At 39.8% G+C, this 451,476-nt stretch overlaps 1 protein-coding gene across 1 annotated transcript; it reads left to right on the top strand.

Moving 5' to 3' along the window:
• Positions 1–90,694: 90,694 nt before the first annotated feature.
• FBN1 (fibrillin 1) lies at positions 90,695–345,620 on the top strand (the record flags this gene model as incomplete). Its single annotated transcript, XM_079700378.1, has 65 exons — positions 90,695–90,858; positions 126,375–126,457; positions 128,673–128,771; positions 138,435–138,530; positions 141,921–142,016; positions 205,453–205,650; positions 209,053–209,178; positions 217,802–217,927; positions 223,218–223,376; positions 227,428–227,607; positions 228,245–228,385; positions 230,094–230,213; positions 233,476–233,601; positions 235,260–235,382; positions 238,623–238,745; positions 239,839–239,991; positions 243,614–243,667; positions 245,263–245,388; positions 247,994–248,119; positions 248,683–248,802; positions 249,025–249,162; positions 250,003–250,053; positions 251,699–251,824; positions 253,610–253,837; positions 255,534–255,659; positions 255,779–255,907; positions 256,725–256,850; positions 256,954–257,079; positions 258,268–258,390; positions 259,658–259,783; positions 261,776–261,901; positions 269,857–269,979; positions 270,133–270,255; positions 271,703–271,828; positions 273,628–273,750; positions 275,499–275,621; positions 275,917–276,081; positions 278,459–278,527; positions 278,613–278,738; positions 279,965–280,087; positions 280,742–280,900; positions 283,920–283,991; positions 287,675–287,800; positions 290,637–290,759; positions 294,398–294,523; positions 296,493–296,609; positions 297,432–297,560; positions 298,145–298,264; positions 300,858–300,983; positions 305,004–305,153; positions 305,499–305,564; positions 305,836–305,952; positions 307,696–307,815; positions 309,835–309,957; positions 311,248–311,379; positions 313,304–313,429; positions 314,003–314,209; positions 316,033–316,158; positions 316,415–316,537; positions 327,615–327,731; positions 327,991–328,119; positions 328,886–329,005; positions 340,552–340,783; positions 343,326–343,500; positions 345,231–345,620. 65 exons carry the CDS (start codon positions 90,695–90,697, stop codon positions 345,618–345,620), a joined length of 8,616 nt encoding a protein of 2,871 aa, XP_079556504.1.
• Between the last annotated feature and the right edge of the window lie 105,856 nt (positions 345,621–451,476).

A 451,476-nucleotide genomic window follows, 5' to 3' on the forward strand; every position in this document is an offset into this window, starting at 1 on the left:
CATTATTTCATTTTTCTTTTTGTCATTTTTATTTTCAGTTGTCCTTGCTATTTTTTCTCTTTTCTGTTTACTCTTATGTTTCTTTTCTTTCTGTGTTATCCTTCTTGCCCTTTTATTCCTTTCCTTTCCTTTTCCCTCTTCTTTTTCCTTCTATCATTCATGTAAGTTTTCACCAAAGGCCAAAGAATGATTCTTGGTTTAACACAGAATAATACTTTAATAGTCTCTTTTTAGAAAATTAGCTTACCCATCACTAATTAGGACAAAGTTTCTATGTCATTGGAATGAGATCAAATTTAAGTGCCTTTCAAATTTATCGTAAGTGCTCAATAAATGTTTGTTTTTGAATAAAACTTTATTAAAAGTTCCAAGTCTACTATGGTAAGCACATTGTGAAATCAAAATATGGCCAAGTAGACTGTACCTGTGACTCAGTCAAGCCTAACTCAAACTGACAGAGAAATCAATGGAATGTTAATTGATAGCAGCTGGATGACTGGCATGAGTGCAGCCACAGCAAAGGGCCAAGGATCTCTCAGGGAGTATAAAATTTACATTTATCAGAGACCCCAGGGGCTTTTTAATGAGAATGACCTCTGGTTTAAATTAGAGTAAAAGGGAAATAAAGACTGTAATTTGGAGACTTTTGGTTTTAACATATTTTCCACTTAATAGCCACTTAGAAAATGAAACCATGGAAGTCTCATAATAGTAATGGCCTGGCCTTAATGATCTCAAACATCCCATTAGGTGGGTTCACGACTTGTTGGTTAGCAACACTGGAAAATATATTTACTAAGTGGAGAAAACAGGGATAAGTCCCAAATTTTAAGTACTCTTATCAGTGTCTTGGCTGGTAGAAAACAGGCTGTGGTGATTGACTTTGCCTCTTAGAGTAGCCTGAGAGGAATTGCTTACTCACTGAAATTGAAAGATAATCTAGATGGGTTTGAAGTTAATACGACTGGAGTTTTCGTGGATTACTAGCTGGCTGTGTAACTGTAAAGACCTCCCACTATACAAAAAGTCCTAAGTTGATACTGGAATAAAGTCACAAGGCTAAACCTTACTGCAGGTTCTAAGATATGTTTTTGTTGGGGGACTTGAACAGTCTCCTTTTGGGGACTTGGGATTGTCCTAAGAAAAATTAGTAGTCAACCTGTCCACTAAATGAGGCCTCCGTTTTGTGAATATAAAGCTGGCTGATGCAACTAGATTGGAATACACTAGTTTGACTTTGGGTATGTTTGAAATATTGAAGTATAATTAGTGTTTAACTGTATACTGGTGGGTTGTTTATCTATTTTTTCCTTCGTCAATAAACACCTTTATTTTCTGGAGCATTATAAAGCAAATTCCTTACATTGTAGTATTTTATCCATAAGTAATTTAGAATCCTGGCTACTGCTGAGAAGGGTCAAGGTTATACCCAGCTGGTCCAATAGATAGAGGAAGCCCCAAGACCTGAACCTGGCACATGATACTTCCTCCTCACCTGCTGATGCTAAAATTTGTGTAGCGATTTCTATGCATATGTCAGGAACATTTTAAGTGCTTTACATTTGTTAGCCTATTTAACACCCTTGATAAACTTGGAGGGAGTTGATTTACTTAGGGCCCCATAGGCTATCAAACCAACTCTACCACCACCTCCGCCATCAGCACATGTCCCACTTCTGTAAGAAGTGCTGGGAACTGTGACAATTTGGACCATTCTTGCCTAGGGTTTCTCCTTTTTTCTTTCTCTCTGAGCCTCAGGAAGGTGGAGCTGACTTTACTGCTTGCTGATGTTTTACCTATATGTAAAAAATCTATTTCTCTGACTAAAAGACCATTCAAGAGAGAAAGATCTGTTTTCATTCTTGGAACTTGAAAGGTATTCCTTCATCAAACTAGTACTCGACGTCATCTTTACATTTTTACCTTTAAATAGTGTTTATTTCTGTATGGGTTCTGCGTCTTTATAATGATTATGAAGAAATGGAAGAAGGTATACTGAACAGATAGACTTAGTCTGGAATTAACCAGCTTACTTTCCCTCAGAAGGTACAGGGAAAATAGGTAAATCAATAGCATATAATACTATATCCATCTGCTATAAATTATTATCTACTATGGTGATTGTTCAGGTTGGAATATTTTAGCTTGGAAAAGGGAGTCTTTTCCAACTCTAACTCAAGGAAGGCTGATCATTTGCATTTTAACTCAAAAAATAAAATTTGAGAGTTACTTGGATATTTTAAAGGGAACAAATGAAGAAATTGTATAATATTTTATTTCATAGTTTAAAAATTATGAATATAAAGTTTTGTCTCTGAGAATTCAGGTATTTAAAAGAAGAATTTTTCACCAGAGAAAAGCCCTGGGTAGGGATCATCCTCCAAGATTATGTAACTATTTTCATATATAACTATTTCTATATGTGTGTGTGTGTGTGTGTGTGTGTGTGTGTATCCTTGTAGCACTCTTATGGGTTCAGGTTTACATTTAATATTTAGTCCTCGGAAATATTTTTGGTCAGTATTACATATTTCTAAGTAGTCAGATAGTGGTCACAATGCTTTATATTGAATAATCCATTCTTTCTTCAAATGTATAAAATCCCACTTGGTTCCCAGAGTAATTTCTTAAATATAAGTGTTTCTGACCTTTTATCCTGTTCCATTAGTGTCCATAGTTCTGGCACCAATATTATACACTGTTGAAATTCAGCTAACTTTAAAATAAACTTTCATATCATATAAGGGAATTCTTCTGCATCAGAATTCCCTAGAAATTTTTGAAAAATTCTGATTCCCAGACACATTCCAGACCTACTTAATCAGGCTCTAAGGAGAAGAAGTCCGAGAATACGTCTTTTTAGAAACCTCCCCTTCAACCAGTTAATATAGAGCTATATCACAATATTTAATGGCTGTATAATATCTATTCTATGTGTATATATTTTATTGCTATTACAAACAATATTATAACAAATATTACTGACCCATAGGCATTTGTCCAACTATTTACTTAAAATCAATGCCTAGAAATAAATTTTCTGAGTCAGAGTGTGCATATTGTTATGAATTTTGATGCCTAATGCCTATTGGCCCTCTAGAAAAATTTAACACTCCCCTTTGTTATTGTATGAGAATACCAAGTACCTACTTCCTTCCCAATTCTGGGCATTCTATTTAATCTTTGCTCATTGTATAAATAAAGACTATTATACTGTAGTTTTTTAAATTTAATTTAATTTATTTTTTTATACAGCAGGTTCTTATTGGTCATCCATTTTATACATATCAGTGTACACATGTCAATCCCAATCTCCCAATTCATCACACCACCACCACCCCGCTGCTTTCCCCCCTTGGTGTCCATACATTTGTTCTTTACATCTGTGTCTCAATTTCTGCACTGCAAACCGGTTCTTCTGTAACCGGTTCTTCTTTTTCTAGGTTCAACATATATGTGTTAATATACGATATTTGTTTTTCTCTTTCTGACCTACTTCACCCTGTATGACAGTCTCTAGGTCCATCCACAACTCGACAAATGACCCAATTTTGTTCCTTTTTATGACTGAGTAACATCCATTGTATATATGTACCACATCTTCTTTATCCGTTCGTCTGTCAATGGACATTTAGATTGCTTCCATGACCTGGCTATTGTAAATACTGCTGCAATGAACAGTGGGATGCATGTGTCTTTTTGAATTATGGTTTTCTCTGGGGATATGCCCAGTAGTGGGATTGCTGGATCATATGGTAATTCTGTTTTTAGTTTTTTAAGGAACGTCCATACTGATCACCATAGTGGCTGTATCAATTTACATGCCCACCAACAGTGCAAGAGGGTTCCCTTTTCTCCACACCCTCTCCAGCATTTGTTGTTTGTAGATTTTCTGATGATGCCTATTCTAACTGGTGTGAGGTGATACCTCATTGTAGTTTTGATTTGCATTTCTCTAATAATTAGTGATGTTGAGCAGCTTTTCATGTGCTTCTTGGCCATCTGTATGTCTTCTTTGGAGAAATGTCTATTTAGGTCTTCTGCCCATTGTTGGATTGGGTTGTTTGTTTCTTTAATATTGAGCTGAATGAGCTGTTTATATATTTTGGAGATTAATCCTTTGTCCGTTCATTCGTTTGCAAATATTTTCTCCCATTCTGAGCGTTGTCTTTTCGTCTTGTTTATGGTTTCCTTTGCTGTGCAAAAGCTTTGAAGTTTCATTAGGTCCCATTTGTTTATTTTTGTTTTTATTTCCATTACTCTGGGAGGTGGATCAAAAAAAAATCTTGCTGTGATTTATGCCAAAGAGTGTTCTTCCCATGTTTTCCTCTAAGAGTTTTATAGTGCCCAGTCTTACATTTAGGTCTCTAATCCATATTGAGTTTATTTTTTGTATATCGTGTTAGGGAGTGTTCTAATTTCATTCTTTTACATATAGCTGTCCAGTTTTCCCAGCACCACTTATTGAAGAGACTGTTTTTTTCTCCATTGTATATCTTTGCCTCCTTTGTCATTGATTAGTAGACCATAGGTCCGTGGATTTATCTCTGGGCTTTGTATCCTGTTCCATTGATCTATATTTCTGTTTTTGTGCCAGTTCCAAAATGTCTTGATTACTGTGGCTTTGTAGTATAGTCTGAAGTCAGGGAATCTCTTTCCTGCAGCTCTGTTTTTTCCCCTCAAGACTGCTTTGACTATTCGGGGTCTTTTGTGTCTCCATACAAATTTTAAGATTTTTTGTTCTAGTTCATAAAAAATTCCATTGGTAATTTGATAGGGATTGCATTGAATCTGTAGATTGCTTTGGGTAGTATAGTCATTTTCACAATATTGATTCTTCCAATCCAAGAACATGGTTTATCTCTCCATCTGTTGGTATCATCTTTAATTTCTTTCATCAGTGTCTTATACTTTTCTGCATACAGATCTTTTGTCTCCCTAGGTAGGTTTATTCCTAGATATTTTATTCTTTTTGTTGCAGTGGTAAATGGGAGTGTTTCCATAATTTCTCTTTCAGATTTTTCATCATTAATATATAGGAATGCAGGAGATTTCTGTGCATTAGTTTTGTATCCTGCAACTTTACCAAATTCATAGATTAGCACTAGTAGTTTTCTGGTGGCATCTTTAGGATTGTCTATGTATAGTATCATGTCATCTGCAAATAGTGACAGTTTTACTTCTTCTTTTCCAATTCGTATTCCTTTTATTTCTTTTTCTTCTCTGATTGCCATAGCTAGCACTTCCAAAACTATGTTGAATAATAGTGGTGAACGTGGACATCCTTGTCTTGTTCCTGATCTTAGAGGAAATGCTTTCAGATTTTCACCATTGAGAATGATGTTTGTTGTGGGTTTGTCATATATGGCCATTATTATGTTGAGGTAGGTTCCCTCTATGCCCACTTTCTGGAGAGTTTTTATCATAAATCAGTATTGAATTTTATCAGTAGCTTTTTCAGCATCTATTGAGTTGATCATATGGTTATTATCGTTCAATTTGTTAATATGGTGTATCACATTGATTGATTTGCATATATTGAAGAATCCTTGCATCCCTGGGATAAATCCCACTTGATCATGGTGCATGATCCTTTTAATGTGTTGTTGGATTCTGTTAGCTAGTATTTTGTTGAGGATTTTTGCATCTATATTCATCAGTAATATTGGTCTCTAATTTTCTTTTTTGGTAGTATCTTTGTCTGGTTTTGGTATCAGGGTGATGATACATTCATAGAATGCGTTTGGGAGTGCTCCTTCCTCTACAATTTCTGGAAGAGTTTGAGAAGGATGGGTGTTAGCTGTTCTCTAAATGTTTGATAGAATTCACCTGTGAAGCCATCTGGTCCTGGACTTTTGTTTGTTGGAAGATTTTTAATCTCAGTTTCAATTTCATTTCTTGTGATTGGTCTGTTCATATTTTCTATTTCTTCCTGGTTCAATCTTGGAAGGTTATACCTGTCTAAGAGTTTGTCCATTTCTTCCAGGTTGTCCATTTCATTGGCACAGAGTTGCTTGTAGTAATCTCTTAGGATGCTTTATATTTCTGTGGTGTCTGTTGTAACTTCTTTTTCATTTCTAATTTTATTGATTTGAGTCTTCTCCCCCTTTTCCTTGATGAGTCTGGCTAATGGTTTATCACTTTTGTTTATCTTCTCAAAGAAAAAGCTTTTAGTTTTATTGATCTTTACTATTGTTTTCCTTGTTTCTATTTCATTTATTTCTGCTCTGATCTTTATGATTTCTTTCCTTCTGCTAACTTTGGGTCTTGTTTCTTCTTCTTCCTCTAATGCCTTTAGGTGTAGGTTAGGTTGGTATTTCAGATTTTTCTTGTTTCTTGAGGTAGGACTGTATGGCTATAAACTTCCCTCTTAGAACTGCTTTTGCTGCATCCCATAGGTTTTGGATCATCATGTTTTCATTGTCATTTGTCTCTAAGTATTTTTGATTTCCTCTTTGATTTCTTCAGTGATCTCTTGATTGTTTAGTAATGTATTGTTTAGCCTCCATGTGTTTGTGTTTTTTTATGTTGTTTTCCCTGTAATTGATTTCTAATGTCATAGCGTTGTGGTCAGAAAAGATTCTTGATATGATTTCAGTTTTCTTAAATTTACTGAGGCTTGATTTGTGACCCAAGATGTGATCTATCCTGGAGAATGTTCCGTGCGCACTTGAGAAGAAAGTGTAATCTGATGTTTTTGTATGGAATGTCCTATAAATATCAATTAAATCTATCTGGTCTATTGTGACATTTAGAGCTTGTGTTTCCTTATTAATTTTCTGTTTGGATAATCTGTCCACTGGTGTAAGTGAGGTGTTAAAGTCCCCCATTATTATTGCATTACGGTCGATTTCCTCTTTTATAGCTGTTACAAGTTGCCTAATGTGTTGAGGTGCTCCTATGTTGGGTGCATATATATTTATAATTGTTATATCTTCTTCTTGGATTGATCCCTTGATCATTATGTAGTGTGCTTCGTTGTCTCTTGTAACATTCTTTATTTTAAAGTCTATTTTATCTGATATGAGTATTGCTACTGCAGCTTTCTTTTGATTTCCATTTGCATGGAAAATCTTTTTCCATCCTCTCCCTTTCCGTCTGTATGAGTCCCTAGGTCTGAAGTGGGTGTCTTGTAGACAGCATGTATATGGGTCTTGTTTTTGTATCCATTCAGCCTGCCTGTTTCTTTGGTTGGAGCATTTAATCCATTCACATTTAAGGTAGTTATCGATATGTATGTTCCTATGACCATTTTCTTAATTGTTTTGGGTTTATTTTTGTAGTTCCTTTTCTTCCCTTGTGTTTCCCACTTTGAGAATTTCCTTTAGTATTTGTTGTAGAGCTGGTTTGGTGGTGCTGAATTCTGTTAGCTTTTGCTTGTCTGTAAGGTTTTGATTTCTCCATCGAATCTGGATGAGATCCTTGCCAGGTAGAGTAATCTTGGTTGTAGCTTCTTCCCTTTCATCCCATTAAGTATATCATGCCACTCCCTTCTGGCTTGTAGAGTTTCTGCCAAGCAATCAGCTGTTAACCTTAGGGGAGTTCCCTTGTATATTATTTGTCATTTTTCCCTTACTGTTTTCAATAATTTTTCTTTGTCTTTAATTTTTGCCAATTTGATTACTGTGTGTCTCAGCATGTTTCTCCTTGGGTTTATCCTGTATGGGACTCTCTATGCTTCCTGGACTTGGGTGCCTATTTCCTTTCCCATGTTAGGGAAGTTTTCGACTATAATCTCTTCAAATATTTTCTTGGGTCCTTTTTTCTCTCTTCTCCTTCTGGGACCCCTGTAATGCCAATGTTGTGTTTAATGTTTTCCCAGAGGTCTCTTAGGCTGTCTTCATTTCTTTTCATTCTTTTTTCTTTATTCTATTCCACAGCAGTGAATTCCACCATTTTGTCTTCCAGGTCACTTATCTGTTCTTCTGCTTCAGTTATTCTGCTATTGATTCCTTCTAGTGTATTTTTCATTTCAGTTATTGTATTGTTCATCTCTGTTTTTTTGTTCTTTAATTCTTCTTGATCTTTGTTAAACATTTCTTACATCTTCTCGATTTTTGCCTCCATTCTTTTTCCCAGGTCCTGGATTATCTTCACTTTCATTATTATTCTGAATTCTTTTTCTGGAAGGTTGCCTATCTCCACCTCATTTAGTTATTTTTCTGAGGTTTTATCTTCTTCCTTCATCCAGTACATAGCCGCCTCTCTTTTCATCTTGTCTTTCTTTCTGTGATTGTGTTTTTTATTCCACAGGCTGCAGGATTGTAGTTCTTCTTGCTTCTGCTGTCTGCCCTCTGGTGGATGAGGCTCTCTAAGAGGCTTGTGCAAGTTTCCTGATGGGAGGGACGGGTGGTGGGTAGAGCTGACTGTTGCTCTGGTGAGCAGAGCTCAGTAAACCTTTAATCTGCTTGTCTGCTGATGGGTGGGGCTGGGTTCCCTCCCCCTTGGTTATTTGGCCTGAGGTGACCCAACACTGGAGTCTACCCAGGCTCTTTGGCGGGGCTAATGGCACACTCTGCGAGGGCTCACGCCAAGGAGCACTTCCCAGAACATCTGTTGCCAGTGTCCTTGTCCTCATGGTGAGACACAGCCACCCCCCTCCTCTGCGGGAGACAGTCCAACACTAACCCATAAGTCTGGTTCAGTCTCCTATGTGGTCACTGATCCTTCCCTTGGGTCCCGATGCACACACTACTTTGTGTGTGCCTTCCAAGAGTGGAGTCTCTGTTTCCCCCAGCCCTGTCAAAGTCCTGCAATCAAATTCCACTAGCCTTCAAATTCTGACCTTCTAGGAATTCCTCCTCCCATTTCCAGACCCCCAGGTTGGGAAGCCTGACGTGGGGCTCAGAACCTTCACCCCAGTGGGTGGGCTTCTGTGGTATAAGTGTTCTGCAGTTTGTGAGTTACCCACCCACCAGTTATGGGATTTGATTTTATTGTGATTGTGTCCCTCCTACCATCTCATTGTGGCTTCTCCTTTGTCTTTGCATGAGTTTTGTCTTTGGTGACTTCCAGTGTCTTCTTGTTAATGATTATTCAGCAGTTAGTTGTGATTTCAGTGTTCTTGCAAGAGGGAGTGAGAGCACGTCCTTCTACTCCACCATCTTGAACCAATCTCCATACTGTAGCTTTAATTTGCATTTAAAAAATATATTTATATGTGCATGGACACCATTTTTAGATTGAATGCTTTGAAAATTATTTCTTTTTGGGAGAAGTGTATCTGTGTGTGAGTTGAGACTGGAGGGCCTCAGGAAGAATGAGGAGGATGAAGCATAACTTGAACTCACATTGGTGGAGAGTTCACTCTGGGGGAGATGGGATTTGGAGCAATGATACTGTTATACTGTTTTCCTAAATCCTTCCTTGTAGGGGTATAGTACTTCTAGAAATTACTGAAGCCTAGCAGTTATTATCCTGGGGTGGGGTGGGGCTGAGGGTGGAGATTTGTATATAAGAGGTGGAATTTTCTATAAACACGTGGACATCAGGCAGTTGTTCTGAAATGGGAGAGGCCATCTAGGAGAAAACACAGGTGGGAGTTTGGAGTGGAGTTTGCAAGCAACCATGCAAAAGAGTAAGTCTCGATATTTCAAGAAATATCAAATAGGAGACTAGATTTCTTACAATTACCCAAGATGGAGGTTTGAATTATTTTATTTATACTTTTTTTATATCTCATGTATTCTCCCTGTGTTATAGATATCGCAAATATTTTCCTCCATTTATTGTATCCTTTTTTAATGTTTATGGTGGCTTTTGTTTTTTGATGTATAGGCATATTTTTTTCTTTTATGATTTTCATCTTTAGTGCCTGGCTGTTATTCACATTTTTCCAGGTGAAATTTTTAATCATTTGGCTACATTTTTTAAATGGCAGTGAAATTCTGTGAATTTGATTAATTTAGGTAAAATTGACATTTTTGTGGTGTTGAATTTTTCAATTTGAGACATATTACATCTGTCCTTTTTTAATTATTTTGTTAAATTTTATATTGGACTATAGGTGATTTACAATGTTGTGTTAGTTTCAGCTGTACAGCAAGGTGATTCAGTTATATATATACTTATATCTATTCTTTTTCTAATTCTTTTCCCCTTTAGGTTACTACAGAATATTGAGCAGAGTTCCTTGTGGTATACAATCAGTCCTTGTTGGTTATCTATTTGAAATAAAGCACATCTGTCCTTTTAATTTTTTATGTTTTTCAGAAAATTGTTCTACTTGTATTGCCTTTGCTTTCTTTATGCAAGTCCTTCATATTCCTTAAGTTTATTCCTAGATATTTTATATTTTTTGTTGCTTTGTTTTGTGATTTCTAATGGACTAATATTGAAATGTAAGGAAACTATTGATTTTTAAGTATTAATTAGTAAAAAGCTAGTTTCTTACTAGTTTTAATAGTCTTTCCAATTGTTTTTCCTGTTGGTCTAGGATGGCAAACATCAGCAGTAAATAATAATGATTTTGCCTTTTCCTTTTCAAAAAATAAATATCCCTTGTTTTGTTAGCTTCTCTGCTTGTGTTGGTTAGCACTTCTAGAATGATTTTAAATCACAGTGGTAACAGGATCCATTCTTGCCTTATATCTACTTGAAAAGAGAATGTCTTTGTAGCACTGGTTCTCAAAGTCCCATCTCATATTCTTTAAAAAAAGAGTTCAGTAGTCATATATATTTTGGAGACAAATATTAATATGTTTAGGGCTCTGAAATATCTGTAGTAAATATACTTGTTTAAATTTGTTTAATATATGCTTGCCACTTTCTAATAGTATTTAATAATGAACTATAAACTCCTCATCTCTTATTTTTTTAACACAAGAACTATAGTCTTATTCAACTAGTGCTCTGCATGTTAAGTGTGTTACTGGATTTGGTTTTAAACAATTTTAAGCCTACTTTACATAATTCCTTTGATTCCTATTTTACTAGTAATTGAATGATAACTCTTACAAAATACATTTTAGTATTTACTTAAGATGATTTAAATGCATTTTCCTTTGATCAGTGTGATAATTCTTATTAATAGATTTTTTATATTAAACTATCTTTGAATTCCAAAAATGAGCCATTCCATGACCATGGGGTTTCCTATCTTTGGTATTCTTCTTGTTTGCTAATATTTTATTTAACATTTCTGGATTTACTCTCACAAATGGTATTGATCTCTGGTTTTCTTTAACATGTTGTTATCAGCCTTAAGCCAGGTTTATAAAATGAATTTCTCTGTACCCCAGACCAGTATTGTAGCATAAAAATTCTCTGTTTCTCAAATATTTGAAAGAACTTGCTGGTGGAGCACATAGGGTCTGATACATATTTTGGAAGTAGTTCTTTGACAACCCTTTCAGTGTCTTTCATGGTATATCCAGATTTGCTCTTTGGTCAGTTTTTGTGGCAGGTTGAGTGCATCAAAGGACCCAATTAGTGATATCCTTGTATCCATGTTCCTTGAAGTGTGGCTTTGCAGCTCTTCTATCAAAATGTGAATTTCCTTTCTCAGCACCTTAAATCTTGGCTGATCTTGTACCCTGCTTTAGTCAGTAAAATCTAATAGAAGTGACAATGTTTCATTTCCAAGCTTGGGCCTCAAGTAGCCTTGTGTAATTCTGCTGTTGCTCTTGGAACCCTGCCACCTCTATGTGAATAAACCCAAACTAGCCTGCTGGAGAATGAGAGAGCACATGGAGGAAACTGCAGTGTCCCATCCAAGACCATCCTAGACCGCCTGAAGACAGTCATCTGCTGAACATGTGCAAGATCCCAGGAAGATTAGCAGAGCTGCCTAATCAATCTGCAGCTGACTGCAAACTAATGAGTGAGCCCGACAAGATCAGAAGAACCGCACAGCTGACACACAGACTCATGAGCAGTAATAAATGCTTATTGTCTTAAAATACTGACTTTATTATGCAGCTATTGTTAACTAATAGTTATATTTCCTTAGAAAATTATCCTTTATGATGATAGTTTTAAAATTATTGCAATAGTTTTATATGGCTTTCTCTTATGAATTTTCTGTATTTCCTTCATATTTGTAGTAATACCTTCTTTCTTTATGTTTTTACTCATTTCCTTTTGTGTGTAACTATGTCTTTAGTTTTGCCAACGTTCTATTTTATTGGTCTTTTCAAATAATACACTTCTAAAATATACTTAACTGTAATATGCTCCAGTATATAATTCTCTTATTTCTTCTCATATTTTCTTTTTTATATTTTCCTGGAATTTATTCTGTTCCTGTTTTTTTCTAAATTTTTTCAGTTAAATTCTGATTTCATTTTTGTTATTTTTTATTTAATAAAAATGCATTAAGTCTATGAATTTTCCTCTCAATTCTGCTTTGGCAGAATCTCGTGTTTTAAGGTACAACATTGTCATCTTTTTTATGTCTTATTATGTATAAATTATAATTATAATCACTTTTATTTCTTGTTTCACTATAAAGTTATATAGAAAATGAATTTTTGGTTTTTAAGTGTCTTTGAAGTTTTCTACTTATCCTTTAGTTATAAACTCCCAATTTTATGGCACTATGATCAGAAAATATGGTCATTACAATTTTGAGAACATGAGAATTTGTGGGTGGCTTGGGAGAGTGTTACTTTCTGAAAATAAACCCTTCAATTTTCAACCAAAACAAACCCCTTGATTTTGCTTATTAGTAAAGGGTGAGACTCTTTATAGGTCGGGTGTTCAATAATATATTGGGTAGTTAATATAATATTATAGAAGAGAATTATAAAACAAACAAGAAGGAGGTAATAGGAAATGGGCACAAAAAATGTTGATGGAATTGCCAGGATAAGCAGAAAGGGAAAAGAAATTCTTGTTGGCACTGGTCTTGTTTGATAATGTTGCCTTACTGTTTTAGTTTAGTTAAGGATTGTGTAAGTCAAGACACCCTGAATGTTGTCCCATCCCCCATCCTACACCCACTCATCCTAGTCCATGGGAATATAACTTTTATCACTTGGGGAAAAACAGCAGTTTTGCCAGCAGATACCAATAGGTATAACAGTCATGGTGTGGACCTGCATGTAGGTTCTGCCACCTACCCTGCCCTGGGGAGAAAGCTATGGGGTGCCCCACCTGGGTGGCTAACTGGGAAGACATGGTTCTTAATGAGAACAGCCAGGCAGTAATGGTCTAGGATGCCTAGATACAAGAAACCCACCAACACTTGCAAATGAATTTTACCAACAATAAATAAGATATCCATATCTAAATTCAAACTTCTATGTTATATACAAGCTATATTCTTAATATATATTGATATGATCCCAGGTGATAATTGTGCTGCTATTCACATCTTTGTCAATGAAAGACTGGATATAAATTTTTACCAGAAAATCAAAAGGAATTTCAGATCTCTTCACTATAAAAAATACAATACTTTCTTCTTTTTATCTCTGACATTTAAAAAAAATACAATTTTATCCAGTTTTGTTAGTTTTTAATATTAAAGAATAGGAGAAGAGAAGGGAATTAGTTATGGCTTGTTAATCAGCTGGGTCAAACCATGCTTGTCAAATGGATGATTTGAAGGAGGTAAATAAAGTACTTTGAAAGAAATAAATATTGTGTAACAGTAAATCTTGACTAGACTCTGAAATAGATAAACAGAGAGTAAAATTATTCAATCTTTTTTTAGGGGAAGAAATGCTTCTTTGCACATCAGGAAGGAAACCACCAGGGGGCCTAGTAGTGTACAGACTTGGTAAGTTGAAGTTTGAGGTTAATATGGCTGCATCCTTCTACCCTGTGTTAAGTTGCTAAGAGCCCTTAACAACTGCAGATATCAGGGATTATTTCTGTTTTTCTTTTTTCTTGCTAGATGTTTATGAAAATGAAAAAAAAAACCCAACACATTTAAACAAAATTCTATACCTGAGATAGAAAATCTAAAGTCCAAAGGGCTGAATCTAGGCCTTTGCTTAATAATTATTCCATGTATGAGGACAATTCTGAAAACAAGTCTATTTTATCAGTAGTTGCAGGTTCAACTTCAGTAGCATTTTTAGTGGGGGTAATTATAACCTACATGACAATGAATATAAATGAGTAAGCAGTAACTTGTGACTTTGTTGCTGATTGTATCTGTCAGGGTTTGGGACAAGTTTTAGAAATCACCCTATAGAGGACTCTGTCCTCCATGTACCTCCTAGGTCCTTGTTTAATGTTTCTTTGTGTCATTCCCCCAGCTTCTATAGGCCTTTGCTTTTAGCCACCCACACCCCTCCGAGGACTGACCTTGTGTCCCTGGAGTCACTTTCTCTGCAAGCACAGTGTGTCCCCCTGCACCCACAGTGTGGCCCATAGCCAGTGACAGATGGTGTGAGTGTCTGAAAGCCCAGCTAGCTACCTTGCCTCAACTTAGGTCAACCTCTGAGATATAATTTATCACCAGAGCACTTCTGTGAGATCTGGCTGAGACTGGAACTATGCCTACAATTTTACCCTCACTTGGCTTCTTCCCTTTCCCAGTCCCGCTCCCCCAACCCCTTAATGGTTCCTCCTAGAAGCACTTCATTAATAAATTACTTGTGTACAAATGCTCATCTCAGACCTGCTTCTGGAAAATGTGACCCGAGACACAGCTTAAGTATTTTAAGAAGGGATTTAATACAGGGAAGTAGGTGCTTTCAAAATCATTGAAAGAGAGAAGAAATCAGAGGCCACCCTTAATTTTAAGAATATACTGCCACAGGGGACTTCCCTGGAGGTCCATTTGTTAAGAATCTGCTCTTCCAATACAGGGGACGCCAGTTTGATCCCTGGTTGGGGAACTAAGATTTCACATGCAAGCTGCATGTCGTGGCCAATCAATCAATCAATAAAACAAAAATAAAATAAAAGAATATACTGCCATAGTTATAATCCAAGGGAAGCTACTGCCACCATGAGCACAACCACTTCTCAGCAGCTAAAGCTGGTGACTAGACATCAGAATACTGTGCCTGGCTACTGTCATGTAGACAGGGTCTTTAAGACCCTTTAGACCATGTCTAAAGACATGGGTCTTTAAGATGTTGCTTCCAGCTGGAATTATCTAAAATCTAGAGCACATTGGGTCTGACTCAGTTCCAACTTCCTGCTCATGATACTGCAGCTAACTTGCAGAGCCTATTTTAAATGTAGAACCTAGCTGCAAGGGAGTCTGGGAAATGTATTTTTTACTTCTTAGTTTCCGCAGTACAGGAAGACACCCTAAAAGTAAGTAGAAACAGTAACTGGTGGCTAATTGATCATAATCACAACACTAGGGATGACAGGAAATGAACCAACATGCATTAACTTCAGGGACCTTGTGTGTAATGTGTTTTGCCTGGGACATGTGTCTGCTACTCTCAATTCCTACTCTACCCCAGAGCTGGCTAATTGGTACTCATCTTTAATGTTTGCTTTACATCAGCGTTTTTCAAACTGCAAGTTATCACTAATTAAAGGGTCATAAAATTACTATAGTAGGTGTAGTAGGTATTTTTTAGCAAGAGAAAAAGTATAGAATTAAATGAAATAGAATAGAAAAATTGTATTGTTTCATGAGATGTTTCATGTCTGTTTTGGTTTTGTGTGAATAAGTGGGTTGCACTCTAGATTATATTTCTTAGTGTGGATCATGGTCAAAAGGCTTGAAAAACAGTCCCTTAAATGTAACTCCCTCAATTCCATGGTATTTTAAGTCTGCGTGTGGTACCTCTCCTGTGTATTGCAGGGAACTCTGATTCACTCATGACAGTTCTTATTACACACACACACACAAACACACACACACACACTCCCAGAGGAGAGGTCAGATACTGTATTTGTCTTGCTTTCTGTTACCTTGGCATGAGGTCTGTCACATAGTAGCTTTTTACATCTGTTGAATGAATAAAGGAAAAAGGAATTGTTTTGGACCCTTGTACCATTTAGCTACTCCTAGGATTCGTAAGCAGACTCAAGACTCAGAGAAGACTTTGAAGAAGTACATAAGCTAGAAATAAGATTAGTAACAGGAGAACTGAAAGGATATCCCAGCACAGATCAACCAGTAATATAGAGCAAAAGCATCATGGTTCCTCTTCACAGAGGAGAAACTCTGACCAGATCAGCACAGAGACTCCTCCTCTAGCCTCACTGAAAAAGCTGGTCACCAGGTCCTTAGTGCAGGGGAATAGGAAGCATGCGAAAAACACATTGCAAATGGGTTTGTGTAATTTATTGACTAAAGTTCTCATCTGAGTGTGGGTTCCATTATTCTCAAAACGTCTTTATGTATTCCCTAGGAAGTCTTGAATCAACGAACCCTTAATGGAATGATATGTAGATCATATCATTCCATTAAGGGTTAGGTATTCCTACCTAACCACAGAGTGAAGATTCTTGTGAGTAAAGCCAGTAAACAGTCTCTTACCCCTTGGAGAATTCTTCTGGAGGGTGGGTATGTGCAACTGCCATGTCACCTAATGAAATGTACTGATGGTGAGTTGAGTCATAGTACAACAATATATTAAAAATAATAAATTAATAAAGTCAGCATATATTAAATGTTTATTATGTGCCAGTGACTGTGCTAAGAATGTTATGTCATGTAATTCTTACAACTCTGGAAGGTTTTAGCCATATTTTACAGGTCAGAAAACTCAGATTCAGAGAGAGTAACTAACTTGCTCAAGGTGGTGGAGCTAAGGCCTGGCAGTGGGGACTCAAACCCAGATCCATCTCACTCCTGCGCCTATGCTCTCAACCACACTGGCAAATCAAGTGGTGACTAATTGTCTAATCCCTTTTCTAGCCCTTAAGTATTGCCTTCTGCTTCTTTGTGGCCCAAGATCTATTTTAATTTTTCCTGTGGTTGATGACCCATGATATAAGATTCCACATTCATATACTATAATTGCAAAAAGCTTATGTGGATGGCCAAGAAAAACTTCCCCTTCAGATTGCAATCACTTGGAAACACTTGCCTTTACTCTCTAAGCTTGGATTTACGGTTGGAATGCATAAGCATTCCGAGTTATTCTGCTTGTTCATTTATTTAAAAACAAATTTGTTGAGTACTTACTATGTGTCAGGCAGAATTCTAGACATTGGAGATACTGACCAAGTCCCTTCTCTGACAAAGTTTACATTCTCATATCGACATTATCTTACTGGAGGAGATAGATAATTAAATTTCAATTTGATGTCTATAATATAAAAGGTGGTAGGGGGAGGGGCAATACAGTGGTAGGGGATTAAGTGATATAAACTAAATATTATGTATAAAATAAGCTACAAGGATATATTGTACAACACAGGGAATACAGCCAATATTTTATAATAACTCTAAATGGACTATAACATTTAAAACTTGTGAATCACTATATTGTACACCTGTAACTTATATAATATCGTACATCAACTATACTTCATTTAAAAAAGTGGTAATAAGTACTAATAAAACCAGTATTGAGAGATAGTGGCAGCTGTATATGTGTGTGAGTGTGTAATATATGTTTTCTGGAATGGTCAGGGTAGGCTTTTGTGATAAGATGACATTTGAGAAAGGATATAAAAAAATGAGAGAGTCCTGTGGATATGTGGGGTAGCATTTTCAAGGCAGAGGACCAACCAGGGTAAAGGCCCTGGGGTAGAAGTGCATTTGGCTAGTCTGAGAAATAGCAAGGAGGCAGATTTCACTGTAGTTAAGTGAGGAGGAAATGGTAGAGATAAATGTAAGATAATATTTGGTCTTATAGAGTCTGGTCAGGACTCTGGAGTTACTCACAGTGAGACATTATAGAACATTTATCAGGGGAGTAGCATGATCTGAGTTACTTTTCCGAAGGATCACTCCTGTTGATGGAGGGAGGCAATAATAAAGGGAGGCAATGATGGAGGCTGAAAGCCAGCCAAAAGAGGAGACTATGGGAGTACCCCAGGTGTAACAAGGATTGGATTCACACGGCAGTGGTGGAGCTGGAAGAAAGAGGTGAGAACCTGGATATAATCTGAAGAGAAACTTATAGGATACAGAGTTCAGGTGAGTGCACGGGGCTGGAGATATTTCAGGGGAGTTGTCAGCATAGAGATGGGACTGAATGAGACATTTGAAGAAGGAAGGTAGAGAGAGGGAAGAAGAGGTCTTAGGACTGAACTCTGGGACACCAGTGTTCAGAGGTCAGAAAGATAAGGAGGGGCTGACCAAAATGGCTGAGAAGGAGTGGACAGTGATGGACAAGGGAAACCAAAAAGTGTGGCATTCTGGCCAGAGCCAAGTAAAGAAAGTGGTTCATGAAGTGAGGGATAAACTACATCAGATGCTGCTGAGAGGTTGAGTAGGACGGGTTTTAGATGATTGAGGATTTCCCGTTAGATTCGACAACATTGAAACTGTAGACAATTTTGATAAGAGCTGTTTAGGGGAGTAGTGTCATAGAACAAATGAGAAGAGGGTGTTGAGATAGCAGGAGAGATTCAATGAACTTGAAGAGATGGCAAAAAAAAAATTCTCCAACTAAATGCAGAGGAAAAAGAATAATAAATTAAAAAAACCAAACAAACTGGGCTTCCCTGGTGGCGCAGTGGTTGAGAGTTCGCCTGCCGATGCAGGGGACACGGGTTCCTGCCCCGGTCTGGGAAGATGCCACATGCCATGCAGCGGCTGGGCCCGTGAGCCATGGCCTCCAAGCCTGCGCCCCCGGAGCCTGTGCTCCACAACGGGAGAGGCCACAACAGTGAGAGGCCTGTGTACCACACACACACACACACACACACACACACACACAAAACCCAATCAGAACAGAATGTCCAAAACCTGCAGGATAATTTCAAAAGGCATAATATACATGTAACTACAATACCAGAAATAAAGCAGAAGAAATATTTGAAGTAATAATGACCAGGATTTTTCCAAAATTAATTACAGACACCAAGTCACAGAATCAGAAACCCAGATAACAACAGGCAGGATAAGTACAAAAAGACTACCCTTACACACATTATATTCAAACTGCAGACAAAGAGAAGATTTTGAAAGAAACCAGAGGAAAAGAACTCTTACCTATAGAGGAACAAGGATAAGAATTACAACAGAACTTCCCTGGTGGTCCAGTGGTTAAGACTTCATGCTTCCACTGCAGGAGGTGCAGGTTTGATCCCTCGTTGGGGAAGTTCTGTGTGCTGTGGTGCAGCCTAAAGAAAGAAAGAAAGAAAGAATAACAACAGACTCCTCATCATGTAAGAAGGAAGCAAAGTACTTAAAGTGATGAAAGGAAAAAAAAACCCTACCAACTTAGATTCTGTATCCAATGAAGTTATCCTTCAAAGTGAAGGAAAAATAAGATTTTTCTCAGGGAGATAAAACAGAAAATTCATTGCCAAAAGACCTGTCCTGCAAGAAATATTAAAAGAAGTTCTTTAGGGAGAAGGGAATTCATATTGTTAGAAACTTGGATCTATATAAAGCAGGGAGAAGCATCAGAGAAGAAATAAATGATGATGTATAAAATCATTTATTTTTCTTATTCTTAATTGTTCCAAAAGATAGCTGTTTGTTTTAATTAATGATAATAGCAATGCATTGGGTGATAATGTCATACAGATAAGTGAAGTGAAGGGCAGTGATGTCATAAGGCACAGGGAGATGAAGGGGGCTACTCAGTTATGAGGTGCTTGCACTGCATGCGAAGTGGAACAGTGTCATTTGAAGGTGGACTTAGATTAATTATAAATGTGTATTGCCAACTCTAAGTCAACCATTCAAATTTCTTTTAAAAGAAGTATCATTGATAAGATAGAAAATGGAATTATATAAAATGTTCAATTAATACCAGAGAAGGCAAAAAAGAAAAAGAAAAAAAGAAACAAGGAATAAATGCAATGAATAGAAAACAGTTACAAAGATGGTAAATAAGTTTACATTACATATCTTTGCATATACCATTGCTTGTTTTAAAGGACTTTTTCATTACCCTCCATCTCTCAGTTCCAAACAGATCAGGTGTGAGGGTACCCGCTGCATTTGTGGGAACAGTTCTCACAGTTCCCACATCTGTGAGAACACAGAACAACAGTGCCCTCAGTTTGGGTTCCTTTGCCTATTCCTGGGCCTCTTTTGCCTTTGCCACCTCCTTTGTGCAGTTGACTTGAATGGAACCCGGGGAGTCTTAGACCAGAGGGAAAACCCTTGACCAATGTTGGGGAAGAATTGTTTATGCCAAAGGGAGATGCTGACTGTTCCGCTCATTTCTCTGCCCCACAGAGCCCTCAGGAAAGATGTCTCACTCAGAATTTTCTGATAAGCTAATGTGGGTAGGAATGACAATAAACCCTTGGGGAAATAACCATACAATTCATATCCTGGAATTCCATGACACCATCGACCCATGAGAATAATAAGCAAGTTCTGGCTCTGTGCTTCCCCCACTGGAATAGTCTAATTTCCAGGTGCATTTATCAAATGTTAGTTTTGCTATAAGTCATATACCATAAAGCTTCAAGAGTTGATATTGATCCAATGAGTAATCATTCAATAAATATTGTCAATTGACGTAATGTTCAATTTTTGGATTCATATGGAGTAAGTAAAAGGGCTCTTGCCAGTGCAGGACCTTCAGAAATATTTCCATGTTTTTTCTCCTCAAAGATCTCCTTCCCATGGTGCCTTTCTACCTGTTATTCCTCTATTAAAATTCTATTTTTAATCTTTATTTTTACTGTAGAATTAACATAGGCTCATTTTGTTGCAGTAAAAAATATGCAAGTGATTCACTGTCATATTTATTTGTCACTGAATTGAGTCCATTCTTCATATCCTATATAGAATTAACATTTAACTTGATCATGATAAATGTGTTTTCAAGTACTGAGAAACAATTGCCTAGAGTTATGACATTCTGGAGTGACAAAAGATCCAGTTCTCACTCTTCGGTTTTTCCTAGGGATTCCAAGAATGTCTGTTAGGAAAAAAATAGAATCTGCCTTTATTTTCCATACTCAACAAATACTGGTCAGTTTATTTGCCTTCAGAGGTCCATCAAATATTAATCATTGTAAATTATCATTGTAAATTACTACAGCTTCAAGTTCCCAAGAGGGCATTTAAAATGTTTCCCATATTTTAATGCATTCAGATGCTTTAAAATAATTAGATCAAAATTTCCTAAATTGATGTTCCACGGATGTTAATAGCTTGCCACAAAAGTTTTTGCTGAAATATTTTTGAGAAATTGTACTAAAATAACTTTAAAAGTATAATATACTGAACCGGAGGAAGATGGCGGAAGAGTAAGACGCGGAGATCACCTTCCTCCCCACAGATACATCAGAAATTCATCTACACGTGGAACAACTCCAACAGAACACCTACTGAACGCTGACAGAAGACCTCAGACCCCCCAAAAGGCAAGAAACTCCCCACATACCTGGGTAGGTCAAAAGAAAAAAAGAATAAACAGAGACAATAGGATATGGACGGGACCTGCACCAGTGGGAGGGAGCCGTGAAGGAGGGAAGGTTCCTACACACTACAAGCCCCTTCGCGGGCGGAGACTGCAGGTGGCGGAGGGGGAAAGCTTCGGAGTAGCGGAGGAGAGCACAGCAACAGGGGTGCGGAGGGCAAAGAGGAGAGATTTTGGCGCAGAGGATCGGTGCCCTCAGGCACACACCAGCCCGAGAGGCTTGTCTGCTCGGCCACCGGGGCGGGCGGGGCTGGGAGCTGAGGCTCGGGTATCGGCTTTCAGTCGGAGCGCAGGGAGAGGACTGGGGCAGGCGGCAGGAAGAGAGCCTGAAGGGGTTAGTGCTAGCCCGGAGGGAGTCCGGGGAAAGGGTCTGGAGCTACCGGAGAGGCAAGAGACTTTTTCCCTTTTGTTGCCTGGTGCGCGAGGAGAGGGCATTCCCCTCCCTCCCCTCTGCCTGAGTGAGCCAGAGCCCCCGAATCAGCGGCTCCTTTAAACCCGTCCTGTCTGAGCGGAAGAACGGACGCCCTCTGGCGACCTATGCGCAGAGGCGGGGCCAGGTCCAAGGCTGAGACCCGGGAGCTGTGAGAGTAGAGACAGGGAAATCTCTCTGGGCAGCCTCGGAGGCAGTGGATTAAAGCTCCACGGTCCATTTGATGTGCCCTGCGTCTGTGGAGTGTATGAATGGACAGCGAATCATCCCAAATTGAGGAAGTGGACTTTGAGGACAAGATTTAAGACTTTCCCCCCTTTTTACAACGAATTATCCCAAATTAAGGAGGTGGACTTAGCAAGATTTCAGACTTCTCGCCCTTTTCCTCTTTTTACAACGAATTATCCCAAATCGAGGAGGTGGACTTGGAGAGCAAGATTTTTGATTTTTCCCCCTGCTCTCTTTTTGTAAATGTGTATGTGTAATCTTCTGTGTAAGATTCTCTCTGTATAGCTTTGCTTCCACCATATGTCCCAGGGTTCTATCGGTCCGTGTTTTTTTTTTCAATAATTACTTTTTAATTTTAATAACGCTACTATATTTCATACTTTATTCTATTTTACTTTACCTGCTCTTTCTTTTTTTCCTACCTTCCCTTCCTCCCTCCCTCCCTCCGCTCCTCCTTTCCTTCTTTCTTTTTCTTTCCTCCCTCCCTCCCTCCCACCCTTCTTCTTTCCACTTTCTTTTTCTTTCCTTCCTCCCTCCCTCCTGTCTTTCTTTCTTTCTTTCCTTCCTCCCTCCCTCCCTTCTTCCATTCACTCTTCCTTTTGCTTTCATTCCTCCCTCCCTCCCTCCTTTCTTTCCTTCTTTCTTTCCATCCTTCCTCCCTCCCTCCCTCCCCCCTTTCTTTCTTTCTTCCTTCCTTCCTTTCTTCCCTTCTTCCTTTCTTTCCCTCTCTCTTTCTTTCTTCTACTAATTCTTTCTTTCTACTTTTTCTCACTGTTATTCTGAGCCGGGTGGATGAAAGGCTCTTGGTGCTGCAGCCAGGAGTCAGTGCTGTGCCTCTGAAGTGGGAGAGCCAACCTCAGGACACGGGTCCACAAGAGACCTCCCAGCTCCACATAATATCAAGCAGCGAAAATCTCCCAGGGATCTCCATCTCAACACCAGCACCCAGCTTCAGTCAACGACCAGCAAGCTACAGTGCTGGTCACCCTATGCCAAGCAACTAGCAAGGCAGGAACACAACCCCACCCATTAGCAGAGAGGCTACCTAAAAACATAATAAGGCCACAGGCACCCCAAAACACACCACCAGACGTGGACCTGTCCACCAGAAAGACAAGATCGAGCCTCAACCACCAGAACACAGGCATTAATCCCCCCCACCAGGAAGCCTACACAACCTACTGAAACAACCTTAGCCACGGGGGACAGATACCAAAAACAACGGGAACTACGAATCTGCAGCCTGCAAAAAGGAGACCCCAAACACAGTAACATAAGCAAAATGAGAAAGCAGAAAAACACACAGCAGGTGAAGGAGCAAGATAAAAACCTACCAGACCTAACAAATGAAGAGGTAATAGGCAGTCTATCTGAAAAAGAATTCAGAATAATGATAGTAAAGATGATCCAAAATCTTGGAAATAGGATAGACAAAATGCAAGAAACAGTTAACAAGGACCTAGAAGAACTAAAGATGAATCAAGCATCGATTAAAAACACAATAAATGAAATGAAAAATACTCTAGATGGGATCAATAGCAGAATAACTGAGGCAGAAGAACGGATAAGTGAGGTGGAAGATAAAATAGTGGAAATAACTGATGCAGAGCAAAATAAAGAAAAAAGAATGAAAAGAACAGAGGACAGTCTCAGAGACCTCTGGGACAACATTAAACGCACCAACATTCGAATTATAGGGGTTCCAGAAAAAGAAGAGAAAAAGAAAGGGACTGAGAAAATATTTGAAGAGATTATAGTTGAAAACTTCCCTAATATGGGAAAGGAAATAGTTAATCAAGTCCAGGAGGCACAGAGAGTCCCATACAGAATAAATCCAAGGAGAAATATGCCAAGACACATATTAATCAAACTGTCAAAAATTAAACACAAAGAAATCATATTAAAAGCAGCAAGGGAAAAACAACAAATAACACACAAGGGAATCCCCATCAGGTTAACAGCTGATCTCTCAGCAGAAACTCTACAAGCCAGAAGGGAGTGGCAGGACATAATTAAAGTGATGAAGGAGAGAAACCTGCAACCAAGATTACTCTACCCAGCAAGGATCTCATTCAGATTTGATGGAGAAATTAAAATGTTTACAGACAAGCAAAAGCTGAGAGAGTTCAGCACCACCAAACCAGCTTTACAACAAATGCTAAAGGAACTTCTCTAGGCAGGAAACACAACAGAAGGAATATACCTACAATAACGAACCCAAAGCAATTAAGGAAATGGGAATAGAAACATACATATCAATAATTACCTTAAATGTAAATGGACTAAATGCTCCCACCAAAAGACACAGAGTGGCTGAATGGATACAAAAACAAGACCCATATATATGCTGTCTACAAGAGACCCACTTCAGACCTAGAGACACATACAGATTGAAAGTAAGGGGATGGAAAAAGATATTCCATGCAAATGGAAATCAAAAGAAAGCTGGAGTAGCAATTCTTATATCAGACAAAATAGACTTTAAAATAAAGACTATTAGAAGAGACAAAGAAGGACACTACATAACGATAAAGGGATCGATCCAAGAAGAAGATATAACAATTGTAAATATTTATGCACCCAACATAGGAGCACCTCAATACATAAGGCAAATACTAACAGCCATAAAAGGGGAAATCGACAGTAACACAATCATAGTAGGGGACTTTAACACCCCACTTTCACCAATGGACGGATCATCCAAAATGAAAATAAATAAGGAAATACAAGCTTTAAATGATACATTAAACAAGATGGACTTAGTTGATATTTATAGGACATTCCATCCAAAAACAACAGAATACACATTTTTCTCAAGTGCTCATGGAACATTCTCCAGGATAGATCATATCTTGGGTCACAAATCAAGCCTTGGTAAATTTAAGAAAATTGAAATTGTATCAAGTATCTTTTCCGACCACAATGCTATGAGACTAGACATCAATTACAGGAAAAGATCTGTAAAAAATACAAACACATGGAGGCTAAACAATACACTACTCAATAACGAAGTGATCACTGAAGAAATCAAAGAGGAAATTAAAAAATACCTAGAAACAAATGACAATGGAGACACAACGACCCAAAACCTATGGGACGCAGCAAAAGCAGTTCTAAGGGGGAAGTTTATAGCAATACAATCCCACCTTAAGAAACAGGAAACAACTCGAGTAAACAACCTGACCCTGCACCTAAAGCAATTAGAGAAAGAAGATCAAAAAAACCCCAAAGTTAGCAGAAGGAAAGAAATCATAAAGATCAGATCAGAAATAAATGAAAAAGAGATGAAGGAAACAATAGCAAAGATCAACCAAACTAAAAGCTGGTTCTTTGAGAAGATAAACAAAATTGACAAACCATTAGCCAGACTCATCAAGAAAAGAAGGGAGAAGACTCAAATCAATAGAATTAGAAATGAAAAAGGAGAAGTAACAACTGACACTGCAGAAATACAAAAGATCATGAGAGATTACTACAAGCAACTCTATGCCAATAAAATGGACAACCTGGAAGAAATGGACAAATTCTTAGAAATGCACAACCTACCAAGACTGACTCAGGAAGAAATAGAAAATATGAATAGACCAATCACAAGCACTGAAATTGAAACTGTGATTAAAAATCTTCCATCAAACAAAAGCCCAGGACCAGATGGCTTCACAGGCGAATTCTATCAAACATTTAGAGAAGAGCTAACATCCATCCTTCTCAAACTCTTCCAAACAATATCAGAGGAAGGAACACTCCCAAGCTCATTCTACGAGGCCACCATCACCTTGATACCAAAACCAGGCAAGGATGTCACAAAGAAAGAAAACTACAGGCCAATATCACTGATGAACATAGATGCAAAAATCCTCAACAAAATACTAGCAAACAGAATCCAACAGCACATTAAAAGGATCATACACCATGATCAAGTGGGGTTTATTCCAGGAATGCAAGGATTCTTCAATATACGCAAATCAATCAATGTGATACACCATATTAACAAGTTGAAGGAGAAAAACCATATGATCATCTCAATAGATGCAGAGAAAGCTTTCGACAAAATTCAACACCCATTTATGATAAAAACCCTGCAGAAAGTAGGCATAGAGGGAACTTTCCTCAACATAATAAAGGCCATATATGACAAACCCACAGCCAACATTGTCCTCAATGGTGAAAAACTGAAACCATTTCCACTAAGATCAGGAACAAGACAAGGCTGCCCACTCTCACCACTCTTATTCAACCTAGTTTTGGAAGTTTTAGCCACAGCAATCAGAGAAGAAAAGGAAATAAAAGGAATCCAAATTGGAAAAGAAGAAGTAAAGCTGTCACTGTTTGCAGATGACATGACACTATACATAGAGAATCCTAAAGATGCTACCGAAAAACTACTAGAGCTAATCAATGAATTTGGTAAAGTAGCAGGATACAAAATTAATGCACAGAAATCTCTGGCATTCCTGTACACTAATGATGAAAAATCTGAAAATGAAATCAAGAAAACACTCCCATTTACCATTGCAACAAAAAGAATAAAATATCTAGGAATAAACCTACCTAAGGAGACAAAAGACCTGTATGCAGAAAATTATAAGACACTGATGAAAGAAATTAAAGAGGATACAAATAGATGGAGAGATATACCATGCTCCTGGATTGGAAGAATCAATATTGTGAAAATGACTCTACTACCCAAAGCAATCTACAGATTCAATGCAATCCCTATCAAACTACCACTGGCATTTTTCACAGAACTAGAACAAAAAATTTCAAAATTTGTTTGGAAAAACAAAAGACCCCGAATAGCCAAAGCAATCTTGAGAACGAAAAATGGAGCTGGAGGAATCAGGCTCCCTGACTTCAGACTATACTACAAAGCTACAGTAATTAAGACAGTGTGGTACTGGCATAAAAACAGAAAGATAGATCAGTGGATCAGGATAGAAAGCCCAGAGATAAACCCACGCACATATGGCCAACTTATCTTTGATAAAGGAGGCAGGAATGTACAGTGGAGAAAGGACAGCCTCTTCAATAAGTGGTGCTGGGAAAACTGGACAGGGACATGTAAAAGTATGAGATTAGATCATTCCCTAACACCATACACAAAAATAAGCTCAAAATGGATTAAAGACCTAAATGTAAGGCCAGAAACTATCAAACTCTTAGAGGAAAACATAGGTAGAACACTCTATGACATAAATCACAGCAAGATCCTTTTGGACCCACCTCCTAGAGAAATGGAACTAAAAACAAAGATAAACAAATGGGACCTAATGAAACTTCAAAGTTTTTGCACAGCAAAGGAAACCATAAACAAGACCAAAAGACAACCCTCAGAATGGGAGAAAATATTTGCAAATGAAGCAACTGACAAAGGATTAATCTCCAAAATTTATAAACGGCTCATGCAGCTCAATAGCAAAAAAACAAACAACCCAATCCAAAAATGGGCAGAAGACTTAAATAGGCATTTCTCCAAAGAAGATATACAGACTGCCAACAAACACATGAAAGAATGCTCAACATCATTAATCATTAGAGAAATGCAAATCAAAACTACAATGAGATATCATCTCACACCAGTCAGAATGGCCATCATCAAGAAATCTAGAAACAATAAATGCTGGAGAGGGTGTGGAGAAAAGGGAACACTCTTGCACTGCTGGTGGGAATGTGAATTGGTACAGCCACTATGGAGAACAGTATGGAGGTTCCTTAAAAAACTAAAAATAGAACTACCATATGACCCAGCAATCCCACTACTAGGCATATACCCTGAGAAAACCATAATTCAAAAAGAGACATGTACCAAAATGTTCATTGCAGCTCTATTCACAATAGCCCGGAGCTGGAAACAACCTAAGTGTCCATCATCGGATGAATGGATAAAGAAGATGTGGCACATATATACAATGGAATATTACTCAGCCATAAAAAGAAACGAAACTGAGCTATTTGTAATGAGGTGGATAGACCTAGAGTCTGTCATACAGAGTGAAGTAAGTCAGAAAGAGAAAGACAAATACCGTATGCTAACACATATATATGGAATTAAAAAAAAAAATGTCATGAAGAACCTAGGGGTAAAACGGGAATAAAGACACAGACCTACTTGAGAACGGACTTGAGGATATGGGGAGGGTGAAGGGTAAGCTGTGACAAAGCGAAAGAGAGGCATGGACATATATACACTACCAAACGTAAGGTAGATAGATAGTGGGAAGCAGCCGCAGAGCACAGGGAGATCAGCTCTGTGCTTTGTGACCGCCTGGAGGGGTGGGATAGGGAGGGTGGGAAGGAGGGAGACGCAATAGGGAAGGGATGTGGGAACAGATGTGTATGTATGACTGATTCACTTTGTTATAAAGCAGAAAGTAATAAAAAATAAATAAATTAAAAAAAAAGTATAATATACTAATATACATAATAAATTTCTAGAAAGGGGTGTTTTGTTAAATACTTGGACAGTGTCTAATAGTTTTTAGAAGTTTTTAGAAGTCCCTGCATGATGAGTTATCAGTTAACAGGCAGTTTTATTATTAATTTTTAGTAAACATTTTCAAGGGAAACTATGGTAATATATTAAAATTCAAGAAGTCTGAACTCACAAAATACCTTAGTAACCCTGTTTGTGTTGTGTTTGTTTTTGTGCATGAGGCAATCACTAATCATGTAGCGACTTGGCTTGAGTATAAGATGATAAAGTTTATGATAGAACCAATATTCTGGCTGATTAGAAAAGATGAAAAGATTCTTAGGACAGATCAAATACTTAGAGAAGGAAGCTGGAGGTGGGGATAGGTGGGGGGAGATTCTTGATAAAGAACTTGGAAGTTGGAAATAGGTCAAGGGGTTGGTGAAAGGAAGAAAAGAAGAAATGAACTGACTTCCCCAAAGCGATACAAAAGATCAGATCTTTTGTATCTGATCTGGATCTGTGTACTGGATCTGTAGCTGGATCTGTAGAGAGAACATCCAGAAATGAAGCAGTAGCATCCACTTCTTGCTCCAGAATATTAAGGAGCCTTCTCAGTTTTTGGCAGTTTATGGAATCCTATTATCCTAACCTGAGGAAGAAGAGACATATCCATGGCAGTTGGTATAGACTCCTTGCTGAGAAGAATGGAGGTGGCCAGAGAGAGCTCATACATGGTGAATAGGGAAGAATGCATTTCTCCTGGATTATATTTCCAAAACAAGATGGCCTGTGCTAACCCAAGTTGCTGCTATGTCCTTTTGCAGGTTAACATAGAATGAATTACGTTGCCTCAGGAGACACAGACTGTTTATCAAGTGGTTGCACTCCGCAGAAGGGAGCTGAAGGGCATGTAGCAGAAAATAGTGAGTTTGGAGTAAAAAAGTCTGGGTCCCAATGTAGGCTGTCGCTCACAAGTAGTGTGATTTGGGACAAGTTACTTAACCTTCTTAAATCTGTGGGTTTTTTTTTTTTTTTCATTTCTAAAATGGGGATGGTGTCTGCTTATTCAGAACATACTAAGATGTCTAGAATAGAATTTTGCACGTAGAAGTCACTTATATGAATACACTTTAAAAGCTCCAAATATCTTTAATTAAGCTCTGATTAAAACTAAAACAAGAGGCCCACAAGTTATTTCAAGTCAGAAACTTTAGAGACTAAGAAGCAACATGGTTTTAAAACATCAAAACATGATATTTTGGAAAAGAGAAAACTATGGAGCTTCATTCTCTTAGTTCATAGTCCCAGTGCTCACTTTCCCTGCCTGTCTCCCTCGTCCCTACCACGCTTTTTTTTTTTAGGAATGGTTTCTGGCTCTGGGGGATTCCACACCAACATGGTTCAGGTCCTTATATTCTGAGTAGACACAAAGCTTCACTCAGGAGAATGAATCAGCCTATGCCCAGAAGGGAACACATGTTGCAGCAGCCCTGATGCTGGAGCCTGGCCACAATACAAGGAGTGTGATGGCAGCACAGCAGCAGGCGGCCTGATGGGCAATATGGATATTCTCACTGTCCACATCCTCTCAGCACCCTGTCCAGGGAGCTTTAGGCAGGACTACTTCCTTTCTTAAGGCAAGTCCATTGACTAACAATCAAACTTAGGCTCAAATTTGACCAGTGCTTTAAAATATAGTGATTAATAGAAAATTTGGGATCTATTAAGACCAACATATCAGGAAGCAATTGCCATTGGAAAGATGGTTTATTATTCACAGTTCCCAAGAGGACGGGGTAAGCCATGCCATGGCAAGGGTGCGGTTGTGGGGACACATGGGAAAGTACCAGGGTGTTTAAAAGGCAGAGGGAAAGGGAGAAACTGTTGGCAAGAGACTTTATTGTGGTTTCTGCAGCGATGGGATTTATAATTTGCATCAAAAGCGTTGTCATACCCTCCATCTAACTGGATAATTTGTATTATATTCTCATTCCATCATTGGTTTCTTGATGCACCATAATATTAAAAATAATGTAAACTATTCTAATTAAAATAGAATTATCTGCAAACCCAGAGGCAAAGGAAGCTTTTATGTCCAGGTAGGATGGTTTTGACCATTCAGAATTTGCACAGTGGCTGACTATGAGGAGAATTCTGAGCTTTCTGTGTGGTTACAAAGCAGGTAACTCAGAGACTAAAGAGACTAAAGATGGTAGACTTGACAATTTTGTGGTCCCCAGAGAGTAGGCTATATGTGAATGGAGTGTGAACTAAATAAACTCTATACCTATCCAACTATAGGGACCATAAGATAACAGATGGAGCAGCTCAAGGAGAGACCAGGCCAGCTTGATCCCCAGTTCAAGTTTTGGTTTTCAAGAATACCAGACCACAAAGAACTAGGCACCACTTCTGGTCACAATAGAACCAGAACACTTTCTGTGTCTCCATAGAGATAAGTTGCTGCTGACAACCCCAACATTCCTTAAACAAGGTGGCCAAAGGCTCCCTGGACAGGGCTGGCTGGGAAACTGTATGTGGAGTGAGCCATACTAGGAAGTGAGCGGAGGCAATCTTGTAATGGAACAGGGGATCCTGAAACAACGGAGAAGATCGTCATGTTGGTGCACCTAACCTAGGACAGTTCCCCGTGGTTCTCTGGTATTTATGTTACTGCTTATTTTTCTGTAGCACTGACTAATAAATTGAGGGCTGAATGGGGTGGGGAGTACCAGTCTAGCGCCCACAGGGATGACTTCTTCTGACTTCGTGAGTCCTTGCTTTGGATCCTTGTCAGTTTTGTCTTCCTCTGCTACCTCCTAATCCCTCCCAGTTCACATATTTCCCTAATGATATCTGACTCACAGCTGGCCCTCTAGAGAGTCTGAGGAATATTTTATACTAAGTGCCTGCATTGTTCACCTGTGTGAAATCAGTTGGGGACTTTGCACTATTGGATCATTTGTTTTTATGTTGGGCCCACCTAAGAGGGCATTGGCTATACTGCTATCTAAGTTTTTCCTTTCCCCTGTGGTGTCTGGCTCCAACCTTCTGGTGATACCTCAGGGTATATCCCCTTTACATTTGTTTTGATCACCCAACTGCCAGCTAGAACTGACTTAGATGTCCTGGGTGGTAAGATTTAATGAGTAGATTTTATTAATTCCTACATAATAGAATTTAAAAATAAGTCTTGAGAAGCATTTAAAAATGTGTCATGTATTATTTTAGGCATGTGAACTATGAAATAATGGCAATAATGATGTGTTTAAACCCATTAAATCATGTAGCTAGCTGAAAATGTTCCATAAAATAGAGCGGGAGTAATAACTGTAGGTCAAATTGAGTTCTGAAAGATGACCACACAGGGACTCGGCAGGCTCAACAACATGAATATACTCTGAGGCAGAAATCATTTTAGTGGAATTTCCTGAGGTCCACAGAGACCATATATAGTTTATAAGACAAGGATAGTGTGAAGGTCCAGACATTCAATAACTGATGCAGAGGTCAAGTAGGATGGCCTGCTGGGATAGTTCTGCCATGTATCAGTCAGTGTTGGGCAAGTTCTGTGTGTAAAGGAATCTGCAAGGCACTGAGGAATTCACAGCTGATTGACTCTGAGGTGCTTTTATGCATCCCATTCAGTTCTCTCATGAATCCTAGTATGGTGGACAGAGCAAATAGTTGTCTCCCCATCTTACAGATAAAGAAATTGAACCTGTGGCACCTTTAAAATTTTAATGCACATAAGAAGCAACTGGAGCTTCTGTTAAAATGCAGATTCTGCTACTGTAGGTCTAGAGTAGAGCCTGAAATTTTGCATTTCTAACAAGTTTCCTGATGATACTGATGCTGGTGTGTGTGGTAAGATCTCACAGGGCATGAATGATTCCATTTGGTCTGGCCAGGAAAAGTCAGAAAGTTTCAAGGCAAAGTGGAGAAATCAATGGACATCATATGTTTGCTTGAGTAAGTTTTACCCTGATGCTACTGGCTAATAGTTAAAGTATTTAGTGCAGACCTGCATAATAGAACTTACCATGATGAATTGTATCTTACTGAAGACTGAGCTGCTTCCTCTAGCAACCTGTAGGTTCCTTGAAGAGAAGTAATAGCAGTGGTGTTGGTGTTGATGTTAAGAGGGTGAGGTGGTAATAAGTAACGACGTAGATGTCAATCCTGAGAATAATAGCTAAAATTTATTCATTACTTACCTTGTGTCAGGCATTGTACTAAGTCCTTCATATTGCTGCCCTTAATCGTTACCACAGTCTTTACCATGGGATAAGTACTATCACATCCCTAACCGAAAAAGAGGTATTTAAGGGCTAGAGAAGATGAGTAGCTTAGAGCTGATCTTTGAACCCAGGTCTGTCTAGGCCATATCTTACTGTTCTTTGTCTTTTGACAGCTGGCACAGAACTGGAGAGGGGAGGCTCTCCAGTTCTTTGGGACCAAGATGAGGTTGGGCTTCCTCATAACTGTCACAGCAATAGAATAGGCTGCCCTGATGGAGTGAATACCCTGACTCTATGGATTCTTGAACAAGGTGGTCAATTGGACTAACTTGATGGTTTTCCAACTGTGTTTTTCAGAGCTGCTTCAGAGGTGACCTAAATGGAGTCTAAAGTATAGGCTTAAAGGGCAAGCTCTGAACCCTCCTCTTCTTTTACCAGAGTTAGCACTGTTTTATCTGATTTGTATATTTGGGTCGGTGTAAGCTTGTGTTTGAATAAGGGTTTCTGATGCTATACATATATTCAAAATCTTCAGACCAGTTGATCTCTAAGATCTTGTCTAAAATTAACATTGTATAATTTGGCCAAGGTCTTATGCCCATGAGTGGGCAGAGCTTGGATTAGAATTCAGGTCAACTGGCCCTTTCTTCTAACCCATGCTATCCTGATGCCCAGACCTAGTATCCCCTTCCTCACACAATTCACTGACAAAGTTACTGCTCCGAGGCCCAGTAGTCTGCAGAAAAGAACTGAAGGTTGAGTAACAAAACCTGACTCCTCCACTAATTAGCTGTGGAACTTTGAGCAATTGTGTATTTATCCATCAAATATTTATTCTACCTCACTGTGGACCAGGCACTGTTTTGTGCACTGGGAATATACTGGTGAACAAGGCAGACAGAGTCCCTGCTCTCATTGAAAGGGTGATACAGAGCGTAAAAAGTAGATAGATAAACAAGGTAATTTCTACCAATAAGGACCACCACACACACAAAAAGAAAATAAAATGAGTAAAATCAGACTGGAAGTGAGAAGCCTCGAATGAGGATTTACCTTGGGTTATAGCAGAGGCTCATGAATAGCTCTTTACCCTTTCACCTTCCAACAGGATGAAAAATTCTCTAGAAAAAGAAATTTTAAAAAACCCCAAGGATATCCACAGCTCTTCACAGTTGGATCCATCCTTTTGGTGTTGGCTGACCGTACTCAGTGGGAAGGAACAGACATGCTCAGATCTTCTGAGACCCCATCCTCAGAAGACCTTCCCTGGGACCCTGAACAGATGCTCAGGTAGGGACAAGAAAGCCCCGGATGTGGCTCTGAAATATTCTGGTCTCCCTCCCCCTTGCTTCTCACAACCAGCCTAAGCTGTGAGCAAATGTCATAAGAAGCAAACATGGGCTTCCACGCGATTATGCTGTTTCCTCCTTCTGCCTTGCCTTGGCAGGCGGTTTGCTTTTGTAAAAAGAACACTTCACTAGGAGACCTGAGCTCCAGTTAGAGATTTGTCACTAACTAGTTGACTGGCTTTGGAGAGTCCTAAAATTTTAGAGCACAAAAAGATCTTAGGGAAATTCTTTATTTTACAGAGAAGGAAATGCGATTCCAAGAGGCCGACCTTAATTCAAGGTCATTTGGTGCGTGCAGTCAGGCCTAGACCCTCAGGTCTCATGATTTCCAGAGTGCTGTTCTTTCTATCATAAAATGTTTTTGCCCCTTATCTGGGCCTCAGGTACCTCATCTGTAAAAGGAAGGGACTGACTTGACTCATGGGCCTGAACAGTGCACAGTTGTGCTTTATCCAGCCAGCATGGGGTTATAAAAGTCCTTCAACGGGAGTCCTCGGGGTAGGTCATCGAGTCTCCAGTTTGACACAGACCCGGTGACTCCCTTTCACCATTCTCTCATCTGCCCAGCCCTCGTTTGCAAGACGTTAGGACCCTGGACCAGAGGATCCCTAAGATCCCTTCTAACCTTGAATGTGTCTGATCCCGAGTCTTCTCCCTTCACGTTTTTAGACAGCAGACAGGATTTCTGATGGGATAAGAGAATCCTTTGGACTGACTTTGTCCCTTTCTGGCAAAAATACCACCCATCAAATCAGAGAGGAGTGAGAAATTACAAAAGTTTAGTCATCTCAACCCAGGGAGGCCAAAATCTGACTAAAGACAGCCTCAACTTATTAAGTTTAACTTGTAGAAAACCACCGGGCAAGATCAAGGGGGCGAGCTCCTTTGGGCTTAGGAATAAAGGGCCCCTTATAGCTAAAACTCCACCCTTTCAGGGAGACCCCTGCATCACACATGCAGAAAGTATGTGAGGCTGGAACACCATGTTTTCTGGGATGGCAGCGTCCCAGTGGATCCAATCTGAAGTTTAGTGCTGGGAGGAGTGATGTTGGCTGCAGACATTGGCTTTGAATGAAACAATGACTATGCATGCTTCAGGGAATTTTACTATGAGATCACCCCGGCTGTGCTGGGCTTTCTTCACACAGCCTGTTATCTATAACAGCAGAGTTAGAAAAGGCAGTGAGCCTTTCCCCTGCCCCACAAAGTGAAACTCCTTCTCCACCCCTGCTGTATCCCTACCCACAGAACACTGGCCTCAGATTTAAGGGGGATTTTACCTCACATCTCTCTGCAGTCAAAATGCAAATTGCTGCGTGGCTTGCTCCCCCAAAGGACCCGTGTAGCCTGAGTGACACAACGTCAATTCCATTTTACCTCATCTTCCTGATCTCTTTATCCGTTCATTTACTCATTTATTCAATAATTAATGCCTGCTATGAGTGCTTACTAGGTACCAGACATGATTCTAGTTCTTGGGATACATGAGTGAACTAATCAAGAAAAAAATTCTTGTGCTTACATTCGATCTGTGCAATAAGTAGTTATTCTGTATGTATCCTAAAAAGGTCTAGAGTTTTTATGGGTATCTTTTTTGGCTACCCAACAGTCTCTTTGATGGCATTTTAAGGGATACGAAGGGTCTAACACACGTTCTATTCACTCACTTTTCTCCTTATACCCACAGTGACTGTGGGGAAGCAAAAATATGATTTCCCAGATTCTATGCCTCCTTTTCTTCCTCCAATTTTATAACCAGTAGAAAGCCTCAAGGCTTAATTATCATAGCCTCAACTCCCTCCCTAGCCTTCTGAATGCCCAAAAGGGGCTTTTTAAGCCCCCTGGTTTATACCTAGAGTTTAAAGGCACTTCTCCAATGTCCATGTGAAAACTCAAGCTGCCTGTAAATGAACTGGTCTCTCCACAACCAGGTATCCATCCTGGTTTTGATATCTCTGTCATCAACACCAGTTTTTGTTTTTGTTTTCCCCCTCTCATTTTCCAGGTTTGTAACCTTGTCTTCAGTCACTTCTGATATCTCTCATACTCAATCAGCTGATCTACTGCCTGCCTTCATCTTGTTGCTTGTGTCTGTTCCTCTCTCTTTGTTGTCACTGCCTCCCCCAGCTCTTCTCCAGCTCATTCTTGGATCAGAACATCAGCCTCGCAGGGAACCTCCCTGACTTCAGCCCCCCACCCCATCCCCACTCCAGTCTGTCCTGCACGTGGACCCCAGACGACTGTTCCTTAAACATTGCTTTCATCTCACCATTCCCTACCCCTATCAAATGTAAATCCCTTGCCAGGTTTCTGAGGCCCTTCATGGTCTGACTCCCCTTTACCGATCCAATAGCTTTTTCCATTTTCCTCTATACATGCTCTCTGCTCTTAGTCAGGTGGGTCTCTTAATGTTCCTCAAACACACAAAACTCATTCCTTTTATGTTCATGCTTTTTCTCCCCAGCCTGGGCAGCCTCCTCTTCTTCCTTTAGCCTAAACAGATCACATACTTATCGTTTGGAGTATAACTCCAGTGTCACCTCCTCCATGAAGCCTTCGTTGACCAACTCAGAACTCCCTTCCTCTGAGCTTCCACAGGTCTGCAAGTTCAACCAGTGTTTAGCGATCGTTTGCATCAGTCTTTAATGGTTTGTCCATTGTTTCACATATTAATCACATCTCCCCAAATGAGTCCAAGCTCTTTGGCCAGGAACACTGCACTACACCATACTATACAATTCCATACCTAAGTTTTTGAGTCTAAGCGCTTTGGTTGATTGTATTTAGGTAGACTCTGTCCCAATCCACATTTCCCCATGAAATAGAACACTATTGCACGTCATCGTCCACTCATAACTCCACCATGTCAGAGATAAATACAAGTTTATTTTTATTAAGAAAAAAGCATATATAACTAGCCATGTTTATCCCATCTTTTAGAATCCTTATTTATGCACACAGATACATTATGAATTTTCAGGCACATGGTTTATTCTGGTGTTCTTGGTCATATCTTTTTAAATTTGTTTGAAAATACTAATCAAATAAGAATTAATTTAACCCCTCACTTTTTTTAAACCTTCTAGTCACCTGATACCAAAGGAGGAAAATAATTCTAAAAGACTATTAGAGAGGTTCACGCATCTTCAATATGGGTGTTTTCTTGTCAGAGGGCTAAGGTTTTACAATCATTTACATCGAAGAAAAATCACTTTATGCCTGTCAACGTGAAAAATAATTTGCTTAGAAGAAACGGGAATATGGTTGTTTATCCTTTGGCAATATATGCAACTTCAAGTGAGCTAAAAATCTGTTCCTTTCAGAATATAAATTGACTGTCAGGAATCTGTGTACCAAATGATTATGTGCTGCATATTTCTCTCTTAATTCATGCACAACATGTATTGTATAACATTACCTCATATGCCGTAATCATCACGTGTCACATGCAAGATACATAAAATATATCATGAATGTCTCACCAGATATCAAAGCCATCCAAGTATAATTAACTTATTTACAGACTGTTTCTTGTTCTTACCCCAGAATATATAAAACATCAGATATCAGAAGTCAGTCTAAATGTTTGAATATCCTATTGTAGTAAGTTGTAATATCTTAAGTTTGCCACTCTTCGGTTATCTGTACGTTTAGTCTGGATTTCTTTCAAGTGTACTTCTTGTTTTTTAATACTTTGGAGCAGTTTAAAAGATGACACAAACAGAAACTCCTTTTCATATTGAATAGGCTCATGAACTGTGAATTATTGCCTGCGGGTCGGTCACCATTTTAATGCACCGTAGGTTTTTCCAGAGTTAAAAGGCTCTATCTTGATTCGTTGCAGAGCAAAACTTATACTCCTTTTAATTCAGGAGAGTCCATAGGGGATAGAAAAATCTGCAGAAGAGAATGGAGCTGATTTTCTTCACAAATCTAATGGACATGTTGAGGTTTCTAGCAATTTGGGATCTGTACTACCTCAGTGGAAGATAACACCCAGAACTTGGAGGCCACAGAAGGAAAATGCATGGTGTGGCTTGGCCTCCATTGTCTTTTCAGTGCAGGGTGATTGTGTCCACAGAGCTCCAGCATAGAGAATATGAGCTCTGGTCCATGACTTTGTGCACGTCCCTTACTCACCAAAGGCACAAACCTTATAAACATACTCCTCCATCCCCACTCCATTCCCCTCTTCTTCTGACAGCTGCCTCATGTACCCTCTATTTTTCCCATGTGCATCAGTGTCTGGAACAACATAGGGGTAACACAGGCCATGCAGGTTGGGGAGACTCTGTGTCAAGAACAGTTATTTGCTCCCCTCACCACACACTGGTTAGAATGGCCATCATCAAAAAGTCTACAAATAATAAATGCTGGAGAGGGTGTGGAGAAAAGGGAACCCACCTACACTGTTGGTGGGAATGTAAATTGGTACAGCCGCTATGGAGAACAGTATGGAGGTTCCTTCAAAAACTAAAAATAGAACTACCATATGACCCAGCGATCCCACTCCTGGGCATATATCTGGAGAAAACCATAATTCAAGAAGATACATGTACCCCAATGTTCATTGCAGCACTATTTACAATAGCCATGACATGGAAGCAACCTAAATGTCCATTGACAGAGGAGTGGATAAAGGAGATGTGATACATATATACAATGGATTATTACTCCACTATAAAAAAGAATGAAATGCCATTTTCAGTGACATAGATCGTCCTAGATATTGTCATACCGAGTGAAGAAAGTCAGACAGAGAAAGACAAATATCATATGATATCGCTTATATGCAGAATCAAAAAAATGGTACAAATGAGCCTATTTACAAAACAGAAATAAGAGTCACAGACGTAGAAAACAATCTTATGGTTACCAGGGGGGAAAAGGGGGGAGGGATAAATTGGGAGATAGAGATTGACATATACACACGACTATATATAAAATAGATAACTGGTAAGAACCTATTGTATAGCACCAGGAGCTCTACTCAGTACTCTGTAATGACCTATATGGGAACAGAATCTAACAAAGAGTGGATGTATGTATATGTATAACTGATTCACTTTGCTGTATAGCAGCAACTAACACAACATTGTAAATCAGGTATACTCCAATAAAAGTTAATTAAAAAATAAATAAGGAACAAGAAAAAAAAAACAGTTATGTGCTCCTTGCCTTGGAAGAAATAGAAATTCTTCCTCTCTAGAAAACTTGCTGCTTTTAAACAAAAAGAATTAAGAAAAAGAAGCAATCCTTACTCCTTAGAAGCCCTCACCCATTCCTACTTTAAAAAGCAGGACCTTGTGCCTCTTGAAACAAAACCCTCAGGCCAAGGGTTAAAATGTCTGAAGTTCCAAAGCATACTCAGACACTTGCTGCCAGTCAAGAATCAGTGGCTGAGTATCAGGGTTCACCAACCATCTACCCTGAGGCAGCTGGCTGTCTCCACGTTCATCCTGGTAAGTCTGCTAGGAAGAACCCCAATCTCAGGGTGGAGGAAGCCCGCGCTTTCCCAGAAGACCGCAAAGGAAAGGAAAACTCTAAGAAATCTTGCCAGCTTGGATTGTAATTTCAGCACTTTTATGACAAATTCTTGTAACGTTTACTCATTTTTCCAATTTTTTTTCCCAGAAAAGGGTGCATCTCTGCCTCCCAGGGTTTTACAAGTAATGCTGACACATTTTTGTAGCAGCTGTCATTGAACGATACTTACTTTTCTCCTAGTTTTCATTATGATGTTAGAATTCATTGATGTGGGACATATGAAGTATTTTTTTTCTGTGGTTTGAGACCATCTTGAGGCAGCAGCAATAAAGGAAATGGGTGGAGAATGGTTACTGACTCTATTGAACTTGAGTTCTCACAAATTGAACACATTATCTTTCTATAAATTTATTCTGAGCTCCCTAAATACCAAATTCCTTTCTTTTGCTCATTCCAACTTTATCTCTTCTCTTTTATACTAATCTGAAATGTGAATTATTTTTCCTAGTGAATGACATAGAATAACTATGTGGAACAGGGATTTACAAATAATAAGTAGTCAATAAATTGTTCCAGAATGAAAGAAATTCAACTGTGGTTTTAACTGTCATGCTTAGGAGAGGTGAATTCCAACAAATCATTCTTTTCCCGCCCTTTAAAATAATGTTGACTTCTTTCTAATGCATATTTATAGTAAATTATATATAGTATAAATGAGATAGTGAAAAATCACCCATAATTGCCTCATTACAATGATAATATTTTGATGTGTATTTTTTGTATTTTATATATATAAACTACATACATACACACACATACATACAAAGAGAGATTTTATTGAGGTAACATTTGTTTATAACATTATATAAGTTTCATGTGTACAACATTAAATTTCTGCCTGTGTACCCTACAGCATGCTAACCACCAAAAATTTAGTTTCCATCCATTACCATACTGTTGATCCCCTTTACCTATTTCATTCTCCCCAAACCCTTCTCCTCTGGGAACCACTACTCTCTTCTCTATATCTATGTGTTTATTTTTGTTTGGTTTGGTTTGTTCATTTATTTTGTTTGTTTTCTATATTCCACATATGAGTGAAATCATATAGTATTTGTTTTTCTTTGTCTGACTTATTTCACTTAACATAATACCCTCCAGGTCCATCCATGTTGTCGTAAATGGCAAGATTTCATCTTTTTCACTTTTTTAGGCTGAGTAGTATTCCATTGTGTGTATACACACACACACATATTGTGTATATATATGTGTATATATACATTGTGTGTATGTCTGTGTATCTCTCTATATATATGTATATATAGACACACACACATATGTATACATACACATATATATAAGCATACATACCATGGCTTCTTTATGCATTCAACTGTTGATGGACACTTAGGTTGTTTCTGTATCTTGGCAATTGTAAATAATGCCGTGATGACTATAGGGTTACATATATCTGTTTGAATTACTGTTTTTGTTTTCTTTGGGTAAATACCCAGAAGTGGGATTGCTGGATCATATGGTAGTTCTAGTCCTAATTTTTGGAGGAACTTCCATACTGGTTTCCATAGTGGCTGCACCAATTTACATTCCCACCAACAGTGTATGAGGGTTCCCTTTTCTCCACATCCTCACAACACTTGTTTATTTCTTAACTATTTGATTTCCTATTTTTAAAATTTTCCATTATATTGTGAGCATTTTCCCAAATCATTAATGGCATGATTTTTAATAGGAATGTCATGTAATATCATGTCATATTCATATGAATATATCATAATATATTTAACTATCACCCTTTTGTTAGTCAACAAGATTATTTCTAATATTTCAGTCTTATAAATATTGAAATAAGTATGCTGTGACCAACCTTATACAAAAATCTGTTTTTATTTATTTTTTTAACATCTTTATTGTAGTATAATTTCTTTACAATGCTGTGTTAGTTTCTGTTTTATAACAAAGTGAATCAGCTATACATATACATATATACCCATATCTCCTCCTTCTTGCATCTCCCTCCCACCCTCCCTATCAAAAATCTGTTTTTAGGGCTTCCCTGGTGGTGCAGTGGTTGAGAGTCCGCCTGCCGATGCAGGGGACACGGGTTCGTTCTCCGGTCTGGGAGGATCCCACATGCCGCGGAGCGGCTGGGTCCGTGCGCCATGGCCGCTGAGCCTGCGCATCCGGAGCCTGTGCTCCGCAACGGGAGAGGCCACAGCAGTGAGAAGCCCGCGTACCGCAAAAAAAAAAAAAAAAAAAAAAAAAAAAAATCTGTTTTTAGTTCTGAGTGTTTCCTTAGAGTTGATTTATGGAATTGAAATTACTAGGTAAATATGTATTGACATTTTAAGACATATTTATTATATACAGTTTAAAGCATAAAGAAAATGAAAGAAGAATAAAGTGAAACCCATGTACCCATCACTCAGCCTCAACAATGATCAACTTACAAACAATCTCGCTTCTTCATCACTACCCACACTCCCACCCACACCCACACCCACACCCACAACCCTGGGAGTTTTGAAGCAGATAATACCTTCTAGTTCTATCCATGTTTTGCAAATGGCAAGATTTCATTCTTTTTTTTTTTTTTTTTTTTTGCGGTAGACGGGCCTCCCACTGTTGTGGCCTCTCCCGTCGCGGAGCACAGGCTCCGGACGCACAGGCTCAGCGGCCATGGCTCACGGGCCCAGCCTCTCCGCGGCATGTGGGATCTTCCCGGACCGGGGCACGAACCCGTGTGCCCTGCATCGGCAGGCGGACTCTCAACCACTGCACCACCAGGGAAGCCCTCATTCTTTTTTTTAAATGGCTGAATAATATTCCATTCTGTATATGTACCACATCTTCTTAATTCTCATCTATTGATGGACACTTAGGTTGCTTCAGTATTTTGGCTATTGTAAACAATGCTGAACATAGAGGTGCATGTACCTTTTCAAATTATTGTTTTTGTTTTCTTTGGAAAAATACTCAAAAGTGGAATTACCGAATAATATGGTAGTTCTATTTTTAATTTTTTGAAGAACCTCCATACTGTTTTCCGTAGTGGCTGCACCAATTTGTATTCTCACCAATAGTACCTAAGGCTTCCCTTTTCTCCACATCCTTGCCAACACTTGATTTTTGATGTCTATTTTTTTTTTTTTTTTTTTTTTTTTTTTTTTTTTTGTGGTACGCGGGCCTCTCACTGTTGTGGCCTCTCCCGCTGCGGAGAACGGGCTCCGGACACGCAGGCCCAGCGGCCATGGCCCACGGGCCCAGCCGCCCCGCGGCACGCGGGATCCTCCCGGACCGGGGCACGAACCCGTGTCCCCTGCATCGGCAGGCGGACTCTCAACCACTGCACCACCAGGGAAGCCCTGATGTCTATTTAATAATAGCCATTCTGACAGGTGTGAGGTGATATCTCATTGTGGTTTTGATTTGCATTTCCCTGATGATTACTGATGTTAAGCATCTTTTCATATGTCTTTTGGCCATGTTGTTGAAAAAAATGTCTATTCAGGTCCTCTTCCATTTTTGAATTGAATTGTTTATTTTTTAAATACTGAGCTGTGTGAGTTCTTTATATATTTTGGATATTGACCCTGTGTCAAATATTTGCAAATATCTTCTCCTATTCAGTAGGTTGCCTTTTCATTTTGTTGATGGTTTCCTTTGCTGTACAAAACATTTTAGTTTGATGTAGTCCCATTTGTTTATTTTTGCTTTTGTTGCCCTTGCTTGCAGAGACATATCTAAAAAAGTATTGCTAAGACCAATGTCAAAGAGCATACTGCCTATGTTTTCTTCTAGGTGTTTTATGGTTTCAGGTCTTTGATTTAACTCTTGAATCCATTTTGGGGTTTTTTTTGTATAAGGTGTAAGAAAGTGGTCCAGTTTGATTCTTTTGCATGTAGCTATCCAGTTATCCCAACACCATTTATTGAAGGGACTGTCTTTTCCCCATTGTATATTTTTGCCTCTTTTATTGTAGATTAATTTTATTATAGATTAATTATTAATTTATTATAGATTAATTGACCATATAAGTGTGAGTTTGTTTCTGAGCTCTCTTTTTGTTCCATTGATCTATGTATCTGTTTTTGTGCCAGGACGATATATAGTTTTGATTATTATAGCTTTGTAGTGTGGTTTGAAATCAAGGAGCTTAACACCTCCAGCTTTGTTCTTTCTTGTGATTGCTTTGGCTATTTGTGATCTTTTGTGGTTCCATACAAATTTTAGGATTATTTGTTCCAGTTCTGCAAAAAATGCCTTTGATATTTTGATAGGGATTGCAATTGAATCTGCAGATTGTTTTGGGTAGTATGGACATTTTAACAATATTAACTCTTTTAATTCATGAGTGTGGTATGTTTTGTCCACTTATTTGTGTCATCTTCAACTTCTTTCATCAGTGTATTAGAGTTTTCAGAGTACAGGTCTTTCACACCCTTGGTTAAATTTATTCATAAGTGTTTTATTCTTTTTGATACAATTGTACTTTTTCTTCATTTCTCCTTCTGATGATTCATTGTTACTTTATAGATACACAACATATTTCTGAGTACTAATTTTGTATCCTGCAACCAATTCATTTATTAGTTCTAATTTTTTTTTTTTTTTTTTTTTTTTTTTTTTGCTGTACGCAGGCCTCTCACTGTTGTGGCCTCTCCCATTGTGGAGCACAGGCTCTGGATGCGCAGGCTCAGCGGCCATGGCTCACGGGCCCAGCCGCTCCATGGCATGTGGGATCCTCCCGGACCGGGGCATGAACCCGTGTTCCCTAGCATCAGCAGGCGGACTCTCAACCACTGCGCCACCAGGGAAGCCCAGTTCTAATAGTTTTTTGGTAGTGTCTTTAGAATTTTCTATATATAGTATCATGTCATCTGTAAACAGTAAGAGTTTTAATCTTTCCTTTCCAATTGGGATGTATTTCTTCTCTTTTTCTTGTCTGATTGCTGTGGCTAGGACTTCCAAAACTATGTTGAATAAAAGTAGCAAGAGTGGGCTTCCCTGGTGGCACAGTAGTTAAGAATCCACCTGCCAATGCAGGGGACATGGGTTCAAGCCCTGGTCCAGGAAGATCCCACATGCTGTGGAACAACTAAGCCCATGTACCCCAACTACTGAGCCTGTGCTCTGGAGCCCATCAGCCACAACTACTGAAGCCCGTGTGCCTGGAGCCTGTGCTCCGCAACAAGAGAAGCCACTGCAATGAGAAACCTGCACACTGCAACGAAGAGTAGCCCATGCTCTCAGCAAGTAGAGAAAAGCCTGCGTGTGGTAACAAAGACCCAATGCAGCCAAAAAATTAATAAATAAAATAAATAAATTTATTTTTTATAAAAAGAGTAGCAAGAGTGGGCATCCTTGTCTTGCTCCTGATCTTAGAGGAAAAGTTTTCAGCTTCTCACTGTTGAGTATTACGTTAGCTGTAAGTTTGTCATATATGACCTTTATTATATTGAGGTATGTTCCCTCTATACCCACTATGTTGAGAGTTTTTTTTTTATCGTAAATGGGTTTTAAATTTTGTCAAATGCTTTTTCTCCATCTATTGAGATAATCATGTGACTTTTATTCTTTGTTTTGTTAATGTGGTACATTACCTCGACTGATTTGTAGATATTGAACTGTCCTTGCATCCTGGAATAAATTCCACTTGATCATGCTGTGTGTGCCTTTTATTGTATTCTTAAATTGCTTTTGCTAATATTTTGTTGAGGGTTTTTGCATGTATGTTAATCAGTGATATTGGCCTGTAATTTTCTTTTTTTGTGGTATCTTTGTCTGTTTTTGGTATCAGGGTGATACTGTCCTTGTAGAATGAGTTCAGAAGTGTTCCTTCCTTTTCAGATTTTTGGGATAGTTTGAGAAGGATAGGTGTTAATTCTTCTTTAAATGTTTGGTAGAAACACCTGTGAAACTGTCTGGTCCTGGACTTCTGTTTGTTAGGAATTTAAAAAAATTTCTCATTCATTTTATTACTGGTAGCTGATCTGTTTATATTTTGTATTTCTTTCTGATTTAGTGCTGGGAGATTGTATGGATCTAGGAATTTATCCAATTCTTCCAAGTTGTCTATTTTATTTTATTGGTGTATAATTGTTCTTAGTAATCTCTGAATGGTCCTTTTTACTTCTGTGGTGGTGTTTGTAACTTCTCCTCTTTTGTTTTTGATTTTATTTATTTGGACCCACTCTGGATGAATCTGGCTAAAGATTTATCAATTTTGCTGTCTTTTCAAGGAAACTGCTCTTAGTTTCATTGATCTTTTCTATTGCATTTTAAGCCTCTATTTCACTTATTTCTGCTCTGATCTTTATTATATCCTTTCTTCTACTAATTTTGGGCTTTGATTTTTCTTTTTCTAGTTCCTTTAATTGTAAGGTTAGAGCATTTATTTGAGATTTTTCTTGTTTTTTGAGATAGGTCTATATTGCTGTAAACTTCCCTCTTAGAACTGCTTTTGCTTCATCCCATAGATTTTGGGATGTTGTGTTTCCATTTTCATTCATCTCAAGGTATTCTTTGTTATACTCTTTATTTGTTGGCTCATTGGTTTGTTTAGTAGCATGTTGTTTAGACTCCATATGTTTTTGTTTTTTCCTATTTTCTTATAATTGATTTCTAGTTTCATATGGTTGTGGTAGGAAAAGATACTTGATATGATTTCAAGTCTTAAATTTATTGAGACTTGTTTTGTGGCCTATCATGTGATCTATGCTGGAGAGTCTTCCATGTGCACTTGAGAAGAATGTGTAATCTGCTTCTTTTGGATGGAATGTTCTTTATTTATATCTATTAAGTTCATCTTATCTAATGTCTCATTTAAATCCAATGTTTCCTTTTTGATTTTCTATCTGGATGATTTATCCATTGATGTAAGTGGGGTGTTAAATTTCCCTACTATTATTGTATTACTGTCAATAATTCCTTTTATATCTGTTAATATTTGCTTTATGTATTTGGGTGCTTCTACGTTGGGTGCATAGATATTTATATGTGTTATATCCTCTTGCTGGATTGATCCCTTTATTATTATGTAATGCCCTTCTTTGTCTCTTGTTACAGTCTTTGTTTTAAAGTCTGCTTTGTCTGATGTAGGTATTGCTACCCCAGCTTTCTTTTCATTTCCATTTGCATGGAATATCTTTTTCCATCCCTACACTATTAGTGTGTGTTTTAGATCTAAAGCGAGTCTCTTGTAGGTGCATATGTATGGGTCTTGTTTTTTTTAATCCATTCAGCCACACTGTCTTTTTATTGGAGCATTTGGTCCATTTACATTTAAACTGATTATTGATAGGTATGTACTTATTGCCATTTTGTTCATTGTTTTCTGGTTGTTTTGTATTTCTTACCTGTTCCTTCCTTCTTCTCTTGTTGTCTCCTTTGATTTGATGACTTTCTTTAGTGTTACTTTTGTATTCCTTATTTATGTGTAAGTGTTAGGGATTTATGTGTAAGTGTTTTGTGGTTAGCATGAAGTTCATATATAACAACCTATGCATATAGCAGTTTATTTAACTTGATGGTCACTTAAGATTGAGCACATTCTAAGAGTGTTACATTTCTATGAAACCCCCCCATGTTATGTTTTTGATGTCATATTTTACATCTTTTATTTTGTGTATCACTTAACTAATTATTTTATATATAGATGATTTTGCTATTTTTTTGCTTTTAATCTTCATATTAGCTTTATAAGTGGTTGATCTACTACCTTTACTGTATGTTTGCCTTTACCAGTGAGTTTTTTTCCTCCATAATTTTCTTGTTTCTAGTTATGTCCTTTTCTTTTTCATTTAAAGAAGTCCCTTTAACATTTCTTGTAGGGCCAGTTTAGCATTGATGAACTCTTTTAGCTTTTGCTTATCTTGGAAACTCTTTATCTCTCCTTCAGTTCTGAGTGATAACCTTGCTGGATACAGTATTCTTGACTGTAAGTTTTTTCCTTTCATTCCTTTGAATATATCATACCAGTCACTCCTGGCCTGTAAAGTTTTTGCTAAAAAATCAGCTTATAGTCTTATGGGAGTTCCCTTGTACATACTAGTTGTTTTTATTTTGCTGCTTTAAGATTATCTCTGACTCAAAAAAATATATTTATTGATTGAGTGATTTGATTTTTGGCTGCATCGGGCCTTAGTTGCAGCATGCAGGATCTTCGTTGCGGTGTGTGGGCTCTTCGTTGCACCACATGGGCTCTCTAGTAGTGGCGTGCGGGCTCCAGAGTGTGTGGGCTCTGTAGTCACAGCACGTGGGCTCTCTAGTTGTGGCTCGCATGCTCAGTAGTTGCGGTGCACGGGCTTAGTTTCCTCACAGCATGTGCGATCCTAGTTCCCCGACCAGGGATCAAATCTGCATCCCCTGCATCAAAAGGTAGATTCTTAACCACCGGACCACCAGGGAAGTCCCTCTCTTTAACTTTTGACATTATAATTATAACGTATCTTGATGTGGGTCTCTTTGGGTTCATTTCATTTGAGACTTTCTGTGCTTCTTGGACTTGGATGATGTCTGTTTCCTTCACTAGGTTAGGGAAGTTTTCAGCCATTATTTTTTCAAATAGGTTTTCTGTTCCTTTCTCTGTCTTGTCTCCTTTGGTACCCCTATAATGCAAATATTAGTATGATTGATGTTGCCCTGGAGGTCCCTTAAACTATCCTCATTTTTATTTTTTATTTCATTTTATTTTATTTTATTTTTTATTTATTTTTGGCTGCATTGGGCCTTTGTTGCTGCATGTAGGCTTTCTCTAGTTGCAGCAAGTGGGGGCTACTCTTCGTAGTGGCACACAGGCTTCTCATTGCAGTGGCTTCTCTTGTTGCAGAGCATGGGCTCTAGGCATGTGGACTTCAGTAGTTGTGGCTCGCAGGCTCTAGAGCACAGGCTCAGTAGCTGTGGTGCACGGGCTTAGTTGCACCGCAGCATGTGGGATTTTCCCCAATCAGGGCTCGAACATGTGTCGCCTGCATTGGCAGGCGGATTCTCAACCACTGTGCCACCAGGGAAGCCCCTATCCTCATTTTTAAATATTCTTTTTTATTTTTTGCTTTGCTGTTTTGATTGAGTGATTTCCATTACCTTGTTTTTCAGTTTGCCGATGGTTCTACTGCATCCCCTAATCTATTGTTGATTCTGTCTAGTGTATTTTTTATTTCGGTTATTAAGTTCTGATTGGCTTCTTTTTATATTTTCTATCTCTTTGTTGAAGTTCTCACAGAGTTCATCCATTCTTCTCCTGAGTTCAGTGAGCATCTTTCTGACAACACTTTGAACTTTTTATATGGTAAATTGCTTATCTCCACTTCATTTAGTTCTTTTTTCTGAGGTTTTGTCTTGTTCTTTAATTTGGAATGTATTCATCTGTCTCCTTATTATTCCTAACTCTCTGTGTTTGTTTCTATGTATTAGAAACATCAGCTACATCTCCCAGTCTTGAAAGCGTGGCCTTATGTAGAATGTGGCCTGTGTGGCCTGGTGGGGCAATCCCCCTCATCACCAGAGCTGGGTGCTCCAGGGGTATCCCATGTGTGGGCTGCATGTGCCCTCCTGTTGTTGTTGGGCCACAGTTGCTATGGAAGCACTAGTATGTGTGGTTGGCCCCCAGGCCAGCTAGCTGGGAGTCCTGGCAGCAACTGCTACAGTTGTCTGGTGGATGGGGCTGACCCCCACCCTGACTGGCTGAGATGTTTGGCTGCAACTGCTATGGGTGTCATGATGTGCAGGGCTGGCCCCCTGGAGAGGAAGCTGCTTTGGAGGAGTTCTGATGCCAGCTAGGGGTGCCCACCAAGTGGGGCAGGGTGGGAGCTTCTTTGGAGTGGGGGGGCAGTTCTGGCCCAGGCAGGTAGGTTGGGCAAGGCTGGTCCTCAGAAGAACACTGGGGCAGGGAGCATGGTATTCGCTATGTTGATTCATAGTGACAGAAATGACACCCTCCAGCACTGGGCCAGTTAGATGGAAGGAGAGTAAACAGGATATGGTGCTTGTCAGTGCTTCCATCTCCAGAGAAATTCCCACCAGATCTCTGCCTCTCCATCACACAATCTGAAAATTAGTCAATGAATCTATCTCTTATATGACCCAGGTACTTTTCAAGCTCCTGCCTCTGCACTCTGATTTGGAGAAAGTGAGTCTGTACATGAAGTTGATTTCCCATAGCCCTCCAGCTCTCCTGGACATAAGCCCTGTTGATTTTGAAAGAAACACGTTATGGGATCTTATCTTCCCAATGCAGGTCTCGTGGTCTGGGAGCCTGAAGTAGGGCTCAGACCCCTCGCTCCTTAGGGGGAAAACTCTGAGACCGTGACATCCCTCCTGCTTGTGGGTCACGGTACCCAGGGTGTAGGTTCTGACCAGACTGTGTCTCTGCCCCTCCTCCCCATCTTGATGTGTCTTTTTCTTTATAATTTTAGTGGTAGAAAATCTGTTCTGCTAGTCTTTAGGTGATCCTCTGAGGTAGTTGTTCTATATGTAGTTGTAGTTTTGGTGTGTTTGAAGGAGGAGGTGAAATCAAGATCTTCCTAACTTCGACCATCTTGATCAAGAGCCTCAGGCAGCTCTTATGAAATACTTCTGATCTCTTTGTCTCACCAGTCTGTTTGGCAACCAGCTCTATGCAGAGTTCTTCCAGCTTCATTCAAGTGCAATGGTATAGGCACTTCCTCAAGATGGCCCCATGGCTACTTCACATGCCTCTCACCTTCTGCACACACATACTTCCCAGGAAAGCCTACTCTAAGCCCATGCTTGGAAGAATTTCAGAGTTAATGCCTTGTGGGGTAAAACATAAATGGATAAATGTTACTTCTTTTCTTTGCCTGGATACAGTTCTATGAAGCATTTTGTAGTGCTCTTTGTCCACTTGCTAACACATCTTGTACTGACTCTCCATCTTTCCCTGTGCTGTGCCCACCCCCCCTCCTGTAGTAGGCAGTCTCTAAATGGCCCCCAGTGTACTACCTCATGACATTTATGCCCTTGGGTAATCCTCTCTCCTTGGGTGTGGGCTGGACCTAGTGATTCTTCTAAAAACAGAATATGACAACAGTGAGAGGATGTCACTTCTGAGATGAAGTTGTATAAAGACAGTGACTTCCATCTCGTTTGCCCTCTCTTGCTCTCTCTCTTCCTCTTGGAACTCAGCTTTTGGGGAAGGCCACCTGCCATGTTGTGAGCCTTGTGTAGAGGCCCATATGGCAGGGAACAGATATCATCGACCAACAGCCAGCGAGCATGTAAAGGCTGCCAACCCCCACCTGAGTGAGTTGGGAGCAGATCCTACACCATTCCAGCCTTGAGGTGACCACAGCCCCAGCAGATGCCTTAATTGCAGCCTTGTGAAAGACCCTGAGTGACAGGCACTCACTTAAGTTTTTCCTGGATTTCTGACCCACAGAAACTATGAGATAATAAAGGCATTGTTTTAAACAGCTGTGTTTTGGGGAATGCATTTGTAACACAGCAATAGATAATGAAAGCATCCTACACCCTATATCACCCCTATCCTTCATTCCTGCTCCCTGGGATCACACTCCACAGTAAAGTGCTCACATATAGGTTTTGTCTCGTGCTGTGCTTTCTGAGGAAACTTGGCTAAGACATATTTTCTTCATGCTCTCTGGTGTTTATTTGTTCTTTAGCTCATTCTTTATGTTCCATGCAAACCTATTTATTTATTTATTTGTTTGTTTGTTTATTTATTTACCCTAGAATAAGGTAAATCCTTTTGATCTGCTCTCTCCTCTCTTTTCTCAGCTCAGGATAGTTTTCCTCAGGATAGTGGTGTTTTGGCTGTTGTTTCTGTACCGGGTTTTCTCATTTCTCCCTTGGGAACGCTTATAAGTTTTTGCCATGTATCTTCCTTCCCTTACTATTATTCATTCTCTCTCTCTCTGTCACTTTTCCTTTGCATCCTGAAGTACATTCTCATGTTGGTTTTTCACATTTCTGATTCAGTTTTCAGCTAAGTTAGTTATTTTCATTACCAGCTCCAAATGATAGTGACTTATAGAATTGATAAAGATACCTTTTATGAAAACCCCTTAGATATTTCTAATTAAGTTTTACATCGCCCTTTATTTGGTTGATAATATTTTTGCAATATAAAATGTTATGGTAAAAAGCCTAGTACCCTGGGGAATTCAGGAGAGGGGCAAATCAGTACAGGACCAGGTGGCAGTGACTTGAGGACAATGTAGAGAGAGTGAAGGGTGTGCTATTAGCTTGCTTTAACAACAAGCACAACTGTATTATGATCAGCCGACATTTCCCATGAGATTTCACCATAAGAAGTGCAGGCCGCACAGTGTCATCCTCTTATGTGTTCCCCTAAGACTGCAGGTAGCCTTTCTGTGATTTCTTGTCTCCTTCAAAGCTACACTTGATATGCATTTGAATTAGGTTTCATTTATGTCAGAATATTTAGGGTGGGACCATACGACTGTGGTTTATTCCAGGTTCCACCCTCTCCCAGGAATGGCCTTGGCAGTAAGCAAGTAGTGTCTTTATTTCACAGCTGGGAAAAACTGGTTCATAGAGAAGTTAAATAATTTATCCAAGATCAGAAATTGAGGGGAATGGCAGAGAACTTTATAACATTCTCCTATATGCAGAAATTATTCATTTTGACAATTATACTGTTTTGAAATAAGTATATTTGAAAGTTTTTTTTTAAATTTAAATTGGGGATGACTTTTGGTGAAGTCCTCAAAATTTGTCTTCAGTATGTCCAGTTTTCCATTTCTTTTCCTCCTTCCCTCTTTTTCCTATCTCTGCCTACATGTGATGTTTCAACAAATGATCCTTTATCAAAACATGGTCTAGGCAAAAGAGTTGAATCTGTACCCTCGTATAAGAGAATTATTTATTAGTGTTTAAGTTACTACTTATCCCTAAGAATTATAAATAAGTGAGTCTCTAATTGTGGAATATGGGAACTCCAAAAGCTGGGATAGAGAATTGGTGAACTGAGGTGAAGAGTAGGGAAAGAAGTTTGGAAAAAATTTCTTTTCTTGGTTCTTGGAGCTTACCATGTAAGTTCCACTTACTTCTGTGTTTGGAATATGCCTTGCAGTGACAAGCAGGATGCCGCTAGGAGACTACATCAGGAATAGTTATCCTACTTGGCTCAGGCTTTCACATTAAAAAAAATAGACTATATTTTAAAAATCAGTTTTAGGTTCACAACAAAAATGAAGAGAAAGTACACAGAGTTTCCAAGTATCCCCTGACTGTCCCCACCCGCAGCCTCTTCCACTGTCAACATCTTGCACCGGAGTGGGACATTTGTTACAACTGATGAACCTACACTGATACATCACCATTACCTGAACTCCAGTAGTATACATTAAGGTTCATTCTTGGTCTTATAGGTAATATGCATCTGGGCAAATATATAATGACATGTGTCCACCATTATAGTATCATGCAGAATAGTTCTACTGTCCTAAAAATCCTCTGTGTTCTGTCTATTAACCTCTCCCTCCACCAATCCCTGGCATTCACTGATCTTTTAACTGTCTCTGTAGTTTTGCCTTCTCCCGAATGTAATATAGTTGGAATCATACAGTACGTAACCTTTCAGATTGGCTTCCCTCACTTGGTAATAATAAGGTTCTTCCATATCTTTTCGCAGCTTGATAGCCCATTCCTTTTTAGTGATGAATAATATTCCATTGTCAAGAGGTATCACAGTTTATTCATCTAGTTTACCTACTGAAGGACATTGGCTCCTTCCAAGTTTTGGCAATTATGAGTAAAGCTGCTGTAAACATCCAGGTGCAGGATTTTTTTTTTAAGTAGGAGGCCATCAGCATTATTTTTTCTACGTGTATGTATGTTATACAAAATTAATACATACCTATGTATGCTTAGTATACAAAATTAATAAAGAAAAAGCAAACATTTCAGTGTTCATTGTATTTTTTAACAGCTTTATTGAGGATTAATTGACATTCAAAAAAGTGCAGTGTTATTTATTTTTTATACAGAAGGTTCTTATTAGTTATCTATTTTATACATATTAGTGTATATATGTCAATCCTAATCTCCCAGTTCATCCCACCACCGCCCCACCACCACTTTCCCCACTTGGTGTCCATACGTTTGTTCTCTACATCTGTGTCTCGATTTCTGCCCTGCAAACTAGTTCTTCTGTACTGTTTTTCTAGATTCCACATATATGCGTTAATATACGATATTTGTTTTTCTCTTTTTTTTTTATTTTTTATTTTTTTATTTTTATTTTTTTATTAGTTTCTGCTTTATAACAAAGTGAATCAGTCATACATATACATCTGTTCCCACATCCCTTCCCTCATGCATCTCCCTCCCTCCCACCCTCCCCATCCCACCCCTCCAGGCGGTCACAAAGCACAGAGCTGATCTCCCTGTGCTCTGCGGCTGCTTCCCACTATCTATCTACCTTACGTTTGGTAGTGTATATATGTCCATGCCTCTCTTTCGCTTTGTCACAGCTTACCCTTCCCACTCCCCATATCCTCAAGTCCATTCTCAAGTAGGTCTGTGTCTTTATTCCCGTTTTACCCCTAGGTTCTTCATGACATTTTTTTTTAATTCCATATATATGTGTTAGCATATGGTGTTTGTCTTTCTCTTTCTGACTTACCTCACTCTGTATGACAATCTCTAAGTTCATCCACGACTCTACAAATGACCCAATTCCGTTCCTTTTTATGGCTGAGTAATATTCCATTGTATATATGTACCACATCTTCTTTATCCATTCATCTGTTGATGGGCATTTAGGTTGATTTCATGACCTGGCTATTGTAAATAGTGCTGCAATGAACATTGGGGTACATGTGTCTTTTTGAATTATGGTTTTCTCTGGGTATATGCCCAGTAGTGGGATTGCTGGGTCATATGGTAATTCTATTTTTAGTTTTTTAAGGAACCTCCATACTGTTCACCATAGTGGCTGTATCAATTTACATTCCCACCAACAGCACAAGAGGGTTCCCTTTTCTCCACACCCTCCCCAGCATTTATTGTTTGTAGATTTTCTGATGATGCCCATTCTAACTGGTGTGAGGCGATACCTCATTGTAGTTTTGATTTGCATTTCTCTAATAATTAGTGATGTTGAGCAGCTTTTCATGTGCCGCTTGGCCATCTGTATGTCTTCTTTGGAGAAATGCCTCTTTAGGTCTTCTGCCCATTTTTGATTGGGTTGTTTGTTTTTTAATATTGAGGTGCATGGGCTGTTTATATATTTTGGAGATGATTCCTTTGTCCATTCATTCATTTGCAAATATTTTCTCCCATTCTGAGGGTTGTGTTTTCTTCATGTTCATAGTTTCCTTTGCTGTGCAAAAGCTTTTAAGTTTCACTAGGTCGCATTTGTTTATCTTTGTTTTTATTTCCAATACTCTAGGACATGGGTCAAAAAAGATCTTGCTGTGATTTATGTCAAAGAGTGTTCTTCCTATGTTTTCCTCTAAGAGTTTTATAGTGTCTGGTCTTACATTTAGGTCTCCAATCCATTTTGAGTTTATTTTTGTGTATGGTGTTTGAGAGCGTTCTAATTTCATTCTTTTACATGTAGCTGTCCACTTTTCCCAGCACCACTTATAGAAGAGGCTGTCTTCTCCATTATATATCCTTGCCTCCTTTGTCATAGATTAATTGACCATAGGTGCGTGGGTTTATCCCTGGGCTTTCTATCCTGTTCCATTGATCTGTATTTCTGTTTTTGGCCAGTACCATAGTCTTGATGACTGTAGCTTTGTAGTATAGTGTGAGGTCAGGGAGTCCGATCCATTTTTTGTTTTTCTTTTTTTTCTCAAGATTTCTTTGACTGTTCAGAGTCTTTTGTGCCTCCATACAAATTTTAAGATCTTTTGTTCAAGTTCTGTGAAAAATGCCATTGGTAATTTGTTAGGGACTGCATTGAATCTATAGATTGCTTTGGGTAGTATAGCCATGTTCACAATATTGATTCTTCCAGTCCAAGAACATGGTATATCTCTCCTTCTGTTTGTGTCATCTTTGATTTCTTTCATCAGTGTCTTATAGTTTTCTGAGTACAGGTCTTTTACCTCCTTAGGTAGGTTTATTCCTAGGTATTTTATTCTTTTTGTTGCAGTGGTGAATGTGATTGTTCCCTTAATTTATCTTTCTGATCTTTTGTTGTTTGTATATAGGAATACAAGAGATTTCTGTGCATTAATTTTGTATCCTGCAACTTTAACAGATTTATTTATTAGCTCTAGTTGTTTTCTGATGGCATCTTTAGGATTATCTATGTATAGTATCATGCCATCTGCAAACAGTGACAGTTTTACTTCTTCTTTTCCAATTTGTATTCCTTTTATTTCTTTTTCTTCTCTGATTGCCATGGCTAGGACTTCCAAAACTATGTTGAATAATAGTGGTGAGAGTGGATATCCTTGTCTTGTTCCTGATCTTAGAGGAAATGCTTTCAGTTTTTCACCATTGAGAATGATGCTTGTTGTGGGTTTGTCATATATGTTGAGGTAGGTTCCCTCTGTGCCCACTTTCTGAAGAGTTTTTATCATATATCTCTGTTGAATTTTATCAAAAGCTTTTTCTTCGTCTATTGAGATTATCATATGGTTTTTATCCTTTAATTTGTTAATATGGTGTATCACATTGATTGATTTGTGTATACTGAAGAATCCTTGCATCCCTGGGATAAATCCCACTTGATCATGGTGTATGATCATTTTAATGTGCTGTTGGATTGTTTGCTAGTACTTTGTTGAGGATTTTTACATCTATATTCATTAGTGATATTGGTCTGTAATTTTCTCTTTTTTTCTTGTATCTTTGTATGGTCTTGGTATCAGGGTGATGATGGCCTTGTAGAATGAGTTTGGGAGTGTTCCTGCCTTTGCAATTTTTTGGAAGAGTTTGAGAAGGATGGGTGTTAGCTCTTCTCTAAATGTTTGATAGTGTTCACCTGTGAACCCATCTGGTCCTGGACTTTTGTTTGTTGGAAGATTTTTAATCTCAGTTTCAATTTGATTACTTGCGATTCGTCTGTTTATATTTTCTATTTCTTCCTGCTTCAGTCTTGGAAGCTTTTACCTTTCTAAGAATTTGTCTGTTTCTTCCAGGTTGTCCATTTTATTGGCATAGATTTGCTTGTAGTAGTCTCTTATGATGCTTTGTATTTCTGCAGTATCTGTTGTAACTTCTCCTTTTTCATTTCGAATTTTATGGATTTGAGTCCTCTCTCTTTTTCTTCATGAGTCTGGCTAAAGGTTTATCAATTTTGTTTATCTTCTCAAAGAACTAGCTTTTAGTTTTATTGATCTTTGCTATTGTTTCTTTGTTTGTATCTCATTTATTTTTGCTCTGATCTTTATGATTTCTTTCCTGCTACTACCTTTGGGCTTTGTTTGTTTTTCTGTCTCTAGTTCCTTTAGGTGTAAGGTTAGATGGTTATATGAGATTTTTCTTGTTTCTTGAGGTAGGATTGTATTGCTATAAACTTCCCCCTTAGAACTGCTTTTGCTACATCCCATAGGTTTCGGATCATTGTGTTTTCCTTGTCATTGGTCTCTAGGTGTTTTTTAATTTCCTCTTTGATTGCTTCAGTGATCTCTTGGTTATTTGGTAATGTATTGTTTAGCCTCCTTGTGTTTGTGTTTTTACATTTCTTTCCCTGTAATTTATTTCTAATATCATAGTGTTGTGGTCAGAAAAGATGCTTGATATGATTTCAGTTTTCTTAAATTTACTGAGGCTTGATTTGTGACCCAAGATGTGATCTATCCTAGAGAATGTTCCATGTGCACTTGAGAAGAAAGTGCAATCTGCTGTTTTAAGATGGAATGTCCTATAAATATCAATTAAGTCTATCTGATCTGTTGTGTCATTTAAAGCTTTTGGTTCCTTATTAATTTTTTGTCTGGATGATCTGCCCATTGGTGTAAGTGAGGTGTTAAAGTCCCCCACTATTATTATGTTACCGTCGATTTCCTCTCTTATAGTTGTTAGCATTTGCCTTATGTATTGAGGTGCTCTTATGTGTGGGTGCATATATATTTGTAATTGTTATATCTTCTTCTTGGATTGATCCCTTGATCATTGTGTAGTGTCCTTCCTTGTCTCTTGTAACATTCTTTATTTTAAAGTCTATTTTATCTGATATGAGTCTTGCTACTCCAGCTGTCATTTGATTTCCATTTGCATGGAATATCTTTTTCCATCCCCTCACTTTCAGTCTGTATGTGTCCCTAGGTCTGCAGTGGGTCTCTTTTAGACAGCATATATACGGGTCTTGTTTTTGTATCCATTCAGCGAGCCTGTGTCTTTTGCTTGGAGCATTTAATCCATTCACATTTAAGGTAATTATCAATAGGTATATTCCTGTTACCATTTTCTTAATTGTTTTGGGTTTGTTTTTGTAGAACCTTTTCTTCTCTTGTGTTTCCCACTCAGAGAAGTTCCTTTAGCATTTGTTGTAGAGCTGGTTTGGTGGTGCTGAATTCTCTTAGCTTTTGCTTGTCTGTAAAGCTTTTGATTTTTTCATCAAATCTGAATGAGATCCTTGCTCGTTTGACTAATCTTGGTTGTAGGTTCTTCCATTTCATCACTTTAAATATATCATGCCACTCCCTTCAGGCTTGTAGAGTTTCTGCTGAGAAGTCAGCTGTAAACCTTAGGGGAGTTCCCTTCTATGTTATTTGTCATTTTTCTCTTGTTGCTTTTAATAATTTTTCTTTGTCTTTAATTTTTCTCCATTTGATTACTATGTGTTTTGGTATGTTTCTCCTTGGGTTTATCCTGCCTGTGACTCTCTGTGCTTCCTGAACTTGGATGGCTATTTCCTTTCCCATGTTAGGGAAGTTTTTGACTATAATCTCTTCAAATATTTTCTTCGGTCCTTTTTTCTCTCTTCTCCTTCTGGCACCCCTCTAATGAGAATGTTGGTGAGCTTAATGTTGTCCCAGATGTCTCTTAAGCTGTCTTCATTTCTTTTCATTCTTTTTTCTTTATTCTGTTCCATGGCAGTGCATTCCGCCATTCTGTCTTCCAGGTCACTTATGTGTTCTTCTGCCTCAGTTATTCTGGTATTGATTCCTTCTAGTGTATTTGTCATTTCAGTGGTTGTATTGTTCATCTCTGCTTGTTTGTTCTTAATTTCTTCTAGTTATTTGTTCTCTAATTATTGTAGGTCTTTGTTAAACATTTCTTGCATCATCTCGATCTTTGCCTCCATTCTTTTTCCGAGGTCCTGGATCATCTTCACTATCATTATTCTGAATTCTTTTTCTGGAAGGTTGCCTATCTCTACTTCATTTAGTTGTTTTTCTAGGGTTTTATTTTGTTTCTTAATCTGGTACATAGTCCTCTGCCTTTTCATTTTGTCTGTCTTTCTGAGACTGTGGTTTTCATTCCACAGGCTGCAGGATTGTAGTTCTTGCTTTTGCTGTCTGCCCTATGGTGGATGAGGCTGTCTAAGAGCCAGGTGTAGGTTTTTATGTGTAATAAGTTTTAAGGATAGTGTGATTGTTGGATTGTATGGTAAGAGTATGTTTAATTTTGTGAGAAACTGCTAAAATGTCTTCCAAAGTAGCTGTACAATTTTGCACTCCCACCAGCAGAAAATGAGAGTTTCTGTTGCTCTACTTTCTTGTCAGCATTTGGTGTTGTCAGTATATTGGATTTTGGCCATTTTAATAGGTGTATAGTGGTATCTCATTGTTGTTTTACCTTATAATTCCTTAATTACATATGATGTCGAGCATCTTTCCAGATGCTCATTAGCCACCTGTATATCTTCTTTGGTGGGATATCTGTTCAGGACTTTTGCCCATTTTTAAAATGTGGAGTACATTGTCTTACTGTGAAGTTTTAAGAGTTCGTTGTATATTTTGAATAACAACTCTTTATCAGCTATGTCTTCTGCAAATATTTTCTCCCAATCTGAAGCTTGTGTTTTCATTCTCTTGAGACTCACATTTCTATACATGAAAAATACTTTCTTTTTCATGTTCATTTACTGCCTGGTTCCTGAGAAGCAGCCAAATGAACTGAGGTGAAACGAAAAGGGCATTATGTTCTCGTACCCATGGGGTATGGAGAACCTAAAATGCACAATTTATTTCTTGTATCTTCTCAGCTGCTGAATTATATACATCTCATAACTAGCACCTTATATAGAGGGACCAAGGAATGGGGTATGTGGCTTCTGGGATTGAAGTTACTCTTAGGGATTTCTGCTATATTCCTTGGAACCTCAGGACCTTGTTGTCTTGGAAGTTTCAGATTATAAATATGTGTTTCTTTACCATATTGACTGCAGGACCAGCCCTGTCTCACAGACCTACTTATCAATGAAATGAATTAATTCCTCCATTGTGTATTGATATCATTGTGGTTTTAATTTGCATTTCTCTGATAACTAATGATATCGAACATCTCATTATATACTATTTGCATATCTTCTTTTGTGAAATTTAAATATTTTGAACATTTAAAAATGCATTGCCTTCTTATTATTGAATTGTAAGAGTTCATTATATATTCTAATATAAGTCCTATGTCAGATATATATATAATATATATATGAAACATAAATAAGATAGATAGGTCTGAAACAACCATTTCTCCTTTTGCCTTTGTATTTTCTTAACAGTATCTTTGATAAGCAAAAGGTTTTAATTTTGATGAAGTTCAATTTATTAATTTTTTCCTTTTATGATTAGTGTTTTTGTTTTTCCTGTGTAAAAAATCTTTGCCTACCCAAAGTTCACCAAGATATTATGCCCTATATTTTTATCTAAAAATTAAAAATTTTTATTTTTCACATAAATCTTTTCTGAGTTAAGTTTTTTGTATTGTGTGAGATAAAGCTCAAGGCTCATTTTATCCATGTGACTCTCAGTTTTCCAGCATCATTTATTAACAAGACTATCCTTTCTTCAATGACTTACCTTGGCACTTGTATAAAAATTAATGGATCAAAAAGTAGAAGGGAGACCTTCAATATGGTGGAGGAGTAAGATGTGGAGATCATCCTCCTCCCACACATACATCAGAAATACATCTACATGTGAAACAAGTCCTACAGAATACCTACTGAACGCTGGCAGAAGACCTCAAACTTCGCAAAAGGCAAGAAACTCCGCACGTACCTGAGTAGGACAAAAGAAAAAAGGAAAAACAGAGTCAAAAGAATAGGGACGGGACCTGCACCTCAGGGAGGGAGCTGTGAAGGAGGAAAAGTTTCCACACACTAGGAAGCCCCTTCACTGGCGGAGATGGGAGCTGGGTGGCAGGGGGAAGCTTCAGAGCCATGGAGGAGAGTGAAGCAACAAGGGTAGAGAGGGAAAAGCAGAGGGATTCCCGCACAGAGGATCAGTGCTGAGCAGCACTCACCAGCCCAAGAGGGTTGGCTCCTTACCTGCTGGGACAGGTGGGGCTGGGAGCTGAGGCTCTGGCTTCGGAGGTCAGGTCCCAGGTAGAGGACTGGGGTTGGCTACGTGAACACAGCCTGAAGGGGGCTAGTGCACCACAGCTAGCCGGGAAGGAGTCGGCAAAAACTCTGGACCTGCCTAAGAGGCAAGAGACCATCGTTTCAGGGTCCGCAAGGAGAGGGGATTCAGAACACTGCCTAAACGAGCTCTGGAGATGGGTGCGAGCTGCGGCTATCAGCGCAGACACCAGAGATGGACATGAAACTCTAAGGCTGCTGCTGCAGCAACCAAGAAGCCTGTGTGCAAGAACAGGTCACTATCCACACATCCCCTCCCAGGAGCCTGTGTATCCCGACACTGCCAGGGTCACGTGATCCAGGGACAACTTCCCCAGGGGAACACATGGCATGCCTGAGGCTGTTGCAACTTCATGCCAGCCTCTGAGGATGCAGACTCACCCTGCATTCCATACCCCTCCTTCACCCTGGCTTCGGTGAGCCAGAGCTCCCTAATCAGCTGCTACTTTAACCCCATCCTGTTGGAGTGAAGAACAAATGCCCTCAGGCGACCTACACTCAGAGGCGGAGCCAGATCCAAATCTGAACACTAGGAGCTGTGTAAACAAAGACAACAAAGGGAAATTTCTCCCAGCAACCTCATGAGCTGTGGATTATATCTCCACAATCAACTCCAAGGAGAAACAAGACACATGTTAATCAAACTATCAAAAATTAAATACAAAAAAATATTAAAAGCAGAAAGGGAAAAACAACAAATAACATACAAGGGAACTCCCATAAGGTTAACAACTGATCTTTCAGCAGAAACTCTGCAAGCCAGAAGGGAGTGGCAGGACATATTTAAAGTGATGAAAGGGAAAAACCTACAACCAAGATTACTCTACCCAGCAAGGATCTCATTCAGATTCGATGGAGAAATTAAAACCATTACAGACAAGAAAAGTTAAGAGAATGCAGCACCACCAAACCAGCTTTACAACAAATGCTAAAGAAACTTCTCTAGGCAGGAAACACAAGAGAAGGAAAAGACCTACAATAACAAACCCAAAACAATTAAGAAAATGGTCATAGGAACATACATATGGATTACTACCTTAAATGTAAGTGTATTAAATGATCCAACCAAAAGACATAGACTGGCTGAATGGATACAAGAACAAGACCTGTATATATGCTGTCTACAGGGGACCCACTTCAGACCTAGGGACACCTACAGACTGAAAGTGAGGGAATGAGAAAAGATATTCCATGCAAATGGAAATCAAAAGAAAGCTAGAGCAGCAAGTCTCGTGTCAGACAAAATAGACTTTAAAATAAAGACTATTACAAGAGATAAAGAAGGACACTAGATAATGATCAAGGGATCAATCCAAGAAGAAGATATAACAATTGTAAATATTTATGCACCCAACATAGGAGCACCTCAATACATAAGGCAAATGCTGACAGCCATAAAACAGGAAATCGACAGTAACCCAGTCATAGTAGGGGACTTTAACACCCCACTTTCACCAATGGACAGATCATCCAAATTGAACATAAATAAGGAAACACAAGCTTTAAATGATACATTAAACAAGATGGACTTAATTGATATATATAGGACATTCCATCCAAAAACAACAGAATACACTTTCTTCTCAAGTACTCATGGAACATTCTCCAGGATAAATTATATCTTGGGCTACAAATTAAGCCTTGGTATATTTAAGAAAATTGAACTCATATCAAGTACGTTTTCCAACCACAACGCTATGAGACTAGATAACAGTTACAGGAAAAAATCTGTAAAAAATGCAAACACATGGAGGCTAAACAATACACTACTAAATAACCAAGAGATCAATTAAGGAATCAAAGAGGAAATAAAAAAATACCTAGAAACAAATAACAATGAAAACACAACGACCCAAAACCGATGGGATGCAGCAAAAGCAGTTCTAAGTGGGAAGTTTATAGCAATACAATCCTACCTCAGGAAACAAGAGACATCTCAAATAAACAACCTAACTTACACCTAAAGCAATTAGAGCAAGAAGAGCAAAAAAACCCAAAAGTTAGCAGAAGGAAAGAAATCATAAATATCAGATCAGAAATAAATGGAAAAGAAAAGAAGGAAACAATTGCAAAGATCAATAAAACTAAAAGCTGCTTCTTTGAGAAGAGAAATAAAATAGATAAACCATTAGCCAGACTCATCAAGAAAAAAAGGGAGAAGACTCAACAGAATTAGAAATGAAAAAGGAGAAGTTACAACTGACTGCAGAAATACAAAGGATCATGAGAGATTACTACAAGCAACTATATGCCAATAAAATGGACAACCTGGAGAAATGGACAAATTCTTAGAAAAGCACAACCTTCCGAGGGTGAATCAAGAAGAAATAGAAAATATAAACAGACCAATCACAAGCTCTGAAATTGAGACTGTGATTAAAAATCTTCCAACAAACAAAAGCCCAGGACCAGATGGCTTCACAGCAGAATTCTATCAAACATTTAGAGAAGAGCTAACACCTATCCTTCTCAAACTCTTCCAAAATATAGCAGAGGGAGGAACACTCCCACGCTCATTCTACAAGGCCAACATCACCCTGATACCAAAACCAAAGATGTCACAAAGACAGAAAACTACAGGCCAATATCACTGATGAACATAGATGCAAAAATCCTCAACAAAATACTAGCAAACAGAATCCAACAGCACATTAAAAGGATCATACACCATGATCAAGTGTGGTTTATCCGAGGAATGTAAGGATTCTTCAGTATACGGAAATCAATCAATGTGATACACCATATTAACAAACTGAAGGAGAGAAACCATATGATAATCTCAATAGATGCAGAAAAACCTTTTGACAAAATTCAACACCCATTTATGATAAAAACCCTCCAGAAAGTAGGCATAGAGGGAACTAACCTCAACAGAATAAAGGCCATATATGACAAACCCACAGGCACATGGTGAAAAACTGAAAGTATTTCCTCTAAGATCAGGAAGAAGACAAGGTTGTCCACTCTCACCACTATTATTCAACATAGTTTTGGAAGTTTTAGCCACAGCAAACAGAGAAGAAAAAGAAATAAAAGGAATCCAAATCGGAAAAGATGAAGTAAAGCTGTCACTGTTGACAGATGACATGATACTATACATAGAGAATCCTAAAGATGCTACCAGAAAACTACTAGAGCTAATCAATGAATTTGGTAAAGTAGCAGGATAGAAAATTAATGCACAGAAATCTCTTGCATTCCTGTACACTAATGAGGAAAAATCTGAAAGAGAATTTAAGGAAACAGTCCCATTTACCATTGCAACAAAAAGAATAAAATGCCTAGAATAAACCTACCTGAGGAGACAAAAGACCTGTATGCAGGAAAGTATAAGACACGGGATCAACACTGTGAAAATGACTATCTACCCAAAGCAGTCTACAGAGTCAGTGCAATCCCTATCAAAAAATCTATGGTATTTTTCACAGAACTAGAAGGAAAAAATTCATAATTTGTATGGAAACACAAAAGACCCTGAATAGCCCAAGCAATCTTGAGAAAGAAAAACAGAGCTGGAGGTTCAGGCTCCCAGACTTCAGACCATACTATAAAGCTACAGTAATGAAGACAACATGGTACTGGCTCAAAAACAGAAATATAGATCAATGGAGCAGGATAGAAATCCCAGAGAGAAACCCACACACATATGGTCACCTTATTTTTGATAAAGGAGGCAAGAATATACAATGGAGAAAAGACAGTCTCTTCAATAAGTAGTGCTGGGAAAAGTGGACAGCTGGCTACATGTAAAAGAATGAAATTAGAACATCCCTAACACCATACACAAAAATAAACTCAAAATGGATTAAAGACCTAAATGTAAAGCCAGACACTATAAAACTCTTAGAGGAAAACATAGGCAGGACACTCTATGACATAAATCACAGCAAGGTCCTTTTTGACCCACCTCCCAGAGAAATGGAAATAAAAACAAAAATAAACAAATGGGACCTAATGAAACAAAAGCTTTTGCACAGCAAAGGAAAACATAAACAAGACAAGAAGACCACCCTCAGAATGGGAGAAAATATTTGCATATGAAGCAACTGACAAAGGATTAACCTCCAAGGTTTACAAGCAGCTCATGCAGCTCAATATCAAAAAAACAAGCAACCCAATCCAAAAATGGGCAGAACACCTAAATAGATATTTCTCCAAGAAGATATACAGATTGCCAACAAACACATGAAAGGATGCTCAACATCACTAATCATTAGAGAAATGCAAATCAAATACCATGAGGTATCACCTCACACCAGTCAAAATGTCTCTCACTAAAAATTCTGCAAAGAATAAATGCTGGAGAGGGTGTGGAGAAAAGGGAAGTCTCTTGCACTGGTGGTGGGGATGTAAATTGATACAGCCACTATGGAGAACAGTATGGAGGTTCCTTAAAAAAGTAAAAATAGAACTACCATACGACCCAGCAATCTCACTACTGAGCATATACCCTGAGAAAACTATAATTCAAAAAGAGTCATGTACCAAAATGTTCATTGCATCTCTATTTACAGTAGACAGGACATGGAAGCAACCTAAGTGTCCACCAACAGATGAATGGATAAAGAAGATGTGGCACATATATACAATGGAATATTACTGAGCCATAAAAAGAAATGAAATTGAGTTACTTGTAGTGAGGTGGATGGACCTAGAGTCTGTCACACAGAGTGATGTAAGTCAGAAAGAGAAAAACAAATACCATATGCTAACACATATATATGGAATCTAATAAATAAATAAATAAATAAAAATTGTTCTGAAGAACCTAGGGGCAGGACAAGAATAAAGACGCAGACGTAGAGAAATGACTTGATGACACAGGGAGTGAGAAGTGTAAGCTGGGATGAAGTGAGAGAGTGGCATGGACATATATACACTACCAAATGTCAAATAGCTAGTGGGAAGCAGCCGCATAGCACAGGGAGATCAGCTCCGTGCTTTGTGACCACCTAGAGGGATGGGATAGGGAAAGTGGGAGGGAGACACAAGAGGGAGGAGATATGGGGATATATGTATATGCATAGCTGATTCACTTTGTTATAAAGCAGAAACTGACACACCATTGTAAAGAAATTATACTCCAGTAAATATGTTAAAAAAAAATCAATGGCTCATACACATGTGCATCTACTTCTGGACTCTCTTGTTTATTCCATTTATCTATGGAATATCCTTTCACCATTACCACACTGTTTTGATTACTCATTTGATTACTTAATCATAGGGTAAGTCCTCTAACTTTGAGGTTTATATTTCCAAATTATTGGGGGAAATTCTGGTTCACCCAAGATTGCACAGCCCTATCCCTTTCAGCTTCTTCTCCTTACAACTGGGAGTTCCTAGACAAAACACAATTATGAGCATAGGAAGTCTCTGAAAGGTGGAAAAAAGAAGAATGTCTGCCTAGAGATTTCACGACTTAAGGAAGAATAGGTGGTGAGTTTCTGAGTTTCCCTATAACCTCTTATATATCTTGAACAGGGAGCTGCAGAAACCTCTAAGTTAGAAGCACCAGCAGGCACAGACAAACTGTTCCCCCAAATCTCCCAAACAAATAAAAAATAACTCTCTTCCTCCTTGTCAAAGAATGGGGAAAAGGGTGGCCTAACAACAAAAAGCATTTTTGGCCATACCTGCCCTACTACATCCAAACACCAATGGAAAAACCACAGCCCCCTCTCCAACCCCACAAAAACAGACTGTGTGCTCCAGTCCCCCAGCCTGTCATCAGGGCTGAGTGGGAAGCTGATCTTCCATTCCCTGCTCTGATTTTCACATCAGGGTAGTGTCTGCAGAGTCCAGTGGTAAGCTGAGAGTCCATGCCCACTGAACAGCAACAAGAATTAAGGAGGCAGTGCTAGTCACCAGTAGGTTGAAAGGAGAGATAGATGAATCCACAATTATAGTTGGGGACCTCAATACCCCATTCTTAGCAATTGATAGAATTACTAAGCAGAAAACTGCTTTGGCTATTTTAGATCCTTTGTATTTTCCCTATAAATTTTGAATCAGTCTTTCAATCTGCATAAAAACCTACTGGGATTTTATTTGGAATTATGTTTATCTATAGGTTGTAGATCTATAGATCAATTTAGGAAGAATTTGCTTCTTAGTATTGAGTCTTTCGATCTGTAAACTGTTATATCTTTCCATTTATTTAGGTCTTTAAATTCTTTTTGCAATATTTCATAATTTTAAGTGTACAAGTCTTGCACATATTAAGTTTATTTTCTATTTTTGATTATATTTTAAATAATATTTTTTAAAAATAAAAATGTCTTTAGCCTTCAAGATATTTTTGCTAGATATAGAATTTGGGACTAACATTTTATTTTGTTTTGTTTCAATTCTGAAGGCATTGTTCCATATTTTTCTTTCCTCCATAGTTTCTGATGAGCAGTCAATATTCATTTTTGTCATTGTTCCCCTGAATATAATATGTAATTTCATTGTCTCCTTTCAGGATTTTCTCTTTCTCTTTGATTTACAGCAGTATCAGCATAGTTTTCTTCATGTTTATTCTTCTTGGGGTTTGCTGAGCACCTTCAATATATAAATATAATTTTCTCCAAAATAGGAAAATTTTGGGTCACTATTACTCAAAAGTTTTTATGCTCTCTGCTCTCTCTCTCTTTCTCTCTCCTCTCCTTCTATAATGTCAAATACATGCATGTTTGACCCTACTGTGTTCCAATAAGTCCTTGAGATTCCATTAATTTTTTCTCAGTCTTTTATTCCTGTGTTCTTCATATTGGATACTTTCTTTTGATTGATATTCAAGTTCTCTGACTCTTTTCTCTATCATCTCAATTCTATTGTTAAGCTCATCCAGTATATATATATGTGTATATATATATATATACATATATATATATACATATATATATTTTTTTTTTTTGCAGTACGCGGGCCTCTCACTGTTGTGGCCTCTCCCGCTGTGGAGCACAGGCCCCGGATGCGCAGGCCCAGTGGCCATCGCTCACAGGCCCAGCCGCTCCACAGCATGTGGGATCTTCCCGGACCGGGGCACGAACCCGTGTTCCCTGCATCGGCAGGCGGACTCTCAACCACTGCGCCACCAGGGAAGCCCCATCCAGTATATTTTTAATTTCAGATATTTATCAATTCTGGAATTTCCCTTTTGTTCTTTTTTTCTCATTTCTATTTCTCTACCTTTTCATTCATTATGGGCATATTTTCCATTACTTCATTGGTCAGAATTATAATACCTGCCTTAAAAATTCTTGTCTGCTAATTCCAACAACTGGATCACTTTAGGGTTTGTCTCCATTAATTGTCTTTTCTCCTGAAAATTACTTGCATTTTTCTGTTTCTTTGTATGTTGAGTGTTTTGGATTGTATCCTAGACATTGTGAATTTAAGTTGTATAGACTTTTGATTTTGTTGTATTGCTCCAAAGAGCGTTGTGATTCTGTTTTCTTAGGAGACAAGTAACTTGTTGGGCTCAAACTATGAACTCAGTCTCTTTGGCAATAGTTCAAATTACAGTTCACTTCTCATATCCTTAAATGGGTTTGTTGCAGTCTGTCTACCTATACAAATTTAAGGGTTAGGCAGATATTTGGGATGAATGTATACACAAAATTTGTGGCTCCCCCTCTCTGGTGTTCTCCTTTTTGGGGTTACACCCTCACTTTCCAGCAGCTATGTTGCCCCAAACTTCGTACTCTGTTTCTTTGGTCCAGAAAGTCTGTGGATTGTCTCTCAAGTTTTAGTCACCCTGCAGAGTGCTGGTTGCAGCCTGTCATCAGACTTAATGCCATAAAAACGGGATACGCGCCGTACCCTGTGCCGTATGCTTCCTTTAGGTGTGAACTCCTCTCCGTAATCTGACTGCTTTTCTTCACACTGCAGTCTTTTAAATAATTTTGTGGTGGTTGTTGTTATTTTTGTTGTTATGTTTTTTATATTTTTTCCAGGATTTATTGTTAGTATCTGTGGAAGGGTCAGGCTAGTCGGAGCCTATTCAGCCAAACTAAAAGTAGACTACCCAATGGTAGTGTTTAAAAGTTTTAAAAAATCCATTTTACATTATTTTTTATGCTAGCAAATAGAATTATAATGGACTTCTATAAAGATCTGTGTGCTCTATCCTTGCTGAATTTATAGTTCTAGTCACATTTTTGTAGATTCTTAGTGTGTTCTATATACACCATCATTCTAAATTTTGAACATACCATCATACTATTCCTTAACTTTTTTTTTTTTTTTTTTTTTTTTTGCAGTACGCGGGCCTCTCACTGTTGTGGCCTCTCCCGTTACGGAGCATAGGCTCCGGATGCGCAGGCTCAGCGGCCATGGCTCACGGGCCTCGCCGCTCCGTGGCATGTGGGATCTTCCCGGACCGGGTCGCGAACCCATGTCCCCTGCATCGGCAGGCGGACTCTCAACCACTGCGCCACCAGGGAAGCCCTCCTTAACCTTTTAATGTCTAGAATTTTTAATAATGCCCTCTTTTTTATATTCCTGATGATGGTAATTTGTATCTTCTCTCACTTTATCTTGAAGAGTGCTGAACTTATATTATCCATAACAAGCTTTTAGGAATGTTGAAAATATTAGACCGTACCCTAGGAGGTGTCACCTTGGGCTAGGCAGTTCCCTGTGGCCAAGGGCAGTGTTCTGTTAGGGACACAGCTGTGAGCTGTTAGCAGTTAACATTCCCAGCAACTGGGGGATGGGCACATTGGTCCAGAAGAAGAGATCTTGGCAGAGAACAGTATATTATCCACTTTGGAAGAGAAAACACATTTTGAGTGTGAGATAACTTTGAGCAAAAGCAGGGTGTTAAATAGCAAGATATTTGCAGAGACAATATTAAATTTGGATTGGTGAAGGCCAAGGGGCAGAGAGGTAAATGTGGAAAGGGCCCAAAACAATGCCCAGAAACTTGGGTTCCCTGGGCCCCTAGGGACAAAGGAAATTAGTAATGTCTAACCTAGACACAATGATAAGTCTGCCCAACTATCAACTTTGCTTTCTAATGCTCATGGTTAATCTGTGCTGCAGGGCACCTAGACTAATGGAAATGGATATCTATTTTTACTCAGTACATTATAAAATATTTCAAAACATGGGTCTTCAGTGAAAAATTAATAAAGGGAGCCTTTGGTGGTAAAAAGTTGGAGGTCTTTGGCCTGGAGCATCAGGTGAAAGCCTTTTGGCTTAAAATCTGCTGCAGGAATATACTTCTCGGTTTCTGACCAAGAGGGTAATTCTAACGTACTCTCAAATCTTAAGTAAATTTGTTTTTGCATATTGTAGACAGGTTTTAAACAAAGAATTCTCTTCTCTTAAAAGAATAAAACATATCTGTAAAGTTTTCTTTAATTGATATCATTTGAGTATCTACATGCAATTATAATATTTATCATTCACTGGTCATCCAGAAGTGAGTGTGATACATGAATGTAGTTTCCTAACCATCTCCCCAAATTCCAACCACTGCTCCAAATGGAGGTGTGTAGTTCTTTTTTATCCTGGTGTTTCTTAGGAGCAGAGTTCGTTTCTGATGTCCCACCTTTCCTCTTTAATTACTCAAAATTATTACCCTGCTTGCCTTCAGAATCTCTTCCTAAGAATATGTCTGAAACTCAAAGAACAAATGCTGGTTAGCAAGAGGGTTCGAGATTAGTTTGCAGGTTTATCAGGAATCAAAAGTCTAAACTCTAGGAGAATGCAATTTTAATTAGCTGATGAATGTGATTTCTTACAGATGCTTAAAAATCTAAACCCCAAATCTCTCCAAAGCAGCCCTCTGCATCTCCTTGCCTATTGGCTACTCCACCTTGGTTGAGCTGCCTTCAGAATTGCCACGTAAAAAAAGAATCAAACTCACCCTCTTCTCCCTTCTGCATTCCCAATTTCTCTCCTCCTCCACTTCTCAATTTTGTTCATCCCCCATCCAACCGTCTTCAAGTCTCAGTGTCATCTGGCTTTCCTTCTGCATTGCTTTTCATATTCAGTCATTCACCCAGCCATGATGGTTCTACCAAAATCACATAGTCAGTTTTCTATTCTGTTTCATGTGTGCTCCCACCTCCCTGGAGCACACTCTCATCACCAAGACCAAGAGGCTGCATTAGCCTCCTGACCTCCTTTCTTAAAGATTTCTGTTCTTCAGTCCTTCCAGCATGGTGACAAAATATTAATTTTCTAAGTCATGTCACTCCCATGCTTTAAGTTCTTTAATAAGGTGTAATTTCCTTACAGTCCTCAGTCTTCTGCCTGCAACAAACTTTCTAATCTTGTCTCTCACCCTCCTTCCGCTTTATACAGCCCACCTAGTTTTGTCCACCTTCTACACAGGTTGTATACTTCCCTGTTTTGTTTGGCCTTCCCTTGTACAAGAATTCCCCCTCCCATATGAGGGGAGGGCTACACTGCTCTCCTGCAAAAGATTTTTCCAGTTTTCAACCCCTGGCTAATCTCCTCTTTTCTCCACGGCCTCTCTGGTTCTACTCTCTCTCTCCTCTGAACATCTAGGATTCCGATTCTCTGTCTACTTAGTATTTAAGTATATATTACTTAATTTTGTTAGTTCCACTTTCTTAGTGTACAGGGTTTAAAATATTATATTAGACATAACTGTGAACCTGTGTCTCCCTTCAACTGAAGGTGGATCCCAGGCTGATCCTTTGCTTTTGTGGAACACATAGGAGACGCTGAGAAAGGGAAAAACTCTGCCTACCCAAGGTTTGTGGGCTGGGAGGGTAGGTTGCAGAATCCTAGGAAAGAGGGTCGGAGAGGAGAGGAAGAGAACCGGGGTGAGGACAGGTGGAATTGTTGATCTGAGAGATTTGGTGAGAGTGAAATAGGGTTTGAGGGAGGGTTTTGGCAATAAAGTCTTGCTGTGTGCAGCGTGGAACAAAATTCCCTTTACACCTCCTCAAGAGACCTTCAGTAAAGACTTACAGTACTTTTTACTGAAGATTGTATCAGATGTTTTCTCATGAAGTCAGATTCTGTTTCTTTTTTATGTGTGCTATGGACTGAATATGTCCTCCTCAAATTCATTATGTTGAAGCCCTAATCTCCAGTGTGATTATTTAGAGATGGGGTCCTTGGGAAGTAATTAGGGTTAGGTGAGGTCATGAGGGTACAGCACCCATGTTGTGATTAGTGGCTTTATAAGAAGAGGAAGAGTGAGAGATTGCTCGCTCTCTGCCTTGTGAGGACTCAGAGAGAAGACTGTCATTTGCAAACCAGGAAGATGGCCCTTACTAGGAACTGAATCAGCCAACACTTTGATCTTGGACTTCTGGCCACAAAAACTATGAGAAACACAACTGTCTGTTGTGTAAGCCACCCAGTCTGTGGTATTTTGTTAAGGCAGCATGAACAGACTAATAAAATGTGACACTGTGCTGTGATAGGCTTTCAGGTGAGGACAAGAAGGGCTAACTCTGTACACACACACACACACGCACACACACACACACACATTCTCATCCAGTTTGTAAGTTCTTTTGGAACAATATCTTTTATTTCTCAATATCTCATACAATGCCAAGAAATACCGTGACTATAAGAATCCCACTTGCTACCCTGACTTGTTGGTTTGTCTTTGGTAATCCTGGACCTTTGTGCCCCTCTTCACCCAGTTCCAATAGATCTGTCATGGTCTTCATGGGGTCTCCCAATGAAGTGCATGGGTCCCAGTGACTATGCAAGGAGACACATCAGGGTTTGGGAAGAAAAGAAAATGAAAACACATACATATGTGCACACACACAAAACCATCCTTTAGAATTTTAATTTTTGGTATATTTTATAATGTATATGCAAAGCAGAATAGGCATATAATGAAAACTTCTTGGTAGTTACAGTATTAGACTTGAAATCTCCTTTGAGAGGATGTAGTGCAGGATTCCCATTCCTGGATTTACTTCAGGGAGCTGGTCACTTTAGAAATACAGATGCCTATGGCACATCTCAGTCCTACTGCCTCAGCCTGGGGTAAGTGTTAGGAACAGGAATATGAAATTTAATAAACTCTCTAGTTCATCCCGAAGCAACCCCCTCTTGGCTCTGTTTCCCACAGAAATCTAACACCCTCATTTTCCTGAAGAGAAAAGTGATTCTTGAAGAAATAAAATGACTTGCTGAGGACACAGCAGATTAGTAGCAGAGTCTAGACCCATGTCTTCTGTCTTCTAATCCTGTGCTTGTTCCATCTCACATAAAATGTGGTTCATTTTCAAGCTATAGGCATAGTTTCCTAGCATTTCCCAGACTCTCCCTTCTCCCATTCTATCACTCTGGATACTTCCCAGGGGTTTATTATTTGTGGAAAGATATCCAGAGTGATGTCATTAATATCATTGCTCGCAGACTCATGCACAAACCGAGCAAGTTCAAGCTGAAGCATGTTATGTTACACAAATGACTTAGTTTCCAGATGGAACTCACAGGGGGCAAATTTTAAACCTACTAAGTCATGTTGATTGGGATTAGAAAATATAAAAGCATGTGAGCTTTTGTAGAAGTAAGAAACACAAAGGGAGGACCTCTAGCAAACCTATTGTCAGCATAGGGGGACTAGATACATAGTAGTCCTAGCAGTTAAATAGAGAATTTAGAGGAAGGAACAGGTTTGGGGAGTTTGCTGATACATTAGTTATCTATTTCCATAGAACAAATTACCTCAAAATTTAGTGGCTTTAAACACCACACATTTTATTATCTCATAGTTTCTGTGGGTCACCAGTTGGGCACTGCTTAGCTAAGTGCCTCAGACTCAGTGTCTCTTACAGCTGCTAGCAAGGTGATGGCTGGGGGTGCAGTCTCCGCTGAAGACTTCCAAACTCACCCATGTGAGTGTTAGCAGAATTTAGTTCATCCAGGGCTGCTGGACTGAGGGCCTTAGGTCCTTAATGACTATTGACCTGAGACCTCCGTCAGGTGCTTGCCACGAGGCCTCTCATAGGGCAGCTCAGAACATGGAGGCTGGCTTCCAGCAGCTGGAGCAAGCTGGAGAGCCAGAAAGGGTAAATAAGATGGAATCCAGAGTCTTTTTGTAATTTAATATTGGAAATTATGTCCCATAAGCCCCACTCAGTAGGTCCAGCCCACACTCAAGGGGAGGGGATCAACCAAGGGTGTGAGTACCAAGAGGTGGGGCTCATTGGGGGCCATCTTGAAGGCTGCCCACCACGCCTGTGGGAGGACTAGGTGGAGATCCCCAGCAGGAACATGGACATCTGAATTTGAAGCTCTAGGGAGATATCTGGGCTGCAGATACAGATCTGGGAGTTAGAAGCATTTTATGAGCAGGAGGTGAAATCATGGGAATAGATAAAGTCAGCCAAGAAGAACATTTTTTTAAGGTATCCAGTAATTACTAGTATCCACAAATTGTTAACTTCTTAGAGAAATTTCATACTGAAAGTAAAAACAAAAACATGTAGGAAAAGATAAATGTCACTACCAAAGCTACTTGTCACTCCTAATGTGATTAAAACTTTCAGATTGGCCATGAAAATGTGGGTTAGGGCATTTGGCATTTCCTGTTAGGATTAGAATATTATTAAGATTCTGAGGAAAGGTCATTCCCCACAAAAATTCCATAACATAGGTGACTAAATGAAACCTGGAAAGTCTCCTGATGAAGAAAAATAGTCTAGCTTGTTCTCCATCAGTTTTAAACTACAGATCTGATGGATCTCAGAGTTTCCAAGTTTGGGGTGGTGAATATTATAAATATTCATATGATTAATTGTAGTCGTTTAAAGGCCTACTCCCACACTCCCACGATACACCTCCTGTTCATAAACACCCAGCCCAGGGCGTGTCAGAGAAGCCTTGGAGAGCTAGAACTATGTCATAGTGCAGGATGGGCAAACACCTCATATGACCCTTTTGGCCCTTGATCTTTCTTCCCTCTGTGCCTTTGCCTCATGCTCATCGCTTCCTCCTGGAATGTTCTACCCAGACTGTTCTATGCAGCCAAATCCTACTCTCCCTTCAAGGCTCTACTCAAATTCCATCTCTCTTTTTTTTTTTTAATTAGTTTCTGCTTTATAATAAAGTGAATCAGTTATACATATACATCTGTTCCCATATCCCTTCCCTCTTGCGTCTCCCTCCCTCCCACCCTCCCTATCCTACCCCTCCAGGCGGTCACAAAGCACAGAGCTGATCTCCCTGTGCTATGCGGCTGCTTCCCACTAGCTATCTACCTTTCGTTTGGTAGTGTATATATGTCCATGCCTCTCTTTCGCTTTGTCACAGCTTACCCTTCACCCTCCCCAATGGACCCCTCAAGTCCATTCTCAAGTAGATCTGTGTCTTTATTCCTGTTTTACCCCTAGGTTCTTCATGACATTTTTTTTTTCTTAAATTCCTTATATATGTGTTAACATACGGTATTTGTCTTTCTCTTTCTGAGTTACTTCACTCTGTATGACAGACTCTAGGTCTATCCACCTCATTACAAATAGCTCAATTTCGTTTCTTTTTATGGCTGAGTAATATTCCATTGTATATATGTGCCACATCTTCTTTATCCTTTCATCGGATGATGGACACTTAGGTTGTTTCCATCTCCGGGCTATTGTAAATAGAGCTGCAATGAACATTTTGGTACATGTCTCCTTTTGAATTATGGTTTTCTCAGGGTATATGCCCAGTAGTGGGATTGCTGGGTCATATGTAGTTCCATTTGTAGTTTCAAATTCCATCTCTTCCATTAAGGCTTCCTGACTGGACCACCCCACGTCCCTCCTCTCTGGACTCCTGTTTTGGTGCCACTCATTTTTGGATACTAATGGCCGGGGACATTTTCTGTGCTTGCTTTTTATCATATTCATCAGGGGTTGGCAAACTATGGCCTGTGCAGCAAATCTGCCCCCACTGTTTTTATGCGGCCTACAGGCTAAGAATGGTTATTGCATTTTCAAATTGTTGAAAAAACTTGAAGAATAGTAATATTTTGTTACATGTGAAAATTATATGAAATTCAAATTCAATGTCCGTAAAGTTTTATTTTGGTCAATAAAATGCTTGCAGAAATTTGCTTTCTTTTGCCTCTCAGCCCACAAAACCTAAAATATTTAGTCTCTGTCACTTTATAGGAAGTTTGCTGACCCCTGCTACAGGCACTCAGTTCCTGCCTCCTGAGAGAGGGTGTTGCCCTTCAGGGAGGTCACCATTCTGACACTTTCTGGTTGCTTCTGCGGGGTCTACCATGGTCTGGAGCACAGAGCTGGTGTTTGGTAAATGCTGTTGAATGGAGCTGAGAGGGAATGTGTTTTTAATTTGCGTTGGATACAATGTTATGTCCTTTCTTGCTATCCAGGCCTTTTCTTTACTCCCCTCTGCTGTTGGGTTGGTATCTGTTATGTCTGGTAGAAAAAAATGACAGGGAATACCAGGGTGGGTCACAGAACTCATGGAAAACACAAATGAAGTGAGGTCTGGGAACCAGAGCTTTTGTTTTGGGTGGAGAGGAACTGTTTGCTTTGGGGGATTGAGGTAATGAAAGTTATTTCAATAACATAATTTAACAGTTGTACATGCTTTCTGCCAGAAGTACAGCTAGGCAAACCTCGCCCAGGGACCCCAACTGCAAAATGCAAAGGTTAAACACTGAATGAGTTCCCCTAACTGTTCAGAAGAACACAAAACTATACACACACCTTGGTTAGACTATGTAAAATATACCATATGGTCAAAGACTGCAGGGGAACTGAAAAAATACGAATCGTTGTGTTAGGGTGGTAGGATTATGGAAAAATACTTTTAAAAAACTTTTCTTTAGTCGCTAAAATATTTCTATAATAAACAAATCTTCTGAAAATGATTAAAATGAAAAAAATTCTTTAAAAAATTTATTCTTTTTTTATTGAAGCATAGTTGATTTACAAATTATGTTAGTTTCAGGTATACAATTAAAATGAAAAATTCTATTCCTTCTCTGCATGTAAAAATTTTTACCTGTTTCTTTTTTTCTCTTTTTCACCTTTCCCCCTCACAAAAACAGAATTTTGCAGTGAAGTGGGAATTTCTTAGGATCCTGAGCATGAATACAGACACAAACATGTACAAATTTTCCCTAAAAGAAATATGTATTTATGTCATTTTAGACTGTTCTCCATTAAACCTTAATCCCACTAAAACATTAAATGGGAAGAACATTACTAACCTCTCACTTAACACAGTACCTGCACAACCAAGGCTTAATCAATGGTAATTGTAACTGGAAGGCCCTCTTCCAATGCCCTAGACCTTGTGATTCTTCTAGGCAGAAATGGAATCTCCTTCATGGTTGAATTCTGAGTTTCTGACACAGTGTCTGGCACATAGTGCCTGGCTTTCAATTAAAATGGTTAAGTGAATAAAGAAACTAAGCAATAATTTTTAAAAAGGGAGGGAACATATGTGGAGGTACTCTGCTAGCAAGAAGGCAACTTAATTCTTTTTTTTTAATTAATTATTTTTTATTGAAGTATAGTTGATTTCCAATGTTGTGTTAATTACTGCTGTATAGCAAAGTGACTCAGTTATACATATATATATATATATATATACATTCTTTTTTCATATTCTGTTTTTTACATCTATGTACTGTTTATATAGATTATGTCTTCATTGTATTTAATATCTTTTTTCTTTTTGCTTTTTTTTTTCTTCTTTTTTTTAAACATATTTATTGGAGTATAATTGCTTTACAATGGTGTGTTAGTTTTTGCTTTATAACAAAGTGAATCAGCTATACATATACATATATCCCCATATCTCCTCCCTCCTGCGCCTCCCTCCATCCTCCCTATCCCACCCATCTAGGCGGTCACAAAGCACCGAGCTGATCTCCCTGTGCTATGGGGCTGCTTCCCACTAGCTAGCTATTTTACATTTGGTGGTGTATATATGTCCATGCCACTCTCTCACTTCATCCCAGCTTACCCTTCCCCCTCCCTATGTCCTCAAGTTCATTCTCTACGTCTGCATCATTATTCCTGTCCTGCCTCTAGGTTCTTCAGGACCTTTTTTTTTTTTTTTTTTAGATTCCATATGTATGTGTTAACATACAGTATTTGTTTTTCCCTTTCTGACTTACTTCACTCTGTATGACAGACTCTAGGTCCATCCACCTCACTACAAATAACTCAATTTCATTTCATTTTATGGCTGAGTAATATTCCATTGTATATATGTGCCACATCTTCTTTATCCATTCATCTGTTCTTGGACACTTAGTTTGCTTCCATGTCCTGTCTATTGTAAATAGAGCTGCAATGAACATTGTGGTACATGATTCCTTTTGAATTATGGTTTTCTCAGGGTGTATGCCAGGTAATGGGATTGCTGGGTTGTATGGTAGTTCTATTTTTAGTTTTTTAAGGAACCTCCATACTGTTCTCCCTAGTGGCTGTATCAATTTACATTCCCACCAACAGTGGAAGAGGGTTTCCTTTTTCTCCACACCCTCTTCAGCATTTATTCTTTGTAGATTTTTTTATGATGGCCATTCTAACTGGTGTGAGGTGATATCTCATGGTAGTTTTGATTTGCATTTCTCTAATGATTAGTGATGTTGAGCAGCTTTTCATGGGTTTGTTGGCAATCTGTATATCTTCTTTGGAGAAATGTCTATTTACATCTTCTGCCCATTTTTGGATTGGGTTGTTTGTTTTGATATTAAGCTGCATGAGCTGCTTGTGAATTTTGGAGGTTAATCATTTAGTTGCTTCGTTTGCAAACATTTTCTCCCATTCTGAGGGTTGTCTTTTCGTCTTGTTTATGTTTTCCTTTGCAGTGAAAAAGCTTTTTTTTCATTAGGTCCCATTTGTTTATTTTTGTTTTTATTTCCATTTCTCTGAGATGTGGGTCAAAAAGGACCTTGCTGTGATTTATGTCATAGAATGTCCTGCCTATGTTTTCCTCTAAGAGTTTTATACTGTCTGGCTTTACATTTAGGTCTTTAATCCATTTTGAGTTTATTTTTGCATATGGTGTTAGGGAGTGTTCTAATTTCATTCTTTTACATGTAGCTGTCCAATTTTCCCAGCACCACTTATTGAAGACACTGTCTTTTATCCACTGTATATTCTTGCCTCTTTTATCAGAAATAAGAGGACCATATGTGTGTGGATTTATTTCTGGGATTTCTATCCTGTTCCATTGATCTATATTTCTGTTTCTGTGCCAGTACCATACTGTCTTGATTACTGTAGCTTTGTAGTATAGAAGTCAGGGAGCCTGATTCCTCCAGCTCCATTTTTCTTTCTCAAGATTGCTTTGGCTATTCAGGATCTTCTGTGTCTCCATATGAATTGTGAAATTTTTTGTTCTAGTTCTGTGAAAAATGCCATTGGTAGTTTGATAGAGATTGCACTGAATCTGTAGATTGCTTTGGGTAGTATAGTCATTTTCACAATGTTGATTCTTCCAATCCAAGAACATGGTATATCGCTCCATCTTTTTGTATCATCTTTAATTTCTTTCATCAGTGTCTTATAGTTTTCTGCATACATGTGTTTTGTCTCCTTAAGTAGGTTTATTCCTAGGTATTTTATTCTTTCTGCTGCAATGGTAAATGGGAGTGTTTCCTTAATTTGTCTTTCAGATTTTCATTATTAGCGCATAGGAATGCAAGAGATTTCTGTGCATTAATTTTGTATCCTGCTACTTTACCAAATTCATGGATTAGCTCTAGTAGTTTTCTGGTAGCATCATTAGGATTCTCTATGTATAGTATCATGTCATCTGCCAACAGTGACAGCTTTACTTCTTCTTTTCCGATTTGGATTCCTTTTATTTCCTTTTCTTCTCTGATTGCTGTGGCTAAAACTTCCAAAACTATGTTGAATAATAGTGGTGAGAGTGGACAACCCTGTCTTTTTCCTGATCTTAGTGGAAATGGTTTCAGTTTTTCACCATTGAGAATGATGTTGGCTGTGGGTTTGTCACATATGGCCTTTATTATGTTGAGGTAGGTTCCCTCTATGCCCACTTTCTGGAGAGTTTTTATCATAAATGGGTGTTGAATTTTGTCAAAAGCTTTTTCTGCATCTATTGAGATGATCATATGGTTTTTATCCTTCAATTTGTTAATATGGTGTATCGCGTTGATTGATTTGCGTATATTGAAGAATCCTTGCATTCCTGGAATAAACCCCACTTGATCATGGTGTATGATCCTTTTAATGTGCTGTTGGATTCTGTTTGCTAGTATTTTGTTGAGGATTTTTGCATCTAAGTTCATAAGTGATATTGGCCTGTAGTTTTCACTCTTTGTGACATCTTTGTCTGGTTTTAGTATCAGGGTGATGGTGGCCTCGTAGAATGAGTTTGGGAGTGTTCCTCCCTCTGCTATATTTTGGAAGAGTTTGAGAAGGATAGGTGTTAGCTCTTCTCTAAATGTTTGATAGAATTCGCCTGTGAAGCCATCTGGTCTTTGGCTTTTGTTTGTTGGAAGACTTTTAATCACAGTCTCAATCTCAGTGCTTGTGATTGGTCTGTTTATATTTTCTATTTCTTCCTGGTTCAGTCTCAGAAGGTTGTGCTCTTCTAAGAATTTGTCCATTTCTTCCAGGTTGTGCATTTTATTGGCGTATAGTTGCTTGTAGTAATCTCTAATGGTCCTTTGTATTTCTGAAGTGTCAGTTGTAACTTCTACTTTTTCATTTCTAATTCTATTGCTTTGAGTCTTCTCCCTTTTTTTTCTTGATGAGTCTGGCTAATGGTTTATCAATTTTGTTATCTTCTCAAAGAAGCAGCTTTTAGTTTTATTGATCTTTGCAATTGTTTCCTTCTTTTCTTTTTCATTTATTTCTGATCTGATCTTTATGATTTCTTTCCTTCTGCTAACTTTCGGGTTTTTTTGTTCTTGTTTCTCTAATTGCTTTAGGTGTAAGCCTATGTTGTTTATTTGAGATGTTTCTTGTTTATTGAGGTAGGATTGTATTCCTATAAACTTCCCTCTTAAAACTGCTTTTGCTGCATCCCATAGGTTTTGGGTTGTTGTGTTTTCATTGTTATTTGTTTCAAGGTATTTTTTGATTTCCTTTTTGATTCCTTAAGTGAGCTCTTGGTTATTTAGTAGTGTATTGTTTAACCTCCACGTGTTTGTATTTTTTACAGACTTTTTTCCTGTAATTGATATCTATTCTCATAGCATTGTCGTCGGAAAAGATACTTGATACAATTTCAGTTTTCTTAAATATACCAAGGCTTGATTTGTGACCCGAGATATGATCTATACTGGAGAATGTTCCATGAGTACTTGAGAAGAAAGTGTATTCTGTTGTCTTTAGATGGAATGTCCTATAAATATCAATTAAGTCCATCTTGTTTAATGTATCATTTAAAGCTTGTGTTTTCTTATTTATTTTCATTTTGGATGATCTGTCCATTGGTGAAAGTGGGCTGTTAAAGTCCCCTAGTATGATTGGGTTACTGTTGATTTCCCCTTTTATGGCTGTTAGCATTTGCCTTATGTATTGAGATGCTCCTATGTTGCGTACATAAATGTTTACAACTTATATGCCTTCTTCTTGGATTGATCCCTTGATCATTATGCAGTGTCCTTCTTTGCCTCTTGTAATGGTCTTTATTTTAAAGTCTGTTTTGTCTGATATGAAAATTGCTACTCCAGCTTTCTTTTCATTACCATTTCCATGGAATATCTTTTCCATCCCCTCACTTTCAGTCTGTATGTGTCCCGAGGTCTGAAGTGGGTCTCTTATAGACAGCATATATATGGGTCTTGTTTTTGTATCCATTCAGCTAGTCTAAGTCTTGGTTGGAGCATTTAATCCATTTATATTTAAGGTAGTTATTGATATGTATGTTCCTATTACCATTTTCTTAACTGTTTTGGGTTTGTTATTATAGGTCTTTTCCTTCTCTTGTGTTTCCTGCCTAGAGAAGTTTCTTTAGCATTTGTTGTAAAGCTGGTTTTGTGGTGCTGAATTCTCTTAGCTTTTGCTTGTCTGTAATGGTTTTAATTTCTCCATCGAATCTGAATGAGATCCTTGCTGGGTAGAGTAATCTTGGTTGTAGGTTTTTCCTTTTCATCACTTTAAATATGTCCTGCCACTCCCTTCTGGCTTGCAGAGTTTCTGCTGAAAGATCGGTTGTTAACCTTATGGGGATTCCCTTGTATGTTATTTGTTGTTTTTCCCTTTCTGCTTTTAATATATTTTTTTGGAATTTAATTTTTGATAGTTTGATTAACATGTGTCTTGGCGTGTTTCTCCTTGGATTTATCCTGTATGGGACTCTCTGCACTTCCTGGACTTGATTGACTATTTCCTTTCCCATATTAGGGAAGTTTTCAACTATAATCTCTTCAAATATTTTCTCAGTCCCTTTCTTTTTCTCTTCTTCTTCTGGGACCCCTATAATTCGAATGTTGGTGTGTTTAATGTTGTCCCAGAGGTCTCTGAGACTGTCCTCAATTCTTTTCATTCTTTTTTATTTATTCTGCTCTGCAGTAGTTATTTCCACTATTTTATCTTCCAGTTCACTTCTCCGTTCTTTTGCCTCAGTTATTCTGCTATTGATTCCTTCTAGAGAATTTTAATTTCATTTATTGTGTTGTTCATCATTGTTTGTTTGCTCTTCAGTTCTTCCAGGTCCTTGTTAAATATTTCTTGTATTTTCTCCATTCTATTTCCAAGATTTTGGATGATCTTTACTATCATTACTCTGAATTGTTTTTCAGGTAGACTGCCTATTTCCTCTTCATTTGTTTGGTCTGGTGGGTTTTTACCTTGCTCTTTCATCTGCTGTGTGTTTCTCTGTCTTCTCTGTTTCCTTTACTTACTGTGCTTGGGGTCTTCTTTTCGCAGGCTGCAAGTTCATAGTTCCCATTGTTTTTGATGTCTGCCCCCATTGGCTAAGGTTGTTTCAGTGGGTTGTGTAAACTTCCTGGTGGAGGGGACTGGTGCCTGTCTTCTGGTGGATGAGGCTGGATCTTGTCTTTCTCGTGGGCCAGACCATGTCTGGTGGTGTGTTTTTCAGGTGTCTGTGACCTTACTCTGATTTTAGGCAGCCTCTCTGCTAATGGGTGGGGTTTTGTGTCTGTCTTGCTACTTTTTTGGCATAGGGTGTCCAGCACTGTAGCTTGCTGGTCGTTGAGTGGAGCTGGGTCTTAGCATTGAGATGGAGATCTCTGGGAGAGCCTTTGCTGTTTGATATTACATGGAGCCGCTAGGTCTCTGGTGGACCAATGTCCTGAACTCAGCTCTCCCACCTCAGAGGCACAGGCCTGACACTGGCCGGAGCATGAAAACCCTGTCAGCCATGCAGCTCAGAAGAAAAGGGAGAAAAAAAAAGAAAGAAAGAAAAATAATAAAAATAAAATATTGTTATTAAAATTAAAAAGTATTAAAAATAAAAAAAATCCAATAGTAATTTGAAGAAAGAAAGAAAGAAAAAAAGAAAGAAGAGAGCAACCAAACCAAAAAACAAACCCACAAATGATAAGAAGCACTAAAATAAATACTAAAAAAAGTAAAAAAACAAAAAAACCTAACAAAACAAAACGTACAGGCAGAACCCTAGGAGAAATGGTAAAAGCAAAGCTATACAGACAAAATCATGCAAAGAAGCATACAGATACACACTCACAAAAAGAGGAAAAGGAAACAAATATATATCTATATTAAAAAAAGAAAAGGAAGAGAGCAACCAAGTCAATAAACAAATCTACCAATGATAATAACCTCTAAATACTAAACTAAGATAAACAAAAAACAGAAACAAATTAGATGCAGAAAGAAAACCCCAAGTCTACAGTTGCTCCCAAAGTCTACCGCCTCAATTTTGGGATGATTCATTGTCTATTCAGGTATTCCAGAGATGCAGGGCACGTCAAGTTGGTTGTGGAGATTTAATCTGCTGCTCCTGAGGCTGCATGGAGAGATTTCCCTTTCTCTTCTTGGTTTGCACAGCTCCTGGGGTTCAGCTTTGGATTTGGCCCCGCCTCTTCATGTACTTCTCCTGAGGGTGCTGTTCCCTTTTGGGAAGCCTGAGGTCTTCTGCCAGTGTTCAGTGGGTGTTCTGTAGGAGTTGTTCCACATGTAGATGTATTTCTGACGTATTTGTGGGGAGAACGGTGATCTTCACGTCTTACTCCTCTGCCATCTTGAAGGTCTCTCCATATTCTTTTCCTTTATGGTTTCACAGGATATTGAATATAGTTCCCTGTGCTATACAGTGGGACCTTGTTGTTTATCCATTCTATGTATGCCAGTTTGCATCTGCTAATCCCAAACTCCCATTCCATCCCTCTCCCACCCCCTCCCCCTTGGCATCCACCAGTCTATTCTCTATGTCTGTGATTCTAGTTTTGTTTCATAGATAGGAGAAGGCAACTTAATTCTACCTTTAGTTCTTTTTCAAAGCCAAGTCCCATTCATTCATATCATATCCCAAGAGGGAGTGATGGACACAGAAGCACAACCAGGCAATGTAATACACTAGGGCTCTGTCTGTGGCTAGAGAGGTTTAGGTCTTTCCTTAACACACAGAGTGATAAGGAAGACTGGGATGAGGTTTTAGAGTTGCCATCATATCACCATCTTGAAAGGAATTTAATGCATTTATCTGTTCATTCAACAAATATTCTTTGAGCTCCTGTTATTCACAAGGAATTCTTCTATGTGTTGGGGATGTGAGAGGGGCTAGAAACTGAAGCAGAGAGGCAGAGAAGTTGACTACAGCAGCTTTTATGATCGCTTTGTTTCCTGGGAGATCTTAGTGACTGCAGCATGGAATAAATGGAGCTCTCAAATAGGATGCAATGTAGGTTTGGACTGCAATGAAACTCCAGGGGTGAAACCTTAGCTTCCCAGAAGGCACCAGGGAAGTGTTATGGATACAGGGAATGGCTCCAGTGTACTGCAAACCAAGATCTTGAGTGAGATTTTATGGCAGATAGATGAGGTGATGAAATGAAAAGTACTTTTAACTTGTTGTCAAAAGCATGGTTTTGAATCCAGCCCTGACTCCAGTTCTAGTTCTATGAATTTAAGCAAGTTTCTCAGTGTTTCTGAATGTGAGTTTATTCATCTATAAAACTGAGACAGAAATATTTTCCCTTATAAGTTTGTATTAGTTATCTATCCCTGTGTAATAGACTATCCTAATAATTAAGTGGCTTAAAACTATAGCGATACTGTATATTTATTCTGTGAATTCACTGGGCAATTTTTCTGCTGATCTGCTAGGATCACACATGTGGCTGCATTTAGTTGGTGGCTTGGTGAGGGTCTCAGATTAGCTGGAACATACTTTTTCATCCAGAACTTCTGCAAGCCATGGCCATTTCAGGGCAGCATCTAAGAGGGTAAAGGAGGAAGCTGCAAGGTCTCTTAAGGCCTAGCCTTGGAAGTCATACAGTGTCACTTCTATCATATTTCTATTGGTCACAGGAAGCCACAAGACCAGCTCAGATTCAAAAGGTTGGGAAGTAGACTCCAGTTCTTGATGAAAGATGATAAGAAATACTGTGGCCTTATTTTTCAACCTCCTATAAAGTGCTGGTGAGGATTAAATGAGATTATCTATGTGAGGGTATTGTTTTTCTGCTATACGTATGTATGGTTTTTGGTAGCGTCATATATGCATTATACTTTTATAACTGCAAAATTCTACAACACTCAGTCAAAAGCTAGTTTTTGATGATATAGCTGGTTGTATTATAAATGATCTATTTACCACCATCAATGGATCAATGGAGGGAATTAGGACTACATGAGAGTCCATTTAACTCATTTCGTAAAGAAATGTTTTAGTTTGTAGTGAATGGCTTTGTATCTGATTTTAGAGTATGCTTCTTATGCTCTTGGAAATTGTTTATCTCAATAAATTATAAATATCCTCAAAAGTTCTTGAGATGGTATAGGGAACACATGGACATTTTTTTTTGTATGTGTGTATCTGACAAACATATATGCTCCCGGTTTTTGGTAATAGTATTTCAGTCATTCTTTATAGAGTAACCCCTTTCCCATGACATGCATTCTTATTGGGACCATCCATCAGGATGCTCCATCATTGTCTGGCCAGGACTGGGGGCAGCTTCCTTATGCTACCTAGGCCAGTTGGACCCTAGCTTTTGAATCTGAACCCTGAGTGGGGTGGCAGAAGGACCAAATGATTGGAATCAATTCACCCAAATAGTATCACCCTGAAGAAGGTCTCCATTTGTTTCTGCTGCCTCTACCCAGACCTGCCTGCACTGGTCCCCATATAATTCCAACGTCAGGGTCAATGAGCCCTCTTATAACCTGATAATACTTGAAGCAGTTTTTTTGCTTAAATTGTCCAGAGTTAGTTTTCTAGCTTGTAGATAGAGAACCCTGCTGACACATGTATTTATTCAGGGGATATAAAGTGATGAGAATGGTCTTGAAGCTAAAATATCAGAAGATTCCAACTGATAAAACAACAGCCAATGAACTAGTTATGTTTTGTAACAGTTTTTAGGACACTGTACACATTTCCTTGAATAAGGAATGTGACCTTGGCCTTAAGGATCCATAATCCATCTAGGAAGAATAAGTACAGTGATTAAAAAAATAGTTTAGCACAACAATAAATATGCCAATTATCAGTGCCCAGCATAATGCTTGGCACATAGTAAGCAATTATGTAATACAATTATGTATTACAATTAATAAATTATTAAATGAATGATTCAGGTAATAAGTACAATGAAGTTTGAACAAGAGAGAGATATCATGAGCAAAAAGCCCTCATGAACAAGGAGGGATCTGAGCAGATTCTCTTAGGATGGGTGGAGTTTTTTGAAATGAAGAGGAGAAACAAGGGAATTCTAGCCCCATGGACTTATTTTGCAAGGAGTATGATAAGTTTAAAGAGAGGTGGCTCCTGAATCACCTGACATCAAGAAAATCTTATTGCAAATACATAATTTTCTTTATTTGCTACTGAATTTTGGTACTGGTAGCACACTGCTCTAATATATGTCAATTGCCTAGATAATGGGTGTATTTCTTACATATTTGAAAGAAATCTCTTTCAGTAGTTATGTTTTCTCCCCCTTCTCACTCCAACACTATAGTTAAACCATGAGACTTATTGCCTAAAGAGGGGAATATATGGCCTAGGACTCCCACTCAATAGGAAGAGGAACTAGAAGGTCTCTCCTCTACTTGAGGAAGGGGTCAAGGAGAAAAAAAGAGAAAAAAAAGGGCCAAGGCCTGAAGCAAGCATTTAATCTAAATCTCCTTTAGAGGCGAAACCCTGGAAGGCAGTTTAGGGTAAGGTTAGAAGGTAATAGAGATGTTCAGAAATGTTGGAAGGGGGGACTTGCAGGGCACCAGTGTTCACTCTTTGCTTCGTGGGCAAAATCCTTAGAAAAGCCCTATGTTCGGCTGCTGCTGTCCAACCCGTCACTGAGGGAGGACTCTTAAGAGAGAGTACAGAGTGTCTCACATGCTGCTGGAGTGTAGAGAAAGCAGGCAGTTTCCGGATTCCCCAGAGGGTACAGAACAGTCCAGAAAACTGGTGGGCAGGGCAAGGCCTTTGTGGATCTCCAACAAAGCCCTGCTTCTCCTGAGCCATGGTCCCTCTGCCCAGATTCTTCTCCCAGTCTGAACACCACCCTTACCTCTCCCTACCTGGGGAGCTTTTAAAAATGCCTGTGTCAAGGCTCCACTCGAGACTATTTAAATCAGAACCTCCAGGGATTGAGTCCTGGTGTCAGATTTTTTTTTCAAGTTCCCAGGTCATTCTACTGTATAGCCCGGGTTGAGAACCACTGCCCTAGGTAAAGTCTAGTCATGTGTTTGGATTTAAGTTAAACATCACTTCCTCAGGAAAGCCTTCCCTGGTCAGCCAAAACCTAGGTCAAGTACTCCGTTATATATCCTCCAAGCAAACAACCAGGACTTCTTCTTGGCATTTAAAATTTGAGTCATCATTTGTCTCAAGTCTGCCTTTCCCTGTAGACTATTATGTGAGGGAAGAAACATTTCTGCCTTGCTCACCCAGTAGCTTGGTTCAACCACACACCAACTGGTACACAGTTTGTGCTCAGTAAATGCCTCTTGAACAAAGGCTCGCCTTTACTCAGCCATGGGTGTGTGATCAAGGCTCCAATTCATGAATCTGGTAAGAGAATTTTTGCAGGTGAGGACTCAAACTAGACCACATACTTATAGGGCTGTGACTTTAAGTGGGCTCATATTTTTGACAGTTTCACTGTTTTTATCTTCGAGATCATGGTGTCATAACAGTTCAGCAGGCTCATCATCACCATTGCAACCCTGTGTGGTCATTACTATTCCTGTCTTGCAATTGGAAAGAAGTTAAATAACTTGCCCAGGTCCCTATACCCTATTGTCTGGGCACAAATAATCACAAATAAGGAAAACCCCTTTCAACAGGGTTCCTGTTTGTGCTGTGCTCTTATTTCTGGCTTGACAGCTGGTGGCTACTACAGGGGGATTTTCTGGGGGTCTCCAGTACAAGTGCCTAGGGCCCAGAGTGTGATTTCCTGACCATCTACACCATTATAGGGTGCAGGCAACATGGGGCCTTATCTATATAAGGATACCATAAATACTATATTCTTCGAAGTCACTGTACCCTGCTTGTCCTGGAGAGGCAGCCTTGTGTGTGTGTGTGTGTGTGAGAGAGAGAGAGAGAGAGAGAGACAGAGAGAGACAGAGAGAGACAGAGAGAGACAGAGAGAGAGAGAAGGAGAGAGAGAGGGAGAGAGAGGGAGAGAGAGAGAGAAAGGGAGGGAGGGAGGGAGAGAGAGAGAGAGAATATGAAAGTTTGGGGAGGTGAAATAGGGTCTAGGGTCTAGGGTCGTCCAGGAGAAGCCCAATCTTAGCTGTGGGCTGGGGAAAAGGACCGCCCCTTCACTGCCTCCATCCCAAATCCCAGGTTCCAACATTCACAGGCCTCTGGGTCAGAATCCCACTCAGACTCTTGGAGCATCTTGGGTTCAGCCTGGGTGACTTGAACCAAGGCTCAGAACCGCGCCTCGAGTGGGCTCTCGACGCCGGTGGCAGCGGCGGAGCCCCCTCCCCCGCTCGCACAGCAGCCCTGGCCGCCGTCGCGCCCCCGCCGCGCCCTGCCCCGGCCTCCGGGCCTCCGGCCTCCGCTCTGTACCCAGCCCGAGAGACGCAGTGAGGCGGCGCCGGGGAGACGCGGGCAACCGGGACGCGTCTCCTCTCTCGCCGGGGCCGCTGGGGACTCCGAGCCGCCGTATCCAGCGCGCGTCTAGGTACAGGTGGCACAGCCTTCCGCGCCCGCAGGGCTTCCCAGATCGCGGGGGAGGCTAATCTCGGGTCTAGACCTCCCAGCCGCACTGCGGGTGAAACCGCTACTCGACTTCTTCCCATTCCCTCAACTCCTCACCCTAAAACGCGAAATCCCAGGCCGGGCAGGACCCGATCACCTCTGCCTCCTCCCACTGCGCTAATCCTGCGAGCGAGGGAGGCCCCCGCGCCGAGGCGGTGGCTGGCAAAGGGGAGTGGAAAGGGAGGATGGATGGGGCCGAGGGGTGGGGTGGTGATGAGGGGGATGTAGGAGGGGGTGTCATTTTCTTTTTCTTTCTTTTTTTAAAAAAAGTATTTCTCTCGCGAGAAACCGCTGCGCAGACGATACTTGAAGAGGTGGGGAAAGGAGGGGGCCGCGGGAGCCGCGGCAGAGACTGTGGGTGCCGCAGGCGGACAGGCGGCCACAGCTGGGACAGCTGCGAGCAGAGCGGGGCAGCGGCTGCCGCGGCCAGGACCGAGGAACAGCTGCCGCCGCCTCGGGAGCCGGAGCCGCCACTTCTCCAGTGGGTGCAGCCGGGGTCCCGACAGGGGTCGGGCGGCCACCGGGGCTGGAGCTTCAGCCACGGAGGCTTTTGCGTTTGCGCCGCGCTGAGGGCAGGGACAGGGACTGGGGTGAGGGGCTGTCCCGGAACGTCCAGAGCTGGCGCTGGCCCTCCCCTGCCTGACAGCTTCCTGGCCCGGGGCTCCCGGTGCCGGGTTCGGCGTCAGATGCTCGGGGGGCTGTGGCAGTGCCCGGAGCCGGCCGGGGACGGCGCGGCGGGCTTCCAGCCCAGCGGCTTGGCGGAGAGGACAGGCTGGGGAGCTGGGGTGTCAGAGCGCGCGTTGCGCGCAATTCGTGCTAGTAAAAAATAAACCCAGCGAGCTTGCCCCAGGGTTTAGAACTGTTCGGGACATGGGTACTTTGCGGCGCTTTTTTCAGGCGGCGCCCGGGAGGCCGAGGGGCTGGCTAGAGCCGCTGCCGCCGGGGGCCTGGGCTTTTCAGCCAGCTGTGGACCAAACGGTCTTCACTTACCCAAAGTAACTGCGCCACGCGCAGGCGGCGCGCGGGTTGGGCTCGGGAATGGGGACCCCGAGGCTTCAGCATCCCGAAGCCCTGAATGTCTCCCCCGCTTCGGCGATTTGTCTGTTGCAGCTGGCAGGGGCCGCCTGAAGTGGGAGCAGCGCCTGGAGAAGGCGGGAGGAGCCCGGCCCGGGGGACGGGCGGCGGGAGAGCGGGACCCCGGCGGCGCGGCGCGCTCCAGGGCGCAGCGGCGGCCCCGGACCGAGCCCGGGGCGCGGCGAGAGGCGGCGGGAGCCGGCGGCCGCTCGACATCATGCGGCGAGGGGGGCTGCTGGAGGTCGCCCTGGGATTTACCGTGCTCTTAGCTTCCTACACGAGCCATGGGGCGGACGCCAATTTGGAGGCTGGGAACGTGAAGGAAACCAGAGCCAGCCGGGCCAAGAGAAGAGGCGGTGGAGGACACGACGCGCTTAAAGGGTAATGGAACGGGCCAGCTCCTTTGGTGTGGGTGTCCCCTCCCTCTTCTCCTGAGTATCAAGATCCAGAGGAACTGACAGGGTCGATTCTCGACAGTAGAAGGATCCTTGACGAGACCTCCTGGGGGCACCTTAGAGATGCAAGGGTTATCCAGTTCTCGCCGCGTTTGTGGCTAAACCACCTTGCCTCTACGCTTTAAGGATTTCTGCCCCCAGGAGAGGTCATGGCTAAAAGGAATCTTGGGCCATTGTCGAGGCTGATTTTGGGAGGCGAGAAGGGTTCTTTGAGGAAGAAGGGGAGGAGCTGCGACTGAGAAGAGGAGCAGCCCATCCTTTCTCTTCATACCAATTCCGGTTGTGTTTAGGGAAAGTACTTGCCTTGTGGGCATCTTTGTAGATGCTCTGTTTGTAAGGGAGCAAGGAAAGAAAGGGATTTCAGGGACAGACAGTCAGAGAAGACAAATAGTTAATGGTTGGTTCTCCTCTAAGTTATGCTTATTAAAATTAGGGACTGAATTTTCCTTTCAGATGTCTACACTGGAAGCAGAGCAGGGCAAATGTTTCTGAGAAGTTGTTTTGCGGTTGTTAGAAGCTCTTTATTTCATCCGGGCAGTAATGCTGCTGTGGCTGGCCTTGAAGGAGTGTTTTTAACCTGTCGTGTGTGTTACTCAGATGCAACTGAGCATTTCACCACCTTCTTATGCCCCTATTACAGAAAATGTTTCAGCAGAAAATATTTAAATCAGGCAGGTTGACTTTATAAGGATTGCCAGTTCCCTGAATTGAAGAAGGGTGGGAGTACACTTCCCTTAAAATTGTTCAAACTGAAAATGAAGTATCTCTTTCTGAGAGTGTTTAAGTTCAAGCCTCCGGAGAAGCAGCAGGATGGATTGTAAATGATCCATTTTGTCTCCTTGGAGGATCCTGTAATGAGCCTAGACAGTAAATACACAGAGGTTTCTATTAAGTTCTTATGATTCTCATTGCTGCTCTTTTTTGAGTAGTTGTGTAGTTTGATTATATGACCCTGAGTGACCAAGTGATGGTGTCCATTTGGATATGTGGCTGGACATTTCACATATTCTTTTTTGTTATGGGCTGTTTTTATTATATATATGTGGTGAAATTTGTGTTTGTATGGCCCAGGTATGGGAAGGAAAAAGTACAGTAAACTGAACGGACCAGTTTTTGAGTCCTGCTCTAGATCTGGGACGACATGATTGTCAGAGCCAAGCACTTAGGCCGTGGTGAAATATGCATGATTTTCTGACCCTAGGAAATAGTTATGATTAACTTAGTTCCATCTTGGCCTTTGTGGAAAATAAATCACGGATTCCAACAGTGCTGGAAAGGAAATTTGCTTATCATGTTAAGCCTGATACTGATCAGGCAGCAGACATGTCTTGCCCTGTGTGCACGGCCCATGGCCAGTTCAGTAGATGGACTGAAACTGATTTTCACCCGTTCTCAAAAGGACCTGATTTAGCCTAGCATTTTAACTTCAAAAAATATATTTCTGCCATATATATTATATTAATAGCTAAGCCTGATGGCATTGCTCCCATAGAGAGAGAGAGAGAGGAAGTAGGGGTTTAATTCTGTGGATGAAGGTCTGCAGGGAGACATTAGGCCTAGCCAGACATTTGTCTCGTCTCTATGTGCTATCACCAACCAGCGTGTTTCCTCGGGAGGCCCTAACTCAATGTGAAAACAGAAACTAAGCCTTACTTTGTTGCTTAACAGGCTGTCCATGCTTTTACTCACACCAGCACTTAGTTCTTCTGGGTTTTACATTTTTGTAAGATTATAAAGAAACACTTCTCTGTGTTATAGTACTTGGTCACTAACGTGGACGTTACCTTATTGCAAACTCTTCATAAAGCCTTCCCCCAAACATGGTATTAATAGATCAGTAATTATGAGTGTTCCTAATTCTCATGTTATCTATGAGATTTTGCATACATATGAAAAGTTTAACAAATAATTATAATTAACCTTTATATCATAACAATATATATTAATATGCTATAATAATGAACTATTATATAGTTCTTATGTTATCTAAAATGTTATATGTATGTAATATATGTATTATATACATATACTTGGGGTAAAAAATAAAAATTTTAAAGGATATACAATTAAAAATATTTAATTGTAAATACCTCTCAGACACCATTGTCTTATGTATTTTTCTAGAAATAGTATAATACATATCCAAATATATATATATATATAATATATATGTATATACACACACACAGATAGATATGTGTGTGTATCCTTTTTAATGCATGGAATATACCATACATACTGTTCAAACCTTGCTTACTTTTATATATCTTTAGTGCATCCATCTATCAACTCATAGGGATCTACTTCGTGCATTCTCTTGGCATATAGAATCCCATAATGTGGCTGGAACATTTCCCTAATGATGGCTCTTTAGTTTATATGAAATTTTTTGCTGTTACCAACATTCTTCTACTTGCATGTTTGTGTACATGTGAATATTTATATGTAATATAAATTAATAAAGGAAAATAGAATTGCTGGATCAAAGGTTTACCCATAAGTTTTAAACAAATGCCAACTTTGATCTTAAATTTGAATAGCATTTGAGATGTATTCTCTCTGCTTATTGCTATTACAGTCTCACATGAATAAGTCTTTTAACCACACCGTGCTGTATAAATCATCAGGAAGAGCAGCTGTGTGTTCCATTTTTCCAGTTATTGCTTAAAACTTCTATTTTTGCGAGTTAAAATATTACCAGCTTCAGAACTAACCTCTCTGACTACAGTAAAACCTGTTTACCATTTTGATGCACAGTTTATGAAGTGAAAGTGATTTGTAACCCCTAAGTCCGCCTGATGCCCAGTTGGTGGCAGCAACTTTCAGCACCTCACTAATATTTCCTCTAGGTAAAAGGTGCTTTAAACTCATCAGTGTCTTCCATGCGTTGGTCTGGGCTCTCCTACAAATTACTGCCTTCTTCTCTTCTTCTGATGTGACAGGTGACCACAGAATTTGCCTGGGTATTCTTCTTGGGATATGTATCCCTTTCCTGTCAGCTCCTTTGCATCCCAGACAGGGACCTGCGTGGTTTTTCCCTCTTTGGGTGTGTAGTCCTAGCCTGTCTTGCTCTCCTCCCATCCTGTTGCAGGTGTTCTTTTTTTTTTCCCTTCTCACTGGGCAGCAGAAGTTGTTCCACAGTGGAAATTTAAGCATCCTCAAGTTTCTTCCCAGCTTTCGCTGTGTTTTCTTAGAGTAAAACGCCAATTTCTGTTTTTACAGGAAATCCTTTTTTTAATGGAATGAGTGTGGTCCCCAGTCACTCTGAAAAAATTGCATTTCTCTGTATTTTGAAATGAGAGTTTTGCAAGTTTCAAAAACGTTTTCAAGTAATAAATGTATAGTAGTTTTTGTTTGCCTGGGCACTGCTTAACATGTGTGAAATGACTTTATGAGAAATAATAAAATCCTAGCTTTATTGTTTGAATTTTAGTTCAGAAGAATTTTTCTCAGCTAAATTCTTAACTTCTGTGATTAGGCAAAAAGTGTGGGAGACAATCTAATTTTATAAAAACACATAACTCTACTTGAATAGCAGTACTTATGCACCATTTATTTATGTTTGCCTTATTGCTTTAGCTCCCAAATAAGGAAATATTACAGTTTCCCATCAAAGGGAAAAATTCTTTAGAGTGAAACCTCCTTTTCCCAAATCTCTGATAAGATGGACTGAGAACTTCTATGCTTATTGCCTGGCTTATAAGTGTATGAGACTGTTTGTATTTCACACAATTTGTCCCCTTGTGCATGATTCCTTTTGGTCTTTGTTTATTTGTTTATTTTTTTCCAGGGGTCTTGTTACCAGAAAAATACACATGGAACAGTTCATACACAGGATAGATTATGTGATGACAAACTCAGAGGGATTAATTACACAGACGTCTGTTATTAAAATAAAGAACTTTAGCAGGGCACACAGAAAAAGTTCTGTAGACTTCATAAAGTCCATTTTACTTTATAAAGAAGACTTTAAGACTTCATCCAAAGTCAGATAGGCTAATAATTAAATATGGGGAAAAACTCCTGCAGTGGTATGGTTTGTCATTTCATTTACTAAATAGATTAAGCTAAAATATTGCGACAGCATTAAAAAAAGATATTCTTAAATAAAAGGTTTCAGCAATTCCACATTTTAAACAAGAAGATGGAGACAAAATATTATTTATGGGATTTATTTTGTAACATTTAAGACATAGAGATTATTTATAAAAATGCATAAGTTGTTGGTATCACAAATTAATTTAAACATATTGATACATCAAGTTATAGTGAAATGAGGTTAGGGATGATGGAAATGGCAGGACAGACATCCCTACAAGCTTATTTGGAATTTTTTTAAAAAATAGTGAAATATTCCTCCGTCTTCTTGTATAGCAGGTACTTTAAAAGATTATAGTATTATGCTACTGACTCTAATCAAGCCAAATGCTGGACAAATTATTAGGATACTCACACATAATTTGTTTGCTTTCTCCTGCAATAAATCAAACAGTAAGCCTAACAAATTTCTGAATTTTAGCCTTAATTTTCAAGGTAAAAATAAGATTTAAAAAACATTTTCTTGAAAGAGAAATAAACTGTATTAACAATTTCTTTGTGTCTAGAAACTAACCCAACAAATAGGCCTATTCTAGAAACTTAGAATTTTGTTCCATGAAATTTTTAAAGAAATCTGAAATCAGTAACATATCAGGCCTGAGTTATATGGCAGGCATATGAGAGTTTAATATTTCAAGTTTGTTAAGCTTGATTTTCCCATTAGATTGTAAAATCATCAAAAGCAAGAATCCTGTCATAAGCATTTTAACACTAACTTGTGGAAGCTGGGATTCAAAGAATTCATTAATTCAAGAAGCCTTGATTGAATGCTACCTTGAATTTAGCTTTGTGGATTGCCAGAGACATAGCACCCACAGCCTGAAGAGGCTTAATATTTGGTAGGAGAATCAGATGCATTACAAAAAATCAGGAGGCAGCAGAAAGGTAGGAAAGGGCATGGGGTATAGGAGTAAGTAAAAAATAAATAATAATAACATTTGTAGTAGCTGTAGATGACGATTAGATGGCATTTAGGTACCAGGCACTCGTCTCAGTGTTTTACATATTATAGCTCGTTCTATGCTCATAACATCTCTATAGGGTGAGTCCTTTTATTACCTTCCCTTTACAGCTGTGAGAGCTGAGGTACGCAAAGGTTAAGTTTTAAAGACAAATTCTTAATATTACATTTTCTTTCTCCATTAATTTTAGTTAGGGTTTTGGTTTTCATTCCTCTGGACAAAAATGCAGTACTAAGACTTTGGTAAAATTCCACTTAAAATTCCTAATATTCCTTCATGCTAGTTCACAAATCCCAGGTATAGTTAATAATGTAGTAATATAATATTTTGTCAAACAAGAAACTTTGATATTTCTGCAAAGACACTAATAAAACACAGAAGGACTTACAGAATGTCTGAGCTGTGGGGTCTTTGGGTAGCACGTGTATTTTTGTATTATATCTTAAACTTTTATTGAGTGTGGTAGGTAACCATCGCAGGCACCCTCCGTCTGCATTGCCCATGGTTCTGAGCTGGAGACGTTCCTCATTATGTCATTCAGAATCTCTTGCTCTCATGTTCCACGTGAGGAACTTCTTTCAGAATAGAGTTGCAAGAGATGTTTCTCTTTCCAGGGGAAACTGGTATGTGTCTTATGTTCTCATCAATATGATGAGCTATTTAATTCTTTCTGTGTCATTTTTCGCCTTGGTTGTATCCTATGGGAAAGAATAGCAAGCTCTGGTATATCACTCAGTATTGCACTGTACATATATTATTCATTTAATACACAGCTTCTTTATGAGGAAGATTCTACCTACTTGCCCATTTAACAGATGAGGAAACTGAGGGATGCAATTTTTCAGTAATTTTAGTTATTCCTCCAGGGACATAAACTAGTAAGAGATAGAGTTGGGGAATCTGGCTTCCTAGTGAGTGCTCTTAACCAATATATTTTAATGATTCTCAATTACAATAAATCCTATATGTGGTAACTTTCTTTCTTCCACATTCCTGATACCTTCATTTCACCAGAATCTTCTACCATTGCTGTGGAGAGAGACTCAATGTTTATTGAAGGCAGATGCAGTCCTATGACTAGGGACACATCATTGTGGGAATGGGATTTTTCAGAAAAGACTTCACAGTGAAAGTCTGTCAGGGGTCAGCAAACCGTGGACCAGACTGCCTGTTTTGTAAATAAAATTGTATTGAAACAAAGCCATGCCCATTTGTTTACACTTTATCCATGTCTGCTTTCACACATAGTGGCAGAGTGAGAGTAGTTGTGACAGACAGTAGGGCACCGCAAAACTGAATTGTTTGCTGCTTGGCCCTTTACAGAAAAGGTTTGCTAATCTCTGGTCTATGTGATAAATAAATGACTGTTTAGTAGTACTGAGAACTTCTTGAAGGCTCAGTTTTTGTTTGTTTTATCACTAGGTTTACCTAGGAACTGGGCACATGGTAAGAATTCAGTAGACAATTTTTGAATGTCTGACCAATTTGATTGATTGGGTAAGGTAAATTATATATATATTAGAGCTTGGAGGAAGTATAGGAGAGAAATAAGGAAAAATTTGAGTGAAAAAGGCATGAAACAAAAAGGATATAAGGTGTTTGGGATTGAGGGACATTGAGTATGATGGGCAGGGTTTGCACTGCATGGCTTCGGGGGGCACGGTTCATAGTGTAGCCTATGCAAGTAGTGCCCCCTGAAGGTGTGCAGCATGCAACCGTGTGTGTCTGTCCATAGGTTGGGGTGGGAGAGGGACTAAAGGGCACATGATGCTACTATCTGATTGTTGTGAAAGCTGAGGATGGTGAGCTAGTAAAGGATTCTAAGATGGGAACATGATCCGATCTCTGCCACTCTGGCCAAAGTGTCAAAGGTATATGGTTTAGTGAGTAGGGAGACGAGAGGCAGGGAGATTTGGGAGGCTAATATAGGAGTCGAGTCATGGTGAGAGTGGGTGATGGCCAGAGCAGCAGCAGTGGAGGGGGTGAAGAGGAGGTTCTAGTGGCAGCATGAGCAGTACTTGACCACTTACTTGGTTGTGAGAGGCAAAGGCGAGGAGGCACCTAGGGTGCTCCCACGTCCATCTACATTGAAACTTATTATATGTAAAAACACTATAGCATCATTAATGAGAAACTAAAGAGAGACAAAGTCATTCCTAGTCCCTCTACCACAAGGAAACAAGCTATTTTTGTTTGTGAGTGTTTTGGTTATCTTATTGCTATGTAACAAATTACCCCAAATTTAGTGGCTTAAAGCAGCAATAATTTTATTATTTCTTATGATTCTGGAGGGCAGGAATTTGGACAGGACACAGTGGGGAATCTTGTCTCTGCTTCCCACAATGTCTGTTGGGTCTAGAATGAGTAAGATGACTTCTCCACGTGTGTTTCTGGTTCTGTGATCATGGACTGGCACCTGCAGCCCTGTTTACTTTGGTGTGGTTGATCCAAATGGATGGACAGAGGAAGGGACTAAAGGAAGCAAAGAGCCACTCGTCTGGCTCTGCTGGGGGCCTTACAGGTTTTAAAGCTATCTCCTATGTGATCTCCTGCCTAGGCCTGCCCCTGGGGATGGGGCCACTGAGTGTGTTTTTGCAAATGGGGAAACTGAGCCCCAGGTGCAGCTACCAGGCCTTGTTCAGGGTAAGTGTCTGTTGGGGCTGGATCTTGAACAATAGCCTCTTCATCTCTGGTCACGTGTTTTAACCCCATATGTTGTCCACAGACTGAGTTGAATGGCTAAAAGCTGGCTGGAAGGGCTTAAGTGGGTTCATATGTTACCAGGGTTGGCTGGGTTTCTTGGTTCTCCTGCATATAGTCTCAGATTGTCTCCCTTTCCATATGGACCATCCAGCAGCATAGCCAGACTTTTTACAAGGCAGCTCAGGATACCAAGAAAACAAAAGTGGAAGCTACCAGACTTTCTTCAGACAGCCTGGTCCGAAATTCCATGCAAGTCACAGACCTTGCTCAGATTCAAGGGCATGGACTAATGAGCTGTGCCTCTTGATGCAGGTGAGGAGAAGCCTATGTCTGCAGGGAAGGGAGGAATTGGGGGCAGCCTCTTTGGAGATTAGCTACCACAGTGAGGCAGCGGGTGTTTGAGAAGGATAATCAGATGTTTCAATTCTAACTTGATCGAGCCTGATTGACTTAGTTTCCCATTGAAGATGCTTCATTGTATTTTGCTTACTGCAACCTCAGAACGCAAAACACTACATGAATAATGTATCTCTGTGATCTTTTAGATAAATGTTAAGGGCATTGTTCTTAGTTTGCATTTAAAGAACCCACAAACCCCAGGAATAAAATCATAGTTCCTAAAAAATCTGGCAAATTTTGTTTTTCCAAATGAAAGAATTATAAAACTCCTAACTTTCCGCCCATTTCCCTTAGCTTCTAAGAAACTCAGGGACAAATTTAATGCACTTAATTTTATTAATTTAGGTATCTGATATGTTTTACATTCCTTCTACATGGGATTTTACTTTCAATTTCTATTAATAGCCCCATTTCTATATATGTGTTGGTATAATATACCTCAGAAACATTTTTTTTCTGGAATCAGGGATTATAATTAGTAAATAAAGATAGATGTGTAATTGTCAATAGAATTGGTATTGTAGTGAGCTGAACTAGATTATTTTTTGCGTAAATGGAGTAGCCACATTGTTAATAGAAAAAAATTGGGTTAGGAATACAGTCATTTGGATTGTAGACCCAAAGCTCTATTATATCAAATCCTAGTTTTAAGTTCTTGTGACTTACCACTTTCTCAAGTGGCTTTTTTTTTGTTGAAGTTATCATTGAGTCTATTTATTCAGCCTCCTCAGAGCGGAAGGGAGAGAGGAAAATTCGCTATCTCCACCATTCCCAGCCAAAGATGTATTCCAGACGGCAAGCAGGCTCAGAGCGGGGGAACTGTGCCGTTAGACAAGTGATTTGGTTCAGTGTTTTGAAGGGTTGTGAATTCCTAGACCATCAGTCATACTTACATTCAAATATAAGTATCCAAACACATCTAAGTCCAAATATAGTACAACCATTCTATGATGTTGGTGTTGGGAGGCAAGATTTATGTCGGCTCTATGGATGCATTATGTCTGCTATTAAGTTCGTGGTTTTGAACTGAAGTGTAGTAAAATCTCTGTTAATAGAGAGATGTATTCCAGAGACAGGCTTTTGTTTTATTTTGTTTTGTTTTTCTGTTTCTTCTCCTTTTCCTTCGTCCTCTTCCTCTTTTTCTTCTTCTTTCTCGTTGCCATTTTCTCCTCCTTTTTCTTTTTCTTTTTCATCATTGTCATCTCATTTTTTCTTCTTCTTCTTTAACTTCCTAAGCTGAGCTACAAATAAAATAGGGATAATAAGAATATCAAATAAGGGTTAAACATTAAGAAAAAGAAATTCTAAATAAAATGTTCATTTTTACTTGGGGGTCTTGGGGTGTTCAAAAAGAAAACCAGAGGTAAGGTTTTTTGTTAGGGGAGGGAAGGAGAAAGATTGAGGGAGGCAGGAGGAGAGAGTTTGGAGAAAGTTCTAGAGTGGAGTCCCATCAGCCAGTGGACCTGGGCTGGACAGAGAAGATGCTGGTGTCTGACAGATACTGATGACAACCATCTCATTCCTGGCCACATTGGTACCAGGCTCTTCAGGAGACCAAGGGCTTATGGAGGAGAGGCAGGACATGAAAGAAAGATGCTTGGATGTCAGAAAAGATTCCTGTAAAAACATTTAGAGGAATATAATGGAAAAGCAGGTTAATCCATCATTTATTATGAACCTGTGTATAAGGTGCCATGTTGTTGGGTGCATCCCCTCTCCTCATGGATAATGGTTTTTTGCCTAACATTTCCCCTGCCCATTTGGTGCCAATTTATGAGATCGTGTAATCAGACCCTAATAGGTTGGTGCCTTTGATGAGTAACTTTTAAAGACTCTTCTTATTTGTAGATGTTGTTTTTTCATGACTCCAATCTTCCTCCATAGTCAGGCCATCCATCTTTATAAAAATATTACAAAATGGTTATACTGGCAAAGATTTTAGAAATTTATAGATGCTGAAACTGAGGCCCAGAGAAAGTTTGTTAGGAAGTGCTCAGGGTTCTTATTTTCTTCTCAACTTCATAGGTGTGGAAGCTGAGCCACACGGTGGCAAAGGCGGATTTAAGTAGAAGTGTGTTCTTGGGTAGGAGATTATGCCTCCTATTTGTCTTTTTATCCTAGAAAGGGTGACTGATATCTGCAAGTCCTCAGCTGTGCTGAAAATAAGCAAACTTCCTACATCATGTGGGCATGAACATTTTTCTTGTTCTTGTTCATCAGGCCTTAGGCGGTGCGATCAGTCTCTCAGTGGGCAACCCTGATGGCAGGCTGCGCACTGGAGTTTTAGCTCCACAGTTCTACCTTGCTGTCAGTGGAAGCCTCCAGATTAGGTGGGGTTGAGTGGGATGGGGCTTTTTAAGGGAGGTGATTGCTAGGGAGGGGAGGTAGGGAGGGGGTGGGAGAAAGAGAAGTGGGAGTCTTCTCTGGGAGTCTTATGGGTAACTCCCTCCATCCCCACACTCACACTAATAATTAGCAATTAAAGCATCAGATGTCCTAGGATGAACCATGGCAGTTCTAGGTCTGTAAGCTCAGACTCTTATCTTATAACTTGCTGACTCAGCTATCTACACTACTAATTTATAAATTTAGATTCCAAGCAAGAAGCATGCCAGTGAAGAAAAAAAATCTTAAATTCTTGTCTTCTGTATCATCTATCCCACCAATTTTACAGAACACTTGCCTACTCCAAGTGAAAACTATTTATTGAGCATCAGCTATGTTTGAATTGGACCTAATGCTGAATTCTCAGAATGAACACCCTGTCTCAAGTCTGTTGATATTATTATCTTCTTCCAGTGATTCTAGGCAGAACTACATGTGGGCTCTCTTTCTCTCCCTTTACTGATGGGGTTAATGTCTGAGCTGATGTGAACAAGTGCTTTTCAGGGAAGGATTTGATATACAGCCTTCAAGTCGGCACCTAGTTTTTAGTCTTTCATGGACTGCTGCTGCTTCACACCCCAGAGTTTAGGCCACTGACCTCAAGTTTGCAAATTTTATATCCCATTACCACCCTGTGAGCTCTGTATCCCCCAGGGCCACATAGTTGATGTTTTAGCTGGAATCTGAGAAAGTGTCTGCACATTTCCTGAAGAGTTGGCTAGGAGTGATTTGGCAGTTCAGTCATAAAAACCCAGAGCTAGTGGCTGGGGTATATGTTATAATTACCTCACACTGTTTCCTATTTGAGCCTGGTTGTGGGTAGCTGGGTAGAGTGGTATTGCTTGTGGGATTATATTTGAAAGGACGAAGGAGTCATTTTCAGTGAACACTAATAACCATTGGCTGTGTTTTCAGGGAGGCTTGGAAGTGTGGATACAGACATGCCTGGGGTCAAATCCTGGCTCCACCACCTACTAGGAAGGAATCTCAGACAAGTGCCTTGACCTATCTGAGCCTCAGTTTCCTCACTTGTAAAATGAGATTATAATACTCACCTTTCTGAGTTGTCCCAAGATTTAATGAGATAATACATTTCAAGTTCCTAGTACAGGGCCTGATGCATTTACCTAAGTTAGATGATCATTAATATCTGGATACCACAGTCTCCACTTTCTCATCTTGGAGCTAATTACTTTCAGAAATATAGGAAGCACACTTGAACTTCAAACAATTTTAAATTATAATCTTAATGGAAACTTACTTTGTCTGTGGAGATCTGGTTATACATACCTAAAGGCGACGTATGGATAAGGTTTTTATTTTTTCAATTTCCCCTTCCCCCAAATTATTCCTTATTAATATTGCCCCCCCACTGCCCCACCAATGTGCTCAAAGAAGTTTGCATTTTTTTACTGGCAGATCTGGCAAACGGTCTTGTCTCCTTCCAGATGAACACTTTTTTTTCAAGAACCTTTGTGAAAGGAATTTAGATTTTAGGAAATGGAAGCACTGGCCTGAAAACCACTTTCTTTGGCAGTATTGCAAAGAGATGCCCTGAGAGTTGGGACTGTTTTGTGGTCACATGGTTGGCCATTTTGGAAATATACTTTAATTGCCTTATCAGAGTAAAGATTTGGTTATGATTGGGTAGACAAGATGACCACTGGTAATTCCAAGTCATACTACCTTTCAGCTTATGATCTCAGAGGTAAAGAGAGAAACTCTTTCCCAGCGTTCACACATCAGATCTCACTGAGAACTCTGGCACTGCTCCTGTCACGTGCCCACCACTGTGACCAAAGAAATTGGACACTTGGGCTGTCCAGGACTGAGGGATGTGGAATGGGTTCCTCTTAGGAAAGAGGAATTCAGGTAGCAAAAAAGAGGAAGGATGCTGAGTGGGAAACACAACACATCTGCCTCTGGACCAAGAAAGCTCCCTTTTCCACAGACCCAGTACTCCATCTCGCTCCGTCGTTGCTGTTCTCTCTAGGCGCCTTGTGGACAGGCCTTGCTTGTGTGATTTGGGGCCAGGCTGACTCAGATTAGCCGCCCCTGAGAAGAGCCATGGCCTTCACTTTCCAACTGAGCATTCCCTTCCTTTGGCTTCATGCCTTGTAGCAACGTAATGCTCAGTCAGTACAAAGGGATTCTTATTTGTTGTTTTTCTTCTGTGCCCTATTTCTTTTGAGAAATTGAAAATCTTTTTAGTTTTTTCATTTTCTTTTAATGATTCCCATTTTGATTTTAATGAGAGTTGGCTTTGAAGAGATCTTAAACTATTGAACATCTGGGAAAGTGGACCAAAACATACATTATCTTAATTTAGACAAAGCTTTGATAGAATTCCTATACCCTGCACCCTTATACACCAACCTCTGTTTAACTGATTGGCAATAAACTCTAAGAAGTTGCAGTTGCTTCATATTTATTCACAGCCTATAAAAATAAGACTGCTTTAAATAAGGAATAGTTTAAACAGATAATAGTTATTTTTCTGCTTGTCATTAAAAATGTTCAAATTACCTAATATCTCTCATTCCCTTGGGGTAAATCACACAACCACCAATACCATCGAAGTTTATAAAAAAGCAAAAATATAGATACAAACAAACAAACAAATACCAGGTACTTTCTCTACTCTGCCAACTTCCCAGGAAATAAATAAACCTCAAATAGCAAAACAAACTTTTCTTTTTAAACTTTTGAAAACCTTTTAAGAATTTTACAAGAATATGCACGCCAGGTTTTCCTACTTCTTCTTCTTTTCTTTTTTTGTCAGCAATTCCGACTTATTATATTGTTGAACATTTGGCAGAATTCTAGACAACATGTCTAATTTGACCTTGGATTGACCCAACTGCTCATATGCATTTGGGCCCCTCCTTGAAAATAAGTTGACACATTGTCACATATCGAAGAATCAGAAAACATAACAGGCTTCCTTGCTAAATTATTTCCTCCTTTTGTTTCCTATTTCCCATGACTATAAGAATTCTTGCATTTGTGAACATGTCAGCCCTTTTATGGACCGGATACAAATCAGTACCTTTCCCCTCAAACTCTTTTATTAACTGATAGATTTATGTTTGTCATAAAGAAAGATATGGTGTCCTTATGAAAATGAGTCATGTCAGAAAGTAGTTCAATGCCCAAGGGAACCCATTCCCTGGGCTGATATGCTTAATTATTTGCACAAAGGTGATTAATTCATTTGTTCTTGGATACCTTCTCTAATGAACATTAACCTTATTTGAGTAGCCGCATATGTGAGACTCACAGAAGCATTTTGGTTAGTTCTTGCCACTTGCTTAAGATGGTAAACATGGTGGGATTGGACTGTTATTATATCTAAATGGGGATCCCCATCCTGCTCAAGAATGTTGAGTTGCATAACAGATAGAAATGGTTGTTATATGAATGAAAAAAAAAGCAGAAGTGTGGTGTCATGATATGTAGGAGTGTATGGCTATAGGATGAACTAGGCCAGATGCTGCTGCAAAGTTGTTGTTTTCTAACTTTTTAATATGGAAAATTTCAAAGATATACAAAACTAGAGGGAGTACTACAATGAAGCTCCAACTTCAGCAGTTATCAATGAATGGTCAGTCTTATTTTATCTACTTCTCTTCCCTGCCACAGATTATTTTAAAGTAAATCCCTGAAAAATAATTTAATTAGCGAATATTTCATTATGCATCTGTAAATGGCAAGGACTCTTTAAGAAACAAACACAATGATAACTAATAAGAACCAGCTGTATAAAAAATAAATAAAATAAAATTCAAAAAAAAAAAGAAACAGGGCTTCCCTGGTGATGCAGTGGTTGAGAGTCCACCTGCCGATACGGGGGACACGGGTTCGTGCCCCGGTCTGGGAAGATCCCACATACCGCGGAGCGGCTGGGCCCGTGAGCCATGGCCGCTGACCCTGTGTGTCCGGAGCCTGTGCTCTGCAACGGGAGAGGCCACAACAGTGAGAGGCCCGCGTACCACAAAAAAAAAAAAAAAAAAGAAACACAATACTATCACATTTAAAATTAGCATTACTTTAAAAAATATCAAATACCTAGTGAGTATTTGATAATATTATTTTGATATTTTCTAATATATACATTTGATTAGTATCAAATTTCCCTGATTAGGTTATAAATTTTATTTTTTTTATAGTTCATTCAAATCAGGATCCAAATTAAGTCCATATTTTGTAATTGGTTGATAAATCTCTTAAATATTTTAAAATATATGGATTGTCCCTCTCATTTTTTTCCTTGTAATTTATTTATTGAAGAAATTGGTTCATGCTGTATATCACTTCTATGCGGAATGTAAAAATGCTGAACTTAGAAACAAAGAGTAGATTAGGGTGGTGGTTTCCAGGGGCTGGAGGGTGGGGGAAATGGGGAGAGATTGGTCAGAGGGTTACAAACTGCTAGTTATAAGATGAAAAGCTTTGAGCACCTAAGGTGCAGCATGTTGAGTATAGCTAGCAATATTGTATTAAATACTTGCAAGTTGCTAAAAGAGGAGATCTTAAATGTTCTCACCACACACACACACACACACACACACACACACACACACACGTAATTATGTAACCAAGTGCAGGTGTTAGCTAATGCTTTGGTGGTAATCATTTTGCAATATATAAATGTATCAAATTGTCATGTTGTATACTTTAAACTTATACAATATTATGTGTCAATTATATCTAATAAAGCTGGGGAAAAAATAAAAAGAAATTGGTTCATGACCTGTAGAGCAGTGTTACTTAAAATGCCAGTCCATTAGATGCTTGTTTTCAGTCTGTGATGAGATGAGAAGCATGTGCCAGAATATAAATGCAGTATGTCAGTAAGCACACTATTTAGCTGAGCTGATATTTTTTCATAGCAACACTTTCTAGATGAAGGAAGCAGTGAGATGACTTACATTCAAGCTTAAGCTCCTTATCTCATTATAGATCAGTAATATATAGTGTGTGGACCAGCACTGGCCAGTCCTTGGACCACACTTGGAGTACACAGCTGCAGGGTTCCTTACAGTCTGTTGATAACTGCATCCCAGTGGTGGTGGTGCTTATTGTGTTCCTCTGTTCCCTGTATTTTCTGTGACTTGCTAACTAGAGCTAGAAGCTTGATTCAACTCAGAATCAACTTTTTGGCAAGAAGACTTTATAAGTGGTGTTTGTACTTCCATTCGGAGGCATATCATGTCTGCTAGTCTCTCTTTTTGTGATGTTAGCAGCCATTGATGATCATTGTCAAGGTCCATTAATTTATTAGGGTAGCAGAATGGGAATATTTGAATTCTGTCATTTCTTATTGGTTTATTAGTACTGGAAAGTTTTACATCTAGTTTTAAACTTATGCTCAATGCCTCACAGCCAGCAATGTCTGCAATGCTGCCAGACATGCTTTTTCTGCACTTGTCTAAACTGACCCGTGACTTTGACAGTTGTGGAAGGATTATTCAGTATCTAATGCTAGGCATAGCAATTATGAGGTGTAACACTGTGGAAAATTTACACAGAAGGAGCCAGGCACTTGAGAGGGCAGACAAGGAAGGATATAATTCTGCAAGGCTTCATTCCTCTCCTGTCAGCCCATGATCTTTTGTGCGAGTCAAGGCGGAGACACTCAATGCATTGAGTAGGAGTTTCAGGCAAGGGGTTATAAAAAGTTGGTGAGATTTTGGACCATGAGTGGAACGAAGATGTTTGCAGATATTTTAACATTCAGAAGGGAATGTTTGTACCCTCTTTTCAGCATTGCTTTCTCAGGAACGCTCTTTTTATTTAAGAAATAGGAGCTTTTAACTATACTTATTGTGGTAATCATTTTATAATATATGTAAGTTAGATAATTATACTATATACTTTAAGCTTATGCAGTGCCGTATGTCAATTATATCTCAGTAAAACTGGAAAAAAACAATCAAAAAGAGATAGGAACTAATACTAATAAGCTTTAGTGATTCAAATGAAAGATTCTGAAAAACACTGGTATATCCAGATCCCCTTGGGAAAGGTATAAAGGGATTAGAGCTGCTCCAGTAGCTTCACTCTGAGTGTTTGTGGGGGATAGTGTGTGTGTGTGTGTGTGTGTGTGTGTGTGTGTACGCACACATGCACATGCTCGCACTAGCATAAAAGCTGCACTTCCTGTGTGTTTCATGTCAGTGAAAGATGTATGCCATTCTTTGGGGCCTGACATATTTCTGCTACCTGGTGTCAAACTCCCTGGGAAACTGATTTTAAAACAGAAGCTTTGTCTTTGGGAGCTGCTATAGAGAAGATCTAGAAACCTTTTAGGTATGTTAGGAGGTAGAATGGGGTGGATGTGCCAGCAGCAGCTCCTTCTCAGAGGTTGTCACTATGTGCAAGTGTTGGCTAGTATTTAGCACCCACTCTGCTTGATGATGAGACACCAATACTGTCACACCTTCTCCAGAGCCCAGAAGGTATTGAGAAGACACTGCTGGCATCACTCAGGCTGAGAGGGATATCTTTTAGATTGGATTTCAGGGAAGAGCTGTGCTGGTGTTTGGGATGAGAGTTGCCACTTTCTCCATATAATGGACAGCATGCCAGCAGCCTCTGAATTAAGTCATAGAGACGTGAATCTGGAGAGTTTTTTAGAACGTCATCTGGGTCACCCTGGCCTTGTGCAGCTTATTGTCTTCCTAAGCCAGGTCAGATAGTGCCTGCATGACCTGATGGTTTTGCTTGAAGCTACTTTTCAAAAGACAAGATGTACCTGTGTTCAAGTGTGTACACAGAACACATTCCAGTAGCAGCTGTGAGGAGGTGTTGAATTATCCACATTCTGAATCTCTACATTGCTCCCCATCTGTCACTCCCCCAAACACTGAACATGTTAAGAGCTGAGAGATATTTTTTACCAGAGGGAACAGGGCAGGATATTCACCATGTAGAAACTTTCAGAAACAGAAGTACCAGTCTGTAGGAGTGAATGTTCCTAAAAATGTATTCCTTTTACCATTGCTTTCCTTTTCCAATATACTTTGTGAGATCTGCTTAAAAATTTTGTTTTTGCAGACCTAAGAAAAGAAAACCAGAGCACAAAAAATTATGCACAAATGAGTTTATATAAAGGAACACATTCTCTTTGGGGTATTTATGGAAACATCTTTTCCAATCTCTAATCTAAAAATCTTTAGTACTAGCCTTGGAATGTTTTATTAATAAATTCTTTTGGTTTTTAATTAGTGATTTATGACATGTTTCCATTGTGTAGCCTTTGAATAATTACTTCACTTCCCTGACTTTCAGGTTCCTCATCTGAAAATTAGCACAGCAATGCGTATTCTTGATAGGATTTTGGGGAAGAGTCACACAATCATTTTGTAAATTATAAAGCGCTCTAAACATTGCTAATTATTATTTTTATTCTACATGGTGATTTCGTATGGACTAGATAAATTCCTGATTCAGTCAGATTCCCTCAAATTTAAATTAGACTGTTTTTATTAAAACTGTTCCAATATCCAAAAGTTTAGAAATAAATGCTTACAACCTTACCTCAATTGCAAAGCTTAAAAAAACAACTTCATCAAGTTCTTAATTCCTAATATTGTGAATTGTTAATTTCTATGAAATAATCTCAACTACCGCATGCCATTAACTAGCTTCCTCTGCCTTTTTAGAAACTTAAACTCTATCAATGATTTATTTCCCTTTTTTTTTGTTCCTTAGCAACAATGTTGCCTCTGTTCTGATGATAAGGTTTCCTAGAGAAATGGTTTTAAAAGACCCATTGCCTGTTGACACTTGTGAAATAAGATTTTGAGATACAAGATCTCCAAAGCTTTTGAAGCTGTAAAATATTTCTAAATGATCCATCAGAAACATGGAAAAATTTTCCTGTCATACCCCATGAATTCCATTTATGTGTGTCTTTTGTTATGTATTTGAATTTTCATTTTAATTTTTTAAACTTAAAAACGTGGATGAAATGACATTGATTTCTTATTAGAAATTATCTTTTTCATCCCTTTATTTTATTATTTAATTTCTTATAAGCATATTTATCTTTTTGTTAAATGAAATCCTCACCACTCTGACAGAATTCTCTCTAACTTACGTTGTCTTAATTGGAAGTACATTTGAAATCCTAAACCTTCATTTACCATTTAAGATGCAGGTATTGTGTGAGGTGCTGGGCTTGTAAAGATAAATCTGAATTTTCTGTCTTTAAAGAGCTCACATTCTAAAAGAGAGAGTGGGTAATTACTCAGTTCCAGGGGATCTGAAACGCTCAAATAACTTGAATACAAGAGTGAAGCCACTAAATACAGTTCAAAACTGACCTGCTCCCTTGCTTCATTTGGAAGCCACTCTTTTTGGAAATGGCTCATTGAACCTTTTGGTCTGTGAACTAGTCCTGGGTCCTGATTTTATATCATAGTTGCTGGTGAGGTAGGATCTTCTGGTTTGTAAAATAATTCAGGTACTTTGAGGATTAGAATATCCAATTACTCCCCATTTTTTAAGTTCCTGATTTATGGACTTAGGGCTATCCCATATTGGCCCTAATGGGCTCCTGCTGGGGGTGGGGGATGGCACTGGGCCTGGGGCTGGGAAGGCTTCCATTCTGGCTGCCCTCTCAGGACTGTGTGGAGTGGCCTGAGTTGAAGGTGGTTGGTTCTCACAGCTCACCAGGCAGCTTGCTGTAGCTGCAGGGACCATGGGTTTGAGTGGCCAATTTTTCCTCTGGTTGCCTGCCGTGGAATGTGTTTTCCCATAAAAACAGCATTTTAAGTCTGTGGTCAGGTTCCCAGACCAGTCTACAATAGCCTATTTAGCTGATAATGTAGCTGAGAGGCTGCTATTTGGCTAGACTGGGGACCAAACCACCATCTATTAACATTGTTTCTATTGGAAAAGCCATTCCAAGTTCTAAATACCAATATAGAAGTGACATTTTGGAGCCCTACCTGTTTGTCAGTTGGGAGCTGCCAGTACTTGGAACTGGAGTGTTGAATCACCCTGCACTCCTGACTCCTGAAGGATGCCATTCTTTTGCCTAAGCCTGACCCCATTGGCCGGTTTTCCTGTCTTTTCCTGGGGCTGCCAGTACATTCAGAAGATATTATCTCCCTGGACAGAGCTCTTGGTCTGAGAACTTCTGGGAAGTGGTGAGAGTCATAGTTTCAATCCCCTGTTTCTTCTGTGGGTGGTAAAGAGGTGGAAAGGGACCAGTTGGAGCTTGGGAGCAGTGAATTCCATAGACACCATCCTGGGCCTGCCTGTTCTGGATCACCTGCTTACTTTACTTGTTTGTATTTCAATCATCTCTAGAATTTTGCCCACCCTTTACAAAAGTACAGTATAGCTTTGACTTGAGTAAATGGAGCAAATATCCCAGTCTAAGACAATACCATGCTAGTCTTGAACTCCTAGGTAAATCCAAGGGATTGCAGAGTTCTGGGAAGCAGTTCTTTAGAGGCATCACATGTTTATGTGATACCACTGGTTAAATCCTCGTAGAGGCTGGAGAGATGCAATTTTGAGACACACTTTTTTTTTTGTCTGTTTTGAGGAAATCCCTCCTCATCCTTATAGACTCAAATAGTAAAGTTTCAACTTCATAAACAAATACACCTCTCCCCATGTTTAGATGGGAGTCCCTTTTGTACACCCAACTAGGGGTGTGATGCCAGCGGGCCAGACAAAGATCCCTTGCTTTAGAGAGAAGTAGGTCTAGTGCAGGTTTACTACGACAGCGAGTTAGTCAAACCATTGCCTTTAGAAGCTTACGAGGCTGCACAGGTGATTTAGTAGTCTGTGCAGACTTTTGTGTTCTCAGTATGGTGCAATCCACAGTACCAGAGGCGGAAAGTGCCCCATGTATCAGTGGGATTAGGACTTGCTGCACACATCCATGCACTTCTGGTCTTCATGGTTCAATCTCTAGTTTCCTGTTCCAGGGCACCCTGTGGCTTTAAATTCTTCCTTTTTTATTTCAAAGAAAAGCACACATATGCACATGTTCCAGTCACCTATAAAAGATTCCAACAGGATTTAAGTTGGCCGCCACTCCAAAATGACCTTCCGAATTTGGGGAACTGCCTTGGCAGCTCTCTGTTTCCTTAGCTAAGAAGGGCTGAGGGTGTGTGTGTGTGTGTGTGTGTGTGTGTGTGTGTGTGTGTGTATGCGTGTGTCCTCGATATGGTGACCTAAATTCTTTGGCTCTTAAGTTCTTGAGCTGTTGCTTCTGATCAACACAAAATTCCCACAAAAACACAACTTAGGGTATACAGCAAATGAAACTGTGGGGGCCACACCCTCTGTGCTGTCCGGTGCTGAGTTACCCTGATCACTGTGGGAAAAGCCTCCGTTCAAGCAGCACATCTGGAGGAGCCTCTCAAGGCTGCCTGGTGAGCTTTGTGATGGTTGTCTTTTGGAATTGGCCACACATCACATTCTGGCTCCATCGATGACTTTGATCAGTCACAACAACCTGCCCTAAGAAAATACACTTAAAACTTTTGTTGAGTTGAGTTGCCTTCGGGATTTTTGATTTTCTTTTGCTAAATAAATAAGTAGAGTCGGATATTTATATATGAGTGTTTTCTCTACATTGGTTTTGTATTTTCTCGAAGGAAATATATTGATCCCTGAGTTATAAACATTGATAACTTCACTGATTAAAATAAATTAATGATCAGAATATCAGCAAAATAATCAAGACATGAAACCATTATGCATTACTGTTGAACTGTCTATAACCTTTCAAATAAGCATGAAATATTCTTCCCTTAAATAGGTTCGTTTATAACAAATAGTTCTCACTATTAGTTCTCCATGTTGGTGGCATTTACAGATGGCCTATTTATGACACCAAAGTTCATCTTTGTTAATTGTGCTTTGTACTTACTAAGGCATTTAGTCAGTGTTATCTTGTGTGCTTCTAAATGGACTCCAAGATATTCTAGGCATAACAAGCATGGTTTCTCTGCTTGGAAAACTATTAGACTGGGATCAGAGGGGCTGGGGGCAGGTTTCACAGATGAGACTCTAGACATAAAATTATTTAAAGTATATAATTGTCATGTAGCATGTGTAGGTTTATGAGAAGTGTGTCTGGATTGTGTTGGTAGGTTGAAACATGGTGGGATTAATCAGGGAGGAGGGATTAACACTCTGTGGGGGGAGGGGGGATGGAATTATACATTAAAAGGGAAAGATAGAAGAGCTAGTATAAAGATGGAAGAAGAGTTTAGATTTAGTGTGCGTGTGTTGGAGGAGGGGGCTTGTGCCTGACAGACCACTGAGTCGGTGAAGAGAAGGAGCAGGGCTGGAGGGTGGAAGTTGATGGTGATGAGAGTGGGCAGGTAAGACAGGCCTCCCTGGTGGGGATCTGAAGCTAACAGTGAGATGTTTAACATTTTACAGAGAGTAAAGATCCATCTCTGGGTCAGAGGAGAGCAGAATTAAGCATGGTGAACATGAAAACATGCTTAGCTCCATTGTCCTAACGGAGTAGAGAGGAACTAGGAAGCCAGGAAAAACAGAATGTAGTATTAGTCCACCAGTGAAACACCAGGATTTGGACAAGGGATTTACTTATGGAGTTAGAGAATTTAAGAGTAGTTTTAGCAGTGGGATGAAATAAAACTAGTGGCCCCTCTTAGCAACTGGGAAACATCAAGCTATAATTCAGAGAGTCTCCTTCCATGCTTACCCTGGATGATGAGGCTAAACACCCTTGTTCTGGGCTCCGTAAGCTCCCCAGGCAGACCTTGATGTCAGTGTTTTACCTGTCATGTTGACAGGCTTTGCATACGGGTCCATCTTCTTTCGAGAGCAAAGACTATGTCTTAGTCAATTTGGGGGGAATGTAACAGTTTATTTATAATTGCATGGTAAAAATATTATTGTTATTTTACTTTTTAATAAACTTTTAATTTTAGAACAGTTTTAGATTTACAGAAAAATCACGAGGATAATACAGAGAGTTCCCATATATCCTGGATACAGATTCCTCTGCTGTTAGCCTCTTATACTAGTTTGATACATTTATTACAGTTAATGAACCAATATTGATATATTTTTGTTAACTAAAGTCCATTCTTTATTCAGCTTAACTGATTTTTTAACTGAATGTCCTTTTTTATGTTCAGAATCCCATCCAGGATACCACATTATATTTAGTTATCATATCTTCTTAGGCTATGACAGTTTCTCAGACTTACCCTATCTGTGATGACCTTGACAGTTTTGAGGACTGTTGGTCAGGAATTTTGTAGATTATCCCTTAATTGGGATTCTTTTGGAAGGAAGTCACTATGCACAGCTCACACTTAAGGCGTAGGGAGTTATGCATCACCTTCTTGAAGGCAGAGTATCTACATAAATTATTTGGAATTTGTCAGCACAAGAGATTTCTCTCTTTTCTACCATTTATTTATTTATTCAATTATTTATTTATCAGTCTGGACTCATGGACATTTATTTTATACTTTAGATTATAATCCAATACTACTTTTGTTATTTTGTTACTTAAATGGTTCTAGCTTTGGCCACTGGGAGCTCTTGATTTGGCTCCTGTATCCCTGACATGTCCCCATCATTGTGGGTATTTGTTTCTTTGTTTGGCACTTTCTTATTTTCTTTACTTTCTGTCGCCACAAGATGCTCCACACTCACCTTGTACATTTCTTGCCCAGTCCTGGAGTCAGCCATGTTTCCCAGGAGCCCTGGTTCCTTTTATTGGAGAATGATATTAGAAACCAAGTGTTAGGTCTGGGTGTTAGGTATACTTGTCTTAGTCACTTTTATTTATCTAACACACTGCCTAACACATAATAGATTCTCACTAAATATTGTTGAGCGGCTTTGTGTTGTTGGACAAGATGATTATTCATGTGCCCTGTTGTGTGCTCAGCAGTGAACTTACTGACTACACAGGAAGATAAGTTATGTGATCTTGGATGCCTTGAGTTTGAGGTAGTAACAGAACATTTGATTCTAGATGTCCTGATAGTAGGAACTGAAGAGAGAAAGAGAGGGGGAGGAAGAAAGGGAAGGAAGGAGGGAAGAGAAGAGGAGGGAGGGAGGGAAGGAAGTCTTGAGAAACAGACAGACATTGACTTTGGAGGAAGGGATAATGGAGTCACCAATCTACCAGAGATGGGAGAGAGCAAGAAGGGGATAAAGCTCCTGCAAACCAGAATACGAATGGTTCTTCTTCTTGTTCCTTTTGAGATCATTTTAATTAAGAAAAACTGCATGAGGTAGGTTAGAGAGGTTGGCTGGCTGGCTTGAGTCTTTAAAGGAGAAAACCAGGATTGTCTGTGTTCCAGCCAGTGTTGACTCAGACAATCCAGAAATGAGTCCCTGGGTCTGGAGAGCCCCGGCTGAAGCTTGAGGAGGACATGGAAGCTGTCTTCACTACCGGGGTTTGAAGTTTCCTTACTCGACTTGTTGTGACTGGCAGATGGGCTGGAACAGTCACATGTGATATTCAGATCACTGCTGGGAGATGTGACCTCTGCCTTTGGCTGTGAAGAGGGCCAGAATACAGGAGATAAAATAAGGGGGTAGTGTTTGCAAAGTTTATTGAAGCAGTGGATCCCTTTATCAGATAGCACTCATGGTTTTTCTTTTTACCTGATAAAATTTGTCAAAGAACTAATAACGATGTGTGGTTCACAATATATGTAGCTCATTTGTGTTTTATAGTTTTTTCATTATGTATCTCATTTTTGACCGTGAAATTTATGATTATTTTTAAACTCTGGAACAGTGGGATATTAGGATGTTTACCTTGAGACATGTTACATGGGTATTTGGGCACCCATCATTATGTGGGAGGCATATGTTTTCTGATACCCCTCCACGCTTATACTCAAGAGGGCTAAATCATAACTTTTCTGCCTAAAGGTCAAAAAAGCAGGCAAGGGCTTCCCTGGTGGCGCAGTGGTTGAGAGTCCGCCTGCCGATGCAGGGGACACGGGTTCGTGCCCGGGTCTGGGAAGATCCCACATGCCGCGGAGCGGCTGGGCCCGTGAGCCGTGGCTGCTGAGCCTGCGCGTCCAGAGCCTGTGCTCCGCAACGGGAGAGGTCACAACAGTGAGAGGCCCGCGTACCGCAAAAAAAAAAAAAAAAGAAAAAAGCAGGCAACTCACAGAGCAGGGTCCACCTCATTAACCTTCACCTAATTCTTATTATTCTCCTTGCCCAAGGTTTTATCGCTTCACAAGCTGAGAAATTCATGCATATGAAATAAGAGCCCCTTGAATTTGTCTTTATTACCCCGGTCGTGTCTGAAAAGGAGTTTGCACTTGGGATAGGAAGCAGAAAGGCTCTCTTGCTGAAAGACAGGCCAGACTCGCAGAAGTGGGTTGGCTAAGGAATGTGGACACACTGCAGACATCTTGCACTGAGGCTAATTCTTGCAATGATGTGGTCATACGTGGTAGAGCCCAGCTGTTTGCTCCATTGAGAGGGGCTTTAGCTAGCCCACACAATCTCTGAGTACTGTGTCTGAACTGGATCCAAATATCCAGCCTGCTGAGGCTCACCCAGCCCCCAGAGTGATTGGAGTTGGCTTATTGCAGAGCACAGCATTCGAAGCAACTGGTAAGAAAAGTTACAGACAAAGACTTAGTAATTGAGAAAAATGTAATGTATAGCAGTAAAGTGGAATCTAAACATATTTTCCCCCTCCCCCATAAACTATTAAGATACAGATAAAAACTGTTTATGCTTAATCTTTGGTCAGTTGATGGACATTTTGTGATTTTTGTTATCCATGCCACCAGGAATGCTACTGGGTGAATATCATCTTCTCCCCTAAATAAATCTTTGCCTTAACATAGGGATTAAGACAGTGTACTCCAGAATAAGACTTCCTGAGTTCAAACTCCATTCTCTACTTCCAAGCTATGAGACCTTGGCTAGTTTGTTAAACCTTACTGTTAAAAAGGTAATAATAAGGTTTAGCTCAAAGAGTTTCTATGAAGATGAAATAACGTATCTTTAGCACTTAGTATATCTTTTCCCTTTGAATTTTACCTTTAACTTGAAGAATGCCACTGCCACTTGCATGGAACTTTATCTCTGACTTTTTTTTTTGGTGGTGGGTTGGTAGGTATGGCTGATGAGTGAAAAGGAAGAAGAAGAGATATGATTGCTACACTTTGATTTACACAAAAAAGTAACTCCATTAATAATTTGTCTTCTTTGTTAATGATTTTCATGCTGAAACCTTAGAGTAAAATCTTTTAGAATGGAAATCATCCAACTCGTCTACTTTAGACTTTACATATCTTAGACTTTCCAACTTAAATAAGATATTCATTTATTTCTCGAATTAAAGTTGTTTTTTTCTGTGTGTAAGTAGAACAAATGCCACCCAGCTTGTTTGAACATGTTCTGTTAGTTTGCAGTTCTCAAAACCAAAGTCAGCAGAGGAGAAATCTTACATCTTTCTAATACTTTGCATTAAGCAACAAGACGTAGTAGTATTTAGTGTTGTTGAAGAATGAATGGTAACGAGATTAAAGCAATTGTCATTTAACGATGTTGGTTGAAATTAAATAATATATTAGGCTTTCCCTGATGGCGCAGTGGTTAAGAATCCACCTGCCAATGCAGGGGACACGGGTTCGAGCCCTGGTCCAGGAAGATCCCACATGCCTCAGAGCAACTAAGCCCTTGCGCCACAACTACTGAGCCTGCACTCTAGAGCCCACGACCCACAACTACGGAAGCCCGTGTGCCAGAAGCCCGTGCTCCGCAACAGGAGAAGCCACCTCAATGAGAACCCTGTGCACTGCAGTGAAGAGCAGCCCCCGCTCACTGCAACTGGAGAAAACCCTCACACAGCAACGAAGACTCAATGCAGCCAAAAATAAGACTAATTAATTAAAAAATATATATATATTATTTATTAAAAAGGGCAAAGTTATTAAACTCAAAAAAGTCAGAGCATGCAAACAAAATAAATCATAATTCAACATTATATAGAATTTTAAGAAATGCAGTGAAATGAAAATGTGATAACTAATGAAAGGGAGCTGTGAATGCCTCATTCTAATGAAGCGGAAAGCACCTGTTTATGAGATAAGAAGTTCATACTTTTAAAGTAAAATTGTTGCTTTAAATAAAAGATGATGATTCATTCAATGAATGAATCCAGAATCTACTGTGTATCAGGAGACAAGAGATATAAAAATAAAATGCCTGCTCCCAAAGCACTAAAAATCTGCAGGAAAGTTAACTAAAAATTACAGTGTACTATGAAAAGTGATGATAGAGGGTGTTTTAGAAACTCAGAAGAGGAGCTCCCAAAGGTGAAGGTAAGATTGGAAAACCTTCCTAGAAAAGAAGGTGCAAGGATTAGGAACCAAGATGGCAGAGTAGAAGGACGTGCTCTCACTCTCTCTTGCGAGAATACCAGAATCACAACTAGCTGCTGGACAGTCATCGACAGGAAGACACTGGAAGTCACCTGGAAAGACACCCCACATCCAAAGACAAAGGAGAAGCCACAGTGAGACGGTAGGAGGGGTGCAATCACAGTAAAAGCAAATCCCATAACTGCTGGGTGGGTGACTCACAGACTGGAGAACACTTATACCACAGAAGTCTACCCACTGGAGTGAAGGTTCTGAGCCCCACATCAGGTTCCCAACCTGGGGGTCTGGCAATGGGAGGAGGAAATCCTAGAGAATCAGACTTTGAAGACTAGTGGGATTTGATTGCAGGACTTCGACAGGACTGGAGGAAACAGAGACTCCAATCTTGGAGGGCACACACAAAGTAGTGTGCGCTTCGGGACCCGGGGGAAGGAGCAGTGACCCCAGGGGAGACTGAACCAGACCTACACGCTAGTGTTGGAGGGTCTCCTGCAGAGGCAGGTGGTGGCTGTGGCTCACCATGGGGACAGGAACACTGGCGGCAGAAGTTCTGGGAAGTACTCCTTGGCGTGAGCCCTCCCAGAGTCCACCATTAGCCCCACCAAAGAGCCCAGGTAGGGTCCAGTGTTGGGTTGCCTCAGGCCAAACAACCAACAGGGAGGGACCCAGCCCCACCCATCAGCAGTCAAGCAGATTAAAGTTTTACTGAGCTCTGCCCACCAGAGCAAGAGCCAGCTCTACCCAGCACCAGTCCCTCCCATCAGGAAACTTGCACAAGCCTCTTAGATAGCCTCATCCACCAGAGGGCAGAAAACAGAAGCAAGAAAAACTACAGTCCTGCAACCTGTGGAACAAAAAACACTTTCACAGAAAGATAGACAAGATGAAAAGGCAGAGGGCTATGTACCAGATGAAGGAACGAGATAAAACCCCAGAAAAACAACTAAATGAAGTGCAGATAGGCAACCTTCCAGAAAAAGAATTCAGAATAATGATAGTGAAGATGATCTAGGACCTCGGAAAAGAATGGAGGCAAAGATCGAGAAGAAGTAAGAAATGTTTAACAAAGACCTAGAAGAATTAAAGAACAAACAAACAGAGATGAACAATACAATAACTGAAGTGAAGACTATGCTAGAAGGAATAAATAGCAGAATAACTGAGGCAGAAGAAGGGATAAGTGACCTGGAAGACAGAATGGTGGAATTCACTGCTGTGGAACAGACTAAAGAAAAAGGAATGAAAAGAAATGAAGACAGCCTAAGAGACCTCTGGGACAACATTAAATGCAACAACATTCGCATTATAGGCGTCTCAGAAGGAGAAGAGAGAGAAGGACCCGAGAAAATATTTGAAGAGATTATAGTCGAAAACTTCCCTAACATGGGAAAGGAAATAGCCACTCAAGTCCAGGAAATGCAGAGAGTCCCATACAGGATAAAACCAAAGAGAAACACGCCGAGACACATAGTAATCAAACTGGCAAAAATTAAAGACACAGAAAAATTATTGAAAGCAACAAGGGAAAAGCAACAAATAACATACAAGGGAACTCCCATAAGGTCAACAGCTGATTTCTCAGCAGAAACTACAAGCCAGAAGGGAGTGGCATGATATACTTAAAGTGATGAAAGGGAAGAACCTACAACCAAGATTACTCTACCTGGCAAGGATCTCATTCAGATTCGATGGAGAAATCAAAAGCTTTACAGACAAGCAAAAGCTAAGAGAATTCAGCACCACCAAATCAGCTCTACAACAAATGCTAAAGGAACTTCTCTAAGTGGGAAACACAAGAGAAGATAAGGACCTACAAAACCAAACCCAAAACAATTTTAAAAATGGTCATTGGAACATACATATCGATAATTACCTTAAACATGAATGGATTAAAATGCTCAAACCAAAAGACACAGGCTTGCAGAATGGATACAAACACAAGACCCATCTATATGCTGTCTACAAGAGACCCACTTCAGACCTAGGGACACATACAGACTGAAAATGAGGGAATGGAAAAAGATATTCCATGCAAATGGAAATCAAAGGAAAGCTGGAGTAGCAATACTCATATCAGATAAAATAGACTTTAAAGTAAAGAATGTTACAAGACACAAGGAAGGACACTACATAATGATCAAGGGATCAATCCAAGAAAAAGATATGACAATTATATATGTACCCAACATAGGAGCACCTCAATACATAAGGCAACTGCTAACAGCTATAAAAGAGGAAATCGACAGTAACACAATAATAGTGGGGGACTTTAACACCTCACTTACACCAATGGACAGATCATCCAAAATGAAAATAAATAAGAAAACACAAGCTTTAAATGACACAATAGACCAGATAGATTTAATTGATATTTATAGTACATTCCATCCAAAAACAGCAGATTGCACTTCTCAAGTGTGCATGGAACATTCTCCAGGATAGATCATATCTTGGGTCACAACTCAAGCCACAGTAAATTTAAGAAAATTGAAATCATATCAAGAATCTTTTCTGACCACAACGCTATGAGATTAGAAATGAATTACAGGGGAAAAAACCATAAAAAACGCAAACACATGGAGGCTAAACAATACATTAATAAATAACCAAGAGATCACTGAAGAAATCAAAGAGGAAATCAAAAGATACCTAGAGACAAATGACAATGAAAACACGACGATCCAAAACCTATGGGATGCAGCAAAAGCAGTTCTAAGAGGGAAGTTTATAGCTATACAAGCCTACCTCAAGAAACAAGAAAAATCTCAAAGAATCTAACCTTACAGCTAAAGGAATTAGAGAAAGAAGAACAAACAAAACCCAAAGTTAGCAGAAGGAAAGAAATCATAAAGATCAGATCAGAAATAAATGAAATAGAAACAAAGAAAACAATAGCAAAGATCAATAAAACTAAAAGCTGGTTCTTTGAGAAGATAAACAAAATTGATAAACCATTAGCCAGACTCATCAACAAAAAGAGGGAGAGGACTGAAATCAATAAAATTAGAAGTGAAAAAGGAGAAGTTACAACAGACACTGCAGAATACAAAGCATCCTAAGAGACTACTACAAGCAACTCTATGCCAATAAAATGGACAACCTGGAAGAAATGGACAGATTCTTAGAAAGGTATAAACTTCCAAGACTGAACCAGGAAGAAATAGAAAATATGAACAGACCAATCACAAGTAATGAAATTGAAACTGTGATTAAAAATCTTCCAGCAAACAAAATTCCAGGACCAGATGGCTTCACAGGTGAATTCTATCAAACATTTAGAGAACAGCTAACACCCATCCTTCTCAAACTCTTCCAAAAAATTGCAGAGGAAGGAACACTCCCAAACTCATTCTATGAGGCCACAATCACCCTGATACCAAAACTAGACAAAGATACTACAAAAAAAGAAAATTACAGACCAATAATCACTGATGAATATAGATGCAAAAATCCTCAACAAAATATTAGCAAACAGAATCCAACAACACATTAAAAGGATCATACACCATGATCAAGTGGGATTTTATCCCAGGGATGCAAGGATTCTTTAATATACGTTAATCAACCAATGTGATTAACCATATTAACAAATTGAAGAATAAAAACCATATGATCATCTCAATAGATGCAGAAAAAGCTTTTGACAAAATTCAACACCCATTTATGATAAAAACTCTCCAGAAAGTGGGCATAGAGGGAACCTACCTCAACATAATAAAGGCCATATGTGACAAACCCACAGCAAACATCATTCTCAATGGTGAAAAACTGAAAGCATTTCCTCTAAGATCAGGAATGAGACAAAGATGTCCACTCTCACCACTATTATTCAACACAGTTTTGGAAGTCCTAGCCACGGCAAGCAGAGAAGAAAAAGAAATAAAGGGAATACAAATTGGAAAAGAAGAAGTAAAACTGTCACTGTTTGCAGATGACATGATACTATACATAGAGAATCCTAAAGATGCCACCAGAAAACTACTAGAGCTAATCAATGAATTTGGTAAAGTTGCAGGATATAAAATTAATGCACAGAAATCTCTTGCATTCCTATACACTAATGATGAAAAATCTGAAAGAGGAATTAAGGAAACACTCCCACTTACCATTGCAACAAAAAGAATAAAATACCTAGGAATAAACCTACCTAGGGAGACAAAAGACCTTTATGCAGAAAACTATAAGACACTGATGAAAGAAATTAAAGATGATACCAACAGATGGAGAGATATACCATGTTCTTGGATTGGAGGAATCAAGATTGTGAAAATGACTGTACTACCCAAAGCAATCTACAGATTCAATGTAATCCCTATCAAATTACCAATGGCATTTTTTATGGAACTAAAACAAAAAATCTTAAAATTTGTATGGAGACACAAAGACGCCGAATAGCCAAAGCAGTCTTGAGGGAAAAAAACGGAGCTGGAGGAATCAGACTCCCTGACTTCAGACTATACTACAAAGCTACAGTAATCAACACAATATGGTACTGGCACAAAAACAGAAATATAGATCAATGGAACAAGATAGAAAGCCCAGAGATAAACCCACGGACCTATAGTCAACTGATCTACGACAGAGGAGGCAAGGATATACAATGGAGAAAAGACATTCTCTTCAATAAGTGGTGCTGGGAACACTGGACAGCTACATGTAAAAGAATGAAATTAGAACACTCCCTAACACCGTACACAAAAATAAGCTCAAGATGGATTCGAGACCTAAATGTAAGACCGGACACTATAAAACTCTTAGAGGAAAACATAGGAAGAGCGCTCTTTGACATAAATCACAACAAGATCCTTTTTCATCCACCTCCTAGAGTAATGGAAATAAAAACAAAAATAAACAAATGGGACCTAATGAAACTTCAAAGCTCTTGCACAGCAAAGGAAACCATACACAAGATGAAAAGACAACACTCAGAATGGGAGAAAATATTTGCAAATGAATCAACGGACAAAGGATTAATCTCCAAAATATAAAAACAGCTCGTGCAGCTCAATATTAAAAGAACAAACAACCCAGTCCAAAACTGGGCAGAAGACCTAAATGGACATTTCAACAAAGAAGACATACAGATGACCAAGAAGCACATGAAAAGCTGCTCAACATCACTAATTATTAGAGAAATGCGAATCAAAACTACAATGAGGTATCACCTCACACCAGTCAGAATGGGCATCATCAGAAAATCTACAAACAGCAAATGTTGGAGAGGGCGTGGAGAAAAGGGAGCCCTCTTGCACTGTTGGTGGGAATGTAAATTGATACAGCCACTATGGAGAACAGTATGGAGGTTCCTTTTAAAACTAAAAATAGAATTAGCATATGACCTAGCAATCCCACTACTCGGCATATACCCAGAGAAAACCATAATTCAAAAAGACACGTGCACCCGAATGTTCATTGCAGTACTATTTACAATAGCTAGGACACGGAAGCAACCTAAATGCGCATCGACAGACAAATGGATAAAGAAGATGTGGTACATGATATACAATGGAATATTACTCAGCCATAAAAAGGAATGAAATTTGGTCATTTGTAGAGACGTGGGTGGATCTAGAGACTGTCATACAGAGTGAAGTTAAGTCAGAAAGAGGAAAACGAATATCGTATATTAACACATACATGTGGAACCTAGAAAAATGGTACAGATGAACCAGTTTGCAGGGCAGAACTTGAGACACAGATGTAGAGAACAAACGTATGGACACCAAGGGGGGAAAACCGCGGTGGGGTGGGGATGGTGGTTTGCTGCATTGGGCGATTGGGATTGACATGTATACACTGATGTGTATAAAATTGAGGACTAATAAGTATCTCCCGTATCAAAAAAAAGGGAAAATACAATTTAAGAAAAAAAAGGATGATTATCAAAGTATAACTGCATGTATTTAAGAAATTAACAGTTATAGATGGTCATTAATTGAGAAAGCAAAAGAACTCTCTACTTCCCCATATCCTCATCTCTTAAGGCAAACAGTTTTAACCATTTCTGTTTTTAGTTCTTCTCACATTTATCCCCGTGACACCGTGTTCTGTGTTTGTGCTTCTATGTCTAGATTTCAATAGTACCTATTGGCTTCTTGCCATGAAAGATGGGGACATAGCTCACTTAGATCTATACCTTTTACTCTCTCTTCTCCTTCCCATTTTTAAAATAATTATAGAATGACTTTTAGCCATTCTATAATTATTTGGTATTTATAAACATTTGGTATTTATAATCATTTGGTACTTATAAACATTATATATCTAAACCTCTATTTCTTGGATCAATTGCTTTATTTCTCTCCACACCTTTCTTTCCAACTCGTTTCTTGATTTATGATACATAAAGGTTTAAAACATTTACATTTTGTTTTGTAATCATTGTAAATTGTAACATCTTTCATGTTTTGTCTGTAGGTTGATTCTAAAGGTTCAGGAAACAATAAAGAATGTCTATATTATTGTGATTTTTCACGTACCTTGGAAAATCTTTTGAATATCTTGCTTTGCAGGACTGATAGGACTGATCCTGGACTCTTTTTTTCTTAGCTTTTTTACCCTGTTATATGTGTTGTTACTCCATAAATACACTCCTTGTCAGACAATATGTCCTGATTTTTGTCTGAAAAACATAGTTACTCCAACAGCAGACACCCTACAAAGGCTTAGGGATCCTCTGAAGTTATTCCAGGGTTTGATTTGGGGTTGGACTGAATCCAGTGGAGTTGTTGTAATGGGCTGTTGGTGGGGAAGGTTTGAGGTGGTTGACTTTGGCCTGGATTGTCATTTTAGATTGAGGGAACTTTTATGAAGCTTGGGTGTCCTCCTGCCCCAGCCTTCTACCCTATCTTTTCCTCTCACTCCCCTTTCTAAGACTCTGAGTTGCCCTAGGAAGTTCTGGGCACTCTGAACTGAAGCTTGGGGCACTACTTTGTCACAGGAGGGAAAAAGAATTGAGAGCCTTTGGCTTAGAATTCCTAATAAAGTCTTTCTTTCTTCCTTAATCTCTTATGGTTCCTTTGGCTGAGTAGCTAATTTAGGTCAGAAGGTGATTCCACCATGCTGCTGCTGTGTGTTTTCATTGTCCTTTTCATATGTTAGCTTTTCATGTTCATTATTTCATCTGATACACACACACACACACACACACACACACACACAATATGGACAAGGCAGGCATTTCATTATCCCAGTTGTAGAGAGATAAAATAAGGCTCAGAGAGGTCCTAACGTCATGCACATATTAAGCCTCTATCCAATCATTTTCTGTCTAGCCTTGGAGAAGCCTTGGGCTGTTGGGTATGGATTTGGGGCCCTCTCCCTGGCTCCTCCATCCTTCTTCCTATTTCTTTTTCTGACCTCAGCATCAGTTGGTCTGAAGTGTGCATTTTTCCATGCAGAGTATTCCAGGTTTTCTGGGGCTGTTAAGGGAGTACAGGACAGGGCAAAGACTTTACCTCACTTCCCAATCCTGCATTTGGTTAAAGTAGTGAGTTCAGAGGAAATGCAAGAGGGTTCTGTGCATATACAGGTATGCATTTTAGCTCTGCAGTTGTTCTTAAAGGCTTATACTTATGGGACTATAGTATTTATACCAGCAAGCCTTGGAATAGCTCCTAGTTTGTGAAATGGATTGCAAAACCTTTGACCTGCCTTATTAGCACCTGAACTCGAGGAACTGGCATCAAGGTTTAGGCCCTCAGACGTGGCAAAATGAAATGAATGAATGGTTTCTTTTGGGTCTCTGTGTGTTATACCCTCTGTCTTAGTTTCCAGTGTAAAATTCGTTAGATCTTTACCCAGTTGCTCCCTTAAATTGTTAAATAGGATCATTTGGATCCTGAATGTATCCTGAATGGAGGCTTTGCTCCAAGACATGTGATGAACTGTAAACAAGGAAGCCAGAGTGACATTGGCTTTATTTCCCTGTAACTGCTGGTATCAACTATGTTTCCAGATTTTGGCTAAAGAAATATTTACATGTTTTGGCTTCTTTTTTTTTTTCTGACTAATGTCAGAGTGTGCATTCCTGTATTCTGGTGAAAGGAAGAATGTGGTCACATTTTACAGGTTAGCTGGGCCATAGGAAAAAATATACACAACTTCAATGAGTAGAAATATAAAACCTTACATTCAGTAGATTTTATGATGACTTTTCTTAACTAGATTGGTAAATTTATTGTTTAAACTAGTCTCATATGGCTCCATAAATTTTTATATCTGTGCATTGTGATAGAAAGCACTGCATTTTGTTCCTGTGGTTTTTATTTTCCTGATATGCTGTATGCATAGGTGATATTAAGCATATCCGTATTGGTATCATTGTGTTAAAAAGTCCCAAACTACTAAGCCAGCATTGAGTCCCATGAGTTTACTTTTCTTGTCTGCAAAGATTCATACTGTTCTAATAACTCAGGAATTTTTTCCTTTTATTTGGTCATATATTCTCTCTTTTTTTTTAAAGTATGAAATTCTCGTGAGTGAATTTTTTTTTGTTTTTGTTTCAGACCTAATGTCTGTGGATCACGTTATAATGCTTACTGTTGCCCTGGATGGAAGACCTTACCTGGTGGAAATCAGTGTATTGTCCGTAAGTAAATAGTCTGTCATTTTTCATGTTCTTGTTTTGTTGTTTTGGTTGCATGGTGATTCTTAGTATTCGGTCTTTTGTAACTGCATACCATTAATATGTTTATAGCAGAGCCTTCCAGCTCTAAGATTTTCCTACTTTCTCTGAATCCAGCTTGGGAAATATATTAACTTGGTCAAACCACTGTTATACTTTAATTCAATGACTTCCTTTAGAATGTTTCTGAGATAGAGGGAATAGAGCCACAGGGATACTTTGATCAAGGTTTCATGTCATGGCATACCTTGTGCCTGGCTGCATAGACTATGTGATCACTTTGATGGGGTTTTGAAAAACAGTTTATCATTGCTCCTTTCCTTACTGTAATTTCTAACTGTGTTGGCCACCCACAAGCCCACCCAAACCTTGTCTGTTGAATTTCGGTGATCGAGGCTAAAAGCAGATCTAACTCTTAGACAAAGGGGAGAGGAAGCAGATAGAGCATCATATGAGGATGAGTGAAAAGACTAGGGGAAGAACTCAGATGGTACCAGAGATTCCTCTACCGACTCTGTTTCTATGGCAAAGCCCCAGATTCTCATCATACCCCACACATGCTGAGCGACAAATCACATGCAAGACAAGGTGCTATTTAATGGCGATACTAAGTCAAGTTAGTTATGGCATCTGTCCTCCGTGAACTTTTACAGTCACCGTACCTGTGAAATGATTTTTGTTTTCAGAAAACTCCATTTGTATAATGGGAAATTTAGAGCTGAAAGGACACTAAGGAATTACTTCACCCCCCTTCTTATTTGGCCAAGAGTGGTCTGTGGAGAAGAAGAGATTATCTCAACCAGCATTCTCTTGGTGGCATGAAAAAGTTAATCCCTTTTCCAATTCTTGATTTTAACTAAAAGCAATTTATTCATTTGGCACATTGTGGTTTACTTCAAGATCAAAACTGACTCACTCCGCCTGCCGATGCAGGGGACACGGGTTCCTGCCCTGGTCCGGGAAGATCCCACATGCCGCGGAGCGGCTAGGCCCGTGAGCCATGGCCGCTGAGCCTGCACGTCCAGAGCCTGTGCTCCGCAACGGGAAAGGCCACAACAGTGAGAGGCCTGCGTACCGCAAAAAAAAAAAAAAAAAAAACCGACTCACTAAGAGAGGGATATAATGGTATTTGGAGTTTTCTAAATGAACTTGACAACAAAACCCTCTCCCTAGTGTTCTGTAGAATCTCTGAGAAATGCTGACTTCAGGTATTAAATAAATGTTTGTAGGATCCTTTGACAGCTTATTTCTTAATAGTTTTCAACCTCCATCCTAGGCTCTTCTGATGTTTCAGTGCACTATCAAGGGTATTATTTTTGGCCTTGTACATTTCATTTGCCCTTGCAAGTTTGTTCAGGAGTTTGAAGGAAAGGATCAAGCCTATGAGTATAAAAAGTAGTGACCAAATCTTGGTCTTCTGTTAAATATAAATCATTTACCATTTGAACTTATTCTTTAGTCCAATAGCAGAGCATTTGGTACAAGTATGATATTAGTCTCTGGGTGGCATGAAAATGTTAATAATCCTCTAAAAGATGAATGGCTTCCTGACTGTAGGATCAGTACTACTGAAGTGGATTCACACGTCTTCTCTCAGACTTTGGATGTAATTCACAACAGGACTAAATGTAGGATACAAGTTGCTCCATAGATCATATGTTCTCGACTGGCAGGGTCTTAACTAGGGAAGTAGTCTTAGCAGGGCACAGTATTTTTATAAAAATTAGTAAACTTTAAGCATTTATAATAAAATAGACTCCCAAGAATACTGCTACAATTTTTATATTATTACATCTTAAAGTTAGTATAAAAACAATGTGTGTATGTGTGTGTGTATACACACACACACACACACACACACAGGATTTTTGTTTATTTTATTTTCCCTTTATAGGATATCCTGGGCTTTTTGACAGATTGAGAGCTGTGGAATAAGCAAAGAGAGGATGGAGAACCACTGATATGGATAAGGGAGTTGCCGAATCTTATAGCCAGAGTTTATTTAGTCCAACAGATTTGTTTTATAAATGAATAAATCTGAAGCCTAAGGTCACATAGGTCATGATGGCAAAGTTAACAAGAAACCTGATAGGCCAGGTTTCCTCACTTGAGGATTGGGGCCCTGTAAATCACCATGCTCTGAAGCCATGTGCTAACAGACCTCTGGTTTTGTTCACAGCCATTTGCCGGCATTCCTGTGGGGATGGATTTTGTTCTAGGCCAAATATGTGCACTTGCCCATCTGGTCAGATAGCTCCTTCCTGTGGTTCCAGATCCAGTGAGTATAACATGTCATTATATATAATATTATTTTATGTGGTTATGCCCTATTTTCTCCTAAATTTGCTTTTGGCTTTTCTCTTGCCTGCAATACATTTTTTTTCACTAGAACATCTGCCTTCTCTGTTCTGCCCAAAATACTTGGAATGGCTTTCCTCAATCTGGGCTCTCATTTCCCTTCTTCACTTTTTATAGGGAAATTACCTATGGGAAATAGTTACTATGAATAATATAAAGATTATGGCTTCCTTCTGTGTAGTTGTCACCTTATTCATTTTTGTATCTCCAATGTAAACACCATAAAAGATGCTCAATGAAATGATTGTTTAATGAACATTTTTTGGCTCAAGAAAACTAAGCATTCTTCCTTGTGGTACTGAAATGTGAATCTGATTAAACACTTTTTACAACTTGAGACCCCTGCTTTTGCAAGAAGAAAATGTAAGGAGTCATCATGGCAGTTTATTGGGGATGATTTATCATGAAGAACAAACATATTTTCCCTTTCAGAATTTTACCACTTTGTTCATTCTGTTCATTATTTAGAGACCTTGCTTGCTTGTTCTATTGGTTTTTATTTTGAAATGCAGGGTGCTTAGCAGTGAATTAGGGGAAATGTGGGGCTTGGGAAGGAGGTGAGTCATTGGTTGTTAAAAAAGTTGAAGTTCATGTCTATATAAATAGCCCCTCAACACCTTGACCATCACCAAGGCAAAAACTTAGGTTCCTTTTCCATTTCCCATTTCTGATGGGAAAATACACTCCTCTTACAGTGTGCTCTGGTTTTGACAAGGTTTTAAGGAGAGTATTGTGGAATAAGCGCATTCTCTTTCATCGATTGCAAGTAGAGACTTCCGCGGGCTCAAGATTCATTACCTGTTAAGAGTCCTCACATTTAACCGTGGCTCTCATGAACCAGTTAACAGGATGGGGCAAGTAGTGCAGGGTAGCAGACCCCCTTGGTGCCCACTCACATACCTTGGCATTCATGGGTGACACAAGTGACTCTGCCTGGGAGCTCTGTAACATTTTTCTAGCCACGGAGCATGTAGGACAAGCTGGAAGGCTGAGGGGATTAATTAGAAGCACCTTTTCACCAGTGACAAATGGAGAGTGTTGGATAAGTGCCCATGCTTCCTTTCCTCTCCTCTTGCATAACTGCAAAGTGTGTTATGCACTGTCTTCTGAAGTTCCCTAGTGGGACTGAGCCCTAGTTGCCCACAGTAGGAATAGGCTTGATAATGTACTTTATAGGCTTTCTTTCACTTTCCCAGTCTCTTACCAGTGTTTCCTGAAATTACTTCTAAAATAAACTACTCACATTTGAATTATTGTCTCAGAATTTGCTTCTGGTGGAAACCAAACAGAGATAGTCTAGCACTAAATACAGACAGTTGTAGGTTGGGATAGAAACTCCCCCTTGGGCTGGGACTCATTTACTTATTGCAGTGGGTGTAGCATGTTCTTGCTTGATCTCAGCTTGGTTTTAAATGTGTGTCCTCCAAGCAAGGGTAGGTTAGTTCTACATATCAGGAGCACTTGAGCTGGAGGAATAGCAAGAGGTAGAGAGCTCAGCTGGCACCACATTGGGGAACATGTCGGATGTCTCCATCTCCATCAGGATGACCTCCGGGCTGCCTCCGAGGAGTGAGAGCCTCGGGGTGGGGAAGGAGTCTACATATCAAGTTGGGAATAGAACCATCTCTCAGATTGGTTCTTGAACCAACCAACAACACTGCACTCCACTGGGGAAAGAAAATATTGCCAGATGGCAAAACTGGGTATCCAGCTGGAAAGGTCTTCAATGATAGTGTGAGCTGCTAATGATTTAATCAAGTAAAAATCATGAGATGTGGAGAAAGAATGTTAACAAGATCAGAGGGAAAAGCTGTGGTCCTAGTAGACTTTAAGCTAGCAGTGAGGTGGGAGGAATATAGTGGTAAGGTCTTGTGGGCCAGGTTAGGGTAGAGGCTGAAGTTCAAGACCTGTGGGTAGTGCTCTCTGAGATGGTTTGGGTTCATCTATGGTACTTGGACATTGGACAAAGCCCCCAGGTAGCTGGTGGATGAGAGTGGTGTGAGAGGGAAGATATGGTTTCATCAGGGTTTTTGAGGCATTTGGAGCCTTTAAAATCGTTGGCTTGGACTCTACCTGAACTAATAATGTCCAGACAGCTTGCACAACTAAAGATGGCAGAATGTTTTAAATGAAGGGTAGCTGGGGATGATCAGAATTCATTTCTGATATTTTTAAGTGATGTTCTAGGGAACAGCTCTGCTGCCCTATAGAACTTCCTGCCTGTGGTGTGGTAGACAAATTTGGATAGATCACTTTGCTAACTGCCCTGCTAACAGAAGAATAATCCAACTCAGTGAAATGTTTGCATTCACTACCTGTGGTTCTGCTAAGAGGGAGTCAATATCATTTTATCAGTATTTCCTATAAGAAACTTTATACTTGTTATGTGATGGAGTCAAGGAGGTCTAGGCAAGTTGTAGGACCTCTGAGGCCATAGCCTTCTCATTTGAAAATATAAAGAATGAAAGGAGAGTTTTTCTTTCAGGTTATTTTCAACTTGTGTCCTGTGACTTTTAAAATAGGAAATGATCTCTTAGTGGCCTGAATGAGAGATCGCAATTCCAGAAAGTCCAAATTGCCAGCCAGCAATTCCTTTGGACACCAGGAAGTCGTGGCTTCCCTTAACCTATCGGGAGTCTTGCTGCCAGTCATTGAGGCACCAGGGCAAAAAGAGGATTGGCTAGACAGGGTCACAGCGGGTTTTCTAGACTTTAACTCCAGGTCTATTAGGACTGCTCTCTACTCTCTCAGCCCCTGAGGCCAGAGATGGATCCTGAGCAACCCTAATTCTCATAAAGACCTGTCATGGGTGATCCATGAATTCACTCATACTCTCCTTAAATATATAGAAATATAAAATAGATTATCTTCTTAAATAATATACAGTATGTTGTTATAAAAGGTGCTCCCTAAATTTCACATTTTAGACTTTGGAGATCAATTTTATGCTCATCCTGTTTTATTCTTTATGTTTTTAAAAAGGATTTAAAAATTAAACTTACTATTTTGAGATAATTGTAGATTCACATTCAATCGTAAGAAGTGCTGGGTAGAGATCCTGGGTACCTTCTATCCAGTTGTCCCCATGTTAACATCTTGTGAGACTATCGTGCAATATCACAGCCAGGGTATTGACACGGATACAGTCAAGATACAGAACATTTCCATCACCACCATATCCTTCATGTTACTCTCATATTCATTTCCTCCTACATTCTCCTTAATCCTGACCACCACTAACCTGTTGTCTATTTCTATAATTTTGTCATTTCAAGAATTTTATATAAATGGAATCACACAGCATGTAACCTTTTGGGACTGGCTTTTTTCACTCAGCATAATTCTCTGGAAATTCATCCTATTGTTGTTGTATATATCAGTAGTTTGTTCCCTTTTATTGCTGAGTAGTATTACACACTATGGATGTAACACAGTTTGTTTAGCCACTCACCCATTGAAAGACATATGGGCTCTTTCTAGTTTTTTTGATTTTCAAACAAAGCTGCTATGAGCATTTTTGTACAGATCTTTGTGTGAACATAAGTCTTTATTTCTCTGGGATAAACGTCCAGAACCGCAATTGCTGGGTTGTATTGTAGCTGCATATTTAGCTTTTCTAGAAACTGCCAGCTGTTTTGGGAGTGGCTGTACCATTTTACATTCTCACCAGCAATACATGAATGACCCAGTTTCTCTGCATTTTTACCAGCTTTGGGGGTTGCCACTATTTTAAATTTTAGCTATTCTGATAGGTATGTAGTAATTACATCATTGTAGTTTTAATTTGCATTTTTCTACCGACTTATGATGTTTAACATCTTCTCCTGTGTTTATTTGTCACCTGTATATATCTTCTTTTTTTGTTGTTTTGAATTTTATTTTATTTATTTTTTTATACAGCAGGTTCTTATTCGTTATCTATTTTATACATATTAGTGTATACATGTCAATCCCAATCTCCCAATTCATCCCACCACCACCACTACCCCTGCCACTTTCCCCCCTTGGTGTCCATACGTTTGTTCTCCACATCTGTGTCTCTATTTCTGCCCTGGAAACCAGTTCATCTGTACCATTTTTTCACCTGTATATATCTTCTTAAGTGAAATGTCTCTTCACATCTTTTGCCTAATTGGATTCTTAACTATTTTACTGTTTATATAATTTAAATACTAGCTCTTTGTCATATATGTGATTCGCAAACATTTTCTCCCACTCTGTAGCTTGCCTTTTCATCTTCTAACAGAGCAAAACTTTTAAAATTTAAGTCCAATTTATCAATTTTTCCTTTAATGGAAAAAAATCACGCTTTTGGTTTCAAGTCTAGGAACTCTTTGCCTAGCCCTAGATCCTGAACATTTTCTCCATTTTTTTCTAAAAGTTATAGGGTTTTACATTTTACATTTACATCTGTGATCCATGTTGAGATACTTTTTGTATGAGGTATGAGGTTGAGGTCTAGGTGTAGTTGATACCTGTGGATGTCTAATTGCTCCAACACCATTTATTTCTGAAAAGGCTATCCTTTGTCCATTGAATTACTTCTGCATTTTTGTCAAAAATCAGTTGGGCATATTTGTGTAGATCTACTTCTGGGTTCTCTGTTCTATTCCATTGATCCATTTGTCTGTCCCTTCTCCTATACCATACAGTCTTGATTACTGCAGCTATGTGGTAAGTTTTGAAAATTGAGTAGACTAATTTCCTCCCACTTTATTCTTCTTTTTCAAAATTGTGATTCTAGTTCCTTTGCCTTTCCATATAAATTTTAGATTCATCTTGTCTATATCTACAAAAAAAATCTTTCTAGGATTTCGACAGGAATTGCTTTAAACCTGTGTGTCAGTTTGGTGAGTATTGGCATCTTTACAATTTGGAACCCCTTTTAGTTGGATAAAATTTTATCATTTTTAATTCACTTCAGTTTAGTTAGAATTTGGGGTGCTGGTACTCCCAACATGAATCCAAGCTCTAAGGGTGTAAGAAGGCCAGGGTAATAATTGTAGAGCAGTGTGTTAGTGAGTTTGAGTGAGTGTGCTGCAACCACATGCTGAAAGTGTAAGAACACTCAAAGGATGGGAAGGTGGTACTGTAGCTAGTCTGGAAGAAGTGACCTTGGAAAGATTTTTCAGGGCCGTGTGGGATTTATATGAACAGGAAGAAGAGGAATGGGTGGAATCTGCTTAGATTTGTCCATAGAAACAGTTGAGCTCTTTGCTTTCTAGTTAGCCCTCTATGGAAGTGCCTTTATCACTGCTGTCATATAACTTGTCTTTCTCTGGACCATTTGCAGCTCTGCTAGGTTTTTTGTTTTGTTTTGAGACACTTTAGTGAAGTTGCTCTTCTAAGGCACCATAGATTATTTATGCACTTAAAGAAAATGTCATTGCTCTTATCTCTCCCAGTGAAAATTATTTCTGTCCTGCAGTGACTCTGGTTGCCCCTATGGACTGTTGTCTCAGGTGTCAAGTCCAGAAGTTAGTCTAGCTGTTTAATTTGCCTTGTACTTTTCCTAGTGCCTACATTACAATCACATGTTGCCATACAGATACTTATTTGCCAATTGCTCCCAGTGTTCTTTCTGTCCCTTGTGCCTGCCAAGATAATGGAAGTTTTTAGAATCAGTCCCAAGCTAATGCATCCCAAAGAAAATCATTACCTGAGAGGTATTTAGACCCAAGTGCCAGCCCTGCATCTCTCTTGTTCCAGTAGCGTGTTTACCTCGCTCTCTTTTGGTTGGTTATTTTAAGAATTAACTTGTGCTGGGCTATAATCTAAAGAAAGTTTCTTCTACTCTTTCTGATACCTGGCAAATGGAGGGCATTCAGTAAATATTTGTTGAATGATTGAAATGACTGACTGACATCTTCTGGAATGAACATAAAATTTGTTTGGGACTCTATGTGGATACAGGTTAATGGCAACATTTTCTGTTAGTTCTAGGATGTTGAGCCTTCCTTGAAACCCTTTGAGGCTGTCTGCCCATCTTGGAGGGGAAGTTCTTCTCAGGGCCAACTGCACGTAGCAGCATAGACCTGTACACTGACACTTAAATTCCCCTAGTATTTTCAGTTTCTGGTAAAGTCTTAACACAGATTGAGTTTAGGAATCTATTCTAACGTGAGGTATTTAGAGCATCATATGGGTTCAAGTGAAGCCCTTATTTTTCAGTTGGCTTTTTCTAGCGACATAGAACATGGTCTCCTAATTGCCAGACATCTGGAATTCTTTGTCACATCAGAGTAAATTTAGAATATGCATCAATGACAGGACTCAATCAAAAATAAAACCAGTTTGTATATATATACTTTCTAAACTGTTTCTGCTGTGTAGTGAAGCTACAGATCTAGTTCCTTTATTTCCCCACAGAAATCCTGAATGATCACTCCCACCTTTAAGGAAATACTTTTTCCCCTGAAGATCTAAGACTCACAAAGAATGCGAATTTGGTAAACATGTTCGTGGCAAAGAAGGAGTTTAAGATGCTGTTATCTGTTGTTGAGCTTGCCCCTCTTGCCCAAGGAGACATGGTTCATTGGTTTATTTCGACCACTGGACTAACCATGCCTTATTGTTTCACAAGTCTGACCAAGTGCTTTTATTTTTTAAAGGAGAAAGAATATTTTATGCTGGAAAAAGTTCACCTGAAAGACAGAGTAGGAAAAAGTATAAAAGCATATCAGGGAGGTTTTTATGATATTACATTTAAATGTAAGCTTGCCATTCTTCCCAGAAAGAAGAATTCATTCTCTTTTTCAATTTGAACAAATAATGTAAAGTCACTATTTAAACTACTGTTAGCTTTTTTATCTCAAAGTAGCTAAATGGCTTTGTTGCTCATGTGGGAATGGAAATTAGCTCTTGGCATGAACCACTTTAATTGAAATCAGTTTGTGGGTTGAGTTCCTATGCTGCTTGACAGATGACATCATTTCCTGTGCTTTTCCCAACCCTCACTGTTTTGCTAAGATAGGATGAAGCTAAGTTTAACTTCAGATTTTAAAGCAACTATACACCTTTTCCTGACCTACTTAGAGTATTATCCAAATTTTTCATCAAATCATTTCTTTTGTATACTTGTAAATAGTTTTTTAGTTAAAAAAGCATTTTGGCTGAGATGTTTTAATAGAAATCGTAGGAGCCTAAAATAACTGTTTTAAGCAGTTTTCTGGGTTGGTTGATTTCTATAACAATGCTCCAATAAAGGAGTTATTTCTGCTTTTATATATGGGGAAACAAAGATAAAAATATTTTTAATAGGGGCTTCCCTGGTGGCGCAGTGGTTGGGAGTCCGCCTGCTGATGCAGGGGACACGGGTTCGTGCCCTGGTCGGGGAAGATCCCACATGCCGTGGAGCGTCTGGGCCCGTGAGCCGTGGCCGCTGAGCCTGCGCGTCCGGAGCCTGTGCTCCGCAACGGGAGAGGCCACAGCAGTGAGAGGCCCGCGTACCGCAAAAAAAAAAAAAAAAAAAAAAATATATATATATATATATATATATATAATTTTTTTTTAAATAGCAACCTATTGAGTGCTGTATAAGTGCTTAGGCAACTACACAGTCTCAGTGTTTGAGCATAGCTTTTGGTGTCATTATCATGGAGCATGAATTAAGTAAACAAATTAATTTAGCAAAGTTTTATACAGCACCTGTATACAGGCAAGGGATGCTCTGAGCACTTATGGGGATATAATTAATAATCATGATTCTTCCCACTCCCCACTCTCATGATGCCTTTAGACAAATGTGCTGGGGATAGGAGAAATAACTTTTAAAAAAAAAGTTTGATTATATAACATATATTTCCAGAGAGAATTATTAAGTACTCTGGAGTCAGAACAAAGAGGGCTAGTATCTAGTGGGGGAGGGAGGAGAGAAAAGAAATCAGAAAATATCAAAGGAAAGAACAGACATTTGCAGTGGGTCTAGGAGATAGGTAGGATTTCAGTATTTGGTGAGAACTCTGTGTGTGTTATATGTTAGGGGTTGGGGCAAAGGGGCAAAGTGACAGGTTAAAGAGGAGATTCCGTGAAGAGACTAGCACAAAGTGCCAGGCATTTGGTACGGCACTCAGAAATATTTGTTGAGTGAGTGAGTGACTGATAAAGTACATTGGGGACTGAGTCATAGAATGTATTAGGAGTAGGCAAAGCAGCCCTGATAGGCTCACGGGAGGGCTTTGAATGCTGAGATGGAGGGGTTCTTAATAGAGCGGACATAGGGAGTCTTTGATGGTGTTTCAGGAGGTATGCAACATGTTTTCGAAAAGGTGCCTCACTTTCAACTTGACTTAGCTGTTCAGTACTGTCTGAGGGCATAGTAGGTATTGAGTTCTGGCACCTTCCTTTTCCCTGTTGTCATGCTGAGATTTGTGTAGCACTTAACGAAAATGGCCCTTTCTCCTGAAGTCAGCAGCCTCTTTGGGATTCTGAACTGAGCATCCTAACAAGGGGTACTGAAGAAGGTGGCTGCTGGGAGGAGTCTCCTCTCTGCGCTTAGGAGAAGATTTGGACCCTGTGCTCCAAGAAGGCTTTGCATAAGAGCAAGCATAAGCAGCTGATTTCTGCTCTTACACAGAAGAAAGGCTTTTCATCCCCTGATGTGAAATTGTTGAGCCTTTTTCTCTAGGGATTTACTCCCACAGCTTGGAGGACAGGGCACAGTGAGCCAAATTTCCATGCCCAGTCCTGGCCTCCTGCTATAGGGATGTGTCAACAATGATTAATTCGATCAAGCCTTTAGTCTTCTCCAAGTAAGGTAGTTGACTGTTTCTAGAGGACTAAGGAACAGCCTGGGATTTTGAGAGTGCCTAAATTACTGAAGCAGAGGCAGCCAGAGCCCTGGAGGAGCCAGAACCCACACCATGCTGTCATTCTTTCACTCCAGCTCCTTCTAGCGCCTCATCATCTCAGTCTAAGTCAGCCCGCCTGCCTGTGGTCTTCCTGCTCTGGGTGCTGAAGCTCTCCCACTTCTGTAGGTGACAGTGTGATAAAGAGTGGGTTTCAAACACTGTGGGTCTTAGTTGGTTTAAGGTTACAGTTTAAACCAGCGGCTCTTTCCGAGCCGAGTCCAGCTGTCTCCGTTATCAAGCAGTCTTGTTATTAAATGCCGTTGTAGGTATTTTTTCCCTTCTTTTTGCTGCCTCCACAATTTCTTTTACCAACATTTCTTGGAATTTGTCACCCTGAATGTTTTCCTGCCCACCTACCTGGGACTCTGCATCTTTTAACAAGAAAATTATTGCCGTCGTAATCTTGTCTCGTCTGGTCTCTCAAGGCACTATTTTCTTGTTGGTGTAAATTACAGAAATGACATTGAGTGGTAAGTTCTGCTAAATTAGAGAAGTCATTGAGCATTATTAGAGTAAGTATCGAAGAAACAATTACATTGCATTGTAAATGATTTTATGCACACACAATGACATGTTTAGCATTGTCAATTAGGTTATTTCTGCATAAATATATGAATCTTGATAAACCATTTTATTTTCTCTTCAAATCACTGCAGATCAACTCATGTGAACTGTTGCTGTCTATGTGCTTAAATTGCAAAAACAAATCAGGCTTTTTTTTTTTCCTTTTCAAGTCCAACACTGTAACATTCGCTGCATGAATGGAGGTAGCTGCAGTGATGATCACTGTCTGTGCCAGAAAGGATACATAGGGACTCACTGTGGACAACGTAAGTAAACCATAGTTATAAGTATTCTAGATGTTAATCTATAGAGACAAAGAGAATACAGAGATAAGTGCTGGTGGATTTTCTTTGATTTCCTGGGACATGGCATTTTTAGAGATGTCCAGTGACTCTTACAGATGAACAGATCCCTTACCCAACACACATAGTACCAAATTTCTGACTGGAACCTTGGAAATGGGTTGTTTGATTCATTTTTCTTTCATTTACCTCCACTACCCTGCTTACCTCATCTCTGATTTACACCCAAGGTGCGGAATTCTTGTTCACTCCAGATGTATGCCTTCCGTTTGATTGCTCAACATCTCCACCATCTCTTGGATTCTCAATAAGCATCTCCAATAAAGTATTTCAAAACTCAACTTCATCTTTCTCCCCAAACATGTTCTTTTTTCTTGACTGTTGATGTCTGTATCTCTCTAGTTCCCCAATCTAGATTCTGCTCTTATAGTATTTATCACACTGCTGGCCAGTGTGTTTGTTCATTCATGGACACTGTTTATTGTGTGTCTACTCTGTATCAGCCCCTGTGCTTTGCAGAGATGAAAATTCCTCTAAAAGAGCTCACTTTTTATTACACTAAGAAGAATATATATACCCTCCAGAAAATTTAGAAAAGTTTAAAAATATAAAAAATAAAATTTTCTACAATCCCACCATTCCAGATATTACCTTTTAGTCTTTTAATGCATATTTGGTACGTGAGATCCATTGTATACATAATTTTTCATATAACTTTTTTACTTAATATTTTATTAGAAGTATATTTCATTTTTTTGAACATTTAAAAATACATTTTAATAGTTGTATAATACCCCATTATATATAGGTTTTACTGTTTATTTAGTGAATTGTTAATGATGAGCATTTATTCATGTTGTTTCCAATTTTTGCCATTGTACATGTATTTGCTATGATGAATGATGCTATTATAAGTAAATCAAAGTTTATGTACCCTCCTGACTGTCTACACACTGCAATATAGTAAGAATGACGATTGAGTTTTTGGCAGCCCATAGCAGTAGCATGGAGGGAGGAGAGGTAGGACAACCTCCCCAATGTGGGAGACCCTTGAGCTGAGTCTTAAGGGGTGGGTAGGAGTTCCCTTGTCAGATGATGGGAGGTGGGCCTTCTAAGCAGCCGGCACAGCATAAGCCAAAGCAGCAGAGCATGACATAGCATGGGAGGTCAGGCTTTGGCGTTGCTAGGACTTAAGTGCTGAGGGAAGTGATGGGAAGGAAGCTAAGGTCAGAATGGAAGTCATGGGCCATTGGAGTGCCTTTATGCATACCGTTTTTTCACCCAAAGTAGAGCCAGAGAAGGAGAGTGAGAAGACAATGACCAACAACATTCATCTGTTGAGTTATTTACTCTGTTTACTATATGCTAGGCACGTGTTCAAACTCTTTACACATATTAACTCATAACTCATAACAACAGCCCTTTGAGGTAGAGGCCTTTTTTACCTTCTACGAAATGAAAAACCTGGGGCAGTAACTTGTCTAAGGCTGTACAGGGAGTAATCAGCAGAGTTGGGATTTGAACCCAAGCAGTCTAACTTCACAGCCCATGCATTTAATGCTGTGAAATACTGGCCTATACACTTCACTTACAGTGGTTTACAATGAGAAAGATCACTGTGGCCAGAGTAGAGTGGGAAGAAACAGAAGCAGGAAGAATAGTACTAAGGCTATGGCTAAAGAGATGGTGGGATGGGGATGGATTCAAAGGCATTTTCAGAAGGGGAATCAGAAGGAGCTGCTGTGCATCTTCTGTTTCCTTTGATGCTCCCAGAGGGAGTAGAGCTCAAAGCCCAGTGCACGACAGGCACTCAGGTAACACCCGTAGAATTAGAAAACCTTTCCTAGACTTCAGTTTCCTAATCTGTAAAATGGGAGGGTTGGCTTAGGCAATCTCAAAATTTCTTTTCTGCTTAAACTTCTTCATTCTCTCCTAACTCTAAATTAAGAAGCAAATTAGAACAATGAATATACGTACACTTCTCTAATTTTGTGATGATCAATGGACTACTGCTATAATTTTTGGCTATAAGGGGTTGTCTTAGTTCAAGTGCACTGATCCCAGTGCATGCTGAGACAGAATTACATGCACAAGAGATATATTGGGGGAAAAGCCTATGAAGAATCAAAGGGAAAGAAAGCAGGAGCCAGGACAGAGGACCTTCAGACCATGATGCAGGTCACACCCCTGGGCAAGGAGAGAGGGAAGGAAAGACTATCACAATTGTATAGAAGGAGCCTCAGACTATAGTGCAACGTCATGAAAGCCTTGGTCAGGCTGATAGGGAGCCCAGAATAAAGATTGCCCATCAGAATAGTTTCATGATGGGCAGAAATGTCCAGTCTCCACCATGCTTAGTCATTGGGTGGTAGCAGCCAGGAGAGTGTGCCCTTGGCATGAACATAGTAGCGGATCTGAAGGTGTAGCAGCTTCAGGCTGCCGGCCAACTAACCTCCTCACAGTAGGTTTTCTTGGAGGGAGATCTGAATGGCTCAACTCCATGACTGCCACAGGGGTACAGGAAAAATGTGTGGGAAATATATGAAGGAGGAATTAATTTAAATGGAGGTGTTAGGGAAGCCTCATGGAGGAGTGAGGTTTGAGCTGGGCTTTGAAGAGTGGGAGGGACTGGCAAATTTGGCAGGGGCAGCCTACCACCTGTGGATTAAGATGCCTAGAAAGAGGCCATGCATAAGTGAGTTGCAGGAAGTTGTACGGAGAAGAGTTGTTCAGGGCATGAGCTTTCAGATTTTATTTTAATGCCTTTCTTGACAAGTAAAATGTCCCTCCCTCAAGGATCTCTGGACTTATCTTACCAATATTTTCCAGAGATTCTCTTATAACATTCAATTGGGTCTTTATTATGGTGCATAAATTACTGAATGTCAGTATTCATGTTTTGTCGTTAGCAATTAATAGAGTGATTTAACATGCTGCATTTCTGTAAGGATGACAGTAGAGAGGCCAATGTTTTCCCTCATGAGAACCCTCTGGAAATTAAACATAAATCATAAGAAAAGAGTCAGGTTGCTAAAATGCAGTTCTCATCAGGGGTATCTCTTATAAACCACCATTTTATGTGCAGAACTGAAAGCATTGCTCACATGCTTCCCAGGATGAAACTGTCAGCATTAACACAGGTACATACTCACCTGTTCCAGGTAGTTTTACCTGAGTTGACTGAGGAACATCCGGGGAGCTGGAACTGTACAGTAACTGTTTAAAACAAATACCAGGGTGATTATTTAGTGTTTTTATTGTTGTCCTTTCAGGGGACAGTAAGTGTTACTTTATTAGCATCTACTATCAGATGAAGCCCATCAGCCTCTCAGCTCCTGTCTCCTTATTTTACAGCTGTCTGTGAAAGTGGCTGTCTCAACGGAGGCAGGTGCGTGGCCCCAAATCGATGTGCGTGCACTTACGGCTTTACTGGACCCCAGTGTGAAAGAGGTAATTTTTTTTAATGTAGCGGTGTAAAGATGTTCTAGTGGCTAAAACTATGATTGATTTCAACATGCATTGGGTTCTTGCGGCTGCTTCGTGAATTTTGCTGAGCTTTGAGGGGGTTTCTGAATTGTCACTGGGAAGGTTCCTAGGATGACAAGACAATGGTCCTAAGTCTATGAATGTTATTCAGTAATTCTTGCCAGTGGACTGCAGGACTCAATAGTGAGCCTATGCATAAGTACTAGTTGGCATCAAGATAAAAAGAGGAAAATTTTCCATAGAGTAAGGATTGAGCTCATTATTATCCTAGTAAATTAGGGAGGTGGCTCCAAATAAAACATCTGTATGGCAAGGGGAAAAACCCAGAATGAAACAAAAATTGCACCTAAAGATCTATTAAGACCTATTGGCTGTAGTGGTATACAAGCTCGGCATTCAAAGTTCACTAGAAATACTGATGGCTGAGAAACTGTGCTTTCACACCTGTAGTTTATTGAGTACCCACTGCGGCCCACTGACATGTGTGTAATCATCATCACTTTTCCGTCTGAGAAGATCAAGGCTCAGGGAGGTCAAGGGGGCTGCCTAAGGTCACACACGTAATAAGCAGCTTTAATTTGAATGTGGGTTTTCAGTTTTCAAGTCTAATGTATACTGCTGCTCTTAATTAAAAGAGATTTCTACCTGATTTGCCTATGCATACAAATAGGATATTGAGATGTATATAAATGTGCAGTAGTCTTAAATACCCACCGCCCTGACCTTTGCTTTGTTGATCATCTTGTCTTTATATTCATAGCCATGTTTTCATTGTTCCTAGTTTTATAGTGAAGATTTTATCATGAAGATTTAGGAGGTTCCTTTAATACAAAACTGCAAAAACACTCATGAAAAATACCCATTGAAAAATATTCATGAACTTTTTAAACTGCAGTCATCACCTTTATCCAAAGTTGTATATAGATCATTTTATTCTAAGATGGAAAGTAAAGATTCAGTAGCAAGTGTTGAATATATGTTATTTAAAAGCAAAGAGCACAGAGTGGTATGTGAGAAATTGTCTTCTGTTTGTAGTTTTATGAGTTCGTCTAAATTCAGTTCTTTGCTGATAAAGCCACAATACCTATTTTAGCAAGTAACTCTATTATTACTGGATAGATTATATTGTATCTCTGTTCACAAGGGCACTGCATGTTATGGATATGTGATGCCTCATGGGCTCTTGGCCTTTACATTGTACTTGGCATCGTTTTGGAGTCCCTCTTTAAAACTGTTTCTCCTTACAACTTGATGTATTTTTATGGACTTGGAGCTAATGTATATCTGATGGTCTCAAGAGACAACTGTTTTGATTAGGTAGTATCATTCTGTGGCCTTATTATTTACTCCTTGATGATGATATAGGATTTAAATTGTTGAGGTTAAATTTGTTAACATGTAACTTGAACAGTGTGAAAATAATTCTGGAAGTGATAATAGTGGGCTTAATTTGTTTTAGAAAAATCACTAATAGAATGAAGTTACAGAGCATTTTACCTCTAAGAATCTGGTTAATAATTTGCTGCAAAGAATATTGATACCCATAGTTACAGATATTGATAAAACAGTCTAAAATAAAGAGGGCATGATATTTAACCATTCCACACTTATTTCTTCAAAGACTTGATCTTTGACCAAGATTAAGAAATGATGTGAATGGGTTAAGTTACTAAACTGCAAATCAAAGCTGGCATGTTACTTAGGGATTTCTCCAAATTTTGGAGTGTCTTTAACTGCTTTCCTCCCTGATAAGGGTATCCTAAAATTTGCACTTAGGTGTAAATATATTTTGACCCAGTAGAATCTTCACAGTAGTGATTATCTAAATAAAATTCATCCCTAAATGGCAGATTTTCAGGCATTTGTGGTTGTGGAGAGTCGGGAGGAGGCAGGCTCTCTTTAATCATTGCCCTTTGCCTCTTCTGCCTGGGAATACAGTCCCAGACCTTCAGTGGGAGAAGGGAAACATGAGTGCGATTTCTCTCACCACATGGGAGAGGGGAGGCTCTTTGATTCCAGGATTGTATTTTCATTTTTAGTCTTCACTGTTTTCTGCTCTTGTGGAAGTCATCTGCTTACCTCTTTAAAGAATTAGAGGCAAGATATCCTATTACTCAGACGAATGCTTGTGATTTCAAGAGTGATTAATAAAAATATAGGACTGAGTCAGCACAAATCCATCCTGAAGCATAGGGAAGTATTCAGTGTCACTTCTGATGGTGGGTTAGTATACTTACTAAGTTGTTCAGCTATGTAGGCCAGTTGCATTATGTTTTAAATGGAATGTGACTTTTTATTTATTTGTTTATTTTAAATAAATTTATTTATTTTTGGCTCCGTTGGGTCTTCATTGCTGCGTGCAGGCTTTCTCTAGTTGTGGCGAGTGGGGGCTACTCTTCGTTGTGGTGCACAGTCTTCTCATTGAGGTGGCTTCTCTTGTTGTGGAGCGTGGGCTCTAGGCACGTGGGCTTCAGTAGTTGTGGCTCACGGGCTCAGTAGTTGTGGTATGCAGGCTCAGTAGTTGTGGCTCACGGGCTTAGTTGCTCCGTGGCATGTGGGATCTTCCCAGACCAGGGATTGAACCCATGTCCCCTGCATTGGCAGATAGATTCTTAACCACTGCGCCACCAGGGAAGCCCTGGCTTTTTATTTTTAAAAATGAACTTCCAGGAAGTCTTTACTAATTTTCTTTCCTTCTTCTAGGAGGCTGAGCCCAGGGCCTCTTCTGCATTCTCTCTGAGCACTTTCTCCACATATCTTTTGATAGCACCTACCACATTGTATTGAAATAGCAGGTTTCCATGTCCATCTCCCCCATTAGAGTGTAAGCTCTTCAGCAGCAACTGTGGTTTCATCATCATTTAAATTCCTAAGCCAAGCTTAATGCGTGATGCACAGCGTATGGCCAATAAATGTTGAACTGAATTTATTTTGAAGCACCAGAAAATCTTGAGATATGATTATCAGATGATGAAAAAGTATCTCCTGGAAGTAACTGCTGCTTGCCTACTTGTGGACAATTCTGGATATTTCTCATTGGTTTCATTTTAAACAGAGCTTGCAGTGTTGAGTCCTAATTGAATTTGGCCCCATCTTTCAGGGCCACATGACTGTCATTTTCAGTTGGCAAGGATGCAGAAAAGAAGGTATGTTTTGACCTAAGCCAGGTGGCAATAAACAAACAAACAAACAACTTCCTATCATGGTATAATACACATGGAAGGGGACATTTCAAATGTGTTACAAGTACCTCTCAGGATAATCATCTTTGTCCCTGAGAGGTCTTGCAACTATATGTCTGCAGCTACATCAGAGAGCCAGTACAAGTGTAGACTATCCTTTGGGGGGTGATACTGGCAGGATTTGGATCCCTTTAAGCTAGTAAGTGAATCTTAATAACCCATGAACATAGTGTTTTGGTTTGTGATGGAGACAAGCAGTGGATCCATGCTTGAATTATGAATAATAACATTCATTCAACAAATGCAGTCAGACTATGAAGCAAATCTGTCTCACTTGTAGCTTTTAGCCTGTAAAATATGTTTTAAAAAAATTTTTGGCTAGTCAGCCTCATTGGGCAGGTGACAATGATACTATTGCCTGCTACGCTCAGAGGAAGAAAAGAAGAGGCCTGTGACTTGTTTGGCCTGTAATGTTTACTTTTTAAAAACTGAATGTGAGTACCTTTAGTTATAGTCTCTAGCTTGCCACAATCCTTACCACTCCCTATTGTCTTACATCCTGCTCCCTTTATTCATTTAGCTTACTTTTTAGCCCCTGTGGGCACTTGAGTTTGCCACCTCCTGCTACATTCTGTATCAAAGATTGCATCTCTTTGCGTTTTGTTTCACATGCCAAGTTTCTTTCATTATTCTTCCTCTTATATATTTTTTTTTCTGTAAATTTACATTTATGGTTTTCCTGATTGCCCCCTCCCCCTCACTTTTGCATTCTCTCTGCTTGGGTCTTGAGCAACCAATAAAACTTATCATTGCCTAAGCTCAGTGGTATGGTATGTTCGCATTTGTTATTAGAATATTGAAATGAGGTCAGTGCCTGTTTTGGCAATGACAACATAAGCTAGTTGTGTATTGCCATAGTTACTGCCAACAAGACTATTGGAAGCACACTTTCTCTTGCCATCTTGCCTCAGAATGCAGACTATTTAAAATCTTGTTAAATGCTCTTATATTAAACACAGTGAATCATGTGAGTGGATGAGACTTCTCAAGGTAATGAAAAAAGAGAGAAGAATGATGGAGATAGACCTGAACTTGGAGACGGGGTGGGGTTACTGATGAACAGGCCTGAGGAAGAAGAGAACAAAAGATAGACACTGAGAAAACATGGAGAGAGGCAAGAGAACTAGGGGAGCACTGAGCCAAAGAAACTAAAAGCAAGAAGGACTTCAAGAAATAGCTTGGCAGTTGTTAGACTCTTCAAGGATCAAGAAAGAATGAGAATAGCAAAAGGCCCTTTGATGTGATAACAGGTGACATGGACTGGGTACTTAGAGGGGGCAAGACAGTATGCGGAACACTTGACTTTGGTGATTTGCAACAACCTTATGAGAAAAGTCCTATAATGAGTCCCATTTTATAGAGGAGCAAACAGAGGCAAAGAGAGGTCAAAGAGCTTGCCCAAGGTCAGATAGCTTGTAAGTGGTACAATCAACAACTGAACCCAGCCGGTCTGGCTCATAAGCCTGTGTACATGACCACTGTGCCATACTTGGGTTTCACTCAGAAAGAGGTCATTAGTAACTATAGAAAAATTTCTGAGAAATTATAAGAAGAAATCTAGAACTAAGAGTTTTAGAGTGAAAGTTATAGATTGGGGGAAAAAAGCCTTTCAAGAAATTTGGCAAGGTAGGTAGTTTTCCTCTCTGGAGGAAGAGTTGAGCTAAGTTGCTTTTAAATCATTTTAAAAGCCAAGAGAAAGAAGTCTTGAGTATTGCTTGGGTGTATGTAATGCAGGGTTTGGGGATATTTCTCTGTTTGATTGATTCTGATATTTTAAATATAATAATCCATTCTTGGAGAGAGGATGATTCCTATCTGTTTGCAGTACATATAAATTGACTCCAAATGACTGAACCAACATTCTAAAATGTAGCCATAGAAAATGAATATTGTCGTTTAGTGCAGTTACCATGGAAGGTTATATAGTTTTCCTACAATATTACAACTCTTCGAGCCATATTTGGAAACTCTTTTTTGTAATTACCTTTACAGAGTCAGCAATTCATTCAAGTGAGCATGTGACCATTTTTTTCCCTTTATGGGAGTCATTTGAGTTTTTAGAAACAGCCTAAAATAGTGTCAGTTCTAGTGACAACAGTCAATAATCAAACACATTAGTCATTTGGGGTCGAAAATTGACTTAGATTAAAAAGCAGTGAAAAGAATTCTCTTGCATGGTTCTTAAAACACATGGAATTAGATTAATATTTTAATGTCAAACTTTATGTGAGCCAGAGTATGAAGCCTTTTGGAAGCATAAGTGCTAATAACAAGAAGTTTTCTATCATTACTCCATCTGGAGGTCTTCATTATGTACCGTCTGAATGTAAGCATGGACACGGATTCTTCGAAATCCTGAATCATTTGTTCAATGTTAAATTCCTACCCAAGTCTAAACTGTGAAGACAATACTTGGATTTTTCCCAAATCAAGAAAGTCTGTTGGCTGTTCTGCTGGCTATTAGTAGAAAAAGTATAGGGGAAAGCATTACTGAACTGATAACTTTAAGAAAAAGGAACAATGCGGGGCAAATATGGAATAGAATAAAAATCAAAGAACGGCAATAATTCATAGTCCATCAAAGAAGCATGACAATGAAGGTGAACTAAGTCTGGTCATCATACTTGCCCTCTTAAGGGATTCCAGTATTAATGGAGCTGGAAAAGGCATTTAGTTTTTTGTTTTTGTTTTTCTCCAGTAATTGAAGAATAGAACAGAGGACAGGTAGGTTGGTTGTAATTCTCCTTCATTCTCTTATGTGCAGTTGATATATGAGCAACTCTGTTATCTTCATAACTTAGCTTCTCTGTTGATTCACAAATGATGGTTTTGCACGGGGATCTTTTCTTTCTCTTTTTCTTTCTTTTTTTTTTTTTTTTTTTTTTTTTGCGGTACGCGGGCCTCTCACTGCTGTGGCCTCTCCCGTTGCGGAGCACAGGCTCCGGACGCGCAGGCTCAGCGGCCATGGCTCACGGGCCCAGCCGCTCCGCGGCACGTGGGATCTTCCTGGACCGGGGCACAAACCCGTGTCCCCTGCATCGGCAGGCGGACTCTCAACCACTGCGCCACCAGGGAAGCCCAGGGATCTTTTTTAATGATTTCATAGAAGAGAGTTCAAAAAGCTATCCTGAAAGCAGTTGATAAGCATTTATTTTGTAAAGCCAAAAAAGCAGTGTCTGCATTGTGTCTAATGAATGGAAAAGACTAACATATAATGATCCAAATATATAAATAACCAGGTGGTGCATTTCAGATACATTTGCCTCATTAAAAGAAAGTAGAATCATGGCCTACTCTCAAAGGGCTGTCTAGAAACCTTCATGGAATCAAGTGCCGATTTTCTTGTGCTTTTTTCCTTGCAGTTTTTCTGGAAGGTGTTAATGAAATGTTTGGAAGTAAATTTTACAGTGCTGCATTTATGACACTAATTTAACATAATTTTATACTTTAGGCAGCTATTATTAAAGTTCCCAGAGTAAATGCCATAGGCTAACTCCCATTCTCACAGTGTCTTTGGAAGGCAGAGCTCTGAGAACTCTGCTTATTTTCTTTTCTCTAAAAAGGTAACAAGCAATAAACTGTTGTTTCTAAAAAAAATGTTGAAGCCCTCTGTGAGCCTAGCTTTTGGTATTTAGTCTAAATGGAAAGTAAATACTAATGTGTAGAGAGCAGAGGCAGAACGCCTTAAGTGTTACTATGCATCTAAAGTGGTATTGCAACATTTCTCAGTTGGTGTCTCATTGAGTAAACTTGATTTTCCTAAAATAGTTCCAGGAAATATATCTGTTGACATAGACGTTCAGTTTCTGTGGTTGAGGAGCTGTATGCAAGTAGGGAATGTATGCTACCATACCATGCACACGCCTGGTATGACCAGCAGGACTGGTGGGATGCAATCATAAAGCAGTTTAATTTTTGTCTCCCACTCACTGTCTCTCTCAGTCCACTCAGTGGGCTACTTTTTCCCCTGCTGGGGGATGAAATTTTCTGGTCCTTTTCAGACTTTCTCCCGTGTGGGTCTCTCACATGAGCAAAGGCATCTATAGTTGACTTACAATGTTGTGTTAATTTCTTCTGTACAGCAAAGTGATTCAGTTTATATATATATATATATATATATATATATATATATATATATATATATATATATATATTTATTTATTTATTTATATATATACTTTTTCATATTCTTTTCCATTATGGTTTGTCACAGGATTTTTTTTTTTTTTTTTTTTTTGTGATACGAGGGCCTCTCACTGTTGTGGCCTCTCCCGTTGCGGAGCACAGGCTCCAGACGCGCAGGCTCAGTGGCCATGGCTCACGGGCCCAGCCGCTCCGCGGCATGTGGGATCCTCCAGGACCGGGGCACGAACCTGTGTCCCCTGCATAGGCAGGCGGACTCTCAACCACTGCGCCACCAGGGAAGCCCTGTCACAGGATATTGAATATAATTCCCTATGCTATACAGTAGGACCTTGTTGTTTATCCATCCTACATGTAACAGTTTGCATCTGCTAATCCCAAACTCCCATTCCTTCCCTCTCCTCCCCTCCCTCCCACAAGTCTGTTCTCTATATCTGTGAGTCTGTTTTTGTTTCATAAATATGTTGATTTGTATCATATTTCAGATTCCACATATGGCATCTATGTTCTTATTGGTTGCTTACATTTCCTTCCTCAACCCGGGGTGACCCCTGGTACCTCCAGCCATCTGAGGCCTCTGCTGCTCTAGGAGCCCTCTGAGAAAGGATCTAAGCTCACTCCACATCAGCTTTCTCCTACAGTGGCCCACAACTAGTTAGCAGGAAACACTCATGCATTTTTTTTTGTCACAATAAATTGACAGAGTGCAAACCAACTTTGACATGGTAACAGCCTCTCCCATGAACCATGTCTGAGCATCTGGCCAGCCAGTTTCCAAGCGTTAGGCAGTCTGCAGTCCACAGCGTCCTCCAACCTGTTGCGGATACATAACACACATCGTGCGGTCTGAGCATTCTCCCTGAAGCCCCTTTCATGACTTGTCATCATAATGTGGTCTTCCACCAGTTTCCTAGAGAGAGCTAGTGACAGTTCAGCCCTCTCCCAAGTAACTCCCGTCCCATCTCTTATTACCTTGGATGTTTTGATATTCTTGATATTCATGAGTGTTTAAGAGCCCTGTGACCAGATTGTCATCACATCCTTCGCAAATTCTGCATCATAGTGTCACACTTGACTTAGAATGTGGCATCTGTTGTCTTGTGCTCCAGTTCAAATATCCATTTTAACATCCTCTAGTATTATCAAAGTGAATAATTTAATAAGCTATTAAATTTGGTGTTAAATTTGGTATCATGGTTTAATCTTCAGGGACAGTTTTTTAACTTTATTGGTTTTTTTTCTTTTCTTTTCTTTTAGCTCTTATGAACTTTAAAAGAAGATGAAACTAGTTTTTATCAGTAGCCACATTTAATATTTGGACCACTTTTCCATTTTTGGATACTCAGAACACTAGAGCAGCACTGACTAATAGAAATATAATGTGAGCCACATATGTAATTTTAACTTTTCTAGTAGCCACATGAAAAAGTAAAGGGAAACAGGTAAAATTAATTTTAATAATATATCTTATTTAACCCAGTATATCCAAAAGTTTTATTTTAATAGGTACCCAACATTAAAAATTACTGAGATAGTTTGCATTCTTTTTTCCATACTAAGTCTTTGAATTCTAATGCCTATATTATGCCACATCTCAATTTAGGCCAGCTAATAGCCACGTGTGGCTAGTGGCTACCATATTGGATAGCACAGTTCTAGAGCTTTGTTTCTAGTCACATCATCACTCACCTAAGGTCTCTGTCAGGTCTCTAATTTTCTTTCTTCCTGCTGCTGTTTATTTAACTTTTAAGAAAGCAGCATCTTAGAGAATCATAGCCTATGTTGCTATGTAAAAGTAAACCAATTCAAAAAAAAAACACAGAGTTAGGGACCTCAGATTAGAGTCTAATTTCTCGGGATATTTGTCTAAGTGGAGTTTTGTTCAAATATAAGTGATAAATGAAATCTCTTGTATTCATGTCAATTAGATATAACAACTGTAGCAAATATTTCATACAGGCTCAGCCCTAAGCTAGGCACTAAGATGGAATCAGAGGGGAGTATATAGTTCTTGTCATCAGGGACTTAAAATTCTTTTTTGGAAAGATAGAAATACATCTATGAAGGAGTTAAAAAAGCAGGGCAAAGATTTATTTAGTTAGGCAGAGTAGATGAGGGAAAGTGCTACAGATGAAGGGAAGAGACAGTACAAAGATGCAGAGGCTGGAATTGACCAGGGGAAAAGGGAGGAAACAGTCACCCTTAGGAAGTCCCTGCTATACCAGACTCTCAGTGTTTGGAGACCTCCTAGGAGAAAAGAGGAGGGGGGCATGATGTCAACTTGCTTAACTCCAAAGAAGGAAAGGCCTATTTCAAGTCTCTCTGTGTTGCCCTTCTATTCTACTGAACTGTGCTTCTGCACAATTTCTATATGAGGCATGGTATTGGGATTTTAAAATATTTTCCTTTGTATATATAACTTAGTGGGTGGACTGGTCTATTTCTGAAACTGTTTTAGCTTAACCCTATGGATAGGAGGCTGGAGACCCTACCAGTTTTATATGCTCAATTGAGAGTCCTATGCTTAGTGTTTACGTTCCTTAGCAGTTATGGCCTCTAGAGAATCTGTGCTGTTTTTGGTTTATAAATGTATATTGAACAAATATATGGGACTTTGTAGTCCAGATGATGTGCCAAAGTACTTTTTGCAGAACATTAGTCCCATGGGGGTTCTATGAAATGAAGTTTCCATGGTCAGAAGGATTTTGGAAACTCTATACCATGTCCTCTTCTTGAAGAGGCACTGGATGTGTTAGCATATTAGCTCTTGGGAGTCCTGCAAGAAGGTAACTCTTTTTACATAGCATAACTCTTTAACCCAGCACTTTCAAATCTATTAATTTTAGAATTAATTAATTAAATTTATAAATTAAATGTAATCCCTGGGGTTTGGTTCTTAAATATTCTAAAGTATGATGATGAATGGATAAGATGTGGTATATAAATACAATGGAATATTACTCAGCCATAAAAGAATGAAATTCTGCCATTTGCAACAACAGGGATGGACCTAGAGAGTATCATGCCCAGTGAAATAAGTCAGACAGAGAAAGACAAATACTCTATGTTATCACTTATAGGTGAAATCTAAAAAATAAAGTAAATAAATGTATATAACAAAACAGAAACAGACTCACAGATATAGAGAACAAATGAGTGGTTATCACTGGGGAGAGGGAAGGGGGTGAGGGATGAGATCGGGGTGTGGGATTAAGAGATACAAACTACTATGTATAAAAGAGTTAAGCAACAAGGATATATATCATACAGCACAGGGGAATATAACTGTTATTTTATAATAACTTTAAATGGAGTATAATCTATAAAAGTATTGAATCACTATGTTGTACACCTGAAACTAATATAATATTGTAAATCAACTATACTTCAATTAAAAAAAAATACAGTATGACTTAGGCAAAGTGAACTCTTCCATTAAATAGTGATAAGTTCCTGGTCCTGAAAGGTTTGATGTGGTTGGCATGCATGCCATCTGGTTCTTTTCAATCTTTGGGGGTACTACTTACCAGAACTAGCAGTATCAGATATGCTTGGAGCTAGAGCTTCCTTTTATAGATTGGTTAAATTCTCTTCTTTCAAAGTCAAGATTAAGATGTATTCCTTCCCCAATCCTTTCCTGACCATAGGGAACTCCACCACCAACCCCATCTATGTCGTTGCAACTTGACTGACATCACCACCTCTGTCTGACTGGACCCCATTCACATTTCTATTTGATAGTTAATGCATGTATTAAACTTTTGGTATTTGTCATGCACTTTAAGCCAAATCAGCCATGTTAGTATTTTTACTTCTCTAATTAATTCTTGTTCTTCTTGCATTTTATTACATTTTAAAATAATTGGGTGACCTAACCTTATCTTTGGGGATATATACTGATGGGTTTCAATGTTGTTCACTAAGAGGTGAGGAATGAGTGTATTCATCTTGTCAAAAAACTTTTTTCTGTGACATTGATTTTTGTGTTGAAATACTTACATCAGCATAAAAATATCTAGAATCCTATTTCATGGCTTTTAAGAAGCCTTATAAGCAAGTTAAAAATATTTTCTTCACTAAATGAAACACAAATGACATTAACTTAAAATATAGAAATATGTATATACAGAAATATAAATATATGTGAATATTTTATATATATTCAGTATTTTCTTTAAAAGTTAAATTCAGCCTATTAGACCCCACAATTTGGGAATTACAAAATTTGCTAATCTAGATCTAGTTTGGGAGCTAATAATATGCTGATTTATATATAGTCTTCCAGCCAGGCTATGATCCCTCCCATAGACCAAAGAACAAAAACTGTATCTGATACTTCTTGCTGCCTCACTGAGTACCAAACCCAGTGCTATGAAGAGAGTAGGTGTTAATTTACTTAATTTAACTGTGGGATCTCAAGGTTGATGAGAGAGAGTATTTAAATGTGAAATATACTTTAATACAATTTTATATCTGCTTAATACACATTTTTTTAAAAAAGTACTCTGAAAACAGTACCTACAAATACATGTGTATCCTATGGAAATATTAGTATAGCTATTGATAATTGAAGTATGTTGGAAGTGAATTCTATGGGACACATGAAAGGAAATGTTCTCCAACTTTCCTACCATATACCCTCTGCAGCAATCCCTTTCCTCTGAACTGTTTCAGAAGAGCTTTATAAGTAAACAGGAGGTTGGAATATTTATTTCCTCCAGAAATAAAGAACGTTCTAAAGGTGCACTTCATAAAAGAGGCCCTCTCTTTCTATCTCTCTCCCTGGAGAGCCCTTATCCTCCTGCCTGCCTTCTCTTAGGAGACATTGTTGACCTTCACCGTTGGACACTCAACCAGGTGAAAAGAGAAGACTTGCTGGTTTGGGGGCAGATTTTATCTACATTGAAAATGTTCTTTTAAATATGTATTAGCTCTTAGGGATCATTTCTTTCCTAACATCCCAATGGAAAAGCTTATATTCTGTTAGGGATTCTGGTGAAGTAGTCTTTAAATGAAAACTAGTGAACTTTAAAAGACAAAGGCAAAGGCATGACCCTCCAGAAACAAATTTTGATTCATTCTCTGTATAATGGTTTGTAAGCTTCACTTGCAGAGTGGGGAATATTTTAGAACTTACTTGTTGCTCTGAGAAACATAAAAAAGCAGAGGCATACATCCATCTTAATAATATAAAGCTAGCTTTGGAAAGCAGTGTGTAATAGAAGTTAGAATTGCCCTCTTTGAGGAAAACAACCCTTAAATACTGTAGAATAGTCTCTAATTTAAAAAAATAGCATTATGTGGAATTGGATAGAGCTATTTCTTTTCAGACCTTATTTAGTATTTACTTCTTTCTACAGTTTTCCACAGCGCCAAACAGAACGAGCTATCACAAAACCAAACAGAAGGTGATGACTCTGAGAAGTCATTGCAGCCCTTTACTGAGTCAACCTGAAGTGTGCACAGGCCTCCTCTGTTCTCTTGCCTCCTGAGTTGTAATTCTTTTTTTTTTTCCTGAATAAGAGGAAATGATAGGGAAATTGTTTTCAAAACTAAATTTTATTCCAAAGGAGTCCTCATTCCAACTTGTCAATATCACATGACAATAATTTTTAATGTCTTTAAGATACCTAATCAGGAGACATTGTGCTTTATAAATTACCTCACCATTCCTGGAAAACTGGTTAAGAACTCAGAGTCTGAAGAAAATCCTGCCATTTCTTGGCTGTGAAGTCTTGTCTCTCAGCCATGGTTTCCTAATCTGCATCATGGGAATAATAATAGTACCTATCTTGTGAGATTGTTAGGAAGATTAAATGAGATAATATACAAAGTACTTAGCATGGGGCCTGGCATATACTTAATACATGTTTAGTAGGTATTTACTATTAACATTCTCGGTCTCATGAAAGTGAGAGTAATCTTTGTTGAAAATGTTGTTTCAGAAAAGGTATCATGAAACTTTCAGCTGCTACTACAGTTAACCTAAATGTAGAGGCCCCAATGTAACTATGTTTTCCACTTAGAAGTTTTGTTTTCTTACTGGAACAGCATGTTTTTTGGATCTTCTATACAGGTGAAGCCCAACATTCTTATTTTGATATCATATCAACCATATGCTTTTTGTCGTAGCAAAGGCTAAGACCCCAATTGTTGCAGTTCTAGCAAAGGCTAAGACCCCAATAGTGCAAATATTAACAAAGGGAGGAGAAAGCCAAGTGGTGAGTGGCAACCATTTCCATGAAATGTAATGGTGACTGCAGCCCTGAAAAATATCAGTTTTCACAACAAGGGTTACTAAAGGGTTACTAAAAGCTTTTGCTTACTTATATGCACAGATACAGAAGGAGAATGAACTTGTCTCTTTGTAAAAGGCCAGCCGTGAAATATAAGAGATACTTAGCTATTTTAGAAACGTGGCGTTGTAAAGTCAGTGAGAGGTAATAGAAAATTATCCATCACCAAATAAACTGAACACGTATGTAAAGTATATATTCATCTCTATCTTTCTTCTTTCTAGATAGATATGAGAACTTGAGTCTATAAATATGGCATAGTCAGTTTAAGTGTGTGGTGAGGTGCTTTTACTTGTAGAATCCACATGCCATTCTTCTTTATTTGCAGATGACTAAAAGAGTTAGTCCCAGAGGACTAAAGCTAGAAAAGCCAAAACACTGGGATATTTTAAACCTATAAATTTCAAACCTCACTCATTAGAGTTCAGTTTTGTCAAATGTATCCATAAAAAGATATGATAGTAATCTAAAAAGAAAATGTTCTAAGAAGAAGAGATGTGAGTTTATTCATCATGTAGCAATTATATCCCAGGCACTATGCTAATGGCTGGAGATGTATAATAGTACATGAAACACACTTACCCCTGTCCTCTGGAGTTACATTCAGGTGGAGGAAGCAGAGATTAAACAAACACAGAAACACCTAAGTATCAGTGTGGCGAAGGCCATGCAGGAATATAGAGGGGATGAGAGCAGAGAATAGTGACACATGTGGACTGGTGGTCAGGGAGGCCTCTCTGAAGGATGAGAAGTCTCCAGCCATGTGCAGAGTGAAGGGAAACCTTCTAGATAGAAGGAAGAATATGTGTAAAGGTCCTAAGATGGCAAACATCTGTGTGTTTGAGGAGGTGAAAGAAAGCTTTATGGACAGAGTCCAGACAGTGAGAGTGAGTGATGGGAGATGAGATGGGAGCAGTGGTCAGGGGAACGTGGTAGGCGAGCACTACACACAGCGCATTAAGACAAGTGCAGTGGTGCTGTGACACCATGCTCAGGAATAATAAGAGCACTGTAGACTTTTCTACAGACACTAGAAGCCTGATGTTCAGTTTGTCCATGAGAATCTGCCCTAAAGAGCCCCCCAGTACTGACTCAGGGCTGGGAGAGTTCTTGTAGATTTCCTATGCCTTTCAAGAGAGAGGGATCTTGAGTTTTGTGTTACTTGTATTGCTTTTCCTATTAACCTTGTGCTTTTATAGGGACTCTGACCCCTAGCTTTCCCCCCAGGAATGTAATTAAACTGGAACTCAGATGCCCTTAAAATACATGAAACAAGTACATCATGAAAACGGCTTGTTCAGGCATCAAGTATTTTGAGATAATGCATGCTTTTGAGTGGACGCATGCAGACTTGTCCCCAGGGTATGCCTTTGGATGTCATAATAGCAATTCTGGTATCAATAAATCATTCACTATTTGGACAAGTCATGGCCACCACCTCAGTCACTAGATACATTTGTAATGGTTTCTGTGAACAATAACAACAGCCACCTAGCAACATACTGTTTTGGTCATGTCATTTTTATATGACTTGTGGGCTTTGGATGGATAAACTGTGTCTAATATATCTTGAAAATTGAACACCAAATATTGGTGGAGGCCCACTGTGCACAATATATGAAATCATGCTGCATGGTGTGTGACTTTATATAAGAATGACATGTGGGTGTTTTTTGCTAGTTTTTTAGTACTTTTCTGTTCCATGAGGGAAGGGCTGTATCTATCTTGTTTACCATTTTATCTCTAATTTTGGTCACCTAGTAGCTTGATAAGTATTTGTTGAATAGATGAATGGATAAGTGAATAGTTTTTAGGAAAAGTTTATTTCTTGAATTCCTTAGAACTCAAGTTAAGAAATGAGTGATCTAACATCTCTGCTTTTAATGGATGGTTTTCCCCTTGCCATTTTTAAGCCACGAGGAGTGTCAAATATAGCCAAGTGAATTCTGCAAAGAGTTAATATTTCAGAGAAGCCAAAGTTAGGTGATTCCTTACATCTATGCTGTGCTTTATAGATGTACATACAACCTTATTTGGTCCTTGGAGCAATCTTGCAAGACTGTTCATATTGTACAGTAAAGGAAAGACATTGTGTCTCGTCTAAGGCAGGTGTGTAGGAATGAGAGCTCTGTTTTCTAACTCAGCCCATACTGTGTGCATCCATATTCTCCAACAAATATTTGCCTGGCTCTTAGACCTACAATAATCTCTAGGATTGCTTTTAGCTATCATTAATTTTCTTTTTATCTTAGCTCTATCTTTCTTCTTTCCTCTCCATTTCATGCACCTCTTTGTTTTTTAGTTTATTTTATTATTTTTTTTATTGAGGTACAGTTGACTTACAATATTATATTAGTTTCAGGTGTACAGCATAGTGATATGAAATTTTTATAGACTATATTTCATTTATAGTTAATATAAAATATTGGCTATATTCCCTGTGCTGTACAGTATATCCTTGACATAGTAGTTTGTACCTCTTAATCTCCTATCCCTATCTTGCCCGTTCCCTCTTCCCTCTCCCTACTGGTAACCACTTGTTTGTTCTCTATATCTGTGAGTCTGTTTCTATTTTTTATATTCCTGAGTTTGTTTTATTTTTTAGATTCCACATATAAGTGATAACATAGAGTATTTGTCTTTCTCTGGTATATTTTACTAAGCATAATCCCCTCCAGGTCCATCCATATTGTTGCAAATGGCAAAATTTCATTATTTTTTATGGCTGAGTAGTATTCTATTTGTGTGTGTGTGTGTGTGTGTGTGTGTGTGTGTGTGTATCACATCTTCTTTATCCATTCATCTGTCGATAGACAGTTAAATTGCTTCCATATCTTGGCTATTGTACAAATTGCTACTATGAACATTGGGGTGCATGTATCTTTTTGAATTAGTGTTTTCATTTTCTTTGGATATATACCCAAGAGTGGAATTGCTGGATCATATGGTAGTTCTATTTTTTGTTTTTTGAGCAATCTTCATACCGTTTTCCACAGTGGCTACACCAATTTACATTCCTACCAACAGTGTACAAAGGCTTCCTGTTCTTCACATTCTCACCAGAATTTGTTATTTGTGGTCTTTTTTTGTGTGTGTGTGGTACGTGGGCCTCTCACTGTTGTGGCCTCTCCCGTTGCAGAGCACAGGCTCCGGACGCGCAGGCTCAGGGGCCATGGCTCATGGGCCTAGCCACTCCACGGCATGTGGGATCTTCCCGGACTGGGGCACGAACCCATGTCCCCTGCATTGGCAGGCGGACTCTCAACCACTGCGCCACCAGAGAAGCCCTGTGGTCTTTTTGATGGTAGCCATTCTGACACGTGTTAGGTCATATCTCATTGTGGTTTTGATTTGCATTTCTCTTTCGATTAGCGATGTTGAGCATCTTTTCATGTGCCTGTTGGCCTTCTGTATGTCTTCTTTGGAAAAATGTCTATTCACGTCTTCTACCCATTTTTAAATTTGGTTGTTTGTTTTCTGGATATTGAGTTGTATGAGCAGTTTATACAATTTGGATATTAACCCGTTATTGGTCATATTATTTGCAAGTATTTTCTCCCATTTGGTAGGGTTTCTTTTTTTTTCATTTTTTCGTTGGTTTCCTTTGCTGTACAAAAGCTTTTAAGTTTAATTAGGTCCCGTTTGTTTATTTCCACTTTTATTTCCTGGTCTTAGTAGACAGAGCCAAAACAATATTGCTACGATTTATGTCAAAGAATGTTCTGCCTGTGTTTTCTTCTAGGAGTTTTAGGGTTTACAGTCTTATGTTTAGGTCTTTAATCCATTTTGAGTTAATTTTTGTATATGGTGTGAGAAAATGTTCTAATTTCATTCTTTTACATGTAGCTGTCCAGTTTTCCCAGCACCACTCATTGAAGAGACAGTAGTTTTTCCGTTGTATATTCTTGCTTCCTTTGTTGTAGATTAATTGACCATAAGTGCATGGGTTTATTTCTGGGCTCTCTATTCTGTTCCATTGATCTTTGTGTCTGTTTTTATGTCAGTACCATGCTGTTTTGATTACCGTAGCTTTATAGTACAGTCTGAAGTCAGGGAGCATGATACCTCCAGCTTTGTTCTTTATTCTCAAGATTATTTTTGCTATTTAAGGTCTTTTGTCACACACCTCTTTGGGTTGCTGATACTTGGTTATTGCCATTCTCTCAGTCTCTAGACGAAGTTTTAAAATAATTTTAGGTGATTAGGCAAGTCTCTTGGATTGAATTGGTTGGGAAGAGCTTGGTTTTAATGTAAGTAGATGTTGTATGATGAAAACACTTTTCCCTAGGCAAAAGACAAATATAGTGATGGATGTGGGAGTTTAGCTGAAATTGAACTATGAATAGAATAAGAGAATGTAGTCCCAGTGGAACCTGAATACACACAGACATGGAGAGTCTAGCTGTATGAATGAATGTACTGCTGCTGTGTCACTCTGCTCTGGTATAATTTCCATAAACATGAAGTTAGACCAGCTATATTGGAGTCTGTGTTCAGTGAAGGGCTTGGTTTCTTTATATGATGAGTTTGTTTACTTGATGCACATGCCAGGAGGTTTGCAGTTTTGTTCTTATAAAAACGAGTGGGAATTTAGAGTAGCAGAATAGTCTCATCTAGAGCACGAGTTCCATGAGAACAGGGATTTTTGCCTGTTTTGTCACAGCATCTAGAATAATGCCTAATGCATAGTAGATACTCAGTAAGTATTGAATAAAAGAATGGACCTGACATACACCCAGCCTGTCACTTTTAGCAACAGGACTGGGTTCAGAGTGGACCAAATAATTTGTGTGACTATAATGATGTGACTATAATGATGCGTGTGACTATAATATGTATGAGCTAACTCTGCCTCACTTACTCAAAGACAGTCAGCTCAGGCCGAGTTGGAGTGGTGTTTGATTCTTGTCTGCCCCTCTGTACCAGTGCGTGCAGTTCTATTCACTGTTTCAATGGGTAGCTTCCTACCCCTCTGACTTACTCTACTTGATTATGAAGTTATAATTAGCTTTAATTTAACCCTGTGGGACAGAATAGTAACTATAGCTAATCTGTGGCTGAAAATAGGGGGATATGAATGAAAAGAATTAAAATTAATTGCTTTGAGTAGCCTGAAGTGACAAGGATTAATATGCTATCAATTTTCTTCTCCTGAGAAACATGTGATCACAAGGAGATCTTTCTTTCAGAGGACATTCAAATTTGGGTGTGTGGCTTTTGGTATAGTCTAGCACCACTGGAATGGTTGAAGTAGATTTTGTTTCTTTTTTTCCATGCCCTTACCATGGTTGCTCAAAAAGACCCAATCAAATCTCTTGACTGTAAAGTTATCTGTCATCTATAAGCTGAGCATTATCTTGCCAAGTCCCACTGAAAAGCCAATTTATGAAGTGTACTTGGGGCAGTATATAATACTATGTGAAGCATCTCAGAAAGCCTAAAAAGGTAATATCAGGGGGGATATAATGTGGAATTTCCAAGGAGAGGCTGAGAGAGAAAGAGACCAATTGATTGATTGATTGATTGATTGATCTCCAAAGGGCAGGGAATATATTTCATATTTCGTAGTGCTAGGAAACTGAAGATTTTTAACAGATGCTTTTTAATTGCCCCAAGAAATACAAATGTCACGTTTGTTAGATTTTCAGGAACTAATGGTCCAAAAGACCCTGTGTTTTCTTTTAGCCATGGTGTGTGCATAGTGGTCGTATGTTCTTTGATAGTGTCACGGTCTGGGTAGGTACGAAGATCTGTCAGCTGAAAAGCAACTGGGAAAACTGGAGAGGAAGAAAAAGAAAATTAAAATAAGATGTTGGATTGAGAAATAACAAGGGCGGATATTTCAGGCTTTCTTTTTTAACTTCAGTAACTGCAAAAAAAAAAAAAGAAACACAAATGTTTTAATCTATCCCTTCACTTTCAACATTTACATTTTGTAGCTATCCACTGACTCCTATTTCTTCTTTAAACTCTAATTATACAATATTAAACGTACTTCAGAAACTTCTTCACTAAATAAGTATAAAATGTTAACATGAGGTTATGCTATCACAGCAAGTATTCTCATCCAAAATATTTCAAAGAAACTACAGGGAAGGCCAATTACTGTCTTGAGAAACAAGGAAGAACTTGTTCCTTTATCCATCACAAATTTATTCTTAGACTCATTGTTTGGGCTCTTTTCCCATATTATCTTTCATTAATTTGTTCCATCTTAAAATAACATTCGTATTAATATAGGATTAACTGATTTTAGAATAAATAAGTTGTTTAATGGATTCCCTTTCTAACTTCAGGAAGTTAATACTAATGATAACTCTCTTCGTCCTAATGGTTGCTGAAAAGGATATGCGCCCTACCACATTTAGGGGAATTTGGACAAATCGAATCTAAGCATGCCTGGGTTTGATTAAATATGGAAGAGGTATTTGCATTTCCTAGGACATGACGCCTGAAAGTCCCTGATTTATAACTTAATTTTTCTTTCCTTAACACTTTGTGAAGGGATAAGACATAGAATTCTCTTTTCTTACGTAGTTCTTCTCTGGATCAATGTGGACTGAGGTGAGACTTATAGTTCAAAGAACTCCATCTCTAAGTTGGAAGATTGCTCCAAGTTTTCTCCTCATTGTTCTTCAGAGTCCTGAGCTATTCCAAACATCCATAGGTTTCAGAAGGTTAGCTTCTGGAAAGTTGAGACTTTATAGAAGATAAAAAATGAAAGTAACAATTCTCTTCCTTCCCTGCTTTTTTGAGAGGGTGGTAGAGATATATGTTCAACTGTATGTAGTTGAAACCACGTTGCAAAAAGAAAAAAGAAGGTCCATTATCAAAACTAAGCCACAGACATACCAGTACTCATGTAATTATTTCGTTTCATACTGAAATTAGTCCTAAATTCAATTAGTACATTTTTTTTTTTTTTTTTTTTTTTTTTTTGTGGTATGCGGGCCTCTCACTGTTGTGGCCTCTCCCGTTGCGGAGCGCAGGCTCAGCGGCCATGGCTCACGGGCCCAGCCGCTCCGTGGCATATGGGATCTTCCCGGACCAGGGCACGAACCCGCGTTCCCTGCATCGGCAGGCGGACTCTCAACCACTGTGCCACCAGGGAAGCCCCAATTAGTACATTTTTAAGAATCGATTTTTGCCAGGGAATTATCCATTACAAGCACATAAAGAATAACTTCTTATCATTCTCTACGATAATTGCTACATTCATACATTTATCATGACATCCCATAAGATGTTTCATTGCTCCTGGTGGCATCTCTGGTCCTCACATTGCATTTGCACTGCCTGCCCTCCTTTCAAAGCTGTATTCACCACTTGGGTATATGGTCACTGAAAGTGTCTACGAGCTTCACCAAGTTGGAGATGTGTTTTTCAGGCTGACGTTTTTTACTTAAAAATTAATCACAGGGTGCACTTCGGAGAGCACGGGTCTAGAAATGGAACATTAACAGAGCATAGTCAAACCACAAACATGTCTAGTCAGTCGAGTTCACAGTGTTGCCACACAGACTGAAAAACTAACATTATCACCAGCAAAAGTATTGTCTTGTCTATAACATTCAATCAGTATCCCTGCGAACATACTTTTTGAACATACATGTGGAGGGAGGTACCCTGTGCTTCTTACCTTGGAGATTTGAATCCTCTTCCTTATGTTTCTCTTTAAGTGAATGAGCTAAAAATGAATCTGAACCATTTGCCAACTTTATTTTTTTTCTTCTCAAATATTTGAACAAAAATACATGTTCAAATCTTCAACTTCTTGTGGACAGCCTATTCCAAGATTGTTTGTTGGTATAAAAAGCAACATTATTTTAGCAACAGTAAGTAATAACAGCTTAATTTCTTTTTTTTTTTTTTTTTTGTGGTACGCGGGCCTCTCGCTGTTTTGGCCTCTCCAGTTGGGGAGCACAGGCTCTGGACGCACAGGCTCAGTGGCCATGGCTCATGGGCCCAGCCGCTCCACGGCATGTGGGATCTTCCCGGATCGGGGCATGAACCCGTGTCCCCTGCATCGGCAGGCGGACTCTCAACCACTGCACCACCAGGGAAGCCTGCTTAATTTCTTTTTGAATTGAATTGTTAAGCTGCACAAAGCAATCATTTTTTGGTGCCAACTGAAGATTGCTTTTACAACAAAATATATATCGTAAATATGTTAATCTTAATTTGTATGCCATCTCAGACCTTATGGGGCGGGGTTGCAAATAGGATGATCATGTTCTGTTGGCTAGCTCACTTCCTAACTTTCACTAATTAATTCATGCATTATGGAGAATCACCAACACACGAAATAGAAAAGTAAAAATGACACTGTTGAGTAATCACAAGCTGTTGACTATAGAATCTTCAGGGAAGGAGAGGCAGTGAGCATTCTTTGGACAACTTAATTCCAGAACGAATGGGCTTTGTTTATGTAAGAGGCTCATTTGTCTGTTTCCTGATTGCATTCTTATTGTGCAAATGCCAGAGTGTATTACAATGGATAAAATGGGGAAAAAATAAAGTATAATTTAAGTGGGCCAGGAAAGAGTGGTAGTAGATGTTTGAATGTTCCCTTGGAGTTAATCAGTGGTTCAAAAACCTGAAATACTTTATCTCGAGAACTGAGTTTCTGACTCAAGATACATAGGAGAAAATATCAGTTGGCTTGAGAAAGGAAGAACCTTGGTTCACGTAAATTTATACACAGATTCCTTTATCATGGGAGAATTGTAATTAGGGATTGAGAATCTTGAGAACATGATTGTGACCTAGTTATTCCTGTACTGCAAATGCTCATAGGAGGTACTGGCTAGACCTGCAAATAATGAATTAAGAGATTCCAGCTGGGATATGATGAAAGCATTTTTGGGAATCTCTGTATCTTGGCTGGACCACATGGGTTATAACTTGGAGAGGCCTAAACTAGTAGTAGTATATGACAGATTTATTGCCCAATTGATGCTGGGCATCAGAAAAAAAGGCTGAGGTTAAAAAAAAAATGACTGGAGAATTACGAGCTTTAAAAGAATTGCCATTGGAAGGGAGGCTGAAGAAGGAAAGCATGAGTTCCTTATATGAAGGGAAATAAAAATAATAAAGATTGATGGTGAGACATTGAATGGGAAGCATAGTAGTTTGTTTTTCACAGCATCCCTCTCCTCTAAGACGCCTTATCCACCTCTGTGCTTCGTAGCTCTCCCTGCCACGTCTTCCACCTAACACACTGTATAGCTTATTGATGAGCTAGCTCTTCCACTACATTATTCAGCTTTCTGAGGACAGGGGTTACGTTTCTGACCACCACCCTCAGCTACTTCTCTGTATCCTCACTGCCAGAGTAGTGTTTGACACATAGTTGGCTCTCAATGAAAGTTTGCTGAATGAATGAAAGAATGAGCCAGAAATTCATTTGAGTCTGTCTTTCTTCTTGATCCCTTCCTCCCTCCCTCCTTCCCTTCCTTCCTCTAGCAAGTACTTGCCAGGATATACCAGGCCACAAAGGCCAATAAAATAAGATTCCTGTACTCCTGGAGCTTGCAGTCTGTTGGGCCAAATCTAATCATGTAAATGAGGGAGTCCAGGGCTGGGTGATAGTGCTGGGACAGACATGTGCGCAAGGAGCCATGGGAATCTAGACACAAAAACATTTTTTTTTTTTTTTTTTTTGCGGTACGCAGGCCTCTCACTGTTGTGGCCTCTCCCGTTGCGGAGCACAGGCTCCGGACGTGCAGGCTCAGCGGCCATGGCTCACGGGCCCAGCCGCTCCACGGCATGTGGGATCCTCCTGGACCGGGGCACGAACCCGTGTCCCTTGCATCGGCAGGCAGACTCTCAACCACTGCACCACCAGGGAAGCCCACAAAAGCATTTAAATCAGACTGACAGGTCAAGGAAGATTTTTCTTGGAGGAATGGAAAATTAAGGGTTTATGGAACCTAGAAGGATTTGTATGAGCTGACGAAGAAAAAGACCTGGCCTGGAAGAACAAAACAGCATTATCAGGGAAACTGTAGGTAACTCATTGTGAATGGAGAGATGCCAGAGCAAATGGAGTTTGTAGATAAGCAAAATGGAGAGTAATTTAAAAATCATTGACTTTACAAGGTGTTTCAGTGTTTTCATTGGGTGAGTCAAATATACTAAGACTCCATAATGCCTTAGACAAATAGGCAAGACCGCTCACTATGATCATCCTACCCTTTCATTTCCCAGCTCCCTATTTGCTGATTCCCAGCTTGATATCCTAGGCTAAGGCTTAAGCAGAGCTCTAAAGCAGGGTTGCCGTTTCCCTGCCACCACATTATTTGGAATGTGGAGACGTTCGTTTTAGCTTATGATAACTGAGTGCAAGGCTGTAGAGGCTATGTTAGGACGACAGTCCTTTCAGCCTAATTTTGTCATCTGTGACTGTGGGCAGTGGTTATCTCTGAGAGGATACTCTTGCCTTCCATGTTATTTGCACATGAACTGTTTCCAATCTGTAATCTGCAAATATTCTCTTCTGGACCCTGTTTTTATGTTTAGCCTCTAAGAATGCCCAGCTGTTGGGTAAAGTGGTAGTTCTGTGTTAATTGGATCTAATATAACCTCCAAATTTTAGTATGATTATCTTTTTATATGATGGATTTGTCATCCATATTTGTTCATTTAAATTGATATTTAAAATTAAATGGGAAAAGAGTTTGAAAAAGAATAGATACATGTATATGTATAACTGAATCACTTTGCTGAACATCTGTCACTAACACAACATTGTTAACTGTACTCCAATATGAAATAAAAATTTAAAAAAATAAAATAGCATCCCATCTCCAACCAAAAAAAAATTAAATTAAATTAAAGGAACAAAGCAACAGTGATTTTCATAAAATTGGGTGCTGTTTTGCGTCTTGAGTTTCCAAACGAGAGACTCCTAGCTGTCCTGATCTCATGTCATCTGCAAGCCACTGCATACTCTTGACCTTTCCCATGTTTTTGATCATTTTAACAGTTCTTGGATTCTTTTCTGGCTCATTAAATTTATATTTTTCTTTTTTATAATGATAAGAAGAATGGGAGGTGTTTAGGGTATGGATGTATCTGTACATGATGCCTGCACAAAGTAGTTGCTTAGTACGTATTTGTTGAATGGGAGGATATGAGTTTTGTTTTGTTTTTTGTTTTTTTTGCGGTATGCGGGCCTCTCACTGTTGTGGCCTCTCCCGTTGTGGAGCACAGGCTCCGGACGCGCAGGCTCAGTGGCCATGGCTCACGGGCCCAGCTGCTCCGTGGCATGTGGGATCTTCCCGGACCGGGGCACGAACCCGTGTCCCTTGCATCGGCAGGCAGACTCTCAACCACTGCCCCACCAGGGAAGCCCAATATGAGATTTTTTTAAAACATACACCTGATTCATCTGTACCATTTTTCTAGATTCCACACATATGCATTAATATACGATATTTGTTTTTCTCTTTCTGACTTACTTCACTCTGTATGACAGCAAAAACTAACACAACATTGCAAAGCAATTATACTCCAGTTAAAAAAAAATTTTGGTGCCTATAATTCCATTTATTTTTAGAAAAATTCCCCAAACCAAATCCTAGAGTCTTAATGCCTATCATGTAGATAGTGCTTGAGCCCTACAGGTTTATAATGGCTAAGCAAACAAAAACAAAACAAACAAACAAAAAACATACACTTGAGCATTAGCAGCTTCTCACTGTCTTTAGGAAAAAGTCCAGACTCCTTTGCAAGAGCCACCAGACCATTTGCAGTCTGAAACTTATAAACCTTTCTGTTCTTGTCTCTTGCTTTCACAACCAACAATTCACATTCTGCAATACATGTTCACAGCTCCATGCTTTTACCCTTCTGTCTGGCAAATTCTTACTGACCTGCCAGATGTGAAAGCTTCTTCCCCTTAGCCCTACTACAGAAGAATGACTTCTTCACTATTTCTAAAACATCTTGTATGTACATCCATGATACTGTTAGCCCATCTCATCATTTTACTTTATGTACCTATCTCCTCATCTAGGTTGTACACCCAAGACAGAGGTTCTGTCTTATTTACCTTTGTGTGTTAGGGTCTGATACTGTGCTTCTGACCAGAGCTAGGACTCAGCAATGTGTTTTGAATGAATAAATGAAGTGAATAGGCCAGTGCCAGGGCCTGAAGATCACCCAGTCTTATGGCCCCTGCTCTATGTCATAAGGACAGGAGCCCTAAACTCAGGACAAGCAGACAGGATGAGCAGGCCAGAGATGCCAGGGCATCTGCAGGGAGGAGTGACCATGGCCAGCTTCTAGAAATCCATGGGGACCTGGCCTGTCTGCCCAGCTGGCCCTCTTCAGAGAAGAGTCCTTGAATGGTGCTGCCCTTGGTTTCTTGCCAACAAAGTCTGTCCCGAGAGATCAGGCTCAGTCCGAGGCCTGAAGTCTCATTTGCAGCGTTTCTTTAGTTGTTTGCCAGGCATCTGGTTAAAGGAAATATGACAGACTTCAAGGGACTGATGAGAATCCGAGGTCTCCTTGCCGGGCCACAAATTGTAATTGAGAGCCATGTTTTAGGAGCGTAATAGAGATTATTTTCCTTAGAACTATGATTTTATGTTTGCTGAAGCTTATTTAATACCCAACTGCCCATCCAGTTAGCTTTGTAAAAGCTTATTATTTTATAATAATAGGCATTGTGCTTTATAGTTTTATTACATAATAAGCCACATTGTTTAATTCATGATTTATTAGATTCTGTTAGGGTATAATGAGTAGTGGTGGTGTTTAGTACAGCAGTGTGATTAGATGTCATTCACTGTGCCATGTGAGATAAATGTGCTTCATCACACGAGCTACAGATATGCCAGTTCCAACGTATAATTTGAATTTTGTGTTGTGTATTCTGGGCCATTATTGTCACATAATTCAGACTACATAGATATAAATATATGTGCAAAAATACAAACTTTCAAAAATTATTTGAGACAATTCCAAAAGATGGATCTCAAAGAAAGATTTCTTTCCTAATTGAAATGCTTTATTACCTTCCTATTTTCAGATAATGTTCAAACTCCTAAGCTTGGCAAACAAGACCTCTTATGATCTGGTCCTTGCCTACCTCCCCAGCTCCTCCTCCAGGGCTCCCTGCCAGCAGGTACCTTTCATTTGTCTGAGGAACCACACCCACTTCTTCTTTTTGTTCTGCTGTCTCACACTTACAGGTTTTTCCCAGCACTGGTTGGCTTTGTCTATTTTCAATGCCCTTTGCCTATTGTTTAAAAAAATTTTTTGAAACATAGAAAAATACAGAGAATAATAAGACAGCTGTATGTAAACTTTCCACCTGGGATTAACAGATGTTAGCATTTTATGTATTTGCCTCTATGTGAAATAAACAAACCATAACATGTCCAAAAAAAGCTGGTGTATTTCCCTTTTTTTTTCCTTCCTAGTTCCTTTGCCTTTTTCTCTCCTGAGGCAACTATTTCTTTTTTACAGAAATCATATTATCTTTTCAGGAACTTGGTAGTTGTAGCAGTGAGAACCTTTCATTTATAATGTTCAGAATTTTTTCTTGAAGCCCTTTTAAAATTTCAGATTTTTACTTGAAAAATATCCTGGGCTTCCCTGGTGGCGCAGTGGTTGAGAGTCCGCCTGCCGATGCAGGGGACACGGGTTCGTGCCCCGGTCCGGGAAGATCCCACATGCCGCGGAGTGGAGCGGCTGGGCCCGTGAGCCATGGCCACTGAGCCTGCGCGTCCGGAGCCTGTGCTCCGCAACGGGAGAGGCCACAACAGTGAGAGGCCCGCGTACCGCAAAAAAAAAAAAAAAAAAAAAAAAGAAAAATATCCTGATATCAAAGTAATACATGTTTATAATAGACAATGTGAAAAGTATTTTTAAAAAGTCAGAAAAGTGCAAAGAAGTTGGAAGAAATGCTCACAGGCTCCTGGACAACTACTATTAATATTTAATATGTTCATTTGAGACAATTTGGAAAAGGAGCAAAAACTACCTAACATACTACTATAATCACAGTTAATATTTCCTTGACTTTATTTACTTTTAGTTTTTATTTATCTTTACATAGTCATTTACTTTGCAATCAGGACATAAATGTAGTTTGTATTATATGTTTATCCACACATACACGTTTAAAAATATTACATAACCCCGTGTTCCCATTTTGTTGCACATTTGGGCTGTACCTTTAGTTTTTATTTTTTCCTGTTATATCACCATATATGTGTAACATCTATGTACATAGAGCTTTTTCTATATTCACAATAAAGTGAAATTATCAGGGCACGACTATGGGCACCTTAAAGCTCGTGATACATACTGCCAGTGTGGCTATATGTGCTTCTGAGTGTCTGAGTCTTGGTTTCCTCTTTGTTACCAACATATGAATTTTTTAAGTAATCAGAAGAAAATAAATCTTTGCTCATTCCTATTAATAGCCATCAGCTCTTTACAGAATTAAGTTCTTAAATCTTTATCTTATTAACTTCAAATATTTTTTCAAGATGTTTTTGTTTTTATTGGTATATAGATATTTTTGTTAATGTTACATATGCATCTTTTCCTTATGATTTCATCTATGGCTTTTGAGATTTGAAGAGTTCTCCTGCTTCCAAAGATTTGACAATTATTTTGATTTATCTTCTTTCAGATTTTTTTTTGTGGTTTGATTTTTAAATATATTTGATGCTTTAGTCCAATTTGAATTTGTTGTGGTCTTGAGACAGTACTAAAGTACCATTGTTTTGCCACACCTAGTTTAAACCAGTGATGTATATGGTGGTGGGTAGATAAATTCCAGGATTTATCTTACATTTCTTTGTACCTGGCTTGTATACGAAGTGTTATTTAAATCAGACGGATGGATGTTACTAAAATGTTGGGCTAACCTAGGACTTCCCATACTCATGACGCCCCTCTGTGGCTCAGTGGGAATCTGACATTTGTCCCTGAAGGGTGTATTGCTGTTGTTTTCTGGTTGTCCTCCAGCTAATTCATGCTGGTCTTTGGCCTTTCTCTTGGAATTATGATCTCTGCCTTCCAGCAGACAATTCACACTCAGCATTAGTCAACAAACCCATTTTCCTTAGGCTCTGGAGGGTCTAAAACACAGGGTCGTTCATCTGCAGGCAGGATGCCTTCCAATCACCTTTCCTCTGGGACCTGCTTACCCATCTCCTGCGGCCTGGCCAGCAGAGGCCAGTTCGCCTGGCTTGGCCAGCACATCCAGGCCAGCTCTCCCTCCTTAGCTGGCTGAAAGCCTTTTTTTCCTAGCTCCCCTGCTCCAGAATAAACAAAAATTCTGTTTATAGCAACAACATTGTTTTTCTGTTTTAAAGGAATAAGTATGGGGCAAGTGATTCAATAACTGATCAAGAATTGACTTTAAAATAAGCAAGACTTTGTAGTTAAAACAGCTTTTAGAACTACCCAGTTTAAATGTAGTGAGCTCCCTTTCACCCAAAGCATTCAACAGAGATGGGAAAACATTTTAAGAAATGGTGTACAGGGGAGTCATTTCATGAGGATAACCTCTTCACTCTAAGGTTCTAACGTTATATGAACCTCTCACTTCCTACCTCCTTTGTTTTTCTCAAAGTTGTTCCAACATTTATAGTAGCAGAGGTCCCAAACAAATTTTTAACTTCTAGGGTCGGTTTGGAAAAAATGAATTCTAAAAAATATAGGAAAAATACGATTGGAAAATGGGTTAGTTATCTGCCCCAGGTAGTTAGAAATACAAAGCTTACTCATCCAATGAGTGAAACACACAAAACAAAAAGAGTAGTAAGTCTTTGTAGCTAAGATAGAACTAGGATGTCTAACTTCAGACTTGTAGGGTTTAGTGTATGGCTCTAAGAATTGATGAGCCAATTGATTTTTTAAGACAGATTTATGGAAGTTTAATTTGTATACCATAAAATTGGCCCATTCTTAGTGTACAATTCAATACTTTTTAGTAATTTTAGAGTTTTGCACCATTGCCATAATCCAGTTTTAAAACCCCCCAAAAGATCCCTTGTGCCTATTTGCAAACAGTCCCTGCCCCCATCCCCAGCCCAGCAACCACTAAACTACTTTATGTCTCTATAGATTTGCCTTTTCTGGACCTTTCATGCAAATGGAATCTTATAATATATAGTCTTGTATCTGGCTTCTTTATTTTGCATAACATTGTAGTATGTGTACTATGTATCAGTAGTTTGTTCCTTTTTATTGCTGAATAATATTCCATTGTATGAATATATCACATTTTGTTCAACCATTCACCAGTTGATAGACATTTGGATTGTTCCAGTTTGGGGCTAATAACCCTGCTGTGAACATTCATGTACAAATCTTTGGCGATATGTATTAATTTCTCCTGGGTAGATACCTAGGTATGGAATTGCTGGATTATATGCTAAATTTATGTTTAACTTTTTAAGAAACTGCCAAATTGTTTTCCAAGGTAGTTGTACCATTTTACACTCCCCATAGCAGTGTGAGGATTCTAGTTTCTCCATATCCTCACCACCACTTGTCTGTCATTCACATTGTAGCCATTCTAGGGGGTGTGAAATGGTGTCTCATGGTTTTAATTTATATTCTCCTCATGACTGAGGATGTTGAGCATCTTTTCACTTGCTTTTCAATATACCCTATTTGGTAAAATGCCTATTCAGATCTTTTGCCACTTTTTAAATTGGGTTATTTTTCTTCTTATTGAGTTACAAGAGTTCCTTATGGTTTTTGATGCAAGTTCTTTATCAGATATTGCAAATATTTTCTCCCAGTTTGTTACCTGTCTTTATTTTTTAATGGTGTCTTTTGAAGTATAAAAGCTTTTGATTTTGACTATGTCCAGTTTATGTCTTTTTTTAAATGAATTATGCTTTTTGGAATTGTACCTAAGAACTCCTTGCCTAACGCAAGGTCTTATAAATTTCTCTTTTATGTTTTCTTCTAGGAGTTGTATAGTTTTAGATTTTGTATAAGTCTATGATCCATTTTGAATTAATTTTTGTCAAGGGGGTGAAGTAAGGGTCATTTTTCTTTTTTTGCATGTGGATATCCATATTTTTTTGGTACAATTTGTTGAAAAAAAACTCTTGTTGAATTTCCTGGACAATTTTATTGAAATTAACTGGCCATGATTGGAAGGGTTTATTTCTGGCCTCTCTATTATGTTCCATATATCTATATCTCTCCCCCTACTCCAGTACCATAGTCTATTGATCACTGTAGCTTTATAGTAAGTTTTGAAGTCTTCCAGCTTCTTTTACAAATTGTTTTGGCTATTCTGGGTCCTTTGTATTTCCATATACATTTTAGCTTCAGCTCGTCAATTTCTTCAAAAAATCCCACTGGGACTTCAATAGTTGCATTGAATCTACAGATCAGCCTGTTGGGGAATGTTATATCAACAATATGGAGTTTTCCATTCCATGGACATGGAATGTCTCTCCAGTTACTTAGTTTCTTCAGTTTTCTCAGAAATGTTTTGTAGTTTTCAGTGTGCAGATTTTACACTTATGTTGTTAAATTTATTCTTATTAATTTTACTCTTTTTGATGTACTTGTGAATGGAATTGCTTTTTAAGCTTCATTTTCAGAGTGTTCATTTGTTAGTATATAGAAATATGATTGATCTTTATATACTGATATTATATTCTATGACCTTGTTGAACTTTTTTATTAGTTATAGTCATTTTTTTGTAGATTCCTTAGGATTTCCTATGTACAAGATTGTGTTGTCTGTGAATAAAGATAGTTTTATTTCTTTCTTTCCAGAGTGTATGCTTTTAATTTCTCTCCTTTGCGTTATTGCACTGGCTAGAACCCCCGATACAATGTTCAAGGGAAGAGGCAAGAGCAGACATCCTTGCCTTGTTTCTAATCTTTTTTTTTAAACATCTTTATTGGAGTATAATTGCTTTACAATGGTGTGTTAGTTTCTGCTTTATAACAAAGTGAATCAGTTATACATATACATATGTTCCCATATCTCTTCCCTCTTGTGTCTCCCTCCCTTCCACCCTCCCTATCCCACCCTTCTAGGTGGTCACAAAGCACCAAGCTGATCTCCCTGTGTTATGCGGCTGCTTCCCACTAGCTATCTTTTTTTTTTTTTTTTTTTTTTTTTGTGGTACGCGGGCCTCTCACTGTTGTGGCCTCTCCCGTTGCGGAGCACAGGCTCCAGACGCGCAGGCTCAGTGGCCATGGCTCACGGGCCCAGCCGCTCCATGGCATGTGGGATCTTCCCGGACCGGGGCACGAACCCGCATCCCCTGCCTTGGCAGGCGGACTCTCAACCACTGCGCCACCAGGGAAGCCCTAGCTATCTATTTTACGTTTGTTAGTGTATATATGTCCATGCCACTCTCTCACTTTGTCACAGCTTACCCTTCCCCCTCCCCATATCCTCAAGTCCATTCTCTAGTAGGTCTGTGTCTTTATTCCGGTCTTACCCCTAGGTTCTTCATGACCTTTTTTTTTTTTTCTTAGATTCCATATATATGTGTTAGCATACGGTATTTTTTTTCTCTTTCTGACTTACTTCACTCTGTATGACGGACTCTAGGTCCATCCACCTCACTACAAATAACTCAATTTCGTTTCTTTTTATGGCTGAGTAATATTCCATTGTATATATGTGCCACATCTTCTTTATCCATTCATCCAATGATGGATACTTAGGTTGCTTCCATGTCCTGGCTATTGTAAATAGAGCTGCTATGAACATTTTGGTACATGACTCTTTTTGAATTATGGTTTTCTCAGGGTATATGCCCAGTAGTGGGATTGCTGGGTCGTATGGTAGTTCTATTTTTAGTTTTTTAAGGAACCTCCATACTGTTCTCCATAGTGGTTGTATCAATTTACATTCCCACCAACAGTGCAAGAGTGTTCCCTTTTCTCCACACCCTCTCCAGCATTTATTGTTTCTAGATTTTTTGATGATGGCCATTCTGACCAGTGTGAGATGATATCTCATTGTAGTTTTGATTTGCATTTCTCTAATGATTAATGATGTTGAGCATTCTTTCATGTGTTTGTTGGCAATCTGTATATCTTCTTTGGAGAAATGTCTATTTAGGTCTTCTGCCCATTTTTGGATTGGGTTGTTTGTTTTTTTGTTATTGAGCTGCATGAGCTTGTTTCTAATCTTGGAAAGAAAGTATTTATTATTTCACTATTATTTTTGATGTTGGCTATAGGTTGAGGAAGTTCATTTATGCTTATATTTTGTTGAGAGTTTTATCATGAATGGGTGTAGAATTTTGTCACATGCTTTTCCTGAATTTATTGAGATGATCATGTGGTTTTTGTCCTTGATTTTACTAGTATGGGGTACTATATTCGTTGATTTTCAGATGTTAAGCCAACTTTGCATTCCTGGGATAAATCCTACTTGGTCATGGTGGATAATCTTTTTTATATGATGTTGGATTCAGTTTTCTAGTATTGTGTTGAAGGTTTTTGTGTCTCTGTTCATAAGCGATGTTGGTCTGTAGTGTTCTTTTCTTGTGATTTTTTTGTCTGGCTTTGGTATCAGGTTAATACTGGTTCATGGAATAAGTTGAGAAGAGAGCCAATTGATTTTTTTTTCAATTAATAGAGGAGGGAAGCATGTTGTAGAACAGTGTTTCTTTATCTATGGTGAAATTCCATTTAAAACTCATTTTTAATCTATTGTAAACAATAAATCAGTAGAAAAATTATACAAAAATATACAAATACAAGCTTCATTTATAAAATAGATTCACTTATATAAAATTACTCTGTCAAATTAATACAAAAGTTTCTAGAGGCTTATTACTCTTTTAAAAATTGTGATACAGTTGGCATAAGATTATATTAGTTTCAAGTGTACTACATAATGATTGGTGTTTGTATATATTGTGAAATGATCACCATAATAAGTCTAGTTAACGTCCCTCCCTAAACACAGTTCCAACTTTTTTTTTCTTGTGATGAGAACTTTTAAAATTTACTCTCTTAGCAGCTTTTGAAAGGCTTATCACTCTTAGTCTCTGTACTTACCTCATCAGAGACTGGATACAAACAGTCCTCACAGATCTTCATGAGAACCAACTTTGAGTAGTGCTGGCGTAGACTCATGCTTCTCAACCTTTAGGGTGCATAGAAATCACCTGGGGATTCTGTTCAAATGGATTTTGATTTAGTAAGTCTGGGGAGCTTCCCTGGTGGTGCAGTGGTTGAGTCCTCCTGCCGATGTAGGGAACACGGGTTCGTGCCCCGGTCCGGGAAGATCCCACATGCCGCGGAGCAGCTAGGCCTGTGAGCCATGGCCGCTGAGCCTGTGCATCCGGAGCCTTGCTCCGCAACAGGAGAGGCCACAACAGTGAGAGGCCCGCATACAGCACAATAAACAAAACACAAAAACAAAAAAACTCTGGGACAGGGCTTGAGGTTCTGCATTTCTGTCAAGCTCCTGGGTAATGCTGATGATGCTGGTCCACAGACCATACTTTGAGTACTAAGACTATGAAATATAATGCAGATAATAAAATAAATGTGATATTTTTTATAACCCTGTCATAAATTGCTTTGGGACATATTTTGGTTTTTCATAGATTGTTGGGTTGTTGCTCAACAGTCACGATTGTCTAGATACCAGTTGTTTTTCTTGGCCTCCAACCTTCCTGGGCCTCCAACTGCTCATCCATAAACAGAGGGCGCTGGACTAGGAGATCTCTGAAGTCTCTTCCAGATCTCACAGTCTGTGATTTTAAGCATCCGTGTCAAAGGAGAATTACGGCTACATCTGCATTTTCTTTTTATATAAACCTAAGAAAACAAGAACCCAAAGTCTGTGTTACAACAGTTCTTAACAAGATGTTAAAAATTAACAATAAACACGCTTTACTAAGTTTTGGATGATACAGAAAGATTAATATCAACATTCAAGGATTTTTCCATGTTGAAGTCTTAAAAAAGTGGGTGGGCGTCTTGTTTAAACTTATAGTTGGAAATCTAATTAAAAAATAATTGACTTGCCTAAACTGCGGAGAGACAAGTAAAATAGGTGTTTATATTATGATATTCAAGCTGACACAAAATAGCTGAAAGGCTTTCATTTCAGCCAAGTTGAAATGATCTCATTTTCCTTTATATTTCATTTTATTTACTGAGATACTTAAAACGTTTTCCCCCGTTACTTAAAACGTTTTCCCCCGTTGCTTAAAAGCAAATGAAAAGGGTGGTAAATCAGTGGTAGAAATATGTTGTCAAAACCTCCAGGGGCCATATCCTCAATCTTCAGTGTATATTAGCATGATTCTGCTGTTCTTACTACAGATGATTACAGCACACCCTGCAATGCAGGGTGGAGGCCGTTGGTTAGCCTCCAAAGAAAGTGACTAATAATTGACCTAATGTACAGAGCACATGAATAACATATTCTCTGGGTAAGAAAAAATATGGTTTACAGGGTGTGTGAGAGTTCATATCCCTCTTTTCCGTTCTTCCAGAAGATTTAAGGTAGTCAGCTGCTTTATTAAATTTTTAATTCTTCAGTCTCAAATTCAGATCATGCATTAGATGCCACTATGCAATTCAAGACCAGACTCCTGCTTCCAGGATTTTCTTAAATGAATTGTTTAGAATTTTGAAGAGAAATAGTATCAGTTTTGTTACATTTACATTTGCAGTGGCCTCACACAGTAAAACAACTTTATTTTAGTTTTATATATCGTTAAGCAATTGTTTCCCTTGGTGAAGAAATTTGAAGTCTCCAAAATATATATGAGTTTTAATTTGCTGAGGAGATTAATGGAAAGTTAGAATTGTCTTTTTCTTTTTTCATTTAATGCATCGAACATCACTTGAATTATACACTTACTGTATTTCTGTTATTCTTGGCTCTTCTGCAAGGTATTTGGTGGATTTCCTTTTATTCATTTAGTAATAATGGGGTCAGCTCGGCAGACCTTTTATTTTTAATTGACTAACTCTTTATTATGTTATGTGCTAAGACACATCCATTAATGTTAGGAAGGACATGGATCAAAACATTTTACAGTGGTTCTTTCTGGGTGAGATTACAGTTGAACTTTATTTTCCGCTTTGTAATTTTTTTGTATTTTTTGAATATTCTATAAAGGCCATGTTTTTATTTTTTTAATTAAAACAGCCACAACTATAAAAATTAACAAAATCTAGGAATTTCTAACTTTATTTCTGTAGAAAGAGAACTTTCCATGTATGTATTTAACATATATGATGCACCTACTATATGCCAGGCATTTTGGTGGGTCTGGGGTGATTAAGGCAGGTTAGACTCAGCTGTTATCCTGGATGAGCTCAGCCTCTAGTGATCATCTCACCAAAGTATGGTCAGTGGGGACCAATAAATGGTACCCCCAATGAATTATTATTACCTGTGAACTGATAATTTCATGCCTCTGCCATGGGGGGTTAAAGAGGATTAATTGAGATTGTGTATGAAAAGTGCTTGGTCTAATAGTTGACATATAGGAAACTTTGTTCATTATTATTGTGCTTTGAACATTCATAGTGATGGGGAAGTTATTACCTCCAGAGGCAGCCCAATCTAGGCCTGGCCAGCTCTGGGAGAGAGTGAGACCATATTCCCCAGGGGATCTAGGTCTCTGAGGCACCTCCCTCATTCCTGCGGTTGCTGTTGCACACGGCATCCCTTTAAATACCACTCCTAGCACTCTGGGCTATTACCTTAGTTCCTCCTAAGCCAAGTTGCAGTCGGGATTTTTCTGAGAATTCATCCTTATTTGCATCAGGAGGGATAGTGATGCATTCCTATTTGCATCAAGAGGGATAGTGATGCTGTAGATTGATGAGGGCCACCTGGGGTTTTGGCCTTGTAATTAACTAAATTGGTTTTATATTATTAACAGAAAATAAGCATTTGAGAAGACAAAGATATAACAAGGAGAAAATATGTGCTGGGTCATCTAAAGCAGTTCAGATGAAGACACTGAGTCCAGGAACTTCAATTCAATTCCCTCCAAAATGTCTTTTCTCTGACCTCACAGCAAAGCACACATAAAACCCCACTGGCTTTGTATCACAGAAATGCTTCCCTGTCCCAGCAGATGATTCTAATACATATGCTTTATTGATCTGGTTGCAGGGGGCACTGTCCAACAAATAATCCTATACAATCAAAAGCCTTCTTGGGGGATCATTTCCTAGTCAGGGTGATGTTGGTGTCTGTGTGATGACGAGGACAATGGGTGAGCAAAGGTCAGCTAATCACAGGTTTATTGTTGTACAGTTAAGCTGCCACAGCGTCACTCTCGAGCTTTCCGAATGCCTGCCTCCCATACCAAGCATTACAGCCTTCCCCTAAAGTTTCCAGACCACCCACTGTAACAATATAGTATATAAAAGGATCCAGATGCTCGGAAAGAGAACGGGTGAAGTGCAGAGCACGCGTGATACCTTCTCATTTGTCCTTCTCGATTTTGAGCACGGTTTTTACATAGCTGGCTCACTAGAGAGGTCAAACTTCATCTCCAAGTCTCCTTTCCAGAATGTTTAAAAATGTATACCAGGATTAAATTTACCACCAAATATATGCATTTTAAGACTGTACTTGATTCAGGGGTCTCTTTGCCTTTCCAACTTTGCACCTCTCTTCACTATTCCCTAGAGAACAGGAGAAACAGATTGTGGGATGTGCACACACACTGAGCTCTAAAGATAGATTGGACATGCAGAGTGGAGAGTATGCGTAAGAGAGTGATAACCATGAGAAAAGAGTACCAGATACGTGTGGGGTATCCATTTGCAAAATGGGAGAAGAGAACTGGCTAAATACAGATGACTTATTATAGTTTAATGCCTAATTGCTTGCAAGTTTTAAAAATGCTTCATTTTATACACATTTTGGGAATGAGTGTATATTTGGATCTTAGGCCACTTGGCAGCTTTGCGGTGTTTCGACTTGTGGTCTATGGCTTTGCAATAGTTTGTTCAAAGTAGATTTAATGGATGTGACCCCTCCCAAACACTCCATTCAGGGCAGGTGATTATAAGAAGGAATCTTTTCCTATGAGAACCATTAATTAATTTACTTATACTAACCCCTGTATTTTATCTCATCATCCAAATGTTTCCCCAGTCCCTGTTTATCATGTTACTATATTAAAAAAATTTTTTACCTAAAATGATATCTCACCCTCTAGAGAGTCAGCATCAGGAAAGCAGGAGCTGGCTGCCTGTTTTCTGCTATGTCTTCAGTGCCTAAAACGGTGCCTGGCATACAGTAGATTTTCAATACGTATTGATGATAAAACTTGGTCCTTCAAGGAACACCAGCCAGGATTATGAGGAAAACGTCTTCTTGGTTCGTTTGTTCACTTATTCGTTCTTTCATTCATTCCTCAAACATTTATTGAGGACTTGGTATTTGCCAAGGACTGTAGTGCTAGTTACTAGGTAAATCTTGCTCTAAAGGAACTTATAAATAGATACAAACACATCTAACTATTATGCAGTACAGCCTCTTCATTAGAGAAAGGACAGAGTAATGAACACTGGGTTTAAAATGTTTCATTAAAAGTTTTAGTCTTTCAAAATATTTATTAAAACAACAACAAAATTTTCCCCTCTAACTTAAAGGCTGTGGTCAAACAGATTATGAGCAAAGGGTTTGTGTGGGCTGCTCTCTTTGCCTGATTTAGACTGAGGGCCCACACTTATAGGGAAGGTGCTTTCCCCATACCATGGGCAGAGCTTTTCTGCCTGTTTGCAAGTCAGCATGTCCGTGTTTGAGTGGTGATCCACCAGTGGGCCATCACTAAGTGCTATCTCTAAAAATAGCAGAGCTTTATCCTTGAAAATGAAAATGCTTTGGTTTTAAAAATATGTTTCTGTTTCTAATGAATCCAAGGCTTGGATTTGTTTAAAGGCATGCATATTTCCCTTTGCTGATGGCAGAAAACAAAACTTTCATGCCCATGCATGAAGGGCTGTTCCATTTACAGTCTCCTGACATTGACTCAATTCCCCACTTGTAATACACAACCTGGCCACCATTTGGCAAAAAAAAAAAAAAAGTTTATGAAAGCAAAGAAAAACCATAAGTTACTATGTTGTTTTAGAATATGTAAAGCTTCTCTGAAGTAGACACATCATAGTAACCCATGGTCTCTTTGGAGCCTACTGTGCATCAAAGTTGTCGAAGATGTCACAGCATCACAGCATGGACCTCTGGAGAGGAACCTTACAGCCATCTGGCCCAGTCTCTGCCTTTTTTTTTTTTTTTTTGCGGTACGCGGGCCTCTCATTGTTGTGGCCTCTCCCGTTGCGGAGCACAGGCTCCGGGCATGCAGGCTAAGCGGCCATGGCTCACGGGCCCAGCCGCTCCGCGGCATGTGGGATCCTCCCGGACCAGGGCACAAACCCGTGTCCCCCGCATCGGCAGGCGGACTCTCAACCACTGCGCCACCAGGGAAGCCTGAGTCTCTGCCTTTTTTAGAGGATGCTATGAAGATCCAGTGAACTGAAGTTACTAACCAGGGATCACAGAGCTAATTGATGGAGTCCCGACTCGAATCCATTCTCCTAACTTCCAGGCTGATGTCTCCTAAAATGTGGTCTGTCAACCACTTGCATCCTAATTGCCAAGGCTGCTCAGTAAAAATATGATTCCTATTCCTCACAAGAATCAGAACTGTTGGGAGTCCAGTCTAGAAATTTGCATTTTAATAAGCCCCTCAGTTATTCTTATGTACATATTACTCTAGTCTGAGAGGTAAAACCCCTAGTTGAGAGAGAGATTATTTTTCCATAGTGTAACAGTAGGAAATTTTTCATTTGAAGGTTGTTGATTCATTGGCTTAACTGGAAATTGTTGATGAAGTCTGAAAAGATAAGTGTGATTCTTTAAAAGTTTGAACTGAGTCTAATGAAGCTTGAGTTGGCATTTAATATATTCACATCTGCTTGTGTTTTCATAAATACTTTTATGGATGAATGTTAAGGGCACTAATAAAGTGGTTACCTGTTTGCTGAGAGGAACTGGGCAGAGGGTAAATGAAGGGGGAAGAGATTTTTCAGTGAATACTTTCTATGCTTCTTGAGTTTTGAACCCTGTGAGTGTATTGCCCATGCTGAATTTTAGAATCATATAAAGGTTTAAAGTGTTGACATTTACTATAGGACCTTAGCAGGTGATTGCTCTGCCTCTGCCCAGACTACATGAACACATGCTCTGGAATCTACATCTCTCTGTAGCAGAAGGCAATGAACATTTCCAAAGGTCAAGGCCAGGAAGGGAAAGATTGCCGATTCAGTTAGTTTTAAGGAAATCAGTAATTGGCTTGAAAAGATAAGTCACTGTGATTGTGCACATACACCCATGATCTTAAAGCCCTCCCTGACAGACCACTGGTCACTGGGAGTTCAGGTGACCTTGGGCAAATCACTCAACCCTCTTGAGACGTAGTTTTCTAGTCTGTAATAATAATGATGAAAGCTCACTCCTTTTCAATTTGCCATTATTTTATTTAACCTTCACAATAACCCTGAGGGGGCGAATAGTATGGTACCATCTCTATTGTTCAGGTGAGGAAGTTATGGCCCAGAGAGGTTAGTCTGTTTAGGAAGGGTCACATAGGTGTGGGGCGTCTAACTTCCACAACCACATTCTTTCCACTGTGACACAAAGTGGCATGGATTGGACGATTTCCAAGGCTCCTTCCAGAATTAAAGTCCTTGAGTGTATGAGCTATTCAGCACTCAGTCAACTTTTGTTAGTCTTTGGAGAAGTCCAAAAGAAATTGAAGCCACGGGTCCTTAATTTTAGGAGCTCGCATTGTCATTATAGTATCAGAACATGCGAATATGAAGAAGACCAAGGAGAACGTACAAGTTCAGTACATTCCAAATGCACATTATAAATATACTAGAAGTTCTTGTATTGCATAGCACAAACTATGCACCTAACTACCAAGAGGGTGGGGAATTCCAATTCCCAGCAAATAACATTCTCCTCCATAAATACTAATAGGAACTCTCTTTGAGCACCCACTGGGGTAAGCACTTGTTATGTATTATCTCATTTAAACCTCACCACACCCCTCTGAGAAAAATACTATCCCGCTTTTATAGATAAGGAAAAGGAAGCTTAGAGATCAAGTGATTTGAATAATTGTATTGTAGGTGGTGGAGCCAGGTTACTAACCAGAATCCAATACTGGTTTTCGATGTGTGAGCTTCACCACAGGCCTGTTTTGTCTTCATGTTTGAGAATGCATAGGATGGTTTTAGATAAGGGTGTGTTGTCGAGAAAATTTAACCAATCCCTGCCAACATCAAGGGCAAGTTTGGTTTCAATTTAAGTCACCTTTACTGTGTTCATTTGTAAAAGATGGGCCTGTGAATTCTGCATTCGTGCCTCAAAACTGTTTATTCTATCAGCCTGGCTTCTCCTGTGTCACCTCATTTTGTAATCCGTTACCTCATTTTGCCATCCGTTACCTCATTTTGCCTCCCTCATATATGAAGTAGAAATAGACAAACCCCCCCTTGCAGATAACTGACGACTGACAGCAAATGATGGGCGCACTCAACAATTTGACAGGCTTTGTCTCTGTGAAAAAAGGGTTTTGCAGATGAAGTACTTTTAGTCTTTCTCTTCAGTATAATTTGTTCATTGCTTTTCTGCTACCAGATAGGAAAACTTTCCTCTATCACCCTCATCTTTTTATATGCCATCATCTCTTTCAATCTTTTCCCCACTGCCAGAGTGAATCCGTCCTGCAATTGAACGCTGCGGAAACCTCTTGACAGTTCAAAGTCTTAGCGTTTACCCAGTCATTCTGGGAATTGAGGACAGTTTACATTGTTTCCTTAGTTCACATGGACACAGGCAAGGTTCATAGCTTGCCTGGGTTGGCAGACAGTTTTTGAGGATTGTAAAAACTGTGCTTTGCTCGGGTCCCTGGCTCCTTGCAGAGGTCTGCCTGCCTATCCTTGGTCTGTGTCCTCGGCAGGCCTTTTGCTTGAGTCAGACACCTCTAATGAGAGAGTTCTTGGGTTTCAGTCTGGGGGAACCCAGCCTCCACCCGCCAGACTTCCTGGAGAGCTCTCTGCCGATGCTGAAAGTGCCTGGAGCCTTGAGGATTGGATCGAGCTGCCTTTCGAAGGGGTCTCAAAATTCCTTAGACATAATATATTTGTGGCTACAATTTGTTAAGAAAGGAACCAGGCTGTTCTAGCCAATAAATTGTCGAAGGAACACATACCTAAGATAGAGAAAATGGTTTGCAGTGCACAGTCCTCTTACTCCCTTTTCTGGTGTTCTGCATTCAATATTTCCAGTAACTTTAAGTAAAGCTTATTTCTAAGCAGACCCCTGGTTTCTTCTCTTTGCATTTACCAAAACCCTTGGGGCATATGTTGAGTGAGGGCAGGGCTTTTTATTCACCTGCTTCCTAGTCTGAATAATAGCACTTCTTGTTCCCCGTGTGAATTCCAAGGGCTCTGAAACAGCTTTCTTTGTGGAAAATCAGGTAAGCAGGGCTCCCCTATAAGGATGTGTATATGACTGTATATGCAGTGCTCCATAGCTCCCTGAGTAAGCTCTAACAAGAAAGTTGGAGCTATATAGCACCTATAGCTACTCTTACATGACTTCAGAGATCACGTGGCTTTATAAAAATTAGCTATCAGGAAAACAGACCCAGCCGTATCACCCCAAAGAGGCTTTGCTTCTTTGGAAACACATTTGATGTCCCTTCCCACTTAATTTTCTCTCTGAATCTGAGCTCTCTGCTCTTCATTTATCTCTGTTTTTGTATTAGTACATACTGTAGCCAGATATTTTATATGATTTTTTGGGCCTTTTCATAATTCTGCCCAACTTCATATGTATAGAATTTCCAAAGCTAGTTGTCAATGTGCCAAAATGACCTTTACTTTAGCAAAATAACTTCATGCTTTTCTTGACTGGGCTATAAGATGACTTAGATAATTTATGCTTCTCTTTACCACACTTTAGGGAGTACCTGCTTAGAAAGGGTTTTATATCCTGGCTTGGAATAGCTCTAATAATTTAAACCCTCCCTTCTGAAATTACCAAGATATCAAAAAACTAAGCCTCATGGTAATAATGTTGAAATGTTGTTCAAAATGATACCCAAGTATTTATAATTCTTTATATCCTGAACTACACTACTTAAACTGGGGGAAGGTATTCTGGGATGGGGAATAGTTGAAGGAAACAAATGTATATGCATAGAAATATATAAAATTTGTTATAGGATCAAATATTGAGCAGTTTAGATGGAGTAAAGAGAATTCATATAGGGAGATGGAAAATGGGGTTGGGTGGTAGCTTGGCTTGACTAAGAGGACGTGGGGTGTGAATTATTATTTATGACCAGCCTGTGTGGGTTGTTCTTTTACAGGAAAACATATTTGAGTGGAGAATAAAGCCACTCTAACTTGTGACTTAGCCAACAAAGGGAAGCCTAGTTATTCAGACCTCAAAGCCTTAATCCCAGCAAATTCATCTCCTGGTGGTACCTTAATTATATTTTAGGCATAGTGTTTAAGGTGAGTGTTAAGTTTGTTTGTTTATTTATTTATTTATTTATTTATTTATTTATGTGAAGTGTAGTTGATTTACAATGTTGTGTTAAGTGAGAACCTTGCAAATGCAAACGTATCAAGTGATGGCCAATGTCATAGGTACCCTCCGCAAACAGCTAAGTATGCTCAGAGCAGCCCCAGTGGAGGAAAGATGCCACAGAGAAAAACCCAGTAGTTGCCTAGTACCTTTCCTGAAACCTTCACCTCATCCCTTTCTTTTCCCTTCCCCAACCTGGACCCATCTTGCCTAGCCTTCTCAATGAATACTTGGCTTGAACTTAGTTCACTCAACTCTGTCGCTGACACACCCATCGTACTGATGGAATCCTGGCTTAAATGGAGCTTGCTCAGCTGTGCTTTAGACAAACCCTTCTGGCTGACCTGGTTTAAACCTGGCTTTCTTGACGCCATCTCTGGCATGTTCCAAGGTTAAAAAGGACTCTGCTGCCCCTTCCCTCACTCCCCTGGAGGGGAAACCAATTGCCACTTGGAACCGGAGTTTATCAGGCTCACATCCAGAGTAGTAACATGATTTAGTGAGAATAGTACTGGACTAGGAGGCAGGAAACAAGTTCTAGTGCTGGCTCTGATTTTCAATAGCCATGTGACCTTGGGCAAGTCATTTCTCTGCCCTCATCAGTTTTTTCATCTGTAATGAAAAGTTAGGACCTTTTTGATCCTAGAAGCCAGGGATTCACATAATGTTAACAAACTCTTGAATAAATGGAGATTTTGACTCTAAGTGCTCATCTTTCCACCTGCCACACTGCTTCTTTCCACAAAGCACAGACTCTTTCTGTTGTAGTTTTGTAGTGTGCGCTCAACACTCCTCTTAGTCTTGAGCTGGGGAACTTCAGATCCCTTCCTTCACCGATACAGTCTGCCACAAAGAAGGGCATCCTAAAAATCTGTGAGTTGGGGCAGGTGATTCTGCTTATTAAAGTATCTTTAAGAAGCTTTTTCTTAAGTTAAATCACTGTGTTATCAGCCCCTTTCTGGGTGATGATTTCAAAAGTATTACTAATAAAAACTATGTATGTGGGACCCTTCTAGGTATTTGACATATAATATTTCACCTAAACCTTAACAACCATATAAGGAGCTGTCCTTATCTCCACTTGATGCATGAAGGAATTGAGTGGCACAGTGGGCATGGCTGGAATTCGAATCAGACTCCTTGTGTGGACAGCCACTATCTTCTCCTATGAGATGTACCTGCCATTGACATAAAAAGTACTACCTGGCATTTTGTGCAAGAAATTGCAGGGAGACTCTCTTGTTAAGGTCTCAAAGAAAATGATTGTTAACTGCATTTCAGATGCTTGGAATTTATGCTGTGCCAAGCACTTTTCCACTTAATTTTAAATCCATGGGTATTTCAAGGGGAATTTAACCCATATGTTTCTGATTCACTTGTACTTAACTCATCAGAGAGGATTGTTTTGTAAACCCTACCCTCTTCTTATGAGCACTTTCAAGCTCATATTTGGTTGGCATTGGCTGGATTTAGAATCTGCCATGGTTGAAGCTTGATTTTAAATCTTTCTTTCCAACCCCTATTTCATGGTGGTTTTATTCCGTGAGTGGATGGAAATTGAAGGTGAGTCATAAAGACTCTTCCAAAACTGTGCCAAGATTCCACTGATACAGAAAGAGAGCCACTAACCTTTGAGGTTTGTTGTACTCACCTAAAACCTTACCCCCATTAAGCTGTTAACCTACGCATGGTTATAATCTATGAGGGTAAAAATTAAATTCATAGATGTTGCATTTTCTCCTGAAATGATGTAGAGCAAAATTGTCTTTGAGAGATAAGGTATTTGTGGTGATTAGGTACATTACTACCTTTAAAAAACCCTTCCGCTTAAATCCTCTATTTGGGAGAGACTTGAGTTATACAGCTCGTGGAAAGATTCTTTCAGAGATCACCATTAGAAATTTAGCAGGCAAAAACTTGTTTATTATCTTAGCATGTAGATGAGTTGGGTACATTCAGTTCTGATAACCTGCTGAGTTGGAGAATTAATTAACTTCACATGAGCTCATCTAAGGAATGTGTATAATTGCTAGTAGTTGTGCATGACCCAAAGGAAAGCAAGAACAATTTTTGTATCCGGTTAACAGCTTGGTTCAACAAACATATATATTAAGCATCTTCTGTTCCTGGCATTTGGGGATAGAGGATGAGAAGGCAGAGACACACAAGAGACTATCCCTCCTCCTAGGGAATTTACCATGCAGTAGGCTATACCTGTATGCTTCTATCTATGCCACAAGGCCAAATGGTGTGAGTGCCAAATAGGCAGTGTAAAGGCAATGCACCAGGGGAGCTCAGAAGATGAAGATGTTCATTTCGATTGAAACAGGGATTGTGTGTGTTCCTTGGGCTTCCCCCAAAATGAAATGTTTAAGTTTAGGCTTGAAAGATGAGAAGGCTTTTGAAGGGCGGAAGGGCATTCTGGGATGAGACAACCAGACATGTTCTTGGATAATACAGACCATGCCAAATAGTTTTCCCAGATCTCTGCGCTGTGTGTAGACATGGGGTGGGGTGAGTCTGCACAGGTGGATCAGAGCTCTGAAGCTCAAGCTGGGTTAACAGGTACTGTGTACTTTCCTCAGTAACGAGCAGCTGGGATCAGCCTGACAGCCTTTAACTGGGCACAGATTTTCAGTGCTGGGAACCTTTAGTCTTGGGTCAAGGAGAACAAGGAAGGGAACAAGACACAAAGGAACAGTGTGTGAAATTTACATAAATATGGACATACATAACATATATAGATGAAATTAACATACATTATACATAGTCTTATGTTTGAATAGTGCACAAATGAGGGTCAGTTCTATCTGATGCAGAAGAAACCTATCTAAAGATGCATCTTATGTGAAAAAGAAACCAATCAAATTAGGCATCACAGTATCATTGTCATAGAATAAAAAGAGCTACTACTATACAAGATTAATTATTTTACATCCTTTAACTCATATTATTCTTACAAGCACACTGGCTATTGTTATCCTTATTTATAATTAAGAAAAGTGAAGATGAGAGAGTAAATAATTTGCCCAGGGTCACATAGCTGTATTAGTCACTTACACCTCAGTTTGCAGATACAATGTGTATGTGGCTTAACCTTCTCTCTTTCTAATACTTTTTCAATGCAACATATGACACATTTAAAAATATATGTCACATATATGTTAGTTACAAAGCTAATAAAAGAATATACACCACCCAACATAAGCAGTAGAACAATGCCAATACCTATTTGAGCTTCCCCATCCCATTGATGGCTTCATTCCACAGAGATAACTACCTCTGTTATCAATTTTAATGCATATATTTTTCAACTGACACCAAAATTGCTTCTGTGCTATCATGGTTTAAGGTGAAAATGTTAATAAAAACAAAATTGGAATAATTTGCATTTCATGCAAACACCTCAACACCACCCTGAGGGTTTAAATATAACTCAGAATTTAAGAGTATGGGAAGTGGGATACAGACACTGATACAAACACTGCTTTAATCTCAAGCGTTGTGATTTAATCCTGGGGTACATGAAGACAAAAAAAAAATGAGACCTAAGAGGAGGTATGAAGTAACAGACAGGGCCTGATCTAAGATATGAGAGATCGAAGTTCTAATTCCATCTGCCATCAATTTATTTTATGACATTGAAAAATTACTTCACCTCTCTGAGTTTTAATTTACCCTTGTATAAATTATATGATCTTTTTGAGAAAGGCAAAGTAGTATAGTGAGAAAAGCACGGATTTTAGAATCAGAAATACCAACATTAGAATTTTCATTCTGCCACTTAACATTTTTATAGCCTTGGGCAATTTTCTTTACTCTGAGCCTCAGTTTCCTCTTCTATAAAATGGGGCGGGAATCTCTTTCAGAGACTTGTGAGAATTGGGTGAGACCGCAGGTAAAAGTAGCCAGCACAATGCTCTGTAAATGTTTGATTTCTTTTCCTTCTTCTATACGTTTCTTTCCAATTCTAAAATGAGAGGTTCCAGTACTCATCTTATACATAAATTTTTGAAGCACACCAGCTCATAATTATGGAATTTCCTGTGTTAAAGGGCTAAGCATTTCTCTCAAATCAGACTTGTCATTAGGAAGTTTTCCAAGGTCTGGATGAATCTTTTCAAATTAACAACCGGGATTAAGAACAAACAAACAAACAAACAGACAAAAACCAGTTCCACTCACACAGGAATGAGGGGAGGAGAGTGGAAAAGGAAGTGTGATAAAAGTTTATGTACCACCCTTTCCCTTCCCCTACTCTGAGACAAAACAACAGATTATGAAGCTAAGAATTCATTTTTATTGGTTGTATAGACCATCTGTGTCTGCATAAAGTATTAGCACTGTTACCCTATTTCAAGGCTAATTCCCCCTGTTAATGCAAAGGCAATAACTACCTTCCAGCCTCTCCGGACCCACCAACCTCCTCGGCATTTACATAGTTCTTTGCTTTCTGTTCAGTACATTCTTATTGACATATAGTTTGAAATTGCCACTGTTTGGGAATAGCTCCAGAATTCCATTAGTTCCAGATGTCCACTGTATTTGTTTATGATTGTTATGGTAACAAATTGAACACATATATCAATTGGGAACCTGGGGGAGGGGATAGTGGTCCTTATTTTCAGTTAAGGGATGTATATGGGGGACATCACTTTAAAAATACCTCAGCAGGGCTTCCCTGGTGGCGCAGTGGTTGAGAGTCCGCCTGCCGTTGCAGGGGATACGGGTTCATGCCCCGGTCTGGGAAGATCCCACATGCCGCGGAGCGGCTGGGCCCGTGAGCCGTGGCCGCTGAGCCTGCGCGTCCGGAGCCTGTGCTCCGCAACGGGAGAGGCCACAGCAGTGAGAGGCCCGCGTACCGCAAAAACAAACAAACAAAAAAACCCTCAACTGTTAGGAAAATAGGATAGAGAATCATGGTCTTTTCAAACAGAGGTATCAGTGAGCTTATATAAAAAAAAATGGAATGTATTTTACCAATGAGAGTTGGCAGTAACTCTTGTGATGGTGATGATGCATATGACCATTTCTCTGTTGATTAATTTAAAATGTGTGTACATCAGAGAGCAGAGTATTAAGGCAGGTTAGCAGAGGCTACTCATGTCCCAATGCTAGACACCTTATCCAGTTGCCAGGAAGGAAAATTAAGTTGATTTTTAGAATATGAGTTCATGAAGGAATAATATCTGGAATTCTCTTTTGAATTTGGGTGAAATTTATTTACGCACTTGACCTGCTTTGCTTAGTCTTTTTTGCTCTCAATCTTTAAAATACATGCTACATAAAAATTCGAAGAATGCAATATCTATTCTTGGATCATTCGCTTATATATATGTTGAATGACAACAAAATCTATGTACTTGGTGTCTCAGTGAGAAATGAGTTTGTATGAAGTAATAGAAAACCTAACCAAGGTGGCTTAAACAAATTAGGGGTTAATTTTTCTTATGTCACAAATGGATTTGGAGGTATCAAAAATGTCATCAAATGCTCTTTTTTTCTTTCTGCTTTACCTCCCTTAGTGTATGGACTTTTGTCCTCATGATTGCAAGCTGGCTCATGGACTTACAGCATCACATCTTTCTAAAAGGGTGAAAAGGATAAGGGACAAGGGGGCAGTCCAGATGAGTGTGTCTCATTTTATCAGAGAATGAAAAGCTTTCTTTGACTCTCCACCCTGTAGGCCTCCTCTTGCATCTTCTTGACCAGACCTGGGCACATGTCCACTACTAGCTGGAAGGTGGCTAAGGAGAAAGTGATTGTGGATGGGGCTGGATCAGCTGTCCACCTGTGCCTTTTAACATGCACTGGGCAGGGCTTCACGAATCCAGGCTTGGACCTGATCTGCACGTCAGCCTTTCCTTTTGCTCTATTTTGCAAATCCCAGCAATTGTTCAAGAGAGGGGGCCAAGCAAGAGAGTAGAGATGACTTAAAACAAATCTATCAGCTCTTCAAAACAGAAACAGATTAAAAGGTATATGTCCTGTCATCTGTGCATCAGCGGCATTATTATTTTTTTTTTTTGGCGGTATGCGGGCCTCTCACTGTTGTGGCCTCTCCCGTTGTGGAGCACAGGCTCCGGACGCGCAGGCTCAGTGGCCATGGCTCACGGGCCTAGCCACTCCGCAGCATGTGGGATCTTCCTAGACCGGGGCACGAACCTGTGTCCCGTGCATCGGCAGGCAGACTCTCAACCACCCTGCCACCAGGGAAGCCCGCATTATCTGTTTTTAAGAGTAGCTGAAGAGATCAGCAGTTTGTAACCATGTTCTGTGTGGGAGAAAGGGAAAAGTAGAAGAACTAGGACCTCTGGTAGGTATTTTGTGTACATGGTTTGATTTATTACTCATGCAAGCCCAGGCCATAGAAGAAACTGATTTAAAGGGTAATGGCTCACTGTCACATTGATAATTTGAGACTTAGGGTGCAAATCAAATGTGATAGATTCAGGGAATCACGCGTAGCAAATTATAGCTTGGGCAAAGGGGATGAAAGTGTAAATGATTATGGATTCAGAATAACTTGGAAGATATGGAATTTTCCATATTTATCCATTTAAAAGTACTCGCATGCTTGTTACGGACCCAGAAACTAGTCTAGGCCCTGGGGATACAAAGTTTAATGAGATAAAATATTTGTCCTTAAGGCTCACAGTCTGATAAGAGGTAGTTATATAAGTCAGCAATTACTATGGAGTTTAATTGGTGCCACAGAGGGAGGAAGAGGAGAGTGGTCAGGGAAGACTTCCGGAAGGGCAGTTAGCTGGAAAAATAGGGGAGGCAGGGCATTCCAGGCAGAGGGAACAGCATTTGCAAAGGCATATGTATTGGAAACAGCACCATGAGTTGAGGAACTACATTTCGCTCAGTGTCACTAGAGAGGGACTGCACATAGGGGTGTGGCAAGAGACAAAACTGGGTAGGGCCCGTTTTGCAAAGCACCTTAGGTTCCAACTTCAGTTAAGTTCACTCCTGCAGGTTAGAAGAAAAGGGGATCTAGAGCAAGGCAATGACAGCTGAGCTACAGAGGAGGGGCAAATTAAGAAGCTGTTGGGATGGTAAAGTCTGCAGGGTTTGTGGGGATGGTTGAGTATGGGGTATGAGGGCTTCTGTGACACCCCCCCACACAGGTTTGTGGACTGGGTAATCTGGGCTATGATGACACCCTTCACCAAAATAACAAGTATAGGAGGAGCAAGTCTGGTAGAAGAAGGAGTTCCTGTCAGACACATCTTTCTACTCAACACTCTGCCCTTCCTTGGGTGATGGAAACAATCTTCCCTCCCCAACCTGGTTGCTGCTGTCCGGACTCAGGCCAGCTGAAAGGCCACCAGGGCATCTGAATGGTCCATGGCTCAGCCACTTGAAGTCCATCAGACAGGTGGAGTGTCTGATTCAAGATCCACAGGAAGTTAGTTGCTGAGCTGAGACTGAAAGGCAGGCCTCCTGACTGTTGAGGCTTACTCCCTTTTCAGTTCTACCCCCGTGTTGTAGTCTGCCTAAACAGGTGAGATAAAATCATCAACAGTTGCCTGCTGCCGTTTGGGGATAATCAGCTAGAGCTTTGTGTGTTATGAGGAGTTAGCTACCGATTTATGTAGGTCTGTGATAATTTTCCTGCAAGTTGATCTGTTTCTCTGTCGCCCCCCTCTTGAGGTACAATTGAGACAAGAGGACAGCTTGCTGAAGTGGTTTTGGTTTGGGCTTGTGTTGGGAGGGGTTTTATATTTTCACTTTTCTTTGAGAATGTAAAGTTATATATTTTATAAAACTCAGATAAATCTGGACAAGTTATCAAAGTAGTGGCACACTCTTATGAATGCCTTTTTATTAAATAGTGCAGAGGCTTATTACCTTTTTTGATACTTTTAAGAATCTGATGAAAAAGGTACAGATGCACACACTGTATTGGGTGAAGTCGGTTGGTGAAGCAACAAAACTAGCTTACGATGCAGAAAGGGAGATTTGTTATGAGGAACCAGGGTGTCCCAGGAACTCAAGGGCAGTGGTGCAGCAGGGCTTTTCTGAGGGCTGGGAGCAGGGGCCAAATCCTCTCTCACCTCTCCCTGGGGCCAGGTGATCTCTGTCCTTGGTCCTCTCTGCAGACCTGGTCCCTACTCCATGTAAATGGTCTGCTCTGTGCTGCTTCCAGTACATACTGGCCCACAGCTCTCGAGTAGCATCACCTGAGGTTCCAGCCACTGTAAAGATTAAGACCAGTGCTCCTCCATCCCATTTCCAAATTTCTGGAAGAGAACATATGATTGGCCTGCTTGGACCTGGCCCTCAGATACCAGGTTCACTTTGCCATGTCTCCAGGTCTACCATGTTGCTACGTGTGATTTACATACAATTTCAGGGCACCTTTGGGTCTCCTGAGTCCCAAGTGTGATCTTCAAGTTAAGAACCCCAGACTAAGGAAATTTGAATGCTAACAACCCAGCAGCACTACGTTTTAGCTGTAAAACTATTGTCGGAAATGGAACATGCATTTGAGTAGAAGGTATTTGCACGGGCATAGAGCTTAAGAGCACTTGCTGTGTGCAGGAGTTGTGAATTTTGAATATCAGTAGTTAAATCCCAGGATGGTGAATATGATGTAGATTGAATTATAACACTCTCCAAGGTCGTGGATATTATATCCCTAACTTTTACCCTGAAAGGTTTGGAAATTCAATTTTAATTATTGTTAACATGCTTCGTAAATATCCAAGGGAATACAATATAGACCTGTTCATACATCCAGAGAGCCAAAATCTGGCTCAAGTTGTTTTTTCTTCCACAGTTGGAGAAAATTGTGGTGTTCGGCTTGCCTCTTGGGGCATGTTAAACCACTTTTAATGCTGTCTCTTATTATTTTCTAACCATATGCACTTTCCACACGTATCTAACTAGCAGCCTCAGATGAAACCCCAATGTCTGGCCAAGCTGATGTAAATCTTTAGTAAGTGGTAAGAAAGAGCAGAGTAACACAGTGCCTCTTTAGTGTTCAGACAGGACACGATTGAATAGTTGTAGACTTCGTAGTCTCAGGCACAACTTTAGATTTTTTTTACCAGTTCTATAGAGTGGAAATTTCTGAGCCATACAGCATTCTCCCACTGGCTGCACTAGGCAAAACTTAGCTACAACTAGATTGGCCTATCTGCCTATATATTATAGTATTAATATTTAGCTCTTCAGATCATTAACCTGGGATGTCTGGGACATAATTATTATAATACTTCCATAGAGCATGATGCATATTTGTAGAATTGCTATCCTGTGCTGTAAAAACAGTTATCACATACAAACATATAAATGTCCCAGAACATCAAAACTTGTATGTTACCAGTGAAGCTGCCAAGAGGCCATCATGATCGTCCAGTTAGTGACACATTCTCAGTCCGTGGGATAGATCTTAAAAATGGATGACTGTAAAATAACAGCAAAAATGCAGTTCTGAGGCTCTAATGCTTTTAAGTCTTTGGTCTCTGCCATATTTTGATATGTGAGCACGCACAGATTTTTGTCAGGAATCTCCTTTTGTTGATTAATTAAACCTACTGATTGGGTTTTGGTACTGCGGCCTCACCCATTCTCTCAGCTTCAGTGCCTGTCTTCTACACGGTTCACTCACGTGTTCTGAGTAATGCTTGTTCTTTCTTCCAACTTGTCTGTCTTCAGTTGAGTTCAGCGCCAGACCCCGAGCTGGAAACAGTCTCAGGAATTTTTCATTCATCAGACATTTTCTTCCAAAGAAAAATTCTGAGAATAGGAGGGTCACCTTGAGAACTACTTGATAGTATTGTATATTAGCATAGTTCATTGTTGTGTGTGTGTGTGTGTGTGTGTGAGTGTAGGGGTGGGAGAGGGAGAGAAGCAACCTATGTATCACATACCCATAAGCAAATGAACATTTGGTAAAAAGCCAATTTAGAAATAACACTTCCCAACCAGTATATCTAAACTATCTCACTGTCGTTTATCTGTCTTGGTATTACAGAAAGCCCATATTTATATGAGGCACTTCTCAGTTGTGGTTAAGTGGCTGAACTTTTGTCCTTGCTTTAAGTTTTTCACCAGATCTCTGAGAATTGATAATATCACTGGAATGTGGTATGTATCTGTTTCCTGTAGAATGAACTTAGGGCTGGCAGCTAGAATGCTAGTGGTCTTGGATTCCCTTGCCCTGTCATTTCATAGAAGCAGCAGTGAAGTTCCCCTGGAGGAAATCCCACCCACCACGCCAGGATTCCGTCACATATTGTTGGTCTGAGCCGTGTGTACTTTACACTCAGGTTTCTGTGAGACTTGGCCAAACGTGTTCGAAGTATGAATTTCAACCATAAAATTTATATATGTAACTATCTGAATGTGATACGACTAAATGCTTGCTCACAAAGAGGAAGAAAAGGATGAGAAATTTCACGAAAAAGCTAAAACACACAGACCAAGACATAATTTCATTATACATAGGTTTTGTTTTGATAGCATTAAGATTGACAGAGAATACAGTTTTATGCAGAGCCAGCCTCATCGATTCAAATCACCTGTCCTTCACCGGGGATTTGATTGTGAAAATGTGAAGAACTTTTATACTAGTTATTGGTAGTTAGAGCCTAGTCTTCCCTCAGATTCTCCATTTCAGTAAGTGACTGGCCGTATATCCAGCTACTGAAGCCAGAAACCCAGGAGACGTCCTTGTCTTTTCAGTTTCCCTCACCCTTCACATCCAATCCATCTTTCAGTTCTGTTGGTCCTGCCCCCGCCTCCCCCCCGCCACCCCCGCGGGGTGACTAAAGGACATCCCCCACCTGTCGGCTTCTCTCCATTTCTACACCACCACCTTCCTTTAGTCACTACTACGTTTCTTCTCATTTCCGCTCTTGAAACTTCTAATCAGAGTTCTTTAAAACTAACACATTGTGTTTTCAGTGGCTTCCTGTTGAATTTAGAGCCAAATCCAAACTCTTACCGTGGCCTAGACTGTGCTGTGTAATCCAGTCCCTGCCTAATGTTCCAGTTTCACCGTGTGCCCCATTCCCCTTCCTCCCTCAGCTCTGTTCACAGCGGCCTTCTCTCGTTACTAGAGAAGCCAGGCTACCTCCCAGCTGTCTCTGAAACCTGGAAAGCGCTTACTCTCATTTTCACAGCTGGTCTGCTCTCAGCCTTTAGGCCTCAGTTTAAATGTCACCTCCTCCAAGAAGTCTTCCCTGATAACCCTTACCAAGTCAGGTATCCGCAATTACTTTTTATCACGGCAGCATGCTTATTTCATTTGTAGACTAAATCACAACCTCAAATCTATAATTCTTTTTAATGTATTTACCTGTGTTTGTTGACTACCTCCCCCAACCAGGTTTTTTTTTTTTTTTTTTGCGGTACGCGGGCCTCTCACTATTGTGGCCTCTCCCGTTGCGGAGCACAGGCTCCAGACGTGCAGGCTCAGCGGCCATGGCTCACGGGCCCAGCTGCTCCGCGGCATGTGCAATCTTCCCGGACTGGGGCACGAACCCGTGTCCCCTGCATCGGCAGGCGGACTCTCAACCACTGAGCCACCAGGGAAGCCCCCCCAACCAGGTTTTAAACTCCATGTGGTCAGGGACTTTATCCCATGCTGCCCACTGATATAGCACAATTAATATTTGTTGAATGAATAAAGGATCCCTGATTACATTTTACAGTTGTAAACTTTACTCACTGAACCTGATCATTGAACTCAGAATGTCTGATTTTATTTTATGCAGTGGGATTTTTTTTTATGGTGGTGAAATACATATACATAAAGTTTGCTCTTTTAGCCATTTTTAGGTGTGCGGTTCAGCGGCATTTTAAGTACACTCACATTGTGTGTAGCCATCACCACCATCCATCTCCAGAACATTTTCATCTTCCCAAAGTGAAACTCTGAACCCATTAAACAATAACTCCTCACTCTTACCTCCTCGAGCCCCTGGCAACCACCATTCTACTTTTTCTCTATGAATTTGACTATTCTAGGTACTTCATATAAATGGAACTTGCAGTGGAATATTTCTAATCAATTTGTTTTTATTATCCCTGTACTAACATAGGCCTTTACCTTCCAAATATGAAAATCTCATTTATCATAAAAATCTTCCAATTTTAATGATAAAACATTCTATTAGGATACTTTGGAAATTTAATCCATTGTTCGTAGAACTTATATTTGGAACTTAAGCAGTATTACAGGGCACTTTTGAGATATATGAGTTGATCTAAGAATATGTTGGTCCTGGAAATTTTTGTATTGAATATCATTGATCATAGGGCCCTTTACTCTTATGTTGTTAATCTTGCTTTTGGATGGTAGAGAATGTTTTCTACTTCGTGGCTTTGAAGAAAATATAAAAGAACAAATAAATCAAATTGTTATATAATACTATTGTTTTTGTCTTGCTGTTCAATAGCTGATGCTCTGTGGTGAAACTGCAGTTTGGTTTAATGTGGCACTCATACAAGCCATTTTAAAAGTGAATAAATCAGAGCCAGCTGGTTCTTTCAAGTTGAATTTGCAGACCATTAAAAATGAAGACACTCTCTGTGATTTTATTATCTTGATGGTAAATATATCACCTAAACCAGAATGTGACTTTTATCCACCCCCTAACTATTTTGTTTTTTTCTAGTAAAAGTAGTTTAGAGATAATTCTGGGGGGAAATGGCAATCAGTAATGACTTGTAGGATGTACAGTGAGGGGATGAATAATGTCAGGTAAGTGATTATTTGGAAATGAGATATTCTCTTCCGTGAACAAGATTGCTTACTGTTTTCTTCATCATGGAGCAGAATAAAATGTGGTAATAATTTTCTGTAGTTGAATTGCTGACACACAAAATCGGGTCCGCAGAACTATGGCTTGGATTTTGGTGAATTGCTTAGTCTATGTGTTAGATTAAATGCTATACAACAAATTACCTTGTTTCTGCAGTTTTTTTTTAATTAATTAATTTATTTATTTTTGGCTGCATTGTGTCTTCATTGCCACGTGCAGGCTTTCTCTAGTTACAGTGAGCGGGGTCCACTCTTCGTTGTGATGTGTGGGCTTCTCATTGCGGTGGCTTCTCTTGTGGAGCACCAGCTCTAGGCACGCGGGCTTCAGTGGTTGTGGCACGTAGGCTCTAGAGTGTAGGCTCAGTAGTTGTGGCTCATGGGCTTAGTTGCCCTGCAGCATGTGGGATCTTCCCCGACCAGGGCTAGAACCCATGTCCCCTGCATTGGTAGGCGGATTCTTAACTACCGTGCCACCAGGGAAGTCCTTGTTTCTGCAGTTTTGAATGATATTTATATTAAAGTTTGTATGGCAATACTTTTAACTTATGAATTAAAGAAGTTGAAAGACAGAGGAAAACATTAACACAGAAATAGTGTTGTGCTTATTCCTATGCTTTATTTCTAAAGTGCTTTAAAAAAATTAGTTATATACAATTAAGCTGTACCACAGATACAGTTGCTTAAAGTAAACATTTTGCATAGTGTAGTTTAGAAAAATTTGCCAAAAGGTCATATTCTTCAAATAACATTGTGTAGACCATGTTTAACAGGCAGTCTTGCATGCAGTATTTTATAGAAACATATGGATTGGAAATTAGATTCAAAATTTATTGTGTCATTAAAAAAAAAAACAGCTTGAATGAAATAGGAGGTGCACTATTGCATAGTAAAAGTAGCCCTGAAAGGAATTCCTATCCCTCCCCAAGAACTTTTACTACGAAAAATTTCAAACCTACATTAAAGTTGAAATAATAATATAAAGTATACCCATATACCTTCTACGTATGCTAAATATTTAACATTTTCCCACTTTTATACACATAATACTCCATATGTATATATGTGTATATACATATATTTGTGTATAATATACTAATATATGTATATATTATATGTCTAGTTATCTACATGTTATATATTATATATAATTTATGTATATTTAATTTGTATATGTTTAATATACATTATATATTTAATTATATATAATATATAATGTACAATATAATTTATAATACATATTACATAAGTATGTATTATTATATATGTATGATAATTATATATTGTGTATATATTTGTGTATATATATTTATGGTCTGTTTCGCTAAATGATTTGAAAATTAAATTGCATACATCATGGCACTTCACCTCTAAACAGTAAGGGTATCTCATATATAACTGTAATACCATGATCATGTCTAAGAGAACAGTAATTCCACAATATCGTCTAATATCCAGCCCATATAAAATTTCCCCAGTTGTCTCTTTTTGAAAGTGTCCAACTGAGTTTTGGTTATTATATCTTTTTAATCTAAAAGTATAACTCTACCTTCTTTTTTTGTGTATGAGGGGTCATTTACTTTTGGAAAAGTTCAGCCCAGTTGCCTTTGAAAATCACACAGGCTGAGTTTTCTGATTGCTTCCTTGTGGTGTTATTTATCTTGTTCTTCTATCCCTGTATGCCCTCTTGACTGGAAGCTTGGTCAGGAAGCTTGATTTAAGGTTTGACTATTTTTGGCCTAAACTTCTTAGATAATGTTTAGTACTGTGTATTTCATCATATCAGCGGCTGTGTGGAAAGATTTCAACGTGGTTTGCAGTAGTGCAATTCTGGAGGAAATTAAGAGTTAACTTTTGGTGTTACTGATGGTAAGCTTGATCAATGTCTTTGGATCCTGCTTGGAGAATCCCCCTGGAATTTTACTCAAGTACCAGCTCCCACACTGGACAGGGAAGCTGGAAATGGGAGATCATGGTAGTGGAGTGATGCCATGTATGTAAATGTGCTTTGTGACACTGGGAAGGGAGAGCTTGGAAATGTGGATTCCGTTGACTATTAGGACAGCGGAGTAGTTGGTGTTTAGCCTTCTTAAATTTTGATTCGTTGTTTGGTTTAGTGAGCTTGTGGTCAAAATAATTAATAAAGAACATGATAAAGTGCCTCATAGTCAATCAATACTATGGAAATGAATACTACTTTGTTGTGATTAGAATGTCTATCCTGGTTGAAAGATACTGAGTTATGTTGAGTGGCAGTGATCCCAGCTTATGGGCTGTCTCACATTTCTAAGGTTAGACTTTCAGGTGAGCAGTCAGCTATCTTGCAAACACTTTGCAAACTCACTTTGGGGGCTTTTACAAAATATGGATGCCCAGCCACCATGCCACATCTACTGAACCACATTCCAAGAGGGAGGCATATGGGAGGACAGGGGTGAGACCCAGGCATCAGTATTTTGCAAAACATCCCTAGGTGATTTGGTTATGTCCTAAGGGTAAGAATGATTGGAGTAAGAAGAAACAGCAGCAATTATGAGGCTGATTACAATCATGGAACTTCTTTGCTTTCATTTAGCTCAGACTGGAAGTTCTCTGACCTCCTTCCTCAAAAGGTTGTATTGAAATTCCACACGTTAGGAGCTTAATGTGTCCCAGGCTAAACTACCTGGAAGGAAGAAGCATGCTGTGACCCTCTCTATCATGGATAAATTGATATCTCATTGTTTTGTGTGTAATTCTTATGAAAAGATGGATTTAAAATAATTGGAGCCTAGTGCCCAAAATTATATCCTTGTGCCTTCCCTGCAGTTTGTGGTTTAGTGACTGGGTAGGAGTGACAAGAATTCATTGTACTACAGTTCTTTTTCTGTGAATGATGCATTTGCTTCAGGGGGAAGTCTGATTGCAAATGAAAGTGAAGTAACGCCACAGGTCACAGCATTCTGAGCTGCAGGGCTGGGAAGGAGCTGAGGATTAGAGGCTGCAGATATACGTTGGTTAGATCCCAAGCCTTGAGGCCAAATCTGTTGGGACTGGGGAACAATCCTTGAGCCTAACCACTCATAATGGGAACATGTAGATGCAGAATTTCCCATGAACCAGCCACACTAGAGTAAGCCAGTTAAAAACAATTAAAATTGCATTTTAATGTTAGAAAGGCTTGGCCTATTGCCCTAGTTCATGGAGGTCTTATAAGGAAGTGATTGTAGAGCAACTTGTGAACAAAAAGTGTTTTTAATACGATATTTTATTTGCATGAGGAATAATGATTTACGTTGAGGGAATGAGTCAGATATTATCCAAGCATTGAATTAGGCACATTCCCTGTCTAGAGCTGGGACTGTCTGAAAAAGAGTATGTAAATTTAGCCTAGTATCACGTAAGTGCTATGGGAATAATTGTAAATAATTGGATTATTAGTAAGGAATTGGGAGTGTGGGCAGATTTTTTTTGTGGTTGGAGTATTGGACTAAAAACAGCATAACTTTGGCAATCTAAATGAAGCACAGGACAAAAAGCACATGCTGCCAAATCGGAATGACATTTGAAAACCACGTTAATACAGCATTTACCTTCCAAAACATTTTTAGATCCAATTCTGTTTCATCCAGATTATGCCTCTCCCTCTACAATCAGCCATTTTTGTTGAAAATTTGACTCTACAAATCTACTTATGTCCACTTACTAAGCTGCATGGTCAAATGAGCTGGTTCTTCTCTTTGTCTGTAGTGATAAGGATCTAGTGTGGAAATGTGTTAAGTCCATAGATTCTGTTACACATACTCAAACTATTTGCCAGATATTTAGTGTGTTTAGTAAAGATGGATCCCTATGGGCTCTAGAGATGCCTAATGAATATTGTCAGAATTAACAAGTGCTGTTTCTATTCCATGTGTTTCATATTGAAATGAGGGCAAAAAGTTGTTGACCCTGGAAAAGTCTTAAAGGTTATTTTTTCTTCTGATGCAAACCTTCCGATGAGGAATTTATGTCTGAAGTCATGAACCAGTGTTAGATAGGACTGACTCAGATTTTCCTAGCGTTTTCTAGTGGACCTTGATTTTGCTGGTGTCACTCACAAAACACTGTATTTGCATGTACCCGGAATCTTTGCAATCCTTGTATGTAAGATAATTCCATAGAGTATCTTGGCAAAATGAAGAGGAAAAACAAATCCAAGCAGTGTTGAAAACTGCAAACTAAAATTCATGTTCCATTATGTTTTTTAAAGATTGAAAAATGGCATACCAACAAGAGTCTATTTGATTAAAGTATTTGCATTTGTCTCAGTAAGTCAAGAGGAAAATAGGAAATAAACCTAAATTTCCTTCCTCGTTACCTAACATGGAAGGTTTTATTTATTTTTTGAATAAAAGATTATGTTGCTGTGATCTTTCTAGTCTCAAATATAAGATATATGTAGTCATAAAAATCTTGATGGCTGTTGCATGAGATTAAATGATTTAATAATTTATGATATAACTTGATGGAAAACTATGCAGCAATTAAAGCCACGTGTTAGAATAGTATTTACATGGGAAAATGCTTTCAGCAATGTTAAGTAAAGAAACAGCAGGATTCAAAATTGAATATTTGATATAAATCCCATTTAGTGATTAAAAAATAAAACACACATGTAAAATTATGTAGGATAATATAACTGATATGTTATCAGGCTTTCTTTAGGTGCAATTACATGTGATTTTTATTTTCTTATTTATATGTTACTGCCTTTTCCTAATTGTCTGAAATAGTTATTTTCCAATCAGAGATAGGGGTGGGATAGGGAGGGTGGGAGGGAGACACAAGAGGGAGGAGATATGGGGATATATGTATAGGTATAGCTGATTCACTTTGTTTTAAAGCAGAAACTAACACACCATTGTAAAGCAATTATACTCTGATAAAGATGTTAAAAAAATTATAATATGAAAGAGACCATCTATCAGCTAAGTATTTAATAAATGCCCCTAAGTACTATTTGGAAGAGCTGAGCCAAAGAAAGAATGATGACTACAGCATTTGAGTTTGTCCAGGCAGTTACTGTGTTTAGGAGCGACTTAGTTGCACACCACCGTGGTGCTGAGTGACTTTTTCTTTATTGACAGGATGAAATGAGGGCAGAGATTTTACTCAACAGCTCAAGCATTTAATTTTTGTATTCTTGTTTGAATACAGTAACTATGGAAGACAATAGCAGATTTTGAATAGATCTGGCATATTATGAATAATATTAAAATACACTTAGAATTTGATAATATAAAAGTAAAATGCAATCAGGGTAAAAAAATGCAAAAACAAAGTAAAAAGATAATAATAAACTAAAAAAGTATCAGGAGATAGGGCTGGAAAGTTGGGCCAGAGAATGTAGAGACACCAGGAGAGCAAAGGTCTAAGGTTGGTTTTCTGGAAAGATAATGCTGGTGGTGTTTCTGTACCGGTTACACAATTTTTGGCCTATTTGCATATTCTGTACTAGTATTTACTTAATATTTTTCTTTAAATTGAATTAAAAGGTTTTTTTAATTCATTCTCATCATAGCAAACATATCTATGAAATTATGAGTCTGGTAGGTTTGTACTTTTTAATAATAATTCAAATTAAAATTAATATATGACTATTAAAACAAGACAATCTAAGGTCGTCTTGCATCCCATCATAGCACACTTTGGTAAGCCCTGGCATGGAGAGAGGGAGATGTGGAGATGAGGACTTGACGTTTTGACCATTGTGTCCATCTCTCAAGTGCTGCCGTAATTTGGGCCTAATCCTCTTGCTGTGCTTGACTGGGTGAAGCTTTGTTTTTGGAATTTCTTGGAAGGCTCATCTTCCAGCACAGGCATTAGGGCAGTGCCATTGGCCATAGGTGGCTGGCTCATTCCAGCAAGGAAGAAGGGAGAGTGAGGAAGAACATTTAGTGATGGGGAGCAGATGGGATTGTAACTGCAACAGAGAGACAGGAGGAGGGAATACACAGGATAGAGGGACACAAGCTGGGAAGAGTCAGCTATTGCCCAAATGTTGTCATGGTTCAGCCTGTTCACTCTTGTGGGTACTGTGATAAAGAGTTGTCCTTAGCGAATTGCATATCATGACTCATGAGCTACTTGGAGAAAGACAGAAGAACATCAAAATGAAAGTATAGCCCGGTGGTTTCATTAGCACACCCAGTGATTTTCATAAACCTGTAGAATCAGTGGTGAAAGGAACTTACCGGGGTCATTTAGTCCATCCCTAGACTCATAGGAAGCACTCTATCTGTGCACTTGCAGAAATGATACGAGGAAGCATGCGGTGCTAGTGGTGGATAGGAGCCCACGAGTCTTGCCACGGCCCAGTCTCCCTTATCGGCCAAGGCCGCTGTAGAACAGAAAGGGTTATTATGGCCCAGATTTCTCCCACGGCGGGGCTGGGGACAGCCTGGCTTTGGTCCTCACTACATCTTAATCTTTCTTGTTTGCTGGCTGCCGAATCCAGATTGACTTTCTCCCTTTTCAAAAAAAAAAAAAAAAAAAAAAGGAGACAGATTTTGTACTGGTGAGACTACTTGGAAATGGAACTTCTCCTGTGGTCTTGGCTTATCCCTGTTTGCTTTAAGATGATCCTTTTGCCCAAGGGATACAGTGATTTCAGATCAGTGCCCTCACTCTTTAAATACCTGATGTCTTTTGCATATCTAACTTTTCTGCTTGTTGTTTTTTGTTTTGAATGGGTTTTTTTTTTTTGGTTTGCTTGTTTTTTTGTATTTGAAATAAGGTGGACCCAATCCAAAAGAAACAAGTAACCATTTCCCTTTTTCAAGAAACTCCAGAGAAGAAGGTGCCATGACTTTCCTCGTTGCAAGTTTTGAAATTCTTTGCTTTCTCCAACCTAAATAATAATAGACTGTAAACTCTATGAGGGCAGGGATTTGGGATCTTTGAATCACTGAAGCACCTGTATCAAGCATAGGGGCTGATTCATAATAGTCACTGATACAGTTACTTAAGTGAATGAATGTGTAGATAATATTATTATGTCATGTTTGGATAGCATGTCACGGTTGTAAAGTATTTTCCATTAGCTCATCTGATCCTCACAACAGTGTCTTCAAAGTGGATAGGAACTAGTGTTTTTATCCTCATTTCGTAGGTGAGGTAAATGGGGCTCAGAGGTGGAATGGTCTGCCCAAGGCTTCACACGGAGTCAGTGATGTGCAGTTCTATTCCTGAAGACCATTTCGCAACTTGGAGTCCAGGAAGACAGGCCCAGCTGTTCTTCCGCATGATAGTTCCTGCTTTTCTGGACTTTCATGGAATTCTCCTTCTTTATTTTCAGATTACAGGACAGGCCCGTGTTTTACTGTGATCAGCAACCAGATGTGCCAGGGACAGCTCAGCGGGATTGTCTGTACAAAAACACTCTGCTGTGCCACGGTCGGCCGCGCCTGGGGCCACCCCTGTGAGATGTGCCCAGCCCAGCCCCACCCCTGTCGCCGCGGCTTCATTCCAAATATCCGCACAGGAGCTTGTCAAGGTAAACCCCGGGCCGATGGAGTTATTAATGGATTCATCTTATTTGCTCTGGAGAGCCATTCTCCAGTGAAGTTGGAGAGAATGGAAAAGCAGTGTCAGAGGCATAACTTCACGATTTCGCTGACGGCATGATATCCAACTTAGGCATTAGGAGCGTGGCTCCAGAGACAGCAACTGGTCCCCCTGGATTTTTCCTTGCCAGTGGTTCCCCCCTCCGACCCCAAACATGTTTCCCGGGGGTGGTATGATTCTGTTTAGAGCAATGCTATATATTAGAGCAATGCTGTGTATAAACACAAAGCAAAATTTGTGAATAAGGTAGTTTGTTTTTCTTAATTTTTTCCCCCTTCATTTGAAATTGCTGGAGTTCCTCTGTCTCATGGATTGTACTTAGTTGACCTGAGGAAAATTGTTCCTCTCTCCATTTTACATGCTACATTATGGGTGTTTTTTTTTTGTTTTTTGGGTTTTTTTTTTTTACAAGTCAGAAATAAATTAGGATTTGTTTCACAGTTTTAAATATCCCCAGATGTTGCCTGCTTGCTTCTTCTCCTGCCTCCCATGGAAGCCCTTACTCTGTTTTTGGCTTTTAGTCCTGTTCTTCCAGCTGTACAAATTCTTTTATTGTCTGGATGTCTGGCAGGAAATAGGAGGAAGTGAACAGAGGCAGCTCCGCACTAAACTGATGGGACTGAAAACTCCCAGGCTGTATCTGTTTCCTTTAGACATCTTCAGTGCTTTTTTAGCAAGTTGCAGTGCTTAGAGAAAATTCAAGGTATGCTTTTCTGAGGCAAATAGATACTAGTTCGATTTTGTTCTGTATGTTAATTCTAAGGATAATATGCAATAAAGCAGAACTTGAGCTTAATCACACAGTTCTGTGGATCTCCATTAAATTATACTTCAATAAATTTCATTTCTGATAAACACGGTTGATCCTGGTCCCTGGCTTCTATGTACAACATGCAGCTCTTTTGTATGCCCTTGAATGTATCTTTTTGAATGTTAGGAGCAGCAAGAAGTCACTTTGAAATCCTAGAATTACAAAAGGGTAAATGGTACAATTTCATAAAATAAAGAGTAAGTTTTGTCCCCCTTTTTCTTTGGTGCCTTCTTATTTTTCTCATCCTTGGGAAGTCTCAAGGAGTTTTGAAAAAATTCTTGGCCATGGTGTTTGAAGTCAGCTAATACCCATGAACTCACAGAGAGTGACCAGAAAGCCAGATTTTGAGTACTCCACTACCACCCATGAGTCCTAGTCAGAGTCTGAGGTGCTGAGAGAATTCAGGGGAAGAGATGAAGAGGGAGAGAGGGAAGAACTGCTTCTCTTTAGCTTTGATATTCATTTCATACAACCTGGACTTTTCCAGCATTTTCTTCCTGTTCCTTCCTGACTCTTCAACATCCAATAGAAAAAAGAGTTTTTTTATAAGAAGAAAATTTGTGAAAACCCATGGAATCAAAGTGGCAGTTATATTGCCACTGTGAGAATGAAATTCTTCATGTTTGGTTGGTTTTTTTCAGAGAAGGTCTGTTATCAGCTTGGGGTGCCCTTTCCTTGCTTGTGTTTTTAGTCTTTCGGCCACATGTGAGGGGCTGTGAGCAATGGGTTCAAAAAGGAACTTATTCTGTCTCCAGCCTTGGAATGTATGACCAGTGGAGAAGTGCCCTCGTGTATATTTCCTGTTGGCCAAAATTCATGATCAGCAAGACTGTCTAGTTTTGCTTCTATGTCCAATTGTAATTTCAAATAACATTTTAATAAACATATTGAACATAGCAAGAATGGAAAATTCTGGTGTAAGACAAAATAGAGATCAGCTGTAAAACATAATCTAATTATACTCACATATTGTCGTTCATCTGTGAGCCAGGACATTTTATGTAAAACAGTAAGTGATACTTTTGTACCAAAGTATCAAAAGTGATACTTTTTGTTGTTAAGTTAGTACCCCCTCTCCTGCATGGCAACTTGTTTCAAAAACACAGATTATTAGAGATTTTACAGTTGGCAATTGCTCTCTCACTTCACACTGAAGAGTAAAACTAAAGGGTATGATTTCTAAAAAAAAATACCCAGAGGAAGAAAAGTTAGACTGCCTCCCTGGGGTTTCTTATTAAACCAGAATTTTGTGTGTTATGGATGAAGAGATGGAGAGAACACATGTACTTTTATAAACATCTTTCTAATGAGCCTGGAATGATTACTTTTGTTCCTGGAAGGTTAATATTTGGGGTTCCATGTAGGACCATAGTTATTTCCTAGGTGCTGGGGATTCAGCAGTGAACAAAACAGACAAAGAACCTGCTCCCTGGAATCTTGTATTGAAAACATTTGATTTATAGAACAAAGCAAAGCAAACAGATATTTATTAGGTCAGCTAGTGATTGGTCCTATGGGGCAAAATAAGCAGAGTAAGGAAGGGTGGTGAGTGATGGGGGGCGAGGTGGGTGTTGCTATTAGACTGGCATTGGGAGGGTCCCCTGCTGCAGTGGAGCAGAGATCTGAGGGGTAGGACAGTGTGAACCATAAGCTCTACAGAGAGTAGTCCAGGCAGGGGGCCATCGCTGCAAAACCCTGAGGCAGGAGCGACCTTGTTGTATTTGAGGAATGGCAAGGAAGCTATTGTGGATGGAGAGGAGTGAGAGAGGGCGGAGGATAGATGAGTTCAGAGAGTAGAGGGGTCAGGTAGACTCCTCTAGGACTTAGCATGGCCTTAAGTATTAAGCTGAGCTGGAACAGGATCCGACTTACCTTTAAGAAGGTTCCCTCTGGCAGCTGCTCTGCTCTCACTTCTTGGCCTAATTTCCTGTGTTGTTTAATTTTTATTGTGCAAGACAACTCTCCAGAATCTATGGTGAACATTTTCCATCTCATTTGTATAAAAGCATTAGCTGTCTCGTGTAGTCTGAGTGATCTCATTCAAATAAATTCTGTTTGAACTGAATCACTCCATACAACTCTTAAAGACAGTGTTATTATAGAAATGTGTTACATTTTGATTGTCAGCATTTCTTGAATACCTCTAGTTATTACTGTCAATCTTTTTATCATAGTATGCTTGTACTTTGCAGCATGCATAATAAAACTCACAAAAGTTAGTACCAACATCCTCCTCTGCATGAGGGAAGATGGAAGGTAGGAAAATAAAGAATACTTGTGACTTCCAATAGAACACTATTGACCAAGTTATGTTACTCAAATAATTTATTTCGCATAATGTAATTGTGAGAAACAGTGTCTCTCATCATGTTCCAAATATTGTGATGGACAAATAGCTCATTGATATAAATGTGATAATATAATTGTGGGCAAACTATCATGTTTTCTTCTGCAACGAATTTTATATGAATCTCTCCTCCCCCACCCCCTGCCCCATCCCTTGCTTCTAAAATCTAACAGATGTGGATGAATGCCAGGCCATCCCTGGGCTCTGTCAAGGAGGAAATTGCATTAATACTGTTGGGTCTTTTGAGTGCAAATGCCCTGCTGGACACAAATTTAATGAAGTGTCACAAAAATGTGAAGGTAAGAAATATCATGCTTTGCAGTTAAGGGGTGGAGGGGCGGGCAAAACCCAAATCAGTGACAAGCTTTTTTGCAAATTGTTCCTAAATCCTTCTGTCTTTGTCATTCCTGTGAATGTGTACAGATAATATCCTTACCGGGAATAATATGCTTTTCTGCTATTGAACCAGAAAAAGCCTGCAGCTTTTTCCATTTTTATAGACCCAAAATAAGAGATCCATCTGAATCAAATTAAATATTAAAACATGAAATATTTTTGAACCAATATTTGGGTTAAAATGTTCAAGATACATGTTTTTGTATAGTTCTAGACACATGAATTTAAATTTGATCATTACATGTCATTCAGAATGACATATCTTCTGTTGTTTTTCTAGTCAAAATGTATGTTTGATTTTTTTTTCCCTTTGGAGAGATCTATTAACCCTTATATTTATGCTCCTAGTACAAGTTTAGGATTTCCTTTTCTGTCTATCAAATGGAAACCTTTTAATGTTAATCAAACAGAAAAATAACTTGAGGTAAATTTATATATTTGCATTTAGTTTATAGATTGAGCTTCTAAAAATGTGTGTACAGAGAATGTGTTCATATTCACCACTTTTGCTATTTGCCTAAAAGAGCCCTGGCTTCTAAATGTAATAAATATTGTTTTCACGAGAGGGAAACATCCAGGAAGTAACTAGGCAGCACTGAATTCTTTCCTTTAGTGAGTTCATGTACCTTATATATGTAATGTCTGAAAATAATGTAACAGCATTCTTAAGGTAACATCTCTCATCAAGCTTAGCAGAGAAAACTTTTTCCTTCATTCTCAACTCATTGTCTTTGGGGTGATATAAGATTTCATTTAGATGCAAGCACTTTTGTTGAAAGCAGTTGCTGTTGTATCTATATTCCTAAACCCTAGCACTGAGGAATACTTCATTCTAAGTCATTTGTCAGGAATTGGATCATTAATCTTCTTTGTTGATCTCCAGGGTATATCATACATGCAAAAGGCAGCTTTAAATCTGAATTACATTTAAGAAGTTTAACATCTACTTGCCCTGAAACTGAATAACTGTGTTAAAATTATCTTTATGGGTTAGAGTTGTTTTTAAGTTATTAATCATCCTATAATTTATAATGATATGTTCTTGAACATGTTATAAACAGTTGAGGTAGCTGTGAAAAATACTTAAGCTCTTTCTAAGGATGTAGGGCTTCTTAAGTTTCAACGAACAATAAAGTTGACTCTCTATAGGCCAATGTAATTTAGAAGTTATACTGTGCATTAAGTTAGAAGTAGAGAATGTTGATACTGAAAGGGCAAAGAACTTACCTGGTTTCACCCTTTTCTGTTATGTATTAAGGAACTGTCTTGGGTGTGTTAAGCGCCCTGACTGAGGTCATCAGACAGTGCTAAAATTTACTTCTTTTTTTTTAAATTAATTTTTATTGGAGTATAGTTGATTTACAATATTGTGTTAGTTTCTGCTGTACAGCAAAGTGAATCAGTTATACATATACATACATCCACTCTTTTTAAGATTCTTTTCCCGTAGAGGTCATTACAGAGTATTGAGTAGAGTTCCCTGTGCTATACAGTAGGTCCCTATTAGTTATCTATTTTATATATAGTAGTGAGTGTATGTCAATCCCAATCTCCCAATTTATCCCTCCCCCTTCCCCCTTGGTAATCATATTTGTTTTCTGCATCTGTGACTCTATTTCCATTTTGTAAATAAGTTCATTTGTATCCTTTTTTTAGGTTCCACTTGTAAGCAATATCATATGACATAAAATTTACTTCTTTTGATTCACACTCTGGTGCTTGTTGTACCATATTATATTGTCTGTTTCCCTGGATGCAAGCCATTACCTCTACTTTAATAACTCTATTTCCTAATATTTTGAAATATTTAAAATATTATGGTATAGATTTCCAGGTATTATCATACATATCTTTTATGACATTAATAAGCTCTTAAGGTTTATTGCATGTAAAATCCACATCAACAATAGGTCATTTTTAGGCTTTCTCAGCTTACTATATTCAGTTTCAAGAGATGTAGTCAGCTTCAAGATTTAGGGCAATATACTTCCTATGGCTTGTCCAGTCTGTGTTTTGTTTTCTGGAATTATGATAGCTTCCAGTTTCAACTAGAGTTGTTTTCCTGTGACACTTTCTTTCACTCAGACCAGTCAATTAACATCAGTCAGGATTGTTCAACTTCTGTCGTTGTGAACTAGATAGAAGATGCACAGAATTAATACTCAGACTGAAAGAAAAGTTATTCAGAATCCTTTTATTAGTGCTAAGAAACCAATTATAGTAGTGTGACCAATGGGCCAGAAATTCAGGCTGAAAATTACTTAATCCTTTTCCACAATTTTTTTTTTTTCTGGCTACATATTGAAGTCAGTAACAAGATAAAAACAGAATACTTTTGGCTAGACCTTTTTTTTTTTTCCTCTTTCCCATCTCCTGTTACATTAAATTCAGATGATGGGTTTTTCCCCTTCCCTTTAATTTTTCTATGCAAAATTGATATTGGAAGAGAATGTCTTGTTAGTACTGCATTTATTCTGGCCTAGAGACTGGTTTGGGCACTGTTGCCCTGCCTTACTCTGGTAGGAAAGCAGTCGGAAAGTCCTCTGAGAATGCTTGGTGAGTGGGTCCCCTCCTTCGACTTCCTGGCTCTTCTCCAGTTCCACCACTGCACCATGGGAATGGCATGACTTTGGGCCTGGGGTGATCTCCAGGCGGTCAATAGAAGGAATTCCAGAAAATCTGACCCCCACCACAGAGAAGATCAAGAGCCCATATATGCCCTAGGAAGATGGTCAGGCCACGGTGGGGTTCTGTGCCCTTGTGAAAGTGGTTCTGGCACCCTTGCCATTACTTTGAGTGGCTTTATTTTTTATTTTTAACTTGAAATAGACTATTTTATTTTGTTTGGTGATTTACAATTTTTTTGAAATTTTTATTAGAGTATAGTTGCTTTACAGTGTTGTGTTAATTTCTGCTGTACAGCAAAGTGAATCAGCTATACGTATACATATATCCCCTCTTTTTTAGATTTACTTCCCATTCAGGTCACCACAGAGCCTTGAGTAGAGTTCCCTGCGCTATACAGTAGGTTCTTATTAGTTGTCTGTTTTATACATAGCAGTGTATATATGTCAATCCCAATCTCCCAATTCATTGAATGGCTTTTTAAATGTATCTTCCTCTTGACTTAGAGAGGAAGGAACTGGGTACCTGGAAGCCCAGAATAATTTCTAAAAATTCAATCAAAAATTGGTTTCAGGGCTTCCCTGGTGGTGCAGTGGTTGAGAGAGTCTGCCTGCCAATGCAGGGGACACGGGTTCGTGCCCCGGTCTGGGAGGATCCCACATGCCGCGAAGCGGCTGGGCCTGTGAGCCATGGCGGCTGAGCCTGCGCGTCCAGAGCCTGTGCTCTCCAACGGGAGAGGCCACAACAGTGAGAGGCCCGCGTACCGCAAAAAAAAAAAAAAAAAAAAAAAAATTAGTTTCAGCCAATTTACAGGATGCTTACCTTCATGCCGTCAGTGATGGTGAAAGCAGCTTTATGTGAGATCTTCCTTTTGCAGAATTCTCCCTTACTTCTTAAAATATCCCCCTTTTCCCAAAACTTTTTGAAAATATCATGTACCTAGTTTTATATCAACACATGCAATTTAGGTACCTTTGAAATGTAAATTAGTGAGCTGAAGCGATTAAATAAAAATTATTAAGTTTTCATAAATTTAAGAAGAAAAAGATTGAGATTTATAGCTGTGACTTGAGAAAAAGGGAAGCAGAGTTCATGCCCACCTTCGTTGTTGATTTTCCCAGTGACTCTGGAGTGTGCCCCCCTGGAAGAACACACGAGCCTTTTCTTTTTGGAAACCAAGTCCATATTTGCATAGGTTACTGTGGGAGGAAATTAAGAAATAAAACGTGTAATTAAAGGATTAAGTTTTATTTCTGGAAGAGGTCCCTTGGATTCCTAATTAACCACTGATATTTTGGGATTTAGATTATCACCAGCCCAGCCTTTAGCAATTACAACACTGTGTGATGCAAAGGACTTTTTAAAAATGTAACTCTTAAATCTAATCTCTCCCTACTATGTAAGCCAAAAAACCTTAAGACTTCCCTTTTCTAAAATAATGGCCTATTTATCTGATGGCTACTTGCTATCAGGGACTCTTATCCTGCCAGACACCAAGGAGAATTCCTGGGGCTACTTAACCCATTGCTATCTTGGGGCTCCATCCTCTGCAGTTTGGTGCAGGCCCTGATTCACTGTTCAAGGTCACCGGCTCCTATCCAACTGCTCAACAGAATCTCTGTGGTATAGACCCAAGAGCCGTGGGAATCAGGTAGACCTGGGCCGAATCCTGGCAATGTCCCTCATCCTCTCTGTGATCTTGGACAAGTCAGTTACCAGCTCTGAGTTACATCAACTTCCAAATGAGGAGATTGAACACGATTATATCTGGGAGTCCTTTCCAGTTCTGCAATCAGGCCTCCATCTCCACATTTCTCACTGTTTCTCAGTTGGGATCGGACAGCTGGGGCTACATGAATAAGAAACCATGCAAACTGGCATGCGTGGTGTGAGTATAAACTGGTAATAAGGCTGATGTTTTTTTCAACCTGACTTGAAGTATCAGCTTGTTTGTTTTTTAGTCACATATTTTACATTGGATTTCAGGTGTCTAATAAAGCAATAATAATAATCTCACAGGCTCGGTGGCATTTATAATTATTAGTATCACATAGTGCTTTTTAACAGCTGCCACAATTTTTAGTTGATTTTTTTCTCACTTTGTTAGTGATCTAGACAGTCAGGTTAACTGGTTTCCCCCGTCTGTCAGTCATGTCAACATCCATGGTCTTGGATGGAGCTCCTGGAGAGCTGGGTGTCCCAGGGATGCCTGTCCCAGAACTGGGACCCAACTCTATCCCATCTGCCCTCCACAGTCCTTCCTCCCCTCCTGCTAGAGGAGCCCCAGGTTAGGGAAGAGGCCAAGGGATGGGAAGAATGCCTGGAGAGAGCAGATGAGTCAGAGGGACAAGAAGGAAGAAGAAGAACAAAGGACAGGGCAGCAAATCAGGAGGGAAGGGACCTACCATTTGTGTATCTTCTTAGGTCCACAGCAAGAAGCCAGTGAGGCCATGGGCATAGCTACTTCCAGCAGCTCTGTCCTGCCCCAAGGAAACAGGGGGAAGTGTTCAGAGCGCAAAAGTAGCTCTTCCCAGCCAAGTTCTACTCCCCACCAGGCTCCTCAAACGGATTTACTTTTACAGCTGGCATGTGATACAGACTGACTTACAGAAACGCTGAGAAATCCACTGATCTCAAATTCTCTCCTGTATAGGATCCCTGACATTCTTTTAAAAGGTGACAAACACAGTGCGCTAAGAGCCTGGAAAAATAATAGATTAGTATGAATGAATTTCAGAGTGTAAGTGATTTTGTGACTGAAATGCTTTATTCCAGACTTTTATTGTCAGGGACTCCCACCATGGCCTGCTCGTGAAATCAGAACTCACTTCCCTTGCTAGGAAGTGATGGGACTGAGAAGCAGGGCGGTTCAGGAAACGAGAAAGGCCCTAGACATAGAAAGGGAAAGGGTGTGTCACTGAGGAGAGGACATTGAAGGGGCCATTTAGTAAGTTCCTTCAAATTGAACAATTTGGCCTGGTACTTTTAGCTTTATCTGTGTGACAAGTAGGGATGTACACTCTACGTTGTGTTTCCTGACCTGCTGACCTTTGAAGGTGTGCACCCTAAGTGGAAACCCTGCCCCTTCCTCCTGCCCAGCCTGTGGCAGTTGAAGACTTGGGTTTAACATCACTTTATACACAAAACCTCTTTGCTCTTGTTTCAGGTTTTACATGTGCCAGTTTTCTGAAGGCCTCAGTGGAATGCAAGAGCTGTGCCTAGGCACCAGAATTATAGAAATCAGGTTCTATGATCATACCTACAGTGTGAGGGTTAGATGAGTTGACACCCATAAAGCATTTAGACAATGCCTGGCACTCAGTACATATTAATTCTTCTTCTTCTTCTTCTTCTTATCCTCAGTAAAGGGTCCAAATCTAATGTAGCCAGCATGTGAAAGAAGATGTTTCCTCTACCCTGCCTTGTTTTTATTTTTATTTTTTTTAATTTATTTATTTTTGGCTGGGTTGGGTCTTTGTTGTTACTGGTGGGCTTTCTCTAGTTGCGGCGAGCAGGGGCTACTCTTCGTGGTGGTGCGCGTGCTTCTCATTGTGGTGGCTTCTCTTGTTGCGGAGCACGGGCTCTAGGTGCACAGGCTTCAGTAGTTGTGGCTCACAGGCTCAGTTGCTCCGCGGCATGTGGGATCTTCCCGGACCAGGGCACCAACCCCGTGTCCCCTGCATTGGCAGGCGGATTCTTAACCACTGCGCCACCAGGGAAGTCCCAGATTCTTGTTTTTAAATAACTTTTTTTTCTGATATATGCTGTCACTTAAATAACCTCTTTGGATATTGATGTCTACTAAGTGTCCTTAAAAAGGATGACAACAGTCATTTATACAAACAAGTAGAAAAATTGTTTCTTTCAGTAGACTCTGTCTGCTCACATGATTTTTGATAGGCATCATGTGACTTAGACATTAACTTTTAGGAACGTTTTGAGAAAGGTGCATTTGTGTTAATACCTTTGTGTCATGGTTATAACCTCCTCTCTCGTTAGATGAGGTTGTCAGATCCTCTAGGCTCTTTGATATATTTGTTTGGCTTTTTGTTGGTTTTAGGTAGTAGTGTGGCTGGTAAATACAGAAGGATTGATGTTAAAGAACTGCCTTAAAATGAGCCTTGAGAGTATGGTTAGATTAAGTTCTAGACCGTTAGGCTCTGTCCTTGGCTGTTTCTCTGTCTGACTTTCACTGACTCCATAGTGACGTTTATATCTGTCAGAGTAGAATATGCACCTTTCCTTTACACAACTTCACAAGGACGATCTGTCTGGGTTAGCACTGACCCTAACATAAGCAGTGACATATTGCTTGGTTTAGCCTCTAGCCTAGCCTAGAAGAATGGGGGTTTTGCTTTTAAAAAGGTTAAACTGCATGGAAACAGTGTCACTGCTGTCTTTTTGACTAACAGGGTGAACTTGAGTCAGAAGACCCTTGATCTCTATTTTGGTCCACTTAGAACTCTATTTTGTTTTACCAGTGAAGAGCAGTACTTTAACTAGAGAAGAAAAGTTCTTATTTTTAAACTACCCACACTGGCAGTCTGGCCATTGCAACGGTTCCAGGAGGCTTGGGTCAGACTGTCCCTCTCCTTAGGTCAGTGCAGAAAGCCCCACTTGTCTTAGGGAAGAGGCCACGTAGATACCTTGGGCCCTGAGTTCACTTTTAACCTAAGCAATACATTCTCAGTTTCTTCTCTCCCCACACTGGTGCCACATCTGTTGACAACTGCCAGTGTCTGATTGTGGCTCTTGAAAAGCTCTCCTTGAAGGAAATGGTCTGGTTTGTCTAAGTGACTTTGACTGCTTCCTTAAGGAGACCCAGTGGCCTCAGGCCCTGAGGACTAACCACAACTCTGACCTCAGCCGACCCCACAGGGAATTGGGGAATTGGAGTGGTTTTCAGAGTTGTACCCTTTGGGGCGAGATGACCAGACCATTATCCTTCCTCCACAATCAGTCGGTGGATATGGGCGCCTGGGAAGGTTGTAACCCCGGGTGAGGCTGCTCAGGCTGCTCAAGTGGTCCCTGAAGGAGCTGAGAACTGGAGGCCATCTCCTGACAGCACTCCCAGATCTGGGACAACAAGTCATTTCCTGACGGGGGATTTGGATGAAGCATCTCAGCATCCACCACAATTCACTCTCTGAACCCAGAGAAAACCATTGTAGTGGCAGTTTGGGAGCCCCTGAGAATACCAGGTTAGCCACGTCTTGGTCAGCAGTCAGACCACGTGGTCTTCTCTGTAGGATTTCAGTATCTGTGGAAAATCAGATCAAAAACAAATGCAGGGGCTTCCCTGGTGGCGCAGTGGTTGAGAGTCCGCCTGCCGATGCAGGGGACATGGGTTTGTGCCCCGGTCTGGGAAGATCCCACATGCCGCGGAGCGGCTGGGCCTGTGAGCCATGGCTGCTAAGCCTGCGCGTCTGGAGCCTGTGCTCCGCAACGGGAGAGGCCACAACAGTGAGAGGTCCACATACTGCAAAAAAAACAAAAAAACAAAAACAAATGCAGGAAGTGATGCAGAATATACAGTGGATAGAAAGGGAGCTTAACTCAATGCACAAAACACGAAGAGAAAATGGAAAACAAAATTTTAAACAAAATATTTGGAATATTAGCATGCTGTAGGGACTTGAATGAACAGTACAGTTTTAGATTTTAAAGGCAGAATTTCTTTCATTTTGCTCTGATCTTTCAAATTTGGTAAATTCCTTGGGTAAACCTGTCTTGAGAGAAGAAACACCCATTCTTTAAAAACTATTTTATAGGCAGCTTTTATTCTCTAAAGATTGCTGTTTCTGGGAACATGATTTGACGAGTGTTACCTCTGAATTCTTGTAATGATGAACGGTTTTATACTGTGTTCTACAAATACTGAAACTATTCTTTTCATTCCAGATATTGATGAATGCAGCACTATTCCTGGAATCTGTGATGGGGGCGAATGTACAAACACAGTCAGCAGTTACTTTTGCAAATGCCCCCCTGGTTTTTACACCTCTCCCGATGGTACCAGATGCATAGGTAGGTGTAATTATAAACATCATGCACAGTTTAAATGCACAGTAAATCAGTTTCATAATAGACATCATTCTAAGGGAGACAAAATTCGTTAAGGGAGACATAATTTCTCACTTGATGTAAAATGTGCTTTTATGGAAGTCTGTTAAATAGTTGACCACCCTCTTGAAGAACAGAGGCAACTGTGGTCTTGTTTTGGGATTTTTGCCTCCCATAAAGAGATGATCCAAGAGACCCTACAGATAAACTCAGTCTAAAATTAACTTTGCAGTTATGTGACCGTCAGACCTTGAAGCCATCTTTGACTCTTCTCTCTTTTTACCCCCACCTTCAGTCATTTCCCAGGACCTATGTTAATTTAGATCTGAAATTTTGCAATAATCTTTTAATTGCTCTCCCTGCTTCCTGGCTTCCCTACAATCCATCTTGTCAGATTTATCTTCCTAAAATGGTGCCTTGATTAAATAACTCTCTTGCTCAAAAACCTCTGGTAGTTTTCCATTAGGATCTGGAAATTAGTGGTTTTCAGTCTATATTCCACAGAATCTTCAGGTGCTGCAAAGCCCTCTAGGGCTGCTAGGGTTGGAGAGGGGGACAGGGCAAAGGGGGAGGCTGAGTGGAAAGGGTTCCTGCCTTCCCCTCCCCCTTCTTACACACACGCCAGGCAATTTTGCTTTTATCTGGGTGGGTGTTAGGCTTCCATCTGGGTGGGTGTTAGGCTTTCCATATTTTGCTATTACAAAATATCAATTAAATAAGAGATTCTGTTGTTCAAAAATATAGATCTGACAACTGCTGGATTTAATGGTTGCTAAGAGTTCCTTCAAAGTCCAGTATTCTAGAATAAAGTTCAAGTTCAAAAATGCACAGCCCGATAGAGAAGGAGCTTCACTCTGTGACCCCTCCCAACCTTGCTGACTTAGCAGTCACTGCTTCTCACCCCCAGACAGGCCATTCACAGCAATTGCTTCATTCATGTTGCATCACTCAGAACACATTCCCCAATGCAAACCTCCTTTCACACTCTTACTCAGGTTCTCTATCTTTGAAGGTGTCCAAGATCAGCTTACCTGAAAGCAGTTTCCCCCCCAAACCTAAGGATATCTTATTAGAAATGGTTTTATAGGGAAATTCTGTGTTTCTGTATGTTTTTATCTCCCTAATTAAGTTGTAATTCTCCTTAGAGAACAGTAACTGCTATCCTTATATTCCTGGTGGCTCTCAGCACAATTCCTTGCATGTAGTAGGCACTCAGTAACCATGTGTTGACTATCAAAATAACTAATCCCTTATTAATAGGGCCAAGCTGGAGAGCCTATGGCAGAAGGCCTCAGAGGAAAGTGAAGGCTATCTTTTGATGTTTGTTTCTGGCCCATAGTTTCAAAGACAGACAGCTTCACATCCTCACCACAGGCCATGAATTTCAGACCAAAACAGAATTGCACTTGAAATTCTGAATTCCCTTTTAGTTAGTCACACATAATAAAAGCTGAGGGCAGTCTCTCCGTTGACATTTGAATAAGTACAACTCATGAGGGAAACATATCTGGACTTTTCCTTAGAAGCAATGGTCGGTGGTGCCCAGATTGCCTGATTTTCCAGAATCTATCCATAGATCTTGGAACTGCAGTGAAAGGATGGCAAGTGCAGTTCATGGAGCTCCTTTTTCTCCCCAAATTGTCCCAATTAACACATGACCTGCAGTGGATATGCCTAGCAGAAGTCCTTTCCTGGCCAGATAATAGGTAGATTTTTTTTTTAACCTTCAAAGAGAGCCCCAAACAGCATTAAAATGATTAATCCTTTTAACACATTTACATATCAGAAAGTTGACATTTTTAAAGTTCTTTCCTTTTTACCTAATATATCCATGCTAACTGTTTACAAAAGAAGGGAACTAAGATTCCTGGGTCACCTCCTCGGTGTGAGGTATTTTATGGAAATTATCTGACTTAAGATTCAAAACAGTACTGTAGATGGGAAGAAGCTGAGGTCTGGGAAGTTTAGATAAATAATTTGCTCCAGTTGTTTAAGCAGTTAATAAGTGAGGGAGCTGGGATTCCAACTTGGGCTGAGTCTACAGTCTGGACTCCGCCCATTGCTTCCTCCCAATGACCATCGGATGCAGTAAACGTTTGCTTGCCATACCCCTAGGCAAACACTGTTCCTCCTTCCTTGGAACTTTATGATACCCATAATTAGCAACTTACATAAAGTGATCCCAATGACATTTCTGCCTTCCCTACTGCTGATGTTTCCTGCCATGGTAAACCACAGAGACCCCCAAAATTATCCCCAGTGGCAAGAAAATATGTATAGTCTCCAACTTTTAAACAAATCCAAGGTTTGTTGGCAAGTTGGTTATTTGGAATTAGTGAATCTAACCAATAGGAAACCCCACGTGTAGATAGTGGTATGTGGTATCTTCCTTATACATCTCTTTTAACCATGATATTCAAACCGTTACCTTCTGTTACCACATTCTGCGACTCTCAGATCTCACCAGTTCTAACACTGCCTTTGTCGTGTAAGCACTGGTAGAATTATTGCATTTTATTTTTGGTTTTGTGATCTTCGTTTGGCACTTTATAATACTTTGTGTAAGGCTGTCTTTTCATATTAGTGTGTTCTGTCTCATCAATTCCCAGGAGTCTTAGAGATGTCTGGTACCTAGCTTGGGCCTCACAGCTCCTAGCTCCTGGTTGGCCCCAGCAATGTTAGTGATTGGTTAGGGGAGACCTGCTGACAGGCTAGGATGACCTGCAAACACCTATTGATATTTAATCCATCATATATTTGTTTTGATGTGATGTGATTTCTGGGTCCTGAGAGTAAGGCCAAGTGATTCAGAAGTGGAGGAAGGAAGAAAGTTTCTTACTCCTTTTCTGCCAGATGTCTTGGTCAGGGCAGATTTAAAATAGATGAAGGTGTCTAAGATTTCTCCAACCTTCATTTACCTCCTCTAAGTCTTACCATGCTTCTCCCTCAGCTCCCATAGATCTTCAGATTACATTAAAGCCACCCCTTACCCTCTATGCAAAGTGATCCAGCACCAGATGATTTCCTTTCCACTTCCTTTGGCACTACCATCTGATGACATGGAAGACTTCAGGCTGGCATGACCAAGGGTCAATTCCCCTGAATGGTTCCCGCTTTTCACAACTCTTCCCACTGGTTTTCTTTACAATTATAAGTTGTGTAAATGTGTGTATTCTTAACAAAAGCTCTCCTGCAAAAAAAAAAAAAATTGTAAAATGATTATTGTATATGCAGGTGCCATTTATAAATCAGGAACTGCCAGCAGCCCAAATGTGGCTGGTAATTCTTCCAGTCCCACCATTCACCATTTTGTTCAAGAGTCTCCAACCCATTGATTTATCATATAAGTCAGCCAGCTGGGCAGTAAAATAATATCATAGATAATTTGCAAAATAATAGACATAAGCCCATTAAGAACTTGCTGTTGGCAGCTGTGGGTCCCAGTTTTGCTCTGAAAGATGGCCCACACTGAAAATTGTACATACAAATTTTGGTCAAGTGTTTATACTGGGTTTTGACCACCAAATTCATTTGAAGCTGGGATATAAGCCAGTTTTGAACATCTCTTCCCATTCTTAACGGCCTTTGGTTTCCATGCCCCACTATTAATCCGGGGGTATATGAAGTATTAGTGTCTTTAAGGCAAAGCAAATTAGGAAGCAGGAAGTTCTGTTTCTCCCCCTTCTGCACGGGGGAGGTGCCACCCATGTCTCCACAGAGCATTCTTTGTCTGCACTCCCCTCTCCAGCCATTTACCCTGGACCAGGCTGGAGTAAAACTTGTTCTGCCTCTTTGCTGAGACTATTAGTCTGACCAGAGGTGCAGGAACTGGGACCACAGAAAATTTCTGGAAAGCACACTTATACTTGCTAGTGGTTTAAAGTACTTTTTAGAAATAATCTCGTATCCTTTAAAGCTGACCCATAATTTTCTTTTATGGTTTGTCTAGGTTTGATGTAGCCATCTTCACTCGACATTAATAATTTAAATGTTTCTAAGTCAGCCTTGACTTTTTCATTTTATTAATTTATTGCAACCTTCAAGATTTTAAGGCTTTGTGTTTTTGAGAATGATGTAGATGAAAACAATGATAGGGATGACCCTCTCTGATCAAATGATGGTTAATATGCAGACTTACAGGAAACATGAGGACAGATTTTTGACTACAAATTCTTCACCTTACAAAAGAATTTCCCAATTATATTCCTTCAAATGACAAGCATATTCAAAATACTAGTTACATTTCAAAACTTATTTTATAGGAACTGTACAGAAATACATTTTACTTAAAGAGAGATACACCCATAACATATGATAGTTAGATCAAGGGGTTCTGCACTTGGCTACCTACCGCCTCTATTCCACCACATGACCTCAAAGGCTCATGAAGCAGTTAGGTTTCTCGTTTGTCATGGGCTCTTTTCTGGTAACCCAGAGTTGTACTTCAGTGTGTCAATGTTGCCACGACTGTCAGACATGATGTAACCCAATAAAAGTGATATATAGAAATGTCTTCCCCTGTTGCTTTGAGAAGATACTGTTCTGCCACAAAAACAAAGTTCCTTCAAGAAGTATTGTATTCTATAGCACTAAGAACTTGCAATCATGTACATTTTGAACTTGTAAATAATTAGTGCCTTATCAAATCTGTTAGGGCCCCAGGACAAAAGGAAACCTTGATTAATGAGCAGTGGATCTGACTGCAAAATGGCTCATTCCTTTAAAAAAAAAAAATATCTCACACGTCTGACTCACGGTTTCAGACTGAAAAATAAGAAAGGTCTTTTAGAGATGTAACCTACAGTGCAGACTTCATGTTGTTTTAAAATAGATTTATATCAATATTTGCCTAAAGTGGCTCACATTAAGTCGTTTGAAACCAAGGACAACACGGTCTCCCTTCAGTATAGAGACATGTCTCTATACCTGATTAACCGTCACTGCCAGTGATTTTCTTCTTCTCTCTTTTCCTATGACCTATGTGGTTGTAATCATTTGTTCCCACCTTGGGGATGGAATGTGGGACTTGGGCCAAGTGTAGCCAAGTGTACCAGCTCACGGGGCAAAAGGTGTGAGATGGAGGGATTTCTGACTGAGTGCTGTTCACAAGCGGCGCTCACAGCTTACCTTCTAGGGCTGAGCATCAGCTCATCCTGCCCGAGCCCCGCTGGGAAATGTGGAGGTGCTGGGGCAAAAGAGAGTCGTTTTACGTTTGATCTCAGTGATGTGTATGGGGGTTTCTTTGTCCTCTCAGATGTTCGCCCAGGATACTGTTACACGGCTCTGGCAAACGGGCGCTGTTCTAACCAGCTGCCGCAGTCCATCACCAAGATGCAGTGCTGCTGTGACGTCGGCCGGTGCTGGTCTCCGGGGGTCACTGTCGCCCCCGAAATGTGTCCCATCAGAGCAACGGGTAAGAGCCCTTCCATTTATCCACAGAGTATCTCTGCTCAACCCCCTGCGAGCCCAGGGGCAATGTACGTGCTGCAGATTTAGTGGAAACCTGGGTAAGTGAATAACATTCCAGAAAATAAAAGAGATGGCCTTCAGGGAAATTCCCCCAGGTAATGAACAGGGGAAATACAGAGGTCCATACAAATGACACTGTTAGCAGGTACTGTAAGTACCTTGCGTATTAACACCGGGTAGCAACCTGACCAGTCAGAAGAACTGGTTCCTTAGTCTCCTGTATTTCTTTAGTATCCTCAAAAGCTCAGCAGAATAAAACTCAACTCCCTCAGAGCCTTTCAGGTGAGTTATTCAGGATACACATTTCCTCCTTCCCTAACGTTTGACACTCTCCTCTTCTTGGTTGCCAAGTCCTATTGATGTTTTTTTCTTTTCGGTTTCTCTTTTCTGTCATATTCATTTCCACATAAAGCTCAGTTTCTCTCATCTGCACTATTGCAGTAGCCTCCTAACTGGTCTTTGTGAAATCCACAGCTGCCACGTAACATTTCCCAAAGCCTAACTCATCTGAAATTCACTTTTAAAAAATTGTGTCTGGGGAAAAAGTAGAGAAAGGTGTCCAGAAAATTTTTCGCAGGATGAACTCAGGCAATATCCAGTGGTCCAAGTCACTCCATTTCTTGAAAATAAAATTTTACTACTTAGCAGGGCATTTAGAGTCCCCAAATCTGATCCCCGTTCATCTTTTAATTCTTGTTCTTTATAGTAACTTTATTTTCTAATTAAATTATGCAAGCCAGCTTTCCTTGAACCCAGTCTGAGCATTTCTAAACTCAAATATTCTTTTTTCTCCAAACTTCTCCCCAGTTCAGGTCCTTACTCCCTACTCCCCAGCCCTGCTACCTCTGCCTGTTATACGCCCTCTTGTTGGTTGAGATTCCTCTCAGATATGACCTAATCCCTGTACATCCCAAGACCACCACTGCTGAAAGGGCTGCCTTCTTGCTCAGTGCTCTAGGTTTGTACTGTTGCTGTGATACAGATCCCATCTGCTCAGGTTTGTGCCTAGGTGTGTTCATGTATAGTTTTTTACTAGTTAATAAATCTCATTAGGGGGTTTCAGTCATCATTATAGTGCCTTATTCCTTCTAATTTTTTAACGCTTCTCTGGTACTTAGCGAGAACTTGCTGATGGGAGGCATTCACGTAGAGTGTACAACTTACTAGTTGACGTCTTTCCCACCAGTTCTAAGTAAAAATTGGGGTAATAACTTCTTCTCAATCTGGTTCCTGAAAAATATGTTTAAATCAGGAAACTTTAGGGGAGAAAATCAAGATGCGGATGGATGAATGTAGAGCTAATGAAATACTTCAGAGTGTGCTATTCACAGAATATGAATGCCCCATTATCATGGGTTATAGATCTGCTCACGGATGTTATTTTTAAATTTCTATTTATTACTGAGAATTATGTGTGTGGATTAAAGAAGCAAGAAAATCTTTCAATAAATTTTAACATATAACAGGTCATATATTTTGCCATGTATTTTGACTGTCTCTGGCCTAAAAATATAAGGCACCCTTCTTAGTTCACTAGGGGGACCATTTAGTAGGTCACTGTTTAGAAGCACATGACTTTCTACTAAGACATACTGCTTGGATACCAGGAGAATCACTTTTTAAATGTATATGTTAACTTAGGAATCAGCAGCACTGATGTGGCTTCTTTCCTATGTTGAGACCTTGAATAGAAGAGAGAGGACTAGAGTAGGCTTAGGTGCTGAAGACCTACTTTGGGACTCATGGAGCAGAAGGCCCGGTTCCCCTATGTAACTTTGCAGGGAGCTGTTCTCCCAAAGGGTACCACTGAAAGATGAACAACCCTGAGACAGGCCCAGAGCAGAGCAGATGGATAGAGCAAACTAATTTGCAGGCAGTTGTGTTTGTTTGTTCCAATGGTCCAGTACCAGTAGTACAGAGCTCTGGTTTCTTAACTTATGGAGAGTGATGACATAGGAAGGATTATTTCAGATTGGTCAGCTTTTCACTTTAAAAAAAAATCCGTATCATCTCCGGGTTAAATGGAGATAGGAAAGTTGGACGTCAGTTGAACAAAATCAGCCCCAGGTTGCTGATTCTGAATGTAAAGGGGCTCAACGGAAAGTTATTAAGCTGAAGAAAGTAGGAAAAAGTACAGAACCCAGCCTGATACACTTTCATGGAGAGGTTGAGATAAATTTAATGGCATGCTTAAAATAATATACCCACCTAGTTAGCAGAAATGCTGATAAGCTATCCAACTTCTTTTATAGAAATCCTAAAAGACTAAAAAAAGAGGTTGATTGGTGCTTGGAAGCTAATAAGTACAATTGCCATTCAACTAGATCCAACATAGTTAATAAATTCCTCTTCTGTGCAGTTTTCCAGGTGAGGCTGAGAGTGGGATTCCGTCATGAGTTAGACACGATCCTTGACTTCAGAGACTGCACAGTCTTAGTGGTAGAGAGTTGGTAGAAAGCAGGTAGCCAGGAAATGATGGGTATGGCACGTCCAGGTGATAATTCTATAAGGAAGATCACTGTGGTTTGACAATAGGGATTGTAGCATCCTGATTCAGGGAAGCATAAACAATATATAAATCCTTTCCAAATACAGTCAAGTACTACAGAATCTTTGTGGGTTGAAATTCCAGATAAATAGTGCAGTAGTAGAATTCTCTGAAAACATAAACTTAACCTGAGTTGGAAATGTCAAATATGATTGAAAAAGCTTTAGTAATGGACCAGAAAAAAACAACAAGGTACAAGGTACAAGGTATGTTTAGCCAAATGTAAATGGACAGAAGGTCCCATGAGGTTGAAATATGAATACATTTCAGTACGACATATCACTGTGTCACAGAATAAGTCAGATTCTAGTCCACAAGGAAAATAAAAATACTAGCCTAATTTCTATTAATGGATGAAGCTAGTATAGAAAGTACCTATGGGAGAATCCCTGTGTGACAGAGGTAATAAATAATCAACATTCTGGAAAGAGGGAAAAAAGAAATTTAAAAAATTATATAGTTTACTTATAGAAGGGAACTGTGACAAAATATGGCTATTTGTAGGAAACATGAAAATGAGTGGCTTTAAATGACGCCTATCTACTGATAAACCCAAAACTTAGCAGCAGCCCTGACTTCTTCTCTAGGCTTCAAACTCTCTTTTAAAACTGCTTTGTGACATCTCCATGTGGATGTCTGATATCTCAAAATTCATATGCTCAACGTATAGCTTTTACCCACCAAAGCTGCTCCCATCACAGTTTTTCCCATCTCAGCAAACGGCAGTAATGTCTACCCAGCTGCTCAACTGGAAAACTAGAAGTCATTCTTGATTTCCTATTCCCTCAGCTCTGACATTTACTCCTTCCCCAAACATAGCCCATTCATCTCTAAAATAATCTTCAAATGTGTTTATTTCTGTCCAGTTCCAGCACTGGCTCCCTTGTCCAGCCATCCTTGTCTTGCCCTTGGTCTTCTGCAGCAGTCTTACCTCCCTCCAGTACAGTCTCCAAATGCCAGTGAGAATGATCTTCTGAAAATGTTCATCTGATCATGTCCCACCCCTGCAGAAGACTACCAGTGACTTCCCAAGGCATATAAAATAAAATCCAAGCACTAAAACGTGTGCTCTTTAGAGTCCCGCGGGATCCACAGGTGGGAAGACTGGGTGGAGATCATGGCATTTTATTCTATTCTTCCTTGAGGTGAATTTTGACATAGGTAAAGACTTCCTAGGTTTTAGGAGGGACATGTGGTACACGCTCTGGGGAGCTTGTTTCCAGTTTTGAATTCTTGTTCCAGTCTGGTTGCTGCTGTAGGTTTTAGGAATGCTGACTTGGGGAAAAAAGCCAAGTCAGTTGGCTTTTTTCCTTTTCTCCAATTGACCTACGTGGTTTGATGATCAATTCTATTCAAAATTTCTTTACAAAGTAAGGATGACTTCTATGGGCCTATGGCATATGCTACCCCTCAGCTGTTTGTGTCGTGTTGTGGTTTTTTTTTCCAGAGGATTTCAACAAGCTGTGCTCTGTCCCTATCGTAATTCCCGAGAGGCCAGGATATCCTTCCCCACCCCTTGGCCCCATTCCTCCAGTTCACCCTGTTCCTCCTGGCTTTCCTCCTGGACCTCAGATTACAATCCCTCGACCACCAGTGGAATATCCATATCCATCTCGGGAACCACCAAGTAAGAGCTCAAAAGTCATCTAATTACATTTCTTGCATTAATCAGGTTAACTTTTTTGTTGTTGTTTATGCTGTTTAAGTCATTAAGTAAGTTTAACCAATCCTTAAAGATTTCATTTACAGAATGTAGTATATAAGTTTCTCAACTGGCCTATTGCATAAAGGAAAATGGGCAGTTTCATATTCTCCAGAGATTAATGTCCTTTTGCTATTGATGTTGTGGGAGAAATTTCAATCTGATTCACAGGATGAATTCATAGAGGAGGCATAAGATTACTCTTTGGGTTATATATCATGCAAAGCAGTTTTGCAAATAGTTAAATGCCAGTAACTCACTGCCTTTGTTGCTTCCCTGCGCTTGAAGCCTGAGAGTGAGGCGGAGGGAGCGGTGGGGAGAAGCGGGCAGAGGAGGAGGCTACAGCGAGGCCTTGGTACCTGGCAGCATGCGCCACAGTGCACAGGTGCTCTCTGTAAGCGAGAATGGAAACATGCTCTGTTGACGCCAGGCGACCTTTGCCCAGAGTGTCCTCCTTCCTTTATGATTCAGCATCTTGCCCATTATTACTGGATTCAGTGCTGGTGGAAGATGCCCTAGTTAGACATAATAATTTTAATGGGGTTTCGTGTTATTCCTTCAGGGGTGCTGCCAGTCAACGTCACTGATTACTGCCAGCTGTTTCGCTATCTCTGTCAAAATGGACGCTGCATCCCAACTCCTGGGAGCTACCGGTGTGAGTGCAACAAAGGATTCCAGCTGGACCTCCGTGGGGAGTGCATTGGTACGTGATAGACCACTAGCTTGGCACCAAGAGGCTACTGCAGTGCTGTTCCATTACTGTATAGGTTTTCTATGGCTGCTGTAACAAATTGTCTCAAACTTAGTGGCTTAAAACAGCACAGATTTATTATCTTATATTTCTATAGGCTAGAAGTCCGACACAGGTATTTCTGGGCTAAAATCAAGGTGTCGGCAGGGCTGTGTTCCTTTTCGAGGCACTTGGAGAGAATCCATTTCTTTGCCTTTTCCGGCATTTAGAAGCCGTCTGTATTCCTTGGCTGAGGGCCTGTTTCTTCATCTTCAAAACCAGTGGTGTAGCATCTTCAAATCTCTAACTCTCTGGTTCTCTCTTTGCATTCCTTCTAACACATTTAAGGATCTTTGTGATTACATTGGGCCCATCTGTATATAATCCAGGAGGGATGGATTCCGCTGATTAGCAACTTAATTCCCCTTGCCATGTAGCATATTCACAGGTTCTGGGCGTTAGGACATGAACATATTGGGGGGGCATTATTATGCCTACTGTAGTGACTTTTAACTTTCATTGTAAAACACATTCAAGGCATTGCTGGTAACTCTAACTTAAGCCATCCTATCGAAGCCTGACCATTAAAATAAAGCATTAGAAATATCCCCAAATTATGAAACTTTGCATGGTTTACTAATTTGAATGGATAACTTACCAACTATCTCTAGTTAGCAAGGAACTGAAGCAAGGAACTTTAAGTTGTTGATAAGGCAGTTAAGCTAGTGAAGGAAGGAAATGTAACACAAGGATAATTTGTTGGATTGGATAAGAACACCCAGTTGCCATCTAATTTTTAAAAAATAAACTGCTCTCTTAGGTCTATTATAAATCCCAATTCCAGTTATGAATCAGGCAGAAATAAGTAGTTCTTGGTTTCTCATGCTATATAGTTTCCTGGTGATATAAAAGCCCCTTCGAGTAGCGTGTTAGGAGAGTCCTCCAATCCTGAGAGGTCATCCAGAACTGGGTAGGAAAGGCAAAGGGAACGTCTAGCTCAGGGTTGTGAGATCAGACTTGCATCTGCCACAAGAAGCATGTGAGTTCGGACAAGTGGGTTCTCTTCCATAAGCTTTAGCTTCCTCATCTTCACAAACAGAGGAATAAAAACTGGTTTACCTGTAAGTAAACTGATACACTCTAAATGAGTGTAAAACTAGTGGGAGCCTGTCTAGGGGCGGGCTGGAGGTGGTAGCAGCCTTGATGGTGGGTGAGAATTGCCCTTTAAACAAAAACAGCTTCACGGTTTGTTGTAATATTCGTAGTGGAACTCAGAAAGGAATGCTTAGATATGGTTAGGTCTTCTTTTCATTGAAAAATTGAGCTTCAAGAGACACTCAGAATTCTGTCCGGAAGCCACTTCTGAAGTATTAGTCTGTTTGATTCCCTTATGTCAGACCCAAGGAAGAGAAAATGTTTATTGGCTTGGAGTGTTGAGTTGCTGCGTATTTGGCATTTTTCTCTGAAAAATGACACAGGAAAATAATACATTCTAACTGCTCAACCAGTTAAAGTGGCTGGTGACACTGTTATTGTAGTGGAAAGAAAAAAGATCTTTTCATTATGCTATTTACTGCTTAAAAGGAAAGTGTTTTAGCATGTAAAGGAAACCAGTAAAATGGTCTTAGAGTTATGAGTTACTGCGATCTAATGTCTTACTGAAATATACTGTGTTTTGCAGATGTTGATGAATGTGAGAAAAACCCTTGTGCTGGTGGCGAGTGTATTAATACCCAGGGCTCCTACACCTGTCAGTGCCGACCTGGCTATCAGAGCACACTTACCCGGACAGAGTGCCGAGGTACGTATGGTCCTAGCTTGGCGCGTCGGACATGTATGCTAAGTAAGGAGTTGGCTTTGAAGGAATTCCGTGGAGTCTGAATAACCCTTGCCAGGAGAGGCTAATATGCTCCCATTGCTTTTTTGCACTTAATTCCAGAAATTGTTACTCTGAAGGATAGCATCATAAAATCTGGCAAACATTCAAGTTATTTTAAAAGATGTTTCTGTGCCTGTGGAAATATCTTCTTTTCGCTTCCTTTTTTTTTTTTTTTTTTCTCCTCATCACTATATTGTCTTAACTTTTAATCCGAGAGCTAGGGAATGGGGTTGTCCTTTGTTGACACAGAAACTGAGAAAAGTTTCAGGTGAAATTTTACACAATTAATTGCTTCATGGAAAGGCCTGAAGGATAAGAAGTGCCTGTAAGTTCTTGCTGCTTATTTCGTGTAGTCAGTGGCAGCATCACCTGGGAGCCAGTTGGAAATGCAGCATCTCAGGTCCCACTTGAGACTTGCTGAATCAAAATCAGCATTTTAACAAGATCTTCTAGGGACCCTTACGCATGTTAAAGTTTGAGAAGCACTGCTATAAAGTTTCCTCACAAAAATTTCCCTTCAGATTTGTTTATTAATTGACTTATTAAGCCACCCAATATACCTCTTATTGGATGACTTTGATGTACTGAGTTTCTGAGATAGAAATAATTAAGATATGCGCCCCAGAAATAATTAAGATACGCGCCCCACCTCAGGGGACTCAAATATCTATATCTCTATAAGTTGGGCACAGAATGATCTGTTATCATTGATCAGTAAAGCCAGATAAAAGCAACAGAACTCTGTTGAAATTAAATACAAGGGCAGATAGGGAGGTTTGTATCACTTTAAAAATTTGTCAGCCATTAATGAGTTAATTTTATTTGCCTCTTTTAGCAAAAGTTCTTCATATTAGTTGAAGGCATACAGATGTTTTTATTTTTTATTAGTGACTGTTTTCAAAATCTTTGAATTTGGTTCTGACTTAGGGATTTCTTGCCATCAGTGTATTTTAGTACACTGCTTATAAATGGCAATTTTGAGCAGAAAAACCTGGAGCACAGCATTTCAATCTGTTAATATTTCTATTAATGGCCTACTTACTGAATTACAAATATAGTGTGAATTTTTAACTGAGTCTAGAACCTTCTTTTTAACTATTGTTTAAAATAATCAGCACGTACAAACAGTATACAAGGCATTTTGCAATCGTGGAAGACAAACCGAAACCAGTGTTTCAGAAGACAGCACTACTAAATAAGCAAATAGAAGACATTCTTGAGAGCACTCAGCTGCGGCAGGGGCCAATCAGTGTAGGTGCATGTTATTATCATCACTCTGAGACTTAGTTTATTAGAGACTGAAGATCACCTAAAAGCCTCAAGCACTGTCTTCTTTAAGAGCTAGTGCGAAGTTTAGCCCAAGCACAAGAAGTTGATAACATGATCACATTTGGGGGTAGATGAAAGTTGCCTCAGAATGGTCAGAAAGGCTGTATACTTAACTGAGAAGGACACGAGGAACTGAACAGAGAGGACAGGAGAAACATACAGAAACACGGTAGAGACTTTGAATGGCAAGCTTTTCATTTATTTTTGTAAGGCAGCAGGAGCCCGATGGCATTTTCAAATTAGTGAGGAGAGAAAAAGCTGAAGTCTTTATCCTGTTTATTTTATCCTTGGGCCCCCATAGATTATAGAATCCTAAAAAAAAAAAAAGTAGGTTATAAAATCTTTTTAAAAAAAAAGTCTGCTGAAGAATATGCAGCTTTTACTATTTTTTGGAGTGTGGAGCAGGTCAGATTTTAGTAAGGATTAAGAAATAAATGAGAGAGAAAAAGATTGTAGGTTGTTGGCACAAAGATCAGACAGAAGAAAAGCCCAGACTGCCTCAGCTAGTCCAATGACTCGTGTGGAAACCACTGCTGGATCTGCCCAGAAAGAAAGTGCGTCTGAGGGTCAACCACAAGACACCGTGCAGACACAGAGTAGACAGAATAACCAGTATGCCATGAATGCACATTCTTGTCGTCCAAAGGATGTTTAGGGCTCTTATACACAGGCACATGGCCTCAGCTCTGCATGGGTAGGTCTGCTCCCATCCAACTCTGCTCAGTGCCCTGGCCTCTATCTCCTGGGGAATAAGCCCTGGCAAAGGTTGTATGCTCTGTAGACAAGGTGGTTTGTGTTCATCATTTTTTTTTTTTTTTTTTTTTTTTTTTTTTGCGGTACGTGGGCCTCTCACCGTTGTGGCCTCTCCCGTTGCGGAGCACAGGCTCCGGACGCACAGGCTCAGTGGCCATGGCCCACGGGCCCAGCCGCTCCGCGGCACGTGGGATCCTCCCAGACCGGGGCACGAACCCGTATCCCCTGCCTCGGCAGGCGGACTCTCAACCGCTGCGCCACCAGGGAAGCCCTGTGTTCATCATTTTTGATGTTCATCCAGGCATGTAGCCTAGAAACTGAGGGGGGATAGATAATCCAGGGTAACTCGTTGTCCACTTTAGGTTAATTACTAATCTTTAAATGAGAGATCAGATGCGGGTTATTTGAGTTATTGTCATTTTTAACACTTCCATATCATGCTCTGTTGTTTACTTTGGCATAATATTAAACATGAAAGAAAAAAGGGGAAACGCCCCCATAGTACCAATATCTTGTTTGTTAGATAGAATACTCATAAAGTTATAAAAGAGACTAAGAATATATAAGCAAATAAAACTGTATTTGGACCAGAACTGCCATAAGGAAGGTAGACATTTCAGAGTCAAATGATTGACGGTTTTCAGATGGAATTAGGTTTTTAAATTTTTTTTTTTTTAATGGCATTTCTGTTTAACTGTTCTGATACAGCTAACAGCAGATCTGCCTTTTTGATCATGTCTTAAAAGACACCAGCCAAAGTTCATTGTAAATAATGATATATACTGGCTCATTGAATTACCTAGGAAAATGGTGAAAAAGAATCTATTTTGTTTACAGAACTGAGATTTAGGGAGTCTTATTAGAAAGTAACGTTAAATTAAATGCTATTATGTTGGCATTTTTTTCTTTCATATGTCTTTCAAACTTTTATTAGTAACCCTAAATTTTATATTATTTAATACTGAGTTTATGTTGAAGAATATTATTTAGTAATCAAAACCCAAGACTAAGATCATGAGTTTAGAGGTGGTGAGAGGAAGAAATAAAATAATTTAAAATCCCCTAAATAAAGCTATTTCTTCCTTTTTGACTTCAATTTTAGACATTGATGAATGTTTACAAAATGGCCGTATCTGCAATAACGGACGTTGCATCAACACAGATGGCAGTTTCCATTGTGTGTGTAATGCAGGATTTCATGTTACGCGTGATGGGAAGAACTGTGAAGGTAATATAGTGTAATAATAATTACAGTATAATCATGTCATTCCCCTATTCCATTGCAGTTTCAGTATCAAAAGTCTTTAACAAGACCAAGTCAAACATTGAGTGAAAGGTCAAAGTATCGAATATATATTCACCTATTGTTATCTGGGAGGATGCCTAACTTTCAACAGTATTAGTTCCTTTAATTCACATTTGTTTGAGTCAAATAACATTGTAAATATAGGAGCAGAGCTTGCTATTTAAATATTCCTGGTGATGAAACTTTTGTAGCATAAATCATTACTTCCAAATTTTATACAATCAGAATTTGTACATTAAAAAAAAGGACAAAAAAAATAGGACACACCTAATCTCATATATTCTTCTGTCACTTATAATCCTTTTGTTTAAAGTGTCTATGTAGTAATGAAATATTACTAATGAATATCTGAAAATGTAAAATTTGTGAGAAATGTTGACGAGAGTCAGCCCTTTATATTACCTCTTGAATTAATCACCTCACTTTGAATTGGGCTGTTTCATTTTGTCTTTTTCCCTGCCTTTTCTCCCCTAAATTGAAAATGTGACAATTATTGATGAGTTTCCACTTCTTAGACCTTTAGCAAAAAATGAAGAATGCTCCTTATCATCTTTCCCAATGTCTTCGGGAAAGATCCCAAGAATCTATTCATACATTAAAGGAATTTCAAAATTGTTCTTAGAAACATTTTTGGCAGAATATTATCTCAGTGATTCAATTCAAAGACTTAATGCCAAAATTCTCAGTTGGGATAGAGTCTTGTTTAAAAAAGAAAAAAATCATAAATTACTTCAGTCTGACTAAAGCCTGTAAGTGAAAACACACTGTGTCTAGAAGAGCAAGTGCCTCCTAAGACAGCTGTAATATTAAATAAAATAGCATACTGATGAATTTAAAGAAATATCTGTATGCTCAAGGGATCCTAAAGGTTAGCTGTCATGGCTATACTCTATAGTCAAGTCTTGCATTTTTAAAATACATTTTTCCTATCCCTATTTAAAATTGCTTCAAACTACAAGCAGTTCTCTGGTTTCTTTCTACTTTTTAAAGAATCAAGAAGTAGCCTAAATACATTTCACATTTCATCATTCTTAGTTTGGATTTTGTTTTTATTTTCAGTATATTAGAAGTAATGTGGATCTGTAAATATAACCATCAGGCTGTTAACACACCTTTCAGTTTGTAAACTGCTGTTCCTAAAAGAGCCTTGGTAGCTTTTATTGAGTTAAATTTCATATATATATTTATATGAAAAAATATATTTATATGAAATTTCATAGATATATATTGAGTCTAATACATATACATGTGTATATACATATACACATATACATGCATATACATATTACATATATACGTATATGCTTGTGTAAGTATATATGTATATATACACACACATGTCCTAAAATAAATTTAGCCCTATAGTTTGCATGCACATGTCAAAAATTGAGAACTTGAGATACATATTTCATATGGCCACTCTTCTCTTTGTAAGCTATAATTTGGATGAAAATTAACCTTAGACAATAATAACAAAAAGTAAAGAGATGTGACGAAACAGAATTATATTGATCCAGATTGGCTTCCTTTGTAAGCTTACTCATCTGGCCATAAGAAAATATATCTTTTGTATTTTTCAGATATGGATGAATGCAGCATAAGGAATATGTGCCTTAATGGAATGTGTATCAATGAAGATGGCAGTTTTAAATGTATTTGCAAACCTGGATTTCAGCTTGCATCAGATGGGCGTTATTGTAAAGGTTTGTGCTATAAAACTCTAAATCATATTCTTCACCCGTTTTTTCTCCTCTCTACATTGCTTAGAGCTACCACCTTTCCTTATTGATTCTCCCTATTTAAAGTACCCCTAACTCTGTACTAAGAAACCTGACTTGGACTCCTTCTTAAGTCCAGCCATCCAGAGAGCTACGATTTATGCCCAGAAGGCTGTTCTCACTTCAGAAAGGATGTTTGGTGTCTTCTCAAATGAGCCTGATAGGCTCCATAGCAAATGAATGAGAAACTGAACTACCATTTGGACTACCAACAGCTGTGCGCATCTTTGTAAATAAGCTGAGTTCTGCCTCTTCCTTACAGTTGAGGAATAATGACAGTTGGCTTCTTGATGGCTGTCATTTGCCACCTCTTACATCTTCACCTGGACAAAATATTGTAGACTCTTATTGCGGTGATCTCTTCTTCATAATTTCCTCCAGATACCTTAAGAAACACAATTTATTTAAGCTTTATCAAATCACAGAAGCAAAAAAGGGATACAGGATTAAGCAGAAGAAATAAAGGAACCAGGAGCCATTATTTAGCTTTGTAACTTTTGCAATAATCTTATTGCTCCAAGTAGTGAAGCAAAATGAAGATTTTTATTTGTGCTGTTGAAAATTGGGGTCCTGAGAAGAGTTATCAGGAGATAACTGGAGTTATCAGGAGAAGAAGTTAAATTTGTGCTTAGTGTCTCTGCCTAATGGGGTCAAGGATGAGTAATTATTGCCCTTGTGTCCAAGATCTGAGCTGCAACCAGATTTCTCAAGGAACCTCATACTCAAGATAGATCCAGGGTATCTGTTAAAATATGACACTCAAAACCATAGTTTCAGATGTAGAAGGTAGAGAGAGCATCAGGCTATTCAAGATGGAGAAGGGAAGAAAAAGTCCTATGGTGCCTCTTCTCTGGGTGCCCTTGTATTAAGTCCTTGTATTAAGTCTTCAGTGTGATGTGTATTTTCTCTAGGCTTAAAAGAGCTTCTAGCCCTTGGTTGCTTACCTACATTCTCTATGACCTTCACATCAATAGCTCTTAATATCATGGAAATCTGCCTTCACAGCAAGAAAAAGTTTTTTTTTTTCAAATTTGAAGTAGGAAATTGGTTTCCATGCTTTTGAGCTATGTGTTGGGAGGAACTTATAGTTGGGGAGACAAGATTAATGCATGGAAATATTAAGACAGCATACAACAAAGCACCAAATTGTGCAGATTAAGTGCTGTACAAGTGAAAAAGAAAGGGGAAGGGAATGATTGCTGGAATATTTGGAACTAGGCTTCCAAACAAAATAACAGAAGGAAATGTGAAAGTCCCTTTGTGAACAGAACTTTTCTGAGAACACACACTCCTGTCTCTTACCTATGCACAGAGCATGCTAAGATTCACTTTCAGTACCTATAGGCTGCCAGTGACCCAGGCCACAGACTTTTAAGGGTGGCCAATAGATAATGCTGTTGTAACTATTTCAGAAGATATTATGACCTCATAGGTGAAGCTCGGTTTTGCAACTGTTTGCAATCAGTGAACTAGTATCTTATTGATAAATGGATTGTTCCAGTCATTTGAAAGTGCCTGATGATTAAAAGTCTGCTCTGACTTTAACATTCTGGCTTAAGAATCAGAGCTAGAGAGAAAGAGTGGGGGAAAATGCTCCATATCCTTACCTGTGTCATCTTTATTCTGATGTATAGAGAAGATGGAATACACAGACTTGTAGTAAGAATAAAGGAAGAAAAAAGAAAAAAATTTCTTGTATGCTGAATTTCTTTTCCATCATTTTTCTCTTGATATCATGGGATAAGATTTTCTCTTAGTGCTGAACACTTGGTTCTGATCCCACAAAGATGTGACTGTTCAAAGCTGAATGAATAATGCTAATTTAATTGCTACAGTTAACTAATCTGATGAACAGCCTGGTCTCCCTCATCACTCTCTGAAGGTGGAGGCCACTGACTTTGAGCAACGCCCTCTGGATCTATGTTCCATCGCTGTCCCCAGTAAAAAAACCTTTGGATTACGTTTCAGGCTGTAGTCACCACTGTTTTACTGTAGATCTCAATTTGAACAAAAAGGTGACCTGAATAACTGAACCAGTTTGAGTTCACATATTTAAATATAACTGCTGTTTTAAAATACAATCTGTACACAGAATCTTGGACCATCTGAATATATTTTGTGCCAAATAACACAAGCTATGTAAAGCGCAGAGGTGTTTCAGTCTCACTTTGCCTTTTTAAGGTCAGAAGAAAGGAAATATTCACCTATACCAGTTGTATATTATAAAAGGAGTTGTTATAAAATGACTTGTTTCTAAGTGTTATATGTTTTCCAAAACACAGTTTTGGTACCATTTCTATTTCCATGTTGGAAATAGAACATGTTTGATACCATGTTCAGGGGGAAAAATATCTGCTATTATTAGTATGTGCCCAATAAAATCTTTTACCAGGCCTCCCTAAGGATACACATACGATACTATAAAATATTTGTAATGCTTAAGAGAGATTTTTCTTTGCTGGGTTCCAATTGCTTACAGTGCTGTTGTTGGCTAGGAATTGTCATCAAAATCATCTATATTCATTTTCTGTTCCTTTTTTATGGTGTTCCATCCAGGCTTTAGTTCTGTGTCTCCTCATGCCATTCTAATTTTCCCAGAGAGTTAAGGCATGAGTGATACTGGAAGGGACACCAGTCTGGGTGTTTGATGCCAAAAGGAGAAGAAGCTTCCTGCCCAGGCCAAAGATGTAGTTTATTATCAAGCTAGATTTCTGACAGTCCTGGAAAAACTGCCATGTGAAACATTACACAAGGCCCTTTGTCTTTTAGCTGTCACTTTCCTTCTTCTTCCAATTCTGTTTTTGCCTTTGTGATTCTTACTTTGGATAAAAAAAAAAAAAAAAAAAAAAAAACTCAGCAGAATGTTATTGAAATAGCTTTCTATGGAAAAGAAATAAATTCAGACAGTTTATCTCTCTCAATTTTTGTTCCTCTTCTCTCAAAGGAAAATGAAATGCATCTCACTGAGCTTTTATTGTTGACGCTGCATATTATTGTGAATCTTCCCCATTTTCAAGTCTTAGAACTGTAAATATGTTATGGCTTTAGATAAAGTCACTTTATTTATTTTTTTCTCTTTTTTTTAACATCTTTATTGGAGTATAATTTCTTTACAACGTTGTGTGAAGTCGCTTTAGTTTTAATAAGTGCTTTTCCCCACCACAGATATTAACGAGTGTGAAACACCTGGGATCTGCATGAATGGGCGTTGTGTCAACACTGACGGCTCCTACCGATGTGAATGCTTTCCTGGACTGGCCGTGGGTCTGGATGGACGTGTGTGTGTTGGTAAGGTTAAAGCCGTAACTAGATGTACGATAGAGATCCACCCTCTGTCAGTCAATAAAATCCGCCAGTAATAAATGTACTTGACTGTAGCAGATATGATACAATTAATATTTGTGGGGCAACAAACCAACAGGGTCAGTTCTTTTCTTGTATGACATGGATATTAGTTTAAGGGATAGAAAGACGAGCTGAGATAAATGAAAAACAAGGGAATCCCCACCTCTCCTTCTCCCTTGTCTTTCCTAATCACCTAGCTGTCCTCAATTTTCTCCAACCCTCCTTTGTTAATAATGGTCTTTGAAATTGACCTGTATATGCCCATTATCTCATGGTGAACATTTCATTTTCATCTAGGGAATTAAATGTTCCAAGGGAGGTATAGAATGCAAAGGAGGATATGTATAAGTAAGAAACTTATATGATAATAGTTTTATGTGGCTTTATAAGAAGTTTGAGATTTGTTGATAAATAGATACAAAGTTTTTCCAAATTATGTTTAAGAAAAGTAGTCGGTAGACCCTTTGAATTGGGAGAGGATTGGACATAGCTGGAAATCCCCTCCTGGTGGTAAAGATGATACTGCTTAGTTAGACCAATATCTGCAGATTTGTATAAATGAACCTTTTACAGATTAAACATCCTCCTTTTTGAAAGTACATCTAATTCAGATATTTAATAATTGCATGTTTATTTTGAGGTGGTCTGTATTTCTAATAAAGATCTTATTTATCATAAGGTGAGATTGAATGGTCATCCATCATTCATTCAACATTTATTAAGTGCCTTCTCTGTACACTCCTGGGGAAGAAAAAAATGAGTGAGGTATAATCCTAGCCCTTAAGGACCTCACAGTTGGGTAAACCTTAATAGTCCCTAGAGAACTGAAAGAGTCTAGTAATTGGTTTCCAGTGCTTGGAAGCTGAATGCAGAATGATTTGTTTCGTTTTGTTTTCTATTGGGACCTAATACCAGAGGCATTCTCTGTGAGTTAGAACAGGGACAATGGCTAAATAAAACCAGCTTCAACTTTGACCTGGGGGGTTCCCATCTGTTTGAAGTGATAGTATGATGACAGATGCTTCTTCCTGTGTAGACACACACATGCGGAGCACATGCTACGGTGGATACAAGAGAGGCCAGTGTGTCAAACCCTTGTTTGGTGCTGTTACCAAATCTGAGTGCTGTTGTGCCAGCACCGAGTATGCTTTTGGGGAACCTTGCCAACCGTGTCCTTCACAGAATTCAGGTATGTCGTGTCATGGGGATGCCCTAGTACTCCCAGCCTTCCGCCACCATCTGCAGTCTTTGCACTTTTGGAAGTCACGGGGTAAGATTGCGTCTGCTCTCCAGGTGTGTCATGGGCCTTGCTGGGGTCTTGGCAGGGGCTGCTCAGCCTCTGCTCAGACTTCCTCACAGGCCCAGCCATCACTTGGATTAGGCAGCACATTCATGCCTCCCATCTGAACTCCTCCACCTCAGTAATAGTCATGCTCTTTAGGGTATGTGCGACTTCCCTCGTTTTCTAAAGTAGCTTCACAGTGTTTACATTTTGTAGGAACTATTATAAAAGCAGAATTCTACAGAGTGTAAAAGTAAATAATTTTCAGATTACCTGAATGTTTCCAACTTTTTTCCAAAAGGCCATTTGTGAATTTTGTTCAAATCCTTCATGCTGGTTTAGGTGTGCTTTTCCTAAATGATTTTATTCAACTCTAGGGAAAAAGTGTTTTTCTCAATTTGAGTGACATGGCATAACGAAAAGAAAACTGGTCAGTGAGTCAGAATTCTGCTCCCCAGCCACAGGCAGACAAATTACTTAATTGGAGGTTCAGTTTTTTGTGGATTTTTGTTTATTTAGGAATTTTTCTCCCCTAATTTCAAAAGGATTTGAGATGGCTTACATTAGTAAACAATTATAAAATAGAATAATATGGAAAAGGGATCTTCACTTTTTTTCATCTACGAAATGAATTGTCCTAGGTAATCCAGAAGATCCTCTCCAGTTGTAAATTATTTCTGTTTGTAAGGCAAAAATAGTTTATTGAAATGAAAGCAATAGACTGTCAACATTTGAACGTAATTTTAAGGTAGCTTGGCAGTTGACTTCTAATGTCCTAAAATAGAATAAGTCCTAATTTTGAAAACATGTAGCTCTGATTGGTTGGTTTACATCTAAGGTTCAGTTAGTTCATTTCTGGCCTAGATACTATCTATTAAAGACGAACTCACAATTTTTAAACATTTGCCATTTTGAAAATGATAATATTTGAAATCAGACAGAAATTAAAATGTATTATGAGAAGTTAGAGAAAGTTAAGTGGAAGACTTTAAAATTCTTTAAAATGGGGAAATGCCAGTTAAAGAAAGAAAGCTTTATTCTGGATGACTTGCTTCACCCAGTCATTTTATATATGATTACTAACAATTAAATACATGTTTGCAATAATACTTCGATTATATAGTATACAAATATAATTCTATCTAAAAATATACTTCCATGCAACTTTACAGTTGTATATTATTAATATCATCCTTTTAAAGTAAAGTTTGTTACTTTAATTTTTCAAAGTACTTTCCTTGCATACTTTGAATTTACAAGATAGATGGGTATCCTAAAAACTGGTACAAGGATGTAGGTGATTTGTCCATGTCCTGAATGAGTAGAATAGCCAAAGCTTAGAATCCAGGATCCTTGGTACATATAGTTTTTTGTTTTTACATTTTCCTCTGGACCAATTACATCTCCAAAGAATTCTTATGCTACATAGGAAAATGAAACATAAAAGATGACCCAAAGAAACCAAATTTCTTTAAGTGGTAAAGCTTAAAGAGAGTTACATTTGAAGCTCAGTTCCACTACCTTCTGTTTTATATTTGAATCAATTTACACAAAAGTGGTCCACATGTGGAAATAGTTCCATCCCGTTTGGTTTCTCCACCTCTTTGGTAGGTGAAAATGCCAAATCATGAAGGATTGAAATGTAGGATGTCCCTTGTTTCAGGAGAGAGGAGTGATTTTAAAGGGGACTGGAAATATCCAGAAGGAATATCTTTAGTCAATTTAATGAGAAATTCTAACCACTTGACATCTAAAGCTCATCTTTGTGCTCTGGAAGTCAAATAAACTATATTTGTAGATACATCTCACTGGCTGCTGAGCATTTACTCCTTGTAGAAATTGGTCAGTTAAAGCCACAGAAGAGTAATGATTAGGAATTTTCTCTTCTGTCTTCATTCCACTGTCTCCATGGCGCAACAGTGAGTTAGCTCAGCAACACCTACCATTTATTAAGTGCTTGAGTTGTGCTGAGCACTTTACATGTTCTCTCAGTAAATCTACAGCACTACCACGTGAGTTGGGTATCATTTTCTACACTTTATATAAGAGGGAACTAGAGAAGGGAAAGGGCTTGCTCCCAAGACCCTCAGCAATAAGCTTTTTGGTACCATTGGTACCATTTCTATTTCTACCATTCAAACCCATGCTGATCTGAATTCACTACAGAGTCTAGTACCAGATCCTGCCCAAATGGAAAAGAATAATGACAATAATTTGCTTCCATGTAGGCTAAGCATCAGCTAATTTAACACTAATTATAAAACTGCTTTCAGCAAAACTGGCATGATTTTGTTTTTCCTGTTTTATTAGTTACACTAGTTCACAAGTGCTTTAATTAATTGCTGATGTGAGAGAATAAAGAGGATGTATTTCTTTCTGCTGCCAGTCCCTGGCTTTCAAACACAATGGCAGCCACCTTCCCATTTTTTTCCCTTTTTGGCTCCTTTTAAGGTGATTTAAAAATTAAGGGATTTCACCACTTTTCTCAAATTTATGTTTGGTAGAAGACAGAGGCTCTGAAGGAGTCAACCTTCATTTTTTAATCTGTATAACTCCTTTGCATCCCCTGTCATCAGGAATGCAATTTTCTAGAATGTGGAGGTATAGGAACTATTTGCTTCAGCACCGAGGTACAGGTGGCCTATGTAAAAAAGCCCCATCCCTAATATTCACTTCTCCTGCCACCTAAGCACAAATGATCTGCATTTGACCATGAGATTCTGTAGTTGCCAGAAACCATGGGCAACTAAGGGAAACTTAGTTTCTTTTCCTTGGATTAAGTGTGGCTCCTGTTAGTTCTCCATTTCCATCATTCACTCTTAGGTTTATCTAAATATTGTTGGAATTGTGAATAAAGCATTGCATCAATTTTAAGAAATAGAAATCTGATTCCATCACAAATTTGGGAACATATTCTATAATACCTCCATTTCTTCAGTAAGATCCAGTTTTAACATTATGCAATACATTTCCTATGGATTTATATAATAGAATGAATCTGGCATCCTGATAAATATTAACTTTAAAAATACACATAAATGCAAGTGTAGATACCGTGTTATTCTTGTGAGGGGAGGCTAGAGAATTTGCAGAGAGAAATGAGAAAATGTTAAGAACTTGATTGTACTGAAAAAAATAGCTCGAACTAAGAAAAGAATTTATTTCCAAGATGGTGGGAGAGAGTTTTATTAACAGTTAAGAAACCACATTTTAACAGGCACATTTCACTGTAAGTGTAAAGTGTTCCCTGGTGAAAAAAATCAAGCCATAGGCAAAACACCTTTTCCGAAAGTGCTTGCACAAGGAATTGCTGGAACTCGCGGATATCCTTATAAGTCGTTTTCCACGGTGATTGCGGAGCCTTTAAAATAGGAGCCTGGTGTGACTCCCCTAGGAGATGCCTCCTTTTCCGTTACCACTTTATTTCAGTTCCACTCACTTTGGAGGAAATGATGTGTGCAAAGCCAAGGGCAGGATCGACCTGTTCTGCAAACAAGGGAATCATTTACTATCTGTTAATTTATTGCAGCGGAATATCAGGCGCTCTGCAGCAGTGGGCCAGGAATGACGTCAGCAGGCAGTGGTAAGGACTTAGGACTTGTTTTGAAATTTACTAAGCATGTGCAGAGGCAGCACTGGGCCTTCTTGTGTGTTTCCACTTGGTCCCTTTACACCAGTCTGGTCCGACCCCCCTCTCTGGCCATCACTGCGTGATCTACCTGGGACACCTAGAAGCCCCCAGTGGCAGAACAGCTATGGCACAGCAGGTCCTGGGATTTCTGGGTGTGGGTGTGGCACTCATTACTGAAGGGTTGGGTGCTCTCCCAGGGTCACTGATGTGAACGAGATACAGTGACCATGGTGGCTCGTTCATGAGAAGGGGCAGCCTGGCCCTCCTTTGGATCTACCACTATTGAGTACAATTCAGGGTTACGAGCTCAATTGAACCTATGCACATTTTGAACACTTTCTCAATGGTCAAGTGCTCAGTCATTCTCAGATGGCAGTAGGGAGCCATCTTGTGTTTTGTAGCAGGTGGTGATAGCAATTAACTGAGTGAGAAGAAAATGAAATGTTTAAGTGTAGAAGTTAGAAGTAGAGAAATCCTGGTGCCATGAAAGAAATTAAAGGGGAGAATTGAAACAAGTGTAAAAATAGGTGACAAGAAAAAGGAAGGGATTACTTTATTAATAAAAAACTAAATGATTTGATTCAAGAGCGTTCTGGGAAAAAATAGACTGACTGAATTGATTGTCAGTTCATTCTCTTGATTGATTTCATTATTATGTGTGGATAAAGAAAGGGTGAGGTGGATATTTGGAGGAGAAAAGAGGAGAAGTAAGGAAATGTATAATGAGTAAGGAGTTAGTGGGGAATAAATAAGTGGTGATAGGGACCTGGATAAGGAAAAAAAAAAAAAGGTCAACCTTGATTTATAGAAGAGTCGGGCAACAAGATTTGAGACTAGCCACTCACTGACTGTCACTTGGCATCACCCTTGACTATTAGAGCTCTCCTCAGGCTGTGAGCAAACGGAAGAGGAGGACCCAGCCTCATCTGGACAGAGTAGCAGAGGCTTCTCCAGAGCAGGTGGTAGTTGAGCAAGCTTCAGACCAATGTGTAGGTTTGCTCCAGACCTTTCCCACACAGAGTGAAGAGGGCATTATGTGTTTATGGCAGAGTAAGAGAGTTAAAGTGAATAAAGAGTTCATATTTTAATTTAATCTTAAGAATACTGTCGAACCTACGGAAGTCTGAACCATGAGAATGACACAGTCACCTTGGTTTTAGGCCGTTAAGTCTGGTGGCAGTGTAGAATGTAGATTGAAGAAGGACAGGCTGATGGCAGGGAGACCAGTTGTAGGACCCTGGGCTCTGTATTTGATCAACCTTTCCACCTTGATGTTTGGACAAGAAGTCCAGGAGTTCTCCTCTTGATTAAGGATTGGTAATCTTGTAGTTCTAGCTCAGATGCCAAGCTCCTCTCAGGGACTGGTGGAAGGAAGACTGAGTCAGAATATCTTGTAGTGAGAAAAAGGGATCAACTTTCTCATCAAGGAGAAACATTATTTTCATGAGGTCCTAGGGTCTTTACAGTTATTGTAATGTTATTTTTTGATAGTTCATTTGATGTTTACTTTAGAATGTTAATGATTTTGAACTTTTTTTGTGGTGTAGATATAAATGAATGTGCATTAGATCCTGATATTTGCCCAAATGGAATTTGTGAAAATCTCCGTGGAACCTACAAATGTATTTGCAATTCAGGATATGAAGTGGATTCATCTGGGAAAAATTGTGTTGGTAAGACGTTTCACCTGTTTTCTAAGACATTTCATGCATCATGCATTCTTTCTTTTGTTGCTTGAGGGAAACTGCTCTTGAGTAGCTTAAAGGACTGGACAAATGGATGCTCTACACTTTGGGTGTCAGCATAGCTGAATCCTGACAATTTATATCTTTTGTTTAACTATGTAAAGGATGGAACATGGCAACTGTCCCTCTCATACAGCATGCAGTTCTTTAATTGCGCAGGTTGAAGCCAAGTGCTGCCCCTACTAGGTGCCTTTGTTATTAGGGCACTGCTAATTGTCATTATGCACAAAGTAGATATAGCAGTTATTTTCAAAACAGCAGAAATCTTACTCTGAGCATTTTCACCTGCTTTCCTTCTAACTATGTGGCATTTGTACTCACATAAAAAGAACTCACAGTAAATCAAAGTATCTTCTCTCCCCACCATTTAAATCAGCTTTCACCTGAGTTTCAGGCTAAGCAAGTACCTAAAAAAATGGAGGATAGAAGCAGGTCATGGGAGCCCACAGGTTTATCACAAAACCCTCTTCTTTCGACTGCAGGTTTCTTTTTCTCTCCCTAACTTTTATTGCTGGCCTAAACCTGCCCCTTCCTTCTTTATGGTCTACAGTTGAATTTTGAAAAATGATTACTTTCTCTCTCACACCCTTAATTTTAGGGCCCTTTTTTGGGGGTACAGTTGTTACATGAGCATACATGGTACTTTCAAACTAGACTCAACTCAAAAAAAAGTTTTACTATTTCATTTTCCCGTAGGAGCCTCTCTACATTGGCAGACATGAAAAATCATTATTTATTTGGGCAGGCCAGAAAGGCACAGAGATGTTTTAGCTTCATCCAAAAATCACGCAAAAGGGAGAGTTTGGGAGGCAGAAGGGATTCTTCCTTCAGGGCTTTAGTGTCTACTCCAAAGTTGGGCCCATTATCATCAGGTCAGAAGTATGTTCATACTTCAGATTATGTTCAGAGGTGTGAAGCTAGGAATCAAAGATCCGCTCCAGCCACTTTCCACAGAGTTCCAGGGACTGGCTATTTTATATCTTAATCTTCAATTCCTCAAATTAAAGTTCCAGGTTCTTCTGACATCATCAAAGTTTAAGAATTGCAATATTGACCTTTTTGGGAAGTATTAGCATTCCTTATATGATTTTGACAGAATTCTCAGCATGCTATTTGCTCAGACAATACATAACTTTATACTTGATTTTCCCATATTTTAAGAACCTTGTAAACACAGCCCTCCATATCTGCGAGTTTTGCATTCACGTATCTAACCAACCTCAGATTGAAAATATTTGAAAAAAAATTCCAGAAAGTTCCCAAAAGCAAAACTTGAATTTGCCATATACCAGCAACTATTTACATAGTATTTACATTGTGTTAGGTATTATAAGTAATCTAGAGATGATTTAAAGCATATGGGAGGATGTGCATAGGTTATATGCTAGTACTATGCCATTTTATATAAGGGGCTTGAGCATCCACAGATTTTGGTAACCTGGTGCTGGAACCGATCCCCTGCAGATACCAAGGAACAACTGTTAGTTGCTGATTTAAGTATATTTACTGCTGTGAACCCATGCAGCTCTCCAGTGCTGAATTTATGTATCCTTTATGTAAGTGCTACTAGCTTGTCTAATGGTATTCTAAGCAGAATCTCTCAATGTATAAAACGTCTCTTGTGAATATGTAGTCTATTTTGTGGGCTGAGTGATGTACTTTAGCTCAAAGAGGTATAACAAACTGTTTAAGTTCTACATTTCCTAAATTATCTAAGTAATACATATCAAAAGTTTGGTTTTGCATCAGACTTGCCTATTATTCGGCTGAAAGCAAGGACTTTTCCTCAGCTCTCTGAATCTCGAGTCTTAATTCCTCATGACAATTATAAACTCTACAGATTGCTTCATACTTTATAAACATAACTGGAGACCACTTAAATTATTCTAAAGAAGAGACACCCATCCTGGAACTAATACTTATCAAAAATGGACCATACTCTCAAGGGCTTCCCTGGTGGCGCGGTGGTTGCGAGTCCGCCTGCCGATGCAGGGGACGCGGGCTCGTGCCCCGGTCTGGGAAGATCCCACATGCCGCGGAGCGGCTGGGCCCGTGAGCCATGGCCACTGGGCCTGCGTGTCCGGAGCCTGTGCTCCGCAGCGGGAGGGGCCGCGGCGGTGAGAAGCCCGCGTACCACAAAAAAAAAAAAAAAAAAAAAATGGACCATACTCTCTAAATATTTATTTAGTTCCTTAAAACAATAGGATTAGTCCTTTTAATTCTGGCACAGTGAAACAATTATATAAATATTTATGATTTCCAGCAAATCTAGGTTTTCTTCCTGCTAAAGAAAGAAGAGAATTAAATAGTGTCTGGTGACTTTAGACTTTGTAGATACCTAGTATAGATAATCAGCTCAAGCCCCTATTTTCCTAAAATAGGTAATTTCAGCAAAGATCAATGGTAGAGGAGTTTTGCCTCTTTCGTTGAATTAATCATATCATTATGACCTTAAAAACTTAGCCTAAAAATGCAAAGAAATTGCATGCAAAGGATGGGATCTTTTAAAAGTTTATGTTTTTTGGTTTTCCAGATATTAATGAATGCGTATTGAATAGTCTACTCTGTGACAATGGACAATGTAGAAATACTCCTGGAAGTTTTGTCTGTACCTGCCCCAAGGGATTTATATACAAACCTGACCTAAAAACTTGTGAAGGTAAGATGTATTTTTGTTCTTATACCATCTACTTTGCTGCCTTTTGGAATGCCACTGGAAAACCACGAAGGTAAATTAGAGTCACTTCTATTTTAGACAGTTGTGTCACTTTGTTGAGATTCTGTGATCCTAAATGACACTCCTATGCACTTTGTAAGCTACTGATGGTACTTACCTGCAATTGGTATTTTATTTGCCATTTATTTTGCATTCAAATGCCATTTAAAAGTATTCACTTTGTATTTGCTACAATTGGCATTTTATTTGCCATCATTTAATAGATGATGAAAATATTAAATATGTGCTATTTGAGTTAGTAATTCAGAAATCACACTTACATTTGCTCCAGATTTTCTGAATAAAAAGATTCAGCCATGTGCTGCACATAGAGATGTGCTCAGTTATTATTTTTGGCATTCCATCGGGCCTAGAAAAAAAAATCTATCTAGGTCAGATTTACTATCTAATGAAGAATATGTGGGAGAAAATGAGACCAAAGTTTAAATATCCATTTGTGCCCAAGATTAGTTTTTAGCAGTAATGTAGTCCTGTTTTTGTTTCAGACATTGATGAATGTGAATCAAATCCTTGCATTAATGGAGTCTGCAAGAACAGCCCAGGCTCTTTTATTTGTGAATGTTCTTCCGAAAGTACTTTGGATCCAACAAAAACCATCTGCATAGGTATTTGTCTTTCTGAGAATGATTTTCCTATGTCTATCAGTGCTGCTGTATTTAATGTCTGCTTTTATTGCAAAAGGGTTTCAGTATGGAAGAACAAAGTTTTAAATGATCATTATTCCTTGTTTCATGATGCTATTCTTGCTGTAATTCCAATGCACATGTTTGCATTTTTGATGTAGATTCTATTGTCTGTTAAATATCATCACTCCCTTGCCCCTGCAGAAACCATCAAGGGCACTTGTTGGCAGACTGTCATTGATGGGCGATGTGAGATCAACATCAATGGAGCCACGTTAAAGTCCCAGTGTTGTTCGTCCCTTGGTGCTGCCTGGGGGAGTCCGTGCACCCCATGCCAAGTTGGTAAGAGAAGCAGGTGCTGCAGCTCCTGTGCCCACTGGGCACTTTGCTCGGAAAGGGGAAGCTGAGAACTTTGTTCATTTAGGCTCACATGGGAATTTTAGAAGATTTCATTCTGATGACCTCAATGAAACATGTGGCTGAATAGGAAACTAAGAGAAGTGTCAAGGACAATAATTTTATGTGATTTGGTTAATGTATTGTTTTCCATCACCACACTGTAATGTAGTTATCTGGAGTTGCTTTCCTAGATCAGCAATTCCTATTGGCTCTCTCAGGAACCTCATGATTAGGGGTCCTGAACTTTTTACAGGCGCAGATTTTCTTCCCCTCAAAATGATTGATGTAAAGGCACCACTGTTCATCACTAAACTAAAGTTGTTGCAAAGCTGAGGTTTGAGAGCCTTGCTGATTCAATGTTTAGATATATAAATGTGTGCACTTATATAGTGTGAATGCTGCAGGGCATGAGATCTTCCAGTTCTAGACTTTGTTTTCCACATCCATGTTACAGTAATCCTATAGTGTGATTCGGATTTTAGGGCTAATAGCAAGAGAGAAATCGAGTCAATTTCCTTCTTAGTCATCATCTTAGTTTGATCTTTAGGGTACCTTTGGGTCTTTTAGGATATCTCAGATGAATTGAGCTTTATTCAAGGAGACATTTCATTCTTCTCCTTCACCTGTGCAATCTCAGAGACACTTTGTCGTCTCAGACTTATTCATAGCAATAAAATCAATTTCATGTTAAAGGTCCTCTTTCATGTTTCTTATACCATGTCATACAAAGTCTGGATATTGTTATCTCAAATTTGTTTTTTGCTTTTTGTTTTTTTGGTACAGATCCCATATGTGGTAAAGGCTATTCAAGAATTAAAGGAACACAGTGTGAAGGTATTTATGATTATTTATAAATCATAAATTTCTGTGTGCATGAAGAATGCTTGTGTTAACTTGGACTGGATAAAGCTGTCATATAACTTCCCAGTGAGAAATGTGTAGCAGGGGAAAAAAACTAATGAGAACTGCCGAACATGAACAGACGTGAGTTTCACAAGCATATATGCTATTGCCAGCGTCAGATCACTGTGGTCAAAGGGCAGCGTGGCTGAAAATGCTTTAGGCTGACCATAGTTTTGAGTGGCTACAATTTCAAACTGCTATCTATGAGGAAGACAGAAAAGGAAGTTTTTGATGAGGCTATAACATTTGCATTTTTCTTGGTTTGTCCTGGGTTTTTTTTTGTTGTTGTTTGTTTCATGGTCACAGATGATGAGAAGGACACACTCTGTTGCCTCGTTTTTGAAAGTCTACATGGATTCTCTCCAGTTTCCTGTGATATTTTTCTCATGGAGTCCCAGATAGACATAGGTCAGGGTGACTAACACAACCTGACATGACACAGCAGCTGAAAAAATTTTAAAACAGCAATTAGTCCCATATGTGGAATGAAATGAACTTTTTTCTCAGCTAAAATAAAGAGGAACACTACATCCCCCACCCAAGGTCTTGCTTTCCAAATGATGACTGAATCCTTTGGCCTCTCTCTGGTCCAGACCCACTGTTAATAACTTATCTGACCTCAGCAGCACAGTTTGGTACACAAGTGGCCAGAGCAAAACAAAACAAAACAACCCAAAGAAGGTAAATTTCCCCCTCCCAATTTATTTCTCTTATGAGGAAAGATTTAGAATAATTTTTTCAACATCCCTGGCTTGGAAAGTTATTTCTTCTAAATAGAGACACAGTGTGTGTGAGTTTCTTGACTAACGCTCCCCTTTTTTGGCATTGGCAGGTAAGTGCCTTTCTTTGGGTTAACTTGATGGTGAGTATTTTTCCAAAACAATGTGCAGAGAACATAATGCTCTCCATCAAGCAAACTGGGCAGGACTAGTACATTTGAGACAGATGCAGTGAATGATGAATGAATGAACATGCGCACCTTCCACCACTCCCCAACTCAGGCTGGGACCACCAAGGCTTTGACGGAACAGCCTGAGACCATTGCTGAGTTAGAACTAGATACACACTTTCTTGGGATGTCTCAGCACTTCTCAAATGAGACTCTTTTGACTGGCCCCACATATTCCTCGATGATGGATTTTTTTTCTATGCTCATCTTCAAGCTACTTCTTCTTTGCTAGTTTGAAAGACCAGGCTTCTCTTTCTCTACTCACTTGCAGCCCTCTGGTCTCATAAAGCTAATTGTACGGCCCCTGGGAGCCTTACCTGAGATGTCTATAGTACCCAGACCTGTTCCCAAGAACTCCCACCAGCTCCGTGTCTTTACAAATCAAAAATTACTCCCTGAGACTGATGGAGAAACTGTTATATCTTTGGTAATAGGTGGGTTCAGTCTGGTTGCTTTTCAAACATCCCAGAAATTCTACATGAATTATTTGGAGGCAAACTAGTTTTGTAAACTTATCAGGTTCAAAATGATCTTTTCCGTTGTGGTAATAATATGACTCCATGAATGGAATGAAGTAGAATGATGTTATACAGATATATTAACTTCATGCTTTTTTTTCCTTCATAGATATAGATGAATGTGAAGTGTTCCCAGGAGTATGCAAAAATGGCTTATGTGTTAACTCTAAGGGATCATTTAAGTGCCAGTGTCCCAGTGGGATGACTTTGGATGCCACAGGGAGGATTTGCCTAGGTAAATACCGTTCATTACTTTTCTAATGAATATTTCTTAACGATTATTAAAAACTCAGTTAACAAGATACAGCTGAATATTTGGTTCCAGGTATAGACACACACACATCCCAAATTCAGCATTTCTATTAGGATGCATTGTGGTTTCCTGGACAAATAGCCTTCCTGACTCAGCTCTTTATTCATTCTTTATAAAAAGAGTAGAGAACACGTCAGTGAAGAGGAACTTTAGTTCTTTATTGTTATCCATCACAGTTATTATTCTAGAGCTCTTAAATCTGCCCTCCATGGGCCATGGACAGAGAATTCTAGGTGATTGGTAAGGAGAACACTTTTGCTTAATTGGAAACTGTAGCCTTAGCCTGCTAGGCAGGGCTGCTGTAAGCCAGAAGGACAGGTCTTTGCAGGAAACTCTTGTGGGTATCAGGAGTGAAGAGTGTAACAGCCTGAGGAGTGAACCTGAGGGAACGAAGGCTGTTGTCAATATCAGCCATGATGAGATTCTCCATGACAACTGCTAGAACCCAAGTGACAGTGATGTGGAAGAGACTGGACACCAAACCCTGAATTCTTAGAAAGCTGCCCTGTGGACTCATAGTGGCAGCAGATTTGAGATCCCACAGTCATGCTTGTGGGGTCTTTGGCTTATTCTGGTGTTACTACTATGGCTTCTGATTGCCAGGAATATGTCCTTTGGATCACTGGTTTCAGAGTCCATGACTCTGGAAGTGATGCTTAGCCATATTGTGTATCTGAAACCACTCTGAAGAGCATCTTTAGTGAAGGACCACTGTAGGTGGTTGAAAGAGCGGCATGCAGTTAAGGGATTTGCATCCTTTATGAATTAGGATTAATCAGCCTTTCAATATAAAACTTTGTAGTTTATAATGTAAGCAATACAGAATAGAAAAGCTGGAATTCAGAGGCTGGAGTCTTTTCATAACTATGGATGTCCGTTAATCCTATTCTGAGTCTTAGCTTCTTTGTTTAGGAGGTATCAGCATGTAATGAGAACGCTTTTCCAGGTTCTTCAGTTGAAACATGCTTCAGTATTTAGTTTAGGATTCATTTTGAAATTAACCATCTTAATTAATAGAGGCAACCCAGATGCGAAGTTGCTCAGAAGGCTTCAGTAGCTTTCTAACATTAAAGGAAGCTCACACTCCCACAAGTATCCAGAAGAATGTGCACAAAAGCACATGTTGAGGTGAAAGAAATACTTGAGAAGAGGAGTGGATGGCTTTTCTTTGCTGTTTTTCCTCTTTAATCACAATTAGGGCAGTCCTCATTTCAGAGTTTACTATTCCACCTCTCCAAAAATGAAGTGGATCTGAGAAAAAGGTGCTGGTGCTAGCTGAGATGTTCTCCAACAATAAAGACTGCAGTTGGCTTTCAGCTAGAGAGGAGATGTCAAGACATCATGGAGTGCATGCACTGGTAATAGGCATGGTCTGTACAGGGAGAAAACATCTCCCAAAAGAGCATTGCAGGAGTTCTTCGAATACTGCTCCTTATGTAGAATTATCAGAAAATACCTAGAGTTCAAAGGCTACTTGCCGCAAGAAGAGGTGCACATAAATAAGAGCTGCCAGCTAAGAGTCTTTATTAAGAAGGAAAACCCACCACCAAGCCTAGGTTCCTTGGAGGAAAAAAAATTAATTTCAGTCAATAAGTTTGTAGTAAATCGTTATGTGTCCTGTACTTTGCCTAACACAACGTTGGCAGTTTGAGGCAGTGAAAACAGAGCAGCTCTCCTCAGCTTCCCTCCGTTCGTTCCCTCTGGCAGATATCCGCCTGGAAACCTGCTTCCTGGGTTACGAGGATGAGGAGTGCACCTTGCCCGTGGTTGGCCGCCACCGCATGGACGCCTGCTGCTGCTCCGTCGGGGCAGCCTGGGGGACCGAGGAGTGCGAGGAGTGTCCCCTGAGGAACACACCTGAGTACGAGGAACTCTGTCCCAGAGGACCCGGATTCGCCACAAAAGAAATTACAAATGGAAAGCCTTTCTTCAAAGGTACAGTGGTTTCAGTGGTTGATTACTCTTCTGTTAGGTCAAAAGGATGCATTTTCAGGAGCACAGAGTTCTACTGACAGAATTACAATGCATGTCTTCAATGCGGTCATCCCTGGATCATTTCAGCTTGCCTTCTTTGATTGCTGAATTTTATACGGCAAAATGTTCAGTCTGTCACGGATTTTCTTTTTCTACATCTCAGGTCTTCCTGAGTCACTTGCCTCTCCCATGTAGTCACTGTTAAGCGTTAAATAGATTTTAATACTATCCTAAAGCTAAGCATAAATGGAAGAAAAATCTTCTTGGGAGATGTTTATGCCATCTACTAGAGCCCTAGAGGTAACCTTTATCTGCTGATTTGAAGCATCCAAGTCACTGTGGTCCCCCTGACTATAGATAACAGTGTGAGAAACCCAGTGACAGGTCCTCTTTGTCCAAATACAGCAAAATTCATTCCTATGGCAAACACTCCAGTGACTTATATTTCAAATTTTATTTTCTTATGCTATAAAACCCATGTAAAAAAAAAAAGGAAGTTACAGATTTAATCTAATTCCAAAATTGAGTTAACTTCTTATGCACAATGATACAGACCTTGTTTACTTCAGCATATGGAAAAATCATAATTGGTTTCTCAGAATTCCGATTATTCAGGGAGGCCCAGCTTATGTTCTCAGTATAGAGTTTAGTGTCGGTTGCCCATTGTGTCTCGACCTACTTATTATACTTCATAACCAAATGAATTTCTAAAAATGGGAAATGAGTATATAAATATCACTTAATTATCCTTATATTAAAAAGTGTAGACTTTTCTTTCTACCGAGCATTTTGTTCAAGAAGTCCTGGGGTTAAAATTATACTGTCTAGAGAGACAGTTTCTAGACAGCCCTCTGAAATGTCTCTTAAGTAAATTAAAAGGAACTTGGATGATTTGCTTACAAAAGCTGTGGCGATCCATTACCGCAGAAGGACTAGATGTTCTTGAGATTTAATCTGCCAGTTCTGTATCTCATGACATTAGGTAGAAATGAACTTGTATTTCTTGAGCTCTAGGTCTTGCTTTAGAAAGGCCCCTAAAAGGGGAAACTCAGATTACTCAAATTACATGTTACATATGCAGTCTCCAAGAAATTCTTATACACATTAATTATATTAATGCAAACTTCATATTAATTGAGAAAATATTTTAAATTAGTACACATTATTTGAGAACATGTTTAAAATAGTATACATCATTTGTAAGGAATTAAAATTATAAATGGCATCTCCTGTGAAATTCTTATTTTTAGGTATTAAAAAAAAGCATCAGAAAGCATAAGTGAATATCTCATTCCACTACATACTCAATTGCTTGCTGTAGGACAATATATTTGAAAATCTTCCACATGCCTTACATATAGACACTAGTGGTTTAGAATTTCTTATTCTTTCATTCAGCAAATAGTTCAGCGTTTGGTGTGTGCTGGGCTTTTAGAAGTCCAAATAAACCCACTCTTTACTTCTTCAATAATACTTTCTAAAATGTAGAAGTTTAAAAGTCTAGATCTGTTTACAAAGTCCTATTTCTCATGGATCATCACACATTTTTTAAAATGAGTATGACCAAGACCCTCTAACTTCCTGAGTTTAAAATGGGGTGTTGAGATCTCCTAATTGGTCACTTATGGACTTTTCCCACATTTAATTTTCCTTGAAGACATCAATGAGTGCAAGATGATTCCCAACCTCTGCACCCATGGCAAGTGCAGAAACACCATCGGCAGCTTCAAGTGCAGGTGTGACAGTGGCTTTGCTCTGGATTCTGAAGAAAGGAACTGCACAGGTCAGTGAAGGGGCTCACCCTGGAGGGACACCCTTTGGAACTCTTGGTCTTAAACATGGTGCCACAAGAGGTAAAGCTATCCTGAGGCTCATCTGCTGCCACTTGCTGCTTTTGTGCAGACATCGATGAATGCCGCATATCTCCCGACCTCTGTGGCCGAGGCCAGTGCGTGAACACCCCCGGAGACTTTGAGTGCAAGTGCGATGAAGGCTATGAGAGTGGATTCATGATGATGAAGAACTGCATGGGTGAGTGCGTGACCATTTGATCATCCCAGGGAAGAAACATTCCAAGAAGCTTCGGTGACTCATCGCCTATGTCGGTTCTTCCTGCTCCCCCAGTGCGCTGGTCTCCTGACCAGTGAGTCACGCATTGGACTGTGGCAGAGGGAGACTGACATGTGGAAGGAATGAGGGAATTCATGCTCTGGGGCAGCGGGTGGCCTCAGACACCAGGTATGGGTCCCTGAGAAGTGAGTTTAACACCTGGAATAGACACCCCAGGGAAGAGAGAACAATTCAAACATAAGCTATACTAGGGGTCACATTCTAGGGTTTCTGTTCATCATTTTTAGAAAAGGAGATTGATTAAGATAGTTTCATTAGAACAGGTTCCCTAGCAACAGGACTGAGATGGGGGCAGTTTTTGAGGGATTGCTCTTAGGAGGAACCTGTAAAGAAGTGAGGGAAGCAGCTTAGGGCAGGGGAAGAAGGAAGCCAATTGTTCGACTGGATTTTAGCTTTAACCTGATCCCACAGGGGCCTTGGAGTGTGAATAGTACCGGAGAGCAGTCCCACCTCGAGGCCAGGAGGCTGAGATTTTATACTCCCACATCAGTTCAAGCAGTTATTGGCCATGGGCAGCCCCCAGCATGGGAGCGGGGTGTAATTTCTCACCTCCCAGGCATTTCTGAGTGAGGTGGATAGCGGTTCTCCAACAAGGAAACCTGTGAGCCATTAGCAGCCAGAACTCCCAGCAACTGGGCAATGAGTGCACTGGCCTGGTCGTGGGGCCCTGGCAGGACCACCACCCACAGCTTCAACAGGGGTCATTTCCACTTTGCAGATATTGACGAGTGTCAGAGAGATCCTCTGCTGTGCCGAGGAGGCGTGTGCCTAAACACTGAGGGAAGTTACCGCTGTGAATGTCCTCAGGGCCATCAGCTGTCCCCCAACATCTCAGCATGTATAGGTAAGGAGGAAGACCACTTACCTGCCGGCAGTCGTTTGGCCCACACCCCTGCCAGAGCCCGAGGCTTACGGCTGGGTGCTTGGTATTCTCATCTTCTATACAGACATCAACGAGTGTGAACTGAGCGCGCACCTCTGCCCCCACGGCCGCTGCGTGAACCTCATAGGGAAGTACCAGTGTGCCTGCAACCCCGGCTACCACTCCACCCCCGACAGGCTGTTTTGTGTTGGTAAGTTCTGTATGGTATGTTATTTATTTTCTTTAGTCTCTTTCGAAAGCACTCAAGCAATGTTCTCTGAGTTCTGTTTCCATCGCTAGTGACTTTTACTTAATCTTTCCTGTTTTCCTGGAGGGAAAGGTCTTCTCATGGTGGCTCACGATCTTTAGATCTCACCTCCCCCATCTGTTTAAAGAACCAATTCAGTGAAGGCTGTACAGTGTTTTAGCTCTAGCAAGTATAATTTGACCCATGCTGCTTTGACTAGTGAACGGTAGCACACGCTTTGTTTCTGCCTATGCACACCCAAGCACGTCAGCCAGTGATTACTAAGTACCGCCTGAAATAAACAAGCCTGGTGAGTGCCGAGAGGAAGACAGAAAGCTTAGGGTGTGATCTCCACCCTTAGGTGGTTTGGAGCAGCTCAGAGATTCCAAAGAATAATTATTGGGAAGAAGACCATAGGATGTTTATAGCTTACAATGCAATAGAGGCCAAGTCTGGCAGTCCTTAAAAATGAGGTTTTGTGGGACAAGCGTTTTGCTTTGTGGCTGGCCCTTAGGAGGTTTAGTTGTGCTGGGAAGAGCGGCACAGAAAGTCCCATGGCTTTAGAGTCAAAGTGAAACTTTGTAGAAACAGCCAGTTTTTGCCTGGTTTGAGGTATACCCCATGTGGAACTGCCAAGTCTCACATGGTTTCTACCCAGAATCATAAATCAGCCCAAATTCTTCTGAAGCATGGCCCAGGACAACTCAGAACTCCAGCTCAGGTCCTTGAAAAGGACTGGAACCTCAGCCAAACGCAATGTCAAGTTTGTAACGGAATCTGTGACCCAGAGAATTTCACCCACGTGCCCATTGTTGTCACTGAGGAATTCTAGCGCCCAGCACTTCTCCTGCATTGTGTGTGGCACACCATATGTTGTGTTCATCTAACTCCCCAACTGCAGTGTAAATATTATGAAGGCAGGAAGAGTGTCCATCTCATTCACTGTTAGATTCTCATCTGTAGCACATAGTAGGTGTGTGGTTAATATTTGTTGAAGGAACCAAACAATGCAGTGACATGCAGTTGCCCTGGGATGCTTTTATAATTTTGTATTTTGTTTTGTTTTATTTGACCCATACATACCTGGAAACTTCAAACATGTGCCATCATCACAAACACAGAGGAAGGTGATATTATTTTCCTTTTTCTTAGACATCGATGAATGCAGCATAATGAACGGTGGCTGTGAGACCTTCTGCACAAACTCTGAAGGTAGCTATGAATGTAGCTGTCAGCCAGGATTCGCACTAATGCCTGACCAGAGGTCCTGCACTGGTAAGTCAGCTTTAGCTTCCTGGGAACTCTCTCACTAGCAGGTCCCTATTAGAGTGGTTCAGGGCCTGGGCTTTGGAGTCAGACAGTCCTGAATTCACATCTTTGTTTTGTCACTTTTTTGGCTGTGCGTCCTCGATGAAGATCCTTGGCATCTGATACCTCATCTGTAAAATGGGGTTCAGATTGCCTGTGTGGAAGAGTATGTACAGCACTCAGCATAGTACCTGGCACATGCTCAATAAGTGGAATATAAACTACATTTTCTTGATTGAGCAGAGTTTTGAAGAATCTGATCTCATGGCCTATTTCAGTGCTACTCAGGGTGTGTTCCTTGGACGGGCAGCCTCAGTACCACCTGAGAAAGTGTTAGAAATGCAAAATCTCAGGCCCCACCCCAGACCTACTGAATCAGAAACTCCTATGGGGGCATCTCAGTAGTCTGTTTTCACAAGCCTTCCAAGTGATTTTGGATTTGTGCTAAAATTTGAGAACTGCTGGTCTAATTTACACTGCCTATTGTATCACATGGGCTAGAAGAGCCATGTAATCAGCCGGAGATGGGAAATGAAGTGGGTAATGTAGATTTTAATTTTGGCTCAGGTTAAGAAGAAAACTTAGGTTTAGGAACCAAAGTTATTTTATTGGACCTAGTAAAATCTACGTTAAAAGCCCTAGATATAAATTTAGCTATAAAAATTAAATTTTGAAAATCTAAGCAGATATGCTTATTTCAAGCATTTTTTACCTTAAAATATCTGTAAAACAGCAAATAATGGACATTAGGCATTTAAATTTGACAATTAGAAAAATAAAATTCATAATCATTTTTGAATGATAAATTTGTATCAGAGATAAAAGTGCCAATTAAATGGTGGTCTTTTTTTTTTCTTGAGTTTGGACTTTACCTAAATGTTTATTACATTTTATTAAAATTTTATTACATATGTAGTACTAGTAGTAGCTAATTTATTGAACACTTAGTATGTACCAAGTACTGACGTGCATTTTTTTTTAAATGATGGTCTTTTAAGTGCATGTGGACCTCCATCCTGAACTGTATGTTATAAATCTTGAAAATGGTTCTCCCCTTTTTTACCCAAGATAACCTGATGAGATAATTTATGTAAAGTGTCATTTGGATTTCAGAGCTAACAGTCTTATGCGAGCAGGCTGAGTTTACTTGACTTGGGTCACTTAACTTTTTCATCAATGATTAATTAATGGAACCCTATCAACAACATGCCATTGTTGGTTTTATTCTCTGCAGACATTGATGAGTGTGAAGATAACCCCAATATCTGTGATGGTGGTCAGTGTACAAACATACCTGGAGAGTACAGGTGCTTGTGTTATGATGGATTCATGGCATCTGAAGACATGAAGACTTGTGTAGGTAAGCAAAAAAGACAGAATTTTCCAATTTGCTAGTTATTCACAAGGACTGTTAAATTACATAAAGATTTGTTTGGGTAGTGAATAGATCCTAAGGGAAAAGTAAGAATATTTAGGAGCATAGTACTAATAATAATCCAAAGCTAGCACTCCAAAAAGCAACTTTCTTGTGACTGTGATATGATGCTCTTGTCAGATATGTTGTATGGACTGAGCTAACCACTGGTCAACTCCAGTGACCAAAAGACATTTCTTTTATGTCTATGCATTATTTCTGTCCACTTAACCCTCCTTTTGCTGTGACTAGAGTTTAGGCTTTTAAATTGTTTGCTTAAGGCAAGCAAAACTTATTTCTGACAAGAATGCAATAAATTCTAGAATGGATTGTTTTGGAGAGTTTCTATTGTTGTCTTCAAATCTGTCAGACTTTTTAATGTAATATCTAATCTGCCTTTAATCCCATTTAGTATATTTTTAATCTCAGACATTGCAGTTTTCACCTCTAAAAGTTTGATTTGGGTCTTTTTTTTTAATATCTTCTGTGTCTCTACTTAATATGTCCAATCATTTCTCTAGCTTTTTAAATACAGGAATAGAGTTATAATAATCTGTTTTAATGTCCTTGTCTACTAATTCTATCACCTGTGTCAATTCTGGATCATTTCAATAAATTGACTTTCCTCTTCATTATGGGCCATATTTTCCTCCATCATTGAATGCCTGTTAATTTTTGCTTGGATGCCAGACATTATAAATTTTGCCTTACTAGTTTCTGAATATTTTTGTATTCCTAAGCTTTATTCTGGAACATAGTTAAGTTATTTGGAAACAGATCGGTTCTTTCAAAGTCTTGCTTTGAAGCTTTTAAGCAGCAGTTAGGGTAGGGCTAATTTTCTCTATTGCTGAGGCAAGATCCTTCTGGATACTCTACTCACTTCCCTGTGAATTACAAGGTTTTCCAGTCTGGCTGGTAGGAGAAGGCACAATTCTACGCCTTCTGGGAACTCTGATGATTGTTCCCTCTAATTCTTTTGGATGGTGCTTCCTCCAGATTCGAGAGTTTCCTTACATGAATATACTGATCACTACTCATCTGGGTGCTTGACTGGGACCCTCTGCAGATCTCTGGAGTTCTCTCTCCTTCTCTCTCTCTGTACATCTCTTTTCGGTCCTGTACTCAGCGCTATGAACTCTAGCTACCTTGGCCTTCCCCCTCACCTCTTCAACTCATGGACATTTCCTGGTTCCATCTGTCATCCCCCTCCCTATGCCATTGCCTTAAAAATCTCCCTACACAGTACTCTGGGGCCTTTGTAGAACCCACCTAGTTTGTTTTTTCTCACAGGGATCATTGATTTTGTTGGCAAATTGTCCTTTCTTCTTGTTGTTATTTTAGGTGAGAAGGTAAATTTGGTTCCTATTGCTCCATCTTGGCCAGAAGCAAGAGTCTAGAATTGAAATTTAAAAAATCACTTCACATTTGTGTCTTTCAAAAACACTTACCGAATATTTGTGAAGTCCTAGAAATTAAAATGAATGTCATAAAAAAAGATAATTTTTAATTTGGGAAAGAAGTGAAGTTTGTAACTATCTGCACTAAGACTACTAGTTTATCTGTCTTTTCTTTCAAGATATGGAACTAAAATGTTGGCATCATGCAGTCTGAATTAAAATTTTCATCTTGCAACGGAATATGCTGTTTTAAAAAGTTTTCTAGACTGTCACATAAACAGGCTCTATCCCCAACCTCGAGTCAGTCAGTTTATTTGATTACTTGACCTCCTGCTTGTGGCCCAGATAAAAAGCAGGTCTGCAGGGTTAGCCTTCAATGTAGGAAGCAAATGTGAATTGGGCTACGTAAATATACTTTTTTTTTTAAGTGAAAACATTTCATCTTTTCTATTTGTTTGTCATAGTTGCTTTATCTCAGGGGAAATTTTTCAGTGATATCAAACAAATGGTTATATGTACTAATAATATCTGTATTTTACAGATGTCAATGAATGTGATCTGAATCCAAATATCTGCCTAAGTGGAACCTGTGAAAACACTAAAGGCTCATTTATCTGCCACTGTGATATGGGATATTCAGGCAAGAAAGGAAAAACTGGCTGTACAGGTATGTTTTTTCAAATTGAACAATAAAACCGTAAGTGATTAAGAGATTGCTACCATAATTATAGATTAACATAAGTTTTAAAACTATTAATATTTTAATTACCTTATAAAGCATTTTGTTAGTATTTTTTCATTAACTTAGCCTGCACTTCTCTGAAATTTGTCATACTTTAGATTGGATCTAAGGTGAGGTTTTTTTCCCTTTACCTGTGAAAAAAAGGCATATGAGATAAATTACCACCATAAGTAACACTATAAATATCAACATTTTATGAGGTTAAAATAACATTTTTATATCAAAGTAGTTAACGTGCTAACTACCAAACATATCCCTTTATTAAAGCAGACCTTTCCCAATAGCCTCCATTGCCAACCCTTTCATTTAAGGTTTTATAAGTGAAATTACTTTTTAAAGAAACACATCCTATTGTAAAGCAATTATACTCCAATAAAGATGTGGGAAAAAAACCCCAACACATCCTACAATTCATATATTTCATCAAGTCTCATCAGTCTTCTAGTTTCTTAAATTAATGTGCTTTTTTTCAATTAAGTTGCTTTAGCCCTAATTAGTCTTTATTCGTGGGACTTAGCAAATCTCATGAAGTGAGAAATTAAACCATTAATTTTGCTTGTTTAATACCAATAGCACATAAGGTCTTTTCACAATATTTGTAGGAGATTATTCTGTTAAACATCAAATGGAAGCAGTCACTCTGAGTGAATGTTGTTCTTTCTAAGTGTTTAATTGATGTTTTCATACTTGAGGCAGTGATGCTTAGTACATGGAACAATAAAGTTTTACTGTAGTTACCTATAGTAACAAAACAGATTATGGCATATAACATAATTTAAAACATAATGGAGACCATGGTGGGCTTGAATTAGGTAACTGCATCATTTCTTTACAAATAATAGACTTTAATTTCAAAAGGCAGTTTGGCAAGCCATTGTGACTTAAAACAAACGTTAAAATATTTGCAGATTGGCAGTGTGGTACAGGTACAGATCCTTTTCTTAATTATATCAGCGTTTTTCAAGAAAGTTCCCAATATATGCATTACCATTTTAAACTGTTCAGTTATGCAAAGTTTCAAATACAGATATACAGACATCACCAATAAATTACTATTAGTTCAAAAATGACAGATTCTAGACAAATTATAAAAAGAAGCATGTAGCTAGAATGCTTTCATGCTCACTATATTAGTCTTCATATGAAGCATGTCTAGGGGTCCATTCTGATAAATGGCACAGAGTTTAAAATCTCTAGTCCTCATGTGGTCTCTGGGGGTACAAATGATGCTTATATCAGCATATCTGTGGTTCAAGATTTATTTTTAGCTTTCATTAAAAATATAGGACTTAGGGTAAGGGGTGTTGGTCTGGTAGTAATGCAGGGGAAAATTGGACAGTTCTATATTGCATTTTACCTATTAGAGGCTAATACCATTGTTTGGCAAGGTTGAACTCACTGCAAGTCAACCCAGAGAACCGTGATTCTTATGAAGGGAGAAGTTAATCTAATGGGACAGTCTTCATTCCCTGTAAGAAAAAGATCTCTAGAATTTTATGCTCCAAATTCCCGCTAACAGAGGCATGTGCAGAGGCTGACTGTTTTAGGCCTCTTATCATGAAGAAAGCTTAAATTTTCATGCAACATTAATATCATTTAAGGTACATGAGGTATAATGCATGTAATGCCCTTGGCACAGTGCTTGGCATACAGTAGCTGGTCAGTAAATAGTACCTATTGTTGTCCTTATAAAATGAGACACATAGACACAGTGTCTAGAAGCCATTTTAATTAAAAACATAACTTCTAGTCTAGCAAAATTCTGTACTTCTATTTACTGATATGCTTGAAATCAGTTTAGAGAAGGAAAATCTTACTCTGTATATTGAAAGGCTTGTTTTTCATAATTGAGTTTGCACAGATACTAAGACTATAGTGACGAGAGCTATGTACTCCACATTAGATGAGATGACACCAGTTTTACATTAAGAACAGCAGTCTTTTAGTAAATTACATGAACAGAAACATGGATTTGAAGTCCAAGAAATATTCTGTATCTTTCCCCAAGGGCCAACATCCCCCTTCCCACTTTTAAATTATAGCCTAAAATGATTTTTCAATTGCATAAAATTCAGCTAGTACTGTAGGGAGAAGAATTGAATTTCATGGTCCTTTTGCTATCATAGTAGCATGGTATGTGATATTCTCATGTAAAGGAGTAGACCTCTGGATTTTATTCCTAGTTCTTTTACTGGTTCATGAGCTTGAAGAAATCACCAGGATGCTCCATGGTTATGCAAGTGTTCCCCTTGAGTAAGCAGCCCTGCAGTGAAGTATGGAAGGAGAGGGTGTATTAGGGGCAGGAAGAAAAAGAGGTTCTCTGTAAATCCTGCTATTAACAACCAAGGGTATCACATTTGATTGGAAATGACTTACACAAACAGGAATTGGCAGCAAGTTTGGTATACTCAAAAACAAGTTTTAAAAAATCTGAGCCAAAATGTTTTTTGAATCCCATGTAACTAGGGCTCTTTTAGCCTGCTTTTAGTTTAAAATTTGTGTCACTCACAACTTAGAGTACCATCAGGTTACCTTGGTGATAGTATGTTAAAGACAAGTGTTTATAATGTCCCAGGCAACTAATGTAAATAGAGATATGTATCTTGCTTAATGGGATAAGCAAGCCTCACAACAAATAACAGTGAAGAACAGACCTGGAAATATGTTTTAATGACAGACAAGGGAAATATATCTACTTCTATTTCCATACATATATAATATGTATACATACATATCATATGTACACATATATTTTAATGAGTACCTTGTAAAGGAATTATAAAAATATGTATGCTATTTCATAGGGAGGAACTTTGTTTCACAAGAACTTAAAAAATGTCCTCTGGGTTCCATTACAGCTTTGTCTAAATATTTCAGCTCCCTTGTCATTACTGATTGTTTCCATTTTAACAAATAAACATGTTTTTTTTCCCCCCAATCACTTTAGCAGTGTTCAGAATCCACCCACTGACTTACATTCCCAGCCCACACAGATGTTAAGTGTTCCTTTTTTCTCCTTAAGCTTTGTTCAAATCGTGGATATGGCTGAGGGGAACGTTCAATTTAATGAAGGGAGAATGGACATTTTCCTGTAACCTAGAACACATCTCTTCTATCCTTGGCTTAAGGGGGCTGGATTACAGTTTTTCTGTGGCCCACACATACAAGGCTTCTGATGCCCATTCTACATAATTGTAATCAGACAACAAATTGAAAGAAGAAAAATTAGACTGCTGCTAGGTGCCATCCTTGGTGCGTCCTGGCTTTCTCATGCTAATCTGTAAGAATGTACCTACCATCACATGCTGACTCACTCAGTCAGTGAGTAAGGCACACAATTAAAATCAGGATTGTTTTCAGTTAAAATATCAGGATTGCTGGGCAACTCCATTTCTCAGTCGTTCAGCTTTTCATAAGAGACATGTTGCTGTGGGTATAGTCCATGAAAGAGAATCACGTACTTCAAAACCACCAGCACTCAGTGAAACTTTGCCCTCATTTCCTTCCAGCTCCTTATCACTGCTAATTGTCCTCCACTGGCTGTCAGCCTGTGAAAACTCTGTGGGTGTTCAGTTAAATAGTCGTGGCTGAAATTTGGGTCCAAACTGAAAAATCCAAGTAGCCTTCACGTTTGGCCTCTCCATTCACCCTAACGCCCTCTTCCCCAACGCCTCACCAAGGAGATTCCACAGTGTGCCAGCCCTGCTGGACTAGGGCTCTCGTGACTGATGCCCAGATGGCAGGAAGGCAGGCGTTTGTGTGGGTGACACAGCCTCTCCCTCCATGACTGTCAGAGGAAGCCAGAGCAGCTCAGAGCACAATCTCTTTCTCGAATGTCAGATTCAAGTGGAACACACCCAGAACCTGTGCATGGGGTCTGCTCAGACCACACCCTTGCCCTTCACGAGAGCCATGCAAGTAGGACCTTTGAGTCTCTGTGAGGGAGCTTTGGTGGGGTGAAGGAGGTTGCAGTGTCAGCCCTAAATTTGAATTTCTTTGCTTTTCTTGGCGTGTGCTTAATCTTAAAAAGGAATTTTCTGTCTGGAGCAAACTTGTGGGGGAAAGAGAACATTTGTACAGAAAGAGATGTTCTTGGCAAGCGTGTGCTATGTTTCCCTCACATTATTGAAGAGTGGAGTGTTTGAATATGGTGTTTTTGTTTGGTTGTTTCCCTTATGGCTCAGTTTCCCCTTCTGTTTGCTTTTATAACGAAGTACAGTCTTAGGCACAAGTCTGCCGTGGAAACAATTAATGAATAATAGTTGCTGTGTACATGCACACACACACGTGAAGAAACCTTTTATTCAGAGATGCCTTTAGACATTATGACCAAGTCTTTCTAATTCAGTTGTGACATACCGGTAGTGTAAGCCATTGAGATAATGACTTATACAAAGATTCACAAAATGGAAAATTGAATATGGGCACCTGAGTTACTCTTCCCTCCTATTCCAAAGCCCACGATACACGGCCTCTTGCAAATATAATTTATTTTCACCCTGAAAACATTGTGGTAAAATGGCAAATAGTTTCTTGAATTAGAAATGTATGTTCATATATTATCCATGATAACAAAAAGGAGGGAGACTCTCCTTTTAAAAAACAATAGTTATTTTCTTAATTTCAGGATTAAATATGGAAGGTAAAAAACCCACATGAAAATAAGAGTATCTTTGGACATTAGAAAATTGAAAAGAAAAAGATAACAGGATTACTAGATTGACAGGCTATGATCATCTCTGAAAATTGTACTTAGTAGAAAAGATTAGTGAATATTTCTATAAGTCTGTTAATACTGCCAAGATTTTGAAAGCAGACCTTTAATCAGGACTTAGAATAAAGTCCTGATGTGACTAAAGAAATCAGCTTGATTAGGCAGCTGTGGCTCAAGACAAAGAGCACCAAACAGGGGATGGGAAACTGGGTTCCAGGTGCTTCTGGCTCTGCCCATCACTGACCTTGGGGCCCTGACAAGTTCCCATGCCTTTGGGGACCCTCTTTGGTTTCCTTCTCTGAGAAACTGAAGATTAGGAAAGTCCAATTCTAAGGTCTTTGCACTTAGAAAATTCCTTTATTCTTTAACATCTGGAGGTTTCATCACTTAGGCAATCGAAAGTCATTGTTTCTACCTAACTCAGAGATCAGGACAAATAAAGGAGGGACATTATGGCAGCACACTGCAAGAGTGGTGCTTTGCATCATTAACTCTGAGGGGAGTGATTATCTGAGGAAGAAAGAAGTGTCTGTGGCCCTGCCTGGGAGCCCTTAAGTCAGGCTTCCTTTCTTGAATTCCCTGCCTATTTACCACTATTATCCCTGGGCTGGCCTTCCTCCTCATTTCCTTGGAATGTGCCGTGCTCAATTAGTCCGTTGATTAAAGCTCCCAGTCACAAGTTTAAAGCTGCCTGGTATGTGCTTCCCTTGACCTGCCTTAATAACTCAGTAGGTTCATGTGGCTGCCAAGGTTACATTAAAATTCACCTACACAATACGTTGTAACTGTAAGAACATTCTTCTAGGCGTGTTTTCATTTTATACTTATTAGTGATATTGCAAACTATTCTTGTAGGAAAAATAACATTATTTTATTTTGTGTTTGCTCTAGAAGTTATAACAAAGCCAAAGATCTCAGGACCATTTCAGAACTTCAGATGGAACATTTGGCAAACAGCATGTTTCCATACACTTTCAAATCATTTAATTGGGCTTCTTAAGTAAACAAAAGGGTAAACATAAGTTGCTTGCCCAGTTTATTTTTCATGTCACTATTCAAGTGATCACTGAAAATTCTTGCAACATTTCATATGCCAAGATTTACCTTCTTAACCTAAGTTTTATGTTAGACGTTGGTTTCCATACAGAATCATCGTATCCATACTTAGGAGTTCTTGTTCTTAGTTAATGAAAAAGTTTGTTATGAGGTTAAGTGCTTGTCTTTCATTATGAAATAGATCATTTTGGGGAAATAAGATTCTGGTACCAATTCCAATAATGATCACCAACTCCCTGTCTTACAGTTCAACTCAATTCTGACAACCACCTACCTGGAGAGAGTGTCAGATTCCACAGGTTAAGGACTCAGCCCCATAAAATTGTCCACACTTCAGATGCCAGTCGCAAGTCTAGGTTGTCTGTTATGAGTGCTTCTGACCAGTTGGCTATAAATCAAAGGTTCCCACCACCTCCTTGAATTTGATTAATTTGCTAGAGTGGCTCACAGAACTCAAGAAACCAGTTTACTCGTTAGATGTATCAGTTTACTATAAAAGAGTATAACTCAGAACAGCCAGATGGAAGAGATACATAGGGCAAGGTATGGGGAGATGGCACAGAGCTTCCATGCCATCTCTGAGCAAGCCATTCTCCCCAGATCCTCACTGTTCACCAACCTGGAAGCTGTCCAAACCCTATCTTTTGGGGTTTTCCTAGAGGCTTTATGACAGAGGCACGATTGATTAAATCATTGACCTTTGGTGACTGATTCAACCTACAGCCCCTCTGCTCTCCCTAGAGGTAGGGGGTGGGACTGAAAATTCCACCTCTCTAATCATGCCTTTGGTTCTCTTGGCAACCAGCCCCCATCCTTAAGTGCTTTCCAAACGTCACCTCATTAACATAACAAAAGACACCTTTTTCACTCTTAACACTTAGGAAATTCCAAGGGTTTTAGGAGTTCTGTGCCAGAAACAGGACAAAGACCAAATATACACTTCTTGTTATAAATCACAATATCACAGGAAACAAAACATATTTTACTTTATAATTTATAGTCTCTTCTTTTTTTTTTATTAAATTTTATTGGAGTATAGTTGCTTCACAGTGTTGTGTTAGCTTCACAGCAAAATGAATCAGCCATACATATACATATATCCCCTCCCTTTTGGATTTCCCTCCCATTTAGGACACCACAGTGCACTGAGTAGAGTTCCCTGTGCTATACAGTATGTTCCCCTCAGGTACCTATTTTATATATAGTATCAGTAGTGTATATGTGTCAATCCCAGTTCCTCCAACCCTGCCCCTTTCCCCCTTGGTGTCCATACATTTGCTCTCTACATATATTCTCTTCTATAATGCTTTTATATTATAGAATCTATCTTGGCTAAATTTGGAAATGGAATTTTGAAGAATGGAGAATTTTTGAGAATTTGAAGTCTTTTAGCAATGTGGCCCTAATCTGTTTCTCCCTTTACTGAAAAATCTCTCTTGAATTGACTTGAGTTTTACAGGAAATATGCAAGAAGCCTTGGGTCCCAAAGTGCTAGCTAGAGAAAAGATAGTTCACACACTGCCTTAAGGAATATTCTCTGCAAATGCTTGAATTAGCAATACCTAAAGTAAAACTTTTATAGAAATAAAGCGTGATTAAATAATACAGTGTTTTACATTTCAGAATAAAATATATTTAGTGTACAGAATATGATTGAAAAAGTTTTCTAACATGCCAACAACATTGTATTCCTTTGTCTATATGAGATATGAAAGCAATGTGCATCATTTCTCTATAGTTGATTTAATAAAAGTATTGGGAATAGAAACAAATGACCATGAGCATTAATAGGATAGAATGTTAGGCAACTCACTTTTTAAGATCTTCAACAGGAAGGAGCTTCGTTTTGTTTTGTAGTGGCTGGACACTTACATTAAAATAATGGAAAATAATTAGAGTTAACAACAGCAAGTAGCAGTATGTTGTTCTTTATAAATTGAAATTTAAATCTGTTCAATTTATGTAGCATATACATGTGGATGCTAAACCAATCTATGTTATACTGTGAGAAATGTGAAAGCAAGTCAAATTTTGAATATTGCTAAGTTATTTAAAAGACCCAAAAGGCACCTTTGCTAAACTTTTTTTAAACCACTGGTTATTTTTCCAGACATCAATGAATGTGAAATTGGAGCACACAACTGCGACAGACATGCTGTATGTACCAACACGGCAGGAAGCTTCAAATGTAGCTGCAGCCCCGGGTGGATTGGAGATGGCATTAAGTGCACTGGTGGGTTGGAAAATAACAGAAACTGCTTCTCATGAACTGCATGGATTATAAACGTGAAAATATCAACTCTGTAATGAAAAATTTAATTTGTGTTTTACTGATTTTAAATGTCACGTTTTCTGTTCATAATGATGTGTGACCTCTTTCCTTAAGATCTGGACGAATGCTCCAATGGAACCCACATGTGCAGCCAACATGCAGACTGCAAGAATACCATGGGCTCTTACCGCTGCCTCTGCAAGGAAGGATACACAGGCGATGGCTTCACTTGTACAGGTAGGCTCGTGTTGGAAACAGCTGTGTAAACGGCAGTCAGAAAAGCAAGGTGCTCGATGTCTTTCAAACCATCAATTCTTTTCTGAAGGCTGGGTCAGTTATAGACAACTTGGAACAGAAAATATTGGTTACTTGAAACGACATTCCTGTGGAATGGAAATTTGTAGCTGACTCAATTAGGGAGACCTCAGAAACTAAGTATATATATACATAGATGTATATATAGTTATATAGTTGATATATGTGTCACAGTATGTAATGATGTCATGAGTTTAAAATAAATCACACTTCCTTTCATAACCCTTAGCCTTTATATTTTTGTGCCTGTTTCTCACTGCTGACTTGTTTTCCATGTTAAAACCAAGTGTGAACTTGCTGTAGGAACCTATGTGAGGAAAAGAAATTAGACATTCTGGATCAGATCAACAGCATATATTTTTCTTCCACTTGCCATCGTTGTTATCGTTCCACATTAGTATAAATAAGAATTTCATAACTGCTTTGAAAGGAATTCATTCACTTCCAGTTTTACAATATATTAATGAAATTTTCTTCTCAGTGCTAATGAATAGTCATAGAATTAATGTGAACTATTACATACATTTAAATATGTATGATTAGAAACATGATTATAAAGAAATGATATATACACTTATCATGACCATGTATATACAGACAGCACTTTTTAAGTCAGTGCGTTGGTATTAAATAAGATATTGAGGTACATTTTTCATTGGCTGTTAGGTAGCATAGAAGCTCATAGGACCTGAAGCATCAGTTTATCCTGAGCACTCTGCTCACAAGAAGTCATTTAAACATAAAAGGGGCTGAGGGCCAGTAAGTGATTTATCTGGATTTTGTTTTAGCTCACTAAAAGTTTTATCGTACTTGAAATTGTTTTTGCTTAACCCAATGAAGTTTTGTCATCAAAAACTTCCCATTGCTTTTTAGAAAATATTCCAAGTTTCATGTACCAGGCATGTATGGTTCATGTGTTTGATACTTAACACCTGTGATTAGTAGCAAAACTCAGAAGAGATTAAGCAGGAATTTTTGGTCTCCTCTATAGATGCTATTCTAGGTCTTTTGCTGCCCATCTGAGCAGAGCCTGAAGCTTAAGAATCAGGCACAACCATGACATGTTATTTCCTGTCATGGATGTGTCCTCATGTTGATGATCCTGCTTGCAAAAGTCTTAGTGTGAATGATCTGTTTGACTTATTACCCATTAGAGATAATTTAGCATTCAGGATTCTGTATCTGAACCCCATGTTTACTATATATTCAATATTAGTATTCAAAAGGGAAAAATTGAGTTTAATGTGTCAAGTAGAAATTATGATGAAATACCGCTACCCTCAGGAAGCTGACAATTATAAAAGTTGTTGGACCTGAGGAATCAGAAAACTCCTAAGGAAGAGTAACTTGTGTTTCTTTCTGGCTGTAGATCTTGATGAGTGCTCTGAGAATCTGAATCTGTGTGGCAATGGCCAGTGCCTAAACGCCCCGGGAGGATATCGCTGTGAATGTGACATGGGCTTTGTGCCCAGTGCTGATGGGAAAGCCTGTGAAGGTAAGTGATGGGCAAGCTGCCGGGGGCCTTGCAGGGCCTGATGAGATCAGTTTATTTAAACATTCCTGATGCCTTTCATTTGTTTGTTTTTTACACCAAGTTGTGTTTTGGCTTCCCATCTAACCTGGTCAGTTCAGTTTGTGGAGAGATTGGGTCTCCAGCTGGACCATTTCTCTTTGTGTAGAGAAAATCTCAGCTATTGGGCCATAAGCTGCACATCCAGCCTTGGCCAGATGGTTTGCAAGAGCACACCCATTAGTCATAGGAGAATGGGGATAACCCAAGTCAGTGCAGCATATTCATCCCCATTGCTGGTGGAAAGAGCTCAAAGTGCTGGTGCCCTGATAGTGAAGGATTCTTTTCAAATATGGAAACACAGCTTTTAATCTCTGCTATGGTTTTGTTTCTAGAAATAAAGGCTTTAAAATAATAGCAGAGTGGATAGTCTTGTCTGTAGGTGGAGCAATGTCCTGGCTATGTCTCACATGGTCTCCAAATATCTAATACATATGAACGTGGAACAGTCTTTCGCAAATCCACTTAGTAAGGAACCCCTAGGGATGATACCATATGTCAAGATGTCTCTCAGCGTAAGGCTCCATCTTCCCGAGAAGTGTTGGTCAGACAGGAAGTGTCCTGAGAGCCTGCTGGCTGAGGATGGATCCCACTAAGAAACACAAGATTCTTCTCTTTACCCACACTTGTCAAATGTAAGCACATTATCCCTCATTGAGAAGAATTAGTGACCACAGTGAACTGAAAAAATTTCAGTAGAAATAAACACATGGTAACGATTGACAGTAGAGGTTTAAACAAGACCCTGATTAATGTCTTAACTAATCGCTGTTGCTTGTTACTAGGACATTAACTCCAAGTCAGTCTTTAGCTGTGACATGTATACTAATTCCCTCATATAGTTCTATGTAAATACTTTTCTTTGTTATGGAACCATTGGATGTTCTTTATACAGTTTATATGAAATAGGCAGAGTTTGATATAAAATTCCTCTGAGGCAAGAAACTAATTATGCTCTTGATCATGTGCCTAATGCCTTGTTTACTTCTGTTACTGTGAACATCCAAGGAAAACAGGTAATATGCCACCTCTGGGAGCAGAAATAGGCACAGTGAAAGTTTTGCTTCCCTTAATGCTATAAGGGAATGTTTTGTTTGTTTGTTTGTTCTTAATATAAATCAATACTGGCAGAGTGTTCATGGCTATTAAAAGCCAGTCTCAAGGCTGCAGATGTGCCTGCGTGCCAATTACACAAGCAGTATGTTAATGTGAGGCAGGGACAGAGGCCTGGAAAAAGCCTCCGCAGGTTTTAGATCTCCATCAACAACTGCAAACACACACCATGGTACTAGGAACACAGAGAACTATAAAAACTGATGATAAAAGTTACCACAAAGCCTTTGTGGTTCTTAACATTTTAACTCACAACAAAAACAGTGAATGTATAGATAAGAACAACCAAAGAATTTAGTCTAAGTTGGCTTGTTTGGCTCTTAACTTCACAAAAGCAATGTGGAGCTACGCAAAACACCGTAATGAGATACATATACATAAAATGCTTAGCCCACTGCTTGGCACGTCATAGGGGCTGAGAAAAGGGAAGTTCTCACCTAGTAGACTTCCTTACAGATGACAGATATCTGAAAGTCTATAGGAGAAGGACCTAGGTCGATGTCAGATAGTCTTCATTTTCTTAATAATAACATCATTTGCCTAATTACATTAGGCAGTTTCTTTAGCAAAGAAAATAATTTAATTTCTCCCCCTTTTCCTCCTTTCCCAAGATATTGATGAGTGCTCTCTTCCAAACATTTGTGTTTTTGGAACCTGCCACAACCTCCCTGGCCTGTTCCGCTGTGAGTGTGAGATCGGCTACGAACTGGACAGAAGCGGGGGGAACTGCACAGGTAAGGCATCCATTTGCCTGGAAATCTGCTCCCAGGTGTCCCAGGGGACCCAGCTGTTGGGGCCTTGCAGGATCGCACAGGGATGTGCGCAGAGTCACAGATGAAGAGCAGGGATGAAGAAGCATTAGGAACCACAGAATAAATTTCTTCAGACCTGGAACTGATTAGATGTGAGCATGCAGAGGGGAAAGTTGAAGAGAGTTGAAGGTGCAGAGTTAGTAGCCTAGAATCGAGCTCATGGTTACAGAGGCATGTTCCGGGCTTGCCGTGCCTTTTCTCCTTGGGCACATTTTTGGAGAGTTTCCTTTTGAAGGCTGTGCCCTGGGGTCATGGGTTTTGTCTTGAACTTCTCTGCTGAGACACCCACTCCTTCCGAGCCCTGGCCTGTTGGTGGCCACCAGAGAACGCGGTACCTAGAAGTCAGCCGCCCACTTCTAGTGTGTCGATCATTTTCTCGTAGAGCAAAGAACTCTTCAGGACCATTAAAAAAAAAAAAAATTAGAAAAGCCGTAGCAGGCACTCTGTAGACCCTCACTGGTTGATCTCGGCACTGAGTTAAGACTCTGAGAGCCATTTTCAGTTCTCCACCCTAGCGTCCCCTCCGATTCAAGGATACTAAGGAAATAGTTCCATTCTGTACAGGCTCAGGATTTCAAGAAAACCCTAATTTTTCCAGCTGTCTAAACAAGCCGTGACTCAGTGGCTCTCCAGTTATGACCACCTCCCTGAAATTGCTCAGGACTAAGGTATTCTTGCCCAAGCACACCTACTTCTCTTGGATTTTCAAAAAACTATTATGACACCAAGCCGGCCTCTAGCACACAGCAGGAAGTCACCTCTCCACCGCCATGCCTTCTCCTCAGTTCTCCAAATCCCCACCAGCATCATTCTACCTACCCTGATTCCTGTTAGTCTATCCTGTCCCTCTAAGGTCACATGCAATTTGAGCAAAAGAATTTTCCACAGTGGAACCTCCAAGAGGGTTACCGGGTCCGAGCAGGAGGACCAGAGCAGAAAGTATCATCCTCATTTCCCAGTCTCTTCTCTCTGAATCAGCATGTCTGTTCTTGAATATTTTACAAGTATTCAAAATAGACAAAAGGATTGCACAGGGGTGGAATTCGCCAAAACCCATGTCTTAAATATCTGGAATTCTGTACTTGTTTTTGGAATAGAAACTGAAAGGGAAATATTCAACCCAGCATCAGTGATGGGAGAGAGACTCTTAACAGGCCTGCAGAAACACGCTAAACCTTGTGTGTGTGTTTGTGCTTGTGCTCAGCCGCACCGAGGCAAGCACGCCCAGCGGGGGAGGCAGCAGAAGTCGCCGGCAACTGACGGTTCCCTGGGACATCTTGCTCTCATTTGATAAAATAACAAGCTGCACATATTAAATATATTTTCTTAAAACCTGTGTCTGAAGTTTTGGTTGACCGAGGTCACAGTAGTGTTTTGCTTTCAGTTACCTTCACTGAAATATTTTTCCTAGTTCCAAAGTTATATTTTCTCCTGATGACAAATTTGAATGCTAAATGTGTTCCAGGGGAAAAAGACCAAAGTCTATGACATATTTCCTTCCTGAGGGGTTTTATTTCAGAAGTGGAAGACTGTATTTCTAGGGGTAATTACAACTGGAAACTCTTAAAAATTCTAGTTGGGAGCCCTAGATTTGGTGCTACCGTTTTATGGTGATGCCTTCCCCCGTGTTGGCACGGGTGATAACTCTGCCCTTTGCTGTTTGGTTTTAGATGTTAATGAATGTCTGGATCCAACCACGTGTATCAGTGGGAACTGTGTCAACACCCCAGGCAGCTATACCTGTGATTGTCCACCCGATTTTGAGCTGAATCCCACTCGAGTTGGCTGTGTTGGTAAGATCTTAAAAACTTTTCAGAGAAACATACTGTTTGTTATTTTTAAAGCAACATTGAACGTTGCATTCTCAAATTTTAAAAAAGTAATCGTATAAAAATTTAAACATTTCCTAAATATGGTTTATACTTTCAGGTCCTTTTCTCTAGGTAAATTCCCAGTATGTGTGTTTGGGCACTTTTTAGTTTCTTAGTAAATTATGGTTATTAAACAGTCTTGGAAGTGGGTTTGAATTTTCAACCCTTACGTAGAAAGAATTTGCCTGATGCTTTTTTATTTGTATATGGTAAATAGATACCCGCTCTGGAAATTGCTATTTGGATGTTCGACCTCGAGGAGACAATGGAGATACAGCCTGTAGCAATGAAATTGGAGTTGGTGTTTCCAAGGCTTCCTGCTGCTGTTCTCTGGGTAAAGCCTGGGGCACTCCTTGTGAGCTATGCCCTGCTGTGAACACATGTAAGTGGACATCCTCCTAGTTATTATTATTATTCCAGCTCAGTCCCGTTCTCCTTTCTAGCTCCAGAGAATAGAAGCCACAGAGGGAGGGAGCTGCCACTGGTCTCTACTCTTTAATCAGGGAGGGGAGATCAGTCCTTCCAGCCCTGTTGAAGAATCCCACTCCCAATTTGGAAGTCAGAACAAGTCTCCAGTTGGCTTGCACTAAAAGGTCAAGTAGGGCAGGCAACATCTCATTTCTGTCTGAGTGAAAAGAAGATAGCAGTATTTTAAAGAAGATTTTCCAGGCTAGGTTACTTATATTAGGACACATTGATCTCTCCTCTTGTCATCTATTGGCTAGTCTTAGAAGCTCTAGGACAGATGGGAGTTTCCCTGGGTGAAAAAGAAGCAATTAACTAAGCAAATATGAAATGGAAAATCATTCCATTCTTATGGTATGCCTTGAAAGAAAGCTTTAGAGTGTGATTTTAAGGACATAATGTCTTCTAAAAACATAAAAGGCTTTCCTTTATTCTAAGTGGATGCTGTATTACGATTTAGAGTCAGATGTAGCTTCTGGGGCAAAGGTCAGTGGCTGCTGCTTACAGGGTATATTGGGATAGGTATTGATTCTTTCCTTGCTGAAGGGTCACTTATTTACTTTTTCTAAAATTATTTGTTGAGTACCTAGAGGATGTACTTTGTGTGTGCAGAGGTGATAATTTATGGATAATTGGATGGCTAATTCTAGTCTAATGGGTAGTTCCTGCCTTCCAGGAGTGTACAGTCTAGCAAAATATGACCTAAACATAAGAGCTGTAATTCAATGTAGACCTCAATAAGGGAAGAAAGAAGAGCAGACTCAGTGCCGTGAGTGGGAGAAAGAGAACACCTGGTTCCAGTTAGGACTGTGTCACTTGCCACCCATGTAACTTTGGAGTCAGCAAGCCTGTTTCCTCATTCATAACATGCCTCATAGGATTAAACGAAATCACTCAGGTAAAGCACTCAGCACAAGGATGGATGCTTGGCAGGCACCTCCTTCTCTCCTTTATTCAGAAAGGGAAGTCAGTTGTGATTGGCAGTGTGTGGTGATAACTTGGTGCATTTTTTAATTGGGGCTTGAAGGAAGGGTGTGACATGAAAGAGGGGACTTAAAAAGAGTAGATGATTGCAGAAAGGGGAGAGAAAAATAAAAGAGGAGGATAGTTAATTTCACTGATGTTGAAAGAATCAAAGCAAGATGGTTAGGTGGGGTGCAGGGGGAGTCAGTTCTATTGAGTAACAATGATTAGCCAAGCAATAGAGGTCCACCCCACCTTAAACTGGATCAGAGCTAGAACTGGAATACATACATATATACATGTATGCATATATACATAAAATTTCAGAAATCAAAGAGGGGGATTATCAGATTTGGAAAGACCATGATCAATATGGAAGAACTGATTCTTACAGACGCTTATCAAGATGATACAGCAGATTTGGGTCATTCTTATCCATATGTTCCTGTATGGACCACACTGCTGGTGCATGGCACTGAAAGAAATGTTTTCGAGTGAAATACTTGGATGACAGAATTAATGGAGGGAATCAAAGGACACTGTAAAAAGTTGGTTTTGGAAACCAGGGGAATTAGTGTTGCCATCAGTAGAAACAGAGGGGCAAGAAAACTCTCTAGTCATTAACGAGAGAAGTGGGATGGGAACCAAGAAAGAACAGCTTTTCCTAAGGCTCTGTTTGGAAAGGGTTTTGGAGACAAGCTGATTAACAATATTAAGGGAAGTTGTGATTCCCAGGAGATAAGACTGAACAAAACATAAAAATGGAGGAGATGGGGCTTCCCTGGTGGCGCAGTGGTTGTGAGTCCGCCTGCCGATGCAGGGGACACGGGTTCGTGCCCCGGTCCGGGAAGATCCCACATGCCGCGGAGTGGATAGGCCTGTGAGCCATGGCCGCTGAGCCTGCGCGTCCGGAGCCTGTGCTCCGCAACGGGAGAGGCCGCAACGGTGGGAGGCCCGTGTACCGCAAAAAAAAAAAAAAAAAATGGAGGAGATGGTTACAAAATAAAAAGGGAAAGAAAAATCTTTAAAAAGAAATAATGATGGAGATAGAGAATAAAATAGTTCATAAGAACATAAGACCAGAGAGTAGACGGAAGGTTCAGAGACTGAGGACAGTAGCCTTACATTTGGCACACATAGAAAAAGCCATTTGAAAGGACAAGTGTATACAAAGATGTTAACCTGCTTCAGGTGAGTGGGGTAACTGCCAAAGGTTCCTGAAAATGAATATTTTCAGATGGATATGTCAGTTTTTCTCTTGAGGATACTATTTCTAGAAATTTTTGATTCAGAAGAACTCAGTCTGATTTTTTGTTTGTTTGTTTCCATAGCTGAGTACAAAATTCTTTGTCCTGGAGGAGAAGGTTTTCGACCCAACCCTATAACGGTCATATTGGAAGGTAATTCTTTTTCGCTTATCTTAAATTGCGCACCTTTGGAACTTCCTCGGTTTTATTTACAATGCTGTCGTTGTCATTTTGATAGATATCGATGAGTGCCAGGAGCTCCCAGGGCTGTGCCAAGGCGGGAAATGTATCAACACCTTTGGCAGTTTCCAGTGCCGCTGTCCGACGGGCTACTACCTGAATGAAGACACCAGAGTGTGTGATGGTAAATGGCCCTTTTAGGATGACAGGTTCTTTCAGATATTAAGAACTGACCTCAAAAACCAGCATACAGTTAGTCACCAGGGAAACTGAGACTCTAGCAATACAGCACAATAGTCTAAGTGCGAACGTGGCCAGGAAACGATGCCACACGTGGCAGCTTGCGCTCATGTTAGTGACAGAATATCATGTCCGATACACCCTAAATCGCCCTCTTTTTTTTTTTTTTTTTTTGAGAGAAATGGTGTTTTGTTATCTTGAGCCATAGTCCTGTTTATGCCTGCAGAGTTTTCTATGCTCTTCAGAAAAGCCATTTTTATTGGAGTAGCACAGGTCTCATTTCAGTGGCTTCTATATTCTGGACAGTTCTGGGCTCTTCTTCTTGTCCTTTACCACTTATCATTTGTACTAAGCATTTAAATGAGCTTCTCTTTGGAGGCAGCCCCTTTGGTTTTATGATGCAAGTGATGACTTCTGTTCATCCTGTATTACTGGGAAGATGGAGACTATCGACCACTGTTAGCTTTCAGAGCACGTGGACCACTGACCAGCGTGGGGAAATGGTTTTCATCTATATACAGGAGTCACACAACGGATTTGGGAAGAGAAGACCTCCCTGTGTCCTGGAGGGGAAATATTCCTCTGGTTCTCCAAAAGGCTTATTAGGTGACCTCGGCAATGACAACCTTGTTGAGTATTAGTCAAGCATCACAATACACATGACACAGCTTAAGACCCAGGGAGTTAACAAAAATTAGAATCAACCCCTGTGTTTGAAAATGGGGAAGGAGGCGTGATATACCTACTTCTGTGCTGTCTTACCAGTGCAGATTCATGAAGCCAGTTTTTGATGGCTTCAGGATATATCATATCCTTCCTGAGATTTTGTGAACATATGAAGTACCTAGCTATCTTCCTGAAACATACTTGAGAATTATAATTTCTCCACATTACCATCACTGCACGTGTTTGAGGATGTTTTGGACTCGTTTATGAAGAACTCATATCAGAAGGTAAAATGTCCTTTTCTAAAACTCCTCTCCTGAAAATGCACACATTAGCACAGACTAAGGACACTGAAGAATGAAACATCCATTTTCCTTATCCAGTTTGCGAAGTGCCCTGTGGATTTTCTCCAAGACCATCAACATTTATATTGACCCTGAGTACCAGACCATTCCAAAGAGTGAAATTTCCACATTCACATACCACTTTCCCTTTGGATTATAGATGTGAATGAATGTGAAACTCCCGGAATCTGTGGTCCAGGGACATGTTATAACACCGTGGGCAACTACACCTGTATTTGCCCTCCAGACTACATGCAAGTGAATGGGGGGAATAATTGCATGGGTAAGTCCCAGCTTTTCTTTATAATGCATGTTTGGTCTTCATTTGCAAAGAGAAAAAGAGCTTCCGAGCCAGCAATTAGTCCTCAGCATTAAGTTACTCTAAGAGCGAGTACTGCCACCCTTTCACTGAGAGAGCCTCCTCCCCTGTAAAGCATAAGCTGGGCCTTTTCTCACCACCTCGTGTGGGTGGTTGGGAGTTTTCTTTAAAATGTAATGTTGGAAAATCCCAAACAAAGGTTTAATAGTACTTCTTTTGTTTGATTTTGGGTGTATCTTTATACAACTATATTTACAGCACTGACCTACAGTATTAAAACATCATGAGTCGGAAATGAGAAAATCACTGCCAAATAGCAGTGGAGAATTGTTACTAGGAGACTGGGTGGAGAGTCACGTAAAGTTTATTAACACCGCAGCTACATAATGACTAAGTTCTGTGGCACAAAACAACAGGGAATATATTTCTCAAAGTCCTTTTTCTTGTAGCAGCAAAGGACGATGGAGAGCTGTGTGAGAGCAGGCTTTTCCTGCCCTGATTGAAGTCAAGTTACAATACACTTCAAAAGAGATTCACTCCTTAAGTATCCCCTTAGAATCTCCCTGTCGTGATTTCCCCATGGCATCACCAGTCCCTTAACTTCCTCCTTTCCTCTAGATATGAGGAGAAGCTTGTGCTACAGGAACTATTACGCTGACAACCAGACCTGCGACGGAGAACTGTTGTTCAATATGACCAAGAAGATGTGCTGTTGTTCCTACAACATTGGCCGGGCCTGGAATAAGCCCTGTGAACAGTGTCCCATCCCAAGCACAGGTGAGTTTTAGTTTCACCGTTACCAGAAAGATAGCTCGGTACATTACCCACAAATTGTTGGGGAAAATGAATCTCAGCAAGGGAAGAAAAGGGTGCATCGTTGATCTTCATAAGAAAAGATTAGCTCACAAGGGCAAATAGTTAAATTCACAGTTTGATCTTAGTCCTTGCAGCTGAAAACTGAGTCACAGAATATGCTTTCTAATTTATACCCAGGTTCATTCACCAGACGTATAGACTCAGTATATCACAAAAATATAAACATCGTTCTCATTGTTATGGAGTCTGCTATATAAGTAAAAGTCTGGAAACATTGGGCAAAGCAGTATGACAAATAAGTAAACCATAGTCCTATCAATTTTACTTATTTATAACTAATCTTGTTCCAGAAAGAATTCAAGGTGGCCCACAAAGATTCAAATGTAAAATAAGAAGGCCTAATGCAAATGGCAAGCAAGGGTAAGAAACTCAGAGCAAGGAACAAGGGTAATACACAAGATCCAAGCTGGGAATTCCTACACACTTGCCAGCAACGAGCAATAACTTGGGCTCTAAACCTTCTAGCAGCTCATATAGAGGGAGATGTGATCGAATCCAAGAGTCTCCATGACCACAAAGCAAAATCAACACTAAAGAAAAGCAGAGAAGATCAACTCCTTGATATTGAGATCTCAGAGAAATTTCTTCTTATATCCTCATACAGAAAACTCCAAATAATGTTATCTGTTTGGAAAAAAAAAGTCTAATTTACATCTTAGCAGTAAATGAAGCAAAAACTTTGGTGCGGTGTTCTTATACGGTAGATGATATATGTCATATATATCATGATGACATCATTTACTAATGATGATCTAGATTATCTGATTGAATGAACTACCATGCAGAGCATTGATCTGAGAATTGTGTGGTACCTACTCCATTCCCCACAGTGATATGTAAAATCCTAAACCTATTGTCTGGTGCTACCTGACAGTGCATAAAACAGAAGATTCTTTTTTAGTAAAATATACCATTTCATCCATTGTTTGCTCTGGAAATAGTATAATAACCATTACTTAGAATTACGAGTTGTCTCCACTCTGCAAGATGTTGTTAGACCAGGGGTTGGCAAACAAGAGCCCATAGGCCAAATCCAGCCCTCCTCCTATTTTTGTATGGCCCACAAGCTAAAAATAATTTTGACATTTTTAAATGGTTGGAAAAAAAGTCAAAGGAATGATATGTCATGACCTGAAAATTTTATGAACTTCAAATTTTAGTAAATAAAATTTTACTAGAATTCAGCCCCACTAATTTATTTACATATTATCTATGGTTGCTTTCGTGAAATAGTTGAGTAGTTTTAACAGAGACTGCACAGCTTGCAAAACCTAAAATATTTACTTTTTAGCCCTCTAAGAAAAAATTTGCTGACCCCTGATCTTGACCAATGGCCTTCAAATCTTTTGATCACACATACCTATCGTTAAAAAACCTGGAGGTTGGGCCTCCCTGGTGGCGCAGTGGTTGAGAGTCCGCCTGCCGATGCAGGGGATACGGGTTCGTGCCCCGGTCTGGGAGGATCCCATATGCCGCGGAGCGGCTGGGCCCGTGAGCCATGGCTGCTGAGCCTGCGCATCCGGAGCCTGTGCTCCGCAACGGGAGAGGCCACAACAGTGAGAGGCCCGCGTACCACAAAAAAAAAAAAAAAAAAAAAAAAAAAAAAAAAAAAAAAAAAAAAAACCTGGAGGTTACACACACTTGCTGTGTGTATTTACAAGTAAAAGTATATGTGTATATGTCTCTATATATTTGTTTTCAATTATATTGAGAAATGCATTGATTATTTTCATAAACTGTTCTATTATAAAATATACACAAAATTAATTTTAAAATTGGATTTTACAAAGATAGACATCCTAGTATTTTCTTTTTTACCTTGATGGATCATTGTACATTCCCCTGCATACCACTTTGGAGATCTCTGATAAAGACTATCATTTACTTTCAGAAATATCTGTCTGAGTTTTAAGAATCTGCATACTCTTAATATAAAATGCAAGGTTTCGTCTTCATGTTGAATATTGGCCAAATCCAGACATGGCTGTTCATTAGCTATGCAGTCTGCACACATTTTAGGAGTCCCTGAAATTTGTCTGGATGGTCAGTGGAGCTGGCGTGACACTGTTGGAAGTGGACCCTAACTCCTTTTTTTATAAGGAAATAAAAGCACTAGGAAAAGAACATGTTACATTTTGATTAAAATACTTTTGGAAACCTTTTACTAATTTTCAGTAGGTTTGACCCATAAGGCAATGGCCATCTTGAGCTTAAATTGATACCATGCTATACTGGTTACACTCATGATCTGGAATTACAGAATTGCAGAGTTAAAAGGGACCACAGATGACATTTAGTGCATCCTTTATTATCAACTTTGATGAATTCAGGTGAAGGAGAGAAAGATAAAGGGTCGGGGGGGAGGGAGTGAGAGAGAACAAGAGAACTGCATCAAAAGAAATCCAGCTCCAAAACTTGAAGTAATGAGGTAAGTTGGTTGGTTGACTTGAATTCGTCATTAATAGACCTCCTATCAAGAACTTAGCTTGATTTGACATGGTCTCCCCCAGTCTATCGAGGAAATGGCTTTTGTATACATTCATTAAATCCTAGATCCCTTAATGCAGAGTGGAAAGAGGCACTCATGCCAGTCCCTGGGTTCAGAACTGAACAACATCCTTATAGAAATCCAGATTCCTACAGGCAGGATCATACAAATAAGTGGCATATGATATAGAGACCTCTGCTTCTGCCTCATTATTACATCAACATGAGGTTACTTTTCCTTCAGTGCTTGTCTTAAGAAGAAGTTTACACCATCTGTAGAAATTTTCAGATTAATTTTTTATTTAAAAATTTTCAAAATACAGGTAAATACCTTTCAAGAATGTATACAAAGTAATTTTGTTCAGCCTAATTATTGCTCTCTGCTCACCCCTATTCCCACCCCGCCCACCCCACCTTTGTTCAATCACTGCAGATGAATTTGCTACACTCTGTGGAAGTCAAAGGCCAGGCTTCGTCATCGACATTTACACTGGTTTACCTGTTGGTGAGTTATGATGCCTTTGTTGGAACTTTTTGTCTCTGCCTTTGTGTTAAGAAAAGGAAGTACACACTGTTATTTTCTCAGTTTGCTTTTTTTTTTCTTAGAAGGAACAAATCATTAAACAGCGCCATTTAGCTTTATTGAAACTCTGATTCTTAGTTTGAAACAAACAGTACAGACACCCCGTGTAGCTCCACCTAATTGGCAGCAGCATTTGTCGGTCATGATTAAGGGGACTGGAAAGCTTTTCACAGAATTACAATCAAGCTTAGTTAAACCAACCCTGGGCATCAACAAAGAGAGATTCTGGGAGTAGGGCCAGTTGACGTTTGATTTGACTATAATTCCCAATCCTTCCATCTGACTAAGACCTGAGTTTAATATGACTGTTCATACCAATCCTTATGTGTAGGTGGATCAATTTTATCTCACATAGAATCTCCTCAGGTCATCTGCTTTGGGATTTTTAGATGTGAAATTAAAAAAAAAAAAAATCTTTCCAATCTGAGGCCCTGTCTGGTAACTGGAGCAGAGACCACTGCAGTGCTAGTGAAGCTTATGCAAGATTCAGAAGTATTGCACAGCATCCAGCCAATGGAAGTGATGCCTTTGTGGTTTAAAACCAAATAACATAAAAGTAGATGGAAAGCTATTGCATTCTCAGAGTCTTTCCCCAGTGTGATGTATATGGATCCTTAGATGCCCCTCTTAATTCTGAGCAGTTGTGTCTAGTAGCAAACATCACCTTATTCCTAAGAAGTAAACTGAAATCCACGTCAGCCTTTCCAATGACCTTGTTTAAGAAAACAAGGGTCCGGTCCAGCAATCAGCCTGGCTCTCTTAGTGCCAAATACATATGGCTCCATAGTCAACGTCCAAAGAAACTTCATGATTTGGAAAGAAAACCTGTTAAATGGCATTGGCCTGAAACACCCGGCTCTAGCTGCTTTGTTTTTCCCCTTCCCAAAACAGATCTTTTCATTTCCTTAGAATCTCTGATCTGACGATAAGTGGTCTTTTTTTTTTTTTTTCTTTTTTTTTGCGGTACGCGGGCCTCTCACTGCTGTGGCCTCTCCCGTCGCAGAGCACAGGCTCTGGACGCGCAGGCTCAGCGGCCATGGCTCACGGGCCCAGCCGCTCCGCGGCATGTGGGATCTTCCCGGACGGGGGCACGAACCCACGCCCCCTGCATTGGCAGGCGGACTCCCAACCATTGTGCCACCAGGAAAGCCCGGATAAGTGGTCTTTAATAGTAGAATCCATTGTCCTCCGTGGATGGACCAGGCGTGTACCCCAGCAAGGCCTACCTTCTAATGTTGGTAACAGGCAAAGACTCAAAAGAGCATTAACATCATCCACTAATAAAACTGGAAAGGCTTCAGACATCATCTAGTCCACATCAGCTAGACCTTGCCTTACAGTTGAGGGGACAGAGGCCTAGACAGGGGAAGGGACTCAGCTGAGGTCACCTGGCTAATTAATAACAGAGCTGAGACCAGAATCCAGTCCCGACTCACAGCTTGCTTTGCCTCTAGCTCTTGAAAACTGGAAATGTGATAGTTAGCAGTATACTTATTGTTAGCAAATTCCAGCATGACAAAATATTTAGATGACTGAGAAACTTTGTTTTATTTAAGCTTTATACTCTTCTTCTGAAAGGTCTGAAGATTGTTGGCATATAGAACCCATTCGTGTGGGGTTAAAACTATAGCAAGTTTATTAATCTTGTCTTTAAACATAAACTTTTCCAAGTTGAAGTTCAAATGGAATCCAGACAGGAAAAGAAAATATAATTTTTAATATATGCTTTTGCTCTTTTATGCCTAACAATGGCTAGAAATTTGACCCAGCCTGTTATTGTTAAACTTGAAAATACATCTCTTATATTTAAAACAAATGAATGTGAACATAACATTTCATGTTTTAACCCGTACATAGTTCAAGAATGTCTGAATATTTTTTTTCTTTTTGCTGATAGTGCATAGTTGTGATATTTCTTTGCCTAACTTTTTAAGAACATGAATGACAAATGTGTGAAAAATCTAAAACATAATTACTTGTATTCAAAATGGAAATATACCCTTTGATATTCTAAGCTGGGTTTTTTCCATTAAAGAGATCAATTTGTCTTCAAACAAAATCAAGCCCTTTAGAAAAAGGTCCAACATAAATCCATGTCCTGTCAAATTTCTCCTTTAAAACAGATTGGCTTTAGGGTGTGATTCTTCTGAAAGCTCTTGTGAGTTCCACTTAAGTCTATAGCCATCTTCTTACAACTTATGCAAACAAAGTATCTTGCAGAGGCTCCTGACTATGATACGTAAAGGAAAGTATCTCAGCAACAATAACAAAAACCTAATGGATTGGAAAGACCAAAGCTTTACATTCCCTCCCTGCTTCTGAAGTGTTTTGTGAAACTCTGCCAGAGGGCTGGTAGAGGGGCCCTCTGGGATAACAAGCACTTCGCTAATGGTTTTGTGAAGATTGTTTGACTGTGGAAAAGCATACGGGAGACAGGACAGCCTGTTAGCGGATTCCTGGTATCGAATCCCAACTCTGCCTCCTGTTGGCTGTACCGTCTTTGGCAAGTTCCATGCTCTGACTTGGCCTTAGTTCCATCATCTGCATCATGAGGATAGTCAGAGTACCTAGAGACCATCTCATAGGGTGGCCCTGATGATTTGGTAACTAAATTCAGGTTAAATGCTTGAGAAATATACCAGGCATACAGCAAGGGAGACACTACTGTTACTGTCACTGTTACCGTTATTATCCTAGAGGACACTGAATGGTCAGGAGTTCAGAGCAGGTCAAACAGCGAGTGGACCCACCAGGCTGGTGAGGAGGCCAGACTTGCCCACATGGCTCCCTCACCCGCTGGCCAGCCTGCTTTAGCAGCCTGGGTCCTGGCTCTGCTCTCACTCCTACTTTGGTCCTGTTTTAATGCTCACTAACCCCACTTCCAGGTACTGGTTCTTAATTGAATACATATTAATTGGCACTTAACATTTGTCAGACAGTGTACCAGGGGCCAGTAACACCGTAGCGTAGAACCCCAGCGCCTGGGCTTGGGAAGCCACAGTCTACTGTGACAGTCCTTCCTTGGTGCTTGCTCTCTCTCCATGGTCAGCTCAGGCCCAGCTTACATCCCCAGACCTGACTTACCTCCATTCGAAAGCCACGTGGAGGAGAAAGGGGGTGTTGAAGTGGAATTTGGAAGATCAGAGTTGGCCGTGACCATGGGCTCCTCCTCTGTTCTTCACCAGCTCTCCTCTCCCATTCTAGACCAACACCACCACACACTTGGGGTAGTGAGACCACTTTCTCTTGGCAGTCACTTTTATTCTACTCACCTGGTGCACAAGGCCCGGTGGTACAAAGATGGCTCCTACCTGGACAAAGCCGATATTATAAAACAAAACCAGAAAAACAGATAGTCAGTCAGATAGACACATGAGTGTCTGACAAGCAGTCTAGTTATCTCAGTTTGCTCTTCACTGACGTCCCTGCTTCCATCACCACCCCAGCACACATGCACACACGCAAGCACGTACACACACACTTTCTCTTTTTGGCTTTAGACCTTACATAGAATGAATTAGAAGCAGCTGACTTTCAATTCCAGTTTACCCTGCCGAGGGACCACGTGCCGTTCCGTCACTCACACGTACCTGCTCTGTTTCTAGATATCGATGAATGTCGGGAGATCCCGGGGGTCTGTGAAAATGGCGTGTGTATCAACATGGTTGGCAGCTTCCGATGTGAATGTCCAGTGGGCTTCTTCTATAATGACAAGTTGTTGGTTTGTGAAGGTAAGAGAGGCTGTCACTATGTCACATCCAGAAATGAGCCAACTGATGAGCTACATACCCACACACACATGTGGCCAATTTCACAACGTTGGAATTTCAGAAATCCATCTAACTCTAGCAGTACTGAAGGGCACTATGTGGATCAAAAGACATTTCACGTAAAAATTCCCTAACACGCAGCGGGAAAAGCAGGATGTCCATTCCCCAGCCCTCTCCCCCCACACACAATGTATTAGATTTCCCAGCTGATATGGAAAAGCCTTGAGATCCCGGGTGTGTCCAATAGATGGCTATTGTTTCACATTGCTTGAAAGTGGGCGTGAGTGGAGGGCAGTCATCTTGAGCTGAACCTCAAAATCAGTGTTCGCTTCCAAACGGAGCCTTTGCTCCCCCCAAGTGAAAACAAGGTTAATGCAAATATTTCAGATGCATGAGAGAATCCCAAATGGCAAGAACAGCAAATTCGATTTTATATGAAGAATGTTGGCATGAGTGCAAATGGTACTTTTTTCATTTTCAAATTACCTCCGCTTGCCATGTGTTTGTGATGTGATTCTGCGCATTCCTTACCGCACTTCATATTTTTCCGACATCTGGGGAAGATAGTGTTCTTTTACATTTTAGTAAAAGGGACGTTCCTGGTTATTAAATATACCATGGGCCCTAGGACAGCTAGAATAATTTTCTATTTAATACTTAGAGTCTCTAGCAGAGTTTCTGTTCATGTTAGAGCATGTATTAGAGCACACAGGTCAACGTTTTAATATTAAAAAATCTTTTTCTCCTAAACTGGGGACCACTTATAGACCACGAGTCAAGTTACAGCCCCAAGCACATGCTTGTTAAATTCTCCTCACCAGGCTTTCTCTTCCTGTGGCCAAGTTGGCCCACATCCCTTCCTCTGCCTGCTCTGCGGGGGAGTGGGAACAGGGTGACAGCCATTCCTAGCCTTCCTAAGGAGATAGTCATTTTGGGCTTTGGTTCGGGCCCTGGGCTTCAGATCATCAAGGATCGGGTGTGGGGAGGAGGCATGATGTGGGAATGGAGAACAAAGCCCACAGCAGGTGACCTTATAGTGCGAGAGGTGGCTGCCTGCTCACAGCCACCATCTTCCACCTGTCCTACCTGCCTCAGGATGTCTTCTCTTCCATTCTCTTCCATTCTGGTTACTTGACCCAGGTGCCTCTTTGGCACTTATATCTGCTGAAGCAGCAGCCGTTGGCCAGAAACCAGAGGTAAGGCCACCCAGGACCACCACGTCAACCTAGACCTTGCTACACACATGAGACTGAAAACCTACAGCTGCACCAGCGTAAGGCACTTTGCTGTCAGGGTAGCATTCAGTGGATATGGAGATTACAAAGCGCTCCAACTTTTGGTTTCCGTTTCGTAGGATATCCATCTTCAGGGTGAATGTTTAATCCAGGGTCCGCTGCTTCCCAGCACACTCTTAGCTCGCAGAATCAGAAAAGGAAGGTTGATTTAGTACATGCCTCAGCCAGACTGAAATTGGAATGGATTCCAGAAGTGATTTAGGGAGCATCCATGCGTCTGCCCTCCCCAAGTATGTATATAATCAGATGTTAGGCATCTGATGCATTACAGAAATGCTTGTCTGTGACACCGACTGGCTTCTCCAACTACACAAGGTACCCTCTGTGTTTCTGTACACCCTTAATGAAGAGCAGGGCAGGCCTGGTGGTGAGGTGCTGCTGGGTCCTGGGTCCACTGTAACCCAAGGTAGGCATATTCTGCTTCTGTATCTGTTGTATAGAGAGGCACACCCCGTATTAGACGGCAATTCCCACTGACTGCCAATAGTCCAGAGGTTTTCCCACCACAAAAGCACACACCTAGGAGGCCTAGGTTGATGTATTTGCCGCCCCCTTGTGGGAACTTCTTTGGCTGAGCCGACTTCTGCATGAAACCCCGGTACTGGTGCTGAGCTGACTCCCACCTGTGTTAAAGGCTATTCCCTTTACTGGATTTAGACTGAATTCAAATGTTTCATAAGAGCAGGGGAAGGGAATATGTATTTTGCCCCACGCTATAGCCTGGACTATGCAGTAACTTTTGCAATGCCATGAATTTGAACTGTATTAGGTAGCTGTTAAAAATTTTAAAAGATAGACAAACAACTCCCTGAGCATAGTCAAAGCCCTGGAGCACACAATATCCATTTTATTCTTTCCTTTGATAGTGAGCGTTTGGTTATTTTCAGTGGTTTTATGTGCAATCTCTCATGTTAAGTCTCCTTGATTTGACTGCCATGTGGCAGAAATTTAAGCAAGAGCCTGTGCAGCCCTGCAGTTCAAAGCACTGTCTGTGGACCAGGAGCACCAGCATCACTTGGGAGCTTATTGGAAGCACAGAATCTCAAGCCTCTCCCCAGACAGGCTGAATCAGATATGCCTTTCAAAACAATCCTGAGTGATTCATGTGCGCATTCAGGTTTGAGATGCTCTGCTCTGCAGACCTCAAAACCTTCCCGACAAAAGCAACCCAACTGAATCCTAAAACCCCCAGGCTTTGAGCAAATACAAGATTTCCTAGGATATTGGTCTATACCCGTATCAAGTCCTGGCCCTTGAAGCTGAGTTTCACAAGTTTTTCTAGACATTAGAGATTAGAACCTGTATGTGGTGATAAATCAAGTATTTGCATTTCTGAAAAATATTTGTAAAACAAAAATTAGAAAACAAAATTTCTATCTTCCACGGTTTGTTCAGTAGAACCGATCAAGACAGGAAAATATAAATCCATGTTGTGTGAGAGGCTTCATCAACTTGACAGCAGATTCTGCTCTCCCTATAATTCAGTTCTCTCCTGCTTGTAGATATCGATGAGTGTCAGAATGGCCCGGTGTGCCAGCGCAACGCGGAGTGCATCAACACTGCGGGCAGCTACCGCTGCGACTGCAAGCCCGGCTATCGCTTCACCTCCACAGGGCAGTGCAACGGCAAGTAGTCCCCACCGCCCAGCGCCCACCCGACGGGCCAGCCCCATTGAGCTGCAGATACCTGGATTTCTTTGAGATGGTTAGGTTGAAGAATACATGACTTCTGAGTTGTAGTAACTAAACTGGGAAAAGGGAAAACTGTTGAAATGTCTTCACACTTAGCTTTTTTCTCCCTTTGGAGGCGTGACGTTTCCAAATTTGCCTCTCTGCTGCCCTGCTGCAAACACCCACTCCCACAAATGCACACACACACACACACACACACTCCCTAACTGGTATTCAGGACCAAATACTTTTTTGTCCTTTCACATAATCCCCCTGGAGTGGGTGAGGTTGTCACCATTCTGGCCACATACCCCAAGTCTAGATGGCAAAGCTCTTCTGAGCTGGGCCAGATTAAACTGCACAAACTAAGGAAAAAGAACCAACGGTATCACTTTTTCTCCTAAACAGCTTACACAGCTGAGGGCAGCAAACGTTGAAAGCCTTTTATTTGCTATGTCACCTACAGTAAAATGAGAAACTATCCGCTAGAGGTTAAATTTTTTTGTTGTTCCCGTTTGTCAGGGATGTGGTAGAAATAAGAAGGATGAGCGTGTTACCCACTTAAATTGATGGTAAAATTATTAGGTGTCTGATGGTATCTTGTAGCCAATGGTATCAAAAACACTGGTGTTTCAGTCCAGAAGGAAAGTAATACCTCAGAATGATTTTCATCTCAGTTTTTTAGTAATTATAAATCACTGTATATTTAGCAAGGAGGTCAGGAAGAATGTGTTATTTTGCTTCTGGCTCATTTCACAAGGAATTTCCTGGATATTTTATGCATTTGTGAATGAAACAACACCAAGGAACGTGGTCAGATTTTCCTTGGATTTCCTTGCCCACCAGTGATTAAGTGGTGGGAAGTGCACTGCTTTCCGTAGGGTATTTTGCATTGTTTTATGAGACTTTGGTGGGAAGAGGGTGTAATAACAGAACAAAAACTCATTTTGAGAATCAAGACTTGTTTTTTGGGTTTAAAGGAACATGTGCAAGTATTTAGCATTTTGTCAGCAGAGCAGTTGTTATCCACGTACTGAAAAAAAAAACAAAACAGGACAGGAAAAGTGAGGACGTCTCTGATATGAGTCACAATGCTCTCATGAAACTTGGCATTCATACCACTTCCCTGCATTTTGCTTGTAATTTATATTTATTTGAAACTGCGTGAAATAATTCCAATCAAAATAAGGAATTGCTGATAATATAGAACATGTCATTTCACACCATTTCATGCTCAGGCAAGATGAGGGAAGAACTATTTTATACATCAAGACAAGACGTCCAACCAGGGCCTGCTGGGGCTTAAGCCCTGTCATGTTTTCTTGTAGAATATTAACATAAATAAAGCTCATCCGGCGTTAACCAGCGATAAGTACTGTGAAGGAGTGTTGTCTGTAGCCAAATCTTCATTTCCCTCATTCATTGAACTCCTCACAAGAAAGGGAATGTTCTTTAATTTGAGTTTTGCAGCTATTCAGCCTCTAGGGCTGAAGACTTCACTCTGGAAATGTCTTCACTTACATCTTACTTTTAAAATCTTTTAAAATGTCTTTAAATACTGTCCTATACATGGCATTTTTCAGACATATTGTAAAATACTCCTGCCTTCCTGTGTTTAAGATGAAAAGAACTAAAATTTCCTCATCATAATAAGATTTTTATTTGAATCCATAAGTACATCATTTCAACAGCTGGCCATAATACCCGCATTGTTGCTGAGAGATTTTTAGAGAACAGTTAAGTATCGAAGCCGAGGATGCTGGTCTCACCTGAGGAGCTGTGCATTAGAGCAAATGCAGCCCCCTTCTGAAATGGATCGCCCAGCTAAAGACATATTCTTCCCAGCCATTTCCTCACGGTCTCCTCTCTTTCTGCTGACTGTGTGGGTGTTTTCCCCCAGTACCCTGTTTAAATCCCCTATCTCAACCTCAGACAGAACCTTCTGGGAGTTTAAATCTTGGTGCTTGTAGAAACCTAGTTTTCTGGTCTCAATACAAAGTGAACTTCACAATTAAGTTCTCTAGAATTGTAACTTTCTGTTTCACCAGTGGAACTGCAAAGTAATCCATGTTTCATTTTTTAAAAATCATCATGAAATAGGCAATGTAGGAAAGAAGATTCCTAACTGAGGATCCCTTTCTAATAAGATGCTTAATGCTCTCCATTTTCTGTGGGTCCCAGAGATAAGACAGACCTGGTCCTTGCATTCTCCCAGATCCATATTACCAGAGGTTACCCAAGGTTTGGGCCAACCCTCCTCAAAATCAGCTCACTCCACAGAGCTTGGCAATGGAAATCATTTCCTCTGCCTATCTCAGGGAGCAGCTTGCTCATTTTAAATCCGTTTTCTCTGATGGGAATAATCATAATTTGTTCACAAGCATTTCTGCATAGGCTAGCCATAGCTCCTAAGCTAGTCTATCCCAATTTCCCCTCTTTATGATATACTCAACCCCACCTGAGACTTTTAAAGGATATGGTGATTCATCAACTCTAAATGTTTTGCGTATTGGAAGGAAGTAGTTCTAAAAATGGCAGCCTGAGCATGCGAAATGGAGGGAATATACTCTCTCCTGGCGTGGGCACAGCTGCTCTGTGCAGCAGACAGTGCCTGTTCCCAGTTGCTGTCTTATCAGTAGATAGGGCAGGCAAATAGCAAGTGTGGATTATTCAGCTGAGAGCAGGGTGCTGCGGTGCGCTACAACATCTACACCCGAGGCGGCATTCTGCTATTTGCTTTCTTTTGTGACAATAGGAAAATCAGGATAACGCAGTGCCTTTTTAGTTACATTTTCCCTAAACGTAGAATCTTGAGAGCTTTAGAAAATTAGAGGCATAAGTAGGCATGTAATTATGTCATCTGTGGATTCCTGCAACAAATTTGGCCCCTGAGATAATCAGATTTCAGGAGAGCATCACTTGATGACAAATATAATTTAAAGCCTAAAGACTGGCAGAAGCAAGATGAGAGGGCTTCCTTTTGAAAGAATATGGATAAAAAAGAAAGAAACATCATTAGGATTGTCAAGTGCTGAAAGGAGCCGTGTGTAGACAGGAAGACTTGGTTCAGATGGAACAAAAGGTTATAGGAGTGAGACAAAATAATGATGTGTAAGTGGAACAAGGGACGATGCAGGCTGTCCATCATGAAAACCTATCTTAGCAATGGGATTTGTTTGATTTAAATTTCTAGAGGAAGCCATGAGGCTTCCATGATTTGAGGCACCAAATCTTGACTAGACAAAATACTTCAATCAATTACACAGTCTAAGATACTGCCTAGGCAGATAATCAAATGGATTATCTACCAGTTTGGATTTTTCTTCCCCATTCTGCTTCTAAGTTTTCTCTTCTTTTAGAAGATGTTTTTGGATACCGCCCCTGTTTTTCATTGCTTGTGTATTGTTAATATGGTCTGAAGGTGCCCAGTAAATGAGAGTAAGTTTTAACCTATTTTGAGTCAAAAATAAATATGTCAGCATCTGTTTTACTGGCTTAGTTTAGAGTTAGGATTAATCCTGACAGCAATACCTAGAAGTAAGTTATTTGATTTGATTTTGTCTTCTAAGTTTTCACTTAATTTTTATCTACAGATCGCAATGAATGTCAAGAAATCCCCAATATATGCAGCCACGGACAGTGTATTGACACAGTTGGAAGCTTTTATTGTCTTTGCCACACTGGTTTTAAAACAAATGCTGATCAAACCATGTGTTTGGGTGAGTATGTGACTATCATTTCATTTTTTCTTCATAACCTATTGAGAAATTCATTTGTATCTGAATATATTTAAAGTTAACACTAAACTTTTCAGTAGTTGTTTTGTTATTTATAAAATAAAAACAGAAGCACGTGTGTAGCATTAATATCCTTTGGTATTTAAGCTTTAGTAATCTGAACATCATAAACCTCTTTCTTGATAATCATTTGGCTGTCAGTTCAGAAAAACTTTTGACTAAGAGATAAATTGAGAAAGATATTAAGACAAAAACTTACTATTTATTAATATTAAAAGCCTATTATTCTTCTATAATATTTATGTGAGTTTGCCTTATTGGAAAGGGTGCAGCTTTTGATTGTTTGAGTATGAGCATTTCTTGAGACGTGTCTGTAGTTTGTATCAGATCCTTAAAGACAAATTTACAGATCATTTTCCTAGGGGAAAAGAGCTCAAGATTTTAAATCTCTTCCTTGGTCTTAGTACTGAATCAGAATGTTGATTTAGAATAAACTTCAAATATGTAATCAATCAATTTCTCTCTTTCCCTCCTTTCTGTTTCTACTTTAAAGCAACATCTATTAAGTCTTCTGGGGACTTCATGAACATGAATCAGTTTCACAGCTGGAAAAAGAACAATCAATAGAGTGATGTTTAAAGTGCTTGCCTTTGGCTGTAATTGGATTTATCCATTAGGGAACATTCTCATAAAGTTTGGTCATCTTCAGAGTAGATAAGTTTTAAGTTAAAGATTATAATAGGCCCTGCTCATCACTGGAGAGATAATCCCTACGTATTAATGAAGCCCTGCCCAACTTTCATTCTCCGTCTTCCATCTGAATTATGTAGAACCCTCTACCAAAGAACCTACCCAACTAAAGAACTTCACTTGCTTGGCTAAAAATGAATCAAGGCAGAAGTTTTTGACTGCTGGCAGGGTGACTCATCTGGATGCAGTCGTCAACCACAGACACACATGTTGGAGTCACATTGGGCTCAGAAATAGCTTCTTGATTTAAGATCACAGATAACTTATCTTTATGTCCAAAATTTGAAAGGAAAGGAAATCCTAACTCTAAACACTCTATTTTGCTAATCTGAGGTGTTACCTTCCACTCCTCCCCCATCTCTTTGTCCTTGCCCTCCTCATTCTGCCTGTTGATATAACAAGCCAACAATATCAACTTTTTTCATTTTAATTTCTTATTTCCTCCTTAATATAATGGACACCTACTCTTTATGAGAAAGATGATAGCCGCTGTCACAAGATGCAAAGACACATAAGATGCCAAAATAGCTTTACAAATAGTCAAAGTGAAAAGTCATAGACCAATAAAAAGACAAAATATACTGCAAGAGAGGAGAGCCAAATTAGGGGCCATCACATTGGGATAGTTTAGAAGGGAGATAAGTCACCATTTCATGGGAGTGGTCGTGGGTTTTCAGGGGTGGACTTGGAAAAAGAAACATGTCTAAAATTCCAGGTGAGTTAGAAAGCTAATTTATTTTGTGGCTGATTTTGGGGTAATATCAGGTGACTCACTGCTTTTTGGTAAACTGGAGTGAGAATCTTAAAGGCTGAAGTTTGCCAAAGGTGGCAGTGAACCAAGACCCAGATGTGCAGAGAATTTTCCATTTCCAAGTGAAAGTATTTGAGAAAAGTGGCAAGGGTGGAGAATTCTAGAAGTAAATAGAATAAAATAGTTCTTGTCCAGTTCTCATGTCCTTAGCTTGCCTCCTTTCACATGCCAACCAAGGAAAGGATTTTCTCCCAAGGCTTAGAACCTTGCCTTTGGCTGGTTTCTCACAGGGAGCTGCCACTGCTGGAACTAATACCAACATCGAATCTAGAAGTTCTCAGCCTACGTACGACATTTTGTGAACTCTAAAATGCCTTTTCACCGCAGGTAACCATATACCCTCTTCTTCTGTTAATAATCATGTTTTTCTATGTCCTTTGTTCCTGCTAGACATAAATGAGTGCGAAAGAGATGCCTGTGGGAATGGAACTTGCCGAAACACAATTGGTTCCTTCAACTGCCGCTGCAATCACGGTTTCATCCTTTCCCACAACAATGACTGCATAGGTGCGTGTGCAAAACAGTCAACCACCAAAGGAAGGCAGTTTTATGTGTGTTCTTTGTCATTAGCATCATCTCCAGCGTGCTGGCAATCTTTTTTAATATATGCCATCTTATGCGTGACAAGTGGTTAAAAAGAGTTGTTAAATACAATGTGCTAATTAAGTGTCAAATACAGTTACTACATCTATTACTTTTATTAATATACTCATTAGCAGCTATAATTTTTACGTCTACTATGCTGCGAATTAAATGCATTTCAAAATAAATCGAATATGTTTTAAAACATACAAAAGCTATCCTTTGTATAGAAATTACGTAGTTCAGGAGCAGTGTGGACCTACTTGTCTAGATGTCTCACTATAGCCTCCCTTCAAAGAAGTTAAAATTCTTCTTATAAAATATGCTATATTATTCACAAGCAAGGGTAAGGAACCAAATTTGGTATTGTGCTAGAGGCTACTTTTATATACTTCTGATTACAAGAATATTTAATTAACAATACCCTCAGCTGTACTGTGTATTAGTAATTCAGTTTTAACCTTTAAAAATGAAACCTAAAGGATGATCAAGGTGAAACTCATATAAAATCCTAATATAAATGATCAATCTCTAATTAGTAGAATTATGTCATCTTGTTAGGTTCTGACAGGTGAATAAAGCCAGGTCTGTTGTTATAAACTAGATCACATTGGAATTTCTTAAGTCTGCCTGAGCCAGCAAAGGCCACTGAAATTCAGTATAAGTATTTTTCCCTTTAAAAGTTTTGATCATTGATGGTATTATGACATTTTCTTTGGAACATATCAAGGGATATTTTTTTGGCAGATGTTGATGAATGTGCAACTGGAAATGGGAACCTTTGCAGAAATGGCCAATGCATCAATACAGTGGGGTCCTTCCAGTGTCAGTGCAATGAAGGCTATGAGGTGGCTCCAGATGGGAGAACCTGTGTGGGTGAGTGCTGCTTCAGAAAGACCCTCCAAAGTTCATCCCAGAGGCCACTCCAGGAATCATGCAGACTCTATCACAATCCTTCCTTCAGAAGCCTGAAGGAAAAAGATCAGAGTAGAAGTACATTAATCCTGCCTGTATGTGTGTATGGTATATATACCGCTCTTCCCCTTTATCTTTTAAAATTAAGTGTTTGTAATTACAGAAACAGTTACAGCGTTCAATGTAACTGTTAAATTGTTCTATAAACAACTGTAATTCCCTTTCTTTTATTCTTTTTCTTCAACATAGCTTTGTGGTAAGCTCTTATACAGTCCTTTGGGTGTCCTCAAAGAACTTCATACCCATTGACTTTTCACGTGTTATGCTTTCCTGGAAAGTAGATCAAATAAAATATGGTTGTTAAATACATTGCACACTTCTGAAAGCTAATTTTTATTGAGCTGTTAGTTTTTCTCCAGGGTAGAGTTTGTGGACTTTAGATTTATGTATTTCTTAGATTTTATTCCAGTTTCTTTCAATTTTAGTTGCTTGATGGAAATCATGCCGGTGGGAACCTCTTTCTTCTTTTTCCCTTTTCTTTGCAGATATCAACGAATGTCTCCTAGAACCTGGAAAATGTGCACCAGGCACCTGTCAGAACTTGGATGGGTCCTACAGATGTATATGTCCACCTGGATACAGTCTCCAGAATGACAAGTGTGAAGGTAGGAGGGCTATCAATATTTGGTAATTAGCAGTATTGGTTACTGCATTGACATTATCAAATTTTTGAGATGGTGTGATGGTGTCTTCATTTTGGAATACTTTATCAGAAACAAATCCAAGGGTAGGGTATGACTTATGGGCTCAGAATTAGATGGTGAGACAGGAACATCAATTCTCACACTAATCTCTGATGAAGCTATTTTGCTCTGTGTATATGGGTGGTCACATGACCCTGACACTTTCCCAATATACTTTTATGCAGCTGGTAAAAATTTCTGGATTACATGTTTTTAAGTGCCAATGGGTTGCAACTAAACATAGCTTCCTGATTCCAGTTAAAATCTTTAAGTGACCACATTCAAGGTTGGATGAATGTGGCTATATAATTTGTCTATGTTATTTTGACTTGTAGAATGGTAGAAATGTGTAACTACAAATAAATTCTCAGCAAATTTTATAGTACTGTATTCCTCAATACGTACATATATCATTGCATTAAATGAAGGACATTAATTGCCAGAACTTCATCAATGAATAGGGTGAAAGGACTTTTAAGAAGTCACCTAGTCCATGCTCCCACCTTTAAACAAGTCTGCATCTAATCCATAATGAGTAAGAATTGTCCACTTTTAATATCATCAATGACAAATATTTATTATATATCTAATTTAACTCTCAGTCAAGAGATAATATTCTAAATGGAAACACTTGATCAAAATTAGACCTAAATACCAATTATTAAGTGTTATTTTACTTCTATTAGAGATCAGCTTTATTCACTCCATGATTAACGCAAAATGACCCTAAAATGAACAGAATGAAAATGTATAGAAAGAAAAATGACTTCCAGAATAGTTCATAAATGTGTTCATTCTAAATCTTTGTCCCTACCCTTAAGAAGTTGGCACCTACAGTTTGATTTCTACCGTAACAACAACAAAAACAAAAAGGAGACATCCAAGCATTTTTACAAAAGTTGACTTTTAAGCAAAGGTTGGATGGCGGGGTGGAGGGAGTATAGGAATGGAGCAATTCAATCATCATCAGCAGTTTAGATAATAAGCCACAGGAAACATGATACAACTATAAATGCAACATAAGAACATGAAATGATGAAGAAGCTAGTTTTGCATTGTACAGGAAGATACTTTGCACTGCACATTTCTAGAAAATCTATTGTGCGGTATTTACAAAATTAAGTCAAAACAACAAAGTTAATATCCTAACTTCCCTTTAGTTGGACCTCGTGGGAATAAAGCTGTGTAATGCAAATACATTTTGGTGTGGGTAGAACTCGTTGCACCAACCTGAAAATAAAGAGTCGCAAGATACAAGGGATATCTGTTTCGTTGGAAAAAAAATTTCCATAAAAATAGCATGGCTCAGAATCAAGACTTACCTCTTTTTCACTACAAATTCCTGCTGAAAGTCAGGGAAAAAGATGGGTACGTCTCTTGGAAAGAGTGGTCATACTTTTTCCACAAGTAGGGTCATCATGTACTTTACTGACCAAACCAAGACAGTATTAATAACGAGTCTGGGTCAACAGGCATAAACTAGGACTCTCCCAGGCAAACTAGAACATACTCAAGCCATTGAAACTTCCCTGCAAACCATCCTTAATTACTCCTTTACAGTAGATAAGGTATATTAATATGCTAAAGGAAACATGCCACAATTATGTGTGTCAAATTCCTATCATCTATATGATAAAAGAAAAACTATAGTCTATACACAGAAGATATTTTTGTGTCTTCAGACAAATTAAACTGCAAATGAGAGATAGGAGCCTCATCTCTTGTGATATCTTTAGTTTGTATTGCATAGGATTACTTTCATGAGTACTGGTGTCCTTGTAAAAGTCATAGTTTTAGGATATTGTAGCATGGGGTATTGGGGAAAGCACTGTGGACAGATGGGTGGAGGGGAACAAATTTGGTTCAAAGGCCTACATCTCTCATGGGGTAACTCATTGGCAACACAATTAAAATTTCAGAGCGTCTGCTTACTGTGTAGTGGTGAAGTCAGACTCTAGAGTTTCTTGCTTCTTTCCTAGTTTAGGGTGGTATGAAATTACTCCAACTTTTCTAATTATCCAAGAAATTCAGTCTGGGTAAAAGATGTTTCTCACTGCATCCCTAAGAAGGCACTTGCAGAGTCCATTTTTACAGTAAGAACCATCAAAACTAGTTTTTTAAAAGTCATCACAGGGACTTCCCTGGCGGTCCAGTGGTTAAGACTTCACCTTCCAACGCAGGGGGTGCAGGTTTGATCCCTGGTCGGGGAGCTAAGATCCCAACATCCTCATGGCCAAAAAACCAAAATGTAAAACAGAAGCAGTATTGAAACAAATTCAGTAAAGACTTTAAAAAAATGGTCCACATCAAAAAAATCTTAAAAAAAACAAAAGAAAAAATAAATAAAGTCATCACAGCCTAGAAGTCCACTCACAGCATCATGATACAGGAAAAACCTTCATTGTTAGAAGAGTTTTGAAACTCAGTTACACTTTGTACTTTTACATTGTGCATTTAGTATCCGATGGTGTCTCCATCATGTTTTGACCTTGTTTGACACATGTACTTCTTTTAGATATTGATGAATGTGTTGAAGAACCAGAAATTTGTGCCTTGGGCACATGCAGCAACACTGAAGGCAGCTTCAAATGTCTGTGTCCAGACGGGTTTTCCTTGTCCTCCACTGGAAGGAGGTGCCAAGGTAAGTGCTTTTGACTTTTGGCTTTAGACTTTCATTACTCTATGTTTATTTGTTGTGGTTTTATTTTTTAAACATGGCAAAGTTTTGATTCTTTGTGAAAGAGAAGATGGAGTGTTTTCATTCATCCAGACATCTAATGATTACCATATGTCAGAAAGTTCATTTTTACTTTTAAGGTTAAAAACTCATCCATCAAATTATGGTTGCTTGTACAACAACTGTCCTGGCACTTTAAACCTGTCTCTCCCTCTGAGAACACAGATGCTGATAGGTCAGTCAGCAGGGGATCAGCCATGAGCCACTGAACATGGCAAAGCCTGGGGGAAGTTCAGTTACAGGTTCTCTGCCTCTGAAGAGGTAACCTCTGTAAATATGGGCCAAAACCTAGACTTTCAGACAGAAAAGTGCAGATTAACTCATGTGCTCCCGGGATATAATGCCTATCTCTTACATCACAAGTTTTCTAAGAAAACAGAGAAATAAATGTGAACTGACCAGGATTCTTGCTGGCCCACAGTCTGTTTTCAGGAATGATACTTGTGAACTTAAAAAAAAAAAAATCAAAAGGGGAACCTGAACTTAAGCATAACACAGTTTATTATGTCTCAACAAACTATTCAGATTTTACTAAACAATCAATTGTGTGTGTCTGTCTACTTATACAGACTAGTTTAGTGAATTCAGGACAAAAAAACACATGCAAACAGACATATCCTCCCCCCACCCCCATCCCACGCTCTTCCGGTGGTTTTTTTGTTGCTTGTTGTTGTTATATTTTTTTGTTCAGTTTTTTTTCCTTGGTTGTTTTGTTTTGTCTTTTGCTTCCATATTACCAAGTAAGAGGCAATGAATATCATTTAAAATTCCAAATATTGGGCTTAGGGGTCTCAGCCTTGCCATTTATAGCCTAGGGCAAGTCATTTAATCTTTTGGAAGCTCAATTTTCATATTTCTTATTTTTAAACAACAATAAGAATACCTGCCCAACCAGTCTTACTGAATACGTGAAAAAGCTTTGTTCATTTCTGAGTCCTTCATAGGCTCTTGCTATTGTTGTTCAAATTGATTAACTTTTTACTTTTCAACGGGTCATTTGGTCACCTAATATTTAGGGGTGTGAAGGGAGAGAGCTGAGAATTCTCTGTTGGTTTGATCCTGTAGGTAGCTATCAGAGGCCCATGTGGATTTCTGGGTTATGGGTGGGATGGTGCTTGATTCAAGCAAATATTCTGTCTGTATGGTACAGACCAGCCAGATAAATTCTTACTCCTACTCCCTTGTCTTTGTGTGCCTTTGGCTTGGCCGGAGTTTGGAAAGAAAGCAGTGAGAAACCAGGTGTGAATCTGCCGATGTGGCAGGCCAGAGGAAATTCATAGGCTATTAATTCAATTTGCACTGGCCTGTCACAGAGCAAGCTAACGCTGCAGGAAGAATCAGCCCAGCTGTGAGCAGCCCTGCCACATGCTCAGCTCCAAGAGGCAGAGCCAGAATTGAGGAATGCAAGCAGGGAAAGTGACTTTTGTAGCTCTGATGAAATTTCAAAGGTCATTAAGGCTCTTTGCAGATAGACCGGTAAACAGGCATCCTAGCAAGCCCTCGTTAAAGGACATGGGCATACACAACTCTCTTTCCTGATGCAAGGCACCTTTAATTAAAAAACAAAACCGGGCTTCCCTGGTGGCGCAGTGGTTGAGAGTCCGCCTGCCGATGCAGGGGAAACGGGTTCGTGCCCCGGTCTGGGAAGATCCCACATGCCGCGGAGCGGCTGGGCCCGTGAGCCATGGCCGCTGGGCCTGTGCGTCCGGAGCCTGTGCTCCGCAACGGGAGAGGCCACAACAGTGAGAGGCCCACATACCACAAAAAAAAAAAAAAAAAAAAAAAACAAAACCAATTCTAGAGGATCATCACAAGCAAGTGTAAATCTCCCAAAGAGCACAGATTTTGCTAGAGCCAGGGCATTAAGAGCTGGGTTTTTACTGTAAGATGACAAATTAGGAGTCAGGCTTCTGTTGTCCATAAAATGAGAAAATTCCACAGAACCACAGATAATGTTTTTGAAGGAACAAATGTGATATAGGACTCAGGTGAACAGACCCTGGCACCTAAAGGCCACAGATGTAAATGAGCCACTCCCGCTTACAAAGTTCAGTGAAGGGAATTTGTCACTTAGGCTCACTCTAAACTTCATACCTAGATTTTTTTTCCCCCGGGGTGAGGTGATAGAGCGGCGTTGGGGAGCTGGGCTGGGGTATGGAATAGGGTCAGTAATGAAAGGAGAAGAGAATGAGAAAATTAACAGACCAATATTAGCACATGCATGTATCTAAGTTTAAAAGAAACATTACAAGCTGAAAGACAAAAGGAGAGAATTGAGTTTTGATATAATTGTTGAGACATTTTTGTGAGTAGTCATTAAATTATATCTTAAGACAGTTGTAGGCATAAATAATAAAAACTGGACCAATAAAAACACAAAACACTGTATGTGATGATGAACTTGAAGAATAAAGCACATCAAAAGGTGTCCTTCAAGAAACTACAATTTGTTAAATCTTGACACTTCTCAGCAAAGCAACCGTTTAAATAGCAGAGATGCTGCAGGACAAGGATAGGCTTTTATTGCTCTTCACCTTCAGAAGAGTAGTTTGCTGAAAGGTGCCTTTTAGGTCCCAGGCATAATGGATGTGAAAATGGAGTAGAAACTAGAGACAGTTGATCTAAAAGAGTTGGTAGCCGTGAAGAGTTCAACACGTTCATTGGAGAGGTCAACAGAATCTGACTTACTGGAGCCTGGTAAATGTGGTTGACTGATTGACCGATTGATATTTCTACTTTAATTCATAACAATTTTTCTGCTATGATCTTTGGCAACTCAGTTATTCTTACCTTGTCTCCTCTTCCATGAAATAAAAGATGGTGAAATTGTCTTAACCGAAATCATAAATGGCTATAATAATATGCTACCTGGAATTGAAAACAGTGACGGGAGAGAGCAGACCTGGTCATACATAAAGGAAGGGGGACTGTGCAAAATGGATATGAAAGCATTTCCTTAAAACCTGCAGATTTTAGCCTCTGTGTAACTCAGAGGAGTTTGCAAAGCTTTGGAGGTCAAATTTGAGGGAAAACATACTCCAGGCTCTTGGATGAGCTCACTTTTTAGAGTCACCCAATTTGCTCTATAAGAAATGGAAAAGTCAGTTACCAAAACTGTCAAGCAAGTTTGGAGAATTTTGTAGGAACTAGATCCCAGCCCCATGTTCCATGTTGGAGTTACCAAGAAATAACTGATATTAAAGAAATATATTCTTTGGAAGAACAATTCTTCTCCTTCACATCCACCCATCTCCCTGTCCTCCTCTTTACCTTCCCTCTCTCTCTGGCACTAAATAAGCTTGTGTGTGTGTGCAAGTATGTACACACACGTGTGTAAAATCTGCAGAAAACCTCATATATTTTGTAGACAGAAGCTGCGTGAGTAGCTGCTTCAGTGAAATAGCATTGAGTTGTATTTTTGCCAGTCCACAAAATTGCCACATCTTTATTTGCTCTATGCCTGGAATCTGGGGTTTTAGTTTGGCTCCAGGGCTTAGGGGACACAGAATAAACAGCATAGTGTGATATCACAGTGAGTGCTAGAGCTGGGAGGTCTACCTTAACTTAGTGTGCTTGCTAAATGTTATACCATCTCAGTGTCTCCATCCTGAAGTCACTGATGACGTTAGCATTGAAATGTGGCAGTGTTGGTTTTTATTATTCACATCAGGTTATTTTGGAACACTGGATAAAATGAGAAATAATAAGGTAAGAGCCACACAGCTTTGTTCATCAGCTCTCACTACAAAAGTTACTTACCACTTTAAAGATCTCAGCTCAATTACTATTATAATCACTTAAAAAGTGTGACTTTAGTAATGAGAAGAGATCACATTTAACAGGGTGGATTGTTTCTTACTCAGTATTATACAATAATGACTTAGTAGGAAAGCAACTGAGGGGTCTCTTGAATTTGTGCTGCAGATTTGCGAATGAGCTACTGTTACGCCAAGTTTGAAGGAGGAAAGTGTTCATCACCCAAATCCAGAAATCACTCCAAACAGGAATGCTGCTGTGCCTTGAAGGGAGAAGGCTGGGGAGATCCCTGTGAGCTGTGCCCCACTGAACCCGATGGTATGTCTACTATCTGCATTTCTCTTTGGCCATTCAAGGCACAGGCTGTAAGATTGTAGACCTCCAAAACGTAAGGCAATTTAATTGTAAGTCCAACTAAAATGTTCACTAAAATTATTTTATCTCAGGAGCTAGGTAGTTATTTTCTTCTGAACTATGTTATGACTCAAAGCTGCCCGAGTAGTAGGTACACCAGCTCTGGGAGCCTTGTTATCTTTCTCTGGTTTCTGGGCTTGGCTTGTTCATCATGTTCCGATATGTGCAGCTTCCACACAGTACTTGGGGAGGAGCCTGTAGTTAATTGCCTTTGGCCCACCTATTAACGAGAGTTCATCTCCACCACAGAGGCCTTCCGCCAGATCTGTCCCTATGGAAGTGGAATCATTGTGGGACCCGATGATTCAGCGGTTGGTGAGTGGCTTGTGCTGGATTCTCAGCATTTCTTAATATTTTCAACCAGCCTCTTCTTTGTCCTTTCTCTAGCTGTTATTTCTCCACATTTATCTTGGAAAATTAAGCTTTTTTTTTGGTCTTTTCATTTAGATACCAATTGTATTATTGTATTGCATGTTAATATTGTAATACTAGATATTTCATCGATTAGGCACTGAAATGATCATAATTTACCTTTGCGTTTCCAAAAATACATTGTTATTCACTATTTTTTCCTCCTTTGCTTAAGATATGGATGAGTGCCAAGAACCTGATGTGTGTAAACACGGGCAGTGCATCAATACTGATGGCTCCTATCGCTGCGAGTGTCCCTTTGGCTACATTCTGGAAGGGAATGAATGTGTGGGTGAGTAATAAAGCAGTTTCTATTATTGGGATTTTACAAATCAGAAATTAAGCTATTCAGCATTCACACTAGGAAGAATAAGTACCAAGATGGGACAGAAATAAGTTTTATACACTTGTTCACGTATCATTCATCTAGCAATACTAGCTGAGTCCCCACCATGTACCAGGCACTGTGCTAGGTTCTATGGCTACAGTAGTGAACCAAGCCAACATGGTCCTTCCTTGCATGGACCTTACAGTCTGATGAGGAGGACACTGAACACGTTTGAAGAGATAGTAGAAAAGACAGCATATATAATGAAAGCCTTTGTGAAATGTAAAGGTAAAAAATTGTTAATGGTCATAATCTTATTCTCTTAGTATGTAAAACACAAAATTTACCCAGATTTTGTTACAGTTAGTACTATGAAAGGCTGTGTACCCAGTGTACATTCCTCTTGTTTTAACCCCCTTATTAAAATTTCAAAGAATGGTTCCTACGGCTGATCTTTGACCTCTTTTATCTAAGAAATCCAAAGCCATTCAATGTAATCGAAATTAATAATGGCATAAATGCTGAGGGTTTGTCTGTGTCCGTTAGAAGGTGTTCTTTCCTTATAGGGAATCAGGGCATGAGGTCTTAACTGCCTTTCTAAGCCTCAGAATGTAATATCATGCAGATGGGTTAAAATAGTTCTAATTACCTTACAGCTCTAAAAACCAATGATATTGTGATTTGTATTAACTTGAAAGAGATGTAATATTCTTGAGAGCGAAATGCAATTTCATAGCAGAACAAAAGCAAAGCTGTCAATGTTTTCTATTCAGTATCTTCAGTTAGTGCTACGATGTATAGGAGAAATAAGCATCCTCACCCAGGGTCTCTCTGCCATACCCTCTTGCCCTCACTTGTTGATTTCAGAACCTAACATGAGACATAGTCCTTGATAACAACCCATCACTCTTCTGTGCTCTAGATAGCTGAGATAGCAATGTTACTTCTCTGAAATGTTCCTTTCCCAAAGGAAGGTACTCTCCCCCAAGAGCTGTGTCAGAATAAGAACAGTCAGTATTCTAGGTGGATGGGTTAGGAGACATACATATTTTTTAGACTTCCTTGGTAAGATTTGTTCTCTCTCCACAGTTGTTTAGAGAGCTCATACCCTAAACACATTTCTTTCTAGCCTTTCTTCTGCCTAATGTAAACCATCTGGTTTCAACAAAATCAACAAAATCTACTTGAATCTTGACTTTATCTTGTGTATTAATTTTGCTTAACCTCTGGTCTCTTATTTTGCGTATGTTTAGTCTTCTATTTTATATCTGGCAAAAATGCATCATGTTTAAGACTTCTTGGAGAATGATGTAATGTAAGGCCAAACTGGAGATGTATTTCTAGCTTTAAGTAAGCGAAAACTTTTGACTTGTGAGAGAAGCCTTGTTTTAACCCTTTGAGTATCTGTTCCCCAGTAGATGTGCTTCATAATGTAGAAGGCTGGGGACACTCATGATGAAGAGCACTGTAAGGGCTAAGAAGCCCAGGTACCATTACTGTTACTGCCACTGCCACTCAGCAAGTCAAATTTCACAGCTATAAATCTGTAGTAATAAGACGCATGCACTCCTTTCTCAAGGACAGAATGAGAATAAAACAAGATGTTAGAGATCAAAATATTCTGATAGAAAGAAAGGCATTCTCTGAGTCCACGTCCATTTTTCTCCCAATCCATCATGTTTTGACTACACTTCTGATCACCTGCAGATACTGATGAGTGTTCGGTGGGCAATCCTTGTGGAAATGGAACCTGCAAGAACGTGATTGGAGGTTTTGAATGCACCTGTGAGGAGGGATTTGAGCCTGGCCCAATGATGACTTGTGAAGGTAAGCCTCTTAAACACAGAATAGTTGGTTACATGTTCCGATCACAGGGACAGTACTTGGTTGATTACAATTCTGAATATTAAATACCACTCAGGGTATATAAAATAAGGAAAATCTGGGCCTGGTGGGCCATGCTATCATTTCTTCTCTATGTGGCCTCCTCTCTGCAGAGAGTATCTGAAAAAGATGTAAGTGGTTCATGGCACAAGTTATGCCGCATCTCATGCAGAGTTCTTGTTGGTGTCTCTACTACCAATATTTATTTTTTATTTTATTAAATTTATTTATTTATTTATTTTTGGCTGTGTTGGGTCTTCGTTGCTGCACACAGACTTTCCCTAGTTACGGCGAGCGGGGGCTACTCTTTGTTGCAGTGCACACAGACTTTCCCTAGTTACGGCGAGCGGGGGCTACTCTTTGTTGCAGTGCACAGGCTTCTCATTGAAGTTGCGGTGGCTTCTCTTTTTTGCCAAGCATGGGCTCTAAGCATGTGGGCTTCAGCAGTTGTGGCACGTGGGCTCAGTAGTTGTGGCTCGCAGGCTCAGTAGTTGTGGCTTGCGGGCTCTAGAGCTCAGGCTCAGTAGTTGTGGCACACAGGCTTAGTTGCTCCACGGCATGTGGGATCTTCCCGGACCAGGGCTCGAACCCGTGTCCCCTGCATTGGCAGGGGGATTCTTAACCACTGCACCACCAGGGAAGTCCTCTACTACTAATATTTAGATACAACACCTGCCTTGTCTACTACCCTCTTTTTTAGTTTCCATTCCCCCCCTGCAACCTTTTTTCTTTGTATCCCGTGCACCCTTTCTTTTTCTTTTTCTTTTGCTTTTCTACTCATAGAAAGATCTACACACTGAGATAACCACCAATATCCTTTAACTGTCTGGGAGCAATCACAGCAAAAGAGTCTGTCCATACTCTAAGCAACTGTTAGTATGCCTGGTAGGATATAAGGAAAGAAAGAGAGATGTAAGGAAAGGGAGGGAGTGTCTAGAATAGTGGTTCTCAGAGGGTGGTCCCTGGATCAGCCACATCAGCATCACCTGGGAACTTGCTAGAAATGCAGATTTTCAGGCCTTGTCCCAGACCTCCTGAATCAGAAACTCTAAGAGTGGGGCCTAGCAGCCCTCCAGGTAATTCTGATGCACTCTCGAGTTGAGAACCACTGGTTTAATAAAAGAATGAAGGGGAGGAGATAGTTAAGTGGGTATTAAAGTGAGCTCTTCATTAGAAATATGACCCATCAATACTCATAGTCAAAGTTGTTGGTGAATTTTTAAATCATGATCTAGGGTCTCACTTGTGTTCTCAGTCAGGATCATTGATCTTAGGGAGAAACATAATAATCAAGATGGTCTGTTTTAACCCTACTTTTCCAAAACATATTCTGATGGTTCCAAACTATGCAATCTATAGAAACCACTTCTATCTATTAATCTATCATTATTATTATTCCTAGATATTTAAGGCTATTACTTGGGCATCAGTGTGAAATTATTCAGAACACCATTTTCTTGGGCATAAGAATCACTGTTACTTCACAGGAGCCTCTCTTATTAGGGGAAGGGGAGGTGGTTAATGATATTGGATGGGTTGCTTCTGTTCTGACAGCAGTTGACTTGGCAGTTGTTTTGGCTGAATGGGGTAAAACTGATCCCCACTCCATGTGACTTTAGGGAGAGGCAACTGGTCAACTTGAGACTTCAAAGCCAGGATTTCAGAAAAGCTCCCTATATGTAGGGTGACCTGTAATTTCTCATCCACCTAAATAACAGTTAATAGTTATACCAGCACAATAGGCATAAACTGAGTTTGTACTGGAAGAAGCAAGATGTATGATCACCCTACTTATGCCAATTATAAAATAACCAACTCAATTTTATAATTCTTTGAACATCAAAAGACTGCTTGGCCTATCCATGTTTATGACAATGAAGCATTACCACTTTTGCTAAAAGTATATTCCTTTTTTTCGTTGATGCCTATGATCTATTATTCTCTTACTACATTCTGCCACAGATATAAACGAGTGTGCCCAGAATCCTCTGCTCTGTGCTTTCCGATGTGTGAACACTTACGGCTCATATGAATGCAAATGTCCCACTGGATATGTTCTGAGAGAAGACAGAAGAATGTGCAGAGGTGAGACACTCATGTTCAAGGTCATCTAAGCCAGGGAGCCCTAACTTTGTCTATGATGGGAGGTGTCCCTCCAAAGCTTCCAATTAGTAGAGGAAGGCTGGGAATTGGGGAGCACTGCTGTAGTCCACGGATAATATGGGGGTTGTCATTGCTACCTTTTCTCCTAAATTGTAGCTTAAAGCTGAGTCAAGGGCTGCACTACAGATCCTTTTTAGTTCACCATGCATTGCATGCCTGTGACATGCCAGTCATTCTGCAAGGCATGAAGATATAAAGAAAAAAAAGACATTTCCCCACATGCAAGAAGCTCAATATGAAGAGGTTGAGACAGATATAATCATATCCCAGTATGATAAATGAGAACACAAGAGAAGGAATATGAATATTAAAAAATAATCCCCACCACTAAGGGATATTATAGTCCAAGAATGGGGTAACACATGGAATCTACTTTAAACAATGCTTACTGAACACCTTCAATTTCCAAAGCACTGGACTAAGCTCTGTTATACAAAGATGGGTAAATCCTGGGGATCCTTGAAGAGCTCTGATTTGCTCCTCCCAAAGTCTTAAATGAGCAGATATATGTTCTCCTCAAATGGCTTAAATAGAATTTTTCTTAAAGGTAGGAAAATTCCCTAAGTGAGAGCTCCATGTCACATGCAGGCTAAAGTCCAAAATTTTCAGCTCAGATAATATAACAGGGAAAGATAAAGAGAGGGAAATGCCATAGGACGGAAAGTAATGAATGAAGAAGAGCCACACTTACAGAAAAAAAAGGAAATGGAGTGAAGAACCAGTAGAGAAGAAGATATTTGTGGATGCTTGCCTTTTCCTCAAAGTACAAAAACCAAAACTTTCATTATTATATTTCACAATGATTCTAATATATTATTCTGATATTAAGATATAATCTATTATATTGTTATAAGTATTGTATAATGGAAGCTTTGGTTTGTTATTATATCCGTATGATAATGCTGTTGTTATAATTATCATCATATTATGAAAGCCTTTTGTAAGGCCTTTTTAGTTCAATTTGTCAAAAAGAATTGGAAATCACACTTCCTGCCTTTGAAGAATTTATCAGAGAGAAATTTCTTCATTAAGTTCAAAGGGGGTTAGAAGACTCCTTCCCATCTTGAGACCACCTCCCAACAGTGCAAAAGGAAGTAGATTAATGCTGAAATAGTGTCAATGAAAATTAGTTACTGAATACCATTTTGTGTTTAAAAGGCAGGAAATTAAGGCAGCTCCTTTTATGAATTTGTGGTTGTACATTCTTTCCAGATGAGGATGAGTGTGAAGAGGGAAAACATGACTGTGCTGAAAAACTGATGGAATGCAAGAACCTCATTGGCACATACATCTGCATCTGTGGACCTGGGTACCAGCGAAGACCCGATGGAGAAGGCTGCGTAGGTAAGGGCATCCCCACCAAAGGAGCTTTGAATGAGTGGGAAGTGACAAAGGACAGAAGAGACGTGGGCTCTGGGTCCTTGTGGACACTGTGTTCTTCCTGCCTCTCTTACCTCACATCATGACTTCCTGTAGAGGTCCCCTTGCCTCTCGATTATCTATGAATTCCACCAGCAACATCATTCTCTTCCTCTGAGCTGGCCTTTGCCTGCTTTCTAGGCCCATTTTGCTGCCAGGATTAGAAGACCAGGTATTTCCTCTAGTCCCTTCTTTACTGTTTTTATACTCCTTTGTTGTTGGGGGGTCAGTTCTTTCCACCACATTGGAATACCTCTCTATTGACTTAACTTTCTACCACCACTCTGACATTGAGTCCAGATGCCTGGTCCCTGTGGACCGGGAGCATCACTAGACCACGGGGATCTACATCCAGGGAAACTGGTCTTGTCTAGTTTGAGGCCCAGGCACTGGCATTTTTTTAAAGCTCCCCAGGTGATTCTAATGTGGCTTCAGCCTCGAAAACCATAGTAGACCAGGGATTGGCAAACCACAGCTCTAGGGCCAAATTCAGCCTGGCAGTCTGCCAGCTGTCTTTGTAAATAGACTCATATTGGAACCCAGCTGTAACCATTCATTATTTTCCATGGCTGTCTTCATGCCACAATAGCAGAGCAGAGTGGAGCAGTTGCAACAAGAGATCAAATGGCCTGCAAAGCCTAAACTGTTGACTGTATATTATATAGTAATACTATAACATTACTGTTACTTACAGAAAAAGTTTCCTGACCTCTGCTTTAGTCAGTAAATATAAGAAAAAAATATGAGAAAATTCCCACATGTATCCTTTTCCTTTTTAATATTCAATCACATCAGGAAAGTATATTTTATGTTGTTGGTCAAGAAGCTTAAGAACCTCATTGTCCTCTTACTCTGTAAGATACAGAATTAAACGGAAGTTGAAGAGCAGACTTTCAAAGCACAGAAAAAGCATGTGGGTTTATGATCATACACTGGATCTTCTGGGATCAGTGATTTTCAGCCTCAGGTGCACACTGGAATCACTCAGGGAGCTCAGGTCCCACCTCAGATATTCTGATTTGATTGGTATCAGGGTGGCCTTGGCATTGGGAATTTTGAGCTGTTTTAACGCTGTTCTGAATGTCACCTTCCAAGCCTCTGCCTCTCACAAGGAGATCTCTGCCTCAGGGGCTTGAAACTATTCTCAGTTGGAAGCGCCTAGGCAAATTACTTTACGATCTTTCTAAACACTCATAAGACTCTCCAGCTATTTTAAGGCTTTTTTTAAACCTGGGAGACTGAATTATGATTCCTTGATATTATTGAAGTATTATAATAAGCATAATCTACATTGAATCAGAAGATTAGTATAGATAAACTCCCTCAGGTCAAAACTGACCATCACAGACATTATTCTAGTGAAGTATTGTAATATTTCTTTAACAGATTGATCTTAAGGTTTTTTTTCCTTCATTTAAAATAATCCTTTGAGAATCCTCTACATGTACAGATATGGAAAGTTTTAAATTTTATTAAGTGAAAAATGTAAATGTACCTAAAATGCTATCATCTGTTTAAGTATATAAAAATGCTATCAATTATGTTTTTAAAAGGGTGGAGGTACATGCATGAATGGTTGTGTTTGTTTGTATGGGCATAATTCATCTCTAGAAGGATACTTTAGAAACTGGCAGTAGCACTGGTAGCTTCCCAGGAGGGGAGTTTGGTGGCTGGGGAAAGGGGACGGAGGGGCACATTTGCTGAATATTCTTTTGTACCTTTTGAATTTGGAACAATGTGAATAGGTTACCTATTCACAAACTAAATTTTTAAAAGAAAAAGAATCCATCTTTGTACAAAGCAGACAGATGACTCCTCTTGTTTTTGGCCCTTCAATTAAACCACACAGATGAGAATGAATGTCAGACCAAGCCTGGGATCTGTGAGAACGGGCGCTGCCTCAACACCAGGGGGAGCTATACCTGTGAGTGCAATGATGGCTTCACAGCCAGCCCCACCCAGGATGAGTGCCTTGGTGAGTACAGATGACAGGATGCTTTTGTAACCCCCCACTGGGACACTTGAAACCAGATCTCTTATTTGAAATGATAGAAACTGTTGAAATTTGAGCAAGGGTTAAAAATGTTCATATTTTGGAGATGACTCAATGACCGTGATTGTCCACTGGGTTTAGCACCACCCTGCCGCTAACTTCTTCCTTTGCTAATTGTATCATTGAATCACTTGCTTGGAATTTCTTTCTCAGCTGCCTTTTTAAGCCCTTGATCCTCAGGATCAGTTTCCAAGTGTTTCTCTGACCCCCTCTATAGCAAGACTATTCCCCCATATTTCTGGGAGCAGATAGAGTGATAACCTTGTTGAGGCCAATGCCTTTCTGCCCACTTACTGAATTTCTTGTCTTTCTTATTTTCCCCAGATGTTATCCTTTCTCTCTTACTGCCGTTTCCAGCTTTCCCTTCTTGCTCCTTCTCACCCAGGGTAAAGTGTTAACATCCTTCTTGGGTTTTATATCTGACCAAATTCGGAATACCTTGTTATGCTCCTAAAATTCCCCCAAATTCTCTTTACAATATCATGTCCCTTCCAGACAACCGGGAAGGGTACTGCTTCACAGAGGTGCTCCAAAACATGTGTCAGATCGGCTCAAGCAACAGGAACCCAGTCACCAAGTCTGAATGCTGCTGCGATGGAGGGAGAGGCTGGGGTCCCCACTGTGAGATCTGCCCTTTCCAGGGCACTGTGGCTTTCAAGAAACTCTGCCCCCATGGCCGAGGGTTTATGACCAATGGAGCAGGTACTTTATTTTGTTCTTATTTTTGACTAACAGAGCAGGTACTTCATTTATGGTCCAAAAATACTTTCAGGGAATTTGTTTCATGAAGAACAGATGAGAATACAGAATCTATAATATGGCCTAGGCTGAGTTGCATAGTATAGGTTGACAAAGAGTCTTCATTATGGTATTTTAGATATTCAAGTTCATGTTGCCAAAGTGTCCTTGGTCTGATTAAATTGTGTGTGCTTGAGTCCCTGCCTCTGCATTATGAGTCCTCAACTTTTCAAGCCAAAGTTTGTTATAAGTCAGCTACTGGTTACTCAGAATATATTTTTTTAGATAAACTCTGGAATAAATGATCACTAAATTCCTAAACTAGTCCACCAATGTGTATTTTATCTCATAAAATTGGCTGAAATACACTGCATGAAAGAAGTATAAACAACGCTGATACACAGTCAGCCTTCCATATCTGTAGGTTCCACATCCGTAGATCCAACCAACCCTGGATTGATATCGATTCGAGGCTGATTGAACCTGCAGTGCCAACTATACTATGCCATTTTATACAAGGGACTTGAGCATCCGTGGATTTTGGTATCAGTGAGGGGGTCCTGGAACCAATGCCCTGGATATGGAGGGGCGATTGTATTGGCAATTAAGACAATTGCCTCCGGGAAACTGCAAGTTGCTTGAACTTGTGAGGGATGAGGAGGCTGTTGAGGTGTCTGAGGCAACTGAAAAAAAATTTCAGGTCTGTGTTTATCAACAGTAACTGCAATTGTTTTTAGTCTCATGAAAGAGAAAGGAGAAAGACTTTTTGAGCTCCTTGGGAGGAAATTAGAAGTGAGAGGAGAAGAAAGAGATTAAAGAGGATTTGTGTTCATGTTAGAAAGATGTGGCTAACGGTAGAATAACAGAACTGGATGTGGTAAAAGACAGAATAGATAAGATGGAATGACCAAAAGCAGTTTATGATTCTTCAGAGGATATGAAAATGAGACAGTGGAAAGACTCATTTCTTGAGACCAAGGTGGGTATGCTAAATTGCATTTCAGAGTAAACTTGAAAAAAATCAGGAAAAATAAGAGCTGTTGATAGAAAATGGTTACTTGGCAATCAAAGGCTAAGAACTCACTTGGTATTGGCATCCCACCAAGCAGTAAGGAAACAGATGGGTCAAGATATGGGGGACAGTGTCTTTAATGCCCAATAGTACATATTGACCAAATCTTTCTCCCTGTGGTGGAGCTGTGAATAAGGGTCTCTCTTCCCTAGCAGGCTGCAAAAACTCAGCCCAGTGATCCACTGATGCCTCCCTTAACCAAAGGAGGGAAGTTTGGTCCCATTTCCCCAGTAGTATGCAATTTGTTATTTTTCAGGATTAACTTTAAACACAACAAAAAGAATAGAAAGAAAACTTTCCTTGTTTTGGACATACACTATTAGAAGAAAATGGGATTTCCTTATCAAAAGGATCTTCTGCTGTGATTCATTTATGAGATGTCTGGAGGAGGCAAGCTTGATGGCATGAGATGGAGCAAGGAGCTAATAAATATGTCTAGATGAGATGGTTGTTCTCTGAACCCAATGGAGAAAAACTATAAATTTAGAAGGGCAATTATTAAGTTTTCCCCTATAGTCTAATAAAGTTATTCATTTCCCTTTCAATACAGTTACCATTACATATGAAACATATGCTGTCATCCCTTTGGTTTAATTCCTTAGGTCCATAATATAGTCACACAGTTTTAGTATTTACAGTGAAGTGACCCCTATGTATGAATGTTGTCCATTTTATAATGTCTTTCTCATTTTACTTTTTACTCATTAAATTATAGATATTGACGAGTGCAAGGTTATTCATGATGTTTGCCGGAATGGGGAATGCGTCAATGACAGAGGATCCTATCACTGCATTTGTAAAACTGGCTATACTCCAGATATAACCGGAACTGCCTGCATAGGTAAGTGCTCTATTTCTGATGCTCAGGTTTATTCCAAGGTGGAAATTGTACATTATGGTGAAAAAAAAAAAAACCCCAAACTAAAAATCTAAAAAGCCTATGTAATTTCTTAAGGAAATGTAAGACAGTGATCAAAGACTACACAGAATTTACTTTTTCCTTCCTCAAAACTAGGATTCTTTGTTAGATGCTGTGGGTATTGAGCATTTAGGCATCTTTTTAGATGGGTGGTCACATTGTATCTCTTTGATCATAGATCTGAATGAGTGCAACCAGGCCCCCAAACCCTGCAATTTTATCTGCAAGAACACAGAAGGGAGTTACCAGTGTTCATGCCCGAAAGGCTACATTCTGCAGGAGGATGGAAGGAGCTGCAAAGGTAAAGTAGAATTTTCCTCCACCCACTCATCTGTCTCGTGGGCACATGGTCACATTCCTTGTGCCTTTGAGGGATCCAAAGCTGAAAGACCCTCTCTGCAGGCAAGAAGTGCTTCCCTGGGGTAAGTGCCTCCCTGTGACCCACCTCCTATTCTGGTTGGAGGGAGGCTGAGGCCAGGGAGATTGCAGAGGACCAGTGGCAGCAGCCATCCTCACTGCCTGCCCCATGGGCATCCATGGGGGATATCCATGAGCATCTCAGACAGCAGGGCCAGCTCTCCAAGGCTCAAGTGGATCAGATACCTGATCACATTAATGCAATAAATAGAAAACAGAAAGGATGTAATCAGCCTATTCAATAACTATATAGCCCAGCATGGTCCTGCCTACCTCAGGTTAATCAGTGCCATGATCCTAGAGAACACTGTGCCTAATTAAGTAAACACTTTGTCTAGGTTTTTATTCTGCAAAATAGGGCCATTCCTGACCCTCAGCAGCTTCCTGACCCTCAGCAGCTTATTTGAGACACAGATATTACAAAGAATTAAGAAACATCAAAACTCTCTGCAGAAATTCCTGATCAACCAGAAGTTATCCTTTGCAAAATTATATTGGTATAAATTTGTTCTCGTAATAAGAACTTCACATATTGAGTGAATAGCACAAGTGAGTCAGACTCAAGGATAATTTGAAGAAGGAAAGATAGACCAGATGGCAGGATAAGAGTTAGTGTGTTCTGCCATGAAGCCTGGGAGGAGAAAAAGGGAAGTAAAGGAAGTTAAATGGTAGGATGGAGTGGAAGAGAAGAGCAAAGAGAAGTAGAGCCATCAACCCTTTTCCTCTGTCTGCTGAAAGGGGGAGAGTTAAGAGACAGGTAATACAGGATAACATATGGACAATGCTTGAAATTTCCCTGTGCAGCACAAGTCCTATATAATCCTGCAGTATGGGGAGAGGAAGTTGAGAGAGCTACTCAAAAATTCTGTCTTAAAACATAGAACTTATTCTACATCTGTGGATCACAGTGAGTTCTGGGCAGCGTGAGGCTACAGCTCACAGCCACAAACTTATTTGTGTAAATGAAATACCAGCTTCAGGGGAAAAATGTCTCTCAGTGTGTATACTATCTGTATGAATCAAAACAAATTTACAGCATGTTTCTAACTTGTGGGGGCAGAAAATCCTAAAAATTTCTAGCAATTAAGAAATGGAAAATGAAAATAAATTAAATGTATAGTAGTAGTTATGTTCTTTTACAATGTATTAATATGAAAAACATCTGTAATACTCTGATTTTAGGAATACAAAAAATTTTACAGATCTACTTACAATATAAGACTCTTTCTCCTATTTTTCTCATAAGGTCTAAGTTTTTCTACATACTTGGCATATATGACTAAATATCAAAATGAGTGGTGCATATACATGTATTATTGAAACAGAGGAAAGAGGCTAGAAGGATGACCCCAGGGGAAATGAAGCACCAGCACTCACCCCATGAGAGATGGGTAGGAACCAAGTAAGAGGAAAGAAGGGGATTCTTGGATTCCCCTTCTTGGATGTGAAAACAGCAAGTGCTGCTGTTCTTAATGGTGTAGTTAAAGATAGTATTGTAAGGTTGGAGGCAGAGACAAGATGGTGGGTTAGAAAGATGTGACCTCACCTCTTCTTACGAAAACACCAAAATCACAACTGCCTGCTGAACAACTATTCACAAAAAAACCCCACTGGAACCTACCAAAAAATATACAGTAAGTCCCCTACATATGAATGATTTCCATTCCGAGAGTGCGTTCGTAAGTCTAATTTGTTCATTAGTGCAACAAAGTTAGCCTAGGTACACAACTAACACAATCAGCTATATAGTACTGTACTGTAATAGTTTTATAATACTTTGCACACAAATAATACATAAGAAAACAAACACAAAAAATAAAGAAAACATTTTTAATCCTACAGTATAGAACCTTGAAAAGTACAGTAGTACCAGCTACACCAGTGCTGTTTTTACACTTGCTTCCAGACATCCTGGGCTTGAAATAAAGATACTGTACAGTACTGTATTCTATACAGTACTGTAAAGTACACAAAAGCACAACCACTTGTAGGGGATGCACACACGACAGTGTACACCAGAGACATGAACTAACTTACATGATTGATTGGACATGTGCATGCACGTTTGCATCTTTGAAAGTTCACAACTTGAAGGTTCATATGTAGGGGACTTACTGTATCCTACATCCAAAGACAAAGAAGAAGCAAGAATGAGATGGTAGGAGGGGCGCAATCACAATGAAATCAAATCCCACATGCACTGGGTAGGTGACCCACAAACTGGAAAATAATTATACCACAGAAGTTCTCCCACAGGAGTGAAAGTTCTGAGCCCAACACTGGCTCCCCAGCCTGGGGGTCTGGCAACGCAAAGAGGATCCCCCAGAGAAACTGGCTTTGAAGGCCAGTGGGGTTTGACTGCAGGAATTCTACAGGACTGAGGAAAACAGAAAATATGCTCTTGGAGGTGCACACAAGATCTCATGTGCACCAGGACCCAGGGAAAAAAGCAGTGACCTCATAAGAACCTGGGCCAGACCTACCGGCTGGTTACTGGAGGGGTCTCCTGCAGAGGTAGGGGCGACTGTGGTTCACAGTGGGGACAAACACTGGAGGTGGTGGTTCTGGAGAGTACTGATTGGCATGAGCCCTCCTGGACACTGCCTTTATCTCACCAAGACCTGGCCCCACCCAACAGCCTGTAGGCTCCAGTGCTGGGACAACTCAGGCCAAACAACCAACAGGGCAGAAACACAGCCCCACCCATCAACAGACAGGCTGCATAAAGTCTTCCTGAGTAAACAACTGCCCACTAAACACACCCCCTGACACAGCTCTGCCCACCAGAGGGATAAGACATACCTCCACCCACCAGTGGGCAGGAACCAATCCCTCCCATCAGGAAGCCTGCACAAGCCTCTTAGACAGGCCTCATCCACCAGGGGGCAGACAGCAGAAGCAAGAAGAACTACAACCCTGCAGCCTGCAGAATGGAAACCGCAATCAATCACAGAAAGTTAGACAAAATGAGACAACAGAGGAATATGTCCCAGATGAAGGAACAAGATAAAATCCCAGAAGAACAACTAAATGATGTGGAGATAGGCAATCTACCTGAAAAAGAATTCAGAGTAATGATAGTAAAGATGATCTAAGATCTTGGAAAGAGTGGAGGCATATATTGTGAATATACAAGAAATGTTTAACAAAGACCTGGAAGAACTAAAGAACAAGCAGAGATGAACAATACAATAACTGAAATAAAAAAATACACTAGAAGGGATCAATAGCAGAATAAGTGAGGCAGAGGAATGGATAAGTGAGCTAGAAGACAGAATGGTGGAAATCACTGCCATGGAACACAATAAAGAAAAAAGAATGAAAAGAAATGAAGACAGTCTAAGAGACCTCTGGGACAACATTAAATGCACCAACATTCGCATTATAGGGGTCCCAGAAGGAGAAAACAGAAAGGACCTGAGAAAATATTTGAGGAGATAAATAGCTGAAAACTTCCCTAACGTGGGAAAGGAAACAGTCACCCAAGTCCAGGAAGCATAGAGAGTCCCAGGCAGGATAAACCCAAGGAGGAACACACCGAGACACATAGTAATCAAACTGGCAAAAATTAAACACAAAGAAAAAAAATATTAAAAGCAAGAAGAGAAAAGAAACAACATACAAGGAAACTCTCAGCTAATTTCTCAGGAGAAACTCTGCAGGACAGAAGGGAGTGGCACAATATATTTAAAGTGATGAAAGGGAAAAACCTACAACTAAGAATACTCTACCCAGCAAGGCTGTCATTCAGATTCAGAGAAATCAGAAGCTTTACAGACAAGCAAAAGTTAAGAGAATTCAGCACCACCAAACCAGCTTTGCAAAAAATGCAAAAGGAACTTCTCTAGGCTGAAAAGAAAAGGCCACAACTAGAAACAAGAAAATTATGAATGGAAAAGCTCACTGGTAAAGGCAAACATACAGTAAAGGTAGGAAATCACCTACACCCAAATAGGATATCAAAATGAGCAATGGTGAGAGGAGGAGAGTACAAATGCAGGATATTGGAAATGCATTTGAAATTAAAAGACCAGCAACTTAAAACAATCTTGTTTACATATAGACTGCTATATCAAAACCTCATGGTAACCACAAACTGAAAATCTGCAATAGATACACACACAAAAGAGGAATCCAAGAGAACAAAAGAGGAAGGGAAGAGAAAAGACCCTCAAAAACAAAGCCAAAACAATTTTTAAAACAGCAATAAGAACATACAGATCGATAATTACCTTAAGTGTAAATGGATTAAATTCTCCAACTGAAAGACGTAAACTGGCTGAATGGATAGAAAAACAAGACCCGTATATATGCTGTCCACAAGACACCCACTTCATATCTAGGGACACATACAGACTGAAAGTGAGGGGTTGGAAAAGGTATTCCATGCAAATGGAAATCAAAAGAAAGCTGGTAGCAATACTCATATCAGACAAGATACACTTTAAAATAAAGACTGTTACAAGAGACAGAGACAAAGGAGGACACTACATAATGATCAAGGGATCAATCAAAGAAGACAATATAACAGTTGTAAACATATATGCGCCCAACATAGGAGCACTTCAGTATATAAGGCAAATACTTACAGCCATAAAAGGAGAAATTGACAGGAACACAATACTAGTGGGGGACTTTTAACACCCCATTTTCATCAATGCAGAGATAATCCAGACAAGAAATCAATAAGGAAACATAGGTCTTAAATGACACATTAGACCAGATGGATTTAATTGATAGTTACAGAGCATTTCATCTGAAAGCAAGGGAATACACATTCTTCTCAAGTACACATGGAACATTCTCCAGGATAGATCACATGCTGGGCCACAAAGTGAGCCTTAGTAAATTTAAGAAAACTGAAATCATGTAAAGCATCTTTTCCAACCACAACACTGAGATTAGAAATCAACTAAAAGAATGTGGAGGTTAAACAATATGCTACTAGGGACTTTCCTGGTAGTCCAGTGGCTAAGACTCTGCACTCCCAATGCAGGGGGCCTGGGTTCAATCCCTGGTCAGGGAACTAGATCCCACATGGTGCAACTAAAGATCCTGCATGCCACAACTAAAAGATCCCACAAGTAGCAACAAAGATCCCACGTGCCACAACTAAGACGCAGCACACCCAAATAAATATTTAACAATATGCTACTGAACAACCAATGGATCATTGAAGAAATCAAAGAGGAAATCAAAACATACCTAGAGATGAATGAAAATGAAAATGAAAACACGACAATCCAACACCTACGGGATGCAGCAAAAGCATTTCTAAGAGGGAAGTTTATAGCAATACAATCTTACCTCAGGAAACAAGAAAAATCTCAAGTAAACAACCTAACCTTACACCTGACGCAACTAGAGAAAGAAGAACAAACAAAACCCAAAGTTAGTAGAAGGAAAGAAATCAAAAAGATCAGAGCAGAAATTAATGAAATAGAGATGAAGAAACAATAGAAAAGATCAATGAAACTAAAAGCTGGTTCTTTGAAAAGATAAACAAAATTGATAGACCTTTAGCCAGACTCATCAAGAAAAAAAAGGGAGAGGACTCAAATCAATAAAATTAGAAATGAAAAAGGAGAAGTTACAACTGACACCACAGAAATACAAAGGATCATAAGAGACTGCTACAAGCAAATGTATGCCAATAAAATGGACAACCTAGAAGAAACAGACAAATTCTTTTTTTTTTTTTTTTTTTTTTTTTTTGCGGTACGCGGGCCTCTCACTGTTGTGGCCTCTCCCGTTGCGGAGCACAGGCTCCGGATGCGCAGGCTCAGCGGCCATGGCTCACGGGCCCAGCCGCTCCGCGGCATATGGGATCCTCCCAGACCGGGGCACGAACCCGTATCCCCTGCATCGGCAGGCGGACTCTCAACCACTGCGCCACCAGGGAGGCCCAGACAAATTCTTAGAAAGGTACAATCTCCAAAGACAGAACCAGGAAGAAACAGAAAATATGAACAGACCAATCACAAGTACTGAAATTGACACTGATTAAAAAACCCCCAACAACAACAACAAAAAAACCCAACAAACAAAAGTTCAGGACAAAATGGCTTCACAGGCAAATTCTATCAAACATTTAGAGAAGAGTTAACACATATCCTTCTGAAACTGTTACAAAAAAATTGCAGAGGAAGGAACACTCCCAAACTCATTCTGTGAGGCCACCATCACCCTGATACCAAAACCAGACAAAGATACCTCCAAAAAAGAAAATTACAGGCCAATATCACTGATGAACTTAGATGTAAACATCTTTAACAAAATACTAGCAAATCCAACAAATACAACAATACATTAAAAGGATCATACACCATGATCAAGTGGGATTTATCCCAGGGATGCAAGGATTTTTCAATATCTGCAAATCAATCAGTGTGATACACTACATCAACTAATTGAAGAATAAAAACCATATAATCATCTCAATAGATTTGCATAAAAATGCAAAAAGTAAAAATGCAAAAAAAATTTTTTTTGAATTTTAAAAATATTTTTATTAATATACATGTATTTGATAACTTCGAATTTAGAACACTTAGAATCAGCATGAACAAGGTAAACTACACTTCAATGACAAAGATTTGAAATGGGGGAATAGATACTGTAACTGGTTCATATTAACCTCCCCTTGCAATCTGTATCTGTATCTTGTCCGGTGAAAACTTGATTTACACAGCTCTACAAGTGCAGTATTTTTCTAACAACCCATTTTGTAGTCTCGGAACACTTTTCAGTTAAACTGATTTAGATGTTTAAAGATGAAAAATAAGAAATTTGCACTCTAAATTTGAATATCTAATTCACATTTCTTTACATTAATGTAAAGCAGGAACAATTTACAGTAAACACAAAAACTATTCACGATAGTAGTAATAACAGTTCACATTTTTACTGAACACTTCTTGTGTTAGCCAGGCCCTGCACTACGCATCTGAACATGCAATTTCACATTTTATTCTTCAACAAATTGAAGAATAAAAACTATATAATCATCTCAATAGATTTGCATAAAAATCAAAACCTATTTATGATAAAAAAAAAAAAACTCTCCAGGAATTGGGCATAGAGGGAACATACCTCAACATAATAAAGCCCATATATGACAAACCTACAGCTAACATCATATTCAATGGTGAAAAGCTGAAAGCCTTTCCTCTAAGATTAGGAACCAAACAAGAATGTCCCCTCTTGCCACTTCTATTCAACATAGTTGTGGAAGTCCTAGCCATAGCAATCAGAGAAAAAAAAGAAATAAAAGGAATCCAAATTGGAAAAGAAGTAAAACATGTTACTGTTTGCAGGTGACATGATGCTATACATAGAAAATCCTAAAGATGCTACCAGAAAACTACTAGAGCACATCAGTGAATTTGTTAATGTTGCAGGATACAAAATTAATACACAGAAATATGTTGCATTTCTATACATCAACAACAAAAGATCAGAAAGAGAAATAAAAGAAACAATCCCATTTATCATCACATCAAAAAGAATAATACACCCAGGAATAAACCTACCTAAAGAGGCAAAAGAACTGTACTCCGAAAACTAATAAGACACCGATGAAAGAAATTGAAGATGACACACACAGATGGAAAGATATACCATGTTCTTGGATTGGAAGAATCAGTATTGTCAAAATGACTGTACTACCCAAGGCAATCTACAGATTCAATGCAATCCCTATCAAATTACCAATGGCATTTTTCACACAACTACAACAAAATATTTTAACATTTGTATGGAGACACAAAAGATCCCAAATAGACAAAGCAATCTTGAGAAAGAAAAACGGAGCTGGAGGAATCAAGTATAGTCTCACTTCAGACTATACTACAATGCTACAGTCATCAAAACAGTTTGGTACTGGCACAAAAACAGAACTATAGATCAATGGAATAGGATAGAAAGCCCAGAAATAAACCCATGCACCGATGGTCAACTAATCTATGATAAAAGAGGCAAGGCTATACAATGGAGAAAAGACAGTCTCTTCAATAAATGGTGCCTGGAAAACTGGACAGCTACATGTAAAAGAATGAAATTAGAACAGTCTTGAACACCACACACAAAAATAAACTCAAAACGGATTAAACACCTAAATGTAAGACTTGATACCTTAAAACTCTTAAAGGAAACCATAGGCAGAACACTTTGACATAAATTGAAGCAACATCTTTTTCAATCTGTCTCCTAGAGTAATGGAAATAAAAATAAAAATAAACAAATGGGACCTAATTAAACTCAAAAGCTCTTGCACGGCAAAGGAAAAACCATAAACACAACGAAAAGACAACCCACAGAATGGGAGAAAATGTTTGCAAATGATGCGACCAATGGGATTAATCTCCAAAATCTACAAACACCTCATGCAGCTCTATATCAAACAAACAAAGAAACTACCCAATCAAAATATGGACAAAAGATCTGAATAGACATTTCTCCAAAGAGAAATGGAGAAATGTGCCCCTTGGCCACACAGATGGCCAAGAGGCACATGAAAAGATGCTCAACATCACTAATTATTAGAGAAATGCAAATCAAAACTACAGTGAGATATCATCTCACACCAGTCAGAATGGCCATCATCAAAAAGTCTACAAATAGTAAATGCTGGAGAGGGTGTGGAGAAAAGTAACCCTTCTACACTGTTGGTGGGAATGTAAATTGGTACAGCCATTATGGAGAACAGTATGGAGGTTCCTTAAAAAACTAAAAATAGAGCTACCATATGATCCAGCGATCCCACTCCTGGGCATATATCTGGAGAAAACCATGGTTCAAAAGGATAATTGCACCCCAGTGTTCATTGCAATGCTGTTTACAGTAGCCAAGACATGGAAACAACTAAATGTCCATCAATAGAGGAATGGATAAAGAAGATGTGGTACATATATACAATGGAATATTGCTTAGCCATTAACAAGAATGAAATAATGCCATTTGTTGGAACATGGATAGACCTGGAGATTATCATACTAAGTGAAGTAAGTCAGGCAGAAAAAGACAAATATTTCAATATGATCAATTGCTTATCAATATAAGCAATATGATACTGCTTATATGTGAAATCTAAAAAAAAAATCATACAAATGAACTTATTTACAAAACAGAAACAGACAAACTTAGAAAACAAGCTTATGGTTACCAAAGGGGAAAGGTGGGTGGGAGGGACAGATTGGGAGTTTGGGATTGATATATATACACTACTGTATTTAAAATAGACAACCAACAAGGACTTACTCTATAGCACAGGGAACTCTGCTCAATATTCCACAATAACTTAAATGGGAAAAGAATTTGAAAAAGGATACATGTATATGTATAACTGAATCACTCTGCTGTACACCTGAAAGTAACACAACGTTGTTAATCAACTATACCTCAATATGAAATAAAAAAATTTTTAAAAATCACTGAATTGTCCCCCTCACCTGTTGGCAGGTAAGCTTCAGTAACCGTGTGATGGTGCTCTAGCAAGTCCCCTGGGGTCATAGAGAGGGGAGGCCACCTGCTGGCAGAAGACATACAGCTGCCAATCATGCAGAAACCAGAAAAGCAGAAACAGCAACTCCCCAGCAATGGAAAGAGCACAGGATTGGCTCCTTTTTAAGAGATGTCAGCACTGGGAGAAATATGGGCTGTTCTTAAGTTCAGGTCCACTCCAGATATTAGTCTAGCCAGGAACTGGCACTGATTTGCAGCTCCAAGCACAGCTCTGTATACAGTGATAAAAGAAGATCACAAGAAAGGGAGGGAGGCAGGCAGAGAGCCAGGCAGGAAGGAAGGTAGGCCGATAGATTTCTAAATTCTCTGCAGTTTTTTTTTTTTTTTTATTAAAATTCAACTAAAAGCTGGAACACACTTTGTATCTCTTGAAGGTTTAAAATAGCTATGGAGTTCAGAAAGAGCCACAAGCTCTGGCAGTGAGGAAGGAGGCCTGGTCAAAGTGGAGGATTTTATTGAGAAGTGGAAAATAATGTTGGATAAATACTGTAGGCAGTCTTTAAAAAAATGGCTACTGGTTTATCAGAATGATTTTTTTCTTTCCTTTGTTTCCTTCCTGATTACTCAATTTTGTTTTATCCAAAGGAGAATCTAAACAAAAAAGTTAGTTTTGTTTGGTTTGACCTGGTTGACTAGCTCATTTGAGAAGATTAAAAACAGCAAACAGGAAAGAACCAAGCAGAGAAATTCATTTCCACCCTCAACATTTTTTTTTTAATTAATTTATTTATTTATTTATTTTTGGCTGTGTTGGGTCTTCATTGCTGCAGGTGGGCTTTCTCTAGTTGCGGCGAGCAGGGGCTACTCTTTGTTGCGGTGTGCAGGCTTCTCATTGTGGTGGCTTCTCTTGTCGTGGAGCACAGGCTCTAGGCACGCAGGCTTCAGTAGCTGTGGCTTGTGGGCTCAGTAGTTGTGGCTCACGGGCTTCAGTAGTTGTGGTGCACAGGCTTAGTTGCTCCGTTGCATGTGGGATCTTCCCGGACCAGGGCTCAAACCTATGTCCCCTGCATTGGCAGGCACATTCTTAACCACTGTGCCACCATGGAAGCCCAACATTTCTTTTTATATTTTAACTTGAATAGATCTTTTCAGTGCTTTGGAAATTTTTGAGAATCCTTAATCTTTTATTTCATTTTTTAATTCATTTAAATTTTATAATTTATTGGACATTTCTTTGCTGAGAAATTTCTGCATTCCTATAACTAAAGGGAATGGGTTTTTCTTGGATCCCCAAAGAAATGCATTTTTGGTCTGAATTGAAACCATGCTTTATCTTTCAAACCCTTATCTCCTGGGTTCCTCCTAGTCATTTGCTGTGGCTCTCTTCTGACCAGGTCATTTGAGATGTAGAAAAGAAAACTCAGAGCTGCTCCCTAGGGCAGCTTCTAGGTACCTGGGCTTCAGCTCAATTCCAATGCCCATCTTGCATTTTCTTATAGATCTTGATGAGTGTGCAACTAAGCAGCACAACTGCCAGTTCCTGTGTGTTAACACCATTGGCAGCTTCACATGTAAATGTCCTCCTGGATTTACCCAACACCATACTGCCTGCATTGGTAAGTGGGAGGGGAAAAATCCTATATGGAGTGCAGCTATTCCTCTAAGGGATTGTTTTCGAGCACTTCTGCTGTTGGAATAAGAAGATAAAACTCAAAAAATATGTGAGTACATGTATGTGTGTCTCTGTGTGTGTGCATGAGTGTATGTGAAAAGTTATTGGCCTTTTCTGAGCAAATCACCCTTCTTTCTTTTAAACAACACAAAGACAGCTTTGGGGAAGTTTCACCCTCTCCTTTCCCCCACTGCTTCTTACAGATAACAATGAATGCACCTCTGACATCAACCTTTGTGGGTCTAAGGGCATTTGCCAGAATACTCCTGGAAGCTTCACCTGTGAATGCCAGCGGGGATTCTCACTTGATCAGAGTGGTGCCAGCTGTGAAGGTGAGTAGAGCCCTTAGCTTGATCCAGCTGGTCGGTCCTTGTGGAGGTGGCCTGTAAACACCTGCATCATCGTCCTCTATGAGACATCAGAACTGAGCACAGGGGAGATAGCCAGCTGAAGATGGGAAATGTTTTCTCTAGTTTGCACGGGTCCCATATCTTAGAGATCCATCTTTTGTCTCATGCTTGATTGTGTCCATAACACATGCTTCTCCTGAATATAACAAGACTTTTTCTGCTCAGTTGTTAATTTAATCTAATAGGGAATGACCCAGTCAAGAAAAATAGCTAGGTTCCTGAATTTGACTAATTTTCTAGTCACTGGATCCAGAGTCTTAGCAGGATTCCCTCAATGTGGATTAAATATGAGGAATAGCTCTTCTGCTAATATATGATTAAATGTTTTACTTATATTTTTTAGGATTTTGTTTTTGTACTGACATTTTGGTTTCTAATTCTGGCACAAATAAGGAAATATAAATAATTTACACAGCTGTCTCATAGGTGCTCTTGTGCCTTGCGTTAGTTTCTTCATCATTTTTATTTGTGGACTTTACCAGGGATATATGAATGTTTTTTTCCTTGGACTTATCAAAAGCTCCAGAGTAGATATTCTTGAAGTTTCTGGTGGTAGAATAATTTTTTAAGGATGAGATTTCTTACTAAAATTGCCTTTCACTTTCATATGCATATAAATGTTGCTTCAGAGAACACCTCTGAGACAAGGATTGATGTGACTTAAAGGCGACTCTGCCTTCCTTTTCAGATGTGGATGAGTGCGAAGGAAACCATCGCTGCCAGCATGGCTGCCAGAACATCATTGGGGGCTACAGGTGCAGCTGCCCCCAGGGCTATCTCCAGCACTACCAATGGAACCAGTGTGTTGGCAAGTAGTTTTCCCTTGTTCACAAGATGAATTGCTATCAGCTCCTATGAGTCAGAAAATTGCTTTCTTTCTAAAAACTTTCAACTTGTCATTGAAGCAACAAATAGTCATTTCAAATTGTCCATACCTGTTGAATCCAGAAGGAAGTCACAGCCTTTGCAAAGTAGTAAACTAAGGAAAAAAAAATAATGATAAAGGGTATTTTGAGGGCATTTGAAATGAAATGTCCCCAGAATTCCTTGACTCCCAATATCCCCTTGCTCCCCTGCTTCATTGCTAGTCATCAGCCCACATGGAGTTCTCTTCACCTTAGAGGCCAACAAAATCCTGCTTCTGACTGTAGTTTATCAGCCAGTGAGAGGCTGTTATGAGCAACTTTTGGCCAGAAGACGCAGAAGTGGTTCCATTGAGTGCTATACATCTTTGGGGGCAGAGTGCAAGCAGCAAACACAGAAAGTTTTTTTTCAGGATTGCTAATTTGTTTTGAATAATAAGGGAGTCCCCTAGAATCTCCCATTAAATTGAAGCTGTCATTTTTGATTCCACAGTATCATAGGAAAATAACTCTTAATGCACATCAGAGAATCCCGACATTGCAAATTTAGAGGGACCCCAATCCATCTAGCCCAAGCCCTTTGTTTTACTGATGAAGGCTTAGAAGCCCAGGAAGGAAAGGTAGTCTGTCCTTACCGGTTCTTTGGTGGCAGGACCAGAGCTAGAACCCAAGGCTCTTAACTTCATGTTTTAGGGCCGCCTTTCTAGTGTCACCTTCACTTGTTTTTTTTTGTTTTTTGTTTTTTTTTTTATTCAGCAAGTAGTACTGCAAGCTTTGTGCTCTGGTGACCTGTTTTGGCTGCCACTCTCTTGGGTACAGAGCCCTGCTTAGCAAAAACAAAGAGCAACTGCCTTCTGGGTGGCTGCTCCACATTGCAACGCTTGACTTTACTCCAAATGAAGACACATTTAGTACGTGTTCATTTATCAAACACACGTGTGTCTCTCTCATCTGGTTTGATTCTTTACAAGATGCAGTTTTGCAGAGGTGAGTAGTGTTGGCTAAAATAACCACAGTGCTAGAGTTTAGGCTGCACAGCTTGCTGATTAGCTGTCTGGTTTTAATAAAGAGCCCTTTGTTACCAGCTCAGGAAGGTCTTGGATTTTAATCACCAGTTTCTGACATTGTTCACAGAACTTCCAGCATGAGCTTTGTTGATTCAATACCCAGCATATGAGCCTATCTGCCCTTATTACGTAGGTCCCTTGAATGAAATTGGAGCTGTGGAGAAGAGTATAAAAAAGGTGAGGTCTGTCACTGCTGGGCCTTAACCCTCCTCTTCCTACACTCAGTCCAGAAATAGTAGAGATAGCCAGGTCATGCCCTCATTGCCTGGAGATTCTATTTTGGCCCCTTGAAGATCATCTCCTGCCTGGGACTTGTAGAAGAATGAGTCTATTAGGAAGTGGGAAGAGAGGGAAGGATCAAGATGGCAGAATAGGAGGATGTGGAGCTCACGTCCCCCCACAAACACATCAAAAATACATCTACATGTGGAACAACTCTCACGGAAAACCAACTGGAAACTGGCAGAAGACTTCTTATTCAACCAAAGTGGCAGGAAAGGTCTCCATGAAGCTGGGTAGGGTGGAAAAAATAAAATAAAAAAGAAGGCATTGGGATGTGACTGGAACCCCTGGGACGATCTGTGAAGAAGGGAAGGTCCACGTGGACAGCCCTCACCCTGAGGAGCTTCCTTGTCTGCTGGGACAGATGGAGGGAACTGGACTCTGCTTGTGAGGAGTGCACATGTGCCGGCTTGCTAGCAGTCAGGGCGGAGAAAGACCAGCACTGACAGCTGCCACCTTGCCACACTTCTCAGTCTGAAACTCATGTGGGGCTGGGCTGCCAGTATAAGCAGTGACTAAGTGCTGAATCTCAGGCAGGGGAGGGTCTGGCCATGGTGGATTTTGTCAGCACACACACCAGGTGGTGCCACAGAAACACATGACTTGGGTGGACAGGCCCTGGAAAGGAGTATGCAGAGGTTGTTTCCTGGCAAGAGCACTCATCTCCACCCATTCCACCCCACAGCTTGGAGCCGGATCTGGGGTGGGCAGGTCCTCAGAGTGGCCTGTCACAGAGGCAGTCCAGGTTCAAGACAGTAGCACAACCACCTCGATTCCTGCAGCCACAGCACCCTGGCCTCCAGCACCAGCCCACTCCACACCACAGCCTAGCACTAGGTCTGGGATGAACACAACAGAAAGGGACACAACCTTGGGCTGCTTCTCAGTAGAACCATGGACACCTGCATTGGTGGCACTTAGGTTTGCTATGACCACACGGGCCTTACTTGCTTCAGCAGTCACCTCCTTTGGGACAGAGCACACACTCAAGGGCTGGAGCCTGACCAAACCTGACCCTCAGGGCTTCTACTCCAACAACTGTAGAGCAGACACCACCCTGACAGGGCTGTGACAGCCACAGAACAAAAAGGAGGCCCCACCCAACATCCAGTGCAGGCTATGGATGCACAACACCAATCACATCCTCTATCAAAGGAATAATGGCCAGCACACTCTGAGGAAAGACGTGGCTGGCATCCATACCATAAATAGCCTTCTCACCAAAAATATTGGAATCACGCAGTCTATAAAGGGATGCTCCCACATAAAACACCCCTTCAAGACCACAGTAGATAACTTTCTCTGTCTCTATGAATTTAGGAGAAACAGCATAGGAAAACCACAGCATAGAAAAAGCATAGGAACTATTCCCAGTTAAAAGAACAAGAGAAACCCCCTGAAAAAACAGATAATGAAATAGACCTCACCAGTCTACTAAACCCAAGTTCAAAAAGGAGGTAAGAAAAATGCTAAAGAATTAATAAAGATTATCAATAGATATGAAGATTAAACAATGAACTAGAAACTATAAAGAGGAACCAGTCAAAATTAGACAACTCAATTGCCAAGATAAAAACCAATCTAGAAGCAATGAATAGCACAGTAAATAACACAGAAGAACAAATAAGTGACCTGGAGGACAGAATAATGGAAATCACCCAATCAGAACAGCAGACAGAAAGAAAAGTGAAAAAAATGAAAGCAACATATGGGGCCTATGGGATGATACAAACGGTGCCAATCTACACATAACAGGGGTTCCAGAAGGAGAAGAGAGAGGGAAGGGGATCTAAAGTGTATTTGAAGAAATTATGGCTGAACACTTCCCAAACCTAAAGAAGAAAACAGATATCCAGATACAGGAAGCACAAAGGGTCCCAAACAAGATGAAACTAAACAGACCCACACCAAGACATATCATAATTAAAATGGCAAAAGTTAAAGAGAGGATTCTAAAGGTAGCAAGAGAAAGATTCAGTTACAAGGGAACCCCCATAAGACTATCAGCTTATTTCTCTGCAGAAACTTTGCAGGCCAGAGGGAGTGTCATGATATAATCAAAGTCTTGAAAGGGAAAAACCTGCAACCTAAGATACTCTACACTTGGCAACATTATAATTTAGAATACAAGGAGAGAGAAAAAATTTCTCAGATAAACAAAAACTAAAAGAATTCAGCAATACTAAACCTACCCTAAAAGAAATATTGAGGGAATTCCCTGGTAGTCCAGTTGTTGGACTCCATGCTTCCACTGCAGGGGGCATAGGTGTTATCCCTGGTCAGGGAACTAAGCTCCCACATGCCATGTGGTGCAGCCAGGAAAAAAAAAAAAAAAAAGAAATATTGAAAAGTCTTCTCTAAATAGAAAAGCAAGAATCTATAGGAAAGGGATAATCCCAATAGGAAAGGCAAATATATAAGAGGATTGAGGATCATTTAAGCCAGTACATAGATTAAAAAACAATCAAAAAATTGTTTTTTAATTTTGGTGATTATATCTACAATTAATAGCAAAAGCATAAACATGAAGATGTAAAATAGGACATCAAAATCACAAAATTTGGAGGAGGGGCCTAAAAACTGTAGATTGTTTAGAATGTGTTTGAGCTTATATGACTATCAGTTTAAAGCAAGTAGATATAGTTATGGGTCAACATACTTGAAAACCAGGGTAACCACAAATTAAAAACATAAAATAGATTCACAAAAACCAAAAAGAAGGAAACTCAAACATAATATTTAAAAAACCATCAAACCACAAAAGGAAAAACAAAAAAGAAGACATGAACAAAGAAGAACTACAAAATCAACTGGAGAACAAGGTTTAAAATGACAATAAGTACATACCTCTCAATAATTACTTTAAATGTCAATGGACTAAATGCTCTGATCGAAAGACACAGTGGCAGATTGGATAAAAAACAAGAACCTAGGGCTTCCCTGGTGGCGCAGTGGTTGAGAGTCCGCCTGCCAACGCAGGGGACACGGGTTCATGCCCCGGTCCGGGAAGATCCCACATGCCACAGAGAGGCTATGCCCGTGAGCCATGGCCGCTGAGCCTGCGCGTCCAGAGCCTGTGCTCCGCAACGGGAGAGGGCACAACAGTGAGAGGCCTGCGCACCACAAAAAACAAAAAACAAACAAACAAAAAACCAAGAACCTATAATATGCTGCCTACAAGACACTCACTTCAGGGAGAAAGACACATAGATTGAAAGTGAGGGGATGGAAAAAGATATTTCATGCAAATGGAAATGACAAGAAAACAGGGGTAGGAATACTCATATCAGGCAAAATAGACTTTAAAACAAAGTCCATAAAGAAAAAGAAGGACATTATATAATGATAAAGGGATCACTACAAGAAGAGGGTATTACACTCAATAATACATGCACCCAATATAGGAGCACCTAAATATATAAAACAAATACTAACAGACATAAAGGGAGAAATTGACAGGAATACAATGATAGGAGACTTTTACACCCTACTGACACCAATGGACAGATCTTCCTCAGTGAGGCAGCAGAGGTCCTAAATGACACAACAGACCAGTTGGACTTAATGGATATCTACAGGACACTACATCCAAAACAAAAACACCAGAATACACATTCTTTTCAAACGCACATGGAACATTCTCTAGGATAGACCACTTCCCAGGTTACAAAACAAGCATCAAGAACTTTAAGAGAATATAAATTATTTCAATCATCTTTTCTGACCACAATAGTATGAAATGAGAAATCAACCACAGAAAGAAAAATGGGGGGAAAAAATGAACACATGGAGACTAAACAACATGCTACTAAAAAACCCAGTGGGTTAACAATGAAATCAAAGAAGAAATCAGAAAATACCTCGAGACAAACAACAATGGAAACACAATCTTACACAATCTATGGGATGCAGCAAAAACAGTTTCAAGAGGGAAGTTTACAGCGATACAGGCCTTCCTCAAGAAACAAGAAAAATCTCAAACAAACAACCTAACCTACCACCTAAAAGAATTAGAAAAACAACAAGCAAAACCTAAAGTCAGCAGAAGGAAATAATAAAGATCAGAGAGGGAATAGAGATTTTTTTAAAACCCAGAAAAGATCAATAAAACCAAGAACCGGTTTTTTGAAAAGATAACCCAAATTGACAAACCACTAGCCAGGCTCACCAAGAAGAAAAGAGAGGACCCAAATAAACAAAATAAGAAGTGAAAGAGGAGAAATAACAACTGATACCACAGAAATACAAAAAATCATAAGAGAATACTATGAACAGTTTTATGCCAACAAATTGGACAACGTAGAAGAAATGGGCAAGTTTTTAGAAACATACAGCCTGCCAAAACTGAATCAAGAAGAAACAGATAATTTGAACAGACCAATCACTAGAAGTAAAATAGAATCTGTAATGAAAAAAAACTCCCTGCAAACAAAAGTCCAGAACTGGACTGCTTCACTGGGGAATTCTACCAAACATACAAAGAAGAACTTATACCTAGCCTTCTCAAACTATCCCAAAAGATTTTAAGAGGAGGTAACACTCCCAAAGTCATTATATGAAGCCACCGTCACCCTGATGCCAAAACCGGACAAAGACACTACACAAAAAGAAAATTACGGGCCAATATCTTTGATGAATATAGATGCAAAAATCCTCAATAAAATATTAGCAAACTGAACCAACAATACATAAAAAGGATCATACACCATGATCAAGTTGGACTCATTCCTAGGTGACAAAGGTGGCTCACATGCAAAATCAATATGTTACACCACATCAACAAAAGGAAAGACAAAAATCACATGATCATCTCAACAGATGCAGAAGAAGCATTTGATAAAATTCAACATCCATTCATGATAAAAACTCTCACCAAAGTGGGTATAGAGGGAACATATCCCAACATTATAAAAGCCATTATGACAAACCAACAGCCAATATAATGTTAAATGGTGAAAAGCTGAAAGCCTTCCCACTAAAATCTGGAAAAAGACAAGGATACCCACTCTCACCATTTCTATTCAACATAGTATTGGAAGTCCTAGCCACAGCAATCAGAGAAGAAATAAAAGGTATCCAAATTGGAAGCAAAGAGGTAAAACTGTTACTATTTGCAGATGACATGATACTCTATATGGAGAACCCTAAAGACTCCAGACAAAAACTGTTGGAACTAATAAATGAATTCAGCAAGGTAGCAGGATACAAGATTAATATACAGAAATCTGTTCCATTTCCTTACACCAACAATATGAGAAAGTAAAAAAAAAAATCCTGTTTAAAATCACATCAAAAAAAATGAAATACCTAGGAATAAACTTTACCAAGGAAGTGAAAGACCTATATGCTGAAAACTATAAAACATTAATAAAGGAAACTGAAGATGATTCAAAGAAATGGAAAGGTATCTCATGCTCTTGGTTTGGAAAAATTAATGCTGTTAAAATGGACATACTACCCAAAGCAATCTATAGATTTAATGGGATCCCTATCAAAATTCCTGTGACATTTTTCACAGAACTAGAAAAAAATCCCCAAATTTATATGGAGCCACAGAAGACCCAGAATTTTCAAAGCAATTCCAAGGAAAAAGAACAAAGCTGCAGACATAAACCTTCCAGAATTCAGACTATAATACAAAGCTGAAATAATCAAAACAGCATGGTACTGGCACAAAAACATACATATAGATCAATGGAACAGATAGAAAGCCCAGAAATAAACCCACACACCTACAGTCAATTAATCTGCAACAAAGGAAGCAAGAATATACAATGGAGAAAAGACAATCCCTTCAGCAAGTGGTTCTGGGAAAGCTGGACAGCCACATGTAAATCAGTGAAGTTAGAACACTCCCTCACACCATATACAAAAATAAACTCAAGATGGTTTAAAGACCTAAACATAAGGCATGACACCATGAAATTCCTAGAAGAGAACATAGGCAAAACATTCTTGGACATAAATCGTAGCAATATTTTCTTAGATCAGTCTCCCAAAGCAAAAGAAATAAAAGCAAAAATAAACAAATGGTATCTAATCAAACTTAAAAGCTTTTGTACAGCAAAGGAAACCATCAACAAAATGAAAAGACAACTTATGGAATGGGAGAAAATATTTGCAAATGATGAAACCGACAAGGGGTTAATATCCAAAATACACAAACAGCTCATACAACTCAGTATCAGAGAAACAAACAACCCAATAAAAAAGTGGACAGAAGACCTAAATAGTCATTTCTCCAAGAAGACATACAGATGGCCAATCAGCACGTGAAAAGAGGCTCAACGTTGCTAATTATTAAAGAAATGTAAATCAATACCACTATGAGGTATCATCACCTTACACTGGTCAGAATGACTATCATCAAAAAGTCTACTATCTCCAAAAAAGTCTACTATCATCAAAAAGTCTACATCTGGAGAATGTGTGGAGAAAAGGGAATCCTCCTGCACTGTTGGTAGGAATGTAAATTGGTGTAGCCGCTATGGAGAACAGTGTGGAGGTTATTTAAAAAACTAAAAATAGAGCCACCATATGATCCAGCAATCCCACTCCTGGGCATATATCCCAAAAAGATGAAAACTAATTCGAAAAGATACATGCACCCCAGTGTTCATAGCAGCACTATTTACAATAGCCAAAATGTGGAAACAACCCAAATGCCCATCAACAGATGATTGGTTTAAGAAGATACACACACACACACACACACAATGGAATATTACTCAGCCATAAAAAAATGAAATATTGCCATTTGCAGCAACATGGATGGACCTATATAATATATATAAGTGAATCACTTTGCTGTACACGTGAAACTAACACTATTGTAAATCAACTAAACTTCAGTTTTAAAAAAGTGGGAAGAGGTTTGGGGGTTTTGATGCCCAGAAGATACCAGTTCAAACTGGTCTCATAATTCTTGGGAATTATAGTTACCCAGAATGAGCACTGTATTGCCTTGGGCCAGAATGGCTTCCCCAGAGCCATGCAGAACAGATCTCTTGGACCAGCCCTCCCTGGATCCTTGCTCCTAGGCAGCCAGAAGTTCACTCTTGGAAGATGGATGGGTTTATAGGGTAAAGGGCCACGGATATCATTGCTTTCTAGAAAATATCAAACTTGCAGCTTGAAGTTGGAGCTGACCCATCATGACCTATAGGAAATTAGTAAAGGAAAGGCTGTTCTACATTTGGAGCTCTCCCAGTGGCTCTCCCTTACCACCACAGCTAAGACACACTATGCAAGCCCGATGCTGGAACCTTTGAGTTTAGAGGACAGAGTAAGTAGGTTTCCATCTGCTTTTAAGGAGTGTCTTTCAGAGACTCTAACGCTATTTCATTCAAATTAGAATTGTCTCTTTTTATGAAACGAGCAAAACCCTCACCAATTTAAGTAGCAACTGAAAGAAGAAAACAAAGATTTTGGCGTGTAGAAAAATTCCCTGTGGAGCCATTTGCTCCAGGGTGCACACACAGGATGAAAAAGGTCAGGAAAAGTGCAAAACATGTTAAACAAATCATGGTATTTGTATATTGATAGAAAGGGTGAGTGCACAAACAGATTGTTTTCAAGCTGTAAACATTGAACATTTGCCAATTTCTTATCTTAATCCGTGCTCCACTCTACCCCATCTCTCCAACCCAGATAAGCAAGTTTAATTTAAACTTATTAGATTCTCAGGGAGGAAAAAATGTAAAAATAAAGTAGAAAAGAATGTGAAAAGGGGACAGGGAGAGTTCTTGACAGGAATAGATACTCCAAGTTAAAAAGAGAGATACTCAAATTTAGAAAGAACCTTAGCAGTGATCTAGTCTGATCTGTTTCCTAACATATCAATCCCTTTCCAACCTAGAAAGGTACTCACCTTCTCCCAAGATAGCCCAATCTATGCATAGAAAACTTTAATTTTTAGAAATATCTTTTTCATAAAGGATGAAGCTTTTCTCCCGCTAACTCCTAACCATTGGTCCTATTTCTGCTCCTTGGAACAAAACAGAATAAATCTAAGCTCTGTATTAACAGGTCTTCCCCACATATACCCATACCTTAGAGGTTTTATCAGCCAGAGTCCCAGCAGGTAACAGATGGCTGAGCCCAACCAAAAGCTCAGGATACAGGAGAGGAGCTTGTGGATGCTCCATTCCGATCAGCCTTGTAGAGCCGAGGGCAGGTGAGAAGTCTGGAGGTGGATAAGCAAGGCAAGGAGAAGACATTCAGCCCAGAGATATTCCCTTCACCAAAGCAACTACCCTCGGTTCTTCATTCACCCTTGGATGCCCATGGTCTCCATTAGTTTCTATCACACAGCTCACCTCTAATTTAAAATAAGGGAAAAAAGAACACAGATGATGGCATATTGAATCATTTTGTTTTAGGAACCTTAGAACCTAAGTGACCTTGGGTGGGTACTTGAGAGTCCTTGGATATAAAGGATCTCAAACAGATGCATAGCTAGGCACTGAGCCATAGCAGGCAGCTCAACCAATAGCTTTCTTATTGTATATCTACTCCTCCTTCTCTCTGTAACTACATACAGGCAAGAAGTGGAGGTGGGGGGCAGGTCGAGAAAGGAAGGGGGAGGAAGAGAAGAAGGAAGGGTGGAAGGCAATGTGAAGTGTGTGTGTGTGTGTGTGTGTGTGTGTGTGTGTGTGTGTATGCAAGTATCCTGCCCTCACCGTTTTTACCCACCTGTTCTTCTAATTTTAAAAAAAAAGCTATTTTCTTAGAAACAATTTTGTTCTTGAAAAATAAATCTACCTCAGCAAATGAAAAAGTAAAAGAGAAAGGACCAGTTTAAATGTGGGTGAGTCTTTTGAGAGACACTGTGATATAAAGGAAAGCATGTGACTTTTGTAGTCAGACAGACCTGGGTGTGCATCTCTGCCTGGCGGCCGCTGCTGGGAGATCTTGGTGGGGTTTCTGAGTCTTGCTTTCTTCACCTGGAAAATAGGGATTTTAATACCTACCTCCGTGACTGATAGGCAGGTTAAGTAAATGGAGTGAAATACCTAGTATCCCAACTGTCATACAGTAGGCATCTAATAAGTGTTAGTTGCCTTTCTCCTCTCTTCCATTGGAAGTAGGTATTTGCTAAGTGAGGAGAAAGTCAATCACATTCATTCATATGAACATATGCCTGAAAATGGGCTCCAGCACTTAAGAAATGTCTTACCAGCAAACTTCCGTGCTGCCCTACAAAGGCAGGTCTACAAAAATATATTGGAAATTTCAAAAAAGTATACATCAGACATGATGAGAAACTTGAGGGGTTTTTTTCCCTTTGAATTGATTTGTTAAAGTTAGATTTCTTTTTCCTACTTATTGCCATCAGACTTGGCCGGTCCCTATCTGTAGCTGTTTCTACAGCATCTGTGTCTCTTGTAGGTTTTCCCCAATTATTGCCTGTGAAGTCTGCACTGAATCTGTTCCAGCCATACTTAGCTTTAGACATGGCCCAGACTCTGGGCAAGGAGGTGGTTTGGATAAGGGGGCCCATTCAGAGATGGGAGCAGACATACCAGAAGACACTACTCATCCCCAGGGCAAGCACCTGGGGGCTTTTATGGACTTTTGAAAATGAAGTCCTAGTGGGCCAACACTTCCTGCAGGATGTCAGCCCTTGCCAGCACTACTCATCCTGAAAAAGGAAGACTGAGAAAGCAGCCTCCAGGAATATGGTTCATCTCTGCTGTGGAGATAATCATCCTATTACTGGGCACTTGTGAAGCAAAGGTGCAAAGAACTGATTCCTGCCCTCCCACCCTGAACCCTGAACCTTAGCCATGAACCATCCCCACGTTCTACACGGGATGCTCCCGTAGAGCAGAACATGCAAGTATTGGCTTCAGATGAGAACTGGAGTCTGCTGGTCCTCAGAATGCCATTCCCTAATGTACTCTGCCTGGTGCACTTGACCTCAGAAACCACGTTTGCTCACCATATGGCAAGAGACCACATCTGTTTCCACATCCTTCTCTCTTGTTCCCTTTCCCACTGCAGCCACCCCTGCCTGTGTTACCTTCCCAAGAGCCTAGGGGAGGGCCAGCTGGCCGGCAGCAAGTGGCCTGATCCAGACACCTCCATAGAAACCTCTGGCCGGTATCACACATGTGGTGTCTTCTGGTTTTTTTCTGCAGATGAAAATGAATGCCTCAGTGCTCACATTTGCGGAGGAGCCTCCTGCCACAACACGCTGGGGAGCTACAAGTGCATGTGTCCTGCTGGCTTCCAATACGAACAGTTCAGTGGTGGGTGCCAAGACATCAACGAATGTGGCTCTTCTCAGGCCCCCTGCAGTTATGGCTGTTCCAATACCGAGGGCGGCTACCTCTGTGCCTGTCCACCTGGCTACTTCCGAATAGGCCAAGGGTAAGCACTGCTAGCCATGGTTGTGGTTGGAGGCTTTCTCATTCATAACATAATTAAGTATATTTAATTCAAAATGACCTGTCCTAGTAGAGTAGAACCATACTTTTTATGATTCTTGAGTTAATTCCAATTAGCGCTGCAAAGGTTTTAGGTTATTTTATTTGAAAGGGGACATCTAGGTTTCTGGAAATTCATAGAATGTCAAACAAAATAATGAAATGACATTGTAAATACCTCGCTCTATGGCTTATCTGTCTCATTCTCTTGATCTTCACATCTTGTTGGAAAGTGATTCATCTCTCAGGAAGTACAGGGGCTGCGACCCGTGACAGAACTGGACTCAGGCTGCACTTTGCTGATGCAGCCTTCTCCTGGGGCAAGCAGGATTCTGTCTCGACTTAAAATGCCTTCTCATCTAGCTCCTGTTAGGATAAACCAAAAAGATACCTTTCGTGGAGTCCTTTACAGTTTTAAAGTATATTTTACATTTCAGACTTAAATTTACATTAAAAATTGCCAAAATAGCATTAAATATAAGAGTTAAGAGAATTACTGTATTTTCCAGGTAGAATACTTCACCACATTGTATGTGTGAGAGCTGGGGCAGGAAAGATGTGTTTTTATTCTACTCAGTAATTTAAAAGTTAGTGTTAAGTTTTCAAAGTTTAGGTCTTCTTCCCCACTGAATTAATCTGGACTTGGCTGTCTTGGTTTTGGCTATTCTGTGAAGGAGCTCATATTTTAACTTTTTAATTAGGAACACAGACATTAAATATACATACACATATATATACACACCAACACACACACTTATATATACTCCCCCACAAAGTCACATATTCCACAACACACACATATATGTATATATCAAATTGTTAATTTTGTGTTCTTTGATTTCTTGACACACAAACATCAAGTGATTCATTTTGGGGTGTGTAGAAGGTAAAAGAATGTTTCATGGGAAGCACACAGAATGCCAGCAATAGGACTCAGATTTCCAGATGTTTGTGTCTGGCTCTCAGTAGACTCATTCTTTATAAGTTTAATGCCAGAACCATTTTCCCAGCAAAAATTGTGACACTCCAAACTGGCTTCTGGCCAGTGGGACTTTATAGTCACACTTCTTGTAAGTGGTGTTCCAGGGATATGAAAATACTGGAAGGGAGTTCTGAGAAAGGAGCCAAAAGCCTGTGAATTTCGGGTTTGCCTTCCAATAATTTAATCATTATGTGAATGTACACACATACAGGATGAGCATTTATCATTTCATCCATTTTATTGTTTCTACACATTTCATGGTGCAAGATTAAAGGACAAGGAAAGGAAATGTGTCCAGCTCAGCAAGATTACAGAAAATATTAGAAACCTGTAAATTGCTGCAAAATACAAAGTGTTCTTCTTATTGGCATTATATTTTGAATCTTAAAGGCATAAAGGAAAATGAGTTATAAAGAACAGATCAACTAATACAGAAAGAGAAAACAGTATTTGGTCTACATTATGGACCCAGTAGTGGACCCAGTAGTAGAGATCTACCCATTTATAACAGTTTGGGCTCCTCCGTGAGTCACTAGAGTGGACCCTACCCCAATGTAAAGATTCTTTTAAGATCATTCAAATATTTCAACACATTTTGAAAGAGGAGCCTGGTAAATACATTCCAAGTGGCCTACGAAATAGTAAGCAGAATAACAAAACAAGGTACTTGTGAAACATGCAAGCCTCCCTCCATAACTTGGCTTTAAAAACTGAAAGGCAAAGAAAAACAGCTGAACTAGTTCTCTCTTGGGCATGGGTTTGTTTATCCAGCCTCACATGAGTCAGAGCCAGTGAACCTAGTGGTTTTGAATGATTTGAAACAATTTCCCACAGTTGGGCAAGCTTTGATACATGTATTTTATACATTGCATATCCTCACAATTTATATCTAAATCAACCTCAGGTATCACCTAGAGCTTTCTTCTTATCTCCAGGAGGAGCTTCAGCCAAAGTGAGAGGTCTGATAATAGGAGAGATTGCTCAGAAGCCGGAGTGGTGAAGGCCGGTGACAGCAGTGGTGGTGGAAGTGGAGGTGGCAGTGATAGTATCAGTTAAGCAGGAAGAGGGCAAGGAACTGAACAGTGATGTCTCATCCCTTTCTCACTCATGTGGAGCCTGTTTCATAAAAAGAAGGCATTTTTATTGAACCTCCCAAGTCACATGGTCTCCCTCATCCTCTGTTCTTCTCTTGTTTCCACTCCCCGTTTCCTCCCCAGCAGTACAGCAAAACACCTGCCACATTTCCTTTGGGAAGTGAAGGGACAAATAAATATGCAAAACGGGGCTTTGAGAGACAGTAAAAACAAATCAGTCAACCCAGGGAACTGAGAATTTGAGGCCAAACACCGAGGGCTTCACTGTTGTTCTCAGAACCAGCCGATCATCCAGTGGACAAATAATCAAGGACTGAATGTCACTAGAGAGGGTCCAGGCTTCACCAGAACTCTCCCTCCTCCATCTCCCAATTCTAACGAAAAACATCTATGTTTCCCTTCTACCATAGGCACTGTGTTTCTGGAATGGGCTTGGGCCGAGGAAACCCAGAGCTACCTGTCAGTGGTGAAATGGATGACAATTCCCTCTCCCCAGAGGCGTGTTATGAGTGTAAGATCAACGGCTACCCCAAACGGGGCAGGAAGCGGAGAAGCGCAAATGAAACAGATGCCTCCAACATTGAGGTAGGTCGGAAGGTGGTTTCTCCTGATGTCTCCTACTGCAGAAAGATCCTCCAGATTCCTACGGTTTCCTCCAAGGATGCCCCAAAGTGTGAAAAATCTCCCTGAGGAGAAAATCCAGACATTCCCTGAGCTCTAGGCTGTATTTTACAAGGGTCTGTGGGGCTCTCTGGAGTTTCTTGCTGCTTTTAGGGAGTGGCCATTCAAAGGTTTTCACATACTTGCTCATTTCCTCTGTCTAGCCAAAAAGAAAGTCAAACACCCACCCAAAGTCTGCTGAAAGGACAAGGTCTGAGATCCAGGACAGCAAGTGGGCAGAATAGTGAAGTGACATAGTTCTCCCTACACAGGGATGACAAGTTCTGAAAGCTAGAGGCTCCTCTACTGAAAAGAGCCATGTGGAGTGTGAGGGAACTTGGATTCTAGACAAAAACAACATGGAGCTCAAGCAGCCTGGTTTTCTTTGCCTACGGCTGCTGCAGCCTTTCAGTCAACTCAGAAATGCAGATACTCACCCAGACCTCTGGCTGCAGGCCCAGAGAATCCAGCACATGTGGTCCCAGAGAGGCAAGCAAGAAGCCAGTGGAAAGCACTGAATATTAGCAGATCATCAGAGCCAGGAAGTAGGTTCATAGGTGTGTCTTTCGGTGTGGATGGTTTTGCGTCAGTGAATAAAATTGAAATAAACTGGTTCTTTCTTAGCATCAGTGCTGCAACCCATCTGCTGTGGTTTGGGAAATGATGGACTTGAGGATAAGGGGAGGGGGAAGGGTAAGCTGTGACAAAGTGAGAGTGGCATGGACATATATACACTACCAAACGTGAAATAGATAGCTAGTGGGAAGCAGCCGCATAGCACAGAGAGATCAGCTCGGTGGTTTGTGACCACCTAGAGGGGTGAGATAGGGAGGGTGGGAGGGAGGGAGACGCAAGAGGGAAGAGATATGGGAACATATGTATATGTATAACTGATTCACTTTGTTATAAAGCAGAAACTAACACACCATTATAAAGCAATTATACTCCAATAAAGATGTTAAAAAAAAAAAAAGCAAGCAGATCATGTGCTGATATCCAGGAAGAAAAAAAAAAAACTTGAGTGTGCATCTGAATCATCTGGAAGGCTTGTTAAAACGGATTTCTGGGGCTTCCCTAGTGGCGCAGTGGTTGAAAGTCCACCTGCCGATGCAGGGGACACGGGTTCGTGCCCCGGTCTGGGAAGATCCCACATGCTGCAGAGCGGCTGGGCCCGTGAGCCATGGCCGCTGAGCCTGCGTGTCTGGAGCCTGTGCTCCACAACGGGAGAGGCCACAACAGTGAGAGGCCCGCGTACTGCAAAAAACAAAACAAAACAAAACAAAAAAACGGATTTCTGGAAAACATCCCCAGGGTTTCTGATTCACTAGGTCTCAGGTGACACCAAGAACTTGCATTTCTAACAGATGCCCAGGTGATACTGATGCTGTTGGTAGGGGACCATACTTTGAGACCCACTGCAATAGAAGACCGCCAAATACAAGTGATTTCAACTTTCTCCTTGACATATTTTTTAACATTATAAAAATGTTCCAATTTAACATTTGTGGTTTAAGCAGTATTTTATGAATACTCACTTTCAATACAGTATATACATCATGAGAAGAAAGTTGTGTTAGTGTGAGATTTGAGTCACTTTTTCTTTACTGAGTGGCATATTTACCTTTTATTTAACACATTGCCATATGTCTTTCCAGGAACAGCCTGAGATAGAAGCCAATGTGAGTCTTGCAAGCTGGGATGTTGAGAAGACAGCCGTGTTTGCTTTCAATATTTCCCACATCAATAACAAGGTCCGAATCCTAGAACTCCTTCCAGCCCTTACGACTCTGACGAATCACAACAGATACTTGATTGAATCTGGAAATGAAAACGGCTTCTTTAAAATCAACCAAAAGGAAGGGATCAGCTACCTCCACTTCACAAAGAAGAAGCCAGTGGTTGGAACCTATTCATTACAAATCAGTAGTAGTCCACTTTATAAAAAGAAAGAACTTAATCAGCTAGAAGATAAATATGACAAAGACTACCTCAGTGGTGAACTGGGTGATAATCTGAAGATGAAAATTCAGATTTTGCTTCATTAATTCACCATCCAGAGACCAAATAATTAAAAAACAAAGATAGATAGGTAGAACTGAATTTTTCCCCCAATCAGAATCTTCATATTATAGGTACAGTCTTTCACCACGTAAATTGCTATAAATAAGCACTATTCTTGTATTACAAAAGCAAGGTACAGGTGACTACCCTAGTTCAAAACAACCACTTTCTCAGGCTTCTCATGTATGTAGCTAAGCTACCTTGTCATATGTGTTTATTTTTGAAAACTGGGACATGTATTTCCACTTGGGGTTGGCTATTCATGCTGACGTGCCATCCTTCTAGCAGACGTACAGGAATGTGCTTTCAATTTATGGACTGTTCTATTTTTTCAAATTGTAAAACTTTGCTTCTCCAAATACAAGTATTAGGTTGGCCATTTATAATATCTATTTGGTGCTAGTAAATTCTCAAACTAGATTTATAAATGCACTGTAATATTTACACAACTTAGAAACCAAATTACAAGTATTCAGTTCAAATACTTCATTAATTTCAATCAACCAAAGTTAGTTCAGTAGCTTATCTCAGTTATGAGTATAATACATTACATGTAAATTAAGTGTGTGTATACTGTAATCGTGCTATTTTTTATCATTGAAACATTTATAAACTAGAATAATAATGCCCTTAATGTGAGGGTTTGTAATGGTGCTTATTAAGACCAAAGACTTGTTAAATGTATACACCAAGTGGTAATGAAATTTCTGTGACTGGCCCACACATGCATGGAGGTCTGGGAGGACCAGGAAACAGCCTCAGCAGCCAGAGGATCACCAGTGCATCCTTCATCACACCTGTGCAATATGCCAAGATTACCCTCGGCCATTCCTGTCAACAAGGGGTCCATGTCATAAATGACACAATAAAACAGTCTCTTTTTTAGTGTACCCCTTGGCTTTGTGTTCTTGCATGGATGTGGGATTGGAGGGGCCATTCTGGAGACTAAATAAAGTCTCCTGAAATTAAACTATCCTGGATCTGTTACAGCATCTAAAGGTGCCAAATATATCACCACTAGACGAAAATTTAACATTTGAGTCAGTCCTTTGTTTTATTCATTCAAGACAGCGGAGTTATTTCTCACCAACAAGATATTTAGACTGTAGCATTATTTCTAAAACGTGACCTAATTAATCCTGTGACTTTTAAACTACTAGATTTCAGTACTTAAAAACATCAAGTTCATTGTCTTAGAGCACATGCGTTCCATTATAAAAATTTATCATGCCCCCTCCCCTCAAATATACATAGTGTTGGCAAGCTTAGGCGTTCCATCCTTTTTTTCTCCCCTAAACATCTGTTGTTAGTCAGTGCTAGCCTAATTACAAAGGGATAATCCCAAATTGAATCCAATTGAATGCTATAACTCTTGTTTTCTGAATGTCATAATTTGAAATTGCTGTTTTAAGAGCAACTTTGCATATTTAACAGTTAAGCTTGTTCAGTTGATAATGAATTTTTAAAAGCCCTTAGGGCGTTTAAGCCTAGTGAAAATAAAAGTGAAATGAGGTTGCCGCATGGAGAAGAAACCATACAGGACACAGAATAGTCCTCTCAAAAATCTTCAGAAAACTAGGCTAATAAAGATGGAGTAGGTATATTCTAGAAGACAAAACCAGGGCCAGTTAGTGTAAAGCTCAGTTTAGCACTTACCGTCCTAATTGTCAAGCTACCCATTGAGAGAATGTGTTTCCTTGCAATGTGGTGAGCTCCCTTGTCACTAGAGTGTTTCAGTCTAGGCAGCCAGTGGACAAGGATGCTTTCTTCCACTAACAGGCCATGAACATCTCAAAGTATTTTTTTTTTAAATCTAGTATTTTGCCATCCAAAAAAATTTCATCTCTATTGAGCATCAGTTATGAGTGAGTCGAATGACTAGTTTGGAAGGGATTTGTACCTTGGTTAGGAAGTTAAAATGACTCAAAATTTCCTTTTATCTCTGCGCCTATGGTTCTCTGATGGAGGTGTACTAAAATTGTTAGAGAAGAATATATAGCATATGGTAAACCACAGCTTGGAAAAGGAAAATGTCTTTGATAATTTAACTTGAACTGCATTATATTCAATAATGGATTTTCTTTATAACAACAGAACAAAGGAGAGTTGGCACAGAGTAGATCACTTTGATACTTTAATAGTCTCAGTGTGGATTTTATTTACTTAAGAGCCAACAATTCTCAACAGCATATTTTCCGTGTTTCTGACTGTAACAAAACATTTTCCTCACTGTTCCATTGTAAATATTCCTCTTGCTGGAACTCTTTTTTAATTCTGAGATTTAAACCTGTACCTTTCAATTGTCTGTGACCTTTTGATTTTACTTTCAATGGTTGAAGAATTTGGTTTTATAAATCTCAGAAGCTTGAAAAGTCTTGTCTCTACCCCTCAGCCCATTTCACTTGCCAGTAATGATTTTGTAAGTAGGGTTGAAATGAACTCAGCTGGCCTTATGAAATGTTTAAACTTGCACAAACAACGACATTTTTGTTCAACAAATAGCACTTCACTCAGCCAAAACTGCTTTGGACATTGCCATTACAAATACTGTTCAACTTCAGAAATCATGTTTGTAAATTAGATAAGCCAAAATAAAGGACAATTAGGTTGATATTATATTAGCATACTTAAAAATTATATACCTGTAAATTGTTAGTTTTTTTTTTTTCAGTCAGCTTTGTCCACAGAATGTACTATATTCTGACTTTAACTGTAGTTCCTAGAGATAGGTTACAAACGTAATTATTAAATGGTTTAAAGACATTGTTTTTAAATGCTAGTAGATTACTGGGAGAAAGATTAGTTCTCACGTACATTGCTGAAGACAAAATTATTTCCCCCTTGCCAATTTTAAACACTTTGTCAAAAAAAAAAAAAAGGCAAACCAATTTACTTTTTTAAGCATTTCGATACCCAATATGAGCCTAACATTATGTACTGTTAGAAAAGGATTCTCAGTATTACGAGTTTAGGGTAAGAGAGAAAAAGGTGGCTCCGAATTTGATTTTGCAAATTCCCATGTGTATCCAAGACTGGGTTCACTTACAAGATTGGGTCTCAATGAAAGGTTCTAACATTCTCACAAATGTCTTTATAAACATAAGGGTCTTGTACATTTGACACCTGACATACATTTGGCAGGACCTGGTAATGTCACCAAATCTGTCATTTCAACTAACTGCTAATGAATCCAAAATGTTTTTTTGGCAACATCATAACCTCTTTTCAGGACATAGGCTGTTTTGCATCCTTGATGTAAGCTGGAATTACGACCTCTACAAATAGAGGTCAGTTTCATTTTTACTATTGGACAGTGGAAGATGCCTTCTTTTTAACTGAATGAAGTCATAGCAGGTAAGTGGCTGTGATTTCCCACTAGCTCGACTCTCTGCTCTCTATCCATTCCACACAAATATTCACTGTCATTTTTGGTCTTTGCAGTTACTCCCATTTCATAAATCAATGCAGCATTACCCTCTCTATGTTCCCTTTTGCCCCTCAAGGGTTGGTTGTAGTGTCAGCTATAAGGCATCACATTCAGTATATTTCTAGAATCCTTAGCTTGAGTTCAAAGTTAGGCAACACTGAGGTAGAGATGGTTAGCAGAAAGCAGCTGCTCCATTCAGCAGTTTCTGGGTAACTTTCATACCCTACATGATGTGTTTTTTGCAGCTGTACTGAGACTTGCAGAAATCAGAAGAGGTCTGTTCCCTTTTTAATGTAAAATTCTCTCTGGTGGAGAATTAAATCAAACCTGAATGATTTAGCTTTTTCTTTTCCTGGAACTGGAGACGTGAAAAAATCCCAATGATAAACACACATCCCATCAATCCCACCAGCCATTTACATAAAAAGGTCACAGTCCTGTATAGTTGTATCTGCATGGCAAGCTCTGTTCTGGGTTTCCCCAACAGCTCTCCTATGACCAGACCTATCAGGAAAGATTAACAGGACCCTGATATATCAGAATTTCAAAAGCATGACAGGCTGGATTGGGTTTGTGTCCATGTATTTTTGTTGCTACATGAAATCAACACGATATGCTATTCAGTCTTTCTGCCTCCAGCTGCACCAAGATTATCCCCCTTCAGCGTGTTCACTGCACCTGTCTACAGCAGTTCTCTGATCCAACTCCAGTGATCCTGTGTCTCAGGAAGGTTGCAAGTTCCTCTGAGGCCTGCTGCTTCCTACTCACTTGTAAACTGACCGCAGCAGGCTCTCTTGTGGGTCATTCACCACAAGCATTGAGCCCAGGAGTTAGAGTCTACTGTAGAACCAGCTCTCTAGGAGAAAACTGCTCCTGATGATGCCCACTCATCCACACCCACTCTCACAGGCCTCTCACCCACCAGGAGAGGGCATGGAAGCTGGGACACCATTCCTAAAGGCTCTTCATCTCAAGGTTTCTTTCCCTCAGGGTCTGAGATTCTTAATTCACAGCTCTGACCTTTACTTATCATATCAAGAAAGTTGGCTGAGAGTTCAGTTCAGTCCTGAGGTCCTCGGGAGCACTGGATCCAGAGTCCTGACACTGTAGGCAATCTGGGGTCAGAAAACTGTGTTCAGGAGATTGGCCAAGATGGCCAATTAGAAAGACCCTGAGCTCACCTCCTCTCACTGGAACACCAAAATCACAACAATCTGCAGAACAACCATTGATGAAAAAGACCAGAACCTGCCAAAAAAGATCTTCTACAAATAAAGACATAAAGAAGAGACAGGTAGGAGGGGCAAATTCACAATACAGTCAAGTCCCATGCCCCTGGGTGGGAGACCCACAAACTGGAGAATTACATTGCAGAGGTTCCCCCAAAGGAGAGATTCAAGCCCCTTGTCAGGCTCCCCAGTCCAGGGGTCCTGCACCAGGAAGACAAGTCCACAGAGCATATAGCTTTGAAGGCCAGCAGGGCTTTCTTCTGAGAGTTACAGAGGGCTGAGAAAAATAGAGATTTCACTGTTAAGGGGTGTACACAAAATCTCACATGCTCTAGGACCCAGGGCAGAAGCAGTAATCTGAGAGGAGCCTGGGTCAGACATACCTGCTGATTTTGGAGAGTCTCCAGGATAGGCAGGAGGTAACTACAGTTCACCCTGGAAACATGGACACAGGCAGCAGCCATTTTGGGGAGCTCCTTCTACCATGTGGACACTGCTACTTCCAGTGCCACTGTGGAGTCCTCCCTCTAGCTCATTAGTGCTAAGACCTGGTCCCACCCAACAGCCTGTAGGAGCCAGGGCTGAGATGCCTCAAGCCAAGCAACTAACTGGGTAGGGACACAGCCCCACTCATCAGCAGACATGCTACCCTAAGATCCCCCTGAGCCCATAGACACTTCAGGACATGGCCCTGCCCACCAGAGGGCCCAGGATCCAGTTCTACCCACCAGTGGGCAGGTACCAGTCCCAGAATGCCCTGGGGCCTAGCCCTGCCCTCCACAGAGCCTGCTTGGACCAGCCTCACCCACCACAGGGCAGGCACTAGACTCAAGAAAACCACCATCCCATAGCCCATCAGCAGGCCACACCCTACCTTGTGACCAGCTGGACCCAGCCCTGCACACTAGCAGGCTCACACAAGCTTTGAGACACCCTGGGCCCCATACCCAACCAAGTCAGGAACTACCTCCCACCACCAGAGATCCAACGCCAGCTCTGCGACCTCTGAGTCTTACAACCGGACTCCAGGAACTGGCTCTACCCACCAGTAGGCTGACCCTAACTCCAGGACCTGGCTTCACCCACCAGTGGGCAGGCAATAGCCCGAGTCTTCTGGACCATGACTCCACCCACCAGTGAGCCAGCATAAGGCCTGGGGACCCCTGGGGTTCTGCAGTAAGCCACCTCACTGCCCGGTCCCGCCAACCAGCGGCCTCTACAGAAGGCAGGGCCTGGCAACCAACCAGACCAGGGTCCAACCAAGCCTACCAGATTGCCTGCAGAGTCAGCCTATCACAACAGAAGGACCCACACAGTCCTCATAGGGGAGCCCCTAAAGCATATAGCCCAGTAACAAGAGGGGAGTGTGCTGCTGAGACACATATGAACTCTCCTACAAAAGGCCACTTCATCAAGCTTGGGAAACCTAACCAACCTACCAGACACAAAAATAAAAACAGCAACTTATGCAAAATGAGGCAACAGAGGAACATATTCCAGATGAATGAACAAGAGAAAACCCCAGAAGAACTAAGTGAAATGGAGAGAGGCAATCTACCCAATAAAGAGTTCAAAGAACTCAGGAGAAGAATGAATGCATAGAGTGAGAAGTTAGAAGTTTTTTTGGGTTTTTTTGTCTTTTTTTGTGGTACGCAGGCCTCTCACTGTTGTGGCCTCTCCCATTGCGGAGCACAGGCTCCGGATGCTCAGGCTCCGGACGCTCAGGCTCAGCGGCCATGGCTCACGGGCCCAGCCGCTCCGTGGCATGTGGGATCTTCCCGCACTGGGGCACGAACCCGTGTCCCCTGCATCGGCAGGCGGACTCTCAACCACTGCACCACCAGGGAAGCCCAGAAGTTTTTAACAGAGTTAGAAAATATAAAGAACAACCATATAAAGGATACAATAACTGAAATGAAAAATACGCTAAATGATACAAAGGAATGGGTCAGCAAGTTGAAATGATACAAAGGATGGGTCAGCAAGTGGAAATCACTGACGCTGAACAGGAGAAAATGAAAAGAAATGAGGACCATTTAAGAGACCACTGGGACAACATAAGCACACTAATGTTTTCATTTTAGAAGTCCCAAAAGGAGAAGAGAGAAAGAAAGGTGTTGAGAACATGTTTCAAGACAGTAGCTAAACAGTTCCTTAACCTGGGAAAGGGAACAGATATCCAAATTCAGGAAGCACACAGAGTCCCATACAGGTTAACACAAAAAGGAACACACCAAGACACATGACAATTAAAATGGCAAAAATTAAATATAGAGAGAATATTAAAAGCAGCAAGGGAAAAGAAATAAGTTATAAACAAGGGAATTCCCAAATGGCTATCAGATGACTTTTCAGCAGAAACTGCAGGCCAGAAGGGAGTGGCATGATATATTTAAAATGGTGAAAGGGAAAAACCTACAACCAAGAATATTCTACTTGGCAAGGCTCTTGCTTAAATGTGATGAAGAGATCAAAATATTTACAGACAAGCAAAAGTTAAGAGTTCAGCACCATCAAAACAGCTTTGCAAGAATATTACAGGAACTTCTCTAGATGAAAAAAGTCAACAACTAGGAAGATGAAAATTACAAAATGAAAAAGCTCATCAATAAAGGCAAACATACAGTAAAGGGAGAAAATCATCCACATACATAGCTAGTAGGAAGGTTACAAGACAAGAGTAGTAAAATCATCTATATCCACAATAAGCAGTTAAGGGATACAGAAAACAATTAGCTGTAAAATATGTTGTCAAAAACAGTTATAGTGAGGGGAGGAGGGTACAAATGCAGGATTGTAAAAGTGCATTTGAAAGTAAGATAAGCAACTTAAATCACATATAAATATTTCTAAATATATTAAAGCTTCACAGTAAGTAAAAACTAAAAATTTATAATAGAAATTTAAAATGTGGATGCCACATATATACAATGGAATAATACTCAGCCAAAAAAAGAAACAAAATTGAGTTATTTGTAGTGAGGTGGATGGACCTAGAGACTGTCATACAGAGTGAAATAAGTAAGAAAGAGAAAAACAAATACCATATGCTAACACATATATATGGAATCTTAAAAAAAATGGTTCTGAAGAACCTAGGGGCAGGACAGGAATAAAGATGCAGACATAGAGAATGGACTTGAGGACACAGGGAGGGGGAAGGGTAAGCTGGGACAATGTGAGAGAGTGGCATGGACAAATATACACAACCAAATGTAAAATAGACAGCTAGGGGGAAGCAGCCACATAGCACAGGGAGATCAGCTTGGTGCTTTGTGAGCCCCTAGAGGGGTGGGATAGGGAGGGTGGGAGGGAGGGAGACACAAGAGGGAAGAGATATGGGAACATATGTATATGTATAACTGATTCACTTTGTTATAAAGCAGAAACTAACACACCATTGTAAAGCAACTATACTCCAATAAAAATGTTAAATAAGTAAGTAAGTAAATAAATAAATAATAAAATGTGGATGGCAGGCGTGGGAGACAAGATGGTGGAGTAGAAGGACTTGAGCTCACCTCCTCTCACAAAAACACCAAAAATCACAACTAACTGCTGAGTAACCAGCAACAAAGAGACTCAAACCTACCAAAAAAGATAATCTACACCCGAAAACGAAGAAGCCATTGTGAGACAGTAGGAGGGGGGCTTTCAAGATATAATTAAATCCCATACCCATCAGGTGGGCATAAATTACTTGAAAATAATTTATCACAGAGGTTCTCCCACAGGGGAGAGAGTTCTGAGCCCTACATCAGGCTCCCCAGCCAGGGGGTCTGGCATCAGGAGGAGGAGCCCCCAGAGCATTTGGCTTTGAAGAGCAGTGGGTCTAGAGTGCAGGACCTCCACAGGACTGGGAGAAACAGAGACTCCACTCTTGGAGAGCACACACAAGTTTCATGTGCACTGGGACCCACAGCAAAGCAGTGACTCCATAGGAGCCTGAGCCAGACATAACTGAGGGTCTCAGAGGGCCTCCTAGGGAGTCAGTGGGTTAGCTGTGGCTCACTGTGGGGGCAAAGACACTGGCAGCAGACATCCCAGCAAATACTCATCTGCATGAGCTTTCCTAGAGGTTGCCATTTTGGCACCAAGACCAGGCCCACCCAAAAGCCTGCAGGCTCTGACGCTGGGATGCCTCAGGCCAAACAACCAACAGGGTGGGAACACAGCCCCACCCATAAGCAGACAAGCTGCCTAAAGTCTTCCTGAGCCAACAGCTGCCTGTTAAATACACCACTTGAGATGATCCTGTCCACCAGAGGGACAAGACCCAGCTTCACCCATCAGTGGGCAGGCACCAGACCCTCACACCAGGAAGCCTGCACAAACACCTGGACCAACTTCACCCACCAAGGGGAAGACACCAGAACCAAGAGGAAATACAAACCTGCAGCCTGAGGAATAGAGACCACAAACACAGAAAGTTAGACAAAATGAGATGGCAGAGAAACATGTTCCAGGAAAAGGAAAAAGATAAAATTCCAGAACAACAACTAAGTGAAGTGAAGATAGGCTATCTACCTGAAAAAGAATTTAAAGTAATGACAGTAAAGATGATCCAAGATCTTGAAAAAAGAATGGGGGCACAAAACAGAAGGATAAAAGAAATGTTTAATAAAGAGCTACAAGCAAATGAACAATATAATAACTGAAATGAAAAATACACTAGAAGGGGTCCATAGCAGAATAACTGAGGCAGAAGAACGAATAAGTGAGCTGGAAGACAAGTTGGTGGAAAACACTGCTGCAGAACAGAATAAAGAAAAAAAAATGAAAAAAATTGAGTACAGTCTCAGAGACTTCTAGGACAACATTAAAAACACTGACATTTGCATTATAGGGGTCCTGGAAGGAGAAGAGAGAGAGAAAGGGCCTGAGAATATATTTGAAGAGATAATAGCTGAAAAATTCCCTAACATGGGAAAGGAAACACTCACTCAAGTCCAGGAAGCACAGAGAGTCACATACATGATGAACCCATGGAGGAACACACTGAAACACATTAATCAAACTGACAAAAATTAAAGACAAAAGGAAAATATTAAAAGCAACAAACAAAGCAACACACAATATACAAGTGAATCCCCATAAGTTTATCACCTGATTTTTCATCAGAATCTCTGCAGGCCAGAAGGGAGGGGCACAATATATTTAAAGTGATGGAAAGGAAAAACCTACAACCAAGAATACTCTACCCAGCAAGGCTCTTGTTCAGATTCAACAGAGAAATCAAAAGCTTTACAGACAAGCAAAAGCTAACAGAATTCAGCATCTCCACAGCAGATTTACAACAAATGCTAAAGGAACACTGCTCCTGGCAAAAAAGAAAAGGCCACAACTAGAAACAAGAAAATTATGAATGGGACAGCTCATTGGTAAACACAAACATACAGCAAAGGTTGGAAACCATCCACATACAAATGTGATATCAAAACCAATAATGGTGAGAAGAGGAGAGTACAAATGCAGGATATTGGAAATGCATTTGAAATTAAGAGACTAGCAACTTAAAACAGTCATGTATATATAGAGACTACTGTATGAAAACTTCATGGTAAATGCAAACCAAACTCTACACTAGGTACACACACAAAAAAGAAAAAGGAATCAAAACAAAACACTTAAAGATAGTCATCAAATCACAAGAAAACAGAACAAAAGAGGAAGGGAGGAAAAACACATATAAAAACAAATCCAAAACAATTAACAAGATGGCAATAAGAACATACATATTGATAATTACCTTAAATGTAAAAGGATTAAATGCTTCAACCAAAAGACATAGACTGGCTGAATGGATACAAAAACAAGACCCATATATATGCTGCGTACAAGAGGCCCACTTCAGCTCTAGGGAACAAATAAAGACTGAAAGTGAGGGGTTGGGAAAAGGTATTGCATGCAAATGTAAATCAACAGAAAGCTGGAGTAGCAATACTCATATCAGACAAAATACAGACTGTCACAAGAGACAAAGACAAAGGACGACACTACTTAATGATTAAGGGATCAACCCAAGAAAAATATATAACAACTGTAAATATATATGCACCCAGCAAAGGAGCACCTTGATACATAAGGCAGATGTTAACTGCCATAAGGGGAGAAATTGACAGTAACACGATAATAGTGGAGGCCTTTAACACCCCACTTTCATCAATGGAGAGACTGTTGAGCCAGAAAATCAATAAGGAAACACAAGCTTTAAATGAAACATTGGACAAGATGGACTTAATTGATATTTATAGAACATTTGCCAAAAGCGGAATACACATTCTTCTTATGTGCACATGGAACATTCTCCAGAATTGATCATGTGCTGGGCCACAAAGCAAGCCTCAGTAAACTAAAGAACACTGAAGTCATATCAAGCATCTTCTCCAACAACAACACTATGAGATTAGAAATCAACTACTTGGAAAAAAAAATCCTGTAAAAATCACAAACACGTGGAAGCTAAGTAATATGCTACTAAATAACCAACGGATCACTGAAGAAATCAAAGAGGAAATCAAAAACTACCTAGAGACTAATGAAAATGAAAACATGATGATCCACCACCTATGGGACACAGCAAAAACTTTTCTTAGAGTGAAGTATATAGCAATACAATCTTACATCAGGAAGCAAGAAAAATCTCAACTAAATAACCTAACCTTACACCTAAAGAAACTAGAGAAAGACGAACAAATAAAACCCAAAGTTAGTAGGAGGAAAGAAATCATAAAGATCAGAGGAATAATAAATGAATAGAGAAAAGGAAATGATAGAAAACATCAATGAAACTAAAAGCTGCTTCTCTGAGAAGATAAAAAAATTGATAAACTTTAACCTGACTCATTAATTTAAAAAAGGGAGAGGACTCAAATCAATAAAATTAGAAATGAAAAAGGAGAAGGTACAACAGACACCACAGAAAGACAATGGATCATATGAGACTACTACAACCAACTATAGGCCAGTAAAATGGACAACCCAGGGCTTCCCTGGTGGCACACTGGTTGAGAGTCCGCCTGCCGATGCAGGGGACAGGGGTCCGTGCCCCAGTCCGGGAAGATCCCACATGCCGTGGAGTGGCTAGGCCCGTGAGGCATGGCCGCTGAGCCTGCGCGTCTGGAGCCTGTGCTCCGCAACGGGACACACCACAACAGTGAGAGGCCCGTGTGCCGCAAAAAAAAAATAAAAAAGGACAACCCAGAAAAAATGGACAAATTCTTAGAAAGGTATAATCTCCCAAGACTGAAGCTAAAGAAATATTGATACAAAATATGAACAGGCCTATCACAAGTACTGAAATTGAAACTGTGATTTAAAAACCCCCAACAAACAAAAGTCCAGGACAAAATGGCTTCACAGGTGAATTCTATCAAACATTTAGAGAAGAGTTAACACCTACCCTTCTGAAACTGCTACAAAAAAAATTGCACAGGAAGGAACACTCCCAAACTCATTCTATGAGGCCACAATCACCCTGACACCAAAACCAACGATACTCCCAAAAAAGAATATTACAGGCCAATATCACTGATGCACATAGATGCAAAAGTCCTCAACAAAATACTAGCAAACTGAATCCAATACTACATTAAAAGGATCATACACCATGATCAAGTGGGATTTATCACAGGGATGCAAGGTTTTCTCAATATCTGCAAGCCAATCAGTGTGACACACCACATTAATAAACTGAATAAAAACCATACGATCATCTCAGTAGATGCAGGAAAAGCTTTAGCCAAAATTCAACACACATTTGTGATAAAACCTCTCCAGAAAGTGGGTACAGAGGGAAACTACCTCAACATCATAAAAGCCACATACGACAAACCCACAGCTAACATCACACTCACAGGAGAATAGCTGAAAGCTTTTCATCTAAGATCAGGAACAAGACAAGGATGTTCACTCTTGCCTCTTTTATTCAATGTAGTTGTAAAAGTCCTAGCCATGGAGTGGAAAAAGAAATCCGAATTGGAAAAGAACTAAAACTGTCATTGTCTGCAGATGACATGATACTCTACATAAAAAATCCTAAAGATGCTACCAGAAAACTACTAGAGCACAACAATGAATTTGGTAATGTTGCAGGATACAAAATTAATACACCAAAATCTGTTGCATTTCTATACACAAATGATGAAAGACCAGAAAGAGAAATTAAGGGAACAACCCATTTACCATCACATCAAAAAGAATAAAATACTTAGGAAGAAACCTACCTAAGGAGGCAAAAGACCTGTAGTCCAAAAACTATAAGATGCTGATGAAAGAAATCAAAGATGACACACACAGATGGAAAGATATACCATGTTCTTGGATTGGAAGACTCAATATTGTCAAAATGACTGTACTACCCAAGGCAATCTACAGATTCAATACAATCTCTATCCAGTTACCAAAGTCATTTTTCACAGAACTAGAACAAGAATTTTTAAAAATTTGTATGGAAACACAAAGGACCCCAAATAGCCAAAACAATCTTGAGAAAGGAAAACAGAGCTGGAAGAATCAGACCCCCCTGAATTCAGATTACACTACAAATCTACAGTCATCAAAACAGTATGCTACTGGCATAAAAAAAGGACATATAGATCAATGGAAGAGGATAGAAAGCCCAGAAATAAACCCACACACCTATGGTCAATTAATCTATGGCAAAGGAGGCAAGACTGTACAATGAAGGAAAGAAGTCTCTTCAATAAGTGGTGCTGGGAAAACTGGATAACTACATGTAAAAAAATGAAACTAGAACATTCTGTAACACCATACACAAAACTAAACTCAAAAGGACTAAAGGCCTAAATGTAAGACTGGATTCTATAAACCTCCTAGAGGAAAACATATGCAGAACACTCTTTGACATAAATGGCAGCAGTATCTTTTTGGATCAGTCTCCTAGAATAATGGAAATAAAATCAAAAATTAAAAAACAGGAACTAATTATACTCAAATTCTTTTGCACAGCAAAGGAAACCATAAACAAAATGAAAAGACTACTTATAGAATGGGAGGAAATATTTGCAAATGATGTGCCCGACAAGGGATTAATCTCCAAAATATACAAAAAGCTCATACTGCTCAATATCAAGAAAAACCCAAAACAACCCAGTACAAAAATGAGCAGAAGATCTAAACAGGCATTTCTCCAAAGAAGACATACAGATGGCCCAGAGGCATATGAAAAGATGCTCAACATCATTAATTATTAGAGAAATGTAAATCAAAACTACCATGAGGTATCACTTCATGCCAGTCAGAATGGCCATCATTAAAAAGTCTACAAACAATAAATGCTGGAGGGTGTGTGGAGAAAAGAGAACCCTCTTCCTACACTGTTGAGAATGTAAATTGGTACAACCATTGTGGAGAACAGTATGGAGGTGTCTTTAAAAAACTAAAAATAGAACTACCTTATGATCCAGCAATCCCCCTGCTGGTCATCTATCCAGAGGAAACCATAATTCAAAAAGATACATGAACCTCAATGTTCAATGCAGCACTATTTACAATAGCCAAGACATAGAAGCAACCTAAATGTCCATCACCAGAGGAATGGATAAAGAAGATGTGGTACATATATACAAGGAATATTATTAAGCCATTAAAAAGAATAAAATAATGCCATTTGCTGCAATATGGGTGGACCTAGAGATCATCATACAAGTGAAGTCACGCAGAAAACAGACAAACATCATATGATATCACTTATATGTGGAATCTAAAAAATGATACAAATGAACTTATTTACAAAACAGAAACAGACTCAGACTTCAAAAACATATTTATGGGGCTTCCCTGGTGGTGCGGTGGTTGAGAGTCCGCCTGCCGATGCAGGGGACATGTGTTCGTGCCCCGGTCTGGGAGGATCCCACATGCCGTGGAGCGGCTGGGCCTGTGAGCCATGGCCACTGGTCCTGCACGTCTGGAGCGTGTGCTCTGCGGCGGGAGAGGCCACAACAGTGAGAGGCCCGCGTACCGCAAAAAAAAAAAAAAAAAAAAAAAAAAAAAAAAAAAAAAAAAAATTTATGGTTATCAAAGGGGAAAGGTAGGGGGAGGGATAAATTAGGAATTTGGGATTTACATATACACACCACTATATATAACATACATACTCACTAAGGACCTCCTGTATATCACAGGGAACTCTATTCAATATTCTCTAATAACCTATATGGGCAAATAATCTGAAAAAGAATGGATATATGTATATTACAACTGAATCACTTTGCTGTACACCTGAAAGTAACACAACATGGTACATCAATGGTATTCTAATATAAAAAAGAATTATTTAAAGCAAAAACTAAAATCTATAACAGGTACATGCAAAAAAGCAAAAGGAATCCAAAGACAACAAATCACAAGAGAACAAAAGATACCTATGAAAAAACAACCCCCAAACAATTAACAAAATGGCAAAAGAACATAAGTATCAATAACTACCATAAACATAAATGGCTTAAATGCTCCAATCAAAAGACAGGGTGGCTGAATGGATTCAGAAACAAGACCCATATATATGCTGCCTAAAAGAGACTCACTTCAGATCTAAAAACACACACAGACTGAAAGTGAGGGAATGTAAAAAGGTATTCCATGCAAATGGGAAATCCAGGGTAGCAGTACTTAGACAAAATAGACTTTAAAGACTGTTACAAGAGACAAAGGAGGACATTATATAATGATTAGTGGATCAATCCAAGAAACTATAACAATTTTAAATATATATACACCCAACACAGGAGAAGCTAAATACATAAAGCAAGTATTAATAGACAAAAAAGGAGAAATTGACAGTAACACAATAGTAAGGGATTTTAACACCCTACTTACATCAGTGGACAGATTATCCTGATATAATCAATAAGGAAACACTGGCCTTAAATGACACATTAGGTCAAATGGACTTAATTCATATATAGAACATTCCATCTGAAAGCAACAGAATACACATTCTTTTCAAGCACACATAGAACATTCTCCAGGACAGATCACATTCTAGGCCCAAAAAACAAGCCTCAGTAAGGTTAAGAAAACTGAAATACTAGCAAGCATCTTTTCCAACCACAACACTCTGAGACTAGAAATCAACTGCAAGGAAAAGACTTACACAAACATATGGTAGCTAAACAATATGCTACTAAATCAATCAATGGATCACTGAAGAAATCAAAGAGGAAACTAAAAAATAAATGGAGGGACTTCCCTGGTGGTGCAGTGGTTAAGAGTCTGCCTGCCAATGCAAGGGACATGGGTTTGAGCGTGGTATGGGAAGATCCCATATGCCACGGAGCAACTAAGCCCATGTGCCACAACTACTGAGCCCATGTGCCACAACTAGTGAAGCTCATTTGCCTAAAGCCCGTGCTCTCCAACAAGAGAAGCCACGCAATGAGAAGCCCGTGCATGGCAACGAAGAGTAGCCCCTGCTCACCGCAACTAGGGAAAGCCTGCCGCAACAATGAAGACCCAACACAGCCAAAACTAAATTAATTAATTTTTTAAAAAATTCAATGGAGAGAAGTGAAAATGAAAACACCTTGATCCAAAATCTTGGGGACCCAGCAAAAGCAGTTCTAAGAGGGAATTTTATAGCTAGTGATACAAGCTTACCACAGGAAACAAGAAAAATCATAAACAACCTAACCTTACACCTAAAAGGAACTAGAAAGAGAACAACCAAAGGAAAGAAATCATAAAGACCACAGTGAAGTAAATGAAATAGTTTCCTTGGTCTTTTCTACTTTGTTTAGTCTAAGAGTTGGTTCTTTGGAACGATAAAGAAAACTGATAAACCTTTAGCCAGACTCATCAAAAAGCAGAGGGCCCAAATCAATAAAATCAGAAGTGAACATACGATCAAGGGATCAATCCAAGAAGAAGATATAACAATTGTAAATATTTATGAACCCAACATAGGAGCACCTCAATACACAAGGCTAATGCTAACAGCCATAAGAGGGAAAATCGACAGTAACACAATCATAGTAGAGGACTTCAACACCCCACTTTCACCAATGGACAGATGACCCAAAATGAAAATAAATAAGGAAACACAAGTTTAAATGATACATTAAGATGGACTTAATTGATATTTACATGACATTCCACCCAAAAACAACAGAACACACTTTTTTCTCAAGTGCTCATGGAACATTCTCCAAGATAGATCGTATCTTGGGTCACAAATCAAGCCTTGGTAAATTTAAGAAACTTGAAATCATATCAAATATCTTTCCAACCACAATGCTATGAGACGAGATATCAATTACAGGAAAAACTCTGTAAAAAAATAAACACATGGAGGCTAAACAATATGCTACTAAATAACCAAGAGATGACTGAAGAAATCAAAGAGGAAATTTAAAAATACCGAGACACAAATGACAATGAAAACACAATGAACCGAAACCTAGGGAACGCAGCAAAAGCAGTTCTAAGAGGGAAGTTTACAGCAATAAAATCGTACCTCAAGAAACAAGACATGTCTCAAATAAACAACCTAACCTTACATCTAAAGCAATTAGAGAAAGAAGAACAAAAAATCCCCAGAGTAAGCAGAAGGAAAGAAATCACAGAGATCAGATCAGAAATAAATGAAAAAGAAATGAAGGAAATGAGAGCAAAGATCAAGAAAACCAAAAGCTTGTTCTTTGAGAAGGTAAACAAAATTGATAAAACATTAGCCAGACACATCAAGAAAAAAGGGAGAAAACTGAAATCAATAGAATTAGAAATGAAAAAGGAGAAGTAACAACTGACACTGCAGAAATACAAATGATCATGAGAGATTACTACAAGCAACTCTATGCAAATAATAACAGACAACCTGGAAGAAATGGACAAATTCTTAGAAAACCACAACCTTATGAGACTGAACCAGGAAGAAATAGAAAATATAAACAGACCAATAACAAGCACTGAAATTGAAACTGTGATTAAAAATCTTCTAACAAACAAAAGCCAAGGACCACATGCTTCACAGGCAAATTCCATCAAACATTTACAGAAGAGCTAACACCTATCCATCTCAAACTCTTCCAACATACAGCAGAGGGAGGAACACTCCCAAACTCATTCAACAAGGCCACCATGGCCCCGACACCAAGACCAGACAAAGATGTCACAAAGAAAGAAAACTAAAGGCCAATATCACTGATGAACATAGATGCAAAAATCCTCAACAAAATACTCGCAAACAGAATCCAACAGCACAGCAAAAGGATCATACACCACGGTCAAGTGGAGTTTATCTGAGGAATACAAGGATTCTTCAATATATCGAAATCAATCAATGTGATACACCATATTAAAAAATTGAAGGATAAAAACCATATGATCTCAATAGATGAAGAAAAAGCTTTCAACAAAATTCAACATCCATTTATGATAAAAAAAAAAAAGCCCTCCAGAAAGTAGGCACAGTGGGAACTTACCTCAACATAATAAAGGCCATATATGACAAACCCACAGCCAACATCGTTCTCAATGGTGAAGAACTGAAACCATTTCCTCTAAGACCAGGAACAAGACAAGGTTGTCCACTCTCACCACTATTATTCAACATAGTTCTGGAAGTTGTAGCTACAGCAATCAGAGAAGAAGAAGAAATAAAAGGAATCCTAATCAGAAAAAAAGAAGTAAAGATGTCACTGTTTGCAGATGACAAGATACTATACATAGAGAATCCTAAAGATGTTACCAGAAAACTATTAGAGCTAATCAATGAATTTGGTAAAGTAGCTGGATACAAAATTAATGCACAGAAATCTCCTGCATTCCTATACACTAATGATGAAAAATCTGAAAGGGAAATTAAGGAAACACTCCCATTTACCATTGCAACAAAAAGAATAAAATATCTAGGAATAAACCTACCTAAGGAGACAAAAGACCTGTATGCAGAAAACTATAAGACACTGATGAAAGAAATTAAAGATACAAACAGATGGAGAGATATACCATGTTCCTGGACTGGAAGAATCAACATTGTGAAAATGACTATACTACACAAAGCAATCTACAGATTCAATGCAATCCCTATCAAACTACCAGTAGCATTTTTCACAGAACTAGAATAAAAAATTTCACAATTTGTATGGAAACACAAAAGACCCCGAATAGCCAAAGCAATCTTGAGAAAGAAAAATGGAGCTGGAGGAATCAGGTTCCCTCACTTCAGACTATACTACAAAGCTACTGTACTCAAGACAGTATGGTACTGGCACAAAAACAGAAATATAGTAAAATGGAACAAGATAGAAACCGTTGAGATAAACCCACGCACATATGGTCACCTTATCTTTCATAAAGGAGGCAAGAATATACAGTGGAGAAAAGACACCCTCTTCTATAAGTGGTGCTGGGAAAACTGGATAGCTACATGTAAAAGAATAAAATTAGAACACTCACTAACACCATACACAAAAATAAACTCCAAATGGATTAAAGACTTTAATTTAAGGCCACACTATAAAACTCTTAGAGGCAAAAACAGGCAGAACACTCTACGACATACATCACAGCAAGATACTTTTTGACGCACCTCCTAGAGAAATGTAAATAAAAACAAAAATAAACAAATGGGACCCAATCAAACTTAAAAGCTTCTGAACAGCAAAGGAAACCATAATCAAGACGAAAAGACATCCCTCAGAATGGGGGAAATATTTGCAAATGAAGCAACTGACAACGGATTAATCTCCAAAATTTACAAGCAGCACATGCAGCTCAATATATCAAAAAAATAAACAACTCAATCCAAAAATGGGCAGAAGACCTAAATAGACATTTCTCCAAAGAAGATATACTGATTGCCAACAAACACATGAAAGGATGCTCAACATCATTAATCATTAGAGAAATGCAAATCAAAACTACAATGAGGTATCACCTTACACCAGTCACAATGGCCATCATCAAAAAATCTACAAACAATAAATGCTGGAGAGGGTGTGGAGAAAAGGGAACACTCTTGCACTGTTGGTGGGAATGTAAATTGATACAGCCACTATGGAGAACAGTATGGAGGTTCCTTAAAAAACTACAAATAGAACTACCATATGACCCAGCAATCCCACTACTGGGCATATACCCTGAGAAAACCATAACTCAAAAAGAGTCATGTACCACAATGTTCATTGAAGCTCCATTTACAATAGCCAGGACATGGGAACAATCTAAGTGTCCATCAACATAGGAATGGATAAAGAAGGTGTGGCACATATATACAATGGAATATTACTGAGCCATAAAAAGAAACGAAATTGAGTTATTTGTAGTGAGGTGGATGGACGCAGACTCTGTCATACAGTGTGAAGTAAGTCAGAAAGAGAAAAACAAATACCTCATGCTAACACATATATATGGGCTCTAAAAAAAAAAAAAAAAGGTCATGAAGGACCTAGGGGCAGGGTGGGAATAATGACACAGACCTAGTTGATAGTGGACTTAAGGACACGGGGAGGAGGAAGGGTAGGCTGGGACAAAGTGAGAAATTGGCATGTACATTACCAAATGTGAAACTGATGTTAATGTGAAACTGATAGCTAGTGGGAAGCAGCCCCATAGCGCAGGGAGATCAGCTCAGTGCTATGTGACCACCTAGAGGAGTGGGATAAGAAGTGTGGGAGGGAGACGGAAGAGGGAGGAGATATGGGGATATATGTATAGCTGATTCACTTAGTTATAAAGCAGAAACAAACACATCATTGTAAAGCAATTATACTCCAATAAAGATGTTGAAAAAAAAAAAAGAAACGAAATTGAGTTATTTGTAGTGAGGTGGATGGACCTAAAGTCTGTCCTACAGAGTGAAGTAAGTCTGAAAGAGAAAAACAAATATCGTATGCTAACACATATATATGGAATATAAAAAAAAAGATTCTGAAAAACCTAGGGGCAGGACAGGAATAGAGACGCAGTCATAGAGAATGGACTTCAGGACACAGGGAGGGGCATGGGTAAGTGGGACGAAGTGAGAGTGGCATGGACATATATACACTACCAAATGTAAAATAGCTAGCTAGTGGGAAGCAGCCACATAGCATAGGGAAATCAGCCTGGTGCTTTGTGACCACCTAGAGGAGTGGGATAGGAAGTTTGGGAGGGAGGAGATATGGGGATATATGTATAGCTGATTCACTTTGTTATAAAGCAGAAACTAACACACCATTGTAAAGCAATTATACTCCAATAAAGATGTTAAAAAAAAAGAAATGAAAACAGAATAGTTACACCTGATACCATAGAAATACAAAGGATCATAAGAGACAACTACAAACAACTATATGCCAATAAAATGGATATCCTCTAAGAAATGGATAGATTCTTAGAAATGTACTATATCCCAAAACTGAACAAAGAAGAAACAAGGAAAATAGAGAATAATTTACCAGAAAACTACTAGAGCTCAATGCATTTGGTAAAGTTTCAGGATACAAAACTAATACACAGAAATTGGTTGCATTTCTAAACACTAACAACAACTATCATAAAGAGAAATTAAGGAAACAATCTCATTTACCATTGCATCAAAAAGAATAAGATACCTAGAAATAAATCTACCTAAGGAGGTAAAAGACATCATACTTGGAAAACTATAAGACACTGATGAAAGAAATTGACGACAACACAGATGGAGAGATATACTGTGTTCTTGGATTGCCAGATTTAATATTGTTAAAATGACCATACTACCCAAGGCAATCTACAGATTCAATGCAATCCCTATCAAAATACCGATGACAATTTTCACAGAAAATTTTTTAAATTTGTATGGAGACAATGGAGACACAAAGACCCCAAAGAGCCAAAATAAGCTTGAGAAAGAAGAACAGAGCTGTAGGAATCATGCTTCCTCACTTCAGACTATACTATAAAGCTACAGTCATTAAAAGAGTATAGTACTGGCACAAAAACAGACACAGAGATCAATGGAATAGAGAGCCCAGAAATAAACCCACACACTTATGTTCAATTAATCTCTGACAAAGGAGTCAAGAGTATATAATGGGGAAAAAACAGTCTCATCAATAAGTGCTGCTGGGAAAACTGGACAGCTACATGTGAAAGAATGAAATTAGAACATTATCTACAAGCAAAAGTAAACTCAAAATAGATTAAAGACCTAAATATAATACTGGAAACCATAAAACCTTTAGATGAAAACATAGGCACAGCAGTCTTTGACATAAATTGTAGCAATATGTTTTAGATTTGTCTCCTAAACCAAAGGAAATAAAAGCAAAATAAATAGAACCTAATTCGACTTAAAAACTTTTGCACAATAAAGGAAACCACTGACAAAATGAAAAGAAACCTATTGAATGGGAGAACATTTGCTAATGATATGACCAATAAGGGGTGAGAAATGGAGTATTTCCTGCCATATCAGTAACCAAAGGATGTCACGGTCATCAACAATTGCAGCCCTCTAACATGAGCCCTGAGGGAACTCAGGAAAGAAAAGAATACCTGCCATCTAGCAGCTATCAGACTGCAGCCATTCCCTATGGTGAGCCCTGAGGCAACTCAGGATGTGAAAATACAGGATACTGGCCCCATATAGCTGAGGTGCATATCAAAGGAATGAGTTCAGTGAGCCCAGACTCTTGCATTTTCCCATACACAGAAAAGCGCTAAATTCCTTAAAGAAAACCAGATATCCGAAGTTCGCAATAACCTCTTGATGTTCCTGACTACCTGCCCTTTGTTGCAAAACTTCTATATAACCTGGTTCCCCCCTCACCTCCTTGAAGCAGTTCTCTCAGGGTTACTTGAGATGCTGCCTCCCAGGCTTGAAGTCCTAAAAATTCCCACTGAATAAAACATAACTCTCAACCTTTTGGTTGTGAATAATGTTTCAAAGTCAACAGGAGTTAATATGCAACATGTATAAACAGTTCATACAGCTCAACATAAAAAGAAAACAAAACCTAACTTTTAAAATGGGCAGAAGACCTGAATAGACATTTTTTCCAAAGAAGACATATAGATGGCCAACAGGCACATGAAAAGTGCTGAACATTGCTAATCAGAGAAATACAAATTAAAACCACAATGAGATATCACATCATACCTGTTAGAATGGCTATCATCAAAAAGAACACAACAAATGTTTACATGGATGTTGAAAAAAGGAACCCTGGTACCCTGTTGGTAGGAACGTAAATGGGTGCATCCACTGTGGAAAACAAAAAACTAAAAACAGAACCACCATATGACCCAACAGTTCCACTCCTGTGTACACATCCAAAAAAACTCCCACCAATTTGAAGAGATACACGTACCCCAATGTTCACAGCAACATTGTTTGCAATTGCCAACATATGGAAGCAACCTAATTATCCATCCACAGATGAATGGATAAAGATGATGTGTATAAGAGAATACTACTCAGCCACACACAAAAAATGAAATTTTGCCATTTGCAACAACATGGATGGACCTGGAGTATATTATGCTGAGTGAAATAAATTAGAGAGAGGCATATACTCTGTTATCACTTATATGTGGAATGTAAAAAATAAAATGAATATAATGAAACAGAAACAGACCTGCAGATAGAGAGAACAAGTAGTGGTTACCAGTGGGAAGAGGGAAGGAGGAAGGGGCAATAAAAGGGTAGGGGATTAAGAGGTACAAACTATTACACATAAGATAAGCAAGCTACAAGGATTTGTTGTATAGCACTGGGAATATAACCAATATCTTATAATAGTTATTAATGTGTAGCTCTTAAAAATTGCAAATCACTATGTTGTACACCTGTAACATATAATATTTACATCAACCATATCGCAATTTAAAAAGTTAAAACAAAAAACTGTGTTCAGGGTTTCCCTGGTGGCGCAGTGGTTGAGAGTCCGCCTGCCGATGCAGGGGACGCAGGTTCGTGCCCCGGTCCGGGAGGATCCCACATGCCGCGGAGCAGCGGGGCCCATGAGCCATGGCCACTGAGCCTGCACGTCTGGAGCCTGTGCTCCACAACGGGAGAGGCCACAACAGTGAGAGGCCCGCGTACGGCAAAAAACAACAACAACAACAAAAAACTGTGTTCAGGTCTTAGTTCCCTTTCTAAGTTACTTAGCCAGGGCAACTCAGTGTCTGAGTTTTGTTTCCCTCATCAGTATTTGGCGGTTAATAACAACACCTTCCCTATGCCCTCACAGAATCAGTATTGCTCAATATATATATATATTTTTTTTTAAATCTAACACCCCTAGTTTAAGAAGCACTTGTGAACAGTGTACCTCTGAACCTGATCCCAATCCTCAGAAATTATTCTCATTGTGCAGGACTAAAGGTGTCTCGCCAAAGGTCTCTCACCTTAGAGAGGTAGAACTGAGATTAAAACCCCAGACCTTCTGACAACAAAGATTGTACTCAGGGCTTCCCTGGTGGTGCAGTGGTTGGGAGTCCGCCTGCCGATGCAGGGGACGTGGGTTCGTGGCCTCGTCTGGGAAGATCCCACATGCTGCGGAGCGGCTGGGCCCGTGAGCCATGGCCGCTGAGCCTGCCCGTCCGGAGCCTGTGCTCCGCAACGAAAGAGGCCACAACAGTGAGAGGCCTGCGCACCACACACAAAAAAAGAAGATTGTACTCAACTCTTTGTATATGCCAAAAGAAGAATATGTGAAAGCAAAACAGGAACCTGTAAAGCTACAAATTACATTTGTGATTCAAGATCTAGCCTCCTGTCTTCTCTCTCAGCAACTGAAGACCAAAAGAATGAGACACCCCCTACTCAACCCTCCTGCTTTCCCTTCCCCAACCTCCCTCCACCCTCAGTAAATGTTCATCATGACCCTGTAACCCACTGCTGCCTCCCCTGTGTCATGTGAGACGTCTGATGGCAAAGAGTCTGCTTTGTCTTTGGAGCTCCACTGCCCAGCTCAGTACTTTGCTGCTGGGCTGTAACACACAGGGCTGCAAGCCTTGTGGTTGCCCAGCCTTGAGACTGAGGACTCCAGAAACAGCAACAGAGACATCAACGGTTTATCATAAGATTCCCCATCCAAGTCGGAAGCAAAAGGTCCTAGAGCGAAACCCCACAGTGTTAAGGCTGTCGACAAGCAGAACCTGGCAATCTTCACCACTCAGGGGAGATGGAGGCTACAATTTAGAGGGGGAATTGACGTCAGGTTGGCTCATCAGTTACCACGGAAACCAGAACTGGGGCATGAACCTCACAGCCCCTCAGGTTAGCGACCATCACGAGGGCAGATGTTTCCCTTTAATGGACTAGCAGGTGGAGCCATTCTGGCTTAAGGATTCGAATAATCACGAGCTGGGGCAGAGGGCAAGCACCTTCATGAGAGCAGGGTGTAGGTGAAGCAGGGACTGGTCCAGGAGGGGATGAACAGAGAGCAAGAGAACAGCCATCCTGAGTAGCCTGACCCTACACTCCACCCCTACATACTCTGCATGACCCTTACCATCTTGGTCCACCCTCTTCTGCGATATCCCTGTGTTGAGATATGTACAGGTACACTGCAACCAGATACCACAAATGCAATACAGAAACAGCTGCTAAAGAGTATCAAAAGAAAGCCAGACACTTATTGGGTCAACTTTTCATGGAAGCCCAGAGGAGGACGACAATGGCATTTCACTGTAGACCCAGGTATCAGGCTCATTTTACAATGAGGCCACCATTGTCACCCGGTCCAAGAACAGATCCCCTCCGCTCAGTACAAAGTAAAAGACGTTTAATACGCACAATACAGGGACAATCATGACCACTAAGCAAAATACAAGCAGTAACAGTATTGTGAGATAATACCACCCCTGCCTGTGGGTTTTGCCCTGGCGTGCAGTACCGTCCTGCCTGTCCATCCTCAGTCCCCATAGCTGTGCTGGTATCTGGAGAGGCAGTGTGACAACAGGCCACAGAGTTAATATAATGGTGCCTTTTCTCCAGTTGGGGGCCCAGATTAATGACCTTAGTGGTCTTAGGTGGGGCTGGGTAAAAGACAGGTAAAATCTGTTAGTCCCTTTCTAATCCTGTTCCCCACAGGGCAGCAAACCCAAACCACTGGGGACTTACCTGCCAGTCCCAGGGTCATTTTACAACGTGTTCCCCTGGGGGTAGATCCTTTTGCCCTTTGGCAAGGGCAGAAGTGAGTTATTGTCCTGACCAATAGTTGGCAATGGTCCTTCCACGGTCAATAGCTGAACTCAGATGGTGTTGACTAGTTGCTTCTGGGTGAACATGGTGTATAGGCACTGAGACGACTGCTCCTGGGGTGTTCAGCTATGGTTCTTAGGGCTTGAGTTAGCCTCTGATCCACAAAGGAGAGAGTGGCTTTCTGACTCAGTTGTTGTTTAAATACTCCATTCATCCTTTCCATTAGCCCGGCAGCAGCGGGGCTGTAGGGCAGGTGGAAATGCTAGCATATGTCATTTTTGTCAGCTCATTCCTGAACTTCACGTCTGGTAACGTGGATTCCTTGGTTACTCTCGATGCCCAGGTGGGTTCTGTAAATCACTGTTCTAGACCCTGGATAGTGGGGGTTTTTTGCATTGCTCAGTGATTCAGGTAGGCCTTTTTTAATGCCTTCTACCTGTTGTAATGCACCGTCAACTGCATATAGCCATTGTTCCACCACACTGTATTGTTGCTCTGTCGGCTTGCATAGCTGGAGCCAGAAGCCCATGGGTACTCTGATTATTTTGCCCCTCCCGCAGGCCCCAAGCAAACCCTTCCAGGTAACTAGCCACATTCAATTCACAAGCCTGTACACGAGTTAACATCCCTAAAGCCTGTTTCTGTAATTGGTTAGGGGTGGTGGGTTGGGAGTATGCTTGTATTTTGTAGATAATCCAGGTCCTTACATTTTGTCTGTATTCACCAGCCATACCTATGCAGTCCAAAGAGCACGGGATGGCTACTTTTAAACTGGAAAGAGACTCTGAGGTTAGCAGGATAGCAGCAATATAATGGATGAGAAAGATGCTTCTCATGGGAGTCAGCTGCTATGGGGCTCCAAATGCTAGTGGACAGCCACCTCGGGATTATCACCAACTTTCCATTTGCCGACATCTCACTCATGGGAGTTTCCTCGGCCTCTTAGCTGTCTTGCTAATTGTTGTGCTGTACCCAGAAGCCTGCAATCCTTATAGTTGCCCAGCCTCAAGCCTGAAGAAAGAGCCCAGAAACAGCGAGACATTATAACCACATAGGACCCTATAGGGTCTGCCTGGGAAAGACCCCTCCCCCCATATCCTCTGCTTTAGCTCCTCTCTGAAGTACCCAGATAAAAGTATCTCAGGCATATTTCCTGAGTTTTTCAGGTGCTGTAAACCACCACCAAATGGAAGAAATTAACTACTTGATGATCATGAACATGTAGCCCCTAGACCTACAGGCGCCTAAGGATTAATAGTTAACTGCCCTATTACCTCAACATCAACCAATCAGCATTGTGCAGGAGCTGATCACATACCCTCCACTCCCCCTCCACCTCACCTGGCCTTTAAAAATGCTTTGCTGGGGCTTCCCTGGAGGCGCAGTGGTTGAGTCCGCCTGCCGATGCAGGGGACGCGGGTTTGTGCCCCGGTCCGGGAAGATTCCACATGCCGCAGAGCGGCTGGGCCCGTGAGCCATGGCCGCTGAGCCTGCGCGTCCAGAGCCTGTGGCATGAGACACCTGTCCCCTTGCATGGCCCTGCAGTGAAAATCTCTCTGTGCCAAACTCCAACATTTTGGTATTGTTTGGCCTCACTGTGCGTCTTGCATGGGAACTTGCGTTCAATAACAACATGAACGGTTTATCGGATAGGGGATCTTACAGGTCCACCGCAAAATGTCCTGGAGGGACTCCCCACCACGTATGGCTGATGGATGGATGGTTTGCTACTCAGGGGAGGAGGCTACTACCATTTATAGGGGGAATTGATGTCAGGTTGGCTCATTAGTTACCATGGAAACCAGGACTGGGGCACGAACCTCACAGCCCCTCAGGTTAACAACCATCACCAGGGCAGCTGTTTCTCTTTAATTCTGGCCTAAGGACTAGAACAATCATGAGCTGGGGCAGCGGGCAAGCACATCCATGTGAGCAGGGTGTAGGTGAAGCAGGGACTGGTCGAGCAGGGGAGGTACAGAGAGCAAGAGAACAGCCATCTTGAGTGCCCTGACCATACACTTGCACACAGTAGGCACTTAACATGCATTGAATGGATCAATGACTGAGAGTGGAAGAAGGAAAAGTACAAGTGAGAACAGGAAACACCCATGTAGAAGATTAATCCACTTCCTCTGTCTCTCCTCCTCTTCCACTCCTTCCTTTTGTGTTTCTCAGCAAATATTTTTTGAGCACTTGCCTTTTGCCACCTGCATGAAGCACTAGGGACAAAGATGAACGAAGCCAGGTTACCAGACAGAGCAGCTCTTTCCCAGTTGTATCTTTGGTGAAGACATGGTTAGACTTTGCAGGCTCCCGAAGGAAGTAACAGGGTGTAGGGGTCCTCACTTCTCACAGTCCTAGGAGACAGAGGACGAGATACGGGTCTATAGTAAATTCACCTTTGACATCTAGAAGGCCCATGTCTAGATCTTTATGATCTGGATTAGATCATAAAGAAACACCATTAGAAATTAGAAACAACATTCTAACATATCTCCCCCTCGTAATACTGAAAAGTAGTGATTTTCAGTGGCGAGTTCACTTTTAAAGTCTTAAGTTTAAATGAAACTTACCCTGAAATATAACACATAAAATATAGGCAGAGCTGCTTGGGTTAAAGCAGAGTTAGAAAGCCTGGGGTCTCTCTACTCACTGCCTCCAAGACAATTCTTATTGAAACTTATAACTCAAAGGTCCTTTAGAGTCTTATTGATTCTACAAATGTAAGACAAATATAAAGTTAATCTTAAATGTTGATGCTTAAACTCTAAGCCCATTGTTCTTTAATAAGGGCATTATAAACATTTTTATAGTATTTACATACGGCAGAAACTGACTAGATGCTTACCAACTCTGATTTTCCCTCCTGGGCCCTCAGAATGGCTGCATCTCCTAACTTCCTCTGCAGTTAGGTGAGGTCAGATGATAGATTCTAACCACTGAGATGTCAGGAGAAGTACTATATGCCAGTTCCAGATCAAGCCTAAAACACAATCATACATACACAATCCTCCACACTCAAAAGAAATAAACTTTATTGCATTAAACTACTTATATTTTGGGATTATCAGCTACATGTTTTTTATATTTATAAACATATGTATATTTGCACATATGTATATTTGTCTAGGCTGTCTAGAGTTGTATATACATATTTATAAGTATATACATGTAATTGCATTAGTCAGGATAATTTATATTTGTATTAGTCATGGTAATTTATTTTCTATATTTTTAAATATATACCTCCACTTTTTTCCCTACAAAGAATCTACATCAGCGGTTCTTAACCTTAGCTGCATGTTAGAATGACTCAAGTAGTTCTTAAAAAAAACTTGGTGTCCAGGAAGCATCCCAGATCCATCAATTCAGAATCCCTGGAGCTGAGATCCAGCCATTATCAGTTTTAAAACTCCAGGTGATGCCAATTTGCAGCCAAGACTGAGAACCAGCCCTCTAAATCATTAGGCTCATTGGGAAAGCCAGGCAACTTGGGAAAATCCACCAGGTAATTTTGATATGCATCCCATCCACTGTTAACACAACATCTTGAAGGCCAGCAGTGTCATCACCTAATAATGTTAACCTTAACACTTCCTGATTCTGCAAACTGCATCTTTTCCCTGGAGTTTGGGGTGCAGCCTCAGAAGGGAACAATCAAGTGGCAGTGAGGTGTGGGTGTCGCACAGTGGTTGCCTGGACTTATTAACCTACCCCATGACAGTCAACCGACCTAGCCTTGCGGCAAGATTGCAATTGTTGCCTCCATACTGGGTAGTTCCCAGGGAGTCAACATCTCCAATGTGAAGTATGTTCATAGCAAAATGTCAAGGAAACCCCTAAAAATATCTAAATCAGAAACATGGTCCAGTTAGCTCAAGTTTCCTCATCTGGTCTTTACAAAACTGGAAAATACAAATTAGTTCTTTTGAAGCAGACAGTTATCTGGTAGTGAAAATGGAAACGCATTTCAAGAAACAATTTTCTACTCAGAGTATGCAAGTTACATGGTGGAATATGGGACCAGGCCACCACCAAGCCAGCTGACCTGCCTCCAGGCTCACACCACTCAACTCTGAAATGCTGAAATGACAACATGGTGCCACTTACCAGGAATGGGTGATGCATTCTGTTACCTAAACTATAAACCTCTAATATGCCTCCCAAGAAGTTTTCTGGTTCAGAAAACCACAAAAGAAAAACTAAAGACAAAAGAACTACAGAAAAGTGGGATGTGATTGCCAATGAGTCAGAAAAAGGAAGTTTAAAATGTTTTGAATATGAATTCTCAGGTATATTCCCATGTACTTCACGTGAAGGATGATCCAATTATAGATGACAGAAAAGATGTGAAATAACAAATCATTCCAAATAAGTTTAAATGTTATGTTACATTCGATGCATGTAATAAATTCTGTGCATTGAATATGAAGAGATCCATTTTAATTTTAAAAAATCAATTTCTTCCTGTCTCTACTAAGTAAATGTTAAGAAATACTTAAACAATATCTACTTGAAGGCACCAAATTATTACCCTGCCTAGAGCAGCCACAAGCCAGTTTTAGCTTTCCTTGAAACCTCTAACGCAGTTTTCCTCTAGAGCAGTTCAGACTTTAATGAACACACACATTAGCCACAGATCTTATTACAATGCACATTATGAATTCAAGATTCTGGAGTGGGGCCTGAGATTCTGCATTTCTATCAAACACCCATATGATGCCAATAATGCTCCAATAAAACCTTATTTACAAAAACAGGTAGCCAGCCCACAGTTTACAGTTTTGTTACCAACCCTCCTGTGTCAGATACCAGCAAGAGTCCTTCTGCCCCGGGTCACTTATGCCAATAGAAGGAGACCAAGGTCGGTTCAGAAGCCAAAGAAAGCTTTGTTCTTCGTCAAAGGATGGAGAGGTGCGAGCTCTCACCGTAAAGCACAAACTCTCTGGAAAGGCCCTAAGCGGCGGCCTACTGCAGGGAGGCTTTATAAGGTCCTCGTCAGCGGGAAGGGGTCGGAGCTCTTGTGGGTCTGCGCAGCTGCGCGCTGCTAGCGCTGCTCAAGGCTCCAGATCACAGCCCCAGGCGCAGCGTCTCTGCGCACCGCCCCGCTGAGCCAAGGTGTCATGCGCAGAGCTTCTGAACACAGCCCACCAAGCTCAAGTATCAGGTGCAGCCATTTCACGCTAGGAACTCTTTTTTTTTTTGTTTCTCACAACTTTATTGGAGTATAATTGCTTCACAGTGGTGTATTAGTTTCTGCTTTATAACAAAGTGAATCAGTTATACATATACATCTGTTGTCTGAATTGCCAGGAAGAAGGCCACTGCACGCGGTACCCTATGAGCAAGTGAAACTAGACTAAGCATGAAGGATAAAAGGTTAGATTTTATTTAATTACCCAGGTTCTATTGCCCAGGAACTGTTAATGGGCTTTGCTGGTGCCAACCCCCTCCTCGGGCTTTTGTCTTGCTCTTCATTCTTGGGGGGCGATTAGAGGTGAAGGTCCATCTTCTGTAACATTCCTGCTGGTTTGGGTCATCATCATAATCCCAGGTGGAGGAGCAGAGCTGCTCCCCAGCTGCCTTTAGATGTGTTTGATTGTCACCAGGATTTAGCCCTAACTGTTCATATCCCTGAGTGACCACCATTTAGAATTTTATAAATTCTAACCTTTTGGAGACAAAGGACACAAGACAATTTAGGAGGCATGGCCCAAATATTAGCAAGAGAATGACAGTCACATGTCAAATTTTTCCTACAAATGAAGGTATCTAGGTCCTTCGCCTATAGCAAAGGTGTGCCCTGATGTTGAGGCTCAATACTGTGGCCTGAATATCCCTGGTCACACTATTGTTTTTTGGAAGAGAAACTTCTGGTCAGAGAGATGTTCACAGAGTAGTCCAGGCGGTCCATTGTCCCAGGGCAGAATGTGTAGTTAGAGTCCCCAAGTGGGGTCTGTTACACTTAGGAATAAGCTGATCTTGTGGGCTGCCAGTTTTCCAGGTTTTTAGATACACTCAGTCTCCTGTCAGGAAGGTGTGGAGAGCCAGATCAGTGGGTGCAGGCAGCACCTGGTTACTGTGTTCCATGAGGGCTTTCATGGTTTCTCCTACCTGGAGGGCATACTTGAGTTGTTCCATTTCAAAGGGGTTAAGGTATCCCTTTGCTTGGGCTTGCAGAATGGGGCTACCATACATAAGTTCAAACGCATTTAACTTTATCTCTTGAGGCTAACAGCATGCAGACCAGGGCAACTGGGATAATGTAATCCAATTTTCTTGAGTCTCCTGGCATAGCTTGGCTAAGGTTCATTTTAAGTGATTGGATCTCTCTACTTTCCCTGATGATTGGGGTCTCTAGGCTGAGTGCACAGTCCATTTTATGCCCAGCATACTTGTTATCCCTTTTGTCATTTGAGACATGAATGCTGGGCCATTATCACTTTATAGGGATCCTGGGATCCCAAACCTTAGGATTATCTCTTTTAGGAATAGTTTAACCACTCTGGCTGGCTGCCATTTTGGTTCTAGTGGGAAATTCTTCTACCTGCCCTGAAAATATGTCCACTAGCACCAAGAGGTGCCTGAGGTTGCCCAGTGCTCTTGGCATGACAGTGAATCTGACAGTCTTCTCCAGGATATGTCCCTCTGGTCTGAATGGGCCTTATCTGGGGCCCTCTGGGGATCTGGTGTTAGGGGAGTTCATTGTGCTGATGGGGCATATCTCAACTATCTGACTGATTATATTTTTCATGCCATGAGTTACCATGACCTCAACTAACATAACCAATTATATAGGGCTTCTCTCCCATAGTGAGTTCCTTGATGGGCCTCCCAGATGGCTTGACAAGCTGCAGTTTGGGAAAGAAGTATTGCCCATGTTTATTAACTAGCCACTCATTTCTGGGCTTTGTCTAATTCTTACTTTGTATAGATTGAGGAGTATTTGGATGGATCTGGCCTCTTAGGTATGAGGCCTAGTTGACAAATTACTGGTTCTAGGGTTGCCATTTTGGCAGTTGCGTCCTCTTTGTTGTTTATTACCTCTGCATTCCCTTTTTGATGACCCCTATAGTGAATCACTGCCACTCTTTTTGGAAGCTACACTGCTTCTAGGAGTCTCAATACATTTAAGCCACGTTTTACCTGCTTATTCTCTGCAGTAAGCTTACCCCCTTTCCTTCCAAATAGCCCTGTGTGCATGTAGGATGGCATATGCATACTGAGAGAGTCTCTGTAAACTTTCAAGACCTTCCCTGTCCCAAGCTCTGAGGCTCGGGTAAGGGCTATCACTTCTGCCTTTTGGGCTGAAGTCCTTAGGGGTAGGCTTTGTGCCTCTATGACTTAGGTCTGGGAGATCACTGCATATCCCAGCCCTTTTCCCTCTTTCATAAAACTTTCCCATCCATGAACCACTCCTCCTAGGTGTTTGGGAGAGGCTTACTTTTTAGGTCAAAGTGACTAGAATAGATCTTGTCTATGCTTTCTATACAGTCATGCTCCAGGAACCCCACTTCTGTGGGTAGCAGGGTGGCAGGATTTAGCGTGTGACAGGTTTTTATGGTAGCCACTGGGTCTGAAAGCATAGCCTGAACTTGAGTCAACTTTCTGGGGGATAGCCATTCTGTTCCTTTAGAACTTACTAAAGCCTAAAACTGGTGTGGATTCCATACAGTGACTGGCTGACCAAATGTTAACCTTTCAGCCTCCTTTAGTGGGGTTGCAGTAGCTGCTACTGCCCATAAGCAAGGAGGCCACCCCTTAGCAGTTTGATCTAAGTGTTTAGAGAAACAAACAGCCACCTGAATAAGGGGTCCCAGTTTTTGAGCTAATACCCCAAGGGTGATTCCCCTTCTCTCATGAATGTGGAGGTATCCAGATCTGGCCAAACTTGGCCATCCCCAGGAAATCCCTAAGCTGTCTGCAGATGGCTTCTTTTCTTTCCTGGGGTAGGCTTCTCTGACCTTCTGTGAGAATGAAACCTAGGTCGGTCACCCTAGTTTGTGATATTTGAGCCTTTTTCTTGGACACCTTATATCCTTTATCAGCTAGGTGGTTCAGGGTGGTTATAGTATTTTTGTCAGAGGCCTCCTTAGTAGGGTTGGCAATCAGAAAATCATCCACATACTGGAGGAGGGTGGATCTTTTAGGTCTTTAGCTAAAGTTTCCCCAAAAGATGGTGGGGAAATTTTTGAACACTTGGGCAGGACTGTTTAGCAGTACTGTTTTTGTTGTGTGTTTGGGTCCTGCCATGCAAAAGCAAAAATTTCTTGCAACTCTGGGGCTAATGGATACAGAAAAAGGCATCTTTTACATCTAATACAGAATACCAGGTCCTGGTGGATGGTAGAGTGGCCAGCAGGGTGTAGGGATTAGAGACTCCTCATGTATATCCTCAGTGGCTTCATTGACTGCCCTGAGGTCCTCTACCATCCGGTATTCCCCATTAGGTTTCTTTATTGGGAGAATGGGAGTATTACAGGCTGATTGGTATGATCTAAGAAGGCCCTCATCAATTGGGCCCTGTATAACAGGGGCAGTGCCCAGCAAGGCCTCCTGACGGAGAGCGTACATTTTCTATTGGGCCATGTATGTCTGAGCTTTAGGTGGACTATCGTGGGAATGGCTCCTGCAGCCTGTCCTACCTGTCCCTGGGCCCAGACCTTGGGATCTGCTCCAGGGAGGTTGACTGGCCCTGTCTGGGGAGGTTTGTCCTGAGCCATTACCATTATTACCTTGTGCCCTCTGTCTAGGGGAACCCCAATCTCCAGTTTGTCTCCCATTAGGTGGTTAGTAGCTCCCAATTTATGCAAGATATCCCTTCCTAGCAGGAGTATAGGGCATTTGGGAACGTATAGGAAGGAATGGGTAAGAGTATGTTTCTTCAATTTGCATGCTAATGACTCTATGAATGCTCATTCTTGGGCCTTCCCTGATACCCCCATTATTTTACAACTCTTGTGACTGAGTTTGCCTGATCTGGTGTTCAGAACTGAGTAAGTGGCATCAGTGCTAACTAAGAATTCGACAGGATTTCCCCCTATGTCCAATGTCAGCCAGGGCTCCTTGAGGGTCAATCGGAGTGCCAGCTTAGGAGCCCTTTGGCCCCATAATTCAACAGCTGTTCAAACCATGTGCCCTGGAGGGTAGTGGCCAGGATCTTCCATTTCCATCCCCCTGTGGGGACTGTGAGGGATTCTCCCTTCCAGTGTCCCTCTTGTTTGGGGTAGCCCATTAGGGCTCATTCTGCAGGACTGGAAGTTTTCTGGGTATCATCCCCAACCCGAAAACATTTAATCTTCCTATGTAATACACCCTGGCCCCAATACCAGCTGGGAGATGGAGAAATTTGGCCCATCAATGGGTCTCTAAATTACAACACCATTATTTTATTACCCAGATTCTGTTTTTATTTCTTGGGAATTGTTAATGGGCTTTGCTGGTGACAGTTTGCAGTTTGAATTTTTAAAATATTACTTATTTTGTTACTGAGTGTTTTTGGTGCATTCAAGTAGAGTGCCTCATTTGTCTTGCCCTGGTCCTGGCTGTCTGTGCAGCCTGCAGACCACACTTCCAGTAGTGACGTCCTGGTGGACTGCCTCTTTGTTTATTGTTCCTGGTCTGAGACGGATTCACATGCACTTCACTTTCAAATCCATCTGTTACGCCATCCAGCCTGCCTCCACTACACGCCACCAGTGCTCATCTTGTGTAAAATATGTTCAAAAGCCCAACTTTTCAAGAAGATACTGGAATGTGTTCTAATTATTTATGTCTATCTATCTATATCTATATCTATATGTCTATATCTATATCTATATAGTTTCTGAAATTTTATCTTTCCCTAGATGAAATTCCTATTTCAGGGAAATAATTTTTAAAATGCTTTACTACAGTTGTAGATGCTACATTTCCTGATGGTGTGTGTATGGGCACATGTGTATGTGTGTATATATATACTCTTTTTAAAATGAAGTCCAAACATTTAAAAATTTTTCTTGAATGGGGCCTCACGAAAAGTTTGCCTCCACTGGTTGGGCATTTGTTCTCTATCTAATATGATCAGAATACACTGGAGTTACTCTCCTTTTCTTATAGAGCTTTCATCAGAAGAGTAGGCAATATGTTCACATGTAAAAAGCATGCCAAACATGGTGAGACTTAAAAGGAGCTTTAATTGCCTCTTCAACAGTGGGGGACGGAGTTAAGATAAGCTAAACTATGTTGGCTTAAAATGAGTTCAGATAATCCATCATTTCTTCATTGCTCTTATTCTCTAAATATGTGTCCTCCTTTTAAAAACACATTGACACAATTTCCAAAGTCTCAACATACCAGTCTGATGAGATGGTTGTTCTTCATCAACTTGATATTTTATACTGAGCAGAAGTGTTTAGCAACATCTTCCAACTTAGAGATTTCATCATAAAACTTGTGCCTACAGCTCATTTATAAAACTATGAAACAAGGTCACCTCCAGCAAGGTTTCCTCACTATCTGTTTCCGAAGAGCTCAATAATCGGCCTCTCCCTTCCCTGTCTGGCTTCTGCTGCATTGGTCACAAACCACAAAAACACTTTATCCAAATAGATACACCCATTAACTCACATACTGAGCAACAAGTTTACACAAAAATACACTTTAAAGGTTGTGGGTTGGTAGGAAGTCAAGGGAACTGGACCAGTGGGAGAGGGTCGTAGGTGGAAGAGAATAAAAGAACCTGTGTGATGGGGTGGGTGATGGGTGGCCTAGGAGGGGAGATGATCAGAGAGGTAGCACAGGAGGATAGTTCTGCCTGTGCTTTAAACCAAGATGGTTTTTGCCTCTTAGTAAATATTTATTGAGATCTTCTATGGACTTTACCCTGTGCTGGACTTTATGGCAAACTCAGAGGGGGTCTACATCATTGAACCACTACTCAAGGGATTTACAATCTAGGGTTAAGATTAACACACATGAAGCCACTGCATGAGAGCACGTACACACACACAAACACGAAGATACAGAAAATATTTGATTTCTTCAATATCTCAAGTACTTCAGAAATATCTTATTTATTCCTCATAATAATCCTGCAAAGTTAGGTACTACTGATCCCCTCTTATTGATGGAGAATCTGAAGCCCAGGAAGGGTAAATAATCTCCCCAGCATCACACAGCTATCAAGAGGCAGAGATATGATTCAGTCCTAAATTTGTCAAACTTTGTTTTGATCTCAGTGGTTTAACCTAATAAGAGCTTTTTTTTTTTGGCCCAGAGTCTGAAGATATTCCTGGTTGGTTGAGCTTTCCTGGAAGGTTATTCTCCAGGTGGTGACTCAGGAATCTAGCCCCTTCCATCCTGAAGCCCTGCTATTTCCAACTTCTGGCATCCAGAATTGTCAATGAAGAGGAAGAGTGAGCAATGAATGGCACATGAGATACTGTAACAACCCTCGCCCAAAACTAATATAAATCACGTTTATTTCATTGACCATAATTAGTTTCAAAGCCCCAGTAAGATGTAAAAGGGTTGGGAAATGGAGTGGCTGGGTAGCTGTGTCCCAGATACAACTTGACCTAATGGAAGGATAGCACATATCTTTGGCGGTCAGCTAGCTCTCCCTGCTACAAACTCCAAAGCCACTGAACGTCACACTTCTGAACCATATGAGGAAGAGCTAAATTATTTGTTGCTAAATTACAAGTTCCTGAAAGAAGTTCAAAGCAGTGGGAGATCACAGGGTTGTAGCAGAAAGAAAGGAACCTGAGTAGGGTGCTGAAAAGTGGGTATGAGGAAGACATTTCTGTCTGAGAAGAAACAGAGTGAACATGCAAAGTAGGAAAAATAATGGTGCTCACAGTCATGTTACAAAATATATTTATGAGGTGTATCACATGCAGTGATATGTAATCACAGGCTGAGCTCCCAGGCGAGGGCAGCTCTCTGAAAAAATAGGGCTTAGTAAATGCTTTTCAGCTGATGCAGACTGCAGCCTTCCCAGGGACTTCTCAAAATGTAAACTCAGAGGCCAGGGACCATGGTTTTTTGTTTTTGTTTTTGTTTTTTTTCATGTTGTATTTTGCTATTCAGCACCCAGAACTTGGCAATGGTTCAGAAAAGATGAGCTGTGAATGTTCCATGGACAAGGGTAGGCTTTCAAAAAGTGTGCTGAGAGATGGTTAATCCAAGGTCTTCCTTTTTCATTGTCCACTATTGGGCTTTTCATTACCTAAAAGAAGTTGTAAATTCCTGGAATCTTGTATTATGTATCTTTTCCACAAAAGAAGTCCTAAAAATTGGTAAGGGAGCATACAGTGGAGGTGGTGAAAGATCATTTCCATCAGAGGTGCTGGTGAAAGCTTCCTGGAGATGTGGCAGCCAAGCTGGGCTTTTGCATAGAGAGAATACCCTGCGTACAGGCACTGAAGTGGTCAAGGACAGAGTGGGCAGCAATGCCCGCTGGCACGGACAGTGTGTAGGGAAGTAGAGCCCTGAGGTTGTGGTCTGGAAGGGCGAGAATGCTCATCTAGAGTAATTTGGAATACAGTGGGTTGTTTTGGGAATATTCAGAATATTAATCCAGCGGGATTGCACAGGATCATTGAGAAGTTGAAAGACTGAGGTGGTAGAATAAATCAGGAAGCCTCTGACTTCCCTTTTTTCATTGCTCATTTACGATCATTTGGCTAATGCCCCCCTATCTCACTGGGCATTTAGGCATGAGGGCAAGGGCTTCTGTCTCAGTCATTTGTTGAAAGAATGAAATTCTGTTGGAGTCCAGGCAGGAGGCCTCAGTAAGGTAATTATTTGGGGAGTGGAAGGGAGGGGATGGATTCAAGAGCACCAGTGAGGTGAGAGGTCCTTCCCCTTGCTCTGCTGTTCTGTTGAATGACCTAGGGAGAGTCAACTCTCTCCTTGTCTCCGTTTTTTCACCTTTACCTGGTTTCCTACACGTGAACACTGAGGAGATAGGATTATAGAAGAGGTTATGGACGACTAAAAGTACAAGGGCTTGTATAAGAGCTTGTTAAAAGAAAAGTGAAGCAAGCATGACCGGGATCTCAAAGTTTTGGGGCTGGGTGACATCTTCAGGTGGTGGGTGCTGTGGCGGCTGTGGAATGCAGAGCCCTGTGGGGAAGCGGGAGACGTGAAAACAAATACCCAAGTCCATCATGTATATTGGAAGTGAGTGACTATAGAAGGTGGTTTTGCTTTGGTGGCTGGAAAAAAACAGTTACATATAAGAAGTAAAACAGTTTTAAGCTTATAAAAGGCCACTGGGGCAAAAGGACCTAGGGGATCCAGTGCAGCAAGAGGAGGCAGCAGCTTCAGTAGTGGATCTGGGTGAATAAGTGAGCCCTTCTATGCTTCATCTGGTACATCTGTAAAAGGAAATTATATGGTTCTTCCTGAAAGCTGCCCTGGATGACTTCCCACACCCACCTACTTCCCTATCTCCCTCCTCTGAGCCGACGCTCTGTGCTCCCAGCTCTCAGGTGCCATGAGAATTGTTGCCTGGGATGGCCCAGCCCAAGTCTCTGTCTAGTTTTCTTATTTCTTTAGAGATACAGAAAGGGTCCAGGCAAGAATATGGATCCCAAGTCTTGCAAACTGCAGTGGTTAATGTGGTACCTCCACCCCAACGTGACTTAAGTGATGCGAATCCCCTTTTGAGAGCATTGACACAGGATCCTGTGCTCCAAGGTTTGAAAAGTCCTACCGCTGAATCCCAGGCCAAGGTCTTCTACATCTGGAAAGTACTTTCCAACTCGCAAAGCCCTGTCATGTGGGCATGATCTCTCCCAGACTGAGGAAGATAAACAACCCTATGAGCCCATGTTCTGGCTGCTGTGTGCTCCAAGGGAGGGGAGGCCTTCCTGACCACATGAGGTGCCCCACACCCTCTCCACTCCCTTTCCCACAGCCTTTCAACCCCCAGAGAGTGCTGGAGGAGATGAGCTAGTGCTCAAGACTCCCAAATCCGGGTGAGCTCTGGTTCACCCACTCTGTCTCCCAACCACAGCCAGCTAAAAGGAAGGATGCTCCCAGCTCAGGTCTGTGACTGGAACCAGAGAGACTCTGGAGGCCAAGAAAATTGGGTCAGACTTCTGTGCTGGGATGGGAGATTCCTTGGAGTGACTGGGTATGTGTCAGCCGCTAAATGATTCCACTCTCTTCTCTCAGCTCCTAAGCCACCGCCCTCCCCTTAGGGAGCTCCAGTTGCCAAGGAGCACTGCCTTGCCCTGTGGCTGCTGCAGCACGCATGCTTAATAATAATGAACATCATTTATGGGGCCCTTAAAATGTGCCAGGCAGCATGCTCACCGCTTTACAAATGTGACCAGTTCGCCAGCTTGGGACATGAAATGAAATCACATTCTCTCAAACTCGAACATTAAATGCCCCTACATCCGCATTATGTCTGTTCAGGAGCTCCAAGGCCCTAAGAAGAATTCTTCTGTCCAAAGGGTCAGTCCAGATTAGTGTGGCCTTAAGGCATTAAACCCAAACCTTGCCTAGTTTGCCAAGGAACCTCATTCTTTTTGGCTGTGGTTGCCACTGCTAGCGGCCGCTATTGAGATTCCACAAAATTCCCTCAAATCAATGACCCGGCTTCTGAGGTGGCCACTTCCCATTTCAAGGGCCAGACCCCTTCAAACAGGCATTTCCAGCAATGGTAACAAGTCCAAAATCACTGTGTATGTTAGAACATGCACCTGCTATATTCCACTGTCCTTTGTCTATGTCACCTCAACTTAGGAAATTTTAGGCGTCAAACATCAAGTGCCAGGGCACAGCTCCGATTTTTATACACAGCATTCTGAGTTCACACACAAAGTTATTTTTCCCAATTCAGCTTCCCATCATACTTCCTATTAAGCTATTGATATCATCCCTTAAATATTGAAGAAGGGACCGCCTCTCCATATGTAACATCAACCCTATTTCCCGTGCAGTAGGACTAGCATATTTTTCAGGGAATCACCAACCCTATTATTTGTGGGTTATCTTTTTATAAATTCCCACACCCCCTTTGCATTATTAGCTCCATTTTACAAATGAGGAAACAGGTAGATTGATGGGAAGGAACTTTTTCAAGGCCACACAGCTAATAAGTGGTAGAACTGGGATTTAAACTCACACCTGGTTCACAACACAGCACTGTTCCATCTTACTAACGTGTTCTTGGTTGGGACGTCCATCCAGCTCAAAGTCTAGAGAAGAGGCTCCTTAAGTAGGTAAATGTGTTTCTCTGTGGAGCCCCTGGACCTGGGGGAAATCATGTGGAGGTAGCCCAGCTAAAAGCCCTTATCTGAACTCCACTGGAGGAGACGGACACTCCAGTGGCTTGTGAGTAGCCACAACATGTCATGCTGCACGTGGGGTGTGGTGGTTTAGCACACATGTTGATGTTGAACTGTGGCCTGGCCTGGCACTTTTATTAGGCCAACGACCTAGGCTAAGAAGACCCGGGAGGGTAAATGTGAGAGAATCTAAAGGCATTTGTGCCAGCTATGAGCCTCAGTCCATTCCTAGGCTGGTTTTTGGCCTCAAACTCAGCACTAGCCTCCTTGGCCATAACTGTCTCTGCACTGAGCCTGAGGATTCTTGGACAGATACACATGGGAAGAAGGGCTTTATTTGGTCTCACTTACAGTTATTTGGATATATAAACTTGACTTTTCAAGTATCACGCCTGATCACCCTCTTCTATCCCAATAAAGGCCCGCAGTGAAACATAATGTGCTCCAAACAAGAAGTTCAGATGGAAAATATTTGAACAGAAGTTATATTTGAGTCCCAGACAAGAGCCAAGTAGCTGATGATGAAATCAGAGATCGAGACTATGGGTACTGAGGAGAGAAGGAGCAGGTGCCTCTGAGAGAGACCCATATTCTAGGGTGAGGGTGGAGGAATGTTAACCGGAAGTAAGTGGCGAACCGCCAAGCCAAAGCAAGTACAGGATCCAAAGCTGCCTGTATGGCCTGTCCATAAGGAATGTTGCCAAGAATGAGCCCAGCAGGGAAGAGAGGAGTTGAAGATTCACCAGCATCTTGCTTAGCAGCCAACAACTGGGGGTGAAGTGGCGCCAGCAGCGCATTCTGGGCTCTACCTCTTGAGTAATTCAGATGGGGTGTTTCTGTCCCTTAGATCTGGGAACAAGAGGCCTGAATCCTATCCCCACCCTCACCCCTACTTAGATTTTGGAAATTCAACACTCTCCCTCGGATTTCTATGAATTCCTGAGGACTTATCACTGTATCCTCTGCTACTTAAGTTTCTACTTTCCAGAATGTTGTGTCTGTTGTGCATCATATTGACCCAGATATCAAACACAGTGACCTCCCTCCAATTTCTGCACACCTGTGCCCTCTCCCCTACTTCCAAAGTAGACTTTAAAGGATTTTGGTTTGAGGGGAAATGGAGGAGAGGATTCATCGTGGTGATGTACAGGAATTGTTATAGATGACAATGTTTTATTCTTATTATATCTGCTTGCTTTGCACTTTTTCATGGAGTGAACACTTTATTACTACATGTGCCAAAATTTGATATTTCTTTCATGACCTTGGGTGAATGGATTTCATAGTATAAGCATCAGATAATAACCATGAGTATAGCTCACATTTATTGAGAATGTACCATGTGCCAGGCACTATTAAGAAATTTATAAGGAATAATTCATTTTATCCTAACAACCATCATCATTTTAGAGGATAGGAAACTCTCTATTAAGAGATTGAGTGGTAAAGTAACTTCTTCAAGGGTACACAGCTAATAAATAACAGGAATGGGATTTAAGCTCAGGCATTCTGACTCCAGACCTTCACTTCCCACTAGTGCCTGCCTTGATCCCCTATCTGGAGCCCAACATCACTAGAGAGAGTGAAGAAGAGCTACATGAGTACCTGGACTATCTGTGTGAGCAGCAGAAGGTGGAGGAAGGGGAGAGGAGATGAGAGAGACTGAGAGGTTATTAAATGGTCAATAGAATCTGGGTACTGAGAGAGAATGATCTATTTCATGAAGAGGCTGATTTTCTCCTAGAGTCATAGACTCTGGACCTGGATCAGAGCAAAGCTCAGAAAAGAAAAGCTCTAGTGGACAGGGAAGGTACCCTCAGCCCAAACCTGGAGAAACAGGGCATGAGAACTTGGCTGAGGACTCAGGTTTCCTGGAGGCTGTGCAGGAGGTTCTGTCTCTGTTCCATACTGCAGATACAAGAAGGTTCTTGGTTATTTGCCACTGATAATAGAATACTGGCAAATAGGTAGGAAAAGCAGCAAAAGAGAAGCCTCCCTCTGGAGTCTGAAGATCTCTAAGTGTCCTTTGCTATTGATCTTCAGCTTCTAATCTTTTTAATTTAAAAAACTTTTAATTTTATTCTCTAGAAACTTTTTTTCCAATTGTGTAAATGATATATTCTCACTGTGGAAAATTTGAAAAAAGGTATAAAGAAGAAAATGGTAATCTCTCTGAGACTCATCTCTATGGGAATTAATCTTATAATAAAGGTCACACTGTAGATCAACAGAGAAAAGCATATTTTTCCATAAATAGTGATGGGATAATCAGATTTCCATTTGGCAAGAGAAATAGAATCTTTTCTTTTGAAAGATCTCTATCTTTCACCATCATCATCAAAAAATTTCTGGGTGGCCTAAAGATCTAAATCTAAGCTACATAAGTCATAGAAAGAAAAAAAATATATAAATGTACACATATATGAAATATATGTAAGAAATGTATATATATACATATATACGAAATTTATATGAAATATCCAGAAGAGGAAAATCTATAGAGATAGAAAGTAGATTATATAGTAGTTGACTTGGGCTGGGGGAATGTGGGGGAACTGGGAGTGACAGCTAAGTGCTGCAGTGTTTCTTTTTAGAGTAGTGAAAATATTCTAAAATTGATTGTGGTAATGGATGCACAATTATGGGACTATATTAAAAGCCATTGAATTGTATACCTTAAATGGGAGGAATGACATGGCATGCTCAAAAAGTTTTGAATGAAGAGAGTTTAACACAGGATTGTTTACAGAGGTGTGAGCAGGGTTAAAGGAAACACTAGGACGGCAAACCACTGGGGACTAACAATGGGAGGTCTTTACACTGCTGGGTCTGAAATAGCAGGAGGAGGAAAGAGTCTTACCAGAGCCTTGTGAGAGCTAGAACTGAAGAAATGCAGTGCAGCTGCTTCCAGAACGGTGGGAAGGCAGAGAGGAAGTCAGGGGAATTCATACTCCAAGCATTGTCCTTCTCACCCTCCAAGCTTATGCTGCTGCCTCCCATTGGCCAAATGTAAATAAAAGCTAGAGGCCAGGCAGTCTGGTGATATAGTTCTTAAAAAGACACAGAGCAAGGCAGAGAAAAATGAAGAATGGATCAGGATGGGAGGGTAGAAACGGAATAAAACCAGCACCTCCCACGACCAGCAAGTGCACTCAGAGGTTTTAAACAGTAAAGAAGCTCAATACACTGTGTACAGTGTGTGTGTACAAGAATGGTGGTAGCACCATTGCGTGTAGTAGACCCAAACTGGAGATGACCCAAATGCCCATCCATGCTAAAATGGACAAGTGAGCTGTGCTGTGTCCATTCACACAAAGGAACACTGAAGCAATGAAGTGATGAACTCCACACACATAACGTGGAGCAAAAGGAACAAGAAAAGTATGATTCCATGTATATAGAGTTCAAAATTGTCAAAGCTAATTTATATTGCTTAGGAATACAAACAGGACATATATGTAATGATTATCATAAAGGTCAGGATAGTGTTTTTTTCCTAGGGAAGAGAGAGGATTATTTATGATAAATGCTGTACAAGGGGAGGAGGTTGGGGAGAGGAGGTCCTTTGGGTGCTGTCAGTGTTCTAGTCCTTGATCTGGCTGTGGTTGCACAGATGTTTGCTTGATACATATTCACTAAAAATATATTTTATCTGCATAGTTATAATTCAGTTAACAAAAAGGAAAACACTGTGGTATAATTTTCACATATTTTCTGGGCATATACATATACATATACACACACACACATATATAAAATATTTAACATTTCTTCACTTGCAACTTTTCTCACTAAACAACAATAGAGCATAAAGCTTTTATGAAATCCATAAAAACTCTTTTCCAAGTTAATTTTAAGGCTATATAATATTGCCAAATAGTATATATTATAAATACCTAACTATTCCTGATTGAGAACATCTACATTGTATCAGTGCTCTCTCATTTATGACACTTCTTACCTCTTCTAATGAGTAGCTATTTTAAGAAATTCTAACCCATACTTGGCTTCACTTATGCCATGGGAGAAAAATGAAAAGAGTCTTAAAGCTCCAACTGACCCCCAGTCTGGGTATGTCTCCCTAGATTAGCCCTTGTCACCCTTTCCACTTGTCCTCCATGCCACTTATCATCATTGTAAATATTGTAATTAGTTATCTGTTTACTTAGTTGTTTTTTTTTTTTTTTTGCGATACACGGGCCTCTCACTGTTGTGGCTTCTCCCGTTGCGGGGCATAGACTCCGGACGCGCAGGCTCAGCGGCCATGGCTCACGGGCCCGGCTGCTCCGCGGCATGTGGGATCTTCCCAGACCGGGGCATGAACCCGAGTCCCCTGCATCGACAGGTGGACTCTCAACCACTGCGCCACCAGGGAAGCCCTGTTTACTTAGTTTTTAATGTCTATCTCTCCTACTGGAAACTCCATGAGGGCAGAGACCACATCTACTCTGTTGACCTCTGTCCTTAGAGCCAGCATAGAACCTGCCTGACATAAAGAAGATGTTCAATAAATATTTGTTAGAAGAATGAGTGAATACATGAATGACCAACTTACTTTGTATCCAGTCTATCTGTCCTGCCCATCTTTGAAAATGAGTCCATTTCCTCCAGATAATAGCCTCACAAAATAGAGATACCACTGGGTGTCCAGCAGAGGCCACATGACCAATTGGGAAGGATGAGGGTGTGGACAGAATCCCTTCACTGTTTGTGATTTGGAATAGAGGTCTCTAAGCTCCTTTGCCAAATCCTGGTATCTAAGGTCCTTTCCCAAATCCTGGGATCAGTCACCTCGTCAGAGCCAGGACTCAAGACGGGAAGAGTGGAACTTTGTATCTGAACAGAAAGAATTTGTTTAAAAGTAACTGATGAGTTACTGGAAGCCATTTTCTTACTGAAAAAAAAAAAAAGGAATTTTTTGGAAACTAATTGTACAAGTACATGAGCTTCAAGGGAATGATAAAAAATGGAATCTAAATGTCTTAGGGGCAAAAAAAAAAAGTATTACTAAAATTTGGCAATGCTTAAATAAAAGATGCATTTTTTAAATCATTTGTCTCAAAAAACTAGGCCAGTAACTGTCCATGGCTCATGCTCTTCTTACACTCTGAGTTGAGAAGTATTCAAAAAACTGAGTTTTTCCCCATTTATTGGAATTAGGGACAACTAACATTTCTTATTAGAATGTAAAGCAGAGAAACGTAGTTCACATATGTTACATAAAATTGTTTTTTTAAAGAGATTTCCTCTGGAAAGAGACAGAACTGTGTATAATGGAAAATTGAAAATTCCCCAATATCAAGATGAGTCAGCAAATAACTTCTTCATGACAGCAACCTGGGAACCCTGCTGAACAGACAGACCTACTTTAGTGGGAAATCAGCTCTATTTCCTGGCTTGCAGGAACTATTGTCATTTGCAGACATTTTAGGTGATATGTCTATGTCTTTGCCTGCTGAAATTTATTAGGAACAGAGCATGATATTCCCAGGACAATATTTACCCACAGGAAAGGATTTGTATTCAGTGGAATGTGATTACATCAGTCCTCTTCATCCCACCCAACCTTTTGGTCCTTGCATTCCCACAGGGTGCAAGCTGTTTGGTGCAGCTGCCAGCTTTTAATTAGAAATTCTCATATTTGCAGAGAAGTCATCAATACCTGGCTTCCTGCTTACACCTCCCCTAATACTGCCCCCAGAAAAAATATTAATTTCCCCCTTGCTCTAAAGGCAAATGCTTTTGCCAAGCATTCTTAATCTTTAGTGATGTGTTTACTCAAAGGGAGGTGGGGAAGGCAAAGAGGAGAAAATAGCAGAGAAGCGATCGTGAGTTCTCTCCTTTGAGCTCTGGTCATCCAAATAATGTTGCCGTTTCCTGGTGCTCTATTTGGTGCCCTCTTATTTCTGAGATGACACTGTCCACTATGTAAATTACCCGTCTATTCTTAACTGATAGAATTAATGCCTTCTATGCCCAGTGGGATTGGCCTAAGAGACTGAATACCTGAGTTTCTAGGTCCTCAGGCAATGACACCAATCTGTTTAGAAGGTCCTTATGTTCCTCCTAACTCTGAATCCATGTGGTTGTCTCAAATTTCATTCAGCTCAAAATTAAGTTTTCCTACAAAAATGACATAAATGGGGGGCAATACCTAGTTTTTCTGCAGATGGAGTTGAAAAGATGACTGTTTTCCTCTCTCACAAGCCCAGGGTTAACCAGCCACAGACACACTTTCAAATGTATTGGTCACCTTTCATCTGTTTGCCCTCTCTTTTTCTGGGAATAGCAATGCCCTCTCTCTGGGAAACTACCTTACCACTTCTCTAACCAAGTAGGTCTTATTGGGGCAGAAAGGCTTGCTCCACCTGAGCGTCTGCCCAAGGTTCTTATACCCTGAGAAGTTGTCATATTTCTCTAGCAGCATGTCCAGTGAAGCATACCTTAAAAACATTTTTATGTATTTAAAATCTTATGTAAGTTGAATACATTTTACTGTATTTACATGCATACAGCTTTTGTGCCTAGGTTGATGCAGAAAATCACTCTGGGACAGATTATCTTTGATGTTTCCCTGTAACATTTGAGTGGTCTCAGTTAAGCAGTCTTGGATGCTCTCCAGGGAGAAGGGTATGGTTATACACTCCAGTCTCAGAACTACTGGGATGCTTGTGGAGTTCAGCAGGATTAAAACCCTTGCAATGAATCAAGATGGCCCTGATGGAGGTTCACTGGGGTATGAAGTGCCCCAAAGAGGACCTCCTTATGTAGGAAGGAGGAGTCTGGATCAGTGCACAGGCATACTGTTTGGTGGGAAAAGCTAGTTCCAGGAGCACAGCTGATGTTACAGTCTTACTTGTTCATCTCAGAGCAGCCAAGCTGGTGAGGTTGCTGTGTTTGGGAAACAATAGCTGATCCTTGGCATATAACCAAAGACAGCCTAAATCTTGGAGCCCAGTGGTGAAGTGTATTCAGAGCCAGTGCAGGGCTCACGAGTTCTCACCACAATGCACAAGAATGCAATGGATTCTACCATCTACACCAGGACATTAGCAACACAAACATTCTGGAGCTTAAAAGCTGGATAAACTATTTAGACTGAACAAGACCCTAGGGTTTCTGTACAATTCAAGTTGTGGGCAAAGTCTTCAACAGGAAACACCAAATTTCCTGCTGATATGGGCAGGTGGAAAAAGTTGTCCAACAATTAATTGGAACAAATAAAAATATTCCTATTAGGGGCCAGATGTGTACTGAAATTGGTTAAATGAGTCATGCTAGTGACATTTTTCATACTTACCTCTATACCCAACTATTCACTCAAAAGATCCTTAAAAAAAACAACAACTTACTCTCTGTCAGTGGTATAAGAATTAGAAAAGAGAGGGTGCCTTTATATGAATGTTTATCAGTTGGGAGGTACTTGCAGCAGAACACTGAATGCACGTAACTTGAAAGTGTTTATACAGCCCCCTCCACCACCACGTGATCAGGTATTTAACTGTGTCTATTACTTCAAGGTTAAGACTGAGTCATCTCCATTTCTATGTCAGTGGAGACATACTCTATATATGAACAACCAAGACCTAAGAGAACAAACACCTGAAATCAAAACTTAACACTTCATGCATGGTATTGGTGTTTTAGTAGAGTGGTTTATGAGCATGAACCCTAAAACGAAACTGTTTTGGTTCAAATCCCAGCTTGACCACTTACTAGCTGTGTGACTTTGGGATAGTTACTTAAATTTTCAGTGCCTCTCCTACTCATAAAATAGAAATAATAATAGTACCCAGTTCATAGGCATGTAGAAAAATTAAACGAATGAAACATATAAAATTCCTAGAACAGTGCCTGACACACAGCAAACACTCAATAAAGATTAGCCAGTATTATTACTATCAAACATATTTGCTGACACAAGATAAATAATTGTATTGTGGTTAGTAATAATAGCAAGAGCAGACATCTATTATTTTTGCTGTCCCCCCCACCAAAACAAAATCCTCCTTATTCTGGTAATAACATTTTTTTTTCTTTTGTGGAAAATATTAGTTAAGGAAAGGACACTTAGCCAAGTCCATCTAATGAGACTCAGCCCAGTGAGTTTGTTGTCATTTTTGGGATAGGGAGGGTCTCTATTAGAATTATTAGCTGGGAGGATGGTATAAGACAGACTGCAAAGAGCTGCATCTGAGAGGCCTACCTACAAGTGAAGGTATCAGTGTATTTGGTATCTAACGTCAGTTGCATTAGGTATCTATTGCTGCATTAAAAATTAAAACTCAGAACTTAACAGCTTAACACAACACATTATCTTACACAGTTTTTGAGGATCAGGCATCCAGGAGTGGCTTAGCTGGGCAGCTCTGGCTCAGGATCTCTCATGAGATTGCAGTTAAGTTGTCGCTAGGGGCTGCAGTCAACCAAAGGCTTGGCTGGGGCTAGAGGATCCACTTCCAAAATGGCACACTCATATGGCTGTTGTCAGGAGACTTCAGTTCATTACCAGGTGGGCCTCTCCACAATGCTGTCCACAACATGGCAGCTGGCTTCCCCTAGTGTGAATGGTTGGAGAAAGGGGGAGAAAGAGACAGACAGACAGACAGAAAGACAAAGACGCTAAGAGGGAAACCACTTATGTGTCTTTTATGACCTAAATTTGGAAGCAACATACTATCTCTTCTGCCATATTCTATTGGTCACACAGACCAACTCTGGTACAGTGTGGGAGGGGAACACACAAGCATATAACCAGAAGGCAGAGATCACTGGGGGCCATGTGAGAGACTAGCTACCACAATAACAGAATCAAGAGAGGGAAGGGGAGACTGAGTCTTATTGACACTGCTTGAGTCCCTAGAATATCCGTGCCTTTTATGAATCAATAAATGCCTTTCTGTACTTGAGTTCTGGGCTGCTTTTTTTTTTTTTTTTTTGGTTCATTGCTACCAAAATGTTCTTGACTAGTACAGTTGCTAACTTTTATTGACCACATTCTCAATGACATGGAGTGCCTTGCTGTGGATTACTTCATTTAACCCTCATGACAACTCTGTGAGATAAGGACTATTATTATTATTATCTTATTGAGGTATATTTGACATATGATATTAGGTTAGCTTCAGGTGAACAACATAGTTTTCTGACAATCAAACACATTATGAAATGATCACTATGACAAATAGGGAGTATTATTTTTAATCTTCTTATCCCAGATGAAAAAAGGGAGACTGAGAGAAGTTACATGGTTTGGCAAAAAGTCATGCAGCTGGTAAGTGGTAGATGCAAGTTTCAAATCCAGATGATTCTACTCTCAAACCTGCTCCTTTGCCACATAAAAGATTACTCTTCATGCATTTCTCCTCTTGATTCAGTTTGAGATCTTTTCCCTGTGAGATGAGCTCTGAGCTTGGATTCTTCTGTGGAGTGGCTCACACACAAGCTTGAGACTGGCTCACACCCACTGAGAACGGGGTCCATTGCCCAGGACAAAAGCTGTCTGGATCACAGGAGAGAAAATGTTACTCTGCTAAACCATTCCCACTGTGGCAACCGTGGTGCATATTCAACAGAGAGCAGGGCCAGCCAGTCATCCATCACCAACCCAAAAGTTGCCTTCAGTTTCTGATCCCAGTAATTGAGGACATGTATTACTCTGCAAACAGTACTGATGGGAAATGGCTGATAGTTCTTCCCCTCTGAAGCTTGGGAAATGAGAGGGAAGAGGAGGGGGGAAGGAAGGAGTTTGCACATTTTCATTTTCTTATGTTAACAACTCTAAAAGATTAAGGGTAAGAAGGGAATGGCAATAGAATATAAAAATGCTTTGTGTAAGGTTCACGTTGACTCGCACTGTTAACTCCACTGTGGTTTATTAGTTCATGGGAAAAAATGACAAAAAGGAATAAAAACCTGACTATGAATCCAGTATCAACAATTCACAGCCATAGTAACAAAGAAAGTGCAACTCATGAATTGAAAAAAGAAAAAGCAAGTGTGTGTATGAGTGTGTCATCGGGAGGATGTCAGGAAATGGTTACTGAGTGAAGAAAGCAGTTAACCCCTGGTGGCTAAGAGGGCAGCTCTGGATCGGCCGAGTACACGCTGTGGCTGACATGTACATCAGGAGTTGGCAGAGAAGTTCTAATTCCTATTTGATAGACTTTCCAACTCAGCTGTAAAAATTCACTCAAGGATAAAATGACGTAAAAAAGGCTCTGCCTAACAAGAATTTCTTGGGTTTTTTTTTTTTTTTTTTTTGGTTTAAATCAAATTTGGTTTGCATTAGTTCAGCCCAGCTTCATTACAGGAAGATAATAGGGTGTGTGGCTTTTCATGTGTTTCCACAGCTAGCTCTGGAATGACTTGGAGCTGCTTTATGAATACAATTGTGGATAAAGTACAGCATCTCAGAGTTCAGAACCACACCCCATCCTCTTCACCTTTGGGATATGTCATCCGTTTCTTATTTGGGTAGCCAGATGCCAGCAATGCATTGCTCCAGGACCCTGAAAGGGAGTCAAGCAAGTGCTAGTGGTTTTGGAGGTCTGGGAGCAATCACCCACATGGGAGTTGTGGGCAACTTAGGAACCATCCAATTATCAAATTTGGGGCTGGAAGCATCTCATTGGTCATCTAGTCCAATGAGCCATATGATGCTTGAATTTTCCTTTTCCCCCAAACTTTGTGCCATGCTCAGACCCCACCCTTCGGAAGGAACTCTTCTCACCTTGGGGCAATCCGTATAGTTTTGACTGCAAAAGACTCAAATTGAGTAGACATCTTTCTCCCTGTAAATTACCACTCACAACCCTGTAAAGCAAGTCAAATATTCACACATTTGAAGATGAATGGATATTTTTTCCTCAGAGGACTTCTCCAGTCTAACCATAAAGAGTTCTTGATCATCCTGCATTTAGCTCTTCTGAACACCTCCAGGGGGCCTCCTAAAGTATAGTCCCTCAAATGAGCACAATACCCAATGAATAGTCAGACTGTTCAGGGAAGGGGAGTAACACCATTGTTAGCTCCATCATTCTGAGATTTTACTTTTGTTTATGTAGCCTCATATTTAAATATTTCTAACAGCTTTATGGTATTCTGGACTCAGTGAATTTACTTCCCACTAAAATGTATGTGATAGGCAAATTAATAATACTTCTGATCATTAATCACCAATTCTGCTGTACTCCCCAGGCACATGGGAGGAGCACATGTCCCCACTCTTTGAAATTACCTGTGGTCATGCGACCAGCTTTGCCCAATGAAAAATGAGCAAAGGTTTCATATGTCAATTCAGGGTAGAGGCATTTAAGTACTCATTCTCAACTTTCCAGCCCACTTTTCCCCATCACAGCAACTGTCAATGCATGTGTTGATTAGGAAGTGTCATGGATTGAATCAAGCTGGAATGTTGAGCCAACACATGGAGGACAGATGCACTGATGCACTGCCTGGACATGCCATATACTTTGCTTGAGTAAAAAAACTTTTGTTGCATTATGTGCAAGATTTGGGGATTATTTGTTATTGCAGTATAAACTAAACTTTCCTGACTCAATGTATAAGGTTTTTTCATAAGTGGAATCAGATTTCCCACTCTACACATACCTCTATACCACCTTTTTATATTTTAATATTAATATATTAATATTAATATATTAATAATCTGATTCAGGGACTTATATTTGTTTTTCTCATAAAAATTAGTTTTAATAATTTTAGTCCAATGGACAGTTCTATTAAAAAGTTTTTTTGTATTTGATTCCATCAAACAAGGGTATTCAGTCTTCCTACTACCTCCCTTGCATTTGAAACTCTGATAATAAATACTTCAGGAATGGAAAGAAGACATTTATGATGACTTACTTTTCATAGCTCTCTATTCTCACAGTAATGTTCAGCCTTAATAAAGACAGTTCCAGGCTTTCTTAACTCAGCATAGAGGTTAAAAAAAAAAAGTCCCTGGGGGACCAGTAATCATTGGAGTCTTAGTTTATTAGCTCGATAAGATCTCAGTAATGTAGACAAGACATAACTATGGGAAAAGTATATAAATGATTCACTTTATTCAACTACAAAATCATTCTATTTTGAGTACTTTTGGGGGAATCTAATGATAAATAAGACTCTTACTATTCTCAAGGAGTCTAAAGCATAGACTTGTGAAATATTTAGGTTGAAATCAGGTTGCTTACATTGAGAAATAGCTCCAGCAATATCATTGTGGCTGACACTGCTGGTTGTGCACCCAATGGCCATCCCCACCAATTCCTTCCTCCGCGTTAACCAAACCTTGACTTTGTTCAGGTATCAGGAGTACACAGGCTTTAGGAACTATTGGCCCCTTCCCCCCAGAGCAGTTATGGGAATTATATTTTCTTTTGCCAGTCACTGGTTTGGGAATGGTCATGTAATACAGTTTTAGCCACTGAGATGAAGGTGAAGTCTGCAGAGAATTATCTGAGAATTTTTTAAAACTTTTCTTAAAAAGGGACAGAGAGAAATAGTGTTCTCTCTTCCAGCCTTAAATATGAGTGTGTTAGAACATGGTGTTTAGAGCTGCCCCAGGCATCTCTCATCATTAGAGGATAAGCATGAGGGTAAAAACGAACACAGTTAGCCAAGCAAGTCAGAAAAGGTGGAGAGAACTAGGTTCTTTATGACATGGCTGAGGTGCTGAATTAACAAGTTCAGGAACTGCCTCACCAATAGATTTCTTAGGTGAGATAATACATCTCTTTATTACTTAAGCCATTTTGAGTCGGGTAGGTCTTTTGTTACTTGCTGTCAAAAGCATCCTGATTGATATTATCATTAAGATGTATTTTATTACAACATCATTATGCTGTTTTATTAAAAGTAGAATCATAATAGGAGGACGAGGAAAGCAGCAGTAGTAGTAGCAGTAATAGTAGAAATGACAATACTCTTTTACAGTTATGAGAACCTACTTTGTACGAGGCACTATGAGAATCATTTTAAACAGTTTTTCCCTTTACTCTTCTAATTCAGGACCATATCTCATACATTCTGGATTGTCATGTCACTCTGCTCTGTCTTCTGTGCTCTTTTTTACCTAGACCCTGACATTCAAAGAAACCAGGACATTGGGTTGTAGTTAGTTACCATGGTGGTCTCAGTCCATTCACAGAGAAGGTACAATGCCGCCCTTTCTGCATTCCACTGGTGTTGTCATTGGGTTGTCGCCACACTGGAATCTGCTACTTCTGGTGCTTGATGGAGAAAGATGGGGTACAGCAGCAATACAGGTTCTTAATGGCCTTAATGGTTTCTGGCCAGTGTGAGAGTTTTAACTCACACCTTCCTAAGTTGGTCCCTGGGAGTAAGAAGAGGGAACCCAACACTGCTGCTTCCTATATTCCCCTCCAGGCAGACAGGGCTACCAGGGAACTATGGCATATAAAAACATGAGTAAACAGGATGAAAATTTCTGTTTACAGTATTCCTTCCACATTTCAGCAAGGAGGCCATCTGTAAAAACAGAACATTCTCAGTGTCATCACCCAAGAAAAGAAAACAAAGGCATGTGGGCATTTGGGATGATGCTTCCTGGCCCTCTTGTCCAATTTCAGCTGCACTAGACTCAGTAAATAAATTGCTCTTCTAATTGGTCATAAAATCCCAGCTTGGAAACGGTCATGTTTATTTTCTAAGAAAAGATATTCTAGTGCCAGAAGTCACCACCTCAACCATTTTATTCTGAGGGAAGTGGGGGTTAGAAAAAGGAAAATGAACATGTAGTGTGTGGTAAATGTAAACAAAAAAATTAATCCCTGGTGGTTGCTGAGTATGCTCTGTCATAAATAGACACAAAAACATAAAGTGGGCCTGATTTAATTTTAATTTTATATTTAGTTAAAGTAAGAATAAATATGGTTTAAAAAACATAGGGAAGAGCTTTAAAGTGATAGTTTTTCCTTGTACCCTTCCCATCCTACCCCCATGTCATGCCCCAGAGGCAAGTACTCCGACATCCGTAATCCTGGATAATAAGCATAAATTTCTATTTCTTGATCTATCCACTCTAAATGATACCAATTTTCTCTTAAAGTGATGATTTAGCTCCTTCACCTTCCCTCCCCCTTATCCTCCTGGTCTTTAATAATTACATTACTACTTTCAGTTTTGCCATTGGCTACCTTTGTGCCTTTAAATAACACATTTATATCACTATTTCATCCTCCATCAACCTTAGTCAATGTTTCAGTCCCTTTTTTCCATAGGATAAACTATGACTATAGACATAATCTCTGCGTTACCAAAGCTGTTAACATTTCTTTATGCTCCAGTGCCAGGCATGTGTGCTGTGTATTTATTAATTTTAAAAGATAAAAGTGAAAACACACATCTTGAGTTGAGTGTCCTGTGAGGAGCTTCAGCACACGTCCCGAGCTGAGGTGTTGGCTCAGCCGTTTCATGAGGAACTCTGGTCTGAAGGGCGGGGGGCAAGGCCTCTGCACGGAGCCCGCTATGCGCAAGTGAAACAGACTAAGCACAAAGGGGAAAAAGGTGGATGGGCTAGGCCTGAAGTGACATTGCCAGATTTATGACCTTTCCAGATGAAATGTGGATCCTCTAGCAACAGGAGTAATGGACGATATCCCTAAGTCTGCCCTCAAGCTTTTCATTGATCTGTGAGTATGGAACCTTCAAAACTGAATAGTGTGAAGAGAGATGACCTTCAAGATGGCAGAGGAGTAAGATGTCGAGATCACCTTCCTCCCCACAAATACATCAAAAATACATCTCCATGTGGAACACCTCCTACAGAACACCTAATGAATGCTGGCAGAAGACGTCAGACTTCCCAAAAGCCATGTGGCTGAAAGGGTCTTGGTGCTCTGGCCGGCTGTCAGGCATGAGCCTCTGAGGTCGGACAGCCAAGTTCAGGACATTGGACCACCAGAGACCTCCTGGCCCCATGTAATATCAATCAGCAAGAGCTCTTCCAGAGATCTCTGTCTCAATGCTAAGCTCTCCCACAGATCTCTGTCTCACTCAATGACCAGCAAGCTCCAGAGCTGGGCACCCCATGCCAAACAACTAGCAAGACAGGAACACAACCCCACCCATTAGCAGAGAGGCTGCCTAAAACCATAATAAGTTCACAGACACCTCAAAACACACCACCAGATTCAGTCCTGCCCACCAGAAAGACAAAACCCAGCCTCATCCACCAGAACACAGGCACCAGTCCCCTCCACCAGGAAGCCTACACAACCCACTGAACCAACCTTACCCACTGGGGGCAGACACCAAAAACAATGGGAACTACAAACGTGCAGTCTGCAAAAAGGAGACCCCAAACACAGTAAGTTAAGCAAAATGAGAAGACAGAGAAATAGGCAGCAGATGAAGGAGCAAGGTAAAAACCCACCAGACCAAACAAATGGAGAGGAAATAGACAGTCCACCTGAAAAAGAATTCAGAGTAATGATATAAAGATGATCCAAAATCTTGGAAATAGAATGGAGAAAATACAAGAAACGTTTAACAAGGACCTAGAAGAACTAGAGCAAACAAAAAATGATGAACAACACAATAAATGAAATTAAAAACTCTCTAGGGGAAATCAATAGCAGAATAACTGAGGAAGAAGAACAGAACAGATTAGTGACCTGGAAGATAAAAGAGAGGAAATAACTACCACAGAGCAGAATAAAGAAAAAAGAGAGAAAAGAATTGAGGACAGTCTCAGAGACCTCTGGGACAACATTAAATGCACCAACATTTGAATTATAGGGGTCCCAGAAGAGAAAGAGAAAAAGAAAGGGACTAAGAAAATATTTGAAGAGATTATAGTTGAAAACTTCCCTAATATGGGAAAGGAAATAGTCAATCAAGTCCAGGAAGTGCAGAGACTCCCGTATAGGATAAATCCAAGGAGAAACATGCCAAGACACATATTAATCAAACTATGAAAAATTAAACACAAAGAAAAAATATTAAAAGCAGAAAGGGGAAAACAACAAATAACATACAAGGGAATCCCTGTAAGGTTAACAGCCGATCTTTCAGCAGAAACTCTGTAAGCCAGAAGGGGGTGGCAGGACATACTTAAAGTGATGAAAGGGCAAAACCTACAACCAAGATTACTCTACTCAGCAAGGATCTCATTCAGATGCGACGGAGAAATTAAAACCTTTACAGACAAGAAAAAGCCAAGAGAATTCAGCACCACCAAACCAGCTTTCCAACAAATGCTAAAGGAACTTCTCTAGGGAGGAAACACAACAGAAGGAAAAGACCTGCAATAACAAACCCAAAACAATTAAGAAAATGTTAATAGGAACATACATAGCGATAATTAGCTTAAATGTAAATGGATTAAATGCTCCCGCCAAAAGACATAGACTGGCTGAATGGATACAAAAACAAGACACGTATATATGCTGTGTACAAGAGACCCACTTCAGACCTAGGGACACATACAGACTGAAAGTGAGGGGATGGAAAAAGATATTCCATGCAAATGGCAATCAAAAGAAAGCTAAGTAGCAATTCTTATTTCAGAAAAAATGGACTTTAAAATAAAGACTATTACAAGAGACAAAGAAGGACACTACATAATGATCAAGGGATCAGTCCAAGAAGAAAATATAACAATTGTAAATATTCATGCACCCAACATAGGAGCACCTCAATACATACAGCAAATGCTAACAGCCATAAAAGGGGAATCAACAGTAACACAATCATTGTAGGGGACTTTAACTCCCCACTTTCACTACTGGACAGATCAACCAAAATGAAAATAAATAAGGAAAAACAAGCTTTAAATGACACATTAAAAAAGATGGATTTAATTAATATTTATAGGACATTCAATCCAAAAACAACAGAATACACTTTCTTCTCAAGTGCTCATGGAACATTCTCCAGGATAGGTCATATCTTGGGTCACAAATCAAGCCTTGGTAAATTTAAGAAGATTGAAATTGTATGAAGTATCTTTTCTGACCACAACACTATGAGACTACATCAGTTACAGGAAAAAAACTGTAAAAAATACAAACACATGGAGGCTAAACAATATGCTACTAAATAACCAAGAGGTCACTGAAGAAATCAGAGGAAATAAAAAAATACATAGAAACAAATAACAATGAAAACACAACGACTCAAAAACTATGGGATGTAGCAAAAGCAGTTCTAAGACAGAAGTTTATAGTAATACAATCCTATGTCAAGAAACAAGAAACATCTCAAACAACCTAACCTTACACCTAAAGCAATTAGAGAAAGAATAACAAAAAACCCCAAAGTTAGCAGAAGGAAAGAAATCATAAAGATCAGATCAGAAATAAATGAAAAAGAAACGAAGGAAATGATAGCAAGATCAATAAAACTAAAAGCTGGTTCTTTGAGAAGATAAACAAAATTGATAAACCATGAGCCAGACTCATAAAGGAAACAGGGAGAAGACAAAATCAACAGAAATAGAAATGAAAAAGGAGAAGTAACAACGGACACTGCAGAAATACAAAGGATTATGAGAGATTGCTACAAGCAACTCTATGCCAATAAAATGGACAACGTGGAAGAAATAAACAAATTCTTAGAAACATACAACCTTCCGAAACTGAACCAGGAAGAAATAGAAATATAAACAGAACAATCAGAAGCACTGAAATTGAAACTGATTAAAAATCATCCAACAAACAAAACCCCAGACCAGATGGATTCACAGGTGAATTCTATCAAACATTTAGAGAAGAGTTAACACCTATCCTTCTCAAACTCTTTCAAAACACAGCAGAGGGAGGAACACTCCCAAGCTCATTCTACGAGGCCACCATCACCCTGATACCAAAATCAGACAAAGATGTCACAAAGAAAGAAAACTACAGGCCAATATCACTGATGAACATAGATGCAAAAATCCTCAACAATATACTAGCAAACAGAATCCAACAGCACATTAAAAGGATCATACACCACGATCAAGTGGGATTTATCCCAGGGATGCAAGGATTCTTCAATATATGCAAATCAATCAATGTGATACACCATATTAACAACTTGAAGGATAAAAACCATATGATCATCTCAATAGATGCAGAAAAAGCTTTCAACAAAATTCAACACCCATTTATGATAAAAACCCTCCAGAAAGTAGGCATAGTGGGAACTATAATAAAGGCCATATACGACAAATCCACAGCCAACATTGTTCTCAATGGTGAAAAACTGAAAACATTTCCTCTAAGATCAGGAACAAGACAAGGTTGTCCACTCTCACCACTATTATTCAACATAGTTTCTGAAGTTTTAGCCACAGCAATCAGAGAAGAAAAAGAAATAAAAGGAATCCAAATCAGAAAAGAAGAAATAAAGCTGTCACTGTAAGCAGTTGACATGATACTATACATAGAGTATCCTAAAGATGTTACCAGAAAACTACTAGAGCTAATCAATGAATTTGGTAAAGTAGCAGGACACAAAATTAATGCACGGAAACCTCTTGCATTCCTATACACTAATGATGAAAAATCTGAAAGAGAAATTAAGGAAACACTCCCATTTACCATTGCAACAAAAAGAATAAAATACCTAGGAATAAACCTACCTAGGGAGACAAAAGACCTGTATGCTGAAAACTATAAGATAATGATGAAAGAAATTAAAGATGATACAAACAGATGGAGAGATATACCATGTTCTTGGGTTGGAAGAATCAACATTGTGAAAATGACTATACTACCCAAAGCAGTCTACAGATTCAATGCAATCCCTATCAAACTACCAATAGCATTCTTCACAGAACTAGAACAAAAAATTTCACAATCTGTATGGAAACAAAAAAGACCCCGAATAGCCAAAGCAATCTTGAGGAAGAAAAACGGAGCTGGTGGAATCAGCCTCCCTGACTTCAGACAATACTACAAAGCTATAGTAATCAAGACAATATGGTAGTGGCACAAAAACAGAAATACAGTTAAATGGAACAAGATAGAAAGCCTTGAGATAAACCCACACACATATGGTCACCTTATCTTTGATAAAGGAGGCAACAATACACAATGGAGTAAAGACAGCCTCTTCAATAAGTGGTGCTGGATAAACTGGACAGCTACACGTAAAAGAATGAAATTATAACACTCCCTAACACCATACACAAAAATAAACTCCAAATGGATTAAAGACCTAAATGTAAGGCCAGACACTATAACAGTCTTAGAGGCAAATATAGGCAGAACACTCTATGACATACATCACCGCAAGATCCTTTTTGACCACCTCTCAGAGAAATGGAAGTAAAAAAAAATAAACAAATGGGACCTAATGTAACTTAGTAGCTTTCGCACAGCAATAGAAACCATACACAGGATGAAAAGACAACCCTCAGAATGGGAGAAAATATTTGCCAATGAAGCAACTGACAAAGAATTAATCTCCAAAATTTACAGGCAGCTCATGCAGCTCAATATCAAAAAAACAAGCAACCTACTCCAAAAATGGGCAGAAGACCTAAATAGACATTTCTCCAAAGAAGATATACTGATTGCCAACACACACATGAAAGGATGCTCAGCATCACTTATCCTTAGAGAAATGCAAATCAAAACTACAATGAGGTATCATCTCACACCGGTCAGAATGGCCATCATCAAAAAGTCTACAATCAATAAATGCTGGAGAAGGTGTGGAGAAAAGGGAACCCTCCTACACTGTTGGTGGGAATGTAAATTGATACAGCCACTATGGAGAACAGTATGGAGGTTCCTTAAAAAACTAAAAATAGAACTACCATATGACCCAGCAATCCCACTACTGGGCATAAACCCTGAGAAAACCATAACTCAAAAAGAGTCATGTACCACAATGTTCATTGAAGCTCTATGTACAATAGCTAGGTCATGGAAGCAACCTGAGTGTCCATCGACAGATGAATGGATAAAGAAGATGGGGCACATATGTACAATGAATATTACTCATCCACAAAAGAAACGAAATTGAGTTACTTCTAGTGAGGTAGATGGACCTAGAGTCTGTCATACAGAATGAAGTAAGTCAGAAAGAGAAAAACAAATACCGTATGCTAACACACATATATGGAATCTAAAAAAACAAACAAACAAAAATGGTTCTGAAGAACCTAGGGGCAGGAGAGGAATAAAGACGCAGACGTAGAGAGTGGACTTAAGGACACGGGGAGTGGGAAGGGTAAGCTGGGACGAAGTGAGAGAGTGGTATTGACATATACACACTACCAAATGTAAAATAGATTGCTAGTGGGAAGCAGCTGCATAGCACAGGGAGGTCAGCTCCTTGCTTTGTGCCCACCTAGAAGGGTGGGATAGGGAGGGTGGGAGGGAGACGCAAGAAGGAGGAGATATGGGGATATATGTATATGTATAGCTGATTCACCTCGTTATACAGCAGCAACTAACACAACAACTTAAATCAATTATACTCCAATAAAGATGTTAAAAACTAATAATAAAAGATGTGAAGAGTGAAAAAAAAAGTGAATACATAGCATTTATATTGTGAGTGAGTAAATATTGCTCACTGCTGAACCACGTAGCATACTAAGATTATTTTATTTTCAACAGATCTCCTGGGCTGTGTAAGGGGAAATAGTTTTAGTATGAAGGTCAAAAGGATTCTTTCTTACACATTATTAATTGTTTAAAATCATACCTCTTTATTATTTTTGTCATGTTTGGGCACGACTCTCTTGTGTAGGTTTTTGTTTTCCCTGGATTTTCTAATGGCTTTTGCCTTTTTTTTCTATTGACAAAAGAATAATGTGCTTTTACACTTTCCTCAAGTTTTTTCATCCATCAGTCATGCTTGCAAGGCTGCCTCTCCAAGCAATACACTCTCTGGATTCATGACTGACCTCTGAGACATCCCTTTACTGCACTCTTGGGTTGGACCTACGTTTGCTGAACCCCATGTTTTGTCTTTCTTAGTTTTCTTTCTCATTTTTTTCTAACATGCATCCTTAAGTAACTTCAAGCCAGGATGCCCTTGCTTGTCTGGAAAGATCTTTATTTTGACCTCACACTTGCTGAATAGTTGTCTGAATTCAAGGCTCAAAATCTTCAGCCTTACGCTAAGCCTCAAAACAATTTTCATAGGCTGAGTTATGAGTACACTTCCATAAACATATTTTCCCAAAGTTTCACCAAAAATGAAAAAAGTGGGCTTCCCTGGTGGCACAGTGGTTGAGAATCTGCCTGCTAATGCAGGGGACACGGGTTCGAGCCCCGGCCTGGGAGGATCCCACATGCCGCGGAGCAACTAGGCCCGTGAGCCACAACTACTGAGCCTGCGCGTCTGGAGCCTGTGCTCCACAACAAGAGAGGCCGCGATAGTGAGAGGCCCGCGCACCGCGATGAAGAGTGGCCCCCGCTCGCCACAACTAGAGAAAGCCCTCGCACAGAAACGAAGACCCAACACAGCAAAAATAAATAAATTAATTAATAAACTCCTACCAAAAAAAAAAAAAGAAAAAAAAATGAAAAAAGTGCAGGGAATTGCCTGGCGATCCATTGGTTAGGACTCCACGCTTCCATTTCAGGGGCCTGGTTTGCATCCCCGGTTGGGGAACTAGGATCCCACGTGCCATGCGGCAAAGCCAAAAAAAAAAACGAAAAAAGAAAGAAAAAGTGCAATTTCAAAAATATCTCCTTGCGTTTCTCACTCTGCTCCTGACCATTCATGGAAACAGATTGCTCAAAGATCACAGGTAACCGCCCCATCTAACAAGCTAGTTTCCGCCTGCAGGCCTAGTGGTGGTGACCGTCCCTGAACCTGCTCCTTGACCTGGAATGCAGGTAATTTTGACAGGCAGGAACTGCAAGCACTTGGGAATTGAGGATTCTGACTGGGATGGGAGAGGAGAGGGAGAGCAAGAGAACAGGAGCCGAGAGCCCAGGGAGGGTCAGAGGAGGAGCAGTAGCACTGGCTGTGTGAAAAGAGAGAGGGAAGAAGTGAGGGGAGGATGGGGGAAATATTCAGAAAGAATATTTTCTTTCCCTCCCCCTTACGCTCCAGATCTTTAATAGCTAGATTACTACTTTTGGTTCTTCCAGCGGCTAACTTTGTGACTTAAGTAACGTATTTACATCACTATTCAGAGAGAATCACATCAATATTCAGAAAGAAAAGCAGAGGGTTTGGCCTATCTATGAGTTGATTGGGCTAATATTTTTAAAATCACTTTACTGAAGTATGATTAACATGTAAAAAGCTGTACATATTTAATGTGCACAGTCTGATGTGTTTGGGGATAAATATACACCCATGAAACATTGAGCACCATCAGGGCCATAAACATGCTGATTTTCAGAAGGAGGGTGTGGGTGAGAGAGGAAGGGAACACTCAAAAGAGCACACCCACTGGTCTGTGCGAGGGTGCCTGAGGGCAGGCCAAGGGAATTGAGATCTTGAGGGGCTTCAGTTCTCTCTCTGTGCTCCATAGAGAGGCTTCTGGGCCTGTATGACAGATGTGACAGGTACCAGAACCTTCTACCTACCTACAGGGAACAGAAAATGCCCCAGTGCAGCCAGGATCCAGAGGAGCCTGCTGTCACATTAGTGCCTTCAGGGTTCCAGCTTTGGGAGCACCAGGAAATAGCACCGTGGAGAGGGAACTGACCCCCTATAGAGGGCTTCTCACAGGGGCCAGGGATGTGGCAAGTTAACCCATCCAGTGAGTGAGGAGGCTGGAATGGATGGCTGACCATCAGAACTAGGTGTGAGCATAGGTGAGGGCCCCCTGGAGATGCCCAGGAAAACCTGGGGGAGGCTGAGGTCCCGCTTCATGCACAGGGGACACAGACCCTTGAAATATAAGTCGTGACTGTTAGCTCAGCTCTGTACCTGCAGCTTGGTGACAACTATGGGTCTGTGAAGCAAGTTGACAAGGCAGAGAAAACAAACTGCCACTTTATAATTTTTAAAGGGCCCTCCCCAGTAACAAGTTGTATGCCACCGAGAAACCCAGTCCAACTCAGTCTTTGGAAACCAGATTAAGCTGGTCCGACTTTCATATTTCAGCTTCCAACTCCTCCTTTTGCAGATTGGTAGAAGAGGGAGGGAGGGAAGGAGAGAGAGAGAGAGAATACTATTTCTTCTCTTTTTAACCCCACCCCTTTACTTCCTCTAATGTAATAAACAAATAGCAATTTGCCCAAGATTTTCATTAGGGAAACCACTCTCTCCCTACTCCAAAACAGGTTTTCTATACGTAAAGGAGTAAGTACATTCTTAGAAATAATGTGGAGAGACACGAATTCAAATGGTGAATTAAATTGCACCTCCAGAACTGTAGAGCTCGTGGGGATGATAGAGATCATCCAGTAAAACACTTTCTAGATCCATGTGCTACATGATGTTGAAGAAAGTCTATCAGTGGACAAGAGAGATTGAGTGTTGGACTGTGGATCATAATGACAAATGCCAACCCCTTGAGAAGATTTGCTCTGAAGAGCAGTATACGAAAAAAAAGACACCTTCCTTTGTTTAAACCTCAGCACTGTGATATCCGAAAAGAGAAAAGTGGCTGGAGAAATAAGTAAATAAAACGAGAACTGGGATATCTATGGAAGGGTGGAACTCAGGAAATGAAGAGTCGGAGAATGGAAAGCAAAGGATTACTATGGAAAAGGGAGGTGGGAGTGAGAGCAGAGAGCCCTGTGAAGGGAAGTGCTGTGTGGGGAGGGGAAGAGATGCCCAAAGGGCGGTCCAGACAGATAATGGCAGCCTGCGGGAAGCTGAAGCAATCACAGGAGAGAACACAGGCTGGGCGGGAGCAGACCAAGCCGAGGGACTTTACAGTCTATCTGGGGAAAGGCTGGGAGGAAGAGAGAGGTTGAGGAGAGGAGGAAGGATGGCCCGGGTCCAGACAGCCTCACACGGGGACTCTGAGCACTGACTCACAGCTGTTGCACAGGAGACGGGCTGCACAGCCCCTGGGTTGTACAACCACTTGAAATCATCAAGAAGCTTAGCACATTAAGAAGTTATCAAAAAACATTAAGGGGAGAGCCAGCTATTGTTGTAACCGTCACTTTTCAGCCCTGTAAAGTCCATCTTGTCATTGACAACTCAGTCTCTTAAGCCATGCTTTTCTTCTTCCCTTTTAATGCCCTGTGGCTTCCTTTCCTTAACATTTCTCTCTGTGGAACTGGAGCCTCCCTTCACCTCATCTCTTAGTAATTTGACTAAGTGGTCAGGGACATAAGCACGAAGGGTAGGAGTTTACCAAAATCTTAGAAGACAGTATCTCTGCCTTTAAAGGACTATTTAAAAGGGAGGTGAGATGCTATACAGTAACGCTCTGGAAAGTAGATGTTGTCATCATTGTGTCCAGCTGTGACAAGTCTGCAATGGCACCACAGTTCAGGGGACAGGCAGCATCTCCCTGTCCCTCAGTTCCAGTGTCATAAGCACAGAATGATGGTGGGGTAAGGATGGGAGTCGGGGTTGAACTAGATCAGAAATGGCTCATAAGTTTCTTTTTGCATCTTGGAAGTATTTTCCTATGATGCTGTGGTGAAAGGAATTCTGAGACTGTAACATGGCTAAGTGGGAAAGGGCTATTAAAGCTCAGCAGAAATAATAGCAGTTTTTTGAGTATTCTGTGAAAGTCACTGTTCTAAGTGATTTAAACTAATTGTCTCATTACTGTCCCATTTTATAGATAGGGACAATTGTAGAGAAACTTGATTAGTGGTGTCTGCCATGATCTCGAGAAAGATAAGAGGCAGGATGGGTGCTATGCATTTTTGACTTCTGCACCAAATAATCTCTAAAATTTTCTTTTTCTTTGAATACTCTAATAATGGATGAGTGATTACAGCAGTGATCTGTCTTAGATTACTGTCCTAACAGGTATCCCTTTTTGCCACTGCCTGTCCTCATCACCCTTCTTTCCAGGATCCTAAGAGCTTCTGCTTTAATTCACTGAAGCAGTCATGGGCTCCATGGCAACTTTCACACAGCAGACCCAGGAGAGACGCTGAAACTTGCTTTGCTCTTTCTTCGGCCTCACATAGGTGCTCAGTCAAACATGTTCTACTCGTTGTTCAGAAATTCACTATTTTCCCAGTGTTGCCCAAGACCTGAGTTTGGTGACCATCCTCTGCTCTGTGGCACATTACTGATGGAGATGTCCATCTTCCTTAAAGTTCCTTCTGGCACATACTGAGATTCATGACCATAGATTATAGGTCAACTCTGTATCCATAGCACTGGGAGGATGCTGAAAAAAGGCAGGTCATTTTCCTCCTAAATTTTTATCTTTCATGTGTGCCTTCAGAGCCATCAGAGTTTTAGGAATGATGATTACTTCTTGTCTCCAGCACTCTAGTGTATATATTAATGATAGCTTTGAAAGTATATAAGATGCATGGTTACACAATTCTGTTATACAATTAGCTTATTTTTATTGGGTTGGCCCAAAAGTTCATTCGGGTTTTTCCATAAGATGTTACAGAAAAACCCAAAGGAACCTTTTGGCCAACTCAATATTTTCATCCTTTCAACAAAGTGGGTATAATTATCTCTATCAACTCAGGAAGAAATCAAGTCTTCCTTGATTTCTTGGGAGTCCTCACACACAGCTAGAAAGAAGCAGAACTGAACTGGAATCTAGATCCTTTGACTAGAGGCCCACAGAATTTACAAGAGCAAGAAGTTGGTGAAAAACTTGGAGAATAAATTGAGTAAGGGGATGGGCAGCTAGTTTCACTCACTATAGGTCACCCCCACCCCTTGCTCTGAATAGGATCCAGGAAGCTTGGGTTCAGAGGCAGGTCATGGGAATAAAGCTATAATTAAGTGAAAGAGCTGTTGAAATGAGCAGCAAACATTTTGGCTTCCCCTTCCCTTTCAGAAGCCTGTATGTTAGTGGTTTCCAATCCATGTCCTAAGGAACCTAGGAGTTTGTGAAGGTTCCTCAGGGTTAACATAACAGCATGGTGGAACAACTCTGCAGTGCCACTTTCATCTGCTTTGGATACTGGGTATCTGCATACGATTTAATTTGAAGAAAAAAAGCATTCCTCTACTTAGGAAGAATCTTTGAAAATCATCATGAATATTTAATCTCTTGCCCATTTAGTTCTCCAGGACATCTAGATAATTTTCAGCCAAGAAATTTGCCAGTAAAAGAGGTAAACCATGACCTATACTGACACAGAGGGAGCTAGGATCTGAAGTAATCATCAGGCTTAAGACATAGGATTTAGAAGACACAGGGACTTGGTCATCCAGGGTCAGAGGAGGTGGCCCACCAAGTCCATGATGGTGGGTACTATGAGTTGAACAGGACCTCATCCGGGAAAGTATGGTGCTAATAGGAACTGAAAATGGATGTAAGGGATCACATTTCAGGTTTTCCTCATACCTACACCAGAGTTCTACTCATTTCTGGTGATCCAGGTTGGGCTTCACTCCCAAGAGCCTCGACGCACTAAGTTCAACTGGAAACACCACCAACGACATTAAATAGAACTGGGTCTTGTCTTCTATTTTTACCTGCCACTTTCATAAATGTGTAAAATCAATATTCAACCCTGTCATCTGGCTAGACTTGCTGAACTCCATCAATTCTACTAGCAAGCCTGACTCAATTCAGGTCAGGATTTAGGACTGGGTAAAGAATTAGGAGCTAGAATGGATACAGGTTGAAATTTGATCACAAGCCATCAGCAACAGCATCCTGAACCTGTTACAGAAAGTCAACAAACATTTTTTTTTTTTTTTACTGCAAAGGAAAAATCAGGGATCTTGTCAGAAATCATTTTGGGGACTCTGAAATAAAGACATTTCAGAGGCATGAAAACAAGACTAACAGTGCAATGAAATCCTATCCTTTCCTTGACCCCTTGTATCATAGAAACAATAGCTGATATACAATATTACTTCGGAGAGGAGGAAAAGACCTTGGAAAGTTTAATCCTGGATATCCTTGGCCTGGGGTTAAATATCAAGGTGGAGCACTGGTCTGCCCATGAGTCGTGCATATTAATTCCTGAGTACTGCAGCCACTCAGCCTAAGTCATCCCTGGTAATTACACCTCCCCAAGGCAGTGCCCCGAAAGCACTGTTGCATTAGGCAATTGTGGCAAGCTGGTAACCTGATAGCAGCACATTACGTAGTTATGTGGGAACTCTGGTTTCTGGAACAGATTGAGGTTCCCAAGCTCTGGTCTTGTGCTGTTTGGGTGTGTCTTTCACGAACACTCTTTATGTAGAAAACAGACTAAAACACTAACACCATCTTTAGGATGTTTTTTAATAACAGCGTGAAGTTAATCCATCTCTTTCAAAAGATCTTGTCAAAAAGGAAAAAGTTGCTAAAAACAATAAATAACTTCCTCCTCTGTCTGACATTACCTAGTTTCTTTAAATACTGTCCTTTTGGGTAAGTCCGTGTAACATTTCAGATTTAATAAATGAAAATGTGTGGGGAAAAGTAATGAGGGTTCAAGTCCCAGTTTTCATACTTATAATAAGAACCAAATTCCCTGTGCCTAGTCATCCACCCCTTACAAAATCTGACTTCAAGAAAATAGGAAAACAAGGAGAAGAAGCGAAGTAGAGCATCTTAATTATTCAACCTGAGGGACTTGAGTTAGGTACTTAGGAAGAGAAGAAAAAGGGAAATTGGCTGTCTCATTCCAGTGGCAGCAACACTGGTCAATTCCAGCTGTACAAGCTGTACTCCCATGTCTCGGAGTGGAGATTCAGATGATTTATGAGGATTTGGCTCCGCTAATCAGATATCCTTAAAGCTTCCTTCTACAGCCATGTTGGGGGACCTGGAGAACGTGGATTTACCATGAGCAGGTGGAAGTGGGAGCTCGAGGAAGGGGAGGAAAGGAGGGTGGAGAGATAGAGAGAGAAGACTGCTGAGAGGACTAGGAGAGGAGGGGAAGAACTCAGCAAAGCTTATGAGATTTCACCACATCTCTCTGATATATGAAGGAGAACTTTAGGCATGCTGTGAAACTTAGACATGCAATCTGAGAAAAAAGAATTTTAGACAATATGTTTAACGTTTGTGTCAACAATTTGGCTTGGTCACACAAATGAGTAACTGCCAGGTCCCTGGCATAGTGGGCAAGGCCCTTTTTGGCCTACTTCCCTTGGGAGCTCCCTCGTCAAGCATGATTGCACCTGTGTGTAGGATGGTTGCTGGTGACATACCTGAAGGCTTGTTTCCCATCAAACACTATAGACAGATAAGCTAGCTCAGCTGTGACATGTGCCCTTTGGGACTCCCTCTTAAATGAGCTAGGGAAACAACCATATGATGTGTGATAAGTGATGCCATATCTTAGGTGCTTCCAGAGGTAAGATTTTAATGTTTGGGATGATAGCACTTCAGAATTATTTGCTAACAGCTTTCACATTAAAGGAAAATTTCCAAAGGAAGGAGAACAATCACTCAGGTATCTAAAATTTTACTAGAGGAAATTCCCCAAAACACTTTATATCAGAGCATGTTGTCTTTTTATGACATTAGTTGGATTTAAAAATTTTTCTCATTTAAGATCAGTATCCCAATACTTATGTTTTTAATCAAATCCAGTGCCCTGCTATGCTTAGAGTTGTAAACTGTTGCCCCACTGTGTCCTAAGAGACTTCTTTCAGCTGGAAGGGGCAGGCCCAGGAAGTCACAGAAGTTCCAAGTTGTGCTGTACTCCCTGACATTGTCCTGTTTGACCAGAGTGGACTCCCATTAAGGACAGCTCAACCATAGGAAGGCCTATGGTCTGGTGAGAAAAGAGGAACTGACCCAATTAGATTCCTTTCTTGAAATGTTTGGATTTGGGAAACTGAGATATTGACTTAGCTGTAAGAAGGTCATGTAGACTTGGGGGCTGGGATGGCCATCACGGGACATGCTAAATGAGAAGAGAATAGAACAGATGCAGAGAAAGAGAAGGGGAGGGGAAAGAGAGGAGTAGGGAATGCCCCTAAAAAGAGTGGTTTTGATTCCTGGCAACATTCCAGGTCCCATGTGTTCCCGTGGTGCTTCATTTCTTGTTTTTGCATCCCTGTGACTCTTCTTGGCTTCCTAACCATCACACTCCCTACCATCACTCCCAATAACAACTCCCATTCCCAACTACCACCACCTCTACAAGTGGGCTTGCCTGGCTCTTTATTCCTTCCAACCATGAAGATGAATGCCTGCAAAAAATCTCTCAAACTCTATCTGGGATTTCCTTTAAAGCCACCAAACCAAGAGAAATACAAAGTGCCAAAAAAGAAGAAAGCAAGTACAAGTAAAAAAAGAAGGAAGTAATCACAAACTAGATATGAGATCTGACCAAAATTTAACTAAATTTTGTTCAATTTAAACTTTTAAAGTTACATTTAAGCTAAAAATATGTAAACCATGATAAAAAGGAAGAATGAAAGAAGACAGCATTGAGTAGAACAGGAAAAGACTGAAACTTTAAAAAAAAAAAAAGAGCAAACAGTAAAAGAAAAAACTAGAGAGAACTCTGACATTCTTTCTGAAAGGAGAAATGCCAGAAGGGGATACCTACTATGTGCTAATGGCTTTACACATTATCTCGTTGGATTCTCACAACCAGCTCTATTTTACAGGAGCACAAACAACTCAAAATAGTTAAGTTAACCTGCCAAAGTTAGAAAGCAAAAAAGAGCAAAATTCCATGTCTGGATGGCTCTAGAGCTGATGCTCTAAAGGAACAATCTGAAGGAAAAACATGTTTGTCCCAGAGCCTCTGATCAGGCGGCTGTCAGAAAAGGCTCACTGGTGCTGAGATGAAGTGCTCTAAGAGGGACTAATCTTCAGCAGGTTTTCCCACCTGAAAGTCTCAGCGGCAAAGCATTGAGACTTCTGTTCTATCAAGTGTTTGCAATGGTTGGGATTTTCTGTACAACTGGATCTTTTACAAAACAAATCCTGGACTGAGACATGATTACTGAGAGAGACAGCTGTAGGGTGGGACTTGTGTGTAGCCTCATCTGAGGTCAGTATTGGGCAAACAAGATTAGGCAAAAAGGGTGCATCTTGTAAAAAGCCTTGGTGATATTTACCAAAGGAGGAAACTGCCAGTGAGAACAGCATAGCCTCGGTGGTGGATAGTTTATAGTGTCTAGATGCAGGACATTTACCATTGAGGGTATCCTTGCTTTCCAGGCATTGGAAGGAAAGACCTTATCTGGAACAATTAAAAAAAATAACTCGGCTACAGCATTTGAAACCGACGTGCCCATGACTTTATTATAGCTGTCTCAAGAGGCTTTGAACTCAAAGCAGTTTTTTAAACCCTCTCCAAAATATGACATTCTGTGAGATATGCCTATTCTATAAGGAAGCACATTTAAGAGCAGAAAGACAGGAATGAATTATACTAGATTATATACTGCAAGCTAAGTCAGGCAAAAATTGGGACATGGAAATTCTGACTCCCAGGTGCAGATTTTGCACTTTGGTGCCATTGTTTTATAACACCCAAGGAGCCTTGCGTTATCTCTTGCTTATTTATTCATTGGTCATATATACATTGAGGTATATGTCTGAGATATGAAAGTCACTTTGCCAAGAGCTAGAAAATTCAAAGAAGACAAAATCTTAGCCCTTGCGGTCTGATATGTGGACAGTCCTCCATCGTGGGACTGAGAAATATTACATCTAAATTCTCCATTGTAGGATTGGGAAAATAGAAATGATTTTATATAAGTATATTAAGTGCTGTGTGAACACATAGGGAGAGAACTACTTCGGTCTGAAGGAGTCAAAGAATGCTTCACAAGGGAAGCAAAGAATAAGTAGATGTTTCATGGGAAGAAGAAAAGTAACAGAAACAGTCTATGTGTGGCTTTGGAAACAAGAAAGAGCAAGCATGTTTGGAAAATAGTAAATAACCCTGTATGCTGATTGATTGGTGAGTAAAGATTAGAAAAGTTACCAAGAGTCAAATCATGAAAAATTTTGTGTGCTAACATAAGGTTAGAATGAATGTGGTAGGTGTTGCAATTCTATAAACAGATATTAGAAAGGGGAGTGCTATGATTATAGCTTTAGGAAATAATCGTGATTCAAATTAAACATGAAAAATTAAAAATAAGCATTTATATAAACTCTCTCTACAACTGATGATAAGGAATTAATACAGGTGTAAACTCCAAGGATCTGTAGAGAAGACATCAGACAAGAATTGTCAACTGCAGTTTGAATGATGGTTAGCCAAAAGAAGAGGAGCAGCTGATTGAACAGAGTAGAGAAAGCTAATAAAAGCTAAAAGCCTAATAAAAACTAAGAAGAGGAAGCCAAGAAGAAGCAAGATGAGCTGCTCTAAAGAATTTTGGAAGGGTCAGGAATGGATGGTCCCTGTTCCTTATGAAGATGAAGGGAATGGGTGGGGCAAAATCAAAGAATTTGTTGAAGGTCTGCATAAGTTATAGACCCTTCTCTACACCCCACAGCCAAGGGAGCAACCCGCCCTTGCCCTGGCAGAAAGCAAGACATTTGCTCTCTGGAGATGCTGAACCAGCAAGGTTCTGGTCTCAGTGATACCAGGGAGCTAGATAGAAATAGGTTGAAGTGGAAGTCCACATTCTGAAGGGTGAGACTTGGAAACCTTCCCTTAACTCCCTGAATGTTGACATCAAGCTTATACTCCCCATTGAGGTGACTGGCAACTCCTTCTTTGGAGAAAGTGACAAGCCCCCCCCACAAAAAAAACAAACTACCAGTACTGACATGGGAGTTACCCAACAAAATGCCTGGGTTCCATCTCATGACTCTACAAGAAAGCTCACCAGTCAGTAAGTCCTACCCCTGTACAGAGGGCTTCCAATCAGCTTTTTATTCCTTGACACCTAAATGAAAACAGGCAGCCAAAGATCTCCAGATATAAAAGGAAATTCTCTAATATGAAAGATAGATTTAAAAATCAAAAGCAACTATAAATGAATGGGAAAAAAATAAACCATGGAGAAAAGAGAGGCAGTGCAAGAGAAAAAACTTTTATTAACAGTTATTACATCTGTGAAACAACAGGATGAAATAAAAAGGGAATAATGAATGAACAAGAAAAACCTCTTGAAAATTACAAATATAAAAGTTTTTTTTTTTTTTTTTTTTTGCGGTACACGGGCCTCTCACTGTTGTGTCCTCTCCCATTGTGGAGTACAGGCTCCGGACGCGCAGGCTCAGCAGCCATGGCTCACGGGCCCAGCCGCTCCACGGCATGTGGGATCTTCCCGAACCGGGACATGAACCCGTGTCCCCTGCATCGGCAGGCGGACTCTCAACCACTGCACCACCAGGGAAGCCCAAAAGAACTATTTTTTAAAATCAATAAAAGAATTGGAAGATAAAGTTGAGAAAATATTCTAGAAAGTAATAGAAAAAGGTAATGATGAAATATAAGAAAGTGAAACACTCACACCAAGGCATACCATTGTGAAATGTCTGAATACTAGGGATAAAGAGAAAACCCTAAAAACTTCCAAAGAGAAAAACAGTTCCCACATAAAGAATCACAATGGCATTGGATTTCTTAAAAGAAATACCAGAAGCTAAAAGATAATGGAGAAATGACTTCACAATTCCAAGGAAAATAATTACTTTCTACCTAGAATTTAACACCTGGCCAAAATTTTTGTTTCAGTATAACATTAGAACAGAGGTATTGTCAGATATGTGAAGTGTGGTACACATTTATGGTCACCTATATTTGCTTCTCCATTCCTTCCTGGTACACAGAAAACTATACTTCCCAAATCTCTCCAAGTTAGGCAGGGCCATGTGCTCTGATCAAGTGGCTGTGAGCAGAAGTGACATGTTCCAATTCTTGGACAAAGAATTGAAGAAAGAGGTATGAGCTCCATCATGTTGAGATGGTGGACCCACAGGATTGAAGCAGTTTGGAACACTGAATCACCACATGAAAGACAGCTGCCCTGGAGAGTTACCTGACCTCCAGAAGACTTTTGTAAGTCAGAAGGGACATAATATATTAAAGCATTAAGATGCGAGTCTTATTTGTTTCTACAACATAGTCTAGTCTAACCTACACACAACCTACCAAAAATATTTCTAAATGCACCATATCTCAAGAAATTAATGGCTACCCTACAACCCAGCAATTCCACTCCTAGGTGATAAACCAAAAAGAAATGAGTACATACATACTACATACCATAGCAAAAAACAGAAGAATAAACTACTGGTACATGAAACAACATGGATGACTCTCCCAAGCATAATGAAAAGTAAAAGAAAGTGAGATATAAAAGTATATACTTGGGTTTCCCTGGTGGTGCAGTTAAGAATCCACCTGCCAATGCAGGGGACACGGGTTTGAGCCCTGGTCCAGGAAGATCCCACATGCCGTGGAGCAACTAAGCCCGTGCACCACAACTACTGAGCCTGGGGTCTAGAGCCTGCGAGCCACAACTACTGAGCCTGTGTGCCAAAACTACTTAAGCCTGTGTGCCTAGAGCATGTGCTCCGGAACAAGAGAAGCCACTGCAATGAGAAGCCCGTGCACCGCAACGAGGAGTTGGCCCCACTCTCTGCAACCAGAGAAAAGCCCACGTGCAGCAATGAAGCCCCAACATGGCCAAAAATAAAATAAATAAAATAAAATAAATAAATTTTTAAAATAAAAAAAAGAGTATATACTTGATGATTCTTTTACATGAAGTTCAAGAACAGGTAAAATTGATAGATGGTGATAGAAGTCAGAATAGCGATTACCTTGTTGGGGATGGAGTGATGGTGGAGGACATTGGGAAGAGGCATGAGGGAGCCCTGAAAACACTGGAGATATTCAATATCATGATCTGGATGGTGGTTACGTGCATGTGTGTATGTATATATACATATACATACACACATACACACAGATTTATTTGGCTGGACATTTAAGTTTAGTACATTTTATGTTTGTTGTACCTCAACTAAAAAAATTTTTTAAAAGAAACTAGTGGACACTGTGACTCACTCAAATGAGGACATAAGCCAAAAGTAGGAAAGCATGGGATCCAGGCAATAGGAAATCCCCCAGAGGACAGAGATGAAGGGAATTCCTAAGAAGATGGCGAGTCATAGGATGGAAATAGGCTGGAGAGTCACGGTTGGAGCCAGAGGCAGAGGGATCAAAGAGAAGCATCTAGAAAAAAAGGAAGAAAAAAAAAAAAAAAGAAACTGTAGACTACCTTAGTGCTCAGCTCTATTCAAGGGAATGTTACTATTCTATCAAAGAATTTGGGGAGGAATTAATGATAAATACATGAAAAACTAAGCAAAAACACAAAAAATGCTATTATTAATGAAAAATGTTACATACATAAACATGTTAGCATATTAACTATGGCTGAGCTGTAAACTGAACCAAAATGTTGTTATACAATTACATTGGGAGGATGGAAAGAAGGAAAGTAGGGTGGGAGGAGTATGCAGCGAAGGGGTATGGTAAGAAAGCTGAATTCTCATCAGGTGCAGAGGAAAACCAGAAGAGAGTGCCTAAATTAGAAAAAAAAAAAAAAGGAAATAGCTGCACATGCATATTATTTAGCAAACTGAATGCAAAGAAAATAACAAACAGTTGAAAATATTTTGACTCAAGATGGAGAAGGGTAGGCAGAGGATTTCTATTTTTCATTATACACCTTGTTATATCATTGACTTTTAAAGCTACAATATAAAGTATTTCTGCACCATGCTGAAGCAATTAAAAGACATCTCAGAAAACTCTAAGAAATTTAAAATAAAAGAAAGTAACTCATTTCAAAGCATATTTTGATCTAATTAATTTTTTTTAAAGACATGTTTATAGTACCTAGTAATTTTCATTGGTAGAGGAGGTTTGTGAGATGATGTAAAATCATGCTGTAATCCTCTGGGGGATCCAAAAAGCTGGGACATCAAACCTTGTCAACCTCAGGGACTTACTTCAAAGAAAACAGTGTCATGAGGAAAAAAAAATTCTATCAGCTATCAGTTCTATCACAGCTAATAGCATGATAATATTATACCAGAATTGTTAGGTGTAATCATTTTTTGTCACTATTTTAAGTCCTGATTGTGTGATTTAAATGTGCTTTTAAAAAGTTAGGTTCTGTTAAAGAGAGGATGGTCCCATTAAAACAAGGCAATCTGTTCCTAGAAGGGCCTAGTCCTGCAACTTAAGAGCCACCAGTGTAGGCAAAAATAATAGGTACAGTGCTAGTTAAGATGCTAAGAGTAGCAAGTAACCAAAAAACTCAAAGTGGCTTAAACAATTAAAAAGAAAGGGGGGGTGGGAATTTACTCATCCCAAAATGCTCAGAGGTAGATACCAGGCAAGGTTACATCAAGGATGTCACCAAGTATCTAGTTTCCTTCTGTTGCTTTCTGCTTCACATGCGATGGTGTCAGCTCTATCCTAAGGCTAGCACCTCTTTTGGTTTTAAGATTGCTGCTACTCTTTGCCAGCACTAATGTTTCCTCGTTCAAGTCCTTTGGGAAAAAGTTGGCATCTGTGACAGATAATGCCAAGCAAAAGTCTCAAATTTGTTTGCAGTGGACAGGCTTAGGTACATGCCTACCGTTGAACTAGTTGTTGGCCAGGAGATGAAATGCACTGGAGCATTTCAAGTGGGTTCGACCTCTCTAGAACCACACTGATACTTAAATGGAAAGCAAAAAAGCTATTGGGAGAGGAGGAGTCGAGACAGACGGAGAAACAACTTTTTTTTTTTTTTTTTGCAGTACGTGGGCCTCTCACTGTTGTGGCCCCTCCCGTTGCGGAGCGCAGGCTCAGCGGCCATGGCTCATGGGCCCGCATGTGGAATCTTCCTGGACCGGGGCACGAACCCGTGCCCCCTGCATCGGCAGGCGGACTCTCAACCACTGCGCCACCAGGGAAGCCCGAGAAACAACTTTTGTTCAAAGGAAGCTCAGAATGTGTTGGCAGTTGCAAATGGACCATCTTAAGATTGTCACATAGTACATATATGGGACCTGAAAATACTTATTTCTTTAATTCCTGTTGAAACTTGAAGAGAGAAAGAAAGTCAAGAAGAGCAGAATATTTGAAAGAACAAATGGGGACTTTTCCATAAGTTATATGTAGGAAAAAGCATGTCTCTCCTGCTAGAATAAAGACTAGGGTAACATACATAAATGTATGGTGAAACAAAGGCTTTAGGTTTTCTGACTAAATCAAGTGATCTCAGAATAATAGGCAAACCCTGAGAAAGTCCCTAAGTCGACTCCAGCCTGGGGGAAAACCATAGCATATCAAGCTGTAACTTAAAAGGGTTTGTCCAAAATATCAAAAGATGTAGGATTGGATTCTCCTGAGATTCCTGGGTTGAATTATTTATATTAAAAAAGGGACAATAATGTCCCTCTTACATAATGGTCATAAGGATTAAAACAGATATTTAAATATGTGTGAGATGTAAGTATGAGACAGTTTGAGGAGAATATGAATAACTGTAAAAGATTGAAAAAGTGGTCTCAGTTCATAATTTAAGATCTTTCTCTATTTCTAAATGAGCCATTTCTCAAGAAATTAATGGCTACCCTATGATCCATCAATTCCACTCCTAGGTGATAAAACAAAAGGAAATGAGTGCATACATACTACATACCATAGCAAAAAACAAAAGAATAAACTACTGGTACATGCAACAACATGGATGACTCTCCCAAGCATAATGAAGAGTAAAAGAAATTGAGATATAAAAGAGTATACACTTGGGCTTTGTGGTGGTGCAGTGGTTGAGAGTCCGCCTACCGATGCAGGGGACACGGGTTCGTGCCCCGGTCTGGGAGGATCCCACATGCCATGGAGCGGCTGGGCCAGTGGGCCATGGCCGCTGAGCCTGCGCATCCGGAGCCTGTGCTCCACAACGGAAGAGGCCACGGCAGTGAGAGGCCCGCGTACCGCAAAAAAAAAAAAAAAAAAAAAGAGCATACACTTGATGATTCTTTTACATGAAGTTCAAGAACAGGTAATACTAACTGATGGTGATAGAAGTCAGAATAGTGATTACCTTGCTGGGGATGGAGTGATGGTGGTGGACACTGGGAAGAGGCATGAGGGAGCCCTGAAAGCACTGCAGATATTCAATATCTTGATCTGGGTGGTGGTTATATGAATGTGTGTGTATATATATATATATATATATATATATATATAGAGAGAGAGAGAGAGAGAGAGAGAGAGACAAAAATTAATTGGGTTGGACATTTAAGTTTAGTACACTTTACTATATGTTTGTTCCTCAACTAAAAAAAAAAAAATTTAAACTGCTGGAGACCATAATTCACCAAAGTGAGGACATAAGCCAAAAGTAGGGAAGCATGGGATCCAGGCAATAGGAAATCCCCCAGAGGACAGAGATGAAGGGAATTCCTAAGATGATGAGTCCTAGGAAGGCAGCTGTACAATAGGCTGGAGAGTCATGGTTGGAGTCAGAGGAAGTCTGATAAATGTTACACTTAGCTGTAAGTATAAGGCACTTAAAATGGAAAATTGTATAGTTGGGTGGAAAATTACACTACCTTTGACTGCTTTTATCACTTGTGAGGCAGGCCTGCCTGTGGGGACACTGCCATGCTATTTAAAGGGGCACCATCGCATCTATTGGAGGCCCATTGGAATTGCAACCCTAGTCCCAGGAGGGAATAAAGTCACATGTGTAATGCTGGCCATGTAATCTAAAAATGGGTGATGGAAAATGCCACACAGTGGCAGAAAAACACAGAAAGATTCCATTATTTCAACAAACATGAAAAAAACACTGTTCTGGTGTGCATATGAGTTCAAGAGAGACTGAGTGATCATTTTAAGATATCTGAATTTCATCACTTTTATTCTCTTCTCATTACTTTGGTCAATATGTTGCTTGTGAATGCTGCAACAGAATATTTGATGAGAACTCTTATTGTTTAGGCTAGACTGCTGCCACAGTAGAACCACAGTACTTAATTTTCTCTACTATTATTCAGATTATTTATATTAATCATGTGATCTTTTAGCCTATTGGCATTAAGACCACTACACAAGATCAAACGTGCTAGTAATGAACAAGACTGTACTGTGAGTATGGATTGTATTTACACTAGTTAATATTTATAAAATACTGGAGATATTTTAGACTGATTTTTAAAAAGACAATAAATGGCAAGCAAATATATTTCATTTTGCCTAATATCTCATTGTGTTCTCTCTTAAATGAGCAAATATTTAACAATTGTTTTGCAAAGTAGCCTTTAATAGATATCCTAAAGCAATTTTTAAATATATATTTTTTACCTATTAGAGATATGAAAAATTTATAACAAGCAAGTTCATTGGCTTTTCTTTTTTAACATCTTTATTGGAGTATAATTGCTTTAGAATGGTGTGTTAGTTTCTGCTTTATAACAAAGTGAATCAGCTATACATATACATATATCCCCATATCTCCTCCCTCTTGCGTCTCCCTCCCACCCTCCCTATCCCACCCCTCTAGGTGGTCACAAAACACCCAGTTGATCTCCCTGTGCTATGCGGCTGCCTCCCACTAGCTATCTGTTTTACATTAGGTACTGTATATATGTCCATGCTACTCTCTCACTTTGTCCCAGCTTACCCTTCCCCTTACCCGTGTCCTCAAGTCCATCCTCTAGATCTACATCTTTATTCCTGTCCTGTCCCTAGGTTCTTCAGAACCATTATTTATTTACTTATTTATTTAGATTCCATATATGTATGTTTTAGGATACGGTATTTGTTTTTCTCTTTCTGACTTACTTCACTCTGTATGACAGACTCTAGGTCCATCTACCTCACTAGAAATAACTCAATTTTGTTTCTTTTGTGGATGAGTAATATTCATTGTACATATGTGCCACATCTTCTTTATCCATTCATCTGTTGATGGACACTTAGGTTGCTTCCATGACCTAGCTATTGTAAGTAGAGCTTCAATGAACATTGTGGTACATGACTCTTTTTGAGTTATGGTTTTCTCAGGGTTTATGCCCAGTAGTGGGATTGCTGGGTCATATGGTAGTTCTATTTTTAGTTTTCTAAGGAACCTCCATACTGTTCTCCATAGTGGCTGTATCAATTTACCTTCCCACCAACAGTGCAAGAGTGTTCCGTTTTCTCCACACCCTCTCCAGCATTTATAGTTTGTAGATTTTTGGATGATAGCCATTCTGACTGGTGTGAGGTGATACCTCATTGTAGTTTTGATTTGCATTTCTCTAATGATTAGTGATGTTGAGCATCCTTTCATGTGTTTGTTGGCAATCTGTATATCTTCTTTGGAGAAATGTCTATTTAGGTCTTCTGCCCATTTTTGGATTGGGTTGTTTGTTTTTTTCATATTGAGCTGAGCTGCTTGTAAATTTTGGAGATTAATCCTTTGTCAGTTGCTTCATTTGAAAATATTTTCTCCCATTCTGAGGGCTGTCTTTTCATCTTGTTTATGGTTTCCTTTGCTGTGCAAAAGCTTTTAAGTTTCATTAGGTCCCATTTGTTTATTTTTGTTTTTATTTCCATTTCTCTGGGAGGTGGGTCAAAAAGGATCTTTCTGTGATGTATGTCATAGAGTTTTCTGCCTATATTTTTCTTTAAGAGTTTTATAGTCTCTGGCCTTACATTTAGGTCTCTAATCTATTTTGAGCTTATTTTTGTGTATGGTGTTAGGGAGTGTTCTAATTTCATTCTTTTACATGTAGCTGTCCAGTTTTCCCAGTACCACTTATTGAAGAAGCTGTCTTTTCTCCATTGTATATTGTTGCCTCCTTTATCAAAGATAAGGTGACTATATGTACGAGGGTTTATCCCTGGGCTTTCTATCCTGTTCCACTGATCTATATTTCTGTTTTTGTGCCAGTACAATACTGTCTTGATGATTGTAGCTTTGTAGTATAGTCTAAATTCAGGGAGCCTCATTCCTCCAGCTCCATATTTCTTTCTCAAGGTTGCTGTGGCTATTCAGGGTCTTATGTGTTTCCATACAAATTTGGAAATTTTTGGTTCTAGTTCTGTGAAAAATGCCATTGGTAGTTTGATAGGGATTGCATTGACTCTGTAGATTGCTTTGGGTGGTATAGTCATTTTCACAGTGTTGGTTCTTCCAACCCAAGAACATGGTATATCTCTCCATCTGTTTGTATCATCTTTAATTTCTTTCATCAGTGTCTTATAGTTTTCTGCATGCATGTCTTTGTCTCCTTAGGTAGGTTTATTCCTAGGTATTTTATTCTTTTTGTTGCAATGGTAAATGGGAGTGTTTCCTTAATTTCTCTTTCAGATTTTTCATCATTAGCGTATAGGAATGCAAGAGATTTCTGTGCATTAATTTTGTGTCCTGCTACTTTACCAAATTCATTGATTAGCTCTAGTAGTTTCCTGGTAGTGTCTTTAGGATTCTCTATGTATAGTATCATGTCATTTGCAAACAGTGACAGCTTTATTTCTTCTTTTCTGATTTGGATTCCTTTTATTTCTTTTTCTTCTCTGATTGCTGTGGCTAAAACTTCCAAAACTATGTTGAATAATAGTGGTGAGAGTGAACAACCTTGTCTTGTTCCTGGTCTTAGAGGAAATGGTTTCAGTTCTTCACCATTGAGAACGATGTTGGCTGTGGGTTTGTCATATATGGCCTTTATTATGTTGAGGTAAGTTCCCACTATGCCTACTTTCTGGAGGGTTTTTATCATAAATGGGTGTTGAATTTTGTTGAAAGCTTTTTCTGCATCTATTGAGATGATCATATGGTTTTTATCCTTCAAGTTGTTAATATGGTGTATCACATTGATTGATTTTCATATATTGAAGAATCCTTGCATTCCTGGGATAAACTCCACTTGATCATGGTGTATGGTACTTTTAATGTGCTGTTGGATTCTGTTTGCTAGTATTTTGTTGAGGATTTTTGCATCTATGTTCATCAGTGATATTAGCCTGTAGTTTTCTTTCTTTGTGACATCTTTGTCTGGTTTTGGTATCAGGGTGATGGTGGCCTCGTAGAATGAGTTTGGGAGTGTTCTTCCCTCTGCTATATTTATTTTCAAAGAGTTTGAGAAGGACAGGTATTAGCTCTTCTCTAAATGTTTGATAGAATTCTGCTGTGAAGCCATCTGGTCCTGGGCTTTTGTTTGTTGGAAGATTTTTAATCACAGTCTCAACATCAGTGCTTGTGATTGGTCTGTTTATATTTTCTATTTCTTCCTGGTTCAGTTTCAGAAGGTTGTGCTTTTCTAAGAATTTGTCCATTACTTCCAAATTGTCCAGTTTATTGGCATAGAGTTGCTTGTAGTAATCTCTTATGATCCTTTGTATATCTGCAGTGTCAGTGGTTACTTCTCCTTTTCTATTTCTAATTCTATTGATTTGAGTCTTCTCCCTTTTTTTCTTGATGAGTCTGGCTAATGGTTTATCAATTTTGTTTATCTTCTCAAACAACAAGCTTTTAGTTTTATTGATCTTTGCTATCATTTCCTTCATTTCTTTTTCATTTATTTCTGATCTGATCTTTATGATTTCTTTCCTTCTGCTAGCTTTGGGTTCTTTTGTTCTTTCTCTAATTACTTTAGGTGTAAGGTGAGGTTGTTTATTTGAGATTTTTCTTGTTTCTTGACATAGGATTGTATTGCTATAAACTTCTGTCTTAGAACTGCTTTTCCTGCATCCCATAGGATTTGGGTTATCAGTTTGAGTTTTCATTGTCAATTGTTTCTAGGTATTTTTTGATTTCCTCTTTGATTTCTTCAGTCATCTCTTGGTTACTAAGTAGTGTAGAGTTTAGCCTCTATGTGTTTTTATTTTTTATGGACTTTTTCCTGTAACTGATATCTAGTCTCAAACCGTTGTTTTCGGAAAAGATACTTGATACGATTTCAATTTTTAAAAATTTACCAAGGCTTGATTTGTGACCCAAGATATGATCTATCTTGGAGAATGTTCCATGAGCACTTGAGAAGAAAGTGTATTCTGTTGTTTTTGGATGGAATGTCCTATAAATATCAGTTAAGTCCATCTTGTTTAATGTATCATTTAAAGCTTGTATTTCCTTACTTATTTTCATTTTGGATGATCTGTCCATTGGTGAAAGTGGGGTGTTAAAGTTCCCTACTGTGATTGTGTTACTGTTGATTTCCCCTTTTATGGCTGTTAGTATTTGCCTTATGTATTGAGGTGCTCCTATGTTGGGTGCATAAATATTTACAATTGTTATATCTTCTTCTTGGATTGATCCCTTGATGATTATGCAGTGTCTTTCTTTGTCTCTTGTAAGAGTCTTTATTTTCAAGTCTATTTTGTCTGATATGAGAATTGCTACTCCAGTTTCCTTTTGATTTCCATTTGCATGGAATATCTTTTTCCATCCCCTCACTTTCAGTCTGTATGTGTCCCTAGGTCTGAAGTGGGTCTCTTGTAGACAGCACATATATGGGTCTTGTTTTTGTATCCATTCAGCCAGTCTATGTCTTTTGGTGGGAGCATTTAATCCATTTACATTTAAGGTAGTTATCACTATGTATGTTCCTATTACCATTTTCTTAAATGTTCTGGGTTTGTTATTGTATGTTTTTTCCTTCTCTTGTGTTTCCTGCCTAGAGAAGTTCCTTTAGCATTTGTTGTAAAGCTGGTTTGGTGGTGCTGAATTCTCCTGGCTTTTGCTTGTCTGTAAATGTTTTAAGTTCTCTGTCGAAACTGAATGAGATCCTTGCTGGGTAGAGTAATCTTGGTTGTAGGCTTTTCTGTTTCATCACTTTAAATATGTCCTGCCACTCCCTTCTGGCTTGCAGAATTTCTGCTGAAAGATTGGCTGTTAACTTTATGGGGATTCCCTTGTATGTTATTTGTTGTTTTCCCCTCACTGCTTTTAATATTTTTTCTTTGTATTTAAGTTTTGTTAGTTTGATAAATATGTGTCTTGGCATGTTTCTCCTTGGATTTATCCTGTATGGGAGTCTCTGCAGTTCTTGGACTTGATTGACTATTTCCTTTCCCATATTAGGGAAGTTTTCAACTATAATCTCTTCAAATATTTTCTCAGTTCCTTTGTTTTTCTGTTTTTCTTCTGGGAGCCGTATAATTCAAATGTTGGTGTGTTTAATGTTGTCCCAGAGGTCTCTGAGACTGTCCTCAATTCTTTTCGTTCTTTTTTCTTTATTCTGCTCTACAGTAGTTATTTCCACTGTTTTATCTTTCAGGTCACTTATCTGTTCTTCTCCCTCAGTTATCTGCTATTGATTCCTTCTAGAGAATTTTTAATTTCATTTATTGTGTTGTTCATCATTGTTTGTTTGCTCTTTAGTTCTTCTAGGTCATTGTTAAACATTTCTTGTATTTTCTCCATTCTATTTCCAAGATTTTGGATGATCTTTACTATCATTACTCTGAATTCTTTTTCAGGTAGACTGTCTATTTCCTCTTCATTTGTTTGGTCTGGTGGGTTTTTACCTTGCTCCTTCATGTGCTGTGTTTGTCTGTCTTCTCATTTTCCTTAACTTACTGTGTTTGGGGTCTCCTTTTTGCAGGCCGCAGGTTCATAGTTCCCGTTGTTTTGGTGTCTGCCCCCAGTGGGTAATGTTGGTTCAGTGGGTTGTGTAGGCTTCCTGGTGTAGGGGACTGGTGCCTGTGTTCTCTTGGATGAGGCTGGATCTTGTCTCTCTGGTGGATAGGACTGAGTCTGGTGGTGTGTTTTGGGGTGTCTGTGACCTTATTAGGATTTTAGGCAGCCTCTCTGCTAATGGGTGGGGTTGTGTTCCTATCTTGCTAGTTGTTTGGCATAGGGTGTCCAGCACTGCTTCTTGCTGGTCATTGAGAGGAGCTGGGTCTAGCATTGAGATGGAGATCTCTGGGAGAGCTTTTGCCATTTGATATTATGTGGAGTCAGGAGGTCTCTGGTGGACCAACGTCCTGATCTTGGCTCTCCCACCTCAGAGACACAGGCCTGACACCCAGCCGGAGCACCAAGACCCTGTCAGCCACATGGCTCAGAAGAAAATGAGAAAGAAAAAAAGAAAGAAAACATAAATAAAATAAAGTTATTAAAATAAAAAATAATTATTAAAAACTAAAAAAATTAAAAAGTAATTTTAAAAAAAGAAAGAAGAGAGCAACCAATGCAAAAAACAAATCTACCAATGATATGAAGCACTAAAAAGTATACTAAAAAAAAAAAAAAACGGACAGACAGAACCCTAGGACAAATGTTAAAAGCAAATCTATACTGACAAAATCACACAAAGAAGCATACACATACACACTCACAAAAAGAGAAAAAGGGAAAAAAATATATATATATTGTTGCTCCCAAAATCCACTGCCTCAATTTTGGGATGATTCGTTGTCTATTCAGGTATTCCAGAGATGCAGGGTACATCAAGTTCATTGTGGAGATTTAATCCATTGCTTCTGAGGCTGCTGGGAGAGATTTCCCTTTCTCTCCTTTGTTCGCACAGCTCCTGGGGTTCAGCTTTGGATTTGGCCCCGCCTCTGCGTGTAGGTCGCCTGAGGGCGTCTGTTCTTCACCCAGACAGGACGGGGTTAAAGTAGCAGCTGATTAGCAGGCTCTGGCTCACTCAGGCTGCAGGGAGGGAGGGGTACAGAATGCAGGGCGAGCCTGCGGCAGCAGAGCCCAAAGTGACATTGCACCAGCCAGAGGCGCGCTGTGTGTTCTCTCAGGGAAGAGAGAGTTTGTTGTTCCTGGATCACGGGAGCCTGGCAGTGGCGGGTTGCACAGGTTCCTGGGAGAGGAGGTGTGGATAGTGACCTGTGCTTGCACACGGGCTTCTTGGTGGCTGCAGCAGCAGAGTTAGTGTTTCATGCCCATTTCTGGTGTCCGCACTGATAGCTGTGGCTCACGCCCATCTCTGGAGCTCATTTAGGCGGTGCTCCAAATCCCCTCTCCTCGTGCCCCCCGAAACAATGGTCTCTTGCCTCTTAGGCAGTTCCAGACCTTTTCCCTCACTCCTTCCCGGCTAGCTGTGGTGCACTAGCCCCCTTCAGGCTGTGTTCATACAGCCAACACCAGTCCTCTCCCTGGGATGCGACCAAAGCCCAAGCCTCAGCTCCCAGTCCCTACCCGCCCCGGCAGGTGAGCAGACAAGCCTCTCGGGCTGGTAAGTGCTGGTCGGCACCAATCCCCTGTGCAGGAATCTCTCTGCTTTGCCCTCTGCACCCCTGTTGCTGTGCTCTCCTCTGTGGCCCTGAAGCTCCCCTTGTCTGCCACCCACAGTCTCCACCCTCGAAGGGGTTTCCTAGTGTGTGGAAACTTTTCCTCCTTCACAGCTCCCTCCCACTGGTGCAGGTCCTGTCCCTATTCTTTTGTGTCTGTTTTTTCTTTTTTCTTTTGCCCTACCCAGGTATGTGGGGAGTTTCTTGCCTTTTGGGAAATCTGAGGTCTTCTGCCAGCGTTCAGTAGGTGTTCTGTAAGAGTTGTTCCACATGTAGATGTACTTCTGATGTATTTGTGGGGAGGAAGGTGATCTCCACGTCTTACTCTTCTGCCATCTTGAACATCTCCCCCAAGTTCATTGACTTTTGTGTTTGTATTTAAAGTGATAGAACTAATCGGAAACCAAATTCAAGATGTATTTTCAGGTGCTTCAGTGGCATAGCAAATTTTACCCTGAACACTCAATTCTTTGCAAGGTTCTCATCAGACAAATATGACAGATGATATAAAAATGGCCAAAGTTTGTAAAGACATAATTGTCTGGCTTCATAATAATGATTATGATAGTAGATCCTATTAAACACTTACTAGGGAGTAGGTCCTATCTAAGCATTTTGCCAATAGGGTTTATTTACTCTTCCACAAAAAAGTAACATAGGCAGTATAATTTCCCCCATTTTACCAGAAGAGGATACTGAAGCATAGGCTAATTAACTTGCCCAAATCCATAGCTAGTAAGTGGTGGAGCTAAGGTTTGAACCCAGGCAGTTTGGTTTCAAAGCCCATAGCCACAACTACTTTACAGTAGAGCTAAGACTGCTAAGAACGTATGGGTTTATTCTAGATTTTCATCTTTTTTACTTGAAGGATGTTTCTTTAAAACATGCTGGTTTTTAATTTTTTAAATACTTTTCATTTTATGTCATATTAAAGCTTTATATTAAAAAGTGGAAAAGATGATAAATCAATTTCTAGTACTGTACTTCTTTTTTATTTCTATAAAAGGAAGACAATAAAATAGTGTTTTGGACTACAGTATAGGAAAGCATATGTGTGTGGTATAAATGCAATAAATCTTGATAACACTATTTAAATCTCTAGATTCAGCTCTGGAAAAAAAGGAATGCCTAATGACAATGAACAATAGAGGGAAGTTTGATGACAAGTTTAAGACAATCTTAAATTGAGTTTATAGCTCTGTGTCTCAGACCTTTAAAGTATTCCAGATCAGGATGATGCATGTGTCTTTTCAGTCCGCAGTTTTTTCTTTGTTACTGCCTACCTCAGGCTCTTTATTAGAACAACATTTCTATACTAAAGATGAAAAACAGAACTGCTTGATGGCAGTATTTTTATCAAATTCCATCTACTTCAGATATTTAGGAAAATTTTTTTAGCTAAGACTTTCAGAAAATAACCAGAATTACTGCCATATGATTATAAAAACTTATTCTATGACATTTTCAAATCAACCCAATCTACTATCTTCATGTTCCAATTCTCAAAGTTTCAAGACAAATATTTAGCAGTTGTCAGTCTTTAAAACTAGGAGATATTCACCATGGTTTTTATTCTCATAATATGTACATTATTGAAAAATAAAAGATAAACTAAAAGACAGAGAAAATGCTATCAAATAGCCACCCTTAAAAAAAAGGTGGGGGAGACCTTTGGTTGAGACTTTTGATATTGGTGGTTCTTATGTTATAGAATCCATTTGACAGCCATTTAGATCTGGATACATAAAGATTATGCAACTAAGATATTCCTTCTCTTTTATTACTTGGAATAGTAATACCTCCTCTGCCATTTAATGTATGTTGGTTTGAAAAAATGTTTTTAAAAGTATGAATTATTTAGGCAGAACACAGTAAATAAAAGCACTACGTATTTGTATATCTAGGTCAATTTGAGGAACTGTGTAAGTTTAGTAGCAGCAAAATGTTCACTAAGTATTCACTGGTTTAATAATTTTAGTAATTTAGTAAAAAATCTCTTCTTAATTATTATTTTCGAAATTTGGGGAATAAATATGTTGATAATTCTTTTTCAACTCTGACATGTAGCAGCAGGACTGTTTTTAAGATTGGGACCCTATGAGGTACTAAAGCAAGCATTCACTTCTCTCACACTTGAGGTCACAAATTTTTGCAAGTCAAAAATGTTGAGCATGCCAAAAATATCATGCTGCACACTACCAAATAAAAGAACACTGTTATTCTTACAAGGAAAGGTTTGACAAGACAGGAAATAGGCAGGGTCAGAGAAGTTTACTTAATACCGAGTCTTATTTAACCATCGTGAAGCCAAAATACAATGACAGTTTAAAAAAAATAAACAAATAGCTGTTACACAAAACAAAACCCCAGGATACATGGTCTCTACTGGAACTGATTATTAGATTTTTAGCAAATACAGGAAGTGGATAACCCCAGAGAGCCCTCACAAAATTTCTAGACATCTTCCCCATTTACTTTTGTCACATGCGCTTCACTGAGACAATGTGGATTAAAGTAGTTTTAATTTGTGGGTAGAAATTTGAACAAAGAAAAATTGATCTTAACATGCTGCAAAATACCTTCATTAAAGGGCAATCATTTTAAAAGTTGCATTCTCCTAAAAATGGGGAGGGAAGAGAAAGAAAAAAGAAAATGGAAGATAGGAAAAATCTAGCTGTTCATTACAATTTTCCATTTTTTGTTTAAACACAGCAGGAGGGCAAAGCTGCTGGCTTCTCTTCATCCTTGCAAATGCCAGGAGGGATTATGCAAACCCTACAACCACCCAAATCTTATTTAAAGTTATAATCATTGTTCTCATTTAATGACTTTCGCCTGCTTTCACTCAAATATTGCTGCATCTTGTTTTCTGCCAGTTTGGACCCACTGGGAGTCGTTGATTCGTAATTGCAGATAAACCTTTTTTTAAAAAAGAAACATGCTACCTTTACAAAAAGCAAACATCAAGTGACATCTAGTGGATATTTGAATATCATTTTCTAAGGCCTCTGAATAGCAATATTCTCAACAATATGTTATCTTAATATTGCTTATAATTTATGTTTCTCAGCTAGAGCCTCTGTCTTTTCCTAAGACAGAAAGACAAGCTATCAGATAGAAAAGTTGTCGTTTTCTTTTCTCAAAGAAAATTTCTCTTTCCATTAGTATGTGAATAATAATTCTCAGGATAAAGCACCCTGGAAATAACTCATCTGTAACTCATGCTATAAGTGTGAAAAAAAGGTTACAGTATATCCAACATTGGACATTTTTGAGCAATTATCAGCTGTGTAGATAGTTCTTAAAAGAAGATGGCACTTCGAGTCTCAAATTCCTCTTTTTATCTATAATCTTAAAGAGCACTATAAATCTAGCAAATCTATATTTAGTCCAGATATTGTCCCTATTTTCCTTGAGAATGCTGTAGGAGAATTATGCAAGTATTTAGGTCCACTTTCCATAACCTTTGGTAATTTTTGCTGGTTCACCACAAGTTACTGAAAAAGGTGACTTAATCAGAGTCACACACAAAGCTGTTGAAAACTTAATTGATTGGGATTGCTGAACAGTTCCTCTCCAGAGATTTCATGTGTCTGAAAGGCTTCATGGAGAATAAATCCCCTGCATTGATGTCTAGAGACTGCATTTGTAAGAGACAGAAAGGGAAATTATTGACTGAGAAATTGAAAGATGGTGTTTAAATTTAGTATTTTCTTTCCTTTCAAGGAAAGGAAACTTGGAATATGCAACTGTAACCCAAATGCCAGCTGTCTGGTTGTCCCCAAGTCTTCCAGTCTTTTAGAGTTGCTCTTCATTTTAATAATAAAACACACACACACACACACACACACACACTCACAGCCCTGCGTAAAGCCCTTCCCTGACTTCCTGCAGAAAATCTTTCATCCCTTTCCCCCCTGCATTCCCCCAATAATTTCAAGAATTCTTGGGAGCTCTGCTTATTCTTAATCTCAGCTCTGCATCAAGCTTAATACTACTGTCTTATTCTTTATCCACTTCAGCCCAAATGCAAACTGTTTTTTGCTTTTTGCTCCCAGTCCAAAGTGACACTTAAGCAATGTGTGTAGTCAACTTTATTGAAGTTTGGGTAATAGGAGGGAAGCTAAAGCACAGACGGCTCAGTAAACAGATTAAAATGTAATCTATGCAGTGATACTATGTCTGGGCTTTGTTTCAAAATAATTCATTGGGGTTGGGGATGGGGGAATAGGTGGAGACACAGAAGAAACAAAATCAGCTAAGAGCTGATAATTGTTGAAGTTGAGTGATGAGTACATGGGATTCCTCATACTACAAATTCTACTTTTGTACATGATTGAAATTTGTATAATAGCTATTTGAGAGAGGAAGTTCCTTGGTCATCCCTGATGCAGGAAATTTCTCTGGCTTCCAGGCCCTTCTCCAATTAGCCTCCTACCACATTTTGGGACCCCCTCCCAGAGCTTCTGAGTCTCACTGTCTCTCCTCCTTCTCAGGCTGCCCAAGCAAGCCTTGAGCTCTGGACACACTCTAATACTGGGGGAGCCCAGCAGAATGGTTTGCTGACTCCCTAAAAATTCAAGAAACCAGTTTTCACCCTAAGAGGAATTTTGCCCTAGCTTTACAAAATAACATCAGGTAAAACTAGCATAACACCTGGAGTGTATAGAATTTTTTTAAAAGTTAGTTCTCTTCCACTTACTATTTGTATTTTAATGGAAGTCCTGACAATTGATTCTAGCAAAAGTTAATATAGATAGTATATCAGGACAAAGCAGCTAAAAGATGATATTCTATACCTACAAACAAGTCTTGGGGAGAAATAAGTAAACTGTGGCAAAAGAGTAATTATTTTTGCCTCTTAACAAAAGATGTTCAGAGCAGACGTTGTGTCATACATAAATAAAACTATCTTTAAAAATAATTTTTGGGGGCTTCCCTGGTGGCGCAGTGGTTGAGAGTCCGCCTGCTGATGCAGGGGACACGGGCTTGTGCCCCGGTCCGGGAAGATCCCACATGCCGCGGAGCGGCTGGGCCAGTGAGCCATGGCTGCTGAGCCTGCGCGTCCGGAGCCTGTGCTCCGCAACGGGAGAGGCCACAACAGTGAGAGGCCCGCGTACCGCAAAAAATAAAAATAATAATAAATAATTATATATATATATATATTTTGCTACTCATTTATACTGCCGTAGCCAAGTGCTAGGCAGCTATCACAGTAGGCTCATCAGAGGTGCATGGGAGACCTGAGGAGTCTGAACCCTGCCCCCCAACCATGAACTTGGTGAGGGGGAGAGGGAGGTGCACCACTGGCTCCCGGTTCATGATGGTGATTAACCCAGTCTCTCTCCTGTCGTAGCATCAATTAGCAACCGCTCCTTTCGCTTTGTCTACTTTGGCCTAGAAAATGAAAGCTTTGCTTAGTGCAGGTCTGAAGTCAGCTGAGATTAATGTTCAAACCCCCCAAAAATGTGTGCTTACAAAAAGAGGAAATGAAGTCATGTAAGGAAAAAGACTTTTCACACTTTTCACAAAATACTTGTACAGGAAGAATAAGAGAATTCGCTCTGGATGATTATGCTAATAAGGCAAAGGTGGAAACTGTGCCTGTTGTCCCCATTTAATATTCCCAAGAGGAAGGAAAGGGATTCAGAGATTTGGGGACGGGGAGGGAGCCACTTGCCAAAGGCCTCTGAGCAAGGGACTCAAAAAAGTGGACGTGTCACCATTGGCATGTGCCATTGTCCCCAAACACATGCGAGACAATGTCAGCACTCACTTCTGGCTCTAAATTGAAAAAACACTTCCTCTCCTTCTGCCAGCACCATTTTCCCTCCTCCTCACCCCTGGAGTCTGACACAGTTTCCATTCCGAGGAGACCCGGTAATGACTCCAAGGAGACTGGGTAACATATTCCAGTGAAAGAGCTGGCAGACAGCGTGAGACAGCACGGGGATAAGTTTAGGCTGACATGAATTAGGAAGCATTTTTAAGTTACCCTTTGAAGTTTTTATTGCCTTATCATCAAACGGCTTCTCTTCTTTGGCTGTATATTGATTTTTCTGACTATGAAAAAGCGTTTCATCTCTTCTATGATAATCAAACACAGTCTCAGTCAACGGGCACCTTCTTTTTTCTGAACCGTATTATTGCACATATCATGGAATTATCCTACACTCCCCATCTGACAGGACCCCCATACAGCATTAGTCTCTTTCTAATGTTATTTTCCCTGTCATGTCCAACAATATAATGTTTACATTCCAAACATATAGCTGCAGGGATCATATCATTATTTGCCTTTGCTCTAGTCAAGGTCTATTTTACGAGAGCTTCCTGTCATTTGTCCTGATCTACGCTACTGTTTGTCAGAACATCACCTCTGAAATTGCCTGCTTTCCTAAGATGCCAGAAAAAGAATATTTCATGTCAACTAAAAATTAAGTCATTATAAATCCCACAGAGGTTTCTAAATGGGGCCACCCTTGGGATTTTATTTTTCTTTACGTATAATGCGCTTTCTAATAGTCAAAGTGATTGGACTTGAAGAGTATTTTTGTCTTATTTCCCCTCTAGCCCCTGGCACATCAGAAAATAGTCACAAAAAGGTGGCTTCTTTTTTATCTACTTGTACAATGTGTGATGACAGGGCGAACCTCATATTTGGTTCATACCTGAGTGGAAAGTTGGGTTAACGTCTTTCCTGAGTGGAGAAGGAGTATGAGACCCTTAATCAGGAACCTGGAAACTAGCCCTATAACTACTGTGGTTTGGTTGGTTTCATGACCCCAAACACATAAACTCCTTTAGGTTCAGGCAATTCATTCGTTATCTAACAACGTCTTAGGTCAGCTTGAAAGATGCAGTCCCTATGTTGTTCTTACAGTTTCTCACTGTCATTTTCATCCATCTTTCCTTTGCCATCCTCTGTGCTCATTAGCTGGCTATTTTGGTGACGGCTTCTTAACCTCATTGTCACAGACATCAGATTAATATCAATTCCTGAAGCTCAGCTCTGGTGATGTTACTCTTTGCCCCAAACTCTTCCATGGCTGGCTATTGCTTCCCTGGTGTTTAGGACCCTCCAGAGTGAACCTGCAACCTACAATTCCAGGATGCTTACCAGCGATTTTCTATATGTCCTTTATACTCCAGTCTATTTGAACTTTCGTTTTCCCATTTTATGAATATGCCTTGTGTCTTCTTTGTATTTTCAAGGTATATCACCTACTGCAGAGATTTCTATATTTATCTTACTTCCCCTGCTAGATGGTAACATTCCTGAAGATAATTGTGACCATTTATTGACCAAATATTCTTTGCTATGGACTGTGTGAGATACTTTACATCCGTCAACTCTAGATTTTCTAATAATGTAAGGTGGATATTACTATCTTGATTTTTCAGATGGGAAGATAGCGGTTAGATGATGTCCTCAAGGTCATGTAGCTAGCATGTGACAGCTCATGTCTTAGTTGTTTCATGTATATCATCTAGAAAAACACTAAATTGAATAAATGATGATGCTGGCACTTGTTCAGCACACAGATGCTAGGCAATTACAAGTGTGAATAAATGAATGAATGACGGGATTTTATACCTTAAATTAGCCCCCTAACTTTAGATAATTGCCACCAGGTGGCAGTAGTTCACCACAGCCATACAGTCAGGTCCAAAGATTCACTAAATGGAATAAGAGAGCTGGAAGGGACACTGGAGATTATCTGAGGAGTTTGCCCTATTTTATGCTAAGAAAATTGAGAATCTGTAAAGTTATTTTATTTACTCAACATCTTTTAGTTAGTGAAAGAGTGGAACTTAAACTTAGGTCTAAAATTCCCAAAGCCAGTGCTTTACCATTAGACCAACTTGTATATTTTTTCTTCAAAACTTATAATTTATAGTAATAATTTTCCCACTGAGTATTAAAATATTCAGTAAAATAGTAAATGTAATCAAAACTAAAGAAATATATTTTATCATAAAGTTTTAAGTGTTTCCCTTAACCAAGTAATATAGTTTTCATGTTAAAAGTTGTTAAGATATAGATAATGCAAAAAGGAAAAATACTAGCAATTCCAACAGCCAGAGATAATAATTATTTTGGAATATATTCTCCCAGAGGATTCTTTACTCATCTGTAAAACCCATTTTTTAAATTAGGATCAATCCAAGACATAATTTAGTAATTTGTTAACTTTAATTTCTCTCTATAATCTTACTTTCATAAATAGTTACTTGACATTATCTTTAGGAGACCTTCTGGATCTTAAAAATTCTCCCAAATTAACCACGTTTAGTTGCTAGTAAAGGGAGACCATTTTTATATTTATTTATTTATTTATTTATTTATTTATTTATTTATTTATTTATTTAACATCTTTATTGGAGTATAACTGCTTCCCACTACCTATCTATTTTACATTTGGTAGTGTATATATGTCCATGCCACTCACTCACTTCGTCCCAGCTTACCCTTCCCCCTTCCCGTGTCCTCAAGTCCATTCTCTATGTCTGTCTTTATTCTTGTCCTGCCCCTGGGTTCTTCAGAACAATTATTTTTTTTTCTTTAGATTCCATATATATGTGTTAGCATACGGTATTTGTTTTTCTCTTTCTGACTTAACTTCACTCTGTATGACAGACTCTAGGTCCATCCACCTCACTAGAAATAACTCAATTTCATTTCTTTTTATGGCTGGGCAATATTCCATTGTATATATGTGCCACATCTTCTTTATCCATTCATCTGTTGATGGAAACTTGGGTGCTTCCATGTCCTGGCTATTGTAAATAGAGCTGCAATGAACATTGTGGTATATGACTCTTTTTGAATTATGGATTGCTCAAGGTATATGGCCAGAAGTGTGATTGCTGGGTCGTATGGTACTTCTATTTTTAGTGTTTTTAGGAACCTCCATACCGTTCTCCATAGTGGCTCTATCAATTTACATTCCCACCAACAGTGTAGGAGGGTTCCCTTTTCTACACACCCTCTCCAGCATTTATTGTTTGTAGATATTCTGATGATGGCCATTCTGACTGGTGTGAGATGATACCTCATTGTAGTTTTGATTTGCATGTTGAGCATCCTTTCATGTGTTTGTTGGCAATTTGTATATCCTCTTTGGTGAAATGTCTATTTAGGTCTTCTGCCCATTTTTGGATTGGGTTGTTTGTTTTTCTGATATTGAGCTGAATGAGCTGCTTGTAAATTTTGGAGATTAATCCTTTGTCAGTGGCTTAGTTTGCAAATATTTTCTCCCATTCTGAGGGTTGTTATTTTGTCTTGATTATGGTCTCATTTGCTGCTCAAAAGCTTTTAGGTTTCATTAGGTCCCATTTGTTTATTTTTGTTTTTATTTCCATTTCTCTGGGAGCTGTGTCAAAAAGGATCTTGCTGTGATGTATGTCATAGAGTGTTCTGCCTATGTTTTCCTCTTCCTAAGAGTTTAATAGTGTCTGACCTTACATTTAGGTTTTTAATCCATTTTGAGTTTATTTTTGTGTATGGTGTTAGGGAGTGTTCTAATTTCATTCTTTTACATGTAGCTGTCCAGTTTTCCCAGCACCACTTATTAAAGAGGAAGTCTTTTCTCCATTTTATATTCTTGCCTCCTTTATCAAAGATAAGGTGACCATATGGGCATGGCTTTCTCTCTGGGCTTTCTATCCTGTTCCATTTAACTATATTTCTGTTTTTGTGCCAGTACCATGCTGTCTTGATGACTGTAGCTTTGTAGTATAGTCTGAAGTCTGGGAGCTGAATTCTTCCAGCTCCGTTTTTCTTTCTCAAGATTGCTTTGGCTATTCGGGGTCTTTTTTGTTTCCATACAAATTGTGAAATTTTTTGTTCTAGTTCTGTGAAAAATGCCATTGGTAGTTTGAGAGTGATTGCATTGAATCTGTAGATTGCTTTGGGTAGTATAGTCATTTTCACAATGTTGATTCTTCCAACCCAAGAACATGGTATATCTCTCCATCTCTTTGTATCATCTTTAATTTCCTTCATCAGTGTTTTATAGTTTTGAGCATACAGGTCTTTTGTCTCCTTATGTAGGTTTATTCCTAGGTATTTTATTCTTTTTGTTGCAATGGTAAATGGGAGTGTTTCCTTAATTTCTCTTTCAGATTTTTCATCATTAGTGTATAGGAATGCAAGAGATTTCTGTGCATTAATTTTGTGTCCTGCTATTTTACCAAATTCATTGATTAGCTCTCGTAGTTTTCTGGTAGTGTCTTTAGGATTCTCTGTATAGTATCATGTCATCTGCAAAAAGTGACAGATTTCTTCTTTTCCGATTTGGATTCCTTTTATTTCTTTTTCTTCTCTGATTGCTGTGGCTAAAACTTCCAAAACTATGTTGAATAATAGTGGTGAGAGTGGACAACCTTGTCTTGTTCCTGATCTTAGAGGAAATGTTTTCAGTTTTTCACCATTGAGAACAATGTTGGCTGTGGGTTTGTCATATATGGCCTTTATTATGTTGAGATAAGTTCCCTCTATGCCTACTTTCTGGAGGGTTTTTATCATAAATGGGTGTTGAATTTTGTTGAAACTTTTCTGCATCTATTGAGATGATCATATGGTTTTTATCCTTCAAGTTGTTAATATGGTGTATCACATTGATTGATTTGCATATATTGAAGAATCCTTGCATCCCTGGGATAAACCCCACTTGACCATGGTGTATGATCCTTTTAATGTGCTGTTGGATTCTGTTTGCTAGTATTTTGTTGAGGATTTTTGCATCTATGTTCATCAGTGATATTGGCCTGTAGTTTTCTTTCTTTGTGACGTCTTTGTCTGGTTTTGGTATCAGGGTGATGGTGGCCTCGTAGAATGAGTTTCCGAGTGTTCCTCCCTCTGCTATATTTTGGAAGATTTTAAGGAGGATAGGTGTTAGCTCTTCTGTGAGCGTTTGATAGAATTCGCCTGTGAAGCCATCTGGCCCTGGGCTTTGTTTGTTGGATGATTTTTAATCACAGTTTCAATTTCAGTGCTTGTGATTTGTCTGTTTATATTTTCTATTCTTCCTGGTTCAGTCTTGGAAGGTTGTGCTTTTCTAAGAATTGGTCCATTTCTTCCAGATTGTCCATTTTATTGGCATATAGTTGCTTGTAGTAATCTCTCATGATCCTTTGTATTTCTGCAGTGTCAGTTGTTACTTCTTTTTCATTTCTAATTCTATTGATTTGAGTCTTCTCCCTTTTTTTCTTGAGGAGTCTGGCTAATGGTTTATCAATTTTATTTACCTTCTCAAAGAACCAGCTTTTCATTTTATTGATCTTTGCTATCATTTCCTTCATTTCTTTTTCATTTATTTCTGATCTGATCTTTATGATTTCTTTCCCTCTGCTAACTTTGGGGTTTCTTTTGTTCTCTTTTCTCTAATTGCTTTAGGTGTAAGGTTCGGTTGTTTATTTGAGATGTTTCTTGGTTTTTGAGGTGGGATTGTATTGCTATAAACTTCCCTGTTAGAACTGCTTTTGCTGCATCCTATCAGTTTTGGGTCGTAGTGGGTTTTTTTGTCATTTGTTTCTAGGTATTTTTTGATTTCCTCTTTGATTTCTTCAGTCATCTCTTGGTTATTAAGTAGTGTATTGTTTAGCCTCCATGTATTTGTGTTTTTTACAGATTTTTTTCCTATAATTGATATCTAGTCTCATAGCATTGTGGTTGGAAAAGATACTTGATATGATTTCAATTTTCTTAAATTTACCAAGGCTTGATTTGTGACCCAAGATATGATCTATCCAGGAGGATGTTCCATGAGCACTTGAGAAGAAAGTGTATTCTGTTGTTTTTGGGTGGAATGCCCTATAAATATCAATTAAGTCCATCTTGTTTAATGTATCATTTAAAGCTTGTGTTTCCTTATTTATTTTCATTTTGGATGATCTGTCCATTGGTGAAAGTAGGGTGTTAAAGTCCCCTACTATGATTGTGTTACTGTCGATTTCCCCTTTTATGGCTGTTAGCATTTGCTGTATGTATTGAGGTGCTCCTATGTTGGGTGCATACTTATTTACAATTGTTATATCTTCTTGGATTGATCCCTTGATCATTATGTAGTGTCCTTCTTTGTCTCTTGTAATAGTCTTTATTTTCAAGTCTATTTTGTCTGATATGAGAATTGCTACTACAGCTTTGTTTTGATTTCCATGGAATATCTTTTTCCATCTCCTCACTTTTAGTCTGTATGTGTCCCTAGGTCTGAAGTGAGTCTTTTGTAGACAGCATATATATGGGTCTTGTTTTTGTATCCATTCAGCCAGTCTGTGTCTTTTGGTGGGAGCATTTAAGCTATTTACATTTAAGGTAGTTATCGATATGTAGGTTCCTATTACCATTTTTATAATTGTTTTGGATTTGTTATTGTAGGTCTTTTCCTTCTCTTGTGTTTCCTGCCTAGAGAAGTTCCTTTAGCATTTGTTGTAAAGCTCGTTTGGTGGTGCTGAATTCTCTTAGCTTTTGCTTGTCTGTAAAGGCTTTAATTTCTCTGTTGAATCTGCATGAGATCTTTGCTGGGTAGAGTAATCTTGGTTTAGGTTTTTCCCTTTCATCACTTTAAATATGTCCTGCCACTCCCTTCTGGTTTGCAGAATATCTGCTGAAAGATCAGCTGTTAACCTTATGGGGATTCCCTTGTATGTTATTTGTTGTTTTTCCCTTTCTGCTTTTAATATTTTGTATTTAATTTTTGATAGTTTGGTTAATATGTGTCTTCGTGTGTTTCTCTTTGGAATTATCCTGTATGGGACTTTCTGTGCTTCCTGGACTTGATTAAACCATTTCCTTTCCCACATTAGGGAAGTTTTCAACTATAATCTCTTCAAATATTTTCTCAGTCCCTTTTTCTCTTCTTTTTCTGGGACCCCTATAATTCGAATGTTGGTGTGTTTAATGTTGTCCCAGAGTTCTTTGAGACTGTCCTCAATTTTCCATTCTTTTTCCTTATTCTGCTCTGCAGTAGTTATTTCCAGTATTTTATCTTCCAGGTCACTTATCCGTTCTTCTGCCTCAGTCATTCTGCTATTGATTCCTTGTAGAGAATTTTCAATTTCATTTATGGTGTTGTAAGAACCCTCACAAAATACACACTCACAAAAAGAGAAAAAGGAAAAAAATATATATATCATTGCTCCCCAAGTCCACCGCCTCAATTTTCGGATGGTTCATTGTTTACTCAGGTATTCCACAGATGCAGGGGACATCAAGTTGATTGTGGAGATTTAATCTGCTGTTCCTGAGGCTGCTGGGAGTGATTTCCCTTTCTCTTCTTTGTTTGCACAGCTCCTGGCGTTCAGCTTTGGATTTGGCCCCACCTCTGAATGTAGGTCACCCGCAGGCATCTGTTCTTCACCCAGACAGGGTGGGGTTAAAGTAGCAGCTGATTAGGGGGCTTTGGCTCACTCAGGCCATGGGGAGTGAGGAGCATGGAATGTGGGGCGAGACTGCGGTGGCAGAGGCCATTATGACGTTGCAGCAGCCTGAGGCACGCGTGTGTTTCCCTTCCAAGGGAAGTTGTCCGTGGATCACAGGACGCTGGCAGTGGCGGGCTGCACAGGCTCCTTGGACGGGAGGTGTGGATAGTGACTTGTGCTTGCACACAGGCTTCTTGGTGGCTGCAGCAGCAGCCTTAACGTTTCATGCCTGTCTCTGGTGTCCGCACTGATAGCCATGGCTCGCACTTGTCTCTGGAGCTCATTTAGGCAGTGCTCTGAATTCCCTCTCCTTGCCCACCCAAAACAGTGGTCTCTTGCCTCTTAGTCAGTTCCAGACTTTTTCCCAGATTCCCTCCCAGCTAGCTGTGTCGCACTAGCCCCCTTCAGGCTGTGTTCATGCCCCTAAAACGTCCTCTCCCTGGAATCTGACCGAAGCCCAAGCCGCAGCTCCCAGCCCCCGCCCACCCTGGCAGGTGAGCAGATGAGCCTCTCAGGCTGCTGAGTGCTGGTCGGCACCGATCCTCTGTGTGTGAATCTCTCCACTTTGCCCTCTGCACCCGTTGCCGTGCTCTCCTCCGTGGCTCCAAAGCTTCCCCCCCACCACCTACTGTCTCCTCCACTGAAGGGGCTTCCTAGTGTGTGGAAACGTCTCCTCCTTCACAGCTCCCTCCCAGAGGTGCAGGTCCTGTCCCTATTATTTTGTCTTTTTTTTTTCTTTTTTCTTTTGCCCTACCCAGGTATGTGGGGAGTTTCTTGCCTTTTGGGAAGTCAGGTCTTCTGCCAGCGTTCAGTAGGTGTTCTGTAGTTGTTCCACATGTAGATGTATTTTTGATGTATTTGTGGGGAGGAAGGTGATCTCCACGTCTTACTCTTCCGCCATCTTGAAGGTCCGACCATTTTTAATATATTTATCTTCATATACTTCTTGAGAAGATTCCCTCAGTGAAAATTTCAGTTTCATTTATATTTTTCCCTTTTCTCATTCTCTTTTCAGTAAGTAAAAGAGCAATGTCAGGGCTTCCCTGCTGGCGCAGTAGTTGAGAATCCTCCTGCAGATGCAGGGGACACGGGTTTCCTCCCTAGTCTGGAAGATCCCACATGCTGCTGAGCAACTAAGCCCCATGCGCTACAACTACTGAGCCTGTGCTCTAGAGCCTGTGAGCCACAACTACGAGCCTGTGTGCTGCAACTACTGAAGCCTACATACTTAGAGCCAGTGCTCCGCAAAAAGTGAAGCTACCACAATGAGAAGCCCGTGCACCGCAACAAAGAGTAGCCCCTGCTTACCGCAACTAGGGAAACTCTGTGGGCAGCAATGAAGACCCAACACAGTCAAACATAAAAAAAAAAAAAAGAGCAATTTCAAAACACTGTGTACACAATCCATCCAAATGGAGATGTCTTTTCAGCAAGACATTTTACTTTCACTTTTGAGAAATTGTTCCTCCCCACCTCACCTCTCTTCTCAGGATGATGATACAATACTAGAGGGTATTTCTCAGCTAAAAGGATCAGGTCAGTTACAAAAATAGTATATTTTACACTAATGAGCAGAAGATAAAATGGCTCCAAATGCCTAATCAAAGATCATAGTATTACCTTTACTTGAGTGATTACATGCCTCTTAGCGTGGATTTTGCATGTAAAGCTTTCTCTACATCCAGGGATGCTCTCTGAATCTATAAATATTACTACAAAATTTATCGTTGAATTTTGGCCAAGATGATTTGTCCTCTGTAATCGTCAATTCTTGTAACTGTCAATCTATCACCATTACCTTAAGGGTATATGCAGTAGAGGTTAGCAGTAGGAAAAGAAAGTTGTGAGGGGTGGGGGTCGAGGTGTGTGTGTGTTGGTGCTCTCCTAACAAGGACCACTGCTGGAGTTGAAGTGGGGAAAGAAGAGCAAATGAGAAGTTGGATCAAGTGTGATTTGGGGATGGTCAGAGCAAGAGGATTGGGGTAGGTAGGAGCCCTGCTCAGAATGGTCTATATGACAACTTGGACTTAGTACTCATGTAATTATGTTAATATGCCCAAGGTCCATTAACCCCAAACACAAAACAACAAGTACCTACATATCTCAGCCCTCTAGTCTTCTACCATTCTTTCACTGATAAGATGGAAAATGAATTTGAGGAAATAATTATTTGACATCTCCTGCCAGGTGGGATGGAGGTGGTCATGTGGCAAGAAATACAGTACGTTCCCTACATACGCACAAGTTCCATTCTGAGAGCGCATTCGTAAGTCCAATTTGTTCCTACGTCCAACAAAGTTAGCCTAGATACCCAACTAACTAACTAACAATCAGCTATATAGCTCAGGATTGTAATAGGTTTATAATACTTTTCACACAAATAATACATAAAAAACAAACACAAAAAATAAAACATTTTTAATCCTACAGTACAGTACCGTGAAAAATACAGTAGTATAGCACAACAGCTGGCATACAGGGGCTGGCATCGAGTGAACAGGAAGAAGAGTTACTGACTGGAGGAGGGAGAGGAGGTGGGAGGTGGTAGAGCTGAAGGATCGTCAGCAATAGGAGACGGAGGGCAAGCTGCAATTTCACTCACACCTGACGTTGATGGCACAGGTTCTGGTTCCTTGCTGGATTCAATTCTATCTGCCCTCTTTAAAAAGCAATCCAGTGATGTCTGGGTAGTAGCTCTTTCTTTCTCATCATAGATGACACAGTAGCACTGGATTGCATTCTGAACGGCTGCTGCAACCTTTGTGTACCATTGTGTTCAGGTCCTGTGTCTCAAAAACTAACAGTGCCTCCTCAAATAAAGAAAATCCCCTGCCATTTCCTGCATCATGAATCTCTTCAGTTCTTCAGTTACTTCTTCTTCCTCTTGTCTCTCTTCATCCTTTCTCTGGGCCTCCAATACCTGGCACTTCTTAGCAGTACCAGCTACATCACCACTGCTTTTATGCTTGCTTCCGGACATCCTGGGCTTGAAATAAAGATACTGTACTACTGCCCTCTATACAGTAAAGTACACAAAAGCAAACCACTTGTAGAGGATGCACATGTGACAATGTACGCCAGACACATGAACTAACTTACGTGATTGGACATGCAAACGCACGTTTGCATCTTTGAAAGCTCACAACTTGAAGGTTCGTATGTAGGGGATTTACTGTACTGTGTAGGGAAGGTGCTTTGAAATCCAAATCTTGGGCCCTCCCCCACCTCCATCCCCCCATTCATTTAGGCTCCCTGTTTAAATACTAGTATGTAGATTCCTCTACAGATAGCCACCAAGGGAAATTAACTGAAGGAGCATCAGATTAGTTTGTAGGAGTCTCCCTGATTACTTCTCTTCTGATGTATACAGCACCAAGGACAGGAGTGGATAGTGGGCATCATTAGTGAGTGAGGCAGAACTGTCAAGGGAGAGGAAAACTGCCTGGTTTCTGCCTGGAAAGAAACTGAATGGTAACTGCTATTCAATTTGTAGTTAATTGATAATCAAAGTGCAGCCCTACATGTGAAAATGATGCTTCTCTTTGGTCATCAGTAAAAAACTGGTTTCCTTTGTAGCAGAAAGAAGACTTGCCCTAATAAAGGGCTGCTTCCTGGTTTTCCTTTGCTACCAACTGAATCTAGCTGATTGAAATAAGGCAAAGCTGAAATGAGCTCAGGAACCAAGCCTTATTTATTTATTTATTTATTTATTTATTTAGCAGTATGTGGACCTCTCACTGTTGTGGCCTCTCCAGTTGCAGAGCACAGGCTCCGGACGCGCAGGCTCAGCGGCCATGGCTCACGGGCCCAGCCACTCCATGGCATGTGGGATCCTCCCAGACTGGGGCACGAACCCGCGTCCCCTGCATCGGCAGACGGATTCTCAACCACTGCGCCACCAGGGAAGCCCCCGAGCCTTATTAACATAGGGTTTCACTTCCTAGAAAACTGGTCCAGACCATTATTTAGGTGTTCCTATTCTGCAGTTATTCACTATTCCATCCACTTTTGTTTCATACTGTTTTCTAAACGTTGTATTTCATAATAAAACAAAGTAAAAATATTATAAAATATTTGAACTTTACATACATAACAGGGAAAATGTCTCCAATAATCCCAACCCAACAGACTGTATTGTACTCTTTCACATGGCATTTCCATTTCTTGCTTTTTCCATATGGCATTTGCACTTTCTTTGCTTTTTTCACTGTCTTACGCAAGTTCCATGAGTCTGCCCTATGCCACTGTTAAGGAAAAACAGCTTTTTTTCTTCCTGTGTAGGGAAAAACTTAGTTCTTTCCTAACATGTCTTCCCTCCCTGTGAGTCTCCTTTACTACTCACAGAAAACACTTCACTTCTGGGTACCAAACTTGTGCAAGCTTTTTCCCACACCAAGCAATTCTGTGACACCAGCTGCGTGTTCTACAATTTCTCAATCTGACACTGTGTACTTGGAGATAGCCTCAGATACCACAGGTTAAGGGCTCAGTTCCATAAGACTGACCACTCTCTCCCAGCCATCCTTCCCACCACTTCAGACACCAGCTGCAAGCTCAGGTTTTCGCCTGTGCTTCTGACCAACTATAGAAGTTCCAAAGACCTCCTCTCCTTGTGGGCAATTAATTTGCTAGAGCAGTTCACAGAACTCAGGAAAACACTTATGTTTGCTAGTTTATTATAAAAGGATATGATAAAAGATACAGGTGAAAATACAGATGGGAGAGGTGCAGAGGGCAAGATACGTGGGAAGGGGCACGGAGCTTCCATAACCTGTCCAGGCGCACCACTCTCCCAGCCCAACCTGTGAGCTCTCTGAGCCCTGTTCTTTTTGGGATTTTATGGAGGCTTCATCACGTAGGAACGATCCATGATTACTTCCAATTTCAGCCCTTCTCCCTTCACAAGAGAATGGGGGTGGGGCACGGGGTGGGCACTGAAAATTCTAAGCTTCTGATCATGTCTCGGTCCCTCTTTCCAGTGACCAGCCCTCATTCAGGAGCCATCCAGGAGTCCACCCACAGTCACCCCATTAGAACAAGACACTCCTACCACCCACAAAATTACAAGGGTTTCAGGAGCTCTGTCAGGAACAGAGGTCAAAGACCAACATAGAACAAGAGATGTTCCCAGTGTTCTTATCACCAGGGGGTCAGAGACCAATATCTATTTTCTATTATCTCACAGCCACTCTCTTCTATAGATTAAATTCACTGATCCTAGCTTCAGTCCCTCAGGTCACATATGACAAGCCTAATTCCCTGAGTCTTTAGACTATAAGAACATCTATTATATCCCTGGGACCTTCTGCCACCCCCCACCCCATTCCTCCCATCCCAACAAATACACTTCTCCAGAAAAAACCCAAAACTTAAGACAAAAAAAACTCCATACCAGGTCTCTCATCTATCCCCCATGGATATCATTCTGGTCTCTAACTTTAGAGTAGCTTCAGATCTGAGCATCTTCCTTTAAGTATGGTACCAAGATGGAAACATATTCCAGGTATGAACAAGCTAGAGGAAGATTTTCATTAACCATCTCTTCCATTCTATATTCTCTTTACCACTTGAAAGACTGAAGATACTGCAAAGAACATGAGCTTTGAAGCCATAGGACCTGAATTTTAATAGTGGTCATCATTAGCTGAAATGTCTCTGAGCCGATTTTTGTTATCTATAAAAAAAGTGTTTTATCTGTTCTCCCACAGGCATGTTATGAGAAAGAAATGAACAGTTTGTAAGTGCTTAATATAGTGGACTTAATGTTAACAGTGTAAGCTAAGACCATAACTCTTGGTAGTCACATCATACTCTTTGTTCTTACTCAACTGTTCCTATGTATTGGTCAGGGTTCAGAGAACCTGACAGGCTAGTTTAGCAGAAAAGCATTTATTTAAATTTTACTGACTTCAGAAATAATTTATACCATGACCCAGTACACACATGCACACATAAATATATAATTCAAATAATCGTCACAATATTTACCCATCTGACATGTTGTCCTCTGCTGTTTTTCTATTCAATTTTTTTTAATGCTAGTTATGACCCCTGAATTGATTTCATGACTCACTAATGAATTGTGACCCATAGTTACATTTCCAAAGTAATGGAAAACACTACACTGCAGGGTATTAAATGGCCTAGAGAATCACTAGGACAGAGAAAAAAAACT

Source organism: Hyperoodon ampullatus, assembly GCF_949752795.1.
Source record: "Hyperoodon ampullatus genome assembly, chromosome: 3".
In the NCBI taxonomy this organism is placed as follows: domain Eukaryota; kingdom Metazoa; phylum Chordata; class Mammalia; order Artiodactyla; family Ziphiidae; genus Hyperoodon; species Hyperoodon ampullatus.